At 42.2% G+C, this 468,260-nt stretch overlaps 4 protein-coding genes across 13 annotated transcripts; 2 read left to right on the plus strand and 2 right to left on the minus strand.

Moving 5' to 3' along the window:
* Positions 1-27,661: 27,661 nt before the first annotated feature.
* On the plus strand, positions 27,662-166,940 carry AK5 (adenylate kinase 5). The gene is made up of 14 exons (XM_075002733.1): positions 27,662-27,756; positions 29,844-30,030; positions 31,454-31,621; positions 35,284-35,453; positions 35,570-35,683; positions 57,283-57,474; positions 96,549-96,651; positions 102,298-102,374; positions 127,976-128,018; positions 128,855-128,899; positions 144,008-144,171; positions 147,652-147,768; positions 151,815-151,994; positions 165,542-166,940. The coding sequence occupies exons 1-14, from the start codon at positions 27,697-27,699 to the stop codon at positions 165,647-165,649; spliced, it is 1,728 nt and encodes a 575-aa protein (XP_074858834.1). The 5' UTR covers positions 27,662-27,696; the 3' UTR covers positions 165,650-166,940.
* Positions 166,941-169,581: 2,641 nt separating this feature from the next.
* Positions 169,582-294,489, minus strand: ZZZ3 (zinc finger ZZ-type containing 3). Of its 5 annotated transcripts, none has more exons than XM_075002796.1 (12): positions 294,360-294,489; positions 242,282-243,837; positions 198,998-199,136; positions 197,327-197,474; positions 197,127-197,242; positions 196,726-196,797; positions 196,385-196,486; positions 194,245-194,340; positions 176,576-176,728; positions 173,748-173,882; positions 170,819-170,919; positions 169,582-170,427 (listed from the first exon to the last, which is right to left on the minus strand). In XM_075002796.1, the coding sequence occupies exons 2-12, from the start codon at positions 243,784-243,786 to the stop codon at positions 170,283-170,285; spliced, it is 2,712 nt and encodes a 903-aa protein (XP_074858897.1). In that variant the 5' UTR covers positions 243,787-243,837; positions 294,360-294,489; the 3' UTR covers positions 169,582-170,282. The 5 variants fall into 5 exon arrangements, with proteins under 5 accessions (XP_074858897.1, XP_074858894.1, XP_074858896.1 ...); XM_075002793.1 differs by having other exon boundaries at positions 196,726-196,800; XM_075002795.1 differs by having other exon boundaries at positions 196,726-196,800; positions 294,394-294,483.
* A 19,609-nt stretch (positions 294,490-314,098) lies between these two features.
* USP33 (ubiquitin specific peptidase 33) lies at positions 314,099-405,341 on the minus strand. 4 transcript variants are annotated; one of them, XM_075002194.1, is made up of 25 exons: positions 405,174-405,341; positions 398,477-398,571; positions 395,570-395,701; positions 393,022-393,075; positions 390,978-391,040; positions 375,445-375,597; positions 372,021-372,120; positions 362,787-362,856; positions 358,890-359,003; positions 357,310-357,388; positions 350,357-350,777; positions 349,743-349,883; positions 343,887-343,999; positions 337,728-337,900; positions 337,538-337,608; positions 335,756-335,789; positions 334,818-334,863; positions 334,397-334,577; positions 331,878-332,004; positions 330,217-330,386; positions 327,956-328,037; positions 324,306-324,414; positions 319,660-319,762; positions 319,002-319,070; positions 314,099-315,304 (listed from the first exon to the last, which is right to left on the minus strand). In XM_075002194.1, the coding sequence occupies exons 3-25, from the start codon at positions 395,648-395,650 to the stop codon at positions 315,147-315,149; spliced, it is 2,712 nt and encodes a 903-aa protein (XP_074858295.1). In that variant the 5' UTR covers positions 395,651-395,701; positions 398,477-398,571; positions 405,174-405,341; the 3' UTR covers positions 314,099-315,146. The 4 variants fall into 4 exon arrangements, with proteins under 4 accessions (XP_074858295.1, XP_074858296.1, XP_074858294.1 ...); XM_075002195.1 differs by lacking the exon at positions 398,477-398,571; XM_075002193.1 differs by lacking the exons at positions 398,477-398,571; positions 405,174-405,341 and adding an exon at positions 404,635-404,908.
* A 197-nt stretch (positions 405,342-405,538) lies between these two features.
* On the plus strand, positions 405,539-460,672 carry MIGA1 (mitoguardin 1). Of its 3 annotated transcripts, none has more exons than XM_075003170.1 (17): positions 405,539-405,735; positions 407,905-408,080; positions 412,513-412,690; positions 413,331-413,467; positions 415,215-415,338; positions 416,368-416,504; positions 417,546-417,669; positions 437,393-437,493; positions 446,240-446,358; positions 446,547-446,619; positions 448,300-448,386; positions 448,563-448,661; positions 448,987-449,121; positions 451,097-451,150; positions 453,109-453,225; positions 454,072-454,116; positions 456,888-458,085. In XM_075003170.1, the coding sequence occupies exons 2-17, from the start codon at positions 407,982-407,984 to the stop codon at positions 456,948-456,950; spliced, it is 1,692 nt and encodes a 563-aa protein (XP_074859271.1). In that variant the 5' UTR covers positions 405,539-405,735; positions 407,905-407,981; the 3' UTR covers positions 456,951-458,085. The 3 variants fall into 3 exon arrangements, 2 of the variants coding, with proteins under 2 accessions (XP_074859271.1, XP_074859270.1); XR_012646607.1 differs by adding an exon at positions 460,613-460,672 and having other exon boundaries at positions 405,550-405,735; positions 454,072-457,046; XM_075003169.1 differs by having other exon boundaries at positions 405,550-405,735; positions 454,072-458,086.
* The last annotated feature ends 7,588 nt before the right edge of the window (positions 460,673-468,260 follow it).

The following is a 468,260-nucleotide window of genomic DNA, read 5'->3' on the forward strand; positions in this document are numbered from 1 at the left end:
TTTAATTTTCCACAGTAAGGGCAGCTCTCATTCCAGTGTCCTTGTGTCATGTGTCAAACACATTTCCAGGAAGGAGGATTTGTACATCCAAAATGTTTCGCAACCACTGCTCATGACCCCACTCATGGATCACAATGTGATCTTACCACTCAGTGCTTGTTTCAATGAGCCCAGTACCAATGGTCCACCACTTTTAGTGACTCCATTAAATCCAGTTGTAATCTCTAGTTGTTAAAATGGCATGCTGCATGGCAGGCACTACCAATTCACTTTGTTTTGCATACCATTAAACACTGCAGGACCAGCCATGCTGTGTTCATAACACTTCTCCAGACTGGTCATCACTTCAGGATCCATGCTTTCAGTCAGAGATGGTGGGCACACAGTTTACAAGAGTTGTTCAAAAATGGCACAAAACAAAATTGGAAGCCCATGGAATGATGGCATGGAAAGAACTGCATCATGAAATAGCGAGCACACCCCTCCCCAAATGCAGTGTTATCTGTTCTCAGTGGCAAAGAGTGGCAAGCTGCGCAGTAGGCTAGCAACTCACAATTCAAGAGCATTGATGCAACAGCAGTGACTATGAACGTGCTCTGCCAACACAAGGAGTGTTGTCTACGTGTGCACAACCAGGCTGCGTCTACACGTGCACGCTTCTTCGAAGTAGCGGCACCAACTTTGAAATAGCGCCCGTCACGTCTACACGCGTCGGGCGCTATTTCGAAGTTAACTTCGACGTTAGGCGGCAAGACGTCGAAGTCGCTAACCTCATGAGGAGATAGGAATAGCGCCCTACTTCGACGTTCAACGTCGAAGTAGGGACCGTGTAGACAATCCGCGACCCGCAACGTCGAAATTGCTGGGTCCTCCATGGCGGCCATCAGCTGGGGGGTTGAGAGATGCTCTCTCTCCAGCCCCTGCGGGGCTCTATGGTCACCGTGGGCAGCAGCCCTTAGCCCAGGGCTTCTGGCTGCTTCTGCGGCAGCTGGGGATCTATGCTGCAGGCACAGGGTCTGCAACCAGTTGTCAGCTCTGTGTATCTTGTGTTGTTTAGTGCAACTGTGTCTGGAGGGGCCCTTTAAGGGAGCGGCTTGCTGTTGAGTCCGCCCTGTGACCCTGTCTGCAGCTGTGCCTGGCATCCCTATTTCGATGTGTGCTACTTTGACGTGTAGACGTTCCCTCACTGCGCCTATTTCGATGTTGGGCTGAGCAACGTCGAAGTTGAACATCGACGTTGCTGGCCCTGGAGGACGTGTAGACGGTATTCATCGAAATAGACTATTTCGATGTCGCAACATCGAAATAAGCGATTTCGATGTTGGCTGCACGTGTAGACGTAGCCCCAATGTAATTAAAATGACTTAGGATCATGGCCATAACATAAGTCTACTTAACTCTGTAGTGTAGATTTGGCCATATTTCTAACAGCACCCAGTAACAGTGATCCAAAGGATGCCTGAGGAGTTTTAATAGGACATGAATAGTCCTATTAGTATCAGTGAGACCACTTATATGCTTAAAGTCAAGCATGTATGAACATGTTTGCAGGAATGTCCCTTCTTCACCGCCCTTTTTAAACCAATTGCTTTTCAGCTACATTAGCCTCCTTCCTCACCTAGGGGATTCTAGGTTTTTGGGTACATAAGACATTCTTAAATTGTTCCTGATTATCAGTCACATTTTTCTGATTAAATTCTTCCTCCCGGCTCTTTGGCTTGTAACTGATTTTAACTTCCAATATCTTCGTTCTAGTCCTTTATATTCTGTTTTATTAGCCATTCAAGATAGCGCGGCTGACAGAAATAGTAAGAGGAAATCTGCTGTGAAGAAAAAAATGCTATTGTGCCTCCGTAAATTGAGTTAATGTCAAGAGGCCAAAGTCTGCGGTATTTATGCAATACAACCACATTGAAATCAGTCGTTACAATTTACTCCTATGAAGAAAACTAGTAATCGTCATTAAAGGCCCTCTGGGCATAGGTGCTGGAATTAGGGAGTATGGAAGTGATGCAACACCCTTTGGTTTGAAGTGGTTTCCATCGCATTCAGGATTTTGCGGTTCTGTTCAGTGGTTCTTAGCACCCCCACTATGCAATTTGTTCCAGCATTCTTGCCACTTGGTTAAATTAAGACTTAACTACTTCATAGATCTTTTGCTGATATGTGCAGGATAGAATTTTGCTCAGAGGAATTAAACAGGATGTAAATCAACGGAATCTGGAATAAAAAACAGATACAGAACAAAGTTCACTGCTCACCATGCACTTTGCAAAATTATTTATCCCATGACAGCCAACTGGACTTAAATTGCTGGTGGTTGCATGAATACTGTCTAGTTACAAAGTTCCTATTGCATAGTATAAAAAAAAATATAGCTAGGGAAGCTATACTGACCACTATGGAAAGTAATGAAAGTTCTCATATAGTTTTACAAACCTATTATGAATAACGTATTCAGAGACACCCCATCCTGTTAGAGTTGTCTTTGTGAGACAGGATGTGTCTCTTCTGTGTCTACACGTGCCCCAAACTTCGAAATGGCCATGCAAATGGCCATTTCGAAGTTTACTAATGAAGCGCTGAAATGCATATTCAGCGCTTCATTAGCATGCGGGTGGCAGCGGCGCTTCGAAATTGACGAGCCTTGCCGCCGCGCGGTGCGTCCAGACGGGGCTCCTTTTCGAAAGGACGCCACCTTCTTCGAAGTCCCCTTATTCCCATGAGCTCACGGGAATAAGGGGACTTCGAAGTAGGTGGCGTGCTTTCGAAAAGGAGCCCCGTCTGGACGCGCCGCGCGGCGGCAAAGCTCGTCAATTTCGAAGCGCCGCTGCCGCCCGCATGCTAATGAAGCGCTGAATATGCATTTCAGCGCTTCATTAGTAAACTTCGAAATGGCCATTTGCATGGCCATGTCGAAGTTTGGGGCACGTGTAGACGTAGCCTATGAGGCAGTTCTGTGGCAGAAATTGAATGAGAATTAACAAATGTACACAATACCAAGGATTATTCAAACTGAACTGCATCTGTTGGTTATCTCTTTCCTGCTCTTGATCTGAACTAATGTGTTTTACTGATAAACATGTCTACTACATGAGAAAAGCTACATTTATTGCAGCTAGTAACCTTTTACAGTTAACAGACTTAATTTACCTTCTCATTTGGGATATTAAGGTCAGTCAACGTCAGCTCCTGAAAGCTTTAATGGACACTTCTGGAGGAGTATTATCTCAGTGAAAATCAACCACTTACAATTTCAACATTTGGCATTTTAACGGGAGTCTTTTTTAAATAAAAAAAGCTTTGTAAAGTAATGCAAATTCTGAAAACACAAACGCAAACAGTTTATACTCAACTTGCTGAAAAAGAGCACAACTTTAGAAGAACAGATCATACACACGTAGAAGTTTAATGTTTAAAGCCTCAGGGCTAGATCTTCCTGTGTATCTCAGTTACTTTGATACCTTTCTGTAGGGAGTTGTGCATGTGCCTGCCTCCTACAAACACGAGTTTGTGCGGTGTCAAGAGAATGACCGCATCCATTCCTGACACCCCATTGGTCTTTTGATTTGGAGCAGCTGCTGGTGCTGCATGCCAGCCCTTCATAAGAAAGCAAACCTAAGACTGCTTTACATTTTATACTGTCACCCCCCACAAAATCAAGGGAGCAGAAAGACAACTTCAATTTCCCTCCAGTTTTGAGAGATGAGCACAGCTTGGGTAGACTGGAGGACCTAATATTGGAAATATGTGTTGGGTGACAGAGACAATTGGTGGAGATACATGCAGTACCACAAGTCTTCCATGTGAAACTCATGTTTTTTAAGCAAAACCTTTGCTACAACACGAGCTAGATGCAGATGTGGTAGCTGTGCTTAGCCTCATGTCAATTTTACATACATCTTACAAAGTAAATTTGTAGTGTGCTTCAGCTTCACAATTGTGTATCTCATTTCTAATGTGCAAATAATTTCAGATTCAAATAGCAAAATCAGAACTAGAATATAGGTTTTTTCAGATTCATATTGTCAGTTTCTAAATACAGATATTCAAGGCCATCATAACACACTGAGGATGTAGAAGTTCATTTGCTCTGTATGTTTGAAATAAAGATTAGCTGTCATAACCTCTGATCCAGTCTGCTATAATAAATAAGTTTTTTGTGTTTGTATAGTGCCTTTTCTATCACCTTCACTTCCCTTTTTAATTAGAGGTAGTTATAGAAAAGGATCTAAAATTTCCCTGTTGATTTCAAATGCATTCACTTTACCTCTCTTATTTAACATTTATACACAGGACTTTTATCTGTTCAGATCTTACAGAAACCACATTTAGTGCCATCTATAAAGAGAAGAAGGTGGGTATGGCTGGACCATACTCTCAGAAAACCATCATCCAGCGTAGTCCGTCAAGCTCTCACATGGAAATCACAAAGAAAACTCAAAAGGGGAAGACCTTGAACAACGTGGAGAAGATCTGTTGAGACTGAAGGACAACTGTGGTACTCCTGGAACCAAGTGGAAGTTTTGTCTTGAGACAGAGTAAAATGGAGGAGACTTGTAGATGACCTGTGCTCCACTCGGAATACAAGGGTTGAAGTCAAGTAAGTCATAAAGGAGAAGAACATACAGGTCCAAGTGTATCTGGAAAGAGGATAATCAGTGTTTTCTCTAAAATCATTGAGTGAAAAATCCTGGATATTTCCAGAAATGACTAATATCAAAGATGTTGGATACAGTAAGCAGTACAGTCTAGTTTTGTCACTCACTTTTTCTTCCTTTACACTAATCTAGAAGTAATTCAATTATAAAAGCTTTAAAAGAAAGCTTGCTGGGATTCCATTGACTATACGTCAATTTACAGAGGAAAATAGGATGTCAGCTAAGGCAGAAGGTAATTTTAAAAACTTGTGCCAAAAGGTATGTATGAAGGTGATTTAGTTTGACAGCCTGGAAGAAAAAGGAATTTTCTTAAGAGATCTGTGAGAATTTGAACTTATTTCAAAAGTTATTGTACAGCAGTTACCTGGCAACAAAAGAATGAAAGACAACTGCAGTGAAATATCTGATTCTGATCACTACTGTTAAAATCCATTATCATTGATAACATTTAGCTATAATTTATCAGACTGAAAGGACTCAGTGAGTGTGACAAGCCAAAAGATTGGCTCATTCTTCACAGTTGTGACAATCTGATCTCATTTTCAAGACTGCAAACTCCCAAGAGGCTACATTTTAAAGTTCTATAAAGACTTTATAGACTATAAAGATAAAGGATAAGTAACCATATTGACAAAGCTCAGTTTTAGCATCCCTCCAAAACCCCGAAATAAGAATGAAAACCTGTTTTCAAGGAGTGATCACTTTTTTCCTAACATACCCTATGATTCAAAATACAGGTTTGCTTCCAAGTACTTATTTGAATTAACAGGTATCAAAAGCTGCAGTCACAGTATTTGTTATAAGAGGGATAGCCATGTTAGTCTATATCCACAAAAAACAAAACAGAACAAAAACAAACTAAAAAACACAAACCCACAACACAGCAACAACAGCAAGAAGTTCTATGGCACCTTAAAGGCTAACAAATATATTTGGAGATCAGCTTTCTGACAAAATGGGATTTTGCCCATGAAAATTGTTCCCAAATAAATCCCTTTTTGTTTGTGTTGTGTATATTTACAAAACATATAATTATACATCACTCATCATTGCATTACATCCCTTGATGATATGCCAGAAATCCCTACAAGTCAAACACATCCAAATGGTTCAACTGATTAAATCACTTTAAAGCTTATGATGGGGCACTCAGAGGGACAGATAGCTTAATAGTTAGTGCACCTGACCTCTAGCCCTTTGTCTGTCCATTGAGGGAAGAGCTAGTAGAGATGTCTGGTTTCTGACTCCAGAACAGAAGCATTTTGGCCTCCATCTGCATCTGGGGTTTTGTCTTGAAGCGATGAGGGGAAATAACCTTGCTGTCTCCACCAGGTCCCACCCTGTGTCTCTGTGGGAAGTAAAATTAGCAGGGTACTCCTTGTAAAGTTTTTAAGTCTGCCGTCCTGGGCATGTGCTCGTTTAGGTTGGCTCATAACTCCTATAGTCCAATCAATAGCTGACAAAGTCCAAATGTGGTAGGTCCTGCCAGACCTGCTGGTTCGAAAAGGGAGTAGTTGAAGAAAGCCCCTAGTTTTGCTGTGCCCTTTGCAGGTTTTCCTCTTGCAATCCCCTCTCTCCCATCTTCAGCTTCTCTGAAGTGTATAACAACACTCTACACTGGTTGCCTGGGAGTCTCATTCTTTTGTTTCAGGGAGGTGGTCCAGAATTCCCTTTGTAACTTCTCATGGTCCAACATGCCCTTTCTTCAACCTGCAGAAGGTGGGGCTACTGTTGCAGTTGCTGGAGATCTAGTACTATGCTGATCATGTGGGTAAGCTGTTCATAAACCTCACCCAAGGCCAAGTCAGTCCTTTGTTCTTCTACAAAGCCTGCTTCTCCAGACAGTTAGGATCCAAGGGTCTGTGTTAGGACCAGTTCTGTTCAATATCTTCATCAATGATGTAGATATTGGCAAAGAAAGTACGCTTATTAAGTTTGCAGATGATACCAAGCTGGGAGGGGTTGCAACTGCTTTGGAGGAGAGGGTCATAATTCAAAATGATCTGGATAAATTGGAGAAATGGTCTGAAGTAAACAGGATGAAGTTTAAGAAGGACAAATGCAAAGTGCTTCACTTGAGAAGGAAAAATCAGTCAGTGTCACACCTACAGAATGGGGAGAGACTGTCTAGGAATGACTACAGCAGAAAGGGATCTAGGGATTATAGTGGACCACAAGCTAAATATGACTCAACAGTGTGATGCTGTTGCAAAAAAGCAAACATGATTCTGGAATGCATTAACAGGTGTGTTGTGAACAAGATGAGAATTCATTCTTCCGCTTTACTCTGCGCTGGTTAGGCCTCAGCTGGAGTATTGTGTCCAGTTCTGGGCACCGCAGTTCAAGAAAGATGTGGAGAAATTAGAGAGGGTCCAGAAAAGAGCGACAAGAATGATTAAAGGTCTAGAGAATGTGACCTATGAAGAAAGGCTGAAAGAATTGGGCTCGTTTAGTTTGGAAAAGAGAAGATTGAAGGGAGGCATGATAGCGGTTTTCAGATATCTAAAAGGGTGTCATAAGGAGGAGGGAGAAAACTTGTTCTTCTTGGCCTCTGAGGGTAGAACAAGAGGCAATGGACTTAAACTGCAGCAAGGGAGGTTTAGGTTGGACATTAGGAAAAAGTTCCTAACTATCAGGGTGGTCAAACAGTGGAATAAATTGCCAAGGGAGGTTGTGGAATCTCCATTGCTGGAGATATTTAAGAACAGGTTAAATAGATGTCTGTCAGGGATGGTTTAGACAGTACTTGGTCCTGCCATTGGGGCAGGGGCCTGGACTTGATGGCCTCTTGAGTTCCCTTCCAGTCCTAGTGTTTATGATTCTGTAAGTACCTTTTCAGCCATCTGAACCCCCATGCAGTTCTTTGACTGGACTCACTTGCAGCAGTGTCCTTTCAGATCCTGGCAGTGGCAGAGAGCTGAGATCCAAGTGGGAATATTTTGTAGTGGAACCACTGCCAGTATGTTTCAAGCAAGCTGTTCAAGTCCTCTTGGGTAGTTGCCTTCACTTGGATTGAATCCTGGGTGACCACCATATACACTGCATGGGCCAGGAGGGAGCTAATAGCGTGGCCCAGCTTCCAGTGGGTTAAGGAGTCACAACAGCTCAGCAGCAATGCTCACAATACATGACACAGAACACTTCTGCGCACCATTTTTGTCAGTTTGGATACCATGTGCCCAATTTTTGTCAGTTTTCCCCAGGATGGATGATACCAGGATGGTGTTTGCCTTTTTCTGCAGACTTGCTGCTGTTCAAAGGGCTGTGGGATTGCCATCAGCTGGATGAGCCATCAGTTTGTTGCTGCTTCTCCACCTCTGCACTATTTTCAGGCCTGGGATACTATGAGTGTCCGCAGTCTCCACCACAATAGGAGACTCAGAGGGCTAGGTGACTTAGCAGTTGGCACACCAGAGCACCAGCCCTTTGTCTCTGTTGGGTGACAGAGATACCCAGTTTCCTAACCACAGGCCAGAAATGTCTGGGTACACACTTGGGCCATTTTGCTTAATTGTCAGAGGGGTAACCGTGTTAGTCTGGATCTGTAACAACAACGAAGGGTCCTGGGGCACCTTATAGACTAACAGAAACATTTTGAGCATGAGCTTTCATGCGTACAGACTCACTTCATCAGATGCTGGTCTTGCAAATCTGCAGGGCCAGGTATAAATAAGCTAGAGCAAGGGTGGGGATAACAAGGTTAGCTCAGTCAGCAAGGGTGAGGCTTACTACCAGCAGTTGATCTGGAGGTGTGAACACCAAGGGAGGGGAAGCTGCTTCCGTATTTAGCCAGCCATTCGCAGTCTTTGTTTAAGCCTGAGCTGAGGGCGTCGAATTTGCTGATGAATTGTAGCTCAGAAATTTCTCTTTGGAGTCTGGTCCTGAAATTTCTTTGCTGTAGGCTATCTACTTTTAAGTCTGCTACTGTGTGGCCTGGGAGATTGAAGTGCTCCCCTACGGGTTTTTGTATATTGCCATTTCTGATATGTGATTTGTGTGCGTTTATTCTTTTACGTAGAGACTGTCCAGTTTGTCCAATGTATATAGCAGAGGGGCATTGCTGGCACATGATGGCATAAATTATAGTGGTAGATGTGCAGCTGAATGAACCCATGATGGTGTGGCTGATCTGGTTAGGTCCTGTAACGGTGTTGCTGATGTAGATATGTGGGCAAAGCTGGCAAAGAGTTTGTTGCATGGATGGGTCCCTGAGTTAGAGTGACTGTGGTGCAGTGTATAGTTGCTGGGTAGGATTTGCTTCAGGTTGGCAGGTTGTCTGTGGGCAAGGACTGGTCTGCCTCCCAAGGCCTGTGGAAGTGGGGGATCACTGTCCAGGATGGGTTGTAAATCCCTGATGATGCGCTGTAGAGGTTTTAGCTGAGGACTGTAGGTGATGGCTAGTGGTGTTCTGTTGGTTTCTCTCTTGGGCTTGTCCTGTAGTAAGAGGCTTCGTGGCACACGTCTGGCTCTGTTGATCTGTTTTTTCACTTCCTCAGGTGGGTATTGCAGTTTCAAGAATGCTTGGTAGAGATCCTATAGATGTTTGTCTCTGTCGGAGGGGTTGGAGCAAATGCGGTTATATCTTAGTGCTTGGCTGTAGACAATGGATCGTGTGGTGTGTCTGGGATGGAAGCTGGAGGTGTGAAGGTAGGTGTAGAGGTCAGTGGTTTTACAGTACAGGGTGGTATTGATGTGAGACAAACATCTAAAGGATCTCTACCAAGCATTCTTGAAACTGCAATACCCACCAGATTCTCCTGACTTTATATTTTTTGTTTCCAGTGGTGGCAGAGCATATGTGATAGCTGCAGTTTATGTGAAGGCCATACACAAGAAGGTGGTGGTCATGTTAAATCCAAGCCTCTCTTTTACAGCCCATGTAGGCCAAACAGTCAGTATCTTAACAAAAAGTCCAAAATTCATTGGGCCCTGCAAGTTCTCTAAGGCAAGTGATGATTGGAGAAGGCGGTGTTACCCATTCTGAATTTACTGCTTATGCTCAACCTATTTGGCTCTTCAAGAGGATTCATCTATCCTGCAGCCTGTCCACTAACCTTTGCCTAAGTGTCCGAATTCTTTTGAACTCACTTCTCCAGCTGGAGCATGCTCAGTAGGCCTGGAAGGGGAGGGTTACCTCAGCACAGTATTGCTTTCAACCCTCTCAGGTCCCTGTTAGTTTACATGCTATATACTGTGATGAGGTATTTGGCACAATTGATACACAGTAGACCCTCAAGTTATGCAATGGTTCCATTCCATGCACCCTCGTGTAACCTGAATTTTGCATAAGTGGGGATCTGGCTTTTTCCCTGGTGGAACACACGTTCTGCAGCCAAGGAAGCAGCAGAAAAGTAAGTCCTAGGGTGGGGAGACAGTTGGGGAGGGTTAATCCTGGCAGTGGGTTTGGGCCGTGGGCAGGGGGCTAAGCCTTGGGTGGGTTAGGGCTGCAGGGGGACAAGGGGTGGAGCTGAACTGGAGCCGTGCGCAAGGGCAGTGAGCCGGAGCTCTGCTCTGGTGGTGAGCCAGGCCGTGGGGAGTTTGAACCGGAGTGCGAGAGGTGGGTTGAACCAGGGCGGGAGAATGGAACTGGAGCCGCACGTGGGGGGGGGTTGAACCAGAGCTGTGCACGGGGGTTGAATGAGGCCATGCATAGGGGCTTTAAAGCGGGGTGGGAGGCTGGAACCGGGGCTGTGCATGAGGAGTTTGAAGCAGAGCTGGGGGTGGGGCACGGTTTGAACTGGAGCCACATGTGGAGGGGGAGGTTAAACTGAGGCAGGAGAATGGAACTAGGGCCATGCATGAGGAGTTTGAACTGGAGCCACGCGTGGGGGTGTTAAACCGGGATGGGAGGATGGAACCGGGGCCACGCAAGAGATGTTTAAACCAGGGCGTGGGGTGGGGGGTGAGCTGGACCAGGGTATGGGGGTGAGCCAGAGCTGCGTGTGGGTGGTGAGCCGGCAGAGGTGTTGAACTGGGGCTGGGGAGGTTGAGCCAGAGTTGCACCTCACAGGTGATGAGCTAGAGGCAGGGGTGGATGGTGAGCAGAAGCTATGCATGGGTGGTGAGCAGAGCTGATGGGGGATTGAGCTGGGGCCATACAGAGCTGAGAGGGTTGAGCCAGGGCCCGGTGGGGGGAAGCAAGTTAAGCGCAACTGGAAATCATGCATTTCCAGAGTTTACTGAAAGAAGCAGGGGTCAGACAGAGAAGAGCAGGGTTGCATACTAAGACCTTACTGTATTCAGACAGAATCAAAATTCAGCTAGCCTTAATGTGCCTTCTCTGAAAATAGTGTCCTTTATACAGGACTTTCCTGAGCCTCTTAAGTCTACCAAATTCTGATGCCTCCCACACCCAAGCACCAATTTTTAAATAAAAGCTTCTCTTAATTCATCTTTCCTAAACTGAAGCTCTACAAATCAAACAGTTTAATCGTTGTAAATGGTTATACTTAAGCCATTTACACTTTGTATAATGCTTAAGAATTTTAATGTGGTTTAAACAGTAAACGGTCCCAAAAATTAGGGTAATTTAACTTGCTTATGCCCTCTAACACCATAAAGCAGCACAGACTCGTTAAGACATTGTTCAGTTTGAAAACTATAATGTTGTAAGGCTGGTATCACTGTCAAAGTCAGACTGCAGTGGTCCCTATCAGGCTCAGAGGAAAGCCACTTTGACTTGCCGCATCTAACAAAACTAAAGTGAATTGGTTTCAGGGGATTTGGTCCCATTCTTAAAAGAGTATACTTGCCTAAATTACTGGTATCATATTGGATTAACAGCTCCCCTTCATCCATCCTTCCCTTCTCAACACCCCTTCCTTAAAGATCTAATTTACTCTCCAGTTTTTTTGTTTGATCATTGTAGTTTTTACTGCAATGCAGTATATTTTATTGAGTTTGGAAAGTAAAACAAATAGGTCAGTTTCACTGTAATTTTTAAGTCAGTTTCATTTTTCTTGTTCCTTAGCATAGTGCTGGTTTAAAAACACAACAGAGAATGTTTAAACAAAATAAGATTAACTTTATAAACTAAAAAAGCAACGAGGGGTCCTAAATAAACTAAATGAAAATATTTTTATTAGGAGGTTGTGTGACCGTCCATACACCACCACCAATTTTTGTTCTTAAAGAATAAATTTATGGAGCAAAGCAAGAAACCATGGCAAGGGCACCATTTAGGAGGAAGGATCAGCCATGTGTACCAGGATGGTGCTTGCTCTACTTCCCTTGTTCCTGTCTATAAGGGAGTGAGGGTAAAGGACACAGGTTATGTGAATTACTACTCTTCCCCTTGCCAGAGAGGAGTGAGGCATGCAGACAAAGTGTGTGTATTTTCCTTGCTCCCTGACAGTCAGGGAAATAGGAAGAAGAGCAAGCAGTGTCCTGGTACATACAGCTGCTGTCTCTCTTCCCAAAATGGTACTCTTGGATGATGCTATCTCCACAAATTATATAAAACGATTTTGGAGCTAAACCAGTGCTAGATCCAGAAGCTATATTCCATAATGTAGAATCTTCACCACTTCTTGAGTCATGATTCCACTTTAATCAGATAATCAAATGGTTACTTTACAGTAAAAAACAATTAGCTAAGTACAACCAGAAAAAGGAAATAAATAGATAAAGTAAAACTTGTTCAATAACTATATGACAGGAGTGTTCAGAAACACCATAGTTCTTCTCTTCAGGCATAAAGATTTCCTGTTAGTCATCCTCGTCTGATGAATTTGCAAGTTGCTAATGGACTGAGGACAATGTGGTGTTGCACATCTACATTAAAGTGACGTTAATGCTGCAACAGAGGCATACAATTCAGCAGGATCTGTAGAAAAGGTCTCACATAATTGTATTTCTCTCAGAACCTACAAATTCAGGCTTCCCATGTATTGCATCATCCAAAAGCATTATTTCTTGATTTTGTAGAGCAGAGCAGCAGCTTCTGTAAGAAATACTGCTTAGGAACAATTCAGTGGCAATGTTTAATTAAAAAAAAAATAAAGCCCAGATGATAGATATCCATTGTGAGTGTGGTTCTAAGATGAGGGTACAACCCAGGGCCTATTCCTGTTTTCACTCAAGTCAATGGGATTTTTGTCACTGATTTGAGCGGGAACAGAAGCAGGACCATATGGATCTGTGACAGGGTGCAGTCACAGATGACCCCTTGAGATGTTCTCTGGTGTACTGATCATACCACTGACACCCACCTTCTTGCTCTGTGGGGGTCCCCACTACTCTGTCCTGCTGAATCAGGTCCTCTGGTCTGTCTCAGCCAAGGCACAGGGTTAAGGATGCCCCCACAACTCTAGGTGAATGCATCTACTGGGCACAGCGCCCAGGAAACCAAACCCCAGAAAGGATCAAACCCCCAATAAATCCATCTCTGTCAAGATTTGCACAGGGAGAGCTCACTAGATAAGCCCCCTTTATCAATGCAAGGAGATATGCACAGTGTGGCTCTCCCCAGATAACAACATTTTACACTGGGCTTGTTTATAAATAAGTTTTTATTATGCAAAACAGTATTTAATGAGTTCTAAAAAACAAACCAACCAAAAAAACCAAACAGGTAGATCAAAATGAGTTACCAAATCAAACAAAAGAGAAATGCCTAGCTAATTTTATTCTTGTGAGTTCTCACACCAAACAGCTTCATTTATATCAGATGAAACCTTAAAGTCGGAAGTGACCTTATCCTGACCTGGTTCTCCAGTAAAAGTTTTTTTTTCCTTTCTTAAAGTGTGTCAGGCAATTTCCAAGGCAGGCTGAAGTCCAAAGATGGAGGGAACTCCAGGACACTTTTTATACCTTTCCCTGACGGAGAGAATTCCATTGTTCTCTTTGGCTACATCTACACGACAAAACCCCTGGAGCGTCAACACTAGAAATGCATTCTGTGGCCATACTGTCGACAGAACTTGGCACTTTTGTTGACAGCTTTCTGCCTCTGTCCCAGGAGGCAGAACTCCTTTCTCAACAGAATCTGTCAACCAAAAAGCCATGTGGATGCTCAGGAGGTGGGGAGGCGGAGGTGCTGCCTCTGTTGACAGACAGAGCTTCCAGGTTACTGAGCATCCCTGTCTGCTGTGCTTCTGGTTGGCTGTTCTGTTGGGAGTGCAGCCGGGCAGTTTGGGCACTCTCTGTCAACAGAGCAGATCACTTTTTCAATCTGCTTTCATGTGTGGCCACAATCTGTCGACAAAAACTTTGTCGGAAATTATCTTCCTACAGTAATTTCTGTTGACAGATCACTGTGATGTAGACATAGCCCTTCTGTAAGAGTATACTCCAAAATGGAGATTTCACTCATGTGCCAATCACCTGTCCTTGTGCTTTTTTAGGCAGCCATTGACTGCTTGCGCTACTCTGAAGGCAGATAAAGTTCTTCAGATGTGGGTTGGCCCTGATTGAAGTCCCTTTGTTGGCTAACTGCTGCTTTCCCCTCACAAGCCATACTCTCTCAATAGGGTGGTCAGACCTCAACTGCAAAAATTATACATGCACAAAAAATAGGATTTACAGATCCAGCAGATTATACCTTTGAAAACGATAGATCACAAGACACATTTTGTTGAAAGCATCTCTCAGTTATGCATATATCTTCATAACCCATTTTCCAGAAAGCTTGGGGTGGCAGGGCAGGGAGGGGCAGGGCAGGTCTGTCATAGGATTTTTGTCTGTTTTCACACATTTTACACCTATCTAGTGGACAAGCTGATAAAAGATCAGACAAATCAGGTCCATGGTATGGAATTCGCCAGTCAATTTACAGATGAGTCCCCAGGATTAATTATGAAGCTGCATTTGAATTATCTTTTTAGAGAACAAAATTCTGCTCTTGACACCTTAGGGTAGGCTTGGGATGTGCAGCTGCAGCTAAAGCCATAAGTGGAGATCCCTGGGACCTTTCAAAGGTCTGAGGGCAGGCATGCCCACGTTCTTACACCTTGTATGTTCCTCCTATCTATGTGCAGAATAAATCTTATGTGCACCAAGGCATGTGCGATATTCACCAGCAGTAGAAACACGTTGCCAGCTATGGGTTGCTGTGGACGCTCTACTAATCAACTGGAAGGCACCCAAATTTCTCCTGGGTGACAGCTCCAATGATCAGTTTACAAGGAACACTACTGTAGAGTACACAAAAGGGGCTCCTCATGCCCTCTTCTTTCCGCTATAGAACTGGACCCTGGATTAGAATTTGGCAAAACTGTAAAATTCCAGTCCATTTAATTGTGTATACTGAACTTGGTGTGCCCCTTCTGTGCTTTCTCCCAATAAGCAGGATTGGACCACTTCCATTTATTCTCTGATGTTCTGATATTGTTAATCAGCAGAGTCCTATCTTCAAGTTGCAAGTCAGCACAACCAAAGTGGGTTATTCAGCCTTGTATGTACATTTAATAAAATACATCCTTTGCCTCTGAAGTACAAGAGGCAATCTAATTTTTGGCTATATATTGCAGTAATGTGATCTTGCAAAAAGTTACATTAAGCTATGTCAAGGGAGAAATGTCCTATTAGATTTACTCATTTGATTTATAGTTAAATTTCATATATTCAGAGAGATTTCCAGAATGGCCATAATTTTCCTGGGATGATAAACTGTACAGCACAAAACTAGATTCTGTTTGCCGAAACCAAATCAGGCTTAATTCTATCATTCTCTGATAGGAATTTAGAAGTGCATGATAACCAGTGTTTGTCTGACAAGTCAGAATCAGTCTTTATTTTCACAACTTCTCTTATTTGCTCTGGAGGCATGCCCAGAAACAGGCAGCCAAAACCATGAAAAATGTCAGTCCTGACTTTGTACACAAAGGCCATGTCTACACTAGCAAGGTCTTTTGGAAAATCAGGCCCTTTTTTTAAAGGAACACACAGAGGGTCCACACACAAAATGCACTCTTTTGATCCAAAAATCAGAAGATTGCTGCTTTTCTTCCAGAAGCCCTCTTCTGCTCCTGGATCAGGAAGACCATCGCCTTTCAAAAGCTTCTTTAAAGAAAAAAGCATGTGTAGACAGTCTGTGGGCCTTTTTTTTTTTTTGAAAGAGCAGTTCTCATGGCACTGGATTTTTCGATCCCTGGCCCATTCTTTCAAAACAGCAGGGGCTGTGTGGATGCTCTCTATTGAAAGAGCAGATCAATATTTCGATCTGCTTTTTTGTGTATGAATGCGCTCTTTCAAAAGAAGATCTTCTGAAGGAGATCTTCTGGAAGACCATTTTCCAAAAGCACTGTAGTGCAGAGATGGCCAAATTGTTCAGGTTTCTGCAGAAGACACTTATTGAAGCTAGAGCATTTGGAAAGTGAGTGAAAAAGATTTTCCTGAGAAATCAAAACAGATTTTTGTCTGTGAATTGTCCTATTATCAACAGTTCAAAATGAAAGGTTATAAATGCAATTTGGAATGCATTGCTCTTTGGAGACACTGGTAGTCTTAATGTGTACCTTCCTCGTATAAACTAAACAGATATAGCTTTCTAAAACACACTTATTTTATGCTGCTGAAGCCTATCTTCCTAAATAGAAAGTTAATGTACTTTCACCATTCCCTAGAACAGATCAAGAACACATCCATTTAATTGATTTCCATCCTCCTTTTGAGCTTCCTTAAGATATCTGAAAAATTATTTTTTCTTATGGGTATACATAAACCTGGGCTATTCTTTACTGATTTAAGTTGGTGTAAGGCACTGTTCAACAAATTAAAGGGTGCCTAGGCAGAGGAGTTATCAGTTTAATTAAAATGGTACAACTTTTGTGCATAGACAAGGCCTTTGTGCATAGTTTTTAATTGAAGGATTTAGTTGACAATAGTTTGCTGGCTCTCTCATCCTGGCCAGAATTGTCAATGCAGCTATAACCTGACTCAGTCAGGCCCTCCAGACCAGGGGTGGTGAACCCTTTTTGGGTCAGGAGCCACTGACCCACAGACAATCAGTTGGGGGCCACACAAGTGAAAAGCAAAACAAACCCACCATCTGCCCTCACTGATGTAGTCCCTGACTGCAGGGGGGCCTGGGCTATGGGGTCTGGACAGGAGGAAGAGTGCAGGAGACATCTGGGAATTGGGAGTTTTGGGTGGGAGGGAGAGTGCTAGAGTGGGCTGGAGATGGGTGAACTGGGCAGGAATGGAGTACAGGAGTGGACTGGGGTGGGTTATTTGGGCTGAAGTAAGGTGTCTGAGTGGGAGGGGGTATGGGAGTGGGCTGTGGAATTCTGGCCAATCAGAGCAACAGGATGAAGCCTCAAAGCAGTGCTGCCATTCCCCCTGCCCTTCCCCTAGCTGGGGGAACAGCAGTGACATTGCACCAAGCTTCTTCCCCACTGTCCCCCTCCAACATCCAGCAGAGCCTGAGGTCTGCATCTGGCCCCAGTTTGCCTGATCCAAACTATGAGGCTTGGGGCTCAACAACCCCAACAGGCTGGATGCTATGGAAGGGAGCCCCACATCCTGGGTTCTGAATACAGACAAGTCAGGATCTAGATTATGGGTTGGGGTTTCCCTGCTGCTGCTCCATACATTTGACAACATTTCAGCAAGTTATAGGAATTTGCTCTTCAATATGACAATTCCAAATTTGACCAAAAGTTTACAAATTTTAACCAGTTCAGAAAATTATGATAATCAACTGCTGAGTTCTCTTTATTAGTCTCATATAACTTATCTGTCTCAAGATAGCTCAAATTCCTGCCTTAGCTAGAATGTAGGCTCTTCAGTGCTGGCAGAATCAGACATGGGGCTCTTCCAAAGGGGTAAGGGAGAGCTTGAATAAGATCACTGACACTTAGCTATTGAAGCAGTTAAGGTTTGATTAAAAAGTCTCTTCGTTAAATTGTTGGTTAACAAACTAGAGCATTTATATTAGAAGTCAAATAATCCAAGTTTTCATGCAGAGAGTGCTATTATTTGAAACTAAACTTGTCAGACTTATTAGTGCCTAGCTTAATGGTCTCTATTGCTATTACTTAAACAATGACTATCTCCTGTTTGCTTGTTGTAGCCCTGTTGGTCCCAGGATATGAGTGAGATAAGGCAATGGACATAGCTTTCAAGCACACAGCATTCTTCCTTGAAGACTTGTCTCTTTCACCAGCAGAAGTTGGATCAATGAAAGACATTACCTCATCCACCTTTAGTAACAGGATGCTTTAAAAAAAAAACAAACACTGATTCCTAGGCCCCTTGTGCAGAAGCTGCTACAACTGGCAGAGCATTCAAATTCTGAGGAACTCATCTAGTGTGTATAAGCAAGCTCCTTAGCCAACCCATATCTGGTGTAGAAATATGACAGTGTCAGGAGCAGGATAAGAATTAAAAACAGAAGAAACAAGCCAACCAAGGCTGCAAGCTCTCAGTGTGCCAGAGAACTTCAGTACTGATAGACATTCACAATGGACAGACTGGAAACAATATTTTGAATCACAAATCATTGCCACAAAGGATCTGGAGATGTGTAGGTGTCCTGTTTATACTATGGGGAACCAGAAAGAACCTATCTTTAAAGCTTTTGATTTCACTAAAAAAACAGTTACAAAGATTAGTATGAGGTACATTTGAGGATTATGTTGTATCTCAGAATTGTGGTTTATAAAAGTACATTCCCTCCCCCCCCCTCCCCCAGAGAATTCAAGAACCAGGGGAATGTTTTGTAAGAGCTGTGTGTGCAGTGGCTGAAAACATTTTTTGGGAGTGCAAAACTTGAACATATCAGTCTGCCTTATTATTGTACTCCTAGACAAATCTTTCAGAGCAGCTACAGTTGAAGAGGGATTTAACCCTAGCCACAGAAGGCATGGTTTTGGAAAGGCTGAAATGCTAGAATGGCAACGTGTCATGTACTCCCATACCAGATATGGACTGGCTACTTGCTTATCCATAGTAGATGCGTTCATCACAAGGTCCTTGCATACTCTGCCAGGTATGGCCGAGGGTCATTTAAATTAGGAGCACTTCAGGAACAGGAATTCTGAACAAAGTATTCTTCCAAAAGTTCACATGTATTTGCAGCTAATCTCTTCCACGGTCTCTCTGTGCATTATGTGATCTGTCGAATGCCTCTTTAAGTTGGACTTTGTACTGGATCATCTTTCAAAAGTCATTTTCAGATTGTCCAAATTCTTTCACATTTGTCACAAGGCCCATTTTGCCTTCCACATTGCAGCTGAGAAGGTTGTTGGTCTTTGATTCTCTGCTCACATGAATTGTGAATGTATCACTTTTGTCTTTGTAAGTTGTGTGGTGAACAGGCCCATGCAGTTCCTAATACCTCCAGATAAATCAGATGTGTCATATGATATCAGGACTAGGAAGAACTGAATGTAATCTTAAATCCTTTTTGAGATTACTGTTTCATGTGACAAGAGCTTCTGAGTAAATTTTAAAATAGGGATGTTAAAACAGTTAATTAGTTAAATGTCAGTGCTTGACCATTTTATCCTAGGTCCCACCACCTGGCCTGCCCCCAGCCTTGGGTTTCCTCTGCACAGTGTGGCTGGCCACCAACCGTATTTGAGGCTGCTCCAGGTTGGTGTGTCTGGTCACTGCTGGAGTCACTGGTGAGGGAAAACCGGCAAGTTTCATGCCTACTTTAACATTAGTCTTGCCACAAATACTCAATTTAACTTCTCCAGACAAGTTCTTATCACAAATGATAGATCCCAGAAACAATGGTTTTTGACTGTGCGTCATGTGAGTCTGTGCCCTGAATGCCTCATGCACCTTTGGCTGAATATGTATCACCTCTTGGGATATGACTTTTTCCATACGTTGTGCATGTAAACTGTAATTTGTCCCCATTAGACTGGGAGTTTTCTCCTTGCTTCAGGGGACTTGGCAATGACTCTTAGCACTAATGCTGCAACTATGAACAGTTTTCTAAGCCCATTCCGTATTTTTTCCAAATTTGAGTTGCTCTTGGTTTTGCTATCTTACTAGTTCTGGTTAGGGCTCACACATCTACTATATATTTTTAGAGCATTTAGCTGTCTGTTTGATCAAGAACGCCTCCTAAATGGTAAGAGCTAGGACTGCCAAATTCAGTTTACAGCTTCATCGTATCATAACTTAAAGCAATGCAAGGTTTTGTTTGTGCCAGGAAAAGAGGATGTGTCTGGAATGGGATTGCATCTCATAACACCAAACAGAAAAGAGACAGACTCACCAAATCAAGTACAGTCCTCAAAATTGGCATAACTGGGTAAATGTTGAAAGAGACCAAACAGAAATGAGCCAGAAAAACGGGATCAATATGGAATAGGATTGCTTCTATATAAACCTTACAGAAAAGGGATAAAATGGAGAAATTTGGAATAGTGCTCTGTTTTGGCACAGCAAAGTCAATCATCATTTGAAAACTAGAAGCAAATCTTGACAGAAACCAAATTGGCTACAGCTTTTTTTTTGTTAAAGCACCTTGAATGATAAGAGTTTATAGGGTGAGGAAAAAGAATGTACTTGATAGAATGCCCATTTTAAAAGAAATTACTGAAAAAGTTAAATGGACAAGTTTTAGCAATCCATTTGTTAAGAAATCAAAATGAAAATTAACTTCATTAAAATAAGTTTTTGAACAATACAATCATTTAAATAAAACATGCATGATTTTCTTTTATTTAAAAAAAAATTAAAGGACCCAAGGAACTCTGGGTAAATCAGCAAGTAAGTAATACAATGAAATCAGTCAGTTTAGGGTGCACATATGCTTCCAGGAAGATCAAACTGGTCAAGGTTTATCTTCTGGAATTCAATTTTGCACATCTGATAAAGATGCACAAAATTGATCTCTCTGGGGTTGACAGTTTACCCTAGTACTCCATGCTATTGTGGTTGATGGGAGAAATGCTCCCATTGACCCTTAATTAGGACAGTCAGGTAAGTCGATTTCCAGTACATCAATTCTAGCTACACAACTGCTGTAGCTAGAATTGCATGTCTGAAATGGACTTATTTTCCTAGTCTATACTAACGCATTGTCTGTGATTTACAAAGGATTTGCGCTCCCTACAGCACAAAGATGCCTGTTTACAATTCTCTAGTTAGCTTCATTGTGCAAAAACAAGCGGGTGTCTAGAAAGTTCTTAAATATACTTGACACTGGTGATGGAATTTTTTTTTATACTGCATTTCAACTTTTAGGTGAAGGGAAATTGCCCATTTTCACATTTTACAAAGAGTGGTGGTAAGCCACTATAGTTTTTCCAAGACTTTTTAAAGTAAATAAAAACAAGTGTTATTTGGAGGTACCAACTTATGTTTAACTGTGGAATTTAACTACTGCTTCTGAAATGGTGCTTAAGACAGATTGTTTAAATACAGGAACAATGTTCAGGACCTGTTTGGCTGCAACTGTTATTGTCAGTAAAGAGTCTTTTTCATGCCAGAAAATGTGCCTGCCAATAAGACATCCATTGCCAATAAAATATATATGTATGTTACGTATCCAGGTCAGTAGAAGTTAGAGGAGAAAGAATTTCCCTTTCTGACAGAGGTGAAAGTAAGCAATTGCATCCTGATACACAGCAAAAGCCATCAGAGAGCTATTTAAAGAGCTGGCAGAAACAGCTGCCATAGGACAGTACCTGTAAGAAATTTTAAGTTTCTTTTGCCCTTGTGTTCTGATACAGGTCAAACAAACAGGAAAAGGATTCACAAAGAGTTTTAAAACATTAATTCTGGTTTGTTTGGCTTTTTTTAAGAGGGCAGGGAGATTAAAAAATGGATCAGTTTTCCATGAAAGTCAGTATTTTAAGTGAGATTATCACATAATTGCATGCATTTTTCCTGAAGTCATCAATGTAATTTTTCTTTTCTTGAAATCCAGGTTTAAAGAAAAAGAACAATGAAAAAATATGTGAATTTGATCAAGATGTCAAATTATTACGAGAAAAAAATGAATGTTTCAATCATGTAAACGATTTTTCACATGAAGGCTAATTATTGACAAAAGATAAAACTTTTAATTGTAAATAGATGTCATGAAAATGTTCCCCAGATCGAATAAGCATTAGGTCTCTCTACCTTAGAAATATTTGAATGAATGAAACTACATAGATTTAATTCAGTAAGTTACCAGAGTAAAGCAAGCCCGCATTTTGCGCCAGAGCAGCTTGCACCAATGCAAATAGCTACATCAATTTAGTCTGTGCTTCAAATTGCCTGGTTTCCCTCTCAGTTACAACTTGGTGTTTTTATTTTTTAATACTGTACCAGTTATACTTTGTCATTTCAAGTGAGTAATTGTAGATTTAGGGTTCACTTACCCCTAGAGGGCCTCGTCCTGGATGCCATGGGGATTAGCACCCCAGGTCCAACAGCCCCTTCCATTACTTATGCCATGGCCCTTATATTTCTTTCTGAGCTTTTGCCTACTCTGATTTCATGGCTTGCTCTTCATGACTTGGCCCTCCAACCAGGTCACTATAGTCCTTCCCTTCCAGATAGCAACAGCTCACTGGACACCTTTCCTAGGCAGTCTTTTGCTCCCCTGACCAATCTTCACCACTTCCCCCATGGCTGGTGTGGGAATCCAGGACCATCCTCTACTCTTGGTTCCAGCTCAAGGATCCTCAGATCAGCACCCAAGACTTGCAATATCCCACCTTGATGTCATTTCCATTCTGCCTCTCTCAGGCTTGTGTTCTAGATAAACCCTTCTTCAGGACCAGCATATTTAGGGTTTTCCACTTTTCCCCTAGGCACCCTCCGTCTCTAACATCTGGAGAATAGTTGCAAGCTTGCTCACTTTAGCTTCCTTCTGCTGCCAGATTCCTAGCTTTATAGTAGGCCTACCTATTCCTTCTCACCTGGGCTCAATCATCATTCAGGAGTACTTAAGCCACCTAATTCCCCTCAGCTGTGGCCTATTCATTTAGTTGGCCCCTTCTCAGTTTCTTTAATTGCTTGTAAACTGATTTGGGTTGAGCTAAGTAAGGATTAGCATCTGCTGACATACTCCTCAATTCCTCCAACAATCCTTAAAATAAGTCCCTCCCCCTGCCTTCCCTCTATAATTTCAGATGCCCATTCTATTCAAATGCTTGATGTTAAAAGTGGAAGTAGCGTATTTGTCAAAGCTGCCTCTGGAAACCACAAGAGAACATGTTGATTTTCCCTACAGAGTAGCATTGTATTTCTCACATACAACTTCATGGTGGAAATATGGTTGTCCCAGCCCCAGTAGCTAGAGATTTCCTTTGGAAATATCCTTGTATCACCTAAGATGAGGGTTTTGTTTTGTTTTGTTTTTTTAAAACTAGGGAGATGGCTTCACACTGCAAGGTATGTTGGAAGCAGGCTTTAAGACCTGTCCCCATTCTGAATGGGATATTGTAAGGAAAATTAAACATTTTAGATCAGACACTTCGCATCATGTCCTTGCAAAGGGCCCAGTACTAGGTGCTACATTAATCCTCTAAATTCGTGATTTGATAGGATTATTGTGGGACAGTAGTAGTAGTAGGCATCCTTCAGTCTGCATAGACTATGGATCGTGCCCTTTATAGTTTCAATTGAGGACTTCATTTACAGTGTCTACTGTGACTATGAAGACCCACACGAGAGTGACAGTGCTTGCTGCATCTCTTGCAGATGTGGTGGGTGTCTGGCAAGTCCTTAGTGTGCTTTCTGTGCGCTCGCTTCTCCTCTGCTAGCTGTCTGATCCTCATCTGGCCCTTCTGAAGGCCCTTGTGTAACCCCTGCCTCCACCTGCTGCGGTCGTCTGCTAGTTCTTCCCAGTTGTCCAGCTCAATGTCTACCTCTCTGAGGTCTCTCTTGCAGACATCTTTGGAGCGCAACTGGGGGGCGTCCGGGAGGTCTTTTGCCAGAGGCTAGCTCACCATACAGGATGTCTTTTGGAATCCTTCCATCATTCATCCTGTGGACGTGGCCAAGCCAGCGGAGCCGACGCTGCCTGAGGAGGGTGTGCATAGTTGGGATTCCAGCTTGCTTGAGGACGGCGGTGTTGGTCACTCTGTCCTTCCATGATATTCCAAGGATGTGCCTGAGGCAGCGCAAGTGGAAGACGTTCAGCCTCTTTTCCTTGCGGGCATACAGGGTCCAAGTCTCGCTGCCATAAAGGAGGGTGCTGAGGATGCAGGCTCTGTAGACTTGCATTTTGGTGTGAGTGTACAGCTTGTTTTCCACACTCTTGCTGAGTCTGGACAGAGTTGTGGCCGCTTTTCCAATCCTCCTATTTAGCTCAGTGTCCAACGACAGGGTGTCAGTGATGATGGACCGGAGGTAAACGAACTCGTGGACGACCTCTAACATATAGTTGTCAATGCTGATTGATGAGGATTCAGCAACATCCTGACTGAGTACATTTGTCTTCTTTAGGCTGATGGTAAGCCCAAAGTCCTTGCATGCTTTGGAGAACTGATCCAGCAGTTTTTGAAGCTGGTCTTCTGTGTGGGACACTACAGCAGCAGCATCTGCGAACAGCATGTCTCTGATGAGGACTTCCCGCACCTTAGATTTAGCTTTCAGCCTTGCAAGATTAAACAGTTTCCCATCTGATCTTGTGTGTAGCAAGATGCCCACTGTTGAAGATCCAAAGGCATGCTTCAGGAGGAGTGCGAAGAAGATCCTGAACAATGTCGGAGCAAGCACGCATCCTTCTTTGACACCGCTCCTGATTCTGAAAGCATCCGATAATGCGCCGTCATATTGGATGGTTCCTCTCATGTCTTCATGGAACGACTGGATCATCTTGAGTAACCGTGGAGGAAAGCCTATCTTGTGGAGCAGTTTGAACAGACCATCCCTGCTGACCAAGTCAAAGGCCTTGGTCAGGTCGATGAAGGCTATGTAGGGTGGCTTCCTCTGCTCCCTGCGCTTCTCCTGCAGTTGCCTTAGAGAGGAGACCATGTCAACGGTAGACCTCTCTGCGCGGAATCCGCACTGCAATTCGGGGTACACCCTCTCAGCAATCTTCTGGAGTCTGCCAAGGATGACGCGAACGAACAGTTTACCAGTGACGCTTAGGAGGGAGATTCCACAGTAGTTGTTGCAGTCGCTTCTGTCTCCTTTGTTCTTATACAAGGTTACAATGTTAGCATCACAGTCAGCACTATGATAGCTGCGTGTCAGAAGGACGTTTTTGAGGTTATTACGCCTCGTGATGACCACGTCTAGTTGATGCCAGTGCTTCGAGCGTGGGTGTCCCCATGACACTCTCTGCTGTGGCTTTGTTTGGAAGAATGTGTTTGTGATGCACAGATTGTGGTACGTGCACAGTTCAAGGAGACGCTGTCCATTGTCATTCATTTTTCCCACACCGAAGTGTCCTAAGCAGGAAGGCCATGAGGCCCAATCAGCTCCAACTCTTGCATTGAAGTCACCCAAGATGTACAGTTGTTCGTGAGCAGGTATTTGCACTACAGCAGCACTAAGCACATCATAGAACTTGTCTTTTACTTCTGGTGTGGCGTACAGGGTTGGAGCATAAGCGCTGATCAGGTGGACGGGACCGGTGCAAGTTTGAAGCGTGATCCGAAGAAGTCTTTCTGATCCGCCCATGACTAATTCCACCATTTGTAGAAGGGTGTTTCTGACAGCAAAGCCAACACCATGCTCTCTGGGTTCTTCTTGGGCTTTACCCTGCCAGAAAAAGGTGTAGTCCTTTTCCTTTAGAGATCCTGAATCTGCGAGTCGCGTCTCTTGCAGTGCAGCGATATCAACTCGGAGCCTCTTCAGTTCCTCATTGAGGACAGCGGTCTTTCAGGTGTCTCTGATGGCCTGAAGCTCTTCAGTCAAGCCGGTCAGCATGGTCCGCACATTCCAGCAAGCAAGCTTAAATTGTTGATGTTTCTCATTTCTTGCTGATTTTCTTATTGGTTTGCCTGGTGCCCAAATTTCAGTCACTTATCAGGTTCAGGAACCTTAAGCCTCACGCACCCAGCGAGGCAGGTGAACTGTGGCGGGACAGTACCCTATTGGCTGGGGGCTGCCCAGCTTGAGGCAGGCAGTGATTGTCCAGTGAGATGTGAGGATCTCTCCCACCGTGGAAGGCAACCCCTGGTGCTCGTTCTCTACGCCAATCGAGCAAGAGCTTATAACCACTATCTGTTACCTCCCGTGTTGATGCAACACTGTTCAGCGATGCCGGAGTACCTCTCCGGGCGCGAGCCTGGGCACTTATTATGGAGACTCTGGGCTGTCCAGACACCAGTGTCCCCCTCTCGGCTTTACTGATATAGTCCAAAGGAGAGGATAACCTCCACGTCTGGTACCAGCTCAGCTGCAGGAGTTGCCAGGACAGTGCCAGAAGTTGACACCGAACCGCCTTTGGACTCCACTCTGGATTTTCTGTCAGGGTTTACTCCCTTAGCCTTTCTCCTTCCTAGGACAACCCACAAGGCAGTGGGGTGTGGAGAATGTGGTTAAGGATCGCACTACTTCATGGATTGTGGGACAAGACTACAACATTTAGCACTTTGTGATATGGTCAGTCATACTCCTTGGAAAGGAATCCATGACCTGGTACATTTTCAAAGTACCTAGGCTGCCTTGACCCAATAGCAAAGCTTGCAAGTGAATGGAACCATTCTTCACTTCAGCACTCACCTGGTCCAGAAAGCTTATGCTAAACCAGGGATTCATGGCCTATGTCGGGACCCAAACATGGGTCACCACTAGATTTTTTAAGTGTTGCCAGGTGGGTGGCTCTGAGCTGCACATGGCTCTTTAAGGAGCCATGTGCAGCTCTTGCCACTGCTGTGGCTTACTCCTCCAGCTCTCAGTCTCTGCCCTGCCACACTGAAATGGAACTCAGTTTAATTGATTCACTAGCCAGCAGGAGGGATCCAGCCATTATACCACTTAAACTGAGCCCCATTTCAGTGTGGCAAAGCAGGGAACTGCCTATGTTGCAGGTGGGGTAAGGGAGTAGGAGGACAGAGGGAAGCTGCATGGAGGTGGTAGCCTGGCAAAAGAGCGAGGGGGGATTCATGAGGTAGGTTTGGGGGCAGTTTGGGGCTGTGAGGGATTTAAGCCTGGGGGCAGGGGCTGCAAGGGATTTAAGCCTGGGGGCAGAGGATGGAATCAAGATTTTTTTTCCCCAGGGGAGAACATCCCCTCCACCAGATCCCCGCTTTTGATTTGCCTGGTCAGAAAGTCTTGAATTGTCAAAATGGGTTGCCATCTCCAAATGGTTGGGAACTGCTGCTCTAAAGCATCCCAAGGGTTTGACAGGGATCATAGATGCTACAGGGGTGTGGGAGGGAGAGCTAACTGGAATTGGGGCAATTACACACTGGTAAGTGCATGTGGACTTCACAACCTGTCTAACCCTACCTGTCCTTCCAGCCTCCCTCTCCTCTCTTCTGTATCACACAGCTGTATTCACAAAGGTTCAGGCAGGGACGCACACAGGCACACACACCCCCTCCTCTGTCCACTCGCGCAGGGGGTTCAGATATTTTCTGGCGCTTGCAATGAGCGCTGGTGATGCACCAGCCAGGCACATAACGGCTGTGTCCCACCGCACACTTGTATCACCAGTGGCACGGAGGAGCGCCCCGGCCGGAGCCCTGAGCGTGGCTTGCAATCTGCACGGGCGGCATAGCAGCCTAGGAAACTTTCCGCACACGCGGGAAGGCTCCGGAGCCAGCAGACTCCCCTCCCGCCGCCTGCAGACGCTTCGCCCAGGCTGCCCAGTGCGGTGGCAGGGGATGGGGTGGGGCAGCCCCCGGGCACTGTCTGCTGAGCCCGGCCGCCGCCCCAGGCTGCCGGCAAACCCCGAAGGGGGCCGAGCCTTGCGCGCGATGCCGCCTGCAGGAGGGGGCGTGCGCTGCTTCGCCGCCCACTCACCGTCAGCCCGAGCAGTGCAGCGCGCCGGGCTCCCTGGCACACGGCTGGGCGTCGCAGCGGCGCGCAAGGGAGCTGGGCTGGGGGCTGCCGCTGCCTCCCCTCGCGAAGCGCTGCCCTCCGGAGTGCGCGGCCCGGGGGTCCCGCCGGCGGCACGGAGAGAAGAGGCGGGGGAGCCGCAGCAGCGACGGAGCCCGGCTCTGAGGCAGCGGCCAGCGGCATGAACCCCTGCGATGCCAAGGAGTATCTGGCCCGGCGGGAGATCCCGCAGCTCTTCGAGGTAAGGGCCGAGCCGCGGGGCCCGGAGCCCGGCCAGGGACAATCTCGGGGCCGCCGGATCTAGCCCAGCCTCGCCGCCCACGGGGAGCGGGCACTGAGCCAGCCAGCGGGGCCGGCGGAGTCCTCGGCTGGGCGGGAGGAAAAGGCTGGGGCCGGAGCTAGGGGCGCAGCCCGCCCGGGTGGCTGGAGAGCCGGGGAGGCGTCTGGGCTGCGCCGCCCCTGGCCCGGCGCGCCTGGGAGGGAGATGTAATTCCTCCAGAAAAAGGGCCGGGTGCCCCTGCTGCAAGCACCAGCCTCTTCGAACCGGACTAGGGGCTCTCCTGCAGCACGTGCCCCCGCCCTTCTGCTCTCGGGGTCGCTCCCAGCCGGCCAGTCCTGACCTGTGATGCGCTAGTACCGCGGGCGCGCAGGCTGGGAAACGCGCAACAGCCCACGGGAGAGACTCAGTCACATCTTCCCTGTGGTTCTAGGGCGCACGGGCAGCCTGAGCTGGAAGGTGTAACGGGCAAGCACTTATCCTCTCTTCAGCGGTCAGATTGTCAATCAGCTAACTGCAGAAAACGTGTGTGCAACCAAGGCCCCCACCCTGTTTTTTTTCCCCCAATTTAGATTAAATAAAAGCATATGCCCAATGAGTTCCTGTAGGGAGAGGAGATAACTGTCCAGGGTTGGCAGGCACACATGATCATTTTTTGTTCAAATGCTCAGTTCACTGATCAATAAACCAGACTGTTTAATGCCAAATTATTAAAAGGGATTTAGGAAAAGCTGGTGGGTGTATCTATTAATAAACAGCAGTTTGCTCATTTCCAGTAAAATGTGGATTTTCCCCCAAAAATAAACCATTCATCTCCTGCCCTGAATGAAAATATTCTTTTTAGGTTATTTTAAACAAGTCTTTTCTTATGAGAAATTGAAAAGACATATATAGGCCAAAGACTATGTTGATGTTTTATTCATGTGTTTAAAAAGATAAATGGTTCAGTTATGGATACAGACAATTGTACTGCTAGAGAGATGCAAGCATTCTGTTAGCAAATGAAAGGTTTTGGTACGACTGTGCAAAGGTATGCATTTTTCCTCATAGTTTGCAATGCCTAGTTATTTAATTATACTAAAGATGTAACTCATGCATGAAAATTATGAACTATATTATAAATACAAATGCATATAAAAGCAATATTAAAGTAACTATATAAACTGTGGCTATTAAAATAACACTTGAGGAAATGTCTAATCATGAATGTAAGGTATTTTCATGTTTTATACTGATTTCAACTATAGCACCCAATTTTATGCACAGAAACCAGGGAAAGCTGAAAAATGCAATTGAAAGGACTACAGCCTAAAGCATCTGTTCAGAGCTAATAGTAGAAATTGCCATTTTGCCATTAATAGTCCATTTCCCCATACATCCTTTTGCCAACAAAACACAATCTTGTCTACTCCAGAGGAGGGTATAATACTCCAAAATCCATAGTATCCTTCACACACATATGTCCTGCACCAGTTAGAATTAATAGTACACAATGGAAATTTTCTAAAATGACTGTAGCTGGTGGTCAGTTCAGCTACTTACATCACACCCAAGAACATGATGTTGGAGAGCCTGTCGGTTTTAAAGATCAGTCTAGCTTTTATTATAGTTTTGTTTCTCAGACATTAATACGAACAATATTTCTGGTTATGCTGTTTTTTCAGAACATTTATACATTTTTATTTAACTGAAAAGCTAGAAAACCCAGACTTTGGATCTTTTTTAACTAAGACCAAAAACAATATATTTGCCAGTCAGAGATGTAGTTCTAAGAAAGATTAAATAAAACTTTTTACTATTTTCCACTTTCATTCCATTTGTAAATATGAAAATAAAGACATATGCAGGAGCTTTCATATCTAAGTCATTTTGGTGACCTCAGTGGGACCCAATCCTATATTCCTACATGCCCCAAATATTGACTTTAACTTAAAATTTTGGTTACACTGGGAATACAGAAATGGGTACAATAAAATGAAATTCAAAATACCAGCTTGTGCATATTTTCACAGTCTTGGTATTAAAACTTATTTTTGCATATTGTGTTTCAGAGTCTGTTGAATGGGTTAGTGTGTTGCAAACCTGATGACCCAATAGAATATTTGGAAAGTTGTTTACAAAAAGTGAAAGAACTGGGAGGGACAGAGAAAGTGAAATGGGACACCTTTGTTAGTCAAGAAAAGAGAACAGTACCACCACTCAATGGAGGGCAATCAAGAAGAGCCTTTTTCAGGAATGGTAATGTATAGCTTTCAGCTCAATATCTTGCGTATTCGTATAACATTAGGTAATTTCAGACCCACTATTTAAAAAATGTGTATTTACACAAATTACCTTGTACAGTTATGACAAATTAGATGTTACACTTCTTTGGGGAAAATTGTAGAGATACGGGCACCCAGATTCCAAACTATTTTATATAAATGTGCGAGGAATTAATAATCAGTCAGCCCTAAAAGGTAATTCTTTTGATTGTTTTAAACCGTTTTCAAGATGGGGATTGTTTGTTTTTAGGCTTGTAGTAGTGGTTGGGTTGTTTTGTGTCATTTTGTTTTCTCATAGTAGCTGTTGTGTAGGTGGAAAATAGATCAAAATTATACCTCCCTATAAGGAAGTAGATTGATGCAGAGGAGGAGGAAGTGTGTTTCCAGAGTTGTGGGTCTCAGAGGCATTAAGCCTCAGCTGGTGTGCGGAGATGTGGTTGGGATGCAACCCTGGCCAATCTGTTTGAAAAGGTGCACTCACTGCTTGAGGCACAGGAAATGCAGTTCTGCTGGTGCACAGACTTGCTCTCTCTCAGCCTCTGAGCACTCCTGACCATGCCCTAATTGACCACCATAATCCTGCAGCCAAATGATGAATGTTGTTTGTTTCATGGATACACTGCAGGAATCTCCTTGCACCTCACTAACATCTGCATATAGACATAATTCAGCTTCAGATCTTTACAATATTTGGGCTAGATTCTTAGCTGTTCTTCATGAACCAAATACTCATTTACTTGAATGGAACCACCAACTGAGATTTTGCTTCTCTATGTCCTCTTTATGTTCAGAGCAGTTATTAGTGCTGTACATTAATTTACTAAATACAACATATATGAAGTTATTTAGAACTGATGCATCTCAGTAGATTGAAATCTGTCATATCAAAACATCTCATTCATATATTAATGCAGTAACATTAAAGATCAGTAATTAGTTCCTTTTCGTGTTGCCGTGTATATATTTCCTATCCTGTCTTTGTATGCAACATAAAAAGATTTCCAGTCACAAAACTGTTGATCCAGGGGATGTATAAGAGATGAGGGCCAGCTGCTCAGAAACTTGTGCCTTCCTGCTGTCTTTGATGGCAGATTTTCATTGAAGAATAAAAGTATTTTATCATGAATGCAAGCTTGTAGATTTCAAAAGACAGTAAAGTTCTCTTATAAACAGAGAACTAGTTGTTCTAAACTGAATAAACCAGCTGAGTGGAGAGACTTAACACCAAATACTTCCAGTAAGTAAAATGGCATTCAAGATATTGGAAAAAAAATTGTTACCACCATATTTCTTATCATAGCTACACTAAATTCTTCTTTGTGTCATCCTTGTATAATCAACCAAATGTTGAGTTTTGCTATTGATTTCTGTAATTTCAATTTTTTATTGTTTTGCAGTGATGCCTGACAACCCAAACTTTCCTTATCGACGATATGACCGACTCCCTCCAATCCACCAGTTCTCCATAGAAAGTGACACAGATCTTTCTGAAACTGCTGAGCTAATTGAGGAGTATGATGTATTTGATCCTACAAGACCTCGACCGAAAATCATCCTTGTTTTAGGTATGAAGGCAAAGGGAGGCTCTGTTTGACCCTTATTATTATCATTATTATTATCATTATTATTATTATTAAACCCTTATTATTATTCTCTTTTTTACTATCATTCAGAATGTAGAAATCAGATGTCTGCTAGGTTTAAATGTAATCCTTCTGTTTAGGTTAGGGAAGGAATATTGTCCAAGTGCAACCTATGTCTCAGGTTTCATTGCTGAATAAGAAAATTGAGTTGGCCGTAGATAAGGAGACATCTGTAAAATCATATAAGCTATAGCCCTTGAGAAGAATAGATTGGCCTGACATGACCCATGCTTAAAATTCCTGGATGCAGTTTTTAACCATTGGGTTCTGTTTAGTGAAAGTGTGCCTCTTCAGCCTACTACTTTGATAAATTCAGCTGTAGCTATATCCAGTTGTGTGCAACTTGTTTCTCTGTTTAAAAAAAAAAACCTTGTTAATTACACACTTTTCACAAAATTGGTCATTGCGTATCACTCTGTGGCCTTTGCAAGCAAAGTGATAATCTCAGCCTCAGGTAACACATACTAATCAATCAATCAGTACATCTACAGTTTAAATCCGGTCAATAGTTTGTACAATGGGCATGAAACATTTGCATGTCACTTGTCTGGATTAGGGTTTTTTTGTTCTTCTTGTCTGTGTATTATATTTCCAATGCTAAGAGGACATGATTTCTAAAGAACATATCAGGGGCTAATACTCCAGTGCTTTGCACCAGATTTAATCACTTATCTGTGCAAAATGAGTGGAAGCTGCTGCTAAATAAGAATTTTCCTTTCACACTGGTGGTAGTGTTTTGTGCTCATTTTGCACTTACTTTCCATAAGTGTAAGTAACTATACAAGATGTAAAAAGCAGTGAAGAATCAGATTCTCACTCTAAAAGGAATTATATTAAGGGGAACAAATCTCCATGAGAGGAAATTGTGTGTGTGTGCATGTGTGTGTGTGTGTGTGTGTGTGTGTGTGTGTCTGCTTTATGATGTACTGCAGAAATGCTGAGAAGAAACTGTCTGCTGAACTCTGCATACGGAGAGATCTTTGAGAAATATAAAGGGCAGCAGGGATAAAACAAAGACCATCAAATTTTCATAGCTACTGCTGCACACCCCTCGTAGAGCTGCTAAACAATGGTGTTTTCCTTAGCAGTTTGCTCTTAGGCTATGTCTACACTTACTGGGAATGTTGACTTTTGCTACGCAATTTTAGGTACGCCAATTGCATACCTAAAATCGATTTTTGCAGCCGTTGACCTTGGTCCCTGTCTTCACTGCAGAATGTTGATGGGAGCACTCCTCCTCCCAACATTCCTTAATCCTTGTGTCTCACAAGGAATTGTAGATTCAACATTGATCCCAGAACATGCTGTTTCGTGCAAGTGCAAAATAGCACCCTGGAAGATCGAACCTAAGCATTTGATCTTCTGCAGCTAGTGTAGACCTAGCCTAAGTTTCTAAAACAGAAATCAAAATATGGAAAAATGCCAGAGCCTTCGTATTCTTTGAGCTGTGTGACCTTCATCAGATGGAGGAGTAACACAAGTGCCTTTTATTTTTTTATTTTAACAAATATATGGCTGACCTTTTCACAAAGCAGCAAAGCCAGACCATGGAAGACTCTTGTACAAAGGAATCAATGTGGTTCTGTTGTAAAATAGTGTGTGAAGACTGGATGTACATTAAAATACATCCCTGGAACTGGGTTGAGTCTTACTTAGTGTGTGCTTCTTGTCTGACAGCATGTAGGGAGCTGTCCTGGGTGCTCTTGAAGATCTTCTTGTTTCCCACCTAATGGGGTATATGGTTCCATCATTTCTTGGAACTTCCCAGGCATGGAGTATAACTTTCAAATTCTGTACATTACCCAGTAAAAAATTGACAAAATTCAACTTCCACCTTTGTAAACACTCTTGTCACCTTGGCTAAATCTACACTAGCACACTATGTTGAAGTAGCCTATTCCGACTTAGGAACATCGAAATAGGCTACTTCGATGCATATCGTCTACACATCCTCCAGGGCTGGTGCCATTGATGTTCAATGTCAAAGTAGTGACGGAGAATGTCAAAAGGAGCTGCCCCGGAAAGAAATGCAGAGTGTCCACACACACAAGCACTCCCTGTCAAAATAAGGGGCCAGCAAAGCTCCAAGCTGCTCCCTTAAAAGGCCCCTCCCTGACACACTCGCCTTGCACAACATGAGATCCACAGAGCCAACAACTGGTTGCAGACCCCGTGCATGCAGCATGGACCCCCAGCTGCAGCAGCAGCAGCAGCAGCCAGAAGCCCTGGGCTAAGGGTTGCTGCACGCAGCAACCATAGAGCCCTGCAGGGGCTTGATAGAGCGTCTCTCAACCCCTCAGCTGATGGCCGCCATGGAGGACCCTGCTATTTTGACGAGTGGGACGTGGATCTTGAGTGTCAAAGTAGGGCGCTATTCCCATCTTCGGATAGGAATAGCGATTTCGACATCTCGCTGTCTAACGTCGATTTCAACATTGAAATAGCTCACAGCCCGTGTAGATGCGACGCGTACTATTTCAACGTTGTGCCAGCTACTTCGAAGTAACCAGCTAGTGCGGACACACTCCTTAAGTTTCATACCAAAGGATAGGAACATCAAATGTGCAAAAGTACCTAGAAGGAGGAAAACGGATAGTTATTTGACATGGGAAATAAATTTTAAGTCCTCTTAACTTAGTTAATGGTCTGAACTTTTGTAAAACAAGGAGGAAATCAGTTTGGTATAAATGGATAATTTTCTGATTAATAAAAACTGACTTCACCTATGAGAAGTTTATGAACCTTCGATATGCAATAATTTGTGGTTAATTATTTTTGTGTGCACATAACTAAGATGGAAAGCAGAGAAATACAGGACTGTGTGCACCTCTTTTTTATTGTATTTCATGTCAAAAAGGAAGATTTTTTTTTCCCTGAAGATTAGAGTGAAACCTTCCTCTTGAATACCTTGTATGGCTTTTTTCAGACTCTCTGAAATTTTAGGAGAAAAGGTTTAGTTTTTCCAGGTGTTAGTGTGTGATTCCCCCCCCCCCCAGTTTTTCACATTAAATGTGTACAACTCAGATAGAATAAATGTTATACTGTCTCAACACATTTAAAGGTGTGTTAATTTTAGGAACTCCAAAATTTTCTGAAGACGTATTTAGGAATACACTGATACTTGTATTCCTTAAGTAGTTCCATTGACTTCAGTGGGATCACTTATAGACTGAGGTACATTTTTAATGTGAGCAAAGGCATCAGAAAATCTGTCCCTCTATTTGGGTTCAGTTAATAACTTTCCTTAAACAATATGCAGAAGGGCTCTTGATACTCTTCATCTTCACACTAGTGTAAACCAGGAAAAGTTCTGCCAAGGCAGTTAGTAAATGGAAGTAAGTGAACAGAGAATTAGGCCTAGAAAAAACAAGCTTGTCTTTTTATACTTAAGCTGGTATTTTATTTTAGATTGGTAAGTTTGGTCCTGCAAAAGAGACACTTCCACTGACTTTGAGAGTGTTAACCATGGAACAACTGCAGGCTTTGATTTATTATTACTTTGGGGGAATTGGTGCTCGTGGTGGAGATTTATTGACAGTGAATTTGATATTCTAAAGGAATTGTTTTGCTTATCATTACAATAGGTGGACCGGGAAGTGGTAAGGGAACTCAAAGTTTGAAGATAGCTGAACGTTATGGATTTGAATATGTATCAGTCGGTGAATTGTTAAGGAAGAAGATCCACAATACAAGCAGCAATAGAAAATGGAGTCTAATTGCTAAAATAATTACTACTGGAGAACTGGCCCCTCAGGTACAACACACCTATGAAATACCCTCTATTTGGTATTTTTTCCTGTAAAGATTTTTACATGCTGCACTAATGGCCATCACCTTAAAACCTTTTAATATTATTTCTCTGTGTGAAAGGAAACAACTATAACTGAGATAAAGCAGAGATTAATGCAGATTCCTGATGAAGAAGGTATAGTTATTGATGGATTTCCAAGAGACGTTGCACAGGCACTCTCCTTTGAGGACCAAGTAAGAGACTGTCTTTATTCTTAAGATAACTTATGTGTCTCATAGTACTCTTTTGCCTCTTGAAATTAACAAGCAGATTCCCAGCATTGCTTTTTAAATCTTTTCAAATACATAATTACAGGTTGACAAAAGGTCACTTTCTTGGCATGTAGTTTAGCGTATGAAGACAGAAAATTCTATTTGAAAAAAAAGACGACAATGTGATAGTGGAACCAGTCATCCTAACCTCCTGCTGATGTAATAAAAATCCTCTCAGATTTGAGGGGAAAAAGAGACTGAGTCTAACCGTTTTTATACACTAATCATTTAGGAGGCGAAAAAGTTATCCTTTAATATGTAACTGTATGATTTAAATGCTCATTAAGAGGACCACATGGCAATCAATGAAGTTCTTCACAACAAAAGAGGTATGGTCTCCAGGTTATTCTGAGGTTCTGAAAAGACTGAAAAAGATTAAAATTGCTTGCACTTTTGTGGGCTCACGTAATCAGATAGTGATCATTTCATGTTTGAAATAGTTGTCTTTTGGCTTGCCTAATTTGGTTATTAAAATCCAACAGGCATCAGATTTAATCAGTTAAAATAATTGTGTAGTAAAATGCAGAGGCCCATCAGGATGACATAAGCATGTATATAAGTAAAATATTCCAAAAATATTTAAATTTAATTTCCTTGTGTCAATTGTTGTGAGGAAAAGGTCATTTCACCTTCTGGTTAAATACTGTAACACGTAATATTTCCTTACGGCCATATGCCAAGGTTAAAATTCAGCATTGCATTTCTTGAGAGCCTTTCAAGCAAACCTTTTCAGAATGCTCCACAATCACTAAAAGCACTAATTATCATTTCTCTGCTTTGAATTCTAAATGGAATTGCCTGGATAGCAGTAAAAAAAAGAAAGCAGCCTAATGAGGCTTTTCATTATTTCTCTTTTCTAAGGTATAATTCTGTGTGAAGTTCAGAAAAATTAAATTGAGAACATTAAAGTAAACTGACAAAATAGTTATTATGGAAAACAGTCAATGACTGCCAGCTACATATGCTTATACATTAAGAAAGAAGTTTAGTGTTAACATTAATTGTTTTAGGAACTCAAAAAAAGAAAGAAATGTGGGCCAAAATCATCGTTCCTTGATCTAGTTTTTACATTAAGTGTACATTGTTTTAAAATTTCTTATTTATAATAAAGTTACAGTTATCGTAAGCAGGGTGGTGTTATGTGAAGAGTTATGCAGATGACATATATAATGTTTATGCATTAAATAACATACCGATACATAAGACTACTGACTATACAGTATAAATACAAGTATCAGAGAGGTAGCTGTGTTAGTCTGTATCTTCAAAACAAAAAGAAGTCTGTGGCACCTTATAGACTAACAGATATTTTGGAGTGTAAATTTTCGTGAGCAAAAACCCACTTCGTCAGATGCATTAGTGTGGGGTTTCAGAGGATGATTTAAAGAGGAGGTCTCAGTAAAGCAAAAGAATAAATGGACATAAATCAGACATCAGGAACAGTACCATGCAAAACATGTAGGAGAACACTTCAATCTCCCTGGATACTCAGTAGCAATAGCAATCCTACAACAAAAAAAATTCAAAAATAAAATGGAAAGAGAAATTTCTGAGCTGCAATTTATTTGCAAATTTAACTCCATCAACCAAGGATTGAACAGAGACTGGGAGTGGCTGGCCCATTACAAAAGCAGTTTCTCTGCTCTTGATGTTCACAACTCCACATTAACTGCCGATAATGGGCCATTTCCACCCTGACTGCATAGACCTTGTCAGCTCTAGCCCTCCCCTTTACTGAGACCCCCTCTTTACATCTTCCTCTGAAACCCCCACTCATGCATCTAATAAGGCAGGTCTTTGCCCATGAAAGTTTAGGCTCCAAAATATCTGTTAGTCTATAAGGTGCCACCGAACTTCTTGTTCAGTATAAATACATACCTCATTAAAAATTAGGCCTTATTTTTAATTTACTCTAAGACCCTTTTACATTTTGCTCAATCATTGTAACTTGGCCTAAAAGGGAACACAGCCTCACACTAAGCCTTCTTGCAACTGAGATTCAAGGCCAGTATATATATGAGCCTTTTGCCTAAGTCTATGTATATATTTACTTTTTAAAGAACATGTGCTCTGATCCTGCAATCTTTGTGCACTAAAATCTCCAATAAACATAAAGGGAAAACTTTATTTGCAAATATAGCAGGATTAGACCCAGAATTAACATTTTAAAAATGCATAACACTAGTCATTTGTAGCAATACAAGATAAATCTTGTATGAAAATCTAATCAGCAGAAGAGAGAGGAAAATGCAAAATATTATCACCCATGTTTAAAAATTATATAAGATTAGAGAAAATTAAACAGTAATAACCTTGCCTATGTGGAGGGATTCCATCCTTCTCCTTGTGTTAGGGTAACCATATTTCCCTATGCCAAATACGGGAGACCTGGTAAAATTGGTCGAACTTCAGCAAGTTCAATGGAAATCAATCTAACCTATGCAGTACAAACATTCAAAATAACATTGTTTACTGAGCACCCATTAAAAAAGACACATGACATTTTTATAACAAATAGGTAAATCAATTAAAAATACTTATTTTAACTGAACTGAAGTTGGCAAGAAGTTTATAATGGAGAATGCTGTGTGCTCATGGCTTCTAAAGCAAAAGTTTTCTTCTTGTCTTACAGTGAGGTGTATATGGCATAACAAAGTCAACATTTACCAACTGTAACCTTGTACATGCCGTGGGAAGCTGAGAATGGGGCTGCATCCCTGCCCTGGGAGGAGGGCTCCCTCACTGTGGAGAGCAGCTGCCCCATGGGGGGTTCCCTGGCTCCACAGGCAGCTGCCCTGCAATGCAGCAGGGATGGGGCTTTCTCTCCATAGGCATTTCCCTGGCTGGAGGGGCAGCTGCCCCAAAGAGGGGCACCATGTCCCCTTGAAATCTAAAACAAGGATCAAGTGGGGGGATACACACTACCTTCCTTCTGCCCAAACATACCCTACCTTACTGTATGACAGGGCCCTAGGCTCCCTCTCCTGCTGCTTCTTGCACACCTGGCGAGTCAGTACATGATGCATGTGCTCTCTAGCCAGTGCCAGGTGCCTGCAGCTGCGGTTGTGCTGACTTGGGGAAGGGCAGCTCAGCAGGAGAGCTGTATATGGCACAATTAGCCCTTTTGTTAAAATAAGTTGGGATGTCTGATGGATGGTCACCCTACCTCATGTGAAAGTATGCCCAAGATGGAGTTTTTACATGATCAAGTCACCTGTCCAAGAGTCACATGCTGGTCTGACCATTCACATTTAAGTTCTTCAGATATGGATTGACACCACGTAAGGTTCATTTTCAGTTGGGTACTCCGATTCCTCTGACTAGAGCTCCTTTCACAATAGGTTGCAAAACTTCCAGTTAGTGTTTCAGATATATGCTTCTGGGAGACACAAGTACATAGCCAATACTCATGACTTCAAATACAAAAATGATACATACATATGGGCTATATATAAAGAGAATCAGCAAATTGTCAGGTTTTTTATAGACATCTCACTTGGCCCTCTTTGCACAAGATTTGGTGCAGATGTATAAGAGCTAGTAACAATATGTTTTATGTTTACGTCCAGTAACATCACACAAGCCATATAGATTCTATATTGCGTTGGGTCAAGCGAGAACATAAAGTCCCTTTTCTGAAGAGTTTGTCTAAGAGCTTACGGATGAATGATAACAAGTGGGCACAACTAAAAGCAGTGATTTAGTGGCGCCATGGAGGAACCTTCTTGGTATTGTGAATTTGTTGTTGGTAAGAGAAGAATGGAAACAGATGAGAGAGGCAGGAGCTAAGCTGCACATAGGTTCTTTATACCCCCACAGCTATACTGTGAAATCAACTCATATACATAGGAGCAACACTGGGCCTATAAATCTCTTAACTCACATGTAAGCTCTTATCCATGGGTGCATTTGACTGTAAAGGATATTGCAACTATTGCCACTATGCCTCCAAGATGGTTATGGGGTATTTGGTGTAGCCACTGCAATATAAAACCCATCTGCACAGAAAGGGAGCAGGATGAGGTAAGGGTTCATTAGTGAACTCTTCTGTTGCTGTGTTTAAATAGCTCCCATTGGTGGTTTTTTTGTTCTGTTTTTTTTTTTTTTTTTCAAATCCATTGCCCTGTCAAAGTTCCTCTAATATCTGTTAAAGGTATCCTTCTGGCAACATTGTTAGCTCTTACTGATCCTAGGAGACTTGGCACACAGAGGGGGGATGATAAAAATGCTAACTTGGGCTCCTTTTGAAAGTGTCCCATTGCTTCAGGGCTGCTGTAGATTTATCCTTATGTCTTTTTGGAAGGAGGGGTTATATTTGGTCATTTTAGGGTCGAATATACTGCCAGCCTCCATTTTCAAGCTGATCAAATGGAATTTGTTAGATTACGTCCCTCAGAACCCTGTTCTGCCTGCAAGGTATGGTGCAGTGTTATTTGGGTCACTGTGTGGAATCCAGTGTATGTAGCTGTATTCCAGTCTGATCTGTTCTTGGGTATACCCAACCAGGGAGGAAGGGAAGAAGGAATCATCACCAGCCCCGCAAAATGGAGTTGTGGAGCTTTTGGGGCTAGGTCAGGGGAAGAAAATACTGTTTTGCCTATTCATGTTCCTTCTTTGCCCAGCAAACGCCCTCTGAAGCCATGGAAATTAGTATAGGTCTACGGCTGATATGCATTAAAATATGCTGGAATTATATTAATCTGCTCTGTAGCATGATCGGGTGAGAATGGCAAGGTTTTCTCCTGGCTCTGTATTTTGTAGAAGTAAAGAATGCTATTTTTTTTCTTAGAGTACTATAGAGCAAGCAACAATTCTTCACCCTTACAAGGGATGGTCTTGTGCTTAAGACATTAGATTGGTAGCGGGAAGATCTGGGTCCTAGACCAGGCTCTACCATATACTTCCCATGTGATAAGCTTTAGTAAGCCACTTACCCTTTCTTGGACTGCTATCCCTCTTCTGCCGCAGGTGGACAATAACTGAAGAGATGGCACAGTCTTCAGGGTAAACTTGATAATGTTGGTAAAAAGCTTCCAGGTCCTTGGGAAGAAAATACAATGTGACTATGAAGTGCAAGCTCTTCACAATAATTTGTATAAGAATGCAATTAAAAAGTGATTTGTGTATCCTGCAATTTATAAAGGTTGAAGTTTTCTTACTGGCTGTGTGAAGCCATTCATAATGTCAAAAAGGAAAAATGATCCTCATTAGCCAAAAGTAAAACGGTGAGAAATAATGAGTAAGCTGCAGCAAGGGGAGTATTGATTAGTAAGACACTTCTTAATTAGAAGATGTACTAGGAAGTAGAACATGATTCTAAGGGAACCAGCGGGATCCCCAGTAATGAAAATAGTCAGATTATGTTAGGCAGGAATATGTACCCCTTATTCATGTCAGTGAATACTTAGTCACACAATTAACTTCAATCCCTCTGAAATCAGACTACTCATGTGAGTAAGAGCCCCTAGTGTGAGTAAAGTGCAGGGAAACAATCTAGGCTATTACAATCCTTGCAGGGAAACAGTCTAGGCTATTACAATCCTATTTAAAAAGTTAAGTTTAATTGAACCGTCAAGATGAACACATGCTAACAACAGGGGATGTGTTTAAACAACTACGTCTCTTCTTCTTCCCATCTCCTCTTTACAGTTCGGCAACATCATTCATTACACTAATTTTAAAATGAAACTGACTTCTTTAGAGCAGTGACTATGTCTTCTTCTTTGTTCTGTAAGGCACATTGCACACTTTTGGGTTATAAGAAATTATTAAAATTGATAATAAATATTGTGAGTTTGCATTTGGATAGGTAGAACATGCTGTAGTAAAATGTACCCTCTAGGATCCCTTGATATAGGTAAGAATTGGAGGGCAGAGCATGAGGACAATGTGAAGTGGAGACAGACTGTTGTAATAAATTCATCTTTTGTCATTTGTTATTGTCAGTTACATGTTGGGGATGAATGTGTAGTGGCCTGTGAAAGTTAGTAATTAGCAGCAACAAAAAAATCACTTGCAAACGAGCATTTTCACTGGAGGGTCCCTTGTTTCAACTGTTTACATAGAACTAAAGCACACTGCAAGAACATACATAATGACATAAAATCCAATGGGTGAAAAGAAGGAGACTTTGCAAATGGGTAAATGGTTACATGATGTGAAATTGGAGATGAGTAATAAAAGAAACTGGGGAGAATGGGTAAAGAAGGAAGAGAGATTAGGTTGATGTGGAGAAGGTGACGTGAGCAATCATTGAGGCTGGTTTCAGAAACAAGCAGCACTTGTTTAATGCAATCAAACATCTTCACGATTATAGATCTTTTCTCTTTTGGCATCAGAGGCAAATGGAGAGGGCCTGTACAGTGCCCAGTGGCTTTTTCATTCCATATTGGCTCTGCCTGTGAGATGTGAGGGAAGTGAGGTGCACAAGAATAGATAGATAAGTGTGCACACAAGGGGCCTCTTAACATATGGTACAGCAGAGGGGCAGGTTCTGCACTGACTACTGTGGAGAACAATGTTGTGGCCAGGAGTGGTCCTGTTCTTATCATGATCCAGTGCTCCTTATGCTGCATGCACCCTACATGGAGGTTAAGCTGCTAAACTGTGGGCCGGAATAATGACCAAGTATACCTAGGCCAGGGGCTGGCAACCAAAACAGCAAGAAGAGCCTTTTTTTAAAAATTCAGTGAAAAAAGAAAATTCAAGAGCTGCAATGCACGTGAATACAAGATAGTCCTTGATAAATAATGTCAAACCATACTTTTTGTAACACCTATTTTAAGAACAATGCACACACAATGATTTGTAATAAAATATTTACTGCAGGACATTCACAAACTTTTTACATATTCTATTTCCTTACACTTTTCACGTGTTTGTACCACTGTCTTCCTGACTTTCACTCCTTTACTGTCTCTCACTGGAGGATGCTAGATTCTGAACAATTTTGTTTTTGGAAATCAATGTACAGCTGCTCCATTACTTTGATAAAGAACTCTTTTATATATTCACCATCCGTGAACGGCTTTCCTAGTTTCACAATCTCTTGAGTTGCCACAAAACTAGCCACAGTTATGCTGCTTGATTGTTCACCCATTTAGCAAACATGTTTTGACTTTGCTCTGCTTTGCGTAGCAGCTTCTCCATGGCTTTTTTCTCCTGGCATCTCCAGCTGGATGCTGTCTGGCAAAAGAGAAAATACCGCACTTTTTGTTGTTGACAAATTTCTCATTGAAAATGAGACAAAGAGAGCCCAGCTGAACTCAACATAAATGCAAAGGATTGGGTCCATTCAGTTTGAAAGTCTCTGTTTTCATCTTAGATTTTCCTTTTTTTTAAACCAGCCCAACCCCACTTTAATTATGCCAAATTTTACTTCACATTTAATTAGTTTTCTTTCGTAAGATGTGTGTTGGCCTTCACAGCGGGAAAGCCGCAAACTTCCTTTCCATTTTCAAAATCAAGGCTTTATTAGCAACCCAGTGAAAACACAGATACAGTATCATGTCCCACAGTGCACTGCACGTATTAAAGAGGGGGTATCCAATGTTTTGAGCTGAAATATAGTTTGTTATTTAGCTATGAGTTCATTGTTTTAGTTGTTCACTGTTACTGAAAATAATCAGGAAGTGTTTTTTTTCCCACTTTGCAGTTATAGTGTTAAGAGCCACAGAGAAAAGCCACATGGAGCTTTGGAGGTGCAGATTGCCAACCCCTGACCTAGACCCTCTTTGAAAGGTGCTTTTCCAACCTATTCTTAAAAACTTCCAGTGTTGGGGATTCCACACCCTCCTTTGGAATCCTATTCCAATGCTTAATAATCTCTATAGTTAGATGGATTATTCTAATATCTAATTTAAATGTCCCATGCTGCTGGTTAAGCTAATTACTTCTTGTCTTACCTTCAGTGGATATGGAGAACAATTGAATCCAACTGCGGCACTGCCTAGCCAGTTACTCCCCAGTTCGTATTTGTGAATTTGATTTTTCCTTCTCGAGTGTAATGCTCTGCACTTATTTCCTGAATTTCATTTTATTGATTTCAGACCAATTTCTCAAGGTAGTTTTGAATTCTTATGCTGTCTTCTAAAGTGCATGCAACCCATCCTGCTTGGTGTTCTCCACAAATTTTATGTACTTACGCTTTATTCCATTAATGAAGGACTTGTGCTCAGTAATTACAAGGACAAACTAAACATTATTTAGCTGATGTCTGACTGTCAAAAATGGTTCACCATACTACTAAGACACAAAGACTAGGAATATGGAAAGGATGCTATTGTTTTGTTTTCAAGCCCAAGTAGAAATTAAATATGTGCATATCGTCTCAAACATATTTAACAATACCCAGTATTAAACGTGTGCACTTAAATTAAAAATTAAACTTACTTTGTTCTTCAGCTCACATGCTTCAGCCCACAGCCACGCTACTACACAAGATTGACCTGCTCTTCCAGGGTTTTGTTTCTTGCATGCTCAAAATGGCGCTTCCCAGGATCAGAATCAACTCCAGAGCTCCTCACGAGTGATGAGGTTTAAGGAAGGTCGACGGGAGAAATGCTCCCGTTGGCCCTCTTTTGTGTAGACAGCCATAGCAGTCAACCACTGTGAAGTAAATTTTAGCTATGAAATTGGTGTAACTAAAATTGCACATCAGCAGTTAATTGCTGTGTCTCAGTTATGAAGATTTGGCATTCTTTGAGCTTAAATCTGTACTGTAATCAAAAAATTACACAATACTACAGTATGAAGTAATTAAAATATCTGCTCTTGCATATACTTAATATTAAAATCTTATTGATTGCGAATTCTAGTCAAACTTCAGATATATTTACTTCCAAATTCAACCTGCTTCCCATTGCCACTTCATCTAATCCAGAAGCCTGATTCACTGGATTTCACAAACTCCCATTTTGCTAAAACAAAATATAGTTCTTATAAAATAAGCCAGAACAAACCAATTAATGATATTCGTCAACATAGGGATAACTTAGAGTTTATGGTACCCCGCAAATATGTTTCCATCATTAGAATGTATGTGCCATACAGCCAAAATGTTCTCAAACTAGTACTACATAGTGTTATATCAGAACAAAATGTTTCTGTGCTATTTAGGATGATTGTAGTAAATGGGCGTTGTTAGAGTCCCTGGGAGTGGTGATTATTTCTATATCACTTCAGATCTGCAGATTGGAGGAATAGAGATAACCCTCCAATCAATAATACCTAGCCACGCTGGAAGATTTGTAGGAAGGGTGTGCCTCCATGCAGGACATCCACATTTACATCTTAAAGCCCAGAGGAAGAGATGACATTTCAAATTAGAATTGAGGTGCAATTTTATTTTCTTGATCTATCAGCCCTCCATATGTCTATGTAGAACTGCCTCAGCTCCTTCTGCAGATGCTGGATTAGTTAAAGTAGAAACCTAATTCTAGTTAGGTAATACCACAAGGCTTGTGTCACCATTGTCTCTGAACAGCAAAAAATAAAATAAAATAAAATAAAAAATAAAAGAAGCCCTCACAGATGTTTGCAGAATATATGGCCTGGTTTTCAAAAGTGCTCAACCCCGAATGGTAACCATGATCATTTGATATAATTCTATTCATTAAAATAATTTTATTGCTGATATAAATTGCTATGATGTCCAAATCAGAGTCTGAAAACCGGGAGTCACCATTTGTCTTAGAGCCACTTGCCTGTGTTCAAAGTATGGTGTTTATTTCTCTGCTTTAACTCCTTCTGCTAGTGACTGAACATCTCAGTCTAACACAAATCTCACAGGGAGACCTTGGATTCTTGCCCAGTTTTGATTCTCCCATTTCAAGAAATCAGGTGCAGCGCAGACAACTTTGTTGACAGTGTTTGCATGAGAATCTCAGCTATCATTTTAAATGAACATAAGTTTCTAGCCCTCTTGGTCACAGAGAAAAGCTTGAAAATATGAACAAAAACAAATAAAATCAACCCCAAATTTGGAGACTAGTTCATTATTTTTGAATACTTGAGGTTGTCAGTATGGCTGATTTACTTCTTGTTTGTCCTTTCTTTGAGCCTCAATAAATAAGCAAGGGGCATTCCACGTCCCTTTAGATTGTCAAATACTGGAATGTTATTTAAATTCCAAGCACATTTTGTAAATGCTGAGATGAAAAATGATTTACTTAGTATTAACCTGTCAGCTGGAAATCCAACAAGTCACCTATATTAGCTGCATGCTCACGCATGTTAAGTATCTTCAGCTCTGGTGACGCCATAAAGCAATAGTTGTGATTGATGAGTTGAATTCAGACAGCCTATGAGGAAGAAACTGAAGTCTGACCTTCTCATCCAGTATCTGAGGTTCTTTCCTTCTAAGGAAAACTACAGCCTGGCATTACAATACTTTTCAGTTAATTTCAATTACTGTTGTTCTATTTTCATTCACTCATATATCACTTCTCTCCTGGGCTCAGTGTTTTTCCCCCCAGCATTAAAATATTGACCTCAACAGGAGTTAAATACATCCAGAGTTTGACCAGAATTTATTACATGAAGATATATTGACAGTGAAATTTAGGCTAGATATTGAAATTAATGATATGTTAATGAAGACTTTAAGTCATGGATGGGGAACCTCCAACACAAGGGCCAGATGTGGACCATGGTTTGTCTGGATTCAGACCCCAAGGTCTCAGAGCATCTGGACAGTGGGAGGGTGGAGGGTTAGGAACCATGAACCTCACAGGTTGGATCAGGCAAGCTGGGGCTGGATCTAGACCCCAGGCTCTGCCGTGGCTGGAGGGCAGCAAGCAGCTCTGGACGCCGCTGCCGCTCACTGCTGTTCCCCCAGCTGGGAGAAGGGAGAAAGGGGGAGCAGCAGCTGGAGGCTATGTACTGCTGTAAGGGAGGGTGATGCAGAAGGATGGGGAGCAGAGCCACATGCATCTTGGGGGAAGCACATATGCTTCTCCTGTCACCCAGACCACATGCTCCTCACCCACTCCTGAGCCTCCTCCCATCCAGGCTCCTACTTCTATCCCCTTCCTGCCACCCTCTCCCTCCCCTGACTCTTCCCTTTCAGAATCTACACCCCAAATCTTCCACCCTCTCCCATCCAGACCCCACCCCTTCTCCCGTACCCCTTCACACCCAGACCCTGACCTCTCACCAGCACACCCCTCCTGCCCAGACAACTTCAGAACAACTGGCAAAAATGTTCTCCTGACTTCAATCAGGATGTTATTAATCCAGATGAAAGTGCTTCCTCCTGTCATTTGGTGCATTTTGACTGATTCCAACAGATACATAATCACCACTCCCCACAAATCCTCGAAGGATTTTGAGCTAGATTCTCTACCTCTGAAAAATAAATCCATCCTTTCCCCGTTTATCCATGAACTCTAAAATAAAGCCATTGTTCACAAAAGCCGTGTCTACACGTGTTGGGCGCTATTTCGATGTTAACATCGACGTTAAGCGGCGAGACGTCGAAGCCGCTAACCCCATGAGGGGATAGGAATAGCGCCCTACTTCGACATTGAATGTCGAAGTAGGGACCGTGTAGTCGTTGCGCGTCCCGCAACATCGAAATTGCGGGGTCCTCCATGGCGGCCATCAGCTGAGGGGTTGAGAGATGCTCTCTCTCCAGCCCCTGCGGGGCTCTATGGTCACCATGTGCAGCAGCCCTTAGCCCAGGGCTTCTGGCTGCTGCTGCTGCAGCTGGGGATCCATGCTGCATGCACAGGGTCTGCAACCAGTTGTTGGCTCTGTGGATCTTGTGTTGTTTGGTGCAACTGTGTCTGGGAGGGGCCCTTTAAGGGAGCGGCTTGCTGTTGAGTCCGCCCTGTGACCCTGTCTGCAGCTGTGCCTGGCACCCTTATTTCGATGTGTGCTACTGTGGCGTGTAGACGTTCCCTCGCAGCGCCTATTTCGATGTGGTGCTGCGCAACGTCGATGTTGAACGTCGACGTTGCCAGCCCTGGAGGACGTGTAGACGTTATTCATCGAAATAGCCTATTTTGATGTAGCGTTCACGTGTAGACGTAGCCAAAGTAAATATGGCTTTTCCCTCTCAAAAGTCTGTGTATCTTCTCTTGTTGCCTGCTCCATTTCTATCTTCCCAGTTCCTAAACCTCCATCTCAGTCAGCTCTCTACCTCCCTGAACTCTATTGTTTATCTCCTCTTGGCCCTTCTAATTCTATCGTGGCCCTGGCTGCTCAGTCTCCAAACTGCCATTTCCTACTGGACTAATACATGACTACAAGTTGCACCTCTCAGATCTGGTAGTGTCTCACCCAGCAACGTCCGTCATCCGGAATGACCACAAATGTTGCCAAATGAGTGAGTAGCTGGCAGGTGAAGGAGCCCCAGGTAGGCTGGAAGTCAGAGCCACTGCCTGATTCGTGGCTGAGAGACACGAGGCTGCTGCAGGTTGGGAACCAGAGCCCCTCAGCAGGGCGGGACAAGGAGCTGGAGGAGTTGCCTGCCCCACAGCAGTGGGAGCCAGAAAGCCACCGTGGGCAGGAGTTGGTGCCTCCACTTGCTCAGGGGGTGAGGGGACAGGGGCTTGGTGGAGTCCTGTGGCAGTCTCTGGGAGTCAGGACTGGAGTCAGAGCCCCAGGAGAGTGAGGCTGGCACCTTAGCACAGACCTGCACTTCCCCTTATCTGGCAAATTCTCTTGTTTGGGCCCCATCAGGCCCTGAATGTGCCAGATAAGGGAGGTACAACCTGTATTAGCATAATAGATAGGAGCCCTGCCTAGCGGTTCAGAAGAGTAAAGTTGAGCCGGGTGATCAGTAACTCTTGCTCCTTAACTCCTATATGCTGAGGCAGGGGATTTTCTTGACTTGACTTGACTTGCCTGCTGGCCAGGAGTGAGCTTTACACTGTAGGAAAAGGCAGTGCTTCTGTATGTGTGTTTGGGCTGCTGATCTGCAGTGAGAAAGGGCAACTAGCATGTCATACTATTGTTCACTTAGTACGGAGATCCTGCTAGCTACTTCAGAGCCATGATTAACTGTTCAGCCATTGAATTCAGATACAATCCCTGCAACAAACATCGGTGCCAACTCTGCTTACATATCTACACCAGTGATATCACCACAGGACCTAACCACATCAACCCCACCATCAGGGGCTCTTTCACTTGTACATCTACTAATATAATGTATGCCATCATGTGCCAGCAATGCCCCTCTGCAAAATACAGTCTCTATGGCTACATCTACACTGAAACAAAACTTTGAAATGGCCACGCAAATGGCCATTTTGAAGATGACTAATGAGATGTTGATGTGTATATTCAGGGCCTCATTAGCATGCTCCCAGCCACAGCTCTTCAAAATTGCCATGTTTCAGTGCCGCGCGGCTCATCTACATGGGTGTCCTTTTCTAAAGGACCCTACCAACTTCAAAATCCCCTTATTCCTATCTGCCTATCCTTCAAAAAGGACCCCTGGCTGGATGAGCCACGCGGCAGCAAAACGCAGCAATTTCGAAGAGCCACAGCCAGTGGCATGCTGATCAGACCCTGAATATGCATTTCAGCGCTTCATGAGTAATCTTCAAAATGGCCATTTGCATGGCCATTTCAAAGTTTTGTTTCAGTGTAGACATGGCCTATGTAAAAGAATAAATGGACATAAATCAGATATCAGGAGAGGTAACATACAAAAACCTGTAGGAGAACACGTCAGTTTCCCTGGACACTCGTTAACAGATTTAAAAGTAGCCATCCTACAACAAAAAAACTTCAGGAACAGACTCTGAAGAGAAACTGCAGAGGTGCAATTCATTTGCAAATTTGACGCCAATCAACCAAGGAGTGTCTGGCCAATTACAAAAGCATTTTCTTCGCTCTTGTTGTTCACGCCTCCACATTAACGGCTGATGATGCACCACATCCTCCCTTACTGAACAGACCTTGTCAACTCTGGCCCTCCTCTTGACTGGGAGACCCTCCTTTTCATAAGCCCATATATTTAAACCCTTTTCTGGAACTCCCTACATATGCATCTGCATATGCTCCAAAATATCCGTTAGTATAAAAGCTGGCACAGGACTTCTTGGTGTTTTTTGAAGATACAAACTAACTTGGCTACCCCTCTGATACCTGCATTCAGAGTGATAGTCATGCATAGAGAGGGCCAGCAAACAGTTCATACACCCCTTAAATCCCATCTCTGCTGAGGTGAATTTCATGCTCAAATCACATGAGTTTGAGTGAGAAGAGAACCTCCAGCTGGTGTGAAGATCTAACCCCCAACTACTTGTTTAGGCCTAATTAGAATAAATATATTTATGAATGTTGAGGAAAGAATTGTTTATCCATGTAGCACCCAAAGTTATGAAAATCTGAAGTCACTTAGCAAATCATCCTCCCAGCTATGTGCCTCATTTGGTGTAATTGGAAAGACGTTTGTTTCCCCACAACAAAAAAATATGCAAATACTCTAATGAACCAGCAGAGATGAGATTATGCACAGCAGAGAAGTAATTAGAATGGAGAGTAACAACACAATAGACATAAAGTAACTTTATAGTAATCTTTATTGGTGTAATTAGAGCAAAATGCACTATTAATCTAATCATGAACTATCAATTAAGTTTGCTCATGAGTATCCACTAGATACCAGGAATTAAGCAACAAAGAGAGTTAGTGTTTTGTTTTGTCTAATGAGAAAAGGAGAGCGTTTAATCATCTAATTTTCTAGCTAGCAAGTGTTACAATCTCACTCATAAGAGGAAACACAAAAAATACCCTCCAGAGATTACAAAGCCTCCCTGTCACTTACATTGGCTTTACTCCAGTAATATCACTGATTTCAATAGAATTACTTTCAATTTACAGTGGTGTAAGCAAGACAAGACAGATGGAAAGAGAAGGATTTGCTCACCAGGAGATTTTATTATAAAAGATAAGAGGGTTGGGACCATGCCATGCACATGCAAAACACCTCCTTTGTATTTAGGGTTGAAGCTTCATTTGAAAACTCAAGTAAGGTTTAAAGCAGTCTGATTATTGGAATTTACATCCCTGGCATTTGCTGTCCAATGGTGTTTACATCCATAGAGGAAAGGTATCGTAGAGTTCTACCCTGTGACAGCTACATCCCATCTCCCTTAGACACTTCAGCTACACCAGGGACAGGGGCAACTGGTGCAGGTACCACCTCCACTGGTTTTATGCTAGTGGAAGCTCCTGAGTAGCAGGGGAACTCCCTGCTATACATTTATGGCCAGAACAGGGCTCTCTGGCACCATGCAAAGGGTTTGGATCTCAAATTTGGTCTACAGGTTTAGATTTGGGTAATATTTATAAGAAAGTTACTATGAACATAGTCAGTCAATCTCTTGTCATTCCTACCATCTACCAAAGGAAAAACATGCAAATTCTTGTCCTGTTACAATTCCTCCACTCCTGATCTTAGGGAGTTCAAGCATTATGAGTCTTGATACTCTCTGCTATCCTGACAGAACACTTTCAGATGAATGGTGCCTTGCCATTGACTTCAAAAGGCTTTGGATCAGGACTGTGATGAGTAAGATGCCTTTCCCCTACCCTTCCAAACCTGCATAAGAGAAAACATGGAATACAAACACATGACATATACAAAAGTTATATGGGTAACATGGGCTTTTACATATTAGTCTTAATCAGTGTCTTTTTTTATTTAAAAAAAAAAAAAGGAGCTGTTACTCAGCAGGTGCCCTGTTTCCTCCCTTCCCCCCCAGCGTATCCTATGGCTGGGGCTGCCAAGGTGCCAGTACTCAATACCAGCACAAATAAAGCACTGGTCTTACTATGTAAAGCATATGCATGTTTTACATAAGTCGTACATGAGAAGACAAACGTACTTGGTCAGGATGTTGCTGAATCCCCATCAATCAGCATTGACAACTATACGTTAGAGGTCGTCCACAAGTTCGTGTACCTCAGGTCCACCATCACTGACACCCTGTCGTTGGACACTGAGTTAAATAGGAGGATCGGAAAAGCAGGCACAACTCTGTCCAGACTCAGCAAGAGAGTGTGGAATAACAACAAACTGTACACTCACACTGAAATGCAAGTCTACAGAGCCTGCATCCTCAGCACCCTCCTTTATGGCAGCGAGACTTGGACCCTGTATGCCCGCCAGGAAAGGAGGCTGAACGTCTTCCACTTGCGCTGCCTCAGGCACATCCTTGGAATATCATGGCAGGACAGAGTGACCAACACCGCCGTCCTCGAGCAAGCTGGAATCCCAACCATGCACACCCTCCTCAGGCAGCGTCAACTCTGCTGGCTTGGCCATGTCCACAGGATGAATGATGGAAGGATTCCAAAAGACATCCTGTATGGTGAGCTAGCCTCTGGCAAAAGACCTCCCGGACACCCCCAGCTGCGCTACAAAGATGTCTGCAAGAGAGACCTCAGAGAGGTAGACATCGAGCTGGACAACTGGGAAGAACTAGCAGATGACCGCAGCAGATGGAGGCAGGGGTTACACAAGGGCCTTCAGAAGGGCGAGATGAAGATCAGACAGCTAGCAGAGGAGAAGCGAGCACACAGAAAGCACAATAAGGACTTGTCAGACACCCACTACATCTGCAAGAGATGCAGCAAGGACTGTCACTCTTGTGTGGGTCTTCATAGTCACAATAGACGCTGTAAATGAAGTCCTCAATTGAAACTTTAAAGGGCGCGATCCATAGTCTATGCAGACTGAAGGATGCCTACTTATGGCCCCTTTCATATGTTGCAGTCCACACACATGCGTTACATCATAGAAATGTAGAACTTGAATGTTTTTAGGTCATCTAGTCCAGGTTGTCTAACTTGTTCTTTAAAAACTCCAGAGGCAGATTTTTCAACCTTCCAAGCTAGTTTGTTCCAGCGCTTAACTACTCTTACAGTAGTTATCTGTGTACATAAAATATATCCATTCCACGCAGATGGCCCTTCATTTTAAGATCAAATATAGAAAGGATAATTTGTGAGCCCTGAATCAGTCTGGCTCTTTACTAACTGTGTGCAGTCTGGGCACACATCATGGAACATAAGTCCCCTAGAAATACAAGGTTTTGCAAACAGGGCAGCATTTGCTCAATTCTAGGAGTAGTTCAAGTGGTTAATTCTTTGCTTGCTCCTTGTAATAAATGACGCTTGTCCCTCTCAGCTTTAACTTTCACACCAGTTTTTAAACCACATTTTCTTCAGTCTTAAGTTTGTCTTTTTTACTGTGTCAGTTGCTTTAGGAGCCAAGACACCTTATACTTTTCTCGGCTTTATGGGAGAAAGCTGCAGGATGCTGATAAGAGTAGATCTATGAGAATGATTAAAGAGTTAGAAAACTTGCCTTAGCAATGAACTCAAGGAGCTCGATCTATTTAGCATAAAACAAGAGAAGATTTGGGGTGACTAGATTAGTCTATAAGTAACTGCATGTGGAACAGATATTTAAAAATTTAACACAATTCAATGGCTGGAAGCAGAAACTAGACCGGAAATAAGGTGTCAATTTTTAAATGGTGAGCACAATTAACCAGTAAAATAGTTTGCCAAGAGTCATGCTGACAATTTTTAAAATCAAGACGGTGTTTTTCTAACAGATCTAAATGTTACCTTATTTACACTGAAGACCACCCCAGGATTACATTCATATGTATTTTATTAAATGCTACTGTTGGATTAAAGGAAAAAGTACTAGCTTTCAAGTACTCACCCACACACACTTATACCCTCCTGCACTTATATACGCAAACTCATGGAGGCGAAGAGTTGCATACAGACAGCCGAGGAAATCCAGGCATAGAGGGTCTGGTGTGTTTGCCTGCAGTCACAAATCCAGGACCCCCTTGTTAGTGTAAAACTCAGGAGCAATCAGTACCATCTATCCCGGGGAGAGGGATCCTCCTTCCTCCGCTACCAGCTGAGACTAACTCCTGCAGGGTGCTGGCAGCAAAAATACCCATATAGCTTTGTACCCATCTTTTTTTATGGGTCAGCCCATAGCTCTTGTCCTGTCTTACTGCCCCAGGATGCTATAGGACCATGAGTCATCAGCTAACAACAGATGGGACTTCAGTCTTCTCTTGAGGTGGCCTCTTTCTTCGGTGGGTTCTTTTGCAGGCCTCAGCTCCTATTATTCTCTAGCCATCAAGGTGCTGCTGGTAGCTGGCTCTCCAGGAAGGCTGGCTTTGGGGAATGATTCCATTGCACGTATTCCCACATTCACACTTCCCTCACTCACAAACAAAATATAAATTATATAGAATGAGGCTAAAATTATAAAACAAGGCTACAAAACTTACCAATTTACTTACATTCTTATACAAATGCTACAATACTACATCTTGGCTACATTTCTTATGGAAATTCACACTCCTTTATCATAGCTCAAAAGTTATACAGGCAATGAGTGTTACAAAGCTTACAGAAAGTTACTGGACTTAAAACCAGTGATGACAAAGTTACAGAATTTGTGACAACTTTTGGAAAAACAACATTTTTGTGAAAACATTTTCCATGTTCATTTTTATGTAATGACTTGTATCTATTGTATTCCCACCCATCTCTATATCCACAGTAATTTTTCACATCCCTACTTTATGTGTAGTCATAATTAATTCATACTTTTGAAGATATAGCTGCAGCTGAGGCAAAGTGGTCAACAGGAAACAATGGCCTTCATGAGGAAATGCCATCATGACATTTGGGGTGTTTTGCATGTTTTCATACACATTATAAACTGCATATAATACAGATGTTATGCTTTAGATGCAAGAAGTGTGTTTGCTATCAAACACCAAGGAGCAATGCTAAGAAACATGATTTTGTAGCACAGCTTTTCAACTGGTTTTCTGACCAAATATTTATACTTTACTTGTGAGAGGTATTAACAGAGCTATCACAAAAATTAGAGACTTTCTTTTGTAGTCCCACCATAGAGGTTAACATCTAATATAACTTTGAACCACTATTTCCTTATCAGAAACCTTTTAGAGGCTAGCTTTATTTGACAATAGGCTCCAGGTATTGAGAATTTTATAATGTTGCACTGAAGTTTTCTCTGGGTGGATGCTGTGTTTCCAAGCATAAAAGCCAAAGCTTCAGAATAAGCAGCTTCAGTTACTGAGTTTCTCGTGTTAATAGCACAAAGCTTACTACGCTAATGTTTTTATGAACAGTAATAAACAACAATACTTTGCACTTTTATAGTCCTTTACATTTTAAAAAGGAATTCATCCTCACAGCATTCACTATGATGCAACTTTTCTTAATCGTCAATTTGAAACTTGAAGGAAAAAAAAAAAAACCTTAAGACTCAGAATGTGTCTGTCCATTGACTCTAAAGGGACCTGCACCCCACTCCCAGTATAATTTTCATAGTGGGGCCACAGCATTTGCCAGCCCATGGCAACTTTTGTTAGGAAAGTTGTCATTGGTCCAGCTAGTGGTATGTTGGTGGTGGTGTTTTAATAAACACTGAGATTGTCTCAGGGACAGGAGGAAGCTGCTCAAGAGAGATATTTCCTCCAGCCTGCCCTCTATGTCACTACACAGTCCCATCCTTCCCCCTTGTCTCTTAGGAGCTATTAGCTTCCTAGCAAATCTGTTTGCTGTTTCTCACTCTGGGGAGGTTTTATGCTGTAGACAAGGTTAGGGCAGAATGTTGCCGTTCCTGCATTTGAAGCATGGGGCTGCAGACATGGGCTAAGTCTACAAACAGCTGCAAGCCTCGATAATCTCAATGAGCTCATAGGAATAAGGGAATTTTGAAGTTGGTGGGGTCCTTTTGAAAAGGACCCCCCATGTAGACGAGCCGTGCAGGAGTGAAATGTGGCAATTTCGAAGAGCCGTGGCCGGCAGCATGGTAATAAGGCCCTGAGTATGCATTTCAGTGCCTCATTAGTAATCTTTGATTTGGCCATTAGCATGGCCATTTCAAAGTTTGTCGTCAGTGTAGACATAGCCTGGAGGTCCTAAGTAATGCTAGGAAGCACATCCCACTAGGGAATACTACCTTTTGGCCATGCAGTCTATAGATACACAGTTCAATGACCTGTAACACTTAAATACATAGTACTTTTTCTACAGTGATGAGTAAATCCTAAATTGTAAATTGGGGTTATTTCTTACTCTATACGCATTAAAACCACACAACCACACTACTTCATATCCCAGATTAACAACTGCTTGACTTTACCATTGCTGCTTTTAGCAGAGTGTTACACAGATATCTAACACAGAAATTTACTTTTCAGAGGAAGGGTTGAGTAATGATGTTCTTTGAAACCACTAATATGACACGTGAATTCAGCTGCACAGTTAATTGGTCCTGTGGTTATAGGGTGTGTGAAAGGGACAGAAGAACTGATTTAACCACACCATTAAAATAGCATGAAACTGACATTTTATTTATTTTTGTTGGCTTATGGACACCTGATAGGGGATGCGGGGGGTGGGGAATGTGAAAATGGTAGTGAATTTTCTACCTGAGTCAGCTGTGTATGGGAGTACCCATTGACTGTTCTGCTCTTGGGCCCAAAATTGCTGTCAGTAGCCATGGTTGCTAAGTGTGGTGCTTTGGACTCCCCATCCAATGAAAATCAGTAGACTGAGGAAAACTAAAGTTGTAAACTGGAGGGACATCAAGAAAATTGCTTAACATTTTCAAAAGCACTTAAGTGACTTAGAAGTATAAGTCCCATCCAGTTTCACTAGGATTCAGCATCTAAGCCACTTAATGTGCTTTTGACATTTTTCCCCATTGCATTTATCTGAAGACTCCTGTTTCATGAGAACTTTTAGGAACTTTTCTATGGATGACTATCATGGCTGTCATAAGCATCTCTCTTCAGGAACTTTGTGAAATTGTTAACAGAAGCAACTGGAAGTCTGTGATAAGCTTTGAAAAAAAATCACAAGGAAAATTTAAACAATTGTGAGACGGATAAAAATTTCAGGAAACATTGGGTTGATAAGGTCTCATTTCCAACTGCAGCTAAGTCATCTTTGTATAGAATTCTGTACTTTAACTTCAGTGCATAAGGCCTTAAGGAAAAGATATAGAGAAAATTAATTGCAACAGTCAAGTCAGGAAGCTTTTGGAGATGGAAATACACTAAAGTACAGACAAAAGAAAAGAGAAAAATAGAACATTCTGAATCAAGATTAACTGGATGATACTGTCATCATTTTACTATAAAGAAGCTGAGCAATGGAAAAATAAGAGACTTTCCTTAAGTTGCAGAGGAAGTTTATAGTGGATCTGAGAACAGACATCAGGCCTGTCTTCTGGTTCTGCATCCTAGTAAATGCTGCAGTGGCTAGTTGATTGTATGTGGCATCTTACTGATTAAAGATTGCTTTTTCTGGGAGCTACACAGGGGTTTCTTATGGAATAATTGAGTTTGCAGAGTCAGCAAGCTGCTCAGAACTAATATATGCAAGTATAGCATATTTAAAACTTACATGAAAGGCTACTGCTTATGGCTGTGCTGGATGGTTAATTAAATCAAAAACTTTTTGGATAATTCTTTCTACAGATTTGCACTCCAGACTTGGTGATTTTTCTGGCCTGTTCCAATCAGCGGCTGAAAGAAAGGTTATTAAAACGTGCTGAACAGCAAGGGAGACCTGACGATAATCTCAAAGCCACTCAAAGACGACTAATGAATTTCAAGCAGAATGCCATTCCATTGGTCAAATATTTCCAGGAGAAGGGGCTAATTATCACAGTAAGTTGTTTCTCCATCAGTTTATGCACCTGATAAACTAATATACAGCTGTATTTGAATTCAGGAGCTCAGACCTAGCATTCTGCATTTTTTGCTTTATAATAGTGAGTGAGTCAAATTCCACTCTTATTACACCCATGCAGAAGCACTGCAGATACTGAAAGCTTGTGGGTTTGTAGCTGTGGAATGCAGATATACTGTATTATCTCAAACTTTGGTTTATTCACAGCTCCTTACTTACGATATGAAGTGTAAAATTTGTTGAGATCATGTGGAAGTTAAAGGTGAATTTGTTTAAAGTGCATATCAACAGAATGTCTTCTGTGCATGCAAGGACTGAAACAATTTCCCCCGCTCTGTGGTTGTGACTTCAATATTAGTCATCTGTTCCATTTACCCATCATAAGTAGGTACTGTCAGAGATGTACATGATCAGCTGCCCACTCCTGACACTTTCACTCATGCAACAATGTTATTTTTAGCACAGCAGCTCGAGCAGAGCTAATATGGGTATGTGTCAGACTAGAAGTTAACCCCCAGCTTCAAGTGTAGACACCCTTAATTTAATGTAGGCTGCACAGTAGTATAAACTCAGCCAGCAGTAATTATAGCTTGTATGGAGCATGGTTTCCTTGCAGAGTATTAATACTTGTGGAGTGAAATTAAACACAATGCAGACAGCAAATGACCAGTTAAGTGCTACTTCAACCCTTCAGGGCAAAAATTGTTCTTGGGGCTTTGAATTTCATCCAAAGAAACAAACAGGAAAAAAGTGAAACTTTAATTGTTGTTTCAATGCTAATGCTGTGCACTGAAAGCACCTTTAGGAGTCTATTTTGAATGTACCAGAGAAATGATATACTCCTTCAATTGCAGGGCCAGATTCTCTGATGGTGTAAACCACCACAGATCTTCTGAAATCAATGAGCAACATTAACTTTTACCAACAGAGGCTCTGGCCGTTAGAGTGTAAGCTCTTTGAATGTAAATCCCAACCTGTTTATAATGTACAGCATGCATACATGGTGATAAATGATAATTTTTAAAACTTTGGAGGATAGGAAGATCTGGCATAAATTGGTCCTTTTTGCAAATCAGCATGAATAGTGATCTCTGCCATATGCTGAAAAATAGAATTCATCTTTGAATTCTAAACAGGTTTCATAAAAAAGTGCAGCCAGAAGGTCTAATTAGTGCAAGCAGGGTTAATAAAGTGTGGCAAATGTATTTCAGTGATTAACCAAAGCTTATCACCTGCGTCATCACAAATAAGACAGATTATGACAGCCTTAATAAGGGGATGATTAATTTGATACATTTTTGCTTGGTGAAATGTCAGTAGTTCTAACAGAAGAATTGAACAACAGTGCAGATCGGAGCATGAAAACAGATGGGCTTTAAGATGAATACCTCTAATTATTATAAAAGGATACGTTAAAAAAACTTTGGGAAAAGTACAGAGCAAGCAGAGAGGCTGAGCTCAAGGGGCTACAGTTTGGAAATTAAGCTGACAATTGGACAAATCCAGAATATTTAAAGAAGCAGTCTGGGTTATAGAATCTGTGGCTGAGTGAATGAAGAAGCCCTGTATAAAACATTGACAAATCCATCTCTCCAATTCATTTATCTTCTAGTTTGATATCTTTCATAGCCAGTTACAAATAGTAATTCACTACTGTAGGTATGAAATCTAGATAATGCAGTTAGACTAATTGTTCTGTATATTTCTCTTAGAACTTAATCCTGCAAACACTAAGGGCTTGTCTACAGTACCACCTTCCTTCGAATGAAAGATGGTAATTAGGCTGTTGGGAGTTTACTAGTGAAGTGCTGCCGTTCAAAGTCCCCCCCAGCCCCGCAACAGTTTTGAAGTACTGGCACGCGTCTAGCCACAGCTCACCCGCCGGTACTTCAAAGTGCTGGGGCAACTTCGAAATCCCCTTACTCCTCAAGTGCTCGGCAGCACTTCACTAGTAAACTCCCAACAGTAAACAGCCCAGTTACCATCCTTCCTTCGAAGGAAGGTGGTAGTGTAGAAAAGCCCTAACAGTTTTACCAAATGCAAGCTAGTTAAAAGGCGAAATACTGGTCTTGGTAAAGTGAATGGCAAGTGTCTTGCTGATTTCTGTAAGGACAGGATTTCACCTAGAGTGTTTCTTACTGTGAGCAGTCAAATTACAAAATGATGAATTTTGTACACTGCCTATTAGCAAATGTTTGGTAGATTGACCAATAAGAGAAAAAGTGACATACAACTTTTTTGGAAAGTTCTGTAAATCATACAAATATGACTAAGTCTTTTTGAAACTGCATGCTAATCAGAATGGTAAATGCCAAACATGTGCTTAGATTGCAAACTAGACAGGTATAAGCCATATTTTCCACCAAGGATCAAATTTTTGGTCAAGGTATTGTCATGGTCCAGACTCAAAAGAAAATATAAAACAGCAGCAACAGTAATAAGAAAATAAAAAATAAGATCTTATTCAGCCTTTTGGATTAAAAAAAAAGATGTATTGCAGACAAATTTTTATTTGGAAAGCGTTGGAGACAATTTTTTTTATTTTAAAAAGGCGGAGAAAAAGTACTACGAGAAAGATCCTAGATTTGAGTTTTGACAGGAAGGAACTGTTGTAGAATTTGAAAGTGATCATAAAATGGTTAGAGTCCATGATTAAGGAGGAAAAACAGCACAATAAAGGCAGTGGATTTAAAGAAGGCAGACTAGCAAATTCAGGAACTTGGTACTTAAGATCTCATAGGAAGCAAGTCTAAGGGGAAAACCAGTTCAAGAGAGTTGACAGTTTTTCTAAGACACATTATTAAGGGTAAAGAGCAAAACGATCCCACTGTATTGGAAAGAAAGTATGGCAAGAGACTACTTTGGTTTAATGAGGAGCTCTTCAGTTACCTGAAACGCTAAAAAAAGTCCTACAAAAAGTGGAAACCAGGTCAAATTACAAATAATGAATGTAAACAAATAACTATATAGAAAGATTGTAAAAGTCCAAGGCACAAAACAATATTAAACTAGTTAGATAAATGAAGGGTAATAAGAAAATAGTCTATAAAATATTAGAAACAAGAGGAAGATTGAGTAAGGGTAAGCTCATTTCTCAATGAGGGGGAAGAAAAAACAGAAAATGTGGAAATGTCAGAAGCATTAAATGACTTTTTTGTTTATGTTCTCAGCAAATGGTTAGTGCTATTGGATATCAAATATAGTGAATGCTGGTGAAAATTATGTTGGATCAGAGGTTAAAATAGAAAAAGAACAAGTTAGAAATTACTTAGACACATTACATGTCCTCAAAGCCTGATGAAATACTGAAAGAGTAGACTGAGGATCTCTGTCCTGAGTTATTATCATTTATCTTAGGCTTTGTCTACAAAACACAGCTAGCAGTGGCACGGATGTGTCACTAAAGCCTGGCAGCATAAGTGTGTTGGCACTTTTGTCGGCAAAATACTTGCCCCACATTCAGGGTTCACGTTGTTGACAGGAGAGTGGTCCTGCCAACAATAAACCATTCATACTGCCACTTGCTGCAGCAAAACTTTTGTTTGGGGTCAGGGTAGGGGAGCAACAGAGGACTAAGAACCTGAACAGGAAATTTTTGGTTCACAAGTGGCAGAGTAGACAAACCCTTTGAAAAGTCATGGAAGGAGGAAGAGGAGATTCCAGAGCCATGTTCTCTGTAAGCTGCATGCTTGTGAAGCCACCAAAGAGCGAAATGCTGCTCAGTTGATCAGTAGAGTACCCACCGTGCCCAGAGCCAGCATGTGTTTCTACTGGTGAGGCACCCCTGCCTGTGTCTTGGTGCACCTAAGTAAACTTGTTCCTCACATGGATGGAAAAATTAGAAGGAATGTTATTCCAGAGAAATGGAAAAGGGCAATCAGTGTCTATCTATAAAAGAGAAATAAAGACAACCTGGGGAATTTCAGGCCACATGGGTTAAGTTCAGTATGTTGAAAGATAATGGAGCAAATAATTAAGCAATCAATTTTCAAACAGCTAGGAGATACGGTGATAAGTTACAGTCAGCATGAATTTGTAAAGGAAAAAAAGTTAACATGCCTAATTTTTTTTTTAAAATAGCGTAACATGCCTTGTGACAGGGAAGCAGTAAATGTGATATATCCTCCACCCCACCTTTCTAGCACCACTGAATAACAGTTTTACTATATTAAAAGCTGTTATAAAGAGATGTGAGAAAAATTCTCCTTAACCTGTAAGGATAGGACAAGAAGCAATGGGCTTAAACAGCAGGAAGGGTTATTTAGATTGGACATTAGGAAAAACTTCTTAACTGTTAGGATGGTTAAGAATTAGAATAACTTGCCTAGGGAGATTGTAGAATCTCCATTGTTTAATCTGCCAGGAATCCTCTGGACAATACTTAGCCTTATCATGAGTGGAGGGAAGCCCTCTCAAGATGCTTCCAGGCCTATGATTCTGTGATTTCAAGCTCCATTCAGAAGTGTTCAGTGCTTTATATCTGGCCCACATGTGTCCCACTGACTATCCCCATGGTATGATATTACCACTACATGCATTTCTGAGACTTTGTACCTTTTAGTCTGCCAGCTGAAAAGTCAGGAGGATTATTTTAAATTTCTATCTTAGAATTTCTGTTACCAATAATTTTATATTGACCCATCACTAGGCAATCTAGCAAATTCCAGGGTAGGATGAAGCCATCCAAGGTTTTCCCTTTCACTGATCTGTAGCACCTACGAATTGCCTGTAACAATATTTGAAGATCCAAATCCTGTGTCTAGCCTTTTATTCAGGCTATAAATATAGAATACTAGAACTGAAACGGACCTCAAGAGGTAATCAAATCCAGTCCCCAGGATCAAACACCATCTATATCATACCAGTTAGATATGTATCCAAGCTGTTCTTAAATATCTCCAGTATCTCTACAACCACCGTAGACAATTTATTCCATGACTTAACCACCCTGACAGTTGGGATATGTTTTGTAATGTCCAACCTAAACCTCCCTTGCTCCAGTTTAATACATACTTTCCTCTCTAGGTATGACGTTCATTTATGAGGTAGATGCGCTTACCTTGTCCATTATAGGCTTGTAGCTACTGTTTCAGTTTCTTTTGAATGCTGGATTCATTTTCCCTCCATCCAAACCAAAATTCCAACCTCAAAAGGGACTGCACTGGAATCATATGGCTTGACTACACACTTAAAAAGGGTGAATTTCCCTGTTCACCTCTGTTTATTGCTCTATGTATAGGCTGTGTAAAGGAGAGTTGAAATTTAAATTGAGTAAAAAATGTCTTTGTTTATCTATAGTAATTATGGTTATGCTGCCTAATATTTGTTTTTATTCTTCCTGCTGATAAAGCTGGAAAGTAGCTTTCCCAATTAATAAGCTCAGGGCATTCTTGTGTTTCAGTAATAAATTACCAATGAAAATATGTCTCTTACCTGTTTTGTACCTCCAGAGGTATTCCATTATGTTTTTTCTCCACTATCTTTCACAAGTTCCTTTAAAATACATCATTTAATAGAAGTGGCATAGAAATGCTGCCCAAGAGACAAGGGAGCAGTAAACTGTTTTTCAGGAGTTTGGAAGTGAGTGATTTTCCCATAGGAAGAGTGGTGGTGAAATGCAAGTAAATGTATCAGACACAGGAGATCCACAGCTGTCAGAAGAAATAACCTTACAGATACCTGGTCAAACACACTCCTCCCTTGTCACACAAGCTGCTGATGGCTGGCCTTTGTGCTCAGTGACCCATAAAAAGAGGGAGTGTGACATGGAAGTGCACAAGGAAATTCACATTAATCGTTCATGAGTAGCAGTGCAGTTCTTCTGAAGTTCCCAGGGGGTTGCTGCTTTGCAGCTCACCTTTTCCAAAACAGGCATTTGCTGGCATCTCATCCACACCGTAATTTTTTCTGCGGTTTTGTCCAATACACACCTCATTGGAGAACGCCAGAGAGCGCAGGAGCTCAGGAAAAGAACTGTGACATGAACACTTTAGCTACTCTTGTCCCAAGTTTCAAGTGTAGACTTCTTATGTGTGGGTATATTCATGCTGATTATACCTAACAGAGCTTTCCAAATATACCCCCCCACACACATACAGTCTTTTTTTTTTTGAATACTGTTGAAGTCCAACATACTGATTCTATGTCTGCTGAGTTAGTTTAATAACTGAAATCTTTAGATATGGCAATTGATTTTCTCCAGTCTCTTAGTTTATTACTTCTTTCCCAAAGAGTGTTTACAAACAGAATCTGCTTAAGATTTCCCTTGTCTAATGCACCTTCCTCCAAATTCTGACGTAGATGACCATTTTAATGAGTCTCAATCTAATATCTGAGTTCCCACATAACTTGCTGAGATTCTGATTTAACAAACTAGTTATTCTATCCACTGGGAAGTCTGTCTCTTCAGGGCCAACTTTCCTTCATCACCAAGACAAATGATTCTTTAAAAAAATAATAAAATAAAGGAAGAAACCCTCCATTTTTTCTAGCTGTTGTTTCTGTTGCTGTTTCGGAGTTCATAAGAAAACTCAGGTCTGCCAGTGAGAAATAAGCAGAATCTCCAAAAACAAAATCTTATTGTTTTCTCAGCAGCCCATGAAATCTTTCATTTCTCATATTTGGATTTTTTTTTTAAAAAGTTTATTTCTAATCTCCATGCTCTTCAATGACTTATTTTAATATGCCTTTTTCTTAACTCTTTAATCACACTTTTAAGCAATTTAATTTCAGCCATACTGATGCTCAGCAGTACAAACTTAGTGCCTCATCCTGCCATCCCAGCACAGAGCCCCACTGACTTCAGGAAGGATGTGGGACTGCAGGGTACACAGACCAGGGTCTTACATTGCAGGAAAGGCAAACCCCTCATTAGAGCTTTGGCTCACAGACAATTTGCACTTTGGGAAAGTAACAAGAGAGTTTAAGCTTAGAATTGCTCCTGGATTCAGTTAAACATCAACTCAAGGGCTTAGTCCTTATATTCATGGTACTCAGTGTTGTGGGCCGCAGAGTTCTTTAAAGCGCACCTGATGCTCCACGGTGAGTAATGGGTTTGCTTTTCTGGCAAATTTTAATTGCCTTTACCAGGGTAAAGCTTGTCTGTGTGGAAGACAGCCTTTTTGGGATCCATGCCAAGACCGTGGAACTAGCTCTCCCAAGATCTAAGAACCACCAGACACCTTACCACTTCTCCAAGGTATCACCACCACCAACTATGGGCTCAGTGCCTGTTGGTGTCTGATACCTCTCTCACTATTTCCTTCTATCTTTCCCTGTCCAGTGCAGAGTGACTTACTAACTCTGCACCAATCTACCCATTCTCTGTGGGGTCTGCCTCTCCTATCTGAGCCATCCATTATGGCTAATAACAAGGTCTTGATTTTTCATTTGTCGTTCTGCAAATATGCCTGAATGGCTGTAACTTCTGCCGTAGAACCTTCTGCAGCAGGTTCTCTTTTGGCTGTTATCTTCCTATAGAATTCATCGCTGGTGACCTTCTGCACCCATCCTATTCTCAGGATCTTTTTATAACAACTCCTCGCAAATGACAATATTCTTCTCTTTGAATCCTTTGTTATCACCCATGTCTCACATCCATACAACATGCTGCTGAATACACACATTTTCAAGATGCTCAGCATTGTTTCTAAGCTAATGGCTTTGCTTTTCCAGATCTTATCCATCACCTTCAAGCTTGCTCTTGCTTTCACTATTCTAGTTGCTATTTCCTTCTTACAGTCTAAATCATACATTATGTTGCTCCCCAGATGTGAGCTTCTCTACATTTTCTAGTTCAATCCCATCTACACTAATGTTCTTTCCTATTTCCTTATCTCCAAATACCATTGTTTTTGTTTTAATCGATGTTCATGATCAGTCTGTGCCACTTCTCTTTCTCATTTAGCACCTGCACCATTTTCACAAGCTTCTCCTCATCTTCCTCAATAACTATATCATCTGTGAATCTCAAGTTAGTTGTTTTCCCTGTGCGCAGATGTCCTTTTACCTCTTCCTTGATCTTGTCCATCACTCTAGGTGCATGAAGATATTCTGCGAAATCAGACCTTCTTGTCTCATCTCTACTTGTTCTAAACCAACTTCCCAACTCCCTGCATGTTCTTACCACTGCCTCTGCATTGTCATTGATATCCTTCAACAACTGTATCACATTCCATACAACACCACCACCCAAGTCATTTTCTGATCTATGCTGTCAAATGCCTTCTGAAAAAATAAATGAAGCAAGTGTATATGTTCCTGTTCTTTTGTTGAGCTTTCTCCCCTATCAGTCTTAGTGCCAATATCTGCTGTATGGTACTTGTATCTTTCCGGAACCCCTCTTGCTTGTCCACTAGATGTTGTTCTATCTGTGATCTCAATCTCTCTCAGGATCATATCAACTTTGGACTTAACTAATATGAAGTCTCAGAGGGGTAGCTGTGTTAGTCTGTGGCTTCACAAAAACACAAGCAGTCCTGATAAATGGTTAGTCTTCAAGATGGTACAGGACTGCTTGTTTTTTTCTTATCTGAACTGTGTACATCGAATATGTTGTCTTCTAAAATGCCCCACACATTCTCCCTCTGGGAAGAGGAAGGGAGAAAAGCAATCACCTGTGGAAGATGCTAGTTGTGGTGCTCCATCTGGAAGACATTTAGCATCTGTGGTGATGAAGGCAGTGTAAGAATCTGAACAAGATAAAATAGAATTACAGTTGCCCGACTCCTGGAGGAATGATGCCTCAGGCAAGACGAGAGGAAAAGGAGCAGTAATTTTTAAAAGTCCCCTAATACTGCTCTTCTGCCACTGATGTTCAGAACACCACATCTCAGTGGCTTCCTCCCTCCGATTCCTCTCAAAAGTAACAAAACAATTTAGCTAACTCACAGTACACAGAACTTTCTAAAGAAGTTCATCTGGAAGATCTTTTCTGAAGAAACTTGTTTTGGAAGAGTGCGTCTACACACAAAAAAGGTGGATCAAAAGACAGATCTGCTCTTTAGACAGAGAGCGTCCACACAGCCTCTGCTCTTTCCAAAAAATGGGCCTGGGATTGAAAAAAAACAGATGCCATGAAGACTGTTCTTTCGAAATATGGGCCTGCGGAGCATCTACACACATTTTCTTTTAAAAGAAAGTTTTTGAAAGAAGAGTGCTTTGAAAAGGAGTACCCCATTCTTTTGGCTTTGTGTGTAGATGCTCCAGGGGATATTTCAAAAGAGCCCCTTCTTTCAAAATATGTTTTGAAAGAACATACTAGTGTATACATGGCCTTTTCTTATAGACAAATCACACTTTTCAAAGTCCAAATATAAACTACTTACAGCATATTGATCATGATCAATCAGCAGAGCAAGAAAGAAAAATAATTTAGCAGAAAAAGTGACTAAATATGATTAGTTTGCAGACACTTGAGATCACAGCCTGCTTGTTGACGCTGTATGAGTAGAAACAAAATGCTAAATCTCTAAAAAAATATTCACTCAGACTTGATGTTTATGCCATGCTGATTTTCATATACTATGTTTAAGCTACTGAAATTAAAACCTTTCTTGTCTGTGCACATTCTTCTGGGTTGCTTATTTTCTTAGTCATGCTTCTTGCAATTGCATTTAGATAAATTGCTTGAACTACTGTTCTTGACATTTTTCTTGTTTTAGACCTTATTTGCTCTGGTACTAGATTTATATTCTTAATTGTTTTTCCCCGACGCCTTCTCTGCTAGTTTCCAAAGAACATTTTCTATACACCTACATGTTTTTATCTTTCCTGCCTCTGTCGTACCTCCATTATTGTATTCAGTTGTGTTCCATTCATCCCACTTGTATAAGTGTTCGTGCTAATGAGAAATACAGCACCCCATAAATGTAGATGTAAAAGTAAAATCCTGACATTAACACTGGCTATAAGGGAAGACAAATAATGAAACCTGTAGAAATAGCCATTTTCAATAAACACTCTATCCCCAAAGTCACATCCATCAGGAGGCCATTTCTCCTCAGGATGAAACCTGGGCCACACTGGAGTTATGCCACTGACTTCATCATGGGGTGAGGGTGTCAGGATTTTGTTCAGTCATGGTTGTGACATAACCGAACATCATGTAAGTCAGTTGATAAATGGATAACAGATAGCTATGCAGAAGTTGACATGCGCGGACAGTTTACTTTGCTACACAAGCGCACTTTTTGCTAAATGATGGCAGTGCTGTTAAAATTGTGTACAAGACACCAAACTAAGCAAGGAGCTAGCAGGAAAGAAGATTCAGTGAGAGGAAGGAGGGTAACGCCACTTTCTGCACCAGCTGCAAGCCTCCTGGTGGCTCAGCACAGATTGTCAGCCCCTCCGCCATTTTTTTTAAGGAAAGATTTCAGGGTTTAGATTAGTGAGGGTAGCCTGTACAGGACAATGATGCCACCTGTCAGAGTAACTGTGTGTATTCTATTTTAGTGCCTGGGAAAGCAGATTTTTAAATACTTGCTTCAGTTTACAAATTATGAAATTGTCATTTATATGTATTAATCCAAAATATTCCCACTTATAAAAATAAATATTTATTAAGCCAGAGACAACAAGATAGCTTTGAACAAATCCCTTCTTTAAGCCAAGGTTATTTCTTTTAGCGCGTACATTTGTGACTGCAGAATTTTAAATAGAAAGATACAACTTTTGCCAGTTGATGACATTATTTCTGATAAAGGAAAAATAGGCACAAGTGGAACTTCAGTGGTGAATAGGTCTTATGCTGACCCTCTGCACAGGAGTGAATTTTGCTCCTATACGATCAGCTTGAACAAGTAGTGAGTGTAATAATATCCTATACTGGAATTTAGGAAATACATCGTCTCATGTAAAACTGATGCTGATCAGTTGGACAAACAAGAACATTAAGCTGAAGATGTGGTTTGTTCTTGACTTATTTTCACCTATTTCATTCCCAGTAATCATCTGAAGATGAATATTTTAGAATAGTATAAAAAGGTTCATCAGCATGTCAGAGTCACTGTTTTTGTGCACACTCTTATGGCAAATAAATCAGAGGTGTTAACAGATAAATGGACTTACATAGAAAACTTCCAAGTAAAAATCTCTGTGCAGGTAAATTGTACTAGAAAACTCCTGCTGTTCAATTATGAATGCTTAACTGACTCCGACTGTTTACCTGCTAAAATAATTGTTGGGTTATAACTTGCTATGTGTTTAATAAAGTGTGCTTACAATAATCCTTAATATGAAAATTTTACCCCTACAAACAGCATGACACCACCTAATGTACTAATATTGTTTTCTGAATGTTTTGTTCTATATTTTAATTGTAGCACAATTAGAAAAACTGTTAAAACAAGAGGAAATAAAATAAATGGATAAGTAGAGCTACCTAGCTAGTTTAGGTGTCAGCAATCTTTGGCTCTCAGCCTGCCAGGGTAATTTGCTGGCAGGCAACAAGACATTTTGCTGATATTGGCCGTCCACAGGCTTGGGGTCTGGAGCTGCATGGCATTTGCTGATTCTACTTCTCACAGCTCTCATTCATCAGGAACAGGAAACCACAGCACTGGGAGATGCAAAGAGCTCTGCTTGCAGATGGGCAATATCAGCAAAATGTCTTGTAGCCTGCTGTGGATTACCCTGATGGGTCAGGAGTCAAAGGTTGCTGGCCCTTGACGTAGTTCCATGAAGAAGTCTTTTGAGATTTATTATTTATTTATTATTTATTATTTATTTATTTATTATTTATTACACTTATTATTCAGTAGTTGGGATTGGTCCTGCTTTCAGCAGGGGTTGGACTTGATGACCTTCTGAGGTCTCTTCCAACTTTCAGATTCTATGACTAATGAGAGAGGAAATAGCTAGTACCACACAGGTATTGTCAGTAAATAGTTTAACTAAGCCTAGCTTCATCTTTCAAACTATAGTAATTTACATCAGTTTGAAAACAGGCCCACAAATTTCCTCATTGTTTGATGAGAACCTGCTAATAACAGAGTTCTTTTCTGTATTATATATCCATGAACTCTTTAGGACACCAAGCAGAAGTTTCAGTTGAAGCACTCTCCTTCTGCTGTATTATTTTTCTGCACCAGGTCAACTAAGCAGCGTGTCAATATTTTTACCATCTGTTAGCCCTGAATAATGGAATAGCTAAGCCCCTAAGAGAGCTATCGTATGGTGCTCAGGGAAAAATCACAGTCACTAATCTCTAAATAAAATGCTGCATTCCTAAATTATTTTTATTAGTGGATGTCATCATCATATATCCTTTTTTCACTTAATTCACTCCACCAATCAAAAGCCCTTAGTACTGTGATGGTGTGTACTACCTTTTAAAGGATGACCCAAATCTGCAACCAAAACTACCAACATATAATCTACAAGCCTCATTCATGCATGTGCACACATGCATACTCGAAACTGCACAGCTGGTAAATGGAGGGTAATCTCTGACCCAGCTTCCTGTTTTGGAGCCTAACCTTTGTATAGTCCAAACCAGAGCTCTGAGGTGGCAGCCTTTAAACTTTGTTCAAGTGCCACTTTTTAAGGGACTTCATCACAGGGCAACATGTTTATAATACTTGGACTTTAAATACAGCTCCTTAGAGCTGCACACTGGGAGTGCTGCCTGCCTGCTCCACCCATGCACCCCACAACTTGGTGGGACAAGCGCATGGCAGCAGCAGTGGCAGCAGCTCCAGTGAGTTGCCAGCGTGGAATTGGGGGTTGGGAGAGAGTGGGGAGTGCCTAGCTGTGAGAAAGTGGGAAGGGGAGGATATTCATTTAGAGCAGGGAGGGCTGGGAGTGCCTGGTTGTGGAGGAGGGGGAGGGCATTCATTTAAAGCAGGAGGGCTGGGGGTGCTTGGCTCTGGGGAAGGGCATTGAGCCACATGAGATATTTAATTTTTATATATCTGTATTCCAGATAAACAAGCTAGCATCTGAAATAAAATCTCCTCCCACAGGAGAGCAGAAGTTCCTAGTCTATAATTAAAACTAACTTGGCAGATTAGGAGATATGGCCCAAGTTGACAAAAGTAAAATCGCTAGAGGTTGTTCATGCTCACTCCCTCTGTCCACAGAGTACGTCCACGCTGGGGGCACCATCATTGGCAGCATGAGCAATGCACTGTGGGTATGTATCCCATAGTGTTGTGGGAAGGCACATCCTGGGATTCCCTCCAAGTTCTCCCACAGCCTCCTCAGCTACTGGGAACAGCATCATAAGAAGCTCTCTGGAGCTTCTCTATGCTCAGGAATGTTGAAGCAGTACAGCAGCCTGGCTGTCTTTGTGTTCCTAGTGCAAGGTAGAACAGGAGCACTCCAATGAGTTAATCTTTGCTGCCCAAATGGAGCAGCTCACTCAGCTCAGAATATCAATATTGTGGGACAGATATAGCATCTATCTTGAATTTAAAATCTCAAATCTAGGCTAGTGTGGCAGCACCATGTCCTAAATTCAAATTTGTTAACCTCCAGAAGTGTCCCGTATGTATCCCACAAAGCCATGCAGCGACCCTCCAAGTATGGACTGTTCATCCTGCACTGCTGTCAGGTGTGCAGAATGAAGGTCAAAGTAAGCCTGTGAAGTTTGGATTGAATGTGAATGAAAATTTGAATGGGAATTTAGCAACCCAGCCCTGCAAATAAACAGTACAAGTTGGAGAGACAAGCACCATTGACCTTTGGAATTGAAGGATTAATTGGGTGACAGCTGCTGTGGTTACCAAAATGATCTGTGCTATTATTTGGAGCATTTGTGAATCCATGCTTGTGCTAGAATGCTGCAGCAGGAAGTGGTACGATCCCCAGTTCTTTTTTTGTATGGTTACGGATGCAGTGAATTATGGGATAGTGATTGGAATTCTGGGATTCCAACATGAAACATCCACAAGCAACTAGGGCTAAGGCACTGTGGGATAGGTACCCACAATGCAGTGCTCATGCTGTTGAACTTGCATGAGGCAATGGGGATGCAGAGATTCGACATGGACAAAAGGTAGGTCGAATTTCAAGAAGTTTTGTGAACACTATTTGTATTCATGATTTTGAGATTAAGTGTTCTATTTCAATGTCAAATTTCTTCTAGCGTAGACACAACCTTAGAGAGGCTGTACATAACCCAGTCAAGTAACTGGCGTCAGTGAAGCATCCTGTTAATTAAAACATTAAAAAGAGGGCATGCATCTGCATTCATAAACAGATTGGAGAGGACAGCATGCTATGGCATACAATGCTGATTTTGCTAACATAGCTCCATTATCTTGCATTTTTAAGAACTCACGATTTCCACACAAAACAACAAATGACATTCAGGTAATCTACAGGCACAGAGGACCCACCAAAAGCAGCAGAAGCTGAAGTGAGCTTGTTGTGCACAAATTTAGAAGTTAATACTTACCAGCAAGGGAATTGGCTTATATAGTTGTCTCACCTAATTAGCATCAAACAAGCCTAATGGCCGTCAAGAGTCTTAGGAAAACTCTCATGGAATCAGGTGCATAAGATTCTCTTTCTTGGATGGGAAGAGGTGGATTTCGGTCATGTTTGACTGTTTCTGTCTCACCCCTTTGCCCTTCTGAATGGCACAGCCTTCCAAATATTGCTCACTTGCACATTGCCTAGAATATTAGCTATCAAGTGGAAAAAAACATCCATTACAAGCCATTTCCAAAGTTCCAGTGCTGTCACATGGGATCCCAGCTTGAAAGTTCTTAGTTTTCCCAGCTTTTGGTTTCTTCCTGTAGCACTATGAATATATTTTATGAAACTCAAAGCATTTGAGTGCAGTATACAAATATAAAAAAACAATGTGTGGGTTGTTTAAAAAATGCCTAGCCTGTTGTGTATTTTTCTCAGTTTCTGAAAGGACTAACTGATGATTCAGAGAAGTGAGGAATATGTGAGGCATTCTACTGTAGAACTGAAATGGTATTTCTGCAATGCTTTGCTGTGGGTGTGCAAAAATATTATTCTCTACCACTCCATATTAATTTGTCAGTGTCAAAATTGGTTTCAGCCAGCGTTGATGGGTACTGGGAGTCTTTATCATGAGTGTATTGGGTCACATTATATGAACTTTTGACTCCATGGTAATAAGTCAAAAATTGTTTGATTACAGTATCTCCAACTGATGATTAATGTAGCTGAAACCTCAGTTGAGCCACAGCTACTTTTAAGTGCTCTGCAAAGCCCTCAATTGGCATGCTTCCAAGTCCTATTAATGTAGGAAACAACTACAGCTACTGTGGGTTGCAGTCTTTGGCATTCTCATTTTATGTCTTATCATACTGAGCATTGGTTATAAATTAAACACTGACTACAGGGAACTAGCATTCAGCAGTGCTCTGTATACTTCCATCCTCCAGTCATCCCAGGAATTTTTTCCCTGAAGATTCACATGACCCCCAGGCTGTCTTATTCCTGCTGTGTTTAAGTGAATGTTTAGTTTTCTGCTCTCCATCAAGATCTGTGTTTGCTCTCCATCTGCCACAGTGACTACTGTAGCTTTCATGAATACTCCAGTTCTTACTGCTGACCCTGATCATTTGGAGCAAAAACACCAGCCATCTGTAGTTCTGTGCACACCAGCCATCCCTTCATTTATGCAGTTCCTGATCTCTTGTGGCTGTTGCAGTTTTCTAGGGAAGGTCAAGAATCAAGTGGAAACTGAAGTCAATTTGTTTGAGAGGTGTTTTTTTTTAAGCTACAGACAGACAATCCAAAAGAGGTTAAGTTAATGGAGCTGGTTTAACATATGCTAAGCAAATCTGTCTCTTCAGCAGGTAAGACTTTATAGTGAAAAAAATCAAATGAACTTTTTGTACATTTGGGGTGATAAATGGAAGATTACTGTTAAGGATCAACTAAACACTGCTGAAATATTTGTAATGGGTATTTGGAAATACCTGCTATAGTTAAAAAGCAGTACAATTTCAATTAAAAGCTCCTATACTTAGAGACACTCATCACTAGAGCTGGCCATCAATCACATTTTCCATTGTAACAGAGAGGAAGCCGTGCTAGTCTATACACTATCAAAACAAAAAGCAGTCAAGTAGCACTTTAAAGACTAGCAAAATAGTTTATTAGGTGAGCTTTTGTGGGACAGACCCACTTCTTCAGACCATAGCCAGACCAGAACAGACTCCATATTTAAGACACAGTAAGCAAGGAGAACAAATCAGAAAAAGATAATCAAGGTGAGCAAATCAGAGAGTGGAGGGGTGAGGGGGAAGGTCAAGAATTAGATTGAGCCAAGTATGCAGATGAGCCCCTATAGTGACTCAGAAAGTTCCCATCCCGATTTAAACCATGTGTTAATGTGCCGAATTTGAATATAAAAGCCAGCTCGGCCGTTTTCCTTTCCAGAACGGTGCGATAATTCTTCTTACTGATTACTGAAGAAGTGGGTCTGTCCCACGAAAGCTCACCTAATAAACTATTTTGCTAGTCTTTAAAGTGCTACTTGACTGCTTTTTGTTTTGATTTTCCATTGTGAGATTCTACAGATTAGATTTTTCCAGCCCCATTCCAAAAACAAAATTTCAATGTTTTCAAAGTTCTGGGGAAAGACATTTTGGATCAACACACTTCATTCCAATTTTAACCTTTTTAAGCTTGAATTTTTAATGGGTAAAAAGTTTCAAAATGTAAACTTGAAATGTTCTGTTCCAAAAATACATATATACAAAAGTTAGAATGCTTTTTTTTTTAAAGCAAATTTAATCAAAATTGATATTTTGAAGAAAATGCCCAAACATTTTAAAAACATTTTACAAGCTTTCCAATGAGTTGTATTCACTTTTCAGATATTCATTTTAAAAATTAAATTTCATGCTTGCTCTCTTCAGAGACAAAACAGTGAACAAAATGTCTTAAGCTATTTATGAGAACAACAAAAGGGAGAGGGAATTTTTCTGGTTAAAAAAAATCAAGTTTCCTTTTTAAGACATCTACAACGAACATGGTATTGAACCTTGAAACTAAATTTCCTTGGGCGAAAAAAACATCTACTTGAAAATTGCACTTCGAGTGTACATAGTAGGCTTGTTATTAACCACTGAAGATACATAGTCTCAGAGGAGTAGCAGTGTTAGTCTGTAGCTTCACAAACACAAAAAACCTCAAGCAGTCCTGTAACACTTAAAGGCTAACAATTTTATTTATTAGGTAATGAGTTTCCTAGGTAAGACCTACTTCACTGAAGAATCTGAAGAAGTGGGTCTTACCCAGGAAACCTCATTACCTAATAAATAAAATTGTTAGCCTTCAAGGTGCTACAGGACTGCTTGTTTTCATTGAAGATGTATATTTGCTTAACTTACATTTTGTTAAGCTGAGTGGTTAAATTAAGCTGTTTTGGGATGTCTCGACTGTAGTTTTAAAGATAATTAAAAGCCATCATAAAGAAACTGACTTCAGTTTAAATCACTCTTACAGCCAGCTGAAAAAAAATGTGCTGTTGTAACCCACACTCTTGCTGGGTGTGGTTCAGTCTCATGGAGTGGTACTAAGCCCACTTACACAGCGTTCTCTACAGCTTTAGCAGAGAATCACCTGGTTTTAGCTTAAGCTGTAGGGCCTCATACAGTAAGCTCCAGAGGTGCCAGGTTTGAGTCTGCCTGTGGGCAGTTACACTATGTGTATACAGCAAGTTAAATGTGGTCCTTGCCCCCCAAAGCATATGGTCCAAGTGTCCGGTGCACACAGAGCATGCTTCCTTTCTACAGGAAGTCACATCAGCTACTTCCTAAAGCCCTCTGGGGAGCTCTCCATAGGGTTGGGACCAGGGGTGGGCAGCACCATACTAGGTCTCATGTACCCACATCTGAAGGAGTGTGTGTAAACACAGTTTCCCTGCTGTGTGTACACAAGGCATAACCTTATTATAAGCCTTGCAGGTACCTAGGTAGCCATGTTTAAAACACAATATGCCAGAACTAGTTGAGCAAACCCGTTCCCCACTTCAGTATAAACCAGTTTTAAGAATATGAGAAACAAAAATACTGAATTATATTTTTCGTGGAAGTTTGATAATGACTTTCAGAAACTAATGGAAGCTACCTAACGACAGCTCAATGTGGAGAGAAGTTATGCTGCATCCACCCCGAAATAACAGTGACTTAACCCAGCCTCAGTAACACTCCTTTTGTAAGCACTTAGCCACCAATGCTGCAGACTTCCTACTCCACCTACATCTTTTGATTTTAATTAAAACTTCACTTCCCTGGCATAGCTGCACTCAAAAAAAAATCTCTTTCTACTTGAACCTGCTTTAACTTGGTAAATAACAGTCAAATATACAGTAATAGTACACTCATCCCTCACTGTACAAGCACAAGCAGTTCCCAAATTTCTGCTCATAGGTGAAAACTTGTAAGAGCGACACTAAATTCCCATTAAAATACATGTAAAAGTATCCATTTTGTTCCAAGTGCTCATACCTTCACATAAATCAGTTGAGTTTAGGTATTTTTCTGATGTATTTGAATAGCTTGGCACCAGAAATAGGATGTAGTATATGTATGTAGAGCCAGGGATTCCCAACCTATGGGTCAGGACCCAAACATGGGTCCCATTAGATTTGTTATAGGTCACTAGCTGGGCAGTTCCCAGCTGCAAGTGGCTGTTAATGAAGCCATTTGCAGTTTCTTAACACTGCTGCCTCAGGCAGCTATCTATCAATAGAGACAGCTGCCATCTCTATCACTAGGGATAAAAATTACCTTATGCTTAGGTGCTGAAACCTTAACACTTCAGTCAATTGGTTTTTAATGACTGTTACCTGCTGGGAGCAGGAGGCTGGGGGAGCCACCCAGCCTACCAGCACCAGTAAAGAGGCTGCTGGAGTGGGAGTGGGGGCGGGGAAGAGGAGGAAGCAGCGTTTAAGGTTGAGACCATTTAGGGACGTGGGGGGGGGGTCTAATGCTGGGGGCAGTTTGGGGCTGGTGCAGGGAGATTAAAACCTGGCTGAGAGTGAGGTCTGCAGGGCAGGCAAAGTGGGGGACTAATACAGTAAACCTTCAAATTACCCCAGGGTTGTTCCTGCAACCCCTGTATAACTCAAAATTTTCCTGCAAGTGGAGGGGAGCCAGGAATCACCAGAGCTGGTCACTTTCCTGGCTCCCAGAGGGGCAGGAGCTGGGAACCAGGGGCAGGCTGGTTCCAGTCTCCCCATGGCTTGTGAGACATGGAAATTGATCAGCTCATGACTGGTCAGTTTCATGTTCCCACCAGTGCAGTGGAGGGAACCAGGCTAAGAGCCTTCTCCCTCTCTTCCCCCAGCCACAGTGCTGTCACACAGCTTCATGTCTGAGGGAAGGAAGGGAGAAGACTCCAGCCAAGGGGCTGCATCTCTCCCCCTCCTCCTAACCAAGGACCCCCAGCTGGCTTATATAAATGGGGAAGTTTGCTCATTTAGTGAAAAAGGTTGGTATGTATGTTGCTCATTTTAGCGAGTACTCTTAATTAAAGTACTTGTTAAACAAGGGATGAGTGTATTAGAGAACATAGTACCTTTGAGTGAGTCTCTTACTTTGTGGATTGATTATACAGTAAGGTGTCAGAGTATGTGACCTCAGAATACACAACCCCACTCTTACGCATCTGACCTCAATTCGTATAGTAAACCCTGTACTGTGATTTCCAGTTGCACTTAACTCACTCCCCCACAGCCCTAGCTCAACCCTCCTCAGCTTCACACAGCCCCAGCTCTGCTTCCCCCACTCTGCTCACCACCCATATGTAGCTCCTGCCCACCTCTGGCTCTAGCTCACCACCCCTCAGGTGCAGCTCCAGCTCAACCTCCCCAGCCGGCTCACCCCACACACCCATGCCTGGGTCTGGCTCACTCTCACCACCCCTTATGCACAGCTCCAGCTCACCCTCACCCATTTAAACCACGCACATGTGGCTCTGGTTCAAGCCACCTGCACTGCATGGCTCCAGTTCAGCACCCCTGCCAGCTCACTACCTGCCCCCCACAGCTCCAGTCCAACACCCTGCACCTGGCTCTGGTTCAAGCCCCCTGCTGGCTCACCACCCATGCACAACTCTGGTTCTGGCACACCCAGCAGCCCAGCTCACCACCTGCTCACAGCTCCAGCTCAACTCCACCCCTTACCGTCCCCAGGCTTCTACTCTGTGAGTCAAAGTTATTTTATTTTATTTTTTTTTAATTATTGTGATGAAGTTCCTAATTTCACACCTGGGCCCTGCACCTTTGGGTAGCAATAAGCAGAGTATCAGCTCTCCCTGTTTAGGCAACATGTCAACTCATTATCTAATTGCTCACCTCAGCAGCTCACCGTAGCTCTCAGACTAACCCCTTTACCTCAGGGGCAAACTCTCATCATTGGTATAGCAGGGGGAAAAAGGGAATGTAAAAAGATCTCCTGGTCTGTCACCTAAGACTTCTCTCAGGTAAGTCTCTCTCCCTTTAGTGGGGGGGTTCCTCCCTTAGATTTTGGGGGCTCCTTACCTCTGTGCCTTCAGGGTTCCCTCCCAATACCTGACAGCATCACTACAGTTCCTATTCTCTAGCAGTATATTCTCCATCTACGACTCCTAGCATATGCCACTTAACTGACTAAAGGTGTAGCTTTTAACCAGTATCAGGCAGCGCTTGGTTCAGGTGGTCCCAGTTTCAGATCTTCCTTAGTTCCATGTATCATAATCAAACAAACTGTCTCCACTAGTTCTAGATTGCCTCCAGTGTCTTAACTAACAACTGCCTCAACTGAGTTCTAAGACATTCTTAATTGACCCTAGATGTCTTAATTAATCTAGAGTAACTACCATTTGACTGCCATGGCAACAGGGTTTTGGTCAGCCTAGGGCTAATATATCTGTCTTTTATTAGTTTCTGGTGGCCTTCTGGCTTTTCCCCATCAGAGTATAAAACATAAAATATACACAACAGAGACTGGCATAGTTATGTGATACTGTACTGTTTTTCATATCTTCTTTCTGAACTGTAGTCTAATAATAGAAAATGAAGGACTTAAAAACATACTTATCTCCTGAATTTCCACTATTCTGTCTATGAGAGACTGTGAAAACTCAATGACTGACATCCCCTTCTTACCCTACTGGAATCCATTAGTAAAGTGGATTAGAAGCACGATTCTACTCTGAAACAGGTCTTTGCTGAATCTGAGCTATGGGACTGCCAGCACCTTGCTACCCACACCTATTGCATTGACACAGAACAATTGTGTTAACATGCTCATCTGCCTTTCTGCCATTGCAGCTGCTGGACTATGTGGACTTCCAGCAATGCCCATTGGTAATATTCATTTAGCTTATGAGAAAGTTGTGGCTAACGTGCTTACTTTTTGCTCCAGCTTCTAGCTGAAACCACCTGAGGTCCAACTTTTTACTTAAATCCTGTGCACCTCCATTCCTGAGCTCTGGTAGCACTCAGCCCCTTAGCCAAAGGGCTTGTGAAGCAGATGCTTAGTCACAAACAAGTTGTTGATAGAGTTCACCATTTGATGTGCATTAGTTAGTTTTGATGAGATATATTGGTCACGTGGTAAGTTGCTCTTCCCTGAGGCTGAACATAGGCTTCCAGGGCAAATATTTTAAATGTGTTGATTTAAGACATGTTCCATATGAGTATTCACCAAAAATTTACTCTTCATTCATTCATCAGACTATTCACAGGAAGCATATCTCCATCAGGACTGAACACAATTAAAGCTTACTTGTTCGAATTTTCAAATAAATAGTCAGATTCTTTTCCAGTATATGCCAGTCTTTAATGACAAGATATGAAAAGATCAGAAAAATGTATGCATCAAATCCAGTAACATATAATTCTTCAATGTTCTTAAAATACTAGTACATTTTCATTCTGAACATAAAGTAAAATAAATCTCCATGAATTCACCACTTTCCATTGTAGATTTAAATTTGTATTGCTCTTGCACAGAATGCATTCTCAAAACCTTTTCACTAGATCCTTAGGCTAAATATGAAAAAACCTCTCTGCATTTAAAGGGGTGACTGCATAAAAATATGAAATAACTGCTGGTAAAATTTGCAGATGGCAAAAATAACTGCAGTGGTAAATAATAACGGAAACAGTTAGTTAATGGGGTAAATTCCTTTGAACAACATGTATTCTTAAAAACAGTCAAATACAAGATCATAAATCAGAAAGATAGGCCACACTTATAGATACCTAATTTGACGTGAATTTTCCATGCAGTGTTATAGCTAAAAGGGTAAGCATAATTCTTGGATGTATACAGAAGGGAGTATCAAGTAGTAATACCTCTCTGTACAGCATTGTTGAGACTATTACTGTGATATTGTTTCCAGTTGACACATTGTTTCCAGTTCTGGTATCAACACTTCAAAACAGATGTTGAAAAACTGGAAAGGGTTCAAAATATAAAACAAAAAATTAAAATGATCCGAGATCTGGAAAACAAGCCTAACAGTGAGAGAGCAAAGAAGCTCAGTCTATTTAATTTATCCATGAAACTCTAAAAAGTGCCTTAATCATTATCTACAATGGCTGCATGGGGAGAGATTTCCGATAACAGATCATTTTTAAGCTAGCAGAAAAAGGCAAATTGAGATTTCATGGTTGAAAGCTGAAGCTAGACAAATTCAGACTAGAAGTAACATGGAACATTTTTACTAGTGAGAGTAATTAGCCATTGGGTCAGTTTATTTAGAGATGTGTGTTCTCTGCTGCTGTAAGGTCTCCTGTGTAATCCCATGCAGCTCAGCCAGATGGGGGCAGTCCTTTTCTAAAGGACCCTGCCAACTTCGAAATCCCCTTATTCCAATCACTACCAACCTTTTGAGTGAAAGTCAAAATCACATCAAGTACATCTGCCATTCCACATTTTCTGTTATTGTTTTTGCTGCTGTGTTGAGTAATGGGCATACTCTGTTCTTGGTCTTCCTCTTGTATTTGTGCAGTGTTTTGAATGTGAATATGAATTTGAATATTCAAATTTGGCACATTAACACATGGTTTAAACTGGGATGGGAACTTTGAGTCACTATAGGGGCTCATCTGCATACTTGGCTCAATCTAATTCTTGACCTCCCCGCCACCCCTCCACTCTCTGATTTGCTCACCTTGATTATCTTTTTCTGATTTGTCCTCCTTTCTTACTGTTTTTGGTTCTCTGTGCCTTAAATATTGAGTCTGTTCTGGTCTGGCTATGGTCTGAAGAAGTGGGTCTGTCCCACAAAAGCTCGCCTAATAAACTATTTTGCTAGTCTTTAAAGTGCTACTTGGCTGCTTTTTGTTTTTATATAATTTCATGATCACTTTTACTCAGGCTGCCTTCCACTTCAAATATCTACCAATTCCTCCATATTTCTCAAAATAAAATCTAGACAGCCTCTCCTAATAGCTGTCTCTACCTTCTGGAATAACGACATGTTTATCCAGCAATTATTGGAATGAATTATAATCTGTGCCCTGCTGTGTTATTTTTCCAACAGATATCTGTGTAACTGCCCCATCACCACCAAGTCCTGTGCTTTGTTAGTTGTTTAAACACCCTCATCCACCTCTTCTTCCTATTTAGGTAGTCTGTAGTAGACTCCTACCATGACATCACCTTTGTTTTTACCTCTTTTATCGTTACCAAGGGACTTTCCAAAAGTTTGTGTCCTATTTCCATCTCAACCTCAGTCCAAGCATGTGCATTTTTAATATAAAAGGCAACACCACATCCCCTTTTTCCTGTCTGTCCTTCCTGAGTAAACTTTACTGTTCTGTACCAATATTCCAGACATGTATTATCCCACAAAGTTTCTGTGATGCCAACTATGTCAGTGTTAGATTTATTTATTAACATTGAGTTCTTCTTGCATATTCCCCTTGCTTTTTACATTAGCATACAAACATCTAAAATACTGATTTGATTTCATCCCCCATTTCTGTCTTTTCTCCTTTATCCCTGGGATTATAGCCCGTGCTTCTCCCCACAATCTCTGCAATTGCTGACCTTTCTCCCATGTTTTTGATTTACCTCTGAGCTTTGGTCAACTGTCCCCATTCAACCTAATTTAAAACCCTCTTCGTTAGATTAGCCTTTCTGTGTCCAAATATGTTATTCCACGTATTCAATAGCTGGACCCCATCTCTGCATAGCAGTTTTCCTGGAACAGTATTCCATGGTCAAGGAAGCTGAAGCCCTTCTGGCAACGTCATATTCTCAGCCAGGCATTCACCATATTCTGGCCATGAGAATGGAAGCTAGAATATGGAAATCTTGCTGATGTGATCTTAACAGCAGGATCTTCTAATTAGAGAATATAATTAACATGACAAAAGTCTGCTTTTCCCTAATACGTTCCTCTTGTTTGCATTTCTATACAAACTTTTAAATATACTTTTCGTGTTGTTTCTCCATATGCCATACATTTGTTTCAGCACACTCATCTATAAAGTACAGCTATTGTTACAGTCTGTGCCTGCTTACCAGATGAGAAACTACAGCATTCATCATCCAGTTCTGTAATCCAATTAGACTTTCAGATGGATGGGAAGATTGCCATCTATCAATGAACTGGATTATAGCCTTTTCTGTTCATTCCCGTCAGTCAGAATAGATGTTCCAGAATAGATGAGATCATAATTTCAGCTGTTACAAGTACTTATTCAACTATATCTCTTTCCCTGATGTTCTATGTATTTCATTTCTGTATATCTCGTAGGTTCTCTGAGCAGAATTAAGTAGCCTTTGTCACACAGACTTGTTATGCCTTGCGCTGACCTGAAATCTCATGTTGTCAGACTCTTGTATTCTTCCACCACTACAGATTGAACCTCTCTTGTCTGGCACCCTTGGGATCTGACTGGTGCCAGACAAGAGAATTAGCCAGATCACAGAAGGTCCGTCTTTTCTAACACATTACCAACACTTCCACTGCTTACTGGGCTCTTAGAAGACATTTAGGGGTAAATTACAGGTAAACAGCAGCACAGAACTCTGAGAACCTGGACTGGTTGCTGTAAACAAACTTTATGGGACTGTGGGAAACTTGGCCACACCCATGATAAGTGGTCATCTGGCTAACTAAAATCATGCCAGATTATGGATGTTGCTGGACGAGAGAGCGTTGAACTTCATTCAACATTATATGCTTTTGTTTGAAGCTGCAGAGGCAGTGGAAATATGACATCACTGAATTCGTTAAGAGACGGAGGAATCACAGTATAAGTGCTATAAAAGTTCACTCCCAAACTTTCCTGAGTGATTGAGGGAAAGTTATGCAAGTGGAGCACTGTTCAGTACCTGAGCAGTTTTGTATATTTACAACATCTACAGATAATATTGTTTTTTCCCACATGTGCACCGTTAAGAATGCAATTTAAACATTTTGGTTTAATTCATTTGGTCTTGGATTTTAAAAAAGTCATCACAAAAGCTAATTCTTTGTTTCAGACAGGTTTGGCTGTGTCTGCATATGAGAAAGAATTACGATTGACCATGAACACTGACATAGTCCTTCTTCTTCACCTTCTAAGACCTCACATAATCATTCCTGTTCTCCCTAAAATGAGACCCATCTCTCACTCACCTCACCTTTTGCTTACAGAACACTATATCTCTCAATCTAAAGTCCTGCATTCTAGTGGTGGAATATTCAGAAGACTGCATAAGTGATGGATTTTCTGGGTTCTGTATGCCTGGGACAGCGATGCCTTCTGAATTGCCTAATTTTTCTGGTTAGCCTACCAAACAAATGTGTTTGGTTTACAAAAGTGATTAAAATATTTTTTACAGAAACTTGTTTCCCAGTGTGAGAGACAGAACCATTAAAGCTGAAGGGCACATTGCTCTTTCATCTTCTATGTGCTTTGTAGCATGCCTTCACTTTTGAAATTAGAACTTTTATTTCTCCTTCTAATGCTGGGACAGAAAAACCTTATCAGAAATAGAGTATTTAATATGTTAGCTTTTGTCTATGTCAGTATTTGAATGGATCTCTGTAATCAGATTACATTCCCCCACCTGCTGGCATTCATCCTGGCTCCTAGTCTGCGAATCTTCCACATGGCAATTCTATGACAATTTTCCCTCAATTAAAAGATGAGAAAACAATCCCCGAAGTAGGATGTCCTGCATTCAAAAGTTTGTTATGATTGCTGGACCACTCTAGTAGAAGATAATACAAGAAATGAAAACCACAACTAAAACCCCCATAAAAGCCAAGTATATATTTTGGACAGACCAGGTGGATAAAGCAATATATTTTATTGGGCCACCATCTGCTAGTGTGAGAGACAATCTTTTGAGCTACATAGAGCTAAAATCAAGGCCTGACCCAAGGAAAACACATCTGAATTTACAAATGGTAAACATTAATGAATTATGATTTTTTGTCTTATACTGTTCTGCTCTGATAATGCATCTTTCTACTTAAAGGACAAATCTGAAATGTATTTTTAGCAATGGCTTTGTGGGTTATTATAGTTATTTTCTCTGAATGTCTTCCTGATTAAACAAGCTCAGATTACAAGTGGGAAAAAAAATTGTCATTACAATTCCTGAAAACCAAAAATCTTAGCTGTAGTCTACATCTAGAATGCAGGCATACATAGTTACATCCTTGAGCACCATGGCTGTGCCAGCGTAGAGGCAGCTAAGGTTGATAGTAAAGTGCTTTCAGCACCTGGGGAAGTGGACTGCCTGCAGCAACCCAGAAACTCCCTTCTGTTGCTTCAGGGAATAAGTTTGTTATCATGCTACAGCATCATAATTTTGCTGCAGTAGGGCAGATAAGTGTTTGGGAGTATGTTGGGTACTTTCTTTTTCATGTATCATCATCCATCATAAGGACTGCAGAAATCAGATTTTGTCCTCAGCCACATCTATACAACCTAATTCAATGGGAATCACACAGATGTGGATGGTTAATATTCAGCATGCTCTGTTGAGAGCAAACAAAAAGGAACAGCTGCCATCTCTGTGAGTTGTCTATCCCCCCACCCACCACCCCTAGGGATAAAAGGAACAAAAAGCAATTAAAATTATTTAGTTATGTAGTCTTTGATCTGGGAGTTAGTGCCAAGTGCACACACAAAAGTACCCTGGTGGAACCCCAGCAAAAGTCAGTAGTGCCCTGTGCAGGCTTGTGAGTGCTTTCACTCATGGCTTATTGTAGGGTCACCAGAGGTAATCAAGTGTGCCACAGACACTCTCCTGGAACCCCTACATGAGCTACTGTGCCTGTGCTGGAGAGAGGGAGAGGTTCCACAGGACATGCGTGACGCTAACATCATAACAATGTATAAGAGCAAAGGAGACAGAAGCGACTGCAACAATTACCATGGAGTCTCCCTCCTAAGCATCACTGGTAAACTGTTCGCTCGCGTCATCCTTGGCAGACTCCAGAAGATTGCTGAGAGGGTGTATCCTGAATCACAGTGCGGATTCCGCGCAGAGAGCTCTGCCGTCGACATGGTCTTCTCTCTGAGGCAGCTGCAGGAGAAATGCAGGGAGCAGAGGAAGCCACTCTATATTGCCTTCATCGACCTCACCAAGGCCTTCGACTTGATCAGCAGGGATGGACTGTTCAAACTGCTGCACAAGATAGGTTGTCCGCCACGGTCACTCAAGATGATCCAGTCTTTCCACAAAGACATGAGAGGAACCGTCCACTACGATGGCACATTATCGGATGCTTTCAGCATCAGGAGCGGCGTCAAACAAGGATGCGTCCTTGCTCCTACATTGTTCGGGATCTTCTTCACACTCCTCCTTAAACACGCCTTTGGATCTTCAACAGAGGGCATCTTTTTGCACACAAGATCTCATGGGAAACTGTTCAATCTTGCAAGGCTGAAAGCTAAATCTAAGGTGCGGGAAGTCCTCATCAAAGATATGCTGTTTGCAGATGACGCTGCTGTCATGTCACACACAGAAGACCAGCTTCAGAAGCTGCTGGATCGGTTCTCCAAAGCATGCCAGGACTTCGGGCTCTCCATCAGCCTAAAGAAGACAAATGTACTTGCTCAGGACGTTGCTGATTCTCCATCAATCAGCATTGACAACTATTCGTTAGAGGTCGTCCACAAGTTTGTTTACCTTGGGTCCACCATCACTGACACCCTGTCCTTGGAGACTGAGCTAAATAGGAGGATCGGTAAAGCAGCCACAACTCTGTCCAGACTCAGCAAGAGAGTGTGGAATAACAACAAGCTGTACACTCACACCAAAATGCAAGTCTACAGAGCCTGCATCCTCAGCACCCTCCTTTACGGCAGCAAGATTTGGACCCTGTACGCCCGCCAGGAAGAGAGGCTGAACGTCTTCCACTTGCGCTGCCTCAGGCGCATCCTTGGAATATTGCGGAAGGACAGAGTGTCCAACACTACCATCCTTAAGCAAGCTGGAATCCTAACTATGCACACCCTCCTCAGGCAGCGGCGGCTCCGCTGGCTTGGCCACGTCCACAGGATGAATGATGGAAGGATCCCAAAAGACATCCTGTATGGCGAGCTAGCCTCTGGCAAAAGACCTCCCAGACGCCCCCAGCTGCGCTACAAAGATGTTTGCAAGAGAGACCTCAGGGAAGTAGACATCAAGCCAGACAGCTGGGAGGAGCTGGCAGACGATCACAGCAGATGGAGGCAGGAACTATACAAGGGCCTTCAGAAGGGTGAGTTGAGAATCAGACAGCTAGCAAAGGAGAAGCGAGCCCACAGAAAGCACAGCAAGGACCTGCCAGACACCCATTACATATGCAACAGATGCAGCAAGGACTGTCACTCTTGTGTGGGTCTTCACAGTCACAGCTGACGCTGCAACTGAGGATGCCAAATGGAACTACGAAGGGCACGTTCCATAGTCTACATAGACTGAAGGATGCTACTACCACTGCCAAAATTAAGCACATGTGATTTTGAACTAATTTCTCACTGATTTTTTGAGTAAGAAAGTGCCATTTTTATATAAAAATTATTCAAAGTAGAACCTCACCTTAGTGCTCCACATTTCAGCAAGTTTATTGTTTTATGGTTTCTTGTAGAGGTTTCTGTAACTTTTGGTTTTTACAGGTAGGGTTGTTAACCCTAAGCCAACCCCTTTTAACCTCGGGGAGAGATGATCCAAATTTTCCCAGTCTCTCCAGTATGGTAGGGCAAACTGAAAGGAATCTGCCCTGCAGACGACCCTTCTCTCACCCAGGACAACCACCCAGTTTGGTATGTGGAACATTCACACCATGTATCAAGCGGGGAAGTCAGCGCAGATATCAGCAGAAATGAAACAGTACAAGCTTGCAGTTTTGACCACGTGTGAAACAAGATGAACACAAATCAGGGCAGTTACACCTGCGACCAAGTGAAACCCTCATCTACTCAGGACATGAAGAAGAGGGCACAGCACACACAGAAGGTGTGGGGTTGATGATATCAAGAGAGGCATCTGTTTTAACTGAGTGGACAGCAGTATCATCACAGCCAGATTCTATATCAAAGTGTGAAAGGTACTGATTGTGCAATGTCTGCATAAACCAATGAAGCAGTTGAGGAATGTAAAACAGACTTCTATGAGAAACTACAAAGTGTTGTGAACCAGAAAGCAAAGAAGGGTATCTTGATTTTGACAGGTGACTTCAGTGGGAAAATGGGAAGCATAAATACAGGTAGAGAACAGACACAGGAAAGGAAGGCCTAGGCGACATGAATGAAAATGGAGAGCACTTCAGTGACCTTTGTTGCTCCAACAGATGGGTTGACAGGTGTATTGTTTTTCCACACAAAAGGATCCATTTCACTGGACCACCAGTCAGAAAACCAGATTGATTACATCTGTATTAGCACTTCTTTCAGAAGATTGATGCAAGATGTCCACGCTAGAAAGGGAGCAGATGTAGGTTCAGACCACCATTTTGTCATGATAAAACTCAAGTTCAAGCTCAAGAGAGACACCACAAAAGCTACCAAGCTGGGATTGAGATTCAACATGGAACAGCTGAAGGATATAGAGACCAGAGCCAGTTTCCAAGAAGATTTGTCGAATAGATACGCACTTCTGAAAAACTTCATCCCAAAAATTAGGGTGACCATATCTCCCATGGTCACATACAGGACGGAGGAGCCCTCCCCTCCCTTTCTGAAGCCTCAGGGAAGCGGCTGAGATAGAAGAGACTGGGCATCCCCCCCCCGCTACTTTCCCAAGGCTCGGGGAAGCGGCAGAGCCAGAACAGCCTGGGCATTCCCCCACCTTCCCCAAGCCTCAGGGAAGTGGCTGGGACAGAGCCGCCCGGGCACTCCCACCGTCCTTCCCCGAGCCTCAGGGAATCAGCTGGGATGGAAAAGTCACAGCCTTCTGCCCACCCTTTCCCTCGAGCCTCGGGGAAGCAGCAGGGATGGAGCAGTCCAAGCACTCCCCCACCCCAATCCCCTGAGCCTTGGGGATTGGGAACATAACTAACTTGCCAGCTCCCTCTCTTTCAGAGAGCGCGTGCTGACGTACAGTACATGCTGTCCAGCAGCAGCTGCGCCTGCACAGCAAATACGGGCCAATTAGTCCATTTTATAAAATAAGTCGGGACGGATGGTCGCCCTAGAAATGATGGTACCATAAAACAAATTTGGGAACGCACCAAAACATCCTGGAAAGAGACCTGAGATAACACATTGGGAAAGAGAAAAAGGTGTCGCAGAAGGAACTCTGAGAATAGTGAAGGAATGAAAGGACAGAAGAGCAGCAGTCAGCAACAACAAAACAAAAGCAGCCAAGGTGTAAGCTCAGAAACTGTATTCAGAAGTCAAAGTTAAGTTAAAAGGCTATAAAACAGGTCAAGAAGAACTTTGTGGAAAACCTTGTACAACAAGCAGAACAAGCTGCAGGATGGAGAAACTTGAAAGATCTGCATGGCATCATAAGGAAGCTTCATGTGTCACAGCGTGCTGTGGATCAGCCAGTGCAGGATAAGGAGGGGCATGTTTTAAAAAACCCAAGTAAGCAGTTCAGTAGATAGTAGGAACGTTTTGAAGAGCTACTGAACCACCCTGCCCACATGGAACCTCTGAAGTTACCACCTGCAAATATACCTCTGCAAATTAACAGGAACAGACCTACAAAAGAAGAAATCAGAAAAGCCATTGCCCATCTGAAAAGCAGAAAAGCACCTGGTCCAGACAACATCACGACAGAAGCAATCAAGCCAGGTAGTGAGACATCAGTCAACATGATGTATATCTGTTTGGGAAAATTTGTGACATTAGGATGATCCCACAAGACCGGAAACATGGTACCTTATCAAGCTTCCAAAGAAAGGCAACCTGAAGGAATGCAAGAACTGCAGAGCTATCATGTTACTTTCTATTCCAGGAAAAGTGTTCCATAGGATTCTCTTGGAGAGAACGAAGACAGAAATTGACAAACAGGTCAGGGAAGAACAGGCTGGCTTCCAAAGTGAGACATCTTGTACTGCTCAAATAGCAACTCTCAGAGTGATCATAGATCAATTGTCTGAGTGGAATTCCCCTTGTGCATACCTTCATAGACTTCAGAAAAAGCTGTCAACAATGTTGATAGAGATACTTTTTGGAAACTGGTGCAACATCGCGACATCCCATCCAAAGTTATTAACTGGATCCATTCACTGTATGAACCCTCAACATGCCAAGTTGTACACAATGGTGTCATAACAGAATCCTTCAGCTTACTCTCAGGAGTGTGACAAGGGTGCCTACTGTCAACTTTCCTGGTCTTGATCACAATGGATAGGATTATGAGCAGGACAGCAGATGGCCATCAACAGGGCATCAGTAGACACTTTTCAAACAGCTAGAGGACATTATTTTGCTACTGATGTCACCCTCGTTTCACACTGACATGAAAGCATAGAAGAAAAACTGCCTCAGTGACTGAACTGAGCGTAAGCAAGGGAAAGATCAAGAGAATGAGGATCAACCAGTCCAACACCACCATCATCACACTGGAGCCGTGTCTACACGTGCACACTACTTCGAAGTAGCGGCACTAACTTTGAAATAGCGCCCGTCACGGCTACACGTGTTGGGCGCTATTTCGATGTTAACATCGACGTTAGGCGGTGAGACGTCGAAGCCGCTAACCCCATGAGGGGATGGGAATAGCGCCCCACTTCGAAGTTGAACGTCGAAGTAGGGCACGTGTAAACGATCTGCGTCCCGCAACATTGAAATAGCAGGGTCCGCCATAATGGCCATCAGCTGAGGGGTTGAGACACTCTCTCTCCAGCCCCTGCGGGGCTCTATGGTCACCGTGTGCAGCAGCCCTTAGCCCAGGGCTTCTGGCTGCTGCTGCTGCAGCTGGGGATCCATGCTGCATGCACAGGGTCTGCAACCAGTTGTCAGCTCTGTGGATCTTGTGTTGTTTAGTGCAACTGTGTCTGGGAGGGGCCCTTTAAGGGAGCGGCTTGCTGTTGAGTCCGCCCTGTGACCCTGTCTGCAGCTGTGCCTGGCACCCTTATTTCGATGTGTGCTACTTTGGCGTGTAGACGTTCCCTTGCAGCACCTATTTCGATGTGGTGCTGCGCAACGTCGATGTTGAACGTCGACGTTGCCAGCCCTGGAGGACGTGTAGACGTTATTCATCGAAATAAGCTACTTCGATGTAGGCTTCACGTGTAGACGTAGCTTGGGAGGGGTTGACCTGGAAGATGTGGAGCACTTCATCTACTTGGGGAATATTATGGGCAGATGGAAGAACAGACAAGGATATCAGTATCAGAATAGGGAAAGCAACAGCTGCATTCAAGACTCTTGGTCCCATATGGAGATCGCAAATGTCTGCAAAGGTGAAACTGTGGGTCTTCAACACAAATGTGAAGAGGGTGCTCTTGTATGAATGTGAGAGGTAGTGTATTAAAAAGTCTTCAAGTCACAAGCTACAGACATTCATAAACAGATGGCTGAGTAGTCACAGAGCAATACATCCTTTGCATCAAATGGCAAGACTTGCTCACAAATGAGGAACTTTGGAACAGAGCAGGACAAGAACCAATTGACCTTAAAATCAAGAGAAGAAAGTGGGGATGGGTAGGCCACACCTCAGAAAACCACCATCCAGCTTAGTCTGTCAAGCTCTCAAATGGAACCCGCAAAGAAAATGCAAAAGAGGAAGACTTCAGACAATGTGGAAAGGATTACTGAGATTGAAGAACAAAAACTGGGGTACTCCTGAGGTCAATTAGAAGGGCTGTCCTAAGACAGAGTGAAGTTGAGGAGATTTGTAGATAACCTGTGTTCCACCCAGAGTGCAGGGGTTTGAGTCAAGTAAATCATTGCTTAAGGATTAAATAGGTCTTAAATAAAAAATGCATGATTTGACTATGGATATTGTGTATCCACCAAAGAAGGCTGGGGGAAAATTTAGCAACACAAGAGACTTGATTTTTAAGATATCATGTTTGGGCTCTGAAATTCTCTTTCTTAAAGCCAGAATGGGATTGTGCACATAGTACATGCCTTTGTTTTTGCAGTGATTAGCAATTCTGTTTTCAATAAGTAGACATATCCAGCAGATTCAGAGATGAAATCTCAATATTTAATCATAAGGGTTTTGTTATTGTTTAAAACTGAATAGGGTCAGTTGAACACTTTTATGTTCTACTCAAATATCTGGCAGTTATCAAAGAATTGCAATTTAAAAATGCATAATAATTCACTGAAGTACAAAACTAGCATCTTTGTTTTTCTCAGAAATACTCCCTCCATAGAATCTACCTTCCTTCCCACTTCTCAGTGTATTACAAGTTCCGTAATATAAGGGAGAAACTGAATTAAGGGTCAACTAATTGATTTTCTTTGGTTTGCAGTAAAAGGACTTCACTGCATAATTTAGATTTTCGAAGTGTGAAAACATCTGCTGTTCCCTGAGAGAATGCAGCAGTGTTTTAAATTCTGAGAAATGTTTAGAATGTTTCAAAAAAGTCTAGCAATTTTTCATGGCAAACTAGATTTCTGATAATGGAATACAGAGCCTTTCATCAGGCCAAACATGACATGGTCCAGGTTGGTAGCAATAAGACATTAGCACTAACTGACAGCAATTCACTGATTTATGTGCCATAAATATTTATTTTTGAATTATAGCATGTGCTGGCCCTTATCTCCCATAACATGTACAAAGTCTAACAAAATACACCAGTTTTGCTATGAAACAGAAGAAGTATATTCCCCTGCCCAAAAAAGTCCACCATTCTGCCTCCAAACAAGGCCTGAGCCAAGGGATTCGTTTTACAAAGGTCAGTACACTCATCCACTGCTAGGTTATTAAATGCCAAAGTCAAGGACTCTCCATGGACAGTGCATTGCCACTACTACACAGACTGTTAAACTTAGGACTAAAACCATATATGCAGCAGGAGCATCATGGTATACAGGGAAAGATTCAATCTCTCCATTAGTCAAGATCCAAACACATCTCTCCTTAAATTAAAATGAATTTGAATTGCACCAAAAAGTCAGTAGGAGGCTAGTGCAACCTCTGAATAAGTGATGGAATACAGTCCTTATGAATGATTCAGTCTACAAATGACGGGCAGTCATATTAGGCCCCAGAAGTAGCTTTTGGGTGATGTTCTGCATCAGTCCCATGTAAAGTACAGAAGTCAAAGGTGTGTGTTGCTGGGTACAGTCAGTGGGGCCGACAGTCACCATGGGTCCCTGGGCAGGGAGTGGGGAGGCTGGCTGTGCACCCCTGGAAGGAGCAGGGCCGGGGCCGTCAGCCCTCAGGACTGCAGTGCTGCCTTCCACCCCATCCCCACCCCTGTAGAGAGCAGAGCACACTGCTCCTGCACTGATAGAAAAGTTGCCGGAAGCCCCAGACCCCTGAGAATCACCAACCCCAAGGCAACTGCCCCCTTTGTCCCTCCCCCACCAATCAGCAGTCCTGGGTACAGTCCTCTTACAAAAATATTGTGAAGTCTGTATGGTCTAGTGGGCTGAGGATGGAGCTGGAAGCCAAGAACTCATGATTTGATTCTGTCTTTGATACTGACGCAAAGTGCCTCAGGTTTCCTAGCTCTAAAATGGGGATAATTTAATTAACTACTGTCGCCTCAAAGTTGTGACACGTAAGCTGTCTACACGTGGGGTATGATTTCTGGGCTTAAGCAGACATACTTCTGATAGCTCTTGTCAAGATAGTGTGTCAAAAGTAGGTGAGATGGTGTGGGCAGCTGTGAATGGCAGTATAAGCCACACCCTCTAAGGGCAAATCTACTTGGGCCAAGCGAGTGTGCACTTGGGACAGATAGCATACGTCACCCCTCAGCCCTGTTCATGCTCCCCAGCTATGCCAAAATTTTAAACACTCTAGCTCAGGGGGAGCTAGTGTGAGAACATCTGTTTGAGTTAGGTATTGCAACCGCAGCTCAAAGTGCAGAGACAGCATTAGTTAGCATTTGTAAACCCTATGAGAATAGAATGCCGTAGGTAAGTGATAAAAATTATTAAATGATCAAATACCTACACAGCTACAGAGGGAAAATTTCACTCTTTGCCACCAATCCCATCTGGAATTCCAGGAGCAGTTGGGCATTAGAGTACTCCTTACTGTTATGGCCCCCTGGCTTTATCAAAGTTGGCTTATAAATATAAATATGCATAATTAAGAGGTGCTTTGGACATAATACGTCATGTAAAGGTATCAAATTTTAAACGTTACAGTCTGATGGATCTGTATATCCTATTTTGGTGCATGTACCTTTTTTCTATGTGAAGATAGAAATAAGAAAATTATGTTTATAGTTTTAAAAAGTGCAAATGAGAGCCATTACTCCTGCACTCGATCCCTAGAGACTGGGTGAGTAACTTACCAAATGTAAACAGTCTTGTTTGTCTTGTAAGTCGAGAAAGTGGTTGAGGCTAGAAAGGCATGACCATGCCACCTGGTACTGAAAACCATTTTGAGCCAGTGTTTCCATGGGAAGGAGAGTTATAGAACAAAAGTTTCCCGCCTTATGGAAAAGTCTATTTAAGTAATGGGAAGCTATCCTCTTGTGTTTTCAGTCAGCCTTGGAATCTGCCTGGCACACCCTAAATAAAAATAAAGGCCATGAAAGGCTATTGACTTAAATCAGAGCAAAAGAACAGCTCTGGTTTGAAGATTTTACCTGATGTGAGAACATCTATTTAGGGTAAGAATCTATATGTTAAAGCTTTCTAGTCAAGCTAAAACTAGCTAGGTGTTTTCTTTCCATTTCAAAGGTTTTGCACAGAAAGAGACTTCTTTATTTGGAGTTTTGATCCCTTTTGGGAGTTGGTTTCCTGGGTGCTGTGCCATAGAACTGTATCCTCCCAGAGAAGTTGGTCAGTGTCTGCATTGCTCTGCAGTGGGGGAGGCAGTAACCCTAAATCTGTGCATTGGCTGAGGAGAGACCACAGGACCTAGCTTAGCAGGACAAGGTGGTGGGTAGCTCCAGTGAGCAAGAAGGTAGTGTCAGTGGCAAGATCAGCACAATTGGCAACAATCCCAAGGAGTCTTCCGTGATTGCACCCAGTCACACCTACATAAGGAAGATTTTGGAGAAACCTTCCTATCTAGCCCTCCTTGGCTTGACAGGATTAATAAAGGATTATAATTTTAGATCACATTAGCTAGCCCAGTCTAACACCTTAAATCCTAGTCAAGACAGGGTTAGAAGAAAAGTTATCATTGTTTGGAGGGAGAAACTAAAAAGAATAGAACAGAGGGATCCTGGGCACGTGGAAGACACCTTGGAGATAAGCTCTTAGCTAGATGGCCTTGCAGGGTTTGATTTATTGGCACCTGGTTCTTGAAGATTTAGCTGTCTTCTTCCAGCATCCGCTCTTTTTCTCTGCTCCCAGAATCTCATTTGTTAGATTTACCTTTTTCCCTCTGGCATGTCATAGTTGCTCCCCATTTTCAGGACTATTTTCCCATGTTTCCAAAGCAGAAATTCTGTCTCTGGTGATATCTATTATGATGAATAACCATCAGAGATCCTTTCTGTGGATTTCTTTTTGCCTGAGTCCATTATTAGGTGGTGAAAGGAAATTTACACAAACAAAACACAAAACTATTTGTATAGCGTAAGTCCTGTACAAGTTGTCATGAATGATCACACGGACCAATATGGGATGGTATGTATTTTGTAAAGGGCTTTAACAGCTTTCTGTACAAATCCTTGGATCTCATTTTTCATTCTTAATCAATATCCATGGTAAATATTGGGAGAATAACTAAACTTCCACCAATGCCAGCTTTCTGGGGCCCAGCTCCAAGCAGTCTTTAGGCTGGGCTGTAAACAGAGTTTGCACCCTGATCAGGTTTCTCTCATACAGTAGTAAATTACAGTGCAGGTTGAACCTCTCTAATAGGGAACTTTCTCACCCAGCAAACTTTGTAATCCAGTATGATTTGAGTTAGCTGGACAACCACATATCATGGGTGTGGCCAAGTTTCCCATGGTCCCGTAAAGTTTGTTTGCAGCCATCAGTCCTGGCTCTCAGTATTCTGTGCTGTTATTTAGCAATAATTTACTCCTAAATGTCTTCTAAGCGCCCAGTAAACAGTGGAAGTGTTAGTGATATGCTAGAAAATATTGACCCTCCATGGTCCAGCAAATTCTCTCATCCAGCACTGAGGGTGCTGGACAAGAGAGGTTTGATCTGTACTAGAGCAAGGGGGTAGAAATAGGATTAATTCCAACCAAAACAAGGGAGACATTGGCTATAGCACTGGAACAGGCCATTAACAGAGTTTCAGATTTGACAAGAAAGCACAGCAAAGTCCATGAACTCACATTGATAGGTGTACTTCTGTTTGCTGCTTAGGCTCATTCTCCATCACAAAACATTAGTCTGAAGATGAAAAATGACCCCAAATGTGGAAAATTGTTCCAGGAACCCAGTTTATGATTAAAATTGCTCCAAGCCTTATAGTCAAGAAAGGAGTTCAAGATGTATATAAACACTCAGAACAAAATCAGTTCATCATCTGGAACCTGATTTTTTGTTATTTTCTTTTTTTGAGCCATGTGTAAGGAAAGCTGAAAGCTTGCTTGGTTTAACAGAAACTTAAAATGATTTGTGTTGTATAGTGAGTGAGAGAGGGATTTAACCCTTCACTTGAGGAGAAAGGACCGTTCACCCTTCACTTGAGGAAAAAGGACCTTTTCTTCATGTTAACTGTTCATAGAAATACACTGAAGGCAACCAGCAGGCAACATTCAAATAATTAAAAGAGAAACACCTTCAACCAGGTATTCACAGTTTATTAAGTAGGACCAGTAAATTTAAAAACTATTTGAGTGGTACAGTCATAAATATCAGAAACAAAGAAAATTTAAAAATAGTAGACTAGCATAGAGAGCTCATGATACCAAAAGAGATGCGAGGATACAGGAAAACAGGAGTTAAATTTTGGACAAAGAATTTTATAAATGAGAGAAGGGACAAAGTGAAACTCAAGAAGCTACCATACAGTTTTAAGGAGACTTTCGTCTCCTGTGATTTTGTTAGCTCATGTTGACTGAGGTAGTACAGATACCAAATAGCAATACATAGAGGAAATATTTGCTTCCTGCATCTTTTACAGGTAAGTTCTCAAAAGTATAATTTTTTTCAGCAACTCACTAAAGTTCTGAAAGAACAACACACACATTAAAAGTTTAGTTTAATACACAATTCAGTTTAAGTTTAAGACACAATTTTGACTACACATTAAATTTACTTTGTTACAACTTCCCTCTAAATGTCAGGTGATAGGAGCTGTTGATCTGATCTACAATTCCAGTCTATATGTAGGTGCTTTGGATGGCAGAAAAAATGTGCTGTGTATTACTAATGTTGTTTTCTGAGGTTCTGCTTTGGAAATATCAGTCTTTTAAAGCAACTCAACTTCTCTTTAACCGCAGCCGATGAACAATGGACAACTTGGCAAAGCAATGAATCATAATTAAGCGCTTGAGTGAAATCCCAAGGAAGGAAAATGAAAGATTCCCATTGGCTTTAATGGTTTAGGATTGGTCAGCAGGTAACAGCATTCATCTAAATAATTCATCCTGTTCAGGAGGGTTTGATTGCTTTTTCCCTTTCCAACAGTTCGATGCAGACAGGGATGAGGAGGAAGTTTTCTATGACATAAGCATGGCAGTCGACAATAAGCTGTTTCCTTCCAAAGAGGCCGTGGCAGGTAACTTACTGTGTAAGTGAAATAAATTGTTTACTCTCAACATCAAATGTAGCAGAGATGTCTATTTTTCATACCCAACAAATGTTGACAAAAAACACAGGCAAGGGCTTGAAATCTCTCCCCAATTCCCTCCAAGTCGCTAAAGCTCCGAGGCAGAGAAATTGACTGAATATCTTTTATTGGACCAATTTCTGTTACCATGAGAGAAGCTTTTGAGCCACACCGAACTCCTCTTCAGGTCTGAGAAGGAAGTTGTGTGGTTCATTGTTTAATGGGGTAAATATTTGGAGAACTTGCATAATGGCAATTAGCATAGCTTGGACAGAAGATCTCTGTGGCAGACCACAGAAAAGCACAAAGTAGGCACAACAACCACAGAACAGGTTAGGTCCAGGGACTTTATGGCTAGCATAGATCCATGTGGCCAAAAGCCCATGCACGAAAGGAGCTGCAGGCAGCATCCACTACTCATCCCAATACATGCCTATAGCGGTCAATGAGTCCCACCGACACATGTTGAAAGAATCCCGCCCTTCCTTCTGTGTTACAGTAAATTTTCATGTGACAAGAACCTGGTACGAGGTGTTGTGCTCCTTCAGGAGAAATTTTAATAGTGAGATAATCCAGTCTCCAGGTGAAGAGCTGGTGCTAACCTTTTCTCCAGAGTAAAGGTGACCATCAGACCAAAGAGGATACAGATAGTTGAGGACCTCTGTTTTTCACAAACAGTGTGCAGATTAAAACAACAGGCAATTAAAAGCTTTTTGCTTGTATCAATGATATTGTTATGGTATTTAGCCCCACTTCATTTTGTAGTATAACTGCAGATGTAATTTGATTCATAGTGGCTAACAGACATATTTCTGAACACATTTGTGGCTTCATTTTGTCATATTTGATATGCCAGACCTTGAACTACTCTTACAAGAGCCATGTGCAACCACCTATACAAACAAATATTTGGATGAAGAACACTATTCAGTACATTTGTAGATAATATTCTTTTCCATTGTGGCTTCCTGAGATATATTAAGACTGTTGCCAAGAGCAACAACCTGTCATGAAATTCCACCAATAACAGTTGCAATAAATCTTGTATTAGGAATATCTAACTGAGAGCAAAAATGAAACTGTTGTTCTAATGCCAGGTTTTGGTTTTTTTTAAAATTGTCTTTCCCTGGAAGATGGTTTTCTAAATATTTGACTCGAAATGTGAAATGTAAGACTTATTAACTGAGAGTATTACAATCAAATTCTCCTTTTTTATTAAACCTGTTTTTTAAACCATATGGACAAACAGTTTCACAGAATTATTTTTGTGACAATGGCAAATGTAGAAAGTACAAATACAGTTGTTAAGATACACTGTGTGAGGATATTTGAGCCAATTATGGCTTGCAAAAATTTAAGTTTGTGTGGGAATATATTAACTGTTACTGAACTGCAAAGGAGCCAGTCACTTAACTTTCATCAATGTGATTCTGCTACCTTTTAATGGCAAGATTTAGACACAAACATAATTTATCTTCAGGATATAAGTGAACATAATAAATAGGGTGGGGGGAATAGTGTTTATTATTCATAAAAAGCTGATGGTGAGGACTTTTTCAGTAAAGATGGGGGTCATGCAAAGCCTTCTGCAGCTCTCTTAGTTGAGATTTTTGAGGTCATTAGCCCTGGGGTACATTTCTGTGCTAGGATCCAGATATCAGTTGTATGGGTAGGTTGGTGAGTTATACCTTCATAATTTTTCATAAAGAATTCTGCGCAATTCAGCCTCATTACAACAAAAGATAGTGTCAAAATTTGAACCATGTTTACCAAGAATGAACTCTCAATTTATAAGATAGCGTACATGCTGCCCTCTGTGTTGAAGATGCAAAAGATAACATAAAAGCAAATAATCAGATTCTTCAGTAATCCTCTGCACAGAGAGGAAAGCATTAACCTAACTGAGCAAAGAAGTAAACTATATTAAAAAAAAAGAAAATAAGTGCTCCACAATGCACACAAAAACTATCTGACTTCTCCCCAGGCCCCCATACAAATACTTTGCAAAACTTGAAGAGGTTTTTCAGATTATAAATGCACCTTTTCAGAGTAAGTCTTGGGTTCTGCATTATGTGATCCCATTCTAGTGTAACGTTTAAGCATTTGCTTAACTTTAAATGCAAGAGTTGCCTACTGAAATCACTAAAATTACTCAGATACCTATGAAAACAAAAAAAGCAGTCAGGTAGCATTTTAAAGGTTAACAAAATAATTTATTAGGTGATGAGCTTTTGTGGGACAGACCCACTACTTTAGCTCAAGCGCATCACTTAATAAATTATTTTGTTAAATCTTTAAAGTGCTACCTGACTGCTTTTTTTGTTTTGATAGAATACAGACTAACATGGCTCTCTCTCTGTCACTGTCTCAGATACCTATGGTTACCTCTGTTTTAAATGGGCAAGCACTTTATGTTAAGGAAACAGTTAAAAGTTGCAGTGGAATAGGACAATGGAATGCAAAAAGATTTGCACCAGTTAAGTGTTAACAATTTATAGTTAATCATGTGGTAAAGTGCTTTGCAGACGGTATCTGTGAACAGGTTTGATATTAGGAAGAAAGATGCAAAAAATTATAACAAAAATTAAAACTTATTAATAATTGCAGAGTAGTGCCAGACCACTGCTAGATGTAGACTACCCATGAACATGCACTGATGTTTTAAACAAAACATCCGAGAACTTTCCTCATCCATTTATTTGCCTATTCTTGACTTCAGAATCCTTTGTTTCCCCATTAGTACTGATGATACCACCACCAGTTTGGCATAAAGGCTTACTATGGAGATATACCTAACTCATAGAACTGGAAGGGACCTTCACCATTCATCAAGTCCAGTCCCCTTCCCTCACAGCAGGACCTATCACCTTCCCTGACAGATTTAAAAAAAAAAAAAGAGGTATCTGGCCCCCTCAAGGACTGAGCCCATAACCCTGGCTTTAGTAGGCCACAGCTCAAACCACTAAGCTATCCCATTTTAAGTACATTTGTGTTGAGACTTGGAACACTCCTCTTTCCTTCCCCCTCCAGCCCCTGTCTTTCAAGGGCTTCTTGTGTCTTCATCTCTCCCATCCCCAACATCATCATTTCCATAATGATGAAAATTAATCAGCTGCCCCTCCCTTGCTCCCAGTCTCCTTAATGGATGGCCAGCAAGCCTGCGTGCTTCCACTACAGTCTTAGAGTAGCAGATTTTAGTGTGGGTTCAGTAAATTAGGGTATGTTTCCTCTTAAGTACAATCAGATCAGCAAACTACTGACTCCTTTCTCCACTATTACCAATACTCCAACAATAGCATCCAACCTCTACTATTCCCTACTGCTTTTCCTTAGATGCAATAACCTCTTAGTACAGTGTACCACAGAGCATCTCCTTTAGGCTTGTTTCATTTCACTCAGCAAAAACATAGCTCTCTGTAGAACAGCCAGAGTGACTGATGGTTTTCCTTTTGCTAAATTGTCAGTGGAAAAAGAAAGCTTCTCAATTTATCATACCCTTCCTTCAATCTTCTGCAGAGTCAACTGGCAGTTTTTCCCTGAACATAAGGCTTTAGACAATTCACCATGTTAAAAATACACAACTATCATGTCTCAGAGGTATGGTTGTGTTAGTCTGTGTCTGCAAAAACAAGGAGTCCTGTGATACCTTAAATATTAAGGGATTTATTTGAGCATAAGTTTTGATGGGTAAAATTCACTATGCATTGGACAAAACTGGGTTTTATCCACAAAAGCTTATACCCAATACATATAAATTGCCACAGAACTCATTGTTATAACTATTAGGGCTTTTCTGTTTTAAAATATATTATGTGAACATTTAATTTCAGCATGATCTGTACATTAAAGTTTGCGGCCTATTTCTCTAAAAAGTACTTAGCTTCTAAATCCAATATTTAATACTAATGTTCCTAGTTAGGGAAAAGATATACTGGTCCCCTTAGGTTACATATATTTGATTAACTAATGCTAATGTTGTACAATATTGCCTTTTTAAAAACAATTGGCAGTTCAACATAGGCCATTCTCAGTTGAGATTCAGGGTGATGTTATCCACATTGATGCAACAATAAGATTGAGACTTCAGTTGCATACAATACAAGAAACACAATTAAACTTCTCATAGTAACCTTATTTCTGACCTTTGGCAGACATCTATAAAGCATCAACTTTCATTAAAGGGTCACAAAACACCTAGACCAGAGTACAGAATGCAGTACAGGTGTGTGTCTGGTGGTACAGATGGAAAAGTACAATCCTTTTCTACTATATTAAAACAATATAATTAACATATACAAGAAGCTTTTTAAAAAATCCTCACAAACAGATGGTGGGACAATCCATGCCTGGTGTAAATACCTTGAAATCAGAACTACATCAAGGATGAATTTGACCATTTATAATATGGAGTGCAATTTATAAAGCTTTTGCAAAGCTTTATGGTTTTACTGCATGGCATGATGAGTTTTTGTGCCGTATGTTCTCACTTATTGTTCATCTCACCACCTACACAGATTAGGACTACGTCAATTTTAAAAACAAACCAAAAAAAAAAAAGCTGTTGCTTATATGGATTGGGAACCACAAAACAGAAGAGTGTTTGGGAACAGTACAAAGTACAGACAGCTCTCCGCATACACAGTAAAGGGAGGATTAACTTTAACAGTGGAGGAACCATTTAATCAAAAGATTAATGGCAGTGTTAGGATTGTGTGGAGATTTTGCTGCAAGATCACACATGCAAATAAAACCTACCAAAATATCATTCCTGCTTCCCCATCTGCAATCCTGACCGATGGCAGCAAGACAACAAAAATTTTATTAGCTGCTCTAGCATTCTATTTTAAATCCCAGATACTAGTGGGCTGTGCTGAAATATTAATGAGGCTAAACTATTACTCCAGTAGAAGGGAGAAGGAATCCTTTGCTTCCTCAGCACAAAAGGGACCATCGTAATCTCTATGTTAGCACCAGGGACTTGTTACTGGCAGAACTGGTGCTCTCCTAATAGTCAGTTCTGAGATGCAGCTGGACCTGTGGTTCTATTCCATATGGTGGAACATATGAAGAAAGATAGATGTTCCTACCATACCAGTTTAGCCTTGGACACCTCCAGCACCTCTAGAGGTGCTTTGCCCTATTTTTCCATTGCCTTGCAGTCACTGACAAGAGAACAAACAAATGTAAAATGCAACCATTCTGATTTATTAGTGTGCACAGAGTAGATGTTTCTTAGTCTACTAAGAGCCAATGAGCCTTTGGGTATAAAATTGTGTTTATCATTTGCCAACTTTGTATTTAATTAAAATCCCAGTAAAAATTCTGTAGAGCATTGCACAGTGTAAAACACTTCAGAATACACAAAGGCAGTCTACTGATCTCAAAGACCATTATAAGGACTGTAATCGCTTTTAAGACACATTGCTAAAGAATCACCACACAGTTTAATAGTCTTTCACATACAAATGGCTCTTTGGATAAGATTTTTTTTAAATACACATAGAGAATGAAAGGGCCAGATTGAGATTAGAAATAGAACTACATCCCACTGTGTAAAGTGAAAACTGCCAGTCCATTTCTGAAGTTTCATTTCCTTTAATGTTGTAGGGCCAAATGTACTTGACCCAAGTCTGATTATGGATTCTGGAGATGTTGCAGATACTGATTTTGCCTTTGAAGACCAGGTAATAGCTTATATACTATATCTCTACACGCCCCCCCCAGCCTCTTTGCTAATGGCTTTCTAGTAAAGTGTGTATGTGTGTGTATATATATATATTTAATTTGCCTGTGCAAGATGGAAAAAAATGAATGGTTAAACATAAGGGCTATTGTCGTGCCATGTAAAGAAGTATGTCATAACAAAGTAGCCTTTGCTTTCCCATAATCAGATAAAGATTATTTTGGTATGCAAAACCATACTCTACTGTTCCTTCCATTTTCCAGTTTTCTGCATGCAATTCAAATTGGTGACACTCGTGCTTCTGTTATAGATCAACAGTGTTTGTCATGGTCAATTTCCCTGCCTCTCTAGGGGTGTCCGCTGTAGAATCACAGCAGTAGTTAAACGCATTTCGGGAGACATGGCCTGAAGACAAAATGGCATGAAATGGAATGGAATCAAAACCAAAGCAAACATTCTCCACTTGAAACAGGGTTGAAAATAATTTTTATGTTAAGACCAACCCTCTCACTAGCTGCAGTCTCATCCCTTTTGTGGGGTGGGGTGTCAAACTCATATAGCCTTTTCCATGTCCATGAAAAAAAAAGGTGGCCAGACAGCGTAACTATGTCACACTATTGTCTAATAAATGGAAGTGTGAAAGGGCAGGACTTACATGGGCTTAGACTGTTTATAGTGTGTTCTTGCTCTGCTCTTGTTACCCCTCCCCTCACACAGATTACTTGTGCCCTTGGCAAAGCCTGTCTGGAAGGGACTTTTGGGAGAGCCACAGCCTGTCACAGAACATGTCCATGCTAGAGTTACAGTACACCGTTTCTGTTCCAGAAATGGAGAAGGGCCTGCATATTGTTCTGTGTAGTATATGATCACTGAAAGGTTGAATAGCTCAGAAAAATTCTGCTGAAGGGCATCTCCCTATTTCACTAGCATATTTTGAAAGTTAGATTTTTTTAAAATAGTTCTGCCTGTCACATTTTCCTTCCTCATTTGCACAGTTGTTCTTGGGTTTTCTATTGCCAAATAGAATGTGAATGCCTCAAAGTCCAATATAGTCTACTCTCACTTATTCTTACTCCTGTTTTTTTCCCAGTCCTTCCCCCTTAATTATTCTTTATGGCTCTTCCCACTCCCAGCCTTTTGACTCACTCTTCTCACTTTGTCCATCAAGCAGCCTCACACTCCATCCCTCCACTCCCTACTTCCCAACCCTCTGCCTCAAGCCCCCCAGCATTCCGTCTCACTCTTACATTTCTTACAGGGACTGTTGTATCACAACCCCCGACCTCTCTCACGCACACCTCCTTCCCTACAGCCACCCAAGCATTGGTCATGGTATGACAGTACCCATAAGAAATGTAAGTTATTTTCATCCCTGGACTGAACCAAGAAGAGTCAGAAAAATAGGATGCACCTGGAATAGGATTTCTTCTCAATAAACCTCACAGAAAAGAGATAACGTGGAGAAATTTAGAGTAGTGCTGTGCTTTGTGCAAATCAATCAATGCTTAGTGGCTGAAAACTGAAAGGAAATTATATTGAAACCAAATGGAGTAATGCCCTTTTCTTGTTAAAGCATAGTGAACAATCAGCGTTTATAGGGAAGAATTAAAAAAAAACTACACTTGGAATTCCTATTTTGAAAATGTACTAAAAAAATTAACAATCCCTTTAAGAAATCTAAAATAAAATTAAGTTAATAAAAGTAACATTTTATTTTCCAAAATATATGATTGAAATAAAGCATGTATATTTTCCTATTATTTTAAAAAGCTGTTCATTGAGTTAAGAGCCCAAGCAACACCATGTAAATCTGCTAGTCCTCAATAAAAGCTGAAGTAAAACGAAGTAGTTTACTAGACTGTGTGGATCTACTTGCATTCAGTGCTGGAACACATTTTGGCTAGGACAGCGACTTACCCCATAACATTAACGAAGGGTCCTGTGGCACCTTATAGACTAACAGAAAAGTTTTGAGCATGAGCTTTCGTGAGCACAGACTCACTTCATCAGATGCTGGTCTTGGAAATCTGCAAGGCCAGGTATAAATAAGCCAGAGCAAGGGTGGAGATAACAAGGTTAGCTCAGTCAGCAGGGGTGAGGCTTACTACCAGCAGTTGATCTGGCGGTGTGAACACCAAGGGAGGGGAAGCTGCTTTTGTATTTAGCCAGCCATTTACAGTCTTTGTTTAAGCCTGAGCTGAGGGCGTCGAATTTGCAGATGAATTGTAGCTCAGAAATTTCTCTTTGGAGTCTGGTCCTGAAATTTCTTTGCTGTAGGATAGCTACTTTTATGTCTGCTACTGTGTGTCCTGGGAGATTGAAGTGCTCCCCTATGGGTTTTTGTATATTGCCATTTCTGATATCTGATTTGGGTGCATTTATTCTTTTACGTAGAGACTGTCTAGTTTGTCCGATGTATATAGCAGAGGGGCATTGCTGGCACATGATGGCATAAATTATATTGGTAGGTGTGCAGCTGAATGAACCCACGATGGTGTGGCTGATCTGGTTAGGTCTTGTAATGGTGCTGTTTTCCAAGCCAAACAGCCTCTACAGTAAACTCTCAAGTGAAGTAGAGATGCATGTTTAGATGCAAATGTGTCATGCGAGGATATCATTGAATAGAACAGCTATGAGGAGGTATGTGAGGGCTAAATGAGTTGGCTTCCAAGCAACTTTATGCAGCTTAGCTGCTTAAATAGTGGTTGAGTTTTAGCAGACTATCTTGGTAGCCATTGAGCAACTGGAGAGCTGCATTTGTGGCTTTCTACTATATGATATGTAGTACTTTGATTAGGGGAGACCCTTAGCAGGGGCTGAGGAGCACTTGATACAGCTGAAATGAAGGCATAAATATGCCCTTTGTGCCTACTTAATATTGGTGGTGTTCTGTGTCAGGATGGTCCCTGGAGTAAATTAAGACTAAGTACTTCGTTTCCATACTGGCAGCAAATAATTACCTCACCCACACATGCCCTTGTACTGGTAGACAAGAGGATGGAGGTGATATAGGAACCTCTGGGATTATGCTGCCCAAGGATTCCACATACTCCCCACCGCATTGAGGAGATCCTCCAGTATACAGCTGTGCTGACTTCAGGACTACTTTCCACTGTGCAAAGCATTAATTGCCAGTCAAGATCTGGTTCCCTTTTTAAAACTGATTATCACGTATATAAAATAGAGATTTATAATGTCAATTAGAACAAATTGCTGACTGCTCCCAGCTTGTTGTTCATGAATGCACTAGGTGTCTGAATATTTGAACCTCATGAAGACCCCAAAACATTGTAAGGTAACACAAGGGAGGCCACCTAAACTGAAGTTTGCAAAAGCAGATTTTCAGATGATATTTTTATTCCTACTCATGTCTGAAAGTAATAGGCCTAACAAACGTTCTCTGTCAGAGAAGGTGTAGACAGATTTTAGGAACAGCGCATTTAATTCATAATGTCTTGTGGAAAAAATGAACAAAATTCCTCTATCTCTTTACTTGTATCTTCTACTGATTTGCTGTCCCTAAAAATCTCATGCAGACATTTTTAGGACCAATCATATCTGCCCAGTCCTCTTTCTGTGAGCTATGATTTCTAAGCATATCAGAAGGTGGATGCAATTACAGAAGTCAATGCACAGCATCCTATGCCAAATCATGAAATCTGAACTGAAGCAGCTGAATTCCCTTCCCCTGCCAACACTTTTTTTTAGGCTAGCATCCTGGTAGTCAGATCTTGGATTTAATGTATTCTGTTTAGTCAAATATTTAAATATAACTACCTTGTGCCCACAAGTATTATGACTGTAACAATGGGCCTGCCAGCAACATATAAGCTACGTCTACACGTGAAGCCTACATCGAAGTAGCTTATTTCGATGTAGCAACATCGAAATAGGCTATTTTGATGAATAACGTCTACACGTCCTCCAGGGCTGGCAACGTCGACGTTCAACATCGACGTTGCGCAGCACCACATCGAAATAGGTGCTGCAAGGGAACGTCTACACGCCAAAGTAGCACACATCGAAATAAGGGTGCCAGGCACAGCTGCAGACAGGGTCACAGGGAGGACTCAACAGCAAGCCGCTCCCTTAAAGGGCCCCTCCCAGACACAGTTGCACTAAACAACACAAGATCCACAGAGCCGACAACTGGTTGCAGACCCTGTGCATGCAGCATGGATCCCCAGCTGCAGCAGCAGCAGCCAGAAGCCCTGGGCTAAGGGCTGCTGCACACGGTGACCATAGAGCCCCGCAGGGGCTGGAGAGAGTGTCTGTCAACCCCTCAGCTGATGGCCACCATGGCGGACCCTGCTATTTCGATGTTGCGGGACGCGGATCGTCTACACGTGCCCTACTTCGACGTTCAACTTCGAAGTAGGGCGCTATTCCCATCCCCTCATGGGGTTAGCAGCTTCGACGTCTCACCGCCTAACGTCGATGTTAACATGGAAATAGCGCCCAACACGTGTAGCCGTGACGGGCGCTATTTCGAAGTTAGTGCCGCTAATTCGAAGTAGCGTGCATGTGTAGACACGGCTATAATGTCCTTGTACTGTTGAACATGGTAAATTGGAAAGAAGATATTTATTGTTAAGCTAGAGGAGCACTTGAGATCCTCCACATCCAAAATACTGCTCCTGATATTTTCAATTTTGTTCAAAAATTTTTTTTCAATGTTGAAGAAGTCATTTTTTCATCGTCCTTCCCATTCATTAACATTTTACTGCAGCATTTAAATCTGCAAGCTCACCTTAGAGTTAGTCTTGATTTTAAATACTTTATTCCCAAACTAATCATTTCAGTTTCATTTGAGAGAAACAAATATCTGTACCTGTGAAAGCAGTATGAAACTACTTGTCCTAAACTTCAAATGCTCAGATATTTCAGATTTGCAAATTCAATTCCAGAATTAGATTTGTGCTTCTTAATGTTCTTACAGACATATCGTTCTTCAGTTGCACAATTCTCTACAATTCCTTTGCATCAATAAAAGCTCCAGCCTATCCACTGCTCCTCAGTTAAGCACTGACCTGTAACTTCCATGTTGGCCTCTCTTTCTTCACTGAGATATTTTAACATCCTTTGCGATTTACCAGTAAATCATCTTTGATAATAAATTCTAATACAAGGTGGCACTATTTAAGTCAGTCAGATCGAGTGACTCTGCATTCACTTCACTGAAGTTGTACCAGATACGATAGTGAACTATCTCCCTTAAAAATATGCCATATGGTTGGGCAGATGGGAAGCATTTCTAGCAAATGGAAGAATTAGGGCTGGAGATCCCAGCTTCTTCCTAGTTCCCTGCAGTTAAATGGGGGAGGAGCTGCTATTTAGTCAGCCAAGCCATCAGGAGTCCTTCTTTAAAGGAAATGATCATACCCAATTGCGGCTATAGATCACTATATCGTCCAAATACGCTGTGGTGTATTGACTATGGGGACGTAAAAGCCAATCTGTCAGGCGCTGGAACGTCGCCTGGGCACTGTGCAGCCCAAAGGGCATGGTCCAGAACTGGAAGAGTCCAAAGGGAGTGAGAAAGCTGTCTTCTACTTGGACTCAGGCGTGAAGGGGATTTGCCAATAGCCCTTTGTTAAATCGAGAGTAGTGATGTATTCAGTTTCCCCAAGCCGATCCAGCAACTCATCTCCCCGGGGCATTGGGTAGGCATCGAATTTGGAGATGGCATTCAACTTCTGGAAGTCGATGCAAAACTGGGTGCTCCCATCCAGTTTGGGGACTAGGACTATTGGGCTTTTCCATTCGCTGAAAGATTCCTTGATTACCCCCAGTGGTAGCATCGACTGCAGTTGTTGTTTTACTACCTTCTGGGGAAGGGGTCGATGCATTTCTCGGACCTTAACCCCAGGTTCAGTCTGGATATGGTGGACAGCCAGGTGAGTTCAACTGGGTTTCATTGAGAAGACTGAGGAAAAGTCAGCAATTAACATCTGGGCCTGAAGTCTCTGCTCCGGGGGTAAGTTTGGGCCCAATCTGTACCTCCCCTGAGTTTGTCACCTCCTCCGCCTGGGGCCCCAGTTCTGGGTCTGGTGGGTAGGGGGTGATTAGTAGTCCTTCCTGGGCCTTCCAGGGTTTTAAGAGGTTTACGTGGTAGATCTGCCACTCTTTCCACTTACCTGGCTAGTCTACCTCATAGTTCACTGGGCCCACTCACTGGATGATCTCGTAAGGGCCCTGCCAGCAGGCAAGGAGCTTAGAGTCTGCCTCTTGGCTGGTCAGCCCCAAACTGAGCTGGCTTCCCTCCCTTTATACTCCTCCAGGCCTGACACTGGCCGCAGGTGAACTGGGGTGGGGCTGATTGGGCTAACAGGCCTTGTTTAAGCCCTGCCTTGCCTGGCCTCCCTCTCACACTCCTACACCCTTATTAGATGAAGAATTGTGTCTCAAAAATAGATGGATGCTTAGAATCTGAAAATATGCTAACAAACCAGGAATCTTTTTAAAACAAAAAGAACAACGCTATATTCCTGGTATTGTAGAAGTATGCCTTAGGGTATATCTACACTAGGGGAAAAATTAACCCTGCCACAGTCGATCTTACGGTGTTTGATTTAGTATGTTTGGCTGGGATGTGCTAAGTCAAATGCAGAGGGTGCTCTCATCAGCACTGGTACTTCTGCGCCACATGAGGAGTAAGGGAAGTTGATGGGCGTATTCACTTCTGTTGACCTCCTGCAGCAGAATCTTGAATGAAAGTAACTGCAGCTATGCAATGAACGTAGCTGGAGTTGTGTATCTTTATTTGACTTCCTCCTTTAGTGTAGGCCTGGTGTTTGTCAAGGTGATAAAGAGCACATGGACAAAAATACTTTGGAGAAAATTTGTAAAAATGCTGAGTTCCCGCCTCTGGGTGCAATTTTTGCCACAGATTAAATTGCTCGTTTAAATGCAGATTTCCCCACCACCACACACATACATAAAGAAAACTCCCCGATTTGAACCTGAAGTAAGGTAATTTGGTGAGTGCAAACAGCACTTACAAAATGGAGGTAACCCAAGTGTGTCAAAGAAAAGAAGAAGTGCCAGAAATAGATCTTTTATATTAAGCTTATTGCTAGGGTGACCATCCATCCAGTTGTGAGCAGGACAGCCCTGTATTATGGGCACCAGGATGGCATCCCTGTTTATTTTGCCAAACAGACTAATTGCCCTGTAGTCCATGTTTTCTCCAAGTGCAGGCAGCTGGTATCTGGTTCTGGCTTCCCACAGCTGGGGGAACAATGAGCTGGGCCAGTGCAGAGGTGTGACTACCACCCAGCTGCCCACAGCTGGAGGATCCGGGAGCCAGACCAGCATGGCAACACAGCTGCCACCTGGTTTCCCGTAGCTGGGGGAGCCAGGAGCCAGATGCTGCTGACCACCCATCCTGTTTCGGCTGGGATGGCATCATTCCCTGTGTCCCAAATTTGGCTGGGGGAGATATGGTCACCCTACACATTGCATAACTCAATCTTTGCTGCAAAGAGAAAATATTTCATAATTAGAAAATGTCCCAGAGCAACAAACAAAAGAAAGAGGGAACAGAGAGAAAGAAACTCCCCAAAGAGAATCACACTGTTCTAATCCAAAAAAACCAATTCTTGATTAGCAAATATGGCAACAGCTCATCAAGATGCATGGCTGGAGTATCTCTTCCAACCATAATCTGTAATATTAAACTTTGTGTATGCTTAAACTTAAATAGCAAGGTATCCTCTCAACCAATACAAACACTGTTGCTAACCAGAGCAGAGCAGCATATTCACCTGTTCCTTTTCCATAATTAGAACTTAACTGGCAAACATCCAAGAGAAAAATCAAAATGTCCTAGGAAAAATTCCTAACAGTACTGTAGCAGAACAATTGTCCAAAGATGGATAGAGAGCAGAGATTTCAAATCCCTTTTTAAATAAAGAGCTTTCTGTTTGCACATATTATCTCACATGTCACATTTTCTCTCTCAATTCTCCACTTCTGGAAGACAAGACCCCTGGGAACAATCCAACACCACAGAGATGATATGTTCAGGGTTGACATTAGAACATGATAAAGAGCATGGTTCCCACCTTTATCAGTTATACAAGGCCTTTTAGTTTACACTGGGACTTCCATGAGTCCTTCAAAGATACACACTGATTACGTTTTTAAGAGGCTGGGTAAGAGTGCAGGAGACTACACCATCATTTCAATTGTAGTCCAGGATATTAAAATACTTTGTAAAATGGCTGTTGCCATCACGTGATGTACAGCATTAGTCTGACCTTAAAATATGACCATGAGCATCCAGAAGTGCACAGTCCTCCAGGCTTATTAACCCCAATGTCTCTTGTTATTGGCTTTTCTCCATTGTTATGCAGTGGCATCATGTCTGATTATAGATCCAGATTCTGCCTTTGGAAGGAGAGAGATTAAAAACTGGAGTATATGAATGTCAATGAGGCAAAATGGCCATTCCAAACACAACAGAGGTTCTAACATCTGTCCTAACTTTAGGCAAATTAAACATGGTTAACAGAAATGTACTGAAGCCAATGCACAATCTGTTCATTTTCAGTTGCCATGGAAACTGTCATATTAGGGGATAAAAAATCAGTTCTAGAAACAAAAGAACTATAGTTTGCCTTCAACAAAGTGCTGCTGTAGTGTTCTCAAAAAGAAGTGTCTTTTGGTGCTTTTATTTCATTTTGCGTTCCTTTCTGAATTATTCATTTATTTCAAAACTACACATTGATATCATAGAACAAATCCTATAGCGTCAGTCTCCCTTATGCAGGTTATTTCCACACAGGGGAATAGAAATACCACAAGACTCAACTTGAAGACTTTGTAATTCCTTGTAATCTTTCTGTTGGGAACAGAAATGGTGTTTGCTTCCCCATACATGGACAACATGAGGGTTCACATCCAAACCCACAGATCTTAGCAGGGATCTGCAAGAGACAAGGAGAAACTATCCAGAACTTCATTGCCTCTTTCACTGCTGTCTGCCTACTACACCAAGCTAATGCCCTCCAGAAGCAATGGTATCCATGGCTCCTCAGAATCCAGTTCAGTTGGAATTTCACTACATGGAGAAGAACCTATGCAAGTTACTTCAGATTTAATCATCGTCCACAACTTGACTTTCCAAAGGCACTTGCATTTTAGGTTCTCCCAACTCTGTGAACAGTATCATGAAACTTTGTTCTGTGGCCTGTATAGACCAAAAAATCCAGTCCCCCTAGTTTAGTGCCTTTAAGATAGAAGCTGACTAGCATACAACAAAGCCTAATGGCTCCAGGTATTACATCTCCCCATTTTTAGCACTGTTTGTTCTGCCCAAGTATATTTGAGCCTATAAACAACAGGTGCCCAGTTCTTACTGCCAATGACTTGGGCTAATATTTTGAAAAGAAATGCCACAATGCAGACTGTGAAGTTTGGAAAGACAGCTGGGGAGCCAGCTGTAATATATAAAGAATGTTAATGTTCATTAAACACTCACACCTGCTTACAAATCTATACATTTACTTTTTAAATCACAATGTCAGCATAAGAGCTGTTTTACGCTGTTGGGGACAAATTGCTCTATAAAAATTATTCATATTCTGTAAAAGCAATAGAATGGCTCCCATGGGTACAACAGATACATTTTTAAAAATCTTCTCTATATTTTCCTGAAAAATCAGCATTTGTCATCAAATGCATCCCTCCTTCAGTGCAGCGTGGTGGCTGTGTCTCTTCCTGTGTGCTGCGTGCTTTTGGAACACATTTCAGTACAGTTAAATTGGTTTTTCCTTGCCTTTCGGACAAAGGAAGTGTGGAGTGGCATGGTTTGAGAACTCCTTCCTGGTAGGTCCTTTTCTACACTGTTGTCTCCCCAAGGGTGGAATGGCATGAAAATCCCACTCAAAAGTAGCTTGTTTTATAAAGAAATTATAAAAAAATAAAGAATTTAATACATATAATGGCTATATCAATCTCTAGATTTATGCTTTACCATGTTTACATTAGATAAAACTCTCAGCTTCAAAAGAAAAAACAACTTGCACCTAACAAAGAGCGAATTCTAGGATCTGCTGCCCTTTGTTGGCAACCCCACATACAGCTGCCTTTTCCTGCAATGCAGTCAATTTCAGTCAATTTCCCCTTCCCTCCCACACACACTTTTTGGCAGCCAAGGTTCTTTCAGGTAGTACACAGTAATCATATTACATTAACTTTTTCATGTCCGGCAGCCCCGGGGACCAGGAGCTTGCCGAATATTCAAATATTCTGGGTAATAGAAAGGTGTTTCCAGCAATGCATAACACTAAAGAAAAATGATATTAGATATTAAGAAAATAAAAATGTATGTAGAGTACTTTATTTACCAACAGTAGTATTATACGCTGTAAACTTATACAGTATTTGCTGTATTTATTTGTATTTACTTTCACTATATTTTACTTAAGGAAAAATAATTAAAATTTACTTACAGTTAAAATGCCAGTTAGTTGAAAGTTCTGGTGACAGAATGCCAGATATGAGTTTACTGTACAAAGGGCCTCTTTTCTGCAGATCAGTTTCTTAGGAGTACATCCCTCCCCACCTTAAATCAGTCTGCCAGGTGCACTGGAGTATGTGTAGGTTGAACCTCTAGTCTGGCACCCTCAGGACCTGACCTGTGCTAAACCAGAGAATTTGATGAATCGTGGGAGACCAATATTGTCTAACAGCATTACTATCACTTCCACTGCTTACTGGGCTCCGAGAAGAAATTTAGTAGTAAATTAAAGCTAAATAACAGCACAGAACTCGGAGAGCGAGGACTGGTGTCTAGAAAGAAACTTTGTTATTGTAGGAAACGTGGCCACACTCAGGATAAGTGGATATCTGGCTAACTAAAACCATGCCAGACCACAGATGTTGCTGGACCAGAGAGTGCCAGACTAGAGAAGTTCAACTTGTATCTATTCTTTTACAAAAGATCAGTGAAACCTGAGCTCAGCTATTGTGTGAAAATTGTCAGTTACATCCTTCCATTTATAGGTCTCATCTGAGATGTTTACTCATCATCTGGGCATAGGTGCTGTCTGAAAGCCAACACTCTTCCAACCCCCAATCTTTTTCTACAGCTCCAAAATATAACTGAGAATTAAAAGAAAAAAGGAGAAAGGTTTGTATCTGACTGTGCTGTTTTAAAGTTGTAGGTAAATATATTGCATTATGGAAAGATTCAAGTGGGTGAGAGATAAGCTAGGAGAACAGGAGGTGAAAGAAAGGGTGCTGTTGGCTGAATACTACTTGTAGCCAGTCCTAGTGAGGAAACAAAAAAGTGTTCAAGGACTTTGGCTGCATTGAAGTCAGACTGCTAGATTTAAAAACAATGTGCTTTTGCCCCTCTTATTTTAAACTTCTGAATTGCACTGCTTTAAAATTTCATTATACACATGAATATGAATAGAAAGGCTACATTTAAAATGAAATTAAAATGATTAGAACCCCTAAGGAAATTAAAAGTGAAGGTTACACTCTGTACTTGACTCAGGATGTTGAGTCTTTATTCTCAAAAGCCGAATTCAGACATCCACTTTGAATTTCCTGGCTTTGTTAGTTTGCCTTACAGCCTTGGGGCTCTTTTTTCCCTCCCCAAAGCTGATTGCTATTTTTGTGCTTCTTTTAGTTCAGTTCTATGCCCAAAATGTACAAAAGCCTCTATCTTCTTTTGGGAAGGACAGTTTCTGGACCAATGAAAGTTTTTTTCATATAACAGTCATATTAAAATGGAGTTAAGTTTAAGAATGTGTGGCCTGATTTTCAGATATGCTAAGAACCCCTAGCTCCATAGGACAGTATTTTTGAAGAACAAATTAAAAACAAACAAAAATCAAACTTCAGTGCAATATGGAATGTAATAGCTTTAAAAAAAAACACCCCAAATTATCAATTTATCTTTTTCTACTGGCCTGAACTCACAATACAGGGCACAGTGCCACTCTCCTGGAAGAAAACTGATGAAATGCAGTTCTCTGGTCCATATGCAATCAGAGGCCACTATTACCCCAAGATCACTCTCAGGTGCTATTCATTGGAATACACACTGTTTTCCTTTTGCTTATTTTTTCCAGCTTGTAGTTATCTACTCCCCTCTGTACCTCTTTGTTTTACTTCTCTTTGTGCACTATTTGCATCTACCCATTAATCTTTATCTGCAGACATCCAATGCTCTGCTTAGTTCCTCTTTGTCACGGTTAAATAAGACCAGTCACTGCAGAATCCCTTTTGACACATCCCCCGGCTCAATACGCTGCAGTATGTCACTACACTAAGGCGGTGTCTCCTTTCTGGTGGCAGAGGTATGCTGGTGTAGATGCTTAACATAGATGCAGCCTGCACTCGCAGGAGGAGGAGAGTTTCTGCTCGCCTCCTGGAATGATATTCACAACAGTGACAGAAGTAGTTTTCTGTCAGCAGAGATGTATCAAATACTGGGACTTTTTGTCAGTGGGGCTATGGCAGTCAGGAGTGTGAAAAAGCACAGAAGGGGGCTTGCAGCACCTAGCCAATGACAAGGGGGTGTTCCAATAACTGGCAGAACGCCTTCTGATAGCGTGCAGAACATTCTTGCTAGGCACCTGCAGCAACACAGGTATAATAGCACAGTTGTGACTGCATGGGCTTTACCGTGCAGCCATTGCCTTCTTTTCCAGACTTAGTGAGTTTCCGATGTTGAATGTTTTTTATTAAATTTAACGAGTATCAAAGAGAGGTAGCTGAGTTAGTCCGTATCTTCAAAAACAACAAGTCCTGTGGCACCTTACAGACTAACAGATATTTTGGAGCATAAGCTTATGTGGCAAAGACCCGTTTCATCAGATGCATGAGTGGTGGTGGTGGTGGGGTTTCAGAGGAGGGTTTAAAGAGGGAATCTCAGTCAAGGGGGGGCAGAGCTCACAAGGTCTGTTCATTCACTGAGGACGTGGCCTATTATCAGTAGCTAATGTGAAGGTGTGAACATCAAGAGTGGAGAAACTGCTTTTGTAATTGGCCAACCACTCCCAGTCTCTGTTCAGTCCTTGGTTGGTAGAGTCAAATTTCCAAATGAACTGCAGCTCAGAAATTTCTCTTTCCATTTTATTTTTTAATTTTTTTTTGGTTGTTGTAGGACTGCTACTTTTACACCTGTTACTGAGTGTCCAGGAAGACTGAAGTGTTGTTCTACAGGTTTTTGTCTGTTACCATTCCTGATGTCTGATTTATGTCCATTTATTCTTTTATGTAGAGACTGTCCAGTTTGGCCAATGTAAATTGCAGTGGGTCATTGTTGGCAAATGATGGAATATATTATATTAGCAGATGTGTAGATGAAAGAGCCCTCGATGGTGTGGTTGATGTGGTTAGGTCCTATGATGATATCGCTGGTGTAGATATGTGAGCAGAATTGGCACCAAGTTTTGTTGCAGGGATAGGTTCCTGGTTTGAAGTTACTGTGGTGTGGTCTATAGTTGCTGATGAGAATTTGTTTCAGGTTGTCAGGCTGTCTGTAGGCGACGACTGGCCTGCCTTCCAAGGTCTGTGAGAATGAAGGATCATTGTCCAGGATGAGTTGTAGATCACTGACAATGCACTGAAGAGACTTTAGCTGGGGGCTGTATGTGATGGTGAGTAGTGTTCTGTTGTTTTCCTTGTTGGGCCAGTCTTATAGCAGGTGGCTTCTGGGTACACGTCTGGCTCTGTCAATCTGTTTCTTCACTTCCTCAGGTGGGTATTACAGTTTCAGGAAAGCTTGGTAAAGGAATTTAACGAGTTTGTCATTTAAGATTGTGTGGGCAAATGTGTGTGTTAAAATTCCCATACATCTAGTTGTTTCACATAGATCTACAAAATCTGTTTAATTTTTCTGAAGATAGTACTAACAATGCAAATAAGGGTAACACTGGAAAATTCATTACTACTTCCTAATTGTCCATACTCAATTTTTAAAGCGCAATTTAAATCAACACCCTTCAGGACTGCTGGGAGTGCAGGGGACTGGACTCAATGACCTGTCAGTGTCCTTTTCAGTTCTATGAGATAGCTGAGTCATATATACCTATAAAAGAAATCACTGCTGGCTTTCTCGTCTTCCAGGATTTATTAGTGATTGCAGACTAAATCTGCTATTAGTCTTCAAAAGAATTTTTTTCTTAAAAAAAAGGAAATCATACCCCTTATTACTTGTTTTACAAGGGACTGATTTAGATTAATGGAATTAAGAAAATTAATCTGCAGGAACCTAAAGTATAATGGAACCAAGAGCATAAAACTCGGTACTGGTTTATATGGGGGAAACAGACAAGCTTGTTGAGTTGGTTTGTATTTTGGACAGCATCACAAAATTCATAGATAGAAAGAAATGCATGAAATGTAATCTAGCTGGACCTACAGAAAGAATGGCCTTTACTTAGAGTACCTTTGATTTGTTAAGTTATCCACGTACTGCAGAATAGTTCCTGTTTGTTCCTTTTATGGCCTTTAGAATCTTGGACCAGCCAAGCTCAAATACAGCTTGAAACTTCTTGTTGTATGTCTGTCAGGGCTAGCTGCCACTGGAGTAGTCTCATGTCTGACTCCAGTTGGTAGGAACCAACAGAATTCAAAAACCACACATTTATATGTCCTCTTGGAGTGGCTTGCAGCATTTCATGGCAGAGTGTCTGCTACTACTAGATATTTTCCAGGACTATATTTTGTAATTGGGCTGAATATCATTAACCTTATCAACAGATACTAGCATCTCAGTAAGATGTGATTCAGGGTCTTTTCCACTGATGAAGGTTAAAAAGAATTTGTAGTTGTACTTTATAAGTATAAAGTAATCCTGTGGACCAGAAACATATGTAAAAGTTTTCATATGCCCACATGCTTCCAGACACTCCTTTTTGACTGATGTATATAAATTTTTCCTTCTTTGAGTATTCAAAAGCAAAATGGAATATGCATTTGAGTGGAACACAGTTGCAGCAATATACCACATGGGCCATAGCTCCTTGCATCCACAATGACCATTATGAGCTTTTTCACATCATAGTACTTGAATGGGAGCTGTTGAAATAATGTTTTCCTTTTTTGAAGGCAATTTTTTATTTGCGCCTCAGTGCCCACAATGTGTTTGACTTTAGTAGTTCATCTAGTGGTTTTGTCATTGTACAAGTGTCTTGTAGGTATAAATCAAGGTAATTCACCTTACTCAGAACACATCTCAGTTCTGGTTCATTCAGTTCTTAGCTGCATTTCCTTTCTCCTACCTATGATTGATTTAATCTTTGCCCATTGCCTGCCCCCATAAAAATTGATTTGGGGTAGGTGGAAAACATTGTCTTTGTTTAGCTTCCATCCAGAATGACCAACTAGAGGTTCAAAATTTCAATAAGGGTTTTGCTGTGTTCTTCTATCAAAGACCCATCTAGGTTTATGAAAAATACAACTCCATTGGTGTCTGTTAATCCTTCTGCCATCTCTCTTTGGAAAACTTTCGGTAAAGTGGTAATCCCAAAAATGTAGTCTTCAAAAGCAAAATTTCCCAAAGTGTGCAATAAATGTAGTCAGTCAAGAACTCTAGCTAAACAAAGTTTGCCAGACTTCACTTGAGAAATCCAACTTGGAGATTATTGTAGCTCCTTTTGCTTTGGGGAGGCATCCAGCATTGGGTGGATATATTTATTTCCCTTTAAAGCTGCTTCAGATTTACATATTTGTATTTTTCCATTTATCTTTATAACTAGTACCACTGGGGTACACCCAAGCTTTTGTCTCAGATTTCTTCCATGAGAACTAATATTTTCCATTCTCTTTCATTCAGTTTCTACTTTATATTGGAACTGGGAAACAGGACAACAAAAATTATTAGGTGCGTGGAATGGCTTCTTTGTGAGATGAGTTTAATAAGACTGGGACTTTTCAGCCTGTGGCAGTGGGGGGAAAGACAATGGGGGTGGGGACGGGGTGGGAAGAGGATACGGTAAGAGCTCTATACAATCACGACGGGGTGGAGGAAGTAAATAAGGAAGTATGATAGAAGCGGAGAACAAATTAAGGGAGTTAGATCACTTGATTATTACCTGTTGTATTCATTCCCTCTGGGGCACATGACGTTGGCCACGGTTAGAAAACAGGATACTGGGCTAGATGGACCTTTGATCTGACTCACTATAGCCATTCTTATGTGATAGGTATCTTGCAAGGTATGTGTTATCTGTATGGTTAAGCGTTGTTAATCACTGTTACTTGTGTTGAATCTCCTTTCAGAACTCCAATATCACCAAGAACTGCATTGCATTTATGAGTCTCTCTTTGGCCCATCATAGCTGCTACATGGAAGTTGAGAAAGTTATTAGTCTTTGATTGCATACAAAGATGAAAACTGCACTCAGTGTGTACATTTTCTGTGGTGAACTGGTCCGTGCAGTTCGGAATACCTCCGACACAAATCAAGGCTATATCAAGTGATTGCAGCTCTGGCAGGCATTGAAAGAGATTGTAAATTCCTTCTCAATTGACAGTCACATCTGCTTGAGTCAGTTTTAGTCAGTCTTTCCACAAATGCTTTTTTTCACTCTCCAGGAAGGCTGCGTGTAGTCACACAATAGAACCCAGAAGCAACAGCTCTTATTGCTAATCATGGTTCACTCTCTCAATTTCTTGGTGTGGCACACAGCTGCAAAGTGCCCATATTTTATGAATGATTCAGGCCCATCTGTAGGGAAGGTGAAAACGTATGCCTCCCTCCCGCCCCCAGAGTGGGCTGAAGGTATAAGAAGCAATGAGAAGCATTAGCGCTCAAACTCTCCCCTCTTCCTATCCTGATTCTGAGCAGTCCTGAAGGCTTACACACCACTGCAAATTGCAGACTTTTGACTCTTCCCCAGAAAGCGGCTCTGTATTTTGGTGTGTTTGCTAACTTGAGTTGTTAGAAAGGATAACAGAAGTACTCCAAGAGTAGTACTCAGTCTCTTTTTATTTGATTTCATATTAACGATCATCATCAGCATTGCCTCCTTATTAGCCCTTATTTTAATATATTTGCTGCTACACCTATGCACTGTTTACAATATATATGGATATCTAGTTTTTTTGTTCATAGGGGTGGTGCACATCCACGCACTGGCTCAGTATTGGTGTTGCACATAAGAAATTTCAACCCACCCTAAAGAAAAATCAACCCATCCAGGAATGGAAAATCTTAAAGGGAATACCACTCCTCCTGTCCTGCATCCTGTTAGGAGAAACCTGATGCATGTGTAACACCAACAGACCGAGGTTGCTGGCACCAGGGATAGAACCTGCAAGCACAGGGGCTAAAGCCCTGCACTCCATCATATGAGCTAAAGGCCAGCTTTCTTTCAGCTGAGGCTGTAAAGCAGAGACTTCACGCACCCCAGATAAGGTCTCAATACGTCTTGGTATACACATGCATAGGGCTGGAGGCAGTTAAGAGAGCCCTGGGTGCATGGCAGCCAGGACCCAGAATGCAGGGTAGGTGGGAGCGGAGAGCGGCAGGGGCTCCCCTGTGCACATGGGTATGGCCACCTGCAGTAGGGATGCTGGAGGAGCAGGACAGGGCCATGCTGACTGTAAGAGGAGCTGAGGGACAGGGACAGCTGTGTGTGTGTGGGAGGGAGGGTGGTCCACATTTACAAAAAAGCACCTCTTCCCCGAAACTCCCCCTTATAGGCCTGCGATTGCATATTTCACCTTTAGCTGGTCAGGTATCTGGAGCTATGAAATCTTCTACGTATTGAACATTTATTCTGAATGCCTTTGTCATTTGGCTGGAATTTGTCCCTCTCTCGCTCAGGAGTCTTAAAATTACTTTAAGCAATCATGGTGCAGCTGTTGATTATACGCTAGTTTCTTGTTTTTCTAGTCTGTCAAGTTTGCTTTGTGGCTTCACAAGTTCCAACTGTTTTGCTACTTGAATAACTGTATGTAGTGTTACATCTGCCTTTAATTGTAGGTTGTTGTGAAATATTGCCTGTCTCTGCTATTGTTGTGGTTTTCAATCCCAAATATCACTTTCAGTCAATGCATGCAGAGCTTTTGCAAAAGATTCATCTTTTTTACTAATCTTGAAGAAAATGCTCTTCAGAAGCCACATTTCTTATCCATCAAACATAACCAGAACCCTTTCACTGAAATCTTTGACTGTCTTCAGTAAAGGCAAAAGATTTCAAAGGTATATTTTGCCTACTTTCTCATAACAAATATGTTAAATTACACACACAACACCTGTACAGCTCTAGTTTTCTTGTGGATTTTTGGTTGTAATTTGAAATGTTACAAAACACTTTTCAGTCTGTCCATTATGAAACTCTGTCAAAGATAAAATTCTCTGACACATGATGAGATACTGTATATGTTGCATTTTTTCCTTCTGTCCCCTTCTTCTGTTTGTTTGCTTGCTTTTGACGGCAGTTTACTACCAACCCCATATCATTTATACTTTATACTGTAGGGACTGGCCACAAAGCTTCTTTCCCAGAGAGTCATTCAGGTTAATGAGGCTTTAATGTAGTTTTACCTCAATAATTAGTCTGTGTACTGGTGCAAATCCCAGAGATCTTCTGGATACAGACCAGGTCTACACTAGACCTTAAAACCAGTTATAGATACGCAATTCCAGTTATGGCCCTTGCACCCATGTGATCTGTTTTTCTCCCTTCACATTTTCTGATTAATGACTACTTACTGCTTAAATACCAATTAAGACAAGTGTATACTTCTTTGTTCAAGACCAAGCTGTTTGACTAGTTTGGTGTTACGTGAATCTGAAAACATTTTTTTCATTATACAGAGAAAAAAATTAGCTTTATGCATAAAGCTGCTATACACCTTTTTCTAAGATATTGGTGATCAGCAATGATTATTACAGGAGTGTGAGGTGTGAACTCAGGGGTCTAGTCCATTATAACTCTACAGCATGACATTTAATATTCTTTTAAGAATTGTTATCTTTAACAATTATACCTCTGAGTATTCTTGAAGCATTTTAATGTTTTATTTTCTTTCTCCTAGCCACTTTCCAGTCTATAACAGTAGTTTTCTTTTTACTTCATGACTAATTTCTTTAATGTCTTGTGACAAAGACCTTTTAAGTCTCAATTATTCTCTTAGCCACTATTTTGACACATTCAATAAATGAAAAAGACTACTAAAACATGATTTTCCTTTGACACATGAGCCTTCTCCTTATCTGTTCATATCCCCTCTGCTGGTCCTTATTTTCTTTCCAGACACATTCTCACACACTTTAAGAAGACCATCCATTATATAAACATCTAATTTCCTTTAAATGGATGTGATATACGAGTCACAATGGACCATTATTGCCATTTACGAAGATCTATGTAGTGCAATAATATTCCTTCTAATATGCAGCGATTTACTGTCAACCCATTTATTATAGTTTAAGTCCCAGTTGTTACACTCAAAGTTGAGTATATTAACCTATAACTTTAACTGATATAGATTAACTACCATCTAATGAATTAAGTAACAAGAAAAGGTCTTATTGCAGCCCAAACTATACAAGACTTTTTTAAATGCAAGATTACTGCTATGATCATTAGATCACATACATGGCAACTTATTGTACTCTTGATATTATACCTCCAACAGTTAATGATCATCTTAGTTAAAAACCTCTTCCATATTTGGAAAAGGCAGGCCATGTACTCTTTTTTCAACTATATGCAACTAGATCCCCACTAATTGGCGATTGAAGATCCTGCAGTCAGTATGACGACGTCTGTTAGTTGGGTTCAAATGCAAGTGCTCAAACCAAAAACAGTTAAGATCCACTTCCCAAGGATAGTCTCTATGTATGGACAACTTTACGTTGACCTATCCACACCTGTAATTCTGGACTGTAAACCAGCCACCAAACATGTTTATTAAAGATAGCTGTTCTTGAGCTCATGGGTGAACAAACTTTTTACATTGGGCCCCACTTTTCATCCCTGCAATTAGAAAACCACCCACCCACAGCCTGTTTAATGTAACCAAAATTTTCATTGGTTTGGATTATGTTCATATGAAAAAATCCTTTTGCTATGTGTAAGAAAATATGTAGAATATAAAAAATGTATTGATTTGTATATAAATGTAAATACACACATAAAAACAGTAACATATTTCAATGTTTTTAACTAGATGGATAAGCTTGAGACCCAGCATCTGATCATGCTGTGCCACCCTTATGAAATTTGCCCCCCCAGGGGGCCCATCCCCCGCTTTGTGCACCCCTGTTCTTACTTGAGTATGAACTACATGACCCTCAGCTAAATAGAAACAGCTGTGTCAAGAATAGAATGACAGTTCTACTACTGAAACACAATCTTCTTGTTAGCCATCTCTCACTCTGAACCACTGCTAACCTGGTTATTCCTGGCGCCTCGTCTTCAGTTCTTTTCCTTATGTGATCGGTAGCTAAGCCTTCATGTTCTTATCCAGAGCTTTCTGCTGTGCAGGCAGGCCTTTATATCCTAATCACTTTAAAGACTCATCTTCCAAAAATCAATACATACAAATAGGTATGAAATTAAAAGCTAAGTTGACTAGTTCAGTCACTGACATAGGCCCCGGCCTACCTTAGATAAAGGACAGCACAAGAGAAACCTGCTCATCAACTACTCCTTGTCTGACATGATCACATCAGATGACCCCTTCACGAGTGTGCTGTATGGAATTCAGTTACGGGCTCTACAGAAGTCTAGCTCCCCACCCACCTTAAAAACATCCTAGGTATTTTGTTTTTGGAGGGATGGGGAAGAGGGCAAAGGAGAATCAATGAGTAGTGTTTGATACCTAGAACAATAGAGGCAATTTAAGACAATTAAGACGCCAGAATCAAACGCTGAGTAACCTTATTTTCTATTGTAAGCCTCCTTGACTTTCTCTTGGTTCCCCAGAGACCACAGTCCTAGGGCTGGTTCTTACTTCCCCTCCTAGTATCTCCTTACCCTGTAGTCCACTAGTGCACTGCAATCTCAGTGCATCATTTCAAAAAAATCAGTATGAATTAATGCTATGAGACATCGCTTCATAGGACAGTTGCAAATCCAAATTGTAGGTTTTGGCATAGGAAACCCTATTTTGGACTCTGGCATTCCACTAGGTCAACAATGCAGGAGTTCAGAAATCCATGCCTGGGGAAGTGCAGTCTCACAGTCACTAATGTTGCATTAGGAAAACCCTGTGGATACAATTAAAACATTAAAAATAATCTAATGAAAATGGGCATAATCCTACAGAGAAAAAGTCATCATATATGCAGGGGTACAAGCAAATCTTTTTGAGGTGATTTTTTATTATCAATATCCAATGTGATGATTGATGGTGTATGTTATCGACTGAATTTTAATGAACATAAATGCCACTTATTCCTTTCCTGAAATTGTAGTGATGGCTCACAAAATATTGATCTCTCCTGGAATATCTAAATCCTCAAATAGAAGGGGAGAGAGATTTCCTGCTAAACAGGACACTGAAAGGCTCATTTAGCTTCACTTTTGCCTTCTAAGGAACTTCTAAGGAAATCTAAGGAACTTCCAGTGCAAAAAATATAGATTTGATTGACTTATGCTTTCCTTGTCAAAAACTGCTCCCAGCCACCTGCAAGGATCCCAGTCTGTTTAATGTAATTTCATTTGAGGAGTTGTGGAAAAGCAAAAAAAGCTGATTACGTGAAAAGATAGAAATAACTCTTTTGTATGAATGGTAGGTAAATTTGTGACTAAGGATAAACACAGAAAAAAAAAGAGGGTTCATTGGATGTTTATGGTTTTGGTCATCTAACGCTGGTTAACATAGCAATGAAGACACTAGCACCTCAGTTTTTACCTCATGTTAGCAGCTTAAGTTTAAGCTGATAGAGTCTGTGGTTGAAGTCGAGCTTCTAACCTGCTAAAAGCAAAATTGACCATGTACTTACTGCAGTTTGAATCCAAGATCAGATCTACACTGGGGTGCGGCAAACATATTTAAGATACACAACTCCAGCTATGAAAATTGTGTAGCTGGAGTCCAGGAATCCTAAGTCAATTTTTGCCACCATCCCCACAGCAGGAGGTTGATGGTAGGAACTGTTGACTTCCCCTACTCCTTGTGACAGTGTGGAGTACTGGGGTTGACGGCTGCAATCTGATTGTTAGACTTAGTGTGACCCTGCTAGGTGGGGTAAATCAAACCCCAAAAGATAGATGGCTAGCACATCAATTTTCCAGTATAGACAAACCCCAAGTTAAGAACACATGTTTTTTGGCAGTATAGACTTTTCAACAGTTCAAAAAAAAAAACACAACAGACTTCAACTTAGCCTTACATTTTTCACTTATAATTTTGCAGCGACAAATAATTTTTCCTGCAGTTATTTGCATTCAAACATACCAGTGAAAAATGAGAGGCCAGGCCCACTGGCAGGGGGTAGTTTAAAGATGACTACTGCCCCAGGGCCCCATAATTCTAAAGGGCTGGATCTCCTAGCTATTGCTGCAGCTACTGTGGTGGCGGCCTGACCCCTGGGCCATTTAAATCACTGCCAGAGCCCTGCCCAGCATGCTCCAGGCAGTGCTGAAGGCTATCTGAGGTAAGCGCAGTGTGCTCCAGCCTGTGCTGAGGTATACCTGGAGGGTGAAGCTAACCCCAGTACTGGTTCTTCTGCCTGAGGCCCTTCCCTCTCTGGGGGGCTACAGAGTCAGGACCTCCTGCTTTGCCCAGGGGTCCTGCGAGTCTGTTCCCCTCACAGTGAGAGATTGCTCGTAAGAACCAGACCTTTAATACATTATGCCCATCTTCTTCAGAATCTGAAGGTTGATTATATTATTCGGTGGGGGAGGGAAGACAACACACGACTGATACTGGAGGAAGATAATGTGGTGCCTGGGCGGATTTAACCCTAGTTACTTTTCCGAACACTTGCTGTTCTGACCCTCTTCTGCATTCTAAAAGTTTGCTCTCATAACATGATAGAGGCCATTACGGATATATTTTTAAATGCCAAAAGGCACAACTGCAGAGTGCTAGCATGGGCATTACTCTGAATCAGGAAACGAAAAGGAACAACAAATCAATTTTTTGGTTGTTCAGTCTTACCAAGAATGCTCGTATTTCGGTGATAATGGAAGCAGAGTGAGAAACCTGTAAAGTGTATGCAGGACACTAGCCAATTTAAACAGTTTGTGCAATATGTTCTCCCACTCCTGCTCACTTCACTCATTCTGTTCATGTAACAATGGGGATTGCAACAGTCATATGGCAATTTAAAGTACTAAAATAAAAATCAGAAGTGGAGTTTTATACCCACATACTGACACTGTACAGATCCTCATGAACTATTGCTGTACACTGTTGTATTACTGTATTATACTATTATGCAGTAACATAAGATATATTGAATACTCAGTGCGCGTGTGGAATTTTAGAACCAATTGCGGTATTTTAGAGAGTACATTAAAACACTGCTAATCTAAATGCCTTACTTATAAGTAAGTTGGTTTATGCACAGCTTTTAGTTTATTTAGATGTGTGGGACAAAGGGGTACCCTGAACATGGAGTCATCTGGAATGGATCTCTAGACTCATCCTGCCCAGCGCCCTGCTCTCATAGCAGAACTAAGCACTATCTTGACCACCTTGACACGAGTTTTTCTAACTTGTTCTTAAAAAAAATCTGATTATGAAGATTACACAGCCTCCCTAAGCAAGTTATCCCAGTGTTTGACTGTCTTAACAGTTAGGAAGTTTTTCTTAATGTTCAGCCTAAACTGACCTTGCTGCTATTTAAGCCCATTGCTTCTTGTCTGATCCTCAGAGATGAGGGAGGGAGATTTCACTCCCTCTTCTTTGTACGTGAAGACTTACGTCCCCCCTCAGTCTTCTCTTATCCAGAAAAAACAAAACTCCTCCCCTGCCCCAAACAGGTCATGTTTTCCTCAGCAATTTATCTAGACCTAAATCATTTTTGTTGCTGTTCTCTGGAGTTTGTCCAATTTGAAAGGTGCATCTGTCAAACACTTGAAATACTATAAATCAAATAAGAAAATATAGCCCCATGACAGAGAACAACAGTAAATAACCAGGCAGCACAAAATAAAGGAGTTAACCACACTTTCTAGTTTGCCCATACAGCCTCCTCTAACATTTGCTGCTTCACTAGCACTTAACTTCCTTTGAAGGTCAGAGTCAAGCTTTTTTCAGACCAAGGACAAAAACCACTCCAAATCCATATTATTCCTTTGAACAAGAATCTTTATTGCGTCCAGGAAAGTTCAACAGAAGTGTGCATGACTGTCCTTGCAGGAGACACCTAACTGTCCTTTTCCTCCCAGGCATTTCCTTACCGCTCACATATTTTCTTCGTTTCGGGGTATGCTTCATTCGGAAGGGGTGCAAGCTGTGGAAGAGAAAGCACAAAGCCATGCTTCCTTTCTTCCCCTCGATAGAGAGTCAGTCACTTCGCTTTCCAGGTTAAAAGAAGTGCTCTCTTATTATTGCCCATGATTTGTTGGGAAAATCTTTTCCTGACCAGCTCTATTTACGAGTTGAAAATACATAGTAAGAGGGTTTATTACAAGTTGGCATAAAATGGATGTGATATATTCCAGAAATGAGACGGATAGCTAGGGACAACTTTTTACCTGGAGGGGTGCAGTGAGTCTATCAAAGAACCTCAGAACTCATTGTTCCTGCTACATATATAAACCATATATTTCATAAAAACAAACAAACATGCCAGACTTCATGTTCATCTCACTCTTTTCCTGGAGGAGACTTCTCCCAAGACCCCAAACAGCTCCCAAATTGACAGGAGTAAACCCTGCAGAGTAATGCAAGGCAGTTTGCTGCTCCCTCGTGGTGCCATCAAAGCATGCCCAGTTCCTACCACTTCAGGAGGAGGGTTATAGAAAATGGGAGTTCAGGACTTGAGCTGAGAGGCAGCACAATTTTTTGCACTGGGCAATAAGTTAATTTCATCTTTATTGCAAATTTCACATGCTACAACTGGATCTATGGTTGCTAATCCCATGATTGACCTGGAAACATATCAACTATTTACTGTGGGAAGCTATTTAGTATGCACACTAGCTGCATCTGGAGTACTTAGCTGTTATATGGCTTAACAATATAATAGGCAACAGAGAGGTAGTCGTGTTAGTCTGTACTCCAACAAAACAAAGCAGCAGAAATGTAGCACTTTAATGACTAACAAAATGATTTATTCAGTGATGAGCTTTCATGGGACAGACCACTTCTTCACATCTGAAGTGTCCCACGAAAGCTCATCACTGAATAAATCATTTTGTTAGTCATTAAAGTGCTACATTTCTGCTGCTTTGTTTAATATAATAAGCAAGTCATTTCAACAATTACAGAATGGGCAAATATCAATCCACATGAGCTACCTTGGGTTCCCTGTGCGCATACTCTGCAGAGAGAAAAAGCTACATTCAAGTTCCTTTATAACTGTTGTTACTGTATATTTGAGCAGCACAAAATTGTGAAATATTTCGTCTTTCACATGATTAGTTGTAATATCCACAGGTACCCAGCGAAAAGAAATTTATGTAACAATTTGTTAAAAATGTCAAATTCCTTAATTAACAGGCAGATGACCAGTTACATCTCTCTGGATATGAGAACACAGGTGGTGAGTTTCTTCTTTAATACAGAACAATGTATTCATTTTGATACTCTGTTTTCCATTTAGTTTAATGAGGTATCTCACCAGCAGAGTAAATTGTATCCAGATTTTTTTAAATGAAAGAGGTGTGCATTTCAGCTACTCATGGAAACCAAAATCAATTGTGTAAAAAAAAGTGTGTCAGTTATTTCAGTTCCGTTCAAGCCATTGGTCCCCAGTTTGTTCTGAAGTTTTACTATAAAGCCAACAACAGCTTTCAGAATTTGGCAAGCAGTTACTGAAAGGCTGATGTAAGGTCTAACTTGGCAGGGTTCTAAGAGCAGCCTAAGATTGATTAACACCCCTCAGCTAATGCTATCCCATAATTAGAAATGCACATGTCACAGGGGACTTGTTTCTAGTCTGGCTGAATTTAAGATTATATTTCCTCTTAATCAGAAATGTAGAGCACTGAATACAAAAAACAGAGTATGGAAGTTATGGACAAAAATCAAATTATACTTTTAGAACTAAAATAAATATGGTGGCTAATGATACGTATTATTCTCATATCAAGAGCAGTTTGATTCTTTTTTTACTATTACCATGGTCTTTTTTTAGCCAGGGTGTACGTATGAAAGGGCTGTCATTTTTCCATCTAAGATATATTTTTATCACATCTACAGTGACAGCTACAAAACTGGAACATAAGTGAGCTTGTGAGTGAGAATTCATTTAAAATAAAGAACATTTTTGTAAAAAATAAAAAGAAACTTAAGAAAAAAGTTAAGTTATATAACTGTACAGAAAGAACAGAAGATTAAATCAGTATCTGCTGCTAATAAAGTTTTTTTTTTGTTTAGATTTTACAGAAGACTTAAGGAAATCTAACATAATTTTTGTACTTGGTAAGTACAAGTCTTAACACAACTGTTCCATTTACAGCCATTGTTAGCAGTGGGTCATACAGTTTTGATTTTTAAAATATGTATATTTGATAGGGATGAAAAAGCTGCAATTTGGTCAGATCTTCACTTCCCCAGTTGCCTGCCCCAAAGTGACATATAGTAATAGGAGAAAGTATACTGCTAAAGGTGCAGTCTTTTAGATGAGTGTTTAAGGATCAGTATGTCACAAGTCTTGGAGCTTGTCTTCAGTGACAAAGAGAAAAAAAATCAGAAAGGAAATGGTGTTTCACTGTGGGATAATATACATTACTGATTCCCCAGTAGAAACAGCCTGGAGTCAAGGCACTGTTTTACCAGAGGTCAACTAGGTGACATCTGGTGGCACCACATATGGTTGACCTCCCCTAGCTACATCACAGTAAACAACTCAAATGCCTTGTTTTAGGATTTTGCAGCAAGTAGGGATGATATCTTGCTGTAAAAATCCTCCTTTTGAATCCGAGAAGACAGAGACAGGGAGTGACTGTATTAATGCTGGTTTTGATTTAAGCTTCAAAATATTACAATCCAGAAACCTGGACAGATTCAGACTGAGTTTTGTATTTATGCAGTTAACTAAAACAACATGTGTTGTGTCTTGACAAAACTGATTCGCAAACATTTAATACTGTAAGTTGTAAGTCCCATCTCTGAAGCCTCATGGCCATGTGAAAAGAGCCCTTCTTCTTTGAAACAAAGACTGTAAATACAGGTTCCCATCCTAAGACACAATTAATGTAATGTGTACCAGCAATGCCATTTAAGTAAGAGGGGTTAATTCTAGCACATAAAGTACAAGGGTAAGTATATGCAGGATCACGGACTAGTTTGGATTCAGTTTAATATAGTGCCTTTCTGCAAGGGATTTCAATAAAGTGAGATGTCAAACTACAGTGATCTATTTCATGGACGTTTAATTATCCACATTTACAAGTTTCTGAATGTTTTGTATTAAAGCTTTGGAAAGAAACAATTGAGAGATTTTTTTTTTGATTAGGCAGGCATGTGCAGGACCACCTTACAGCAGGAGAAAGAGCAACAGATTGGAGCCTCTGCAGGGAGTGACTTCCAAATAAATAGTTACATGCAAATGAGTTGTTCTTTGGCTTCATGTCCCTCTGGCTGTTCCACCATAGGATGTGCATTCCCCTTCACGCTTGTAACTGGAAATTTTAGCAAGCATTATCTGAAGGTCCATACTTGTGCTCTGCTACAAGGTATTCAACTCCAGTTTTCTCTCATCAATCCTTGGCTCAAGACAGATCTTAACGTTGCCTGTTGGTAGCTTTGAAGTTCTCTCTTTGGTTCTTTATGCTTCTTTCCATTAGCACGCTTTGCTTTCGGAGCCCTCCCTTCTACCCCTTGAGCTCTTCTTTCTATGATCATAGCCTTCTGCCTTCAGCTGTTCCCTGGATGGAAGAAGTTGTGCTACTCAGGGTTTGCCAAGCAATCAGGCTTCAAGTCTTGTCAGACCTTCCACAAGTCTTTCTCCCTCTGCAACAGGTATTTCAGCTGCCTCAGTTTCTCTCATACCATCCAAATGCAAGGTCTGAACTAGCTTTAAAAAAGCAGATCAGTCCAGACCCTAAGGGTAAACAGAAGCACCTTCTCATAGAGCGCTGAGGTACAATTCCTACTCCATTCATCAGCCTCAGCAACTCAAGTCATTCCAATGCCTTAAGCTTCAAGTAAGGCTTGTGTAGCACTCCAGAACGGAGTATGACAAGGAAGAGACCACCTTCCCTGGAGGGACTCCTAGAAAATGGGGCATCTTCTCCAAGGCCAGGACTTAGGGAGAACTGCATCTCAGTATGAGTACTGTTGAGGCTTGTGCAAGCCCCTGTACAACTCAAGATGACTCCCATTTCATATCATACCAAAGGACCTTCTAGAAAGTCACAGTATTTATCACTGACATTGGTACTGGAAGATGAGCCTTTCAGACACACACAATGCTAGGAGCAGTGACTCCTATGTTAACTTTAGTATCCTCCTGTTTGGGTTGTTGCTGGCATATGGCTATTATAGCTGAGTCCCCACAATCTTCCTCCAAAGCTCACATACCTTCAGTGCACCTCCATACCATCCCCCATAAGGCACTGACCCCCATACCATCCCCCATAAGGCACTGACCAAGTTTCTGTCAATCACAAGGGAACCACACAGTCCCACTCAGGGTCACTCAGAGGGATCACACCCTAGTACCTGTCAACCAGGAGCTTTCATGTGTGTTATAGCCCAGCACAAAATCCCATCCACTAGTACCCTTTAGATCACCAGCTCCTCCTCAGGCTTGGGGTTCTCCCTCTGGATATGGGAGAGGCTACATCCTTGGATTTGGACGCCTCTGTCTAGCACACTGCTTCTTTTCCTCATTTGATTCTCTCTGGAGATACTGCTGAATGAGGAGACCTAGTCTGTGTAAGTGCATTTGGGAGCCTGCCATCCCTAGTGTAGGTGTGCTTGGGAGCCTGTCACTTTAACTCCTCACCAGAGGTGTTCTGGAATCCTTGGTCTCTATGTGACGAGTACTACAGGATGCTTTCCTGCAAGAAGCCTGGTATCAACCAAGCAGCAACCACTACTGCAGCAGCCTGCCTCCCAGGAATAAATCTCCTGGAAGCCTGGAGCTCATGGCTAAAGGAGGAGACCCGTGTGCCCACCAAGACCACCACCTTCAGCAATGAAGCGGTCATTTCTCCTTTCCGCCACCCAGCTTATGTAGACAATTTCAAGACCTTTCAGAGAATCACGGGAGTTACTCCAGGGGGCATGATGTTACCTAGTGGATAATCCACACTGTCTTCTTGGGTGAGATTTCTCTGCCCATCCACAAAGTGCTACCGTCACCAGCCCACACTACTAGAAAACACCACCACCTTCTCACTGATCACCAGGAAGGCAGACTACATGTTATATAACAGCTCTGGGACTAGAGTATTTTTCCTCCCACCCCAAATCCTTGTTGATTCACTCATTAACAGCACCCACCACCAAGTCTGCTTCAAACCACCTCCCTTTGACAAGAAGGAGCTCAAACAGTTGGACCTGCTGGGACAAAAGAGCTACTCTCCAGCAGCTCTTCAGTCACAATCTAGGAGGTCTTGACAGCCAAGTATGAGTTCACCAATGCAAAATCAAGACATTTTATTGTCCACCTGCCACATGACCAAAAGGAGTTGTTTCAGAGGGGCAGACTAATTCAAATCCTTCTTTTCAGATCTACTTCAGTACAGCTGACACAACCACATGTTTGATGGCAATCACCAGGATTATGTGCAGAGCCTCAGGACTACAGGTATCCTGGGTTCCCAGCAAGGTTCAGAGCAAAGTCAGAAACCTCCCTTTCAAAGGGACCAAGCTGTTTGGTAGTAACACTGACAATTCACTCCCTTGAAGAGTCAGGGAAACCGCAGTCTGTTGGGTTAGACAAGCCTACATTAACCAGACGATTTATTAAAGTCCAGACAGCTCATTGTTCCATGCCAATACAATACCAGACCTACACAAGATCCACAGAACATCCAGAAAGAGGTATAGACCTCACAACTAAAGGACGCTTCTCCACTGTCACATGTAATTCATGGAAGTTGTCAGCTTGGACAGAGGTCATGAGTTGATTGCTTTTCTGTGTCTCATACTGCAAAAAACCATCCTCCATCTAACAATGGAGGACCATTTCTCTCATTTCTTAACAAACAGATGGGTCCTAGAGAGGATTTCAACAGGATATTCCACTTCATCCCTCCTTCTCATTCTCTCACTGGGTCCTTCTGTCGTGAAGCTGTCTTACAGGGGAGCCCCAAGGCAGGACTCTGAATTCCTTTCACCTTTTCTAACACTTCAGATTAGTAAACCTAGCACCAATAATTCCAACCTTAATTCCTAGAGACTGGCTCATCACCCTCAACCTCCTGGTAGCATACTTACATTTGTCCGCCATTTTCACAGATGCTTTCCATGGTTTGTTGTTGGTACAGAATACTAGGGGTATTCAGTCCTCCCTTCTGGTCATCACAGCTGACCTCCGTCAAGAGGAAGTACCAGCTTCTTAAGGACAGCTCATCTCTCAAGGTCCAACGTGCAACCAAGAGGTCCCTAACCAATTTTCACTCCCTTGGCTTTTGCTGAAATAAAGTCCACTCTAATGCTGCTACACTGCACAGAATTCCTCTGAACCACCAGGTTCTGTCTGTTCAAACACACAACTGTATCTCTGAGAATCCTCAGCTTCCTGAGCTGGCAGAAAGACACAAGCCAGGCTTGTGTGGTAATTACCTTCTTACCTGCACCAGTGACATCTTCCTACTAGGCTGTGATGACACCACTACTCATGGAAGCTTCCCTCCGTATCAGCATCCTCAAACTCAGGACACTTATGGGCATCAGCACTGCCTTTGCTCTATAAAAGTAATGCTAGACAGCAGAGCAGCAGTGTTCTATATAAGCTGACAAAAAGGAGCAAGACCCCCAATCCTTGTGTGCAGAGTCACTGAAACTGGTGCTTGTCCCACCACACATACATCTCAGCGATCTACGTACTGAAGCTGCAAAACGCTGGCACATTGTCTGAGCAGGCACTTCCACCAGATCCTTCAGTGGGAACTGGTCTTCAAGAGCATCTGACAGCCCTGGGACCTCCCAGAGGTGCATCTCTTTGCAATACCATCCAATGCAACTGCCAACACTTTTGCTTATGGTAGAGCCATAACTCACTGGGGAATACCTCGTACTCACCTGTCATCATACCCTCTTGTACACCTACCCTCTGGCTTTACTGATCCTCAGGGTTGTAAACAGGAGCAAGTGGCAGAAATTTTCATAGCTCCATCTTGGCCTCAACAAACCTGGCTCTCAGACCTTACTTTTCTTTTCCCTGTGAATGCCACTCTGATAATGGATCACCTGACCAAAACTTGGGCACCACAGGCCAACACCACAGAGCTTGGTTCCTCATCATAGAATTGGACAGTTTCCCACAAGACAGTACTCCTGACCATAGGAAACCTGCCACAGAGAAAACCTAGCTGCATGAAGTGAATCATTTCCAGGTCTGTCATGCTCATTGATCAATAAATCCAGTGGAATGTCCATTCAGGCATTATGAACTACATACTGTACTTGAAAATGTGAGATCTGTTATTGAGCTCTATTAACATGCATCTGGTGGTCATTATCAGATTTCACTCTCCTGTCCAGGTTGGTACAGTGTACAAAAACAGTCAGGTTCCCTCAAATGTTGGTCTACTCTCTTCCCATAAATCAAGGAGCCTACCCCTCCTTGAAACTTTAATCTGGTTCTTAATTCACAGGTAAATAGCCTCTCTATTCACATATTAAGTTTTGTAAATTAAATCCATGAGATTAGGTTTTGCTAAAATCAGAAGATAACATTTCTATGCTAGTTGCATTTTGTACTAAATATGAATAGACAAAGCTCATCACTAACCTGGATGTATATAAAAACCCTTGAAAAAGTGAGATTGGGCTATTATTCAGTTGCTGTGGTAACCCAGAACTTTCATAAAGGGAAAACATGCAATGTTTTGCTTCATACTTTTTTAAAGACTGCAATCCTGTGTTATGTAGTTACAGCAACACACTCTCTCTCTCTCTCTCGTTCCCATTTTATTGGGAACGCATTTTTGGATTAGTACCAAGCAAGGAACTGTGAAGTTATCTATAACGAATTTAGGAAATGGTCTGTTTGAGAGCTGTCTGAACTCAGTGTTTTCCCCACATTTATGCTTTAATCAGTTTGGTGATTAATTCTTGATCTCTCACTTGCAAGCAGTTTATTCAACATTTGGCATTGTATCTACGGTGTCATAGGACTTGATGGGACCTCAAGAGGTCATTTAGTCCAGTGTCCTGCACCCATGGCAGGACAAAATGTTTTCTAGACCATCCCTGAAAGTTGTTTATCTAACCTGCTCTTAAAGATCTCCAGGTGTGGAAATTCCACAACCTCCCTAGTCAATTTATTCCTGACAGTTATGAAGTTTTTCCTGACATCCAACCTAACCTTCCTTGCAGCAAGTTAAGCCCATTGCTTCCTGTCCTACCTCAGCAGTTAGTAAGAGCAGCTTTTCTCCTTCCTCCTTGTAACATCCTTTTATGTCCCAGACAACTGTTATGTCCCCCTTTCGGTCTTCTTTGCCAGACTAAACCAATTATTTCAATTTTCCCTCACCTGTCATGTTTTCTCGATCTCCATTTCTTTTTGCTCATCTGGATTTTCTCCAATTTGACTACATCTTTCTCAAAATGTGATGTCCCGAACTGGATACAGTACTACAGTAGAGGCCCAATTAACACCTAGTAGAGTGTCTTACTGTCTTGTATCCCAGAATGTTTTTTTTTGTTTTGTTTTGTTTTTAAAAACAACGTTACACAATTGACTCATATTTACCGCTATGTCCCCCAGATCCCTTTCTGCAGTACTCCATTCCAGGCAGCCATTTTCCATTTTGTAGGTCTGCAACTAATTGTTCCTTTGTAAGTGAAATCCTTTGCCTTTCATATAATCATTCAATAATGCAATTGCATGATGTTTCTTTTACCTTACTGCATTACCCTCGCTCTTAGAAGCAGGTATTTTATTTGGCTAGATGCATTCAAAATTTACTTTCCACAAAGTTCAAAAATTAGAGGAAACACACAAGTCAGCAGAATGTTTAAGAAAGGAACCAGATTGTAGAGTGATGAGATTAAGTATCTAGGTAGACAGACTGAAAAAGCATAAGTGACAGAAGGCACAGATCAAGTGTAATGGGATTCAGGGAGCCCTGGGCATTGCACCCCATCCACAGCCAGAAGTGACTCTCACTCAGCAGGTAAAACAGGAAGTTTATTAGTCGACAGAGACACAGCATAGTACAGGGGTTTCAGTACAGCAGCCAGAACAGTCATTCCTTTCCATCTTGGGGAGGAGCCGGAGCCGGGGCCCCTCCCATTTCCCCCTCCCCCCTCGCTGCATTGTTCCTCTCCTCCAGTCCAGACTAACAGCCTTCCAACTGCCCTCCTCCAATTCAGACCAGCTGGGCTCCACCCCCACTCTTTGTTCAGGGACAGAGGTGTTACCAGACAGCTTAGGTTACAGCCAGCAGAGGTCATCCACAACCTGTCACTCAAACACGCACCCTCCAACTATGTAAGTGGCCGAAGGTACAGATCAAAAAAAAGCATTTATTACAGATCCCTAGAGACTTTAAGGATAGGGATTCCAAACATCTGGAAAAAAATTTAATTTGAAATAAGTCACTAACCTATTAGCTTTTCTCTGACATACTATGTGCCATTTTTCAAAGATGAGGAAAGATGCACTAAGACAGTGATCAGCAGGACTGGGGCTTATTTAAGTAGGTTGTTAACTGAGGTATGGAAATACCACACTAAGAGGTTATTGACTCATCTGCCTGACAGATGAAAGACATGTTTTTTCTGCATATTACCACTGTTTGTTAGTCTTTTGGCCAAATTACAAGATATGGAGCTTCTTTTTTAAAAAAGTGTATTTTCCAGTAAACTGCTTTTCGGAGAATCAAGGACCAGTAAGGCACCGTTCAGCTTTTCCCCAAGCAATCACCATTACACACCTCATTGCCTACATATGGCACCCTTTGTGCCAGGGTAACAGAAGTAAAGAGTTCCGCATAGCCTTGACAGCATCATTCTATGACATGTGATTTGTATGCAGCTTTCTTTTTCCTTCCCCATATTGTAACAGAGGAAGAATCAAATATATAGGTCATATTTGTCCTCCTCTGAGTAGTGATTTATGAACTGCCTTGGCTGCCTGTAGTACTTTCATGGGCACAGCAAGTGTTTCACAAAGAATTTCTGGACTCTGCTCTGTTAATTATTTCCCTGAAGTAATGTATGGAGGGCTCATATCTGCAAATGCTCAGGAGTGAGGTCCTGTTGAGGTCACTATCACTACTGACACAAGGAAGAGTAGTAACAGAGAGAAAGCCATGCTAGTCTATATACTATCAAAACAAAAAAGCAGTAAAGTAGCACTTTAAAGACTAACAAAATAATGTATTAAATGAGCTTTCGTGGGACAGACCCACTTCTTCAGACCATAGCCATAGCAGAAGAGACTCAATATTTAAGGCACAGAGAACCAAAAATAGTACAAGGTTGACAAATCAGAAAAAAATGATCAAGGTAAGCAAATCAGAGAGCAGAGGGGCGGGGTGGGGAGTCAAGAATTAGATTAAGCCAAGTATGCAAAAGAGCCCCTATAGTGTCCCAGAAACTTTGCATCCTGGTTCAAACCATGTGTTAATGTGTCGAATTTGAATATGAAAGAGAGTTCAGCAGTCTCTCTTTCCAAAGCAGTGTGAAAATTCTTCTTCAATAATGACTTTAGAGTTTGAGTCTTAACAGAATGGCCCACTCCATTATAATGTAGACTAACTGCTTTGTGGATCAGGAGTGTAGAGGAAGAGTAGCTGTGTGAGTATTTGCAGCCTAGTAGTCCTTCCCTGCTGAAGACAAAGAGTCTTTATAATGACTTCACATTGCATTCAACTGAGCCCTTAAAAGTAGGAAGACTAAGCTGTAACAGCATATGCAAAAATTCTGCTTTTCTTACCAGTGAAAATGGCACAAGGATTCCTACTAGCCAACTGAAGAAATCTGGAAATGTTACTTTATATGCGTGTCTCAAGAGAGAGAGGGGAAACCAAATCACTGGTAAAGAGGACTTTTAGCAATTAGCATTTTAATTATTTACATAATAATTGAAATAAATATGCACATATGCTATAGCTGGCATGTTGAGACACTGTGTAGAAGATTAAAAAAAACCACTAACAAATTTAATTTCTCTCAGATGTCTCTAGTAAGAGAATGAAAACACTGGCTGATTAGCAAAGATTTACATGAAGGTTAGAGTTGGAATTAATTGGAAATTCAGTCAAGTCAAATTAATTAGGCAATGATATCAGTGTTTCATCCAGACAACCATAGCGAAGTTGTAGAATCAGAAAGGAAAAATGAGAGAGACATAACAGCAGGGTAATAGACTGTGACAAGCTTAATCCATTGAATTAAGAAGCACAGGCTATAGAGACAATTATGAGGTTAGATATAACCCAATTAATGAAATGGAAGAATTTTTGGATGCTAGTACTTTACATTTTTATTATTGCTGCTAACTAAAATTGGCTGATTCTCAGAGGCACATTGTTATGAGCAACCTCTCTGTCTTTGAAGAATGAAAGTCTAGTGGACAGCTTTTAATCCTAACACTTCATCTAAGAAAACGAACATTCAGACTGCCTTTATAGGCACATGCGCCAGACAGCCACCGTCTGCCAGAGTTTAATACAGTACAGCAGGTGCCTGAGACAATCACTATGCACTTCTTCTGACTTCATTGGAGCCTGGACCAGATGCTAGGTACTCAACTGTAGCTAAAGATTAATTAGTTCCCTCGCTAGCAGCATTCTGAAAGTGTGCTTGTGGACAAATGAATATACAAGATTAAAAAACATATGTTGTTTTGTAGCTATTTGCTTCATATGTGGCCCAGCCCTTCCCTTTGACAGATGCTAATATCCTACATTAAATAACTACTTGAAGACTAATATGGGGCAGGGCTGGCCATTTAAAAGATGTTCTACTGACTGCTTCATATGTATGATGAGTGCAGGGCCAAAGCCTGTTTAACTACAAGCATAAACATCCCTAGACTGCTTTTGGAGCTACTTCTGAGAACATTCGAAATGGTACTGGGAAAAGTTAGTCCCACTTACACTGAATGAATACTTGATATGATTCAGCTGACCCATTGGCCTTGGCTGGGCTGGCAAAAATAATATGGTAAAATGCTCACAATGCTAAATAGCAAACTCTTAGTCCTAATTTTCTGAGGTATCAGATGAATAGGGCTAAGTAGTCCTCACAGGCTGTTTCTACTCATATCACAGTCTGTATCTCTCACAGTCACACACACTCTTCTCTTTCCAGTACATATACCTTTAATCCTCTATCTCCAGACAGAGCACAGGTGTACACCAAGCAGTACCTTTCCCACATCTTTCCTTCTCAAACCAACTCAGCTTTAGAACTTTCTCCCTACTTCCTGTTCCTCCCAATTATATGCCCTCCCAGTTACTTAGACAATTGGCTCATTAGCTCAGCAGTTACTACCAAGTGTCAGTAGCCCACGCTACCAACAGGCTGATTAGCTCCAATTCAGCCAGTAGCCACCTTGGTGCTGCATCAGTTTCAGTGGCTGGGATGTTACAACTAGCCCTCTATCCCAGTAGCTAAGCTGTAGAACATTCTAAATGCCAGAGTAAGAAGTCAGTGCTGATTCCTTTCTATAGTACTTCATTGGGACTACTCCCCCTACAATCATGCTGTTTAGGCACCTGATCTCACTGTTGCTTTTCCGTGAAGCCCAGAAAGGTTATTTTTTTGTTTTCAACCAAGATGATCTTTAATACACAGGACTTCAGAAAGGAGTTTGTAAGTTATAGATCATAATAACCTTTGTGGATTTTTGTAAAAAATGTTCATTCTGGAGTCTGTGGCAGTGTTAGGATATACTCAGGTCACATTTTCAAGCTTTTCTCCATAATGGAAGGGTTAGGAAAATTAAAAAAAGGTGAAGCCAAGAGGCTCACAGTCACTGGGCTCCAAGAACTGGAATTTTTTGTAAAACACCACATAGCATCAAACTCTCAATAAAACCACAAGAGCTGGAAACAGTGGTAAGTGTCATTGTAACATTTCACATATTGATGTGTCACTCCTAAGTGGCCCTGAGACAGTGTGCTGTGGGAATCTGGCCCCATTTTGACTCACTAAATCACACATCCAAAGGAGGACAGAATGTTACAGAGAGATGCAATAGACGTGTGAGTGTACACTATTTAATAGTTAAATGAAAAGCTTGAATGCACGAAAGTTTACTCCATTGGCAGATACAACACAGGCACACTGATGTCTCCAAGTACATTGATAGTCAGATGATTCCTTTCTAACCACTGAGACAGCTTTAGGTTGTATTAGCAAAATCAGCCCTGAGCTGTACCACCCATTAAGAATATTCATTTTTTATTCTGATTGGTATGAATCCGCTTGCTTCCTAAAGGAGATTCAAATTTCCAACACAGATGGGTACTGGATAAATAGAACATCAGCTAGTTAGGAAAGCCAGAGAAAATGTTCCTGTTTATAATGAACAAAGTTCTAAAGAAATCAAAGCATCTCTAGCCTAATGAGGATTTCCCCCTATTGTCTTTTTTGATTGCATATACCTAGCTTGAAGGATGGTCTCATTGTTTGATTTAGATACTGGACAGATTTGGAAGGCTGTCTGTTCTATGGTCTTCAACAGAGTTGCAATATGATCTTGGATAGCTCACATAATCCCTCTGTGCCTTGGTTTCCATATCCATTAAGTGGAGCAGTAATATTACCCTGCCTCCAAAGTGTATTTCAAGGGTAAATAAATTAATTTATGATATACTCAGATAATGCACAGCAAAGGGTCATAGCAATAGACACTCGTTTCTTCTTAAAAGTGTTAAACTGCAAGAGAAGCTTAGAAGAATCTTACTCACAACCTTTGTTCAGTTTGCTCCAAGCAGTTGCAAAAAATATTTATACCCTAACAACATCAGAAACATTCTCTCCACTGTATTAGTTAAAAGGAAAAAATTTGCTCTAGAAACAACATAATTTAATCACAATCTAAAAATTGAAACATAGTGTCTTTCTACACTTTTTTTCTACATACCTGCTAAAAGTAATGCACACGTCAAGATAGACTTGATTCCTCCTTGTCCATATCATCAACTCAACCATATCACCCACTCTTCCTGGTGCTGAGCCCAATGGAGTTCAGCTGAGCCCTGTAAGGGTCAGCGGTGTCTAATTAGCTCACAGATGAGAGCATCTCCCTGAGTTGATCTTGATTCATTGCTGGCAGTTAACCAATAAACCCCTTTGTCTGGCTTGGCACTGCCCTTCCTTTGCTCTTATCCAGGCTCTGTTATCTCTGATTTTTATACCTAATGTGCATCTAACAGAATGTATAGTTATACTGGCACATATTCAGAAGTAGGCATAGTTCTCTCACATCTAGTCTTTGGCCACCAGTAGGACTCTGATAATAACCCTTCTGGACCACCAAAGGTGCATGTATTTTTAAGTACAATATTAGAAATGAATTTTTCCTATTTTTTGCATTGGTTGGTTTAGATGTGTAAACTCCTGTTGTGGGATCTTCCACTGGCTGTTGTACAATATGCAGGGATGTTCATCTGCAGCCCTTCAAAACAAACATACTCCTCAGTTAGGGAGACCAGAGTTTAGCAAACCAGGCAGTGGGGGCAGAGCATTTTGAGCAGTGACATGAGAGAAATAGAACTCCACCACAAGACCCCTCCAGCTCCTGGGAATGACATGTTTCAAATCAGAAGAGAAAAGCTTCAGCCAGAAGGGATGAGATTAAAACTGAAAGATGTACAGTCATCTGCCACCCATCATTCTGTTGCTGGTTAATACTAATGCATCTTGCAAAAGCATGTAGGCGGAATAGAAAGTGACAGCATTCAAAACTTGATAGTATTCACAAAGAGCTGTACATCTTTAATACAAAAATAAGGGCACATGTTCCTGCTTCAAAACATGGCATAACAACAGGGCTGTTGCAAAGACCATTAACTGATTACAGTAGGGTCTCAACAGGTTCATGAATACAAGTATTCGGTTTCCTGGGGCTCTGGGGCACGGAGTGCCGGCAGCCACCACTTCTCAGTGCTCTGGAGCAGGGAGCGCTGGTGACTGCCCCTTCCCAGGGCTCTGGGTGGCTGCCGCTTCCCCGGGGCTCCAGGCAGGGAGTGCTGGCAGCCATGGCTTCCCCAGGCTCCAAGCCCCTGTGTTTGCAAAATTCAGCATTTGTGAGGGTCTCAACATGGAACCCTCATGAATGTTCAGACTCTACTGTACTTCAGGGTCTTCTCTCTGTTCTGTTTAAAAATAATATGGGAAAAATGCACCTTACTTTCAGTTTCCTAGCCGCAAGTATCCAACTGTAGTTCATTATAACCCATGAATTTAAGATCTTCATTTGAGCTGTACCAAGCACAGTGTTGAGTGCACTTGTTTTAGAATGACACATTTGTAACCCCACAAGCACTGATGGGAGAGTGAAGTCTCTGATGAGTCCACACTTGTAAGGCTAATGGATCTGGGTTATTAGCAGGAGGGATTGAATTTGTAGCCTGAGAGACTAAAGCCTTATGCTCTACCACATGAGCTGAAGGCCAGCAGGCTTGCAACTAAGGCTATAGAGCAGAGACTTCACTCTCTCTAGCATGTGGTCTCACTGCCTCTAAGGTTACACATTGATATAGCAATACATTGAAAAAGACAACGTGGGTTCACAGTTAAGATGGATTTCTTGCTAATCTCACCAGAGCACTCCTTGAAAAGGAAAAGTTTAAGGGAACCATCTTTCACATACATTCCCCAGGAGACAGCTCGGAGCCAGTGACAATGACACAGATCAGGCCTCCAGCACTAGCTCCCTTTAGCTTCCAGAAACACAGAGGGCATGTCAAGTTTCTGAAATTCACATATGCCTGCACCACTGGAATGGCGCCCATGAACATTACTGTGACCAAATGTACTGTGTGCATGTGCTGGTTTGGATTATGCCATCTATAAGTGCATGGGGAGAAAGCATCAGACTGGAGTTAAGCTTTTATGTTGGAATGAGTTTCAAGAATTTGGTGTGTGCTCATAATCTCAAAAATGCAGGGCAGGTTCAGTGAACAAGAAAAGCAGTCCCCACTCTCAGCTATCTTCAGTTAGGGTCTCATAGGAAGAAAGTTGGGGCAGCTTTCCTCCCTATGCCTAGCCTGAGAGAGAACAGAGGAGAGGCTGGGGGAGGTCTGGACAGATGTGGGGAGCAGGGGAAGCAGGGAATTAATTGTTGTGCGAGGTTCAGCCTGATGTCGGGGTTGAGAGCTGCTGTAACAGGAGGAACAGTCCCCTTTCCCAATAAATCTGGGAGTGTGAGCAGTGATATTCCTAGTTGTCACTCACACCCCAGGAACAGGCTAGTGGGGAGAGTTCAAAAATCAACAGACTGACCACACAACACAATTTCTTTCTGTCTTTCTTTAAAATCACAGGATTCTGGTGGTCTGACTCATGATTTTGGTGGCTTCAGGTTCACAACATTATGTCCTGTTCTCTTGTAACCTGATACATGTCTCAGCCTGCTTTCCACGTCCACCTGTTCCTGGACTATGTCAAACGATAAAGCAAACATAGGCAGAGGGATCCGCTGTGTATGTTGTCTGGTAATTTGTGAAGCTATAAGGGCTGCACGGGAGGCAAAGACAGCCAGATTCCTGGGCTTGCCTGCCATTGCAGTCTATGATGCAGCTGGAGAACAAACCAGTATCTCCTAGAACTGAGGGGAATAAACAATGCTTCCAGGTTAATCTTTCAGCCACTGGGATGGACAAACCACAGAGGAAACTGGCTCCCCTAGAGGGAACAAGGGAGAGCAGCATCTTCTGATACCTATCGATTCATCTGTGCACTGGAAAACACAAGGTTCTCTTATTGCACTGAGTAACATCTAATTAGCTAAAAAACATTGTAGATAGTATCTGCCTGGCAATTTAGTGCCAGTAAGTTACATTGCTGATTCTGAGAGCTTCTGCTGGTGCACCAGTGTGACATCAGTGTGAAAGGAGAATTGTAAATGGCATGGAAAGTGACACACCTTTCTGCTCCCCCAGTAGTTACCATGTATCGAAGAGAAAAACGGAAGGAAAAACTTATTTTAAGATGGAAGAACCTCACTCGACGGGTTTGTTCTCAGTGATGTTACTTAATCGTGGTATGTTACCAGTCAGTTTCTGTGCAGACAGCTTTAACTATGTACTTGAAGGCCCAGTCAGAACAAGAGGTCATTTTTTTAAATTTAATTCTTCCAACAGCAGTGATTAGTGAAAAGGCGAGTTATTCAGCTCCCTGCAATTTCTTTTTCTAACTCTAGATTTTTCCTCCCCCCCAATTATGAAGGTGGCCCTGGCTCTGGCAAAAGAACTCAGTGTGAACAATTAGCACAGAAATATGAATTTACACATCTGTCCCCTGGTGACCTCATCCAACATGAATTATCATCATCCTCCGAGAGGAGCAAACTGATCAAAGACATCATGGAATGCGGTGAATTGGTGCCTGGCGTAAGTTGCAGTTTAATTTGCAAAATAAAGGAGATAGATATTGTCCCTCAGAAAGTGTGGATATAGGACATCAGTGCTGGTAGATAGTCCCATCTGAGGAAGGTACACCTACAGCTTGGGAAAGACAACCCCTAATTCCCAGATATGTGACCTTCCCCTTTATTTTATATGCTGGTGAAGCAGTGATCCCTTCTCACACCAAACCCATACGTACCCTATGGCAGATTGATTATTAAACACAATGGGTCAGATGACGTGCTACATATCGCAAAAGGTTCCATACAGAAGCGGCAGCAGCAAAGGGAACATCATGCCACTTTTACAGCTTCTAAATTCTGAGCTGGTCCCAAGGCTGGCATGGCCTCCAGTATCAACTGAAGCAACTAGCTGCTACTTGCTGCAATGACTCTCTAAGGAACTGGCTGACAGCCCAGAATAGCTGCTCGCCAACTGATGGGGACTGTGAATAATGAAAGTTAGTCTGTGGCCAGGAATCCCCCTATATTACAATAATTCTCACACACAAGGGGGTAGAACCTTCCCCCACTCTCTCACTGTAGCATCTGAGCAGCCTAAAGGGCCTGGGCTGCTGGCCAGGATGAGGGACAATATGATGTGCAGCAAGTGCACTTAGATCAAGAGGTGTGTGTTAATAAAAGGCATCAAGTGGGGCTACGTGGCGGGGCATGAGGGAGCACGTGCCCCTGAACTGCCATGGGCAGGAGGGACAAAGGGCCAGAGTCTCTGGGTGGCGTGCAGGCTCACAATGGCGGGCGGGGGGTGGGGGTGGCATGGCACCCACAGTAGGTGTCTGCCCCCTACTGACCAGCAGCAATGGGAAGGTAGAGCAGCATGGCCCCAGCTCGCTCGGCCCTCCTGGTGAGTTGCTCACGGAAGGGGTGGGACTGCCCCGCACTCGCTGGCAGGGGGCAGCGTGGCAGTCAGGGATGCAGAGTGAGCTGGGTTCCGCAGTTCCCCACTGCTGTCAGAGAGTGCAGGGCAGGTGTGGGACCTCTCCTGCCAGCACCAGCCCCCCAGCCCTGCTAATCCCCTAGGCTGCATCACTTGGGCCAAGAGAGTGAGGGAAGGGATGGGGTGGGGTGAAGCTGTGGGGAAGGGAAAGGCAGAGCCTAAGGTGAAGTGGGGATTGTCCCAGCCTTTCCCCAGGCTAAGGGGAGGTCACATGGCTGACTGCCTCCCCTTGTGTCACCCCTCACCAGACCTACCTTGTATCAAGAAATGCTGCCCATGGGAAAGTCAAAGGAATACTGAGTCTAGTTTAGTCTTATCTTACCAGTTTATCTGGTGGGACAGACGCTCTCATCATTTACAGTCAGATATCCTGACATTGCATGGATGCATGATGTGTCGAAATAGAGTCAGCTTGGGAAGGGCCATTGTAGTGTCCCCACAGGCCAGAGCAACTGCACCTGTATTTTCCCTCAGTGGTCCAGCCAGGGCCGTCTCAGGCTTTCAGCTCCCCACTTGTTGCTTTTCTGTGAGGAGACCTGTCGCCTTCCCTTCTGACTGAGGTGTTTGCAGATGGCACAGCTTACTGCCAGCACTATATTATTTGCAGCACCAACAGGTTGCCCCAGGACACCTGCTTGCTTTCTCTTCAGAGATGGTTTGCTCTGATTGCATAGTTATAAGTTTCCACACAGCATTTCCTATGGACACCTGCTTTATTCTTAAAGTAAAAGCTCTACAGAAAAAATTTTAAAATATTGAACAGGCATGCTACTGAGCTAACCAGCATTGACCCTAACCCTAATATGCAGTCTGATGCAGGCAGTGCCTCAGCTCCCCACCCAAGAGCTTCTTTGTGGTTACATGTGCAGCCCAGCTTCATCTCAGAATAAGCACCCAGTTTTACTCAGAATAAGCACTCAGTCCAATCCTTCCAACCCTTATGCTAATAGTTGGGACCCTCATAAACCAGGGGTCCTGTCCATGTGCAGGATCAGGAGGAAGGCCATCTGATGGGTTAAAGCCAGTCTATTTATCCCAGAGAGGCTGACAGGCTCCCCACTCCTGGAAAGGGCAGGGCCTCAGGGTGGAAGGGGTAGGGTTGCGGCGGGGGCTGCCAGCCCTCAGCATCACCTGGTTTTCACCGCCTGGGGCTCCAGTGGCAGTATAAAGGGCCCAGGGCACTGGCTACCACTGCTGCTGCAGTAGCAGTGGCAGCAACCAGGACCCCGAGCCCTTTTGTATCACCAGGCCCTGGGGCAGCTGTTCCCTTTGTCCCTTCCTGTCAGTGAGACTGAGTTATCCAAAACTCACTTCTTTGCTTGTTGGTCCCTGGAGAATCAGGTTTGAGCTAGTATATGGAGACCTTTGGTGGGAGAGCATGGGGCTTTGGGGGGCTGATAATCTACGAATTACTTTAGCAGCCCTTCTCCCAACTAGGGAAGGTGTCTACAGTGCCACAGTAACAAAAGTACTTCAGTTCAGTACAGCACATGCCAAAGGTGTTAACTCAGTATGCTTTACTTCAGTGAAGTTTAGCTTGATTCTCAAAGGTTTGTTCAGGCCCACAGTCCCACAACTGATTTTGAGACTAAGCTATAGCACACAACAGTGCCCCACAACAGGAGAGTGCCTGGAAAAATCCAGAACAGGTTTTCTTCTGGCCCTAGCTTGGCATTTGTGTGACACAGCTAAAGGCGAAAGTAAGCCCATGGGCTGCACCCGTAAGAGACATGCCAGGTGGGGGCAGGGCTCTGGATGGTGCCATCAGCCACAGCACCTCAGGGTCTAGCCCCAGGGCTTGGGTGGCTGGAGAGCGTAGGCCCCTCTTTCCAGGGAATCTGGCAGCTGAGCAGTATGGTGGCTGTACCCCCAGCCCCAAGCGCCTCACATTCCCTCAAGCCTTCTGCCTTGAGCCCTCCCACTCAACCTGGCCCCCTGCCATGAGCGCCCCCACCCCATGACCACCTGCCCTGAGCCCTGGACCCCCACGCCCCTGCTCTGAGCCCTCCACCACTGCCTTGACTCCTGCATTGCCCCAACCCTTTGCTCTAATGTCTGCACACACCCTGCAATCCAGCTCCCTGCCCTGATTCCCACATCCCTAATCCCTCCCATGAACCCCCAGTTGCCCATCCTCAGCCCCCATGCCCTGAGCCCCTCACACTCCATCTCACATTTAATTTCTTGCAGATACTGTCCTATCACAACCCCCCCTTGCCCCCCACTCTCTGCTGTGACGCCCCCTCAAGGAGGACTGTGACAGGAGTAAGAGATTTAGGTTTCGTCCATTCTGGGACATAATTGTTCCCACGAGTGAGCTATTTCACTGCTGTGGCAAACTATCCCCTCCCCAGGCAGCAAGTAACCTAATGCTGGCCTTCAAGGGACCTTCACGAGGCAAAGCAGAGTTAGGGTAGTTCATGAAGACATAGTGTTAAAGTCCATGTCTCAAAACTGAGCCCCCTAAACTATTATTACTAATGAAATAATTATTTTTCTTCACTACAGGATATTGTTGTGGAGCTACTGAAGGAGGCCATGCTTGCCAGTTTAGGAGACACAAAGGGCTTTCTGATTGACGGATACCCCCAAGATATGAAACAAGGAGAGGAATTTGAATGCAAGGTGAACATCAAGTTATTTCCCATTGTTGCTAATATTAAAATTGAACTTGCATCTGACCCACAAATGAGCTACTTGGTTCCCTGGTTTTGGTAGATATGACTCTTTATAAGCCACTGTTCCAACTTGTTGGCTAAGTAAGCAGAGAGTTGCTGGTGATCACTGGGGATATGGCCTTCCAGTAATACAGTAAATATGTTTTCCCCCAGTGGTACGGTGACTGCAGTGCCAGAAGGGCTAAACATTGGGTTCAGCCATTTAAGTTACATTAAATACAGACAGGAGCAATTCTTTTCAAGGAAGACACTGGCATTTTGAGAGTCGCTTTTCTGACTATACCTATACTTTGTTTGCTTGTGCTGCTACTACATCTCATCAAAAGGCAATGTGGTGAAACAGAATTTCAAGCACTGCTGGATGTGAATATCATCAGTATTAAGCTCGCTCTGTAGGTTGGATCAGATCTGTCAGTACTTGCAACCATTGTGACTGAGCAAACCACAGGCCAAATTACTGTGTTGAAATACTCAGATTATTTGCAGATTATTGTATGTTCATTTACAAAGATTAAGGGCGTTATTGATTTTCTCACTGTGCACAAAGACCTACAGAGAAGTCTCTGTTATTGATTTCTCAATCAGTGGAAAAGCTTCCATTCTATCTACCTAACTGCCTGGATTCAATTTGCGCAAGCTCACTAGCACAATGAAAAAGCAGAATAGAAGAGGCTAATTAGTTTATCTCCTGGAGGGAAATAATTATATATTCCAGTATGCTACACTTTCACCCTACACATTGTCTTGTAACTGATTTTAAATGTTGTGAAGAGTTATTGAGTCATCCTCCCCTCTACCCTCTCCAAGGCCCTTTGATCACTTTATATAGTCTGTTTGTTACAAATAAATCACAAAAGCTACAGGAGGTGAGAGGAATGGCATCAATGCCCAATCAGTGTAATTAGCAATAAAATCACAGGGCGCAGATTCATTTTTGGTCCATTAATGTCTCCCTGTGCACAAAATTAAGAGTTTTCCCATGACTTTCACCTATGCAAGTGCTGATTTAAAAAAGGAACTCCCACAACAATGGTCTCTCTCTCTCTGCCTCCACTAAGCTCGACTTGCAAATGAATGTCTTTGCGGAATTTTGTGCAGGACTGGAGAAACTCTGTATTCAAGGAGAAGGGGACAAGGGGCAGCACTGCTGGACAAATAAAATTCTAGTGATTGCACTTACTGGAAGTGGCTATACCTGAAATAGGATCTGATGTTCAAACCCTTACTCAAATGAAATATTCCTTACTCTGTTGAATAGTAACAGAGAGGAAGCCGTGCTAGTCTATACACTATCAAAACAATGCTAGTCTTTAAAGTGCTACTTGACTGCTTTTTGTTTTGATTCCTTACTCTGGTGACTAGAAAAATAAGTGGTGTAAGTATGGAACATTCAAATGAGCAAAGGTTTTCAGGATTAGGTTCATTCTCTGTATATTGATCATTCATCTGTATTAGATTTGTGTAACAAAATGGGAGAGGGGCATATCATACCCTCTGATGTACTTAGAACAGACTCACACGAGGTGCAGTCAGACTCATTGCAAGAGCTGCTTGTTCGGATTTTTTTTTCCCAATTTTCAGCAGAACGCTGAGAAGTAAAGTTCACCGGCAGCAATGGCAAGAGAGGGGTTGACTCCATTGAATGTGGTGGCAAAATTTTAGTGAAAGTTCCCAAGAGCCATCTCTAGCACATCAGTGTTCTGCTGGAGAAAGGCAGAGGCACTAATCATGAGTCCTTAAATTGAAATATTGATTCAGAGACACAAAGAACCTCAGTTACCAGAGGCCAGAATTTTGTACTCACCAGCATTGTTGATTTCCCACACAGCTGTGAAAATGCAAAATGCTTTATGGAAATATTTAACACTCAATAGTTCAGTTAAAGCCCATGGCACTGATCAGCCTCAGAAGAGCTGGCAAAATTAAGAAACAACAGTTTAAAGGCTAATTATGTAAGTTGAATGTTTTCAGGTTGCCAGGGCCTGATGACAGTTAAGGTTAGTTAAGTTTTGAAGGTGAGTTCCAAGGGAGGTTATGGAATCTTATCACTAGGGGTTTTAAAAACAAGTTGGACAAATCCCCATGAGGGATGGTCTAGGTCAAAGATTCTCAAACGGGAGGGAGGGGGTCGGAGTCACCCTCCCCAGAGGTCACAAGGTTTTTATATGGAGATTATGCGCTGTCAACCTCCACCCCAAACAGTGCTTTGCCACCAGCAAATTTGTAATGGTGCTAAATATATAAAAGAGTGTTTTTAATTTATAAGCGGGGGGGAGGGCAGATCACACTCAGAGGCTTGCTGTGTGAAAGGAGTCACCAGAACAAAGGTTTGAGACCCTCTGGCTTAGCCGACTGGACTTGATAACCTGTCCCTTTCAGCTCAGCAATTCTGGGGTTTTATAGTCTCCATGCAGTTTGTCACATACTAGGCTCAATCTAACAATTCTGGGTCACACAAAACTCACTGTCAATGGAGGATTTTGACTGAGCAGACTGCAGAATAGAAAACACTGCAGCATTCCTAACCTAATAGTTAGTTTTACAGGTTCTTTTTCAGCTAGTAGTAAGTAAATGCACATAATATAGTACCCTATTCAGTTCAGAAATCGGCTCTGTCTTTGCCATGTCTCAGGAATGGAACTCACCCAACCTCCTGGTTTCATTTTGCCTTGGTTCACTTGAGCCTCCCTTGGAAAAGGTCAGAGCCTCCCCAGGGAAGGCAGCCTCACAGTTTGAGACACACGCAGATTAGATTTCTTCTTGAATTGTTTCTATCTCACATCTCTGCCTCAGTCAAGTGATATAATACATTTCTGTATTCACACTCGGGTCAGAGGTATGAGAGTTACATCTCAAGTAGGCCTGTCAGATATTGTAATAACATACCTATGGACATCCATGAGAGTAAATACAGTGACTTACATTAGATAGCATTCCTAAACCCCTTTATTTACTGTGTAATTGCTGTTCAGCTAGGCATGGTTTTGTTTACATAAACATTTGGGGACATTCATACAAGAATTGTGTATGTTTGTCTACAGTGGCTTTTACACATGTACATGTGGAACCCTGGTCATCCAGCCATGGCATTAAAAACAATACACTGTGCTTAGTCACAGCTTGAACTGCAAGTACTGACTGCAGACAATGGGCATTGGGGAAGCTGGAATTTGTGTAAACCATTTGCCAGATAAATACAAATATCAAAAAAATGCTCAGAGCCATAGGCTGGTTCTTAGCTAGTAAAGTACTTCAGAGCAAGGCCTGTATCTCTGTGGCTACAGTTACATTAGTGAATTTTTGTTGACAAAACTGGTGGCATGTCCTCACACATGGTGCATGTTGTTGATAGCTTGTCAACAAAACTCAGTACTTTCACCAGCAGTGTTCTGCCTCTCAACCATGAGGCGCAACACTGCTGTTGACAGATTCTATCAACAAAAAAAGCTGTGTGGATGCTCGGGGGTGGGGGGAGCTTCTCGCAACAGACAGGTCATCCAGAAGAATGGGCTGCCCTGTCTGCTGTGCTTCCAGGTGCATGTTTTGTTGAGTGAGTAGCCAGGCGATCTGGCTGCTCTGTCGACACAGCGGAGCGCTCTCCCAGTTGGCTTTTGCGTGTGGCTGCACACTGTCAACAGAAGTTCTGTCAGGAAATCTCTTCTGACAGTGACTTCTGTCGGCAGAGTGCTGTAGTGTAACTGTAGCCTTTGTGTTTGCCTAGCACAGGAAGGCCTTCATCAATCATGACTGAAGTTTCTGAGTCTGGCCTGCATAAAGTGACTGTTCATTAACAATAATCTGCTGCTGACAAAAATCACCGATTGAAAAGAGGCTTGAATGGCTTGTTTGCCACAGAGAGTTGGTTTTGCTGTAATTAAACGATTACCTGGCTGGTTTGTGTTTTACTATTATCTGAAAAAAATGGGTTACAGAACTCAGCCAGATAGTTCCAGCTCAGCCTTTGGACTAAGTAGTGTTTCTCTGGTTCTACAGATCGGGGAACCGAAACTTGTGCTCTTCATGGACTGCTCCACTGAGACAATGAGCAGTCGCTTTCAGAAGAGGAGTCAATGCACTGAGGATGCTGAAACGGTCGTGAAACAAATTGAAACATACAACCAAGCAACTGAGCTGCTGATTGCACATTATGAAAAGAAGACACCGTTATGCAAGGTAAATTGCTTAACTTTTGAATTACGCTATTGTTCTCCTGTTCCATTACATGAATGGTATTTCAGGATCAGTGATTCAAGGGCCATATATAAACAGTGCTCAATCCCTGCCAGCTTCCCACGGAGCTCAGATTCTGATTTATCTCAGATGTCTTGTGCTTGATTTATTCTCTCCTGTGCACAGGCTGGCTTCGACAACTCCCAAGAGTCACTAAAAAATACATTGTTGCTTTCAACACTCAGTGGAGTCACTTGTATTGTGCAACTTCTGTAGCCAAACCTCTGACTTCTTCAAAACAATTTTAAAGGATAGAAAGGCACAATCATCTAGAATACCATGCAGCACTAGAACCCATAGCATCATCTCCTATTAATAGCTTTTAGATAAAAAAAAATCTGTCTGTACTACTCTTCATGGTCACCCTGGACACCAGATTAAATATATCATAAACACCTAAACCTCCCCGCTGTGCAGAAATAAACACACAACACAACATGTCGACCTAGACTGTTAGGGACAGATCTTCAAGTGGTATAAATGGCATAAGAATACTGATTTCAACAGAACCACATATTTTGTTACACTTGCTGAGAATCTGTCCCTCACAGCATGTTTGTTAACAAAAAAAAGCCTGACTTTAGTGTAAGTCAAAATAATAAACAAGCAGCACTTTGCAGAGTTGCAAGAAGAAAACAAATATGAGTTTAATTGACTGATGTGCTAAATTGCCTTGGACTTCTTTATACAATGATGCACCCCATCCCCTCATTCTGAGGTCTGGGCACCACATTTCAAGAAAGAAGTGGAGAAATTGGAGAAGGTCCAGAGAAGAGCAACAGGAATGATTAAAGGTCTCGAGAACATGAGCTATGCAGGAAGACTGGAAGAGCTGGACTTGTTTAGTTTAGAAAAGAGAAGACAGAGGGGACATGATAATGGTTTTCAGGTACCTAAAAGAGTGTTACAAGGAGGAGGGAGAAAACTTGTTCTCCTTGGCCTCTGAGGTTAAGACGAGATGCAATGGGCTTAAACTGCAGCAAGGGAGCTTTAGGTTGGACATTAAGAGAAGCTTCCCAACTGGCAGGGTGGTTAAACATTGGAATAAGCTGCCTAGGGAGGTTTTAGAATCTCTATCACTGGAGATATTTAAGAGCAGGTTAGACAGACCCCTATTAGGGATGGTCTAGGATGGTACTTGGTCCTGCAGAGAGGGATGGGGACTGGACTCGATGACCTCTTGAGGTCCCTTCCAGTTCTAGTGTTTTGTGATTCACAGATCACTTCAAATGAGGGCAGAAAGAAGTTCTGCATAATGCATGTCCCAGGGTTCCCCAGTCCCCTATTTGTGCCTTGATCTGGATTCAGATTCATTCTTGTTGGCATTGGGCAGTAAATTATATCTTCCAGTTCCATCTTGGGCCTCTGCACCCAGAATGGACTCATTTGAGGACAGGGTCAGTGGTGAGATCAGTGAAGTCTCTTCCAACTGAGGCCTCTCCTCCCTGCACAGACCCTCCCCTGCCTCAGTATGGTAGGTAGCAAAAGGAGGTAGGGGCTCCCGGGCTGCAGTTAAACTGTAAAGGAGACACAGAAGCAAAGGTTTGGCCACCCCTCTACTATGTTACTAACAAATTGTAATTGATAAAATAATACATTGCTAGACATTTTGCTGTGAGACTAATCTATAGTAAATGCAATAGTAAACGCAATAATAAATGCAATATTGTGGCTCTTCTGGGTAACACTGACAGCTTCTGAGGTCCGAGTGTCAGAGGTGGAGGGGAAATTTGGAATTTGCAGGTCATGAGTGTTCCTTTCTCACTTATAGAAAGTTGAAACATGGACTTTGTTGACACTGCCAATTGCAAGGCAAATTTTTTGTCATTCACAAGTACTTAAAAAAGCCCTCTGGCCCCAAAAGATAAAAGTTTTGCCACGGCAAATGGCAGTGGGAACCCTGTTCATAGGGAGTGAAGTATTTTGCAAAATGCCAACAAACGCAGCCAGGCTTTTAGGCTGTGTCTACACTAGCAAGTTCTTTCAAAAGATGTTTCGAAAGAAGGGGGATCTTTCGAAAGAGCCCATGGAGCGTCTGCGCACAAAAAGCATTCTTTTAAAAATAGATCGAAAGAATGTGGTGCTCCTTTTGAAATCACTCTTCTCTTCCCATTTCAAGAAGAGCATCCCCCGCCGCCTTCAAAAGCCTTTTTTTTTTTTTTTTTAAAGAAAATGTGTGTAGACGCTCCGCGGGGCTCTTCTTTCAAAAGAATAGTCTTCATTTTCGATCCTTGGCCCATTCTTTCAAAAAAAATGGGGGCTGTGTGGGCGCTCTCTTTCGAAAGATCTCTGTTCTGTAGACGTAGCCTTAGAGACTGCCATGGCCTTCAGACTGCCAAGCAGGAACTCTAGCAGCCACTCCTGTGCTGCTCTGTGGCAGAGTGGGTGGCATAGGGACTCCTGCCCAGCAGGGAGGGTGTCTCAGGTGGACACAACGTCATTGATATCACCACTGGCTCATTCTTGTACTCCGAGGTAGAGGAGGAGAGTGGAAGTCAGGCAAAAAATGGAAAAACCCAGTACTACTTCTGGAGGGTTACCATATCTGACCTCTCAAATCAGAGGACACCCTGAGAGGGAGCGTATCTGTATGAGTACCCACCAACTCACGTTGTATTAATGTGTTATAATATAAACACATTAGTACAACATGCATTGGGCGAGACTGATACATATACACTCGCTCTCAGGGTGTCCTCTTTTTTATACGCTAACACTCAGTTCCTTTCCTTCTAAATCAATGAAATTGTCCCAAGCGCCATCCCTTTAGAGATCTAACTATATGTACAGGAGAGGATCTGGCTGTAAAAGCAGTTCCAGCTTTAGTAGACTTATTTTTGCCTTCAGGAATCTAGTTCATTCCTAGCATAGGGGGAAGCATTAGAAGAGCACAGTGTAGGGAGACGGAAACTTTCTGGCTGGTGAACTGGGACTGAAAGGTGAAGCAAGTCTCATTCCACCTCACTAAATGCTGGAAACCCTCCTGCTCAGGCCTGCTCTGAACAGATGAAATTCACTGCTGTGCTGAGGGCCCGCACTCAGCCTATGCCCTTTTAAATCTGATTAGCCCCTATTTGGAGGGATTTGGAAGAACTTAAAGGGCATAGGGTGGGATTTGTAAAGGTCCAAATCCCACCCAGCTTCCTTAGGCTGCTTTGAAAAACACAGTTGTCTTTTTTTAAGTACAGCCTGCCCTGGTGGATGACCACATTCTGCTGGTCCTTGTTGCCAGAGAAGTGATCTTACTTAAAGCCAAATGTTCCGTGTTGCAAGCTCTCTGCATTAGCATGCAGCAGTTCTAAAAGTGACAGCCTTCGCTCCAGCATAGAGCCCCTCATGTAGCCCCAGAACAGGTGCACAGGCAGCAGTGGCAGCGCCCTTTGCACCTCACCATCTCCTCAGCCAGGAAGTGGAGGGGCTATAGTGTACAGCAGAAAGTCACTGTGGTGCCAAAGACCAGCACAAGGGCTGGAGTGGCCTTCATTGAGCCATCTCCCCCCATGAATCTCAGGCCACATCTACATTACCCAGAAGATCAACCTGCTCAGGGTCTATCTTCCAGGGGTCGATTTCACGTGCCTGGTGAAGATGCGCAAAATCAACCTATTGCTGTCATGTGGAGTAAGGGAGGTCCACGGAAGAAGCTTTCCCGTCATCCTTCCTTAGTGAGGATGGTCAGGTAAGCTGATTGCAGATAAGTGGAGTCTAGCTATGCAATTGCCATAGGTAGACTTGCATATCTGCAATTGACTTACTTGCCTAGTAAAGCTACACATGAGGTGGTTGAGCACTTCCCTTTTGAAATTTCTACTGACAGCCCAGTACCAGCTCCCTCGTCTCACGTCATAACATCTCATTTACTTGGTACAGAGTCAGGAGTCTGTTTGCTGTATTTTTGAGCATTTAATTCTAGTTTTGTTTTGTTTTGTTTAAAAAAAAAATAAGAAGAAGCTTTTTGTCCACTAAACAATTAGGCCCTGAGTTCTACTGTATCACAGATAGATGAATGTATCAGTCATGTACTAAGACCACATGCCCTTTGACTTCTTAATGTAGAAATGGGGAGCATTAAAAGAATAAAAGTTTTGTCCTGTCTGCTCAGTCACCTATTTTTTCATGTTCCATGAGCCCTACTTTACCAGTCCTGTTAGGGTGCAGACTCGTGGAGGGCATCAATAGCTATCAGTCAATCACGGGAGTCTTGCCACCCTCAGACATTAACTACACCCATAGCTTTCACTCCATCCAGAAGTGCATTCCTAGATCCGTTTGTCACCGCCCTCAATCATCTTTATTTCTCCCTTTAATTGGGTCTTACTAGTGCTCAGAGTCCTGCCCACCGCCCATGGAAGGAAAGAGAGACGCAGCACCTTATCCCTTCTGAGCAATGGTTTTTAACTGTGTTCTCCATGTCCTGGGTATACATTTGCCATATACTTTGTATTGTGCTACTTAGGTCACTCGGGCCAAAGTTCTGAATGTAGCTCACCCTGTTTATTGGCTTAAATCTAGGTTAATTAAATAGTTTTCTTTCGCAGACTAGGCTTGTTAGTTTTTGTTTTGAAGAGTTACTGGTATATAGCACAGGAATGGTCCTCTATGTATATATGACAGATCACTTTCCTTGCTCATTGGCCAGCAAGGGAGGCAGGTTAAAGGTCAGCTGATGAGGAAAGTAGGGACATGAATCAAGAGAAGGCATCATATATGTTTTATAAAGGGCCCAAACATCATTTTCTCATTAACTGCATTAGATTTAGTTTTGAATATACAGGGAAGAAGCTTTAAGCACCCTGTGGAGACCATGCACCTCTGCAGTCTGATCACATTGCCACTGAAGTCAATATGATTCATGAAATGATGATTTGGCAATGTCAGATTACTATGGCCAGAAGGTCAGGCCCATTTTTGAAGTCACTCTTTAACCAGCGGATAACTGCTAACTGCCTCAGTTCAGCAGCCCAAGTGCTACACCCAGCACAAGGACTGGAATCGTAATATGCAAACGATTCCCTTGGCTGTGGACCTGAGCAGAATGATAGTGAAGGTTGTGAAAGCTCAGCTGAGCAGAGCACAGGTAGTGCGTCACACTGGTGTGCAGATTCAATGGAAAGCTTATGAGACAGAATGAAGATGGTAGAATTGAAAGGACTTGGGGGAAGGGGAGTTTGTTTTTAATCTGCATATTTTCAGTTTGAGCAGAAAGCAGCCAAATCCTTTGTGTGATACCTCTACCAGCTGGTAACAATAGCTACAGATTATTTTTACAGACTGTTCCTATCCTACGTGTCAGGGCAGAAAGTACTTTTGAAAGGAACAAAGATTGTAACTGCCTTAACACAGACGCAGTCATACTGTTTAGTAGTGTTTTGCAAAAATAAAAAAAGCCCTTGCACTAATTACCGAAAGCTAATATTACCAGTTTTTAATTAACTAGTGACCTATGACATTTTGGGGGAACTCCTTCTTTTAGCAGAAAAATGGAAAAAAGCTGCAAAAATTCATGGCAAAAATACAAAGTCAAGCTTTAGTTATAAATAGGAAAACTCACGGCAAAAAGCCATCCTAGGTGCAAGAACAAATTCATGGACTCATACTTGCACTTATTACATGTCACAGCCACATGTGAGCCCTACTCTTCTGGAACAAATTAGTTGCTTCTTTTAGATATGGCTGTAGAAACAAAGACCCCATTATATAGGGCAGGCTGCTTCTCAGCACCACTGCGGCATATGTAATTGGTAGGCTAAAAGCTCTTACAGCAAATGCTGATTTTTGTTTCTAGTACAAAATTATGCAACTAAAATAGTTCTCACTCTTTTAGTACCATTGAACATCACCGTCCACAGGGACAGTTTTTTTCAGTCTAGGAATTATAAGTTGTCTTCCACAACATAATGGTTAAGTGAAGTAGTGTCTGGGTCAGATTTCTAATTGTATTTGGGTGCTTAAAGGAACAGGCTATTCTACCCTTACATGAGTGCGCACAGGCCACTCACTACATTGACAGACAGGCTGCATCCATGCTTGCCCCTCTGGTTGGCGGCTGCTGATGGCAGTGAAAGGCTGTGGCCAGGGGATGGCAGCAAGGAACAAATTCAGCAGCAGGGAAGCGACTGGAAGTCCCCCTCCACCAGTGTGCACTTTTGGCTGAGCGTGTGTGTGGCCACCTGATTAGCAGCGCACCCACAACCAGCAGCGTGTGTTTTTATTGCTGGTGAACATCTGCACATGCCTTGGTGCACATCAAATGCATTCCTCCCATGGATGGAAAAAATCAGAGGTTACACCACCCTCCACCCAATTACCAAAAACTTGTCTGTCTGTCTCTCTCTCTCTCTCCTGGTAGCACCTGGCCCTGTTGCTGGAGCCTCTCTTTGGTTATATGGTTAAAAAGAGCAGTGTAGACGTGGGAAGGAGCTGGGCCTGGAGGTGGAGACCTGTACAGGGCCTGTAGCCTAGGGATTCAGGGAGCAGATTACTACACCCGTCCCTCATTTAAAGAGTACTTTACTTATGAGTACTCACAAAAACGAGGGACATGTATACCTACCTAAGCTCACCAAATGAGTGAACTTCCCCTGCTTATATGAGCAAGCCATGGGGTCCCTGGCTGGGGAATGGGAAGACCAGCACCCACCCCAGCAGCCCCAAACTGCCCCCAGTCTTAGGACCGCCCCCCACATCCCTAAACCACCCCCAGACTTAGATCCACCCCTCCCCGCCTGCAGCCCTAAAAGGCCCCAGCCTTAGACACTCATCCTCCTCCCACAGGCTGATCACAGGGGCTGCTAGGCTGGGTGGCTCCCCAAGCCCTCCTGCTCCCAGCAGGTAACAGTCGTTAAAACCAATTAATTCGAGTGTTAAGCTTTCTGCACCTAAGCATAAGGTAATTGCGTTCTCTAGCGATAGAGAGAGCTGCTGGAGACAGCAGCTCTCTCTACTGATAGGTATCTGCCTGAGGCAGCCGTGTTAGGAAACTGCAAATGGCTTCTTTAAACAGCCACATGCAGCTTGGAACTGCACAGCTGGTGTCCCTTAACAAATCTAATGGTGACCCATGTTTGGGTCCCAACCCATAGGTTGGGAATCCCTGGCTCTACATACATACACTACAGCCTATTTCTGATGCCATACTATTCAAATACATCAGAAAAATAGCTAAACTCAACTGGTTTATGTCAAGTTACAAGCACTTGGAACAAATGGGAGACTTTTCCATGTATTTTAATGGGAACTCAGTGTTGCTCTTGTGAGTTTTTGCCCATGAGCAGAAATTTGGGAGCCAGTTGTGCTCCTGTAGCGAGGGATGAGTGTACTTGCTTAAGCAGTTCCACCCTTTCTAGATGAGCATTTTGTGCGTGTGCGTGCACGTGTGCAGAAGTGCATATACAAACCCACCATAAGTGTAGGCATATCCACCCATAGACACCTACTAAGATTTTTAAAAGTGCTTAAGTGTCTCACCTCCCATTGATTTTCAGGGGACTTAGGCACAAAAAGATGCAGGCAGACGCCTAATATATTTTCAAAAGCACCAGTGTGCCTAACTACCTTTACACTAGACATCAAGCCTGATTTGTAGTAGTGGCTTTTCCTATAGTTATGCTTTTTCACTGAGAAAGAGACAAAAATTTTGATCATTTTGACTCATCCTTTAAGGCTTAGCTTATTGACAGTATGTGGGAGTTTAATAAGTAATATTAAACAGCAGCATACAGGCAACCAACCAAGATCCCAACCCGGTTTACAGCAAGTAGGTGTTTTCTTAAGGAACTTCATCTTCAGACAGCTAAATAAAAGGAGTGTGTACTTAGCAAACAATGTAAGCAGCTCAGCCCAGTGGATTGTCAGGGATTAATGTTTAATACATGGAGATATACCTATCTCATAGAACTGAAAAGGACCTTCAGAGGTCATTGAGTCAGGTCCAGTCCCCTGCACTCACAGCAGAGCCTTTCACCATCCCTGACAGATTTTTTTTTTAAATCTGTTTGCCTCAGATCCCTAAATGGCCCCCTCAAGGGCTGGGCTCACAACTCTGGGTTTAAGCAGACCACTGCTCAAACTGCTGAGCTATCCCTACCTCCAGTAAAGCTTCCCTCATTTCAGAGCACATCAGCCTGAAGTTTCGCCTACAAGATAGCAACACAGATGCAATTATTTCCCTTCTACTTTTAAAACAGTCCTGAAAAGTAGTTAAGCCGTTTGCTGGTTAAGGAGCTGTAAAAGAAACTTTTTTGCCTGTGGCAACTTCCCATGCATCTAAGCCTCTGTGTTTTCAGAGAACCTGAATAAATAGTTCCGAGAAGTGTGACTAACCCCAGGGATGGGAATGTGTTAACATGAACTATAAATTGACTGGTGAGCATTTAACAGAAACATGCACCTCAACACGCCCATCCCACAACCGCAATGTTGACTGCCTTCCTAGATACCTGAAGTGGACACGTATATAATATATACATATACATATAGTCAAATGCTCCGGCCTCCTCTGTGGCAGTTTCAAGTTACGCATTTTCAATACACAGGCAGGCAATAAGAGAAAATTATGCAGGGAGGCTGACAGCTTTGCTGGGCCCCTGGGCAAGGCTGGGGGCAGCTTCATGCTCCTGGGAGGGGCCAGGCCTCAGAAGGGGCGGAGCTGGGACATCTGGAGTGTGCTGTGGCCTCCCTGCCCCAAGCAGCTCTCATCTGGTTTTTTTGGGGGGAAGGGATATGGCATGTGAATGCTTCCTGGACAGGGGCCAGTATTAGAGGAGTCAGAGGACTAGAGAGAGTAGAGGGAAGGGGTGTAGGACAAAGGGAGAGGGAACTGAAGAAAGATTGGGGATTCAGGTGAGGAATTCACTGCACCACCCAGCTCTTCCAGTGCACCCCCAGACCACAGCACCCTGCATGCTTGCACTCAGCTGCTCCTTCAGGGTCCAGGGCAGCCCAGCTCTGCACTCCAGCACAGCCACAGTCCTGGCTAGCACTAGCAGGAACAGAGACAAATGGAGAAAACAGCTTTGAATGCTATGAGAATTCATCCCTGAGGGAACAAGTACTGACCTTAAAGGCTTTTGGTTTCTTAAATTACTTGGTAGTGCCTCCCCTTGCCTAAATGCCTCCCTCCCTCCAGATAGGTTACATGCTCATCAAATCGTCACCATCCGTGAGTCACAAATTGTAGCACCTTACGAGCATCTATTGCAAAACTCCTTTTTCTAACAGGGCTGTGATTGATTTCATTGAGATAGTGAACTCACCCCATAACCTAACTCAGGATAAGTCAGTCAGAGTCATCCAAACATACATAGTATCTCACTCTCTGTTTAACAGAAGAAAACAGGTTTTGGAAGCAGACTAACTCAGGGGTCCCTTGGTCAAGTGACAATAAATCTGAATCATAGTGCTACTTGCATCCCCAGGAGGCAGATTTCCAAGCTAGCAGAGAAACCATTCAGATTTTAGAGCACTTAGAAAAGTTGAGTTTTAAAACTCATTACAGTGGTGGAAACCATGTGCTATTTTTCTGTAATTTGCCAGCCTTGTGGATGGTGATGTAGTTGTGGGTCCCAAGGTCCTGCTATGGCAGGGAGGGGAACCCCAAAGCTGGATCTTGCCTTTTTCAGCTCTCTAGCTGCAGGAAGGACCCTGAGGCTTGGGGCAATAAGGGCTGCCCACCCTGGCCTAGAACCTCTGGCAAGACCCCTCACCCCCACACCTACACAGACCAAGGGCTGGGAGATACAGAAAGGTCAGTGGAAGAAGATGTGGGGTATTGGGGGAAGCCAGTTTGGGCTATGGGGCAAGTGGCCCTCATGGAGCCTGGCTGCTGGCACTCACACTTTACTAGGAGGGGCCTCCTGTACTGCTGAAGGGTCCATCCATCCAAGGTGGAAGCCTGGAAGGGCAGGAGCAGCTCAGATCAGGCTGCACTATGCAGGCCACCTGTTGGAGTGGCACCAATGAGGAGGAGGAGCACTAGGACCATGTGTCGGCCACCAGGTAACCCCAACAGCTACAAGGAAAACCAGCTGGGCCTGAGGAGATGGACGCTGGGGGGCAGCAAGCAAAGAAAAGAAAAATGTGGGTTTGGGGAGATGGGGCTGACTCCCTGCTGTGGGCACCAGCTCTTCCCTGTCCCACCACAGGCCCCCTGAGGTGTAGGATCCCTCAGAGCACAGGGCCTGGGGTAACTGCCCCACCTCCTCCTATGGTTGGGAGGGCTCTGACGGCAAAAGGTGACCATAGAGAGCCATATCACATACCTGAGACAAAAAAAGAGGTTAGGGTAGGAATAAGGAAGATGCTGGCACTCAGGATGATTGAGGATCCTGCAGTCAGTGGTCCGGTCCTGTCCTCTTGGTTCCCAGGTCTGACGGCACACTCAGGTTCAGTAAGGAATTCTGGAAATTAACTGAGATACTCCAATTCAGTGCATACCTGATGTGTGTCGATGAAATGGAGGATCAGTCAGGTCAGGCCAGATACTTGACCTTCTTGGACTTAACAACAGGCTACTGGCAGATCTCTCTTGCTGGGGATGCCAAGGAGGAAAAAATACCCTCAGCTAGTGGACAGATTACTTCAACCCCACACCAAATATGCTGCCACCTATTTAAATGTAATAATCTATAGCCTTGATTGGGAGATGCACCTTGGGAAAGTGAAGTGATACAAGATATTCCTAGGCTGGCCTCATCACTAACCCATCTAAATGTGCAATATAGCACTAGTCAGGGCCAGATACCAGGGGCATATAGTTAGAAGAGGCCTGGCGAAACTCCAGTGGAACAAAATGGAGGCAATACAGACATGGCTGACTAATCTGCAAAAGCAAGTCAGAGCATTCTTATGGATCATGGGATACCATTAATGTTCATCCCTCACTTCACCATGAGGGCAGAACCTCTGATGGACCCTGGTAAGAGCTGAGGGTCCAGACATAGTTAAGTGGATTGAGGCAGCAAGCGCATTCACAGACCTGAGGATGGCTCTTTGCAGCCACACAGTGCTCACAGCCTCAGATTTCAAGAAGGAATTCATTCTATGGATGCTGTGGAGGTAGGACTTGGGACCACTTTTCCACAGATGATGAGGGATGAGGAGCACCTGATCCTTTACCTCATCTGGAAGCTCTTGCCCATGAAACAACAATATGCCATAGTAGAAGAGGAATGCCTAGTGGTTAAATGGAAAATGGAGATGCTACAGTACTACCTACTGGGGCAGTGGTTCACCCATGTGATGGACCATGCCCCACTCCAATGGATGCATACAAACGAGGAGGAATGCACCAGTACCCAGATGGCTCCTGTCTCTACAACCTGTCCTGTGCCAGACACAGCACAGAACCAGAAGCCAATAGAGCACCACAGAAAGACTGTCACAGCATTGTAACCCAGCCCCTTGGTGCTGAGTGTGAGAGAGAAGAGGGTATGTAATACAGCCGAGGCAGGGAGAGTGGGAGAGGAGAAAGATATAAGGCCTATGCTAATTAAGTCATGCTTTCCTGTAGACTAGGGAAGTTACTACAAGTTAATTAAAAGTATATTTAGCTAATTAAGGTTTTTGTCAGGAACCTAATAAAGCATCCAGCTTCAGGCAGACAGTGTGAAGGAGAAAGGAGAGAGGACTGGAGTTTGGAAGTGTGTTGCTGAGATTCAAGAGACCAGAGAACTGGAGGGAGACCCCACCCCCAAAGAGCAGGGAGACTCCCTTTCGCAGAGTCAAGGACCACGATTAATTCTACTCGGGGGGAAGAGGGTAAGAAAGCTGCAGTAGGAGAGAGGGCTGGGGCTCAAACCCAGATCCCTTCCTTTCCCTATAACCTTCCCAGGCCCTTAGTGGGTCCCTTGGCACCCCAAGAGCATGGGCAATGGTGTCCAAGTCCAAACCCTCTCCCCTCAGGAAAAACATGCACGCCACAGTACCAACAGCAATCATCTTGGCACAGCACCAAATGGGCAGCTATACAACCAAACCTTGTATTTCTGTGACTTGAGGAATAAAATATTCCTCAAGGTATTTTTCTTGAGCTGAAATTCTGCTGCTCTAAAATATGTATTTTGTGTGCATTCAATGTAGAGTTCAAGGTGCTACAGGACTGCTTGTTTTTCCCAACAGGTGTTAAAAATAAACAAGTCTAAACAATTGGGCTTCATCTACACTAGTCCAAAACTTTGAAATGGGCATACAAATGGCCATTTTGAAGTTTGCTAATGAAGCGCTAAAATACATATTCAGTGCCTCATTAGTATGCCAGCAGCCACAACACTTCGAAATTGATGCGGCTTGTCCAGACGGGGCTCCTTTTCGATAGGACCCCAGCAACTTCGAAATCTCCTTATTCCTACCAGCAGATAGGAATAAGGGGATTTCGAAGTTGCCGGGGTCCTTTCGAAAAGGAGCCCTGTCTGGACAAGCCACGCAGCAGCAAGCTGCGGCAATTTCGAAGTGCTGCAGCCGTCCGCAGGCTGATGAGGCGCTGAATATGTATTTCAGCACTTCATTAATAAACTTCGAAATGCATGGCCATTTTGAAGTTTTGGGCTAGTGTAGACACAGCCAATGAAATGAACTTTTTCCAAAACTCACTTTCACTATTAATCTACCCATTTTCCATATAATGCACAGAACAGAGCTGTAAACTCTGTTCCCGTAGCCAAACAGCTTTGGGAGCAGTTTCAATCTTTACTCAGTCACTTTCTCCCCCAAAGTGAGTTGAGCAGTGAGGAGGAAATTTGGCTCAAGCAGAATCTGTGACGAACTCAAGCTAAGGGAAGAACTCAGACCAACGACCTATTGTAAAGGCAGTGAGCAGTGGACCAGAACACAACAATGCACACTGCCCAAAGGTGAAAAAACAACCACCAAACAAACCCACACCCTAACAACCCTGGAACAAATTCACAAAGCTTGAAATACAATCTCAAAACTAACAAGGCTAGTTCAGAGTTGCTGCCTGAAAACCTTTAGGTCATAGGATTATATGCAAGTAAACTTCAATGACAAGCAAAAGACAAAAAATTTGTATGATCTGAAGAGAAACCAGAGTCAAGCCATTGCTTTTTTTTAACCAAAATCAAATAGGATTATTTTATTGAGTTTATGTCTGACATAACAGTGTTAAAATAGGAATCCCAAAAATCTTGAGAGGCCTTTCCCTATATCAAAGAGGTTATTATATTTTAATTTTCAAAGGACTCTGCAAAAAATCAATATACAATTGAGGGCCCTACAAAATCTCCACATGTAATCTAGTTGAAGCATAAGGAATGAATGTACTGTTTTCCAGCTCACACTTACAGAAGCTTTATATACTACAGTAGGATTATCTTAAGGAGCATGTTTATAAATCCAATCCCAAAGCCAAAATTAGTACTGCTTAGAGATCTTTGGATCAATTATATAGACAACATGAATAAATTTTACAATTTAAATCAGCATAAACTGTGCATTCACATGGTTTATATCTAATATACTTTTTGTTTTAATAGATAAATGCAGAAGGAACACCAGAGGAGGTTTTTCTTCAAGTCTGCACATCAGTTGACTGCTTTCTGAGAAAGGAAGCAGAAGCATTTTCTCTTTCAGAAGTACAGTAATGGTTCATATGCCATTTCATCTCACATGCACTTGTCACAACTGACTAAAATGCTGTTCAAAGCAATACCTGCTGTCTTGAGAGGTATCTGGAATTAGTGCATGTTGTATTAAATGTTATTTTAAACTAATTATTTATAATCATACAGTATGCTAAATACAAAATGATCTCCACACGACAACCACAGTGGTTTTACACTCTGTAGTACTGTATGTTGTTTATGAAAATGTTTGCACTCACAGGTGAATAACAGCATGGTGAACAGCAGTTCCAGTTTGTATTTATAGTGTTATTCATTTGAATATGAGCAGATGTTTTGCACAATCAGAAGTCTGCTCCTTCAACTGCCTTAGAGCAGAGACAGTCAGGCTTGCGCCATCTCATTGCAATGAGGTTTTTTCCTCTTATTTCATTAACACCATTCATTTTTCTGCTAACACTTAGCTTGTTCCTGATTTGTAGTGGTTGAAATCTGTTCTCTGACATCTTGCTTTATAATGGAACATTCCTGGAATTAGTCACAATATTTTGTGGAGATGTGGAAGTTGAATAGACTTTTAATATTTCCCAAAATCTTTGTAAATGCATTACAAAAATGAACTGAATGTGAAGAAATTAAATACTGTAGAGGTCTGTCCATCTGTTCCCATCACTCAGGCAAACTGCTGTGAAGTCTTTGCTGTGCTGGTAGAGTTTAATGCATATTATAACAATTTCATAATTGGGCCAGGAATACTTTTGCTCTTTGCTGAAAACATGAATCGAGTAACATTGGTATAATCAAAAGTGCAAACATATAGTTCTCCATTCCAATAGTGGTAGTATATTTCACTAAAAGTTAGCATGTGAAGTTGTTTGACAGCTATTATGTACAAAAGATTAGCAGAGGATATAGTCTGGCGGTATTCTAGCTGTAAATTTCAGTTTTGGATTCTTTTATGTTGTCTTGAAGTGGCAATGTCAAACTTTGAAAATGACAGTCCAAAAAAAAATATCCTCTATTTTTAAACAATTCGCCTTTCCAAAATATTTGAATAAAATACATAAAACCATACAATAGTTGCATGTCCTCAGCCAAAATGTTTTTTGGTATACTGGTAGCGACATTAAAAACCAACCAACCTCTTATTTGACATTTTTGTGAAGTTACTGCATCCTTCTCTGCGCTTTTGCACCAGTCCATGCTTTAAGTTTGCATGATTGATCTTTATGTCAACAATTGTACTTTCAACGAGCATTTATGGGGCAGATTTGTATTTTTAAATTTATCTTTCTTGTAATGAAGACATGATACAAATAAAAATATGGACAAATGCTAAGAGTCATAATTTATGCTGTGTGTGTGTGTGTGTGTGTGTGTGTGTGTGTGTGTGTGTGTGTGTGTGTGTGTGTGTGTGTGTGTGTGTGTGTGTGTGTGTGTGTGTGTGTGTGTGTGTGTGTGTGTGTGTGTGTGTGTGTGTGTGTGTGTGTGTGTGTGAGAGAGAGAGAGAGAGAGAGAGAGAGAGAGAGAGCGTGCTTGCCTATAGCCCCATATGGATAATTGGTAAATGCAGTTCATATAAAGCACTCTAAACTACTCCCTCCCCAGATCAGGGCAATTTTTTTCTGTTTTTGTTTTTCTTTATGCTTATCTTTTACTTCCATGCCATCTGCAATGTAAGCACTATCTCCAGTTATTCACTGAAAGATAGTTTTAGACCTGCTCTTCTCCTTTAGTCATGAATGTTCTTGCTTCCTTTGATTCTTTTATAAGAGTTTACCTTTACTTCTGGCACCAGTTGATCTGTTATGCTAAATCCAGAAGATCAACATGAACCAACGAGAAGTGTATGTGATAGAAGATATCTGGCAGACCACTTGAAAATAAGCAAGGTCACTTCAGAATGGAGCCAAATTCCTCCAGCTTGAACAAAAAGCCTCATTTTAGCTTAGATTTCAACCTAGTGGCACTACTGGGTGCACTCACGTAATTTTTCCAGTAAAGGATTTTAGAGTAATCGTGTAGTTGTAAAGTATCCTAGGCAAAACCACATGTAGGTATTTTTAGTAATTTTTTGCGTTATTTCCCATTAGAATGACAGTTAAAATAAGTGGAATATGACATTTTGATCTTTTTGCTGTCCCTCAGAACTTGATCATTAATTTTTAAATCCAAGTTATTTACAATCTTAGTCAACACGCAAGCCCATATGGCAAAGGCAGTGTCAAATTTAATCCTTAATTGTGCCTTCCCCCAATCATATGTCTAGTGGTTTTCAGCCTGTCATCCAAAGACCTACCGGGCATCTACAGTCTATGTCTAAGGGGTCCACAAACAGTAACCATGAATGTAAAATATCAGACACCATATAAGACGTTTTTTAATTAAAATTAAGTGACTACCCCACAACCCTGTAAGTCAACACCCAGAATGTGGTGTTGTTGCCATAGAAAGCCCAAAGTTCAATATAAAATGCTGTGCCCGGCAACTTAATTCTAACCAATTAGTTTCTTATTGTCATCTAAGAACACTGTAAAGCCCATCAAAAGTAATATTACAATAGATGTGTCTGTTTGGTAATCACTCTTCATCAAAACTACTTCCATAGTAGTAGTGTAACTAAGTGGCAGAACTTAATATTTTATGGTCCCATGATATTACAGAGCCTCTCACGCAATAGATTTTGTCTTTCATTAAAGAGAAAAGTGAATACATCTGGTATATTTGTTGTATTATATTTTGTTAGGTTTATTAATTTCTCAAAGTATATGAGATATGCTTACAGATGATGTATTACATCACTCAGTGTTTTTAATAATCAAACTATATTATCTACTCAATATATTATCTGCTTAAACTTGTTTTTCTCAGAAACAAGAAGTAATTACACCTAAACTGTGAAATTTAACACGGAGCAAGCTACAGTTAAAGTTGCTTTCAAATGCAAACAGCCAATTACCCTTCTTATTGCCATGGTTTAAGCTAATGTGTTTCTTTTACATCCTCATCACTTGGAAAATTCACGTTTTTATTTAAGCAAGTGGAAAGCTAACACAGTTTATAATAATGGCTGTTTCTAAATCACAAGCTGTACAGATCAATAAAAAAAACTTATTTTTTCAAAAATATCACAATAATTACAAAGCTTTGCAGACATCAGCACTGTTTTAGATTACTACAGCATTCCAAATTGCCAACGTGCCTTTCTCCTTCAGTCTGAAAAAAACCAACAACCCTACTTTGGAACGAGATACAGGAAAACTAAGGCTCTTATCCTGCAAGAAGCTGAGCACATTCTATTAGGTGCAGCGTACATTCAGTTCCACTGATTTCAACAGTAGTGCCAAGTGCTGAGCCAATGCAGATATAGGCCCTTTAAGTATTCATGTGCCCTACTTAACTGTATTGTTTTCAATTGTTAATGATGCTTTAAAAAGTTAATTTCTACCCAGAAAGGAAATCACAGTAAGCATTCTATATATAAACAGGGTGTATCCACATAGTTTATTTCTCACAGTTCTCCTGACAATTGAACATTATTTAAGAACATACTGTATACACAGATAAGAAGAAACATACAAAATGTTTTAAATGATGCACAACAAAATCCAGCAGTATAAAAGAATGCATGTGAACCTTTGCTCACTGCTCAGGCTAAATTTAATCACTTGTTTAAATAGTAATAAAAATACAATCTTTCATGGATTTTGTGCAGACTACAAAAAGAGGAAAATTATTACCATATATATGATTTATATTAGGCAGTTTTCTTTGATGAGTTGCACTAACAACTCCAAATACAGAGGCAGAAGGCTGTGTACCTTATTTTAAAGGAGTTAACGTTGAGTATTAGAGACTTTACACAGTTACTACCACTGGCACTTTTCACCATATTTTGTACACATCACATGATCATCTTATATAACATTACATTTAAAAAATATATCTGAGTGACAATTTTATAACATTCACACACCATGAGCTGGTTAAGGAAGCAATGCAACAGTTGCTCCCTGTAGTGCTTCACTGTTGGTAATAGAGTTCATTGTGGTTAAAAAAAAATTAGAAGTCAATGTGATTAAGCAGCTCCAATTTAATAAAGGCCTGTAACCAACCATCATCAGAACAGTGAGTATTTTTTAGAGTATATTCTAGAAGCAAACACTGTCATTGGTTAAAACCTTGACTAAAGAAGTCAGTTTCTGTGCTGAAAACTATTTCACAACAAAACTGCAAGCTACTAAACTGTTTTTATATAAATACTTCATCTTCTCTGAATCTCACAACCAAGTTCTTCAAAGCCTTTGGAATTTACTGTATCATTAAATGCGTGCTCTCATTTCTGGCTCACCCGTCTGTATTTTTTTTCCTTTATTTTGTTTTAGATTCACCATCTAAAAATGACTAGTGTGGTGAAAGGAAAGTCTCCCAGTGAAACCTTCTGCACACTAGGAATGTTCATCTGCTGTTCAGTGATCAAGAACCGTGACAGTTCAGAGCTGTAGTTTGACAAGTACACCCAGGAAGCTGTCATGCTGTGAGTGACATTTCAGGGAAAGCAGAATCTTCCCAAAGTGTGCACGGAATTAACAATGATGCCATTGTTATTTTTCAAAAAGGATAGTAAGCCCAAGGTTGTAGTCTGCTTCCCATGTCATCTATTTGCTGGAAAGTAGTTTGGGTCAAGGTAATTGTAACTGGTGCCTTGGGACATACAGTAGTCTCTATCTAAGAATGTCTCTGCTCTGTAAATAGGCTCTAACTGGTGATCTTCCTTATGAATCTCTGTTTCATGTAGACTGCAAAGGAAAGAAAACACATTTGGACAAATGAACTTATATTTCACATTATATTCAATTTCAGAACAGTGAATACATTTTTTTTAATTGACAGATGCAGGTCAAATTCTACATCACACACCATTACTTTGCAGTTGAGGATTTCAGAGAAAATACTTTTTCCAAAAATAATTACTCTCTTCATTGCACTGAAAGAATCATTGACTTTCATGCCATCAGAAAACACACACACACACACACACACACTACAGTTATAATCTAATTACATGTAACTTTCAGGTGTCATCATGGAACAGATCAATCCCACATATGTGGAGAGTTTACTGAGTGTTTAAGCCTTCAAGGATATTCAGGTAAGTGCAAATAATAAGCATCAATGCTTGTTGCTCACCAGTCTGAACAAGAATCACAAAAATCCAAGGACATTTCTTGAGGGCAATCCTGGCAGTGCCACCGAATGCCTTGAATAGGATCGGTTCCGCAGTTATCGCACTGTGAAACATTGGACAAAACTGTAGTTAAAGTTATGTTAAAATAGTTTCATTTTGATCAATGTACTTCATACAAAAGGACAATATAAAGTATGCTTTTTTTTGCAAAAATCACCACCACCAGAAGAACGGCTCTGTGTAACCTTGAAACCTTTTCTCTCCAACAGAAACTGGCCCAAAATATTATCTCATACACTTTGGCTTTCTAGTATTTGTAAATTAATAGGTCCTAGGAAAGACTACTTAGACCCCGATGATCACCATATTTTCGGCTTTGTTCCCTACTCCTTCATGACTCTCTATGAAGATTATGCTTCTGGCCAAGAACAAACGGGCATGGTTTCCTCTGGAACATAGCTGGCTTCCGGAATAGAATAGAGGAGACTGGGACTAGAAGTGGGAAGGAGAGAAACTAGCATTGGCTAGCACTGGGAGCAGGCCAGGACTGGCCAGACAAGGAAACAAAAGTAAACTCCCAGCCATAGTCTAGAATTTAACACAAGAACCCTGAGTATCAACACTCTTGCAGTAGCAGTAGTAAGCCTCTTCCACCTCTACATCTTGGAGCACAGGCCATTGACAACCATTCACCAGCATCCCGTCCTGGGCAATCGTTTCCAGTTCTGACCGGCTGTCTTCCACCTCTCCAGTGTCTGTTGTAGTGCCCACTCCTGTGCTGACAGCCAATAACTGTGAAATCCACAGGCAAACTGTGCCTCATCCCTCTCTATTTGGGGACCACATAGAGGATTGCACCCAGTGCTGGTTATCATTCAGTGCACAGAGAGGACCCACTCTGAAGAAGAATCAGGGTTTTACAGTAAAGGATGCTGTTGTCTCCAGGACACTGTTTCAATTGCTGGAGAACTTGGAAGGTGTGCAGTGAACATGGCAGGGTGTTGCTGGAAGAGAAAGCATGGTCTCATAGTTCAGGTAGTTGAATGGCACCCTGGATAACTGGATTCTAGCCCTTTCCCAGCCATAAAGCTCCTAGGTGATGCTAGAGAAATCACTGAAACTCTTCACAGGTTGTCAGCTAACTGTATGTTCCTCAATTTCTGGGTATATAACTTCAGATTCAGGGATCTGATTAACAGAAGTTCTAAACTGGCAATTGTAATTACATTATCCAATACATTTCATAGCTGGAATTACAATAATCCTGTTCTAAGTCCACATTTTATATTCTGAAATACAATAACAACATTCATTTCAAAACCCCCTAGCCTTCTAATACCATGACACAAGATTGTCAACATCAGTATGTTACAAGCCCGAGAGTCTCAGCTTTCAAGTGTACATTAGTCTTTTTGGACTGAATGATCTTGGATTCACAAATAAATGTCTACCACCAAAAATTCTATTAAAAGCCCTTTCGCATCGCTACGGAGTCCGGGCAATTCCTGCCAGATTCTGTACATGGGGAACAGCTACAAGGAAGGTTGTTGGTAATGACTGAAAATTGTCTCTCAAAATACAAGAGGCATCCTTAGACATTCTCTCCCTTCTTTTCAATGCAGCCTAGAAACAGATGGTGCTGCAGACAGAACATTTGTATATGTTAAGTGTAAAAATGTTACTTTTATTCCTTTCAAAATAATTTTGGTGTATTTCCTTGCTTGAATGCTTCCTTCAAAACTGCTAGCAATTGACTCAGATACTGCTGCTGTTTTTCTCTGCAGCTTTAGCCTCAGGACTCGTCTATTGATCTATTAACACTGTCATTCCACACCTCTGGTTCTTCTTCCTTCAAAAGGACATACTTGTGAAGGATTAACATCCCAAGTGACTGGGAAACTTTGCTACAATCAGCAGGGATTAATTTCACCCTGAAGGTTCAATATTCCCAATACCCCAGGAGAGATTAGATTCTAGGATGGGTTTGATAAACCAATGCAGATAGCCAATGTCATTTCTTTTTCTTCACAAGTTTTATTGTGCTGTCTGTAAATTTCCATGACTAAGTCCTTAACAATATTTTATTTTTATATAATTTTTCCTTATATCACCATGAAAAGAAAAGTTTCCCCTTTTCCCCAAGAAAATCCACTTCTTGCTAATCTGAGAAAAATGCTCAGTAATGGTCATTGATCACAGTAGAACCTCAGCCTACAGACATCTTCAGAATGGATGTTGTGTGAAACTTTGAAATGTTTGTAATTCTGAACAGCATCTTCACCTGTAAGTGGCTGCCTTATACATAGGGGTTGGGACAGGCAGCTGGTTCTAGCCCCCAAAATGCAAAAGTGAGGATGAGTGAGGCACCCTGAAGCACTGAGGCATCAGTGGGTGTGTGGTGTAGGCAAAGGCCCTGTAAAACTGAGCTGCTCCTCCTGAGTGCCATGTACTGGCAGCAGCTTGGGGCTCACACTCTAGGTTAGGCACTGGCTGAAAACAGCAGCAGCTCCCATCCCAACATTGTACTTGCAGAATCAGCAGCTAAGGCTATGGTAGCTTTTTCCTGGGCTTGAACTAAGCTTGCAAAGTTTCTCTCTCCCTCAGGAAATCAGAACAGACTAGATACACAGGCTGATCTGCCTCCTTGGGCTGCCTTGGGCCACCAGAGTGGGCTCACAGCTGTGCCTGCGCACCTCAGCATATTCACCTTCCAGCTCTAAGTGGCGGCTTTACAGGTGGGGACATGAAGGAGATATACCTACCTTTAAGATGCAATACAGGCACAGTACAGTATTTGCTTTTTTATGGTCCCTGATACCGCCTGATTGCTTCCTGCTCAGTAGACAAGGCGTCCCAGCTGAGTGGTCAGACTGTTACTCTGGTGTTAGTATACTTAAGGTTCTACTGTAATAGGTCCCCAGTACACCTTACCTTGAAGCCCACATGCTGCACAAATCCACTCTCTGCATGCATCTGCTGGAGTTTTTGCTTCTTCAGCTTTTTTAACTCTAGCAGTTCTTTGTATTCAGGTAACTCTCGATAAATTATCGGGATACTTTCCTCATCCTGTTCAAAAAGGACACCTTTAAGGATATAGTTACTGAGAAGATCTAGCTTTCTTGAACATACAAACGTGACCAATCTTCTTTCAGAAAAGTACTGAGAACATATACCACATATGAAACAGACAAGTAGTATCTGGGGAAAAAGACACTCAGAAGAAATTCAGTGATATTTTATATTTTTAGTACTACTGTTTCAATTGAACTAATAGTGTGCTACAGTAGGTATCTTCCATTATGATAGATAGCTCACAGATTAGATTATGCCTTCTAATTTTACTTCCTATTTTTAACTCCATTTAAAAATTTACTTTAATTTGTGTATATTTGTGCACATACTGAGTGGGAACTAACACATGGAGAACAAAAGTTACTTTCTGTTGATACAAAGCTAGGTTGTTTTATGTGCAAATATCTGGTAACAGAGATTAAGATATTGAGAATTAAAACGTAGCAGAACTTTATCTAATTAATTAGACTTGGTTCTCTACAGAGAAGTGATAGTTTTGTGCAGACTACTCAAGTGCCTTAACTACTTGAGAAAGTGGGTCAAAAATGATAGCTACCTAAAAACTGTTATGTTTAAAGGGATTTTGGAAAATGTAACACTTAAATATACTGACAAGCCATGACAAGCATCATATTTTCACTGTAATTTTTTTAACTGAATGTCAGTCAAACTCCTGATTTCTTACTTCCTGGTTCAGCAGAGTTGGGGCTGGGTGGAAAATAAAGTGGCATCCTTCTTTGCCTCTGGAAAGATGAAGTTTCAGAGAATGACCCCACATGGCACACAGCCACTATTTCCTTTTCGCCAGCATGCTTTTTAGTTCACTGCACGTAGAAATGCCTGTGCATGCCCTGGCCTCCCTCTCTTTTTTACCCTCTCTGTTGAATAGATAAGGTACAACAAGTTGCTTTTGAAATGAGTATTTAAGATCAGTGGTGTTTTTGCCATTATTTTTCAAAAAGTTTATCTGCCCCCAAAAGCTCACATATAAAGTCACTGGATGAAAAATCACTTGCGCTCTCATTCTGAAATAGCAACCATCTCCCATTTGTCATAGTGAGAGGGCCGAGCTACATCAAAGAAGATAGAGCCCATGATGCTGTCAGAAAGCACAGTGCCACTGGAGCCTCTCTCTCAAAATGCCCACCTACCTGAAGGTAGCTGGGGTTTCAGAGCCACTGCCAACACTAGGAGATGGCAGCAGTTTTGAAAGAGAACAGTTCTTTACTGAATTCTCTGAATTAAAATATTTCAGCCCCTTCTGAAGAACCATTCAGTTATGAAAAATAGTACGGAATAAGTGCAAATTAACATTCCTTAAATTTCTTCAGATATAGCCTGCACACAAGACTGCAATGAGTTTTAAGAATGCTGAAGTTTGAAGAGTCTGTGTTGTTTTTTGCTAACATCAGTAACTGGGGAGGAAAGGGGAAGATGTTTGAGTCCATCTGATAAATTTCTGAAAGGACCCATTTTTTGATTTTTAAAATTCTCTAATTAATGGACTTGCTTGGAAATTCTCAGATAACTCTCTTATATTCACAGTAGAAAAGCTGTAAAATGTTAGGGATCACACACTGGTTTCTATACATAACTAAGTGGCTAAATCTCCACTCTGTGGAAACACTTGATTCAGGGCTTGTCTACACAGAGGAAACCAATAGGTGTAACTTATTCTGCATTAGCAGTCTTGGTCAACTTCCTTGCATAGACAAGGCATTAGCCTTAACTATGGAGCAGCAACTACTGCCTCCACGGTAAACAACTGTAGATTAATTTATCTCCATATTTTCTGGTTGCACTGTGATGCCCCACAAAATCTTTTCCCCCAAAACTGCTCATGTTTGTATATATATTTACACACAGAAGTATAATTTAGTCCTGTCAGATCTGTTAAGATGCAAATTTTAACATTTAAAGTTTTTAATTAAATAAATGTAGTTAATTTTTTAAAATGCTGTTCTTCCCCACCTCTTAAGATTTGTATGGTAAATTTTTGTATATGCTGATAGGGGATGGGTGTGAGATGTCTCAGAGAGCTCAGAAATTCTGTCACAGAAGACATCATATCTGAAGAATAGGATCGTGGGTGGGCTTGAACAATAGATCAAGGAATATCTAACAATTTATGATGAAAATGCAGTACATGTCACGAAGTCACTGATTAAAACTGAACTGATCTGTACTGGATGTCCTCATTACCCTTGGTAATGCTGTGAGCCCATCATCTTGAGCAGTAGGATTTATTCCCTATATGCAGTTACTGTATGCAGAAGTATGAAAAAAAATTTATATTATAAAACCTAGTCAACCAAAGAACGATGCAAAGATTTAGCCTTTTTGCTGCAACAGATTTTTAAGCAGAAATGTGGCTACACGCTTTATATGGTGTTTAGAATAATTCACTGAATACTTTTTGAAGATGTGACTGTGTAATTACACATTTTCAGAAGCGATTTAATTCTTCCACCGTATCAGTTTCTTTTTTGGTTTGCACTTTGCGTGAATTTTCTGTAGTTGACTCTATATATGAACAGGTGCCAGAATTCAATCACTAGCACCCTCTGGCTTATGCAACTGAATTCACAAAATGAAGTTAAATATATACTTTTCCCAAATATTCATTAAACTGACTCAGTGAGCACAGTGAGCAAAACATTTTGCAATTTTTGGTTTAAAGGACATACTGATACTTCCTCCTCCGCTGCAACATCCATATGACTCTGAAAACTTGATCTGTCATCATCCTCATCCATATAAACTGGAGGTTCATGAGATGTCATGAAAGTTGAAGGTTTGAAGAGATGTTTATTAAGAGGGTGCTGTCGCCTGCTTGATGACTGCAGTAGAAAAAACAATGTTCAGATCAGATTCCTTAGACATTATTTTTCTAGTTAGAAATTCCTGTGAATAAAGTCTTTAGACAAAATATTAAAAGTGTTTATACACGATCTCATCTTTCCCACAAATTTTCACACAGCAGCATCCGCTTCTGAGCCTACTGCAAGTGTTCTGAGTGCATTCATTTACGAGATTAATGCATAATGCTTTGGGGATTGTCCTTCATTTACTGTTTCATATAAAATACTGTATCATACTCCACTTTTAGATAAACTCTTAAGAAACAGTCCCTGCCCTGAAGAGCTTACAATTTACAGAAACAAGATAAAGAGAAAGAAAAAGTAGAATTATCCCCATTTTACAGATTGGGGTCTGAGTCACAAAGAGATGAACGACAAGGTCACTCAGGAAGACTGGCACAGTCACAAAATAAAGACAGTCAGTATTGCCTATCGGCATGCACATTGGCTTTGGAATAAACAGACCTATTCCCGGCTCTGCTGCTCACTCAGCAGCCTTGGCAAGTCTAAGATCGCGTCTCATGAACACTGTGCGAAGTAATACTTCCTTTTGTTTCTTTTACTACTGCTGCCTGTATATTTCACCAGGTGAGGCCCAGTTCTTGTGTTATGTCTGTCTTCGCTGTTCAGTATATTGATAAATTATTTAGAGAAAGGGTTACCACAGGGAGGTAACAGAAGTTTTCAAATACAAAATTCCTTGATAGTTAAATGCAGTGCAAACTGTGTAAAGTTACAAAGAGAACACACTGAACTGAACTGTCAACAAGTATCTGGACGAGGGTGAGCCAGTAGACTGTGTGCTTGGAGTTTCAGAAACCCTTTCAGAAGTTAACTCAGCAATGCTCTTAAGCAGACTTAGTGGGCATGGAATAAGAGGGATGACTCTCTCATGCATTAGTGACTGCTTAAAAATAGGCAATAAAAACAGAGAAGGAATAAATGGTCAGTTTTCACAATGCAGAGCTTAACATAACATTCCCCCAAGGGCAGTGCTGTTAGAATCACAGAATACTGCAATGGAAAGGGAGCTCACAAGGTCATCAACTGCAGTTCCCTGCCCTGATGGCAGGACCAAGCACCATCTGTCATCCCTGTTAGATATTTATCTAACCTGATCTGAAATATCTCCAACGATGGAGGTTCTACCACCATTCTCAGCAATTTATTCCAGTATTTAACTATCCTGGCAGTTAGGAATTTTTTCCTAATGCCCAATTTAAACCTTCCTTGTCGCAGCGGAGACTCCAGCGCCAGTGATTTGGAACTGGCAGGTGCAGAGCCTGCAGGGGAAATGGGACTCCAAGAGGTGGCAAAGCCGCTGGAACCCAGGGCTGGCTCCTGGGTGCAGGGAAGTTGGGTGCAAAACCTGGGGATGCCACAGCATTCTCCAACTTCCTGCATCTAGGAACAATGATGCTGTGTAGTTGGCTGACAGATCAACACCATCAAGCATTGCCAGACTCTGGGAAAAGTGAGAAAGAGCCCTGATTTGGTTGCTAGGAGAAGGTCTTGAGGTAAGGGTGAACATGTTGGTGGGCCCTAGGGAACTGGCCCAGGGAATTAAACAGACTGTGTCCCTTTAACTATGTTGCACAAGAAAAGCTGCCATCGACATGGTCCTTGGGCTGGGTTCCCTCTACTCTCATTAGCCATGGGGGAGAAGTGGCCTGACACTGAGGCTCCCCAAAGGGGGAAACTAAACTAAACTGGCCCAGTTGCAGAGCTGTAGCCAAGGAACTCCAAGAGGGTGAAGATGTCCCTGCTCTGAGATACAGAAGTGTCACTGCACTCCCTCCCTGGAAACAATAGAAGGGTGTGCAGGAATGTGCACTTGGTTAAGGACGCGCTCATAAGGGCTGAGTATACCCTGTTACAATCTACATGACTAATAAACCTTTGCTGTAGTTTCAACCAAATTTGCCTGGCACTGAAGTTAGGCTTACAGCCCTGTAACTACCAGGATTGTTTTTCTTTAAAAAAAAAAAAAAAAAAAAGGCATTACCTTAGCTACCATCCAGTAATTTGGTTCAGAGTCTGATTTAAGCTATAGGTTACATATCACAGTTAATAACTCTGTAATTTGATACCTAAATTCCTTCAGAACTTTGTGATTAATACCACCTGGTCTTGGTGACTTATTCTGTGCAGTTTATCAATGTGTTCCAAAACCTTCTCTATTGATTCCTTAATCTGGGGCAGTTACTCATCACCTAAAAAGAATGGCTTAGTTTTTGGCATCTGTCCAACATCCTCTGTAGTTAAGACTGATGCAGAGAAGTCACTACAAGAGCCTTGTCTTCCTCGAATACACATTTAGCACCTAAATCACCCAGTGGCCTCAGTGATGATTTGGCAGGATTCATCATTTAATACAAGTCACTCTAGTTCTTGCATCTTATCAGACTTCCAGCATTTGTATATACGTATGTGTACATTTTTGTCAACGTTCACTTGCTTGCCTTCACAGGTTACAATTAAATATTTTACTTTTTGACTCTTCCTCATTACCTGCCACCTGTACTTTACTAATTTACCTCCTACTAATTTGGTAGGATACACAGTTCCTCCTAAGAGATGTCTCTACACAAGCTGTTTTCCTCTACACTTGTCAATTTCTGTGCTCCCTGTAGTTTCAAAAAATTCTCTACAAACCTTCTAATTGTACATGCCAGCTGTTTGATCCCATTTTAGTATAGCTGGAGCCCACCCTTACTGTGTAGGCTTTCCTTTCCTAAAAAGTTCCTTAGTCCCTAATAAACCTAAAAACCCTCTTCCCAACACATCATCTCATTCACATATTGAGATCCTGCTGTTTTACCTGTCTTTCTGGCCCTACTGCGAAGGTTCTGACCTTTAACTCTTACCTAGCAGCATAAAGTCGGCCTCCAGGATGTTTCCACCTCCTTCTTCTTATGTCTTTAGTACCTAATATGTATAATGACTACCGGCTCTCTCCCATCACAGGAAATAAAAGCGGATGAGGCCAGAAAGGAATGATCAAGATGGTTGCTGCTTTCTCATATCTGCTTATGGTAGGAATAGGGGGAGGGAAGGCATAGTTTGTGTGGTTTGATCACATAAATTTCTAGGATCCCCGCTGGGACTTGGCTTCATGTCCTTCCACTTGAAAAATATGGAGTGCTGGTGTTGTAGGATATGAAAAGATTCCTCACCAGAATTTCCCATTGAACAAAGATATCCATGATTACAAAGTTGTGCAATTTCCATTTGTGATTAATTGCAAAGTTTCTGCTTACAGCATCAATAAGTATGCTCTGGGGACCCAGTAGGTAGGTTGGTGTCAAAAGAATATGGTGTCTGATGCACCATTCTCACAGGATTTTGGCTTCCATACACAGGTCTCTGGTCTCATTCTTCCTTGTTTATGTAGAAGACCACGGTCATGTTATCTGACATTACAAGAAACTACTGGATCTGCATTGCTGGCAGGAATGCCTAGCATGCTGAGCATATTGCCCAAAATGCAAATAGGTGTATGCACATCCTGGCCTCCTCCATTATTCAGGTACTCTGTTATGTAGTTACTTGTTACGATCATCATGGTGTGTGAAGACAGGAAGAAGGTGATTCCCAAACAAATCTGTATTGGGTTTATCCACCATTAAGAGAACTTCTAGTGGCACACAGACTACAGCATGAACAGGTTCATACACAGGGAAACAAACCCTTTGTAGCCAAAGCTGAAGGTGGCACAGGTGTAGGCAAGCAAATGACATGAAGTATGTTCAGGCTGCCATGTGTCCTCTGAAAGAGGCAGATTTTGGCAAAAACTGGTAGTCACCAAAGCGATTAATTCCCTTATTGTCTGGAGTCCTTCTCGGGGTAGATAAGCTTGGCCATAATCTGCATCTATGAACATCTCTATGAATTCCAAAGACTCAATAGGTTGTCAAGTTGATTTTTTTGGTGCTAACCCCCAGGGAGGGAGGGAGGCAGTAGAAACAGTTGGCATGTTTATTCCTGGGCCTCTTCTTTGGGAAATGATTCTATCAGCCAGGATCTTCTTATGTCTGAGGTGAGCTGCCATCACTTTGTGAACATTTGTAAAGCAGTGGTAATTCCAAACAGTAAAACTCTGTATCAAAAATGTTGAGGTCCCATTGTGAAACTCAAGAACATTCATGTCAGGAATATATCAGTATGGAAGTAAGCATCCCACACACTGAGAGCCATAAAACACATATCTTTGCCTAGGAAGGGAATGACTGCTGCAAGCATGGTCATGTAGAGTCTTGGTTTGCAAAGCCAGTCGTGAATGCATCAATGATTCAATATTGGTCTCCATCCTCTATTTTTTTTTTTTGAGGACTAGAAGGTATCTGGAGTACAACTCTATTCTTTAAAAGGGGGTTTGAATTAGTTCCACAGCCACCCTCCACACAGGGAGCCAACCTCTACTTGGAGGAGATCATTGCATGGTTACACCATGCAATGTGGTTCAAGGAGGAAGGTAAGGCACTGTAAGTGTAAACTCACTGACATCGCCTCCCTGAATAACATCTAGGACCCACTGGTGTTATTCCTCTCCATGTAGACACCAAGAGTTTTAGCTGTCCAATGAAGATGGACACTGGTGTACAGAGAGGTTGACGGTTCTCTAAGGGACACTCCAATATAGCTCATACGACAAATTTGGTGTGTTGTGTGGATGACTGGGAAGCTGTTGTAGGCAGATGGGGTCCTTGAAGCTTAAGGCATTTTGAAGAGGCTTTTAGGTACCCTGATGTTGTAGCTGTGTGGTCATGTAATGATGTGATTGAGGTTGGTGGTAGCATTTCTCTCTTTTTTGGGGGATGCTGCTATGTAGATACCCAGAAAGCTTAGAGAAGCTCTAGAGTCCTTTAGTAAATGTAGGGACTCATCCATTTTATGACTGAAAAGATATAATTTGTCAAATGGGAAGTCTTCTATAACGTTCTGCACCTCTTCAGAGAAGCCAGAGGAGTGTAATTAGGAATCCACACTCATGACAATCCTCATTGCCAAGTCATGGGAAGCCGTGTCTGCAGATCCATTAGGGCCTATAGCATGGACCTGGTGAGTAACTTGCCCTTCTGCACAACTGTCTGCAACAGGTTGCAATCTTGAAGGTAGCCTGTTGGTGAACTACTCTAACAACTTGGTTTATAAAGTCATACTTGGACATCAAGGCTGCATAATCTGATATACAAAATTGGACCCCATTGAGGATGATCTTTCTATTCTACAGGTCCAGCAATTTCCTCACCATCTGATAGGGAAGATGGGGGTGAGGGCTGTTACTTGAAATGCTCTGAATCAAACTGGATGACCAAAGAGTGGTGGAGGATGAGTGAACAGGAACTCTGGCTATTTTGGGGGAACTCAATATCTCTTTACACTTCCTTTTGGGATAGGTGCACATGTGGCCAAAGCATGCCATCAAAAGAATACCAGATGAAATATGGAATCACTGATTGGTAGGGCCAACCTTGCTGTACTGAAGGATGTAAAGATCAGGGCTCATGGAGATCGAAGTCCCTCCACTACAAATAATTGGTAGGGAGCTGAAATACTTCCGAGTCTCCCAGAGTCAACAGCATCTGTTAAACTGTAGGAACCAGTAGGGGGAACTGCATTTATCTGGAGATCGATAACTCCTAGGATGCTGTGGAGCCAAGGGATCCATGATCAGCACCACTCTGACCCAAGAACTACCAGCAAGGGAAAATTTTCCAGCAACTGAGCATGTGCATGTGCACCTAGATTGGGATGCACATGAACAATCACTCGAAGAAGAACTAAACTTTTGCAAAGTGCACTGAAAAGGTGGTATAAGAATAAAAGCTCTGACTCCATAAGGTAGTGAGAAGGAAATGGAGATGTTGGCAGCTACTGTACAGTTTATCATCTCAGGTAAAATAAGGACACAGAACAGGGTGCACGTGCAGACTGACAAATTGTGCTCCTTTGAAAAGCCCTGACTCCAGGAGCATGGCACATAACCCCAGTGGAATACATATAAGGATCTTCACTCAAAAAATTTAGTTTTATATCTCAACTGCAAAACACCAGCATTTCTAGCAGACTCAAACACCACAGCCCAGCAAATCCACAGATATCCACTTTCTATCCATGGATATCTGCAGCCATAGGTATCAGTGCAGATACCTACCGCTCATTTTTGTGGATATAAAAAGAGATGCAAATTTTGTCTCTAGAATCTTGCAAATTTGTGGATATCAGCAGGTGTCTGTATCCATGAATGTCAGTGCAGATGTTCACAGCTCATTTTTGCAGATACAAGTATATCTGCACAGAGCTCTACCTAACACTACACTTGTACTTGTTCAGTAGCAACTTGGGTAGAAACTTGCCAGTAGTCTCCTGTATGGGGTTCCTTTCAAGTCTCCCATCTAAATACTAACAAGATCCAACTCTACTTAAACTGCTAAGATTAGACAATATCATAGCCTGAGTTTTGATAGCAGCAGATATTATACATTAATAAAATTAAATTTGGTTTGAATGAAATAAAGTGAATTATTTAAAAAGGAAAATTGCTCTTGTACTAAAAATGCTAACATTTATCATTAACTAATAACTCTGGCTTAACTGAAGATTTGACATCTTTTTAGCATTGAGCTCCTCTTGGCAAGAATAAGTCAGGCTGTTAAAACACAATGATTTCTATATGAAAACTTTCAAATCTTATTCTCCTGTCTGGAAGCTCACACAACTGTTGGATAACATCAATTCTTCTTCGAGTGGTCCCCATGGGTGCTCCACAGTAGGTGTCGGGCTCGCCCTGGCACAGCAGCTCGGAAATTCTTCAGCAGTCTGCGTCGGGTCGCGCATGCGCCGATGCACGTCGGCTCTTCACACGCTTACGGTCACGTGCGCGATCCGGTCCCCGCCAGTTCCTTCTCAACCGCCAACGGCTGCAGACGGAATCCTGTCCAGCTCCAACGCCCGAGACAGATAAATTTTATTTTTCTTGTGTTAATAGTTATAATATTAATAGTTAGCAGTTATATAGATATTATAGTATTAGTTTACCCTGTTTATAGTTCGTTTTAGAAGTAAAGACTGTTTTAAGGATTGGAGCGGCCGCCTCCGGGCCAGCCCGCTAGTTTTGTCAAGCCTTCAAAGGCCAACGGTTGCTATTGTTTGGCAAACAGACTGTTAAGTGTGCTGTTAGCACTTAAGGACTCAGACAGTTAAATTTTAACAATGTCGTCCCCCGGTTTTAAGAAGTGTGAATCTTGCCGGGAGGCCACGCCTGCTTCGGATGGCCACAGCAGATGCATCCGGTGCCTAGGGGAGACCCACGTTCCCCAGAAGTGCTCCCATTGCTCTAAATTAACAAATAGGGCTAGGAAAGATAGAGAGATGAGGTTGAAAATGCTGCTCTTTGACAAAGCACTTCAACCTGCCTCATCAGAGAAGCCCCATAAGGAGGGCTCTTCAGGATTGCACAAGAGGAAGGCTGCCTCTTTGACCTCCTCTGTGCAGAAGAGAAAAGCTTCTCCTGCTCGATCCCTGCCTGTTACCTCTGGGAGCGGGACGAGCGAAACAAAGGGCCCGGGCACGCTGGCTTCTTCTGCTGGGAAAGCTGCGGCATGTGTACCCGCCCAGGGGCCTACGGTTCCTAAGGAAATGGCACCGAGAGCCATCCAGGCACTGGACAGACCGGCACCGGCTACTGCGGCACCGAGCGTTTCGGCTCCGACGGCACCGGAGCAACACTCGGCACGAAGCCCTACGGGGCCGAGCGAAGCACTCCGAGCGGCACCGGGAACGATGGCACCGGGGACAGCGGAAACTAGCACGGCACCGATAAGACCACCAGTGATGCCTGAAAGAGCAAAAGCTAAAGCAAAGACCCGGCACCGCAGTCCCTCCCCTGAGGTAATTGCGCTGCCATTATCGCCACGATCCCCACTGGAGATTCGATGAGCAACAACACCTTCAGCCTGCCACAGACGTCCATCTCCTTTTCTCCAAAGTCCATCTCATGAAGTTGCACGCTTCTCTCCATCATCTAGCAGAGACCCCTATGAGTATTCTCACAGAGGCTCTCCCCATACGTTGGTGTCATCTCGACGGTCACGACATTCGCTGCATCACCCTTACATCTTTGGGTCATGGTCCAGGTCCCCATCACCGGGTCCCTGTCCCTGTTGCTGTGACCGCCACCATTATACGGGGCATCAACATAGGAGGTCGGCATCTCACCACAGATCTCCGTCTACTCCTCCTCAATGCCACAGTGCACAGTTTCCACCTGGGGGAACACCGCAAGTTTCCCAATCAGAGGCTGGATCAAAAGATTTTGAGCCTCACCTTGAAGCTTCAAAAGGGCAACCATATCAATACAGCCAGGATCCAGAGGAATTGGAGGAGAGATACCACAGTGATGCCTCCTCATCCTCTCCAGACGAAGCGGTGGTTCCTGGGGACATTTCCCCCCAGATGACCTAAAACAATTTCAGGAGCTGTTCAAAAGGGTGGCTCAATCTCAGGACATTCAGGTGGCAGAAGTGCAGGAGAAGCACCACAAGCTTCTTAAAAACCTAGGCCCCTGTCCTCTTCTAAAATAGCTATACCATTGGACGATGCAATCATGGAGCCAGCCACTAATATATGGCAAGCTCCGGCTTCCACTCCTCCTACCAACAAAAGGGTGGACAAAAAGTACTTCGTTCCTACTAAAGGTATGGAATTCTTGTTTAGTCATCCACAGCCAAATTCGCTAGTAGTCGAATCCTCTCAGCATAGATCCAAAACGTCGCAGTATAAATTTGGGGGACTGGACAAGGATATAAAGGAACTGGATCTCCTCGGTAGAAAGGCCTACTCATCATCTACCCTGTTGCATCGCATTGCTAACTATGCTGCCCATTTGTCGAACCACAATTTCGACAACTACTCCAAACTTACCACCCTCATGGACTTCCTCCTGGAAGATAAGAAGCCGATCCTTAAGGCAATTATACAAGAAGGCTATGCGGCTTCTCGAGCAGGCATCCAGATTGCATTAGATGTAGCGGGCACAGTGGCCCATGCCGTAGCCACTGCGGTTGTAATGTGCAGGGAGTCATGGCTCCACACCTCCGGCATTCCCAAGTTGCTACAAGTAAAAATAGCAGACCTTCCCTTTGACAAAATAAAATTATTTGCCGAAATCAACCGACTCAGTCTTACACTCTAGCAAAGACTCCAGAGCAACACTTCGGACTTTGGGGACATACACCCCACCATACAGAAGGAAGAAGTTTTATCCTCAACAATGCCGTTATGGTTACCAACTGCAACGTACCCACTTTCAACGAGGGTACGATCAGGGACGTCATGAACAACCACATTACAAGGCCCCTAGACGTCGACCTCAACAAGGCAACACCTCCTCAGGGCAAAATACAAGACAGCAGGTTTGACGGGTATGTCGAGGGTCGCGAAGCCAAGACCGTATCTCAGTGCTAATCTCAGTACATGTTCCATCACCGACTCAAGCCGTTCTACCCAAAATGGAAAAACATCACTTTGGACAAGTGGGTATTGGAGATTGTAAACACGGGATACACGATCCCCTTCCAATCATTACCTCCACCAAATCCTCCCACCGCACCCCTTCTCAGAGACCCCTCTCACCTACCGGAATTAAGGCAGGAGGTGGACCACCTCCTATTCATAGGGCCGGTGGAGAGAGTACCGGAGCAATTTCAAGGCAAAGGCTTCTACTCCAGGTACTTCCTGACAGAGAAGAAGACAGGAGGGTGGAGGCCCATTTTGGATCTACGGGCACTCAACCAATATCTACGCAAACAGCGCTTCAAGATGACTACAATGGCTTCAATAATCACGGCACTAGACGACGGAGATTGGTTTGCAGCCCTCGACTTACAGGATGCGTATTGTCATATCGCAATTCATCCAGTGCACAGGCGCTTCCTCCGGTTTATTGTTGGCACAGATCATTTTCAGTACAGAGTCCTTCCATTCGGCCTCTCTTCAGCACCCAGAGTCTTCACCAAGACCCTAGCAGTTGTGTCAGCATACCTACACAGACAGGGCGTTTTCATCTTCCCGTACCTGGACGATTGCCTGCTAAAGGGAGCTTCCCAGGCAGAGGTATTATGGATGATACACAACACCACAAACACATTTACCTCACTGGGCCTCATTATCAACTTCTCAAAGTCAAAGACCGACCCCATGCAAAATATAGAATTTATAGGGGGTCGGATAGACTCTGTCACGTCAAGGGTATATTTGCCCGATACCCGTTTTCGCGCCATCAAGTCTCTAGTACAACTAATAACGTACAGCCCCACTGTCTCAGTCCTAATGTGCTTACAACTACTGGGGCATATGGCAACCACCACGTTTGTGGTGCAAAACGCCAGGCTGCACATGCGGGGATTGCAGCATTGGTTGGCAACCGTATACAAACCATCAATCCATACCGTTCACAAGATGGTGTCACTTACAACGAAGGCACGAAGCTCACTAACATGGTGGGTAGACCCCAAGAATCTACTAACGGGGTGCCCTTCCGCCAACCACAAATTACTGTGTTCATTACAACAGATGCCTCCCATACGGGATGGGGGGCACACATGGACAACAAAACCACTCAAGGTTTATGGTCCCCCGCAGAGAAGACACTGCACATAAACATATCAGAACTCAGAGCAGTGTTCAATGCGTGCAGGCATTTTCAGAATTATCTCCGTGGAAAAATAGTCGACGTAAATACCGACACCACCACGTTTTATATAAACCGGCAGGGGGGAGCCAGGTCTCGTACACTCTGTGCGGAAGCGGTCCGACTGTGGAACTGGTGCATTGCCAACAATATAACCATAAAAGCATCATACTTACCGGGTGTCCACAACGTCAAGGTGGACCAGCTCAGCAGACACTTTGCGCCCACACACGAGTGGCAGATCCATTCAGACCTGCTTCACCAAGCGTTCCGCAGATGGGGTTTTCCCCAAATCGACTTGTTTGCCACTTGCGACAACAAGAAATGTCCCCGATACTGCTCCAGAGTGGGCATGGGACAGGGGTCTTTGGGGGACACCTTCATGATCCCATGGAAGGGCCCTCTACTTTATGCGTTCCCTCCCACGACACTTATACACAAGGTCTTGGAGAAGGCCAAAAGGGAGAGCGCACGCCTGATACTCATAGTCCCAACCTGGGACCGGCAACAATGGTTCCCATTGCTTCTACGCATGGCACAGCATCGGCCGTTTTTCCCTACCAACAGTACCGGACAGTCTCACACAGGCTCAGGGGTCAATACGGCACCCACAAAGACTCCAGCTACAAGCATGGTTAATCCATGGCTCGGCGCCCTAGAGACTACATGCTCAGAGGGAGTACAGCGAGTCCTTGAATGTAGTCGGAGGACTTCCACCAGAAAGACTTATCAACACAAATGGTTGCGTTTTTCCGATTGGTGCTCTTCCAGGCAGCTGACACCCCAGGACGCCACTATACGTATGATTCTGGACTACCTGCTACAGCTCAAACAAAAGGGACTCTCTCTATCCTCTATAAAAGTTCATCTGGTGGCTATATCAGCTTTTCGGCATGAAGAGGATGGATCAACCGTATTTGCCCATCCTGTTGTCTCACGCTTCCTAAAGGGTTTGGTAAATCTGTTCCCCCTCGGAAACCAATACTGCCGTCATGGAGTTTAGATTTAGTTTTACACACCCTCTCGGGACCGCCCTTTGAACCACTGGCTACGGTCCCTCTTCGACTACTTACCATTAAAACGACCTTCCTCCTGGCAATCACATCAGCTCGCAGCCATAATGTCCACACCACCATGCACGATATTCTCAAAAGAGGCGGTGGTCTTACGTTTGCACCCAGCCTTCGTTCCAAAGGTCTCTTCAGATTTTCATATTAACGAACCAATAGTGTTGCCCTTGTTCTATCCTAAGCCTCACAACTCGAGCGAAGAGGCACGGTTGCACTTACTGGACGTAAGAAGGGCTCTGGCCTTCTACATCGATAGAACTAAACTTTTCCGGAAAACGGACAGACTCCTGGTGTCCATTGCATCCAGGTCAAAAGGGGAAGCGCTATCTTCGCAGAGGATTTCAAATCACGTTGTGTCATGCATAAGACTGTGTTATGAGCTTCGCAAGATTCCTCTGCCAGTTCCGCCAAGGGCCCACTCCACTAGGGCGATGGCGGCGTCAACGGCCTTCTTCAAGGGAATCGCGCTGAGAGACACCTGCAGCGCGGCGACGTGGTCTTCCTATGACACCTTCGCCAAGCACTATGCCATGCACAGGATGCTTGATGAGGATACACACGTGTCGAAAGCAGTCCTTTCACGGGCAAGCTGCGCATAAATCAGGTACCCACCTCTTTTTTCCGGGGGGTGGGGGGGGTGTTACTGCTGGGTAGTCACCTACTGTGGAGCACCCACAGGGACCACTCGAAGAAGAAAGAGAAGTTACTCACCTGTGTAGTAACGATGGTTCTTCGAGATGTGTCCCCGTGGGTGCTCCACTACCCACCCGTTCCTCCGCACTTCGGAGCTCTCTTTTGTGTTTTTCACAGACTTCCGGAGCGGTTGATCAGGAACTGGCGGGGACCGGATCGCACATGTGACCATAAGCGCGCGAAGAGCCGGTGCGCATCGGCGCATGCGTGACCCGACGGAGACTGCTGAAGAATTTCCGAGCTGCGGTGCCGGGGCGAGCCTGACACCGACTGTGGAGCACCCACGGGGACACATCTCGAAGAACCATCGTTACTACACAGGCGAGTAACTTCTCTATACTTGCCTTGTAACTGAAAAAATGAAACTCAGAACACAAATGCTGAAACAAAGAAACTAAGTAATGGGACAGTGTGAGTCATAAAATTGTTAACTATTAACTTCACTTCTAAATCTGCTTTTCAGTTGTAATACAGCCTTGGTCCATGGGACTTGAAAGTTCTTATCATCTGATGGCTATTCAGAATCTTGAGTTAAATGAAATGGGAAATTTCAGTTCAGCTCCACCAGTCATTGACATCCACATCACAAAAACTACGAACATAACGTTCTCATAAATGGCAACACCAATGAAGTCCAAAGATTGAACAGTTCTGTAGTCTGAATTACTCTCATCATTTAAGTAACCATCTGTAGACAAGGAGCCTGGCAAGTCAGCATGGAGTAACATGAGTGGCATCTGTTGCAATACACCTATTTTGTGGTTAGGGTTCACATATTTTCAGTATAATTATGATTTTTTTGATTTTCACAAAGATTTTCACACTAAGCAGATGTATCAGCATGCAGAGTGAATACTGGGCACAAAGCAGGTATTCTATGTGCGTGTTAAGAATATAAACAAGCGTTAATTATAGTATCATCATGAAGCAACCTTACAGTAGCTCAGGCGGATTTTTTCTATTATTCTGTTAGCGCTACTCAGGATTTGGGTCCCCAGCAGTGCTGTCAATTTGTTCTCCCAGTAGACAGCTCCATTAAAAGATAATTCAATCCCTTCCATCTGCAATAAAATTTAATTTTTCCCCTCCAATGATAACATTTTTTTTTGTATCAGAGGGTAACTGTGTTAGTCTGTACCATCAAAAATAACTAGAAGTCTTGTGGCACCTTTTAAACTAACATATAGTCTATAAGGTGCCACAAGACTTCTCGTTTTTACTTTTTTTTTTTTTTTTTTGGATTGCTTACAGGTGTTGAGAGGGTGGAGATCACACATCCTGGCAGGACAAAAGCAGTCAAGTAGCAATTTAAAGACTAGCAAAATAATTTATCAGGTGATGAGCTTTCATGGGACAAACCCACTTCTTCAGACCATAGCCATACCAGAACAGACTCAATATTTAAGGCACAGAGAACCAAAAACAGTAAGCAAGGAGGACAAATCAGAAAAAAATGATCAAGATGAGCAAATCAGAGAGTGGAAGGTTTTGGGGGGGGGGGGGGAAGGTCAAGAATTAGATTAAGCCAAGTATGCAGACAAGCCCCTATAGTGACTCAGAAAATTCCCATCCCAGTTCAAAGCACGTGTTAATGTGCCGAATTTGAATATAAAAGACAGCTCGGCTGCTTCTCTTTGAATAGCAGTGCAAAAAAATTTTTTCAGTAACACGCATACTCTTAAGTCATTAACAGAATGCCCCATTCAATTAAAATGTTGACTAACTGGTTTGTGGATCTGGAGTGTTTTGATGTCTGTTTTGTGCCCATTAATCCTTTGTCTAAGGGAGTTAGAAGTCTGTCCAATATACAAAGCATCTGGGCATTGTTGACACATGATGGTATATATGATGTTACTAGAGGAGCATGAGAAAGTGCCCATGATTCTGAGAGTAACCTGGTTAGGTCCAGTGATAGTATTTCCAGAGAAGATATGTGGACAAAGCTGGCAGTGGGCTTTGTTTCAAGGAAAGGTTCCAGGACTGGTATATAGGTTCCTGGGGTATAGACTGTGGCTGTTTGTGAGGATCATCATAAGGTTGGGCAGTGGGAACAGTGCACTGTACTAGTGTGAACCTAGTATTCAGAGCTAAGATCTGAAAACAGACATAAGAATTTTTTTCATGTATACATGGTAGGCTTTCCATTATGAAAAAAAAAAATCAAATTTTATAAGCTGATATAAAATTGAACATCAAGTCTGTTTTCAACCCCGGTATAATACTTGATATTGACAGAGCATCACAATGTAAAGGAAATTAGACACTCTCTGTAAACTTATAAAATATTTAATTTTTTCCACAAGAAGTATAATTCTACCCATGAAGAAATAAATGTTATGGTTACACAGCAGATGTAGTGGTAGAGTGACCAGATATCACACTTTAAAGAAGTCGTCCCATATTTAAGCCCTCCTGCAAGTATCCTGACTTTTTCTTAAAAATGGGCAAACTGTCCCATATTTTTCATCTTCCTCTCAACAGCACTGATGGGTCCTGCTACTGGCTGGATCACTGCTCACTAGACAGCTATCTGCTAGTGGTGTGTGGGAGAGGTCCAGTATCCGAAAATGGCGGGGAAGGCAAGCAAGGATGGTGGTGGGGCAAAGATACAGCGTGAAAGCCAAAGAGCCTCATGCCCAGGGTGCTGGCTAGGAAGAACCAGTGCCTGCATGTGCCACACAGCAATGGTACCAGGAAGCCTCTTTGTCCCTCAGCCAAGCTCTGGAGTAGTGTTGTGGGGGAGGGGACACAAGCAATTTCCAGCCTGTTCACACCTCAAATTTGCAGGCTCCACAGCAGCTTCACCTCCCAGCCCTGGGTCCTGCTTCCAGGGAATGTGGAGCTCTCTTTATGCCACAGGGAACCTCCTCAGCTGATCCATTCTTCTAGCTGGGTTTACTAAAGACCCTGCACTCAGGTTCCCTGGGGTAGAAGGCATCCTTAGGCCTTAATACCTTCCTGCCATCACAGGAGCTTAGAGTGGTGGCTAGCAGCAGCCTGGAGGTATTAGCTTCCTTTTGACAGTGTGTGCGCAGGAAAGGACAAACTGCTTCCAGTCACATAGGAGCTGTGATCTTGGGGGAAGTGGAGAGAAAAGATGAGTTCTGGGATATCATCCCTTCTCCGACCTTTCCTGCAGCTGGAATCAGCTCCCATCACACAGTGATGAAAGGCTGCTGCTGGCCATATTCTGGAAGAAATCTGTGGAGAGAAGGATGTGACTCTGCATGCCAATTCAAATTGTTGCCACAGAAAGACGTACCAGGCAACAAGAGGGGCAGGTCTGTCCTGGGGGCCCAGCCACAAATAGGGGGTGGAAAGCACCAAACAGGAAGGATTGGGTCAGTCGGTCAGCCAGGTGAGGTATATTGGTGAGACTTTGCCTCTTGTGGGAGCAGGGGTATTGGGGGGGGGAGGGGAGAGAGAGACACACACACACACACACAATGTATGTGGTGTGTGTGTCACCCTTCTTCATTTGAATGCTAAAGCCTTAAAAACAGGAAGGTAAATATGAGGAATCCAGCTCCACAGTAATTCTTTTACTAGGGGGATCAGTCAACTGGACGTTGATTTCAATGTTTTTATGACTGATGTCACTGAACTTATTTGAATGGTAATTTTACTAGGTGCCCTGTATTTAGCATACAGAAATATGGTTACCTTACACGGGCTACAGTCTATTAACATCCAATAGTACTGTTTTGTGTTCACGCAACTCAGGGGAGCTAGGAAACTGACCAGCACAGCAGCGCTGGTCAGCTTCCTGTCTCCTCAAAGAAGCAGACAGTGAAGAGCCTGGCTCCAGTGAAGAGCCTGGCTCTGGGCTGCCCACCACTCACAGGACAGGGGAAACTGACCAGCACTGATGTGCCGGTCTGTTTTCCCAGTCCTCTGAGGGGCAGCAGTCTGACTCTTGGCTCTGCCACTTCACTCCTCTTGGGGCAGCAGCCAAGAGTCAAGCTGCGGCTCCTAACAGGAACAGTTTTCCCATTCCTTTCTGGGGCATCAGTCTGACTCTTGGCTGCAGCCCTGGACAGGAGCGAGCTGCCACCTGGGACAGGAGCTTGGTCAGAGACACAAGCTTTCAAACTTACAGAGAACTCTTCCTCAGGTCTGGAAAATGGGGCTTCTTTCATCAACAGAAGTTGGTCCAATAAAACACCCTACTTCACTCACCTTGTCTCTCCAGTATGCTGGGACCAACACGGCTGCAAAACACTTCATGAATATTATATATACACACATATACCATATAGTTTCTCATCTGTTTCCAATACTAAGAAGAATTTTCAGAAACCTCACTGAACTTATCCTTCTATTCTAATTCTTTTCTCTACCAATTTAAGAGCAGGAATGTGTTTGAGGGAGGGAGGAAGGGGATTTGTTCACAAAGAGCTTATAAAATAAAACTAAATGTGACATGCAGTAATTGTGGATGCTCCTACATCTTAGAGGAGTCGCAGATCTGAGAAAAGCATGACATTTCAGTCTTAACTCTGTTGTGGTAGTTTAAATACATTATCTTTTGTGTAAGGTCATCTTCTGCGTTTTCTAATTTCTGTGGATTTAAAGTTTTGTTCTCCTAAAAGTGACTGTGAAAATGTCATTGCTGGAGTCAATGTTTTTTGTCTCAGGGACTAACAGATCAAATTTGCTCAGTCTGTGTGTGTTCAGGGGGGAATGAGAAGAAAAGAAGGGAGGGGAATATAAACAAACCTGCCAGTCCTGAAACTCAACATGGGAACTGTAGGCTGTGAGCTTCTGGCCCGCACTTCATTCACCAAAAAAGATTCTGCAACAGGAACTTACTTACTTAAAACAATTGTTGATGTGCAATCCAGTTTGCTCTCTAATGCTAACAGTAAAAAGTATCTCTGTCAGTGAAATAATAGATACATAGAACTTGAGATAAGCAGCCTATTTATTGAAAAAGTTCCATACCATACTTTAAAAGTAGTTTCTTTAAAATGTTCTAAAATGTATTTTCAGGTCATGCACATGCAAATTTGAAGCCTTCTGCTATTAAATGGTCTTACCTTTTTGGAATATAAATACAAATTTGGAGTTCTGCCTGGTACTGGAATGCCAGCTTTAGTCAGTTTTATAAAATACTTTTGCACCCTGCTGGCAACCTAGCAAAAAAACGATAAATTATTAAAATGTTAGATGAACAAATATTGTATGACTTTCAAATACTCGCTAAAAATCTAATGTTTCTTGAAAGTGCTTAAGGAAAAATACAATCTTCAGAGAAAGATGACGTTCTAAACTTTATGTAACATTTATAAAAGGCAAATTTCTACATTATTCTTCTGTAAAGAGAAAAAAAATGGGGTTGAGCATACCAGTTACATTTCTGATTCTGAAATTTCATCAAAGACACAATCTCATCAGGTCCAATGTCTGAGAATATCAACATATTTGCCTATTCTACAATGTCGAAGAACTACCTTTCCCTCAATGTCTCCCCGGATGTGTCTACACTAGGAATTAACTACTTCGGAATAGCCAGCAGAGAGTTTATGCACATTTTCCCTTCCTTCGAAGTCCTTACTCCATTCCTGGAAATGGCATAGTGCCCTTCTTTGAAGTTTCACTTTGAAGCAGGATGTGTGTAGGCATTCAACTTCGAAGTTACTTACTTCAAAGTTGTACTTCAAAATAAACAACTTTAAAGTTATTTTTGTAGCGCAGACACAGCCTTTCTGTTGTAAAGACAACAGCAGATACTGTACTCTCACAGTAACTTCCAACAGGCAAATAGTCTCACGGGGTAGCCATGTTAGTCTGTAGTTTCACAAAAATAAAATATGCAGACCTGTAGCATCTTAAAGACCAACAATTTTATTTATTGAAGCATTTTATTTATTTTGGAGCAAAAATGGGAAAACCGGGTATGTGTATATCTATATCTATAGATAAAGACAGCAGGGTGTTTGTTACTCCAAAATCTGATGAAATGGGTCTTACCCATAAAAGCTAATTACCTAATAAATAAAATTGTTAGTCTTTAAGGTGCTACAGGACTGCCTATTTTTCCCAACAGGCTTTAAAAATAAATGAGTCTAAACAATTGGGCTACATCTACACTAGCCCAAAACTTCGAAATGGCCATACAAATGGCCATTTCGAAGTTTTCTAATGAAGCGCTGAAATACATATTCAGCGCCTCATTAGCATGCCGGCAGCCAGAGCACTTCAAAATTGACATGGCTTGCTGTTGCGCAGCTCGTCCAGATGGGGCTCCTTTTTGATAGGACCCCGGCAACTTCGAAATCCCCTTATTCCTAATAGCACATAGGAATAAGGGGACTTAGAAGATGTCGGGGTCCTTTCGAAAAGGAGCCCCATCTGGACGATCTGCACGGCAGCAAGCCATGTCAATTTCGAAGTGCCACGGCTGCTGGCATTCTAATGAGGCGCTGAATATGTATTTCAGCCCTTCATTAGTAAACTCTCAAATGGTCATTTGCATGGCCATTTTGAAGTTTTGGGCTAGTGTTGACACAGCCTTGGTAGTGGTGTACTCAGAAAACATCATCACAGGGCCATTGTCAAAGTCTAATGGACAACAATTGAGACCTGACAGTTTAATCATGGTTTGTGGGCTTTTATTACAAAGAACGTTTAAATATGGAATTTAAATATAATAACAAAGAGTCCTAGGTTTGTTACGGTCAGATTTCCTAATACAGATGTTAGTAATGCTGAAGGCTTTGCTTTGGATGACTAACTAGATTTTTCTTCAGACTATTAATAGGTTGGATCTGATAACTTGGCAACATTCCCAATTTTTTTAAAATGTAGAATGACTTTTCTAAAATCTCCAAATGGTATATGGGCAGTTGTATTTTGTATCTATTTTAACATCCTCAGGATGCAATAAATGATGTCAGCAGTGCCACGGCATAGCAGAAATGCAAGCAAAGAGTATGTTGGTAAGGTTCTTTCCACAGAATCAATCAGTTCTTTTCCTACCAAAAAACATTTTACAGTTTAAAAAAAAAATCTTGTCACTTCATGAATTGATGTGAATTTCACAAGGCAAATCCACATAAGAATTCCATCATGGAACTATGCAGAAGAGGACCTGATACATATCCTCTCTAGTATTTCCTGGAACATCCACAAAGCAGTAAGAGAGATTGTTGCTTATACAAGAGAATTCCCCAATACCTGTTTTGCAGTTCGATTTCCCAGTTCATCAGCTATCTTCTGCCACCGCCGGGATTCTACTTCCTCTGGTGGGTACTTCAGAAGTAACTGCTCAAGTTTTTTCTAAACCAAGCACAAGACAAGTTCGTAAACATTAATACACCTTATCTAGAAGAGGCATGGCTTGTCACTAAAAAAACCAAAAACAAAAACTGATGCAAATAATGAATAAATACATATGTTATCTTTGATTCCAAAGCATTATGCGTTTTAAACATTACTACACAATTTGACTTTATTTTGGTGAACATCACTGTATGGTTATAAAATGGTCTAACGAGCTAGCTAGGGTTTCCCATTACCTGCTCTTCTACAGTCCACAGCTGGTTAAAAGTTTCGGGTTTGGTCTCATCGCAAAGTCGCCCTCTTATCATCTGCTTAAATACAGTATATAACATGGAATAGGACTTTAGAAAAAAAGTTAGGATAACTTGACTTTAACCCTTTTTCCACCCAAGTAAAAGAAAAACATACATGAAAACACTATGTTGGTAGAGGATAGAAAAAAGTTCTGACATGGTCACATGAAAACATGACATCACCAACTGTTTTGATGACTGAATTTTTGAGCATTTGGAAAAACCAAGGCATTACATTTACAACAACAATATTAACATTACCCACATAATTAGTATCAATCAATGATCCATTTTAAAAGTTACTATTATAAAATACTGAATACTTCCTTTTTTATAACATTTACCTGCGGACGATTGTTTGTTGAACCTTCTGGAGCATCACTCAAAGGCAATACTGAGTATGAAACGGACTCTCCATCCTTCTTGGAATCCAAGGGGCTTTTTGGTCTTGTAGGCAGGCCTAACACAAGCAACATAAAGGAAGTTATTAAACCAACATGGCAAGTGAATTTTTCCTGTAATACACGCTTAGTTTTTCACTTGCCTTTATCAAAAATCAGCTTCGATCTCCTACTGTTACGCTTCCGGTTTTTGAATTCTCTCTCAAAGTTTCCAAGACTGCTGGTATATTGGTCCCAGGCAATCTCCGGCAGCTGGACAACTCTCTGAGGATATGGAAGCCCTATATCAACCTAAAAGAATTGCAATGACAAACCATATTTAATGTAGTCAATGAGCATCCAAGCAAAAGGATACAGAACCATAGAAATCCTGCTTTTAGCTATCAGTTTGTACATTAAGTGCCACTTGGCGCACATTCTTTATAAAGGGGAAGCATTGTTAAAAAGAGAGAGACAGCAGGACATATAAAATATGCAGTGGCATAGTCAATGATGGTTTATTAGACAAGGAGTTTAAAATTACATTGAACAGTTTGAGCCAAGTGTTTCTGACTTTCCTATCCTGTTACCATCTTCACTGACTTGTTAAATATTATAAAGACCCAGGCTGTGTGTAATCAGACCTTTATTCCTGTAAGGAAACACAGCAGACTAAGGAGAACTGAAAGAAATGCAGTTATCAGAACTGATTAATCACATCCATATGTAAACTTATACATCTACTATAATAAAAAATGACTGCACTTTTTACCATTAAATTGATTTTGCTGCCTTCCATGGAGAACACAAGAACTGTCAATGCTCACCACTTTTTTCTAGGATGAAAAATTTCTCTCTCACATGAACACACATTTCTTACATATCAGCTTAATTTTATTTGACTTAATGGGAAATACATGCAATACTCTGCAATGGGTATTAACGTTTCCAAGGACTGGCTGACACAGTAGCCAGAGCACAGTGCTTGAATGCCAGATGAATCACAAATTTAACTCAGAAATCAATTCAACCCTCCAAAAATCAATGAAAAAAGAACAATTGATTTCAGTGGCTCTGGCATCAGGCCCCAAGTTTATACTAGCATATGGAAAGATAATTTCCCTGAAGCAACATCTCTCGTTCATTGAGGCACAATGTGCTGCTATCATAGCATAAGGTCAATTGTTGCTTTCTTTTAAAAGAGAAACTAAAGACTTTAAAAAATATTTTCTTTGTTACCACTGTTATAGCTTCTTTTTAAAATTTTGAAAAGAAAAAAAAATGCAATTTTTTCTCCTCCACACAGGCACAGTAACATTATGTGATCAGTTGTAAACATTATATAATTACGTAAACAGACTAACATGCCACCTCTCTGATACTTGTCATTATGCAATCACTGACACTCTCCTGGTTTGAAGTATGCCTTCATACCTCATTTTGCCTTCATTTTATAACTACATTTCTGCTCAGTCTCCATTTAAAAGTACCTTACTTAATTGGTACTCAAACCATTTAAAACCCTTTGGTGACTAAAAAGCCATGATTTCTTGAAATCATGCCCTACTAGAAACTGCTCTCTTTCAAATCACAGAAGTATGCATTGAAAGCTTGAAGTCGAGATGAGTTCTATACTGCTAAAAATGTAGACTTGTTTTTTTTTTTCCAAAATATTTATTTTACAGGTTTAACCAATCATCAGCCCTGAAGAGAGGATGTTTTCTCGTAATGTTGGAAGAGTTGGAATCTTAATATTAACACAGGTATAGAGAACATACACTAGTTCGTACATGTGATGAGTTATTTGTTATAAAAAATAAATGCCTACTGGATACCTTCTTTTGGAGTCTTTCCACAAATCCAATGGGATTTTTCAGAGCTTCTCTCTGGTGTCTCCCTAAACTTTCAAGGTCTTGAACTGCTTGAGTACGTTGAGCCTCGAGTACAGCAATCGTCTGTAACAGTCTCTGATAACTACAGAGACAAAGGGAAATATCTCACCAAAGTTTTCTAGCAAAAACAAGAAAAAAATCTAAATGCCAGCCATGATTATCTACTAAGAAGTCAGGCAGTTTTTCACACTTAACTGTAATAGTTTTACAAACCATTTTGCTGAAGCAAAAATGATCTTGATTGATATTTAAGTAATCAAATACAAATCATACCTAGATAACAAAAAATTCAGGCATTCCTTTAATATTAAATCCTTATTCTAGCAGTTTTCCAATAAAAATTGTAAGAAAGTATTGTGAAATAAGACAAGCTCCTGAGCTTCCCAACAGATACACCTGGCCATCAGAATTGCTCACAAAAGTAAAAATCAAGACAAAAAAACATAACCTTTTGTTTCCTACTTGAGAATAAATCTCCCTCCCACCTCACCCCATTCCCTGACAATGGATTGCATTATTAAGCGTTGTTACTCTACCACCACTGGAGAAGAATGATTGAGATATTCAACCACAGAAACAGAAAATTTCATAGCATCTTCATCTAAAAATAGTATAGTGCAATTATTCATACTGAACAATCAAGAGAGAACTAAACATACTCAAAATGAATGTATTTAAGAAAATACTGTTGAAGAATACAAAAATTTAACCAAATATTAGATCCTGCCACAGTATCTGTCAAGCTGTACTCAATATCATACTGCTTTTCCAGAGTGTAACATTACTTAGGAAAGAATCTGTTAACATATTTCCCCATAATAAATCAAACTGGTGATGAAATTATATGTTATTGTTACATGAATTTTTAAAAAAAAAAAAAACAGAAAAAACTGTTTAGTAATTTTTTACTAATGTTCAAGTTGCCATTATTTGCAATATTTTAATACAAGCCAGCTAATTAAATCTCTCTCTGCTGACTCTGTCCTTCACACATTCACCAGTTTAGTTCCAACTTTTTAGAAAAGATAAAACTCATATGCATCCCATTTACCATTCCTGAAACTGAATTCAAAGATAGACAAAGCTTTAAAATGTGTTAAATAACTGATTAAACAAATCCAGTAGGGGGAAATCACAACACTGTTTTCTGCTGTTCCTGTAAAAACCTTGTATATTTTATTTTCATTTCTGAGTTGTGTAAAATGGTGAATGTACATTCATGTATATTACTCCAGACTGCAATTTTGCACTTGATCTGCATATCAGTATTTCTGATATGAATACATATGTAGACATGTAGGTCATGCCTACACCAGGGTGTGCAAAGGAGGGGGGGGGAAGATCCCCTGAGGGGGGCATGAAATGTCATAAGGGAGCACAGCATGATCAGCTGCTGGGTCTCAGGCTCCTCCATCTCATTAAAAATGCTGAAATATGATACTGTTTTTATATATTTACATTTATGTACTGATTAATAAAGTTTTACATTCTACATATTTATTTTCTTACACTTGCTGAAAAGGATTTACACACACGCACACGCACACAACCAAAATCTGTCAGTTTGGATTATGTTAGACAGGTTGGGGGACGGAGAAGCAGGGATGAAAGTACAGCCAGATATAAAAAGTTTGCTCAGCCGGCTGACACTATTTCCACTGCACAGCTATGATGCTACACCTGTGCAACCCTAAGCAATGCAGCTATATTGATCTGATTTTTGAGTGGGGGTTCTTCAACTTTTTGCAAGCACAATCCCATTATAATGAAGCATTTCCTGCTGAGACCCCAGACAGCATGGAGGTAAAACAATATGGCATCCTCTGTGTATCATGACTTCACATGCACTGCATATGCATGGTCACGGTGTGCAGATTAAAACAATATTTGCATGCATTAAGAATTGCCACACCCATCTCTGCAGTTGACACAAGGCTGCCTGGAAGCTGCTGGTTTAGGCCCAAAAATACAAATTGACATGTTAAATTCGGAGAAAACCTTGAAAACAAAAATTATCTATTTCAATCAACTCTTTCTTTCTTTAAAATTTTAAATAAAAGATCAAAACATGAAGTACCAATTACAAGTGAGCAGGATCAGACCCAATTCCAACCAAAGTGAATGTGAATCTCTCCATCAGCTAGAATGGGAATTGGATCAGATCTCCAAAGTCGTCACGTGCCAGGTACAAAACAGGTACCTCATGCCACCAGATCCTTGCGCTTTCCTAATTTGAAATTCATGAATTTTCCAGTGTTAAGCAGTCCTCATGCTACAACGTAAATTCCCCCACTCCATTAAAAATTATACTGCATTTTTTGTTCTAATTGAAAACACCGAAAGAAAAAACATGGGTTCAGTCTATAGCCTCGGCAAGAAAAGCAGAGAGCTTATTTAAAAAAAGGTATATGTTTTCTTCTATTCAGAACATGGGGAAGGAAGGAAGCAAAGTGTTAATATTTGTCTGTATACATCTTGTGATATGCATTCTGAAAATGAAAATACTAATTAAACATCAATTAATAGAGTGCGACTGTTGGAACAGTACTTCAGATTCCTCTAAATTACCAAGAAAATACAAAAAACTTACCATTTTGTTTTGGACAAGAAAATGCATAGATTTATTTTGGGGCTGAAGGAAGGTAAAGTGACTCTCAAAAGTTCTTCCTACCTTTTCTGAACACAGCAACTATATAATTTGATCAAGCATATGACATTTAATATATTAAGCCTTGAGAATATGCCCAAGAGACTGAAATGATTCATGTAGTCAAGACCATAATCCATTGCCTATGGAAGTCAACAGTAAAACTACTATTGAGTTCCTGGGTACTGGCTTAGGCCCCAAACCTCTAGTGTTTCACCTAGCTTTCAACATTCACATCACAACCAGCCACAGCTATTCACAACCACCAGCATCTGTCTCAGACAAGCCTAAGATCTGAATAATGGAGGTGCCACTAGTCAGGATACTGTGTAAAAACTGGCACAGGGCTTGACACCACTATTTGTGCATCTAATCAGAATTAGTAATTTCTCACTTTCATAAATTCACACACACACACACACACACACACACACACACAAAACTGAATAGCCAAAGTTAAAAATGCAGTTTGAACCTCTCTCGTCCGGCATCCTTAGGACCTGACCAGTGCTGGATGGGAGGTCAATATTTTCTAGCACCAGGATCTGGAACCTGCAGCTCCACAGTTGCATGCTGCTCTTTAAAGACTTCTTCGTGGCTCCTGACACTATAATTGCAAAGTTAAAATAACCAAAACTCTCCTGATGATTGTCGATAAATGATCAACTTCTAAAAGTCCAAGAGTGAACAACTAACTATATGGGATCTCAAAACATTAGATAACTCCCCCTTTAATATGTGCAGTTCATTGGGGATACGATACTGTATCAGTGTTTTAACTGTGTTGCTAATAAAGTCCTATTCACATGCATTGCACCTTTTGAATTTTTTTTAAAACCAAATTCGAAAAAAATGGCTCTTCTTCCTATTTTGGTTGCTAACCCTTATTTTAGCACATCACCAGCACTTCCACTGCTTACTAGGCTCTTAGAAGACATTTGGGGGTAAATTACAGCTAAATAACAGCACAGAACACAGAGACAGCTCTGATGGCTACAAACAAACTTTATGGGACCACAGGAAACTTGGCCTTACCCACGATAAGTGGTCATCTGGCTAACTACAATCATGCCAGATTACAACGTATGCTGGATGAGAGTTCTGGATTAGAGAGGGTCGACCTGTACAAAGTTTCAATTACATAAGAAGGCAGAAGCGACTCAAAACATTTGTTTTTTTAAATAAAAATCTGAGGTAACATTAGACTCTTTTGCCCAGACTGTGTTTATACACTTGCTTTTCAAAAAGAAAAGAAACCAAAGCAGAACAATTACTGGGTTCAATCACAGTTTTTAATGTTTTAGCAAAAATGGTTATATAAAATAACTTCAAATAGTGCATCATTTCCCACAAGGTTTAATGTTTTCCTAGTATTGGCCTGTATGTTGGGGTGTGTACATATAAAAAGAGAAGTTACTCACCGTAGTAATGGTGGTTCTTTGAGATGTGTCCCCGTGGGTGCTCCACGTTAGGTGTCGGGCTCGCCCCAGCGCTGCAGGTCGGATCTTTCCAGCAGTTTCTGCCGGCGCACACATGCGCCAGCGCACGCCGCTCCCTTGCACGCTCCCGGCCACGTGCGCGATCCGGTCCCCGCCAGTTCCTTGACCAACCGCCTCGGATGCTCCTGCAAAACACTAAACAGAGATCCGAAGCGGGGAGGATGGGCGGGTGGTGGAGCACCCATGGGGACACATCTCGAAGAGCCACCGTTACTACAGTGAGTAACTGCTCTTTCTTCTACGAGTGTCCCCGTGGGTGCTTCACGTTAGGTGACTACCCAGCAGTAACCCAAGATAGCAGGTGGGTAATCGGATTATGTGCAGCTTGTCCCCGAGAGGACCGCTGCAGAGAGACGGGTATCCTCTTGGAATACCCTGTGAAGGGCGTAATGTTTGGCGAAGGTGTCATAGGATGACCAGGTCGCCGCTCTGCAAATGTCTTTTAGCGCAATGCCCTTGAAAAAGGCTGTTGATGCCGCCACCGCCCTAGTGGAGTGAGCCCTGGGCAAGGCTAGTAAAGGAGTCTTTTTGAGTTTGTAGCACATTTTTATGCAGGATACGATGTGCTTCGAGATTCTCTGCGAAGACAGACCTTCTCCTTTTGATTTGGGAGCGAGAGAGACTAGGAGTCTATCCGTTTTCCGAAAGGACTTAGTCCTGTCTATATAGAAAGCCAGTGCCCTCCTCACGTCCAGGAGGTGTAGGCGCGCCTCTTTGTTAGAGTTACGAGGCTTTGGATAAAACGAGGGTAAAACAATAGGTTCGTTAATATGAAACTCTGAAGAAACTTTGGGAACAAAGGCTGGATGCAGCCATAAGGTTACCGCCTCCTTGGAAAATACTGTGCAGGGTGGCGTTGCCATAACTGCTGCAAGCTCGCTCACCCTGCGAGCTGACGTGATTGCGAGAAGAAAGGTCGTCTTTATCGTAAGGAGACAGAGGGAAACCGTGGCTAAAGGTTCAAACAGTGGTCCTGTTACCGCACCAGGTCCAAGCTTCACGAAGGTGGAAGCGGTTTCCGAGGGGGGTATAGGTTTACCAGCCCTTTGAGGAACCTGGGAACCATGGGATGGGCAAACACCGTGTGCCCTTCCTCTTCATGTCTGAAAGCCAAAATAGAGGCAAGGTGGACCTTTAACGAGGATAGGGAGAGTCCTCCTCTCTTGAGGTCCAGTAAATACTCTAATATTACAGATATAGGCACCGAAAGGGGGGCTAACTGTTTGGTAGAACACCATGCAGTGAAGCGAGTCCATTTCTGCTTGTAGGTCTTCCTGGTGGAAATCCTCCTGCTACTTTCTAGGACTTGTTGCACTTCCTCCGTACATATGCTCTCTAGGGAGCTGAGCCATGGATTAACCATGCCTGTAGTTGTAGGCCTCGGGGGTGTGGATGCACTATGGACCCCTAAGCTTGCGTGAGCAGATCCGGCGCCACCGGGAGGGGCATCGGTGGACAGTCCGACATGCACAGGAGTAAGGGGAACCATTCCTGTCGATTCCACGTTGGGACTACCAGGATCATTCGGGCTCCCTCTCTCCTGGCTTTCTGCAAGACTTTGTGGATAAGCACTGTGGGAGGAAATGCGTAAAGCAGGGGGCCTCTCCATGAGATCGCGAATGCGTCCCCCAGGTACCCCTGTCCCAGTCCTGCCCTGGAGCAGTATCGTGGGCACTTCTTGTTGTGTTCAGTGGCAAACAGGTCTATCTGGGGAAACCCCATGTGTGAAAGCTCGGTCGTAGCAGACCGGAACGGATCTGCCACTCGTGCGTGAGTGCGAAGCGCCAGCTCAGCTGATCTGCCTTCACATTGCGAGCGCCCAGTAAGTACGAGGCTTTCAAGGTTATATTGTTGGCGATGCACCAGTTCCACAATCGGACTGCTTCCGCACGTAAGGCACGGGACTGAGCTCCTCCTTGCAGATTTATATAAAACATGGTGGAGGTATTGTCTGTACTGATCCCAACTACTTTGCCTTGTATATGGTCTCGAAAGTGTCTGCAGGCATTGAACACTGCTCTGAGCTCCAGTATATTTATGTGCAGTGACTGTTCCGTGGAGGACCACAGTCCTTGCGTTACCTCTTTGCCCATGTGTGCTCCCCACCCTATGTGGGAGGCGTCTGTAGTGAGGAAAACCGATATTTGTGGTTGGTGAAAGGGCACCCCTGTTAGCATGTTCTTGGGGTTCACCCACCATTGCAGGGATCTGCGCACCTCTGTCGTGGGCGACACCACCCTGTGAACGGTATGTGCTGCCGGTTTGTAGACGCTCGCCAGCCAGTGCTGCATGCTGCGCATGTGTAACCTGGCGTTTTGTACTACAAACGTCGCTGCTGCCATGTGGCCCAGCAGCTGTAAGCACGGAAGAACCGGCACCGTGGGGCTGAAGATGATGACCTGCACGAGGGAACCGACGGCTCAAAAGCGTGTCTTTGGTAGATAAACCTTGCTGTGATAGAATTTATACATGCCCCTATGAACTCTATGTCCTGTGTGGGGTCTATCTTTGATTTTGCCAGATTGATGACCAGGCCCAGCGAAGAGAACGTGCCTGCTGTGACGCGTATCATGCGAAGTACCTCCTCCTTCGAGGTCCCTTTCAGTAGGCAGTCGTCCAGATATCGGAATATAAACACCCCGTCTGTGCAGGTAGGCTGACACCACTGCCAAGGTCTTGGTGAAGAGTCTGGGGGCTGAGGAGAGGCCGAACGGCAGAACCTTGTTTTGAAAATGTTCTTTGCCTACCATAAACCGGAGAAAACGTCTGTGAGCCGGGTGGATAGTTATGTGGAAATACGCGTCCTGTAAGTCGAGGGCTGCGAACCAAATCTCCATCGTCCAGTGCTGTAAGTATAGAGGCGACTGTAATTATCCGAAAGCGTTGCTTGCGCAGGTACCGGTTGAGGCCCCGAAGATCTAGGATGGGCCTCCAGCCTCCTGTCTTTTTTTCCCGTGAGGAATTATCTGGAGTAGAACCCTTTCCCTCGAAGTTGCTCCGGCACTCTTTCCACTACCCCTATGAGTATGAGATGGTCTACCACCTGCTTGAGTCTCGCTTCGTGGGAGGCATCCTTTAGGTGGGGCCTGGGTGGAGGTCGTGGTGGTGGGAGCGACTGGAAGGAGATTGCGTACCCCGTGGCTATGATCTCCAGTACCCATTTGCCTGTGGTGATCCTTTGCCACTGGTCGTAGAATGGTCGGAGGCGATGGTGGAATAATAGCTTTGGATGACATTGCGCGATGGTAGTGATGGTGCAGCCCTGGATCTGTGTGTCAAACTTGTGGCCTTTGGCCCTGCCCTGAGGACGCACGGCTCTGTTGGGAACGTCGCCTGGGAGTTCTGTATTGCTGGTGCTGTTGATGTCGCCCTTGCTCGTAACCCCTCTGGTACTGGGGACACTGTGGTTGATACTGGTACCGTCTTTGCTGAGTTGGTTGATTCAGCAAACAGCTTCTGCGTGTCAAAGGGGAGATGGACAATCTTCCCCTGCAAATCCCTCGGGATACCCGATGTTTGAAGCCAAGACTCCCTGCGCATGACCACTGCCATAGCTGTTGAGTGTGCTGCCGTGTCCGCCACGTCTAGGGCGATCTGAACTCCCGTCCTCGAGGCTGTGTAGCCTTCCTGCACGATGGCCTTGAGCACCGGCTTCTTGTCCTCTGGAAGCGAGTCCATGAGGGAAGTCAGGCTGGAGTAGTTGTCAAAATTATGGTTTCCTAGATGAGCTGCGTAATTCGCCATTCTCAACAGTAGGGTAGAGGAGGAGTAGACCTTTCCGCCAAACAACTCTAGTTTCTTGGCGTCTTTGTCCGTTCCCCCTGTCTTGAACTGAGAAGTTTTCAACCTCTGTTCAGACGATTCCCCCACCAGAGAATTTGGCTGCGGGTGGCTGAACAGGAACTCCATGCCCTTCGCCGGGACGAAGTATTTCTTGTCCGCTCTCTTGTTTATAGGCGGAATGGACGCAGGGGTCTGCCATATCGTGGTGGCGGAGTCTTTGATTGCTTCGTCGAGCGGTATAGCTATTTTGGAGGAGGCCGGAGGTCTCAGGTTTTTAAGGAGCTTATGGTGCTTCTCCTGCACCTCTGCTGTTTGGATGCCTTGCGTGAAGGCCACCCTTTTAAACAGCTCTTGGAACTGTTTGAGATCGTCCGGAGGATGGACATCCCCTGGGGCCGTGGCCTCGTCAGGGGGAGATAGCGAGGAACCGCTAGGGTAAGCCTCTCTGGACCCCTCTGGGTCCTGTTGACGATGATACATCCGCTCGCTGGAAGCTTGCGAGGGAAAATCTCGGGGTTCCAGAATCACCTCCCCTTGAGATATCTGTGTCTCTGTTCCCGTTCGCGATTGCCCTCGGGGATATGGAACCGTCTGGGGGGATCTGTCCCTGGGAGTATGCCTGTGGTGTCTATGCCCCACGTGATAAGGGCGACCGTGGCAACACGGGCACTGCTCCTGAGATGGGGACCTGGACCACTCTCGAGGCGCATACCCCCTGCGCCTGGGGGAGCGAGATCGTCTGGATAATTGAGATACTGGAGAGACTGACTTGTGGTAGTACTCCAAAGGTTCAAAGCCCAAAAAGGGCAAAGGTGGTCCGAGCCATGGTGAGGCTGGCTGTAGGAACGGGGATGGGGGCTCAGGATAGGCTGGGGGTGACCCCTGCCTTCTTGTTGGGGTCCACAGCATGAGCGGAGGGCTCAGAGCGAGCAGCCCTGCAGCCCTGTCTGGAGAAAGGCTGCGGTGCCGGGTTTTCTGTGCTGCCTTTCCCCTCCCCTGCAGGGCTGGCTCCGCCCCCTTTCGCGTCGGGGATCTCGGCCCCGTTGTCTGCGCCGCACTCGGCATGCTCCCCTGCGGTGCCGCATGGGCGGTCTCCCCCGGTGCCTGCAGGCCGCTTGCCTGCGTGCTCTGCACCGCTGGTTCCCCAGGCATCGGTGCCGCTGCCTGCGGTGCCGCTGGTTCCGGCTTGCCTGGCCGCCGCCCTGCCCGCGGTGCGGGGCGGCTGTTTGATTATCGGAGGCTCAGCCTCTGCCACGTGCATCTCCGCGCCGCCGCCGCTCAGCTGTAACCGCGGCTGGGGGCTATGCGCTCCACCCGTCCCGCTCGCTGCGGCTGCCGGCAGGGATCGGGTTGGTGAGAGCTTCCTCCGTTTTTGTGCTGACGGGGTGAGGGAGGCAGCTTTCCTTTTATGGGCCCCTGCGGGTCCCTCCTGCTGCGGCCGCTCCGGCATGTCTGGCTGGAGGGCCTTGTCGAAGAGCAGCATTTTGAGCTGTATCCCCCTGTCTTTCCTTGCTCTGGCTGTGAGCTTAGCGCAGAAGGAATATTTCTGGGTGACATGAGATTCCCCAAGACACCTTATACACTGACTGTGCCTGTCGGAGGCCAGCATCGCTTCGTGACATGACTCACACTTTTTGAATCCTGAAGAGGACATTATGGTGAGTCTTTGAAATGTTAATAGGGTACTTAGCACCTTCTCTGTGCCTGTTCCCCTCTCTGACTCAGCCTGCCGCGGCAGGAGGCCTAATGGCCCTACATCCCCAGGCCTCCGGTGCTCTGCTTGTTACTAAGACTGGAAGCTTTACTCCTTCCTTTTTTTTTTGGAAAACAATAACAAGCTAACAATCTAAAAGACTGAAAAAGAAACTCTAAAACACTTTAAGAACGTTAAATACGCTGACTCTGGCCGTAGCCTGAGCGGATTCCGTCTGCAGCTGATGGCGGTTAAAGAGGAACTGGCGGGGACCGGATCGCACACGTGGCTGGGAGTGTGCAAGGGAGCGACGCGCGCCAGCGCATGCGCGGTCCGGCAGAAACTGCTGGAAAGATTCGACCTGTGGCGCTGGGGCGAGCCCGACAAATAACGTGGAGCACCCACGGGGACACTCGTAGAAGAACAAAAAGTTGTTAGTTTACCATGGCCTTAATATTTACACAGTTGTGAGTGAAGTTAGTGAACTCTGAAGGAATTACATCCCTGAAGAAACAAGAAAATTCCGATCTATGTAACTTTTTCTCCCTATCTTGTGGGCTGATCAGCTGAGTAAGACAATACACAAATTACAAGTTGATTGGTTCATGAATTATCTCCCTTTGTTCCAGATTAAAAAACATATAAGGACAAGAATTCAGGAGCACTACATGTGGTGTTTATTTGTATTTATTGCAGCTATATCCTCAGGCCAAACCCAGCTTGCTGAGCAAGCAAACTATTCAGATAAACAGATTTCCTAATGAAGTCTTTAGCTTCTCTTAAAGATACTTACAGTAAACTATTTCATATCCAGAACCCAGGACTAGAAGGTTGCTGGATATTTAAATGCTCTGGCTAACAAAGAGGTATACCTAACAATGCATAACACTAAAGAAAAACAAGATTAGATATTGAGAAAAAACAAAAATGTATGCAGAGTACTTTATTTACCAACAATAGCATTGTACACTGTAAACTTATACTGTATTGGCTGTATTTACTTTCATTGTACTGTACTTACAGAAAATGTAACTAACATCTACCTATGGTTAAAATGCTGGTTATTTGAGAGTTCCTGATGATAGAATGCTGGATATGCAAGAGTTTACTGTATTTCTATTCAGAACATTCATCAAGCTACAATGCCCTATAATTTAGCCTCCAAATTTAAATGTTGTATAATTAAATGAAAAAGCTCAAGAAACAAATCTCTCATTTAAACTTTGAAAATACAGAAACCATCTTTTCATACTGGCTTTCTTAGTGCTGCAGACTAGCAGAATCACGTTAATACATGAAAACAAGAGCTGTCATTTAAAGTACAGTTCTAAATTTCCAAATTTCGTAAAATGCTACCGGAGTACCTGCTTTGATTTGTGAAGATACAGACTAACATGGCTACCCCTCTGAGACTGATTCTAAATAAATTCAGTCTGAAAATCATGTAAAGCAGCCATCTTTAATATTTACATATTTTCTGTGACATAAAACAATATAAATTATTGTGGGTTTTTTTTTCCTTTCTTCCTCCTTACTGCTTAGCACTTGTATCAATGGTTCAGGAGTGCCACTGTCAAGGGACTTCAGACGATGCCATAGGTTTTCATGCCTTTCCAGAAAGCCCTTCTAACTGGTACCTTAAGCAAATATTGTATAAAAGTTTCCTGTAAAAATCCAAGATACATGTTATGCGTATGTTACAATGAAGCAATTTAGTCAAGCTTCCTTCACTACCAAGCTCTAAGGGTCATCATATGTTCTTCCTTTTTATTTCCAATGCTGCTTTTAGTGTATTAGTTTTTAACCATTCCAGTTTTTAAAGATTTGTACAGATTTTTAGCCTGTATGACTCCCATTTAATATGAGAACTAATTATCCCTTTGAAAGAGCGTAATTTATTGAAGGAAATTACGGGCAGAATATAAAAATTTCACATCCTCTAAAATTTTTTGTCCTTCATAAGTAGTGACAACATTTTGATTACATATTAATCAGATACTACATTGACATAACACCAGGTACAGATCTGCTCTGAACAAAACCTTTAAAATCAATTATTTATCATTTCAATTATTCTGAAAAAAAATGCATAGTATTATCCACAAGAACACTTTCATTCTGTGATACTAAAATTTGATTTCACTCATAAATGCAGTGTTAACACACTAGTTATAGAAAACATACACAGCAATTTTCAGAAAGCTTTCCAAATAAGATCACTGGACAATCTAGCAACCTAAGGGTCTACCTAAGGTTCACAAATCTATACAATTTAAAAAAAAAACATATACATTGGTAAGAATCCCCTGCCTACTCAAATATTCAGCTATCATGCTTGTTGCACCATTTTTAGATTGCCCCAGAAGTAAGCAGCATACTGTCCTCTAGATTTTTATAACTTCTACCATAAGAGATGGGGAGGTTGATTAGTTTGATGATATCTTTTTCTGACAAAAGTTCTTTGGCAAATCACATTCTCTTCTTCTGCTCCAACAAATCTTCAAAGTAGTGTGTCTAGTGACTCTTCTTCGAGTGGTCCCCGTGGGTGCTCCACAGTAGGTGTCGGGCTCGCCCTGGCGCCGCAGCTCGGAAATTCTTCAGCAGTCTCCGTCGGGTCGCGCATGCGCCAATGCGCGTTGGCTCTTCACGTGCTTATGGTCACGTGCGCGATCCAGTCCCCGCCAGTTCCTTCTCAATCGCCAACAGCTGCAGACGGAATCCTCTCCAGCTCCAACGCCCAAGACAGATAAATCTTATTTTTCTTGTGTTAATAGATATAATATTTCATAGTAAGCAGCTATATAGTTGTTATAGTTTAGTTACCTCGTTACAGTTCGTTTAAAAGTAAAAGACTATCTTAAAGACTGCAGCGGCTGCCTCCTGGCGGGCCCGCTAGTTTTTTTTGTCAAGCCTCCAAAGGCCAACGGTTGTTAGTGTTATCAAACTGACTGTTAAGTGTGCTCTTAGCACCTAAGAACTCACAGAGTTGAGCTTTAACAATGTCATCCCCCGGCTTTAAGAAGTGTGAATCTTGCCGGGAGGCCATGCCTGCTTCGGATGGCCATAGCAGATGTATCCGTTGCCTCAGGGAGACGCACATTCCCCAGAAGTGCTCCCATTGTTCCAAGTTGACGAATAGGGCTAGGAAAGATAGGGAAATGAGGTTGAAGATGCTGCTATTTGACAAAGCACTTCAACCTGCCTCATCCGAGACAATGCATATGGAGGACTCTTCAGGATCGCACAAGAGGAAGGCTGCCTCTTTGACCTCCTCTGTTCAGAAGAAAAGAAGAGCTTCTCCTGCTCGATCCCTGCCCATTACTTCTGGGAGCGGGACGAGTGCAACGAAGGGCCTGCGCACGCTGGCTTCCCCCGCTGGTAAAGCCACGGTGCATGTAACCGCCCAAGGGCCTACAGCTACTGGGGAGACGGCACCAAGAGCCATGCAGGCACTGGACAGACCGGCACCAGCTACTACAGCACTGAGTGAAGCTCCCCCAGAGGCACCGGAAACGACGGCTCTGAGGACGATGGCACCGGGAGCAGTGGAAACCAGCATGGCACCTGCTACGGTACCAAGCCCACCGATAAGACCACCTGAGAGGGCAAAAGCTCAAACAAAGACCAGGCACCGCAGCCCCTCCCCTGAGGTAATTGTGCTGCCTCTGTCACCACGACCACCACCGGAGATTCGACGGGCAGCAACACCTTCAGCCTGCCACAGACGTCCATCTCCCTTTCTCCGGAGTCCATCTCAGGGGGCTCCACGCTTCTCTCCACCATCTAGCAGAGACCCCTACAGTATTCCCACAGAGGCTCTCCCCATACGTCGGTGTCATCTCAACGGTCACGGCATTCCTTGCACCACCCTTACATCTTTGGGTCATGGTCCAGGTCCCCATCACCGGGCCCCTGTCCCTGTTGCTATGACCGCCATCATTATACAGGGCGTCAGCACAGGAGGTCCACATCTCACCGTGGATCTCCATCAACTCCCCCTCAACGCCACAGTGTAGAGGTGCCACCTGGGGGAACACCGCAAGTTCCCCAATCAGAGGGTGGGTCGAAAGACATTGAACCCCACCTCGAAGTTTCAAAAAGACAATCATATCAATACAGCCAGGATCCAGAGGAATTGGAGGAGACATACCATAGTGATACCTCCTCATCCTCGCCACACAAAGCGGTGGTTCCTGGAGACATTTCTCCCCCAGATGACCTGAAACAGTTCCAGGAGCTGTTTAAAAAGGTAGCTCAATCCCAAGATATTCAAGTGGTGGAGGTGCAGGAGAAGCACCACAGACTCCTTAAAAATCTCAGGCCCCTGTCCTCTTCTAAAGTAGCTATTCCTTTGGACGATGCAATCATGGAGGCAGCCACTAACATATAGCAAACTCTGGCATCCACTCCTCCTACCAACAAAGGGGCGGACAAAAAGTACTTCGTCCCCGCGAAAGGTATGGAATTTCTCTTTAGTCATCCACAGCCAAATTCGCTAGTGGTCGAATCGTCTCCACATAGGTCCAAATCGTCCCAGTACAAATCTGGGGGACTGGACAAGGATATAAAGAAGCTGGATCTCCTGGGTAGAAAAGCCTACTCCTCATCTACTCTGTTGCTCCGCATGGCCAACTACGCTGCTCATTTGTCGAACCACAATTTCGTCAACTACTCTAAACTTACCGCCCTCATGGACTTCCTTCTGGAGGATAAAAGGCCGATTCTTAAGGCAATTTTACAAGAAGGCTATGCGGCTTCTTGAAAGGGCGTACAGATTGCATTGGATGTGGTGGACACAGCGACCTGCGCCGTAGCCACTGCGGTGGTAATGCGGAGAGAGTCATGGCTTCACACATCTGGCATTCCCAAGGAGTTACAAGTCAAAATTGCAGACCTCCCCTTTGACAAAATAAAATTGTTTGCCGACTCAACTGACTCAGTCCTACACTCGAGCAAAGACTCCAGAGCGACACTTCGGACTTTGGGAATATATACCCCACCGTTCAGAAGGAAGAAGTTTTATCCTCAACAACGCCGTTATGGTTACCAACAGCAACGTACCCAATCTCAACAGGGGTATGATCAGGGACGTCATCAACAATCACATTACAAGGGCCCTAGGCGTCGACCTCAGCAGGGCAATGCCTCCTCAGGGCAAAGTACAAGACAGCAGGTTTGACGCGTATGTCAAGGGTCGCGAAGCCAAGACCGTATCTCAGTGCCAATCTCAGTACATGTTCCATCACCGACTCAAGCCATTTTACCCACAATGGAAAAGCATCACTTCGGACAAGTGGGTATTGGAGATTGTAAACACGATATACACGATATCCCCTTCCAATCATTACCTCCACCAAATCCTCCCACTGCACCCCTCCTCAGAGACCCCTCTCACCTACCGGAATTAAGGCGGGAGGTGGACCACCTCCTATTCATAGGGGCAGTGGAGAGAGTACCGGAGCAATTTCAAGGCAAAGGCTTCTACTCCAGGTACTTCCTGACAGAAACGAAGTCAGGAGGGTGGAGGCCCATATTGGATCTACGTGCACTAAACCAGTATCTATGCAAACAGCGCTTCAAGATGACTACGATGGCTTCAATAATCACGGCACTAGACAATGGAGACTGGCTTGCAGCCCTCGACTTACAGGATGCGTATTTTCATATCGCAATTCATCCAGTGCACAGGCGCTTCCTCCGGTTCATTGTTAGCACAGATCATTTTCAGTACAGAGTCCTTCCATTCGGCCTCTCTTCAGCGCCCAGAGTCTTCACCAAGACCTTAGCGGTGGTGTCAGCATACCTACACAGACAGGGCGTTTTCATTTTCCCGTACCTGGATGATTGCCTGCTAAAGGGAACTTCCCAGGCAGAGGTATTACGGATGATACACACCACCACCAACACATTTACATTATTGGGCCTCATCATCAACTTCTCAAAGTCAAAGACCGACCCCACGCAAAATATAGTTTATAGGGGCTCGGATAGACTCAGTCATGTCAAGGGTATATCTACCCGAGGCTCGTTTTCGCGCCATCGAGTCTCTCGTACAACTATTAGCATACAGCCCCACTGTTTCAGTTCTTATGTGCTTACAACTATTGGGGCATATGGCGACCACCACGTTTGTGGTGCAAAACGCCAGGCTGCACATGCGAGGATTGAGCATTGGTTGGCAACCATATACAAACCCTCAATCCACACCGTTCACAAGATGGTGTCACTTACAACAAAGGCATGAAGGTCGCTAACATGGTGGGAAAACCCCAAGAATCTTCTAACAGGGGTGCCCTTCCGCCAACCACAAATTACTGTGTTCATTACAACAGATGCCTCCCATACGGGATGGGGGGCACACATGGACAACAAAACCACTCAAGGGTTATGGTCCCCCGCAGAGAAGACACTCCACATAAACATATTAGAACTCAGAGCAGTGTTCAATGCGTGCAGGCATTTTCAGAATTATCTGCGCGGAAAAATAGTCGGCGTGAATACCGACAACACCACGTTTTATATAAACCGGCAGGGGGGAGCCAGGTCTCGTACATTTTGTGCGGAGGCGGTCCAACTGTGGAACTGGTGCATTGCCAACAATATAACCATAAAGGCTTCATACTTACCAGGTGTCCACAACGTCAAGGCGGACCAGCTCAGCAGACATTTTGCTCCCACTCACGAGTGGCAGATCCGTTCAGACCTACTTCACCAAGTGTTCCGCAGATGGGGTTTTCCCCAAATCGACTTGTTCGCCACTCACGACAACAAGAAATGTCCCCAATACTGCTCCAAAGCGGGCACGGGACAGGGGTCTTTGGGGGACGCCTTCATGATCCCATTAAGGGCCCTCTACTTTATGTGTTCCCTCCCACGACACTTATACACAAGGTCTTGGAGAAGGCCAAAAGGGAGAGAGCACGCCTGATACTCATAGTCCCAACCTGGGACCGGCAACAATGGTTCCCATTGCTTCTACACATGGCACAGCATCGGCCATTTCCCCTACCAACAGCACCGGACATTCTCACTCAGGCTCGGGGGTCAATACTGCACCTGCACCCAAAGAGACTTCGGCTACAAGCATGGTTAATCCATGGCTAGGCGCCTTAGAGACTACATGCTCAGAGGGAGTACAACAAGTCCTTGAATGTAGTCGGAGGACTTCTACCAGAAAGACTTACCAGCACAAATGGTTGCGTTTTTCCGTTTGGTGCTCCTCCAGGCAGCTAACACCCCAGGATGCCACCAAACCTATGATTCTGGACTATCTGCTACAACTCAAACAAAAGGGACTTTCTCTATCCTCTATAAAGGTGCATCTGGCGGCTATATCAGCTTTTCGGCATGAAGAGGATGGATCAACCACATTTGCCCATCCTGTTGTCTCGCGTTTCCTAAAGGGGTTGGTAAATCTGTACCCCCCTTGGAAACCAATACCGCCGTCATGGGGTTTAGACTTAGTTTTGCACACCCTCTCGGGACCGTCCTTTGAACCACTGGCTACGGTCCTCCTTCGACTACTTACCATTAAAACGACTTTCCTCCTGGCAATCACGTCAGCTCGCAGAGTGAGCGAGCTCACGGCCATAATGTCCACACTACCCTGCACGATATTCTCAAAAGAAGCGGTGGTCTTACGTTTGCACCCAGCCTTCGTTCCGAAGGTCTCTTCAGATTTTCATATTAACGAACCAATAGTGTTGCCCTCGTTCTATCCTAAGCCTCACAACTCAAATGAAGAGGCATGGTTGCACTAATCTGACATAAGAAGGGCACTGGCTTTCTACATCGATAGAACTAAACCTTTCCGGAAAACGGACAGACTCCTGGTGTCCATTGCATCCAGGTCAAAAGGAGAAGCGCTATCTTCACAGAGGATTTCAAATCACATTGTGTCTTGCATAAGACTGTGTTACGAGCTTCGCAAGACTCCTCTGCCAGTTCCGCCAAGGGCCCACTCTACCAGGGCGATGGCGGCGTCAATGGCCTTCTTCAAAGGAATCGCACTGAGAGACATCTGCAGAGCGGCGACATGGTCTTCCTATGACACCTTCACCAAGCACTATGCCATGCACAGGATGCTTGATGAGGATACATGCATGTCGACAGCAGTCCTTTCACGGGCAAGCTGCGCATAAATCGGGTACCCACCTCTTTTTTCGGGGGGGGGGGGGGTGTTACTGCTGGGTAGTCACCTACTGTGGAGCACCCACGGGGACCACTCGAAGAAGAAAGAGAAGTTACTCACCTGTGTAGTAACGATGGTTCTTCGAGATGTGTCCCTGTGGGTGCTCCACTACCCACCCGTTCCTCCCCACTTCGGAGCTCTGTTTGTGTGTTTTTCAGGGGCATCCGGAGCGGTTGATCAGGAACTGGCAGGGACCGGATCGCGCACGTGACCATAAGCGCGCGAAGAGCCGACGCGCATCGGCGCATGCACGACCCGACGGAGACTGCTGAAGAATTTCTGAGCTGCGGCACCGGGGCGAGCCTGACACCTACTGTGGAGCACCCACGGGGACACATCTCGAAGAACCATCGTTACTACACAGGTGAGTAACTTCTCTTTTCTGAGGTAAAAGATCCATTTTTTTTGCTGTGGTATATTTTTTATTAATTTTTCTATACTGATAATTCTACGCACAAGTATGATATTAATGGATCGCATTTTTTATCTTTATTGAATCAGAAAATAACTGCTTAACATAAAGACTGTGGTCTCTGACATATTGGTTTCCAGTTGTTTCAGGAACAGACCACGCTTCTTTTGTTTATTTTTAGCAAACAAAACCAAAACCAAAGCAACATACATGCAAGCTTCTTCACAGATAATGTGATGCAACTCAGTCTTTAAAGCAATGGATTTCTCTTCATATCATTATCACTGGCCTTACATGTGGCACCACTATATTTCTAGCATAGCAGATAGTGATGACAACTTCACCTGTTGTGTCTCATGACTTCAAACATTGTTTTCAAAACTTCAAATATTTCAGTAACTAAGGCCATGCCTAGATGAGCCCCAAAATTCGAAATGGCCACGCAAATGGCCATTTCGAAGTTTACTAATGAAGCGCTGAAACGCATATTCAGCACTTCATTAGCATGTGGGTGGCCGCGGCACTTCGAAATTGACGCGGCTTGCCGCCGCGCATCTCATCCAGACGGGGCTCCTTTTTGAAAGGACCCCGCCTACTTCGAAGTCCCCTTATTCCCATGAGCTCATGGGAATAAGGGGACTTCGAAGTAGGCGGGGTCCTTTCGAAAAGGAGCCCCGTCTGGATGAGATGCGCGGCGGCGAGATGCGTCAATTTTGAAGTGCCGTGGCCACCCGCATGCTAAAGAAGCGCTGAATATGCGTTTCAGCGCTTCATTAGTAAACTTTGAAATGGCCATTTGCGTGGCCATTTCGAAGTTTGGGGCTCATGTAGATGTAGCCTAAATGTTTTAAAGAATTGGTGACTGGAAGTCAAAGTTTTCACTGACAGGTCACCAGTCTAAATCAATTCTAGAGTAGGAGATAAAGAAACATCCACTGTGGCTGATGAGTAATTTATTACATGAGTTTTGTGGCTCTGTTGAATCAGTGTCCATGCCACAAAACCCATCAAAAATAGCAGATGTGTGAATAATGTTAACAAAGGTGCTAGATTTAATGGATGTGCATGAAGTACACCATACCCTGCACTTCTATTTAAAAATTAATTCCCCCACAGCAAGGTTTAGGCTTATGCACATTGCTTGGGCTCTGAAGAAGTTGCTGTGCTGTTCCTATCTCCATTATAAACAGAGAACTTCCATCACCAGAGCTGTCAGTCAGGTACAATAAATATAAATGCAAAATGTAAAGGAAAAAGTCCCAAATTATTATAGACTCATAATTTCACAGTTATCCCTCATCTGATACATTGGCCTTTCTATTTTCACCTTCATTTCTTGTTTTATTGGAGAGAACAGCGTAAAGGCTGCTTTCCTCTCCAAATAAATTAAGCACGATATACCAGCAGAAGATAATGAGTTTTGTCAACACCATATGACAACACAATTGCTTACAATGTTACAAGATAAGTAAATAGAAGAAGGTTGAATATTTAATCACTCAATTGAAGTTGTTAGAGCTTTGGCTTCTTAATATTACCAATCCTGTCTTTTAGGATTTATCAAGTCTATCCAGAAGATACACGTATAAGCAAATGATACTTATTTGGCTTGGCATAATCTGTGTGTGTGTTAGAAATGCTTGCATTACCCTGCGAGTAATTTTTTTCTCTTACCATTTGATTGTGGAGTTAGCTCCTGGTCTCAGAACCCCCTTATTCAAATAGGCTAATTCTAGGCAATACTTTTTTGATGTAAGAGACAGTTTATGAAATTATCTTGCTTTATATGTATCCTTGGCAGAATTCAGGTAGAGTAAAAATCAACATTCACCAACAATTATTAACAGTAAAAGATAATCTCTCCAAGCCTATTTATATGGGTAGCACAGAAAACCCACAGCTGTTCTATTGTTACAGAATGCTTTCACTATTCTGGACTGCTATATTTAATAAAAATCAATATACTGAATTTGCTGCAATTTATTGTTTGTGAGCTTCTCAGAATAGATCTTCAAAAGAGTGGCCTTGTCAGCTGTCTGTGTATTTAGAGCATCCTACAGCACTCTTTATAAGTCAGAGATTTTGATCTTGTGACTTTGGTAACAAAAATATTTCTTCTTTCCCTCATCTAAACAGGTGACACCTGTTTGATGTCACCTTTTATTCTCCAAAGTGACTGCATTTCACTGGTAGTTTGATTATGAATATCTATACAGAGAGAGAGAGAGAGTGAGCGCAATTATGGTGAACATAAGAACATAAGAACATAAGAATGGCCATACTGGGTCAGACCAAAGGTCCATCAAGCCCAGCATCCCATCTGCCGACGGTGGCCAATGCCAGGTGCCCCAGAGAAGGAGAACAGAAGACAAGTGATTTATCTCCTGCCATCCATCTCCTGCCCTTGTTATGAAGGCTAGGGCACCATACTTTATCCCTGGCTAATAGCCATTTATGGACCTGACCTGCAAAAATTTATCAAGCTCTTTTTTAAACCCTAATAGAGTCCTGGCCTTCACAGCCTCCTCGGGCAAGGAGTTCCACAGGTTGACTGTGCGCTGTGTGAAGAAAAATTTCCTTTTATTAGTTTTGAACCTACTACCCATCAATTTCATTTGGTGTCCCCTAGTTCTTGTATTATGGGAAAAGGTAAATAATTTTTCTATATTCACTTTCTCCACACCATTCATGATTTTATATACCTCTATCATATCGCCCCTCAATCGCCTCTTTTCCAAACTGAAAAGTCCCAGTCTCTCTAGCCTCTCCCCATATGGGACCCTTTCCAAGCCCCTAATCATCTTAGTCGCCCTTTTCTGAACCTTTTCTAATGCCAATATATCTTTTTTGAGGTGAGGAGACCACATCTGCACGCAGTACTCGAGATGTGGGCGTACCATAGTTTTATATAGGGGAAGTATGATATCTTTTGTCTTATTATCGATCCCTTTTTTAATAATTCCTAACATCCTATTTGCCTTACTAACTGCCGCTGCACACTGCGTGGATGTCTTCAGAGAACTATCCACTATAACTCCAAGATCCCTTTCCTGATCTGTCGTAGCTAATTTTGACCCCATCATGTAGTACGTGTAATTTGGGTTATTTTTTCCAACATGCATTACCTTACACTTACCCACATTAAATTTCATTTGCCATTTTGCTGCCCAATCACTCAGTTTGCTGAGATCTTTTTGTAGTTCTTCACAATCCCTTTTGCTTTTGACTGTCCTGAACAACTTGGTGTCATCTGCAAACTTTGCCACAGATCTTTGGTGCTAAAAAGCTTTCAGTTTTACAAGATCTGAAATACCAATTATGCCATTTTATACTACAGTAAACTCTTTAATATCCCAGTAACCCTGGGACTGGGAAGCTGCCGGATATTTAAATATGCCAGATCACAAAGTTCATCAGCCCCTGCCCTCTGCCCCCACACCTCCCATACACTGGCTCCTGCTCAACCACTACCTCTTTACCTTGTTGGTGGGGTCAGTGGGAAGCTGCTTGCGGGGCTCAGACATGGCTGTGCCATGCAGGGAGCCATTGCCAGTGGTGGGCATTGCGTGAGAGCAGCTAATGCACAGCTGCTCAGGGAGCCACTGTGGCGGCAGGCACTTGGCAGGGAGCTGTTGTCGGGTTGGCTGTTGCGCAGCCACTTGGGGAGACACTACTGGTGGCAGGCACTGGATGGGCAGCCACTCTCGGGGTGGCTACCATGCTGCTCTGAGGGTCACTGCCACGTGGCCACTCTGCTAGCTGCTCTGGATGGGAAAGCAGAGGAGCCGCTGGCTGCACACATATTTAGAGGCTACCAGATTAAGAAAAGGATGGCTGGGGTGGGCCAGAATGCCTGTTAACTGAGAATTCCAGTTGTTTGAATATCAGATAAAATAGAGTTCACTGTATTGTGCACTTAGAGAAACTATTTTAAGCAAAAGGGCAGTGTCAGTTTGAGAAATATTAGAATAAACCTTAGTTTTATTGCCATCTACTGGCACTCAAGCAACACAAGAAAACTCTCATAAATAGTTATCAAAATTTGGAGGCGGGTGTTTTTATTTGTTCCCACCTTTACTTGAATACTGATTCAGGAGAAGTCTCATCAGATGCTAGGCTAAGTAAGAATTAGTATATTATACACGTTATATTAGTAAATTATAAATTACTGTAGAAAATATTAATGTATTTAGAATTAAATATTTAACCCACCATAAATAATAGGAGATTGGAATTCCACAGAAATCTATCAGGCAAAATATTTCCTCTCCTGGCCAGCTGTACTTTTCCTTAGCTCAGAGGCATTCACACGTACTCTAGATTTTGGGCACGACCTAAAATCGTTTTCACTGACTGCCAAGATACAGCAATGTGGTACCGTAGCAGTGGGCACAAAGACTTCTGAGGTGCATCTGCAACTAAAAATCAATTTACTGAAGGGAGAAAACTGGGAGCCAGAGACTGATGGAGAACATAAACAGAGAAGGAAAAGATAAAAACAGTGCCTGTTCTCGGTCTCCATTTACAAGCAAATCAAACAAAAGCTTATTAATTTTTCATCAACCGGAGTTAGAGCTTGTCTACACAGGGACACTCAGAAAACTTAATCCAAATAACAATATTTGAATTTACTGTGGATTAAACAGCATTAAATCCCTGTGTGGATAGTATTCACTCAGAATTCAAGTGTCCTTAATTCAGCTTAGCTTAATTCACTTCACAAGACTACATTTACACTCTGACACAGTGGCCGTTTCCATGCAATGCTAATACACGGAGCGAAAGATGCTAATGAGGCGCGGATGCAAATTCCCCATACCTCATTAGCATAATGTTGCATGATTTGGAGTCCAGAAGACCGTTCTTCCAGACTCCAAAACGCCGTGTAGAAGTGCGGCCCCGGGGGCGCTTCCGGAAGAAAGTCCCTGGGTCCGTGCTTCTACACGGCATTTTGGAGTCTGGAAGAACGGTGTTCCGGACTCCAAATCATGTGACTTTATGCTAATGAGGCATGGGGAATTTGCATCTGCACCTCATTAACATCTTTCGCTCCGTGTATTAGCATGCCACTGGCCTGTAGAGAAACAGCCAGCAGGAACTACAGAGATGTGAAGTGTAGAATGCACCAAACAGGGCTAACATTAAAAAGCACTGGGTACCTTTTAGGTTGCATCAGCAGTGTCCTTAAGAGACAGAGGACAACACTTCTGTGCAGGGCAGATCAGGGGTCATTAGTCCATATGGCACCGTACTGACAACAAACTGCATGTAAACCACACTAAGCCAAGTTTAAAGGCATTTTAATTCTGAAAAAGAGCATTCACATAGGAATTCAGTTCAGTTTAACTAAACCTGATTTAAAAATCACACTTTTAGTTAATCTGAATTAACCTTCTGACTGTTCCTGTGTAGACAAATCTTTAGATATAAAATTATTGCACTAGTATTGTCAAATAACTATAAAAATGATCAAAATACTTCAAAGCACTCATTTATTAGAACAGTAACAAAAAGAGTGCAACTTTATTCTCTATTAGGCTGCGACTGGATAAATACTTATGACTAATTACAAAAAAGCAAACGACTTATTTTAACACAGAAAAATGTGAAACAATTAACTGAAAAGAAAGAAAGCTGCTGCCTGCATCAGTGAAAAGAAAGCTGCTGCCTGCATCAGGTCATTCAGATTGAAATATCTGACAATATCTGATCATGGTCAAATAATAGGTAGGGTCAACTGACTGGCTTGCCAAGCTTACATTTAATATTTGAAAAAGTCATTATCTAGTGGTTAGTAATTCTTTAATTCTACAACCCAGGACGTTACAAACCTACTGTGTGGTTGTTCAATACAGAATACATTCTGCTGAGGGACCTAGGCTTATTTAGTTTGCTGAAGAGAAAAGTGAAGGGTGTTTTTATTAGCAGCATTCAACTTTCTGAAGCGGGACTCTACGGAGAACGGAGACAAGCTGTTCTCAGTAGTGACTGATGGCAGAACAAAGAGCAATAGTAGAAAGTTACTGAGAGGGAGGTGTAGGTAGGATATTAGGAAAAACTATTTCACCAGGACAGTGATGAAGCACCAGAGTGTGTTACTTTAAGAGGTGGTGGAATCTCCATCCCTAGAGGTTTTTAAGTCCCATCTTGATAAAGTCCTGGCTGGGATGATTTAGTTAGGGTTGATCCTACCTTGGGCTTGGGGCTGGACTTGATGATCTCCTGAAGTCCTTTCCAGCCCTAGGATTCTATGACCATGGGAGGTCAGTACTGTCTAGCATATTACCATCACTTTCTCTGCTTACTGGGTTCTTAGCAGATATTTAGAGGTAAATTACAGAGAAATAATAGCACAGAAGACTTGAGAGCTAGGACTGGTGGCTGTAAACAAACTTTATGGGACCACAGGAAACTTGGTCACACCCCGATAAAGGGTCATTTGGATAATAAAAATCATGCTGGATTACAAATATTGCCAACAAGAAAGATCCAGATTAGAGAGGCTCAACTTGCAGTATCTTTCACTGGAAGAACCAGTAGTGACAGAGACCCTGTGTGGCTGGACAGCCGGTCTTTTTCACCAACAAGTGTTGGTCCAATAAAAGGTATTACATCTCATCCCCTTTTCTCTCTAGTATCCTGGGACTGACACAGAGATGAATTACTACATTAAATATAACAATGAAATAAGAAACAAGGTGCTGCCCATATATAAACTAAATGTATATAAACATTGGAAATTTTCCCGACAATTTCATCCTTGCCACCATGGATGTAGAGGCTCTTTACACCAATATTCCACACGAAGGACTACAAGCTATTAGAAATACCATCCCTGATGTTACCACAGCAAATCTGGTAGCTGACCTATGTAACTTTGTTTTCACCCAGAATTACTTCCAATCTGGGGACAATTTATACCTCCAGATCAGCAGCACTCCTATTGGTACTTGCATGGTCCCACAGCATGCTAACATTTTTATGGCTGACTTAGAACACTGATTCCCTAGCTCTTATCCCCTGTAACACCTCCTTTACTTACGCTGCATCGATGACACCTTTTTCATTTGGACCCACAGAAAAGAGACTCTGAAAGAATTCCACAGAGATTTTAACACCTTGCATCCTAATATCAATCTCAGCCTTGATTATTCCACACGAGAAATACATTTCCTAGATACCACAGCACAAATCACTGATGGCCACATCGACACCACTCTGCCAGAAACCCACTGACTGCTACACTTACCTACATGCCTCCAGCTGCCATCCAGCTCACACCACAAAATCCGTCGTTTATAGTCAAGCCCTTAGATACAATCACATCTGCTCTGATCCTACTGAGAGAGACCAAAAACTACAAGACTTCTACCAAGCATTTATAAAACTGAACTACCCACTGGGAGAAGTAAAAAATCTCATTGACAGGGCCAGACAGATACCCAGAAATCAGATACTTCAAGGTAGGCCCAAGAAGATCAATAACAGAACATCACTTGTCACCACTTATTGCCCCCAACTCAAACTCCTACAATGCATCATTAAAAACCTCAACCTATTCTGGATCAGGATGCTACACTCCAGAAGACCCAAGGTGACAGGCCTGTCCTTTCCTATAGACAACCTCTTAACCTGAGAAAGACTCACACCACCAATCACAAGGTACACCACAGTAATATTAATCCTGGAACTTCTCCTTGCAACAAACCCCACTGACAACTTTTTCCACATATTTATTCTGGGGATACCATCACTGGACCTAACCATGTTAGTTACACGATCAAAGGCATGTCCTTGTGCACTTCCAGCAACATTATATATGCAATTATGTGCTAACAACGCCCTGTCACTATGTACATTGGACAGACTGGGCAAAACGTTCGCCAAAAAATAAATGGACACAGAACAGACATCAAGAAACTCCATACACATAAAATGGTCAGTGAACATTTCAAAGGAGTGGGCCATTCTGTTAAAGACCTGAGAATTTATGTCCTAGAGCATAAAGAATTTAAAAACAGATTATAACGAGAAATTTGAGAGTTTGAGTTCATATTCAAATTTGACATCTTAACACGTGGTGTGAACAGAGACATCAATGACCTCAAGAATTGCAAGGACTGCTTCCATTCTTTTGATGCTCATAATTATCTCAAGCAGAACAATTAATATTCCCCCACCTCTCAACCCCTGCCTCTTTCTATCCTATTTGATTTGTCAGAAAGATTGCTGACCCCGGCTCCAGTCTCTCCTGTTTACAAACAGCAACAAGTCTCTCACCCCAACAGGCTTTCCTCCTCCCAAATGCCTCAATTTACTATTCTTCACTTAGTATGGCACCTACACAAATTCTATTCTGACATCAAAACATCCATTCAAAGCAACCAAGTTCCTATGGAATTCCCATGACTAAAGCTTAGCTTTACTGCAGCTAAATGATCGCACTCCAAAAAACACTGCTTCTACAAAACGTTTCTTCCTTTTTCTGTTTGCAATACGGCATAGAACTAAATTCTGATGATAAAAACTGACTGTTTAAAGTCCCCATACAACTGAATAATTTTGAAAAACCTTTTAGCTGGGAAGGACAGAAAGGAACTTTCAGCCTACCACAAATAGTAGAGAACCAGCAAGCCAGCTGCCTCTACTTTGTAATCAGGGGAAATAATCGAGTCCAAGGAGAAAGCGAATCCAGGCAAGACCCACAACTCTTACGGCTTAAAAATAGAATTCTATTGACGTTTCAAAGAAATGCTGGCCTCTAAGTTAACCTTTATGAAAACAAGAGGTCTTCCCCACAAAAGTTCATTACCTAATAAATAAAACTGTTAGTCTTTAAAGGTGCTATACGATGTTTTTTTCTTTTTGTGAAGCTACAGACTAACAATTACCCCTCTGACACATTTATGAAAATGTCGTAATAAAAGATATTCTATCTCCTGCTATGAAAGAAGCCCTAATTAGTGTATTACTTACATCAAGCAAGGGAACAAAAAAGCGTAATACATATACACCCATCCCTTTAATCAATTACTTGAAAAAAACAAACGAGCAATGCGTTTCACTACAATCAGGTATGGTTGATTTTAAAAGACATGCTTCAGGTAAAACATGTCAGCTGATTAATGTTATAGCATTCCATGAACACTCTAGAAATTCCCCTGGAATCATTTCACTTCTTGTAAAAAGAGCCTTTGGCATAGTGAACTGGCAAGTCTTTGTTTCCTACCCTAGATGAATTTGGTTTGTGCAGATTCTTTATTTCATGGATCAAACTATGCACACTACAATCCTAAGTCTTGCACCCTTAAATCACACAGTATCCTCCTCTTTGATCTGTTTCAGGGAACTAGACAGATACATCCCATCATGTTCAAGCTAGCAACAGAATCACTCGCAATACTAAATAGGGAACAAACGTATTTAAGGGATAAAATCAGATTCAGAACACAAAAATCCTTCTGTATGCAGAGGCCATTTATATTTTAAAAACATGGGTCTGTTTATTTCAAATACTCCACAAACAATACAAAACTTGAGACAAACTGGGTAAGTCAGAAACAAGGAGATCTTACTGAATCTAGCTTCAAGTTGCTCTCCTATAGGGACATTTTTAGATGGCAACAGACAAACCTCAGGTATCTTGGCATCCTGTTCCCTAAGGAAATTAAAAATGCTCAAGGTTAACTAGTCCCATTAATCACGGCGTTAGCAAACATTTAAATAGATGGCAGATTCTCTCCCCCACTTTGGGGAAAAATAATCAAATGAATACCCTCCCCAGAAAAGACAGTTACCTGTTCCATAACTGGTGTTCTTCGAGATGTGTTGCTCATGTCCATTCCAATTTGGGTGTGTACCAAGCACATGCCCAGTTGTGGGAAGCTTTTTGCCCTAGCCGGTAGCCTTAGGGTCTGTGCAGCGCCTCCTGGAGTGGCGCCCGTATGGCTGCCCATATATGCACCGCCTGCCCCGCACCCTGCTCAGTTCCTTCTTGCTGGCTACTCCAACAGAGGGGAAGGCGGGAGGGTTTTGGAATGGACATGAGCAACACATCTCCTGGAACACCAGTTACAGAACAGGTAACTGTCTTTTCTTCTTCGAGTGATTGCTCATGTCCATTCCAATTTGGGTGAATCCAAGCCAATGCCTAGGAGGGGGGGGTCGGAGCCCTGAAAGGAGTGCAGGACAGCACTGCCCACTGCAGCATCTTCCCATGCATGTTGCGTAACTGCGTAATGTGCTGTGAACGTATGAATGGAGAACCAAGTGGCCGCTCTGCAGGTGTCCTGGATAGGGACTTTGGCCAAGAACGCCGCAGAGGATGCCTGTGCCCTTGTGCAGTGCACCCTGATCGGGGGAGGGGGAACCCCCGCCAGTTTGTAACACTCACTGATACAGGCAACTATCCAGGAGGAGATCTGCTGAGAGGAGACTGGATGCTCCTTCATCCTGTCTGCCACTGCAACAAACAGCTGCTGGGACTTCCAGATGGGTTTGGTCCTGTCCATATAGAAGGCCAGTGCCCTCCGGACATCCAAGGTGTGTTGACTCTGCTCCCTAGGGGAGGCATGGGGCTTTGGGTAAAACACTGGTAAGGTGATGTCTTGGTTAATATGGAAAGGCGAGACCACATTAGGCAGAAACGCCAGGTATTAAAAATCACCACCAATGGCTGCCACCTATGGAAATCACTTCTTAGAGGGATTATTTCAGCAAAAGCTTTAGTGCTGCGGTGTTCTATACACTCCCCGTTTGGCACAGGTACCGGGGTGTGGCAAAATGCACTCAGCAGAGCCGCACATGTGGAGCACCCATGTGCCCACTCTGTGCTTGTGCCCCACCTCTAGATGGGACACATGCATGGTGGGAGCAACAGAGGCAGTCCCTGAAGCAGTTTCCCCAGCTGTACAGCTCCTTCAGCCCCTGCACAGTCATGCTGCTGCTGCCTGGAGTGGTGTGGCTCCTTCAGCCCCCAGTGTGGCTTTTGTGATCCGACACAGCTCCTGCTGTGCTGGTGTGGCTGTTACAGCCTGACACGCCCACGGAGTCCCCAGCCTGGAGTAGCGTGGCTCTCGTGGCAGCTGATCTGGTGAATCACTGGAACATATAAAGAGTGGGGAGAGGACAGGCTGGAGGAAGACATTCATGGGGGCGGGGCCTGTGGTGAATATGCAAGGATCATAACCACAAGTGTGGTAATCCTTGAATTGTTACTGGACTCCACGGCTGTTTCTACACAGGCCACTTTCTCCGAAAGTGGCATGGTAATACATGGCCCGAAATATTCTAATAAGGCACAGATGCAAATTCCCCACGCCTCATTAGCATACGGTCACATGATTTGGAGTCCGGAAGACCGTTCTTCCGGACTCCAAAAACGCCGTTTAGAAGCGCGGCCCTGGGGGAGCTTCTGGAAGGAAGTCCTTCTTCCGGAGGCCCCTTCTTCCCAAAAATTTTCATGAAGAAGGGGCGTCCGGAAGAAGGACTTCCTTCCGGAAGCTCCCCGGGTGCCACACTTCTAAACGGCGTTTTGGAGTCCAGAAGAACGGTCTTCTGGACTCCAAATCATGTGACTGTATGCTAATGAGGCGCAGGGAATTTGCACCCATGCCTTATTAGCATATTTCGGGCCGTGTATTACCATGCCACTTTTGGAGAAAGTGGCCCGTGTATAAAGCGGCCCACTGGTTTAGTGGCTCCTAGTGGCCTGGTATAAGAACAGAATAGAATTCAAAACCAAATTAGAAATTTATATTAGTGATATCATTCATACTTATGAGAACAAGAAGTCCTGTGGCACTTTATAGACCAACAGATATTTTGGAGCATAAGCTTTCTGCCCACAAAAGCTTATGCTCCAAAACATCTCTTGGTCTATAAAGTGCCACAGGACTTCTTGTTCTCAAAGTTACAGACTAACATGGCTACCTCTCTGATACTTGTATTCATACTTATGTTAGCTGGAATTAAAATATATGAAGTTTCAAGCCTCATGTTTCAAGGCATAAGCTAATAACTGACCACAAATCTTGCACCAGTATAATTATTACTATCAGAGGTATGATTTTTAATTAAAATAGTTACACTAGTAGACCTTGTATGGACAGTTTCATATCAGTATAAAGGTGTCTTATACTAGCACCATACAGGAACAGCTGTAATAAGGCACCTTCAAACTGACAAATGCATACACACTAGAGAGTTTGTATCACCTCAGCTATCCCAGTATAGTTAATACAGCACTTTTGCGTAGGGACAAATCCTAAATACTTGAAGTAACAAAATTTCCAGAGACATTACTGCAAAAGTATATATTGTGTGTTCTTTTGAACCTTCTCTGAAGCACTTAATAGGTACCACTGTCATTGGCGGGGGCGGGGGGGGGGGAGTCGCACACAACGTATGAAATTATATCAACTGTTTCAAAAAACAAAAGTAACATTACATGGGAAAGTCTCATGTTTGTTTAGCAGAGTATCAGAATATACTCCTAATGTTTCTCCTGAGCTACACCTGCTCTTCTTCTACTTCAGTGGTCCTAAAAGTGTGGGCCAGGACCCCAAAGTGGGTCTTGACCCCATATTAATGATGTTGCCAGGGCTGGTGTCAGACTTGCTAGCACGGTAGACAAGACTTAATTGACCCATGGGCAAGGTGGGTGGAGAGGGGAGGAACAGCTTCAGCTTTGGGAGAGGCTAGCCCCCAGCCTCACCCCACTAAGACCCCTGAAGAACTGCCTGTGGCTCCAGCAGCAATGTAAAGAGACTTAGGCACCTGCCCCCTTTGCTTTACCTCTCTCCAACAGCAAGCCTGCTTGGTGGGGTCCAGGGTTGAAGCCCAGGCATTAGCCCCACTGCTCAGAGACAAAGCCCAACATCTTAAGCTTCAGCCTTGGGTGACAGGGCTCAGGAACTAAAGAACCCATTCTACTTTAATTATAACTTTCCAAGAAAACTGCAGTTCTGTATCAGTTGCATTATTTTAACCTCTCATATTTTTGACACTTCCAGACAGCCCTTGCGTCTAATCTTTAGTCACTTTCCAATTTAGATATGCTACAATAATTAACAAACTAGTTAAATATTTTAAAAATCAGTAGGAGCCAAATGTTACCATCTCAGTTCTCTCCTTTAAAACAAATTTGTTTTAAATTATCAGTTAGAGTGCACTGTAGTAAACTTTTTTTTTTTTTTTTTTTTTTTTTAAGGAAGCTGATGAACCTCAGGACTTGAAAACAATTACTTTGATATTTATTAGTTAAGGTCTGGTCTACGCTAAAACGTTAGACTGACACAGCCTCTGCTCTGAAGTCACTCTTGCCAATCTAATTCCACCACTACATGAGAAGTTTTGCATTTAGACTGACAGAGTTAGGACAATGAAGCATCTGTGCAGACATTGTTACTTAGGTCAACTTTAGTGGCCTCCAGGCAGTGTCCTACCACCCTGGTCACGGTTTTGAACTCCACTGCTTGATGGCCGTGTGCATGCCCCTCCCTGTTTAAAGTGCCATGAATTTTTTAAATTTCATTTCCTGTTGCTTGGTGTGTAGAGCTCACCTAACAATTGCTCAGATGATCATTCTGGTTGCATGTTGTCTGAAGTATGCACGAAGTGCTGGATTTCCTGTCTCTGTGGGGAGAAGAGGCTCTGCAGGCTCTGATGTTGATAATGAACAAGAGATCATTTAAATCATTGGGAAAAAGGCTACCAGAGGGACCTGAAATAATGCTTCATAAAAGCAATGGAACTGCAGCAGACATAACAGAAGAAAAGGGAGGCTAATAGTCACGCTGGTGCAGTGACAGACAGGCCATTTTTACAAATTGCTGCATGCCATTCTCAGCTGAGACTCTACCACCACCTCTAACAGTCCTGTGGAATTCAGGGAAGCTGGAGTTAAGGTGTCTGGAATGAACACTGAGATTGTGGTGTTGGATAAGGAAGACGAGGCAGCAGCAACCAGGAAGTCAGTAGCAAAATGAGCCAGAATCTGTTTTTGACTATGGAGTAGCTGAGCTAACCCCTAAAGTTCAGTGTGGGTGAGCCCGATATCTCGAAGGAACCTCTGTTAAGTATGGAGTTTGCTTTGATATTGCAGGGATACATCTGTTCATTTGCTCTTTTTCATCTTGCTAGAAGAGGTAGGAAATAGCAACTCTGCCCGTTTTGTTATCAACTTGAAATTTCCCATTTAGAAAGGAGCACAGCAGAAGAGGTTGTTATGTGCACTGTGATATCCTATGAATCCTCTTGAAACTTTGCTTGAGATAGTCTGCAATCCTCTACTGAAGGTTTATGGGGAGGACTGTCTCATGCTTCTGTTGCATTAAGATACTTATTTATACCACTCAGCAATTACTTCAACAGGCACCACTGCAGCACACAAGCTTGCAGTACAAGTACCCGGTTTGCAGCTGGCCCTGATCAAAATCTGTTCCCTTTCTGCCTGTTACCCTCAGGAATAAGATATTCGCTAAAACCACCACCTGTGGAAAAATGTGCTAGTATTCAGTTAAATTACCATATTAGCTTACGCTCATGCCCAGGAGCTACCCCCACATACTGTCCTTGTCTCTCTTCCTCCCCCAGGGCCATGTTCATCATGGTTGGGACTGCTGTTCTGCCCTTTCAAGGGGAAGTGAAAATACAGTGCTGTAACCTGTGTGGGTCAAAAGGAGTGAGTTGAGTATATCAAATTTCCATTTTAGAAGTATAGTCACAATAGTACCTCTGCACACTGCATTGTTTGCAACTGGAAATGTGGTCTTTAGCATCTCTCCATCCACACCAACACAGAGGCTCAGTCAGATGAGAAGGAAGAGGATGTAGGATGGTATGTTGTAAGAGATCCTGGAAAACTCTTGTGTTTCACAGATCACCCTTGCAGAATGAATGGATGGGGTAGAGCACAGAAGAAAATAGCACAAGAAAAGGAGAGAGATGTGCAACTGGAAATGCTAGTACTTCTTAAGCAGGAAAGAGACATACTGGAGACACTGCTGACCTTCAGGCTCCACAGACTCATGCTAGCCTCCCTCTGCAGCCCAAAATTGTGGGAACCTTCATACACACTTACCACACATTCCACGTGGTATCCTGGGCCGCTACACAATCCCTACCACTAGAGCTTGGGGGAGAATACAGGGAGACAATCAGCCACACATAAACCAACTTGTGAGAGAGACAGTTGGCATATGTGTCTGTGGACTGAAAGTCATTGTTCTTTCCCCTTCCAAGGTTCTTTCTCCTGTATGTATTAAGTTTCGTTCAGTTACGAATTGTCTGTTTTATGGGTTTTGAATAAAAGTCTACAAAACTTAATTAACCTTAGTTCACAACATATGCCAGCTGGGATTTGTGTCATTCACAGAGAATAGCGAAAGGTGTTTCCATGGTTATATTATTAAACGCAGAGTGTTCATTATAAAGGTTCATATCAGAATGCAAAATAACAATGCCAGGTAGAGCACACTACAACACACATTATTGTGGCTCACTATTAAAATATTTTTTCAATCTCTTCCTTTCAAGCTCTTCTTAAAGTCCTGGTATCTGACTGCTCAAAAAGAAGGAGACAACCATTCCATCGCTGTCCTTCCCTGTGGGAATGTTTTCCCCTTTGCTTCACAGATACTCTGAAGCACACCACAGGCTGCTATAACACCGAGAAATTTCCTCCGCCCCCCCGAGGTCTAATTTTGTGACTAGACAGCACCAGAAGCTTTTCAAAGGGCCAAAGGCACATTCAACTGTGATTCTGTACCTGATGAGCTTGTAGTTCAAGCACTCCTTGCTGCTACTGAGATGACTGGTATATGGCTCTGAGTCATGGGGAGTTAAGGGTAGGCTGAGTTTTTCAGAATCACAAGTGGCATTTGAACATTTGCAATGGTCTATGTTCATAAAGATGTATATGTGATGCACTTTCCCAGATCATCCTTTGCTGAAGTCAGTAAAACATCCCTAGCGGCACGCCAGCACTTCCAATACCATAGCAAAGTAGCTATATCTGTTGCTGAACTGCGTAGCAATGTAATCTGGTGCAAAATTAGGGCTATTCATGCCACTTACTGCTCCATCACAACTCAGGAACTCCACTGCTGCAAAATCATCTACTGCGTCCTGCCCAGAGTCACAGTCTTTCTTAAGAGGGTGTAATTTTAATGGTTCTATACATTTGCATCACAGCAACTCCTACATCTGACTTCCCAACTCCAAACTGATTCCTGAAAACTGGAAGCAATCTAGAATTACAAGCTTCCACAGAGCGATCGCCATTCACTCCTCTATTGTCAGTGCAACTCTCATTTTGGTGTCAGTCTGCAGGAGGGCTGGTCAAGCTTCGTACATGCTTCAAGGAATGTTGCTTTGCGTGCCTGAAAGTTCTACAGCCACTGATTGTCATTCCTTACCTGCATAATGAGTTGATCACAGTCAGTGCTTGTTTCTCATGCTATGCCTAGACTATGTATCTTTTCCTGAAATCTCCCCATAAACTGCACACCACAACTTGCGTATCTTTTTCTTCCTTCCTGTTGGGAGGGGCTTTTCCAAAATTTGGCCCATCTACACGGTACCAATTTTCAAAGAAACCTCCTCTGTCGGGCCACCCCTTTTTCCTCTTAGAACAAGGTTTACAGTGATGGCAACAAAACACTCCCAATGTGGCAGACCTCTTTCAAAAGACCTCCAGTTGCCTGGAAAAGTTCTGCAGCCCAGACATAGCTTTAGATCCACAACTGGGGCTCCACCCTCTACAGCTGCTCAATAAATGCCAATAGCAGCTCTGAATTGTTTGTTTCCCACAGAAAGCTGGCCTCCGAGGAATCATCATGTTCCCCACAGCTCCTCTGATGGCTCTGCAAATACACAGAGTGCAGTACATGCAATGCTCATCACAACAGTGCAGAGCAGTGCAGGATCCAAGCTTCTCATATAGATGGTAAATACACAGGTTTGCCAGGCTTTTTAAAAGGGATACAAAACATTACCAGATGAAGAGAACATTAGGGGATGGAGAAAACTTAATCAAGAGGAACTGAAATCACGTTCCAAGTTTCTCTTGCGTGACTCGTTTGCCCTCAAAAAACATTGCTAACAACTTCTTGGAACACCCTGCACTAGATGGCAGTGAGTTACACACTGGCATACTTACCCATTATACACTGTTCTCTGCATAGATGCAATGGCTAATAGTGAGAACAAAAACCATAGCCACAAGTAGTGTAGTGCAGACATGCAAAAGCTACTTAATTACTAAGTATGGCTGTATGTGGACATAAGTTATGTCAATTTAATTTTGTAGCATGGACTAGCCCCAAGACTAAGCAAGTCAGCTAGAATGAAAACTACAGATGCAGCCATGACCCAAGGAAATAACTCCTGAAATTTAAATGAATAAATCCATTGTTTATGGTTTATTGGATAGTTTATGTAATCAGAACATATGACTTGAATTTCTATTCTTTAAATGCAACTTATATCTTTTGCTTTCTTTTTTCCTGTCTTTGACTTGTGCTTTTCACTTTGACCTTTGTGATTGAACTCTGCTTAAATTTAATTTTCTTTCTTCCACCACAATTCTTTCTTCCAGCACAATTTCCATCTCTCTTCCTCACTCAGTATCATCCTTATCTTTCCCCTCTTTTATCAATCCTGTCTTCTCTTCTATGCCCATGCCCTCACACACTCGCTAAACCTAACCCATCACACAAGTGCTTTTAACATTTTAACAAATGCTTAAGAGACAGATAATTAAAGATGTCACTCAAAGACCAACAGAAATGATGAGGGGACTCCTGCTGTTCAGATATTAAAGGAAAGGGGAAGATACAGGAATTGATACAGGGATGTCATTTCCCCAGATCTTTGGTTGTTTCACCTTTGAAATTAGTCTCTGGCTACTAACTGTCTAATAAATGTGAAGTGTTCCCACATATATATCTCTACAAACCACTTGCATGCCAGAAAGACAAATGAGCATGCACATTCTGTCTCACGCTGTTGCTTCTCTTTCATTTCAGGTCATCTCCCAAAAGAATCTGCAGTCTTCACTCCTCTAACATATCTTATGGCTGTTGTGATTACAATGTGTTTGCTTCTGATAGCACACCTTTATCACAGCATTCTGGCTATTGTGAAGGAAATGTTTCCACTGCTGTACCCCTCTCATCAGATGCACATTATTAAGCCTTCTTTCCCAATACGTAATTGCACTGCCTGAGTTTTCCTTCTGAGAGGTTTCTCAACTAGCAACATAGCTAAACTGACCTTATTCTTGTCACAGTCCTGTGGACAGCAATGAAACTACTTAGCTTTACTCTGCTACAGTTTGGCAAAGCTACCAATAACTGAAAAGGAAGTGGAACTGCTGTCCAGTTCGACTTCCTGTTGCAGCTTCAGCAAGAAGACACTGCTTTACTTTAAAGTCCATTCGATATTTGAAGGTTATTTTTGCAAACTTTATTTCTTTTTAAAGGAAAGGATCAGCTCTGTAGAAGCTGACACTGTTCACCCTGAGCTTTTTACTAGTTACGTATAATTCACTGAAGGCATTTAGTGATAACCATTGCTTTCTCAAGGCTGTGTTTCTCGTAAACACTATGCTAACTGAAACTGCAGAGAAGCTTTAGGCTTGGTTACCCAATTAATGGGGAGGACAGCTGTTCCCCAATTAATAGGGAACCCAACTCTCCCCCCACTCCCAAAACAGGGGCAGATCGCACTGGAGTGCTCCCCCTCCCCATCCATGGCAGCACCAGTCCCTGGAGCATAGCAGACAGGGACACTGCAGCTGGGCAGAGCAACCTTGGTTCCCTGTGTGCCATGAGCAGAGGCACACCAGCCCAGCAGGGGGTCCACTCTAGCCGAGTCTGGCTGAAGTGGCCTATACACCCCGCATCCCTCTCCCCTATCCCCTTCCTTCAGTTGCTGTGGACAGGGAAAGCTCCAGCTGGGCTGAAGCATGCCTACCCATGACAGCCCCCTGGGCTGGAGCAACTCCCTGCCTGTGGTGGGCTGCTCCAGTCCCTACTGGTTAACCATAACCAGTAAGCCTCATCCATTTAGGATGACATTTACAAGTTAACCGGTTAACCATTAAAACCTCTAAGCCATCAATCCTGGCTCTCAGTGGTCTGTGCTGTTATTAAGCTTTCTTTTACCCCTCAATGTCTTCTAAGAGCCCAGTAAGCAGTGGAAGTGTTGGCAATACTGCCAGACAATAATGACTTCCTGTGGTCCAGCAAAGTCTCTCGTTTGGCACCAGTCAGGTGCCAAGGGTGTTGGACTAGAGAGGTTCAACTTATAGTTAGATTTTTACAATACAAAAATAGGAAAAGTTTGTCAGAAAATCTTTATAGATTTATAATTAAAACGGGTTCTCTAAGATATTTTGGAAATAATTTGGTAGCCAAAAAAGTGGGTGTGCACACATGTGCCAAAGGCTAACATGCTAGAAGTTAAAATTAAAATGTATTATTAATGTGTATTAATTATGGTATTAATTATTAATGTGCATTAATTATAGTGGTCGAAAATCATCATAAAAGTATCTAGATCTGACCTGCAATTGTTTGTCACAGATGGACTGTGCAAACTCTATGCAAAGTCTTCCAGATCCTCCGCCCCATAGACTGTTTGTAGACATGCAAAACATTTTAGGAAGTAAAGCACAGCAAGTATAATGTAAGTGGAGAACAGATTGAAAAAAAAAAAACTGAGGAAAAATGAAAAGCCGGACAAAGGGAGAAAGATACTGAAAACAGCAAGCATGACCGGAGAAGACAAAGAATTTATGAGTAAGCTGATGAGAATGATGAAAGTTGACAAGAAGACAACAAACATATATTAGTAAGTATTAAGACAGACTTTTGAAAACTACTAAAATGTAAAAATTGTACACTAGAATAATATATAGAAATAAATAAATGATTTTTCCCCCAGCAAGGCACCTGTATGAGCAGAAATTGTATAAAAAGAAACCAAAACCATAGACCAAATTAATAATATGTGCATGAAACAAAAAGGGGGAAATGTACAATTATATAAACTCCTAGATTCCAGCCTGTTACTGTTTTCTCTACTGTATGACTACTGTTTACAGTAGTCTGAATCACCCTTTGGAGGAAGAGCTGTCATTTGTTATAAGACTGTACTGTGCTTACCCTGAGGCTCAACTTGGCAGAGGCTGTTATAACCACCATAAATAATAATATTCTGATATCTTCCCACTTCTGTGGTATTTATTTTCCTACAATAATTTTCATGTCCTTAGAAATGTTCACACAAAAATGTTTTATGTACATTGACAATTAAAACAATTTCATACACAAAGGCTACAACAGATGCATTATTGCCTTGCTTGTCTGGGAAACAAAAGTCTTTAGGATTTTTGTTGGACATATTAGCACAGTCTAACCAATGAAGTTACTGTAATTATTGTGAGCTATATAACTTTGGGAAACACCTTATATTAACAAGGAAATCAATACACATTTAGTGTCCATCAGTAAATTACAATCCCTGATAACACTGCATAAAACAAAGCTTATTCTCAAACATGGTGAATGTAGGTTTAACAAACTTTACAATTAAGGTAAATAAGACCACTAGGGATGTTAGACAATGCGGACATTTTATAGATGATACACTGATTTAAGACAGTGACTTCCAAACATTTCAGGTCTTGTCCCCCGGCAGGGCTGGGAATGGGCTGTGTTAGGTGGGGGAGGGGATGCCAGAGCAGAGCTGGGAGGAACGCAGGGGTGGGTTGGGCTCTCTTCCAATCCTGCGCAGGCTGAACTATGTCCAGTCCCACCTACTCAAACATTCCTCCAGCACGGGGCATGCTTCACAGTTTAGGTAACTGTTTAAACTCTATAGGTGGCCATAAAAAACCTGTTTTCTCTGTGATGATCTATGTAGTAATATTAAGTGTCATATGTTGACTGGCTGCGTGGATTAATTTATAAGAATGAATTCAAAGTTAAACAAAGAGAGCAAAACTCACCCACAAAGAAAAAACATAGCTGAACATAAATTGCTGTAAGACAGATAGAGGTTATCCTCTTTGCAGAGCCACAGCAAACTCTTTCGCATCTGGCAGCACCGGCACCGAGAGGTTGCCAGATATTCAAATATTCTGGATAACAGAGAAGTATACCTAGCAACACGTAACACTAAGGAAAAACAAGATTTGCTATTAAAAAACAAACAAAAATGTATGCAGAGCGCTTTATTTACCAATCACAGCAGTATTACGCACTGTAAACAAACTGTATTTGTTGTATTTATGTTCACTATACTTTACTTGGGCAAAAAGTAACTAAAATTTATTTATGGTTAAAACGTTATTTATTTGAGAGTTCCAGATGATAAACTGTCGGACATGGAAGAGTTTACTGCACTAAAACAGGATCACCACACTCTGGAAAGCCAAAATGACACAGAACTGATAGAATTTGCCTGCTATAATGGAAACTCTTTAACAGGACTATATTAAATGTGAACTAAAGACCTTTAAGGTCACAAATCATAGCTTCCGCATAAGGGAGTTTGGTGCACACTGTTAATCACACTCTTCATCCACAGACTTACTCATTCTTTGTAGGAAAGAACAATACAGATTAAGTAACAGTATTTCAGTGGTTCCCACTTCAAAAGTGAGCATAGTGCGTTTCCTGATTTATACCATGATTTCTGAAACACCGCCAAGTCCTCCTTTCTGTAATAACTGCTGAAATGTTCCACATTTCAGAAACTGTAACCCTTTGCTCAAGATTCTGCAACTAGATCATTACCCCTTAACAATCGTCAGTGGCCAGTAGCAGCCTATAAATATATCTACCTCCAAAACCATTCCCACTAGCTATCACAAGTAGCTTTCCAAGATCAACAATAACTAGTAAAATTGAAAGCATAATCATACATGTATTGACAGAGCTTTTTTCTACACAAATAGGTACTGGAACTCAACCCCTACCCCACCCAACGCAGCCACAAAAGCCCCCCCCAACAGTCCCCACCCCCCACTCAACCCACACCTCCACTCAACCCCCTTCGTGACCCTGGCTCAACATCCCCCTCAACCCACCCCCTTCTCTGACTTAACCCCTCACATGGCCCCAACTCAACCCTGGCTCTGGCTCAACCCCTCCACATGACTACACAGCCCCAGCCCCTCACGTGGCCCAGCCCTTGGCCCCCATGGCCCCAGCTCTGGCCACTCAGTCCCGGCTCAACCTCCCCACACAACTGTGTGGGCCCAACTCAACTCAACTCAACATCCCCCCCCCCACCCCAACCCACCCCAGGTTTAACCCTCTGCCTGCCTCCCATGGCCCCAGTCCCCAGCCAGGCTTAACCATCTCCAACTGCCCACCCCCAAACCCAGGACTTACATTTCAAAAGGAGCTCCATGTGCTACTGCTGTTGCACCAGCTGCATGGCTCCTCCCATGTACAGCCACAGGAGCAGCTCCCTGACTTGCACGCTGAAAGAGCAGGCATCGGTCTAATTGTTTTAATGGTGTGGCTGGCCATTAAGCCAAATAAATTGAGTCCCGCTCTTTCCCCTGCAGGCAGGGAGCTGGAGGCAAAGCGGCGGCAGTGCCTTTTAAAAATGGTGCCAAGAAAAAAGATGGCAGTACACAGTTCTGCTGTATTCTGCCAGAAAAAAAGTCCTAGATAATAACATATTGGTTCAGATTTTCAGGTCAGATTAGCCTCTAAACACTGTATGTTCACACTCATTTGCACATATTACCAGTGAAATTAAATGCACTGTCTAATGTTTGCATCCACATGTGGATTTAGTCTACAATAATGTTGGTTTTAAATATGCAGTAAACCCTCAGTTTAACAGACCCAGATATAAAGAACTTCAGAAATAACAGACACTGTCTGCCAGTCCCCCTGCCCCTGCCAAATAAATGGAGTCTGGAGACTCACAGAGCCACTGCTAGGGCCGGAGAAGCAGCTGGAATGCCTGGGGCTGCCAGAGCCACTGGGGCCAGAGGAGCTGGGGGGGTGGGTGTGGAGGGAGAGAGGTGGCTGTAGCAGGGTACAGGAGCTATCCTCACCCAGCCCCATGTGCACGATGTCAGCACCCAGATGCCACTGCCTGCAAAGGCACCGAGCAGCAGCCACAGTGTCAGAGGTGGGGTCCACTGGCAGGTTGGGGCTGGCCATGGTTTACTTCCACTCGGGTGGCTCAGAGCCAGGGGCCAGAAGAGCTGTAGTGCTGACAGCTGAAGGAGGTGGAAAGAGCCAGGTTGGTATTCAGCTCCTCTCCTGATAATTGGGAGAGGGAGACGGAGGTGTGAGGAGAAGAATGGGGCAGGAGGATGGAAGGGAAGAGGAGGGGCGAAGGACAGGAGTGAGTGATGGGCTGGGAAGGTCAGTGCATCATTATACAGTTTAACTATTCGTATATAATGGACTTTCGGCAGTAACGGACACCCTTTTCCCCATTAGTCCATTAAGTTGAGGGTTTACCGTGCTTAGTTTCAGAAAAGCAAAATCCAAGACCACATCTGAAAACATGTCCCATTGTTACATGCTGTTCTAATAATCAGTAGTTACAGAGCTAAGAGAAGCATTATCCTCACCCTGACACAAATTAAAATAGGTCACCTTGTTAAACAAAGAACCAAGAAAAATATTTTTAAAACAAAGTGATTAAGCTTCTATTTCATCTGACCATTACCATATATTTATTTTGTACAATGTGAAATGTCTGTCAGTGGGAAAGCCATTGAGAAAGTGCTGTAGTGTATGCACGTTATCATTTTTAATGATAATTTATGCAAAACTCACAGCTGAACCACTGTGTACTTTGTCAGCCTTTCCTAATCAAAACAATTTACCTATATCCAATGCTAAAGAAATTTAATTCTAACGATAATGTAACTCCACAAGTCATAACAACAGTGTCAAACTTGTGCAGGATTAAAGACAATCACCTGTGTCTTGTGCCTTATAATGCCCTAGGGTGCCATTATCTCTGGAAACCACAGCAGCTTCTGTCAAGTCTTAGAGCTAACAATAATTTTGTTTGTCTGTTCATATGAACTAAAGTAAAGCTCTTCTGCAATTATTATTTTTGGTATTTTAATACTCAGAAGAAAATCTAGACAAAATACTAAATAGCAAAAGAAAACAAAAACCAAAACACCAACTTTATAAAGGTCTTAGAATTGTCATGTGGGATATAGCTGTGATATGATCTGTCCATACATACTTTGTTTGCAAAAAGCACTGCCTTTTCTTTATAACATTTACCATGTTACATATTTGTGATTACCCCAGTTTTTTAAGAGCTATTGAGATAATAAACAAATCAGGCTTATACTTTCCAAGGGTAATCAGAATGTCTACCTGCACTACTACTACTACAATAATGTCACCATAGATGAAAACAGGATGCAAATGACAACACTGGTGTACATTTTCAAATTGCTGCATTGGAATTTAGCAACATGGAAAGATAACTGACATGGAAAAATATAGCCATTATTTTCATGCTTTGAACAGATACCATAGCAACTTGTTTATATACTGTTCTATGTATAATAGTACCATCCCTTAACAAATCTGTACGTACTTACTATAACTGTTACAGAGGCTGATAAATAATCAAAACACTTCCGGTTAAAGGCTGTAATCTTTTGGTTTGGTTTCTGCAAGTTCCCTGGGGGGAATAACAACTGAAGTGTGTTTCATAAACAATTTCTTGCTAGAAACTTAAATTATTAGAATTGTATAAACCACATTGCTGTACCACACTGCATATTACACCAGTAAAAATTACTTTTTGAGAGGGGAGAAGAAATGAGGGTTGAATTTAAAGTAGTTATAAAAACTAATAGCTGAACCATTAAGAATTCTACACATGTAAGTTATTGTGGAATTACTTAAAGATATAGAGATAATTTGAACATTAGATTTTTGGCTAAAGAACAAAAGCAGAATTCATGGTTACCATAGTTACACATACTCTTTGTTGTGTTTCAATGCCACATGATCTGATTCAAAGTAATACACATCAGGTTCTTCATCATCATCTTCTGCAGCATGCAGGTTGGCACTCTCTTTGGCAGATGACATATATCCAGCACTGAGCTGAGCCTCAGAGGGTGGCTTACTTAGTTCATCACTCACATAGTCTCCAGAGTCACAAACTCTCACTTTTTCATTCTGCATAATTTCTTTAGATTTTATGGGAGATCCACTGAGATTATTAGTACTTGCAGCTACATTCTTTTCAGTGAGACTAAGGTTATTTTCCTCAACCTGCCCATTTTCTCTACAAGGAGAGTTATTTTTTGTGGGGCTACCTTTGGCAAGGGCCCTTCGTGGTGAAGTTCTCAATGTGTATCTATGTTCTTGAAGTTCTGACATAGATGTAATTTGAGTGGAAACACATTCCAGCACAGAAGATGGCAGTTCAGGTTCACCTGAGAGTGATGTACTATTTTTATCAGCGTTCAGGTGGCTGTTGGTGTTATCAGCACACTGTTCCTTTGAGGCACTGCTATCTCCCACCACATCTACTTCTTCCTCAGAATCCCTTAAGAATGACGACTGTATTTCGGAAAAGGACCCCATAGATGGCTCATTTGCCTGATCAGCATGTTCTACAGGCAGGCAGTCACTTATTTTGTGGTCCTCTAACTTTACCTGTTCTGGTGAATTTGTGCAAGGCACATAACGGTCTGTAACACTGTCCTCCTTGCTGCTATTAAGCAACAATGAAGAATGGGGAAATGAATTCCCATTTTCTGCTACTGTTTTTTCCTTGGACATACAGGAACCAGCATTGTTCTGTTTAGTGTTCCCATCAGGCTGACAGTCATCACAGTTTAGAGCATCTGACTCTCTCTCATCAACCCCATTGACAGCCTGATAATCAGAGAGCTCTTCAACTATTGCAGAATTATTAAACCCCTCCACACAAACGTTCACTTTTTTAACTTCCCTTTTGTCACAATCATCCAATATAAGACATCGACAAGCTCGTTTAGTCCCTGCAGAATTTGCATCATTGTCTAATATGGAACTCTTAAACTCCAATGATTCCTTTTCTGTTTTAGTAGGCAAGTCTTCTTCTGAGCTGTTTGGTACCTCTGAACGTAGGCAACGTTTAATTCGTTTTAGAACTGGTGATACAGGTTCTGCTGGTCTCTTCTCACAATTTTCCACAATTTGTTTCTCAATGTTATCTTTTTCAGATGTAGACAGACCTCTCTTTCTAGGGCTCACCCATGACTCCCGAGCACTTTGCTGTTTCAACTCAGTAGTTTTTCCACTGTTACTTGCCTTCTGAGTTTGCACAGACTCTGGTCTCTTCTTTGGTGATCTTGATCGTACTTGAGAATGAGGAGATAATTCTTCTGGATGGGCAATACTACGATTTCTTAAGGTTCGACCACAAAAGTTCTCATCCAAACCATTAAACCCCACTGTTGATCTTGTAACACGAGTAGATCGAGAAGCAGCCATACTATGGCAAGTCCCTAAAGTATGTTCATCATGATCCACTCATTGGGAAACCTTCAAAAAAAATGTAAACAAAACAATGAGAAAAAGTAACATTCAAAAATAACGGCATTCATAAAAAATATGCTATTGTTCTGAAGGACATATTCTACTTGGCAAAAAGGTACCAAAATATCAAAATTACATATGTTTATTAAATAGATATTTCTTCACTCAGTTTCAACAAACAAGGACTTCTCCACAGAGATATATATACTGATAGACCTCTTCATGCTCTCAAAATTTGTACCCTTATTCACACCTGTATCTGCAAAAATGGATCGTGAATATCCACACTGACATTTGCAGGTGCAGATGCCTACATATATAAAGCAGATATTTTCAAATTTACAGGGTTCTAGATACAAAATTTGTATCCTCATCCATATCCATGAACAAGAGTCACACATATCTGTGGATTTGCAGGGCCCTATACACCGAGTTCTAGAAACAGAATAGTTTACTTACTATTTATATTTATTGAGTTTTTAGGACAGATATCAGAAGATCATTAAGTCTATCAAATATACATGTAACACTTCAGCATTACTAAAATTCACAATTTTTACTATATTGTACACAAAAATCATATTGTGATGACGTACTTATCAACTATCTGTAACCACACAAGAAATATCAAACCTCATCCTTCAATATTCATCAGTACCATTATTATAATCACACAGCAAGATGACACTGAAAATGTATAACAATATCTTGCTAGCGAAATCTGTTGTCTTTATAAAAAAAAAAAAAAAAAAAAAAAAAAAAAATCAAAGAAACTGATAATGTTGGCTGATTACAAAACCCTACCTTCATATAGCAATGGGTTCAAAACAAACTACCATATTTAAAATTCGATGTTCCTATAAATGATGGACAATCATTTTCCATCCCAAATTTTGGAAAAATCCAGGTTCAGATTTAGATTTTAAACTCCTATGCATGGATCTGAGATGTTAGCGTGACACAGGAGCACTAAATTTGGCCAAACCATGTCATCTTAAATACCAGCCTTGTATTCCTCCTATTCTTTAAAAGTTTAACGTGCAACACTGGACATTATCACTAGAGCCTTATTACATCAGAGATGATCAGTAGATTTTTCATAAATGTAAAATATATATTTTTCTTTTCCAACTCTCAGAATTCCAGATTTCAGCAAGCTATTCAAATGACATACAAAGCATGTGACCTGAAAGTTATTTAAAAACAGATAAATACATAAAATCAGGCCATCTAGCTGTTATTAATAAATGCATGAATTGACAAATGGAAGAGCACTACTCCAAACATTTTTTTAAAATTTTCCAACAAAAAGGAAAGAATGACAGTGCCACCTATCAGCAAGTTTGTTTATATATCTAAATAAATATATAAAAACTAGAATAAAGTATTTTAGCATAGAACATTAGGGAAGGAATAACATTTGGATCAATCAGGGCACAACAAACAGTCTTTTAGAACAATTTGATTTTGCCTGACAACAAGAGCAGCTAATGAAACTGCCTGCTTGTATGTGCTTACATTAAAAAACAGCTATTATAAATACACTTAAAAATTACATTAAGTACTAGACAGAATACTAGCCAAATAGCCGAGCTTCGCGAGAAATCTGACTTACACCAGGGTTGCGAGGACACAACCTTCACGTAAGTTAGCAGTCAACTGTACATTGTAGCCCATCTTGCTCTGGATACATATGGTGGGAAGATTACATTTAAGCTAATATGTAACTTCTGAACTAACATATACAACACATAACAGATTATTGATCTGTCAACATAAGTAAATATATTAATATTCTACACTATTAACAAAACCAAATCGAAGCCCCCTTTTCCTTGTAAATTAATCTCAAATTATGTGGTAAAGGATCCCTGTTTTATTCACCCCAGCAGTACAGACATATGAAGCAATGCTGACTTATTACAAAGACATTTGCTAAACACTGCAACTTTTAAATTTGGAGAGTGGGTGACAGACAGGGGCTAACGGGCCTGAAGCAAAGCCTTGTAGGGAGTAGGGCAGGTTTGCAAGAAGCAGCAGCTACATTCATATCTCCTAAGCAACACTCGATTCTTGATACACTGCAAGTGAAATAGTTGTGTTCCTTAGAGCCACAGGATGGCAGCCACAGCCATCTGTGTAAAGTTCTGTATATTTCTCCATGCTCCTCACACAGTGCGCACAAGCACCGAGTCTCATGTCGCTGCATTTCCCACGTTGTCTGTTTATACAATTTCTCTCTCCTGGAGAGCCTAAATTGACAAGCAGATAAACAGAAGAACTAGAGAAAAAATGCATTTACGCTGATCTACACAAATAGATTTAAGTGATACCTTAGCAAAAAGGTTAATTATATAGCATTTACATGGCTGCATAACCACATATTACATAATGCCCTTCCCATACTGAAAGAAACCCAAATTTAAACATCAAATCTTTAGTACCAAATCAACATCACACAAGTTCCACAGGACATCATCTCAACTTCTTATTTTATTATTTTAGCTTTTTCCAATAAAGGCTTAAGTAGAAACCTGAAACACAAGCATCTATATTGTTCACTTGGAAGGATCCTAAATACAAGTTCAAGATAAAATCATTTTACACCACTGCAGTCATAATTATAAATACACACAAACAATTAGACATGCTTTATGTCTATTAAGAGAAAATAATGTCATAGTAGACATTGAAAGTAGGACTGATTCCACCATCAGTTTTCAAAGATTTTGTATTCTACAAATATTTGAAGAACTATAGTGGCACTTGATCCAAATTTGTCTGGTACTGAACAGGACTTAGAATATCTGAACCAAGTACTGGCAATGGTACAAATAGCAGATTACAGTAATGATGTTGTACTTAGAACACAGCAGCACCTCTCCCAACAAATTAATTACCTCTTTAACCTTGGCTGTCTCTGAATGATATAGCTACACTACTTTGGCTATCTCTATACTAGAGCGTTTTGGAAAAAAAAAATAGCATTTTGTCAACAAAACTCATGGAGCATCCACATTCCCAAGGTGTTCTGTCAACAGTAAATCGACAGAATGTGTCACTTTTGTCAACGGCACTCTGCTACTCCCCCATGAGGCAGAATGCCCCTATGGACACAAAGCCAGTCTGGACATTTTGGGAGGCCTTCTGATGACGGAAAGGGCTTCCGAGACACCAGTCAGCCTTGTCAGCTCTATTTCCAGTTCGCCATTCTGTCCAGAGTGTGGCTGGGCAGGTTGTCTGCTCTGTCAACAGAGCAGATTGCACTTGTGATCCGCTTTATGATCTGGCTGCAATCCGTCAACATAAGTTTTATTGGAATATATCTTGTGCCAATTACTTCTGTTGACAGATTGCTCTAGTGTAGACACAGCTGCAGAGCCTGGACAAAGTGTGGGGGGAGGGGAAAAAGCTGGCATCACATTTTTGAAAGGGGTGGAGACTTCGTTGGAAGCGTCAGGGCCAGGGCAGCCAGACTTTCGCACTGCCCAGAATGCAGGGCACACCCTCCTGCCCTGCATCTAGAGCCACACAGAGTGTGCAGTGCAGCGCTCCGCTGCTGCTACTGAGACAGCACCAGCAGCTCCCAGGAGCTCCCAGTCCCTGTGAGTAGCTGGACCCCTACCCAATTGCCCCTTTTGCCCTTCCCCATTGGCGGGACAGCCTCAGGTTCACACAGTTTGGGCTGTGGGGCTGTTTTATCTGTCGTGTAAATGTCTGAGCTGCCTTGGGCGCATGAGGACAGCTTTTGTCACTGCATTCTGTAGCTACCTCTCAGCTATACTCAGCTAAAGGTTCCATCAGAATCAAAAAGGCAGTTTGCATTGAACGAGAAGAGGAAGATACGAAAGGAGAGAACAGCAGCTATGGAGGTAAAGGAGGGGAACAAAAATGTTTTCCAGTGAGGTTACGTGCGTACAGACTGCTGAAAAATTTCATACAGCCTCCCCCCACCCCACCTCAGATCTGCAAGGGACCTTGAGAAGTCATCAAGTCCAGTCCCCTGCACTCACAATAGGATCTATCACTGTCCCTGCCCATGACCCTTGGAAAGCTTCCTCAAGGATTGAGCTCATAACCCTGGGTTTACAAGGCTAATGCTCTAACCAGTTCTAGTGAATTTTGTACAAGGCTGTATCGTTGTCCTGCATGAAACCTAAATAACTCAAGCTGAATAAATTTTGTATCAAAATGGATATTATGTAGCAATGTTAACCACTCACTAATTTTTACAATATATACAGCACCAGAAGTCAGAGTGATTTACATAGAATTAGACATAATGTATGCCCCAAAGAGCTTACAATATAAAAATCCATGACAATTTTCAGTTTGACTGAAATAATTCTAAAAATAAATTCAAAGTGAAGATAAGTGCAGAACAAACACTTTAGACTGGATGACTAGCTGAAGGCATCCATTAACGTAAGTGACAGAAGGTGTTGAAGGGGAGTAGGCAGAGAGAGGTCATCTGGGTATCTAACTGTACAGACACAAAACTCTACTCTTACAAGCTACAGCTACATCAGTGATTTGTCAACAAAACTCAGCATGTCCACGCTAAAAATGCATTCTGTGGGAAGTAAATCACCAGAACGCAGCACTTTTGTTTACAGACTTCTGCCTCTCTCCATAAGGCAGAACACCTTGCTTGACAGAATCTGTTGACAAAAAAGCCATATGGATGTTCTGGGTCACCAGGCAGCCCTGTCTGCTGTGCTTCTGGTTGACTGTTCTGTCAAGGGAAGTCCAGCCACTTTCTGTCAGCAGAGCTGATCACTTTTTCGATCCGCTCTCATATGTGGCCACGATCCGTCAACAGAAATTTTGTCAGAAAATATCTTCGAACAATAACTTATTTTGACATATTGCTATAGTGTAGACATAGCATTAGGGTTTAGGGCCTCTACTGAGCAATCATCTTTGGCTACTGCACTGTCTCTATACTGTGATGGGATTTCATGAGCCACAAAAGAGAAAAGTAGTTAATTCATGGAACTTCTCAGTCTCCCAAAAATTAAGCTTTATTCCTGAGCAGCTTTGGGACCCTTTATGGCAATCGTGTTTTCCTTGAGAAGTCCTTCTGCTGTTTCAGCTCTTTCTGCCTCTTATCAGTGTATGGAAAAGCAGTTTGCCTACCATCTTGATGAGCTGAGTAAAAGAACTTCTACCTCACTATATCACAACAGTCAAGGTGCAAGAAATCCACTGAACTGATTTTTATGAGGACGACACAGAAACCACAGACATGGAGAAAAAGGCAAAATGGTATTTTAAAAAGTTGAGGAGCTGCTAGATGACAGGAAATAATCAGTTACCAAAGTAACTGTGTTTCTTTAATATAAATTTCCTGCATGGCTCCACACATAGTAATCTATACTCCATTCACCTACCTCCTGGAGAGCAATTCTTTCTGGGGCACTGTACACACACTTAACTATGTCCTCATGCACCACTGCCCAATGATAAATAGGAATTAAAGCCCCAAAGGCCATCCACTCCTTTCCATTAAGTAATTGTCCACAATACCCAAGAAGATTGGCTTCAGCTATTGGTAGCAGCAGGAACCACTGTTGTCGGTCCCAGCTTGGGACTGTGAGTACCATGTGTGCTCTCTCCCTTTTGGCTTTCTCCAAAACCTTGTGTATGAGTGTTGTGGGGGGGGGGAACACATAGAGTAGAGGGCCCTTCCATGGAATCATGAAGGCGTCCCCCAAGGATCCCTGTCCTATGCCCGCTCTGGAGCAGTACTGGGGACGTTTCTTGTTGTTGTGAGTGGCAAACAAATCAATTTGGGGAAACACCCATTTGTGAAACACTCGTCGGAGCAGGTCGAAACGGATCTGCCACTTGTGCGTGAGCGCAAAGTGTCTGCTGAGTTGGTCCGCCTTTACGTTGTGGACACCCGGTAAGTATGAGGCTCTTAGGGTTATATTGTTGGCAATGCACCAGTTCCACAACCGGACAGCCTCCGCACAGAGTGCACGAGATCTGGCCCCTCCTTGTCGGTTTATATAAAACATGGTGGAGGTGTTGTCGGTATTTATCCCGACTACTTTTCCGTGCAGGTAATTTCGAAAACGCCTGCACGCATTGAACACTGCTCTGAGCTCTAGTATGTTTGTATGCAGTGTCTTCTACATGGGGGACCATAATCCTTGAGTGACTTCGTTGCCAACGTGCGCTCCCCATCCCATATGGGATGCATCTGTTGCGAGAAAAACAGTAAATTTGTGATTGGCGGAAAGGCACCCCTACTAGTAGGTTCTTGGGGTCTGCCCACCATGCCAGTGACCTTCGCACCTCCATTGTGGGTGATACTATCCTGTGAATGGTATGGGCTATTGGTTTGTAAACGCTCGCCAACCAATGCTGCAGGCCTCGCATGTGCAGTCTGGCGTTTTGTACTGCAAACATGGTGGTCGCCATGTGCCCCAACAGCTGTAGACATGTTAGGATTGGGACAGCGGGGCTGTACGTTATTACTTGTACCAGGGATTTGATGGCGTGAAAACAGGCATCGGGCAGGTATACCCTTGATGTAACAGAGTCTATTCGCGCCCCTATAAATTCTATATTTTGCGTGGGCTCAGTTTTTGACTTCGAGAGGTTGATGATGAGGCCCAGGCGAGGCAAATGTGTCTGTGGTGATGTGTATCATTTCGTAAGACCTCCGCTTTAGAAGTTCCTTTCAGCAGGCAGTCGTCCAGGTATGGAAAAATGAAGACGCCTTGTCTGTGTAGATACTCTGATACTACCACCAGGGTTTTGGTAAAAAACTCTGGGTGCCGAAGAGAGACCGAATGGAAGAACTCTGTACTGGAAATGTTCTCTGCCTACTGTGAATTGGAGGAAACGTCTGTGCGCTGGATGGATTGCTATATGAAAATACACATCCTGTAAGTCGAGGGCTGCAAACCAGTCTCCATCGTCCAGTGCCGTGATTATGGAAGCAATTGTAGTCATTTTGAAATGCTGCTTGCGCAAATACCGATTGAGGGCCGGTAAATCCAGGATTGGTCTCCAACCTCCTGTCTTCTTCTCTGTCAGGAAGTACTGGGAGTAGAAGCCTTTCCCCTGGAATTGCTCCGGCACTCTCTCCACCGCCCCTATGAACAAGAGGAGGTCCACTTCCTGTTTTAACTTTGTGTGGTGAGAGGGATCCTTGAAAAAGGACCTTGTGAGAGGGTTCGGTGGTGGCAATGATTGAAAAGGGGATTGTGTACCCCGTGGCTATAATCTCCAATACCCATCTGTCTGTGGTGATGCTTTGCCATTGAGAGTAGAACGGCTTGAGCTGATGGTGAAACGTGTTGAGATTGGCACTGAGAGACGGTCTTGGTTTTGCAGTCCCCGACGTACCCGTCAAACCTGCTGTCTTATGGTTTGTCCGGAGAGGGTGCAGCCCTGCTGGGGCCGACGTCTAGGAGCCCTATACTGCTGTGGCTGTTGTTGGTGCCCCAGCTCATACCCCCGTTGATATTGAGTACGCTGTGGGTGATAAGTGTAACGCCATTGTTGAGGGTAAAACTTCTTCTGCATGGCGGGGTGTATATACCCAGGGTCCTAAGTGTAGCTCTTGAGTCCTTGCTGGAGTGTAGGACCGAGTCAGTTGAGTCTGCAAATAACTTGTGCCTATCAAAAGGAAGATCTGCGATTTTTACTTGCAGATCCCTGGGGATCCCGGATGTTTGGAGCCACGATTCCCTACGCATTACTATCGCAGTGGCTGTGGAACGAGTCGCTGTGTCCGCTACGTCTAAGGCGATCTGAACTACTGCTCGTGAAGCTGCATAGCCCTCCTGGATGATCGCTTTGAGGACCGGCTTTTTGTCCTCTGGAAGGAAATCCATGAGGGAGGTGAGTCTCAAATAATTGTCAAAATTGTGGTTCGACAAGTGAGCAGCGTAATTCGCCATTCGCAGCAGTAAGGTAGATGATGAGTAAACCTTTCTGCCGAGTAAGTCTAATTTCTTTGTGTCCTTGTCTGATCCCCCTGACCTATATTGGGATGTTTTGGCTCTGTGTTGTGAGGACTCAACCACTAGTGAATTCAGCTGTGGGTGACTGAACAGAAATTCCATGCCCTTGGCAGGGACAAAATACTTTTTATCCACCCTCTTGTTTGTAGGAGGGATGGAGGCTGGAGTCTGCCATATGCTGGTGGCTGACTCCATAATCGCTTCATCCAATGGGATGGCGATCTTAGATGAAGCTGGAGGTCTGAGATTTTTGAGGAGCTTATGGTGTTTCTCCTGCACCTCTGCCACTTGAATATCTTGTGATTGAGCCACCCTTTTAAACAACTCTTGAAAGTGTTTTAGGTCATCTGGGGGAGAGATATCTCCAGGAACAACTGCTTCATCTGGGGAGGACGAGGAGGCATCGCTATGATACATTTCCTCTAAGTCCTCAGGTTCCTGACTCTGTTCACATGTTTGTTCTTTTAAGGTTTCCAAATGGGGTTCCAGATCCTTTGAACCACTCTCTGACTGTGAAATTTGTGATGTTCCCCCAGGGTGAGACTGTGTACTGTGATGTCGACGAGGCGTTGATGGGGAGCTACCCCGAGACCCAGATCCCCTGTACTGATGTCCCGTGTGGTAGGGCGGCCATAACAACAAGGGCAAGGGCCCGGTGATGGGGACCTGGATCACGACCTGAAAGTGCAGATGTGATGTGTAGAAGGACGTGACCGTCGAGATGACACTGACATAGGCGGGGATCCCCAGTGACAGTATTCATAGGGATCCCTGCTGGAAGTTGGTGAAAAATGTCCAAGTCCGGGGGATGGTGGCTGAAGGAATGGAGATGGAACTCTGCGGCAGGCTGTTGGAGTTGCTGCCCGCTGAATCTCTGGGGGAGAGCGAGGTGATAATGGCAGTGCAATGATCTCTGGGGAAGGGCTGCGGTGCCAGATCTTAGTCTTCGCTTTCCCCCGTTCGGGCGCCGCAGGTGTTTCCATCGGCACCGGGGAGCTCGGCACCATAGTCGGTGCCGCACTCGGTGCCGCTTGGGTAGTCTCCTCCAGCACCATTGGGCCCCGTTCCGGTGCTGTCGGTGCCGTGGAAGCCGGTGCTGACATTTCCGGTGCCTGCAGAGCCCTCGGTGCCACCTCCTTAACAGCTGGAGGCCCCTGCACGGGCACATGTGCCATGGCCTTCCCACTATGAGAGGCCAGCGGGCCTGGGCCCTGTGTGCCGCTCGTCCCGCTCGTAGAGGTAACTGGCAGGGATCGAGCTGGTGAAAGCTTTTTCTTCTTCTGCACAGACGAGGTCAGAGAAGCCGCCTTCCTCTTCTGCGAGCCCGAAGAGCCCTCCTTATGAGGCTTCTCTGATGTCCCAGGCTGGAGGGCCTTGTCGAACAGGAACATTTTTAGCCTCATTTCCCTGTCCTTTCGCACTCTAGCTGTAAGCTTAGAGCAATGAGGGCATTTCTGGGGGACATGGGCTTCCCCGAGGCACCGAATACATTTACTATGTCCATCTGAGGCAGGCTTGGCCTCCCGGCATGATTCACATTTCTTAAAACCCGGAGAGGACATTGTTTGAGCTTTAAAGTCTTTAAGTGCTAACAGGGCACTTAGCAGTTAATCAGTCTGGCAGCAGATAACAGTTAACAGGCAACTTTCGAGGCCTTCAGATAGCGGACCCGCCCGAGGCGGCCGCCTCCGTCCTTTTTCTTGCTCTCCTTTCCTTTTAAAACTATATACACTCTAACATAAACTACTGTAATAACTAAGCAACAAGTTATAACTATTAACAATAAGTAAAACAGAGTTTATCTGTCTCAGGCATTGGAGCCGGAGTGGATTCCATCTGCAGCCGTTGGCAGTTGAGAAGGAACTGGCGGGGACCGGATCGCACATGTGACTGTAAGCATGCAAAGGGCTGACGCGCATCGGCGCATGAGCAACCTGACGGAGACTGCTGGAAATTTCCGATCTGTGGTGCCGGGGCGAGCCCAACACCTACTACTGTGGAGCACCCACGGGGACCACTCGAAGAAGAATCATTGTTGTGGGACATACGACATGGTGGGTACGGTGTCTAGTACCATCTGTAATGAGATACACTTTTGCCCTTTCACAAGTGGATTTTGTGATATTAACTACACGGTTCAATAACAGGAAAAACTCCCAGAACACCTTGACATTAGCCTGCAACTTTGAAGCACATAGTTTCTTATTAGACAGCTGTTGAGGCACTCAGATGAGTCACTAACATTAAGGCATTTGATGAAAACTTTTAGGACCTCAGAAAATCTGAATTTCAGAAACTATTATTAAGAATGGTGGCCTCCCACTCAGAACACAAAGTATTTTCAATGAGCAAAGAGCATCATGGAATGTGTTCTTCAAATCAAGAGTTATAAACCAATTTTGCTGACACAGGTAAGGAACTACAGATGCCAGTATCATCATACAAAATTTCAGTTGTCTATTGTACTTATTCAAACATCCAAGATTCATCACTGATACACTTATACTCTTTTTCATTTACCAGAAAATAAAGCAAATAGTATTCCCTTTCCATTCTGTTGCCAAAGGGACCTTTTCTATGGCTCCCATGTGAAGGAAAAATAAAGTGTAACAGCTTCTCCTGAAGTTCCCTTGGGGCACTGGGAAATGGACAGGTGGTCTGTCATGGTGTATTACTGTATAAAGTAACCACTTTCAACATCAGAGTGGATAAAAATAGATTTTTTAAAAACATAATAAAATACAAATTTCTCATTTAATAATAAGTTACAATTAAATTTCATCACAAAACATGATACACATATACTTATACTCTCATAAAAATGAATTAATGGCCTACTCTGTCCAGCCAAACTACTAGGTCTTGCTTCTTCAAAAGTTCTGGGCTTTCAGTTTCTGTTTCTCAGGCAACTAAGAAATTCATGCATACAGAAAGATGCAAAGTAGATAGGAATGTTTCTGTTCTGCTTTTGGCCAAGCTCAGAAGAGCAGTTATTTAAGACATTGTCTTAAACACAGAGAGACAATATATAGAAAAGGCAGGAGACAGCACAGAAAGGAACAGTGGAGTGGACTGGAAAGAAAAAGGAAAAAGACATTTTTCAGCACACACAGCTTCCTATAGTCTCCCACACTTTTGTCACAGAAAAACTGTCTTGGCTTCTGGAAATAAGAGACCACAAATGGAAATATTTTGAAGAAATTCATTCTCGGAGTGAAAAAGGAAAACCTGTTATGTCTAAGCAATGCAAGAAAATACAGGGCCTACCTGCAAGAATTAAAACACAAAGAAAACTGCATATTGGGAGAAAATGACGTGGATAAAGATGGGGCTATGACTGAGTGAATCAACTGCTTAGTAGCTTAAATAATTGACTTTGCAATGCATCATTCCTCAAAACTCACTCTGTCTTTTAACAGAAGTATAATTTGACGAGTATATGCCCAAGCTGTTTGCTGTGTTGGATGTTGTTGGGAGGTAGGGAAAAAAGTTAAACTTAACTAAGCCTTATGGCTTGTTTAGTTACCTAGGTTTAGAAACTATCACTCCAGTATACAATAGAAAAAGCTGCAGTAAGAGAAACCTAGAGCTGCCAGCTGCCACTGACTGTCATTTTGTTGTGGATGGGTGGAAGGGTGAAGGAGAAACTCTCCCATTGAACTCCCTTACTCCTCGTGAGATTGAAGAGTACAGGGGTCAACTGCTGAAGCCTGATAGTTCGATTCCGTGCATCCCCACCAGGCTCATGAAATTGAGCCCCAGAGACTGACTCTGATCAGGCTGATCTACTGGTATCTTTAGCATTTTTGGTAACTCAGTTTAAATCTCTCTCTGGCCGTGTCTACACTAGCCAAAAACTTCGAAATGGCCATGCAAATGGCCATTTCGAAGTTTTCTAATGAAGCACTGCAATACATATTCAGCACCTCATTAGCATGCGGGCGGCCGCGACACTTCGAAGTCCCCTTATTCCCATCTGCTCATAGGAATAAGGGGACTTCAAAGTAGCCGGGGTCCTTTCGAGAAGGAGCCCTGTTTGGATGAGCCGTGCGGCAGCGAGCCGCGTCAATTTCGAAGTGGCCGGGGTCCTTCCGAAAAGGAGCTCCGTCTGGATGAGCCGTGCAGCAGCAAGCCGCATCAATTTCGAAGTGCCGCGGCCGCCTGCATGCTAATGAGGTGCTGAATATGTATTTCAGTGCTTCATTAGTAAACTCTGAAATGGCCATTTGCATGGCCATTTTGACATTTTTGGCTAGTGTAGACACGGCCTCTCTCTCTCCCTCTCTCTCTGTGTTATAACTGAAAAATCAATCCACTGTAACAATATCCTTTACAATTTCCAACATCAAAATTTAGGAAAGTAGGACCAAGAGTTGCTGTATTGTTATTTGGAACACCCCTTAGCATCAGTTTTCCTTATGACACTGTTGAGTCCCTCGGCATCAAGCTTTCTTGGGTATGAGGCTGCTGGTTCTGGATTCAGCAAGTACCTCTGGAGTGCTTGCATGCTCAACAGCAGATGATAAGGTCTATATGTCTGTGTCCCACAGATGGTTCTTGAGTCATATCTTTCAGATTTGACACATGCCTCTTTGAGAAGGTAGGATATAAAACTATGCCCTTCCCTGAAGCAGAAAATGTATAAGCTTTTTGAGCATACAGAAACTGCACTATTTAAATCAGTAACGAGAATGACTACAATTGATTTAGCTTAATTTGGCAAAAATCCTAAAGCAAGCTAAATAGATATTAGCTACTCAAATCAGTTTAAAAATGCTCAGGTTGAAAAACCGCACCAATTTAATTAAATTGCTTTTGAAATTGATTCAGTTAAACTGGTGAATCTCCTGCAAGTAGACTGGTCTGTGCCAGTGTGCTTGCTCATTGGTCACAAACAGTTTTAACGGAAGAGGGCAATGCTTGAAGTTGACAGATTTGGCATGGATCATTCAAAGCATGACAAGGAAAAAAATTCTGCCATGAAATGAAAGACGCTGAATGGAATCAGAAAAAAGCAAAGAGGAACACAGCTTCCCAAAATGTTCCAGAAAGCTATGCCCTACTGTAACTGTTGTAATTTTAAACTCATAACAAACAGGGTGGTTTTCCTAGAGCCACACACACCCAGAATGATTATGACAGATATTCTGAGGGGTTGTCTACATAGAAAATTCACATACAGAAAGCCAAGTTGTGAACTGCAGCAAACTAGTGCACTGTACATGAACATTCTGTGTGGATAACGATACTGCACAAGAAGTTCTGCAATGCACCTTGATATACTCTGTGGCAAGCTAACGTGCTGTAGGTTCATACCCATGGCTTGCTGTGCAATCCATCATCTAGATCTGAGTTTCCACTTACTACCTACAGTTGTCAGTATGAATCAAGCGGCAGTTTAGCTGTGCACCCTTATATAACCTCAGGGATTCGTGCACAACACAATACAACTATTTTCAAAATTCCAAAGGCACATACCTCAGTCAGAATAGAGCTCTCCACAGGCAATACCCATAGTAGTGCCCATTTTTGTGGATACATGTGACACAGAAAAAGACCTATGTAGATTTGTGAAAAAGGTACCATAATACAGTCACTTTGGCTTCCAATATTCATTTAGTTTTTGCAACATCAAATGGAAGTGCCTGCTGGAAAGCATTACTAAAGTTAAAATGGCAGTTGCACAACTCAGCAAAGGAGATACTGAAACAATGTGACATTTCCCTAAAACCACCTTGAAAGATGTTCTTATTAGAAATAAAAATAAAATGTACGTTATTTAGGAAGATCAACATTTTCTAAATTAGGTGCCCAAAGACAGGCCTCTACAATTTCAAGGTGGGGAACCCTTGGCCCGCAGGCCAGAGCTGTCCCATGGCTTGCCTGGATCCAGAACCCAAAGCTCAGGGCTCCCCTCCCCAACATCCAGCCACTGTGGGGTGTGAAGTTGTGGCACTCCTAGCTCCACAGTCTGCAGTCAGGCAAGCTGGGGCCAAATCTGACCCCACAGACTCTACCTGGCAGGCCAAAAGGAGGCGGCTCTGGGTCCAGACACCCAGCTAGGGGAAGAGCAGTGCTGAGAAACACGGCCTACAGAAGACTTCTCCCCTGTTGTGCTGATGGTCAGAACTGTGGCCAATCAGAGCAGGAGGCAGTGGCAGCCCCTCATCCCACTTCTGCACCCCCTTGCTGCCCAGATCCCCCCCAACAACTGCTCCTTCACCCTTCTGCCCACCCATCAGCCCTCAGCCCCTTTCCTGCATGCTCCATCCCATCCAGACCCCACACCCCAAGCCTGCTTCCTGGCAGCCCCCTCACAAACTGAACCCCTCATTTCTGCCCCACCCCAGAGCCTAGAGGGGCCCACAAAATCTACTAGGTCTGCCCTCCCCAGCTCCGAGGCTGGTGTACAAGTAGAATGATGGCAGTTTCTTTTGTTATGTTTTTCAGTCAGGAACCATATCAGAGAGACATTGGACCTGTGGTTGGTTTTCTTCCCCTCACCCCAATTGTGTCGCCCCACCAACTGGATTCCCCACTCCTGCTTTACTTTGACATTTAGGAACTCAAATTTACTTTAGAGGGAACTGTGGGAGGTCAATCCAGTAATATATATGTCTTCAAATATGAATTTAGGGGCCAAATTTATGCATACAACTCTTACAAAAGGCTGATCTAAATTGTTATTTCATGAACATTTGTACATATCAAAACCACTAATATTTTCATTAAACATATTCCATCATTTACAAATCCAATTTTTACCTCAGCATATTTATAATTAGAGCTGGCAAATAACTGATTTTTCAGCTCAGGCACTGCAATCAGCAATTTAGATAATGGCATAGAGAGTATGCTTATAAAGTTTGTGGGTGATACCAAGCTGGGATAGGCTGCAAGTCCTTTGGAGGATAGGACTGTAATTGAAAATTATCTGGACAAACTAGAGAAACAGTCTGAGCTAAACAGGGTGAAATTCAATAAGTACAGATGCAAAATACTCCACTTTGGAGGGAACTATTAGTTTCACACATACAAAATGCGAAATAACTCTCTAGAAAGGTATACTACAGAAACAGATCTAAATATGAATCAAAAGAGCGACATTACTGCAAAAAAGCAAACATCATTCTGGGATATATCAATAGGAGTGTTGTAAGGAAGACACAAGGGCCATGTCTATACTAGCTGAAATCTTTGACATGGCCACGCAAATGGCCATTTTAAAGATTACTAAGGAGGCGCTGAAATACATATTCAGCACCTCATTAGCATACCGCCAGTTGTGGCACTTCAAAATTGTCATGGCTTGCTGCCACATGGCTCATCCAGATGGGGCTCCTTTTCAAAAGGACCCCGCCAACTTCGAAATCCCCTTATTCCTATCAGCAGATAGGAATAAGGCGATTTCAAAGTTCCCGGGGTCCTTTCGAAAAGGAGCCCTGTCTGGATGAGCCACACAACAGCGAGCCACAGCAATTTCGAAGTGCCGCGGCTGGCAGCATGCTAATAGGGTGCTGAATATGTATTTCAGCGCCTCATTAGTAATCTTCGAAATGGCCATTTGCGTGGCCATTTTGAAGATTTGGGCTAGAGTAGACGTAGCCAAGAAGTAATTCTTCTGCTCTGAATTGATTAGGCTTCAACTGGAGTATTGTGTCCAGGTCTGGGTGCCACATTTCAGCAAAGAAGGTCCAGAGAAGAGCAACATAGATGATTAAAGACCTAGAAAATATGGCCTGTGAGGGACTGCTGGAGGAAATGGGTTTATTTAGTTTGGAAAAGAGAAGACAGAGAGGACATAACAGCTTTCAAATACCCAAAGGGTTGTTACAAGGAGGAAGGAGAAAAGTTTCTCTCTGTAGCCTCCAAGGAGAGGACAAAAAGCAATGGGCTTACATTGCCGCAAGGGAGGTTTAGGTTGGACATTAGAAAAAAAGTTCCTAATTGTAAAAGTTACTATGCATTGGAATACATTGCCTATAGAAATTTTGGAATGTCTGTCATTTGAGATTTTTAAGAGCAGATAAAACAAACATCTGTCACTGATGATCTAGATGGTGCTTGGTCCTGTCGTGAGTGCAGAAGACTAGACTTGATGAGCTCTCAAAGTTCCTTCCAGGTCTAGTGTTTTAATCATTCTAATTGGTTATATGAATTCACCAAATTAGATGTAAATTATTTAGTAAGGTTCCTTAAGGTAACCATCTGAGAATCAGAGAATTCATAACAAAAGCACGTGCAACTGTGCAACTCAAAGTGGAAAAAAAAGGTCAGAGGAAAGGGCTAAAGCAATATTTTAAGAGGCATGGGAGGAGTTGCCATTCAGGACATAAAACACAAAAATAGAGCAAAATGCCAGCTTGAGTCACAACAGGAGAATAAATTATATTGGTAGATGTGGAGCTGAATGAACCCACGATGGTGTGGCTGATCTGGTTAGGGCCCGTAACGGTGCTGCTGGTGTAGATATGTGGGCAGAGCTGGCAACAAGGTTTGTTGCATGGATGGGTCCCTGAGTTAGAGTGACTGTGGTGCAGTGTATAGTTGCTGGTTAGGATTTGCTTCAGGTTGGCAGGTTGTCTGTGGATGTGGATGCCATGGAGATCTCCTAATTTACAAGAAACACCAGGATGGAAATACAGTTGCCAACTTTCTTATAAAACAAAACAAAACAAAAAAAACAACCTCCTTACCCTGCTGCCCCTGCCTACCCCTTCCATGAGGCCCCATTCTCACTCACTTCATTCACCCTCCCTTTCACCATGATGGGAAGATGGTTAGGGTGCAGGGGAGAAGCAGAAGAGCCTTGGGGTGGGACCAGAAATTGGGAGTTCAGGGTGCAGAAGGTGGCTCCAAGTTGGGAAAGTGGGTTGGTTGAGACCAGGCTAGGGATGAGGGAAGGTGTTTGAGGTGCCAGCTCCAGACTGCATCTAACCCCAGGTGGCTCCTGGAAACAGACAGAATGTCCCTCTGACTCCTAGGTGAAGGCACTGCCCTCTACTGCTCCCAATGGTTGCAGTTCTCTTCCAATGGAAGCTATGGAGCCAGCACTTGAGATGGGGATAATGCACAGACCCCCATGGCCATCCCTGCTCCAGGTTCTGGACATGCTGGCTGCTTCCAGAAGCCTACCTACCCCACTCTGCCACTGACTGGACCTTTAGCAGCCCAGTCAGGAGTGCAGACCAAAGCAGTCACAGCCTCTTTTTCATCAAGTGTTCTGATCAAAAACTGGATGCCTGGCAACCAGTGTTCCCTGTAAGCTGAGTGCTTGGGCGGACACACAGGAGACATTCAAGTGCTGACCAACTGATTAACAGAGCACCCACAGCAAGCAGCATGTGTTTCTACTGGTGGTGCACATACAAAAAAATCTGTTTCACCCAGGAATGAAAAAATAAGAAGGAATACTGCTGGCAATCCTAGATGGTTGCTGCTTCTTCTACAACTTTCTCTTTGGCTCAAAGAACAATATTCCCCCTAATATTTTCCATCTGTGCGCAGAACAAAATTTTTATAAGCATCAAGGCACGTGCAAATATGCACTGCCAGTAGAAACAAAAAACCTGCTTGTGGACACTCTGCTTCTCAGGGTGGCAGGGTTTGGGCTTGAGGTTTTCTGGGGTCCAAAGCCAATACCAGCCTTGGTGATCCCATTAAAATGGGGTTGTGACTCACAGTTTGAGAACCCCTACTTTATAATCTTCTCTTCTGCAAAATGCTTTAAACAGTTGGTGGGTAAACTACTGACTGAAAGGAAAAGATGATCTGGATGATGTACCAGGCACAAAAAGATTAATATGGCATCCTAGCACAAATAATTCAAACAAAAACAAACATCAGGCAGCCATTCTGCTAAAGTGTTCTGTAGACACGGACCAGAACAAAATATATCAGAGAGATTATCAGATTAAGGTCCAATCTCAAAACAAGGAATCTTTTTTTTGCTGCTGTTTCTGTGTTTTGTTGAATTACTGTTAATGGGATCTAGAGTTATTTAAAAGCATTGCTTAATAAAAATAAGTGTTATCTAATGTGAGTGACAAGCAGGGGACAGAGATGTGCATTTCAGCAATCTCTAATAGCTGTACTAAACTATTACTGTGGATTATTAAAGCCCATCTGACATATTTGTCAACACTACACCAAATGTTGAAAAAAAAATATAGGATAATCTCCTGTGCCTTAACTTTACACAGGCATGGGATCACATCTTGTACCTGGCTCAAGTTAACTGTTTTTCAATTATTTCCAAATCAATATGATCAGCAAAAGCCCCAAAATTTTGCTCACTTCTGATACATGAAAGATTTTGTAGGAATCCACAGGACTAGAATCTGGGTCTGTGTAGCCTGAGACAGCTGTCTTCCCAGACTGCCTCTGGGAGACCATACAGAATGACATGTAAAGACCACTGTGGAGATTAGGGGCCACAGAAAAGACCACCCAAAGGGTCCAGAGTAACTGAATCCTGGGGCCTTCCAGTTGACCCATGCTCATTATTTAACCCTGGAAGGTGGCCCAGGAAGTTGCCTGGGTCAACAACATGCAAACTGCTGTGACTCTAGACCTCACCTTATTTGCTGATCACAGGTCTTTGACCCCAGCCTGCCTGCCGTTTCCAACCTGGTAACTCTCATCTCTGACCTCCAACTCCAGACTGACACTGACTTGTCTCCTAACTGTAAGCTGTTAAGAATTGTACCTCTGATCTTGACTCTTATCTATTGCTCCTGACTGTAGTGAGCACTCTGATCCCTGCACACTGAATATCACTTGAGTACACCCAACTTCTGGTGCCCTGGTCCCTTAAAGGTATAGAAGGAGCAAGGTATAAGGAGGCAATTACTATAATCCTCACTACTTTAATCTGGTAACAGAATCACTAAGAACTTTCCAAACTCTTTCATGAAACAAAGAGGAAGCCACTAGATTTCTCAAAGAATTTTTTATGCAAAATTATTTTATGGATAAAAGACAACATTATTGTTATTTTCAGCTCAATAGCCGTGCCTGGATAGTTCCCAACATTTGTTTTACACTTAACAGCTCTATGAAAATGAAGCGTGTAACAGGTGAAGGAAGAGAACTGAAGTTAATGGAAGAAGACTCTCTCAGCGAATGGAAACCTGTCTTTTTTGATATTCATTGGACGGGGTCAGGACTGAAAAATCTATTTTTGCGCCTGGGGTTATGAAAAGGAATTTTTTTCACTAAGCAAATTCAACAGAGAAAAATATACAAATACGTAATTTTATAGCAATTATATTTAAAAACTCTGAGCATTATAATTCATCTGTTAAACCACAAAGCATATCTTCCCTTTACAACATACCTACTTTATCCATGTAATTTTCAGTGTATTATCAATAATGTGATGCAGATCATACTGCAGGATCAAGGAGCAAATGATGGACTAAAATAAAGAACACATTTTGATCAGACTACAAACCCATTATGACTATATGTTGAAAAAAGAATTACAAAAGTTAATTTGTGTTACAATAGATGAGTACAAATATTTTGGCTCTGTATGACAACTTGCTATATTAAAAATGCAAAGTCCCTGAAATAATGACATATTTCTCAGTAGCTAAACAAGTAACCTTTTAACATTTAAGAATTTTAAAATTAACTGGGTTTCTAGCTATAATGGCATATTTTTCCTTACTAGACAAAAAACTGTTACAGGACAACCTTTTCCTTTAAGCCCCATCCCCAGCCAGCTTTGTTCAGTGACCAGACCAACCTGGGAAAAGTTACGTGTTATTACAAAAGGACTGAATGAGATCAATTGAAGGGCAATTGTGGGAGCTCTTGTGGCTGGCTCTGGAGCATCAAGGAGAGACACAAGGGGCACTGCAGAAAGCCCTTAATCAGGAAGAGAGGCTGAGTGTATATACACAACTTACATTGAACTGTTTTATTGTTTGAACAGACTTTGGGTGTGGCATTAATAGACCAGGCCCGCATCCTTAAACATGGTGGAGAATGTGGGCACATTGTTGGCCCCCAAAATTGTGGGGCATTCCTCACACAGTGTACAGTCAACCTATGGAACTCCTTGCCAGAGGAAAAGCAACATGGGATCCTGTGGCACCTTATAGACTAACAGAAATGTATGAGCATAAGCTTTCATGGGCAAAGACCCACTTCGTCAGATGCAGGTAGTGGAAATTTGCAGAGGCAGGTATAAATAGACAGGCCAGAGCAAGGCTGGAGATAACAAGGTTAACTCAGGGAGGTTGAGGCCTACCACCAGCAGATGACCTGGAGGTATGAACTACAATACCCGCCCGAGGAAGGAAAGAAACAAATCAACAGAGCCAGACATGTACCCACAAGACTCCTACAACAGGACAAGCCCAAGAAAGAAACCAACAGAACACCACTGGCCATCACCTATAGTCCTCAGCTAAAACCCCTCCAGCGCATCAGTGATTTACAACCCATCCTGGACAATGATCCCCAACTTTCACAGGCCTTGGGAGGCAGACCAGTCCTTGCCCACAGACAATCTGCCAACCTGAAGCAAATTCTCACCAGCAATTATACACCACACCATAGCAACTCTAACTCTGGAACCTACCCATGCAACAAACCCCGGTGCCAGCTCTGCCCACATATCTACACCAGCAACACCATCACAGGTTCATTCAGCTGCACATCTACCAATGTAATACATGCCATCATGTGCATGCAATGCCCCTCTGCTATATACATCGGACAAACTGGACAGTCCCTATGGAAAAGAATAAATGCACACAAGCTGGAGATCAGAAGTGGCAATATACAAAAGCCTGTAGGAGAGCACTTCAATCTCCCCGGACACACAGTAACAGATTTAAAAGTAGCTATCCTACAGCAAAAAAATTTTAAAACCAGACTCCAAAGAGAAACTGCTGAGCTGCATTTCATCTGCAAATTTGACACTCAGCTCAGGATTAAACAAAGACTGTGAATGGCTAGCTAAATACAAAAGCAGTTTCTCTTCTCTTGGTGTTCACACCTCCAGATCATCTGCTGGTAGAAGGCCTCACCCTCCCTGACTGAGTAACCTCGTTATCTCCAGTCTTGCTCTGGCCTGCCTATTTATATCTGCCTCTGCAAAATTTCCACTGCCACTACCAAGTGGGTCTTTGCCCACAAAAGCTTATGCTCATACATTTCTGTTAATCTAGAAGGTGCCACAGGACCCCTCATTGCTTTTGCAGATCCAGACTAACATAGCTACCCCTCTGATACTTGCCAGAGGATGTTCTGAAAACCAAGACAATAACAGGATTCAAAATATGCCAGCATTTCCCAAACTAATTTGGCCACAGAACACTTCTGCGGTTAGAATATATTTGACAGTACACATACATGCAGGTTGAAGGTGGGGGAGGGCTTCATACTGAAAAATTGCTGCACATAATGCTCAACAGTTAATTTAAAAGTTATTCTTTTATTTCACAAAGAATAAAAAAGAAAAGAGAATATCATGTAAATGAACAACTAATGTCCTTCTGCTAGGAGAATGGTTAGCAACCCTACAATTAAGTATAGAAATTAAAAATTAAGTATAAACCCAAAACAAAACATCAATATAAAGCAGCCAAAAGAAGGATGATTAGTGTTGTTTTTTTTGTACAAATATAGAAAGGACAATATTGTTCAAAAAAGGACTGTCCTACCTTAAAGCTTAAAAAAATTATGAAAAAAGAAGTGCAAAACAAATTTAAGTACAGCAAATATTATTAAACTTTGTGATTTTATAAATATGTTATTTTTATAGAAAACTACTGGAAAATAAAAATAAGTAACATTTGACAGTTTTTTATAACGGGAAGCGTATTTTTGCAGCTTTTTGATCACAGATCTGCTTAATATTAGGAACGATGTTGGAAAGCCAGATCATTATATCAGGCACAGCATCACATGATCTCCCTGAACACAACTTGTGCCAAAACAATCCGAAATGACTGACTGTTTTGGCAGGAGTCACATAATAACAACTATACTATTATGAAGGTGCTATAAATATTAATTCACCTACAAGGTAAATACTGTTCAAATACCTTAGTATTTTTGATGTACGCAATTTCATATTTAATATTTTAGAAGGAAAAATATTGCTAGCATCAAATTTATTTCACAGAACACCTAGCACATTGCACAGAACAGTTTGGCGAATGCTGTTGTATACTAATAAAAATTCATGCAGGATAGGTCTATTAATGGCTGTTAGCCAGGATGGGAAAGGATGGTGCCCAGAACTTCTGTTTGTCAGAGCTAGGACTGGGTGACAGGAGACAGATCGCTGTTCAGCTCATTCCCTCTGGTGCACCTTTCATTAGCCACTGTTGGAAGATAGAATACTGGGGTATATGGACCGTTGGTCTGACCCAGTATGGTTGTTCTGTGGACGCGTATTAAAGATGTGCCCTTTTGAAAACTGGCATCTGAGAGAAACGGGTGATGACCCCGAAGAACACGTGGCTCTGCGAATGAACATTACAAGGAGTCAGGGAAATATACAGTGTGCTAATAAAACTGAGTGGGCCCCACGCACCTGAAGTGAGGCAGGTGGGGAGAGCAATTCTGTTCCAACCAATGGACATAGCAGAGAGACTGGAACAAATGAACTGCATTCCTGCACAGGCCAACACACAAGTGGTGCAGCAGCCTTACAGTTACCCTGAGGAAAGATTACAAAGACTGGGACTTTTCAGCTTAGAAAAAAGGAGACTAAGGGGAGTTATGATAAAGGTACATAATATCATGACTGGTGTGGGAAAAGTGAATAAGGAAAAGGAATTTTCTTGTTCCCATTACAAAAGAAATAGGAATCATCAAATGAAATTAATGGGTTGCAAGTTTAAAACAAACAAAAGGAAGCTTTTCTTCCCACAGCACAGAGCAGGCCTTTGGAACTCCTTGCCAGAGGAGGTAGTAAAAACCTAAGTTTTTAATAGGGTCCAAAAAAGAACTAGATAAATTCAAGGAGGTTCAGTCCAGCAATGGCCAGGACAGGAATGGTGTTCCTAGCCTCTGTTTGTCAGAGGTTGGAAAGAGATGTCAGGAGAGGAATCGCTTTGGCCGATTATCTGTTCTGTTCACTCCCTCTGGGACATTAGGGATTGGCCTCTGTCAGAAGACAGGATACTGGGTTAGATGGACCTTTGGTCTGACCCAGTGTCCTCATTCTTATGTTCACAAGTGGGAGAATTCTGGAAGGGGGTTTTGGAGATTAATGAGAATATGTGGAAAGCTTTGCCCAGTCTAACAGCCGTACTGCCTACAGCAGCATGGATACGCTATGAACACTAAGGAGTATAAGTATGAATCTGAGACTGAGTGGTGCATGCTGTGAGTACAGCTAAAAAACACTGAACAGTAAGATATTCTTTGTAAGAATTCTGTAACTTTAAAACAGAAGCGTCCAATAAGTTTGCCACTTACCACACGTAGTGAACAGGAAACTGTGTTGTGGCGAATATGGCTCTTTAACGGTATGCAGCTCTTGGAGCCTTTAAATGCAGTTTCTCCTGAGAGCTATGAATGGTGAGTGCCATCTGTCAGTTCTGTGCGTGTGCCCCACTGACAGCAGCTCTGGCAACTCTGGGGAGTCACCAGCATTGAATTAGAACTGGAAGTGCCTGGCTCTGGGGAAGGTGGAGGGCATTTATTTAGAACAGGAAATGTGGCAAATATTCCAAGACAACAAACATAAGCATGGTGATCTTTGAATTCCTATTGGACACCCCAGGTTTCAAAAACATCAAGCATTCTAATAATTAAAATTTAGAGGATACAGCCTCTTCTCCACTACCACACATTTACTTCACTGTGTGCACTCATATCACCAATAGTACATTTGCATTTCCCCCTAATAATTGCAAAAGACAGAAGGTTAAATTAACAAATTATTCGGTGTTTACTGGAAATGGACTGCTTAAATATGGAACAGATTTTTATTACTAATAATTTATTATTTGTACTCTTTAAAACACATTTAGCCCATAGCCTAGAAGAAAACTTTTTGTTTTATTTTTTAGTTACCCAAGTTGACTTGTTATTTATAAAGCAATATCAAAAGGACAAATTTATCAGTACATAAAGTCTGAATGAAGGAATTATTATACTGGATACAAAAATGTCAATATTAGGTTTACCTCTTGCAGCATTTATCAAGTTTATTTTAAAATTATAAACATTTGTCTTTAACATATAAACGATACTACCTCTCCGCTCCCTTCCCTGACTCCCACTCCATAACTCCAAAGACACACTCGCCCTTCCTGGAAATAGACCTGACTTTCACCCCTCCATATTCTCCCCACCCGCATATCTGAAGCCGGCACTGGATCATTAGTGAAGATAGGTGCACCATCTATTATTTAGGTTGTCTGACATTTAATTATAAGGGATTTCTACACTGGGAAATTTAATAGCAGAACTGTATCAGCGTAATCACCTGGCAGGCTATGACAGTGTCACTCCATACACGGCACTCTTATTCAGGAATAAGTACCATTTTCTGATTGAGCAGGTTGGGTCTGTGAGGCCGGTGGAGGGGCGGGTTTAAGTCTGTGACAGTTTTGGTTTGAGAGGCCAGCGGGATTAGGCTGCAGTGTTTTGGGTATGCAGGGGAGCGGGGGATTTAAGTTGCAGCAGTTCGAGCACGCGGGAGCCGGCAGGAGGTTTAAGTTGCGGTGGTGGTTCGGGCACGCGGGAGTTGGCAGGGGGTTTAAGTTGCGGAATTTTGGGCACACAGGGGGCCAATAGGGGGTTTAAGTTGCAGCAGTTTGGGCACGTGGGTGCCAGTGTGAGGTTTAAAGTTGCCGCGGTTCAGGTGTGTGGGGCCAGTAGGGGGATTTAAGTTGCGGCAGTTCAGGAGTGTAGGCGTCAGTTGCGGCGGTTCAGGAGTGTAGCCGCGGTGGTTCAGGTGCGCGGGACTGGCGGGGGGGGGTTTAAGTTGCGGCGGTTCGGGTGCGCGGGGGGTTTAAGTTTCAGCAGTTCAGGCATGCGGGGGCCGGCAGGGGGTGGGTTAAGTTTTGGCAGTTTGGGTGCACAGGGGTTGGCAGATGGGTTTAGGTTTTGGCAGTTCAGGTGCATGGGGATCAGCGGGGGGGGTGTTAAATCGTCACAGTTCGTGCATGCAGGGGTCGGCAGGGGGTCTAAATTGCTGCGGTTTGGGTCTGGCAGGGCCAGCGGGGGGTTCCGGCTATGGCAGGTTGGAGCCGTGGGGATGGGTAAGTCTCGTATTAGCTGGGGGAGTTCACTCGTCCAGTGAACAAAAGGTCAGTATGTGTCCCTCATTTAAGCAAGTACTCGCAAATAAAGTACTTGTTTAACGAGGGATGAGTGTATTTGAAAAATGCACTGATAATCCCATATCAGTAATGAGGTATCAAAACACATCTTTGCACGTACAGCTATATAAGTACACCTGTTCCTGTACATCTCCCCATGTAGAAAAGCCGTAAGTCCTTGTTTTAAATTTCTTATAACTTTGCCAAACTTTAACCATTTAGGCTGAAACTTTCCCAGCCAGTTATATGCCTCAGGTTGAACATTTTTTGAAAGTTTCACTATAATTGAGATAAAGGATCCTCTCTCTCCTATACCCTCAATGACCCTTCTGCCAGCACTCAAGCAAAAAGGAGAAACCTGTTTGATGCTTAATGCTCTGGGGACAGAAGCTGGAATACAGCTGAAAAGAAGATTTGGGCAAGGAGCCTGGTGAGACTGGGACTAGATGAGGGAAAACTATCACTGGCAGCTAATGGAAGGAGAACAGGGACTGACTGGGAAGGGGACTAGGAGCCTGGGAAGGGGACAGACTGGTACTGAAGAGGCATAGTTGGGCAAGTCAACTGAAAAACAATGACTGTTGGTGGAAAGAAACAAAGGTGAGGGGGACAGAATACTAAACCTGAACAAGGAAGTAGCGAGCACAGGGTTTACAACACTGGAAACCATTGTGAGGGACAAGCTATGGTGGTAACAGAGACCACATCTGGCAACAAGTGAGGATGCAGAGGGAGAACTGGAAGCGGCTGTCCAAAGATACTGGGACAAGGAAACAGTGACTGGGGAGACTGGCACTAGACGCTGGGGGGAAAATGGCATTCAGATGGCAGGGGGAGAGATTCTGGATGACAGTAGACAGGGTGAACGGGGACTGAATACAGAAGGGGACTGAGGATGAAGACGTGGGCCGGGGAGTGAAAGAGTCTGGACAGATAAGAAGACTGGGATAAAGAGACAAGGGGTAGAGAAGTTACTCAACCACCCATTTCACAAGCCCTTCCCCCAAACATATTAAAAGAACATCAAGGTTGTAAATAAGACACTGAAAAGTTAGGAAACATTTAGGTTGCCTGTGCATGGCATTTAGGTTGCCTGTGCATCTTCAATTTAAACACTTGTGCATATGTTTTACCTTCAGTTACGTGATCAAACAATATTTTTTCAACATTTTAAAATTACAGGGGAGCATTCAGCCCATTCGATGTTTGAAAAGAGAACCAGACCTTCCACTCATCAGCAAGAAAGGGTATGGCTCACAGTCTCCAAAACACGAGTTTAAGAGATAATAGTTTGTTATCAAAGTTATCAGTGGCCTGAACACATTTCAAGAAAGAAAGTTATTAAAATAGCGTACTGCAGAACTTCTCAAAAACATCAACATTTATTAACTTGATCAAAAACCAAAACTGGACCCTGCTTGTGACGGGAAACAATCTGCCAAGGACAGGCCAGTTCTGTGGAACTTATTCACGCAGAAAAAGGCAATTTTAAGAAAAGAACAAACAAATCTTTATTTTCTCTCATACTAGAAGTTCACAAATCTACTTCAGCAGGACTGGAGAGTGGGGGCTGGAAGGCAGACAATTATAGTCTAGACAGCGCGCTAGAAGTTGTCCAATATTTTGTAACGTCTAAAAATCTGCTTGGAAAACTAAAGATTTGAAATAAATGTTGACCTTTCCTACTAGCTATTCTCCTTTCTTTGCATGGATAATATTTTATTACAGCTGAATATTGGCAGAGCATATAATTCCATATTAAAATCCAATATTGCTCTATTAATACATGATCTTTGACCTGCATTAATGTTCTTTAGCAATTATGGATCTTGATATCCTGTATTATAAACATTCAACTTCCAACATCAAGAGAATTTTAAACAGAGTGATATACTAAAATTTAGGGAAGGATGAAATTCAGATAACTCATTCTCAGTTTTAGATATTCAGTCTCTATGCTGAGGTAGTGGCATAAAAGGAAACCACATCTGAGTATCAGTAACACCCTTGTGCAACTGAAGTCTGGTCTGTGGCACCAGGGCAAGCCTGACGCCTAAGGAGGAGCAACCACGGGGACACCTGAAGAACATCATTGTCCAAATGAAGTCCCAATACAGTAAGTTTGGAAAGATTAAAAAGGAAGCTTTAACCTAAAATATTTATTTCAGTTATAACTATGCATATAAAAATGAGGTGCTTCATTTTTCTGATATATTAATCCACAAATGTCAGGAAAACCAGTTGCAAACTGAACGATTTTAACATCTGGCTTCACAAATCAGACCTCTACTCCAATCTACAAATTTGTCTTCCTTCCCATCAATCCAATTTATCATATCAATCACAACCTTATGCCTGCCTGCTAAACTGTGACATACTCTCCATGTAAAACACAAACCATCTACTAAACAGCTTTGCTCTTTCCCAACATCACTTGTACATGAGACACAAATCTGTAATCCTGCACATTAGTTATTAAAATTTTTAAAAACAATTTCATTACAGCAAGTATAATTAAAATGTATTATGAATAGCTGATTAAAAATAAACCCAGCTATATTATTTTAAATCAGTAAAATCATCTCAAAACAACTGTTTCCCAAGAGGTTTATCATTATTATATGATGAAGTTATCAAACTTTGAAAGCCATTCAGGAAGCATTATCAAATTTATTAGTTCCTTGGTTACATTGGGTGAATTGGAATGGTCAGAAGTAACCAAGTACTTGTCTATCCTGATGTTCAGTTTCTGAAGGGTAAGGTGATCATGCCTGTTTCCAATCTTAAAGACCTTGGGATAAGCCAGGTGTGTGTGAGTGAGAGAGAGAGAAAATACAAATCACTGTTAGAAAGATACACTGATAGCTAATTCATTATCAGTTACCAGATGAAGCAGTGATTTATTCTCAAAATAGTAGCTACAGGGCAGCAAACCTACATGCACTATTGCAGATTTTATAGCCACAATTCTTTTTATGTTCAGAACCATGTATTTGAGTTGGATCAACTGGAATTATTATGCAAGCTTTCATACATCAAAACTTCATTTAAATTGCCAAAATCCCCAACAAAAGCATCTTGTACGAGAAGTAAGTGACACAGTGATTTTGGATGTACAGTTCTGCAAAACTTTATTTAGTGCCATGCATATACTATTACTAATATTGTAAATTTATTAGTATCTACAGTGATACAGGAATTACCCAATGAGATTAGATGAATGGTCCATCGCTTTCAAGACACTGTCTCCAAAAGCAACCAGTATCATTTATTTAAAAGTGTTTATAACAACAACAACAATAAATAACAACAAAAATCAACTTCTTTGCCCCACTCATTTGGGCAATTATGTAATAGCACGAACTCCGCCATGAAACCTCTGAGGGTTCCATTCCACTCCCAAGCCTGGATAAAAGGAGGAGGGCTGGTCAGATGAGTGACAATGCGCTGACTGTGAAATGGTGAGAATGTGCAGAGAATTGGGAAGCTGGTTTAGAGCGATAGAGGTACAAGACAAGGAGATCCAATATTGCCAAGTATCTTCATCATACATATAGAGAGAGCGATGGACAAGACCAAGGAATATGTAGAAGGGATATCTGTGCATGGGATAAGAAATAACTTGAGGTTCACTGGTGATATAGTTATCATTGAGGAAGATGAGAAACTAGTGAAAACTGTGCAGGTGCTAAATGAAGAAGGGAAGAGGTACAGACTGATTATGAACATTGATAAAACAAAAATAATGGTGTTTGGAGATACGAAATAGGAAGGAAGATCAGTGTAGACAAGATGGAACTAGAGAACGAAGAGAAGTTCACGTGTCTGGGGAGCAACATAACATATAATCTAAACTGTAAGAAGGAAACACTGACTAGAATAGTGAAAGCAAGAGCAAGTTTGAAGATGATGGATAAAATCTGGTAAAGCAAAGTGATTAGCTTAGGAATGAAGCTGAGCATCTTGAAAATATGTGCTTTCAGCAGCATGTTGTATGGATATGAGACATGGGATTTGAGGAGAAAAATACTGACATTCGATAGGAGTTGTTATAGAAAGATCCTGAGAAAAGGATGGATGCAGAAGGTCACCAACAAGAAATTATATAGGAAGATACAGCCAAAAAAGAGAACCTACTGGAGAAGGTTATACAATACAAATTACAGCTATTCGAATGTATTTGCAGAATGAATGATGACAGAAAAATCAAAATCCTCGTATTCAGCATAATGGACGGTTTGAACAGGAGAAGCAGCCCCCTCAGAGAATGGCTAAATATAGTAGACAGGTGTGGAGCTAGTCTTCAGAAACTAAGCCACTCCGCACTGGACAAGCAAAAACAGAAGAAAATAGTGAGAGAGTCATCAGACACCAATGGGCCCTGAGTGCATGGTTGTTGTTGTTGTTGATGGTGACGATGATGTAATAGCGTGCCTACAGAGAACAATCCTAACTAGTATAAATGAGATTATTATGCATACAAACATCCAATGTTTTCTAACCTTACAAAGCTCATCTCTCCACTATACCTTTTGGAAATAGTAACAGAGAGAAAGCCGTGCTAGTCTATACACTATCAAAACAAAAATGCAGTCCAGTAGCACTTCAAAGACTAACGAAATAATTTGTTAGGTGATGAGCTTTTGTGGAACAGACCCACTTCTTCAGACCATAGCCATACCAGAAAAGACTCAATAGTTAAGGCACAGAGAATCAAAAACAGTAATCAAGGTGGACAAATCAGAAAAACATTATCAAGGTGAGCAAATCATAGAACACTAGCACTGGAAGGGACCTTGAGAGGCCATCGAGTCCAGCCTCCTGCCCCAATGGCAGGACCAAGTACTATCCAAACCATCCCCGATAGATGTCTATCTAACCTGTTATTAAATATGTCCAGCGATGGCGATTCCACAACCTCCCTTGGCAATTTATTCCACTGTTTGACTGCCCTGACAGTTTGGAACTTTTTCCTAATGTCCAACCTAAACCTCCCTTGCTGCAGTTTAAGCCCGTTGCCTCTTGTTCTATCCTCAGAGGCCAAGAGCAGCAAGTTTTCTCCTTCCTCCTTATGGCTCCCTTTTAGATACCTGAAAACCGCTATCATGTTTCCCCTCAATCTTCTCTTTTCCAAACTAAACAAGCCCAATTCTTTCAACCTTTTTTCACAGGTCACATTCTCTAGACCTTTAATCATTCTTGTCGCTCTTTTCTGGACCCTCTCTAGTTTCTCCACATCTTTTTCGAAGTGCAGTGCCCAGAACTGGACACAATACTCCAGCTGAGGCCTAACCAGCGCAGAGGAGAGCGGAAGAATGACTTCTCGTGTCTTGTTCACAACACACCTGTTAATGCATCCTAGAATCATGTTTGCTTTTTTCGCAACAGCATCACACTGTTGACTCATATTTAGCTTGTGGTCCACTATAATCCCTAGATCCCTTTCTGCTGTAGTCATTCTTAGACAGTCTCTCCCCATTCTGTATGTGTGAAACTGATTGTTCCTTCCCAAGTGGAGCACTTTGCATTTGTCCTTATTAAACTTCATCCTGTTTACCTCACACCATTTCTCCAATTTATCCAGATCATTTTGAATTATGACCCTATCCTCCAAAGTAGTCACAACCCCTCCCAACTTGGTATCATCTGCAAACTTAATAAGCTTACTTTCTATGCCAATATCTAAATTGTTGATGAAGCTATTGAACAGAACTGGTCCTAACATAGATCCCTGCGGAACCCCACTTTTTATACTTTTCCAGCAGGATTAAGAACCATTAAGAACTACTCCCTGGGTATGGTTATCCAGCCAGTTATGCACCCACCTTATAGTAGCCTCATCTAAATTGTATTTGCCTAGTTTTTTGATAAGAACATAATGCAAGACAATATCAAATGCTTTACTAAAGTCTAGATAGACCACATCTACTGCTTCTCCCCTATCCAGAAGGGTCGTTATCCTATCAAAGAAAGGGATCAGATTAGTTTGACAAGATTTATTCTTTACAAACCCATGCTGGCTGTTTCCTATTACCTTACTACCTTCCAAGTGCTTCCAGATGATTTCTTTAATTACCTGCTCCATTATCTTTCCTGGCACTGAAGTTAAGCTGACTGGCCTGTAGTTTCCTGGGTTATTCTTATTTCCCTTTTTATAGATGGGCACTATATTTGCCCTTTTCCAGTCTTCTGGAATCTCTCCTGTCTCCCATGATTTTCCAAAGATGATAGATAAAGGCTCAGATACCTCCTCTATCAGCTCCTTGAGTATTCTAGGGTGCATTTCATCAGGCCCTGGTGACTTGCAGACATCTAATTTTCCTAAGTGATTTTTAACTTGTTGTTTTTTTATTTCAACTTCTAACCCTACCCCTTTCCCCACTAGCATTCACTATGTTGGGCACTCTTTCAGCAGACTTCTCAGTGAAGACCAAAACAAAGAAGTCATTGAGCATCTCTGCCATTTCCAAGTTCCCTGTTACTGTTTCTCCCTCCTCACTGAGTAAAGGGGCAGGGGAGAGTGGGGGGAAGAGAGGCAAGAATTAGATTAAGCCAAATATGCAAAAGAGCCCCAATAATGATCTAAAAAATTCCCATTACGGTTCAAACCATGTGTTAATGTGTCAAATTTGAATATAAAAGAGAGTTCAGCAGCCTCTCTTTCCAAAGTGTTGTGAAAATCCCTCTTCAGTAAGATGCAAACTTTCAGGTCATTACTAGAGTGGGCCATTCTGTTAAAGTGGCCACTGACCGGTTTGTGGATCAGGAGCGTTTTTATGTCTGTTTTATGTCCATTAATTCTTTGTCTAAGAGAGTTTGAAGTCTGTCCAATATACAAAGCATCTGGGCATTGTTGGCACATGATGGCATATATAATGTTAGTTGAGAAACAGGAGAATGTGCCCGTGATTCTGTGAATAACCTGGTTAGGTCCAGTGATGGTATCTATAGAATCTTCTGCTCCTCTACTCTCTGATTTGCTCACCTTGATAATGTTTTTCTGATTTGTCAACCTTGATTACTATTTTTGGTTCTCTGTACCTTAAATATTGAGTCTGTTCTGGTATGGCTACAGTCTGAAGAAGGGGGTCTGTCCCACGAAAGCTCATCACCTAATAAATTATTTTGCTTTTGGAAATACTATGAGTTCTGCATGCTAAATTTTCCATTGTGAAGAAAATATTTTTAAAAAATTTTACATCTAATTGGCCCAGTACTAAATTAAGGCTCATCTGTAGGATCAGCTAACTCACTTAAAAACAAGCAATATGTATATTTCTTCAATTAAACCTCAACTTCCACCATCACCTGAATTCCAAATGACATTTATCTTTTATCCTCTTTTATACAAGTAAACATATCCTTCCACTGGCTGGATTTTTGTACCCCTGCCCCACTCAAAAGAGAAGTACTTGTTCCCCCACTCGAAGACATAGTACTTGTTCCTTCATGGATGAAATCTCGTAGCTGTATTTTCTCCATTTTTCTCTGTGCCAGTCAGTACTAGCCATTGTATACTAACACGGGGGGCAAGTGTGCTGGGAGTGCAAAGTCAGAGTGCTCTGGAGCCTGGAAAAGCAGCAGAGTGCAGGAGGTTGGGGAATGCTGGAAAAGTTCAGTGATGCTAAGTCTTCCTCACTTGAACCCCCAAATCCTTCTCTCTCCTACCACCCATCACCCGTTATCGCCTTCCCCCTCACTCCCCTCACCCTTCAATTTCTCTGCTCCTATGACTCCTAATACTGTCTCCTGCCCAGCAAGCATTCATATGCTAAATCCCCCACCCGCAAAAGACAATTTACATTAACAAAATCAAATTGCCACTACCCATGATTCACAAATTGTAGAACTTACAGACATATATTGCAAAACGTCTTTTTGTCTAATGGGGTTCTGATTGATTTATTCTTTACTTATGTTAAACTGATGGTGGGTGAATTCACACTATCTATTTCAACAAAATCTGTTTGTGAGTCATCCAGACATACTATATTTCACTGTTTAAAAGAAGGAAACAGGTTTGAGGAGCAGGCTGTAACTCAGGAGTCCATTGGTCAAATGACCTCAAATCTGGCTCACTAGTGCTACTATCCATCCCCAGCAGGCAGATTTCCAGAAAAATCAGTGTAACCATCCAGATTTAACCTCAGGAAGGGTATACCTGTTAGTCTGAGGCATCACAAATAATGAGCAATTATGTAGCACCTTAGAGACTAACAAATTTATTCGCCCATGAGCTTTTGCAGGTAACAAACACTTCTTCAGATGATAGTATGTGTAGTATGTTTGTGATGAGATTTAATTGTAACTTATTTTTAAATAAGAAATTAAGTATTTTATTGATTTTAAAAATTTTAAAACTCTGAATTTTAAATAATTAATTTTTATCCAATCCTGACACCAGGAGCTGTATGTGGCCTTTACAGAGCTGACAAAAGCGTTGATCTGTCAACCATGAGGCTTTATGGAAAGTCATAAGAAAGTCTGACTGTCCAAACAAATTTATCACCATTGCAAGACTCCTCCAGAACCGGATGACTGCACCCATCCTGTGCAATGCCTTTATCTCTTAGCCCTTTGTCATCTGAAATGGCATAAAACCAGGTCTGTGTGTACAGGGACCAACTCTTCTAGCAGCTTATATGAAAACATTTACCTAACACCAACTACAAGAGGATACTGGCATCCAATATCAGACTGACAGCAACGTCTTCAATCTTTCACCACAACAGCAGAACTACCAAATTATCAAAAACAATAACCAAACTCCAGTACACAAATAACTATGCTATAGTTGAATACTCGAAGATCTACGAACACCTCTTAATTGCTTCTCTGAAGCTTACAAAAGTTTATAGCTAACTCTGAACATCAGCAAAACAGATGAAGTTCTCCATTAGCTGGTCCCTGATTAATACTCAGATGCAGCAAGGAAGATACATGTTGAAATAGGAGAATTGAAAAAACACAGACTACTTTGCTTATCTTGGCAGCCATCTCTCAGAAGGCAGACATAGATGGAAAAGGTCAACACAGGATCTGCTGCACTGCCCTTGCCAGATGTTCAACATTCACAATGTGGAGAACTATATAAAGTTAGCATAACTAACATGGCTTCTGTAAGGTTAAGTGTCCACGTGACTGGCTCCGCTTGCTGACTCCGCTTGCTGGCAGATAAGCTGACCATGGTATGACCCCACTCAGGAATGAACAGCACGAACTGCAAGGAGCTGGAAGGAACTGGATCTAACTGAACTAGGAGTACTGTGTCCTGTCAAGATAGGATGTTGAAAAATTATCTTTTTGTTCACCTGTTACTGTAGCCTATATCCAATCAAATGTATCCTAGTTACTGTGTTTGACCAATCAACTGTATGCAAGTTAAGACTATAAATGTTCCGTTACTTTGCAGAGGTACCTTATGCGCATAATAAACACCTTGTAATTCTACCCCAGAGAAGTCTCCGTGTCTCTCAGTTAGCTGGAACACTGTCGTTTCTTTGACAACATGAGAATCCATACCATCTTTATGGCTGTGAGCCTTACATGGCCTATAGAAAACACCTTAAGAACCTGGAATGTCAGCACCAGCACTTCCTTTGGAAAATCTTAAAGCTGAAGGATCATCACACTAATGGCAGTGTCCACACAGAAGCCAATATCACATGTTGATTATGCAACATCAGCTGAGATGGAACAGACACTGTGGCTGTTTCTACTGTGTGCATGCCTGATGTACTTTTACCAAAACAACTGTTGGAAACTCAACTCACATAAGAAGAAAGGAAACAGGAAGGCCAAAAGGAAAATTTTATGGATATCCTCAAGAAATGTAGTCATAGCAGCACACACTGGGAAGCAGGACCTCAGGATAGGGACAACTGATGAAGACTTGTCAGAGAAGGAAACTCCATTTTTGAGGAAAACTCCATTTACTTGGCCAAGAAGAACACCAGAAAAGAAAGGACAGACAAGTGTCATGAAGCAATCATGGTCCAACCCCATTAGCAGTGTGTGGCAATGAGCATGCAGTTCAAGGATCAGATTTCACAGTCAGCAAAGGACCCATGAAAAATAAAGTGCAACGGATCATCCTCAAACTCAAGGGATCACAGATGATGCACTGTTAGTTACATATCTCTCACCATGGGAGGATCTGGGTATAATCACAATATATAACATAGTTATGCTTACAAAAGCCCTGTGAGCTAAGGAAGTATTATAATCCTTATTTGACAGATGCGGAACTAAGACACTGAAGCTTTGTACACACTACAAAAATAACTTTGAAGTAGGGTACTACTCCATTCCTGGGAATGAAGTAAGGACTCCGAAGTCAGGCTCCCTACTTCAAAGTTAACTTTGAAGTAAGGGAAAACGTGTGTAGACTCTCTGCTGGCTACTTCAAAGTAATGCCTAACTTCAAAGTTACTTCCTAGCGTAGATGCACCCTGAGAGATTAAATGATATACATATGGCCATACTGGAAAACTGTAGCACATGAGAAAACTGAAGCAAGGTCTTTCAGCGCCCCAGCTGGTTTTGTAGGCAGTTGAATGTCCTCTCTTTGATACCTTAACACATTTGGATCTTTTAAGTACAGTAGTCCCTCAAGTTATGCGTAACTCAAATTTCACATAAGTCAAGGGTTGGCTTTTCTCCCTGGCAGAATGCACGTTCTGCAGCCAGGGAAGCAGCAGGAGCACCTGGAGCTCCTTTTTGAAAGGTAAGTCCTGGGGATGGGGAAGGGGGGCAGTTGGGGAGGGTCAAGCCCGGCGGTGGGTTAGGGCTATGGGGGGGGAGGGTCAAGCTGGGCCGCACAACCCTTTGGGATGGGGTTAAGCCAGAGCCACACAGGGTGGGGGTGAGCCAGGGCCAGAGCTGGGCATGGGGTGGTGGTGAGCTGGAGCCAGACAGGGTGGGGGTGAACCAGAGCCACATGGGTGCGGGGGTGGAAAGCAGGATTTTGAGTTGAATTAACTTGCATTAATGTAAGTTAAGCGCAACTCGAAATTGCACATTTCGAGGGATTACTATATAAACTTAGTTGTGAAATTACTGGACTCTTAAAATGTGTAACTAGAATAACTACAATATTCTTTCAACTATTTTGAACCATTATATCACTGATATGGACTCTCGAGCATAATTTTTTTTCCTTTTAGTAATAAAAATAAATCTTGGAAACTTTAAGAGGAATATTTCTTAATGTTACCTAAATATATGTTTGAGTCTATTTATCCACCCACTTGCTTTTTTATTGAAATATAATCAGTTTTCTACTAGCGACTCATTACTTTAATAGAAAAGTAGTATTGTAAAGAAAATTTAAAATGCATGATGGAGTATAAATTACAGAAAGTCTCTGCCCAAGAGTATTGTAAATGATTTTTCCTCAGCTACTCAGGAGAACTGGTAAGCACAAGTTTACAATTAAAAAAAGAACATTAAATAATATTAAAAAAACATGAAGTAAACCACAGTGCTCTTGTTTTGTTAAAAATATTAACTTAAACTTGAATCAGACTTAATAAAAGAAAAGATCATTAACAGCTGGACGTACCTGAGTGGAGCTCTGCTCTAAGGATGCTCAAATATTTTATTAGAATAACTATTTACTACTTTGAAAAAAGTTCAGAATTGCACACAAGAGAATTCTGCCCTCAATCCCACAACACTATTTTGCATTTATATGTATTTGCATTTTGCTCCTGTTCCACTGGAAAAGGAGAAATGTTGGGCAACACAAGGTCCCTTTTTTCAAATGTGGTATCTTAACACACGTTATGTTTCTGTGAGCATACAGGAAAGGTGCCTCCAGCATATCAAAATATTTCAAAAAGACTCAACTGAGGCAAAATGTAATAGTCTGAAGTCTGTAGACTCCTTGTGAGGAAATTATTCTGGGTACATCTATATTTTCACTGAGACATCAGCAATACCTGTCACTTTTTATCTCAAATCTAAATTTAGAGATTATATTGGTTGATAGCAATCACATCACCATTCAGAATAAATTCACTTCTATCAACCAGACATAAAACTGTTCAAACATTATATGCAAGTCAATAATTCAGCAACTTTTCTAACATTTTGGTATGTCAAATAAAAAAATAACCATGAATTGTACTTTACAATTATAGACTTAAATTATGGAAATGTAATTGATTTAAAATATCCACTAACATTAAATCAGAAAAGCCACTATTTTTAAAAGCCATGAACGCACATCACAAAATATTTAATTTCCTGTCCACTGAACAGACATGCTTTGGTAATTTGGTCTGAATACATGTAATTCATTTGCTCATTACCATAGTGAACACTGAAGTATTCTTGGAAGGATACACTTCTCATAAAATTTACCATAAAAACTATACAAATTATGTATGCTTCCCATGTTTTTCAATGATTTTTTTAATATTAATTATTTTTGCATCACTATTTCTTTGCTCTGTTTTACAAAACTCACTATGTGAAACACAGTGCTCCTCTTATCAAATGACATGAAAAATAGCCTCTAGGAATTTAGAGCAAATTTAAGGAGCAAAAGAAGAAATTAAACTATCAAGAAATACTGCTATTGTTTAAGGACTTCAGACTGACAGCCATGCTGTTTTCCAAAGAAAACCAAAAAATTGTTTTTTAAAATAACCATCCCATGCTATCTCTAATATCACACTTTTTTGAAAAAAATAATGAAATCTGCTATTCCACCTAACCAGCCTCCGCTAGGAAAGTATGTTTGCACTACTAAGACATTACTACATTCATACCCTATGCTGTTCCAGTAGTCACAACATAATTATTCCTAGATGTGCAAAGACTGCTAACTGTTTAATACAGTAAACTTCTAGCAATTCCACTGCAATGTTTCTAGAGACAGACAGACCTACTCTTTGTATGGAGTCATACGGGCAAAAGAGAGAAAATAATCAAAGAGTCAAACGCAAGTTTAAACATCCGATCACCACACAACAAATCAATTTTAACCATCTTTACTAAGATGAGTGAGCCTCCCCTTTTTAAATTTGATCATTTTCAATTTAAAGTCATTTAGCCTGCTTGGAAGCATACTTCCAAACTTTGCCCAACATAGGTACCATTGTGTCTGTAACACACTTAGCAACCGATTTTACATTCTCTGACTGAGAAAACCACTCCTAAACCCTGTGTACCTAAGAATACATTCCTTTTGGAGATCAGTATACATGTGCCTCGGATTACACTCTGTGTGTGTGTGTGTGTGTGTGTGTGTGTGTGTGTGTGTTTTTTTTACCCCACTGCCTTGTGGATTATCCTGGGAAGGAGAAAGGCTAAGGGAGTAAACCCTGACAGAAAATCCGGAGTGGAGTCTGAAGGCGGTTCGGTGTCAACTTCTGGCACTGTCCCGTCAACTCCTGCAGCTTCGCTGGTACCAGACGTGGAGGTCATCCTCTCCTTTGGACTATATCAGTAAAGCCGAGAGGGGGACACTGGTGTCTGGGCAGCCCAGAGTCTCCATAATAAATGCCCAGGCTCATGCCCAGAGAGGTACTCCGGCATCGCTGAACAGCGTTGCATCAACACGGGAGGCAACAGATACCGGTTATAAGCTCTTGCTTGATTGGCGTAGAGAACGAGCGCCAGGGGTTGCCTTCGACGGTGGGAGAGATCCTTGCATCTCACTGGACAGTCACCTCCCGCCTCAAGCTGGGCAGCCCCCAGCCAATAGGGTACTGTCCCGCCACAGTTCACCTGCCTCGCTGGGTGCGTGAGGCTTAAGGTTCCTGAACCTGACAAGTGACTGAAATTTGGGCACCAGGCAAACCAATAAGAAAATCAGCAAGAAATGAGAAACACCAACAATTTAAGCTTGCTTGCTGGAATGTGCGGACCATGCTGACCGGCTTGACTGAAGATCTTCAGGCCATCAGTGACACCCACAAGACCGCTGTCATCAACGAGGAACTGAAGAGGCTCAGAGCTGATATCACTGCACTGCAAGAGACGCGACTCGCAGATTCGGGATCTCTAAAGGAAAAGGACTACACCTTTTTCTGGCAGGGTAAAGCGCAAGAAGAACCCAGAGAGCATGGTGTTGGCTTTGCTGTCAGAAACACCCTTCTACAAATGGTGGAATTAGTCATGGGCGGATCAGAAAGACTTCTTCGGATCACGCTTCAAACTTGCACCGGTCCCGTCCACCTGATCAGCGCTTATGCTCCAACCCTGTACGCCACACCAGAAGTAAAAGACAAGTTCTATGATGTGCTTAGTGCTGCTGTAGCGCAAATACCTGCTCATGAACAACTGTACATCTTGGGTGACTTCAATGCAAGAGTTGCAGCTGATTGGGCCTCATGGCCTTCCTGCTTAGGACACTTCGGTGTGGGAAAAATGAATGACAATGGACAGCGTCTCCTTGAACTGTGCATCTGTGCATCATAAACACATTCTTCCAAACGAAGCCACAGCACAGAGTGTCGTGGAGACACCCACGCTCGAAGCACTGGCATCAACTAGATGTGGTCATCACGAGGCGTAATAACCTCAAAAACGTCCTTCTGACACGCAGCTATCATAGTGCTGACTGTGATACAGATCACTCGCTAGTTTGCTCCAAGCTCAAGCTGAGACCCAAGAAGCTGTACCACTCAAAACCTGCTGGAAGGCCCCGCATTGACACCAGAAAGACGGCAAACTCGGAGAAAGCTGAAAAGTTCAGAGAGACCCTCCAGGAAAATCTGCGCAGCGGCCCTGGGGGTGCCGATGCAACATCCAAATGGCAACATCTGAGGGATAGAGTTTACAACACGGCCTTGTCGGTGTTTGGAAGAAGAGCTAGAAACACGAACGACGGGTTCAAAGCTAACTCCAATGAGATAATTCCAGTCACTGAAAAGAAGCGCGCTGCACTCCTGGAGTACAAACGCTCACCGAGCCAGAGTACCCAGGAGGCACTTAGAGAGGCCACAAGAACAGTACAGCAGACAGCCAGGTGCTGTGCCAACAACCACTGGCTCCAGCTATGCAGCAGCATCCAGACCTGTGCTGACTTTGGTAATCTCAGAGGAATGTACGAGGGTATGAGGAAGGCATTAGGACCCACCCAGAACAAGATGGCACCTCTGAAATCCAAATCTGGTGAAGTCATTGCTGACAAAGCCAAACAGATGGAGTGCTGGGTTCAGCACTACTCCGAGCTGTACTCACGCGAGAACGTTGTGGTTGACGCAGCCCTCGATGCCGTCGAGCTCCTACCAGTAATGGACGAACTGGATCAAGAACCGACTGTGGATGAACCGAAGAGAGCCATCGACAGCGTTGCAGCAGGAAAGGCCCCTGGTCAGGATGGTATACCATCAGAGGTAATCAAATGTGCCGCGGACGCACTCCTGGAACCCCTATATGAGCTACTGTGCCTGTGCTGGACAGAGGGTGAGGTTCCACAGGATATGCGCGACGCTAACATTGTAACGTTGTATAAGAACAAAGGAGACAGAAGCGACTGCAACTACTGTGGAATCTCCCTCCTAAGCGTCACTGGTAAACTGTTCGCTTGCGTCATCCTTGGCAGATTCCAGAAGATTGCTGAGAGGGTGTACCCCGAATCGCAGTGCGGATTCCGCGCAAAGAGGTCTACCGTTGACATGGTCTTCTCTCTAAGGCAGCTGCAGAAGTGCAGGGAGCAGAGAAAGCCACTCTACATAGCCTTCATCGACCTGACCAAAGCCTTTGACTTGGTCAGCAGGGATGGTCTGTTCAAACTGCTCCACAAGATAGGCTGTCCTCCACGGTTACTCAAGATGATCCAGTCGTTCCACGAAGACATGAGAAGAACCATCCAATATGACGGCACATTATTGGATGCTTTCAGAATCAGGAGCGGCGTCAAACAAGGATGCGTGCTTGCTCCGACATTGTTCGGGATCTTCTTCGCACTCCTCCTGAAGCATGCCTTTGGATCTTCAACAGAGGGCATCTTGCTGCACACAAGATCTGATGGGAAACTGTTTAACCTTGCAAGGCTGAAAGCTAAGTCTAAGGTGCAAGAAGTCCTCATCAGAGACATGCTGTTTGCAGACGATGCTGCTGTAGTGTCTCACACAGAAGACCAGCTTCAAAAACTGCTGGATCAGTTCTCCAAAGCATGAAAGGACTTTGGGCTTACCATCAGCCTAAAGAAGGCAAACGTACTCGGTCAGGATGTTGCTGAATCCCCATCAATCAGCAGTGACAACTATACCTTAGATGTCGTCCACGAGTTCGTTTACCTCCGGTCCACCATCACTGACACCCTGTCGTTGGACACTGAGCTAAATAGGAGGATTGGAAAAGCAGCCACAACTCTGTCCAGACTCAGCAAGAGAGCGTGGAATAACAACAAGCTGTACACTCACACTGAAATGCAAGTCTACAGAGCCTGCATCCTCAGCACCCTCCTTTATGGCAGCGAGACTTGGACCCTGTATGCCCACCAGGAAAAGAGGCTGAACGTCTTCCACTTGCGCTGCCTCAGGCGCATCCTTGGAATATCGTGGAAGGACAGAGTGACCAACACCGCCGTCCTCGAGCAAGCTGGAATCCCAACCATGCACACCCTCCTCAGGCAGCGTCGACTCCGCTGGCTTGGCCACGTCCACAGGATGAATGATGGAAGGATTCCAAAAGACATCCTGTATGGTGAGCTAGCCTCTGGCAAAAGACCTCCCGGACACCCCCAGTTGCGCTACAAAGATGTCTGCAAGAGAGACCTCAGAGAGGTAGACATCAAGCTGGACAACTGGGAAGAACTAGCAGATGACCGCACCAGATGGAGGCAGGGGTTACACAAGAGCCTTCAGAGGGGCGAGATGAGGATCAGACAGCTAGCAGAGGAAAAGCGAGCGCACAAAAAGCACAACAAGGATTTGCCAGACACCCACTACACCTGCAAGAGATGCAGCAAGGACTGTCACTCTCGTGTGGGTCTTCATAGTCACAGTAGATGCTGTAAATGAAGTCCGCAATTGAAACTTTGAAGGGCGCGATCCATAGTCTACGCAGACTGAAGGATGCCTACTACTACTACTGTGTGTGTGTTTTCTTTCCAAAGAACATCATTTAGAGAAAAGATCTTGAGAGATGGGCAACAAATACCTTAGTTATTTCACCTGTGTCCCACTGTATAACCATATTCATTATTTTTGCACCATATTTAGATGTAATAGCTACTGAACAAATTAATTTTTAGAACCAATGGCTGAGTCTGAGGGTCCCAATACAGGCTGAACCTCTCTAATGTGGCACTCTCTCCCAGTAACATCCTTAATCCGGCATGATGTCAGTTACCCGGGGGACCACTTATCATAGGAATGACCAAGTTTCCTGTAGTCCCATAAAGTTTGTTTACAGACACCAGTTCTGCTTTCAGTGTTGTGTGCTGTTAATTAGCTCTAATTTATCTCTAGATAAATTACTAGGGCCCAATAAGCAGTGGAAGTGGTGGAAATGCTGCTAGACAAGATTGACACCCTTGGTCCAGCAAATTCCCTCGTTCGGCACCAGTCAAGTCTCAAGGACGACAGACTAGAGAGGTTCAACCTGTAGTTTATGCCACTTCAGTATTCCTGTTGGATTTTATGGCATTTAGGGTTCAAACAGCTCTCTTTAAATTAAGCAGAATTATGGAAGACCCTTACCAGAAGTCTGTAATCACTGCAGAACTTTTCTCCAGAAGCATTTCAAGGGTTGGGACCAGCAAAAATTAGTACCTCAAATAGCAACATATTTACCTAATTATGACAACATTTAGAACTGAAACTAAGTGCCTCACCATCTTCCACCACAAACTCCAGATAAAGTGTGGCAGTATGAGGATGCATGGGGACACATCTGCACCTATTTCATTTTCTGGACTCAACAATTTGGCCCCTGCTTACATCACTTTCTGATTTTTAAGACATAACCTTCTCTTCTTTCACATCACTGATTCTTAGCCTCTCTTTGCTATTCATCTGCGTATATTCTCCAATCAATATATGGAGCAAAACATGCAACTTAATGTTACAGTTACCTATTTTTTCTTCACTCATCTCCCTCGTGAAAAATCTGCTTCTTCCAGGAGGTCCATTAATATTGAATCCATGTCAGAAAATTCTGTCAACATACCATTTAAAACAAAACAATTTTTTCCTCTAAAATTAGCACTGCTCTTTGGGCTTCCCAGTCCATTCTTACATTTCATATAATTACTGTGTTATGTGCGAAAAGCATGCTATGCATTGCTCCAAAGACTGCAATCCCCCTGGGGCAAAGACATTGCTCAGTACCATACAACCAAAATAAAACAAAGTGATTGCTGTCAACAACAGTATCATGCATTAGACCAATATGGAACCTACAGCAGAATAATCAATGAATTACTGTCCAATAAATAGTGTCAAGAGCCCAAATTCAAACCTACAGGTACAAATGGAGTTAAACCAATGTACTTTCAAAGGGCTGGCTTTTGGGTATCACTTGACTAATAATTATTGCAGCTGCTCTTGCATTTCATAAGCCCCACTATATATTAAAAGCATAAAGAAAAAAAATACCCTGACTATTGCACAAGCTTAAAAAACAAATACTCTGCCTCTCTCCCAGGGTACCAGTTTCCATATGAAACAAAGTAGTAAATGATGAAACAATGCATTTTAACAGGAAAGTTAATTTATGGATGATTTTGTGTTTATGTTGGTGCTGCTCTTATATTTTTAATCAAGGGTGGATGACGCTGGGGGGGGATGAGGTGGGACAAAAAGTAATAATGAACATCCGAATCCTGGCAAGTCCAGATTTCTCTCAATTTCATGTGTATAGATAGGAATGAATGAACCCGCTATTCTGGCCTCTGCAGGGCCCCTACAAGCAATGAGTATGAACCCTTTGCTTTTATTTTGCTCTTCAAAGAAAAGAAAAGCACTAGCATTTTCAGAAAACCAAAACAGTAAACCACCAGTATGCTAAAAAATGTTTAAAAAAATACACTTGCTAAATGACAGAATTTGCCTTTTCTGCTTCTCCTCTGCAAGGCAAGAAAACCAAATCAAAAAGGTAGAAAGTTGCAGACCAAAGAGGCATGAACAAATGAGAGCTTCTGATTGGTTTGTTCCCTGTATGAAATCTAAAGAGACATGAGCTATCCACAGATCTGCACTAAAGCAGATTTCAGAAAAACAAAAAAAACAAAAAACATACTAATCCAATATGATACACTACAGAAATGCTAGCCAGTTACACTGATTTCCATGTTAACCCTGGCTTTCAGAGATACGTACAATGAAATACGTACGATACGTACAATGAAAAACTGTAAAAGAATATAAAACAAATCCAAAACAAACAGCCATACCTACTCTAAGTCAAATAAAAACAGTAAAATTCAGAAAGTGACTGATTTTCAATATTTGTAAAAATAACAAGTCCTACAGATTAAAAATAAGTACAGGTTCCTTGTGGAATACGCATGCCCCAAAGCAGTCTTATGAAAAACAAGATAAGTTCTTCCTCTCCCTCAACTGCAATGCTTCTCATTTACCCTGAATTTTAATCTTCCAGTTGTACTCATAAATATTGAAGACTGACTAAGTCAATTTTGATGAGAATTTTTTTTAAATTAAAAAAGTAGCGCAACTCAGAGTTCATAATTTGATTCAGTCTAAATACATCAAGCTTAATCTTTTACCATTCAGAATATTTTCTTAATATTGTTCTACTACACAGACTGTAGTGGAACACACGTGGTCTATAAACATTTGTTATTAACCAGGAAGAATACACTATACTCATCTCTCGCTATACAAGCACAATTGATTCCCAGCTTTCTACTTGTAGACAGACACTCGTAAGAGGGACACTAAATTCCTATTAAATTACATGTAAAAGTCTCTAGTTCCTAGAGCTCCTAACTTGGGGAAGGAGTGGCAGCAGGTGGAGCTGCTTTCAAAAGCTAAGTGAACCTTGGGTGGGGGAGGGTTAAAGGCTGGGGGTAGTCTGGGGCTGTGAGCAGGAGGGAGGGTTAAAAATCTGGTGGTGGAGGGGGGGTCAGGCAGCAGGGGCGTCTGGCTGCCACTGTTTGGGGCTGCCAGGCTGTGGGGGGGGGGACGTGTCAGGCGGCAGGGGAGTCTGGCTGCAGGCTGGTAAAGGTATCTGGCTGCCACGGGGCCGGCGGGGGTCAGGCCACGGGGCCGCAGGGGTTACAGGCGGGGGGGGGGGGGGGTGGTCAGGCAACGGGAGGTACAGGCAGCAGGGGCATTAGGCTGTGGGGGTTACAGGCAGCAGCACTGTCAGGCTGCGGGGCCACGGGGGCTATAGGCAATGGGGGGGTCTGGCCACAGGGGGTACAGGCGGCCACAGGGAGTACAGGCAGCGGGGGGAGGGGTCACGCTGTGGGGCCGGTAAAGGGGTCTGTCTGCCACAATTTAGGGCTGCAGGGGGTCAAGTGGGGAGAGGGTCTGGCCATGGGGTCAGCAGGGGCATCGGGCTGCTGTGGTTTGGGCCTGCAGGGAGGCTAGCGGGGGGCGGGGGTCAGATTAGGGGAGTTGGAGCCGCGGGGAGGGGGTAAGGCTCATATTGGGGGGGAGTTCACTTGTACAGTAAGGTAGGTAAACGCGTCCCTCGTTTAAGTGAGTACTCAAAGTACTCATTTAACAAGGGATGAGTGTATTCACATGATACAATCTTGTCATTTTCAACTTATTAAAGGTAACTAAAATTACAAACACTTTCTCAATATTATTTTCCAGTGTAAGCAATCATTACAGTATAACTGCCCTAGGGATACTATAAATTATTGAAAATACAAAAAAAGGTGGTTAGTGAGACAGTGAACAAGAGAAGGCAGTACCTCTACTAAAATGTGGCCCAAAATATAAAAGTTGGACAACTCCTGACAGAACTGGAACTTTACTGACTAATAACTTATTTGCAACCAACCAACAAAATGATAACACAGCACTAAGCAAAAGCAAGCCAACTATAGAATACGGCAACTACTGTCACTGTTCAAATGCAAAACAGTCCCAACAGCATAATTATGATTAGACGATAAAAGACTGAATCATTATTTTTTGTCATCAGGCTGTGTAGTGCCCTCACCTTTACTTTGACTATAAGTATCAAAATATGCAACCTAGGTTATATTTTATTGTATTTCAAACTTCTTTCTAACCCTGGAGCACATATAAACACTCCCCACCAAAATCATGTCAATACCTTTAAAAAACATTTTTTTTTAAACTTTAGTACAAGGAAGAGCTTGAATAGGTTGCACAAAAAAAAGATAAACGAGTGACTTTGGAGAGAAACAGTGTAGAAGCAAGACTTACTGAGTTCTTAACCATATGGATTTATTTAAAATAATAATTTTAGCCCTGAAAGTATATTACAGTAAAAATGAAATCCATCATGTCAAATTTAATCCTACTTCTATTTTTTCCAAAATTAATTTTAAAATTAAGTTTAAATTTTTTCAAACAGATTAAAAATGTTTTATGCAACTAGAAATATAGCATATCTGGGCTGCCAGGGCCTGCACTTCACAGAAGGCTGGAAATATATTTTAGTGTATATGATATTAAAAGTTTTTGTTTACGAAGTCTGCTGTACGGTGAAATTGTCATTTGAAAAGAGATGTCATTTCTATAGCGTTCTTAAGGTTATAGCTATATAGTACTTCCTGTAAAACTTTATTATAAGCAAGTTCTCACAAGCACAATGCAAGACTGGTGCTAAAACAAATTCTATCAACTGGAAGAAACTGCAAGAATTCCTGTGGCAACTTACAGACTAACAGATATTTTAGAGCAGGTCTTTACCCACGAAAGTGTATGTTTCAAAATAACTGTTAATGGGTAAGGTGCCACAGGACTTCTCGTTGTTTTTGAAGATACAGACTAACTCAGCAACTCCTCTCATACTTCAGAAAACTACTCATCCCAGATGAGTGAGGTTTCCATAACAAATGAAGAGCCATACAACATTAGTTTCCATAGAATGTAAGTCTTTAAAACAAAATCTGGTTCTTACAGTTGGAAAGATAACCTTCCAGAGCTGAACAAAAAGTAAACCAAATAAATGCCATCAAAATGAAGACTGTGGAATGAGCAGAGATGTCTACCGAGCCTCCTAATACTGTGCAGCATAAAAGGGAAAGAGGGAAAAGATGTTTTCTCCAATGTACTCCAGCCAGAAGGCTGATGGAAGGATAGTGTAACTGATCTTTTCCATCCCTGCAGAACCAGAAAGTTCTAGAGAAAGTGTCGAACAATGAAGAACCTCCCCCTCCCCCTTTCCTTCCCTTCCCAGCAGAAAAAAAGTTCTGAGAAAGGAATAGGAGAGAAAGCTTCTTCATATTCATTAAAAAAAAAAAAGCTAGCAAAGCTTCAAATTAATTAGACTCTTACTAACCAAATGCTTAAACAAAATAGAACTTCTGAACAGAAGCAAAGTGAACCCTAGTGGAAATCAAAGCACCTGCCCACTGTTCAGCAGGTGGTGCGACAGAAAAACCAGAATGAACATCTCATTAGAGTTTCATCCCTGAGCCTTTTGACAAAGATCCAACTCTTCTTTCATACTTAACTCTGTAATACATTTAGTGTTCTAGGTAAGTGTCTAGTGAACTATTCAGATTCTGCAAATGTTAAATGACTTCATGGAGAAAATATAAATTACAGAGGCAAGAGAGTAATTACCTTAGTTTTTAATCACATTGAGAGACAACTCAAAATGGTGACTATTATGGTATTGTACTAAATTACTGTTACATCACCTTAAAATAGCAATATACCCATAGGAACATATTTTAAAAGTTGCTGTTATTTAAGGCCTACTTCGCTACTGCTTACCCACACATGGTTGCACTATCCAACAGAACAAAAACAATGAATTTATCACGGAAAGGTTGCAAAACAAAACCCAATTCTGGGGAAATTTCTTTTCAAAACTACTTATTTTATACAGTCCTGAGAGCAACAAAATGAAGTTGGATCCAGTTTCTCAAAGTCGCACTGAAAAGACAGAATCTGGACTTCACTGAAATCAAATGGAGTTTTGTCATTCACTTTAACAGAGCCAGGATTTCATCAGACATCTGCAGCAGAACCAAGATGACCCTGCTCTCCAGGCTCATGGTCCTGTAGCATGTGAAAATAGCAATGCATACTCTTCTAATTAATAAAATCCTGTCAATTTTTCAGCTCCTAGAGCTAAATCAGTCTCTTTTTTAATACTAGCTAATGCTTTTATTAACTTTAAGCAAAGTACTTTAAAATGCACAGATATTTTCATGTAAAACAGAACAATACCAATTATACTGTATTCAGATTACTTCTGGGAAAATTTGCTTTCAGTAAAAAGTTTTCGATCAATCTACCGCTAATTTGAGCATTAGTTCTCATATAATCAAGTTTTAAAACACATCACAAACAAAAACTTTAAAAACTAAACATTAGTAAATGAGATTAATCTAACATTAGAATGAGAAAAACACAGAAAAAATGCATGCTCTCAAAGATTTGCCAGCTGTGTATTTAGCTGGAGTGAGATCATAAATCAGAGTTCCAACTCTGGAAACTTGAGTACATTAATGTGGTTACGTTACAAGGTACAGCAAAGCTGATAATGGCAACACAGACCCCAGTGCAGGGGCAGTCCCATCATAAAACTCACATAACATTTTTCTCCCGGATAATATGCTCCAGAAATCCAAGCTTAAAGAACAAAGTGTTACATATTCAGACTATATAGAAATTTCAGAGTTATGTGGCAACCTAGAACTAGAACAAGGGATCTAGCAATCCTAGTAAAGAAGAATGGTCAAGGGTGCCTTGGTTAATCAGAAATGGAACATAACAGGGACGCTACAGAGCAGGAGTAGGACCACATGCAAAACCCCTTCTGAACAGATTAGAAAACAGGGACTACTGCAGAGTTAGACTGCTTGGGTGCAAAAAATATTTTCTTTCACTTCTGATAGTGACTACAGCATGAGAGGTACGTTTCAAATATGAGAAAGTGTATTTCAGGTGCTGCAGCCCACTGCAGTAGTCATTAGGGAGCTCATGTCTGCAGTACCAGGGACCACTGTCCTCCTTATTTAGACTTTTCTACCTCACTTATTACATCCATGATATTGGCATGCCTATAAAACAAAAGTGGTGAAAGTGCTGAGAGTGGTGATCCCAGAGGCATCGTAACAGAAACATGCAAGGAGCAAGACACTTAATAACGGAAATTAAAGGAGAAAGTGGGGACACCCCAAGAAAGGCCAGAAAACAGTGCCAAGGGCCAGGTCTACATAGGGGAACAGCATTATTATGTGTTCTGATTACCAGTAGAGACTAAGATGTGCTAGGCACATCTTCAAGACAAGACATGTGATTGAAGAGTATAATTGTATGGCACAAGTTATTACAAAGTAGGGTATGGTCAGAACATGGCAGTTCTGGTTTGGCTGAGGACAATGGGAGGTACTGGAGAGAGCCAGGTCCGTATGAGAGAGTTACCAGGCCACTCTAGGGCAGGGATACGGGGCAGACAGCAGAGGGCGCCGTGGGGAAGACAGCAGGGACGGATAATGGGGGCACTTGGGGGCAGACAGTAGGGGGCGCTGCAGCAGGAACAGGCCCCAGGGATACTAGGGTCAGTACAGGGAGATCAAGTCAACGCCTATGTAGAACAGAAACGGTTACCACACAGATACAGCGCGCGCTGCTCCGACTGCTGGGGTGCCCAACCCCGTACCCCGTGCGCCCTGACAGGGAGAAGGCTGGTCCCCGCCCCCCGAACCCCAGTTAGCATTACCCAGCAAGCCCAGCGCCGCGCCGCCATCCTGCTACCGGCCAGCTCCCACGGGAAACGCATAGCCTCGCGAGAACTCGCTCCTTTTCCCTCCTCCTTGTCTCATACCGTCCCCTCCCCCACCGCAGCTGCGCTGGGAACCAACATGGCGATGGCGCGGCGCACGTATCCCGACCCCGCAGCACCCGGCGCGCGCACACGCACATGTGCACGCACGCGACGAGGAAAACGGGGAGGGCGGAGCCGATGCGCAGGCGCAAGAGTTGCCTTGCCGCTGAGGCCGCAAGCAGTTGGGATTCGAACCGGGCGCGCGAGCCTCCTCCCCCACGCGCTGGTCACGTGGGAATTTCCCCCTCCTCTCTCTCTTACCCCCCCCCAACCGCGAGTGCCAAACTCGGCATCATCCGGGTCCCCCCTTTCTCTTGTGCCGAGGCCTCACCTGGCTCCCGCTATCTCGCACGTACGGAGCCTACCGGCAGAGGAACCGCTTTCCCGGCTTCTTCCCTCTGCGCGCGCACCAGGCAGCGACGGCTTCGAGTCACACAGCGCCTGCTCCCCCCTCAGCGCGGCGGCGGCTCCGGCTCCTTCCGCTTCCTTCCCCTCCCCCCGCTGCAGTGGGGAGCAGCTCCCTGCAGCTCCTCCTGCTGGTCGCTGGGGGCTGCGGCCCGCCTCTGCCTGCGCTCGCGGGGGCAGGGTCGACGGAGCTGGGGCCGCCAGCAGCCACTGTTGGGCTGGAGCGGCGCGGGGGCGGAGGCATGTGTCGCTGTCCGGGGGCCCGCAGGCTTTGGCCATAGGCACGCGACGGCCGTGCGCCTGCCCGGAGGCCTGAGCTGGGCTCTGCGTAATGGGGATGGTGGAAGCTAGAGGTGCGAGGGAGGGTCCCCGCCCCATTTAAAAAGGTTTCCTTTCCGCAGAGCATGTGGCCCTTGGCCTTCCACCCCCAGCCATAAGAAGTGGGTCCATCTGGTTCACAGACTGTTGGCCAAAGGGTATGTTCAACTTTTGGGGACTTGCAGGTTTGTGGCCCCTGGGACAAGACATTGATGAGGTGAGCAGGTATATTTTGGCACCACCCTGTTCGTTTATAAATGATGTATAAAGAGTCCTGGTTACAGAGATGTCCTAGAAATAAAGTAAGGCAGTTTCTCTTCTGAGCAATTTCCAACCTAGTCATGTCTCAGCTCAAGAAATGCTCTGTTTCTTCACCTTCTCCAGTCCACACTTATGCCAGGGGTGCTTCTGTCATGTCTGCTGGGTTCTGCACAGATATTTCACTTGCTCCCTTAGTTTCTGCATTTGTGGTCGAGGAACAGACTATGCCGCAGATGTTAGCTTTTGCTCAAGCATTGCCATACAGACCATTGCTTTGGGCAGTGGTAGCTATTATTTATGTCACTACATAAAAGAGCTAAACTGCTCCTTTTATGGATCCTGAAGGACAGGTGTTAAGCTTTAAACTAAGGAATGATTGGGTATAGCTGAAAGAGCCACTTGATGGGAACCATTAAACATCTTTCCAGCATAACAATATGATCTTTATCTGTGAGGTCTTCTAGGGGGAGAAGGTTATTAGTTTCCTTACTGCTCAACAGGAACAGTGTTTACACATCTTGGCACAATCACCAGCCCCTTTGATCATGTTTTATCCAAACTGATACTCCCTACTGTCAGGATGTTTTTAATCTGCTCTTAGTTGAATGAAGTCAGTGAGGAAGTTCCTCACAGGAGCTGTAGCAGTTCTGTGTGTTTTCCTTCTAGAATGCTGTCTTCAGACATCTGATTTGTTGGTCTCTTTCATAGTTTAAATTAGTAACTTTTCAGTTATTTATAAAGGGCTAGCAAAACATATTTAGCCTGTAAAGAATGCAGATAAGTATGGTAAGTTACTGGTATCATTTCCACTTCTCACTGAAACCTGTGCTTTGCACTACCAGAAGCTTCTAGTTGGTTGGCATTCCTGGTTAATCCCAGGTTGATTATATTGCAGAACCCTGCAATAGAGATTAACAAATGTGTAGATGATTATGTTGGAGAAGTAGCAAATCAGCATTTAAGGATTCAGCATGGTTACCACTTTCAGCCATTCTTCCAAAAAGAGGGACTCCAGATAAGTAATTATATGGCTGGAGATCCTAGATTTTTTTCTGTTAATATTCATTGAACGTGTGGCAGGGAGTCCATTTTTGAAAAACAAAAAGGCATCTTGGTCTTCTGACCTTTTGTTTGCATGTTATGTTTTTCCCTCCTTTTCTTTGTAGTAAACAATTTTCAGTTCAAACTGGATTTAGGCACAAATCCTACAGGGCTCCCCCAACAGGGGCAAATTGCACAGAATTTCTGTCAGGGGTTTTCCTCACCACAAAATGTTTACAAGGCAGACTCAGAGCTAGTTCAGCTGCTGCCCATCCCAATGGCAGAGTAGTGCAGGACTTCATTGAAGATTCCCTTACATACTCCAGCTAACTATCCAGCCAACTGAATACTCCATTCCAGCCTGCCACTTCAGCACTCAGCTTGCCACCCCAACACAGCTCTCCATCAGGGGATCACTCAAGAGTTTCTCTCCTGAGGCTCCCCATGAGCCAACGGATTTGAGGTCCTGAGCAACCTACAGGAACTAGGAAGGTTTTTATGAACGGTTTTTCTACTTAACTTATTCTTCAGACAAGTGTTTATACACATTGGATTCTGGGACTGCCTACCAGTTTATTATTTTGTTGTTTCAATTACCCCTTTACTTCCCTTTATTTGTAAATGTACCCCCAATAAATGTCCCCTGCTCAGCTTACATAAAATTGAATCATTTTCTTTATTATTAAGGTAACAATCACAGATACTGGCCATCACAGAAATGGGCTAGTGGACCTATATTGTTAGGGGGTCACATGCAGCCTTATTTAAGATCTATAGCACCGAACAATCTTGAAAATTAGTTATGTCTGTTCAGGGCCCAGTGTAAAGTTTATCGTGCAAATTAGAAGTCATGATGACTGCCCAAACAAAATACCTGTTTTTAAAATTGCAACACTCATGTTTTTGCTCTGAGGTCAGATAAACACGAGCTTAAAGGAGAGTAAATCTGTATGACAGGGCAGGGAAGAGGGCCAGAACTGATAGCTGCTTGGGCTCTAAGGAGAGTAAATCCTACCCTCATACGACTTGCTACTGCCAGCTAGTTAAATCATGGCCTTTCCATTGTTAAAAGAGGTATCACAGGGTTTTCTAAAAGGAGACATGATCCCTTCAATTCCAAGATGATGCATTTTCATGGTTAGGGCTGTTGCCTTTTACACATTGTCACTAGTGAGGGTGCTAGTCTGTGGCCCTGCTTTCTGTAGACTGGGCTTGAAAGAAAATGCCATCCACTACAGGCAGGGATTCCCTCTCTTGGGAAGATTTAAATCCATAAACAGTAAATCCCTGAAATGTGTGAGTTTGAGTTGCACTTAACTTGTGTTAATGCGAGTTAAGTGCAGCTCGAAGCTGCTCTGCAGCTGATTGCCCATTCAGCTGCGGGACAGTGGGGAGAAGCCATGTCTGGCTCACAGAGTGGTGGGGAGCCGGGAACCAGGCAGCAGACTCGTTCTGTGGACTCACCCCTATGTATTTTCTTGAATTAGTGAGCCCCTTAAGGTGCATTTCATGTGAGCCTGGGAGGTGGTTGATCTTCAAAGAAGGAGATGGGATGAGCAAACTATCAGCCAACTGCTGAGCACTATAGAAGAAAATGAGAGTGAAATGGTCCTTGGATCTATCAAGAAGACACCGAAATAGCTAACAATTTCTCTAGCTGTCGCAACGCAATCACGCACAAGCTGATGGAAAATAGATGGAATTGGTGGCCAAATTAATTAAAGCGTCGCGGATGAGGAGGGTTGAAGACCCCCCTGGGGTTCCCAGGACCCGATCCTGACCCTGCTGCGTTCCCCAGGCGTCAGGAGATGTCACCCCAGGGGTATGCACGTGACCCCACCTAAAGCCACCCAGAGAGGAGGAGCTAGTGGAGAGAGAAAGATTGGGACAAGAGAGTGATGAACAAACAAAAGTACTATTTTTATTGAATATACACTATATGTTAATAACTATCTATTTAGAACAACTAGCTATCTATACTACCTTATGCTATACTAGGCTATGCTATACTGTGTGCATATATACAGATATACATAGATCAAGAATGTGCTCAGATTCTCAAGCTGCCTAAAAGGATGGGCAGGGGCGCTACTCCCTGCCACAATCCTTGGGCTGGTGTGCTAACCCGGCCCGGCTGGTGTCAGGGAGACTATGCTATGACACCGTCCTATCTCCGAAGAGAAGCGGGTAGGTAGTACCACTTCGTACCACAACTAATTAGTAGCGAGCGAATTTGAGCAATAGGGCCGGGATAAGGTAATCAATTGTTCTTATATATTACCTATCTATGTAATAATTGACTATACTAATTAACTATCTTAATACTACCAATATTGACTAATAATTAATACTAACAATATTATCTAATAATTGTACATACTTAACATAACGTTGGTATTTTACATATATATATATATATATATATATATATATATATATATATATATTACAGAAGGAACCTGGCCTGAGCCTTTAGGCTCAGCCCTATGTAAAGTTAGATAGTCAAGATTGGTGGTTTTTATTACAGGTAAATGGTCAAGTCCAGTAGTTACTTTATGGTAAGTTGTCGAGTCCGGTGATGGTCACGTTTGGGTAGGTGCACTTATCGGTAATGAAGTAGCTGGTGTTGAACAGTCAAGATGGCGGCACAGATGGTAATGCTGGCAAGATGGTAAAGCTGCCGGTGTGATGGCAGCCTCAGGGTTGAGTAGCTGGGTACACAGTACCCACTGCCTGGCGGCGGCGGGCCAGTTCGCCACCCAGCCACGTTCCTGCTGAGGCCGCTTGGGTGCGCTGGCATCTCACGGCTTGGGTGCACTGGTACCTTTTTAGGAGCGTTGGCAGCTGAGGCTGGTGAGCACTGCAGATGACGTGGCGGCAAGAAATCTTGCGCCTCAGGTGGTGAAGGCGGCGCTCTGGGCTGCTGACACAGCAGTGGTGTGGCAGTGCTATCAGTGATTTTAGCTCTGGTGGATGCCGCCTAGGCAGCCACACCAAGAGTGATTTGGCTCAGTGATTCAGCTAGGTGGATGCTGCTGTGCAGCCACACCAGAAGTAATTTCAGTCAGGTGGACGCTGCTATGCAGCCACACCAAGAGTGATTCAGCTCAGCTCTGTGCAGCCACACCTTTCTGCTGTCAGCCCTCTACTGGAGTGAGTCCCCCAGTGAGAGCCCTGAGCTCTACTTATATAGAGCAGTCTCATGAATCATTCATGACATGATTATCATATTTGCGTGGTTTTCAACAAGGTCCTCTGATTCAGGGAAGGTTCTGGAAACTCCAGGTGTCACCCAATCAGAGGCCTTTGATTAAAATACCTGTTTATGAGTTCAGGTTACCAGGGGAAACCAACTGACAAAAAGTGACCGTCGGTGCTGCTGCTAAATGGCAGCCTATGGAACTTTGGATTTTTCATGTGCCTGCATGATGTTATATAGCCAAGGGCTTGTTTTCCCTGGCCCACGGGGACGATAATGCCCAGGGGATAAAAATCTCTGACACTAGCTTATATAAATTTCTCTAACTTGAAAGGAATCACACAACACTTAAAGTAAACTTTAAAACAATATCTATTATATCAGTCATTATACTCATCTGGTAATTAAACCAGTCCAAATAAACTGAATACTTCTGCAGTGAAAAAGTAACTATTATACATATCTTTCCCCAGCATTGTGGTTGAAGTGTATGTCCAGTGCCTGCCCAGTGGAGTCTACTGAACAACTGTGGCAAAACTTCCCTTTGACTTAGCAGACTTGAGTCTTAAATTTATTTCACTTATTGGAGGTGCATGATACCTTCCACAGATGCACAGTGTCAAGGTACAGGTTGAACCTCTGTAGTCCAGTACCCTTGGGACCTGACTGGTGCTGAACAAGAGAATTTACCAAACCACAGAAGGTCAATATTATCTAGTAGCATTACCAACACATTCACTGCTTAGTGGACTTTTAGAAAACATTTTGGGGTAAATTAGAGCTAAATAACAGCACAGAAAACTGAGAGCCAGGACTGGTGCCTGTAAGCAAACGTCATGGAGCCTTGGTCATCCGGCTAACTAAAGTCATGCTGGATTACAGATGTTGCCGGACAGAGAGTGCCAAATTAGGGACGCTCAACCTGTACTTAATAGATGCTGTGGAGATGTCTGAAGAATGGAAGGATTATGACAACCTGTCTAGTCTACAATCACCACTCTTTCTTCTAATGTTCATTACTATAAATGTTCAGTTATTGATCAATATTCTTTCTTTCCTTTCAGAAGGTAATCATTTTGAAGCTGCCTTGTTTTTTGGTCCTCTCCTTTGTTAAAGTTAGGTGTATCAAAAGAAGAGGAAAGAGACAGAATACAATCTCCACCATGCAGAACACTGTGAACAGCTATTTCTCATAATTTAGCTATCTAGCTAACCCAGGAGAGTCCTAGAGACTTTCCCTTAGCTAGCAAGAGCTTACTGCAAATCCCTAACTATTGTTCCCAATGGCTGTGGAACCCTCCTTTTCCAGCACTCTCTGAAGGTCATGCCAAATTTCCTCTTCAAATTCCAGTAAAAGGGAAAATAGTACAGATTAAGTGACATATCCCAGATCAGACAGGAAGTCTGTGACAGAACTGGGAATTGAACCTTGATACCTAAGCTGACTGCTTTAAGCATAAATCCAAAGTTCCACCCCAAATGCAGGTCTAATGTTGATGCTAATTAGATGTACTCTGAAAACAAATCATACTTCTGAACAGCATTTACAGTTTGTATCTCCATTAATCTGAGGTCACTGTATTATGGAGCCAATACTAAATTTACTTCAATATACAGTTTCACAGAAGGGGGTCTCTGCAAGAATTTGAACAGCAGTCTCCTGTTTCCCTCACTGGGGTTTTTGAGCAGAAGGCAGATCTTTATCCCTTTCTCTGATCAAGGCAAAACCTCAAAACTTTTTCCCTTTCGTCCCAACTTTCATATTTAAACCCAAGAGTATTTAGGAAGCAGCTAATCAGAAATCACTTTCTAGAATGCTTTAGTGCTTTAAAGTCCTGCTTTTTATTAGTAACGAGATTATGCAATACATTGACAGGGCAACAACCCAATTTAAAAACTGAATGGCTTACTTTCAAAATTAGTGCCAAAACTTAAAATCAAATTTCAAAAAGTTGACTTCCAAAATACCACGTATCAGCCAACTTTAGGGAATACCTGCCTTCTTAATGTTGAAATGTAAGCAGTTTATTTTTTTGAAAAAATCCCCCTGAAGTATATTTGCTTTTTATGTGTTGTACAGTGTAATGAAACAATTACGTAAGATTAAAGAAGGGAGATTTTAGCTGAGGTCAGAGAAACATCCTTATTGTGACAGCAGTTCAACAATAGAACACCCTTGTATGTGAGGTCACTGAGGCACTATATATAATCTTGTTTAGAGATTAGAGAAGACTCCATAACTGTCATGTTAGGTGCAGTCCTTTGCAGAAATAACTTTATTATTTTATGGGAAGGTGTAAAGATTTTGCAAAAGCATTTAGACTTAAGTGCCAGAACTCAGTGCTTTAGAAAAGCTGAAGCAACACTGAAAAAGTGGGTCTGTCCAATGAAAGCTCATCACCAAATACATTATTTTGTTAGTCTTTAAAGAGCTACATGACTGCTTTTTTGTTTGATAGAATACAGACTAACACAGCTCTCTCCCTGTTACTATTTAACAAAGACTGAGAGCAAGAAAAGAAATACTTAACAGAAAATTACATTTTTTGACTGGGAAGACCATAAATCATAGGGAAGCCTATTAAAAAATTAAAGCTGGAAGGGAACATACTTTTACTTAATCAAATACCTGTGCCACCAACGGCCAAATTCTCACCTGTGTCAAAATCACCCACATTATCTTAGTTGCCTGTTCTCTGCTTTGCTGCCCAGCTATGCTTCCTGTTGCCTGTGCCCTGCATAAATATTTTCCTTAATTGTGCTTCCAGGAGCCACCATGACTGACAGCTATCCCAGGAATCTCCCTTTTGTGCCATGAATGGAAAGAGTCTGGTTAATTTCCTCATCTATAATTCTCTATCTAGTTTTTTTTATAGAGTTAATGTTTAAATTTAAAAATATATAAATCCTCCTTTATCTGCTTAACATAAATCTTTAGTGACACAGGGATGTGTCACCATTAAAATGTGCCTTAATTCAAAGACAAATTGCTGTATAGTAATACTTAAATATATGCAGTAAGACATCACTTTCATTCCATTTTTACTCCTGTAAATTTAATGTATTTTAACAATCTAATGAAGATAGTCCTTAGAAACAATCAAAACATTTTTATTACTGAGAGAAAGGACTGAATGGATTTTTTTGCACAAACATTTAGATTGAGTATTCTAATCCAGCAAAGAGCAACTTTGCTCTATTTCATAAATACATGAGGATCTAAGCCTGAAATTGTTACTTATGAGAGAATTCCTGTTTAAGTCCATTGCACAAACTTCAGGAGTTGAGGTTTCAAAATCAGGTGACTAAAGAATAATGGCTGAAATGCAGTGAATTACAAGGAAATGATTTCATTGAGATCTTCTGGCATTTCATAAACCACAAAAACAGTACTCAAAGAAAGTCAGACATTCTGTTTAGCTTTTCATAGTATACTTATTGTCATTTAAGATTATATTAAGACCTTGAATTGTACATTACAAACTAAAATAAGCATAGCAGTTTTAAATATTTGAAACTATTGTAATTCACTTTTAGCTATTTTGAGTTTCACTCCTAATTCTTGAATTTTGATTTAAACTTCCAAAAAAATAAAACACCCATTGGGGTCTGCAAGATTTCAGACTGATGGGTGACAGCTGGGGAAGGTTCTGAGGAAGATTAGAATTAAAACCCTTATGTAACTTTATTTGTAGCAGTTGATACGATAATCAGTTATTTGCAGGTCTTGGCACTAGAATAAATGTATAAAGGGGAAAGCTAAATGAATCTTTGGTGAGAGGGACATTGTCAAATTAACCTAGAGCGATTCCCCCACCAAACAAAAAAATTAGTTAAGTCATGTCTGTTTGTGGAATCAACTCAACTTTTGTGCTTTGCAATCACACTTTCCTATTTTAACAATAGTTTTCCTCTTCCTGTTGCTGAGTGGCACACAGGGGAATCCGAATAAAGCCCCTGCCCTACAATGAAGTGATATGTGGCCACGTGTATTCAACTACTCGGATTTATTGCAGGATTGAGATTTACATTATTAATTACTTTATTGTGCTGTTGATTGTATTTTTGTTCCTCCAATACTCCTTGTTTTCAAGCCCAACTCTGCGGTTCCCACCTGTACTTATTGTTATGTAGGGTAACTCCTATTAAAAGTCATTAATCCATTCTCAACCTTGGCCCCTGCAAGTGCCTCTAAGTGTCTTCACTCTACTGTTGTACCTTGAGAATACTCTCAGTTCCACTGAAAATAAGTTACGTTGTGTGCACAGCTAACCTGCATGAACACATGCTTGTATTAAGTGTTACCTTGTGCTCCCTATTCCTGTTTCTTTAATTTACCATGTAATGACTTATGCAGGGTTACGTGATCCATGGCAGAGCAGGAATTAGATCCCTTGACCAGCAACTTCCAACAAAGTGCCCCATCCTCTGCTCCTCAATGTTCTGTGTGCTGTTCAGATGTGAGGTAAGTGTATGTTGCAGTGTAGATGTGTCTGGGCCCTTTTGTATGCAGAACTACTTTTGGATGCTCAGAGTTGAGACTGGTATTCCACTGCTGTATCCAAGTCAAACTTATTTAGTTGTATCCACACTGATTGCTGTGGGCATATCCCAGTATTCTTAATATTTCACTAACGGGGCTCTTCTAGGAATGGGTTTGCAGAACATTGTAGAAGAACTTGCATCTCCCTCCCAGGCCCTCGTGCAAAAGTGTTCTTAGCCTGCCAACACATTTAGCAGTGGCATGTGCAGCTTGGCATGGTCCCTGCTTCTGTCCATTCCAGCTCATGCCAAGTCATGGTTTGACCACAGCTACATGACCTGTTTCTGCTGCACCCACACATGAGCAGTCCTATTTACGATCCACTCTGCTCATCCCACATGGGGAGGGAGCTAGAAATGTGCCCTAAACATAGTCCACCTCAATTCACTCGAAATCAAACAGTGAACTTTGGAACATGGAATATTTAGACTCTAATGGACAACCCAGACAGTAAGTGACCTGAAAAATGCACAGCAATTATTGCCTCTGAGCTGCGATGATTCAACATTGATATTGCTGCCCTGGCAGAAACACGTAGTCCAGAAGGAGGACAGCTAAGAGGAGAAGGTAGAGGGTACACATTTTTTCTGGAAAGGAACCCCAAAGGAAGAAAAACAAAATCAAAACAAACTGACAAAGATTTTGTCTGTAGTCCCTACTGGAATCAATGAGCATCATGACTCTCAGCTTGACGCTTGCCAAAAACCAACAGGTAACTCTTATCAGTGCTTATTCACTAACTCTAGACACCAAAGATGATGGGAAGGAGAACTTCTACACCCTGTTGGACACAGTCCTGAATTACATACCCAAAGAAAACAAGATTATTCTCTTGGGGGATTTCAATACCTGGGTCAGAAGAGATGCAGCTCTCTGGCAGACTACCATTGGGAAAGAATGAGTCAGCAAAAGCAGCTCCAATGGAGTGGTCCTCCTTACAAAATGTATGGAACATGAGCTAGTCATAACAAACACCCTGTTCTGCCAGGAAAACAAATTTAAGACCTGATGGCAACATCCTCAATCAAAGCACTGGCCAATACAGGGAGGAACAAGTGAGTTGCATGATGTCAGTGTGCTGTGATCTGGTGGACAAACAGGGACTGTATTTCCTCCAATTAACATCATCATCAGTGGGAGGTGAGGGTCTGTGACCATGCTAACCCTTTAAACCCATAGCCGATGAAGCTACACACTGGCTATAGGGCACCTGACAGAAGCAGCTTAGCAGTAAAAGGATTGGGTAATGTGTGCAAGATGGGACTACCTGCAAAACTGTTTGGATGTCACTGTAACCAATGCCATCTGTATTACTGTGGCATGCTGCACTCTCTACAACATCTCTAAAGGTAAGGGTGAGAATTTTCACATGGAGTAGTTCTGACACTGTTGATTTACAGATCTAGAGCAGACAGTCAGAAAGTGCTTTGTCATTAGTAAGATAGGTCCAGACAAGAAAGGATATACAAGGGATTTTTTATGTTCTCATACCCTTTCAATGCAGGGTAATATATATGAGGAACTGCGCACTCTGCAGCTGCAGGCAACCTATTTGGGTTTTTTTATTTGCTATTGCTTTTAGGAAGTAAGAGTCTTACTTTATTAATAGCTTAGGATAATTTCATGATTCTTTTTTCAAGCAAACCAATTAACATAACCACAAGTATTCTGAAAAATCACTGTAGGTGTTTTAGTTCCTCTGTATACAAGTAAATGAAAGTACAAACATACAGAGGTGGGCCATTACTTTGTCATTGCTGACTTGAATGTTAGATGTGTATCCATTTTCATTACCTGCAGATCTACAGATTGTATGGAGATAAAGTAAATGTCAAACCTGTATCCAGTTTATAGAGTAGCTTATAGCCAACTCCATCTTTCGATTGTCCAGTGACTGAACAGATTGGAGGAAAGTGAAGGAGAGTCCATAGATGTAGATGACAGTGTAGGAGCTGGGAGCTGTAGCCTCCTAAACGTCAGGATGAGCAACTGCTGCTCTCTCATTCTCCGAGTGTGATCAAGAACTTCATCACCATTCTCCTTCATGGCTTTCTTTCCATCTCTGATCTGTGCCCTATCTCAAGCAACAGGTCATCTGAGGCTGTCCGTTTACCCATGGTGGTTGATGAAGGAGTCCTTGGTGATTGCCTCAATCCAACATGGTTTTCAATGTCAATCAGAACAATTATTCTTTGTCCATAGAAAGAGGAGAAGATGCCCCATCTGTAATAATGCCATAATTTTGTACTTTTCTTTCATCTTTACACACTGGCATCTACAGAAGTTCCTAGTAGCCATGTACTTAGACCAAATACATTATATAGGAATTTCAGATTTATCAGGTGTTTTCTGGGGGGACGGTTTAGGCAATTTAGACCAATGGCATGTTACCAATAATAGTATGAATATCATTTCAGTCCAGTGAAGCCTGCTAGAGGTCCCAACACAGAAGAGAGCAATGTTCCAGGCTACTGCTGGAATTCTATCTATCTATACAAAAGATCACCTGCTAACTGAACAAAACATCAAAGAGGGGAGAGGGCTGTTAAACTACAGAGAAGCCACAGGAAGATTTTCCTGAATGAAAAATTCTCAAGCAGCACTTATCATGAGGGAGAAAAATTCACATGAACATTTAACAGGATGCTGAATTAGGGTGTAGAGGTTTTCTAACTGTAGAACTGATTGCCCGTACTCCTCCTCCCTAGCTCAGACAGCATGCTGTGGGCAGACTGGGCCTGTAGGCCAAGCACAGACATTCATAAGGGATTTTTTCCACAGACTATAGCCACTAGGGTTCATAATCTATGCTGTCTGGGACATGGCTCAACCGCTAGTAAAGCTGTGACTGTATCAGTCTACTTGTGACCCAGCTAGAAACAGATCAATATATGCAGAAATATGCACTTGTGCTTGCTAAACCTGTAATCTCGATTGTCTTTAAGTGGAAATGTAATCGCATGTTTAATTTTTTTTTTCTCCCCATTTGGAAGTTTTCTTGAACACATTAGCTGCGTCTACACGTGCACGCTACTTCGAAGTAGCGGCACCAACTTCGAAATAGCGCCCGTCGCGTCTACACGTGTCGGGCGCTATTTCGAAGTTAACTTCGACATTAGGCGGCGAGACGTCGAAGTCGCTAACCTCATGAGGAGATAGGAATAGCGTCCTACTTCGACGTTCAACGTCGAAGTAGGGACCGTGTAGACGATCCGCGTCCCGCAACGTCGAAATTGCTGGGTCCTCCATGGCGGCCATCAGCTGGGGGGTTGAGAGATGCTCTCTCTCGAGCCCCTGCGGGGCTCTATGGTCACCGTGGGCAGCAGCCCTTAGCCCAGGGCTTCTGGCTGCTTCTGCGGCAGCTGGGGATCTATGCTGCAGGCACAGGGTCTGCAACCAGTTCTCAGCTCTGTGTATCTTGTGTTGTTTAGTGCAACTGTGTCTGGGAGGGGCCCTTTAAGGGAGCGGCTGGCTGTTGAGTCCGCCCTGTGACCCTGTCTGCAGCTGTGCCTGGCATCCCTATTTCGATGTGTGCTACTTTGACGTGTAGACGTTCCCTCGCTGCGCCTATTTCGATGTTGGGCTGAGCAACGTCGAAGTTGAACATCGACGTTGCCGGCCCTGGAGGACGTGTAGACGTTATTCATCGAAATAGACTATTTCGATGTCGCAACATCGAAATAAGCTATTTCGATGTTGGCTGCACGTGTAGACGTAGCCATTGTGATCCAAGAGAAGATGACCAGGGAAATGGCATGACATCTGTGGCTGAAGCCATCCCTTCCAAACATCCTCCATAATTCTTTATTGGTAGTAACTCAAATTTCTCCCCTTTATGCTACAAATTTTTCCATAATTATAATAAAGATGCTGCTTGCCCAGCTGCTGATCTGTTCCAGCTCCCATGCCACTCCCTTCCCAGGCTGTTCCCTGGGCCTGTCCATGAACAGCGCCTCAGAAAACAGGCCAACAAGGCCCACTATTAAGCTGCACAGCTTAATCTGGCATCTGCTCCTATGACTAAACCTCCTCTTCTACTAAGGCTGCGTCTACATTTAGCTTGAAGGTCAACGGCTGCTATGCAATTTTTGGTACACCAATTGCATACCAAAAATCGACTTTACATCAGTCAACTTCCATGCCTGTCTTCACAGCAGAAGGTCAACAGGAGCGCTCCTCCTGTTGACCTTCCTTAATGCTCTGCGACTCAAAAGAAGTTCTGGGGTTGACAGTGCCCTGGGAACGCGCCATTTCACGCATGCATGAAACAGCATCCTGGAAGATTGACTAGCGCGGTCGAGCTTCTGTGTAAGTGTAGATGTAGCCTAAGATTTCCTCCAGCTGTTTCCCTTGCTGCTTCTGCCTCGGGTCTAAAAACCAGTATAGAAGCTGGTCATCCAGCACTGTAGGGACACTAAAAAGACCTCTTATTTATGGGCACAGTTGTGTTTGTGGGAGGGTTTTAATTTTGTTCTCCATTTCTAACCAGAACACTGTAAAATGGGTATGAAGCACTAATTATTACTAAGTTAAGGCTGAAATCCTGCAAGAACTCCTGCATATGACTGTTCACATGCCTAAATGTAGGGGACTAAATTATCTTCAGATTCTGGTGCAAGCTTGGTTGTCAGTACAGGATGAACATCTCTAATCTGGCACTCTCTTGTCCATCAACATCTATAATCTGGCATGATTTTTAGCTGCATATCCTTTCTTCATGGATTTGGCCAGATTTCCTGTAGTCCCGTAAAGTTTGTTTACAGCCACCCGTTCTGGTTCTCGGTGTTCTGTGCCGTTATTTAGCTCTAAATTACCCTTAAATGTCTTCTCAGAGCCCAGTAAGCAGTGGAAGTGTTGGTAAAGCTGTTAGACTTTATTGAGCTCCTGTCATTTGGCAAATTCATCAGGTCCCAAGGGTGCCCAATTAAAGAGGTTCAGCCTGTACTGTGAATGTTTATTTACAGTGAAGAATTTCATTCGCAATCAATTTTTATTCAGATCTGTTTCGTTTCTCATCTTTGTTTTGGCATTTATTTGACCTGGCACGAATTAAGTTTGTTGCTCACTCAAACATTGTGCTCGATTCTATATTGCTAGGATCTTGGGCAGGGAAGTAACTGATTAGACAAACAATTTTTAAAAAATTGGGAGAGAACACATCTCCTCTACTAAATTTGCAAAGGGATTTTTAGATTTTTGAAGGTATCACAGGTGGAAAATGTCTGTATTTAGTGCTTGTGTACTTATAAACAATTAGCATTAGACATGAAATGTAATTAGGAATGTTTAACATTAAATGATTAATCAAGCCACTGAATTAATATCAACCCACCAGTTCCATTTAGGAAACTACGGAAGTGTTTGTTTTTCTAAGAAGACTGAAAATCTAATTAAAAGCTCTCACTGATGGTCTTGTAAAGCAAGTTTACCCACAGGTGGAAAGAAACAGTATCAGTCAGTGCTGCATCTCTCTTCTTGCAAAATTACCATTTAAATAGAAGCCATGGGAAAAGTCAGTATCACCATGGTAACCAGGACATCTTGTTTTAGAACATACATTACAAAAAGGAATATAGTATAGGCAGAATAAAATTAATCATCTCAAACAATGCTGATTTGGGGGAAGCAAAGCTTGAACAATCTGAATTAGAAGATGGAGCTAGCATTTTCTTTTGGAGAAAAGGATATACACTTTTTTTGATTACAGCTATTTTTAACTAAAATTGTACAATAAACCCTGGAGAAGTGCAATTTTGATTTGTGCTTAACTCGCATTAATGTGAGTTAAGTGTAAATCAAAACTGCCCTCCAGCCCTCAGCTCCCCCAGCTGGCAGAGCCTGGTGGGCGCACAGCTGCTTGCGGTGTGGTTTCTCCCAGCTGAGGAAACTGCACTGCAAACAGCTGTGTAGCCCCTCCCACATCCCCCAGCTGCCTCCACCCTCCTCGCCAACAACCCCCCACAATTTACACAAAATTCAATTTACATGGAGGTTGCCTAAGACACAACCTCAGCATAAATTGAGGGATTACTTTACTACTTTGCAAGAATCAAATGCCTCTTCCCACTGTGCTGCACACAAGCAATGCCCCATTCACAGGTCACCTTTCCCATCATTTAAGAGTACCTTCCTAAGATCTTTTATTTTTGGTGAATTTGACGCAAGAAGTGAACTAAACCAAATATTAAACAGACAACCCTCTAACTTATTTTTTTTTCCCTCAGCTTCTCAATAAGTCTGCAGATAGATCTTTCACTGGTTGGAAATGCCAAACTCCATTTGAGTTGATGAAGCTGTGACAATGAGCTGAGGATCTTAAGTGTTCTCCATTTCTGTTATAACAAGAAGTTTGGGACAGGAACTGCCTTCATTTTCTGTCTTGCAGAAAAAGGAACATAGTGCTGGTGCCTAACAAATATTAAAATAACTGCAATGATTCATCCACTAGCAATATTGAAGGCATTTCAAAACAATTTAAGCAAAAAGCACATTCATCCTGTGACTGAATCTAGTCATCTTATGATTGATTGATTGTATTTCCATATCAGTTTATTTCCACAGTTCAGTATCCAAATTTAGTGGTGTACCTTTCCCTCTGCAATTTGAGTTTCAAGCTGAAAAATCTTTAGACAGTAATCATCAGGAATTGTCTTGTTTCAACCAACCAGAAGGAAACAGTTTGCAAGGATAAGCAGAAAACATCACATTTTAAAATCCACATATGTACCCAACTATGAATTTTAAAGAAAATTGCTCAGGTGACTTATGTGATGGAAGGTACTTCACAGAGACCTGCCAGTCATGTCAGCAGGTCCCAGATTCATTTTGAAATAAATCCACTTTTGCTATCTAGAGAAAAAAGGGATCTGGCACTATTTTGGTTTCAGGCAGGGAACTAAATTTGGTATACAAACAGCTTCACACAGTCTGTGATGTGACAAGCATGTTGACTCCTCCTTTCTGGGGCAGACTAGCTCAGAATTTAAGTGGTTTTGTAGAGGTTTTGAAAGCCTAAGCAAAGAGAAGTATAACCTACAACAGTTTTCTTCAGCTAGCCCCTACATGAAGTCTAAGTAAAGGGGTCATTTTGATATGTTGCATAGAGGCAACTCAACAGCTGAAAGATATGGGAAACAGACCTTACTAGCCCACTTAAAGAACGTAGAGCTATGAGCACTCATAAGAAAATTCTCTCCAACTTATTTGGACAAGCTTACATATTCCTTTTGACTCCAGTTGAGTCTTTTTCTTGAATGGTTATTCAACAGTGAACACAGGGAATACTTTAACTATTGTTTAGGAAAATAACTGAAAATAAACTCAATAGCCATCAAAACAGCCAATCCAATTTTTTTTTGTTAAAGATTACAATTAGAAACATAGGAAGGCATTTTTGGTTCCTCCTTGTTCATCAACCTTAATTATTAAACCATAATCCACTGGAGAGGGAGGTGAAATAGCTTTTGTATGTTTATGCTACTTTTATAGCTATGATTTTATTTACTAGTGAAAATTATGCAAATTTACAGTACAATTCTATACACTTGATGAATGGCATGGAAGTCTAGTGTTCTGGAATAGTTCAAACTAAATATTTGAAACGTGAACAGCATGATTTGTCATGAGTATGGTTCATAAAAGTAAAAGGTTTTTATTCATTTTCTTCCCCTAGTTCTGAAGGAAAATAATCTCATGCCAGAAGAATCTCATCTCATGGTGTTTGGAAATGGTGATACACAAAGTGGGTGAGGTAATACCTTTTATTGAACCATTCTGTTGGTGAGACTAGCTTTTGAGTTTACACAGAGCCCTTTCTTCAGGTCTGTGACATGCACTCAGAGTGCCACAGCTAAAAAGAAGGTGGAGCATGTTGTTCAGCATAAGCATAAATAGTTAAAACACAATTCAAAAGATCATTCATGTTAACACCCATCCAGTCAGTGGGGGAAAACAGCTGGAGTGCAGATGTTGTTACTGGGTTATAGTGGGTCATAGGCTTTAAGGTTACCAGGGACAGTCATGACCTCTGAACTTCCACACACTGCAGGCCACTGAACCTCACCCATACACTTCTATACTAGATCACTAGCCTCTGGCTGAGTTGCGTTAATCTTCAAATCATAATTTAAAGATCTTAAGTTGTAGAGTATCCACCATTTACACTAGTTTAAACTTGCAAATGACCCATGCTGCAAAGGAAGAGGGGATTGCTTACCTGTAATTGGAAGTTCTTCAAGATGCATGGTCCCTATATGTATTTCATTCAGGGTTAACACATGGACGCTATACTTCTGGAGCCAAATAATTAGAAAGTAGTAGTGTCCATTAGTCTGCATGCACCCTAACCTCACCTCATCATTTTATCCAAGGTGATGAAGGGCAGACGAACCACGTCACCACTTCCTTCTGCAGCACAAATCAAATAGATCTTCAGCAGAGGGGAAGCAGGGTGGGATCTGAAATACAGACAGGGACCATACATTTCAAAGAACCTACAGTTCCAGGTAAGTAACTTCTCTTCTTTGAGTGATGGCCCCTATTGTATTCCACTGAGGGTGATTAACAAGCAATACCTAATTTGCAGGAAGGTGCAAGGATGGGGATGGAACAGTTAAGGGAGGGACAGTGATATCAAATAAGGCATCTGTTGCAAAGTTCTGCACTAAATCCTAATGTGCAACAAAAGCATGTAACAAATTCCAAATAGCTGCCCCACATGCTTGGGCTCCTGTGGAATGGGCTCTCCCCATCATAAAATCTGCATAGTACAGAGTAGAATATAAAGCATCCCAGAATCCACTTGGAAATTCTCTGTGGGGAAATCGCTTGCACTTTCTTGATGGATCTTGTTCCCTGCGGGTAGAAAGCCAGGGCTTGGCAGACATGGAGGGAATGAACTTCCATTCCACTCCTAAGGCATGAGGCTTTGGAAAGAAAATAAGTGTATGAATTGCTTGAGATGAAACCAGGATACAGTAAATCCTTGCTTTTTGCGAGTTCCACATATGCATTAATTGTATGAACGCTAATGTTGAAATCCCAGGCTCCAGCGGCCCACTTCCCCCAGCTGAGAGAAGCAGGCAGCAGGTGTTGGGGGGATAGGGGGATGGCTTCCCCCAGTTGGGGGGGAAGCTGCGGTGGGAGCAGGGAGACAGGCACAGCAGCACCTGGTCAGTTTCCTGCCTCCTGCAAGCAGCAGGGAGCCAGGAAACCAAGGAGGCGCTGCTGCACCTGGCTCCCTGCTCACCCGAATTGAGGGGCTTCCCCTGCCACCTCCCTCTCCCCAAAGCAGGGAACCAGAAAACTGAACAGGTACTGCTGCACCTGGCTTCTGGGTGCACAGAAGACAAGGGAGCGGGGAGGAGGGGGGAAGCCCATCAGCCCCCTGAGAGCCAGGTGCAGCAGCACCCGGTCAGTTTCCTGGCTCCCACAAGCAGCAAGGAGCAGGAAAACTGACCAGGTGCTGCTGCTCCAAGCTCCCAGGGACATGGAGGAGGAGGGACTTATGTGAAATTTGATTTACTTGGGGGTCGCGAGGAACACAACCCCCACATAACTCAGAGATTTTACTGTACAGTCTTTGGCAAAAAACGTGGGATGTATGTACAAGGAGACTTTGTTCTTACTGAAAATGGTAAAAGGGGTGTCTGCTGTGCTGGCTACAAAGTTCACCTACTCATCTCACTGAAGTGATACCCCAAATAAGGCAACTTTTGTGGAAAAGAAGGACAGAGTATGAAGTCAGTGGTTCAAATGGCTGTTTCATTAGTGTTGATAGAATGGAGCTGAGGTCCCACTTGGGAGTGATAGGTTCTATGGGTGGGAAAGTACTGGGCGGGGAGGGGGCTTTCCAAAACCAATGGATGTGTCAATGGATTGCAGAGATGCACTGTATTTAAGGTTTATTATGACATTTCACCAACCCTCCTCTTCACTCTGCCCCTTATGACTACAGAGGTGTGTATGGGTCACATTTCACCTTAAATGGTCCCTTGGAGTGTGTTAGCTATTGATGCTAAACAGCTTGTTCCACCTTGTATTTAGCTGTGGTGCTGAGTGCATTTCCCAAACCTGAAGAAGGGCTCTGTGTAAGCTCAAAGCTTGTCTTTCTCGCCCACAGAAAGTGGTCCAATAAAAGATGACATTAAGAGACAAGATAGGTGAGGTACTATTTCCTAAATAGAGAAAACTTCTAAGAAACATCTCTTGAACTGCTGAAATCTGTATTACAATCACGTTGCTTAACAATTATATGTATTTCACTTAAAAGAATGCAAACACATTTAAATAAGTATTTCCAGTGTTCAAAGGTCATTTTTATTAGAGGCAGCCTTGAATAATATTAGCTATAGCTAGTGTAGCTGGTAGCTATATCAAGCAGAGGGGGAAAAAAAGACTGAATGCCATTCATATTCCAGTATAAATTAGCTAGCAAGATTTTGCAGTCTTGCAACATAGTCTATCCAACTTCTGACATCACAAAACATGCCAAAAAGTGTTTTGTAGCTATACAATAATTTTTTCATAATTAACTGTTTAGGCATTTAGTTAAAAAGACTAGATAATTTAATTTCTCAAGTGCGCAGTCTCATGTCCACAATCATTTACATTCCAAGCTTCATGCTCTCAAACAAATACCCTAAAGAAGATTTAATTTTTTTCAGTCACTGATGCTATTAAAGATATTAGGTAGGTTTATATACAACTTATTTAAATTTCAGTAGGCAATAAGTTACTGGCATATGCTGACCAAAACAATATTCCATCTAGATTAATTATATATTTGATACATTCAAATAAGAAAAGCATTTGGAAGTTTTATGCTGCTCATTATTGTATAAATTGCAGTGCAACAAAAGGTGAAACTTAACTTTTCCTGAGTGTTTACTACCTCCTTGTGATCCACTTAAAATATGCTTTTTATACGTAGTCTTGTCAAAACTGTACAAGTAAGACATGCTGCATTTTATAAATTTCAGAAAAGATTGAACAGCAATTCACAGCAATATTTAAAAGCATTTTAAAAATTCTTCATCTCAATTTTGTAAATCTACAAAGTATAGCATAGGTTTAACACATACCAAAAATTCTGTTGATTTTTTCCCCCAATTAATCAAATGTTTCAAAATATATAAGCCAGATACCTTCTAAAACATGAACAGAGCAGTCTGCCTGATCGGTTTCAAAGTACATTTTTAACAATCTATTTTCAACTAATTCTTCTTTACTAACATAATTCACAATGAGCTGCCCCATTCTAGGCAAAAATAAAATAAAATCTGAACACCTCTCTGGAATGTGTTTTGGGCAAGCGGAAAGGATTTATTACAAATTCATCCTTGTGCTGATGGCTACAGACCACGAGTTTCTAATTCAATTTTCTCCTCTGTTTGAAGCACATCAGTTTCTACTGGAGCAACAGGTGGTCGGAGAATAATCTCTGGCCCTCCCCCATAGATTAACTGCAGAAAATTCCAAGTTTCTTCAGAAATCTGTCCAGAATCTGCTCCTGAAAATAATACATTTACTTTTTTCAAATGCTTATCTTAAAACATATCTAGTATAAACTAGCGTAAAACTCTTAATTGCATAATTTTAAAAAATTATGCTTAAGATTGGCAGAAAACTTCTTGCCCTAAGTAAAAAACACTCAAATTTAGTATCATCCTTTTGAATTTCTGCAATAATACTCTGCATACTACTCAATCTGGTGAAAGACTAAGTGAACTGTCCAGTACATAATGGGCAACAAATTGTTTCATACATTTAATACTAATTGATACCAAATCTAAGCTGACTTCAGAGAATGTAGCACTTCATTTATCTTAAAAGTACAAACAGTATATCAAAAGCTAAAGTGTGTTATACAGAGTGAACTTTCTATATTGAATGATCTTATTTGATCTATCTGTCTGCCAGACTAGCAGCAGACAAGCTTGTATTCAGGTCCTGGGAATCAGTAAAGGATTTAATTTCCAATTCCAGCTAAGACATTGAGTTAAAAAAACTCCAGAGTCCAGTCTGCTCATAGTTGTTGAGACAAAGCACTAAATGTGCAGAATATTAAGCAGGAAACATGAAGGAGTTATCAGAAACCCAGAAAGAATACACTAATAGGACATTACAGATGACAATAACACAATTGTAACGACTGCAACAGATGTTGGATCAGCAGTTATGTAATTCAGGTGGTACTGTGCAACATTTACCAGGGTTCCTATCACCTCTTTTTCAGCTCAGAGTCTATGCACTTTTCGATGCACAGCTACACACATGCTCCCCCATATACCACACAGGATAGGGGAGACAAAGAGGATGAGAGCCTTCCCTATCTTAAAGGGACAGTGCATGGTATCTCTCAGAAATTTACACAGCAGCAACTGCCAAAATACATGCCCTCTATGTCACACACCCACTGTTTGTGTCATCCCCACACGAAGTCTCTGCACCCTGTTCATACAGTCTCATGTGCCCCTCCACATAATCACTGTATACACACTCTCCCAGTCTCTATACCACAAACACACACACACACACTCACTCTCTCTCTCCCTCCCCTCCCCCTTCCACACAAGGTCTCACTCTTTCTGAGGGCCCAGAACAGGCCTGTGATTCTTTCAAAACTTTGGGGAGTTGCCCCCCACAGTGAAAATGATTGCCCACCCTGAGCTAGAGTGAGAGTTTGGTGGTCACTCTAACAGTACTAAGTGATTTAACATGGAGTTTCCTGGTTATATATTATAGTCAGAGGCTTACCATCATGAACACCATGTTCACAGAGTTTAAATAATTAAACATCTAATATGACATGGATCTAAGTTTCATAGGTATAAAGCCACACTGTATGTCAACTTTAAAACTACACCTTAGAGAGGGTAATATTATGAAATGCATTAAGAAGTATTTTGAAAGAATACAGTTACTATATGCCATGGATTGTACCCTCAGCAAATTTGCAGATCACACTAAGCTAGGAGAACAGATAGATATGTTGGAGAGTTGGGATAGGGTCCAGAGTGACCTAGATAAACTGAAGGACCGGGCCAAAAGTAATCTGATGAGGTCCAGTAAGGACAAGTGCAGAGTGTTGCACTTGGGCTGGAAGAATCCCAAGCAGTGTGACAGGCTGGGGACCAACTGGCTAAGCAGGAGTGTAGCAGAAAAGGACCTGGGGATTACAGTGGATGAGAGGCTGGATATGAGTCAACAGTGTGCCGTTGTAGCCAAGAAGGCAAACGACATATTAAGGTGCATTAGGAGCATTACTGCCAGCAGATCTAGAGACATTATTCCCCTCTGTTTGGCACTGGTGAGGCCCAATCTAGAGTACTGTGTCCAGTTCCTTCCCCTCAGCTCCCGCAAACAGAAAAGATGTGGATACACTGGAGGGCAATGAAAATGATTAGGGAGTTGGAGCACATGACCTAGGATGACAAGCTGAGGGATCTGGGCTTATTTAGTTTGTAAAAGAGAAGAGTCAGGGGCGATTTGATAGAAGCCTTCAATTCCCTGAAGGCGGGGAGGGGGCTCTAAAGAGGATGGAGAGAGAGGCTGTTCTCAGTAGTGATGGATGGCAGAACAAGGAGAAATGGTGGAATGCATTACCTAGAGAGATGGTAGAATTTCCATCCCTAGAGGTTTTTGAATCCCAGCTTGACAAAGTCCTGGCTGGGATGATTTAATTAGGGGTGATCCTGCTTTAGGCGGGGGGCTGGACTCCTGAGGTCACCTCCTGCCCTAGGATTCTATGACTGCAGATGACTCCCTCTGGCCGTGTCTACACATGCACGCTACTTCGAAGTAGCAGCGCCAACTTCAAAATAGCGCCTGTCACAGCTACACGTGTTGGGCGCTATTTCAAAGTTGAAATCGACGTTAGGCGGCTAGATGTCGAAGTCGCTAACCCCATGAGGGGATGGGAATAGCGCCCTACTTCGGAGCTGAACGTCGAAGTAGGGCACGTGTAGACAATCCGCGTCCCGCAACATCGAAATAGCGGGGTCCGCCATGGTGGCCATCAGCTGAGGGGTTGAGAGACGCTCTCTCTCCAGCCCCTGCGGGGCTCTATGGTCATTGTGTGCAGCAGCCCTTAGCCCAGGGCTTCTGGCTGCTGCTGCTGCAGCTGGGGATCCATGCTGCATGCACAAGGTCTGCAACCAGTTGTCAGCTCTGTGGATCTTGTGTTGTTTAGGGCAACTGTGTCTGGGAGGGGCCCTTTAAGGGAGCGGCTTGCTGTTGAGTCTGCCCTGTGACCCTGTCTGCAGCTGTTCCTGGCACCCTTATTTCGATGTGTGCTACTTTGGTGTGTAGACGTTCCCTCGCAGCGCCTATTTTGATGTGGTGCTGCCCAATGTCGAAGTTGAACGTCAACGTTGCCAGCCCTGGAGGACATGTAGACGTTATTCATCGAAATAGACTATTTCGATGTCGCTACATCGAAATAAGCTATTTCAATGTAGCGTGCACGTGTAGACATAGCCTCTTTGTGTAATGACCTAATTAACAACAGGCCACTAGAGGATCCTAGGCCTCTTATTCAAATCCCTCTCACTACGCTAACTTCTATCCAGCTAGCAGACTGCCAAAAATAAAATATTTTTAAAATTTAATATTTTTCCTTTAGGTCCCAGAGAGCATTTTTTTTCCTGTCTGGATTTTGAATTAAGGTCTCCTTGGCCACAAAATTTGATATTTTTGTGTTATATAATGCTAAGGACATACATAGTGACTATATTCTTTAAGTCTGACATAATTTCTCATTCAAATGAGGATCAACTGTTTAAAGGGATTTACCTTACATTTAGTAGCTTCAAAGCCAGCTCTTTCAACCTAGAGGGAAAAGACTCCTAGCTCAAAGTAAATTGAATGGTATGCATTTAATGAAAGATAACAGAGAAAAAACTTTTCCCCTTACTAGAAAATGAGTTCTCTACAGTATTTCCTATACTTGGCTTAATCAGCAATAGAAACTAGTCCATTAATTTTCTTGGGTAAACTGTCCGGTGGCCAGGCTGCTTGGGGTCAGGTGACTTTTCCCCCCACCTGCCATGCATATATTCTCTGAAACAGAGCATGAAGACTATAATACACTAAAACCTGGAGTTTATAGCAGAGATACACATAGAACTTCATAGCAGCATGTTTCCCAAACCATTAATAAAAACAGACTGCATAAAGAACATTTTGTAATATCAGTAGACACTTACCTGGTTTTAACACAACATTACCACATTTAGTGACTGCAATCTTAGTATTATCAATAGGGCCTGGAGGATCTAACGTGGAAAAAAAACAGAACAACTATAAATTAGGGCTCTGAAAATGGAAAAAAGCAGGTTTTTTTTTTTAAATTGTAGTTGATTTGCCTCCCGTTTGGTCTACTGACCACTGAATTGTATACTTTATACAGAGCAAAAGGAAAGAGATGCTTTCAGCAACAGAACTACGATATTAAGACACAAATGGATATTTTTCAGAGAGCAATAACTTCAATAATAAATTAAATCTTCAAGCTGTTTCAAAAGCAGGTTCACCCAATTATTATACTTTACAAATCCCAAAAATAAACATTATCCAATATTTAAATTGCAGTTTTACAGAATAAGACTTGCACCTGTTGAGAAAGCTCTATTAACACTGATACGTTGTGAAGTTGACTTCCTGCATAATACTTTCAACACATCAAAGCATTCGTTAAATATTTTCTTTACTATTCTGCTCAACATATTCTTAGTTCTACCCCCTATGACAACATTCAGGCATAATTCACTTTACTGGAACTGCTATCTGATAAGGAAGAGAACATAATGAAAGAGTACAGAGTACCTACCAAATGAACTTTTACAACCCTAATTAGCTACTTACCACTGTCTTTCCCCTTTACAAATCCTTCCCATTCTCTGAACCACTGCATACTGATGCAGTAAAAAATGGATGGAGATTCTTCGTCTTGGAATGCTCTATTGAGCTAGGGGAAAAAAGCAGGCCCATTATTTGCCTTGTTACAGCTAGTTGCAAAATAATTTTTTTCAATAGACCATGATTTCTATCTAATATCTGATGGGTTGAGTCGAAATATTTGGACTGATATAAAATTGTTTAAATGTCTTCAAGGTGTCAAAGCAGTAAACGCATAATAGTCTTCAATCTCACAAAAACATCTGAAAGTCAATTCCTACTTCACGTCAGAGTTTAAGATTTTATGGTTTCCTTTGAATAATCTAGTACTATAACTAACAACTTCCAACTAATGCTCCTGTACTGGTGTTCCGTAAAACAATTTCAATGCTAGAGATATTTTTCCTTATAAAATATTAAATAAGAAATTATGTGTGTATCAAAAATACTAAGGTATTATAGGATATTAACATTTATAATGCATTCATTCATAATAGTATAATTATGTAACTTATGCACAGAGATGCAAAAATTCTCTTCCCATTTTACAAAATTATCAAATGTTAGTTTTTATCTTGCGGTAGTTTTCTGTAAAAATAACAAATATATAAAACCACAAAATGTAGAAATAGATTTCCATGCCTAATTCATTTTGCATTTCTTTGTCATAAAAATGTTTTTAAGCTTTATGGCAGGACAGTCCTTTTTTGAACAATATTGTCCTTTCTATTTTTGTACAAAAAAAACACTAACCATCCTTCCTTTGGCTGTTACACTGATGTTTTGTTCTGGGTTTGTACTTAATTTTTATACTTAGTTATAGGGTTGCTAACCATGCTCTTAGCAGAAGGACATTAGTTGTTCATTCAGAAGATTTTCTCTTGTTATTTTTTGTTCTTTCTAAAATAAAAGACATCTAAAAAAACTCCCTAACTCTTAAGTCAACTTTTGAGCATAAAGTGTGGCAATTTTTCTGTATAAAACCTCTCTGCCCTCCCCCAGACTGCCTGTATGTGTTCCTTCAATATATTCCAAGTTGAAGAGTTCCATGGCCAAATTAATTTGGGAAACGCTGGTGTAGTGGGATATGAAGATATGAACCAAAGGCTAGGCAGCAGCTCAGCAGATGTCCTGGATTGGAACTTGAACAAGGAACACCCAAACAATGTCTGTATACTCATGGAACGAGCAGTCATGACAACCGGGGCAACACCCTGGCCTGTTCACAACAAAATTTTCATGCAGGTGGTCATCCAAGATGAAATCCTCTGAGACAACACAAGTACAGCTTTCATCCTGGCCATCAATGACAAAGAGCAGAGCTGACTTGCAGAAGGGTTTGTTCTGTTGATGTAGAAGGTTGGGGACTGTCTAACAGGAGAAAGAACTATATTCAGTGAGAAAGGTCCAAAGCACGAGGGTAGGAAGTCTTGCAAAAACAAGAAACTGTTCCAGCAATTGTTACAGGAGGAAACGGAACCGAGAAGGCACAGTGTTGATGGTATCCCTTATAACGGGACAGGGCTCCAGAGGGCCCAAGGACTAGCCTTACAGATAACAGTAAGGGAAATATCTCTGGCCACTCTGCATGAGGGCACACACACACTTAGCATGGAATCAACATGAGCAAGCAACTCAAAGAATACAAATTTTGTCTACTTGTTTTTCCTAAAAGTTTATATCGATACCTGGAAAGATAATAAGTAAGGAAGCTAATATTTAGATGGTTTGAAATTCTTATTTGACAACTATTTGTTTACACCAATTAAACTAACACAAATAATAATTGGTAGGAAAAACCTACTTTGTTGGAGATTCTCCAGCTTGTTCCTGCAAGAACTTATCAAGTTCTTACTTCTGGGTCTTCCAAGAAGACTCAGAGGAAAACAAGACATAGAACTAGAATAAAATTTCAAAGTAGCCTTAACTCTCATTTTTAGAGCATAAAAATATTTTTCCTCTCAGTGGGCTACTTAAACTCTTTGTGGTTAAGATTTAATGACTCTGTTTACTGAACACCTTGAAGTCAAACTGTGTAGTTACATTCTTCATTACAAAAATAATCTAATGCAAAGATACATAGTAGTATTCCCTTAGAAGCTAGAACATTTGATATCAAACTTGCTTAAACAGTGGGGCCACTTGAAATATCACATAAAATAAATTTGTGTGATGGCCACTCTGACAGCAACTTTATGTGTGATCCTTTCATACTGACAGGAAGCACAGCACACTTCACAACAGGACTAATGCAAACAGCATTATGGTTAATAATCAGAAATACCGACCTCAAAGCAAATGAATTAATATGTGATGGATGGATGGCTCAAGGGGCTGAGACCACTAATTTATATCTACTAATATAACAAACTAACAATCAATTAACAGAATTGGGATCTCAGTGAACAGAAATTACAGTGTAGAGCAACTGTGACCAATCAATAATAAACAGCAAGACACATATATAGCTTATATACATAAGTGACTTCATATGCCACTATTTAGTACCTTTGTGTGCTAGTCTCTCTGAATGGATTCAAGGTTAGCTCATATGAATTCTAGCCTTTGAACCAGTGTTAAGGTTGATTTTTGTTCACTGACCTATAAGCACTGATTCAGAAACAGGTCCTGTGTGGTCAGAGTGACTCATTGAGCCTCTGTGCAGTACTAGTTCCCCAAGAAAGCAATCACCAACATAGAGAAAAAATATTATGTTCTGAGAGAATAAATGAGCTGCTACTACTGAGATGATCTTGGAAAACACCATAGGAGCAAATGAGAGGCCAAAATGGAGTACTCTGTACTGGTAGTGGTCCTGGGTCAGAATGAATCTGTGGTAATGGTATGTGATGTGGTAGGAATGAAATGGAGAAGTACGTATCTTAAAGGGCAAGGGCAGAGAACGAATTTCTTCCATCTAATGCTGAGATAATCACTGATAAGGTGATCTTGGATTTCTGCACTTTGAAATGTCTGCTGAGCAGTCTAAGGTTCAGTACAGGCCTACAACTTCCCTTTTTCACTGCTGTTAAGAGGCAAATGTTTCTACTGTCATGAGATATATGGGCACAGCTTCTACAGCTCTTATGATGAGATGGTTTACCTCAATATAGCAGATTCTCATGAAAAGGGTTGCTGAAAAAGAATAAGGAAAGGTGTCTGGGTGGAGGAATGCCAGGAGAGTGGATGGCACATTCATTCTCAGTGATCGCAACGCTCACTTGTTGGAGGTTATTCATTCCCAGGTGATGTGGAACAGGATAAGGCAGTCTCCAAAAGGAGGAATTGGACATACCAGCATAAGGGGGAGAGAAGAGTGTTCTACAGGCACTTTGACCAATACATCAACTGCTGCTTCAAGACTGAGGGTAAGGTGAAGTTGGTTGTGGTCCTGAGTGCTTTCGCTTGGGGAAGCAAATTTTTTTCTGTCTGTGGCTCCTAAGATCTCTGTGACAAGTACTGAGATGTGTAGAGAGATGACTGGGACTTACACATTGGCTAAGGGCCATATTCTCTTGCAGGCCTGTTTGTATCTCTACAGCATGAAGTGTCACCTGAGAATCCCTCAGTGTGTGAAGGGGAAAATATGTCTTTTTGGTGAATAACATTGTTCCCTCATAGGGAAAATCTTCCATTATGGTTTGGACCTCTTTCAGGAAGCCAGACAATTACAGCTGTGAAACGCTTCTCATAACCACAGGTGTGGAAAATGAATATGCACTTGTCTGCTGAGTTTTATATGAACTGCAGAGGCTGTTCACCATGATCTGGCTCTCATTAATTATGGCAAATAAATAGGTCTTTATGGGATTCTGGGAACTTATCAATAAAGGAACCTAGTTTCCTGGTATTATATCTGGCCAACAAGGCCCAGTAATTAGCCACCTGAAACGAAGTGGCCAATGAATTTTCCTTTTTTTGAAACAGTTCCCAGCATCTGCCATCTTGAGTGTACTGGGTGGACTTAACTGGTATTGGAGGCCTTTAACCACCTCCTTAAGCACACAATACTTTTTGTCCATCCACTTACATGTCGATGGGCTGAACACAGAGGTCTGCCACATAACATTGAGAGGATCGAGGAGTACCTCATTAACTGTCTGCAAAACTATACAGAGCTAATGATTCATTAATGGACATTTCTTAGCTCTGTCTCTGCCAGGGGCAGTTGAGAAGGAAAGGCCTATGCATGCTTGCTCACATCCTGGCAGACAGGAAAATGCATGTGTATGTGCACAAGGGACTGCTGTTGAAATTCTCCAATTGACAATGAGGGGTGCACACACTTGTTGTGAAGTACCCATGGGACACTACTTCAAGATGCTCATATGCTAGTGACTGTTGCCACCTAAGCTGCAATAGAAGAAAATCTGCCAAAAAACACATTAAATGTTGCAGTTCCCAATTACAGAACTGCCACAGATACCACAGGGATATTTTGTTATTGCAAATGGGAGTAGGTTGTTCATGGGGGGAAAAAAACCTGATCTATTAAAATCTGAGTCACTATGAAAGAATTTGAGAATCCTGGTCAAAATATTGTTTTTAAGGAAGTATAAGAAAAGGATAAAAAGACTGGAAAGAATTTAGTGAATATCAATCACTAATTTTACCCGAATAAACATTTCCAATTCAGTCTTCCTTCTTTTTTCAATTTTCTCAGCCTCTATTTGGCAGGTATGACAAACATACAGGTGGTTAACGGCTGGTCCTCCTCCATACCTATAATCACAGTAAATTTCCTTTTAATTTCATGACAGATGTTGCATACTTCTCCCCCACACTTCTAACAGACTGTCAGGACCAGATTCTGATTGCAAAAAAAAGGCAAACAGCAAACACTCAGCAGTACGGTCTGAATTTCTTATTTTTATTGCCACTGGGGTGGGGCCAAAATGAGGGATTCAATATGTAGGAGGGGGCTGATGGGGAGACGGCTGAGGGTAGGGGTGGGGGTCTGGGAAGGAGGTAGGGTGCAGGAGTGGGCTGTGGGTAAAAGTGCAAGATCTGGGTGGGAGGTGGGGTGCAGGAGCAGGTTGGGGGGTTAGGGTGTGGGATCCCAGCAGCAGGGTGTGTGCATGTGTATGTGAGAGAGAGAGAAGGGTGCAAGGGACTGGAGCACCTCCCTGGTGCAGCTTCCAGGGGGCACAGGTGGCTCCACATGGCCCTGTGCTTGCAGGCACTGCCCCCATTTCTCCCCCACCCACTTCCATTGTCTGCAATTCCAGACCAATGGTAGCAATGGTGGGGGGCGGGGCAGCGCCTGCTGTGAGCACTTCCCTGCAGCACACAGGGCCGCTTCCTACCCCCATGCCGGGCAAAGCGTATTGGCCAGTTGTGGCCAGCTGCCCATAAGAGTTCCTCATTCATGAACTAAACAGAACTTTACAAAATTGCATTTTAGATTTTGAAGTGCACTCTCTGATTGTATGTATTTTAGACTGAACTAGGTTATATACTGGTTATATTGTTCACTTATTAAAATTAAAGGGATATTCACCCACTGGAAGCATCATTATTCTTCAGGAAATTTAGATTTATGAAAACATAATATGTACTCTATTTAGCACGTCACTGAAAAGCACACTACTTCCTGGGGAGAGGAAGAAAGGAAAAAATACCACATGACAAACGCTAGCCAGGTACTTGTATACAGAGATGAGGACAGCATGAGATCCGGTCAAGAATTTTCTGTCAATTATTTTCTGAGAGAAAATGCAATTTCTGAAAAACTTCCGTTTTGCATGGGAAAATTTTGATTTTGCCAAAAAGTTGATTTTTGTAAGAAAAAACATAAGGAAATACTTCATTTGTGAATGATTCACCAAAATTTGAATATTTCATTTTTCCATTTTATAAAACATTCAAAGTATTTCCCTATCATGGTGTATCCTCTCTTATGAGATTTCTAATTCCAGCTCCAATTCTCATTTACAGACTGGGCTGCCTGGAGGACTTTGACTCAACTGCATGGTCATGGATACCACATGATTCTGCACTTTATGGGAGATCTACTGTAGCTGGGAATGTGGCCCCATAGAGGAGAATGGGCTATGAGGCTTCCAAACTGTATCTCCCCTAAGGCAGCGCACCACAGAGAGAAAATGCAGCTTAATAGGCAACAGGCTTTTAAAAAAAAAGCAATGCTTCACACAACACACAGTCAGCCAGTGGAATTCTTTGCCAGAGGATGTTGTGAAGGTCAAGATGATAACAGGGCTAAAAAAAACAACTAAAATTCATGAAGGATAGGTCCAGAAATGGCTACAAAACAGGATAGGCCAGGATGGTCTCCCTAGCCTCTGTTTGCCAGAAGTTGAGAATCCAGACCCAGAGAGGGGATGGATCACTTGATGATTACCTGTTCTGTTAATTCCCTCTGGACCAATTTGCACTGGCTATTGTGCCAGAAGACAGGTACTGGTGTAAGTGGACCTTTAGTCTGACTCACTATGGCCATTTTTATGTTCTTAACACTGACGTTACTTGAAGCAAAACATTTCAGCTCATCCCAACAAAGCATTCTGACTTGGAGAAGCTTGACGTGATTAGTTCTGATCAAACTAGTTTGACATTTCCACATTCAAATTTTTCAGACTTTATGTTCTGCAGAAAATTCTTTTCACCACACTTTCGGATAAAAACAAAAATGTTGAAATGTCAGAATTTCCCACAAAAATGGAAATGACAACTTCTGCTCAGCTTTAAGAAATACCTCTATAGAAAAGAACTAGTTTATTCTCTGGCTTACTCTGCATACAAGATACACTGGTTAAACCAGTCTCAGAGAGGTGGCTGCATTAGTCTGTAGTATCACAAAAAAAACCAAACAGTCTTGTGGCACATTAAAGACTAAATTTTGGTCTGCAATAGAAAGTTTTGCGGGAATAGCATTGTTAATTGGAGGTATGATTTCTAGACTGAAAACAGCCCTCATGTTGATGTAGTTATACCAGCATAAATATGTTTTGGTTGGTACCCCTTATTTCGGTGGTGTAAACTATTTCTACAATTGAGGGTTTGCTAGTACAGTCCTGGCCTTAAGCTGTGATTTTAAACTGGTTAATTAAACTAATTAAATTTGCATGTAGACAAGTACTCTGAAGGTACTGAAAGCAGTCTGGTCCCAATCAACTTGAATTCTACCTTCACTTGGTTAATAACAATCTGAAATATTTTAATGTAGTTTTTAGTGGGTGAAATTTAATTTTATTAGCAATAAGAATTTCAATTTTCTTCACCTGAAGAACCCTTTTAGAGGTCAGCATGGAAAGAGTATCTATCCAAACTGTAAAGCAGAGTGGTCTATGGGTAGACCATGGGCCAAATTCCAATTGCCAGATACTTTTGAATAGATCCCAAATCTTTTTTATTTACTTAATACCTTTTGCTGTTGCAGTTTTCTCTCAGAGCTGGACAAGATATAGTCAAGGTCTAAGACGTCTGGATCTCAAAGAAAAATAATGTACTACTGCTGCTGTAGAGAGAAAAAGCAGCAGGCACTTTCTGCCTTGCCTGAAATGCTGGCAAGGAGAATGGTGAGCATGGAAATAAGAAGGCACCACTACTGCTTCTATAGGTTAGGAGGGATGAAAGACAAGCTACATAGATAAGACAGAAAAAGCTGTGTAGGGGAGATGTAGGATTTTTTTTTTTTTAAACTTGGGCTATTTACAAATCATTACAGCTCTTTCCTGCTCAGATGCCTGGGATTTAAAAGATAAAAAATCTTGGAATGTGTGATGTGTAACAGAGGCCTCAGTGACCTCAATGGGGCTCTTTAAATCAACAAGATTGCAACACAGAATTCAGCCTTAAAAAAGTTATGCCTTCAGAAGGCGCTCAGATGCAACCCCCTAGAGGAATGCAGAGTATTTACAGAGAACCCTCAGAAGTAAGTTGTTTTGAAGTAATTCTAGCAGTTGATTGAAGCAAAAACAACCAAGGAATCAAAATGCTAATTCTTTCTATAGCTAAGCAGCGATGATACTTTAAAACACCTTTTGCAAAGCATGTTTTGTTGACTTGCTTTGTTATTTTGAAGAATAATACGCATAGCATTTATTGATATAATACCCTCACTATCTTCAACACCATTTCCCTGGGCTGTCTTATACAAGCAAATTTCCTAAATCTGTACCTTGCACTCCCCTGTCCCAGCTTTGTATCTGGAATTCAACTTTTAACACTACTCCTAAGTTTTGTGAACTCAAAAGTTGGCACAAATGCTGGATCTGAAACCATAATACAGAACATCAGTTACCTGCTATAGAGGGTATCCCATATATTTTGAGGTAGCATTACAACCAGGTCCTCTATAAAACTAGCCTTATGTGGAAGAACACCTAAAAAAGAAGAAAAAGATATTGTTGTTTTGTTTTAATTGGCTATTCTACACAAAGTTCGGGAAAAAGCACTACTGTTTTAAAGGTCTCTTTAATTCATGAACCATTTTGATACTTAAAATTAAATTATAAGGTATAATATAGTAAGTCTGGCTTTAAATGACCTGCCAAGGTACTAACTCAAGATCAGTTTCTTTAAAAGTTCCAGCTCTTGTTAAGACATGCCTGAAACATTTACTGAAGAATCTGAAGGCAAAGACATCAAAGATTTAATTCAGACATATTTGAAAGCAAAAATGGATTGATTGTATAGGCTTACGTTAAGAATCGTGGTTGCAAAGTGTGCTCTAAGAAGTAGGATTAAATTGTAATTTTGAATTCTTACTTTTGAGCTTTTGGATTACTCAGGTAAAAGCCAATGAATGTGTCTTATCAAATTCTATTCCGCTCACTGCTCATTAAACCTTATTAGTTGTCTTCATACTTTCTAGATAGCCTCAAAAGTCCAAAGAGAGGCTTATGGATGATGAAAATTCAAGATGAGGGGGATGGGATTATGGACAATGAAATCTCATTTGCTGTTGCTTCTACAACTGTGCAAGCACTATGTACTATAAATACCTATTGTATATATACAGCATCCAGGCCTCTCCGTGTGTGGAACACTAGTGAATATGCTGCACCATGAACGTGTAGAAAAATAGCTGTTGTGAGAAGAGCTACTGAAGTCGTGTCTACATAGGCCCTCCCTTTCAGAAGGAGCATGCAAATGTGGCCAAACAGAAATGCAAATGAGGCACAGATTTAAATATCTCATACCTCGTATGTATATTCTTGCATGATCTGGCTTCCAGAAGAGCCATTTCCAGAAGCCAAAGCAACCACGTGGACAGGGTTCTTTCAAAAGCACCTTTCTTCCTAATTTTATTCACGTGTTTTCAAAAGGGGGTTTCCTTTTGAAATGGCTCTTCCGGAAACCAGATCAGGTATGAATATGCAAATAAGGCATGATCTTCAAATCTGTTCCTCATTTGCATTTCTGACTGGCCACATTTGCACGCCCCTTCCAAAAGGGAAGGGACGTGTAGATGCAGCTTCACAGAACACCCCAGTCCTGGGAACAGATTGGTGGGACACAGGGGTCCCAAGCTGTTCCACAGCTCCTAGTTAAACCCAGCACAACAGAAAGTTGTCTATGCAACCAAGTTCAATCTACTTAGGGCTGCTTCCCCAGCAATACTTGCTCCAACTGCCTGCTGCTGATCTACTGGTAGCCTGACCTTATCTGCCCCCTTTCGCCCAACTCTCAGTTTTTCCATCTGGCCTGTGTCTGACTCTGATCTCATGCTATCTGACCTAGCCTGTTTACTGACTCTTGCTCCACGAGTCAGACTGCCCATGTCCTGATAAAGACAGCAGCAACTGTTAGCAGCCCTGAGGAATGAGAAGGTAGTCCTATACATCCACTGCACTCTCCTTGGCTCAGTTCTCCTGCTGCAAATATACACTTCCAAACGGTCACAGGCATAGTATTTTCTCTTTTGTACATGGTTACTTGGGAGAGGGTGGTAGACACTGAATGGTGATTGCTTAGAAAGTCGGATGCCCAAGTAAGAGTGGTATCACATAACAGTTTTCACTAACATCAGAAAAAGACAATTTTAAACTTGTATACACAACATGCAAGAAAGTGCCTTTTTCCTGTTACTGTATGTTGAATACCCTACAATGTCCTATTACTTGTGGGATCCCTATAACTGTTATCTTCAGTAGGTAGGTCTGACAAGGATTTGGCTTATAAAGTGTTAATCCAAACAGTTCTTTGGAGAGTATAACTATGTAATCAAAGGTATAAAACAATAAGAAATACATAAATGTTCAGACGATATTAGGGTACTATGGAAAAAATGCACACTGAAGAAAAATTATTATAGCTTTTGGGAATTACACACTGTGATAGATCTTCACTTAACACACAGTAGGTGTCTAACCAGAAATGACAAGAAAATAAACAATATTGGCTTCCGGGTAACCAGTAAGAATAAAGAATAAGAAATCAATTACATACTAGTTCCTGTACTTAAAAAAAAAAAAACTGCTGGCCAAATAAAGCAAACCTTTATTCTCAAAAGGTAGAGGTTCTGTTTCACAGGTACTTCATAACAATTAGCAGTCTCACCTCCATGCATACAGAGGAAATCGTTATTTGAAATAGGTCCTGGCTCAGCAAAAGTCTTGAATTTATTCAGCCACTGTCGAGAAACATAGAACTGAAGGAGACTGGGTTCCATCATTGTCAACAGACTTGATACCCTCTGCCTCTCTCTCTGTGCTTCTTCATTGCTCTTCCTATTGCATGCGTTTTAAAAAAAAAAAATTAAGCACAAGATGTTTCCTTATGTGTGCTGCTGACTTACTCTGAATACTGATTTGGAAACCAACTTTATCCTTCATTGAATTTCTGGATCATTACATTTAATACACCTAAAAACCAATTACAATATCACAGTATTATGTCATTAAATATTTTTAATTCAAGTTAAAACAACCCACAGAAAAGATGCCCCATTTAAAGAAACAAGGATTTGAATTTTAATGTCTACTACCAAGATATAAATATTCCATAATGTTTGAGTGTGTGTTCTAATTCTGAAGTGTTTGTTCACAACAAGCACAGTGTTCTTTTTTCACAATATGGTCTATTCCGAAAAGGAACACAGAAGCAGTCATTCTTGGTCAGAGCAATGACTTTCTCTTAGCCTGTGGCCTGCACCTAGTGCTTCTGCAAAAGACAAAAATATTGTCACAATATATTTACTCATCTGTGCAATTCTATTATAACTTATTTCTGATAGTATTCAACTTTCGGTAGTAAACACACATCCTGTGTTAATAAAAACTAGATGTCAGTATAAAGAAAGTAATCTTTAAAAACTGAATAGTTTAATAGTTGTAAAACAGTTAAAAGGTTACAATCTAATTGGATGTAAAATTCCAAGTACAGAAGTGACAGAGACTGAAGATAGTAATAGCAGGTGTCCCCTTCACACTGAGTTTCAGAAGACCAGCACAAAGCAAAATAAAGGACACAGTAAAGCCCCTGTTTCAGTTCCCAGCTGCTAGAGAGAGTTTCCTGAACTCCTTTTATAGTTCTAATAATTTCAGTCTGTGTACAGAATCCACCCTTCATGTATCCTCCTCTGAATAAAAATGAGGTAATCTTAGTTGCCAGTTCTAAAAGACACCCAAAAATCTAGTAATCTTGCTGCATTTTCACCATCTTCAATCTGCACAATGCTCTGATCCACCTCTATGGCTTTATTCTGAAGCTTCATAAGCATTTAAACATTTAATTCATTTCACCTAAGTGTTTCATCAAAAATAAACTGGTGGCCAAACAATTTCATTAAATCAAAGCACAACCTCTCCATAGTGGCATCTGCTGTATGAGAACATACTCTGAAGCCTTCCCCCTATTACTTTCCATTACTGCCTTCAGAAGAGCACAGAGTGCTTTTTTTCCTATACTGAAATTGCTATACATTTTTAATATGACTTCTGAGGGCTATTATAAAACAAAAATACTTCTCCAGCATAGCTATTTTTGCAGTGACCTGTACATAGCGTTAGTTCTATGTGAACTATAAGGTCTCCCTCTGATAACAGAACATTTGATTGACCCAATTGCCTTCTCGGATTCCAAGTGTCCCTCAAATATTATTTAGAAACCTAATTTTAAAAGCTGGATGCCAAATGGCCAGCTACTCACAAGTGATTCATTTACTCCAGCAAGATTTATACTGACACTGACATTACTCCTCCTTTTATTACTCATCTTACCTGTAGAACAGAACATAGGCTTCTGCATTCTGTACAGTCGATTCTGGTACTTCTGTGACACTCTGATCATCAAATTCATACCACAGATTATTTAAATGGTTTCGGCAATAAGCTATATAATGTCCACCTAGAACCAGAAGGTATTAAAAACACTGTACAGTGAAATGTGTGGCTATGAATAACTGAGGTAAAAGGTGAAGAAAACAGACAATTGCACATCTTTTCACCACGTGTCATGTTATTAACAAAAGGTACTTGTATACATTTGGTTCAGGTTCTTTATAAATCTGAGATCAGGGAAAAGAAAGACATGGCTATGTTCTTTCAACATATGCTCTGCTCCCCCAGTGATCTTTAATTTGATTGATTTCTGCTCTAGATCATGATGGTCAAGAATGTTCATTCAGTAAGTTATTTTAGTCAAAGGAACTCTTCTGTCCAGATCTGCACATTCTCAAACAGCAACCAGGGTATCTGCATGAAGTAGGAACCATGTTAAACATCTCAAGTGTCCTGATTTGTATCTTGGATACTATTTGAATATAGGCTCGGGCTTTTTCTCAAAATATGGTGTGCTTACTGGTGACATAATCATATACTTGCTCTTGATCTGAAAGGGAGGCAGTATTTAGCAAAGAATAAGATGAAACAATCTGAACTAAACAATGAGGACCTTGCCTTTGGGAAATTCTACAGAATCTATTCTTGAGTTGTTCTAACTTCCATTTCTGGCTGAATGCACCCTAGTTTTTTTTTCCTGGTTTCTGACTCTTGAGAATTACATGAAATCTAACTACAATAGAACCCCAAAGTTACAAACACCTTGAGAATAAAGGTTGTTTGCAACTCTAAATATAATGTTTTGGTTGTTATTTCAAAACTTTATAACTGCACACTGATTTAAAATAACTAAAACTTTACCACACAGACAAAAAATGTTCCTTTCCCTTTTTTCTTTTAGCAGGGTAGAAAGGTGCAAGCTGGGCCTCTTTGGTTTCTGCCCCTACTTTCCTTGCAAATCAATCAGACATGCCTCAGGTTGATGCAAACACCAGTGCTCTTTATTTATAGTGGTTGCCCATAAACTACACTGCTATTATGCTCCCATTTACTGCCAAATTTTTGCCAGCAGCAGGCCTAGCCACCAGCTGAGCATAGAGTCTGCCCGCCCGCTCCCTCCCATCCTTTCTCAGCATAGGGCTGTTTAACAAGCTCCAATCCATTCCTCTTGATTGAGGCTATAATGGCAGGGGACTGATTAAGCCCTCCCTACTCAGCATCCTGTCAGAAGTAGTTTATATTTATTACCGTAATGCACTACATTTTTTTTTTAAATCTGACACTGCTTGATTTTGTACTTTTATTTCCAAATGAGGTATGTGGTTGACTGGTCAGCTCAAAACAAGTGTTCATAACTCTAGGGTTCTACTATAGAAAGGAATGTCTGCTTGATTGGCTGGGGCAGCTTTACAAAGCATATGATAACCAGAGTTCTTGGATCTGCATTAGAAAGCCAACCTATGTCTTTTTCAATCTATGTCTCAGATGTTCAAGGCCTTGTTACGTGAGAAACTCTTGCTCCATGACACGTTCCCAGAGTTTATAATAAAAGGGGCACTGGAACTCTCAGCCAAACAAGAAGGAACTATTGGAAGAATATTGATCATAAGGGGAATTTGTTGTGCACATCTCCCTTTGGTAATGACAGCTGAAATCAGCTAATTCTCTGGACATGCCACTAAGTCCATCTTTTCTCCCACAGACCCGTCTGGAGGGAGGAGCTTATTTTATTATTTATATTATATTTGCTTATGGTGTTGCTTGCTGGGATGAGCAGTATTTTACACTGTATCATTATTTGTACTGTGTACTTGAATTTATACATCTTGCACAGGCCAGCGACAGGGTGGGCACAGGGGGGCAGTAGCCTCAGAGCCCAGTGATTAAGAGAGGCCCAGGGCTTCTGGCTACTGCTGTTACTGCAGCAGTGGGAACAGCCAAAGCCCTGGACTACTTTGAATTACTCCCAGAGGACTGAAGTGCTGCTCCAGGTGGTGCTGAGGGCTGGATGCCCCCACACCTTCCAGGGGGATGGAGCCATCCCCCACTTCCACACACACATGCCTTGCTCCAGAGCCTATGGTGGCTGTGGGCCCCGCTGACTCAAGCACCACAAGATGGGTAACTTGAGAGTTTTCTATAAGTACTATTTTTGGCAGTAGGATTAGATGATTTATTCATCTACAATTTACACGAGACTCCTAAATAACATTCCAAAATATATGTCACAATTCACTTTAAAGACAACCAAACAAAAACATATGCTAGCCTATAAGTTCAATCCACACTAGGACTTGTCATCTTTGGAACAGATATTACCAGCACCATTGCTTGTGTTTACCTTTCAGGCCAGTAAAACTTAATGGTGCCCCTAATCCTATATCTGCTTCCATAAAATGAAATGTGTCATGAACACCTGTCACTATGTCTGCAGTCTGAAACAACAAGCATATACTTACTACTGGCTGTGCCATGGTGGCAGATGACTGACAAGAGATCATATGTCACAATCTGAGCTGGACTGTCCTTAGCAACAAAAGGCTGAAGATCAAGTCCTTCCAGGGGAAAGGATACATGGGTGCCAATTTTTGTGGAAAACATGAGCTCATGTCTGAACCTTTTGAGATGAATGCACAATATCTGTAACAAAGAGCGACAGATTTAATTAAGAAATATTTGAGGTGTAATTTTCTATTAGCAAATATATGCAGAGGCCCTGTTGTCTTCCCACCAACTGTATTAAAAACCTCTGGGACTCTGATGGGCTCCAGTACAAGCAGTTGGAATCAATTCAAGACACAATCTACTTTCTAAACAACTCATTGACCTTGCCATGTTCCCAACATGCAGAATATTTTTAAATGTGTGTGATTACAATACCTCAGGAAATTTTTGCACTTTGCAGAATTTCACTCCATTTCTTAACCTAAGCAATGAAGAAAAAAAACATTATTTAGCTCTATAAATGTTTCACTTCCTGCACCAACTCAGCAAAAACATGATGAAGTTTTAAAGCTGTGCATTACATTAGTAAACCTGAAATATGTCTGGAATTCAGACTAGACTTACTGTAGACAAAGTGATATGAATAATGAAACCCTGAAGCAGAGAGAATCTGTTTCACTGAATAATTCAAAGCAATAGCTATGTGTGTGTCTCGCAGTTCTATATAGCCAAAAGATTTTCTTAATATTGAGGACAGATTTAACATTTAAATTCTGTGAAAACAAATTACGGCCAAAATCCAGCTTTTGCTAAATAAATTTATTCTTGAAAAAAAATTAATTACAGCAGAGTATCAATAAATAATTATACTGAGCACTAATACACATTTCATTTCCACTGAGGCTATGAACATTCTGGAAGCGTCTCTTTAGTTTACTATCCCTATCCTATATATTTAAATTATACTATGGTGCTTGTACAAGACAACAGGGTTACTGTGTAACTCTTAGAGACTGACAGGGTTATATTATGTTATTTTGATAACAAACTGCATTAACAAGTCAGTACTTACAGTAATACAACATGTCGGTATACATTTAGATTAAATATTTCCTTTATAATCCCAGTATTGTTGACTCACCCTTAAGCACTTCCTGCCTGATGCACCTTCACTGCTACTAGGTTTTTGACAGATACAGGGCAAGCTCATATATCAAAAAGCTGCTCATCAAAAAATGTCCTTGTACCAAAATATAGGATTCTCAATTATGAAAATCATGGTCTGATGTAATTACTTTCACACATTAAACATCTATAGCAACAGTTAATATGCTGATCAAGACCAAAGATTAGAAAAGCAAAAGATTACTTACTTTTTACACTTTTCACAACTGTACATATTATCGCCTGTAGATATTGTAAGGGAAACACAGAAATTATTCTCTAAACAAGAGCAGATATTCTTCAAACTATCAATTGTATTTTATTAATTATACTTTTCTATTGCTTTGATTGTGTCACTAGTTCCCAGAATAGTTTTTTATTTTTCAGGTAAAATGTTTTCAGTCAGTGACTGAAGATTTTGGATTTCTCTGGAGAAAGTTTTATTATTTCTCTGAGCAAATGTACGATTGGATTTTCTTCAGTTTTATGCTCCCACACATTAAATAACCCAACAGAAAACAAAATATATCCAGATGTGTCTGGACCAGAGAGTCCTGGTGGCTGGGAGCTGGGGCCCACTGGGAGTCCAGGGACAGTGCCAGGCTGGTGGCAGGAGGGCTGATGGCTGGCAGCACTGTTGGGAGTAGAGCCAGCTGGTGGCTGGGTGCTCAGCTGGGCCAGTGGCAGCAGGGCCAGAAGCCAGGGGGCGGTGACTTGGGATCCTTGCTAGGTCCAGAAGCTGCAGCGACAGCAGCTGGGAGCCCAGGTGGGCTGGTGGCAGGGGACTGGTGGATGGGAGGGGAGCTTGGGAGTGAGGGCTGGCAGCAAGCAGGGGAGCCCAGAGTCCAAACGCAGAGGACCAGCACTGACTTCCCTTGGGCTGACAAACTCTGATTCATGACTGGTCAGGTCCTGAGCATGCCAGACCAGAGAGGTCTAACCTGTATATATTTTAAAGGCAAGAAAAGGCACAAATTCCCAAATTTAGGTAGTGCAATAATCTCAGAATTAATAAAACTACTCATTTGAAATAGAAAATGTCCTAAACTCCATCTGGTTTATTTAATTAAGAGAAGTTCAGTTATTGGCTTTCCCTGTTTCTTCCTCACATAGCCTAGCCACATCTCTTCTTTTCTTAAACTGTCTCTTACATTTTCTTTTGAGTTTTATATATTTGGGGAGCAACATAACGTATGATCTAGACTGTAAGAAGGAAATAGTGACTAGAATAGCAAAAGCAAGAGCGAGTTTGAAGGCAATAGATAAGATCTGGAAAAGCAAATAAATTAGCTTAAGAACAAAGCTGGGAGTCTTGAAAACGTGTGTATTCAGCAGCATGTTGTATGGATGTGAGATATGTGATAATGAAAGATTTGAAAAGAAGAATATTGGCATTTGAAAGGAGTTGTTATAGAAAGATTCTGAGAATAGGATGGATGCAGAAGGTCACCAATGAGGAATTATATAGGAAGATACAGCCAAACAAGAACCTGCTGCAGAAGGTTATAAATTGGAAGCTACAGCTATTTGGACATATTTGCAGAATGAACGACGAATGAAAAATCAAGACCCTAGTATTTGGTATAATGGATGGTTCGAATAGGAGAGGCAGACCCCACAGGGAATGGATAGATGATGTAGTAGACTGGTGCGGAGCTAGTCTACAGAAACTAAGCCACTCCGCACTGGATAGGGAAAGATGGAAGGAAATAGTGAGAGAGGCATCAGACACCAACGGGCACTGAGCCCACAGTTATTGATGATGATCATGATGAGTTATTGGCTACTTTCAAGAAAGGTTACATGGAAAACTCTTGCTTCAAAATCAGTTTCACAAATGGTTTATTAAAAACAGTTGATTCAATGACTATGGATATTTTTGAAAGGCTGACGTGTGCTTTGTTTCCACTAAAAAACAGAAGTAAAATACCTCCTCCATTTATCCTATTTTTAAAGAAGGAACATTAGAAGTATTTAAAATAGTGTCTTACCTTTGAGCTCATCTCTGGCGAAGAAGGCAGCAAGGCAATCTTGTAAGGTTACTACTGGACCCCAAAACCAGCTAGCAACACATGAGACAACAAATTTGAAACATCATTGTCATAAAACACAACAAATGTTCTGCCAGTAAAGCAGAAACTTCAGTTTTAAAATCTAAGCACTACAAAGAGAATCACTTACCTTTTAAAGTACTCCACAAAAAATGCTATCCATCCTTGGGGAGCATATGCTTCGCCACATGACCCTGCCTTGACTAGAGAAGTCTGATGACTCGCAGAATGCAGTTTGGCAAGGTCTTCTTTACCTGGAATAGGCAATGACAGATCCTGAAAGGTCTCCAGGGTGACAGACACCTATGCAAAAAATAAAATAGGGAGGAAAATTAGGCTTTTGTTAGATGAAAGAAACAACTAAATCTAATTATGTAAAGCGCAACACAGTGTTTTGCTACTTTTTTTATGATCTTAAGATCACAGAAGTTTGACCAAAAGAGTGACTGCCAACTAAAGATTTAGCGTATGACTCCTAAAATTCTACTTGATTGTCTCATTTATCAATTAAGAGACATGGATTTGAGTCATAAAACAATTTTTTGAAGAACATTGCACCAGGTGATATTTTTACAGCTAAAGAAGTAACAATAGGTCTTTGATAAACCCTTCTTTATCCCACAGTAGTGATGTTATCAGTACAGTGTCCTTCACAAATGGTTCTCTTCAGTGCTATTCAAATGCTATTCAAATTATTCTGATGGTGTTTCACAAAGCAACAGCCCTTTTCTTCTTCCCACAACCCAAAAAAAATTCGTACTTCTGGCTTTTAGGGTTATTTTTAAAGGAAACTGAAGTGGTCTGTTATAACAGCTGAGGAATAAATATTTACTAAGAATCATTTTTAGAAGTTTTTTAAATTACCTGTTACTAAGTGGCCCTGTGAATAAATGGGACTTGTTTTTTCAGTGAGAGCTGCCATTTTTACTATAAAACATCACATCTTCCAACAGGAAAGCTGAGCCTCATAAGGCAGACCAGGTCTTCAAATCACTTTGAAAAATATAATTTTAAATCATTTCAGCAGACCTGAATTTTCTCAGCCTTCACCAGCATGATGAGGCTGTTGAAACAGTATGACTAGATTTTCTATATTCCAGATACTTAAAAACATATAATGATTTTCCTTTTCTAATCCAATGTAGTAGCCATGAGGCCATTGATTATTGGTCTTCAGTAGCAGTGCCTAGTCATGATGTACTTATTCAATAGGAGTCTTGTGGTAAAGTGCGAATCTGTTCAGCACACACGTCCCAATCCCTTCAGTTCCTTCTCTACCATGGAGCTCCACGGATCAAACTCCAAAGTAGATGGGAGGTGGATGGGTAGTGGATTATCCACAGGGGCACATATCTCAAAGCACCTCTGTTACTGCACAAAGTGAATAACCTCTCCTTTGAGTGCTGTCCTGTGGGTGCTCCATTCGAGGTGACTGTCAGGCAGTTAACTCTATGTTTGAGGGGGACTTTGGAGTTGGCTAGTTGGGAGCACTGGATAGTACCGTACAGCCTAATAGAACGTCAGTTGCTTCCTCTGAATGCAGAGCTGGATTTACTCTTGTGGGGTCCCAAGGCTACTAGATTTTATGGGCTCCCTAGGCTCCAGCATGGGGCCAAAAATTAGGGTTTCATTTGGATGGGGGCTGCTAGGAGGCAAGGTGGGGCGTGGGATCTGGCCAGGAAGCAGGGTGAAGGAGCAGGCTGGTATACTGGTTCATAAAGGTGGAACAGGGAGGCCCTCTTTGGAAAGAATTTGGGATGAGGTCACAGAGACCTTGGACTTAAAAAATATAGTGTATGTGGGTTGAGCCATTAGTGCACTAATTTCACCCACCCATCTGGCTGATGTGACAGCTAGGAGAAATTTCACCTTCATGAATACGTGGCCTGTTTGCATGTCTGAAACCATGGAGGAACCACACAGTGGCCGTGTCTACACTAGCCCCAAACTTCAAAATGGCCACGCAAGTGGCCATTTCGAAGTTTACTAATGAAGCGCTGATATGCACATTCAGCGCTTCATTAGCATGCGGGCGGCCGTGGCACTTTGAAATTGAAGTGCCTCGCCGCCGCACGGCTCGTCCCGACGGGGCTACTTTTTGAAAGGGCCCCGCCTACTTCGAAGTCCCCTTATTCCCCTGAGCTCAATGGGAATAAGGGGACTTCGAAGTAGGCAGGGCCCTTTCAAAAAGGAGCCCTGTCGGGACGAGCCACGCGGCGGCGAGGCCGTCAATTTCGAAGTGCCGCGTCCACCCGCATGCTAACGAAGCGCTGAATATGCATTTCAGCGCTTCATTAGTAAACTTCAAAATGGCCATTTGCGTGGCCATTTCGAAGTTTGGAGCTAGTGTAGACACGGCCAACCAGATGTGGGTGGAAAATGTTGCTGGTGCATTGACAGAGGAAATGGGTGTCCTTGGAAGCATTATTGGAAGGCAGACTGATTTTTGAAGCAGTTAGGGATATTACGCCTGCAGGGCCACGCTGGAGCAAACAGAATGATCTTGACTTTGTTGTCTCTGATTCTGCAGATGACTCTGTCAAGAAGTGAAGGGGGCAGGTCGGCATATATGAGCGTCTCTTGCCATGGAAGGAGGAATGTGTCTCCTAGGGAGGAAGTTCCTACTTCCACCCTGGAGAAGAATAGGTGGCATTTGCAGTTCTGCAGTGTGGTGAACAGATCTATGGTTGGTGAACCCTAGAGTGTAAACAAGTGGTGTGCCACTGGATAGGGGGGAAGGGGAGGAGGGGCAAGGGGGTTGAGCTGCCATTCATGGTCATGTGAGAATGTGCTGCTTAGAATATTAGCAATAGTGTTCCGGCAGCCAGAAAGGTTACAAAGTTTGATTAGCTCTACGTATAGGAAGCATGGAAATGCTCTGCCTTGTCTGTTGATAGATATAAAAGAATCCATGTTATGTCATTTGTCAAAACTCAAATTGTCCTGTGCCTTACAGGAGGGAGGGAGTAAAGACACATGTACCTGACTACCCTAAGTTCTAGGAGGTTGGTGCACATATGGGACTCCATTCAGGACCACCTACCTTGTGTGGTGTAGCAGTCTAGATGTGCTCCCCACTCTATGAGGAAAGCAATGGTTGCGAGTGTCCTCAAATGAGGGGCAGTGTCTTAACTTTTTCCATCCCTCTGCAGAATAAATCTTATGGGCACTGAAATATGCACAGTGAGCACCACCAACAGAAACATGCTGCTGTGGGAGCTCAGTCTATCAGCTGGGCAACACCTGAATTTTTCCTGGGCGGCTGCCCAAGAGCTCAGACTACTGGGAACATTGTCAGGGAGGAGACTGATAAAAGGGGATGTCCGTTTTGTTCACCACTGCAAGGAGTTTAGAATGTTTGAGGACCAAGTTACCATCATGCAGAGGTTGTGCAGTGAGCTGAACCACACTTGTAGACACCACATGTGGAGCCTGGCATGTTGCACCATGTACGTGGCAGCAGCCATATGGCCTAGAAGGCACGTGCTGGCTTGTATCGCAGGGCAAATGGAGATTGTTCATCATTGTGTTGTAAGGCATATTGTGGCTGTAAGGTTGTGGGCAAGGGCACTAATACAGCTGACATTTTTTCCTCTTACAGAGAGGCTTGTATATACCTAGTGTGCGTAGAGTGCCCTTGGAGGACATCATCAGTCTTGGATGAGAAAAAAATTCCTTTTGTTGAATGCTAAATCCTCCCATCTGTGATTTTTTGGAATGTTTACAGAGGCAAGCCATGAAACCCTCTGTATAACTACTGCAGAGGCTGTTCTGAAGGCTGCAGTATCAGCCATGGTCTCTCAATGCCTGCAGGACCATCCTGGAAACTAACTCTCCCTCTGTGAGGACAAGCTTGAAGTCAACTTTCCAATCTTTCGGGAGAGAAAAGCATGTTAAAGTAAGTTTGGCATAACTGTCACAATATAGCTGACAAGGAGAACAGCACAGCTGGCTATACAGAATTGCAGGATGGAGGACGTATAAACTTTCCAGTGCAAGAAGTTGAACCATTTGGAGTCCCTACCCCTTGATGTTGATTTGTGTTGATGTTGTTTGGCTCTGTGACTTACAGCCTCAACCACAAGGGAGTCATGTTGAGTGTGAGAGAATAGGAAGTGCATGCCCTTGGTTGGGACACAGAATTTTCTGTCTGCTCTCTTGAAGACTGGGGGACATGGAGGCAGGCACCTGCCATATGGTAATGGAAGGATGTAGCATGGCCTCATTTACGGCAGGGCGATTTTGGGTGATGACAGAATCTTAAGCAGTTTATGTTGTTTCTCCTGCACCCCTTCCAGGAGGATGTCTTGATGTTGCACTACTCATTTCAACAGTTTTTAGAACTGTCTGAAGTCATCTGCCATCATTGGTGGAAAGGAGTAGTGGCTTCATCAGAGGAGGACAAAGAATTGTGCTTGAGTGACACTGTCTCAGGGACTGGGTTGTGCTCTATGTCCTCCTGCAAATTTTTCAAACCAAAACAGCAGTCCAGTAGTACTTTAAAGACTAACAAAATAATTAATTTGTTGTCTTCAAAGTGCTACTGGACTGCTGTTTTGTTTTGACAGAATATAGACTAACGTGGCTATATCTCTGCAAATTTTTCAGCTATGCTGGAAATGGAAGCTATAGAGGAGAGTGATGGAGACTGGATCTCTTTCATGGAAGTAACGTGGCTGGTGGGATCACCACGAATTACAGGATGGCCACTGAATAGAGTAGGGCATAAGTAGTGGCATCCATGGAAGAGCAAACCATAGGAATTTGGGTGGCTGTTTATGAGTGGGCAGCCACTGTGGTAGTTTAGGCTGTGGTGGGGTAGAGACATATGGTGCAAAGACAGCCTTTTCCCTGTCACTGTTGTTGCTATTGGAGAATACAGAGCTTACTATGGGGGAAGATACTTGAGCCCGTCTGGAGCCATTGGTGCAGAGGAGAGGCAACTCTGGCAGTAGGACACTGGAGACGCCTTGTGCTACCAGAAGTCGTTATGGTGCTGCATGATGCAGTAGTACAAAGGATCTATCTGCGGGTGCTGGGTACTTAGGTGCTCTGTATGAGGGGAGAGAAGGTTCCAGTGGGTCCATTATAGTGCCAGTTGGTTGTGGGTCGATGCCAGTGGGGCTTTGGGTGCTGACAGGAACATTATAGTGGCCATGGTTTCAGAGACAGCTGTCACTGCTAAGGAGCACTGGACAGAGCTAGGTGTGTCTTGAGCTCTTGGTACTGACTTAGGAGGATGTCAGCATGGGTGGTAAAGATATTGCCAGGGAGCATTTTTAGTGCAGGTTCAACCTCCCAAAACCGGCACTCTCTGGCCTGGCAACATCTATGGTCCAGCATGACCATGGATGTTACTGGACCAAAGATCCGGATTGGAGGTTATTAGAGGGAGGGCCAGCTGGAGCCCAGTAATAGGGGAGCCTGGCTACCTTGAGCACAGGAACTCAGCAGGGCTTGTGTTCCCAGACGGAGCCAGCCTCTTTGGGGTTGGGGCCACACCAGCACACTGGCTGGGGCTCACCCTGGTGCCTGCTGGGCCAGGGCTGCACTGGCAGTGCGGCTGGGGTCACAGCCAGCCCCGGTTGCCAGGCCGGAACTGGAGCCAACACCCTGCATAGGGCTGCACTGGCAGCGGCCACAAGGGTGGGGCTGCACCGGTTAGCCGGGTCAGGGCCAGAGCCCAGCCATATCCAGCACCCATGGGGCCAGAGCCAGCGCATGTGGGCAGTGGCCACATCTGGCACTCATGGTGCTGGCAGTGGAGCCTGCAGAGCCATGTCCAGAAGCTTGGTTGGAGCTGGAGCCCCTCTCCACAGCTAGCAGCATGAGCATGGCCAGCTGGTATCAGTCTGAGCAGAAGCTAAGGGGGCCATGGGGCTGGAAATGGGAGGGGAAGGGCAAAAGTGTAACCAGTGTCAGGGAGGAGCAGCAGGCTCTGTGGCTGGAGGCAGCGGACCTCCCTTCAAATCAGCTAATTCCCTCATTTAGGACCAGCCAGGTCCCAAGGGTGCTAGATGAGGGAGATGCAACCTGTGTATGGGTCTGTACAAGAGATGGGTTTGAGGTTCTCTTCCTCTTCTTGTGAGAGTATAGACCTGTTCTCCTGGTTGATTTTGACCATGTAGGAGAGCATTCACGAGAGGGTTTAAGGTCACTCATAACCACCACAAAAAAAAAGAAAAAATTCAAGAGAGGAGATTACACAGGTGAAAGTAAAAAGAAACTATGTAGATTTTAATATACCAATAAACAATAAATTCATGTCAGAACATCTTTCTACACTCACCCGATCACAAGTCAGACACTGCACTGAGCTTATGATGGTCCCATCAAATATGTCAGAAATGACACTCCTGTGTTTCTTGTATTTCTTCTTCTTTGGTGAAGATGCAGCTGGAACTTACGTAAAAAGGCAAAAAATGGTTAGAGGGTTCAAAGTACAGCACATAACCTCTGATTCTGATTTTCCTTACTTCATTTTAAACATATAATTAAATGAGCATGTGCCACCCATCTTCAGAACTCAGATAAAGGAACTAATTCTCTTTCTCTTACCTCATCCTCACGGTACCAGGCAGATAAATTATTGGCAGCTATGGCTGAGTTAGTATATTTCCTAGACTCAAGTGTTCCTATAGGTTCCTAGTAGGGGGAAGGTAGACAAATATGTTTGATCTTTCTTTCCAGTAGAACTTCCAAGGCTAACACTTTAAGTAAAACTCAGACAGACAATCAGAAGGGCAATTTTAGAATCCTTGGCCAAAAGATGTCAGATTAAGGACAATTTTAAGCATATTGTCATTCAGAGTATGCATTTTATACCTCAAACTCATTTGATCACAACAGCTTTGCCGTGAATCTTTAACACAAGTTAGTTCAAAGGACTCAGTTGATGCAGACTCAAAATGCTGAGACACTATTTATGAGCATCCAACTGGCATGAGTTTCAGTGACTGATAGAAATTTAAGAAACAGACTAACTGGAAAAAAACAAAACAAAAACACCTGCTCTTTAGTGACACTGCCTAAGTGGAGTAACAGCTCCCAGAGGGATTTTCTCCAATTCATCTGGACATCAAGTACAGGTTGAACCTCTCTTACCCGGTACCTGGAGGACCTGACCAGTGCCAAATGAGAGAATTTCCAGGATCATGGGAGGTCAATGGAATCTACCACAGGGATGACCAAACCTTTTACATCAGGCCCCACTTTTCATCCATGCAGTTAGCAGCAGCCCCACAATCTATCTAATATAATCCAGACCGATGGAAATTTCAGGTATGTTAATATGAAAAAAAACCAACCTTCTGGCATGCATAAGAAAATAAGTATGTAGAATGTAAATACCTTATCAATTGGCATATAAATGTGGATACAAATACATTAAAACAGTAACTTATTTCAACATTTTTAATGAGATGGATGAACCTGAGACCCCCCCGCCTTATGAAATAATCACCATCCCCCATCAGGGCTGCTCCCCACTTTGCTCACCCCTGTTCTAGGACATTACTAACACTTCCACTGTTTACTGGCCTCTTGGAAGACATTTGTGGGTAAATTACAGCTAAGTAACAGCACAGAACACTGAGAGCCAGGACTGGCGGCTGCAAAAAAACTTTATGGTATCTCGGGAAACTTGCCCACACCCATGACCAGTGGTCATCTGGCCAACTAAAATCCTACTGTATTATGGATGTTCCTAGATGTGAGTGTTCCAGGTTAGAGAGGTTCAACCTGTATAAGTAATTTCATGTTGTGATTTGTATTAGATGAATAATAGCAACTTTCCTAGAGTACTCGCACCCTCAAAGAAAAAACCCTCAGAACAATTTCCTGCCACCCTTCCACATTAGAGGTAACAGGGTGAATAAAAATCAATTATTTAAAAATATCAAAAAATAGGATTTTATTTAAATCAGATTTTTTTTAAAAAAATCAAAAATACTTTCTCATTTAAAAATAAGTGACAATTAAATCTTACCATAAATATGCTAAACTTACACTTACAATTTCATCAGAATTAATTAATGGTTCTAGTCCAGCGGTGGACAAGATACGGCTTATAGGCCACATTCAGCCCATCAAGCCTTTGAATCCTGCCCACAGCTGGGGAGGCGGGAGCGATTTGGGTGCTTCCCCTGCCCAGCAAAATCTCTCAGCTATAAACTGGCCAACAGGTGCTGAAAGATTTTGTTGGGGTGAAAGCAGTGCACAAAACTGGTCAATAGAAGCAGAGAGATTTTGCTGGGGAGCAAGTAGTGAAGGCCAATTTCTCAGCTCCCATTGGCAAGCGAGAGCCTAGCCCTTTCAGGCGCTGACCAATTATAAATGAGCAGACTGCAGAATGGAAGCATACTAAACAGATTCTCCACTACTCTGTATGTAACAGTAAAGTGGGTCTGTCTCACAAAAGCTCACCTAATAAATGATTTTGTTAGTCTTTAAAGTGCTACTTTACTGCGTTTTTTTTTAAACTCTGTATGTGTAGCAGAAATAAGGACTGCTCCAATTACTCAATTTAACTCCGCCATGAAGCTTCTATGAGCTCCATGTGAGTCCCAAGACTGGATGAAGGGGGAGGATGGGTCAGATGGGTGTCGATGCGCTGACCGTCAAACAACAATACGAATGAAATCTGATGCCAGTACAACTAAATGATAAAAGATGCTGGCTCGGACATTGCCCAGATAAACAAGGTCCGCGATAACAATTGAGTGATCAGGGTTGGGTCGATAAGTTGGCTACTGAAAGAAAATTACAGCTAACACATATGCTATCCATTGGAACACGGAACGTCCAAACACTGTGGGCAACCGGAAAATTAGACCTGCTTCGGAAGGAGATGCAGAGATTCCGATGTGATATACTTGGACTGGCAGAGATGTGTTGGATGGCATCAGGAGAGATATGCAGTTGTGAAGTCATTTGGTCAGGAAACGAAACAAAGTATGAAACAGGAGTTGGATTTCTTCTTAGCAAAGCGGCTAGAAGACCATCATTAGCATACAAACCAGTGAGTGCAAGAATGATGGTACCGAGATTCGAAGCAAAACAGTTCAACATCTCAGTCATTCAGGTGCATGCACCCACGTTGGACAGTACGGAGGAAGAGATTGGGCTATTCTATAAAGACTTGACAAAGATGGTGGAGGAGATACCTAAGAAATATGTGTTGATCATCAGGGGAGGTTGGAATGTGAAGGCTGGAACAGATAACGAAGGTTGGGAGAGAGTAATGGGAAGGTTTGGACATGGAGAAAAATGAACGAGGTAAGAAACTGCTACAGAGCATAAGATGGTGATCTGCAACACGAGATTCCAACAAAAGGACTGTAGGAAGTGGATGTGGCGATCGAATGATGGGAAGTCCAAGAACACGATAGATATGATTTTGATAAGAAGCTGGATAACATCAGAACAGTAATGCTGAACTTTCCAAGGAGCGGATATAAACTCAGACCATGTCTAGTGATTGGAAACATCAAGATGAAACTCAAAAGAAAATGTAAGACATAGTTTAAGAAAAGAAGAGACGGGGCAAGGCTACATGAGGAAGAAACGGAATGCATACAGAGCAGAGCTCGAAGAGAAGATTAAGAATATCACCACAGAAAAACACCTAGATAAGAGAGTCACAGGGATAGTGATCACTATAGAAGAGGCAATTGAGCAGACTGTTCCAGAAGAAAAGATCAAGAAGAAGTGGATTACCCAGGAGACACTGAAGTTGGTTGAAGAGAGCATTGAAGATCAGAAGAGATGTTTCTAAGATGGCAGAACAGCAATATAGGGTGAAATGCAACGAGGTAAGGAAAGCAGCCAGAAAGGATAAGGAGAAATGGTTAGAGGACCAATGTGAAGACATAGAGAGGTATTAAGGTGAATGTAAGACCAAGCAGGTGTATAAGACAATTAGGAATATTAATAGGAAATGGCAACCAAAGCAGATGGCGATCAAAGATGAGAACGAAGAAGTGCTCATGAACAGGGAGAAGATTGTGCAGTAATGGATGAGATATTGCACTGATCTATACAAAGCACAGTTGGACCCAAGTGTCTCAGAGAGACTCATTGAAGAAGTGAGAGAGACATCTCCCCAAGCATCAAGAGCGAGACCGATATTTTGAAGGAGGAAGTAGAAAAAGCAGCAAAACGACTAAAGAACAAGGGCCCTGGAAATGATAAGATCACGGGAGCGATAATCAAATATGGTGGAGAAGGCACGATTCAGGAAATACACCAAATATGTAATACAGCATGGAAAGAACGGAAGGTGCCAAAGGAATGGACAAAATCTGTGATACTGACAATACCCAAGAAAGGAAGTGCATTGAGTGCAAGAACTACAGGACGATTGCTCTAACGAGTCATCTAGGTAAGGTGCTAATGATGATACTGACTGAGAGACTAAGATCACAGATAGAAGAACATACAGCAGATGAGCAAGCGGGGTTCAGAAAAGATAGAAGTACCATACAACAGATATTGGCACTAAGACAGATAGCGGAGAAAGACTGATGAACAAACAAGAACGTATACACTTGCGTGGTCCATTTTCAAAAGGCATTTGACAGTATAGATTAGAGAGTGACTTGGGTGGTGCTGGAGTCCTACGGAGTGGATAACAGACTGATATGGTTGTTGAAGGGTATCGGTGATAATGTCGGGAGAACATGTGGGGAGTTGGGAAGCTGGTTTAAAACAAGTAGAGGTACGATACAAGGAGCTCCAATATCGTCAAGTATCTTCGTCACACATCTGGAGAAAGCAATGGACGAGATCAAGGAAGAGACAGAAGGGATATCTGTACATAGGAAAAGAATTAACAACTTGAGGTTCACAAATGATATAATTATAATTGAGGAAGATGAAGAGGAGGTAGTGAAAATGGTGCAGGTATTAAGCAAAGAAGGGAAGCAGTACAGACTGATTATGAACAGCGATAAAAACAATGGTATTTGGAGATAAGGAAAAAGGAAGCAAGATCAGCGTCAATGGTATTGAACTAGACAATGTACAGAAGTTGACATATCTGGGGGGCAACACAATGTATGATCTAGACTGTAAGAAGGAAATAGCGACTAGAATAGCAAAAGCAAGAGCAAGTTTGAAGGTGATGGATAAGATCAGGAAAAGCAAAGCAATTAGGTTAAGAATGAAGCTGAGCATCTTGAAAACGTGTGTATTCAGTGGCACATTGTACGGATGTGGGACATGGGTGATAACGAAAAATTCAAAAAGAAGAATACTGGTGTTCAAAAGGAGTTGTTACAGAAAGATTCTGAGAACAGGATGGATGCAGAAAGTCACCAAGGAGGACTTATATAGAGAGATACAGCCGAAAGAGAACCTGCTGCAGAAGGTTATAAAATGGAAGCTACAACTATTTGGGCATATTTGCCGAATGAACGATGAATGAAAAATCAAGACCCTGGTATCTGGCCTAATGGATGATTCAAATAGGAGAGGCAGACCCCACAGAGAATGGATAGATGATACAGTAGATTGGTGCGGAGCTAGTCACAGAAACTAAGCCACTCCACATTGGACAGGGAAAGATGGAAGGAAACAGTGAGAGGCATCAGACACCACTGAGCGCTGAGCCCACGGTTATTGATGATGATGATGATGATGATGAATGACTCAATTCACCTACACCAGTAGGGACAGGCGTGAATACTTTCATCTGGGGAGACTCAAATGTTGCCTTGTCCCCACAACAAGCCTGTCCTAGAACACCCAGTGGGCTATCCCCAAACTCTTCTCTAAAAACACTGTCTTTTTTTATTCTATGAGCATTCTTCTCTCTACCTCCCATTTCTTCAAGAAGATGCTATTAAAGATTAAAAAAAATAATGCTCCAGGCTTCAAGAGCAAGGAGACAAAAGCAACTGGAGAGGCAGAACAGGCTATGGATACGCAACTGACTATAGCGACTGGTAGTGATACAGAATTCTCCAACAGACTGAAGAAAGACATTAATGTAGAAAAAACACAAGGAGAAACTCTACCTTATCAGGCACAATTTCAAAGCTCTAAGCAGAGGCCTGGAAGCATATCTAGAATCAATATTAAATTAAAAAAACCCTAATGGAACACCTATGAATAATGTAATACAAGGAGAAAAATAAGTCTATACCTTTTTTGTGTGCAGATGCCAATCCAGACCATAATGAGCCTGATTTTGGAGGACTGGTTGATAAACGTGCATTCAGTCCCTCATTTAAGGAAGGACTTTGTGGTGCTGACAGATCAGTCATGTGGACATCATTGATGTAATCTGCAAGAGAAATCTCTATTACTTCACAGCTGAATTATTCCCACAGTAAAGTTTTGCTTCAAAATGAATGGCAAAATAGTCAGATAACTTACATTTTGGCACATCAGTGGATTACTGATTAAGTGCTTGTCTATAAGAAAATTCAGTTTGAATTCAGCTACCGTTAAAGCAGAAATTATGACCCAAAACCATCTGAACACAACTACAAATTATAATGTTACCTGAAGTCTTTTCAACTGTCACGAGTCTTAAATAGTTAGTAAACAGTCACTGAAGTTCAAAATGGATTCAACAAATAATTAAAGTACCACATTAATGAACTGGAACACCAGTTTAGAAATCAAGCTGCTTTAAGGAGCTACATGACAAGTTACACATCTACAATGGTTTCACTCATCTTCACTTTTACATGCATTTCAGCTACTCTTATGATTTTGTTATAATTGTACATTAGCAACTCATCATACAGTCACCTGATATTCTGCTGTGTATTTGCACTCTGACGGTTCCTGGATTAGGTAAAAATTCAGCAGTTTCTGAAGCAGTGTTTGTGTCTTTTTTAAAATCCTCCAGAGAATTTGCCCGGTTAAGCTTGTTACACAGTGAATTTTCTTTCTGACAGTCTTTGGATGTGAGGTAGTGGTTTTCATCACCTTGAATTAACATAGTAGCCTCTGTATGGTCCTCGGAGAAGGGTTTGGAACCAGCCTCATTTTCTGCCTTATCACTGCTACCACAAGAATCACAGGACTGGAAATCTACATCTGATCGGTTCTTGTCTTGTTCCATACTCTCTTCTATACTTGTAGAGTGGCTATCTTCTATTTCTATAACTGGTTCCTTTAGCTCTTCATGAAGCAAATCCATTAAACAACGAAGGAATTCTTGCGCATCCTGGGATTTAAAATCAGATACATTTTATATTTGGAAGATAGGCACATTGTGGTGTCAGAATATGATGAGACAACAAAGAGCTAAAGCTGGCTGCAAGGATTAAAAATCAAGTAAATGTCACCTGCCCAGGGTAGGATGCAAAAGAGAATTAAAATAAAGGTTCATTTTGGATTTTGTAACCTCCTACACTTCAGTTTCATTCCAAGTCACAAGGAGTCTTACTCGGCAACTTTCCTTCTCATGTTTTCACTCATCACGGAGCTTACAATCTGTTCCAAGATTTTTAAAGTGTGAAAATGTTTCTTGTGTGGTCTCTGTGACAGAGGCCCTTTGGCAAAGGGTCCTCTATTTTCATGTGTATCTTACATATTTATCCACAAACAGTCACAGGTGAAGTAACCATAGAAAGCTTGTAACTCATGAACATTCACAATCACTGCAAAAGGCACATATGGGCAATATTTAAGAAATTATATATTTATGTAGAAAGTATGCTTTATGGACTTGGAGCAAATGTTAGCCACCATAGTATACTGTCTCAGGGACAGCCTATTCAGCAGGAAGGCACTGCCATCCTACCCAGTTCTTCCCGATACGAGGCCAGGCTCAATTGTTAGACTTGTTCAATACCCAAACTTTCAACACAAAATCAGAGGCAACTGCAAATAACCAAAACCACTGAAAGATTAAAAAAAATACAAATGTAATGACAAGGTAGAGGTTCACCCTTGTCAATGAACAGAAACAAATACCAATTTCAGGATTACAAAGAAGAGAAAACATCTTGAGGAACAAGGTGTTCTCATGAAACATTGGATCCTGGTTTCTGTGAAGTTATGAAACACACTAGCCATTAGGAAGTGGAAAACCTACTTTACTAGCTAGGAAAGCTAACTATTAATAAAGTGCAGACTCAGATTCATACTTTAATTTTGTTTTGTATAACTATTTGTTTCCACCCGTCTCTCGTTTGTACTTAAAATCTTTATTCTTGCTTAAATAAATCTACTTTTGCTTTATTACAAGTGATCACAAGTGCTGTTTGGTTCACAAGAGCAACAATTTAAAGTAAAATTAGTAAATGAGAGCACGCTGCGCCTTTGGGGCAAAGAATTTTGGATTTCTGGGAATAGTCCACTTCTGGGGCTCCACACCACAGAGGATTGCTTCAAATGAACTGGGGTGGACCTTTTATGAAGCTGGAAGGTATAAACAGGACTGGCATAGCCCAGAGACAAGTGTTCAAGTGGCTGAAAGGCTAATGATAGCAGAGAACAGCCAATGATGTTCGAGGCAGGGGGTAACAAAACAACTCAGTCCTCAAACCCCAAGAGCCATCACAATGACACGTGCATTCTAACACAAGCAACAAACAAACACAGCACCCAATGAGGGCCTTATGTACACTGGTCAGGGGAATCACATTTGCACTTTTCAAAAGAACCAAATTTAGTTTGTCCCAGCTCTCTAGCTGTTCCAGACTTGCATGGACAGGAGAAGGAAACAGTGCTATAGATTCACTGTCCAACTTTTTGTGGGATGAGTAGGTGAGCTGCAGTAGGAATGACACTGCAGACTTACTCTCACTCTGAGCTCACAGGTGATCTCATAAGAGCAAGAAAGTGGCAGAAGTGTAACCTCTTCCTCCCATGTTCATTTATTAACTCCTAGTTTTGTTGTTCTTAACCATTGTTTATTATTATTATACAGGTAGCTATGTATTAAGAAGGTATCTGTTGGTCAGTGATAGGGAGGTTAGAAAGAGCACTAACTAATCATTTTGTTGCCTATTTATGAAATATTAGTGTCACACCATTTGGTTTCTGGGACTCTCCCTCAGCACAATGATCTACACACGTGTAAATTAAAAACTTTTAGGCTACAAGTACACGGCGTGCTGCTGCTAGCAGGGTCATGCACTTACAAATTGTGTGCCTCATTTGCATACTCTTGCATGATCACTGTCCCAGCAGAGGCTTGTTTTGTAGCGACAGAAGCCTCTGCCGGGACAGCAATCACATGAGAGTATGCAAATAAAGTGCACGATTTATAAATGACCGCCTCATTTGCATTGCTGAGTGCCCTCATTTGCATGACTGTGCAGGCAGCAGCACGCCATGTAGACATAAGAACGGCCATACTGGGTCAGACCAAAGGTCCATCTAGCCCAGTATCCTGTCTGCCGACAGTGGCCAGTGCCTGGTGCCCCAAAGGAGGTGAACCAAAGACAAAGATCAAGCGATTTGTCTCCTGCCATCCATCTCCCGCCTTCGACAAAAGGCTAGGCACCATACCTTATCCCTTGCCAATAGCCATCTATGAACTTAACCTCCAAATATTTATTGAGCTCTTTTTTAAACTCTGTTAGAGTCCTGGCCTTCACAGCGTCCTCTGGTAAGGAGTTCCACAGGTTGACTGTGAGCTGTGTGAAGAAAAACTTTCTTTTATTAGTTTTGAACCTGCTACCCATTAATTTCATTTGGTGTCCTCTAGTTCTTATACTATGGGAACAAGTAAATAACTTTTCTGTATTCACTTTCTCCATACCATTCACGATTTTATATACCTCTATCATATCGCCCTTCAGTCTCCTCTTTTCTAGACTGAAAAGTCCCAGTCTCTCTAGCCTCTCCTCTTATGGGACCCGTTCCAAACCCTTAATTATTTTAGTTGCCCTTTTCTGAACCTTTTCTAACGCCAATATATCTTTTTTGAGGTGAGACCACATCTGCACGCAGTACTCAAGATGTGGGCATACCATAGTTTTATATAGGGGAAGTAAGATATTCTTTGTCTTATTTTCTACCCCTTTTTAATTATTCCTAACATCCTATTTGCTTTACTGACTGCCGCTGCACATTGCGTTGATGTTTTCAGAGAACTATCCACTATAATTCCAAGATCCCTTTCCTGCTCTGTTGTAGCTAAATTTGCCCCCATCATATTATATGTATAATTAGGTTATTTTTCCCAATGTGCATTACCTTACACTTACCCACATTAAATTTCATTTGCCATTTTGCTGCCCAATCACTCAGTTTGCTGACACAGCTTTAGAGCCATCTGTCCTGGTTGGTACTTCTTTTAGAGGGAAAAATACTGTCACAGTTCAGGGCAACTACATCTACATTTCCCGTCAGTGGTCCAGCAAGGACATCCACCCTCAGGTTCCCAGTTCCCAACCATTGCTTTTTGGGTGGAATCTAACAACTCGTTCCTTTCTGTTGGAGGTATTTCCAGGCTGCACAATTTCCTGAATTCACTATGTTATTCCCAGCAAAGACAGGCATTCCAACACACGCCAACTCTCTATCTAGTGACAGATAAGCATCACTGCATAGGGGTATAAGTACCAAACTGCTCTTTTTATGCAAGCCTCTTTTATTCTCATGGTAAAATCACTGCAGGGACTACATATCAAAAACAATATGAGAACCAATGCACATGCCACTAAGCTTACCAGCAATCCCTCAAACTCTAACATAGGCTCTGACAGCAGCAGTCCTTCAAAAACCCATAGAGAGGGACTCTTCCATGGTTACAAGTTCAAAACAGTGTCAGATCAGAACTAGCACCCAGTGTTAAGAACCTCAAAACAACACAACTTCCCAATCCTTCTCAAAAGAGTAGGGCCCTACAAGGACTATATCACAAAGAAGTTCCTGAGCCAATTTAAAACCAGGCTATTTATTTCAAAATCCTGTGTTTGTCTATTGGGCTCTGGAGAATCCAGCCTGAACTAATACATTCAGACCTCTGGTGGGAGGCCTTCAAAGGGCTGATAATGGAGGAATTGCACTAGCATCCCCCTCCCAAAGCGGGGGACAGGGCATGCAATTCCACAACAACACATATACAATATTTAATAAAATGAACTAAAAGGTATTAAATCTGATTCAGTAATTTGATTCAATACAAATTTATCTTAATTCCATAAGAACTGATCAATAAATAGGATATGGCCAGTTACACTGGCTGAAATTCAGATTCCAGGGCAAGTGAAGGCTCTTGGGCTCAAAATCCTGATTGCAAACAAGCTGATCATCAAATCAAAAAGTTTGGCTGTGGAATGGCCCCATCTCTCAGTGGGAGCTAGGTAATTGTAGCACTGCTATATTTAAGCTGACTCCATAAGACTTACTGAATAGTTTAGAGTGATGTACTGTGGAAGAATATTGGGGTCTGCCCCTTAACCACTTAGGAGAATACAGAAAAGTAGACCCCTCCCAAATGTTGGCTTCCAAGGACTAAGCTTCCTTGAAGAAACGTATAGTAATAAAGCTGCACACAATTTAGCCATTTTCCATTAATTAGTGAATTAGCTTCTTCCTTTAGGCATATGAATAAATTGTTGGTAACCTGGACATAGTGGAAAGTCAGGATATCAGAAATAATGAAAAAAATCTACAACAATTCTCATGTTTGCTAATTTAACATTTACTTGACAGCACCTACAGTATTTGCATATCAAAAATAAAGTTTAACAACTCCATTTCACTAATACTCAACTTGCTAATTTTATTACATTGAACTATCCAAGTTTTCCCAACATAAAACTACTCAGAATCTGACAACATTATTAGGATCTGGTTATTATTGTGGGACCAGAAATTAAATGTGATCCCCACAACAAGGTTTTTAAGAAAATATGTTTTAAACAGTAATATATGTATTTTAGAACACATTTCCTTAAAGATGCTGTGAAGAATGAATAATATTGTAGGTACAGTTACATAAACACCAATGCCTGCGCTACAAGTAATTACTACCTACCCTATAGCTGGAGGACACAAGTATTCAGTATGCATAATGTCAGAAACCAAGGAACATTAAAAAGAAGAAAAAAACCCACAAAACTCACTATCTAAACCAGAGGTTCCCAAACTTTTTCCAGTCGTGGAAAACTTGGCTATCGCAATGCTCTCTGCAGAACACTATTTTTTTAACATCATCATACTAACTATGAGGAACATTACAAACAGAAAATATTTAATAATATTGGTTAAATTATTGTACAGTAAACGCAACTAAACAAATAATAATGAAAACAGACATTAACAAAACAAATAAAGCAAGGACGGCAGATAAAACGTTCCAAAATTTATTTTTTTCCCTGAGAATGGGAAAGAGACCTCCATTGCTCAATTTCAATGGTAGAACACTTTGCCATACCTCACAGAACACCAGTGTTCTACTAGAACATATTTTGGGAACCACTGATCTAAACCTAAAAAACTGGATACAGGTTGAGCCCTCATCTGGCAATATCCCTGGTCCAGTATCATGTGTGACTCCTGTGGATGCATAGGTGCTGGAGTACTCATGGGCTACGGTTACACTTGCAAGTTTTGCTGGCAAAACCCTGGGTTTGTTGACAAAACTTGCGGAATGTGCACACACAAAATGGGATTTGTGGACAGTATCTTGACAAAAGACAGCACTTTTGCCAGCAGCTTTCTGCTTCAAAGCTTTGAGGCATAACACAGCTGTTCATACATGCTGTTAACAAAAAAGCTGTGCGGCCGCTCTGGGGGGGCGGCCTTCTCTTGTCAGACAGGGCATCCACAACAATGGGCAGCCATGTCTGCTTTGCTTCCAGGTGCCTGTTGTGTCAAGAGAGCAGTTGGGCAGTCAGGCTGCTCTGTGTCGACAGAGCAGAGCGCTCTCCTGATTGGCCGCACTCTGTGAGCAACAGTTCTGCTGGGAAAACTCTCCCGACTGACTTCTGTTGACAGAGCACTGTAGTGTAAGCGTAGCCAAGAAGAACTGGCATTAAGCTCCCCAACTCTAAATCCCTCTCTCTGCATGCTATAGGTCCCACATTTTAGCAACTTCCTCACAACAAAGCTTCCAGAGCATTACAAACACCAAATTTGCAGTGTTCAAGCTCAGGGAGAAAGGGAGGCAGAAGAAGTGGAGTAAGGGCACTATGAGGAAGAGGCAGGTGGCCAGGAATAGAGACCGGCTGGAGCAGCAGCTGTGGGGCCAACACTGACCTCCACTGATCTGGCAAATTACCTGGATCGGAACCAATCATGTCCCAAGGGTGACAAACTAGAGCGGTTCAATCTACACTACCAACTCATCTTAAAAATATTCAGACAGTAAATTAATATGGTAAACATTTGCTCTGTTACATTCTTTATGGTTTGCTTAAAACAACCTTTTTCTCACTTTTCAGAATAGCTTGTGCGTCAGTTGATTTCAGGTGACAAGTTACTGATATTAACCATTCTGCTATTTAGGAGATATTCATAAGGATTTCAGGACCTTTTAGCAGTTTGTTAACTAATTTCAGCACAGACTCAGAAAAGTTCTAGAGAGAATTTTAGGGGATATAAATTAAAAAGCATGGAAAGGTAAAAACAAAGTTTATGATTAACTTGATTTAAATGTATTTAAATATTTATTGATTTAAATATATTTTTTCTACTTTACCAAGTTTCAAATTGGACACTTTATCCTAATCATGCAAACTTATGCTTTTGGCACTTCACTGTCATAAGACTGCATAATACTAAGAAAGAATTACCTGTTGGGAGTAGCCTCGAAATGTTGGATTAATTGTTTTAATCCCTTGAAACAAATTTGTAGGAACAACAGAACCAGGTCTAGGAAAGAAAAGTTGGGGAAAAATTAAAGAGCCTGCAATTTTCTTCATGAGCATCAACTTAATCAGTGTGATCACAGTGAGACATCTTTTAACAAACTTGTAATATATTATTTTTAACCCAATGTGACTTCGTCTTTGTTTTCTGGGAGCTCTGGGGGAAGAATGATGAATACAAATATATATTTCTCCCATGACACAGGAAAATCAAACATGTGAAATTGGGGCTTATGTTCAAAGATCTTCAAGGAAGACTCAAACAAAATTAATCAGTAATACAGCAGGGAATTAATTTGTGATGCATGACAGACGTCAGCTTCCTCCAAAGCTCTATTTAAAAATATTAAGGAGTATTGCCACAGGGCCTGCGCAAGGAGATATATTTATTTGTAAGGTATCAAGTCCCCTGTGAAATAAAAAAGGCTGATGTCAAATAGATACAGAATGTATACTGAACATTGCCCCACAGAAGAATGGGTGGATACTACCAGGCATAAGAATGGTGTATAAGTGACCGCAGGACACAAGATCCCTCGCAGGAACAACCAATAATATATATTTAAGTTAATTTATCCTATATTTTAGGTATTTTTTTAAAGGAGCAAAGGTGTATGATTTGCTCTATCCCTCAGAAAGTACGCCTAAAAACACTTCAGATAATTCATGAGATAAACTGAAAAGGAAGTGTAGAGCTTCAAGACTTATGTGGTCTGTTGTTGTGTGACTGCAATGTATTAACATGGGTCCTGTCCTATAAAAGTATGTACAAATAATATACTGTGTGAATTTAAAGTATAACAGCTATAAAACAAATCCATATGTGGACAAGCCCTTACTATAGAGCTCAACACTGCAGAAATCCTCTCTCTGCCTCTTCTCCACACAATTTCCAAACATCAAAAGCAATGGATTGTTTATCAAAACAAGTTATTGAAATTTATGGATATCACTGAAATATGGGAAATGGAGGCATGTAATGACGCTACCTGAAGCAGACGGAAAAATCAAAGCTTGCTCCATCTCACATTGTGCTTAAAGTCTGGAAACTGGAGACTCAATTACCTATACAAGGGGGCTCTTACTTATAACTTACATGTTTTACTGTGTAAGGAAGTCAATCCTGTCAAGCTTCCTAGGATGAAAGTCTAATGCATGGTTATGGGTTCACCAACAAGAATAGCTTCAATAGGAAATCATTCTTTTCAGTTTAAAGGCAAACATGATTTCATCATCAATCTGAGCCGCTAAATGACATGTTTTGAATTGTCACAAAATATGCAGAAAAGCCTCTTCCATGTAACTTTCACACTAAAACAAATGTTAAGTTCCAACTCCACCACACATTCTTCCAGAATAATGTTTAAATTAATTAAATTCAAAGGCTGTAATTTCTGTAATACCATGCATAACAAAACAAATTGAGCTAAGAAAAGTTAACCACTGTGCTGTGCTGCTGTCCAAATTTCATATATAAACACATTCCACAAGAAAGTGGTAAATACCTGCTTTTGTGCCAAAGTTCTGTCATGAGCTTGAGATAACTTTTACAGATTGCTGGTTTCTTATCTGTTCGTACTAAGCCTCCACAGTCAAGAAAAAACTTTGTCAAGGGTGGGCTGATTAGATGGAAGAAAACAAGATTATTAGTCTTTAAATAGTGCTCAGACAAATGTAAACCATACAGTCATTCTAACATGTTAGATAAGGCTAATGACTGATATTTATATAGCAAACATTTAATGATTTATTTTCCTAAACTCTGGATCAATAGTCGTATATTCTGCATAGGTGGAGCACTTTATGGGTGGCACAATAACCACCCAAAATACCCCAGACCAATCCTTCCACTTTTTAGAAGTAATGGAATTGTCCATGGAGAGCCACCGCACAGCGGCTGCTTCCCACTAGCCAACATAGCCTGTGGAGGATCAAGGTATGTCCCTAAGATTCTTGCCTTGCAAAGTCATGGAAAGGTGGCACTTTTTGATTATGTAATATTCTGCAAGCCATTGTCAAAGAACTACATACAGTTAATATTTTTAAATTGCTCTATAATGTTTTACAAGGATTAAAAGCATCATTGCAAAAACAGAAAAGTAACATGTAATTTTGTAATCAGAATATAGAAAAGCTTGATCTAAAAAAATCTGACTTTTGGGAACAAATGGGTAGCTTAGTTTCGATATCTTTTATTTTAAGCAGCACTGAGAATAAGTTGTTCCTTAAAATTACACTATCATACAGAAGAAGAAAACACTGGGAGCCTACCTTTAAAGGGGCACCAATTTTAAAACAAATATCACTACTGACAGAAAACTGTTCATATACAAGTATTGGACCTCATAAGATTACTACCATGCATAATAGAGAAAACCAAATCTGCATCAGTTTACTTTGTACATTTGACAATCTTTCAAATGCAAGAGTATTTCATTATTTCCCATGTATAGTTTTTAATGTTTATCTATACTTGTGGGGGTGTTTTTCAATCTCTAGTCAGTTCCTACTTTATTACACCTCATCCTTTATAGCCTACATAAGCAACATCTTCTCCTTTAACCTTGCCTGATCGTGACTTGTCAGGGAAACATTTTGGGGAAAAAAACAATTGAAGTGTGCCCTAAAAATGAAACAAAACCAAAAAAAAAAAATGCAAGGAGATTCAGAAGCAGAAGTAATCATGTGCCTGAAACTAACCTAGCTCCCTTTTTAAAAATGATAATGTCACATAGAGGAACGTTCTTCACAATAGTAGTGACAACTGATGTTAAAATTTCTCTCTGGAACAACATATTTTGTAGAATTCTAAATTTAAACAGCTGTTTACTAGTTCGGTAAACCAGCACTTTCAACAGTTTAACACTAACTCAATGTTTAGTAGACCCTACCTTTGTAAAGGATCTGTTAATGGAAACGTACAGTTTAGGGATACATCAAATGTTAGTGCCACTCTCTGAGCCCTGTGGACTGCTTACTTGATACCGTAAGACCCTTCCCAATTTGGTATTATTTCCAGAGCAAAGACTAAGGGCCAGAAGCAATAGGAGGTATGTGACCCTTCTAAGAACTCCCTTAGCTGCTCTCTAACACTTGGAGTCAATTTCACACACATCCCCAGAGAGCCTCCCCAAGAACAGGTTTGACCAATCACGGCAACTTGCAGAGTCTGGTTAGCCATCCAGAAGCGGGTCATGTGACATCTTTAAGAACTCCTCCCATTGTCCATTACCACATTGCATAGGTTTCTCCCCATAAGCCTCCTCACCATCCCTATAAGTGAAATGTACACAAATGAGAACAGATAAAGAATAAAAGAGTCTAGGCAGGAACCCCCAATTTGTGGAGCTCAACATTTGGCCAATGGGCAGCACTGCCACTAGAAAACCCAGAACTGCATGAAACAGGCCGGCTTGCTTGAAGTGTGTTTTTGAGAAAATGTAGATACACTAAACAGTTTCTGTCACTATCTCCATGAAAACGATGAAATTTAAATTCTGAAGATGCTTGGATGCCTGCAAAAAACAGGACTACATTAGCTACTGTTCTGAGGAAGAGGAGAAAGCTGCTGACAGCAAGGGAATCCTCTGGCTCTGTTGTGTATGGATACACTGGAACCTGACTCCTTGATAAGTTCTCATGAAGCAGATTGATTAGCTTGATGGCTGCTTGCCATCTGTCCCCAAAAAGGAAAGGGACCATGGCTCATTGGAGTCACCATTAGACACGGTTAAAGGACAATGTTGCACAAACTGACTATCAACGCAAGGTAATGAAGTAGGAACTGACCTGAGGTTGTGTTAATCTAACAGTGGACTTACAGCTGTTTCTTTTCCAAAAAGCTCTCCCCAACTCAATGCCACCATTTTAGAGGGACCCAGAGACCCTGGACATTATAGCTACATCTACAGTGCCCCTCCCTTTTGGAAGGGCATGAAAATGCGGCCAATCAGAAATGTAAATGCAGCACAGATTTAAATATCTCATGCCTCATTTACATACTCCCATGGGATCTCGCTTCGGGAAGAGCTGTTTTCAAAAGCTAAAATAGATGGGTAGATGTGGTTCATTCGAAAGGAAGCCCTGCTTTCCAAAGCACCCTCTTCCTGAAAAAAATAAGGAAAATGGGTGCTTTTAAAAGCAGGGTTTCCTTTCAAATAAATCCCATCTACACAGCTCTTTTGGCTTTCGAAAACAGCTCTTATCAAAGCGAGATTCCAAGGGAGTGTGCAAATGAGGCGCAAGATAGTTAAATCTGTGCCTCATTTGCATTTCTGATCAGAAGTGAGAGCCTGCAGGAGTATGCAATGAGGCATGAGATATTTAAATCCATGCCTCATTTGCACTTCTGATTGGCCACATTTACTTGCCCCTTCCAAAAGGGAGGGGCAGTGTAGACATAGCTTATACATGTTTAGTTTATAATTAAGATCTTGAAATTCTGTGATCCATTTTTGAGATTAAGTAGTTCAAGTATTTGCTCAAAGGCATATTATATCAGGTACTTTTATAAAATCTGCCTATTTAAATGTCTATTGTTAAAAGAGTACACCATGCCACCTCATTTTAATTGTTATAAATCTTATATATTATTTTTGCTGTGTCTGTCCGTCTGTCTTTCCAGGCAAGGTTCTACCACGTCTCCCCACCCCCACTCCCAGGCACTGTGCTGGCCCCATCCCCTCCCTCAGCCAGCACAGGGCCCAGCCCAGCCCCCAATGGACCCACCCCCACAGCACACCAGCCCCAGGCCGTCCCTTGGCCAGCACATGGCCCAGCCCAGCCCCCAACAGAAGCGTACCTGTACACCGCACCATGCCAGCCCCAGCAACTGCCCTGACCAGCGCAAGGCCCAGCCTCACCCCCTGAAAGAATGCCCTCCGCTCCAGCCCAGCCCCATCCTCTTCCCCACCCAGCACAAGGCCCACTCCCCGCCAACCCGACACCATACCAGCCCCATCCCTTCCCCTGGCCAGTGCAGGGCTTGGCCAAGCTCCCAGTGGAGATCTTGCCCCAGCCAGTGCGGAACCTGGTCCATACACTTTCAGTGTGTACCACAATAAGTTTCTGCCTAGAACTTTCTTCCAGCGCAGCTTCCACTTGCAAGCACAGGCAGTGAAAGGTAATATAATGTGTGGGGCATTAGCAAGCTTTGAATTCTTTTTTATTATGTTGTTTTTCATTCCATTTTCCTGCCACTGTAAGGTAATTACCATTGATTTCAAAAACACTCTTCACACTATTGCAACATGAAGCTACCAAATGCATCTGAACGAGGTTTATACTCATGGAATTTTTCTAAAACCTAAATTGAGGATTTTTGATGGTCTGATTTACAATCAAACAGATCCAGATACATATACCTATTTTAAGGTATCATTTAACAGCTACTTTTCCCTTACCAGTTGGAAAGTGCTTGTAAAGCTGCATTCATGTAACAAGTGTTGCCAATATTTTTCAATCCTGTAAGACCTGTAGATAGCAAAAATACATAAATCAAGCTAAAATTTATGAAGAAACATGGAGGAAAATAATCTTTTCACTTCAATATTTACTAGTCGTATTTTGCTCCGTTACACCTTTGTAACCCTTTAGAGACCATTAGCATTTCTTAAGTTAAACAAAGCAGAATTTGATTCTTAAATAGAAAAAATTTCTCAACTTCTCTTTTGATGTTGATTAGAATACATAGTGTAAATGGATTTTATTTTACTTTTTCATACACATTAAGTATCTTTCTATTGCATTCTATTTGCAGAGTGACCCTGTTTTCAAGAAAGATTATAAAGATAAGTGTTTGAATGTTTTAATTTTATTTCCATTTAATCAGTATACCAGCTCAAATAAATTCTACTGAGCTTGTGACCAGGGAGCTGTGCTACCAGGAGCAGCTAACAGCAAGTTTCACATGGAAGGGGGCTACATACACTTAGCATTATTTAAAACCTCTTTTAAATTAAACTAAAAAAAACTGCAGTCAGAAGCCCAGCAGCAGAGTGGGGTTATCCTGTTTATTGCACCCAATTCAGCATATATGATTACTGCCTTATGGACAAGTGGAATATGTATGCGTTCAATGCAAGGAGGTCCTGGCACTTAGAGAGCCCATATGGCCTTTGGAGGCCAGAGTGGCTGAATTGGAGAAATTAAGGGAGGCAGAGAGGTATGCAGATGAGGCTTTCTGGGCCACTGTAAAACTATCCTACCTCCATTCAGATAGCTCCTGTGTTGTTGAGGAGTGTGAAAATCTCAGGGAAGGAAAACATTCAACTGGAACAGAGGGAAACCTTCCAGATGATGTTTTAATGAGGATACCTCTCCAGGGGAGGGAACTCCAATCCTTAGGAAACAGCAGGCGTTAGTAATGGGGAATTCAATCATTAAAAATATAAGCTGTGTCTACACGTGCACGCTACTTCGAAGTAGCGGCACTAACTTCGAAATAGCACCCGTCGCGGCTACACGCGTCGGGTGCTATTTCGAAGTTAACTTCGACGTTAGGCGGCGAGACGTCGAAGTCGCTAACCTCATGAGGGGATCGGAATAGCGCCCTACTTCAACGTTCAACGTCGAAGTAGGGACCATGTAGACGATCCGCGTCCCGCAACGTCGAAATTGTGGGGTCCTCCATGGCAGCCATCAGCTGGGGGGTTGAGAGACGCTGTCTCTCCAGCCCGTGCAGGGGCTCTATGGTCACCGTGTGCAGCAGCCCTTAGCCCAGGGCTTCTGGCTGCTGCTGCTGCAGCGGGGGATTCATGCTGCACGCACAGGGTCTGCAACTCGTTGTCGGCTCTGTGTATCTTGTGCTGTTTAGTGCAAGTGTGTCTGGGAGGGGCCCTTTAAGGGAGCGGCTGGCTGTTGAGTCCGCCCTGTGACCCTGTCTGCAGCTGTGCCTGGCACCCTTATTTCGATGTGTGCTACTGTGGCGTGTAGACGTTCCCTCGCTGTGCCTATTTCGATGTGGTGCTGCGCAACGTCGATGTTGAACATCGACGTTGCCAGCCCTGGAGGACGTGTAGACGTTATTCATCGAAATAGCCTATTTCGATGTCGCCACATCGAAATAGGCTACTTCGATGTAGGCTTCACGTGTAGACGTAGCCATAGACAGCTAGGTTTGTGATGACTGGGAGAACTGTATGGTGACTTGCCTGCCATGTGTGAAAGTTGCAGATCTCTCAAGACATCTAGATACACTTATGTGCAGTACTGGGGAGGAGCTAATGTTTGTGGTACATGCAGGTATCAGTGACATAGGGAAAAGTAGGAGAGAGGCTCTCAAGGCCAAACTTGGGTTGCTAGAAAGAGAAAGACTGAAATCCAGGGCATCTATGGTAGCATTCTCTGAAATGCTTCTAGTTCCATGTACAGGGCCAGGTAGGAAAGCAGAACTTCAGGGTCTCAATGTGCAGATGAAACAATAGTGTAGGGAAGAAGGGTTTAGGTTCATTAGGAACTGAGGAAACTTTTGGGAAAGAGGGAGCCTATACAGGAAGGATGGGCTACTCCTAAACCAAAATGGAACCAGACTGCTGGCACTTAACATTAAAAAGTCACAGAGTAGTTTTTAAACTAAGGGCTGGTGGAAAGCCGACGGACGCAGAGGAGCACATGGATTGGACAGAGGCATCTCTTATGGGAGGACCTATAACTAGGGATTCTCTATGTTCTATTAAGGAGGAAAGGATTAAAGATGATACAATGTGGACAAGTTCAGATGAGAAACAACTGCAAAAGAAGCTAATACATTTGGAAAAGGCAGAAAGATAAATAGTGACAAATGTTTAACATGCATATACACAAATGTTAGGAATCTAAATAATAAGATGGGTGAACTAGCGTGCCTTGTATTAAAGGAGAATATTGATATTAACAGGCACCACAGAAACTTGGTGGAATGAGGACAATCAATGGGATACAGTCATACCAGGGTACAAACTATATCGGAAGGACAAAAGATGTCATGCTGAGACAGGCACTGTACGTAAAAGAAAATGTAGACTTCAAGTGAAGTAAAAATTTTAAATGAACCAAAATGTCCCATAGAATCTCTATGGATAATAGTTTCATGCTCTAATAAGAATATAGAAGTAGGGATATGTTACCAACCACATGACCTGGATAGTAACAGTGACAATGAAATGTGAAGGGAAATTAGAGAGGCTACCAAACCAAAAAACTAGATAATAATGAGGGAATTTCAACTATCCCCGTATTGGCTGCATACATGTCACCTCGGGACAGGATGCAGAGATAAAATTTCTTGATACCTTAAATGACTGCTCCTTGGAGCAGCTGGTTTGGAACCCACAAGAGGAGACACAATTCTTGATTTAGTCCTAAGTTGAGTGCAGGTTCTGGTCCAAGAGGTAAATATAACTGGACCACTTGGAAATAGTGACCATGATGTAATAAAATTCAACCTCCTTGTGGTGGGTGAAGCACAGTAAGAGTACCAAAAGAGTGCCACTGGGGCTTAACAACCAGGTAAAAGAAGCAATGAAAGATAAAAAGGCATTGTTTGAAAAACAGAAGTTAAAGCCCAGTGAAGAAAATAGAGAGAAGCACAAACTCTGTCAAGTAAAGCATAAAGACATATGAAAAGCCAAAAAGGAGTTTGAAGAATAGCTAGCCAAAAACTCAAAGTAACAGCAAAATGTTTTTAAGTCCATTAGAAGCAGGAAGCTGGCTAAGCAACCAGTGGGGTCATGGGATGATCAAGATGCTAAGGGGCACTCAAAGATAAGGACATTGCAGAAAAACTAAATGAATTCTTTGCTTTGGTCCTCACCACTGAGGAGGTTAGGGAGATTCCCAAACCTGAGCCACTCTTTTTAGGTGACATCTGAGGAATCATCCAAATATGAGGTGTCATTTGACAAACTTAACAGTAACAAGTCACTGGGGCCAGCTGGCATTCACCCATGAGTTCTGAAAGAACTCAAATGTGAAATTGAGGAACTGTTAACTGTTGTTTGTAATTTATCCTTTAAATCAGCTTCTGTACCTCTTGACTGGAAGACAGCTAATGTGACTCCAACATTTAAAAAGGGCTCTAGAGGTGATCCTGGCAATTACAAATCAGTAAGTCTAACATCTGTACTGTGCATATTAGTTGAAACTATAGTAAAGAATAATATTGTCAGATGTGTAGACGAACATAACTTGTTGGAGAAAAGTCAACATGGTTTCTGTAAAGGGAAATCATGCCTAATCTACTAGAGTTCTCTGAGGTGGTGAATAAGCATGTGGACAAGGGGGTATCCAGTGGATATAGTGTACTTAGGTTTCCAGAAAACCTTTAATAAGGTCCCTCACAAAAGGCTTTTAAGTAAAATAAGTTGTCCTGGAATAAAAGGGAAAGTCCTTTCATGAACTGAAAACTGGTTAAAAGACAGGAAACAAAAGGTAGGAATAAACGGTAAGTTTTCAGAATGGAGAGGGGTAACTAGTGGCATTCCCCAAGGGTCTGTACTGGGACCCATCTTATTCAACCTAGTTATAAATGATCTGGAAAAACAGGTAAACTGAGGTGGCAACATCTGTTGATACTAAACTGTTCAAAATAGTTAAGAATAAAGTAGAATGTGAAGAGCTTCAAAAAGATCTCACAAAACTAAGTAACCGGGCAACAAACTGACAGATGAATTTTCATGTTGATAAATGTAAAGTAACGCACATTGGAAGAAATAATCCCAAAAATATGTACAAAATTATGGGGACTAATTTAGCTATAACCATTCAAGAGACAGATCTTGGAATCACTGTGGATAGTTCTCTGAAAACATCCATTGAATGTGCTGCAGCAGTCAAAAAGGCAAACAGAATGCTAGGAGTCATTAACAAAGGGATAGAGACTAAGACAGAGAATATCTTATTGCCTCTGTACAAATTCATGGTACGCTCACATCTTCAATATTGCATACAGATGTGGTTGCCTTGTCTCAAAAAAGATATATTGGCACTGGAAAGGTTCAGAAAACGGCAAGAAAAATTATTAGGGGTTTGGAACAGGTGCCATATGAAGAAAGATTAAAGAAAAAGACTGGGACTTGTCATCTTAGAAAAAAGGAAACTAAGGGGGGGGATGTAACAGAGATATATAAAATCATGACTGGTGTGGAAAAAATAAATAAGGAAAAGTTATTTACTTGTTTCCATAACAAAAGAACTAGGGGGTCACCAAATGAAACTGATGGGAAGCAGTTTTAAAATTAAAATTAGAGAGGTGGTGGATTCTCCATCCCTAGAGGTTTTTAAGTCCCGGCTTGACAAGGTCCTGGCTGGGATGACTTAGTTGGGGTTGATCCTGCTGGAAGCAGGGGGCTGAACTAGATGACCTCCTGAGGTCTCTTCCAGCCCTATGATTTTATTATTCTAACAAAAGGAAAATTTTGTTTACACAGAGCATACTAGGCCTGTGGAATTCCTCGCCAGAAGAGCCTGCACAGACCAGGACTTCAACGGGATTCAAAAAAGAACTAGATGAATTCATGGAGGTTAGGTCCATCAATAGATATTAGCCAGGATAGGTAGGAATGGTGTCCTAGCCTGTGTTTGTCAGAGGCTGGAAATAGATGTCAGGAGATGGATCACTTTGGTCATTACCTGTTCAGCTCACTCCCTCAGGGCATCTGGTGTTGGCCTCTGTCAGAAGACAGGATACTCGGCTAGATGAATCTTTAGTCTGACCTGTAAGGCCATTCTTATGTTCTGTTTGTCTGTATATGAACGATGGCTATAACTGTTAGCTATATAACCAACAGAGTATGTTTAAGGTGGATTTTTCAATGGCTTTTCAGTACCTTTCATCTGTGAAATTATGATTTAGATTATATAACGGCATACAAAAATTTGCTCAGTGTATGATTATTTTTGCCAATGAATCCATTTGACTTCACTTATGTTCTTTTTCCTCTTAGATTTATTAAGTAAGTTAATCTTTATTCAGGATAGTTTCATTCACCCTCTCCAAGAAAACCCTATTTTCAGAGTAGGGACTACTTCTTTCCTCAATTAATTTGGCAAATATACACATTCCATTTATAGCGGAAATTATAATGGGGGGAAAAAACTTTCATTGCAGGGCCCAACTGGTAAATGTTAAAATATTCAAAGTCTGTACATATGCAAGTAGTACTTGTGAGGAAACTCTGCAACAAAAAATTAAAATTCTGCCCACAATATTTTAAAATTCTGCATATTTTAATTGGTCAAAATAACACAATATAATCACTCTGGTTTCAATTATTGGTAATTCATTTTCATTACAATATAGTGCCTGGAAAATGGGAACTGGGAGCACTAGAGAAAATCCTCAAACCTCCTTGCCTAATGGTAATGTAGCCAGGTGTGACCCTTTATTTTGAGCTATTAGACAAAAAACCACATGCAACCATATATTCAGTGTTACGTTATAGGCAATTGAACAGCAACTGCAGGCTAGGGAATCAAACTCACACTTTATACTGGTGACTGACCAACCCCGGATAGATCACTAGCAAAGTATACAAGGAGCACATATTGATAGGAAATTTTTCTCAGTCCAAAAATTTAGTTCAAGTCTAATCACTAAGCACCATAAGCATTTATAAAGCCATACCGTGCTTTATACTACTCTGGAACAGTGAAGCTTTTACACATTTTATATTCCTGGGGAAATCACACATCTCATAGAACTGGAAGGGACCTCAGGAGATCATCGAGTCCAGTCCCCAGCCCTCTTGGCAGCACCAAGCACACACCCCCTTTTAATAAAAAAAAAAAAAACAAAAAAAAAACCACTTGCCCCAGATCCCTAAATGACCCCCTCAAGGATTGAACTCATGACCCTGGGTTTAGCAGGCCATTGCTCAAACCACTGACCTATCCCTCCCCCTCACAAAGACAATGGGAACAATTTGCCAAGCAGGCTGGCAAATACATTCTGTTCCACCTGAGAACACAAAGTCTGTCCCATGCCTACCTTCCTCAAAACACTCTACCTCTTCATGTTCAGCATACTTCAATAGCAAGTGAGAGGGACAGAGTGTGTCTCTCTCCCATGCATGACTGCCAACGCCCCCTTCCCCTCAGCACTGTCTTGTGTCTCTACCTGTATACAGGAGACCAAACCAACCTGCCTCTGCTGCTGGGGAGTGATGCATGACTATTCTTGCAGCTTCTCTTTGCTTCCCCATCAGAATCCATTTTTCTGCAGGGAAACAAAGAAATCTGCAGAGGACATTAATTCTGTGCTTGTGCAGAATTAACAGATGAAAAGTAGTCGTAAGGGCATCAGAAAAACTATTCTTGCAAGTCAGAACTAGCAACTATTACACAGTCATCTCAGTGCAAACTTTAGAAGTGTGGCCAAAGCATAAATGAAATCAATGAAACAGAATACGGTTTGCCTCAAAATGCAATAAAATTCATCTACAGGAGTAACTGGCATGTACTACTGAAAACAATGTAATCACGACGTCTAATTATCAAGAAAAGTTATACAGTATTTAAAAAAAATATTTAGCAATCAGACAAAGCCTTCAGTTCCACAATCTGATCATTAACAGATACAAGAAATGCAGCTCATCATTTTCATGTATGAGAGAGAGGAACCTTCAAGCTCCATTATTTTAACTCAGCTAAATTAACCAAAACTTTTTTCTAAAAATAAACGAGTTAAAAAAATAGAACTTAGGTTATAGAAACTGAGAAAGTCTCCTTCCTCTCTCCCTATTTAAATGATTTTCAATTTCCCATCACTCAACCTACATCAGACTGCCATACCAGAGTCTCCCCACCGAGAAACTAATTCTTATAGGCTGTGTCTACACTACCACCTTCTTTCGAAGGGAGATTGGTAATTAGGCTGTTTGGAGTTTACTAATGAAGTGCTGCTGTGCATAGGCAGCACTTCATTAAGCAAATTCCCATCCCCGTGGCAACTCCGAAGTTTTAAACTTTGAAGTACTGGCACGCGTCTAGCTGCAGTGCACCTGTTGGTATTTTGAAGTGCCAGGCAACTTCAAAGTCCCCTTACTCCTTTGGTCACTTCAAAGTACTGGCGGGTGCACCGCGGCTAGACATGTGCCGGTACTTCAAAGTTTAAAACTTCAGAGCTGCTACCGGGGGTCGGGGGGCACTTCATTAGTAAACTCCCAACACCACAATTGCCACCCTTCCTTCGAAGGAAGGTGGTAGTGTAGACAAGCCCATACAGTAGTAAAAGGAGTGCCAGACAGAGTTAAGGACACACTGAAATGCAATATTAATATAATATTAAATGCACAATTAACTTCAGTGCGATTGTGTAGAAGCATAAAGTTAAGTGAGCATGTAATCATTAAAAATATTGGACTCTTCTTCAGTTCACATTTAGCTAAGATTTTTATGAGTTATTTGTATAGCTTTCACCAGTAGTAATTAAACTATTAATTGCAGCTATGTTTAGCATTGCTTTACCCTGCAATCCAATATATGCCTTGTCAAAAACATTAAACATTTGATATTAAATAAAAGATTAAGATAAATTTGATTTCTAAGAGCTTATTTTTTTCTTGAAGCATTTACACATAACTCCACTAGTGCTAATGAGAATTAGAATACAACTTTTTCTTTACAACAATTTTCTTACAAAGTGCATTCCCAGAACACTTCATAGGGTTAAATATAAATATAAGCCAGAGGAGAGAAACTAAGGCATTAGCAGAAGACAAAAACAGCTTTTTCAAAGATAAAGAGCAGATGGTGAAGCAGTGAGGTAGAAACACATACGAAGGTGATGCCAGATGGCAAGAGCTGCAGAGGAAAAGACTGGGCCAACAACAGGGAGGATGAAATGGCAGAAAGCTAATGCTAGCTGAGTCAAGGGAGAACAGAGAGAAGGAAAGAGAAATAAGTTCCAAGAGATAGATACATATTCCCATTACTGATAGGAGAAGAAACTGCCTTGATACATTCACTGATCTCTCAGCAAAGCAGCTCATTAAAATATAACCAGCAGGTAAAGTAAAAGTAGTAGTAAACAGAAGCTATTCATTATAAAAGAGATAAAAGACAATAAAATCCCTATCAGATTTTGGAGTTTCATTGCACTTTCCTCTTACATTTTTCCCTTTTCCATTATATAAACAATCATGCTGGTTCCACTTTTATGCTGAGAGCCTTTTTCTGAGCATAAAATCCATTACTTTTTATTTTGTTAAGTGCTAGGAACTGCAGGCCAAAAATGTTAACCAGCATGCAGAAAGCATTTATACAAGGCATTTTTTTTTAAAAGTAAAAATGTTAAAACAAATATTGCAGTAGCTACCCAGTTACCAGTGTGGCTATAATACAAATTTTAGTTCAATGAAAACTGGTTGCTAGACTGAACATCAAAACTACTTTATCAGTGACTGATGTCCTGAAAATAGCATCACAAGAGCCTTCACACCCTGAAGAAAGGAAAGGATGCTACACAGTTAAGCATCAAACTGAAAATGAAGCTCTTATTTAAAAATTGGGGGAAATAGTTCCAGCAGGAAAACAAGTAATTTCTAAACAGCCAGAGAATGTATTCAAAGATATGCACCTTCTTGACAGAATTGTTTAAGTTAGGGCATGGAGAGAGCAATTAGTTAACAGTGTGGGCTTTACTTCTCCAGTTTAATTACCTCTTGTCTTCAGTTCATCCTCTTCTACCTCTATATCTACAGCATCAAAAACAGCAGCTAGAGGAATCTTCGGTGTTGGATTACCCGGTATTTTAAAATCCTTATTAGAAGAAAAGGCAAAATATAAGTTTGCTTACATTATAAATCCATTTTTCTTTAAATGTTACTATGGTTTTATTGACATGTCTAAGAACGAAACACAGGAGTTCATTCAAAATAACTGCCTTTCAAACGCATGCTTTGTTTAATGTAAAGCCAAAAGAATTTTGCAGCCACAATATGAAAGCTTATTAATTTATGCAGGTTCCATGGTAATACAACACCGCACCATTTCTGGAAAAAGTTGAGAAAGTAAGTCAGTTAAAATACAATCAAAATACCATGAGATTTCCTGGTACTGCTTCAGGGATGGTAAGCTTGCATTGCAATGTAACCCATAATAGTGGACTGCAAAACCTTCATGAAGGATTATGTAAAAGTCTGCACACAAATTTGCCACCAGATGGCCCACTGCATTTAATCAAGACAGAAGTTGTTGTAAACTCTGTGCACAGAGATGCAGCATGAGACAGGCAAAATCTTATTGCATTTTATCTCATTTTTTCTGTTAGTACATGATAGGAAGAAATCCTAAACACAATTTTAAGGTAAAAATTAAAACACATCATGCTAATTTCTCCTTATGCCATGTCAAGTACTCTGCAACTTCCGTGAGGACAGAAAAACCATTGGGTACTGGATGCACTTCAAATTTAAATTGTACAATCATGCCAAGCATTATTTTTAAGTCAAAACACTACATTCAAGCGCACATGTGAATATCAGAAAATTCAATATAATTCAACGAAATACTACAAAATTAGAATATGTGATCTGTTTTCAGATAAAAATGTTTTATGCCTTAAGTCAAATTTACTAATATTAAAAGTGAAAACAAGCTAGTTACACAAGTGTTTTTCAATAATTTCTTCAGATGTACCTTCCCCCAAATTTCTGTGACTTCCCTAATAATATTGTATTGTATAAATTTTGCCAATATCTTCTTGGACTACAACCATTGAGGAGATCCCAATATATGCAGTTAAAAGAACACACAGTATATTTTCTGATATAACATTCTTTACATCAATTTTTGATTTTTGTCTGTTTATCACACTACCTTCTCCAACAGAAAAAAAAACTACAATATTTTCATTGGCATTATACTTTTATTCATTTTACTCTCTACACACTTTTTTTAAACACTTGGATTTGAACTTCAGCAGTCACTTAACAAGTACAGTAAACCCTAGGGATACATGCAATCAAGTTGCTCATGTTTTGGGTTAATGCAACTGTCACCCCAATAGGAGCAGAAAACCGATCGTGTCAGGGGCAGAAGCCATGAGTCAGGCTGCAATCCCTGACGGTAGTGGGGAAACCTCTCATGTCAGGCACAGCAGCCTGACTCTTGCCACCCCTGACAAGAGCAAGAAACTATTCCTGTCGCTTGGGGGGTGGCCAAGAGTCAGGCTGCAGCTCCTGAAAGGAGTGGTTTCCTGGTCTCCAGAATGGCGGGGACTTAGGAACCAGGTGGCAGCCTGGCTCCCGGCTCCCGTTCACTTGCAGAGCTGGGAAAATGATCAGGGCAGCAGTCCTGGTTAGTTTCCTGGCTCCAAGGAGTGGAGGGGAGCCAGAAGCCAGGCTGCCCCTGGTTCCAAGCTCCTCTCCACTGGCTGTAGCCAGGAAACTGAACAAGGCTACTGCCCTGATCAGTTTCCCCTCTCTGCAAGCAGAGTGGAGCTGGGAGCCAGACTACCAGGAGCCAGCTGGTCAGTTTCTTGGGTCCTGCAAGTGGCAAGCTGCCCTCTGGTTCCTGGCTCCCTGCCCTTCTGGGAGCCAGGAAACTGACAAGTCCTGCTGCGCTGGCCAGCTTCCCAGCTCCTGCATGCCCAGAGGAGCTGAGAACCGGGCTGTAGCCTGGTTCCCATCTCCCCTCGGCTGACATGAAAATTCAAGTTATGCGGCGGTTGCAGAAATACAACCTCCCATGTAACTGGAGGGTTTATTGTGGTTCAGGTTGCCATTAGGCATATACATAGATAGCGTCTATCCAATATTCTTCATATTAAAACAATTCATCTGATGGCTACAGGAAAATACTGATGTAATTTCATGAGGGAAATGCTGTTTATCTAAACATTAATTATTTCATGTTCTAAAATGCACAACACTGTTCAAACATGCTGCATGTGGAAGTCAGTACCTTCTTCAATGAACTTATTTACAGTCTACTTTTAAAATATATCGCTAGTTCCCTAAATCCTGGCCATGTGCAAATCTGAAAATGCTTAAATATCCTAACCGCACAACGAACAGTATCAGCTCTTTGATGACTAAACTGTATCTTAACAACTCTTTGTTGACTCTACGCTTTAATGATTAAATCATTCTGTTCGCTTTTCTTTTTTCAAATCACACGCATCATTTACTGTTATCCTCTGACAAAGCATATATAATATCTAGTAATTTTGGTCTTTTCAGTATCACTGGATATACTGCTCAATGGAGAACATATCTCCAGTAAGAAAACATTTACATACCTTGTTAATAATTTATAATGATGCAAACCCATCAAGTTTTACTGAGCTACATCAGAAACGACAGGTCAGGCAAAGCCTCTCACATTTCTTTATATAAGTGGAGGAATGTATAGGTTGACAGTTGCTGACACATTTCTCTTGGTAAACACAATACACTCATCCCTTGTTAATCAAGTACTTACGAGTACTCGCTAAAATGAGGTACACATACACTTACCTTTGTTCACTGGACGAAAGAACTCCCCCTGCTAGTACGAGCCTCACCCCCTCCCCACAGCTCCAACCTGCTGAGGCTGAACTCCCGACAGATCAAAACACACCGCAGCATGACCCTCCGCTGGCCCCGCGCACCCAACCTGCCGCAGCCTTAACACACACAACCTGCCACCCCTTCAGACCCAAATCACCACAGTCTTATCCCCAGCCGCCGGCCCTATACACCGAAAACTGTCACAGCCTGACACCCATCCCCACACTCGACAGCCCCGCAGACCCAAACTGCTGCAGCTTTAGCCCCCCATCTGCCCCCTGGGCCCAAGCTGCAGCAGCCTGAACCCCTGTCCACCCGCCCCGTCATGGACCCAACCTGCCACCAGGTTTTAACCGTCCCTCCCACTAACGGCCCCAAACTGTCCTGAGCCTTTAGCCCTCCCCAACCCCCAAACCCAAGGTTCGCTCACCTTTCAAAAGTAATGCCACATGCTGCCACTCCTTCACCAAGTTAGGAGCACTAGGAACCAATCAGAGACTTTTACGTGTATTTCAGTGGTAATTTAGTGTCCCTCTTACGAGTTTTCACCTACGAGAAGAAAATTGGGAACCAATTTGTTTAAAGAACTTACCAGTATGCTATTTCCTTGTGTCTGGTGCGATAATCTGGGATTTGGTAATGCAGAATGAGATCCCAGTTTTCTATCCAGAAATACTTCTTTGCTACATGCATAACACCAGACACGTAGAGTGGTAAGGTTGACAGTTAGGTAATGCTTTGTATCCTAAAACAGAACAAAAAATTATTTAGGAACGCTCCTTAATCCTCAGCGTGTCCAAGCCAGATATCAATATGTAAAATCGTTCATAAAAGAATAATGCATAAAAGGTAAAAATATTACATCTAGCAGTAATTCAGTTTTTCCTGAAATCCATGCTTTTAATTCATTACACCTAGACTGCAAAGGTTTGAACCACATCACAAACACCATCAAAATGCTATGCCTGGTTTAATTATCAGTATAATCTGAAATGGGAAGATCTCACTGTTGTCCATAATCATGTTAAACTGTTACAAGTCGCTCACCAAGGAAGTATCTGGGTATTGGTAGCCACACTCTTTTTAGGTCAATTTCACAGCCACAGAGTTTTAAAATTATTCACTTTCACATTTTCCTATGTATACATTTGAAATTTCATGGTGTTGTAACAGTGGTGGTCCCCACCAAAAAGTGGACAGTGTGGGAAGGTGGTAAGGCTATTGTAGGGGATTGTGGGACTGCAGACTTACTTGCTAGCAGTTGTACTGCCTACCGAGTTGGGTAGCCAGAAAAGAAGGCTGATGGCTGGGCACCCACCTCTAAAGTCAGTGCCCCTACTAGCAGCAGTGCAGAAGTGAGGATTGAAGAATACAGGAGGAGGGGGATTGTTACCATATGCCAAGTTTTCCTGCAGCCTCCCCATGCAGGGGAAGGGCAGCTAGAGTCACCAGCTTCTGTAGGTGGGTATGACCCAGCCAGGGAAGAGGAAGTCTCATCAATCCCCATTCCCAGCTGGGACTAGCAGCTGGAGCCCTGCACACAGGGCAGCCAACAGACTTTGTATGGGCAAGATGGGGAAAGTATTTAAAAATATCCCCTCTATGTAGCACATAATCAAGTCATTGGCCCTTCAACATTTATCATATGATAACAGAAAACAAGAAACTTTAGGTCAGTTCTTAGCAGACAGCTGCTCATATTGCAAAAATAACAGAACTCCAAGTGAGTATCTTTGTTGGAAGCTTCATTCAGCAGCACAGTATACAAGCCTGACAGACTGCTGTGTCTAATATTACAGATTATCCTCTCCCTGGTATCACATCCTCACCCTGGGCTTTCCAGCTATTCTCTCCTGGGTCTTCTCTCACCTCTCTGAGCATCCCTTAAGTGGCTCTGCCTCCCTTCTCTAACTCTGTGAAAGGAGTCTGTCCCTTGTTCTTCTGACTTCAAATCTTATCTCTGCATTGACAGTTAGCTCACATGACTTCAGCAGTCACCTCTGCGCTGAGGACTCACAAATTTCTCTTTAGCACTAAGCTGTCTCCTATCTAACCAAACATCTCAGCTCATCTCTCCAACTTCTCTCCCCCTAGATGTCTTAAACAGAACATGGTCAGAACTCAACTCCTTATCTCTTCCTCCACCTTGTAGCAGCCTTTTAGGTTCTTGAAAGCTGCTATCATGTCCCCTTCTCAGCCTCCTCTTCTCCAAACTAAACCACCCAAGCTCTTCTCTCAAAGGTCATATTTTCTAGATCATTTTAGCTGCTCTTCTCTGGACCCTCTACAATTTATCCACATCTCTTCTAAACTGTGGTGCCCAGAACTGGACACATAGCTTCATATTGAAGCCTAATTAGTGCAGAATAGAGCAAAAGAATTACTTTCCATGTCTTGCTCACAACACTCCAGTTAATTAATCTCATATTTGCTTTTTTTTTTTTTTTTTTTTTTGCAAGTGTCAAACTGTTGATTCATACTTACCTGGTGGTCTGCTACAAACCCCAGATCCCTTTCTGCAGTAACCATCCTAGGGAATCACATCCCATTTCATGTGTGTGAAACTGATTGTTCCTCCCTAAGTGGAGTACTCTGCATTTGTCCTTACTGAACCTCATCCTATTTTTCTCAGACCATTTCTCCAGTATGCCCAGATCATTTTGAATTCTGACTCTGTCCTCCACTTGCAAAACCTCCCAACTTGATATATCTGCAAACTTAATAAGCATACTCTCTATGCAATTATCTAAATAATTGATGAAAATACTGAACAGAATTGGCCCAAAAACGGACACCGTGGAGCCCACTTACTCCCTTCCAGAATGACCATGAACCATTAAATACTACTCTGAACATTTATCTCTCTCTCACGCACACACACATAGAACAAGCACTCTCACAAACATGTACTCATAGTAAGCATTCTCATGCACTTGGCACATTCACTCTCTCAAACACACAGTAAGCACTGATGGCTGAACTTACGCAGCTCAGTTATTGGTTCGATCATACTGTCTCTCTCTGAATTCCCCCACTGACTCCCCATTTCCACTGTACAGCATTCCACTAACTACAACTCTCCAATACCACATTCTACAGGCCTCTGTCCAAGGATCCCACTGAGAAACACACAAAGAAACTACAGCATCTGCTCAAGACTGTCCCTATAAAAACACAGGAACAGATTTACACAGACACACCCCTTGAACTCAAACCAGGCTTATTCTACCTCCTACCCAAGACCCATAAACCTGGAAATCCCAGACGCCACATCATCTCAGGCATTCGCACCCTCACCACAGGATTGTCTGGATATGTGGACTCTCTACTTAGCGCCTATGCTACTAGCACCCTCAGCTTTCTTCGAGATACCATTGACTTCCTCAGGAACCTACAATCCATTGCTGACCTTCCTGAAAACACCATCCTGGTCACCATGGATGTAGAGGCCCTTTACACCAATATCCCACATGACGATGGACTCCAAGCTGTTAGGAACATTACTCCTGATGAGATCAAGGCACAAATGGTGGCGGAGCTTTGCGACTTTGTCCTCACCCATAACTATTTCAGATTTGGGGACAAATTATACCTTCAAATCAGTGGCACTGCTATGGGCACCCACATGGCCCCACAGTATGCCAACATTTTTATGCCTGACCTGGAACAATGCTTTTTCAGTTGTCGTCACCTAGTGCCCCTCCTCTACCTGCGCTACAATGATGACATCTTCATCATCTGGACCCGTGGGAAGAAGGCTCTTGAAGAGTTCCACCGTGATTTCAACAGTTTCCACCCCACCATCAACCTTAGCCTGGACCAGTCCACTCAAGAAATTCACTTCCTGGACACTACTGTGCAGATAAGTGACGGTCACATAAATACCACCCTATACCGAAAACCCACGGACCGCTATGATTATCTACACGCCTCCAGCTTCCATCCAGGACGTATTACACAATCCATTGTTTACAGCCAGGCACTAAGGTACAACCGTATTTGCTCTGATCTATCGGACAGAGACAAACATCTACAAGACCTTTATCAAGCTTTCCTCAAACTACAATACCCACCTAAGGAAGTGAGGAAACATTGATAGAGCCAGACGGGTATCCAGAAGCCACCTGCTACAAGACAGGGCCATTTCTATCTTGCTGAATAGACCTTGTCAGCTCTGGCCCTCCCTCTTACTGGGACCCCACTCTTTAAATACCCCTCTGAAGCCACCTGCATCTGAAGAAGGTCTTTGCCCATGAACGCTTATGCTCCAAAATATCTGTTAGTACATAAGGTGCCACAAGACTTCTTGTTGTTCTCGAAGCTACAGACTAACACAGCCACCTCTCTGATCCTCATTTCCACTGTATCACCTTTAAAGTATCTTGTTACCACCTTCACACCTGTCCCCCTCCCTACTCCCTTAAAAAACTTCTATTGCCCCACTCCCTTTGCTCAGTCTCCCAGCCTCTTCTGCCAGTTTGCAAGCTTCTCACAAAAAATCAACTCTCTGTAATCTCATCCCTGTATTCTTCCACATGGCCTTCTATGCATGATAAATTTCCAAGCCTCATTCTCAAAGCCTCTGCATCGTCTACATTCAGTGTCGCTGAAAGACTCACTTCTCCCATAGTCCCTACAGTGACTCAAACTATGTCGTATAAAAAAAAATTGAGAGCATCTCATTACAGAAGGGTTTGAAAAGTGCACTGCACATTGCAGGTGCTATTATAAACAATGGCATGAAATTAGTCTTGCTACTTGTTTGAACTCTAATATAGGATAGGATAGGATCATTGAAGTGTTAGGTCTCTGAGGAGTAGCCATGTTAGTGAAGTAGGTGTTACCCATGAAGGCTTATGACCTAATAAATTTTAGTTGCTAAGGTGATACATGACTGCTTCTTAACTGAGGAATTAGATACTAGACAAAGTAAATTTTGTGCAAGTCTTAACGTATTTAACAGAAGTTTAAAGAAATTATCTAAATCCACGTTTCCCAACTTCAGCCGCCCATTCTGATTTAAAAATTTTCAGGCACTTCCCCTGCACTATCCCTTCTCCAAGGCCCCACTCACTCTGCTCTTCCTACCTCTGTGGCTCACTCTACCCCACCTTCAGTTACTTTTACCAAGTTGGGAGAGGGAGACAGAAGCAGGGATAGCGATTTGGGATTCAGGAGGGGGTTCTAGCCTGGGGCAGGGGGCTGCAGTGTGTGGGGAAGACGAGGGCTCCAAACTGGGGTATAGACTTGGGTTGGGCTGGAGATGAAGGGGTTTAAGTGATCAAAGGGCTGGGGTATATGGGCTCCAGGAGAGAGTTGGGGTGCAGAAAGAGAGACACTGGGCTGGGGCCAGGGATTCAGATGCAGGATTAGGTTTGGTGTGCAGGGTCCCAGCAGCACTTACTACGACTTCTGAAAGTGGCTGCCAGGTCCCTGCAACCCCTAGGTGCAGAAACAACCAGGGAGGCTACATGTACTGCCCTTGCACTCATAGTAGCTGACCCTGCAGTTCCCAGGGTTCCTGGTACTTGGATGGGGGGTGTAGCTGCTGTACCCCTCAGTTCATCAGGTACTGTGAGAAAAACTTGACTATCCACACTGTACCTTATAGTAAGTTGTTGCTTCACACCCACTCATTCTGCCAGGCCATCTTTTGGATTTGTACTCTCCCATAAACCAGAACAAACAACTTGGAGTAATCACCATTAGAACAACTAGTTGTAGTTGGGTTTTTACTCCTGTTCAGGAAACAGGCAGAGGACCCAGGTGACAACAGTGGACATACGAACAACTTTTTCTCAACTACAAAAGGCACCTGCTGGAGCAGGTGCCCCTATGTAAGTCAGAACTTCTGGAGCAGGGCTACAAGCCCAGATTGGTGGGATCACATTACCACGTGAACCTGGAATGAGAACCTCCACTAGAAGAAAGCTGCATTTCTGAAGCTCTCTTGACCAGCTTGCCCCAGACCACAAGTGTTGTGACATGTGCATGAGGATGGCCACACCAGTCCACAGGCAGATTGCTATATCCACCTGGAATCTGGTTCTATAGGTCTGCTGATAATCCATTTAGCATTGGAAACTGTGGGTAAAGTGGCAGGGATATTTCTGAGCTAGCAGGCATGTGATTTACTGGAAAGTTGTGGGCATAAACAATCCTGAATTAGTGCTGGCGTTGTGCAACTAAGTTTTCTAAACTGTGCTAGAGCCACGATTAGATACGTGTCCACAGTTGCCTTCCTCCAGGGCACAGAGTGCATAAACCACAAAGGATGCTACTCCATTGTTATGAAAGTCCTTGTGACCACAGAGGCCTATTTCTAGATGCCAACATGGGCTATACTAGAAGAGTTGACAGCACTGGGGTTTCCTGCTGATGAGGAGTCTACCTTCACTGTCAGGCCAGCACATTATTCCCATCAGGCAATATGAACATATATAGAGTAACTGTCCACACTGATATTCTAGGGCATCCCACAGACCCCCTTCAGCTGTGGCTTATGAAACAGTATCCTCATCTGAGATCCTGACCAGATGGTTTAATTAAACTTGCTGTAGGTGAAGAATGGTGATTGACTGGGCATTTGCAGACTGAAATTCCACCAGCACTATTCACAGAGCTCTTTAGAATCCAGCATTATCAGTGCTGCCTACACTGCCATTGCTTGCTGTGCTCTACAAAATCTTTGTAAAGCCTCAGGCAAGCCCCCTAAACACACCTATGACAGAAATAGGTTCCTAAATGAGAAGACTCACCCACACAGTGAACCTATGACAGATAGAGCAGGATGCATAAGTGCAAAACATATCGCAGATATTTTGTGCTCACATATCATGAACTTATGTGGTCCAATGGAAGAGGAGGAACAGTCTGGTTTCTGAATGAAGGTACTGTCATTGTATGCCCATTCGTTGTGTAATGATATTCATTTATTTTAATTATTGGTGAGATGACTGCTTAAGGGTTACAGTGCTCTGTGGCAAAGAACTGTACACTTTCATTATGAACTGATGTAAATACTCGTTACTGAGAAACTGTTTTGATTAGGACTGCAACTACAGAAATACTCATCAGTTAACATGCAATTAACTCTAATTGTGACTAAAAATTAATCACGATTAGTTGCACTATTAAACAGAACACCATTAAAATATATTATGTATTCTTGGATAGTCTCAAAGTCTCTATTTTCAAACACTTATTTAAATTACAATAGAGAATACAGTAAAGTGCTCACTTTATTTTTATTAAATGTTTGCATTGTACAAATGAAAGTATCTTTCAATTCACTTATACAAGCACCACAAGATCTCTTTATTGTGAAAGTGCAACTTAAAAAGTTAGATTTTTGTTACATAACTGAATGCAACAAAAACTAAAACTTGATAGTCTACAAGTCCACTCAGTCTTATTTGTTTGTCTTAACTATGGCAAGGCTAGCCTCACTCCTAGGCTCTGGGCCTCCGTTTAGTCCACTAACCTGACAGCCAGAATACCGTTGCCCTTCTTGAGATGGTGGTCTGGAGGGTACCCGGGCCCCACCCACTCATTCCAGGTTCCGGCCGAGGGACTCTGTGTGGCTGCTTGTGGTGGGGGACGGCTCCCCTCGTTATGAACATGGCAGCTCTTTCCTGGGCCACTTTCCCAGATAATTCCTCCCCACCATACCTCCTCCAGGTAGTGGCAGCAGCACATTCTCCCTCCTGATTTGGCTCCTCCTGTGTGGTGAGTCCGCTTGGCCTTACACCGAATCTTGGGGCCTCCTGGGAAGGGGCCTTAGCCCCTTGTGGCTGAGCACTTCTCTCCTCCTCTGGTGCATCTAGAAAAACCCCTTTTGCTTCTCTCCTCTCACTCTCTATCCTCTCCTCTATCACCTCTTCTATCACTCTCCTCTCCCCCATCCTACTGGGCAAAGAGTTCTTTTAAAAGCAGGTTTAAGTGGGACCAGCTGGCCCTATTGGCCCAGGGCGGCTTCCTCCCCAGCTGCTCACACTCTGTTTGCCAGCCCTGCTTTTCCCTCATTCTCACTCCCTCCCAGCCTTACCCTGTCACATCCTCCTCCCCAGCTCAACACCACAGGGTTGGGCTCCCGGGGATGGCATACAGTGTACTCAGGACAGGCCATTGGCATTCCCATGCTGGGCCCCGGCCCTAAGCTGCACTCTAAAGTGGACCAGATGCAAGGACAGGAACCATCGGGTTATTCTTGCGTTCCTATCCTTGTTTCTGTGCATTCACTGTAGGGGCGCACGGCCCGTGACAAGGGTAAACTTCTGTCCGAGGAGGTAGTATCTTAAGCTTTCCACTGCCTGTTTCACCACAAGACACTCTTTTTCAATGGTGGCATAATTTCTCTGGGAAAGAGCTCGCAGCTCAGATCTAGGATGGGGTGTTGTTCTTCCATGACCATTCGGGACAGCACGGCTCCCAAGACCACATTAGAAGCATCAGTCTGTAGTAAGAATTCCTTCTTGAAATCTGGGCCAATAAAGACTGGGTTACTACCCAGGTCTGTTTCTAAATCCAGAAATGCCTCCTCGGCCACTGAGGTCCAGTTCACCATGTCAGGGCCACGGGCTTTTGTGAGGTCTGTCAGGAGGATTCATGTAACCCAAATGGGAGGACAGTGTACTGGTAAAGGCCTTCTGGGAAGGAAAAGGCTGTCTTTTCCCTGGCTCCGTGGGCCAGGGGAATCTGCCAGTATCCCTTGGTCAGGTCAAGGGTACACAGGAAGCAGGCCTTCCCCAACCAATCTATCAGTTCATCAATACAGGGCATGGGGCATGCGTCAAATGTGGTCACTTCATTTAAGTTTTCTGAAATTGTTACAAAAACGGAGGCTGCCATCTGGCTTAGGCACTAAGACAATCAGGCTGGACCACTGGCTGTGAAACTCCTCAATAACGCCCAGTTCCAGCATCCTCTGCACCTCCCTTTGGACCTCCTCCCGTTTGGCCTCTGGGAGTCTATAAGGTCTCGCATGCACTCTCACCCCTGGGTCAGTGACAATGTGGTGTTCCACCTCTGCAGTTTGTCCAGGGTTTGCTGAAAACACATCTGAGTGTTGTTTCAACACGTCAAGGACCTCCCCCACCCTTGATCGGTGCTTAGATCTGGGGAGATTCCCACCTGTCTCTCCTGGTCTTCCTCCAGCATCAACACGCTCAGGGCAATCAGCTGCCCTTCCCAGTCCTGCCAAAGTTTTAGTAAGTTAATGTGATAGATCTGTGCAGTCTTCCGGCAATCTGGTTGTCCTACCCTGTAGTTTACTTCCCCTATGGCCTCAACTACCTCACAGGGGCCCTGCCACCGGGCTAGGAGTTTGCTCTCAGCCATTGGAACCAATACCATCACCCGGTCCCCTACACTGAATTTCCGGACGGTCACCCTATGCCTGCTGGGCTTCTTGGGTCTGTTCCAGGTGCTCCCGGACGATGGGCATAACCTTGGTGATCCGGTCCTTCACCTGGAGCACGTGCTCAATGATACTGCACCTATGGTTCGGTTGCTCTTCCCAAGTCTCTTTGGCGAGGTCCAGGATGCCTCGGGGGTTCCGCCCATACAATAGCTCGAATGGAGAAAACCCTGTGGAGGCCTGGGGAACCTCCCATATGGCAAACATTAGGTATGGGAGCAGGGCATCTCAGCCTCTCCCACCCCGGCTCACTATCTTGCAGATCATGCTTTTGAGGGTGTGACTGAACCGTAGAACGAGGCATCTGTCTGTGGATGGTATACCAACATCCTCAGGGCCTGGATGTGGAGCAATGCACATAAATCTTTCATCAGTTTGGAGATGAAGGCTGTACCTTGGTCCATTAATATCTCCTGGGGGATTCAGACTCTGGTGAACATGTATACTAGCTCCCTCGCAAAGGACTTTGAGTGAGCGTGCCATAGGGGTACCACCTCCGGGTATCAGGTGGTATAGTCCAGGACTATCAAGATGTACCGGTGTCCTTGGGCTGACTTCTCCAGTGGGCCGACTGGATCCATAGCTATCTGCTCAAAGGGGACCTCAATAATGGATAGGGGCACCAACAGGGCTCTCAGATGCGGTTGCGGTCCATGCAGCTGGCACTCAGGGCAGGAGGCACAGAAACGCCAGATTTCTACGTATACCCCAGGCCAAAAGAACCTCCGCAAGATCTGGTTTAGGGTCTTCTCAACCCCGAGGTGACCCCCAAAGAGATGGCTATGGGCTAAGTCCATCACTGCCCTCTGGATGTCTTTGGGGCACCAGAAGTTGCTCCACCGGCTGGTCTTGTACTTTCCCTACACAGTATAGTACATCTCCCCTGATTATATAGTAGGGGCCCTGACCTTTGACTCTTTCCTCCACAGGTACCCCATTCACCTCCACTATCTCCTGACATATATTTCGGTATACCGGGTCTTTGGCCTGTTCCCGTGCAAAAGTTGGGAGGGAGGACCCTATATTCAAGCTCGGGGGAAGCTCCCTCTTCTTCTGGCCCCGGGGACCCCATAGTACCGGGCCCAGCCTTGGGCTCCTCTATCCCTTGGGTTGCCCTCCCCCCTGTGGGTTCAGCCTCTTCCCCTACCAGGGCTGGTCCCACGTTCTGGGACAGGATTTGGGTACCCAGCTGTTTGGTTGCCCTCCTCTCACGCCTTGACTCCCATGGTTTCCCAGGTGCAGCAAAGAAGTCCTGGGAGAACTCATGGAAGATCAGGGGTGACATCTCTACTCTCCCTCCCTCCATGGGCAACAGACTGCCAAAGCCAGGGGAGTCCCATCCAATCACCACTGGGTAGGGGAGCCTTGGTACCACCTCTGCTGTCACTCTTGTGACTTTTCCTTGGAACTCTATTTGCATGAGGATGACCGGGTAATAACACAAATCCCCAAGCACACAGGATATTCCTGTGCGATTGGCTTGGGTAATCTGGTCTTGCCCCACCAGCTGCCCTGAGACCAATGTAAGGGCACTCCCTGAGTTCACCAGAGCTGTAGTCTCCACACCATTCATTTTCACTGGCTGGGTATACCGGTGGGGGCTATCGTGATGCCCACCACATCTATCAGGCTGCAGAGACCCCCCCCGATCCCCACAGTTGCATTGCATGGGCTTGTCCATGTTTGGGCAGTGGACTGCTATGTGCCCCAATTACCCGCATGCATAACACTTATACCCCACGTCGAGAATCTGCCTTTCCTTGGGGCTGCTATGTCTCACCCCTGCATCCTCCTCCTCTGTTACCCCAAGTCCCCTGGGGACATCCAGTTGGCCCCCCTCTCCTTTCTCCTGCCCCCAACCCTGCCTAGGGGCTCCAATGGCTGGGCCCATGGAGTCAGAGGGGACCGCTTGCCCCATGAGGCTTCTTCCACAAGGGGCCATGTGAGAGTTCCAGTTGTTGACTGTCTCTCCACGAGAGCCACCATTTCATTGTACAAGGATGGGTCATTCTGGTAGACCCATCCCTGAAGGTCTGGTGGTACCTCCTTATGCACCGCTCCAACACAATGGTTTCCAGGATCTTCTCTGGGCCATAAGTTTTGGGCTGTAGCCATCTTCTGGCCCGGTGGATTAAAGCAAACAGCTGGGCCCTTGGAGCTTTTCCCTCCTGGTACTTCCATTAGTGGAACCTCTGGGCTCTGACGGCCATTGTCACTCCAGTCTGGGTCAGGATCTTGGCCTCCAGCTGGGCATAATCTGCAGCCACCCCCTCAGGTAAATCAAAGTAAGCCTTTTGGGCCTCTCCACGGAGGAATGGGGCCAGGATGTTGGCCCACTGGTCTCGGGGAGAGCCTTCCCGTATAGCCGTCGTCTCAAAGGCCAAAAGGTATGCTTCTATATCATCTTCGCCTGCCATTTTCTGGAGGTAGTGGCTAGCACGCAGGGGTCGAGTCCCATCTAAGCCGTGCACCTGGGCAGTCAGGGCTTTCAGCTGTGTTACAATCTCTCCAAGGGTGGCTCAGTCCTGGGCTGCCTGGCTCATGAGCAGCTGGTTAGTCTCTTGCTGTAGCCATAAGGCCTCCTGCTGGGTAGCTGCATAGGCCTGGGTGGCCTCCTGCTGCGCTGCAGTGGCTTGTACAAGGGCTTTCACCACATCTTCCATCTCTCTTTTTCTTTGAGTTCCTCTAGGTGGGTCTGCTGCAGGGTCTTACAGCAGCACTCCAATCCCACTCTGACACCACATGTGGCAAGGTTAGCCTCGCTCCTGGGCTCCAGGCCTCTGTTTAGTCCCCTAACCCCACAGCCAGAATACCATTGCCCTTCTTGAGATGGTGGGGAGGAGAAGATGGTGGTCTGAGGGAAACACGGGCCCCACCCACTCGTTCTGGGTTCCGGCCCAGGGACTCTTTGTGGCTGCTATTGGTGGGGGAGGGTTCCCCTCATTATGAACATGGCAGCTCTTCCCTGGGCCACTTCCCCAGACGACTTCTGTCCACCGTAACTCCTCCAGGTAGTGGCAGCGGCAGCGGCAGCATGTTCTCCCTCCTGGATTGGCTCCTCCTGTGTGGTCAGCCCACTTGGCCTTACACCAAATCTCAGGGCCCCCTGGGAAGGGACCTTAGCCCCTTGCAGGTGAGCACTCCTCTCCTCCTCTGGTGCTGCTAGACAAACTCATTTTGCTCCTCTCCTCTCACTCTCCATCCTCTCCTCTATTACCTCTTCTATCACTCTCCTCCCCCCAGCCTTACTGGACAGAGGATTCTTTTAAAAGCAGGCTTAAGTGGGACCAGATGGCCCCAACTGGCCCAGGACATTTGTCAACCCTACTTTTCCCCTCTCGTTCTCACCCCCCCCAGCCTTACCTTGTCACATAGCGATTGGTTGAACAACTCTGATCCCCTCTTCTTATTTACAGTGTCATCAGAAAGTGAAAACAGGTATTTGCATGATACTTTTGCATCACACAGTGCAAACTATTTCTGTGCCAGATATACTAAATATTTGTAAGCCCCTTCACACTTCAGCCACCCATTCCAGAGCACATGCTTCCATGGTGATGATGCTTTTTTTTTTTTTAAAAGCCCTAATTATATTTGTGACTGAACTCTTTGCTCTGTTTCACCCACATTCTGCCATATATTTCATGTTACAGCTGCCTCATATGACGACTCAGAACATTGTTCATTTTAAGAATACTTTCTCCACAGAACTAACAAAATGCAAAGGCGGCACCAATATGTTCTGTGTATAGTTTAAATCAATATTTAAAAATATAGAAAACATCCACAAATAGTTAAATAAATGATATGCATTTGTTTAAGCACACAAGTTTGAAAATAATTAACACAAGTTTTGTTTCAACTTCCCAGTTGTGCCTCATTTATTTTTCAAAATACACACTATTTGATGGGATGCAGTGATAGGAAATTTTAATACAATAAAAGCCTTTATTTGAATGTGGTAGTATTATTAAAAAACAACGCTAAAGCACTGTCAGGCAGGCCAGCTGTCATTACACTAGTAATACAATACACTCATCCCTTGCTCTATGAGCACAACTGGTTCCCAACTTTGTGCTCGTAGGTGAAAACTCTAAAGAGAGACACTAAATTCTCATTAGAATACACATAAAAGTCTCTCATTGGTTCCTAGAGCTTGTGAAGGAGTGGCAGCATGCGGTGCTGCTTTTGGAAGGTAAGTGAACCTTGGTTTTGTGGTGGGAGGAGGGAGTTTAAAGGCTGGGGGCAGTTTAGGGCCATGAGTGGGAGGGAGGGTAAAAACCTGGTGGCCAGTTGGGTCCACGAGGTGTTCAGGCTGCTGAAGGTTGGGTGTGTGGTCCAGTGGAGCGGAGGCAGGGGTCAGGCTGCTGTGGGGCCAGTCTGTGGGGCCAGGGCAGGGGAAGGTTAAGACTGCTATGAGTTGGGGCCGTGGGGCCAGCCTGCCACAGAGCCAGTCTGCGGGGCTGGCGGCTGGGGAGGAGGGTCAGGCTGCTGCGGGGCTGGCAGGGGGAGGAAGTCAGGCTGCCACGGGGCTGGCGGGGGGGGAGGGAGATTGGGAGGCTGCCACAGGGCCGGCAGAGGGTGGGGTTCAGGCTGCCACAGGTAGGCACTGTGGGGCCAGCAGGGGATGAGGCTGCTGCGGGCCAGCGGAAGTCGGGGTTCAGGCTGCCGTGGGTAGGGGCTGTGGGGCCAGCAGGGGGTGGGAGGTCACACTAGGGCAGGTTGCAGCCACGGGGAGGGGATTAGCCACATATTAGTGGGGGGACGTCACTGGTAGAGTGAACTACGGTAAGTAAATGTGTCCCTCATTTAAGTGAATACTTGTAAGTGAAATACTCATTTAATGAATGATGAGTGTAGTAATAAACCACCAGTTGTAAAACCAGTAATAAAACCAGTTCTCCTTTTCCCATCTTGCACTTTCATTGATTGATGTCACTGCACAGGGGTAGAGGCCTGCAGTGGCACATATATGTCCTTTGCAGTAGCGTTCAATCACAGTTGCTGAAACAACCCAACACAGAATTGTCCAAAATATTTGTTATCTCCAGCATATGGAATCATGGAGAAAATACAGGATGTTGTGGGGGGAACAGCAGGATCCTCTACTGTTTAGGTCATTCCCACAAGCAGCCTCCCAAACAAGTCCTTTCACTGAGCTCTAGATTCCTTCCTCAAGCAATGTTCCTGCATCATAAATCACATTGCCAGTGTCTTCTCATACACTACAATTCTGTCATTGTGCTCTGCAGCCTGTTACTGTGCCCTTGCACTTGTCATGAATCCTTTTCATACTGCGTCTGCTTGCTGGCCTCGTCCAGAATGTCCACGCTAAGTTTATCAGAGAAACGCTTATTTTTGGACACTCAGAATTGCCCTATTCTGATCATTTCCTCTGATGCAAATGGCACTGTCCACTGTCCAGACTAGATGGACCATAAGTAGGACCCACTGGCACTGTAGCCCTTCTTATGTTTGTTTCACTTGCACATCAGCTGTATCAGACACCTTATAGTTATTTCACTGTGCATGAGGACATGTCTATAATTCAATTAAAAAAAATCTGTCACTAAGTCTCAGAGCCTAGGTCAGCTGACTCAGACTTCTGCAGCTTGTCCTTTAGGGATGAAAACCACAGGCAGTGAAGACATGAAGCTTGCAGCCTGAACTCTGAAACTGCACCCCCACCAGGTCCTTGAGTATAGGCTCCAGTCCACAGTTGAACAGCTTACTCTTCAATTTTACAGATTTGTGAGCTCTGACAAGTTAGCTGACCAGCTAGTTACAAGTCAGTAGTCGTTTTACTACAGTGTAGATGTACCCTTAGAGTGCAGACAATTAAATTGAAGCTTTCATACCTAGGATGAAATAACCTATATGGAACAACATACCTATTTGTTTATATAGGTCCGAATAAAAACAAGAATTTAGTAAAGCCTCCAAATGCAGTGTTGTTAAGAGTGGAAGGAACTACCAACTAGCCTCTGAGAGTTAAGTACCACATTAGACCTAAATTACGCATCAGGAATCCTGAACTAAGCAGTACTGATTTCCCCCTTTTTCTGAATTAGTCCTTGCTATTAATTTCAACATTCAGATCAATGTATTTTATGCAGATTTGTATGTTTCATGTAGAAAGATGCTTTACAGAAATTATCAAGGAGAAGCAGGATCTTGCACCAGGGAGACAAAATGCCTCATCCTTCATTGTAGTAATTAACTGTTCCAACTTCACAAAGACCTACTACCAGTCTCTACATCCAACAGTGACAAAGTGTTTTGGTTAAAATGATCAGCAATGAAACAGTTAACCTAAAAGAGCATCATTAAACTTCACTGTTAACTCCCATGTAAGACACCTGGGTCATCTGATGTTGTGAAGCACAACTGTGCTGTAAGTTGAAAGATGAATAATTATGTAGCTGTATAATTACATTATAAACACATGACCCCCAAATGAATTAGACCTGATCCCCAATGGCAAGGAGGAACTGTCAACAAGGAAAATGTCAACTCAGTATATGACCTGACCACACTAGTCAAAAACAACAAGAATATTCTTTAACTATACCGTACCCTCCTCCCTTCGATCAGTTGAGGGAAAAAAGCTGCTTTTCAAGCATAAAGGGCTTGTATAAATTTAATGGAGAGACCCTTGCTGAAAAAAAACTGGAATGAAACCATAGATACATATATTATACACATACCTGAGAATGTATGGTACTGTGATCTATGTGGGATTCACCGCAACCAACATATGAACATCTATCCTGTCAAATGAAAATATCAGAAATCACCCTGGTGCAGTACATTCTAATTCTTTTTAGTGAGTTGTCAAACAAACCAACAGAACAAAGTGATAAGACTTCAAAATGCAGTTTTAATTCACACTACCATATATTAGCAAGATTCTGTCGTGAGCCAGGTTTCATGCAATGTAACCAATGCAATAAACACCACAATAAAGCAAACTGAGAATGTGACTATCTTCCACCGACTCTCCTTGATTTTGAGGGTGGGGTTAGATACAACATTTTTGGCAGACGTCTTCTCTTCAGCTCTTTTCACTTTGTTTTTTAATATAAGCAAGCAAAGGTATTTTGAAAAATTCATGAAATGTAAAAATGCCACTATCAATTTTGCATGCACTGTTTGGGATCTTTAGTTCAGTTTGACACCCTGAATATGAACAATTTTGATATAGAGGCAAGCATTTTAGTATCAGTGTATATTTATATGCACACGTCTACTAACCACCTGACCTTTTTTTTTTTAATAAACTACCTATTTATTATCTTTGAAGGCTAACAGCCACCAACATTCCATATTTGTGCAATATCTGAATTACAAAATGCAGTGTATTTATAGTTCACTAATTCTATTCTCACAGTTCTGATTTAACAAGTGTTTGCTGAGCTAGAATGCGAACTTGAAGTTGTGAATACAATACAAGCCTCAAGACATTGCAATCATTCATTTCCATAGCACCAAACACGAGCATGAAGTAATCTGTACATACTGTTTATGTACATAAACAAATATACATAAATGCCACTTGGGCATTGATACTAAATGCTGAAGTCCTGAATGTTTGCAATAGCTGCTTTCTAAAACTTCAATATCACACATTTATAAAAGCCAACCATAGGTATTGGTTAAGTAATGAGGCACAAAGTTCCTGTCATGCTGGGATCTCACCATGTGCTGGGTGCTTGGCTAAGCACAAAGGGAAAGGCAAGGGGCCAAACCATCCAAGAGGAGGAAATATCACACCATGACATCTCCTTTTAAATGTCTTATAATATCACCCTATGGAAATATTAGTAGGAAATTAAATTATTCAATAAATGTCCAAGTGTTAGAGATTAAAGTCCATCTAATTTTAAAACTAACAAAAATGATTTTTCTTTAGTAAATGCCTGGTCCTCTTTTCACCCCCTTCTAGTTATGTGACTTTTCCAGGTGCCATTTTCATCCTTCCACTTAGGTATCCTCCTCAAAGCTTTCTCAAGATACAATTTGGTACCTAAAAGTAATAGCTTAATGAGAAATTGTACAATACTTCAGCCAGCATTTCTGAGGGAAAGAATAGAAAAACCTATTATTTTTTTTTGCAATCATGATTCTCTCTCGAAGAAAGGGTAGAAAGCAATTTTAGCACATACATACTGGTCTCATTGTCATGTCAGCACTCAGATCTGGGCTGAAACATGAGATATGCATCTGAGCTTGCAGAGGAGTTGAAAACCCCTGCTGAGGTAGATCTGCACACCTGAAGTACTGCCAGTAACATTTTGCAGTTGATTCAGCTGCACTTCCCCTCTTATCACAGAGATATGAATAATCAGAAGCAACATTCTCACCTTTAATTTTTTTTAAAAATCTGGAAATCCCACTCCCCTTTTAGCCAACAGCTTGAAGGATAAATCAGCAATATATCTCAACATAATTTAACCACCTTGCCTCATCCATTACGAGGGAGCAGAGTAAAAAAGGATCCCAGAAAGGTTAGTGAACAGACAGTAAAATTTCATTCTTAAACACATGATCATTTTCAGTTATAAAATGCATGTCTGAGTCTTGACTTGTTACAAAGCAAATAATTTGGGAGCTAAAAGCTGGTATGATATCAAGTAATGGTTAAGAATTAAATTCATAATAACTACTTTTGCAGGAAATGCTGCACATCTTTATAGCTTCATTAGAAAAAGACCAAGTTCTATCACACATACCGCAGTAGGTCATCCTTACCTCTAAGCATGCCCAAAGGTTTGGTCCTCTAACTTTGCAGTCCTGACAAGTGCCCTGTTAAAAATGTAGATAAGGAATTATTTTGCTAATCCAGTTTCAAGGGATTGTGTCTTAGCACACAATTTAACATTTTTATCAGTGACCTGGGGGGAAAAAAAAAACCAAAGTCATCATTGGTGATAAAAGTTTGCAGATGACACAAATGGGAGTGGGGAGAGGAGGAAGAAGAGAGTGGGGGGGATAGTAAATGATGGAGAACAGGTCATTCACTGATTCACAGCAATCTGGATCAATCTGGATTTCTTCTGCCCACTTCACCAAACTTACAATATGAGTTTTAATATGGTTAAATATAAACATATACCTCTATGAACAAAGAATATAGGCCATGCTTACAGGAAGCACTGACTTTTGAAAAAGATTTAAGGGTTGTGATGATCAGGTGAACATGAGCTCTTGGTGGGATGCTGTAACCAAAAGAGCTAATGAGATCCTGAAGGCATGAACTGGGGACTCTTGAGTAGCAGCAGAGAGGTCATTTTGCCTCTGTATTTGGTATAGGTATGACCACACAATTTAAGAATGTTGACAAAATTGGAGAGAGTTCAAAGAAGAGCTGAGAAAATGTTTACTTAAAGCAATGGTTCTCAAGCTTTCCACACTACTATATCTCTTTCAGTAATATAGTTTCTCTTGCATACCCAATTTCACATTAATTTAAAAAATGACATACAAGTGTTGTGGTATGCTATCACTGAAAGATTTATTACTTTCTCAGTTTTACCATAGTTATTAAAAATCAATAACGATACACATCTTGTACTTACATTGCAGTGTGATACCTGAACCTATTTTTCACTTGCAAACTTTGCGTGAAGCAGAAGTTCCAGGCAGTGGGACTGATGCCTCAGCCCTACTGCCCAGAGCTGAAGCACTGTAATTTAGCTTCAGATGGCCCTTGTGCCTTGCATCTGAAGAAGCGGGTCCCTCCCATGAAAGCTGATGCTCCAATATTTCTGTTACGCTATCAGGTGCCACAGCACTTCTCATTGTTCTTGTGGCTTTGGACTCCATGCAATAGCTCTGCTTGTAACCCCAAGCATAAGCACTGCGCTTGCAATCCCCCCAAGCCCATCCTGAGACAATCCCATCCATCTCCTCCGTCCCCCACCCAGCCCAGGAGTCACAACCCTCGGGTTGAGGAAAAATGATCTAGATTGAGTATCCCCTGGAAAACCCGTGAATACCCCCAATGTGCCACTTGTCGCTTTTCTGGAGCAGTGACCGAAGAATGGTGTGAAAGGGGCATCAGTACAACCAGCATACCCTAGGCACTCCAGCAGAGCATTGCAATGGCCTCTGGCTCTGCTCCCAGGACAGCATTGCAGAGGTGGACTCAGCTCAGCTCCAGGTGCTCAGTCACAGCAGCGCTGCCTCAGTGTGGGGGAGGGAAGTGGGGTTGGCTGTGGATGCCTGAGTGCCTTCGCCCCCAGCAGCATGGCAAGCAGGAAGCTTCAGGTGGGCTTGAGCAACCTCAGTCCTGGAGCCCATCCCAAGCACCCCCATCCGTCATGCTTTCAAGGTCACACTGACCAACACTGGTAATCACTTTAAAAAACAAGTTCCTTCCGAGCTTGGTCTTTCCTTTAACATAGAAGCATGACTTTTCTAAAAATCACAAACACTAAATAGGAAGGTTGGTAGTAGCACAGGAGAGCCATGCTTCTGAACAGAGAAACAAGAACACAAATATTGTATTTTCAGTTTAAGAAAATATATATAAAGCAGAAGAAGTTGGAGTCCTTCTCCACCTCAGAGCCACTAGTTATGAACTGTTAAAAGTTTCAGCTTCTGTGTTTAAGGAGGTAGAAACCAAAGGTTAGATACAGCAGAGGTTCTCAAACTGTGGTCCTTGAACCAAGTGAGAGCTGGCTGTACACCCGGAAAAGTGAGAGCTGGTTGGTCTTGGTCACAGAGTGCTAGCTTCTGCTCCTTATTTTCTCTAAAATGTAAACTAAATGTAATGTAATACAATGTAATGTAAATGTAATGTAAATGTAAACTAAAATGTAACACATTCTTTTGTTATGTTACTTTTCCATCTTTGCAATTGTAGTCCCTACAGAAATGTTACAGGATTACAAATTAAAAGAGAAGCAGTCTGTACATTCATGAATAGAAGCCAGACCCAAAAGTCTTAAAATACAGTCCATCCTATGAAAGAGGCACAGAAACTTTGAAACAGGATAGATAGCTGATAGTTTTGATATAGAATTATTCATCTTTAAATAATTTAAAAACAACTAGTTTTATTGCTTAATCAGGTCCATTCTGCTTGTCACTTCTGTTCAATGGCAGAACTTGATCACATTAAGTTGCAAATTGCAACTTAAAGATTTTACCCTATATATTTTGTCCACAGTAACATTTACCACTTAAATGTGTTGCACAAATAATAATTTGTCGATCCACTAGTGACAAGCCTTGCAGCTAAAATACACAACTGATTTTAAACCCCCAGGGAACCAAGAAAAGAATTGAAACTCACATGAGATTTTTGTATCAATTCTTCCTTTGTTATTTCACCAACTGATTCCAAGTGTGGGCAATCACTGCTGAGAGCCGACATTTTAATAGCAGTAGTTTTCTAGCTCCTATAGCATTTAAGATGAGGCAATACCTAAAAGACAGTAATAAAAAAATTAAGTATAAGCTGAAGAAATTTTATTCTTCTAAGCAGCAATATTAGACATTTACCAGAGCTGCAGTATACATTTAATCTTATAAATATAAACCAGGACAATCCTATTAGCTGTTGAGTTAAATAAAAAAAAAATAGAAAATGTACATAACGTATTTTAAAATGATTACAAGCAGCTTTTTATGGAAAATAACCTAATATATAAAATTAAATATAACTGAATCAGTTAAATTACAAGCCTGCACTAAAATAGATAGTGCAGCCACCGCACTTTGAAACTGACGCAGTTCGCTGCTGCACAGCTCATCCAGACAGGGGTCCTTTTTGAAAGGACCTCAGCAACTTCGAAATCCCCTTATTCCTATCAGTAGATAGGAATAAAGGGATTTCGAAGTTGGTGGGGTCCTTTAGAAAAAGAGCCCCGTCTGGACGAGCTGTGCGGCGGCGAGCCACATCAATTTCGAGTGCAGTGGCTGCCAGCATTCTAATGAGGTGCTGAATATGTATTTCAGCGCTTCATTAGTAAACTTCAAAATGACCATTTGCATGACCATTTCAAAGTTTTGGGCTAGTGTAGACATAGCCTTTGAGGCATAGACCTATGAAAGCCTGCTACTGTGGAAGCAACAGGGCCAGTGTAGGTGAAGTCATACTCCCTCACACAGGACAATAAGGAAAGAACCTTATTACTGTTTCACCTCTGCCATGGCATGCAAAAATGTTCCTGAACACTTCTAATCCAATACAAACTGTATACACCTAGAATAGGAATCTTAGCAAACTATGATATGATTACAGCTTCCAGCTCGTTGGTTACAGGAGTATTTTACTCCCTTGTTAAAGGAGAAAGAAACAGATATAGAAAACTTTATCTTCATCTCATTTATTGAAAGTGACATATACACCAAACCAGGTATATTGAATGTCAAGAAAGTGTCACATGCAGTACAGCACTCTTTCCTTCAGTTCTTTGACAGACTTCCATTTTCTTTGCTGCAATGCTGGTTTAATATCAAATACAGGCTGACTTTTATAGTGTGGACTTCTGCAGTCCCACATATATAGTACTGGCTGGGGCACTTACAAAGAAAAATCCAGCCCCATGCTCAGAAACTCCTTCCTGCCCTCCCAGTGTTTCCCAAGCAACTCATATAGTTCATTTGTGGCACTCAAGCTCAAGGAGGAGCAGGGGCAGGGGCATGGATGAAGAGGCTGGGTGACTGCAGAGCCCTGTGAGGCTGTGCTCCTGGCTGCAGGCTCTGTTATCCTTCCTCTTCTCCAACACTAAGCACCACTGGAATAATGATGGCCCCCACCCAGCAGCCCCAGAGGAGTTAACATTGACAAAGTGGGGATTGCGGGAGGGGACCAATGGAGGCAGAAGCGGGGTGGTTGTGGAGTCCTGTGGCTGGGACCCAGAAGCACAGCCCTGCAGCCAACAGCAGGAGCCAGGAGTGCAGCCTGACAGTTATGCGACTTGGTGCACCCCCATGCCCCGGCCTCTTCCCCCCAAGAATCCCTCCTCTGGCTCTTGTCAGTGCTGGCCCTTCTGCTGCTGCCAGAGCAGAGCCCTACAGCCAGCCACAGAGTAGTTAGCATGGACCTCCCTGGTCCCTCAAATTGCCTGGTTCAGGATCAGACAGGTCCCCAGGATGCACACGAGGGATGAACAGACTGTATACAAAATCTTTTGTTAGAAGCATACTTCGGCCATCTTAAACCAGTTCACCTAGCCAGTGTCAGTTAAAACTACTATTTGGAGGTTGCATAGATATACCTAAATTTTTTGCATCAGAAAGGAAAACAAACAACTCAATTTAGTTCTATTCCTTCTGAAACACAGGGTATATATGTTTTATCTACAGAAGTGGCTTTGAATCTATCAGATGACAAAACCCCTTCCAGGATTCTGAACTGTCTTGTGTACCCCAAGTTTCACTTTGCTTAAAAACAACCTGCTTACACAATCAAGGGAAAAAAATATATCTGTCATATCATGCTATTACTTGAAAGTTGCTTACTTTCTCATTTTACCACATAATTACAAAATAAATCAACTGGAATATAAATATTGTTCTCACATTTTGTTATACAGTAAACAGAGTAAAATCAACAAGTCATTACCTTTATGAAATATTAATCTGTACTGACTTTGCTAGTGCTTTTTATGTACTAAACAAATACCTAGAAGGAGTTCATATACCTGCAAAGACCTCTACGTACCCCCCAGGAAACTCTGGGCTACAGTGTGTGCAGCCTAACAGCTTTACTTTGGTGACTTAAGAACTTTCTCATGGCCAACACTGCTCAAAGAGCTACCATCTTTTTCTTCCATGTGATTTGTCAACTGATTTCTTCCAACTGTATATGTGGTTTGATTGTATTGCTAATAAATCCTGGAACATACTGTGTATATGTCCTCTCCACCAAGGCTTTCTACAATCTTTTCCAGAATGAATCACCTATACCAAACTCTCAAATTAAATATTTCCAATTATTTCACAGATGCACTCCTTTATTCTTTGTATTCTTAATGTATCTGCTGTCTTCAACATCATTTATCAAGCAAACCTCCATTCTCTCTCCCCGACTGGTTTTTATGGGTCTATGCTCCTCTGGTTCTTCAACTTCATTGTCAATTGCCCCCTCAGCATCTTCTCATCTTCTCTGCAGCTCAGGTAAGTTGGCATCCCTCAGCTTCTCTTTCTCCAAAATCTACTTTATGGAATCTACGCATCTCATGGTTTCACTCACCTTATCTATCTCAATGCTTCCTAAATTTGCATCTTGCCCGCTGACCTCTCTCTTGTCACGTCCACACTTTAAACTGCTACAGGGGCTCAGCTGCCCTATAGTGAAGAAAAGGGTTCTTCTGTTACCATTGGGTAGGGGTCTGTAACGTGCAGCTCCAGAGCCACACACGGTTCTTTAAGGACTTATTTGTGGCTCCCAATGCTATAATTGCAAAGTAAAAAATAACAACAAAAACCTCCTGATTTTCAACAAACAGCGAATGTCTAATAGCCCAACAACGAACAATTCATATCTAAACAACAAACAACATGATCTTGAAACATTGAATAACTCCTCCTTTAATATGTGCAGTGAATTGTGGGATATCAAACTATTAGCAATACAATCAAAATGCAGATAAAGTCTTGATTTTGAAAGGGTAAGGAAGCTTGCGGCACTCCTGCTGTGAAGGGCACACATTTTAAGTAAAAGAAAATTGGAATTAAACATGAAATAAAATTGGCATAATTAAAGTAGGTTGGTATGGCTTCAAAAAAAGAGGAAAGTTGAAGATGAAAACTGTGATATTTATATCGTGTTTGGCTGGGCTCCCTTTGCGTCTGATTGGCAATGAGAAATTCACCAACAACAAAAAACGCAACCTCAAGAGGCGCTCAGGAATCTGGATTTTTTTTTTTAAACATACATAAGCAATGCAGCTGAGAGGACAACTTCTTAAACACAGATCTGCTCAGAGACTTACCTACTGAAGCAACTTCCAAACAACCCTTCCAGTTTCTACCTCAAACCCAATCCCACCCAACTTCCTGTTTTTCTTGCCTTCAAAATCACCATTGATTGCAACACTATCCTACCCATTAAAAGTTAAGTTATTTGTAAATGAAGTAATGCACTGTTTGGGTTTGCTTTAATCTTTGGTTATCTCTGGCTTACAGGAGGAGGAAAAAGTGCTGCTTTTATGTTTTACCAAACTATATTTTAAATGTATGACAAAGATGCCTCCAATAGAAAGACACTTTTTAAAAACTATATTATGGATCAACAATTAAATGAGCAGGGTTAATATCAAAAGCTTTTATTTCTAAATTCAGTATTTGCTCTTCCTATCTGGGCAATTTTAGCTCCTCTTGAATGTGGAATCATGAAATACTTTTGATATTAGCTACACGTGCTACCACAAGCAGTATGTTGGGAGACAACACAACAACTGTGTAAGAAGCATTTAGTTTTGACAGAGAAGACCTTTTGAAAATGTTATAGTTCAATAAAGTTAACATTGAGTAATTGAGCAGGAAAATTATGAACAATTACTTTCTAGATCAAAATGCGACTTGACACAATAGAAATGTATAAGAAAGCAAACCTGCACACACAGTTTCCAAGGCCTAGTGCTGGACTAGTAATTAGAAATAAAAAAGTCTCATCCAAGAGCAAGCTCAACTACAGAACTGTTCCTCAAATTATTTAACCAAGAATCTATTTGCATAATAATTTTCATTTTCCTGCCAAATACTGCACTGAAAATGCTTTCCGGGATCAAAATTAATATAAATGTAACTGGGCTTTTCATGTTTAAAAACCATGATAAATTCTGCTCTTACGCATTTTCTTAAAATTAGATAAACCCTGAAGTAAAATTTTCAAAATGGTGAATCTTTCCAAATTTCCTTTAACATTAACGAACTCAAGCTAAAAAGAAGAAAGCCACTGAGTATATGAAAGGGGTAGCAGAAAAGCAGGCTTCATTTTGCACTTACTAGAAGCCCTACAAAAGCATTAGAAATGGCTGGCTACGTTCTGAGTAAAGCCTACACTGGTGGATAACATCCGTACTGTTTCAATGATGAAGATTAACTAACACAAATGCTTCACTTAAAAAGGGTATAATGGATTCATAAGGCCTAATGGCTTAATTATTTTATGCAGTAAGATTTCTGAAGTCATTCCATGTAACACAAAGCAAGGCAGCAGAGAGTTCATCTTATATTACTGGATTTGCAACTACTGAGACACTTTAAACGTCTGGAACCTTGCACCTCACAGCCAACCTGCAGTACCAAACAAACAAAAATTGAGGAATTCAGCTGACCCTTTCATACAGTTAATCCAAAACCACAAGATCAGCTCCTACTTTTCTATATGCAGCCTGTATGAAAGAGCAACCTGGAATCAACAACATTAAGATCTATATTCTTCCTTATCAGAGGGGTAGCCGTGTTAGTCTGGATCTGTAGCAGCAACGAAGGGTCCTGTGGCACCTTATAGACTAACAGAAAAGTTTAGAGCATGAGCTTTCGTGAGTTAACTCACTTGTGCATCTGAAGAAGTGAGTTAACTCACGAAAGCTCATGCTCTAAACTTTTCTGTTAGTTTATAAGGTGCCACAGGACCCTTCGTTGCTGCTACATTCTCCCTTATGTCCATCTATGATGAATGGCCTCCTGTAGCACCAGACAGCAGTTACTGGCTTATACACGGAACACCACGCTAATGTTACACCCTCCTATAAATGCATTAAAAAGGTTTTTCTCTTTCTTTCAACAAAATTAATTCCTTCTTGGCTTTCCTTTTATCCCTGTGGCCAAGAAACCAACGCATCCTCCTTGCTCACCTCCCCTTTTTCTATTTTTCTCTCCCTTCCCACCTCCCATTTTCTAATCTAGCCAAAATATAGGATCTGAGATTCTCTTCTTTACTCATTGCTCTGACCAGGCCTCTCCACAGCAGCCACTTCTTGGTAATGTGCTAGAAAATACTGACCTCCCATCATCTTGCAAATTTGCTCATCTGGCAACAGTCAGCTCCTGAGGGTGCCAGACGAGAGAAGTTCAACCTGTATTTGTGTGTCTAAATAGTGTCAAATTTCTTTATTTATTCAAAATTTGTAGATTCTTCTATCAAATAACTATGTGTGTGTATATACAATATGATAAATGCTAACAAAACTATGCAGTTTTCAAAATCCTGCTACACTATGTCTTGATATCATCATCAACAACCATGGGCTCAGTGCCCATTGGTGTCTGATGCCTCTCTCGCTACTTCCTTCCATCTTTCCCCATCCAGTCTTAGTTTCTGTAGACTAGCTCCACACCAATCTACTATATCATCTACCTGTTCTCCGTGGGGTCTGCCTCTCCTATTTGAACTGCCCATTATGCCAAACACCAATGTTTTGATTTTTTGTTCGTCTTTCATTCTGCAAATATGTCCAAACCGCATTAAATTCTCTTTCTGGCGTATCTTCCTATATAATTCCTTGGTGGTGACCTTTTGCATCCATCCCGTTCTCAGGATCTTTCTCTAACAATTCCTCTCAATCGCCAATATTCTTCTCTTTGAATCTCTCGTTATCACCCATGTCTCACATCCATACAACGTGCTGCTGAATACATGTTTTCAAGACACTCAGCTTTGTTCCTAAACTAATTGCTTTGGTTTTCAGATCTTACCCCTCACCTTCAAACTTACTCATGCTTTCACTACTGTAGTAGTTATTTCCATCTTACAGTCTAGATCAGACATTATGTTGCTCCCCAGATACGTCAATTTATCTACATTCTCTAGTTCCACCCCATCTACACCAATCTTCCTTCCTAATTCCTAATCTCCAAATACCATTGTTTTTATTGATGTTCATAATCCACCCATACCGCTTTCCTTCCTCTTTTAGTACCTGCACTGTTTTCACTAGCTTCTCCCCTTCTTCCTCAATGATAACAACTTCAGGTTCACTGATGATATAGTTAATTCTTATCCCATGCACAGATATCCCTTCTACTTCTCCCTTGATCTTGTCGATCACTCTGTCTAGATGAGTAATAAAGATACTTGGAGATATCAGATCTCCTGGTCTCATACCCCAACACACTCTAAACTAACTTCCCAACTCTCTGCAGTTCTCACTGCTGCCTCCGCTTTGTCATTGATATCCTTCAACAACCATATCAGTCTGCTATCCACGCCGTATGACTCCAACACAGCTCAACTCACTTGCTGATCTATACTGCCAAATACCTTATAATAAATAAATGAATGAATGAATGAAGCAAGTGCAGATATTCTTGTTCTTTTGTCAAGCTTTCTCCGCTATCAATCTTAATGCCAATATCTAATGTATGATACTTCTATCTTTTCTGAACCCCCCTTGCTCACCCACTAGATGTTCTTCTATTTGCGATCTTAGTCTCTCTGACTGTATCAGCAGCAGCACCTTGCCTAGATGACTCGTTAGGGCAACCATTCTGTAGTTCTTGCACTCCAATGCACTTCCTTTCTTGTGTACTGTCACAAGCATGGATCTTGTCCATTCCTTAGATGCCCTCCCTACTCTCTATGCTACATTACATGGGGTATTTCCTGAATTGTACTTTCTCCGCCATATTTAATCATCTTTCCCATTATCTTATTTCACCGCTCTTTCTACTTCCTCCTTCGAAATATTGATCTCACTGTCAGTACTCAGAGGAGATATCTTTCAGTTCTTCGACCTGTCTCTCTGAGACACTCGAGGCCAACTGTGCTTTGTACAGATCAGTGCAATGGCTCGTCCGTCACTGTACAATTTTCTCCTTGCTCATCAGCACCTCTTCATTCTCCTCTTTGATCACCATCTGCTTCAGCTGCCACTTTCTATTAATATTCCTAATCATCTTATACACCTTCCTGGTCTTACATTTGCTGTAACACTTCTCTATGTCTTCATACTGCTACTACATCCGTTTCCCCATATCCTTTCTGCCCACTCTCCTTACCTTGTTGAATTTCACCCTATATTGCTGTTCCACCCTCTCAGAAACATCCCTCCTGATCTTCAATGCTCTCTCCTCTTGGACATCTCCAGTGTCTCCTGCATAATCCACTTCTTATTGATCTTCTCTTTTTCTGCAACAGCCTGTTCAATTGCTTCTTCTATCACTATGGCTATCCATTTGACTCTCTTATCTAGGTCTTTCTCTGTGGCCACATTCCTAATCTTCTTTCTAAGCGCTGCTCTGTACACATTCCCTATTTCTTCCTCACCATGTCTCTTCTTTTCTTAAACTGTGGCTTACACTTCTCTTGAGTTTCATCTTGATATTTGCAATCACTAGACTATGGTCCATGTCTACATCCGCTCCTTGGAAAGTTCTCCTCCTGGCTATAAATTGCACATGTTGCTTTTCACACGCATTTTCAGTTTTGGGCATCTTTGTTTCTACATTGAGAGAGATGACCAAAAGGTAAATATCTTGTATTTTCACTTTATGCTTTACAAACTAACATTCTTCTTCCCAAGAGTAAATTATATCTTTTGTAACCTCCCCCACTTCACTAAGTGTAAAGAATGTCAATACAACTATCCTATCAGCCCAGACACAAAAAATCTACTTTTCCACTCTTATTTAGAAAAACCGCCAAAATATCATCCACTGCCAGCAATAACACTGAGAAGAACAGAAGAAAATATTATCCCTGCTCTGAGATACAAAACTCACTCCAAGCAACTAGCATTTTCACAGGCAAAACGTTTTCATTTCCCTTCATTGTTCTTGGAATTTCTGGGCTCTCTCATTAAGAAACCCAAAATAACACCACACTTAAAATGAGACCATACAGTCTCAGTATAAAATCACGTTTCATTTTCCTCATCTGAGATATCCAACAAACTCATTTACTTCTTTCTTTTTTTTTTTTTATTAAAATTTCCAACATAGTATGATGAGCCGTCCACAACAATTCTCTGACGTTTTCACTAGCTTGGAGCCATTCAATATGTAGAAGTTCAGACTGATTTTCAAAATACATATTATACTGCAGTATTTATTTAGCACATTTTACCTACTGCACAGCACTGCTTACAAGTATCAGGATCAAGAGAAATGTGTCTGTGTCCAACCATGCAGTCTGATCTCTTTATTCGATTAGATCTTACATACGTTTGTCTCCACACAGTTTAAGGATGACCACCGCAAATAAATCTACATCCCTGGCAAATACTGCCAAAGGTCTATGTATCTCGCATCCAGAGCAGTAATAATTCAAGCGGGGGGGGGGGGGGGGGGCTCCGAAGATACCATTATGACAGCTACTCGCTACATGACAGCTTTACTGAAAGAGAAAATCTCCGTTTAGGGAGAGACGAAGTTCAGAACCACCCACCCCTCTCTCTCTCTTACCAGCCGCGTTCCCACGCTGCGCTACCCCGACCCCTCCTTTGTGGTGCCGGAGCGCGGCCTGGGGCTCTAAGCTACCTAGCCGGACGAGCGCTTGGGAGCGGGCAGCAGCGCCGAGCAGGCCCATTACACAGCACACCCGCGGCCAAACCCGCAGCTGCAGCTGGCCGCTCCGCACGCTCCCGCCTGCCGCGGAGCACAAGCCCCGTCCCGCGCGCCTCTCGCTTGTTACAGAGAGGAGCCAGCCCCGCCGGTGGGAACTGCCGGGAACGACCGGGGCTCACCCCTAGGGCCCCTGTCCAGGGGGGGAGGGGGCGTGCCGGACCCGAGGCACCGCCAGGGATTGGAGGAAGCGGTGGTGTCAGAGCCCAGCCGGGAGCGAAGGGAAGGGCCGCTCCGCCCACCCGCCCATTTGAGGGAAGGCGGCCTCAGGAGAGTCGCCTCCTGGCAGGGCCTAGCCTCCAGAGCCGGCGACATGCGGAGGTTACCGCAGAGGAAAGGAAGAGGCGCCCGGGCCCCGGCCTCACAACTCGCGATCTTACCTTGTCCGCGGTTCCTAGCTCCCACAGACTCAGCTATTCGCTCCTCTCTCGCTTTCCGTAGCGGCGGCTTCTTCCGCTTCCTATTGCCTAGTTCGCCGGCTGCAGCCGCTCTGCCCCACACAGGGAGGAGCGCCCCGCACAAAGATGGCAGCGCAGGGTGCGTCTCGCACACATTCAAACTGCTTGGCCCCGCACAAAGATGGCGGCGGGCCGCTCTCCCCGCCCCACAGTCACATGGCTTCGCCCTGCTCAAAGATGGCGGCCACGGGCGTACCTCTCTGACACACAAACAGGTTCGCCCGGCACAAAGATGGCGGTGGCCGACTCACAGAGTGCTACCCACGTGGTGTGGGTAGAGCCGCTGCGCCGTGCCCGGCTCTTTCTGTGACACCGGAAGTGGACCTGTTGCCTGTCTCCTAGCGGCGGGAGGTGCGCTGTAGGATCCGGTGGGGTAGGCTGGAGGCTGCTGTGCTTATCCCCGGCCAGTAACGCGAGGCGTTGCCGGAGGAACGCTGTGCGTTCGCCCCTTCGCTGACTGCCGCTTCTTCGCGCGACTGGGAAGGTGGGTGAGGCTCACCACCGGCCCCTCCCCTTGTGTTCCCGCCCCGCCTGTCCCTGCCCTAGGGGGACCGATCCCGTGCAGCGCGTACGCTGCGCTGTGAGCTCCCCGCGTGGCCCGGCCCTGGCGGCACAGGGGCTAGACGCTGCCCGGCGGGGAGAGGAGCGCTGGGTGTTAAGTGGGGTTCCTTGTGAACACCCAGACCGGGGTCCTAAGCTAGAGGGAGTCAAGCCTGAGGCGTGCCAGACTGTGTCCTCCGACAGCGCGTTGCGAGGCTTAGGGGCAGGGCTCTGGGAGCGGGGGCTGGGGTGAGGACGGTTCTTCCCCGGGAAGCGCATCCCAGAGACCGAGTCCAGGGCTGAGTGCCTGGTTCAGGCTAGAGAGAAATTTCTCTGTCTGTCTCCGTATGGGGAGAACGCGGCAAGCAGCCAGCAGCTGCACGGAGAGGCAGCAGCAAAAGCATTAGCTTTCCCTGCTGATCCTGTTCCCCAGCTGTTTGCCGTAGCCTTTCCCCGTATTGGCCACAGCTCCCTATTAGCCAGTTCCCTCAGCTGCGGGGCAGGGAGGGGGTCTGGCTGCACTGTGGGACTAAGAGGGGCAAGCAAACCCCGACAAAAATGGGGGATGGGGACGTCCTAAGATCTCCCTTTGCATATTCTACACAGAGGAGGATCTCTGTTCTTCAGCCTTGTGGGTTGCCCTTGCTAGGGTTTCAGGAGGACCAGGGCTGAAGCCCCGAGCCCTAGCAGGTGCTTCCTGACTCTCACATGCCTGATGATTGAGATATGCTGCTCAGTAGATCTAAGTTTGACCACCCCTGCCTTGATACCATTAGATATGTACCAAATTACCTGTCCCTTTCAGTGACTCTGCAGTCTATCCCTTCTCCTGCTTCATGGTTTACTCCAGTAAGCAGTTTGTCCAAAGGAAGTTTATATTTAGACTTTTTACTACATTTTACTTTGCATTTGGCTTTACTGACAGTAATAACAAAATTCTTTTTAAGAAAGGAAACTGCAGCAACTTTAATATATGCTGTGTGATATATGCCATTATGTACTGTCAGTGCCCCTCTGCCATGTGTACCTTGGACAAACTGGACAGCCCCTGTGCCAAAGGATGAATGGACATAAATCAGACATCAGGAACTGGACTACACATATACCTGTAGGGCAACACTTTAACCTCCCAGGGTATACAATAATGGACCTTAAAGTGGCGATCCTGTTGCAAAAGGATTTTATCACTAGCTTTCAAAAGGAGGCATCTGAATTGAACTCAGAGGGGTAGCCATGTAGTCTGTATCTTTGCGGAACAATGCAAGTCTGACACACTTCACCTGAGTCTTAACAGAGATCTCAATCATTTCATGCACTACAAGGATAATTTCCCTACCTTTGATATTTGCAGGAATGGCACCCATCCCAGTACTGGTCCTATTAATGATAAATGACTCCTCCTCCCACCTCCTTTTTTCCCCCCCTTCTTTTTTCTCCCCACCCCCCACTAGCTACATAAACCCTGAATTCTTATTTTTGCTCCAGATCTGATGAAGTTGGTCTTATCATGAAAGCTCATTACCTGTTAAGTACAGTTATTAATTTTTAAGGTGCTACAGCACTGCTACAGACTAACACGACAACTACTCTGAAACTATGCAGCAACTTTGGAAAAGCCACATTATACTCGTTTGTTATACTCGATCGTAGGCAAACCTTAAAATTTTAGGAGCTTAAATTCTATAACCACTGGTTATTTAATCTAAGATTCCGTGATCTTTTTCAAAGAGAAGATTTTTTCTAAGAAATGGAGATTGGGTGTGGGAATTATATGGGGTTATTTGTCCACTGAGCAATTAAACATATTTGGGCCTAATTTTATCTCAGTTTTTCCACCCTGTTCTTGGTAAGTACTAGCGAGAGAACCAATTTCACCCCTTCATATAAATGGTAACAGCAAAAAAGGCGTGCTAGTCTATACACTATCAAAACAAAAAGCAGTCAGGTAGTCAATTAGTCTTTAAAGGACTACTTGACTGCTTTTTTGTCTTCATATAAACGTTATCCAAAATAAACAGTTACCTGTAACATAAGGTTTTTGGAAGTTTTCACAAGAAATCTGTGCATATGCTTGTGATATGTGATTTTAGCATGTGTAATTTTCATTTGGCAGACTATGTCAGATGCCATCTGTGACTAAAACGAGTTTGAGATAACTTGACTTAATGAGGTTATGGGAGAGAAGGAGCCATGTCAGAAGAAGCTTTTAGTGAAACAAGGTTTTGTTTGAAGACAGCAGCTTTACGGGTATTTGATTTTCCCGTTTCCTGGTATTATTCTGTCATCCAGGTAATTAATATATTGTTTCAGTAATCTTATTTCTGGTGGTCTTTCACAGTAAATTTTCACAGTTTTTGTTTCAAATAATAGTTCAGCTATCCCATATTTGATTAAAATGTTTATTAAACATATACCTGGAATGCATTAATTTTAATTTCAGTAGAACATAGTTATTTTGCTTTTTTCATTCAGACACTCTCAAGTCATCAGACTACAGAGGCTACACTTATTAGTCTATGGCTTTTTGCAACAGGTCTCTGACTGATAAGTCAAATACCACACTCTTTATGTTCAAACATGATTAATCCTTGAATACTACAGGTTGAACCTCTCTCATTCAGAACCCTGGGGACCTGACCGGTGCCAATCAAGAGAATTTGTTGGTCAATGGGAGGTCAATATTTTCTAGCACATTACCAACACTTTCACTGCTTACTGGGCTCCTTTTTTTTTTTCTCTCCCCCCTCCCACCTTCCTTCCACCCTTTCTAGTTGATTTGTCAGTTTGTTGTTTCATTTTTTCTCTATATTTTCTTTAAAATCTCTTCCTCCCCGTTATCAGTGTGCTCCAGATCTGAAAAAGTGGGCCTGTCACACAAAAACTCCTTGCCCAACAAATAATATTGGTAGTCTTTAAGGTGCTACTCCTATTTTGTTTTGGGCTCTTAAAAGACATTTAGAGGTAAATTACAGCTAAATAACAGCACAGAACGTGGAGAGCCTGGATTGGTGGCTGTAAACAAACTTAATGGCATTACAGGAAACTTGACCACATAAGTGGCTGTCCAGCCAGCTAAAATCATGCCAGATTACAGGGTTTGCCAGATGAGAGAGTTCTGTATTAGAGTTTCTAGAGCAGCCATTTTAATGGACTCATGTTTAAGATTTGGCACACTAAATATAAAGATTAATGAAGAATGCTATTGATTATCAGATTAATTTACAATACAGTAGAAAATCAGAGTTATGAACACCTCAGGAATGGAGGCTGTTCATTACTCTGAAATATTTGTCACTCTGACCAAAACATTATATTTGTTCTTTCAAAAGTTTGCAACCCAACATTGATTTATATAGCTTTAAAACTATAATATGCTGAAGAAAAATTCTGCTTTCCCTTTAGTTTTAGTAGTTTAGCACAGTACTATAGTGTATTTGCTTCTTTTTTTAATCTACTGTCTGATTGTGTACTTCTGGTTTCAATGAGGTGCATGGTTAACTTTCAGTTCATGTTTTTGGTGTTTGTAATTCTGAAGCAATACGCAGCTGAGAAGCTTTTGGTTTACATCATGCCTCTTTTCTATTTTCGATATGCCCTTATAACCAACAATTCCCAAAAACCTTAGTTAATGGCCCTGCAGGCTTGGGGGTCTGAGTGTCTGGGCTGTGGTGGTCCTGATTTGGCTAGTTTTCCCTCTCAGCTGAGCTCTTGCTGATTGCCCAGGAAAGACTCAGATGCTGTCCAGCTCACTACTAGATTGCCCACAGCCGAAAGTATATGTTCCTACTGGTGAGGCTCATCCCCATATGTCTTGGTGCACGTAACATAATTTATTCTGCCCATAGATGAAAAAATTAGAGGGAACCCTGGCTCTGGAGCTTATGGCTTGCCTCTGCGGAGAGAGTATGTGGGTATCTGGCCCTGCAGCTAGTCTCTGAGGGAGGGGGCAAAGAAACATGGTTGTGTACGAGTTTCTTTAACTCTCTACCTGTGGGGAAAATGTTTGTTGTTTGTATTTCCTGATAAATATATTGAGATAAATTTTCTAAATAATTAAAACTGGCATGATAGCACAATATTATTTGGACAAATAGAATATGCAGAAATTGTCAGAATTTTAATACGTTCAGGAGCAGCTTTTCTAATTTTTTGGCACAGAATTTCTGCAGGCAGAGCCATCCCTTTGCTCCAGGCTCCACCCCTGCCGCACCTTATTCTGTCCCTGCTCTGCCCTCAAGCCCTGCCCCGGCTTCACCTCCACCATGCTTCTTCCCACCACTGTTCTGCTTCCCCCCTTGCACCACTTCATTAAAGCCCCCTGCCTCCAAAGTGATACAACCCAGGGACTTACTACAGGACCTAGTGCAGGGCAGCAGTGAGGAACAGGCATTCCTCGCCACTCTCCCTTCACTCACCGCAGCGGAGGAACAACAGGAAGCAAAGCAATCCAGCAGCTAGCTCTGGTCCATTGCCTATCTCCCACCTGGGTTGCTCTGTTTCACCATGGTGGTGGGAAGCAGAACAACCCAGCTGGGAGATGGCAGCAGAGCAGAGCACACTGCTATATTGCTCTGCTTCCCGTGGTTCTTGCTGTCCTGGTGAGTGCAGGGGATCCCAACCTCAGGCCTCCCTGAGCACCTAAGTCTGACTTCAGTATGGAGACCATCCTGTCCATAGGACAGTTTTGGGGGGAGCTGCCAACGGATCTCCAAAGTACAGGTCTGGTGTGGCCATCCCACACCTTCCTATGGATGGGATGGCTCTGCCCATAAGAGGAGCTATTGCTGTGTCCTCTGGAGTCAGCAATGCAAGCAAGCCGACACACTTTGGTGCACCGTACCAGCAAGATAATTTTTGCCATTGCGGTGTACCAGAACAACACAGGAGGAGCCAGCGGTCCCATGCCTCCGCTTTGGGATGGCTGTGCAGCCCCCAGCCCTGTCCTTCACAGAGCTACATCTCAGCACAGTGGGACAGAGCTGCTCCTTTTCCTGCTGCCCCTCCCAGGGGTAAAGGAGGAAAAAAAAAAAAACAGTTCCACCCCGGAACCCTGTCCTGCTGTGTGCAGGGAGAGATGTTGTTCTGTGGAAGGGCAGGATTGGGTGTTCTGCTCCTTTCCTCTCTGTGATTCCCAGGAGACCCCTGAGCCACTGCGAGGGAAGGAGCACAATGTTGGCAGCTTTTCTTTGTGAAGTTGCATGGAAGGGTGGAGGGCATACAGCAGCCATGCCAAAAGAGCTGCTGGCCCAGGGCTGCTCAGCGGCCCTGTGTTCTACTCCTTTCCTCTAGGCTCCAGTACAGCAAGAGGAGAACAGAGTACACGTGACACCCCTTCCCCCCCAGGTAAAGTGGGATGGATGCTGGGGTGGGAGAAGTGTGTCCCCCATGGGCTGGAGGTGCTGGGATAAAGAGTCACATGGAGGGTCACAGCCTCCTCCCCACCCCACTTCCCATGTGAAGAAAAGCCACATGATGTTGCTGTACCATGTATAAAAAGGCGGAATGCTACTTCTCTATAAAATAAATAAATGAATAAAATTGGATCCAGAACTAGTTCAGTGTATAAGCCGTGTAGCCACAGTGATAAGAAATGAAAACTTGGTCCACAGTGAGGACTGTCTACAGATTTTTTTTTTAAATATTAAAGGCCGTGTCTAGACTAGCCCCCAACTCCAAAAGGGGCACGGTAATGAGGGTGTTGGGAGATTACTAATGAAGTGCTGCAGTGCATATGTAGCACTTCATTAGGCTAAATGTTCCCAGTGGCAACTTCGAAGTGTGAAAATTTTGAGGAGTAAAGGGACTCCGAAGTAGCGCAGGCACTTTCAGGTACCCGTAGCCGAGCCGTGGCTACACTCAAGCAGGCACTTCGAAGTTGCTACAGGGGAGATTTAGCCCGATGAAGTGCTGCATATGCACTGCAGCACTTCACTAGAAATCTCCCAGCACCCTAATTACCATGCCCCCGTCGAAGTTGGGGGCTAGTATAGACACAGCCAAGGACAGTGACTCATTCATATTAATTTCATGATATAAACCCAGTGGCTTCATTACATATGTTATGTGTTGAAATACAGCTATGAACGTTTTTATGAAATATAACTTTGTCTAATTTGGTATTACCCAAAATAGGATTATTTTTCTTGTTTTACTGTAAATAAGGAGACAATCACTGCTGTAACACATTCTTTCTTTCTTTCTTTCTTTTTTAAAACCTGCTCAGATCTTAACTCAGAGTTCAATGGTCTCACTCTGATTGTTGCTACAGTGTTGCCACCAAGCCAGTGCACTCTGTAAACGTGGTATCCAACTCTGGGATTAATTTTACATCCCTAACGCTCTCCTTTATGTCTGTTCAGTTGTTTGCTGTCATATGTGCATGCACAATTGCTTGGAAAAATATCCCAGAATATCTAATTACAGTTTTTAAAAATTCTGAATCTTATGTAGTTCATTATTAAATCAAAATCTGTTTGCAGTTATTTATAAATCAGGAGATTTACCCAGCATTGCTTTGAGTCCTCAACTCATCTGTTAGCACGCAAGTGATTGAGATGGTTTCTTCATTACAAAGCAGGTAGATTACTTGCAGGTAGCTTTGAATAAAATCATAACCACTCTTGCATGAGGGGGTTTTGTGTGTGGACAGGAGAAAGACTTAGCATATGTGCCTGAATCAGAGCTTTTTTTAACTCTGCACATTCCTGTAATGTCTTCACAGATAAAACTTACTCCTGGGTTGAAGAAGCTGTTTGTAGTAACAGCAGTGAGTGCAGTGTCTCTAATTTTTCTGGCACATCATTTTAAAAGAAAACGTGGAAAGAAAAACACAAAAGTGTTGCTGTGGGAGCCAGCCCATCTTGTATTAGGATGTACTAAAACAGCTGCTTCAGAAAAAGGTATATGAGAGAACCAAAAATGCATTTTTCTTCTTTTTTTAAAAAAAAAAATAAATAATATGAAGGCAAACTCCAGACAGATTTTTTTTTTTAATTTAGAAATACCGAGCATGTTTGTGATTCTAATTATTTTTACAAGTATAAGAATAAAAATTAGAACACTGTAATAACTCAGAATACTATAATAATTTAGGCAGGCATTAATCTGAAAATCTCATATGTTAATTTCGTTTGTGAAACAAATCTTTTTTAATCAAAAGCTTATTGAGAGCTAATAGTTACTGTTAAGTTTCCAATAGTTCTTAAAATAGAGCTTAAACATAGAAGTGTTTTGATATCTTTTAGAGCAGGCCAATTTTTTTTTGGCAATATGCTCATTCTTGCAGGTATTTTGACACTTTTGCATGTAAACATCTAAGTTGGAAGTGAAGATAATTTGTTAAAATTCTTCAGTGATATAATTAATAAATGTAAATATAAGTATGACATAAACATAAAATAAATTAAAATCAATACATAAATATAAATAACAGTATAAAATAAATAATAGTGAATAATTAAATAAAATTCAGGGCTGAACTTGTGCTGGTATACGTCTCTGGTTGCAGAAGGTCTTAAAATTATTCTGTCTGTTTATTAGGTACCAGTTGTTCCAGTAGCAGACAAAATTTGACCCTTTCTTTGAGTTCAACCAAAGAAAAAGGATCTCAGTCTTGTGTTTATGCAAATGGAGGACTTTTCAGTAAATATTCTGGTTCAGTACAAAGTTTGGCATCGGTAAGTAATAGCTTTTCTTGAGGATCTGTTATACAGTAAACTGAAGAAACTGCTGAACTTTAATTTTCACTGCCTACCATGAGTGCACACAATGATTCTCTTGAGCTGAAGAGTCTGACTGTATATGCTGCACAGTTTCAGAAGGCTAGAGATTGGGGGTACACATTAGAAAGACCCATGTGTGGTGAGGGTTAGCTTTTCTTTGACATCGGAGAAAGTAAAGTTTCATATTAGAGCACTTTTGAGCAGCTTTGAAGAACTCTCACAAATCCTCTGTTTACTGCACGTATCTCCCTCTGGACATTTTTTACTTTTCTATGCTAGGACAGCTCAGAGGAGGTCATACAGTCCTGGGGTTTGGTAGCTTGGAACCTTGCAAAGAAAACTTGTTCTTTGAGTGCTGATTCTTGTGGGTATTTGCTGTGAGTGTGCACCAAGACGAGAAATTCTTTACCTGCAGTGTCAATTGTTCTGCGCTCAGCATCCCCTGGTGCTTCCAAATCAAGGCATTAAGCATGGTGCAGACTGCCCACTTCTCCAATTCAGGGCTGAAGCACTGGATTCTACTAGACAATGTCTCATGGAGCAAGAGTGGCATATAACTGATGAAAAGGCAAAACTTTTTTTGGGGGAGGGGAGATATTAGGAAAAAATATTTCCCCAGGAGGTCCGTGAAACACTGGACTGTGTTACCAAGACAGGTATTGGAATGTCGATCTCTAGAGGATTTTAATTACTGGCTTGACCAAGTCTTGTCTGAGATGATTTAGTTGGAATTGGTCCTGCTTTGGGCAGGGGACTGGACTCAATGAGCTCCTGAGGTTTCTTTCAGCCCTAGGATTCTATGATATCATTGGTATCTGAGCTAGCATCCATTAAAATGAATGGGACAGTTCATGTCTCATAGATGCTGTTTCATGCTCTCTGCAGGCTCAGGCAGATGTCTGTCCATTACTTTGTTTCAAAGACTTTCTTTGCTATTGGACATTTTCTGAGACTCTGAAGAATAACTGAGATTAGTCCATGCTTTCTACATGGTACCCGCTCCAAGGAGAACATAGCCCATGCTTTGGAAAACACTGGTTTAGGCGTTATGCAGATGTGACTGGGAGACAATTAGCTTGTCAGACAAGATGTACACTCCATGATGATAAACTGGGATACTGCATAACTCCAGCAAACCTGCTCACTTCTCTTGTTTTGGGGCTAGCACCCCCAGGTTGTGCACATTACTTCAGGGTGGGAGGTCTCTTGCCATTTTTTTTAATATAATGATCTCTGTCATATTTAATCTAGCTAGTATATAGAAAGATCAAAATGGAACTTTCACTGTGTAGTGGTAGTACTTAGTGAAGTTGTAACTTAGATTTAGTTTTTAAACTTGTTTTTCATATGGTTTTACAATCAGTTTTTAAAATTAAGCTTGACAGCTAACATTACAAATTTCTGAACATATTCTTATTATGGTAATGGATTATTAGTGGTTGATTGTGATGTGCATTTGAATTTCCTAGCAAAACTGAGTGTTAACACTTCAAGGATATCTTTGTTACTGTTATCATTGAGTGTGGTGTCATGAGAAGCAATTAACATTACTCTTAACATGAATAAAGCCAATACTTAGTTAAAAGTTTTGAAATATATTCTGTTATGGTAACTAATTAAATAACTCTGATCATAGTGCACTGCACGAGAAAAGTAGTATATTAAAGTACCCTTTGTTGAACAATGCACCTCACTTTTTTAGGTCCAAAGCGTTACTTCCTGTCACAGTTGTGCTTGTGCCAATTCCAGTTCCTGGGACAAAGCCGATGAAGATATTAAACTTGTCAATATTCCAGTGACCACACCTGAAAATTTATATTTGATGGGTAGGTTATGATACATTGCAGTTCTCATTTTTTTTGCTGGATGCTTTCATGTGCTTTAAAATTGTAGCAAATTACCTTGAATTATAGTAAAGTGACTCCTTGACAATATTATCATGGTATGCTTTCAAGCCACTCCAGAAGCTTGATTTTTTTTTATTTATGCTGGGCTAAGTACCATCTGTATACAGATATCCATGAATTCTTTTTTTTACCTAAAGCCAATAAGCACACTATATAAAGAGATATAAACCAGCTAACTGGACTTAAGATAAGTAGTAAGATTTTTATTAGAGCTGTTTGAATAACCATCGTTCTTCCTAAGGAAAAGGTTTTAATAAAAATTGCTCTGGGTTGAAATGAAAACAATTTTTTGACAAATCAAAAAAGTTTAAAAAATGTTGTTTTGGGTTTAATGAATTTTTTTCAGCCTAAAATAAAATGTTTAGTTCCAATTTTTCTCCATTTTTAAAAATTCTAAAAATTATTAAACTTTTTATAATATTGAAAGACTGTTCAAACCAAAAAGTAGCTTTGAAATGGAGAAATTGAAACATTGCTTTACAACATGTAGATTTTTTTTTTACATAATTTGGCAAAACAACACACATTTATGAACTGTTTCAGCATCAGCAAATCCTTTTTCTTGACTGAAAAAAGTTCAGTCAAAAATTTCATGCATCATTCATTTTAGTTAGTTTAGAAAGGAAAATCTTCTGTTGTGATACGTAGATATTTTTAAAAGATAAGTCAACAATATATGTTTGTTACATTAACAGATTGGTAGCTAATCATAAAATTCTGTAAGTAAGAGAGTCTTATAGAACTCCTGTGTCCTTTGTTTTAATCATTAATTACCTCTTATCATGAATGTAATTAAATTATGAACCGTTCCAACATTATTTTCTTAAAACATTTCCAGGTGTACTGTAATTAACCTTATTTTGCATGTGGTTAGTTATGGATAGTGAAATGTAAAGTAATACAGAGCTTTCCTGTTGATGCAATGGAAACATTTGTGACCTTTTGTAGGTATGGAGCTTTTTGAAGAAGCTCTCCGTCGATGGGAGCAGGCACTGACTTACCGTAGCAGACAGGTTGAAGATGAAGCAAGCTGTAGTTCCATTAAACTAGGAGCAGGAGACGCTATTGCAGAGGAGAGTATAGAAGTAAGTACTACACAGAGCAGGTGTTCTGCTTAAAAGAAGAACATGGGATCTTTTTCAGGGGCATAAGGTAACCTGTCGCATTTATTAATAATATAATAAAGTAGCATATGGTTTTCACACACAGACACACATGCATGTCCTGTTGATGTTATAATTATCAGTCTGTTGCCCACCCTAACTTATTGGGCAGATAACTCAGGAACCTGGGGGGGATGGGGCATTGAAAATTGGCTTGTGTTCCATTCTTGGCACCCGTGCCAGGGGTTCGTGCCCTTAGTATACTGAGCAGCCAAATCACTATCACAAATATTTGAGTAACAGAGCTCAGCTTCAGCTCAGCTGAAATTGCCTCTGAATTTGAGCTTCATGTTGAAATACCTGCAGTTGCAGCACTTTTTCTCTTTCTACTTTACCTCGTGCTTCCTCCTGTTCCCCTACCCCAGCATTAGCCTGTTTTTAGCCCCACAACCAGTAATTGTTGCTCCATTAGGGTTCGTGTTGGAGGGTATTGTCAAACCTTTATACCATCAAAGGCCATTGGCATTTCTTGAACTAGTTCTCTGCAATACTGCTTCTTTCCTCTTTAGGTAAAAAGGAAAACTGTGGGAGATGGGATTAGGGGCTCAGTATGAATGATTCCTGGGAGAGAGGACTAATTAGTGATAATACACAGGGTAATGCATTAAACTTTGTTTCCCTTGCCCATAAAATTCTATCCTAAAATGCCTTAGAGTAAAGCATGCACTTCCATTTTAATCACCATGATGTTCATCATCACCAGTGTAGTAAATACCAAGAATAATAACTTTAACTTAAAAAAAATTTTTAAATGTCAATTTAATGTTACTTATACCTGTTATGGTATATCTGTAGTCAGTATTTTGGCTGCCTAAGCTATTTGACAGTGTCTGTTGAACTTTTTATGTCATAGTTAATGGAGTAGGGAGAATTCTTTGAAGGCTTTATAGTCTTAGTTTTTAAAAAGAAGTTAGAAAGAAACTTGTTTTTCTGTTGTACAATATAATTTAATTCTGCTTGCAGGATATCATTAGTGCTGAATTTATTCATAAGCTTGAATCTTTGCTTCAAAGAGCTTATCGTCTTCAGGAGGAGTTTGAGGCAACCCTTGGGGCATCTGATCCTTCTTCTCTTGCTAATGATGTTGGTGAGTTCTTCTATCTTTATATTTTTGTTATTCTTAACATGATCATCCAGAAGGTAAGAAAACCACCCTATGCTCAATACATATACTGAACAGTAAAAGGACTATTTATGTTATAGAGTTCAATATTTATGCCATTATCTAGCTTCATATTATTGCATCTCATTTGGCTCAATCTCCAAATTTTACATATATTTATAAATTGGTTCACAAAATGTATTTTTTCTGGTATATTTATATTTGTGTGTTCTAGGATTTCTGAACCCAAAATATATTGCAATAGTACTTGTAGAATAAAAATATATGGATGTTAAAGTCTGAGGCTATTTTAAACCCACTTATTAAGATATGATACCTATAATGGTGTGCTAAGGCTTCTTTGAACTCTGTAAACTGCTAACATTAATCCTGAAATGTTATTCAGAATTGGAGAGTTCAGGGATTGCAAGAAAATGATGGCTTAGACTTACACAAAAATAAAAGATGAAGTTTTTGCAATTATCCATTTTCTTATAACCCCTCTGGCAACTACAAGAATGGCAGTAAAATTAAGAGTTGCTGTTTTAGCTGCCTTTTTTTTTTTTATGGGAGAAGGTTAAGCCCACATTCTTGCTCATTACTTGATCTTTCCTGTTCCTTTTCTCTCCTGTGCATTCATTGCTATTAATTTCATTATTTACCAAACACAACAAAGATTTTAAATAAGGTTTGGGACCGGAACTTTAACTCTCTTGCCCACTTTGAGTGTGTGCACATCATCTACAAGAGTCCTGCAGAAAATTTTAACATTTTATGATCTGCTCTTCCCTTCCCAAGCTTAGTGTTGGAGCAAGGGAGAAGGGGGGGGACAGGGACAAGAAAATAAACTAACCCATTTTTCACAATAAAGGGAGGAGTTAGCAAAAAAATCATAGCAGCTCTGCTCTTGCCCTCCCTCCTTGTGAAAAAGGTACGGACTGCTGCTTTTTTCCACCCCCTTCCCAAAATTTTATGTCCACTCCTGAGGGAGAGAGTTGTGCCCGCCTCCGATAGCAGCCCGTGCAGGGTGTGCTTTCCCTACAAAATAGAAAAAGCTATAAAAATTCACTCTAGGTTGCAAATCGGCGTAGTGTCCTGGATGTGGGAGTGTGTGTGACAGAGACAGTGATGCTCTTTTTATATACATGAGACCATATTACATTATTCCAAAGGACCCCCTCCTGGTTCAATGCATAGTGCTCGCTGAACAAGTCAGTCAGTATTTTGTGTTTATCTCTATAGTTACCTTTGGTGTGTAGCTCCAGAATTTATTTACTCCCATTATTCAAACACTGTTGTAAAGGCAGTATTAATTTTCTCATGGGCTTTTCTATGATACTGCTCACTATAGTGTCTGAGTGCTTCACAAATACTAATCAACCTTTGCAATACCCCTGTGAGACATGGAGATTGCATTTTCCCCATATTACAGATGGAGCTTTGAGACACAGAGGCTGTGTGTACACTAGCCCCAAACTTCGAAATGGCCACGCAAATGGCCATTTTGAAGTTTACTCATGAAGCGCTGAAATGCATATTCAGCGCTTCATTAGCATGCGGGCGGCCGCGGCACTTCGAAATTGACGCGCCTCGCTACCATGCGTTTCGTCCCAACGGGGCTCCTTTTGAAAATTTCGAAGTGCCGCGGCCGCCCACATGCTAATGAAGCACTGAATATGCATTTCAGCGCTTCATGAGTAAACTTCAAAATGGCCATTTGCGTGGCCATTTCGAAGTTTGGGGCTAGTGTAGACGTAGCCAGAGAGGTTATGGTCCAAAGTATCCACTAATCTTTAGTGGTCTCTTTGAGACACCTCCCACCTCAATTTTCAAAGTACTTAGGGTTGTAAAGCAGTTTATATGTTTAGGCATGGCTTCCACAGACTCTATTTGTGGCTGCAACATCCCAGATTAGCCCCCGGGTTTCAAATCAGGCACTAGAAAATGAAGAATATAAAATTAGTGGAAAGCCTATGAAAAGTTTGTGATATGCCTAAACATCATGTAGCAACTCTGGAAGAGGCAAAGGTAGAATCAGTTTTCTAGGGCAGCATGTCCCCTTTGCATTTGAATTAGGCAGCTTCTCCTCTTTTTTCTGAGTATCAATTATGAGGCACAAAAAATAAAGGACGTGCTGTCTCCCCTGTTCTCAGAACCCAGGCCTGGCCCAGCCCAGGTCAGCTCAGAGCTGCCAGTTGAGGGAAAGTTCTGTTCTGCCATTAGCCATAGCATGCTAGTGTGGGTGGAACCTTAGATTTTCTCTGTCAATCCTAAAAACTCAAAGTATGAACTGCAGTTATTTCAAATGCTTATAACTTTGCCAAAGTTGGGAGCTGAGGGTTTTTCACAGGGATAGATGAAGACGCAAAGGCCCCTGATCTAAAATGAAGTTAAAGTTAAGAAACACAAGGTATGTTTTGCCTTAACTTTTAATGTCACCAGGGGGCAGTACTTATCTGTTAATCCTGCAAGTATTCTGTAATACTAAATATAGTTCTTCATAACAGGGGAGTTTAAATTTAGGTCAAAGTTAACTTTCTGGCACTCTTTTCTTACACCTGTCACCATAACTCATAAAATAGAAAGAGGTATGGATGTTATATTTTGAGGCCTGAAATCAGTTGTATAAATTTCCACTGGCACAGGGTTCCTGCGCATGTCAGCTGTTTATTTCCTACAAACTTAAGTTTTAAACATTGATTATAAAATACTAATTTTCTAAGAACTCTGTGTATATGAAACCTTTTAATATGTTTTGTTATGGTTTTGATTAAACACCATTTTAAAGACTTCTAAGACAGACTTTTTAAAGATTGATAGTCCATTTTTTAGACATGACAGACTGATTACTTGTTTACTAAGAGTCTGGTTCAAGTAATTACATTTTTTTCAAATCTTCATTGTGTAGCTCCTTTAAGGGAGAGTTAGTCAATTGTGTTATGAATCTTACTATGCATTTTATTTATGCTGGCCAACTTGAGTGGGAAAACCAACCAATCAAGCATTTTGATTGGTAGTGCCTTCTAGTCATATTGTTGCTATGACTTTTTTGTTGGTATCTTAAATTAATGACCTAAACACCCAGGCTGCATCTACATGCGGAACTAAAATCAAAGTTATTAAAATCGATTATTAACACTGGGTTTCATCCATTTGATTTTGAGCATCCTCATCTTCCCATATGCTTTCCAAAAGATTGACTTATTGCTTCCACACACAAGTAACTTAAATTGAGTGCTGCAGCAGTGTATTGTGGGATCCTTCCCCACAATTCCCTGAGTCCCATACCATTCTGGCCAGTTTCACTGGTCCAGCATGGGAAAAAAATGCCCCACAAGTAGATTTGGGTATCTGACCACATCTTCCCACTTTTCATTCCCCTCTTTCCCCTGCTCTGTTAAACAAATGTCCCTTTTTCCAAACGGGGGTCTGGCTTGCCTTTATAAGAGATGTGGTTTTATAATTGAGGGGAGGGGAGGGATAGTAAACATGTCCCAACCAACAGGTTTAGGAAAATGGGATGCAAAAGCACTGGATCTTTGCAGGCTTGGATCTGGATTTAGACCTCCTGCCAAAGAGGACCCTCAGAAGAAAAACATGTCTAAGTAGACACGGGTGCTACACTGAAACTCCAATGAATCATTGACAGAGTTATGACTTGGGGTGGCTAAAAGACCCCTGGCTACTGCCAGCCCTGAAAATTGTGACCACCAAGGAAGACATCCCCCATCTGGCTAAAAGACCCTAGACTACAGCTAGGTTTGGACCTGCCAAAAAGACCCTCAGAACAAGAATATTCCTCACTGCAAGCCTTACTTTGAGAACTGTGGTAATTGTATAGCTACTACGTTGTCTTCATTGAAACGTGTACGGCTCGGAGCAGCTAAAAGACCCCTGGCTACAGCCAGCATCCAAAAATCATGACCACCGAAGGAGACATCCCCCAGGCAGCTAAAAGACCCCAGACTACAACCAGCACCCCAAAATCGTGACTGCGGAGGAAGACTTCTTCTGTGCAGCTGAAAGACCCCTGGCTACAGCCAGCACCTGAGAATCGTGACCACTGACAGAGACTTCCCCCAGGTGGCTGAAAGACCCCACACTACAACCAGCACCTGAAAATCATGACTCTCACCATGTGCAAGCTGCCTAGCACCTTGCACAGCATGTCCTTTTACTGGTTCCCGGGTCAACCCACATGATGCGGCTGGGCACAGGAAAGTTAGGCTGCATGGTACCTCTGGGGGCAGGGAAGGGAGGGAATGTGGGGGTCAGGACAAAATGTAAGGATCTTAAAGGAAGTTTCTCATCCAAGTACAGCCCTTGCCCACAGACTAGCTGCCATGTGATGTGGATGAGGGAAGGTTCCAGAATGCGTGATGCCTCTCGGGGAGGAAGGGGGGGTGGTGGGACAACATGTAAATGACTGAAAGGAGGTTTCTCATCCTATCCGACGAGCATGACCGCTTACCACAGCCTACCTGCCACATGGTACAGGGAGGCAGCGGCTGGCAGCTGGTGCCAGGCAACGCAGAAAAAACACAGCTAGCAGGGGTATAGGCAGAACTACAGACCCCACGGCCATGCTAATAGCAAAGAGAGAAGATTTTTCAGCCTTTCATGACCCTACAGCCACAGGCTTCCAGGTGTCGAATTGAAATGGTCTTCCTGTTGCCTAATTCCTCTGCACCTGAGGGCAGTGGAGGTTGAAGAGGCCAGAGCGGAGAACTCTGGGGTATTGTGGGGCACATATGGGACATGTCTGGAGGCTAATGAATTTGATGTAAAGACATGGTGCTTCCTCACTACCCTTCATGGAATTTTAAATTCAAACCAAATGCTACACCCATCAGGTTCTTACTATATTAGGATATCGATATTATGTTGATTTTTTTTTTGTTCTCTATAAATCAAGCTAATGGAATTTACAGTGAGAACAGACACTTGGAAAAATCAGGTAACTGACTTAAAATCAATGTCTCATAGTGTAGACGTACCCACAGTTTTAATTTGGGAAGTGTTTCAGTTTCTCTTCAGTCAAACTGAAGGTCATAGTCTCGGAAAAGTTATGGCATTACCTGTGGAGTAACTTGCAAAGAATTATTGTGGCAAATAGTTTTATTCTAATAGTTCTTTTTATAAAACCTTTAGTTTGATGTGGGATATGGCTAGTCAGTGGACTGCATGTGAACTTTTAAAAGTCTGATATTTAAAGCTATTAAATAGAATGAAATGATGATTAGATCCAACTTTCCCATGTTAATTTTTGTGACGTTTTGGGAGCAGGGTCAGAGAAGGGTAGAACAGAATGGAGGTGATTAGAGACACTTTGACAGGCACTAATTCCTGTCTTCTACCTTGTCATGGAATCTGTCCTTAATAAACCTGAGAGAAATCTATGGGTTCACTTAATGTCTGCTTTGTTTTATGTTTGCAACCTTACTATAAAACCTGCTCCAGTCCAAGCCAGGACAAAGGATCTGATCCACTGATCATCTATTATAGATGAGAATCGTATCACATCTTAAATCAGGGGTTCTTAAATTGGGGGTCGTGGCCCTTAGTGGATCACAAGCTTGTTACAGGAGGTCACCAGCTGTCGAGCTCAACCTTCAAACCCCACTTACCTACAGCATTTATAATAGTGTTCAGTGTAAATAAGATGTTTTTAATTTAAAAGGGGGAGGGGTCACAGTCAGAAGCTTGCTGTACGAAAGAGGACCCCAGTAAAAAATGTTTGGGAATCACTGCCTTAAGTGCATGATCTTCCTATAAAGTGTTATGATTCTGATGTATGAATCTTCCTGGATGTAAATGTATAGTATGGACTTCTGTATGGAATGATTTTAACTCTTCATGGCTAATAACTTTTCAGATTCTTGTAATTACTACTTAACAGGGAGTCGGGAGGAGCAGGGAAGGAGGATGTATCAGGCAATTCGTGGGTCTCCAGGAGTGCTGGGAGGGAGGGAGTGAACTCCAGTTCCTGAGTGTGCAAGATGCAGTTGGGGAGGGGTGAAGAAAGGGGGGCAGCAGGTGGAAGCCCGGTGCGCACCGAAGCCTGCTGTGGCCCACTGAGGTGAAAGTGCGCTACTGAATATTTCCTGCTAGTAGGAACCTGTGCATCAGAGTGAGAGTATATTCTGTGGAATTATCCTCCTGTAGTCTTCAGCAGTTAGCTGAAAATTCTTGGATGTTGATCTCTCGCTCTCGCTCTAGCTCTCCCTCCCTTCCTCTCCCCTCCTCCCTGTGTGTGTGTGCGTGCGCGCGCGTGTGTGTGCGTGCTCACGTGCACTTCAGTGAGCATCAGTGGTTGCAGAGTGTCCTATATGGAGGCATTGCATTGGCTTAGTCAAGCTTGGCTGGTGACTTCAGCCCACTGAATGGCATCAGAAATTAACTGTATTAGAAACACTTAACTGATAAGCTTTGAGACACTTCAGTCCTCTAGTAGTAGAGAAGTAGCCATGTTAGTCTATATACTATCTATCTCTCTGTTACTTTTCAACATGTAAGGCACTACATTCAGCCGTTTGGAATGGAGTTCCATCAACTACATGAAGTCTGAAGAAGTGTGTCTATCCCATGAATGCGCACAACCTAATAAATTATTTTGTTAGTCTTCAAAGTGCTACTGGACTGCTTTTTTGTTTTCAGTCCTCTAGTGTAGATTGGATTTAAAAAGATACTCTGGTTTCAACACTATGCATAAAATAGATAAGAAGGATGGATCATACCAGTTATTGGGGGAAAAAAAAGAAAAAAGTTATTGTAGAAATTTAGCATGTTTGCTGTGAAAAAGTTAACATTGTCACTCCAATAATTCCCCTTCAAAATGTGCTGCTGACAGAAGTTGTTGAATTTTGATACCAATTCAGAACCCTGTGGTAGCTGGTGGATTGTTTTGAAAGAATGTTAGTCATCATACTTCATTAGCATTATGCAACACTTACAATATTCCATTCTGGTATTATTTTTAAAAAGGTAGAGGATCAAAATAAAATGGAGATATATAATATACCCTAGTGTTTTTGAAGTTTTCTGGGCAAATAGCCTTGAAAACAACTTCTCCTAGTTTTGTCTTTCATGGCCATGTATTCTCAATTGACATTTTTTTTTAATGCAAACTTAATCTAAAATATTTGGAGTGTTTTCCAGTGTTTTTTTTACCTAGGTAAATTCCATTTTCAGAGATTTTTATGGGCCAACGCTTGTTCCTGATAATCAGTTTATATAGCCTAATGCTGTGCAACTCCAACCAGAAAAATAACCTCTCTCTCTCACAGGAAAAGTCGCTAATTGTCTGGTATAATTTCTCCTGCTCCTAGTAAACATATAATTCAAATATATGTAAAAACATACAAATTATGAAATATATCTAGACTTTAATAACATGCTGCACAAATACTTTAGAGAAACCCAAAGGCAAAATAGCTTTCTCTTCATGTTACCCCCACTTCTTCGCTAACCTGTCTTTAAGGACTGCTGTCTAGTCAGATTGTCAGACTGTTCAAGTTAATTGTGAAATTAAAAAAAAACCCTATTATTAATCTTGCCATTAAATAATAATAAAATGCAATTTACTTGAATATTTAGAATGCTTTCTACATTTTCAAATACATTAATTTCAGTTATAACTCAAAATACAAAATGTGTAGTTCCTCCATATTATTTTTCATTACAAATATTTGTATTCTAAAAAATACGCAAAATAGTATTTCAGTCCACCCCACACCAATACCATTGTATAGTCCTCATTGTGAACATGCAATTTACAAATATAGATTTAAAAAAAAATAACAGCACTGAAAATAAAACAATGTAAAACTTTGTAGTGGTGGGCAACCATGGATCATGAGTTGGATACATGAGTTGCTCACTTCACCTCAGTGGGCCACAGCAGCCTGCTGTGCACTGGGCTTCCACCTACTGTTCCCCTGTCTGCACCCCTCCCCAACTGCATCTTGCACACTGAGGAACTGGAGTCCGCCCTGCCACAAATTGCCTGATTTGCCCTCCATCCCTGCACCTTCCTGCTCCGTTAAGTAGCAGTTACAAGAATCAGAAAAGTTACTAGCCATGAATAATTAAAATAATTCCATAAATGATCAGTCCATTTTGTGTGTGTGCGTGTGTTCTTTCTATATCTGACATACACACCTGCATGTATAGGTGAGCTTAAGTGTTTCCAACCTAAAAGGCCTGTCTTTGCTTAGCACTTTCTCGGACATTCACTTTTGAGGCTGGAATGTTCGAAGTCTGATCTCTGGTCGGGGTGAATTTCTCAGGCTGGAAAGTCCGACTATAAACATGTTAGGAACAAAGACAATGGAGAGAGTAAAATTTGTCATGTTTAAACTTCTTTTGTGCAAAATATTTAGCATATTATTGTATGTGAGAAGAATGTTTTTGGTTCAGAATGTCCATTTCAGTAGTCTGAGGTAAATTCATTTTGATTTGATCAAATTGCAAGTGATTTAATGTATTTTCTTGCTTTTGCATTCATTTGAAGTTTTAAATAAAAAATTCCCAACATTGTATCATCCCTGTATATTTAATTAAGATAGGATATTTTTTGCTGGGGCTAATTTAGAAAAAAAAAACTACTATTCAGTGTACAGGTGAAGGTTGAATGAAGTAGAGTCCTGTAGAAAGAACCCTCCTTCCTTCAAAACTTTTGTTAGAAAGGCTTGCTTTGTTCCATATGATTCTTGTGATGGATGCAGAGGCTCCATTTGGTGGGGCAAGCTAATGCTTATAGCTCCACCCTGAGGGATGGAGCGTGGAATAGAGATTTGGGGTTGGACCAGAAATAAGGGGTTCAGGGAGCAGAAGGGGGTTCCAAGCTGGGGCAGGGGTGCAGGAGGGGGCAAAGGCTCTGGATGGAGGTGCAGGTTCTGGGGTGGGTCTAGGAATGAGAGAATCTAGGGGTGGGGTCAAGGAATTCAGAAGTGGGCTCAGGGCTGTGACAAGGGGTTTGGGGTTTGGAGGGGGGTTCTGACCAGGGCCAGGGAGTGTGAGGTGGAGGTATGGGGTCTGGGAGGGAGTTCTGACTTGGGCAGGGGCCGGGAGAGTGTTGTGTTGCAGGCTCTGGCTGGGTGATGCTTATCTGAAGCAGTTCCCAGTCAGTAGAACTGAGGCAAACTTCTTGCCCAGGCTCCATACTGCTTAAGGAAGTGGCCACCATGTCCAGCTTCTAAGCAGAGGGACCAGGGAGCCCTGCAATCTCTGTGTTGTGTATGCAGCCCTGCAGCTCCCATTGGCCATGATTCTCAGCAAGTGGAGCTGCAGACCTGGTGCTGGGGACGGTCGCAGTACATAGAGCTTCCCATTCTCCACTGCACATAAGGCACATGGCAGGGCTTCCAACCTACAGCACAGAGATTTGCTACAGACTGAAAAAAATCGAGTGGTGGGCTGAAGGTTTCCTGCTAGTAGGAGCCTGTGCCTCAGAGAGTAAGCGTATCTTGTAGTCTCCAGCAATGAGCTGAAAATTCTTGGAAAAAAATACTTCTTTCCCTTTTTCAAAAAGTGCAAAACTCAGGACATTCAAAGTACTGAGCAATTACTAGCATGTTCCTGTTATTACTGTGCCTTTTTGTTACTGGTTTCCCTTCCTTGTCTGCTCATCTGCTTGATGCAGCATAGCAGAGGTCCGGGAAAGTGGCAGAGAGCTCCTTAACACAGGAACAATAAGTAGTGCAGATTAATACCCTGATTCAGTAATGTATTTAAGCAAATATATAACTTCATTTATTTGAGTAGACCCACTGCATGTTAAGTCCTTTGCCTTAGGGATGAGAAGACCTTGAACTTCAAATCTGGTGAAAATGGTTCACTACTTAAAATCTCTGTAGAGGTTCTTTCAGGCCTCTCTCGTGGGAGAGTGAGGCTGGAAACTAGAGAAGAATGGGAGTTTCTCAGAGTGGAAGCTCTGGAATTAATCTTTCTCCCTCTTCCCTTTCTAAAAATTACATTTTCTAGTGAGCTGTGTATCTGAATATATTAATATTCCATTGGACTAAATGTACAGATCATTTAATTTCTGAGAAACATTTCTGCACAAAAGTAGAAGAGGACTGGATTCCAAAGCCTATTGTAAAATATGAAAAGAGCAGCTAAAAATGGTAGTGATAGCCAAATCAGATGATTGAGTATCTGGAAGCTATTGTGGCACTCACTGTGTGTTATAAAATTCCCAATCAACAGCCTAGTTTCTTTTTTAAAAAAACATTCCTGGAATCCAAAGTAGTTTGCTTTGGCCAAAATAGATTTGATCTTTTTTAAGCTACAGGAAAACAGACAATGCAGAGAGGAAAGGAAGAAGCAAGAATAAGCTATGTTGACAATCTTTTTGAATTAACCATGAAGGAATTAGATCAGTTCGAATGCCAAACCTCTGCTTTAGTTAATCAAATTTTAAGTATGGAAGCCAAATGATACATGAATGATTAGGCTTCAAAACAAATGGAATGGCCAAAAGCCAGTCAAATTCTTCAGTAGATGTACTGGAATGTTTGAATAGAAATTTAAGAACATTAGTCTAAAATCAGACAAGACCCACTAATTGTTGGCTTCGTCACCTAGTGGAGGAAAAAAGCAACACGTGGACATTGGCTTCTGAAGAAAAAAGATTTGTTATGTCAAAGAAATTACTGACCATTTGAAAGCAACACCACTGGGAGGCAACTCAGAATATGAAGTTATTTTATGATGTTCTTGGAGCGCAAGAATATGTCAGACAGCAGTTAATTTAAAGGCTTAATACAGCTTAATTTAAGTTTACTCACTCTAAATTCCAACTTTGATTGTGTGATGGCAGAGTAGCAAAGTGGAGTCTTAATGATATTAAACAAACAAGTGCAAAGCCTTTACTGTGTTGCCTGAGCTCAACAAATGAGTAAGATGGTGTTATTCCAAAAAGTATTCCTCTGTAATACTATTTTAATAGCTCTATTGCTCACCCATACATTTAAAATTACGTAGGAGGCAAATGAAAGGTATAATTGTCTAGTTCTGCCATTGAGCTTTTCTCCAGAAGTTCAGCATGATGAACTTCAAGACAGTATAATATAAAAAATTTTATTATTCAGAGATTATGGCATTATACACACAGCTGACTAACTTTTGAACATTAACTTACTATGCAAGCATAGGAGAAGTTATATAAATCTTGGTTACGTGCAAGAAAACCATAAGAACAAGAAGCCGTTGGTAGAAACTTATAAGTTGCAGGTGTGACCAAAGTTAATTTCAAAAACAATTGAAGGAAAAGTATGAACTTCAAAGGGGTGTCGTGTGTATATCACAAATCACCAGTTTCAAAAGAATTTGTTGTATAGGTCAAGGAGAGTTAATCAGCAATACACAACAAAAAACATATAGTGATATTTAATGTGTGTATGAGTATGATCACATTTGTTTACTGAATATGGCAGTCTTAATATTAGGTTTAAGTTAAATATTTAAATAACAGTTTATTCAGGTTATTTTTATTTGGAGATTTTTTTTAAATTTTGTGTAAAAGCTGCCAATTTTATGGTAACAGTTGATAATTTATAGAGAGAACTGAAATGTAATTACACTTCAACTCAAAATATAAAATATAAAGGGTTTGTTTGTTTTGTTTTTAAGCTTTGAATCATGAAAGAGCAGTTTGACCCTATCCCTCCCCACAAATGTGAAACTTCGGGTTGAAAGTGTAAGAAAAATCTAAGTATTTGCACATTACCTTACTTAGTTTGATTTAGTTGTCCATTAGAAAAATATGAACCCATTCTTATAATCATATTCCTTACCTATATTTTTGATACTACTTTAAAGGACTAAAAAATAAATCCCTATGTAAAGGCATACAAGGAAGTATGTTGCTTTGCGACATATTCTACTCCTGGAGGAATTCTGCACCATTGTGTGTATGCATAATCACATTCTCCCCTACAGGTTCTTTTTGCTTCCTTGCAGAAAAATGGTTTCTGTGGGAAAGCAGAGAAGCTCCCCAAGTGCTCACTCGCTCCTCCCTGGTGGGCTCCTGGAGCAGCTGAGGTAGAAGTAAGTCACCATGTGGGGGAGAAATAGAGGGGAACTGGGAATGCACCCCCGTACCCTAACTCCCTCCCCCACACAAGCCCTGTGCATACCTGCATACCCAGACCCCCCAAAAAACTGTCTGCCCCCAGATTCTACCATGCAGGACCCTAGTACTCTTTGTGGGAATTCTCCACAAAAGATTATCTCTTAAAATTCTACATAATTTTATTTGTCAAAATAACACAGTAACACGAAAATGTAATCACATCATTTTCAATTATTTTGGTAATTTATTTCAAAATATTTGTCAGCAAATAATTGAAAATGGTGTGATTATAGTCTGTTATTTTGATAATATACAGAATTTTAAATTGTGCACAGAAGTTTGTTTTTTGGTGTAGAATTTCGTCAGGAGCAAATTCATTTGGGACTGCCTAATCTTATTATTTTACAGGGATTCCAGATGAATGACATCATTTACAGTGAATGAATGGGTGTATGCTCTCGGGGCAGTGACTGACCACGTATTGTTTTCTACAATACTGTGCACACGGTTAACTAATGATACTACTTTAACACGTGGACACCCATGTCATAAAGATTTAATTGCTAATGACATTGGTATAACCCAGAACTTGATATAAACCATTTCACTCTTAAGTATATTGAAAGTTTTCTAGCGATTAGTTGGTCAATCTGCGCAACTTCACCTGACCTAGGTGGGAAGTGACATGATTAGCATTTTGTAAATCTATTTACTTCAAGCTGAGGATGGATTCCATTGCTTGAGTGGTTTGTGCTGATATTACCAGTGCCCTTTTTGTAGTATTTGATTTCATAGGAAAACTTCTATTTTGTTATTAAGCTTTTGCTACCCAGCTTCAGCCTTTTCACTTAAGGACAATGATTTTCACTTAGTTCAACTGCAGTCTTTTCTGCTTAAGGACAACAGAAAATAAATATACATTTTCATGGAAGAGTAGTGTTATCCACTCTGCACTAGCCATCTAGAATTGACTTGTAGTGTTGACCTTGGATACACTAGCTGAGACTATTCATGTTTAAAGGTGCAGTGCACAAAGAAAAGTCAAACATCTCTCATACTTACATAGCTACATCATAGTAAGGTTGGATGCATTTCTTGGCAGATGATTTTTCTAAACGGTAAGTATTGAGTATTACTGAGATTGATTTGTGTATCTTGAAAAATGTAGCTGTATTTATTAAGTGGTGGGGCAGCCAGTTTGAGTGAGCTGTCAAGGGGGCAAGGTTTGAAATTCTTACCCTTCTATTTTGCTCACTATGGGAATTTTAATGTCAACTAAGTGGGTCGCTTGTGGATGACATAACATGGAGGCCAGTGATTTTTCTCTAAGGATTCTGGTGGGCTGCAAGACCTTTCCAGTTTGGAAACAGGAATGTCAGGACTGTATGTTGAGGATTGACACGTGATGATGATCTACAGTAAACAAGCAGTATACAGGATCAGTATGCAATATCATCTTTGATAGACCACGATCTGAACAAATCGTAGAATCCTAGGGCTGGAAAGGACCTTAGGAACTCATCTAGTCCAGCGCCTCACCTGAAGTAGGAGCAACCCCAACTAAATCATCCCAGCCAGAACTTTGTCAAGCCATGACTTAAAAACCTCCAGGAATGGAGATTCCATCACGTCTCTAGGTAAAGCATTCCAGTGCTTCACCACTCTCCTGATGAAATAGTTTTTCCTAATCTCCAACCCACGCCTCTCTCTCTCTAATTTCAGACCATTGCTCCTTGTTCTGCCATTTGTCAGCAATGACAACAGTCTCTCTCCATCCTCTTTAGAGGCCCCTTTCAGGAAGCTCTAGTCTATCAAATCACCCCTCAGTCTTCTCTTCTGCAAACTAAATAAGCCCAGATCTCTCAGCCCCTCTTCATAGGTCATGTGCTCAGCCCCTTAATCATTTTCAGTGTCCTCAGCTGAACCCGCTCCAGTGTGTCCATATCCTTTCTGTACTGGGGAGCCCAGAACTGGACATAGTACTCCAGATGAGGCCTCACCAGTGCCAAATAGAGGGGAATAATAACTTCTCTGTATCTGCTGGAAAATTCTTCTCCACATGTACCCCAATATGCTATTAGCCTTCTTGGCTACAAGGGCACACTGTTGATTCATATCCAGCCTCTCATCCACCACAATCCACAGGTCCATTTCTGCTGCACTACCACTTAGCCAGTTGGCACCCAGCCTGTTAACTATGCTTGGGATTCTTCCTTCCCAATTGCAGGACTATGCACTTGTCTTTGTTGAACCTCGTCAGATTTCTTTTGGCCCAATCCTCCAATTTATCAAGGTCACTCTGGACCCTATCCCTACCCTCCAACTTATCTACCTGTCGCCCTACCTTAGTGTCATCCACAAATTTGCTGACGGTGCAATCCATCCCCTCAGCCAGGTCCTTTGTAAAGAAGTGGAACAATACTGGCCCTAGAACCAATCGTTGGGACGCCCCAATTGAAACTGGCTGTCAACCAGACATTGAGCCATTGACCACTACCCATTGGGCCCCACCATCTAGCCAGCTTTTTATCCATCTTGCAGTCTGTGTATCCAATCCATACTTCCTTAACTTATGGGCAAGAATGATGTGAGACTGTATGAAAAGCTTTGCTAAAGTTAAGATATATCACATCTATTGATTTCCCCATGTCCGCAGAGCCAGTTACCTCATCATAGAAGCTTATCAGATTGGTTGGGCATGACTTGCCCCCGGTGACTCCATGTTGACTACACTAGATCATATTCCCCTATTCAGAATGCTTCAGAATGGATACCTTGAGAATCCCCTCCATGATTTTTCTAGGAACTGAGGTAAGGCTGACCAGTCTATAGTTCCATGGATTGTCTTCCTTTCCTTCTTTGAAGATGAACCCTGCATTTGCCTTTTTCCGATCATCCAGGACCTCTCCCGATCTCCACAAGTTTTCAAAGATAATAGCTAAAGCCAGTGACATCTGCCAGTTCCCTCAGTACCCTTGGATGCATTAAATCTGGACCCATGGGTTTGTGTACATCTAGCTTTTCTAAATAGCTCTTAACCTGCTCTTTCCCCACCAAAGGCTGCCCACCTCCTTCCCATACTGCATTGACTAGTGCAATAGTCTGGGAGTTGATCTTGTACATGAAGACTGATGCAAAAAAAACATTGAGTACTTTGCCCTTTCCCATATCATCTTTCACCAGGTTATTTCCCTCATCCAGTAACAGCCCCACACCCTCCCTGATAACCCTCTTGTTGTTAAGATGCCTGTAGAAACCCTTCTTGTTGCCTTTCACATTCCTTGCTAGCTGCAATTCTAATTGTGCTTTCGCTTTCCTGATTACCACCCCCCAGTATTCTCCAGCCATATATTTATACTCCTCCTTAGTCATCTGTCCAAGTTTCCACTTCTTATACGCATCCTTTGTGAGTTTAAGTTAATCAAGGATATTTGTCTTCTTACTGTGCATCAGGATGGTTTGTTCCTAAGACTTCTTTAAAATACTGCCATTATCCTGAATGCGTTTCCCCTTGATATTAGCTTCCCAGGGGATCCTGCCCATCAGTTCTCTCAAGAAGTCGAAGTCTGCTCTTCTGAAATCAAAGGTCTGTATTTTACTGCTCACTTTTCTTCCTTTTGTCAGAATTCTGAAATCTACCATCTCATGATCGCTGTAGCCCAGGTTGCCACCCACTTCTGTTTCACCAACTAGTTCTTTCCTGTTTATGAGCAGCTGGTCAAGCTGTACATGGCCCCTCTAAGCAGTCCTGGGGTAAGAGGGAAGGCCCTCTCATTGACTAATAATTGGCTAAAAGATAGGAAATGCAGGCTACATCTACACTACGAGATAAATTCGACTACTTTTGTGGGAGTAAGGGAATGTTGAAGTGAGGTGCTTATTTCGAAGCTGCCTGCATCTACAATGTCAATCTGCAATGCAAAGTCTGCACTTCAAAATTCGAGTGGCTGCCATTGTGCTAATGAATCACTGAATATGCATGTTAACGCCTCATTAGCCTGCTTCAAATTGTCTCATTACCATGCCACCTCCGATGGGAGGGGGCGAATGTAGAAGCAGCCCTAGTTTAAAGCCCTCTTCACGAGGCTTGCAAGCCTGCCCTCAGAGATGCTCTTTCCTCTCTTCATTTGGTGGATCCCCTCACTTCTTAGCAATCCTTGTTCCCGAAAGAGAATCCCATGGTCGAAGAAACCAAATCCCTCTCTCCAACACCATCTGCACAACTGTAAATTTACCTCTATGAGCTCTACCTGGACCCCTTCAACAGAGAGAATGGAGGAAACCACCACCTGTGGTCTATATTCGTTGATCTTCCTTTCCAGAGTTACATAATCTGCAGTGATCTGCTCAAGGTCATTCTTTTGCTGTGTCATTAGCTTCTACATGGAGAAGTAGCAAGGGGTAATAATCCACAAGTTTGATGATTTTTGGAAGGTTGACATTGCAGCACTTTATTAAATGAGACTTGCAAATGCTGGTTCTATCCAAGAAGCCAATTACACCTTCTTTTGGCAAGGTAAAAGCAATAAAGACTGCCATGAGGCTGGTGTCCTGGCCAGGGCTGGCTGCTGTGAGACCAGCTGGAGCTAGTGTCCTGCTGCCGTGGAGCCCACTGCCTGGTGGGAGTGCAGAGCAGGGCCGGACGATTCCAGTTCTGTTAACTGGCACGTTTTATTATCTGGCATCCCCAATTACAGAAGGGTAAACATGACACGAAATTTTAGTTTCTATTGACTTCACTAGTACTTTTTTTTTTTTTTTTTGTAGCAATGTGGGATAGAAATTATTTTTAAACTGAAAGTTTAGCTTATGGGGGAGAGTTCTGTGGTAAGGATCAAGTCTACGGAAAATTCTGCAGATTGCCTGTACATGCAACCCTGCCTTTAAAATGCATATTACAGCTATTAGCAGTTGCCTGTATGGAAAAGGAATAAAAGCATTTAATGTATTTTAAATGAGTCTTAATGCAAACTATGAACTAGGAATAAGGAGGAGGCAGTATTGTTTTATCAGTCTGTTTTCTGTAGGACTCTGTAGACTGAAGCAAGTGCTTTGCTGACCACCAATGGTTGGCAGATGAATCTGAGTCTTTCCTGTCCTAGCTCTCCAAATTCCAGTACAGTATGGCTATGTCTACGTTACGGCAATCAGTCGACAGAAGTTACTGTCTGAAGAGATGTTCCAGCAAAACCTCTTTCGGTAGATCACGTCCACACACAAAACCTTATAGAAAGAGCAATCCACTCTGTCAACAGAGAGCGGGCAGGCTGCCTGGCCTTCTCTCGACAGAGCAGCCAACTGAAAGCTCGGTGGATGGGATTGCTGAGGGAACTGGAAGACCTGTCTATCAACAAAAGCACCTCTCTCCACTCCTACCCCCAGGAGCATCTAAACAGCTTTTTTTTTGTTGTTTTTTGTTGGAAAGGAAGCCTTCTCATTTAGATATAGCGTGTATAATTTGTTTCTTGATACTTGGATGACCCATGTGGATGTTGTAATAGTTTTATTTTCTTACCTTTTATGAAGTGGTAGGCTAGTAGAGAGAGAGAACACACTATTAAAAATAGAGTATCTGACAGTCAGTGCTTTAATATGTATAACAGTGAGATTGATTTAAAGTTGGGTTCAATCTGTGACTAAATGCTATGTGGCAATATCTAAGAACAGTTTTGTCCTGATTTCTTAATATTATTTTCCTTGGGTCTTCTCAAAGAGGCACATTTAGTGTGATAAGGATTTTGTTAATTTAGTGATGTCTGGTGCATAATTGTCAGCTGCCATTCTAAATCCATAATAATGGCTAAAATCATGTGGATTGTGTCAGAGGGGTAGCTGTGTTAGTCTGTATCTGCAAAACAATGAGAAGTCCTGTGGCACCTTATAGACTATCAGATTTTTTGGAGCATAAGCTATCGTGGGCAAAGACCCACTTTGTCAGATGCATGCTTATGCTCCAAAAAATCTGTTAGTCTATAAAGTGCCACAGGACTTTTCAGTGTTGATGTGGATTGTAGCATTTCAATTAATGAATAAACCATTCCAACAAAACTGGCATTCAGCCACTTTACTGTGTAATAGTGTTTTTTATACTGTATAACCATAGTAACTTATCTGGATGACATTACTGAAATGTCTGGGTCTGGAAATAAAACAGAGTTTTTAACAACACTTGTGTAATATCTGAACATAAAGTAATCCAAGATAAATGCCTGTGCTCTGCTGAGAATGTACTATGAAGTACATCAAGCCAAGATTTAACTTATTTACTTATGTATGTAATATTTCTGTGAAAGTACTTCTTCGTGATATAAACAAAAACATATTCATTGGCAGCGTGTGCCACAATTGTTGAAATGTGAAAGATTAAATACAAATTGAAAGAGTTTGTATTGCAGATTAATAGAATGTGCGATTAATAGAATGTGCGTGATGTTAGTGGAAAACACATGCTTTGTTGAAGATTTTAAAAATCCTAATGCTGCTAGAAATTTTTCTGGATGTGTGTATTTCACTGAGGAAGGTTTGGGGTGAGACAGAGGGGTAGGAGAGGTAGCGAGGGTTAAATTTTTCTTGCAGTTCCTTTTTAAGATCATGAGAACTGGAAAATAAACTGTTTTTACTCTGGTTCCCGTCCAAGCTCAGAGAAACACAAAAACTAAAGAGAAGGGATCATTTAAAAAACAAACCAAGAAAAAAGCCAAAGCACAACTTTGTGGCCTTGTTTAACAAGAATTATAGTTTTCTTTTTTGTTCTTTCTTTTGTAAATTATCAGTACATCTGCGATCACACTGAATACTGGTCATATAGTTAAAAAAAAAAAAAAAGTGAAAGATGTATATTTAAAATATAACAAAAATGAGTGGAAATACAAACCTGTAGCAATAAGATGCACTGAGTATTTATAGAACTTATAAATTTATAGTTTTATAGAATTTATAGTTTGGAGATGTTTAAAGATTTGTTAAAATTAACTTATTTAAAAAAAAACTTTACCACAGATAACATGAGCTGATTATTAAAACAAAGTTTTTGTTTTGTAATATCTTTGAGTAGAGGAAAAACAGTTGTCTGGTGTAGCTTTTCAAGGAGCATCACCCAAATAAATGCAATACTAAAATTGCTAAGTTTTCAATACATTCATGATACCAAAATTTGTTCAAACAAATTTTATGTGGAATACTACTATATGACGAAAGTTAAAAGGAAGGCCTTCTTAAAAAATGCCATTTAAATTCAAGCCTTGTAACTACAGTAAACTCATTCATATCCAGCATTCTATTATCCAGAACTCTCAAATAACTGGCATTTTAACCATAAGTAAATTTTAGCTATATTTTGCATAAGTACAGTATAGTGAAAGTAAATATAAATACATACAGCAAATACAGTATAAGTTTAGAGCATGCAATACTACTGTTGTTCGTTAATAAAGTACACTGCATACATTTTTGTTTCTTAACATCTAATCTTGTTTTTCTTTAGTGTTTATGCATAGCTAGGTATGCCTCTGTATTATCCAGAAATATTTGAATATCTGGCAACCTCCCAGTTCCAGGGCTGCAGAATATGAAATCAATAGCCTGTAAATCAATAGACAAACTGATTAAAAGTTATTTCTTTTCATTTTTAAGATAAAGGTACGGCTATAATGATGAAGGATAATACAGAAGATTTCAGTTTGCGAGATACACTGAGCATTGCGTCAACAGACTCTTTTGTTTCAGCAGCTGAGGTGAGAGTGAGAAGGATTGGTTCTTTAATACTACTAGAGTCTTTCTTTCATGAACAATAGATTACTGATGTTTCTCTTTTCTTACTGTAAAGTAAAAGCTACTGATCTCGGGGTTGCAGTGGGGAGATAAATGGCAACTTATGTGGAAAAAATGCCTCCCTCTGCAGACCACACCCACTACTTTCTTCTTTTTGGACCACTAGAGTCACAATCCACTAATTCCTGTCCTGTTTGTTTTGCTTTCAGAACTGTTTAGTGAATTGGAGTTATGCATCCTTTTAAAAATGAATTGCTAACTAGTGTAAAGAATCGTTCTTTCTGTATATCACAACTGGATATATATGTACACCTAAAATGCTTCTGATTACTGGGGAAGTCAGATTACATGACAAAGTACCAACCATGTAAATAACTGTATTCTTTTTCCTCCCCACTCTGCTATGTACTCAAAATCGAAAGGATTTGGGGGAAGATGCTTCCCTTGTGCAGTGAATGATCTGAAATTGATTAAAATTAACCTTTTGATCATATATATAACAGTCCAAGGTTCCCTGAGTTTGGTAGCACACAGTAGCTTTCAGTACAATGATGAAAAGTAATTGCTAACAAGAACTCTCTCCCCTCACCAGTTACCCTTTCCTGTCATTTGGAGAAGCAGGCTATCCAAGGTCCCTTCACATGATGGTTGGCCCTGCCAAGAGGGCAGGCAATTGGAGTAGATGTCCCTTTCCGTTTTAGGAGATGCATATATATGTGAGTGAGTCCTGTCAGTTCAAGAGGATGTAAAAAAGACAGATAACGCATCATCTCCCATTTTTTGTGTGCTCTTTCCTACTACTTAGGAAGATGTGCAGAGAAAATGCAATTTTGTATCTTGTCTGCTTGGTAACAGGTAGGGGACGCAGTCTTTCAGTAAGAGAGATTGATATGTTTTTTGCGGGGAGATTCTTCCTATCCCAAACCTAGAGAGACTCGGTCTCTTTAAGAAAAACTGTTATAACTGGCAAGAACAATAATCCTGACTGTTCCCATTCTAAATTGTCAAGGTAGTCTCTCCATCTTAATATTCTAAAGACACTAACAGTATGTCTGCACTGCAGTCAGGATGGGAAATTGTGGCACAGGTAGGCGTATACGCATATACAGGCTGAAGAAACTAGCTTGCGAAAAGTAACTTTGAAGCTGCTGTGGGGTGCATAGAATACATATCTAGACTCCCAGGCATGTTTGTATTTGAGAGACTGATCTGTGCCACTGCCTGTGATACTGTGGTTTCAACGCTATTTTTAGCAAGCTAAATCAGGGATACCTGTATGTGCAGTGCAGACAAGTCCTTAGAGTCAGATGGCCTTCCTTCCAAAGGCACAGAAAATGGTGCAAAACGTTCTTTTCCTATTCAATTGTCTTGGCCAGTGAGCAACCATACCCTGAGCTTTGTGATTCCGCCCCCCCCCCCCCCACCCGATGACAGATTCTTTTGGGGATCCTACTAGTAACATTCTAGGAAGTATGTTTCCATTGGAAGAACAATTCAAGGAAGCAGCAGGGAAGGTCCTAGGAAACTACAGATTTTTGTTTGTGTGAGAGCTAATACCTTCATTGCTTGGTTCTAGTTGAAGAGCTTGTTGAGTAGTCATACAAACAAGGAATGAACGCTATAAAGTATGTAATACAGGACTACCCACCATAAGCCCAGTGGTTTTGCATTCCCAATTTGAAGTGTCTTTACTGTAGAAACACATTTGAGGACTGGTAAATGAGAAACGTCTTTTGATCAATACACTAGAGAGGAAGGTGTTGAAGGTCCTTTGGTGTTTAAAAGTGACTACAAAGTGTATAAATGCCGTTTTCAGCATTGCCTTTGAGATATCAGAAGTTGCCGCTTCTACACCCAGCCTGCAAGAGGCTTTTGATAGTCTTTTGAACAGTGATTGGCAACCAAAAATAGGGAGTGGGCCACATGAATAGGGTGACCATACATCCTGTATTGGGCAGGAGGAACCCATATTTAGGACACCAAAAAGGTGTCCCAACTTATTTTTTTTTTTAAAGGGACGAATTGTCCCATATTTGGGCTGTCCCCTCCCACCCCCTCACTTCCCTGAGCCTCGGGGAAGCAGGGAGATCACCAGCAGTTGCCGCTTCCCTGGGACTCCTGGGGAGTGCCAGGGGCTGCCCCTTCCCTGGGGAGCGCTGACGTCTGCCGCCTCGTTCCCGGCTCTCCGGGGCTTGGAGGAGCCACCCCTGCCCCCCATAACTCTCTGTCCTGTGTGTGGGACAGGGAGATGTAGTCACCCTACACATGAGTGGTCCTTTCACTGGGGTTCCACCTGTGGCCCCACAGACCCGTCTGTCCCCCCATGTGCCTCTTGCACACTGTGGCACTGGAGCCCCACACTTACCCAATCCTCCCCCTTCCTCCCTCCCTCCCTCCCTCCCAGCATTCAGAGTGCTGCAAATCCGCTGATTCGTGCTCTGCGCCTGCCCCTCCCTCTCTGTCCCAGAGCTGAAACAGTTATGAACCGCTGATTTGCAGTACTCTTAAAGTGCTGGGAGGGAGGGGGAGGAGTAGGAAGTATGGGGCTTCAGTGCCCAGGTGTGTGAGAGGCTCATGGGGTAGAATGGCAGACGGGGTCTACGTGTTGCAAGGGGAGCCCCAATGGGCTGCAGGTTGCCCCCCACTGCTTCAGAGCATCTGGAACATTGTAGCTGTAGTATAATGTGAAAGCTGAGCTGCAGTATTTCAAGCAACTAACTTGATGTAAGGGGATGTTCTGTCTTAACCTAAGTCGCAGGTGTTCCAGTTTCATCCTATAACAATGATGTTTGTGTCCCCAAAGTTACCTGTAAGCTGCAATTGCTACTATTTGAAAGGGTTAGTATTTTGAAGCCATCTGACACAACTGTGGGGAGAGGAAATTGAATTTCCTTTTGTACATCTTAAAGGCCTCACTTTAAAATAAGGTAATAGTTTACCTTTCAGGCAGCCCAGTTTTGGGAACGCAATCCCATTCAATATGATCCTTGTCCTGGTCCTGTGTGGGGCTTGAATTCAGGACTTTTGGGTCTAAAAGTGTTAGCCTCCATAGCTTGAGCTACAGGGTTTGGTTTGTTAGCTTACTAGAAGCTGCATACTCAAGTATCTTTACATGGTTTAGTCCCAAGACAGGGGTGAAGAGCCACACTCTCTTTTCTCTTGTTCCATTTCTTTGCAAAACAAACTCTTTCATTGTGTTCACTTTGATCTTAGTTAATCCTACTAATCATCCTGAATCAACTGCCTTGTAAGAGAAGTTTGTAAGAGTTGGACAGTAGTTTCAAAGGAATTTTTGGCAAAGTTATGAATCTCTTTTTTTTTAAAATCTTGGAGGTAGTGTGCCTCAGTAATTGCTTGGGTTCCTTTGCCAGGGTCTTTGAGCAGAAACGTTTAACTTCCTCTGAGGCAGATTTTGGTCACAGGTGTCGGCGCAGTTACATCGTTTTAATTTTCCTGTCCTGGTTAGTAGCGGATGGATTGACGCTTAGTTTGGTAAATATAGCTAAATAAATCTAACTACAGATTTTGTTTCTTGTTTTCAGAGCCAGTAATTTGATTAAACTTTGTTGGCTGTGGAAAGAAAATATATTGCTTGAGAGGGTCATGTTCTCCTTTATGCTTTGGAGACTGAAAATCTACAACAGGAAGGCATTTGAAGAAAGTACCATTTAGTTTATTGCATGAAATCTGGGTGAGATCACAGGCATAAGTTCTAGGCTCAGTTGGAAATAAAAGTTCTAGGAGTGCGTGGGGAAGTTTGTGAAGAATGGGGCTGGCCCTCAAGGCTCTGTGGAAGGTGTGTTCTAGAGACCACAGGCTCTCCCAGATCCTCAGCTATGTCACTACTACTCAGACTTTAGAAACACTTTTGTGCTCCTCCAGTGTTAGCAACTGTGTGGGACCAGTTCAGTATCAAGTGGGGGCTACGGTTTCCTAGAATGGCCACTAAAGAGCCATTTTGGTAGTGGAGAATAGCCAGCAGTCCTCTGGCCATCCCTCCTTTAGCTCCCTTCCCATGTGAGAGGCTGCACTCTGCTGACAGGTGTTCCTAGGGGTGGGATGGGAAGTGACAGCCCTTTTATGTTACCAGAGAAGGGTCTTGAATAGGCCCTTTGTGTTCTTCATAGCTTCAAAGAACATTGTGTCTTTTCTTCCTGCCCATCTAGGACAAACAAGACATATGGAATACAATTTAACTAAGATTCAACTTCATTAATTTAACTCCTCTGGGAGCTATCCAGCAACATCTTGTCCAGTGCAGATCATCCTTTCTTCCATGATCTGTTCCACCTGGCAGAGGACTGCTGTCAGTCCCAGTCTCCCTTCACCTCTCCACATCTGGTCCCAGCCATTGCGGGGACACAGCTGCCCTCCCGGGGCTGGTGAAAAAGAGAGATGTCGCCTCCCTGTACCATACAGTAGGAACCCCAGCCAGGCTCCCCAGCTGCTTCTCCCAACTCCACTTCACATTCCAGTTTAGTAGATCTCCCGTGGAGCAATTATTTGCACTGGACACACATTAGTTTGCAACAACTTCACCCTTTCTTTCTCACTGGCCTGCTAGGCTCTTGGCAAGCCTGCTGATGGGGGTGGGCAAAGGGGGCAGTTGCACAGTGACACAGTGTTTCATATGGGCCCAGAGCTCTGGCCACTGCTGCTGCTACTTCTGCAGCAGTGGCAGAAAGAGCTCCAGAACCCTTTGAAACACCCCTGAAGGGCTGCTCTGCTGCTGCCCACAGCTCGGGCGAGGGGAGCAGCACCATGTTCAGAGAAGCACTGAGGGCTGACTGCCCTAGGCTCTGCCTCTTCTGCCATTGTCCCTGTCCTCCTGAGGCATGGAGCTGGGGCCCCCCTCCCACCTTGCCCTGAGGCCTGTGGTCTGTCAGCCTTGCTGGTTCTTTGAACAGGTGTGGGGAAGGCAAATATAGCCCTGGCCAGGTAGCAATGAGGGAAAAAATCCTTATCAGCCTCGCCTCCCCCCCCACCCCCAAGTAAAATAGCACAGTATCCACATGAGACCCAAAATCCCCTTACCTCAGGGCAGGAGAGTAGGAGCTGTTTTTCTGATTGTGTGGTGCCTTCTTGAGTCTACAGGACAATATGAATGTCTACTGCATTCCTTAGAAAGCCAGTGCTCTTGGATGCCCCACACCCAAACCCATGAGAAGCTGGGCATTCGTTAGAGAGGTGAGGAGGCTACCCTTCAAGAAGCCAAAGACCCCTCTTCCCATTTCCTGTCCAGGCTGATCCCCAATCTCTGAGGCTACTGGGTACATTGAAAGCTTTGGGCTTAAAATTTATTACATTGATTTGTTTTTTTTTAAGTTTCAGGATTGCAGCAATTGTGCTGTTAAAACTGAGTCATGGTAGAGGTAAAACACCTCTTTTCATTGTTCTCCAATTTTATGAAAAAACTGGATGTTCATTAGCAAACTAGCTTCCGCATTTTATAGATTAAATTGTCACAAACCTTATTTTGCTCATCTGTTTGCTTCCTTTGATTTGGGTTTAGATTTCTTTTTACTTTATAATTTAGATTAAAATTATTACAGAACTGAGATAAATTGCTACAGTTTCACTAGTAGGATTATTTTAAAGTAATATATTTTCTTTGTTATGGAAGTGCCATGACTTATTTTTCATATCCAGGAAAATGCTGCCATTATCCTGTCTAGGGCATTTCAGGTCTTTAACTTTCCTGTACAGACAATTAAGTAAAATAGAAATACTTTGTAGCTATACTAACTAACCTATAAATTATCTCCTTTGGCTACATGCTTTGACTTGACTAGAATGTGTCAAGAAAGCAGTTGCTTTCTCCTGAAGTTCAGCTGTTTTAATATGAGTTGATTTTTTTTTTTAAATTTTATCTGCAAAGCATAAGGAGGAGTTATTAACTGCAGGTAATATCAGGCCACAGATCCCATAGAAGTCTGATCAGGACACCCATATTACCTGGTTCCTAATCCCTTTTTATGCTTTGCAGATGAGATAAAGCACATGGGAGTCTGTTGATGTCAGTAGGTATTGGATTGGACCTTTAACATTAGTATGATTGTGTCCCCTCTTATATGTCACATCTTTTTGAAAATATGTATGTTAAAGTTTGAAAAAGGCTGTTCTATAAATATGGTTAAGCTGAAACACTGGACAACAGATTCTATATGAAGTAAGATTTTTTTTCCTATTCTGAAACTATTGGAAAAATTTGTGTAAGAGATATGTTTATACCTCAAATATGAAAAGTACTAGAAAAATCTATTTGTTCTTACCACCACTAACACTACACACTACTTCTAAACAATACATTTGACAATCTTCCTGTGCAAGAACTTACTGTTTTCTTGATTGAGTAAGGTAAAGTAAAGTTAGAGAACAACGCTGTAAATTCTCTAAACCTGTTTTAGACTGTTTTATTCCAGTGAACATGATGGTGGTGTTAATTAGTATCAAAATGTAAATCTGATATATTTTCACAGCTGCAGATCTATTTCAGGAAGTCAGTTTATCCTAGTCCATGCTACAGAGCCAGCAAATAAAAAAGACAAGGCAAACATTTCAAACTGTTAAGACAGGACTGTAAATTTTCATGCTAGTTTAATTACTTGTAACTTGCTCTAAGTATATTTTCCTACCAATTTTTAAATGTTTTTATTTTTCAGTTATTCTCTGAAATACACAGGCTTGCTTTATGATCCAGTTCAGCAAAACATCTCTTTTCATGCTTACACACATTAAATCCCATTGAAATATGTGGAATTTAAACACATGTGAAAGAGCTTTACTGAAATAAGGTCATAAGCTTTGGTTTAACTCCCATTGTAGACACTGGGATTTGCTCCAGTAAGGCCCATGGAAAAGGCCCACTCAGAAGGATATTTTTCTCATTAATGTGCATGTAGAACTTCTCCTGCCACCACTTAGAGAGAGAGAGAGAGAGAGAGAGAGAGAGATCCCCAATGACAGGAAAATCTGCCCACATTATTTTCTTCACTTGATAAATGTACTATCTTAAAACTTAATGTTAAGAGAAGACAGTATTTGAAGGAAACATTTTAACGTTTGTTTGTTTAATTTTGAATGTCTCTAACAGTGGTTCCAAAGCTTTTCACAAGTGTAGATCCCCAGCTGCCCCCCACCAAACTGTTCAGGGACCCCCATCAAAGCCAATTGTAGTTGCTATGTACATTTCATGAAATGGAAAAAGGAAACCACAGCATAGATTTTCGGACCACAATTAATAACATTATTGGAAGAGATTTAGTTTAAAAATAATACTTGATTGTAACTTTTGCACTTTATTTAAAGCTTATTTATTATCATTTTTATTTATCTTTTATTTTTTTCATGGACCCCCTGCAGTACCCTCACGGACCCCCAGGTCTGGAACCACTGGTCTACGAAATGGTGTCATAAATATATTAGAAACTCATATAGGCTGTGCTTACACTAGCTGCCTTCTTTGAAGGGGGCATGGTAATCAGCCTGACTGGAGAACACTAATGAAGTGCTGCGATGAATATCAACTTCAAAATATTTGTGCATCTTCAAAGTGCCCTTTCTCCCTAAAATTTTGGGGGAGTAAGGGAACTTCAAAGTTGCGCGGGTACTTTGAAGTGGCCGTGGCTACATGGCATGCTGGCACTTCAAAGTTTGCAACTTCAAAGATGCCGCGGGGAGGATTAGCCTAATGAAGTACTGCATATTCATCGCAGCACTTCATTAGTATTCTACAATCAGGCTAATTACCATGCCACCTTTGAAGAGGGAGGCAAGTGTAGACACAACCATAGAGTTTATCTTAATTGTTGTAAAAGTTGGTTTTATTTCAGACACTTCTAAATTAGGGTTTTGATAGCCTAGACTAAAAAGTTTCTTTTCAGACGATCTGCACTAATACTGTAAATTTTTACTGAAGTAGTTCGAATGTTTGTTCTAGCCAGTTTCTAATGAAAAATGTATGCCTTTATAGTTTTTTGGCGAGATAATAAGAATGATGTAATATTTGTAATGGAAATGGTAAGTGTTTAATCTACCAGCCACTGCTAGGTGGAGTGAAAAATGTATGATATTCCTAACATAGAATGTGCTATATTAATGTTTTTTTTAATTGTTTACATATAATTTTCGTTAAGAGTCTGTGGGATGGGTAATGATGCATTTCTGTGGTAATGTCAGCCAAAGGTTTAAACTCAAATATTAGAAACTGTGGACAGAGAAGAGCCTTTTTGGCATCCACAGTAAAACACCGGATTGTTAAGAAATGTGTGTTAGTAATTAACAGCCACATTTACTGGGAAGAGTATGGGGATTTTTTTTTAATAGCCATTCCGAGCTTTCTGTATGATATTATCCTCTTGCTCCTTTTAGTTTTACCTCATCCATTTATTCTTCATGACCAGCAATGAGACATTTCCTTTTAACAAATGTTATTGGTTTAAGTATTCAAATTCAAACCAAACTAATCTGAAACTGTTCTACAATTAATTTAACTCTTCAGAAGCGCAAAACTGAAACCATGATTTTCATGTTAAAATCCGCAATATCCAGTAGTGGTGTTTTGGTTTTAATATTGAGTGTTGACCAGTTATAGGTGTAGTAAAAGATATTTCTTTCATCAGAGTCTCAGGCAGATTTTGAATTCATTTGGTACTTGTAAAATAATTTTAGCAAGTTAGTTGTTAAGTTTTAACAAAAAATGTCTTCCAGCTTACTGAACGTAAAGAGATCCGAAATATGTATGGTCTAGAGTCTGTTTGCCATTGTCCATTATATGAAGAAGCTATGCACTTAGCAGAAGAAGGCAAAATTTATTCCAGAATATTAAGGTATTGATTTATGTGTATTAAATAATTTATTAAAAAAAAGCCAAGATGTAAAGATAAACACTCCATATTAGTGCATTTAATGTCCTAACCCATTTAATATTCAGAGTAATTGATACTTTTTCTAAATAAATCCTAGTGTGCTTCTGTTTTCTAAATATAGTTTACAACTTTTTTCTGTTTTTATATAGGACTGAAATGTTGGAGTGTCTCGGAGACAGTGACTTTCTTGCTAAGCTTCACTGTATTCGACAGGCTTTTCAGGTAAATAGTTATCAATGTTATGCACACACTTCCACTCACACATTCTCTTTCTCCTACAATATGCATAACTCAAATGGAAAAGAATTAGACCAAAGCCATGTTCTTTTGTCTTACCCTACTTCTGCAGTACCCTATTTTTAGTGTAATACAGGTGGTCCCCGACTTACGAACACATCAACTTATGACCATTCATACTTATGACCCTCCCCCAGTGGGGAGCTCCAGCCACGTGCCTGGGGCTCCCCTCCAATCCCCATGGACTTGGCTCCAACCTCCCAACCCACATATGGCCCTCCCCATGTGGCTGTCAGTTGCCGCCAGCATGCGCAGGGGCTCTCTATCCCCCCTGCCAGCTCAACCTATCCCCGTCCCAGTTCACCCCCGTTCAGTTCCCCCGTCTGCCTGGCTCAACCCCCCCATCGTCCCCAGCTGACCCCCTCACCCCCCAGCACACGCTGAGCAGTCAGCCACCAGCATGCGCAGGGCTCCAGCTGTCAACTGCTGCAGGCGCATGAGGCTCTACCCCTCCAGTTAACCCCCACACCCCAGTTCACCCCGTTCAACCCCTGCAATCCCCCACGGTCCCAGCTCACACTCCCCAGCATGCAGGGCTCCGGCTTCAACCTGTGCCCGGGGCTCCAGCTCAAACCCCTCTACCCACCACTCCCACAGCCCCAGCTCCAACCCCCTGGCTGGATTCATCCCTTGCCCCAACCCCCTGCTGCCTGGGTCCAACCCCTGCAAGCTCCAGCTCAACTGGACCCTCCCACCACCCCTGTTGCCGCAACCCAAGCCCTCCCCAGCTTACACAAAATTCAAGGGTTGCGTGGAATGCAACCCACACATACCTCGAGGGATTATGGTATAAGGGTATTTCCGACTTAGGACCAAATTGAGTTATGACTAGGTGTTCAGAATGTAACCCGTTCATAAGTGAGGGACTATCTGTAGTTGTATGTTATTGTTGAATGCTGTTTGTGAGCAGCATATTATTGTTTAATATTCAGCACACTGAAGGAGTGCAGTTTTTTTTATGTTTTGGAAAACTATGAACTTTTGAGGGTTTTTTTTTTTTGTTTTTTTTTTTTGTTTGTTTTTACTAATTAAAGCCTTTTGAGTAACATTTTATCTGCTTAGAGTCCCGTTGCATTCAGGTTTCCATGATATAAAGGACTTGCTTAGGCTAGGTCCATACTGCTATGGAAGATCAACCCAGGTGAGGGTTGATTTTTCCAGGGTTTTGGTTTGCACAAGTGCCAAAGGGCTCTTTCTGGAGTCAAAGTCGACCCCAGAACTCCTCACTAGCAGGAGGGATTAAGGAAAGTTGATGGGAGAAACACTGTCATCAACCACCTTCTGTATACACAGCCATTGAAGTCAGCCACTGATAGCTAAAATTGCGTATCAGTGGTTGACTTCTATGTCTAGTATAGACGTAGGCTTAAGTACTTTTGTGAATAGGGGCCATATTAAGACAAAATGAACAGCCTCTTGGATAATGTTGTGTATCATTGGATGGGAGACCCATCTTTTTTGAGTAGCCAGGGAACTTTTGCTACCTGGATGGCAAGCACCTCGTAGTTTGATTTGACTGAAGAAAGTAATGGCCTCATTTAGTGCAGTTCCTTTTATAAGTATGTTGTGTACTTATGGTCTTTATTGCCTGGAAATTTTTTCCAGGTAATTCTTTCAGAAACAGCAAACAGAATATTTCTTGCTGAGAGTGGAAGAAAAATATTGTCTGCTTTAATTGTGAGAGCTCGAAAGGTAAATTCCTCTTTTGCTGTTACTTTGGTAAGAGAGCCAAAGTTCATTTGCCTAATCGTAGATTTAACCATGATTAATCTCTTGGAGTATTAAAAGAAAACCTAAACACTTGTCTCTTAAGAGTTTAGAACTAAAACAGCTAATCTTATTAGGAAATATGACACTTCATTTCACAGAATCCAAAGAAATTTGAAGAGGTCTTTGACGAAATGATACATTTTTTAGAGCAAACAGACCACTGGGCTAATACTGAGATGGAACTTGCTGCCAGGGGGGTAAGTTTGGATTTCTGTAGTGTGTTTTCCCTCATTAAACTCAATCACACAATCTGTTTCCCTTCTCAAAGTTTATATTTATTAATAAGTATGGGAAATCCAGCTATCAATATTTGTATTTCAGCTGATTTAGAGAAGTGCTCTTACACTTTTTAAAACTTCTGTACTTCTGAGTTTGTCAGTTTTCTTTCATTAGTGAAATACTTTTTAATGTTAGTTCAATAACTTAAGATGATAAATCTGTATGTGATGTGTAGAGTATGAAATACTGGTTTATTCCAGTGTTGATAGAAAGTTATTTTGATCTCGTTTTAACTGACTGCAGGTGAAAAATCTAAATTTTTATGATATTGTGCTGGACTTTATATTATTGGATTCCTTTGAAGACTTAGAGAATCCACCTACATCTATACAGAATGTAGTAAATAACCGCTGGCTAAACTCCTCCTTTAAAGAAACTGTAAGTGGTTTTTAAAATTGTTTATATTATGATGCTTATAGATTATTGCAACCAATAGGAGACATATTAAAATTGTTACTTTCAATATTATTTATAAAACTTTTAAATAGGTGCCTATTCCCAATAGTATACTTACCTTACTCCTAAAGATTACGGCTGGGTCTACACATGCCCCTTCCTTTCGAAAGGGGCATGTTAATGAGCAAGTTCGAAAGATGCTAATGAGGCACTGCAATGAATATGCAGTGCCTCATTAGCATAATGGCAGCCGCGGCGATTCAAAAGTGCAGCTTTTCGAATCGCACGTCGCCCGTGGAAACGGGACCTTCTGACAGGACCCCCCCCCCAAGTTTTCAAAAGCCCTTCTTCCTATCTCTGATCGGAAGAGGCACTTTCGAAAACTGGGGGTGGGGTCCTTTCAGAAGGTCCTGTCTCCACGGGCGGCGCATGATTCAAAAAGCCTCACTTTCGAATCGCCGCAGCTGCCATCATGCTAATGAGGCACTGCATATTCATTGCAGCGCCTCATTAGCATCTTTTGAACCTGCTCATTAACATGCCCCTTTCAAAAGGAAGGGGAACGTGTAGACCCAGCCTACAATAGCAGCATCTTTAGCAACTGAACTCTTTCATGGGTTACAAACAGGGAAAGTTACCACAAGGTAAAATTCATCATATTACTGTACAAGTGGATTCAACTCCAATCTGGGAGACTTCTCTGTGTATGTCAAAGATAAGTGTTTCCAGCCACACCTCGATTTTAAATACTCCTGAGCAAAATCTATTACACAGTGTCAGCCTTGCACAATCTTAATTTAAAATTTACCCAGACTTGCTTGCCAATCTTTTGTCATGATGATCAATTAAAATGGAAAAAAAATGGTGTACTCACTTGGCAAAAATAATTATTTGCCCTGAGTAAGAAGAGTTTTGCTAGGCTGCTGTGTATGTTAGCTACATTTCAAATAAGATAATTGATTTATGGGTGAAATGCATTGGTTTAGACCCCAGAATTGTGCTGATCTGGTATGAAAAAGTATCAGGAACTATAAAATATAGAAATACTCAACTGTTCATAACATTTTCAGAAACGTATTTTAGGTTTTCTCATAGGGCCATCTGCCTATTTTACTTGGTAGAAAATATTCATAATAATAACTAGGCTCATTAATACATGTTTGAAGGAAGAGATTGTGGTTTGGCTAATTGCTCATATGTGAGAAATGTTGCTGTCATATATCTGTAGAATTATAAACTGCTGGGTTTCCTTTTTTATTTTTTACCCTTCAACTGCAATATTTCTTCTACAGAAAAAAGGTAAGAGACACAATTTCTGTAGCATATGTGGTAAAGTTGTGTTTTGTGAGTAGCAAGTTTCCTCATGGTATTGAAGTAGCATCACATTCCATCAGAATTCTGTTATGCTGTGGGAGAGAGGAACCTAGTTTTGCCATCAGTTTATGTTGCTCAGATCCTTATTTGGACAAAACTCCACAGCTGTAAGCACAACTATTCCAAGTATGTTCTTTCTTAAAGTGAAAAAAGCCATTACCATGTGTTCATATGCTATTTTTTAAAATCTGAAATAGTTATGGTTTTGGAATACACACATTTTGGCACAGAGCATACTGTGTGTCAGCGAGGTTGAATTTAAGTGTTGCAAATATTAAATTGTGGAAAACAGGGACTTAGTAATTCAAATACAATTTGGCACTCATGCAAAATGGAGCAGAATTTGCTGGGAAAGAATACATAATTTCAGTTTTTTTTTAATTTAAACATAAGAAATATGACCTGATAGTAAAATGAGCTATTCGCAACAAGATAGCATTTTCTGTTTGAATTTATATTTATTCACAGTATTAGAATTAAGGAAATAACTGGGTATCATATGCAAGATCCTACAGTTGGCTTCTTTTTAAATAGCTAGTTTCCCTGTGTAGAAGTTTCATAAATTATTTATCTCTGTATTTAGGCTGTGGCTTCAAGCTGCTGGTCAGTACTGAAGCAAAAAAGGCAGCAAATGAAGGTAAAGTGTCTTGAAATCTAATTTGAAACATGATCAGCATTATAATTGAGATGCTGACCAAATCTGGGTGATGAACTCTTGAGTTTAAAATCATGCTGTGTGGCACCACACAAGTAAATTACCAAGTCCTGATCCGGCAGGATATGTGTATTTGTAAAGTCTAGCATGTCAATTAATATGGGCTCATTGAGGGTTAAGGTGACCAATTCATGTGAGCAAAATTTATATCTGTACTTAAGGTTTGCTAGACTGAATCTTGGTCAGTACTACAGAGTTATAAGGAGCTTACATAGACTTAACTTTCTTAGTGTGGAGAAAGGAATGGAGGTGCCACTGTCTCCAGATTTTACACATGGGGAGTTGAGACATAGAAACTGAAGCTGCGTCCACACTGGCAAGTGCTTCCAGAAGAAGATCCTCTGGGAGCTGTCTTCCGGAGGATCGCATCCACAAATAAGAAGCAGCCTGAAAAAGTTACTCATTCTTTCAAAAGAGTGAATCCACACAGCCATGTGCAGTCTTTCAAAAGAATCAGCCAGGAAATGCCATAGCTGGTGCTATGTCAGACTGTTCTTTCAGAAGAGGAGCTCGCAGAGCAGCTACACACACTTTCTTCTGGAAGGGTCTTGCATAGCAGAGAGCTCTTGTTGAAACAGAAGCAGAGCAAGACTCCAGAAGAAGTGCCGCGTTATTCCATATTCCTTCCGGAAGAATGAGGAATAAGGAAATGTTTGAGGAATTAGGGTTTTTCCAAAGGAACCCCATCTACACGGTAGCTTTTGCTTCCAGAAAAGGCTCTCTGGAAGTGAGCTCTTGTGGGAGTATGCAAATGAGGTGTGAAATATTTAAATCTGCACCTCATTTCAATGTTCCCCTTTGCTCATTAGCATGGCCCTCCCAGAAGGGAGGTGCAGTGTAGGCGTGGCGTGATTAGTCTTGTTGATTAATAGGTTGACTCGTTGTGCATAAAGTTAAGGATCTGTTACATTTTTGGGGCTAAGGTTAAGACTGGTTGAAAGGTTTTGTTTGTTTTTGTTTTGCTTTGGAATGGGATTGTGTGGTGGCCATTCGTAGGTATATGGATAGTACTCCATATCTGATCGTATGTTAGTTTGAGATAGATTTGACAGAATAGGATGGGCATCTATAGGTATTTAAGTGTAAAGGCCACATCTCTTTGGTTTACCACAGAGAAGACCAAGAGATGATTTGTGGATGATGTGAATGTGCCTTCAAGGGATTAAAATAGCGAGTGCTTAAAGCAGAGAGTGGAGAGAAAGTCATAGCAAGAATTAGTGACTTCAAGTTAAAGCAATATGTACTTAAATTAGAAACACGATTTAACTTTAACAATGATTAACCATTGGAAAAAGTTAGTGACTGGATACCTGTCAGAAAGATGCTTTAATCAGAAAATCCAGATGTAACTGGATGAAGTTCTACCATCTGTGTTATATACAAGTATCAGACTAGATAAGTGGTTCTCAACCCGTGGCCCAACATAGGCTGCTTGCTACCAAATGAACACACTGGTGTGGCCCACGTGACATCTTCACAGTCATACATGTAGTGTGTGTATGTATAGATAGATACAGTGTGCATGCCATCTACATAACAGAGAGCTGCATATCTGGCCCACTGAAGTAAACAGATTGAGAAATATGTGACTAGCTTTGATGTTCCCTTTTAGCCTTTTATTATTAAGATATGAATATGAGTATTACATCAGAGATTCCTTCAAAATGTTTATATTGTAAAATACTGTTGACGTTGAAAACGTTTAACAATCCTGCCACTTACCTGACATACAACTGTAACATAATTTAACTGAGTAGCTTGGCTAGTTACCAAAGACCTACATAATACCTCAATTTGATATAATAGGAATTTATACTGAGCTTAAAAAAAAAAAAAAAAAAAAAAAACGCAACTCCTTTCTCTCCTGTTTGCATCACCAGGTGCCTGATGGTTTCTTTGCCCACTTCTATGCCATTTGTGAGCATATCAGTCCTGTTTTGGCGTGGGGCTTTTTGGGACCTAGAAACTCTCTCTACGACATATGCTGCTTCTTTAAGGTATGCAACCTTTTTGTAATGATCATATATCTAAAATAAAAAAGAACCTATCAGATGGGAAGATCTTACGTACTGACATAATTTATACAAAAATCCTTGCTAGTATTCATCCTGATGATTTTCAGTTGTTACACTAGAGATTAATGTTGCCCAGTGCCGCAAATAACAGGGATTAATATGCCCCATATTAGAAAAACAGTCCCTCCCTGTGTGGCTAATTACACTCCAAGTTATTAATACGCTAAGATTTTTTTAGGATGTATGACCTTCCCCCCCCAGTCCTGAAAATATTTCTGTATTTTGTAGTATGTAGTCCAAGAGAAGTCATGAGATTACTGGTGTACCTAAATATTTGCTTGCAGCATTACAACTACAATTTGCAAGTCACTGTTTGTGGTATTTGTCTAATTTTTGCACTTCATTTTGTGTGAACAGCAGAACTAGATTGGTCATTTTTACTTATTTATAGTCTGTTCCCTTTCTGGCTCTTCCACACACTAGTAAATGGTTGTTTGTAAGACTTCTTGTTTGTTTATTTCCAACTCTGCAGCTCAGTATAGTTGCTTAAGAAAAATATTGTCATGAACATTTCTTTTCATATTAGGGTGATTTGGAGCCTAAACCTATATGATATTGTCCATGTTAATGTTTTTTTTAAAACATCCAAGAAAGATAATAAATGAATGTTGGTAGTTAAATATAGTAAGAAATGCGTGTGCATATTTAAAATATGCTTTGGAAAGGTTATGTATAAGTGGTGGAATAATATATAACATTGCATAATTAATTTTTTACGAAAACTCTCTATATAGTTACGAATAAATGTTTTTCTTGTTTATCCACTAGGATGAAGTTCTTTACTTCCTCAAAGACATTTTTGACTTTGAAAAGGTACGCTATTCAACTATGGAGTGTTTAGCTGAAGATCTAATGCAATTGCTAAGCCGTCGCACTGAACTTTTAATTGCCTATCTTGGAGCTGATTCACTGAGACATGTCAGTGGCTGTATAAGTGGTTATGGGAACGTCATGGCCAATGGGCTTTTGGAAGAAAAAGTACAATAAGCTTTAAAAACCTACTAAATTGAACGCACCTTGAGTTTTTCCCCCTCCAATACTATCATTGCTGTTTTTAGCAAACGTCTGAAAATGTACTGTGTTGCTGTATATGGAAGAGACTCAGGGAGATTAGAAAAATAAGTTTAGGAGAAGAATTGGTGAGCATATTACTCTATGTACCTAAATTAAAAATCACAGCTTAGCTGCCTCTGTATTTATATATCCTGTACCCCAAAGTTTCTTTCTGCAATATTTAGGTAAATTTTATTTATGAAATAATGTATATTTGCCACAGATATTATGTGATATGTGGTAGAGTTATGAGATTAATTTGTCTTTAAGCCTTATATGAAATGTTCAGTACATATTCTTCATGTGCTTTATATCTAGAAAGTATTTTAACCAAAATACACACAACTTTCAACTTATTATGTGACACAACTGCAAAAAAAAATCAGTTACAGTGACAAAATATTTAACTATGCCCTAAAACTGTGTTCGTGTGTGTAAGCAGTCATTTTGTACTGAAACATAATGAAGTAATGTAATAAATGCAGTCACCGTTTGGCCACCATTTGTGCAACTACATAAAAAAACAGTGCTAGTTGGTGTTGACTTAAAATATGTAAATACATTATAACTGAGGTTGACATTTGAAATCACTAATGTGAGCTCACTGTTGTATTCTAAGAGGAATGACAATTTTTTCAGGTTAATTACATGGTTTAAAACTCATCTTGCGAGGGTTTTAAAACTATACTGTGGTTATGAATAAACTAGTATTCTTGGTTGAAATGTAGAATTTTAACTGTACTTTAAAGTAAGGATGTATGATAAAATCTAAAGATATGATGTTTCTAAGTTACATCAGTCTCAATCTCTTCTTTCAAAAAGCCTAGCCTTCAATTTGGGAGAGGATTTTATACATAAGTTTTGGTAAGCATGTGTCTCTGTACAAAAACAGATATAGTTTGTCTTGAATTTCAGAATAAAAAGTTTCAGAGGGGGGAAAAATGTACGGGTATGCCTCTGAGAGAAGCTATGAAGACTCTATCGTACTTTGTAAGAATAGAATGTTTCAGCAGCTGAGTGATACATGTCCTAAATCATTTTTTTAGCTTTTAAAATAACTTATCAATTAGAGTCCCAGGTTCTAATACTTAAGGCTCTCAGGTTGAAAGTGTTAAGTTGCATTATAGTCCAAAAATAAACATAGGAGAGTTGAGTAAGAATTTTTTATGATATTAATGTGCCCTTCTGCAACTTGATTTTAAAGGAAAATACAGATTAAAATATTTTATTTGTGCATGTACATATAAAAGTATAGAATAACCTGTAGCATCTTAGTGTAGTGGTACCAGCATTTGACTTCTTGTCGGTAAGTGTTAATGCAGACTACAAGCACTGTTGTCTTCATATGCTAGATTGTAAGTGACTTAGTACCTACTGTCTTTACTGTGCACTAGCTGGCCCAGGTCCTTAGCCATGCACAAAATGTGCTTTGTAATCCTCTAGTCCCATAGCACATATCAGAGCAACTTTCAGATGGCAGCCAGCACAAGATGCAGCAAACTGGTGCATGTGCCAGTACAGTAGCAGGGGATCACCAGGATACAGAGAACTTGCAGCCAAGTCTCTTCTCCCTAGCCGCATTCCCTACACGAGCAGTCAGGAGTAAAGATGGTACAGAATCCTGTATGTCAAATGATGTGCTCATCCCATGGCTGGCCTCACTCGCTTTCAGGCAGCTTTTGAACTGCTTTTGCATTGCAGTGTGATGTTGGGAGAAACTGTCCCTCTGTATGGGATGACTGTCCATATGGGATAAATTGTGAATAACTGCAGCATTGTAGCTAAAAATGTCTAGTTTGGAAGATCTAAACAAACTGGAATTGTATTTCTTTAAACAGATTTCTTTCTCTCACAAAAACTAATCCAAAAAAATCACGAGTAGAGTCCTGGGTAAAGATAACAATTCTGAATACAAGAAGGGTATTACATGTCCGTCTGCATGAAATGTCAGCTGAAATATTGTTAAAAACACTATTATCTTTGATGTGTATGTAAAATGTAGATGTCAAAAACTGCTGGTGATCTGTCTGTTTCAAGATGCATGACATGGCGACTCACATGTATCTTCTCCAGAGAGTATTTTCAGATAGCGTGGAATTTTTCATCTTTGATTTAATCCAAAAGAAAGGTAATCATTGCCCTAGGTACACTGTTCCAGAAATTTACTTTATAACAGTTTATTGTGATTGTAAAACTGAATTATACTTAATAATGAGATTTTTAAAAATCTGTCTGGAAATGGAAGTATTAAAGAAACAGCATGTTCAACCGTGCAACCTCACCAGCTGGGGCAATGTCAAAGGAAGCTCTGTACATTCTCCTCCCTCCACTCTGCACAGAATGTTTAGAACAGGGGTGAGCAAACTTTTATGTCAGGCCCCACTTTTCATCCCTCTGTGCTTCAGGTAGTATGTAGCAAGTAGAACTTCTTGTCATATGAATTTAAACTGTGCTGGTGAAAATGGATTCAAATTTGGAGGGGAAGAGTGTTCATGACTTCAGTTACACTACACTGTAATTTTTTTTTCTAGTTCATCCCGCAGCTGGCTACTAGCACAGACATTAATTCCTTTGTATGGTTGCTGAGAAGATAGCGTGTAAAGATATGTTGATAACCATATGGAGTACTTCCTACCTGTGCCTGCTATCTTGGGAAGCAGGAATGTCAAAGTTAGAGTTGAGCATTTCTGGTATGTCTCTTACTGCACTACAGTGTTTTTTTTATGTTGTATTTCATAATGAAATATCAAATCTGAATTTATTCAAACATGCTGCTTTTGAATGCAGCTTCCAGTGTAGTAAAAGCAAGTTGTATTCAAAAGCCAAACACTACTGCTAAGGCCAGTCAGAAACATTATGTGATACAAGGATTAAAATATTTATATTATCGTGATTTAGTTGTAATCTTACTTTTAATATATTACTAATTACTCTCACTTGTGTAGTCTCTGGTTTCTACCAAACTAAAGATGTATCAGTTCAAGCTGGTTAATGGTAAGCATACTTCTGAACTGTCTACTGCCTAAATGAACTTCAGTTTTGTGTAGCAATGTAACAAGTCAATGAAATTACTGTAGAAGAAAAATAAGTCATTTTGAGTTGTACAATGAATTTGCTTATATGCAAAACATAATTTCTGCAGTCTCTTTTCTGTTTATACAGCCATCTTATATTTCAGTATTCAGGTCATTACAAATACAAGCCAGAGACTTACAAAGTGCAAGTCCTCAAGTATAAGAAACACAATTATTTTAAGTTATGATTATTAATTTGTTTATTAAAAAACAAGGAACTTCTTCTGCTTTCTCTGTACCCTCTGCAGGTACTCTGCAAATTGGAGAAATAGCATCCAGTATTCCACTTAATTATGTATTTACTCTAAAGCTCATTTATTATATGTAGTTGAATCAACTTGATGCATAGCTATCTATCCCAATACTTCTTATCACATCTAAATTTTAATTAGGTTTTCCTGTAAGGTGTCTTATGTTGTTAGGTTATGTTCTTGTGTGTGTACTTTAATATATCTATATTTTACTTGCAATCAGCCTTAGCACCAATTAAACTTGTAGGTATTGGATTTTCTTCTAATTTAAATATTTAAAAGAGAGCAGGGGAGCACAAACTTCTTGTTTCATGTAGGTGCATCAGTTTAAAATATGACCCTTTTTTGTTTAATCCTACACAATAAACAATTGTCAAGCATGATTTTCAGCGTAATATGATGATCTGGCAAAAGTCTAAGAAAATTGGTGTTATTTTGTCCCGTACTTTAAAAGTTATTTCTTTCTTCTGTCAACCCAATATATGTGGGGGGAAAAAAAAGAGATCTGGGCCTAGGATGTCAAACATACGTCCGAGACAATATAGACCAAGGGTGTCCAACATGTAGCACATGAGCTATACTCTGGCCTGCAGAGCCTTTTTAATCTGGCCTGCTGTGCTGGCAGCAGCACCATTTTTAAAAGGCAGCTGGGTGGCTCCGAGCCACGTGTGGCTCTTTAAGAAGCCATTTGCAACTCCTGCCTCTGTTGCCTGATTCCTCCGCTAGCTCTCAAACAATGGGGCAAGGGCAGCACCCTGCCATGCTGAAAGAATAGTGCTCTGTGGGTGGCCCCAGCATGTGGGGCTCTACTGGTGTGCAAGGCAATACCAGTGGCCCTGGGGGCGTGGGGGAACTCCTCTGGGGAGCAGAGCTCTGCCAGCTACCCTCGGGTCAGGGAGTAGAGCTCCACTGGTTGCTGCTGGGCCAGGGAGTGGAGCGCCACTGATTGCCCCAGGGCGACAGGAATCTGTGGAGCTCCGCTGGCCACCCCAGGGCTAGGGGAATCCTGCTAGCCCAGTGTGGAAGAAGCCCGGGAACTGGCAGGGGATGGCAGCACATGCAGCTCCTGGTAAGTTAATCTTGTGTTTGGGAATGGGGTGGTTTGGGGCTGTGATGGGGGTTAAGCCTGGAGGCAGGTGGGAAGCAATTGGGGCTGGGGGTAGTGGTTTGGGGCTATTTTGTGTTTGGCCCCTGGAACATATAAAAAATTGCCATGTGGCCCCCAATTAAAAAAGGTTGGGCACCCCTGGTATTAGATCATCATTTATGTAAGTAGTCTGACAGACCTTGCTCATAAATCTTGGAGCGTCTTGGGGCCTAATTCCCGCTATCTGCAAAAGAACCCCAATTAGTCATGCTTTACATCTATGGGGTGGTTAATTACCAGCTCTACCGCCTTTGGGCAGGAGGCAAGAGATAGCACAGTTGGAGAGTATCTTCAGAGGAGACAAATCTCTGACAGAGAATTCTTCGGGTCCGGCCCCACTGACCCAGAGACAAATCTGTTGAGGGCCACACAAGTGAGAAGCAAAAAAAAACAAAAACAAAATCCTTCACTGATGTGGTCCTTGACTGGGGGGTGGGGGGAGGTATGGGTCTGGGCAGGCGGGAGATGCAGGAACAGGCTGGGGATAAACAATCTAGGCCCGAGTGCCATGCAAGAATAAGATGAGGGTGGGGGGTTTGGGCAGGAGAGGGGAGGAGGTCTAGGTGGGAGGAAGGGTGTAGGAGAGTTTGGGATCTGGTGTGTGGAGGTTGGGGAGTGAAGATGGTGCAGGAAGGGGATGGGAGTGGGGTTCTGGATGGGAGGTGATGCAGGAGCAGTGGAGGGATGTGGAATCTCTGCAACCAGGGTGCACTTACCTGCCCACCCTTAGATACGCATGGATCTGTATTCCCTCCCTCTGCTGCCAGGCTCCACCCTCTGCTGCTTTGATTGGCTTCAGTTGCAGCCAATCATAGCAGTGGTATGAAACCTCCAGGCAGTGCTGCTGCTCTCCCTTCCCTTCCCTCACCTGTGGGAACAGCAGTGAGCAGCAGCAGAGCCCAGAGCTGCTTCCTGCCCCCAGGAGCCCCCGGCATAGCCTGTGGTCTGGATTTGGATTTGGCTTTGGCTTGTGTGATGGCTCTTGCAAGTCCCAGGGCTCAACCCCCCCCACACTACTGCAGGCCAGGTGCTGTGGAGAGGAGCCCCTTCTGGCCGCACCCAGCACCCTGGTGCTGGCCACTGTGAGGTGCCCCAAACCTGGCTCCCATCCCTGCTGCTGGCTGCCTCAGCTCCCAGGTCTGCCATAGCTATTGATGGTGGTAGTGGCTACCCTGCTATTGCCATGGGGCCCTGCTCCAGGCTCTTCTCTGTGGTGCTGCCAGATCACAGAGTACCAGATTTCAGAGGTGCAAGCTGCATAGTGAAGCTTCAAAGGGGTGGAAGGACACTAGGCTGGGTGATTCTTTTGACTTTTATTTAGACTTGTTTGTGCTACCATGGAAGAGGTTCAGACTTTTATGTGACATGGCTGGAGGGTCAAGCCACTGAACCCCCAAAGGGGGATTTGGAGGAAGAAACAGGTTGGGAGAGGCCACTACAGGTTCCAGGAAGACCCCATTTGGAGACTATTAGAGACAGGGCCCCTGCAACCAAAAATGAGAAGGCACCTCTGAGCTGAAGATGCTCAAGTGTAAACCAACATCACAGTGTCTGTAAGAGTCTAATAGTCTCAGAGGGGTAGACTTGTTAGTCTGTAGATTCAGAAGTAAGAAGTACCTAATAAATTTATTAGGTAATAAGTTCTCAGAAGATGTTCATTATCTAATAAAGTTGTTGGTCTTTAAGGTGCCACAGGACTGCCTGTTGGTAAGATTCTAAAATGGTGAATACGAGATGTGTGTGTCCTATTTTCTGTTAATTTTATTGGTGTGTCTACTCAACAGCTAATACAAAAGGGGACGGAAATGAAGACTTCAAGGGATGAAAACTGCAAGTTGCTGCAGGGAAGGAAAGATAAAGGACAGAATAGAGAGAATGCATGCAAAGAAAGAGAACACAAACTGGTAGCCAAGGTTTTCTCACTGAACGATGATAGCACATGAATGTTACAAACTATTCTTCCCTTATACAAACCTCAGTTGACATCAGTGTCTAGACTGAAAAGTGTATGAAGTTATGAACTCATATGCTGGATCATAACTTAACATGGAATTCAGTGATCTCTAAATTAGTTTGATATCTCTTCTGCTGTGTCATAACTGTTCATAGAAGACAGGAGCAAAATGATACCAGTTGTTGTTCTTTGAGTGGTCCCCGTGGGTGCTCCACAGTAGGTGTCAGGCTCGCCCGGCGCCGCAGATCAGAATTCTTCTAGCAGTTTCCATTGGATCGCACATGCGCTGATGCACGCCGCTCCCCTGCGCGCCCTCAGTCATGTGCGCAATCCAATCCCCGCCAGTTCCTTCTCAACCGCCAACGGCTGCAGACGGAGTCTGCTCCAGCTAAAGCCTGAGACAGATAAGATAGTTGTTTTATTTGTTAGTTCATTGTTTGTCACTATTATAGAAAAAAAACAAACGCATATTAAATAGTAGAGAGAAGAGGAATGGAGGAGAGAGGGGCGGACAAAGAAGGCTGTTTAAGCCTTCCGCTGCCCTGAAGGCCATGAATGTTATTTTGGGTTGTAGAACACACTGATGAGCGGCTAAGTACCCTATTAACAGTAAAGACTCACCGCGATGGCTTCCTCAGGGTTTAAGAAGTGTGAGTCATGCCGCGAAGCTATGCCGGCCTCCAATGGGCATAGTGAATGCATTCGTTGCCTGGGGGAGTCTCATGTTACCCAGAAGTGTTCGCACTGCGCTAAGCTTACATCCAGGGCCAGGAAGAACAGAGAAATGAGGCTCAAAATGATCTGTTTGATAAGGCCCTCCAGCCTGAGCCGCCGGAGAAGCCTCACACAGAAGGGCCCTCTGGGTCGCATAAAAGGAAGGCAGCCTCTTTGACCCCCTCCATGCAGAAGAGGAGGAAACTCTCCCCGGCTTGATCCTTGCCGGCGGTCCCAGCGAGCAGGACGAGCGGAACACAGAGCCCCCAGCTGCGAGCTGATGAAAGCGGCCTCGCAGTAGCGCATGTGGCCAAGGCCAGGCCTCCGACTATACAGCAGACGGCATGGAAGGCGCTGCGAGCGCCAGTGCAGCAAGCGCTGGAATCGGCGGTGCTGCGGCACCGGCTCCCGCAGCGCAGCGGCACCCAGCACGGGGCCTACCGGCGCCGGAGGAAGCTACCCACGTGGCACTGCTGTTGATGGTGCCGAGCACGGCGCCGACAACGGGGCTGAGATCCCCGGCACGGGAGGGGGCGGCGCCCACCCTGCAGGGGAGGGGGAAGGCTAGAGCTAAAAGCCGGCACCTCAGTCCATCTCCAGGCAGGGCTGCGATGCCCTTATCACCCAGCCCCCGCCCCGAGATACACACGGTGCACCGCCGGGCAGCAACCCCACCAGCTTATTTCGGGCCTCCCTCTCTGTTCCTCCAACGAATTTCGCCGTGGCTCAGGCCACCTTCACCATTTTTGGGCATGGATCCCCTTGAGTACTATCACAAACCAGCTTCACCACTATCAATGTCGTCACAGAGATCCCGCTCTCCCAGACATCATGGGTACACTACCCGATCATGGTCCAGGTCTCCATCACCGGGCCCTTGTCCATGTTGCTATGGCCGTCCTCATCATGCTGAACATAGACACTGCAGGTCCAGATCCAGGGGCAGGTCCTCTCCCACTACTCGTCAATACTCCCGTGTACACTCTCGCTCTGGGACAGGAACGCAGTTGTCCCAGGGGCAATTAGGTCCAGAGTCCCGAGACTTCCCTTCACAGCCCACCAGGGAGCAAGTATACCAGCGAACTCGGAAGCCAGAGGACTTGGGGGAGGCTTACCCCAGCGGTTCCTCCTCATCCTCCCCAGATGAGGCCATTGCCCCCGGGGATGTCTCCCCTCTGGATGACCTTAAACAATTCCAGGAGCTGTTCAAAAGAGTAGCATTCACGCAGGACATTCAAATAGCAGAGGTGCAGGAGAAGCACCATAAACTCCTGAAAAATTTGAGACCCCCAGCTTCATCTAAAATCGCTATCCCACTGGACGAAGCCAGTATGGAGTCAGCCACTAACATATGGCAGACTCCGGCCTCTATTCCGCCTACGAACAAAAGAGCAGATAAGAAGTACTTCGTCCCAGCCAAGGGCATGGAGTTCCTGTTTAGCCACCCCCAACCCAATTCTTTGGTGGTCGAATCGTCCCAGCAGAGGTCGAAGACGTCCCAGTACAAATCAGGGGGGTCGGATAAAGATGCTAAAAAATTAGAGCTGTTCGGCAGGAAGGTCTACTCTTCCTCTACCCTATTATTGAGAATGGCAAACTACATGGCACATCTGTCAAACCATAACTTTGACAATTACTCTAGACTCACCCCTCTCGTGGATTCACTTCCGGAGGACAAGAAGGCAGTGTTAAAGGCGATTGTCCAAGAGGGCTACGCGGCATCGCGAATGGGAGTTCAGATTGCCCTGGACATGGCGGACACAGCGGCTCGTTCAACAGCCACAGCAGTGGTAATGCGTAGGGAATCCTGGCTCCAGACGTCTGGTATCCCCAGAGATCTACAGGCGAAGATCGTGGATCTTCCTTCTGACAAGCAAAAGCTGTTTGCAGACTCAACTGACTCGGTCCTCCACTCCAGCAAAGACTCGAGGGCCACACTTAAGACCTTGGGTATCTATACTCCCCCATATAAGAAAAAGAAATTCTATCCTCAGCAAAGACACTACACTTACCAACCACAGCGCGCACAATATCAGCGAGGCTATGACCAAGGGCGCCATCAACAGCAGCAGCAGTACAGGGCCCCCAGGCGACGTTCTCAACAAAGCCGTACACCCTCGGGGCAAGCCCAGAGGCAGCAAGTTTGACGGGTATGTCAAGGACTCCACTATCAACACCATCACTCAATGCAATTCTCATCTCACGTTCCATCATCGCCTCAAACCATTCCACTCCCAATGGCAAAAGATCACAACAGACAAATGGGTGCTAGAAATTATAGCCACGGGTTACATGATCCCCTTCCAGTCACTTCCACCGACGAAACCTCCCACCCGGCCTCCCCTCAGGGACGCTGCCCACCAGGTGAGGCTGAAGCAGGAGGTAGATCACCTCATGTTCATAGGGGCGGTGGAAAGAGTGCCAGAACAATTCCAAGGGAAAGGGTTTTACTCACGCTACTTCCTAACAGAAGAAAACAGGAGGCTGGAGGCCGATTTTGGATCTACGGGGCCTCAACCATTACTTGCGCAAGCAGCACTTCCAGATGATTACAGTTGCCTCCATACTTACGGCATTGGACGATGGAGACTGGTTTGCAGCCCTCGACTTACAAGATGCTTACTTGCAAGAGAGACCTCAGAGAGGTAGACATCGAGCTGGACAACTGGGAAGAACTAGCAGATGATCGCAGCAGATGGAGGCAGGGGTTACACAAGGGCCTTCAGAAGGGCAAGATGAAGATCAGACAGCTAGCACAGGAGAAGCAAGCGCACAAAAAGCACAATAAGGACTTGCCAGACACCCACTACATCTGCAAGAGATGCAGCAAGGACTGTCACTCTCGTGTGGGTCTTCACAGTCACAATAGACGCTGTAAATGAAGTCCTCAGTTGAAACTTTAAAGGGTGCAATTCATAGTCTATGCAGACTGAAGGATGCCTACTACTTTCATATGACAATCCACCCGGCACACAGACGCTTCCTCTGCTTCACGGTCGGCGGGGAACATTTCCAATACAGGGTTCTTCCGTTCGGCCTATCCTCAGCACCCAGAGTCTTTACCAAAACCCTGGCAGTGGTATCAGCCTACCTGCACAGGCTGGGGGTGTTTATTTTTCCATATCTGGACGACTGCCTACTGAAAGGGGCCTCAAAGGCAGAGGTCCTACGCATGATACGCGTCACCGCGAACACATTTACTTCGCTGAGCCTAGTTATCAACCTCGCAAAGTCAAAGACCAAACCCACGCAAGATATAGAGTTCATAGGGGCGCGCATAAACTCTATCGCATCAAGAGTATACCTGCCCAACGCCCGCTTCTGCACCATCAGCTCCCTGGTGCAAGTCATGATGTACAGCCCCACGGTGCCAGTCCTAACGTGCCTGCAACTGTTGGGGCACATGGCGGCAGCTACGTTTGTGGTACAGAATGCCAGGTTACAAGTGCGAAGCCTGCAGCATTGGCTAGTGAGTGTTTACAAACTGGCATCCTGTAGTGTCGCCCACGACGGAGGTGCGGAGATCGCTAGCGTGGTGGGAAAATCCCAAGAACCTGCTAGTGGGGGTGCCCTTCCACCAACCACAAATTTCTATTTTTCTTACAACCGACGCCTCCCACATAGGATGGGGAGCGCACATTGGCAGCAAGGTGACGCAAGGGCTATGGTCCCCTGCGGAACAGGCACTGCACATAAACATACTGGAGCTCAGAGCAGTGTTCAATGCGTGCAGACATTTTCGGAAATACCTGCACGGCAAAGTAGTCGGGATCAATACCGACAATACCTCCACTATGTTTTACATCAATCGACAAGGAGGGGCACGATCCCATGCGTTATGCGCGGAAGCAGTCCGATTGTGGAATTGGTGCATTGCCAACAACATAACGTTGAAAGCCTCGTACTTGCCGGGCGCTCACAATGTGAAGGTAGATCAACTGAGCAGATGCTTTGCACTCACACACGAATGGCAGATCCACCCCGACCTGCTACGGCGCGTATTTCATGCCTGGGGGTTTCCCCAAGTCGATTTGTTTGCCACCCAGTACAACAAGAAGTGTCCCCAGTACTGCTCCAGAGCAGGAATAGGGCAAGGGTCCCTGGGGGATGCATTCATGATCTCTTGGAAGGGCCCTTTACTCTACGTGTTTTCCCCCACAATGCCTATCCACAAGGTTCTGCAGAAAGCCAGAAGGGAGACAGCTCGCATGACACTCATAGTTCCAACTTGGGACCGGCAACAATGGTTTCCCTTGCTTCTGCGCATGTCAGATCGTCCACCACTCCCCCTACCGGTGGCGCTGGACTTACTCACGCAGGCTCAGGGGTCCATAGTGCACCCGCACCCTCAGGGACTACGCCTGCAAGCATGGTTAATCCATGGCTCAGTGCTTTAGAGAGCACATGTACGGAGGGAATACAACAAGTCTTACAGTGTAGCCGAAGGACCTCCACCAGGAGGACTTACGAACAGAAACGGACACACTTTACAGCCTGGTGCTCTGCCAAACAGTTAGCTCCCCTTGACGTTCCTATAACTGTAATACTAGAATACCTATTGGACCTCAAATGAGACGGGCTTTCTCTATCCTTGCTAAAGGTCCACCTCGCCGCTGTATCAGCTTTTCGGCACAAAGAGGAAGGGCCCACCGTATTCGCCCACCCTATCATCACAAGGTTCTTGAAGGGGCTGGTAAATCTGTACCCCCCTCGAATACCGCTACCGCCGTCGTGGAGTTTGGACTTGGTGCTCTGTGCGCTATCGGGACCACCCTTCGAACCATTAGCCACGGTACCCCTCCGACTCCTTACCATGAAAACGACCTTCCTTCTTGTGATTACGTCAGCCCGCAGGGTGAGCGAGCTCGCAGCAGTGATGGCAACGCTGCCCTGCACAGTATTCTCAAAGGAGGCGGTGATCTTACGGTTACACCCAGCCTTCATTCCAAAAGTTTCCTCAGAGTTCCATCTTAACAAACCAATAGTCTTACCCTCGTTTCACCCGAAGCCACACAGCTCCAGCAAGGAGGCGCGCCTGCATCTCCTAGATGTGAGGAGGGCGTTGGCCTTTTACATAGACAGAACCAAGTCCTTCCGGAAAACGGACAGGCTTCTGGTGTCTCTTGCTCCCAGGTCAAAAGGGGAAGGCCTCTCTTCCTAGAGAATTTCAAAGCACATTGTGTCCTGTATAAAACTGTGCTACGAGCTTCGAAAGACCCCTTTGCTGGCCCCGCCTAGGGCTCACTCTACCAGGGCGGTGGCGGCATCAACAGCCTTCTTCAAGGGAATCGTGTTGAAAGACATCTGTAGAGCGGCGACCTGGTCATCCTACGACACCTTCGCCAAGCATTACGCCCTGCATCAGGTGTTCGATGAGGATACCCATCTGTTGACAGCAGTCCTCTCAGGGGCAAGCTGCACATGAATCGAGTACCCACCTCCTTACTTGGGTTACTGCTGGGTAGTCACCTACTGTGGAGCACTCATGGGGACCACTCGAAGAAGAAAGAGAAGTTACTCACCTGTACTAACGATGGTTCTTCGAGATGTGTCCCTGTGGGTGTTCCACCACCCGCCCATCCTCCCCGCTTCGGATCTCTGTCCGGTGTTTTTCAGGAGCATCTGAGGCGGTTGGTCAAGGAACTGGCGGGGATCGGATTGCACACACGACTGAGGGTGCGCAGGGGAGCGGCACGCATCGGCACGCATTGGCACATGTGCGATCCAATGGAAACTGCTAGAAGAATTCCGATCTGCGGCGCTGGGCGAGCCCAGCACCTACCGTGGAGCACCCACGGGGACACATCTCGAAGAACCATTGTTACTACAGGTGAGTAACTTCTCTTTCACGTGCACTCATATTACTTAAAGTTCTCAATTCTACAGTGATGGGTACATTGCATGTAGCTTTGTGGAGAGAAGAGAATCATTTTAACCACCTAACAAAATGGAAAAGTACAGTCTAATTCTTGTAGCCATGCTCAGTATGCTCTAGCACAAGATCTCAGGCCATTTTATTTTAACCCTGTATTTTCAATTGCTCATAAAAAAAAAAAAAAAAAAAAGTCCTACATTATATCACCCCATCCTTAATTTCTGTGCAAAGATTTATTTCAGAGATACTGGTTCAAGCCAGTGCATGAGGAGAGGCTGAATAACTCCTCTCCCCCTTCTTGCCTTTTTTCTGGGCTTACACGCCTAGAAAGGGACTACTGTAATGAGTTAGTCTGACTTCTTGTATGGCACATGAACTTCCCCAATATAATTCCTAGAAACAAGCAGGGCTTTTTTAATTAAAAAAAAAATCTGAGCTTCATTGAAAATTGTCATTGATGGAGCATGAATCCACCACAACCGTTGCTAAATTGTTCCAACAGTTAATTATTTGCAGGGTTAAAAATTTGCTTTATTTCTAGTCTGCTGACTGATGCTCGAACTGCCAGCTGCAGTATCATTTATTATTTTAAGGTGTATGCAGCCAAGTAAGGGGCCTCACTGTTCTGAGCACAGTACAACAAAGAAGGAGGAAGATAGTCCCTCTTGCTTTACAGAGATTATAAGCAAGGCAAGCAATCTATCCTAGCATTTAAAGCAGGGGGTGGTGAAATTGGATTTAAATTTCCAGTTTTAAAGTCATATTCCTACAGAAGAGTACAGCAACGTCCTTCGTTGCTGGAGAAAGGTAGAGCTAGGCCGAGGCTGGTCCCTAAATGGTTGTTTCAGGGTAATGCATATGCTCCTGGTAGCTAACTTAGTTCCCTAGG

Source organism: Carettochelys insculpta, chromosome 9 (genome assembly GCF_033958435.1).
Source record: "Carettochelys insculpta isolate YL-2023 chromosome 9, ASM3395843v1, whole genome shotgun sequence".
In the NCBI taxonomy this organism is placed as follows: Eukaryota; Metazoa; Chordata; order Testudines; family Carettochelyidae; genus Carettochelys; species Carettochelys insculpta.

Coding starts and splice junctions, on each gene's coding strand:
- AK5 (XM_075002733.1), top strand. CDS start 27,697: ATGAACCCCTGCGATGCCAAGGAGTATCTGGCCCGGCGGGAGATCCCG. Junction 102,375..127,975: donor ATTTTGCCTTTGAAGACCAG/GTAATAGCTTAT, acceptor CTTAATTAACAG/GCAGATGACCAGTTACATCT. Junction 144,172..147,651: donor GCGGTGAATTGGTGCCTGGC/GTAAGTTGCAGT, acceptor TCTTCACTACAG/GATATTGTTGTGGAGCTACT.
- ZZZ3 (XM_075002793.1), bottom strand. CDS start 243,786: ATGGCTGCTTCTCGATCTACTCGTGTTACAAGATCAACAGTGGGGTTT. Junction 196,487..196,725: donor TGTGGACTGTAGAAGAGCAG/GTAATGGGAAAC, acceptor TGCTTGGTTTAG/AAAAAACTTGAGCAGTTACT. Junction 176,729..194,244: donor TGTATTTATATTCCAAAAAG/GTAAGACCATTT, acceptor TTTCTACTGCAG/TCATCAAGCAGGCGACAGCA.
- USP33 (XM_075002195.1), bottom strand. CDS start 395,650: ATGTCGGCTCTCAGCAGTGATTGCCCACACTTGGAATCAGTTGGTGAA. Junction 362,857..372,020: donor GGATGAACTGAAGACAAGAG/GTAATTAAACTG, acceptor TGCTATCTACAG/GTCTTACAGGATTGAAAAAT. Junction 359,004..362,786: donor TTACAAGCACTTTCCAACTG/GTAAGGGAAAAG, acceptor CCATCTAATCAG/CCCACCCTTGACAAAGTTTT.
- MIGA1 (XM_075003169.1), top strand. CDS start 407,982: ATGTCAGAAGAAGCTTTTAGTGAAACAAGGTTTTGTTTGAAGACAGCA. Junction 412,691..413,330: donor AACAGCTGCTTCAGAAAAAG/GTATATGAGAGA, acceptor TCTGTTTATTAG/GTACCAGTTGTTCCAGTAGC. Junction 416,505..417,545: donor TTGCAGAGGAGAGTATAGAA/GTAAGTACTACA, acceptor TTCTGCTTGCAG/GATATCATTAGTGCTGAATT.